This window comes from Pieris rapae, chromosome Z (genome assembly GCF_905147795.1).
Source record: "Pieris rapae chromosome Z, ilPieRapa1.1, whole genome shotgun sequence".
NCBI lineage: Eukaryota > Metazoa > Arthropoda > Insecta > Lepidoptera > Pieridae > Pieris > Pieris rapae.
In genome coordinates, this window is record NC_059534.1 from 11289366 (window position 1) to 11772941 (window position 483576).

General features: G+C 33.9%; 31 protein-coding genes and 1 long non-coding RNA gene across 69 annotated transcripts; 16 read left to right on the forward strand and 16 right to left on the reverse strand.

Annotated features, from left to right (window-relative positions):
- Positions 1 to 1760: 1760 nt before the first annotated feature.
- LOC110995592 (secernin-3) lies at positions 1761 to 6442 on the forward strand. Its single transcript, XM_022262835.2, has 6 exons — positions 1761 to 2024; positions 2576 to 2772; positions 3031 to 3337; positions 3526 to 3717; positions 3805 to 3939; positions 4018 to 6442. Exons 1-6 carry the CDS (start codon positions 1872 to 1874, stop codon positions 4225 to 4227), a joined length of 1194 nt encoding a protein of 397 aa, XP_022118527.2. The 5' UTR covers positions 1761 to 1871; the 3' UTR covers positions 4228 to 6442.
- A 2114-nt stretch (positions 6443 to 8556) lies between these two features.
- Positions 8557 to 27162, reverse strand: LOC110995733 (male-specific lethal 1-like 1). 3 transcript variants are annotated; one of them, XM_022263032.2, is made up of 12 exons: positions 26409 to 27159; positions 25393 to 25518; positions 24890 to 24983; positions 24522 to 24681; positions 23305 to 23408; positions 15418 to 15552; positions 14949 to 15223; positions 14783 to 14876; positions 14176 to 14324; positions 13346 to 13470; positions 10315 to 10518; positions 8558 to 9121 (listed from the first exon to the last, which is right to left on the reverse strand). In XM_022263032.2, exons 1-12 carry the CDS (start codon positions 26787 to 26789, stop codon positions 9049 to 9051), a joined length of 1920 nt encoding a protein of 639 aa, XP_022118724.2. In that variant the 5' UTR covers positions 26790 to 27159; the 3' UTR covers positions 8558 to 9048. The 3 variants fall into 3 exon arrangements, with proteins under 3 accessions (XP_045490142.1, XP_022118724.2, XP_045490141.1); XM_045634186.1 differs by lacking the exon at positions 10315 to 10518 and having other exon boundaries at positions 8557 to 9121; positions 26409 to 27160; XM_045634185.1 differs by lacking the exons at positions 8558 to 9121; positions 10315 to 10518 and adding an exon at positions 12883 to 13231 and having other exon boundaries at positions 26409 to 27162.
- Positions 27163 to 31777: 4615 nt separating this feature from the next.
- Positions 31778 to 37940, reverse strand: LOC110995788 (voltage-gated potassium channel subunit beta-2). 7 transcript variants are annotated; one of them, XM_022263152.2, is made up of 15 exons: positions 37672 to 37940; positions 37350 to 37462; positions 37048 to 37201; positions 36139 to 36215; positions 35699 to 35932; positions 35510 to 35603; positions 35259 to 35386; positions 35106 to 35185; positions 34895 to 35027; positions 34694 to 34830; positions 34526 to 34616; positions 34334 to 34449; positions 34025 to 34152; positions 33809 to 33953; positions 31778 to 33731 (listed from the first exon to the last, which is right to left on the reverse strand). In XM_022263152.2, exons 3-14 carry the CDS (start codon positions 37188 to 37190, stop codon positions 33860 to 33862), a joined length of 1455 nt encoding a protein of 484 aa, XP_022118844.2. In that variant the 5' UTR covers positions 37191 to 37201; positions 37350 to 37462; positions 37672 to 37940; the 3' UTR covers positions 31778 to 33731; positions 33809 to 33859. The 7 variants fall into 7 exon arrangements, with proteins under 7 accessions (XP_022118844.2, XP_022118817.2, XP_022118852.2 ...); XM_022263125.2 differs by having other exon boundaries at positions 37325 to 37462; XM_022263160.2 differs by lacking the exon at positions 37350 to 37462.
- A 351-nt stretch (positions 37941 to 38291) lies between these two features.
- LOC110995860 (voltage-gated potassium channel subunit beta-2-like) lies at positions 38292 to 44405 on the forward strand. Of its 4 annotated transcripts, none has more exons than XM_045634155.1 (14): positions 38296 to 38342; positions 38488 to 38641; positions 39619 to 39695; positions 39959 to 40192; positions 40310 to 40403; positions 40481 to 40608; positions 40679 to 40758; positions 41777 to 41909; positions 41992 to 42137; positions 42205 to 42295; positions 42366 to 42481; positions 42616 to 42743; positions 42816 to 42960; positions 43048 to 44405. In XM_045634155.1, exons 2-13 carry the CDS (start codon positions 38508 to 38510, stop codon positions 42907 to 42909), a joined length of 1455 nt encoding a protein of 484 aa, XP_045490111.1. In that variant the 5' UTR covers positions 38296 to 38342; positions 38488 to 38507; the 3' UTR covers positions 42910 to 42960; positions 43048 to 44405. The 4 variants fall into 4 exon arrangements, with proteins under 4 accessions (XP_022118922.2, XP_022118932.2, XP_045490111.1 ...); XM_022263250.2 differs by lacking the exon at positions 38296 to 38342 and adding an exon at positions 38932 to 39010 and having other exon boundaries at positions 38561 to 38641; XM_022263230.2 differs by having other exon boundaries at positions 38292 to 38641.
- A 1120-nt stretch (positions 44406 to 45525) lies between these two features.
- LOC110995557 (sodium-coupled monocarboxylate transporter 1-like) lies at positions 45526 to 52735 on the forward strand. Its single transcript, XM_022262770.2, has 13 exons — positions 45526 to 45726; positions 47153 to 47312; positions 47506 to 47623; positions 47846 to 47913; positions 48827 to 48981; positions 49349 to 49489; positions 49657 to 49875; positions 50222 to 50349; positions 50905 to 51047; positions 51202 to 51380; positions 51783 to 51903; positions 51988 to 52131; positions 52291 to 52735. The coding sequence occupies exons 1-13, from the start codon at positions 45545 to 45547 to the stop codon at positions 52348 to 52350; spliced, it is 1818 nt and encodes a 605-aa protein (XP_022118462.1). The 5' UTR covers positions 45526 to 45544; the 3' UTR covers positions 52351 to 52735.
- Positions 52736 to 53067: 332 nt separating this feature from the next.
- LOC110995465 (sodium/potassium/calcium exchanger 3) lies at positions 53068 to 61119 on the reverse strand. Its single transcript, XM_022262649.2, has 10 exons — positions 60977 to 61119; positions 57168 to 57350; positions 56827 to 57014; positions 56472 to 56658; positions 56308 to 56379; positions 55956 to 56236; positions 55528 to 55690; positions 55099 to 55200; positions 54592 to 54713; positions 53068 to 54370 (listed from the first exon to the last, which is right to left on the reverse strand). Exons 1-10 carry the CDS (start codon positions 60987 to 60989, stop codon positions 54143 to 54145), a joined length of 1539 nt encoding a protein of 512 aa, XP_022118341.1. The 5' UTR covers positions 60990 to 61119; the 3' UTR covers positions 53068 to 54142.
- A 4757-nt stretch (positions 61120 to 65876) lies between these two features.
- On the forward strand, positions 65877 to 71914 carry LOC110995458 (sodium/potassium/calcium exchanger 3). The gene is made up of 11 exons (XM_022262630.2): positions 65877 to 66220; positions 67230 to 67345; positions 68311 to 68413; positions 69066 to 69253; positions 69433 to 69580; positions 69686 to 69787; positions 70056 to 70163; positions 70310 to 70522; positions 70730 to 70831; positions 70901 to 71022; positions 71189 to 71914. The coding sequence occupies exons 1-11, from the start codon at positions 66091 to 66093 to the stop codon at positions 71402 to 71404; spliced, it is 1548 nt and encodes a 515-aa protein (XP_022118322.2). The 5' UTR covers positions 65877 to 66090; the 3' UTR covers positions 71405 to 71914.
- Positions 71915 to 74586: 2672 nt separating this feature from the next.
- LOC110995834 lies at positions 74587 to 78470 on the reverse strand. The gene is made up of 3 exons (XM_022263193.2): positions 78336 to 78470; positions 75284 to 75344; positions 74587 to 75164 (listed from the first exon to the last, which is right to left on the reverse strand). The coding sequence occupies exons 1-3, from the start codon at positions 78429 to 78431 to the stop codon at positions 74635 to 74637; spliced, it is 687 nt and encodes a 228-aa protein (XP_022118885.2). The 5' UTR covers positions 78432 to 78470; the 3' UTR covers positions 74587 to 74634.
- A 1921-nt stretch (positions 78471 to 80391) lies between these two features.
- On the reverse strand, positions 80392 to 110733 carry LOC110995631 (neprilysin-2). The gene is made up of 17 exons (XM_022262892.2): positions 110642 to 110733; positions 99859 to 99909; positions 93536 to 93672; positions 89572 to 89679; positions 88353 to 88598; positions 87479 to 87690; positions 86331 to 86507; positions 85063 to 85148; positions 84270 to 84375; positions 83609 to 83793; positions 83382 to 83471; positions 83065 to 83215; positions 82694 to 82862; positions 82183 to 82301; positions 81919 to 82050; positions 81629 to 81769; positions 80392 to 81370 (listed from the first exon to the last, which is right to left on the reverse strand). The coding sequence occupies exons 1-17, from the start codon at positions 110644 to 110646 to the stop codon at positions 81170 to 81172; spliced, it is 2316 nt and encodes a 771-aa protein (XP_022118584.1). The 5' UTR covers positions 110647 to 110733; the 3' UTR covers positions 80392 to 81169.
- Positions 110734 to 115690: 4957 nt separating this feature from the next.
- LOC110995259 (neuralized-like protein 4) lies at positions 115691 to 141156 on the reverse strand. Its single transcript, XM_022262336.2, has 31 exons — positions 140732 to 141156; positions 138549 to 138650; positions 138354 to 138467; positions 137944 to 138105; positions 137590 to 137716; positions 137393 to 137459; positions 137122 to 137254; positions 136610 to 136765; positions 135684 to 135824; positions 134896 to 135007; positions 134381 to 134483; positions 132985 to 133161; positions 132821 to 132911; positions 132245 to 132362; positions 132045 to 132153; positions 131501 to 131694; positions 131106 to 131279; positions 130360 to 130484; positions 129924 to 130036; positions 129712 to 129844; positions 125641 to 125782; positions 125327 to 125505; positions 124462 to 124549; positions 122749 to 122940; positions 122554 to 122636; positions 120322 to 120477; positions 119791 to 119976; positions 118928 to 119699; positions 118680 to 118839; positions 118166 to 118225; positions 115691 to 117989 (listed from the first exon to the last, which is right to left on the reverse strand). Exons 1-31 carry the CDS (start codon positions 140885 to 140887, stop codon positions 117890 to 117892), a joined length of 4725 nt encoding a protein of 1574 aa, XP_022118028.2. The 5' UTR covers positions 140888 to 141156; the 3' UTR covers positions 115691 to 117889.
- A 429-nt stretch (positions 141157 to 141585) lies between these two features.
- LOC110995516 lies at positions 141586 to 147835 on the forward strand. The gene is made up of 8 exons (XM_022262723.2): positions 141586 to 141737; positions 142772 to 142895; positions 143264 to 143434; positions 143702 to 143999; positions 144085 to 144285; positions 146355 to 146520; positions 147077 to 147204; positions 147452 to 147835. Exons 1-8 carry the CDS (start codon positions 141732 to 141734, stop codon positions 147576 to 147578), a joined length of 1221 nt encoding a protein of 406 aa, XP_022118415.2. The 5' UTR covers positions 141586 to 141731; the 3' UTR covers positions 147579 to 147835.
- Positions 147836 to 148849: 1014 nt separating this feature from the next.
- Positions 148850 to 178900, forward strand: LOC110995703 (protein cab-1). 3 transcript variants are annotated; one of them, XM_022262994.2, is made up of 9 exons: positions 148850 to 148959; positions 151984 to 152171; positions 162261 to 162654; positions 163096 to 163219; positions 167026 to 167115; positions 169566 to 169727; positions 170343 to 170516; positions 174706 to 174802; positions 175696 to 178900. In XM_022262994.2, exons 1-9 carry the CDS (start codon positions 148899 to 148901, stop codon positions 175792 to 175794), a joined length of 1389 nt encoding a protein of 462 aa, XP_022118686.2. In that variant the 5' UTR covers positions 148850 to 148898; the 3' UTR covers positions 175795 to 178900. The 3 variants fall into 3 exon arrangements, with proteins under 3 accessions (XP_022118686.2, XP_022118694.2, XP_022118702.2); XM_022263002.2 differs by having other exon boundaries at positions 170361 to 170516; XM_022263010.2 differs by lacking the exon at positions 167026 to 167115.
- A 3788-nt stretch (positions 178901 to 182688) lies between these two features.
- On the reverse strand, positions 182689 to 190838 carry LOC110995526 (G-protein coupled receptor 52). 5 transcript variants are annotated; one of them, XM_022262748.2, is made up of 4 exons: positions 190685 to 190838; positions 186088 to 186265; positions 185560 to 185804; positions 182689 to 184692 (listed from the first exon to the last, which is right to left on the reverse strand). In XM_022262748.2, the coding sequence occupies exons 1-4, from the start codon at positions 190688 to 190690 to the stop codon at positions 184096 to 184098; spliced, it is 1026 nt and encodes a 341-aa protein (XP_022118440.1). In that variant the 5' UTR covers positions 190691 to 190838; the 3' UTR covers positions 182689 to 184095. The 5 variants fall into 5 exon arrangements, with proteins under 5 accessions (XP_022118440.1, XP_022118426.1, XP_045490215.1 ...); XM_022262734.2 differs by having other exon boundaries at positions 185548 to 185804; positions 190685 to 190836; XM_045634259.1 differs by having other exon boundaries at positions 185548 to 185804; positions 190739 to 190832.
- A 4032-nt stretch (positions 190839 to 194870) lies between these two features.
- On the reverse strand, positions 194871 to 206787 carry LOC110995606 (ras-specific guanine nucleotide-releasing factor RalGPS1). 2 transcript variants are annotated; one of them, XM_022262860.2, is made up of 13 exons: positions 206544 to 206787; positions 206153 to 206294; positions 205255 to 205376; positions 204796 to 205069; positions 204217 to 204380; positions 203630 to 203772; positions 202083 to 202299; positions 201797 to 202003; positions 200507 to 200560; positions 198574 to 198705; positions 197616 to 197780; positions 197259 to 197399; positions 194871 to 196628 (listed from the first exon to the last, which is right to left on the reverse strand). In XM_022262860.2, exons 2-13 carry the CDS (start codon positions 206201 to 206203, stop codon positions 196526 to 196528), a joined length of 1773 nt encoding a protein of 590 aa, XP_022118552.1. In that variant the 5' UTR covers positions 206204 to 206294; positions 206544 to 206787; the 3' UTR covers positions 194871 to 196525. The 2 variants fall into 2 exon arrangements, with proteins under 2 accessions (XP_022118552.1, XP_022118560.1); XM_022262868.2 differs by lacking the exon at positions 200507 to 200560 and having other exon boundaries at positions 206544 to 206785.
- A 1531-nt stretch (positions 206788 to 208318) lies between these two features.
- LOC110995408 lies at positions 208319 to 219705 on the forward strand. Of its 2 annotated transcripts, none has more exons than XM_022262574.2 (9): positions 208319 to 208688; positions 208766 to 208891; positions 208973 to 209178; positions 209401 to 209727; positions 211330 to 211506; positions 212249 to 212515; positions 213031 to 213293; positions 213663 to 213869; positions 214999 to 219705. In XM_022262574.2, the coding sequence occupies exons 1-9, from the start codon at positions 208578 to 208580 to the stop codon at positions 219285 to 219287; spliced, it is 5973 nt and encodes a 1990-aa protein (XP_022118266.2). In that variant the 5' UTR covers positions 208319 to 208577; the 3' UTR covers positions 219288 to 219705. The 2 variants fall into 2 exon arrangements, with proteins under 2 accessions (XP_022118266.2, XP_022118274.2); XM_022262582.2 differs by having other exon boundaries at positions 211351 to 211506.
- A 725-nt stretch (positions 219706 to 220430) lies between these two features.
- Positions 220431 to 221145, reverse strand: LOC110995400 (prefoldin subunit 1). The gene has a single exon (XM_022262562.2). The coding sequence runs from the start codon at positions 220976 to 220978 to the stop codon at positions 220604 to 220606; it is 375 nt and encodes a 124-aa protein (XP_022118254.1). The 5' UTR covers positions 220979 to 221145; the 3' UTR covers positions 220431 to 220603.
- Positions 221146 to 221523: 378 nt separating this feature from the next.
- Positions 221524 to 228081, forward strand: LOC110995580 (WW domain-containing adapter protein with coiled-coil homolog). Of its 3 annotated transcripts, none has more exons than XM_022262804.2 (10): positions 221524 to 221705; positions 221824 to 221857; positions 222326 to 222563; positions 222793 to 223116; positions 223490 to 223642; positions 224473 to 224603; positions 224875 to 225109; positions 225515 to 225657; positions 225861 to 225988; positions 226250 to 228081. In XM_022262804.2, the coding sequence occupies exons 1-10, from the start codon at positions 221665 to 221667 to the stop codon at positions 226323 to 226325; spliced, it is 1503 nt and encodes a 500-aa protein (XP_022118496.1). In that variant the 5' UTR covers positions 221524 to 221664; the 3' UTR covers positions 226326 to 228081. The 3 variants fall into 3 exon arrangements, with proteins under 3 accessions (XP_022118496.1, XP_022118504.1, XP_022118513.1); XM_022262812.2 differs by having other exon boundaries at positions 225518 to 225657; XM_022262821.2 differs by having other exon boundaries at positions 222793 to 223113.
- A 4721-nt stretch (positions 228082 to 232802) lies between these two features.
- Positions 232803 to 286148, reverse strand: LOC110995312 (dynein axonemal heavy chain 6). The gene is given in 68 exon segments (XM_022262407.2): positions 232803 to 233076; positions 233424 to 233547; positions 233816 to 234013; positions 234364 to 234516; positions 234721 to 235011; positions 235261 to 235502; positions 235658 to 235858; positions 236148 to 236388; positions 236924 to 237125; positions 237628 to 237818; positions 238214 to 238360; positions 238726 to 238959; positions 239179 to 239358; positions 239740 to 239920; positions 240665 to 240837; positions 243458 to 243643; positions 244080 to 244221; positions 244520 to 244680; positions 246201 to 246326; positions 246797 to 246908; positions 247873 to 247955; positions 248162 to 248324; positions 248558 to 248754; positions 250246 to 250335; positions 250467 to 250553; positions 252027 to 252188; positions 252513 to 252678; positions 254409 to 254592; positions 255082 to 255254; positions 257294 to 257484; positions 259460 to 259715; positions 260155 to 260378; positions 263173 to 263365; positions 264005 to 264147; positions 264475 to 264587; positions 265206 to 265417; positions 265969 to 266189; positions 266705 to 266932; positions 268008 to 268163; positions 268642 to 268827; positions 269023 to 269162; positions 269600 to 269792; positions 270255 to 270406; positions 270583 to 270728; positions 270948 to 271107; positions 271653 to 271826; positions 272207 to 272325; positions 272617 to 272870; positions 273142 to 273288; positions 273421 to 273675; positions 274166 to 274342; positions 274781 to 274927; positions 275010 to 275222; positions 275355 to 275564; positions 276071 to 276221; positions 276428 to 276534; positions 277393 to 277521; positions 277805 to 277953; positions 278432 to 278664; positions 279656 to 280227; positions 281309 to 281492; positions 282465 to 282682; positions 283198 to 283437; positions 284105 to 284246; positions 284447 to 284650; positions 285045 to 285160; positions 285536 to 285620; positions 286069 to 286148. Coding segments are annotated over 68 exon segments (12240 nt in total). The 3' UTR covers positions 232803 to 232846.
- Positions 286149 to 288362: 2214 nt separating this feature from the next.
- Positions 288363 to 290671, reverse strand: LOC110995548 (syntaxin-5). The gene is made up of 3 exons (XM_022262760.2): positions 289999 to 290671; positions 289566 to 289774; positions 288363 to 288996 (listed from the first exon to the last, which is right to left on the reverse strand). Exons 1-3 carry the CDS (start codon positions 290396 to 290398, stop codon positions 288538 to 288540), a joined length of 1068 nt encoding a protein of 355 aa, XP_022118452.1. The 5' UTR covers positions 290399 to 290671; the 3' UTR covers positions 288363 to 288537.
- Positions 290672 to 291269: 598 nt separating this feature from the next.
- Positions 291270 to 301211, forward strand: LOC110995765 (ras-GEF domain-containing family member 1B). 3 transcript variants are annotated; one of them, XM_045634237.1, is made up of 13 exons: positions 291270 to 291429; positions 293012 to 293133; positions 293453 to 293557; positions 294729 to 294848; positions 295040 to 295279; positions 295360 to 295514; positions 296292 to 296436; positions 296640 to 296885; positions 296956 to 297099; positions 297502 to 297581; positions 298002 to 298103; positions 298436 to 298608; positions 298833 to 301211. In XM_045634237.1, exons 2-13 carry the CDS (start codon positions 293071 to 293073, stop codon positions 298916 to 298918), a joined length of 1659 nt encoding a protein of 552 aa, XP_045490193.1. In that variant the 5' UTR covers positions 291270 to 291429; positions 293012 to 293070; the 3' UTR covers positions 298919 to 301211. The 3 variants fall into 3 exon arrangements, with proteins under 3 accessions (XP_045490193.1, XP_022118773.1, XP_045490194.1); XM_022263081.2 differs by having other exon boundaries at positions 291271 to 291429; positions 295360 to 295505; XM_045634238.1 differs by lacking the exon at positions 291270 to 291429 and adding an exon at positions 291611 to 291635.
- Positions 301212 to 303715: 2504 nt separating this feature from the next.
- LOC110995743 (hornerin-like) lies at positions 303716 to 314325 on the reverse strand. Of its 2 annotated transcripts, XM_045634230.1 has the most exons (7): positions 314216 to 314325; positions 311911 to 312057; positions 310037 to 310301; positions 307864 to 309936; positions 306755 to 307677; positions 306009 to 306036; positions 303717 to 305935 (listed from the first exon to the last, which is right to left on the reverse strand). In XM_045634230.1, the coding sequence occupies exons 1-7, from the start codon at positions 314312 to 314314 to the stop codon at positions 304230 to 304232; spliced, it is 5241 nt and encodes a 1746-aa protein (XP_045490186.1). In that variant the 5' UTR covers positions 314315 to 314325; the 3' UTR covers positions 303717 to 304229. The 2 variants fall into 2 exon arrangements, with proteins under 2 accessions (XP_022118736.2, XP_045490186.1); XM_022263044.2 differs by having other exon boundaries at positions 303716 to 305935; positions 306755 to 309936.
- A 303-nt stretch (positions 314326 to 314628) lies between these two features.
- On the reverse strand, positions 314629 to 318171 carry LOC110995824. Its single transcript, XM_022263182.2, has 3 exons — positions 317908 to 318171; positions 316778 to 316909; positions 314629 to 316517 (listed from the first exon to the last, which is right to left on the reverse strand). The coding sequence occupies exons 1-3, from the start codon at positions 318004 to 318006 to the stop codon at positions 314901 to 314903; spliced, it is 1848 nt and encodes a 615-aa protein (XP_022118874.1). The 5' UTR covers positions 318007 to 318171; the 3' UTR covers positions 314629 to 314900.
- Positions 318172 to 318600: 429 nt separating this feature from the next.
- LOC110995755 lies at positions 318601 to 320488 on the reverse strand. Its single transcript, XM_022263070.2, has 4 exons — positions 320436 to 320488; positions 319812 to 319886; positions 319273 to 319427; positions 318601 to 319000 (listed from the first exon to the last, which is right to left on the reverse strand). Coding segments are annotated over exons 1-4 (453 nt in total). The 5' UTR covers positions 320438 to 320488; the 3' UTR covers positions 318601 to 318779.
- A 1410-nt stretch (positions 320489 to 321898) lies between these two features.
- On the forward strand, positions 321899 to 330516 carry LOC110995568. 2 transcript variants are annotated; one of them, XM_022262782.2, is made up of 10 exons: positions 321899 to 322016; positions 324114 to 324231; positions 324338 to 324511; positions 325082 to 325203; positions 326492 to 326674; positions 326776 to 326939; positions 327512 to 327682; positions 328052 to 328200; positions 328494 to 328571; positions 329308 to 330516. In XM_022262782.2, the coding sequence occupies exons 1-10, from the start codon at positions 321978 to 321980 to the stop codon at positions 329430 to 329432; spliced, it is 1323 nt and encodes a 440-aa protein (XP_022118474.2). In that variant the 5' UTR covers positions 321899 to 321977; the 3' UTR covers positions 329433 to 330516. The 2 variants fall into 2 exon arrangements, with proteins under 2 accessions (XP_022118474.2, XP_022118482.2); XM_022262790.2 differs by having other exon boundaries at positions 329245 to 329440.
- Positions 330517 to 332538: 2022 nt separating this feature from the next.
- LOC110995344 lies at positions 332539 to 338829 on the forward strand. Of its 3 annotated transcripts, XM_022262468.2 has the most exons (9): positions 332539 to 332663; positions 335232 to 335364; positions 335813 to 335938; positions 336405 to 336544; positions 336997 to 337173; positions 337397 to 337434; positions 337632 to 337697; positions 338092 to 338172; positions 338447 to 338828. In XM_022262468.2, the coding sequence occupies exons 1-9, from the start codon at positions 332598 to 332600 to the stop codon at positions 338664 to 338666; spliced, it is 1047 nt and encodes a 348-aa protein (XP_022118160.2). In that variant the 5' UTR covers positions 332539 to 332597; the 3' UTR covers positions 338667 to 338828. The 3 variants fall into 3 exon arrangements, with proteins under 3 accessions (XP_022118160.2, XP_022118169.2, XP_022118177.2); XM_022262477.2 differs by lacking the exon at positions 337632 to 337697; XM_022262485.2 differs by lacking the exons at positions 337632 to 337697; positions 338092 to 338172 and having other exon boundaries at positions 338447 to 338829.
- A 1478-nt stretch (positions 338830 to 340307) lies between these two features.
- On the reverse strand, positions 340308 to 349598 carry LOC110995338 (ER degradation-enhancing alpha-mannosidase-like protein 3). Its single transcript, XM_022262457.2, has 10 exons — positions 349299 to 349598; positions 348348 to 348494; positions 347177 to 347329; positions 346854 to 347007; positions 346279 to 346448; positions 345812 to 346033; positions 344979 to 345144; positions 344014 to 344396; positions 342891 to 343092; positions 340308 to 342148 (listed from the first exon to the last, which is right to left on the reverse strand). The coding sequence occupies exons 1-10, from the start codon at positions 349415 to 349417 to the stop codon at positions 341411 to 341413; spliced, it is 2454 nt and encodes an 817-aa protein (XP_022118149.2). The 5' UTR covers positions 349418 to 349598; the 3' UTR covers positions 340308 to 341410.
- A 529-nt stretch (positions 349599 to 350127) lies between these two features.
- On the forward strand, positions 350128 to 443593 carry LOC110995424 (ras-associated and pleckstrin homology domains-containing protein 1). Of its 6 annotated transcripts, XM_045633953.1 has the most exons (15): positions 350128 to 350326; positions 390312 to 390338; positions 395683 to 395775; positions 410933 to 411119; positions 412621 to 412751; positions 413434 to 413523; positions 414223 to 414457; positions 415036 to 415185; positions 415396 to 415575; positions 415796 to 416043; positions 418556 to 418648; positions 419154 to 419260; positions 420133 to 420224; positions 421623 to 421859; positions 422590 to 425884. In XM_045633953.1, exons 3-15 carry the CDS (start codon positions 395683 to 395685, stop codon positions 423744 to 423746), a joined length of 3000 nt encoding a protein of 999 aa, XP_045489909.1. In that variant the 5' UTR covers positions 350128 to 350326; positions 390312 to 390338; the 3' UTR covers positions 423747 to 425884. The 6 variants fall into 6 exon arrangements, 5 of the variants coding, with proteins under 5 accessions (XP_045489909.1, XP_045489907.1, XP_045489910.1 ...); XM_045633951.1 differs by lacking the exons at positions 350128 to 350326; positions 390312 to 390338; positions 395683 to 395775 and adding exons at positions 407838 to 408381; positions 441562 to 443593 and having other exon boundaries at positions 422590 to 423546; XR_006751163.1 differs by lacking the exons at positions 350128 to 350326; positions 390312 to 390338; positions 395683 to 395775 and adding exons at positions 407921 to 408381; positions 441828 to 443592 and having other exon boundaries at positions 422590 to 424274.
- Positions 427996 to 429130, forward strand: LOC123690539. The gene is made up of 3 exons (XR_006751164.1): positions 427996 to 428417; positions 428513 to 428754; positions 428906 to 429130. It is a non-coding gene; the product is annotated as an uncharacterized LOC123690539 (long non-coding RNA).
- Positions 431989 to 441568, forward strand: LOC110995451 (abnormal cell migration protein 10-like). The gene is made up of 11 exons (XM_045633956.1): positions 431989 to 432111; positions 432424 to 432497; positions 433154 to 433388; positions 433967 to 434116; positions 434334 to 434513; positions 434734 to 434981; positions 435532 to 435624; positions 436133 to 436239; positions 437112 to 437203; positions 439952 to 440113; positions 440956 to 441568. The coding sequence occupies exons 3-11, from the start codon at positions 433190 to 433192 to the stop codon at positions 441525 to 441527; spliced, it is 1803 nt and encodes a 600-aa protein (XP_045489912.1). The 5' UTR covers positions 431989 to 432111; positions 432424 to 432497; positions 433154 to 433189; the 3' UTR covers positions 441528 to 441568.
- Positions 443594 to 444191: 598 nt separating the features above from the next.
- LOC110995304 lies at positions 444192 to 452560 on the forward strand. Its single transcript, XM_045634223.1, has 10 exons — positions 444192 to 444204; positions 444390 to 444582; positions 445737 to 445950; positions 446357 to 446478; positions 446759 to 446937; positions 449893 to 450065; positions 450151 to 450283; positions 450513 to 450677; positions 452139 to 452294; positions 452415 to 452560. The coding sequence occupies exons 1-10, from the start codon at positions 444192 to 444194 to the stop codon at positions 452558 to 452560; spliced, it is 1494 nt and encodes a 497-aa protein (XP_045490179.1).
- LOC110995597 lies at positions 448506 to 449600 on the forward strand. Its single transcript, XM_022262849.2, has 2 exons — positions 448506 to 448808; positions 449102 to 449600. Exons 1-2 carry the CDS (start codon positions 448570 to 448572, stop codon positions 449463 to 449465), a joined length of 603 nt encoding a protein of 200 aa, XP_022118541.1. The 5' UTR covers positions 448506 to 448569; the 3' UTR covers positions 449466 to 449600.
- Positions 452561 to 452814: 254 nt separating the features above from the next.
- On the reverse strand, positions 452815 to 482124 carry LOC110995268 (eukaryotic translation initiation factor 4 gamma 3). Of its 6 annotated transcripts, XM_045634119.1 has the most exons (30): positions 477434 to 478012; positions 473167 to 473192; positions 472489 to 472652; positions 471485 to 471594; positions 469874 to 470005; positions 469685 to 469743; positions 469317 to 469436; positions 469133 to 469195; positions 468607 to 468686; positions 467919 to 468423; positions 465419 to 465772; positions 465045 to 465341; positions 464728 to 464858; positions 464394 to 464553; positions 464019 to 464191; positions 463582 to 463785; positions 461878 to 462018; positions 461711 to 461795; positions 460477 to 460715; positions 459621 to 459734; positions 459216 to 459392; positions 458760 to 458898; positions 458429 to 458509; positions 457594 to 457879; positions 457189 to 457375; positions 456850 to 457026; positions 456582 to 456749; positions 456032 to 456263; positions 455701 to 455802; positions 452815 to 454022 (listed from the first exon to the last, which is right to left on the reverse strand). In XM_045634119.1, exons 1-30 carry the CDS (start codon positions 477484 to 477486, stop codon positions 453943 to 453945), a joined length of 4839 nt encoding a protein of 1612 aa, XP_045490075.1. In that variant the 5' UTR covers positions 477487 to 478012; the 3' UTR covers positions 452815 to 453942. The 6 variants fall into 6 exon arrangements, with proteins under 6 accessions (XP_045490075.1, XP_045490074.1, XP_045490076.1 ...); XM_045634118.1 differs by lacking the exons at positions 473167 to 473192; positions 477434 to 478012 and adding an exon at positions 482106 to 482124; XM_045634120.1 differs by lacking the exon at positions 473167 to 473192 and having other exon boundaries at positions 477700 to 478012.
- Positions 482125 to 483576: the final 1452 nt, after the last annotated feature.

The window sequence follows — 483576 nt, forward strand, 5'->3', positions numbered from 1 at the left end:
GTCGCGTCAGTCGACCCGCCGCACTCGGCGTGATTTCAGTGTTGCCAGATAAGATACAGACATACAGATTTTTTGCTATTGTATATCACGTTCCTGATTTTGTAACTAAACTGAAGTACGAACACATCGTAAGAATAGGATCCGTGTGGTTAACCTTACTAATTGTATGTTCGTTTAAGCTTAAAGAACTAAGTGATTTTAATTAAATTCTAATTCTAAATTACATGAAAATTTAGTAATAACACTACACAAGAATTATTATTTTGCTACCTTCAAAGACGCATTTGCTACCTCTGCATTAAAGAACATAATAAAGAAATAAAGTGGCCAGCCATTCTGACATCAGGTTGGCTGACCACTATAATTTAATTGGGTTCTAAGAATCTTTGAGTGATAGCGTTTTTATACATATTTAATAAGTATTTTCTACCAACAAACGTTAAAATAAGTCTCAGAAACCTATAATTTTTTGAAGTTATACTTCTTGGAGAAAAATGATAAGAAGGAATTTTTACGATGTGCGCGCACACCAACACCTAAAGTTGACATGGTAAAGTTAGGTCTACGTGGCATGGAAATCGATAACTATGTTAAAGTTGTTTATTCTAGTATTTTTATAGTTAGAACACGTGTTTCGTAATTACAGTAACAGTGTGAATATAGTATATTTCAGTACAAGTGCGGAAAGGCAATGACAGCCTTTCCGCACTGCACCGCAAAGAGTTCCGACAAATGTCAACCCTCACCAGTCGGAACAAGTTGCAATGACGGTTCCGCACGTGTACTGAACAACTATTTTTAATACAGTTGCGAAAAAAATTAAGCAATTTTATAAACCTATTTGTTTTTTTTCTCACTCATTTCGATAACAGTTATTTATTAAAATAAGTCGAATAACAAAAAACAATATTTAATCATACAAAAATGTGGCCTTGAACACTTTCGATGAGTTTTTCATCTATTTCCATGTCCACTATTGTAGACGAATACAAAGCTGTCATCACGCCGGGTGCGACTATACATACAGAATACACATAAGAATATACACACAGAATACACATAATATAGGCAGCGGCACGTAAGTCTAGCGCTGGCCGATACGTGGAGGGGATTGCTGCGCATGTGTACTGCGGTGCGGGGGACGGAATGCAACTGGAGAACCAATCGACGCTCTTCACTCCGCTAACCCCCCTAAGGTACCATATTTTTTACTTCTGCGCAATAACGGTCAGCGCTAGACTTTCGTGCGGCTACTTGTACCACGAGTTGCTTCGCGCTCACGCCCGTCCCGTCGTACTTCTGTTGTATTACCGTCGGACGGGGCGGCGACGGGATGCGACCTTTGGTCACACCGAGCCGTCGCGCCGACTGTTCACGTCGCGCCAGCGCCGCGTCGGCGTCCCGCCCCGCCCGTTGTCTAACCAAACCATTTATGCTAATCGTATCTATCATTTTACAACGTCAATATTATTCATTCTCTTTTTACTGTTCGGATAGTACTATCAAAGTAATTTGAAACTGTAACGCGGGAAAATTGAAGTGACTGTTACCAGATTAAAAGTTAGAGGGCACTGTTTTGAATGTAAGGTTAACTATTTTTATATTAAAATTTACTCTATTACTCCAAAACGTCTTTTTTTAATAAAAACATTGTAAGTGAAGCTCTGTTAATAATGAAACATTTAAAACATCTGTGGCAACGTTGACGTTGACACTTAAAGTTTTTACGTAATAACGACTGACAAAGTCAAAGTTAATAAGAAGTTCACATTACAATTTACATATCTGCGATCCTACCTAAAAACACGATAATTTACAGAACATTATTATTGTTTTATTATTTTTGAAGGAAGCCAATATAAATATCTATAATGGATTATCCTCGGTCGTGTGATACGTTTGTCATTTTGCCTCCGCTAACAAAGGATAATGTCGTAATATTTGGTAAAAATTCCGACCGGCCGCAGAACGAAGTACAAGAAGTGATTTTGGTGAAGAACAGAGTCCGGGAGTCCAAACTTAAGGTAAGGATTGTTATTCCAATATGTTTTATAAAGAATAAAATACCAGTACAAAATTCGAATGAATTAATTTTTTTGGTTCTGGGTGGGTCATTGTTGATTTACATTTTTTTTAAGTTAAACAGCTTTTAAATATTAGCTTAATATGTATTTAAGTTTGTTGTATTATATTATATGACGTCAATATCTTTCTATCCTATTCTCGCTGAGCTAAGAGCAAAAGAATTCCCGTATTTTCCTGTATAATTTGTCTTATCAACAAATAATGTTGCTTTAAACAATGCATCTGTCTAAGCCTGCCTAGCCTTATAAAATAATTGACTTTAGAGTTGTATGATTAATGATACTTTGGTTATATCTAGATACACAGTTTACAATTAATAATAACTTACCATTTTTTTCATAATACTTATATATTATTAAAAAAAAACATTATTCTAATCTAGTGACTAATATTTTTTGAACTAATATTTTGTATCATAAATCTGATTTAATTTGTGATTTTTTTTTTAATCCTCTATATATAATATATTCTATTATTACTGTGTTTTTAGTGTACTTACATTACAATAGATGAAAGTCCCAATGAGATTAATGATGTAATGTTAAGTAAGCCAGCATGGATGTGGGGTGCAGAAATGGGTGCTAACAATAAAAATGTAGTGATTGGTAATGAAGCTGTTTGGACTAACAACAATGAAGGTGATGGAGATGCTAGACAGAAGAGGCTATTAGGCATGGATTTAGTCAGGTGAAAGTCATAGTTTAACCATAAAATTTCGATGAAATGAAATGTAATAAACTTATTTTTATTTTCACTACACAGTGAATACTGCATTATGTATAATATGGGCCATAAAACACAGGATCTTCCAGATTTTCAATATAAATTTGTTTTATAGGCATTAACATTGTTCAGATTAATTAGCCCAGTGTTTATTACCTATACTATGTGTCTTTTTCCCTTTTTTGGGGATTAAGATTTCAGTACTACTGGATTTTTTTCCAGGCTTGGTCTGGAAAGAGGGAACTCGGCTGAAGAAGCTTTAGACATCATAACAGATCTCCTTGAGAAATATGGCCAGGGTGGTCCATGTTCAGAGTTTGATGATAGCCACTTCTACCACAATTCTTTCCTCATAGCAGATTCAAAGGAAGCCTGGGTACTGGAGACAAGTGGAAAGCTATGGGCTGCAGAGAAAATTAATCAAGGATACAGAAACATCTCCAATGGTCTGACAATCAAGACCAAAATTGATAAACATTCAGAAAACTTGTTTGACATTGCTGAAAAAATGAAGTATTGGGATGGAAAAGTATGATCACAGAAATAAGTGATTTTATACCATTTTTTTATAATTAATAACTACAAACACAGTACTATGGTTAACTGTTAAATACAAGAAACTCCCTTTTGAATTCATCATTATATAATTTGTTGCTTAGTTTAATAAATATACAATTTATTTTATAAATACAGTACCAAACAATGTAGATTTTTTAGGGAAAAATGGATTTTACTTCTGCATTTTCCTCTGGCGGTGATGAGATGCGACAAGCAGAGGGCGAAAGGTTGCTGGGTGCATTATCCTCAGGAAAAGTCTTTGACATAAAGGCTATGATGAACATCTTAAGGCACAAGGACAGTTGTATATGCCGAGGAGTTGACGACACTTTTCCAACACAAGGCAGTCAGGTGCGTTGAGCAATCATCACAATTTAATTCTGTTGCTAAGTTAACATTCGTTTTATTAAATTGGCTTAAAAATTAATACGCGTTTAGGTGTCATCTTTATCTGCTTCGGGTGTTAGCGTACACTGGTTCACGGCCACACCTGACCCGAGTGTATCGTATTTCAAGCCGTTTATCTTTACGCCAAATGCTATGGCTTCCACTTACACCGTCAGTCCAAATGAGGTAATTGTTCAATTGCATGGTTATCAGACTGGCCGTAATCTATTTCTAAATAATAAACTAATTTTGTATAATTTGCAGGAAAAAAGAGAACATTACCTGTACTCTCTTCACTCGAAATACGTATTAAGAACGAATAACGAGAAAATTACGGAAATCCTTAAAGGCGTTGAAGATGAATGCCTCCGAGAAATAAAATCGCTTATACAAAAGCATACATCAGACGAGAACTCCGAAATTGACGAACTTTTTAAGAAATGTGTCGAAACAGAGGTCAAATTGTACGGTTAGGCTGCTAACTAATCACTTTAAAATTTTATTCTGATTATTCAGGAAGCTAGATTAATGTTACAAATGTTGACATCAAATTGAAATACATCGTTGCGTGTAAGTTTTTTTTAAATAATACCTTGTATGCTCCGACCTGAAACCTGTATACGCTGGGATAAGGCTGTGCCCCATTATCGACCCTGTTTTATCTGATATATCAATTATATTAATGATATATTGCAATTTGCCCCGGCAGTTTCCCGCTGTTATAAGTAAAAAAGGTATCTCGTTAAAAACTGCATCAATAGGGGTTGATTTGTCGAAATATTACATATTTATATATTACATAGTTATTTTAGGCGTTTGTACATTGTTCGTACAAACAACATCTTCATTAGAAGACTCTTTAGTTGCTCGATAAAAATTCCATTTAGTACTTAGTTTAATTATTATGTATATGATACTTACATAGATTTTTATTCTGTTTTGTATGAATAACTACGATCTTATGATCTATGAATTATATATTAGCTTATAAAATAAAATATTCGTTTAAAGTAATATTCAAATAAATTAATTTCATTTCATGGATTAATTTACTATACTATAAATATTATTATGGTCAAAAGTATCTCTAGTCAAACAAGCTTTGTACGTCTTCGTGAAGCTTTTCACGTCGAATGAACGTCCCAAATATTTTTATAAATTTTCAATGTTTCACGTTTGTTTCCTTAACTTTGAGGTATTGGTCGTCAGTCAAAATTATTGGTTCTTCATTGTGCTAAAAATGTAACCATATGTAATATCAGAACTATAACACTACAGAAACGAATAATCTTATATAAATAAAAGAAATACATGTATCTAGATTTAGAGTAGTTGAAAGCCTTGAAAAATTGGTGAATGTTATAATTAAAATGCACTTTTCATTGCTTAACGTTGTGATATAAAGGCCTTATTTATAATTTTGGAATCAAATATTTATTTAAATATATATAGCTATACATATGTTGCGTTAATTTAATTGTAAATGACAATGATTATTATTGTCATAATGTAGGCTTAAAATTGAACCACCAAACTGATTGTATCGCCCAAATAAGTACAGCTTGAAAATGTAGGGCCAGGTTCACATTATTCTTTATTTCAACTAAATTCATCTTCATTATCAATAATATCAATATAGATTAATAAGAGGCACCGGTGTTCGCGCATTCGATACCGATGTAAAAGTAAAAACTAAAACAAACGTGGAGCCATCACTGACGACGCCTACACACTGACAATTGTGTGAAAACTGCGCTTATTAGTTTTTACACGAATAAATATTTACCATATGAACACCCAGCTGATTGTATGTTATATGTATATAAAAAAAAACATGCACGACAATGCCGTGTGAACCTGGCTTTACGTTGATCTATAATATTGTATTTGCAAATAAGTGCAACATAAAAACTACTATTAGTTTAAGTAATCCCATAAACTCTGTCTTTAGCACAAGATTGGTCACTGGAGATTTGAATCAACCCTCCCCGGGTCTTGTAAAGCATCTATAAGAATATTTTAAGTAATGCCTTTGTGGGGTTTTTAGTCACGGGTTCAGATAACTTAACATGAATATCCTCTCGCTTTATTAGCTAAGAGATTTTATATTTCACGAATTTACTATTCTATGCACTTATATTTTAGGAGACTTACAGCTCATTTAACGATATTTTATGAAGTTATTGTAAGATTAGTAGAATTATATTAAAGGGCTTGTTGACAACGTTCGTCACAGATTTTTCTATACTTAGTATGGTTCTCCATAGTTTGCTGATCTTTTTAAAATAAAATATATGACGTAAGGTACTTAGGACTAGTTAATAAATAACGTCGGGTGCAATCTCTCATAGTGCTAAGGCACTAGTATATAGATCAATATTGTTTGTATCCGTTATAAATGGCAACTAGAAATAACGATGTGGGGTATTAAAACAAACATTTGTTAGAATAAATGTAAAAGAATTTACATTTATTCTAACAAAAGACTTTTCTTATTATATAATTAACCAGCAATTGTTCAACACCTTCTCTGTGACGTTTATTTTTATTCCAAAGATGAATGAAGTAATAAACTACGAAAATAATATGACATTTATAATAATTAAAATATTGTATTGTTTGGAAAAAAGTCCTGACACTATCTAGAACCATGATATATATTGTCATAATTATTATTTAAATGCTTTATTTTAGTAATAAAATGTTAATAATTTAAGCTTTGTTTTTCTTCCAACACATCAAGTAGTGTTTTAAATTAATTAAATAAGTTTAAAAGACAGATAATGTCTTTACCTTGGGTTTGTAGATTTGTTAATTGGAAATAAAAAAGTGTAAAATATATTTTGAAAATAGCAACGTTGGAAAGGAACTAATAAAAAGCATTTTATTTAAATCCAAATGATTTTATTTTTTAGTAGACAACCTAGACCATACTTAAGACTTGTATCACATTCATATAATAATGAAAACAAACTTATCTTACATATTATTTTTGCTGGTTAATATGTTAACTAAAAGAACATGCAAATATCACATTCAGATATGATAATTAGTTATAATTTTTATAAGTGATTATATATGTATATATATATATATACCAATTTTATTATTTTTGTTACCATTTGGGCCGAGAGCATTTAAACATTTTATTGGCAAAACATAAATCTCGAGTAGAAATGTCGACAACTTGGCGTTGAAATGAACATCTAAAAGGCGTACTTAAAGTTCTAGTCTTAGAGCTAATTAAACACTTGAATTATGGACTATAACCCTACGATATAAAATGTATTGGAAGATATGCAAATACAACATATAAATGTTTAATAAGAAAAAACATTAAAATTTTATTAAGTCGACAATTCCAACGAAATCTGAAATTTATTTAAAATTTTGAACAGAGGTGAAAAATTAAATGACATTATTAGTAGAAAAAAATGATTTTGAGAATGAAAATACGATTTTCAAAATCGTAAAAAATACGTTAGTGATCATAAGGTACTTTTAAAGTCTATATATACAACACAGGAAAAATGTGTGACATTAATTATTTGTTTCTTTATTAATTTATGAGATCTTGAAAATGCTTAAATATACAAAAGCCAGCCAAACGAGTATACAACGATAGATCGGCCATGATTGAGTTTTGTATTATCAAGTATTAAGACACAAACTGTTAAAGACAAGTCGCGAGACATTTTAATATTATTAATAAACAACAAATCTTATACAACAACTACTTGGTGATGGTAAACACTTATTATTAATACCGACAGAATAAAAACACGTTAAAATCGACAAAAAAGGTGAAGTCGATTTGCATTCGCCGCAATCTGCGGATACAACATTTTTGGCTTACAATGATGCTATGGTTCTCAACTTTGGTGAGAGCTCTAGGCATACTTTAATTGAAAAAATATTCTCCGGCATTAACTTATTTATTCTTATAGCGAAATTCGTTACAAATGTATGATCCAAGTTTATTTTCAGTTTTTTCGCCATTTAGAACCTATTTCACGTAACAATAATCTATTTCGAGAGAATATTAGGTCAGTCTAAGTAATACTGAATAAATATAAACTAATATCTTATAAAACAATACCATTCTTAGTTGTTCACAACTAATGTCCGCCCTTATTATCTCGTTCCATAACAGAGCAGTTTGAACACATTCCGCCGCTCGCCGCCTCTATATGTCCGATTCCCTCACAAGAGAGCCCCTGAGGGATACAGCAGTCTATGGGCGGCGGTCAACACTTAAAGTGCTCTTATTTAGTTATCACCTAAGCAACGAATTAAGAGTAAAAAGGCATGTACATGGCCATATTAATAAACAGACGGGAAGGTGATTACATGATTAACTTGAATACGTTTTAAGATTAAAATTCACAGCGGAGATGGCCTTCACATATTTACAATGATTTTATGATACTTATTTAAATATAACTTATAATTTACAATCATTTAAGCGTATATTGGTCTAACACCAAAAACTTATTATTAGCTTATTAATTTATTAAATATAATAAACATCGAGGCTCGTCTAAGGCGGAGACGTCTATTTCGGAAATGTATGAATAATTTATATAAAATTTATATACACAATATATAAATTATTTGAAATTGTTAATAATATAATTCTGTCAAAATATAATAATAATCCAAGAGTAGCTTTTAATCGGTATCATATAAGAGTGGCCAAACAAGAACTTAAAAAAATAGCATGCTTTAATTTTAATTAACTACCAAAGCGCAACGATTTTATTAAATTTTGATTTGATTTTATTTAATTCTATAAAAATGGGCATATAACTTTAATAACAATATATCATTATATGTTTAATCTAAATACATATATTATTATTAAAGATTTTGCGCCAAGTCATCCACAGGTACCTTAAACTAATATCAGAGAGCTATTCATATGTTTTACACACTATGGGGAGGATAATACGCTAATTTCTACTTGAACAATTTTGAAGCCCTAACATCAATGAATATGATGCTTATATAATGTAAATAGAACACAATTCTGTACATATAATTAGGCTATCTAACTTTGAACAGTTAATCAAATTAAATATAAATTTTAAAACTATCCCCAAGTGATAACAATTAGCCAGTCGACACTCATAATAATGCTAAATATTGCAGGACAATCGTATAGATGTGATTCGTATATATACATACTTAAGGCAAACTCGAAATGTGATGCATAGACTAGAGGAAGACAAACCCAGCCACACTACAGCAAAGTGCTTACATAAATGCATATTTGACGTTTATACCGTTCTTAGATTAATGTAATGTTTTCGAACGTTTGGCGCGTTTTAACGCTTTCGAAGTGCGAACCCATGGCAACACGAAATTTCTGAAATATAAGTCAACATTACAACTTCTGTTTGTAGTAAGTAGTTTGTGTAAAATAGGTCACGATTTTACAAATTCATTAAAACCACACAAGAAAGAAATACTAAGATTACTAACGTGGCAATTGCCATATCGTTAACAGGAGTATCTGTATTATTGATATTTTTACCTACACGAGAGCAGGGAGAAAAGCTAAATGAAATAAATATTATTTTAATAATAATTAAATATATTGGAAAAAGATTTAAAAAAAAAATCAAACTTAAAGCCGGCAACAATAGTTGTCATGCGTCAGTTCAGTTAGAACATCACAGTTAAAATACGACATGCAGAAGAATCAACGTAATACACAAAGCAATTATTTGAATACCATTTATTGTTCAAATTAACCATAACATTGTCAGACTATCGACTTTTAATTAATAAATTACGTATTGCTCTAGTCTGTTATCTACGTCACGTATAATCTCGTGACAACGTAACGTAATCGTAAATGTATATGTTTAAATCCGAACAAATCAAGGTCAGTTAAATATTTTACAACACACAAGCAACTTTCGGTAAAATATATAACACAAATAGTAATTATTACACCGATACCATTATTAGGAATTAAAAAATAGACCCACATACACAAATATTAATCAAACAAGAACATTCCGGCATGCTTAAAAGCTAATATTGTGCAGATTGAATGAATACGAACCAAAAAGTGCAACAAACCCGCGTATTGCATTAAAAAGCAAGAAAATGCTGAAGCCAATTAAGAATCCAATTTGGTGCTGAGCGAGGAAAATGAAATGGAGAAGTACAAAAGTATCGAGTTATCTTCTAATACTGAAATGAAATATTTTTGTTCAAAATTGAAGTACTAATTCAATCAAAACACGATGCACGCTGTACTGGAAACATTCGATACAGCCGTTTACCTTTTTGAAGATTTATCTTCAATGCGGTATGAACTCATCGGAGGGGCCACTCGACACACAAATACATGTCTAATTCTACAATTAAATATGGATGTGCTAAAATAATGTAAAGTGCTGTAGAAGCTTTTAAAGGTTGCCATTTTAATGGACAACTGGAAATTGAAAAGTAACGAGCCAGCAGGATATTTCATTCCAATACAAAAAAATTACACAACCCTCGCAGTGCCAAGGTAGCCGGAGTTGGGCCAGACGCTAGCAAACTTACGCGTGTGGTAAATCAGGACTGTCCTCGCCGAAAGCCCCGACGGGCAAACTGAGCGCAATTTGTAATTCGTGCAAGTCTCGCTGGGGCCGCGGCCACAAAGTATAGACCGAAGGGGGAGTTACGGGCATATTTGACCACGAGTCTTTGTGCCGCTGCCGCAGACGTTCCATATGTCGCTGCTCCCTTATCCGCCGCATGTGCCATCTGAATCCGCGATAAATTGTTACCTTCACTTTACGCACACACATCCGGGGGCTAGTCATTCCTTACGTGGAGGCCTCGACTCCAGTCAATATGATACTTTCTCACTTACCACTTAGCTCTTATTATTTATAAGATATAAATACGAGCCGAATGTATACGAAATATAAAAAAATATTTTATTCATTACGACGATCTCATCTCTATTAGGCATGCTTGTCAAAAGGTTATATTAAACTACTAATTATGATAACTATTAAAATCTTATTAACCTTTACCAGTACCCGCTGTTACATCAAAAACATATTTTTTTTTCTACTATTATTTTTTAGTCGGACAACACATGGGACTACACAATCTATGACTGATAGATTAATACTCAACTCGATCAGCGTAATACGCACCTTTGACCCTTTCGATGTCAACTATACTCTAAGGTGAATCACAAGATCCAATGTTGAAACAAAGGGTTGTTGCTGACATAATTTTAAAAATGTAACACTAATTGCTTATTTCCATCTCCATTTTTATTTAATCTTGTAATATTTTTGTAAATAATGGAAGATAGTGCACGGAAATGGCGAACACTTTGATGACGTTTATTTAAAAATAGCATAAACATAAAGAAAATATTTTGTGTTATTTAGTAAGAATGAGAAATTATATTGTTGAGAACTTAGAGCTGAATGTAAATAAATGAAGGAAGATGAAAAACGACAAAAATATAACGTAATAAATAACCATCTAAAATGTTATTCAATTTATTTCTCATAACCAAATTGTCCGCGACACGTGATACGAATAATTTTGTAATTTATTTCTAACTAGCTGACCTGGCGAACTTTGTTCCGCCTTAATGGCAATAAATAAGCAGTTTTTTTTATTGGAACAAAATACAAAAAAATTAAATACCTACATTAATCATTCATTATTATTTCTGTATTTTAGTACATAGGTTGCTCTTCCCTTAAGTACCTTGTGATACACATTTTTTCATTTTTTGTTTTATTATCAGGCGCAAAAACAAACAACGCTGATGGTCTTCCGACCCGTGAACATGCCACGTATAATTGACCATGGGAAAAACATGAATGTTCTAGATTTAAACCACAAACTTTTAAGGATTGGCCTTGTGATTTGTTGATGGTCATGGCAAATGCAAGACGTATCGGAAATTGAAGTCTTTTAAATTCAAACGGCATATCGGTTGGGATCATCGGGATCCTCGGAATAAGAACTTCCTCACCTTTGAATTTTCCTATCATTATCGTAGCGTAAATTACATTGTTCTTCAATTTTCTAACCACCAAACGCATACCATTATGTAGTTCAGGTCATCTACATCTTTATTCTTTTTCTTCTTTTTTATCAGTAAGCAATGTAACTCTCATGTTTGTTGTCAGCTGCAGTTTCGTCACATAGCGCCATAGATTTGACGATTTGAGGCAAGCGTTTATTTCGTCGACAGCCGTAGATCTTGGAATTACTGGCAGTATTTGGCGGAAATCGCCAGACAGTAAAATCATTGCTCCTCCAAAACATCTCGATTCATTGCGTAAATCTTTTAATGTTCGGTTAAGTGCTTCCAATGCACGTTTATGCGCCATTGTGCATTCGTCCCAGATGATGATTTTCGATGCCGCTAAAACTTTGGCCATTGCTGAGTGTTTTGCAATATTACACGTTGGTTCTCCAATAGTTTGAAGATTTAACGGTAATTTTAATTCTGAATGAGCCGTACGGCATCCTTCTAACAATGTGGCTGCTATTTCAGAAGAAGCAACTGCAACCGCTATGTTGGATCTCGCCCGAACAGTTGCTAAAACTAATGACATGAGGAATGTCTTGCCAGTTCCACCAAGGGCATCTAGGAAATATAAACCACCATTTTCATCATCGTTTGCCTTCATTAAAGTATCATAAACTTCCTTTTGTTGGTATTTCAACAGGGGTACATTCGTTTGAACTACTAAATCTAATCTAATTAAATCATTATAATTAAATTGTAAATTGTAAAAATAATTAAACGTATTTATTTAATAGAAATATTTTGAATATTGATTTCTTACAAATATCAAATTGTCATATATACGTCATTACATAGCTGTCATTATACGTCAATTACATAGCTATCATTTGCGTTTTATTATTCCAAGTCTGATTCTTATTTGTTATACCACTTTTTATAGTGACTGACGTTTCATGTCAAGTCCCACGGGAACGCTGTCGAACGGGATAAAAAGTATCCTATGTCCGTCTCCTGGCTCTAAGCTACCTCCATACCAATTTTCACTCAAATCTGTTCTTTCGTTCTTGAGTTATAAGTGGTGTAACTAACACGACTTTCTTTTATATATATAGATAACCAAAATGTATTTGACTCATTTAGCCTACGAGCATTTTCATTATTTCAAAGAACTCCTAAACGATGAGAAGACGAAAATAAAGAAACTTATATCATATATACATAGTTTTACACAACCTAATTGTGGTTCTTTCGTTTACTTTGTATTTATATTATTTAATTTTCTTTACATTTTTCCAAGAAAATAACTAAAATAGCAAGTGATACGACGGACCAATTCACATTATGTCACCAACCCCTTTATTAAAATATCTAACTTTGAGTTCACCGTAGCATACAAAAGGCGTACAGATTAGATGAAGGTCTTCGATTATTTTTAAGCAACAGGGTTTACCGTCGACGTATCCGTCCCTAATTAAAAAATATCAACACAATTTAAATCCTGCAATTACCATCGGGTCCTGTGTCATTAAATTAATCGAAAATATTACTCTAATTTCATGAAAAAATTGAAATAAAAATGACCTTAACTGGCGCCTCTCCTCCGTTTCGTGTTTGCTGTGACGTTTCTCATATGTCTTGTCGTTAACAAATTCGGCACAAACACAATGGGTGTCGGGCTCGTATTTATTTTCGCGCCATTTCGGTACCTGAAACATTTCACTTTTCATATATAACTCACAAAATTAATCATATTTATAGAATTACTAGCCGACCTGGCAAACGTCGTTTTGCCATGTTTAAATGATTATAGTAAAAATAGGGGTCAATCGTGGAGTGGTGAAAATTAGGGGTTATATGTATTTACTAATGCAGTATCATATAAAAATTTGATTTTTTTAAAAATCTAAAATTGAAAAAAAAAATTTTTTGGGTGATATTCCCATAGGGGGATGAAAAATAGATGTCGTCCGATTCTCATAATACTCAATGTGCACACAAAATTTCATGAGAATCGGGAAAGTGTTGTTTAACCACAAACACCGCGACACGAGAATTTTATATATAAGAAGCGTATTTCATTGTAGCGAAGTGATGGTTCGATGATTAGCTTAAGGGACAACTAAAAGCTGTGAATTTTGATCCAAAATTTAATTTGTATACAAAATAAACAGCTCCTGTTGACCCTTAACATTAAAACAAAAATCTGAAACGGTCCTTTTAAAAGCTTCGAAGTCGACTTTTCGAGAGTCTATCGCGAGCTGTGACTTTTGATACAGATATTTAACTGTACCAAAAGTCGCAGCTACGACGGGCACTCGATATCTTCTCTTCTCGCTGCTCCCGCTTGACGAGTCAATTCTGTTCAATATTTAACATTTGTGATAAAAAAATTCTCTCTTAATTATAATTACCTCTACGTTGTTCAAAAACGCTAGATCAGGGTCGAATAGTTCGCTATTGACTCCAGTCGCAAGAGTGACACACCAGTCACATTCCGGGTCTCCGATTAGACTGTAGAACGGCTCGTGTACTGTGAAGCCGGGGGGAGGCGACCTCTTCACTGGAATTATATTCGAAAAATATTTATTTTATTTATTAACACTTCGTTGCATTACATAAAAGGAAAAAAAATAAACATAATTCAATGAAAAGCAACCGGCGGCCTTATCGCTTTCGAGCGATTTCTTCCAGACAACCACTGTGAGTAAAGGAAAAAAAAACATGGATTGAATTACATAAGGTAGGCAAGAAGTACAAAAATACATATTACAAATACAATAAGAAGGAAAAAAACATACTTAACAGCAACAAAAAAATAATAAAAATAAACTAAACTGATAAAGGATACATAAAAAAAAACAAAAAGTAAAAATTATTATTTAAATATATAAATTGTATTTATATATTTAAATAAATATATAAATTTTATTTATTCCTAAACAAGAATGCAATCGGATTGAGTTGCATAAATCTTTATTTCTTTTGGAAATTATAACCTAATTTCACTTAGAAAAATACCTCTCTTAGCACGTGGCTTTTTCGTTTCTTTGCTGACACCGGTGGTGGAAAGAGCCCGCTTTTTGCCACGAGAAGTGCTCGGTTGCCCTTCGGTCTGTGGACATGCATTTATACAATATAATTCAACAGTACTATTAATTCGCCTTCATAACGCTAAAATACTGACCTGTATGGGTCGTGATGTCTGGCTAAGTGTTTCGTGAAGTTGTTCTATACTACTAAACGACTGTTGCAACACTGGTTCCGTCGGGTCAATGGGATAATCCAGGTTTTCTTTAGATTCCATGTCCGGCGTAACGTTTAATATATCAACCTCACACTCCTCACTATCAGACACTATATCCTCGAGCGCGCTCTTTCTTTTTTTGTTCACGAACAAATGGGACGTCGTCTTGCGTTTCAGAATTGGATTCGCTTGGACTTCTTGAAATTCGGCCTCCCCTAAAGTCATACAAATAAATTAACACACAACGAAACATATAAAATTCTACTACTTTACATTAAAAATATAAGAAATTAAAGAAAGTCGTTTACATATGATACAAGATATTCTGACATATAAACCGGAAGCCACGGTTCGCAAAGAAATTGTTTCTCCGACAGCGAAACTCCTGGTTAAAGACAGGTTACATTACCTAGTTGATAGGGGTCTTCTCCTGTCGGCGTAGTATCTATTAGTCGTAAGCACTGAGCGAGAGATCCTGTCGATTTATACTTGAAGGCTTTCTTGAATGCGGGACTCTGGTAGCTTTTTCCGACAACAGCAACAGCTAAAAACAATTTTTCAATTTTTAAATAGAGTTAAAAAAGTTAAGCTCTCGTTAGCACTAAATGAACACCCTAATTATGTAATCAATTGAATAATTTAATGTAATAATGAGTTTCGATTCAGGTATTAAACGAATAATACCCGAGGCCCGTTATATTACAATCGATATATTTATTAGGCCTGGTAAGGTAGGCATAACAGTTACGTTTATTTTGCCGTAAATCATCACTTTTTAAGTACCTTCAATGGCAAAAATGAAATTAATTTAGCTTTATACGTGGCTATTTTAATAATTGTACGGGATTATAATAGGAAATTAAAAGTTATACAAAAAATTCTCTTTGCGATAAATCTTTAAACTTTTGAAAACCATATTTTGTTCAAAATTACTGCTCTCTTCACGCTACGAGTTCACTTTCGTGGAACAATAGGCGTGTGTTATAAATTTTATTTTAAAAGATATTGATTTATAACTAGAATCTTGTTTATTATTAGTTATTAAGGGGAAATATAAATAAAAGGGTTAAATTCATAATCATATTTTAATTATCTTGTAGTACATAACCAGTGTTTATCGCAATAGTGATGTAGCGTGTAGATACGCACTAAAAATGTACATACTATATGGTGTAGTATTTTCTATACGATTGTGATGTATGTGGCAATATAAATACAGGACACTAAGAAAAAGAAGAAAACAGAGGTCACTCAGAATAGACTTTTAAGAGGAGTGAGCATGTATTTTTTCCTATGAGCCTTTCTATAAGAATATAAATTAATTACCGTTGTTTGTGAATAAATATATCAATTTAACAAAGATAAAAATGGGTTGTGATTTATAAAAATATAGAACATCCCATAAATGGTGACCCCGACGTGATTAAATTTTAACTTTTTTTTTCGGAAGTGAATTTTCCGACGTAATGAACAACGAAGAGCTCTTATCTCAAGTGGAAGCTTTAAAACTATAAGTTTCGAACCTAACACAGCCTTCAACAATAGGGGCTGTTAAAGTCAAGCTTCCTAGCTTTTGGGCAGATAAGCCAAAAGTGTGGTTCGCCCAAGCCGAGGCGCAATTTGAAATCGCTGGTATTTATCAAGATTCCACGAAATATGGTTACGTCTTGTCTATGCTGGATACCAGGATTGCCGAAGAAGTGGAGGATGTTATTACTAACCCACCTGCAGAGGGGCGTTATTTACATTTAAAAATCGAGCTTATTAAAAAGCTTTCTGTTTCCAGGGCAACAAGTAAGACAACTTTTAAGTAGCGAACATCTAGGAGATAGAAAACCATCCTTGTTTCTTCGTCATCTACGTTCCCTGGCTGGGGACGCAATGGGAGATGAAACAATTTTGAGGGAATTGTGGATGCGGAGACTCCCTCAAGAAGTTCAACGAATTCTAATTGCACAAAAAGATCTTGCATTAGATAAGGTAGCAGAAATAGCCGATGCTATTGTTGAGAATTCTTCTCCGGGTCCTACATCTGTCCACGCAGTTGGTATCAGCCAATCTGTTACAGACTCACCATCTGAGCTCTCAAAAATATTAAAGTCTATTGAGCAATTAACAAAAACTGTTGAAGAGCTTGCAACAAGGAATGCAAGATCTCGTTTTCGAGGCCCTCCTCAACATCGCTCCAGATCTTCTTCTGGTACCAAACTATGTTGGTATCATGGAAGGTTTTCTGAAAATGCCAGGAAATGTATTGCTCCATGCTCTTGGACCGCTAGGAACAACCAGGGAAACGGACAGAGCAATCAGTAGAGGCGGCATCTGATTGTGCAATCCATGGCCGCCGACTCTTCGTGGTTGATTCCAGGACAGGACATCGATTTTTAATTGATACTGGTTCTGACATTAGTTGTTTCCCGCGCAGTTTGCTCAAGGGCCACTATAGCTCCACGAACTTTGATGTACGCGCCGCCAATGGGAGTGCAATTAAAACTTACGGTACCAATCCCATGCGATTAAATATACGCCGGGACTTTATTTGGCATTTTATCATAGCCGATGTAAGCACGCCGATTATTGGTTCCGATTTTTTAGCTCACTACAACCTTATGCCAGATTGCCACAACCGCCGCATTATAGATGGTAGTACTAATCTAATAGCACCTGCTACTATCTCTCACGTGGATCAGGCGAGCATCAAGACAATTGTCGCTAAATCGCCATTCAGTACGATCCTGCAAGAGTTTCCGGATATTACTCGTCTTCCTGGACTTCCAAGACTGGTAAAACATTCCACACAGCACCATATAGTCACCACCGAGGGCCTCCCAGTTTCATGTCGACCACGAAGACTGGCACCGCAAAAACTCTTAGCAGCTAAGAAAGAGTTCGCAAAAATGGTATCCTGTGGTACAGCTCGACCTTCAAACAGCCCCTGGGCGTCACCACTTCACATGGCGCGAGGCCAAACGGCCAAACGAACTTCAAAGGCCAGAACGGGTGGCGACCTTGTGGCGATTTTCGTGCTTTAAATGCCAGGACTATTCCGGACCGCTATCCCGTCCGCCACATTGCCGATTTTAGCCAGAACCTTATAGGATCGTCTATTTACAGCAAAATCGATTTGGTCAAGCCTTACCAGCAAATTCCAGTTCATGAGGGTGATATCTGCAAAACAGCGATTACTACTCCTTTTGGAATGTTCGAGTTTCCCTTTATGACATTTGGTCTACGGAATGCTGGACAGACTTTTCAGCGTTTTATGGACGAAGTTGTGCAAGGTTTTAATTTCTGTTACGCTTACATTGATGATGTCTTGGTCTTTTCCAAAACTCCTGAGGAGCATGCTGAGCACCTTCGCTCATTGTTCCGAAGATTCTCAGAATATGGCGTCGTCGTTAATTCATCGAAGTGCATATTTGGTGCCGAGGAGGTATTTTTTTTAGGTTTTCTCATCTCTAAAGATGACACTCGCCCACCTCTAGACAAAATTGAAGCTTTGCGGAATTATCCTCTTCCTAAAACAGTCGAAGGCCTCCGTAGGTTTCTCGGAATGGTCAATTTTTTTCGACGATTTCTGCCACAAGCGGCTGAATTCCAAGCGCCTCTAATTAACGTTTTGGGAGAAACAAATTTAAAAAGCGCTAAACCAGTTCCATGGACGCCAGAATTAGAACTAGCTTTTAAACGATGCAAAGATCATCTTGCGACAGCTACTCTATTGGCTCATCCTGTAGTTGACGCACCTTTAGGACTGTTTACAGATGCATCTTCAAGTCACGTAGGTGCATGTTTTAAGCAGCTGGTTGGAGATAGTTGGCAGCCTCTCGCTTTCTTTAGCAAGGAATTAACAACACAACAGTCAGTTTGGCCAGCATTTCACCGTGAACTGCTTGGTGTGTATGAAGCGATCCAACATTTTCGACATATTCTTGAAGCACAACATGCCACCATTTATAAGGATCATAAGCCGTTGATTTATGCATTTTCCCAGCGCCGAGAAAAACTTTCCCCGGTACAACTCAATCAGCTTTCGTTTATTTCTCAATTCACTACTGATATCAGACATGTAAATGGAAAAGAAAATGTAGTTGCTGAAGCGATGTCACGCATAGAGGCAATATCGATTGAACAATATTTTGAAGCTCTTTTAAAGTCCCAAGAGTCTGATCCAGAGCTCTCTACCATCTTAGTTTCAACTGACTCAGGACAGACTTTTAAGAGGAGTGAGCATGTATTTTTTCCTATGAGCCTTTCTATAAGAATATAAATTAATTACCGTTGTTTGTGAAGAAATATATCAATTTAACAAAGATAAAAATGGGTTGTGATTTATAAAAATATAGTACATCCCATAGTGTATATAACAATATGCCTAATCATAATCAACTACAAAAACTGTTTGTATTAACCGTATTTTTAAATACACCAGTCATCAGTACATAATGACATTACATAATAACATTATATGATTCCTCAATATGACATAAATAGACAATATACAAAATAATCAAATAATATCGTACCTTAGATATTACCACTTTGAAAGTCAACCAGCCACTGAACTACGCCACCGTAGCTCCGCTCTTTATACCCGTTAACAAACAAATATGATTCACAAATGAGGGTAGGACAAAATAAGTTTGTTTAGAATTATTAGTTTTAACCATAGAGTATAAAATATTAAACAGATAATAATTATGTCATTTATCATAATAGGTACATCTAGCATTTATTTTTAAATATTAGTTGTAATAATTACATTTATATATTACGTGCCTAACGTTCTAGTAACTTTTCACAAATTATGAATTTAAAAAAACAATGTACGTGAATTCAAAACGCAAACTTACAGGGTCACTAAAATCGCGCCTATCGAAAGTCGGTGCTCGATTCCTTTGAATCTATATAATCGAAATGAAAATACGTTATACATAGACAAGATAGTTTAAAAAAAATTCTAATGCCATGATATTCATTTTCAGCTTACTGACGTGAAACCTGTCATTTAACTAGAATTGTCTGTAATTTTTGTAACTTGAATGTACGCAAATTACGCGTGTTGTATGCAAATTTATTTAATTACTATTTTTTAAAACGGTTTTTCATGCATATAGCTTTTTTTTACTACGTATACTAATACGATTTTCAACTCCGAAGTCGTGCATCCGAATCGAGGCTGTGCTACAATGGACTTTTCTGTCGGAAAACATAGTGTGACATGTGTTTGATCGAAAAATCGACGTCGTGGCAGGCATAAAAGGCTGATCACTTCCCTAATATGAAAAATTAACAATGATGAAACGGATAGATTAATCGGACCTAAAAGATTATATCGCCACTGTTTTTTCTCTTACTCTTGGCAGCCAAGTCAAAATATTTGTTTTAAAAATCATTAGCCAAGGTTATTTGTATGTCTCATTGTTGTCATGTCATTGTTATGTGTAGGTCACCCCGACCACGCACGCCGTAAAGCACGCGAAATGTCGGTTAAATTTAAAATTGTGTTTAAATAATTATAAGTTAAAAATGTGTTTTTCTTTAAATGTGTAAAAGTTATGTTAATAAAAGCAATACTATTTGTATACTATTTGCCGGCTGAAAGTTCATTTTTAATTTTGATCTCTATTCTTACAAACAAAAACATACTTAATTTTATTTGATTTTCTCATGGAAACTCGTCCCATCAGCGAATGAGACATTTTATATGATATCGCTGTCCGATCGGAGATCTTTAGCGGGTGGTACGTGCTAAATACTGAAATACCGAGCGTGATCTCAAATTAAATCAAAAATCATTTATTCATATACGTAACAAAATGTATACTTATGAACGTAAAAAATTCAATATACATTAAATGCTTCTAATTTTACATTTACTGCCAGTTCTCAAATCAAGGGCGTAGAACGGAAGAGAAGAACTGGCACTAAACTCTCCGCCACTCTTTTTAATCGCCTTTCGAAGTGAGCACACGTGTTTAAACAATTTTGTGACCATGGGAGACTATTTTGGGCGTTATTGTAGAGCACAAAGAAAGCTACAAAAAGTGTCCTACAAAAAATTTCGAAATCTCATCGGATAGCAGAGTTATTGCCGAAAAACAAATTTTAAGCGTTTTCCAAGATGGCGGCGAAAGCTCCTAGGAAAGCTGGGTCGACAATCTCAAGTTAAGCTTTTCTAGGTATCCCCTACAACATATTAAAGAATTAGAAGCGCAAATTCATTTTCTTTTTTGAATGTACGTAATGACTGGACTAACATGACATTAACGTGCCTTACCCAAGGTTTAAAATTAGCAAAATATTCCGAATTTCGTCTGCTAAACCAACCAAGAAGCCAGCACCTCACTTTCGCATACTTCGCGATTATAATGGTACTTATAATCGCGTACTATAAACGTATAAACAGTCCTTATCCGGTAGTGGGCTATTTAATTTAGAAGAAAGCATTGTTACCCATCTTCTACCTAATCAGCTGTTCTGTTTTTTTGTAAACTGTTATACATCACTACATAGTATAAAACAAAGTCGCTTTCTCTGTCCCTATGTCCCTTTGTATGCTTAAATCTTTGAAACTACGCAACGGATTTTGATGCGGTTTTTTTAATAGATAGAGTGATTCAAGAGGAAGGTTTATATGTATAATAACATCCATTAATGGTATGTCTATCTCTTATGGATAACCCACAACACACCTATTTTTGTCATTTACTTTTTACGACAAATAATTGCTAATTTTCTAAGCGATTTTAACCAATACATACAGCATTAATCCTTAACCTATTAAATACCTTGAATACATTGTTCATTCAATATCGATCTATACAGCCCGTTACAGCTTATTTAGCAGCGATCGAACGCGTATATTATCGGAGCTTTCAAGCGACGGAAATAACAATACATAATAAAAACCTGCTTTTTATCAGCATTGCACCCGTGCGAAGTTGGGGCGTGTCACTAGTTTTAGATAAAACATATAGATAGATAGTTTGTAACATATTGTATTATGTATGATGTGGTACACACGTTGAAACTGTTGATGTGATAGTTGAATTATGACGTGATCACTACTTTCGCATTTGAAGAAATTTCCTCGGTAAAGATCGAACAATCTCACGTCAAACATGATCATTTGTTTTCCTTATACGCCCGTGACTTAATCGATATTAATACTTACGATTAATTAATATTATGTAATACGATGCTTTATATTGCCACTTCCGAGTACTTTTATATTTACAATGATTAGTGTATTTCTAAAGAAGTAACTCTGTTGCGATAATTAAACGTTGTGATTATCTAAATTATATATACTTCCGTAAACAAAAAAACTTGGCCATTATAAGGAATAGTGTAAAGATTCTCGGCAGCTTTTGCTCGATCTACGCTTTAGAAACTGGTAGTAAATTACAAAATAAAACCGACATTGTTAAGGGTTCTAGTATATGCACAGATAGTGTCTAAATGTTTAGCATAATTTATTAATCTCGTGTAAAGAAAGACCATAATTACTGAAAAAATTAAATAAAAATAAAAAGCCATTTATTTAAAATTCATACAAAATTAAATTAACATAACACAAATAAATCAAAAAATGTTTTGTACTAAAAATAACAATAGGTTATTTAATAGTCCAGTATTTAATACGAATAGAGTTCAAATTCAGGTATTTTCCATGTCACGTCAGTCATTAACTATTGTGCTTTCCTCGGTTGAACTCGAACTCACGGGAGTCTTTCTCAGATGAAAGGCCTGCTCCAGGCGTTACTCTCTCTATTTTTCGCATTTTATTTTAATAATTGAAAAAAAAAAATGTTATATTCCGAAACGCTGATCCCTTTCCACATACAGACTCTTAACGTAATTCGATCAATGTGGACAGTTATCGTGACAGTTTATAAATGGCGACACACATTTTGACACATCACTGTCGCTTTGAAATTGTTCTGTTTTCTGTATATAATGCCAGTCGACGTCCCTTGTCAATACGACCAATGTTATAACTGGATAGAAATATCTTAGAGACTATATTGTTGTAAATGTTATATGGGAGAAAAATAAATAAATTATTATTATTACTTTATACAAGTTGTACAAGTATACTTTATAATCAACATAACCTCTCTAATAAAGCAAAAATCTTTATATACGCAGAATATATTTTATTTATTTTTACCAGTGTTTGAATTCCATAAAATGGGTACAAAGTGAGAAATCATGAGGGTTCGAACTTTAGTAAATAAAACATTTTATTACGAGGCATTTAGTATTGAAAACGCAAACAAATAAAACTTACCTTGTGGTGTTTCGATTTGCTGCTTCGAGCGGCATCTGGTCGATTTGCTAGTGCTTTTCCGCTTCTTTCTTTGAACCATGGGATCGGTCTTAGGAGACACTTTTCTGCGAAGTTTACGTGTGAGCTATATATGTATATACGCTTAAACCTACATATAATTAACAACCATCTCGATGGTATTAGATAAAATAGAATCTTAGAAAAGAGGCTTCATCTCATTTGTAATCTGTCATGTTATCAACGTAACAGTCTTAGACGAAATTTAACTGCGAGGCGGTATCGAAGACGAAGTTGCAATATAGATATGCAATATATCATCGTAGATTCGACTAATTTGTGTCCGATTTTGTGACGTATATAAATGAATATTTTAATTATCGAATTGGATTAATTAATGCTTATGTTACTCCAACGCTTTTGAAAGTCACAGTTTATACAGATGACAAAGTAATTTTATACTGCCAAATAAATCTTATTTACATAAGGTTAACGCAAGCATTGATAAATCGATTAATGTTAATAATTAATTTAATACAAACTCGCATATTGCACACAGCCTTGGCATGATCTCTATCTCTATCTTTAGATTATGTCTCCAATATTTAGTCTCTCTCGGAGTCTTTTGTCCGGATTAAAACTTAACCATTTCAGATACACGACCAAAACTTGAAACATTACAAAACACAACAAAATCTGTAAAATATGAATTTTCGCCTTCGCAATTTACTAAGCATTGAGATTAATAGATACATATAATTCTTTTTGATTCTGAACGTTCTATGTTTAATCTTTCTAACGACTCTGTTCTCTTCTACTTCTATTGCACAGATCTATTTTTATAGTATTGCCGTTAGGCATTTTGGTATCGGCAAACCGTTTTGTTTTGATGACTAATCAAATACTCAAAATCAAGTCAATCAATCGAACGATCGATATCGATCAGTCTTCTCTCAATGTTCGCTCAGCAAAAAATTATATTAATAGTTATTTCGGCATCACACACTCGGATTCCCTACGGGGATGCCTTCCCGTGCCAGAGTGTGTTGGGCGCGCATAGAGAAATAAAATTCGCATCAAATATGGCCACTTTAATCGCTGAGCTCACAAAAATACGAGGAACGTCAGTCATCATCACTTTCATTATATGATATATATCGCATAGCTCGTGTTCCGAACGTGCAGTGAACTCTCTGATAAGTAACAACAATATTTGTTACCTATTCATGGCTTGTCGTGGCTTTGCCGGGCTCTGTGGCTCCTTACAATTCGCCTTCTTCGTCCGGGAACGTTTGTTCTCAATCATTTGGCCGGCACACGTTTTTAGCTGTGTGTAGTTTGCTCCTGCAGCTATTTCTCTATTATGTTTTTCAATGAGTGCTGAAAAAAAAAAAGAAATATTAAGTTTTTTTGTACAGTCGAATGAGTAACAAACATATTTCAGTAAATGTTAAAGTGTTTTAATAAAAAATCCTCCTCGATGGCCGTACAACTATATTTCATTTCCATCAAAAATGACTTAATGTAGAAAAGTATTTCGAAATACATAAAAATACGGTACAATCGATTAAGTGATCGGAAATTATACCTTGTGCAGAGATTCGTGCTCGCTCGAAAATTTCTTTTAGATCTTTTTTTCTTTCCGGCGACCTGTGGCTTGTGACTGGATACAAATCAACGATCTGAAATAAAATTAGCTAGCAACTATCACTTGGTCGTCAACGTTAATTATATCATCAAATAAATAAATATCAAACAAATCAACAGTTTTTAACACTAATATTCATTAAATAGTATGACTGTTGTCATACTTACGTCATGTACTATCCAAGAAAAATATAATATAGATCAGAGATGTAGCTGTTATTTTTGTAAATATACATAATTTGCTTATTAGTGGTAAAGAATTCTTAGTCAAAGGCAATTTCACAAAAGGTGCGGCAGACTTCTTGCTAGATGGCATTGTCCATTCTTCATCCTGGATTCGAAAACTGACAATAAATATCAAAATAAGCATTTAAAGTTGAATGTACAAAACAAAAAATTCCTGTAAACCTAGCATGAAACTAAGATATAAGTAGAAAACCTCACCTGAGGAGACTTCTGGTTTATAGTTTCAGACGTAACAGTGGATGTAGGTTCAGGTGGGTGGTATGTCATTTCGTGTGGATCACAAGAGATACTTAATCCAAAAGTACCAACTAATTTTGCCTTGAGCTGAAAAGATACAGTGAATGATTATAGTTTATGCCTTTAAAAGTTCACTTATCACCTACTTTAGTAGATAATATAATTTATAAATATACTTTGCGAGTTACTGATTATCAATTCTATGGCCAATACATATAAATAATTTAAAAAAAGCTATTAAATTTAAAATCATATCTTAACCTGTGAACTCACCAAATTAAAAAAGTTTTCATTATAAAATTGTAAGAGCATAAATGAGGTTTTTATATACTTAAACTTCTGTATATTTCCACAAACACATCTTTGCCATGGTTCCATTACAAGCAAATAAAAATATTTTTATATTTAATCACAATCATCTTATATCTTACTTTTACTTCTTAGGAGGTTTTGGACAAACATATATACACTTACAACATACATGTGCTTCATACATCACATACATACAGGTCAAACTGATAACATTTTTTTAAATCAGTTAATAAACCAATCCATAGATGATACTGCCAATCTACTAAGCTAACATAGCTAGTAGTTATTCATTACAATAGCTCATTATGTTTTACTAAGATTCCTTCACTTTAACATTAAGAACAAAAAAAAGCTACTCTAATAAGATAGAGCTAAATCTACATGTTAACTATAAGAACTTGTCTCGTTTAAGAACTAAATGAATTGTTTATTTTTTCTGTCTCATCTATATTTACATCAACACAATTAAAAAGAAGTTATTTTGATAAAAATTAGTTTAAACCCTTTCTCAATTACAAAGAAGATATGAAAAATTCACTTCAGACTAATAACTTGTTACAATCCTATATTTATAAGACCATCCAAGTGAGCTCAAAACTAAAACTGATAGTTCCTCAAATCAAGATTAAACTGAATTGATTTCATGTATAAAAGTGTGAACTCACCGCATTGTTTTCCTGTTTCAGTATTTGATATAATTTGTCTTTCTTTGTAATTGCTTCGTTTTGTTGTTGCACTAACTCTAAATGGTAAATTAATAAATCTTTCAAGCGCTTATTTTTCAGTTCTAAGGCATTCAGGTGCTCATGGATTTTATTTAAGTTAAAATAATTGTCTTCTTTTTCTGCTACTACCAGTCGTGACGCTTGTTCCACTTGCTTATCAAAAGGAAGAACAGTTCTTCGTCCAGGCTCCGAATGGCACGCGTAAATATGGTCAAAAGGAAACCTCACGAGATCATCCTTAGGGTCTAACTGATTAAGTGTCGTCAATCCAGTCGAATAATTCAACAAATTATTTTTATTAACACTATTGCGATTGTTCATTTTTAAAGAAAATAAATGTAACAAACCGAAGCAAGCCTACCGGCTGTCAAACCTCATATGTCTTTATGTCTTTTACGGCCGAAACATTACAGCTGGGCGAAACAAGGCGAAAACCGCCGATGCCCGGCGGAAATTTTACGTCTATGCATTACACCAACAATTTAACACTCAACCATACACACAATAAATGATTACACTTGCAGTTATACTATTCCGTGGTATTTTGTTTTTTTTTATTATACATACAGAAAAATGCCAAATATTTAATAAATCATTGAACAAATAAGTGATAAAGTAATGCTTTCAAGCAAAGCTTTCGCCTAACGATGGCCTAACGCCTCATCAGTGTTGCCGATTACGAAAGTCTATAATACCCGAATGTCAAGTAAAAAATTCCCGATTTAAAACCACTCTGGTGCCCGCAACACTTCAAATAAAAAAAACAGATCTTTATTATTTATGGAAGTACTAATATTACACAACAACTATTCTCAATAATTAGAATGGGTAAAACTCCGAAACGAGGCTAAACGTCAAGTTCTTCTGTGTGTCAAAAATATACTGTTGCCGTATGGATTAATCGCATTTTTAAATCCCGCCCGTCGTCGTCTCCTCTGCTGTTCTGCCTTTAAGGCTTAAGCAGTGCTAAGTAATATACTACATTAAAATTGCTTTACTTGTGTTTTAAAACATATTTGGCATACTGATGCCATGATCGATGCCAATACACTGGTATTGGGTGGTTGAATAAAGTGATAAAGACAGCCGGGTCGGCGAAGATGGCAGTGATGATAAATTTAGTGTGAAAAGCAAGTCTAGATAGTAATCACAAACTTGAGCTCTAGTACATCCTAAAGAGTTTGAGCTCCAACGGAATGCGTAGATCATTTAGACATTGACAATGTTAGATTTGTTAAATAAAATGTATTACGTTAATGATTTTCTCTAGTTCAGTTCATCAAAATATTTGGTTTTTTTTTGTACAATTTATAATGCCAACCAACCCGTGCTGAGCTGTAAAGACCCTTAGTCTTTACAGCTCAGCTCGGGCTGTTTTGGCGAGCTTAGCTGAGCCTGAAAGGGTGGGGTTCCCGCGAATCACTGAGGGGACTCCTGTGAGACTCATTCTGACACTGCACCAATCAGTTCCTGTATGGTAGTTTGTAGTTATAATAACGAATTAGAATTAGAATAGAATTTTAATAAACAAGTTTCATGACATTTCGGGTACTCGTTCCGCGAGCTTTTTTTAATTTTATAACCAGGGGGTGTAGCCATATTGATGTCGAAAAGTTTTCTACATACATTACCGCTTTTGGATAATTCCTCTGTCGAAAACGCTTCGTTCGTAGCCAAGAGACGTTGATGGACGTTTAGACGTCGTTTTTTTTAAACTTTAGCCATTAAAGATGGCGATTGCTGTATTAAATTATTGCAAACAGCCGCTTTGGTGATCACGCAAAAACATGGCGGATAAACGCAGTTTTTTCTACACTGCTGTAACATTAATTAGCTGTTGACTAGCAAAAAGCGTGAGCGTTGTGTCTTTTCGTAGCAATGTCATGGCATCGCTTAATGCTTATTGTATCCCGACTAACGCCTTTTGGGCTTAGGCTACCAACTGTCTACATGAGCTGTCAGCTTCATTTCTACATACACTACTGTTAAGCCATCTTGACTAGACCCCCCTGGTCTTTCTTCCACATTTTCGTCCACAGAATGTAAATGTTTTCCTTAATACTTTCCTGACATAACTTTCACAAGTATACCAGAATCTATACTATCATAGGCCTCTGGTTAATCAAGTAATATACAAACAGTATGTAAATTATTTTCTATATAGATTATATATATATATATATATAGCTTCAACATACGAATTACGAGTCAAGACGGATTTCATTGTTTCAAAAATTTTGTCAAAACATGTAGATACGGAAATCGGTCTATATGAGCTAGTCAGTTCTAGTGATTTGTCTGGTTTGAGTATTGGATTATCACTGTGTTTTCCATGCTTATGGAATGTAGTTGTTAAGACAAAGTAGATTGAGGATATCTAGAAATAATTTTTGAGCTGTTTAATGAATAGATAAGGGGAGTCATCAATGCCGGGTGTTGTATTACATCTAGATTGTAAACTTATTGTAAATTCTGAAAAGTAAAAATTTTGAATGTCATTATTTTAATTAAAAATAAATATTCAAGTTACTAATCTCACTTAAATGACTATCTGTTAAGTTATCCAAAAAGGTGGGAATAAATTCGTCTCTCTATGACCTAATGCCAGTTTTAACACCTTTAAACATTTTAAATAAATTCCAAGTCTTACTAATGGGTGTTGTTCTAGTGTAAGTATTACTTTAATCCAAACAAGTTTTTTCTGCTCCGGTATTGTTTTTTTTGTGCATCCTTACTTTTATAGTTAATATAATTCTCTATGGATGGTACATTTTAAAGTACTATAAGATGCAATGACACTTTGTTCACAAATATCATTCCACCAGGGTGTTGGCAATCTGCTTTTGAAACTGTTTGATTTTGTAGGTTTAGGTATTGTCATGGTATTAAATGTATCCAAACAAGAGCAGAGAGCACTATAAGTTAATATAAGATCATCAGAATGTAGTAGTTTTAGAAACTTTTTATATAAAAATCTGTCTACCGGTGAACCAATGTGATATTTATGAATTGTTAAGGATATTTCTGTTATTGTTGGGTAATGATGGCTTCCCATGTCATTGTAATGTACAGACCATTCTCACATAGATGCAAGACTGGCACTGATGAATCTAACATCAATAGCAGAAGAATTTTATCTGGGATTGTTGACAGTTGTAAATCTACCATCGTTCAAAAGATATAAATCTATGTCATCAATAACATTAAATAAGCTGTGCCCTCGACACCTACTAGATATACAAAGAAATGCTATATGGTGAGCATTAAAGTCACCAGTTACAAATTGGTTTTGGAAGATTATCCTTGGTAATCTATATTTAGGGCCTGTTTCACAATGTATGGATAAAGTGCCAAATAGCTATGCGACACATAAATTATTCGAAAGATAAAAGTTCCAAATAAGATACTTCGAATTTCATGACGTATAGTGCTATCTGACAGTTGTGAAACGCAAAAATACTATTTATCATAACAATAAGTAACAAATAGCTTATTTGGAACTCCGGACATTGTGAAACAGGCCCTTAATCTCATATGGTAACTAGGTGGACACTAAACACAAAGAACAGTCAAATTATCACTTACTTTAGATATAGTCAGTCTGAATCTCCTCATAGAATATAGTGTTAATGTTATTGTACTTCAGGTATGCTTTAAATAATATAGCCACACCATCATGACTATTGTTTGAATTTTTATTATAAATATTGTAACCTGGTATTTAAAATGTGTTATCTTTGAGCCATGTTTGGTTAAGTAAGCATATATCAATGTTTTGTTGTTTCAAGAATTGAATGAGTAGGGTTTTTTTACTATTTGCACCTTGAATATTATATTGAGCAATACATAACTTAGACTGTGTTTTAGATTTTTAATTAAGACATCCCTAATTGTTTTGACTGTACTTAGTAGGTGAATTATCACCCTTATTGCGAAGAGACTATTTGATTTTTAATATCTCATATCTGGTATTAAGCAGCGTCTATTTTCAACAGTACAATCTCGCATCCTTACATTCCTCGCTCACGTATCTCGGCGTGGCGATCAGTCCATAGAACGCCTTGTCGTCCAGGGGAAGGTGGCAGGCACTAGACCGCGCGGCATGTCACCTACACGCTGGACTGATCAGATTAAGTCCGCTGTAGGAGAATCACTGAATCAGTGCAGCAGGATGACCTCAAATAGGCAGCGGTGGCGGAACGTCGTGAAGCGCATCACATCTGCGCCTTCTACCACATAGCGATCACGACCGCTCTGGCGAGAGCGTACCTAATGAGAAGAATCTTATAAAGGCTTTTCTGCATGTGTAATGTTTATTTATAGGATTGTTTACAGAATTATACACAGCCTTTTTTACAGATTTATTTACATTATTACAGGTGATTTTGATATTGGTAGTGGGGGAAAGTCATATTTATTCACCTATGTATTTAGTTTTTGTTCTTTTTTTCTCATAAATTTCTTAATTTTAATTGGACATTCTTAGCTACTTAGCTAGTATAGCTAGTAGTAGCTAATAGCTAGATGAGGTCCGCTGCAATTTATACAACAATTCTCAGTTAGCTTGTCACACTCCTTTTATTCCTCCACAAATTGAAAATTTTTGTTTACCGCTACAGATTTCAGCTGAGTGGTAAAACTTGAAACATTGTTGCAATGGTGGTAATATATTCAAAAACTCTATGAAAGAATAAGTTATACTGTACATTATGGTAACGAGGGAAGGGCGGGGCTCGTTACGCTCCATTTCTAAGAGACACTACTTTTAAATTATGCTATTTACACTAAATTTTAAGCAAAAATAACTAAAATTGAAAATAAAATTAATAAAAACTTAAAATGTACGCGCGCTCTTTTTGAAGTTTCCAAAGTCTCCGTTCCCGATCGAACCCGAATCGACAACAGAGTCAAACGGCAGTCATTTGAGAGGAGTAGCGACAAAGGTTGTTCTTTTGGCGGAAAACGCCCAAACTTGTGCGTTGCCCCTTCCGGTACTCATCGACAACTGCCCGAGAAATATCTGCCCGACCAGTGTAAAAAGTAACCATATAATACCCTTTATTGGTAATTGGTATACAGAGATATTTGAACTTTTAACGACGCTATGAAGAATACTCTGTTTTATTAATTGTAATTGTAAAAATAAGTTACAACAAAATATAAATTATTTGAAAGGAAAATTCATCATTTTTGAACTAAATAAAATTGCAAATCAAAATGTTACAAGCAGGGCGGCTAGTATAAAGCTTACAGGCAGTAAAAATATATTATGCAGTTTAGGTATAATGAAAAAAAATTGAATTGGTTAACACTATATTATATACAAACATTTTAAAGACTGATTGGATTATTTAGTTAAGTCAAACAACAGTGCGTATGGTACTCACTAAAACTAAATCTGAAAATTATCTCTTTAATTTAAATTTATATTTACAATCACATTGTTATAACAATTGATATGTTAGACAGTGCGTAATGATTTATTTGACCTTATAGCTATAATATATACTTTATACCATAATATTTAATGAAAAATGATGTCTAGAACTTTATAACAATTTCTAAAATATTTTTACCTACATAGGTACTAAACGATATACTATAAATTACTTTCCTCAAAATATACATAATTTGGTACGTAACGGAGGCACTTATTTTCTAGTCAATATGTTTTTTTCTCTTTTGTAACGATAAAACAAAACGTTAATATGTTAAAAGGTGAGTGGGGACAAGATTGAACGGGTTTTGATGAGATGAGCAGAGTTGTGTTTGGTCCTCTTGTAGAACAAACAATAAATATTAACCTGTACTAATTTATGGCTTTGATGAGTAACGAGCAAAAACTATGCTTTTCTATCATATCAATAACATATTATTAAATTAAAGCAGAGAAAATAAGTAAATAAAAAAAAGAGACGACTACAAAATAGGGTAAAGATGAAAACGTGACGAGGAAAGATTAAAAAAAATCTAAAATCGTACAAACACCCACATCTGGGTTAAGTAAAAAAATAACTATTTAACTAATTTGATTTTATATATCAATCTTAGCCCAACGGGGAAAGAAAGAAAAAGACGTTCTCAAACTTTAGCCATCTCAGTTTTTTAAGCCATTCACGAAACCCGATGTTGCACGTAACGTTTTTCAGATGCAGTTACGAGGCATTGTTACTGAATAATACAATTACAATTATTAAATAATTCGGTATTATTACACGATATACCATCAACCATCATTAATAAAATATTTTTTAAATATTAATTTTGTCAATGTCTGATATGGATACCTTTCCAAGTCATTGCAAAACTAAAATGTTTTTTTAAGTAAAAATCTTATCTATATCTTAAAATATTTAATTTTTAATTATCGTTATTCCGTAATGAACCTATAGATAGTCATAAAATAGGAAGTATCAACTAGGTACGTTGCCAATTTATTTCCTGCTAACAGTTAAAGTTTGAGAACAACTGAATTTTTGAATGAAACTTGGTAACTTTACCCCGTCATTTTTTTTGGTTAAATATGGAAAGTTGAGATATTTCCTAAATTAAAAAAAAATGCCGTATTCTGATGTGATTTTGTATGGTGAAATATTATTATGAAACAGTCGCACTTATCTTGTAATTAAACATTTACAGTTCACGGGGTAAGATTAAATCACTTCTAGCACTCTGGGCAGCTAACTTCGACTATGTTTTGGAACGTTAGAAACTGGCGGATTTAAAAAAATAATTCAACACCAAAAATACGTTAAAATTGGTGTTATAGAGGATTTTTTGACTTTCCCCATTTTTCATCTTGCCCCCACTTATCCTTATCGAATTTATATTGTATATAAGTATATATTGACACTTCTACCTAATTTGTGATAAACCATGTCTGTTTTTGTCCTTGAGTGACATAATTACAAATGTATGTCTTATTTACGGTTTAAGGTTTCTGACCATCATGTAGCCCTGGGTTCCACCATGTTTCATACTTTATACATCAGCAGGTGATCCCAGATTGAACCTAGACATTTTACGGTCTCGGGAGCTCGCTAATTGCCCTGACGTAGAGCGCTGCAGCGAGGCAGACCGAGACTGAGAGGATTCCGACTTAGACTTCTTACCCTTGCTGCCTCCTGATGCTGGTTGTTTACCCTTTAGAGAAGATACAGATACTACTGTATCAGATGTCACGCCATCGTGTTCTACACGCCGTATCACCGCACCCGCGTTGTTCAAAAAGAACTTTGGTTTTGAGTCTTTTAGCAGCGAGTCCTGTAATATGACGGACAAGACTGTGTTATGTAATAATTCTTCTCTTACTTTTATATTATGTTCAGATGGAAGCTGACCTTAGATTTACTAGACTTGGAAGCCGTGTCAGAGCTTCCTTTCCACCAATGTCATTGAACTGCACAACCCTTGACTACTTCCTCCTTCTCGGGGGTTACAGCGTTCGCTTCTACATCATCTTCTTTCGGCGTCTCTATGCCATCACTGAATGTACAAAAGTTTCGTTAAGCAGTACCTTAGAACGCAAAGATTCATGGTTAAATTAACTAACTTACACAGCGTCTGGTTTGGCGTTCTGTTGGTTTCTCATCGTCAGAGTTGAGATCATCGGGGGTCGTTGCGGCTTGTTTGCCAGAATTTTTTCAATGTCCATAATCACTGCCGGAGACAATTGAGGCACGATCTGTAAAATCAAATTAAATGACTCATTAGATACAACAATACATGAACTGTTAGTTGAAAAATTAAAAGTGACTTAAAACACTGCAGTAAAAAATATCGTGGTTTGGTTTTTGTCCGTTGTTGATCTATTATTTAATGTATCCGTATAATATAATATAAATCATGTCTCATTAATAAGATACCTGCAGTGCGTGTATATTTTCTTTAAATTGTTCGACACTTGTAGCGCCTAGAAGTAAGCAGTTTACATTTTCATTTTTAAGACACCACGCCACCGACAACTGCCTTATCGAGCAATCTGAAATCATAATGAGACAGGAGTAAATATTATTGACTCGATTTTATAATTATAGCGAATTAGAAATTATACTCGCTCAAGGCGTTGGCTAGGTCGGAGAGAGCTCGTAGTTTGTCCTTAAAACTTCGTGATTCTTCGGCTACTGTAGATTCATTGTTTTCGAGTTCCTATAAAAACACCTCATTACAGCATGTTTTATACAAAATATATTAAGTAAAGGTTGTTCAATTACTGCTTTACTGACATTGTTAGCAACGATTTCTTCCTCCCACCAGCTGAATGTGCTGTATTTCCGGTTGAAGCGAGATTTGGCGAATAACTCTGCCACCTCCTCATGGTTCAGACCCTTATCAGTAGTAAGTGCAGACCACACCATTGTTCCTGTACAAAGACAATGATTACCATCGATCATGGATACCTGCAGTTCTAAAATTAATATACTAACCTACTCCAATTTTATGATACACTTCTGGCATGTACAGTTCGGTCTTTTCACGACAGAACATATGGTACTCAGTCTGCTCGACAACCGGCGTACAGCAGTTGAAAGATCGACACTTAGAGTACGCGTCCATTATCTATGAAATTCATGTTATTGTATTGTTATCGTTCAACTACATGATACATTTTAATATAAGGAAAAATGTAGATTTTACCTCGGATGGAGTCCAGCGCGCTGTACCCCAATACATCGCCATTCCTTGGTTTACGAGGTAGTTCATTGTTCGGACCAATTCTGCAGAAAGCAATTTGTAACATTGACACAATACTTGAGTATCGACTTAATTATGTAGAATGCAGGGTCCTACCTTCCATCGGACATACGGGATCCACTTTATGTACAAGAACTAAATCTATATACTCCAGCTGGAGCCTCCCCAGCGAGTCCTTCACGCTTTCTATTATATGTTTTCGAGATTGACCTCTTTCTTCACACCTAGAAATAAAACACTTTTATTTACGTATCTTTGAGGATACAGCCGTTAAGTTGTTGAAAAAAAATCCCAGGGTTATATTTTTTTAGTTTCTAATAAACAAGAAAAAAATAGAGAAAGCTCACTTAGTACTCCAATAGATTTTGGTTGTAATAATAATACTGGACCGTTTCACGTTTCTTTTCTTCAGAATTCTGCCCAATTCTGCTTCACCTTGTGCTAAAATCGTTAAAAGTTATTAGTGTACTGAAAAAAGTGTTAAACTACCTATAATCTATATATATTAAAATGCATGCATTTTTAAAAACACTTACGGTTATGAGCTTTAGATAAATCAAATAAATTGATTCCACTCTCGAGTGCTGTCATGACGAGGTCTTCAGTGACATCTTCGTTGAGCATAGTCCACAGGCTAAGGCCGATGTTGGGCACTCGCAACCCTGACTTGCCCATGTTTTTGTAACGAAGTCCTGGAGTCACGGACGATGGCATACTTGCGTGGTTCCCCATGTACACTGACGACTGACGTGCCATATTTTCCCAACTGGCTACAAAAATACAAAACACTTTAAATTTACATATATCTTGTTATATATATTTTCTCGGCCATATGAGTTCTGGTTTGTGATAGACTAAGCCATATGAACTTTGACTGAGAAGTATTTTTTAACATATCCTTCACGAAAACACTGTCCGTTTTACAAAAAATATAACTTCAAATAATTGAGGTTAAAAGCTCGGAACTAATATATACCTGGTTGAAATAAGTGTAAGGCAGAGTTTGTGCTAAAATCGTCCATACAATCCAGTGATGCGATGGGTGCTCGGCATCTGCGTATTTCGTTCCAAGATCAAAAGTCTAAATAGTATATTTCATATTAATGAAAATGACTAGCCATTTTATCTAAGGATAACGTTATTGCTGAAAAATAATAAACCTGAATTTATTATAAAATTAATAACTATATTTATAACTACTAATTATTTTCTAATTTGCAAGCACTATAATATCTTCTATATTATTATATAAAATGGGTTTACTGTAGCTAGTTATTTAATACTACCGGTATCGATATAAATCAAAATTTTATACAAATAAAAATTAAATAGAACAAAATATTTGCAAAAACAGCTATTTCTACTCTAGGTACCTTTCTTTTTCTACTTAAATTCTATAACTCCATAAAGCTTAGTAAGTGAAAAAAAAACGCGGGAGTCAGGAAAGGTAAGTTAAGTAATATTAATGATAACTTACCTCGTCGACGGCACTGATATGAAAGCTAAGCTAGCTACAACCTGATGGCTGGCTAATGTAATTAGAAAAATGTCAAAGGTAGAAGACAACAATCCGATACCTTTGAACTATGAGGGTTCAAATCGGGCCCCTGGCTTTTGTGTTTTCTATGGAATTGATATTCACGACAATTGGATAATTCGCTTTAAAGCAAGCGATCAGAGCATAGCACATCGTAGCACTCTCGATGGATTGCACTCCAGAGATGAGCCGCGGGGATCATGCGACGTCGACCGTGACAGCGAGTGAAGTGGCGCTGAACTTTACTGTGTCGTGCATTGCTGAGCATGGTTGACGCCCTGTCCTTCGATCGTCGGATGAACACTTGATCGAGAGACACGACGCTAGGCACAGAGGCTAGGACGTTACCGGTATATGGTGAGCATTGGGTTGGAGTCTACGCTGACGCTGTCGGGTAGACCGAGTGGTGTGTGTGGTGTGCGGCGGCTGACCGTGGATTCGCTGCGTGACATGGTGTTTCCTTTGTCCTGCTGCTGCTCCGTTCTCTTCATACCTAACTCGTCTGAAACATACACTCTCACGGTTGAAGGAAAGGACGTAGCAGGTTAGGTCACACGTAGAAAAGCAAGCACAGTCTAACTAACTAAGATCTAGGACTAACGGAGATCATACGACATCTACCCACAGGCTGAGTACAGCTCTCGAATCACCTCTCGCTTAAACCCTCAAGGAATTTGTGCACTGCAGTTTGCCGTCTGCGGAGAAGGAGCGACGACTGCCCCAGCTATGCGTACGCAGTTCCAGCGAGTTCTGCACATGCGCTCTGGTTTTGGTTAATCTTATATAAATAAAATATCTTGTTTCTATTTATATCTAATTACAGAAAAAAATTAAAAAATCCAGTATTGTAGTTTGACAACAACTAATTGTGTATTTTGCTAATTAACACGGAACGGTGGTTATATTTATTAGGTAATAAAAAAATAATAAAGCATACAACATAATTTTTTGCTAAAATATAAAGATATTTACCATAATAATAAATCCTGAAATGTCGAAGCAGCTTTCTAAACACGTTTATTCGTACTGAATACTGGAAATCACGTATGGGTTATTTTTACGGAAAGCGAAACATTGGGTATTTTGGCTCAGTTCCAAATTATTACTAAATCTAAGGATGAAGAACTCACTACATCGCAACCTATCATGTATTATGGATAGATAGAACTTGCAATGTATTCAGTTTCTTTAATTCTCGTTGTAATTTAAGAGTTTGTAATATTACCGGTTTTAGTCAATTTTGTTTTTACCATCAACCCGTGCGGATTTTCCGTTGGATCAATACTAATGATTAATTATTACTCCCTAATAAAGTGCCAAATTAAATATTTATTTCTATTAAAATCGATAGAGAACTGACGAGCTGTTTACAGATAATGTTTTAATAACGAAAATCTCTAACTTATTATACATTAGTATAATAGGGTATGTCCACCTGGTAGTTGCGTTATAGTTCATTAAAGTTTTTTTAAAGAGAAGTCAGTAATAATAGTAGGAATTTAGTAATATAGACTTGTGAGTGTAGGTCACAGCAAGTAGCCTTGCGCAGTAGACACTAGTACTGCGCGCGCATAGCTGCGGCAATCGCCACCCTTTCCTCCGCAGACGGTAGACCGCAGTGCGTGAGCTTGCCGCGTATCCTGGTGAGAACTGAATTTGGAGCAGCAGTCCGCTCAGATCATCGTGTGGCTCGCGTTAGTCCTAGATGTTAGGGCGTGCATGCTTCTGTTGTGTGTGTGACTTAACCCGCTACGTCCCTTCCTTCAGTCGTGGGAGTGTCTGTTTCAGATGAGTTAGGTATCAGAAGGATGGATCTGCGGGAGGGCAAAGACAGTGCCATGTCGCGCAGCGAGTCTACGGTCAGCCGCCAAACACCGCACACACCCTTCGGTCCACCGGACAGCGTCAGCGTAGACTCCAACCCAATGCCCACCATATACCGGTAACACGCCCTCAATTCCACGCCCCAAGCGCTAGCGTCGTGTCCCTCGATTGGAACCGTCCCTCGGACAAGGCGATCGAAGGACAGGACGTCATCCATGCTCAGCAATGCACTGCCCTATATGGTCCCATCGCCACTTCACTAGCTGACACGGGACGTCGCATGTCCGTCACACCGCATTTCCGGAGAACAAGGTCACCGAAAAATCGATACATAACGCTCTGATCGCTCGCAACTTGTGAATTATATAATGGGACGTTAATTGATTAGCTTATTCATTTGTTGCACAGTTATGGAAGGCTGGTAAAACGAAGAAACAACAATCCAATCAGCAATCCAACTTGGATATATACCACACGATCGTTTCCGGTACTTTTAATATTAATTATAATATTTTGTGTCATGGGTATATTTATCAAATAATTATTAAAACATATCACTATTATAATGAGTAATAAAAATGCCAGCTATCACACTGTAGTATGCTTCGCTTTTCATGTCAACGCCGGCGTAAAGGTAAGTTTATCATTAAAGTTACCACGAAACAATCCTTCCTCTCCCGCCATTTTAAGATCTAGCTATACGTATAAGTAGTTTATATTTATCAATTAACTAATCAATGTAGCACGCAGATATAAGTTGTTGACAAATACTCCACGTAGATATTAATTACTTAGCACGCTGAAATTTTTATATAATTTATTAGGATTTAATTTAGGATGAAATATTTTCTTCAACAGAAAGATCTTCTGCAATGGCCTTAAGCGAATTTCTTAAAAAACTATTTTATATAAAGTAAGAATGTGCAAAGTTACTTGAATAGAGACGAAACATAATTATGTTATTTTTAAGAGTATAAATTAATATTTTCTGTAATGTAAAATATGGCAGTAAATAGTCAGGATAACTTTTTATCGTTGAGCCATTGTATAACAGATATTGTATATAGAAAATTAACGTGTGAATATGGTACTCAGATGCCGAGCACCCATTGCGTCACTGGACTGTATGGACGACTTCAGCACTCACTCGGCTCTGCACTTATTTCAGCCAGGTATTCTAATTATTATTGATAGCAAACATCAGACGCCTTCCAAAAAATATAGGCAAAAGTTATAGCTAAGGTGAAAAATACCTCAGGTATAAATGATGTATTTCCTTCACAATTCATTAAGTTCCTATGGTTTAGTGATACATCTTGTAGTACTATGAATAATTTAAACAAAACGATTCGTTTTCTTTATACTTCGGCACAATGCCAGTTAAAAATTTAATGTAAACCTAGTTAAATAATAAAATATGTTGTAACTCTAACAGCTAGCTGGAACAATATGTCTCGTCATGCATCGGTATACATGGGTAACCACGCAAGTATGCCATCATCAGTTACTCCAGGACTTCGTTACAAAAACTTGGGCAAGTCAGGTCTGCGGGTGCCCAATATCGGCCTCGGCCTGTGGACTATGCTTAACGAAGACGTTGCTGAAGACCTTGTCATGACAGCTCTTGATAGTGGCATTAATTTGTTTGATTTGTCGGAAGCACATTACGGTAAATCTCGTTTAAAAACATAATTGACCTTACAATTTTTAATCAAACAAAACGAAATTTTGAACCTTAACTCATTTGCTTTCATGTTTTTATAAATATTTTGCAATTTGATTTCAGCCCAAGGCGAAGTAGATTTGGGAAGAATTCTGAAAAAGAGGAACGTGAAACGATCCAGCGTCATTATTACAATAAAGGTTTATTGGAGTACGAAGTGAGTCATTGTTTTTTCTACACGTTTATAAAAGAAACACAGGGGACAACACAACTGTAGGTACCTATTTATTTTAGATCTGACGAACGAGGTCAGTCTCGAAAGCACATTATAGAGAGTGTAAAGTCGTCTCTTGCGAAACTACAACTGGAGTATATAGACGTTATCCTTCTACATAAAGTGGACCACGTTTGTCCAATGGAAGGTATGACAGGGACATCCGTTAAATATGGACGAACCATATTGACCGTAATGACTGAACTTTTTCCGTACAGAATTGGTGCGAACCATGAACTACCTCGTGAATCAGGGTTATGCGATGTACTGGGGGACAGCGCGCTGGACGCCATCTGAGGTATTCTGAGGTTTCGTTAATTTGTTGTCTTGAATTGTAGTAAGAAGTCAGATATGTATTATATCTATTTTGGGATCCCTATTATTTATTCTCTATTCAGCAGACGTAAATTGTCACTATCATTTATACGCTGATGACTAGCAAATATATCTTTCTATTGATAGGGCTTGTGTCAATGACTGCACCCGAAAAATAAATAAGGACTGGAGGAGCGCATTGCTGTTTGGTCCCATAGAAACGCACTCCTCTTAAATCCAACAATGTCCAAATTTCTTATGGTCGGCACCAGAAAGCAAATGTCTGATCTCGCGAGACTAAGTACCACTCTTCTAGTTAATAATTCGCCAATAGCTCAGGTCCCAATGGCTAGAAATCTGGGTGTTGAATTGGTAGTCATTGGTTCGAAGATTATGCCACTAATATTAGGTAGTTCGTTATTGCTTTTAACGTCTCAAGGTTTTATACAATATACGACCTTTCTTAAGTGTCGATCTTTGTATTAGACTTAGTGACTAATATGACTCTTCCGGTGAACGGGCCCTGTCTAACTGCTAAAGCATTTAGACAGGTTGATCCAGAGGGTACAAAATGCATGCGCCCGGGTTTGTGTTACCATGCAACCTCGCTCACATGTCCATATTTACACCATATTGGACCAACTTAAACTTTCGGTAAATACTGAACAACCTGAGTATTTGTACTTTTTATTTACTTTACACTATATGTGTGATGATGATGTGGTCTCTGGCAGAATGACCAGCGATGTGGAACATTCTGCTCCTCAGAATAATGCTGAGCCAGGGCCAATTACCACAGCACACACGCATTACATACTTGAGACGAATCGAATGGGAAAAGGAAAAACAAATGAAATATCTTTTATTTAATTTTTTCTCTTTGATTATTGTTATTTTGTGTTGCTGTGTGTGTGTGTTTGTGTGTAATAAATGATATGTCTATGTCTATGTCTAGATTTGTTAAGGAAAAGAAGAAGATCAGTTGATGTTCTCTTTCTCAGATAATGGACGCGTACTCGAAGTGCCGGGCTTTCAATTGTTGCACGCCAGTTGTGGAGCAAACTGAGTACCATATGTTTTGCCGTGACAAGACCGAACTATACATGCCCGAGCTGTATCATAAAATTGGAGTGGGTGAGTTAAACGATGGCATTTTAGGTAGAGGTATCAATTTTGATTCCAGATATATATATCAGATATGACCTTGACAATATAGGCACTATGGTGTGGTCTGCACTCACTACAGACAAGGGTATGAGTCACGAGGAGTTAACAGGACTATTTGCCAAGTCTCGATTTAACCGGAAATACAGCACCTTCAGCTGGTGGGAAGAAGAACTGGCTGGCACTGATGTAAGTAAAGTGCGTAATACTGATCTTAATAAGGGTATTATTATATAGGTAAGCGATTCAATAAAGTATTTTTAAGGAACCTGAAAACAAGGAATCTTCAACAACAGAAGAATTACGTAGTTACAAGGAAAAACTGCAAGCTTTATCAGACCTAGCAAACGCCTTAAGTAAGTATATATGATTCATCGCTATCGACGCTTGTATTTCCTAAACCTTGTTGTTCTATTATCTTTTCAGACTGTTCTATACGTCAATTATCTTTAGCTTGGTCTCTAAAAAATGAAAACGTAAACTGTTTACTTCTTGGAGCCACAAGTGTTGAGCAATTCAAAGAGAACATACATGCTCTGCAGGTACATTACTCATTAACATATTTTTAACTCTTGAACTGTGTCGCACACGATAACGTTGATCAAACCCAACAATGTTTCTGTGACACTACATAATATTAAATTATATTAATAAATAAAAGATATTAAACATTCAGATCGTACCACAATTGTCTCCTGCCGTGATAGTGGATATCGAGAGGATTCTTGCGAACAAACCTCAGCGCCCACCAATGATTTCCACATTGGCCATGAGAAATCTACAGAATGCTAAACCAGATTCTGTGTAAGTTAGTTTACATTTAAGTAATAAAAATACATTATATCTTATTGCTAAAATTAACGTTTGCATATGCAGTGATGGTGCGGAGACACCAAAAGAAGAGGACGTAGAAGCCAACGTTGCTAGCCCTGAGAAGGAGGCAGACGTAAAGGGTTGTGCGGTTCAATGATCCTGGTGGAAAGGAAGCTCCGACATGGCTTCCAAGTCTAGTAAATCTAAGGTCAGCTTTAGACTGAATTTTTAACAGTTCAGAACTCTCTTTATAATCCATAAGTTAATAATACTAGACTGCTCCTTAATATTACAGGACTCGCTGCTGAAGGACACAAAGCCAAAGTTCTTTTTAAATAATGCCGGTGAGGTTATCCGGCGCGTGGAACAGGATGGTGTGACCTCAGATACAGTAGTGTCTGTATCTTCCTTGAAGGGCAAGCAGCCGGCTTCGGGAGGCAGCAAGGTAAAGAAGTCTAAGTCGGATTCGTCCCGGTCTCGCTCTGCTTCGCTGCAGCGCTCCTCGTCAGGGCAGCTGTCCGGCTCCCGAGATCGCAAGATGTCAAGATTTAATCTGGGATCACCTGCTGACGTGTGATTAGAAAATATCAATTTGGAGCTGGGGTTGAATTTTTATTATTATTAGGGGTAACTTTTAGTTGCTTGGTATTCACGAAGGTGCCATAATATGAAAAAGTAACTATTAAGACTAAAGATGGAAAGTTAAATATTGCTTTAGTATTATTAAGGTAATTAAGCAAATTAAAAAAGTATTTTTATGTTGGCGCTTGTAAGTCTTCCTTAAACAAACCCGGTTTTCTCTCTTATCTTAGTGAAAAAGCAATATTGAGAAAGAATTTACTTAAGGAAAGAAGATTGAGTCGATCTGGAGATATTTCAGTTAACACATACAGTTTCACACCTATCTTTACCTACAACTTGGTAAGATTTTTCATCATGTCTTCTCTGATTGACTGCACTCCTTACATTACCTAAACTGTCTCCCACACAAAATTGTTGAAAACGAGTGCCTTGTACAGATGGAGTGGGAATAATATTATAAGTAGTTTATAAAAACTCATTTAATTAATATTTTTATATTTTGATGTAAATGCTAAATTGTTGCTTCCAATAAAGATTGTAATTAAGTATTTTGGTCAGTTAACATAGCCTAAAGTAGCTTCGTAATACTATAATCTATTACACAACAAACACAAAGAACCTAAATACTCATATATTATTGAAGTATATTCATATCTAAGTTATGTATATTCCTATAACATTACAATATTTCCAAATACTACGAGCTACCAGGCGATGGTTTAATCTTCTTGTGAAATAGACTGTAATATATCTAACTTTTTTTCGTGCTGTAGTGCAATTACCTGTCTACACATCAATACATACACAATAGAAGGTTATATAAAATTTAGAATAACAGATATATATAATATATTGTTTTTGATATCGGATATATATGATAATATATTGGAAACTATTATACATTTACAATAAAACTCTTTATCATAAATAAAAATTGCTAATATTTCACATAAAATATTATTTTGCTATTAGCTTAGCAAAAGCCACGCCAGTATATAATGTTCATAATGTTTGTCACATTGACCCTAGGCCCCAATTGTAAACTTTACACTGGTTCCGAAATCTAATAAAGCATACAATATTAAATTGCATTTTATATTATATTCCATATAGAAAGTTATATTGCATGTAGAAAGTTTAGGACTTGGGTCACAGAGGTCCTTCTAAAAAATCCTTCACTGGATCACAGCTATGTATTGAAAAATCGCTTCCTGAGAACTGTTACAAAGTAAGGCACCATTAACTGCCTTGATCTAGCGTGTTACGACAGCTTGTAGAAACTCAATTAGTTCATCACTGCTATGGACTTGAATCTCGACAGCAAATACTCTCTTACAATCTCATTGTGTTGCTAGCACAGCACAATCTGCCATATCCAAAGGATGTGCAGGATCTATAAATGGTGGCTTGTATTACATTATTATCAGACTAGCTGATACGCGGTGCGCCGGGCCTACGAGGAGGAGCTGGGGAAAGGTAGCATATACTAAAAAAGGAGAGAATTTCGCATATTTTACCGGTATTCCCAATACCGGTAAAATATCAAATACTTGCTTAAACACATTCCGTTTTCGGCATGACTTTTGTCGGTTCTCCGTGTGGGCCGGCCGAACGCCCGCGACTTTAGGGTTAAAGGGTTCGAAGCCATTTCTCCTAGAAAGGATCGAAATCTGTCATTGCAAATCCGATTGAAAGATAAAATGGTTTCAAAATATCAGTTAAGTGCCAACAACAACAATTCCACTCTCGGTAATATCTAAATAGAAAATTAACAAAAAATTAATTACTAAAAGTGTCAAAGTTTTTGATCAGATTCGGAACAAATTTCCAAGTATGTAGATTTACGGGTCGGTAAATGGATTCAATTTTCAGCTTTGGTTCAGACCTGGATAGTTTAGACCCATGACTTGGTAAGATTGTTCCTTAACTCGATTTGAAGTCTATACGAAAACACCAAAAAATGCAATGTTCTCTTGTGGTGTATCTCTGTGTTGTTTAAAAAATAGGTTTAAACTTGTTTTGAAGAAATAGTCGTCACGAACACTTTAAGTCGCTTTATCCTGAGTGGTAAATGGTACTCTTCACCAAGTAAATGGCATATATATTGCGGTTACTAGTATATTATCCCGTTATTGGGGAATAAGTTTTCTTGAAGAGGGCATCATTAGCCTGTTGAATCAAACGTTGTGTGGCCACGGGCACGGTCAGTCATGGATGTGGTATATTTCAACTGGCTGGATTATCTCGTTTTTGGCGCGATGTTGGCCCTGTCAGCATTCATCGGTATATATTTTGCTTTCTTCGCTAAACGGAAACAGAATACTACCTCCGAATACCTAATGGGCGGGAAGACTATGGGGATGTTTCCTATATCCATGTCATTAATAGCTAGGTAAGACTTTAACTTGACTTATGAGTGCTTTAAATATCTAGAACATGAGGCTTGGTTTAATTTAATTTCTCAGGTAAGCAAGTACCGAAGGGCTACCCAAAGACGACACTGACTTAGCTTTAAAATCTTGTATAGGAAAATAATAATGTAAAAACTGCTGAAGAAAACTTTTTTTTATTGGTATTATATATGATATGTTTGCATGCGATTTGATATAACTGAACAGCTTTTGGAAGTTTGTACTTCATCGCGTGGAGTTTAATCGTTAAATACGATTTATACATATAACTCTATCGGATCAAGAAGGAAATAAGTTTAGTCAAAAGCTCAGATACTAAATAAGAAACAAAAAGCCATTAAAATTATTTTATTAACTCATCTGGTAACTATAAAAATGAAGAGTAACTAGCTTTTTTATTACAACTAATCGAACTTATAATAAATAATTAATAATAATCAAATTTTCTAATTCAACCCTCTTACTTGTATGCAGTTGAAAGAAGATAATAAATATATAATTCTTACTTTTTTTAATGTATACAGTACCTATACGTATAGAGCCATATTTTTATTTAATAGTACTATAGTTATAGGTCGAGACAACAGAATTATTTTCAGAAGGCTTTTATTCCGACACATTGTTTTTTATTGCATTATTTTAGCAAATGCCTCTCCCGGCGTCGTTTACCCCGCAGTTTTGGCTCCACGCGCTTTCAGCTGTTCTGTTAAAGCGGTAGTGACATGACGACGATTCTTATATCCATTATGAACTGATCATAAAACGTTACAAACAAGTAGTCACAGAATGCTGACATTAGTTATTTTTCGTTGTCATTTAAGTCACGAATAAGAATAATAAGAGTCAACAATTTTATATTTAAGTCACGAACGTAGCCCGCAAGTGCAGGTTTTGTTGTATGTTGAATTATTTTATAATATGCCTATGATTATGTCAAAACCAAACCTTTAAGCCTTTAATATGTATATTAAACTGACTGGTTGTAGAAAGTGATTCTAAAGTTTCCTCTAGATTCAGACACAGTTTGGCCTCGAAGCGAGTAGTAGTAGTTGCAAGTAGACGGTGTGAGGAATTGAGACTCAATTGTAGGAGCTATTAATATAGACATCCGACTGGGGACCACAATTGGTCACGTTGCTCAATCCGCCTGCCTACACAGCATGGCTTAGCTAATAATAGAATCGTATTTTTAGATAATTGAGACGTGCAAAAAGTATTTTTTTATATAAAACAAATTGGTCAACCTTAATGTTATCTATATAATATTAGGAACTACAAAAAATCTAATATCCTCATGTTAGGATTTATACATATAAGTTGTGGGCCGATATTCGGTATACGCATCGGAGCTGGGAACGCATCCCTTCGGAGTTACGAGTAGCACAAACCTTTATATATTTTTTTCAGTTATGTATCGGGCATATCATTACTCGGTCTGCCAGCGGAGATGTATACCTATGGCACGCAACTTTGGGCCATTGTATTATCTGAGTGGATAGTGTCAGTAACCATAGCAATCGTCTACTTACCAGTATTCTATAACTTACAAATAACGTCTACCTATGAGGTAAGTTCCGGAGTGGCTGTCAATTTTAAGTTCTTTATTAGTTTTGCTACACAATGTAATTGTAACACATACGCACTCCTTTATCGATAATCAATTTTGTGTTGATAAATTACTAGAGAGAACTGTTTTGTAGTAAAAGTAAATTGTTTACTGGCTTAATTGTTTTTTTTTGGATTGGACAATTTGATTGCAGTACTTGCGTCTCCGATTTAACCAGAATGTGCAGTTGTTGGGTTCAATAATATTTATTATAAAAATGTTACTCTACATACCGATCGTCATATATGTGCCAGCACTCGCTTTTAATCAAGGTAAGTCTAGATTTAGACCCACCGCCCATTGCTTTCCATTGAGGATAAATACGCCTAGAGGCTTGCCACTGCGTTTCAAACCCTTAAGAATATGGTTCAGCCCTTCCAGTATAGTTATCACTTAGAATTACTAGTTTAGAGGGTTTACAAAGTGGTTACATATATCTACAAGTTCATTACGTAGTCTGTGAAAAATTAATGATAAACTTATATTTCTTACAGTAACGGGTATTAATCTACACTTGATAACACCAATCGTGTGCCTTGTGTGCATCTTCTACACTACATTAGTAAGTTTTTTTTGTTAAAAATCTTTTGGGCTAAGATCAAAAGCTAAATAACTTTTCCATCCTTCAGAATCCGATAAAAATTAGATAAACATGATAGTAATTTTCTTATGAAATCTCACTTCGTCCCTTTTATGTTATAATTAACTCTTATGTATATTATTTTTTTAAGGGTCGTGTAAAACTTACTTTATTTGTATAATAGTCATAGGACAGGAAGCAAACAAAGTTTTATAAAAGCAAGTAGTTTATCTGTGAACGACAACTCTGAGCCTGACATATGTCATCTACTCTCTTTAATCGGCAGCTCATGTCTGAGCGCCGGTCAGCAACGAAGCATCGAGAGTGGACTATGTGCTTCCATCGGTTTCTGTCCAGCGCTTCTTAATTCCAGGAATGTTGCAAGTGGCTCATGGAAGCTTACTGGCTCGATCCACTAACATCAGTTTAGTTTTTGTTCTGTTCACTGGGCCGGCGAGGCCTATGTTCCTACTTTTTAGCTCGAGTCTTTGGAACAGTTCTTCCATGTATTTTGCCAGAACAACTGTGTCTTCGGCATTCCGTAAGTTTGCTATTCTCTTTCTGCCTACTGGAAAAACCTTCACCCAATTCTTCTCACATTGGAGTATTCAGTGCCCATCCTGATGATGGAACGGTTTTCGATGTACAAATTCTGTATTAAAGCTACTAGGTGTTCAGGAACTCCCATCTCAAGTAGAACCTTCACAGACATAATACGTCTGAGTAGAACAGTGTATCATTTATAACCTTGATTACGACGTTTATCAACTTACTGTATGGCGACATATACAATACAGATGTAGGTTTGATTACAGTACATGTGAGGCGTCTTTTATCTATAACAATATGTTGAACGAAAAATATTTGGACAAAAATAACACTTGATAATACTCAGGGCGGCATCAAAGCAGTTGTATGGACGGATACCCTTCAAACCATATTGATGTACTTTGGAGTCATCTTCATCGTGGTATATGGGACGTGGCGATTAGGAGGTGTAGGAGAGGTGATGAGAATTAATGAGGAGGGAGATCGTTTGGAATTCTTTAAGTTAGTAGTTATGTGATTTTTTTTAATCTTATCATAGCTTGTAACCAATAACAAACGTTTTTAACTATTATTCAAAAAATAAATTTATAAAGGGTTTGAGTTTTAGAGCTTTTTAAACAAAGTTATTCATTTAGGACACCGTTGTTTTAATTTAAAAGTTAAAATGTATATATAACTATATATATATGTAACTAATCATATTAATTATTCCTTTTCTTTGTCATGAGTACAAAATTTTATAAAAAACTAAATATACTTTTTGATCAATAAAATTTATTTCAATGGAAAATGTATTTCCGAAAACATTATTAATAAAATAGATGCCGACGTTTTTATTTCAGGCTTACAAGAAATTATTGACTTTCAGTATGGACCCGAACCCAACAATTCGACACACCTTCTGGACTACAGTTATTGGAAACTACTTCAGTTGGCTAGCATCCTGCTCCGTCAATCAGGCCATGGTGCAGAGATGTCTCGCCCTTCCTTCGCTGAAGAAAGCACGCATGTATATACTTTCCATAACCTTTATAAATGCAAACCATCTCTGTATTACTTGGACGGGTTTTGCCAAAAGTTCGGAATTAGAAGGTCTTTACATTTGAAGGATCTGAAAGCATAAACTAAAAAGAAAACGCGTAAAGATGAGAAACGTGAATAATTGTTGAATTCTAGAACGATCCTGATAATGGCGGTGGGTATTTACGTGATCGTCTCCCTCTGCTGCTACACGGGTCTCGTAGTGTATGCTACGTTTGCCTCTTGTGACCCACTGACAACTGGCGCCATCCGCAAGAGTGACCAGCTTCTCCCCTACTTGGTGATGACCATCACTGGATCCATTCCTGCCCTCCCCGGGATCTTCATGAGCGGCGTGTTTAGTGCAGCCTTGAGGTTACATATCATTCTTAATTAATATGTATTGATTCGTTATTTATAAAATACTATTGATATAGAAAAGATGGCCATGTACTGAAAAATTCTTTCAGCGAAATACCCACGTGCACATAGCTTCTGTTGGCGTTATCGAACTTTCTATCTATTTAATTTTTAATATATTTAAGATAAATACATTAACTTCATTGAATCTCGGTTCTTTAATTTAAAGTACACTATTTAGAAAAGTGTACTATGTTATATTAGCAATCGCTAATGAATTACTTAGAAGTGAAACCTATTTTCTTCCGTCTCATACGAAGGTTTTGTGTTTAATTGAATATTATTTTGAAAATTATTCCAGTACAATGTCGACCGGTCTCAATTCCATGTGTGGTGTCATATTTGAAGACCTGATCAGACCGGCGTATAACAAACCAATTTCGGAAAAAACTGCAAGTTTTATAATGAAAATAATTGTTGTTATCATAGGTAAGTAGTAAAAAGCTATATATTAAGGTTTCATAATCAAGCAAGACTGAGGGTCTCAATCTGTTAAAAATAGTAAACATAGTTTACTGACACACAGATTATCTCAGAAACGAAAATATATCTTGTCATTAGGCCTACTCTTCCATAGTTTGTAATTGATTATCAATTACGGAGCGCCCGCGCCGACGCTGATGACATATCGACGGCAGATGACATCATCGCCGTCGCCATGGTTACCTGGCCGCGCCTGGCCCGCGACAGACGCGAGTGGAACCTGATGGAGGAGGCCTATGTCCAACTGTGGACAAACCAAAACTTAACTAAATAAAACGTCCCTAAATTTTAAAGTTTTTTTGGAAATAATGACTATTATTATTATTATTATCAATTACACGTTTTTGTCTTGACTACAGGGAAAGAGAGAGAAGGATGTTTGGCTACATACTTATGAAATTTGCACAAACAAAACAGTTAGATAATTCTAGTATTACATTATTATTGGAAGTAAAAAGGTAAAATTATAAAATTAATTTTTATCAATTTTTTTCTTTTCAGGAGCAACGTGTGTGGCTTTAGTATTACTCGTGGAACACATGGGTGCTCTCATCCAAGCCGGGAAAAGTCTTGCTGGCATCACGGCCGGAAGCCTGCTTGGTCTCTTTACGATGGGTCTCTTTATGCCTTGGATTAATGCCACTGTAATTACACTTGAATTAACTTAAATCTCCACTAAATTACATTGGGTTAAATTAAAATCAAAACAAATGGCGATGGTATATAAGTTATAAAATACAAAGGCTTTCTTTTTAATGATAATATTAATAATCTCCAAATATTGTTTTTATACACCAGGGTGCGCTAGCAGGAGGCACCACATCCACTCTCCTGGTTGGTTGGATGTCACTAGGAACACAGGCGGCGATGTTACGAGGTGAAATCGTTTTCGTTCCTAAACCAGTCAGTGTGGCCGGATGTCCGGGAAATATTACCTTTCCTACGATAACGTCACAAAATAATGTTGAATTTGACAGGTATTTAATCCACCACTCTCTCTCCACCCTCTTTCGGTTTTTTTCATTGGTATCGAATATATTATTTAGAAGTAAAGGTTTTACTATAAGGTCGTCGGACCTCGGGACAGAATGCCACGTTCGACTCTTTTACTCGATACCTGAGCTTTTAAAGCACTTTCTGCCGTGCTGCTGCCGCCGTGTACCATCTTTGTGGAGCCAGAGGATAGGAGGGACCTCCTGTCCTGTATCTGGCATTACAATTAGTGTCCATTGATGGCGCTTAGCACTTTATTAAAATCGCCTGCTTGTTTGTCCTCTGCCCAAAAACGTTGACGCTTCATTCCAAGGTACCTTGGACTTCGAAATTAATTAATGTCACTTACATTTGATGAACTGTTACCAAATAGTTATGTTTTGCAGATCCGGAACATTTTTCTTGTATAGGATAAGTTATTTCTACTATACTTTAATTGGAATGTTGGTTTGTGTCATCACTGGGAGCATTGTGTCGTTCTTCACTGAGCCAAACGACCCTGCTATGGTAAGTATTATTAGTTAAGGTACTAATTGGTTAAAAAGTTTTTACTTTTCTATATTAACAATGAACTCGTAAACCTAATTACAGGTCCATAGAGATCTTTTAACGCCGGTGATACACCGCTTTTTGCCACTGCAAAGCCCTCAATGTATCAGACCGAGGCTTACGCAACATGACATAGAGTTACACGCCAGAGAAATGGAGGAGTTGTGTGCACAAGCTGCCTTCATGGTCAGTTTCTAGTTACACAGCTTATGTTAACAGCATTGAGGTTGTTTCTTGGCTATGAGGTTTTATTTATACACTTATGACAATTGACAAAGTCAAAATTATTTCTATTTTTTCTGTTTTTCTTCTTTTTTATAAAATCTAATATTTTTTTTATTTCAGAAAGAAAAACGTGATGGTATCGATGATTTACAAAAACAAAAATCAACCCTTGGACAATAACTTCATTGCATAATTTTCATCTTTTTTATCCTAAAACCTATTTTAAAAACAAGTTTCCCTTAACTTTAAGAAAAAATTAAAGAGAATGTAAATAAATTGTATGTTGTAACACTAATACTGCCCGACGCTGAAATGTGCGTATGTATTCTATTATTACTTAAGTAATTTTAGTATATTTATGGTGTTAAAATAATATTTTATTTTTACTCCCTTTGCCAATAGTACAAAAGCTTCGCTGCACATGATCCAAATCAAGATTTTGATAACGATCAAAAATAAAAGATATATCAAGTGTTTATCTCATTATAATGGAAAATAAATATGTGTTGGTAATATATTATCAGAAAATCAGGAATCTAATTTATATGATTTTGTCCCATTCGGTGTCGAGAGCCTTGGTCCGTGGGGTCCTAGCGCGTTAAGGCTTTTTAGGGAATTATCAAAAAGGTTAGTCGACATCACAGGAGAACGAAGAGCTGGTAGCTACCTCGCACAAAGAATTAGTCTGGCTATTCCAAGGGGGAACGCTGCCAGTATCTTCGGAACCTTGCCTAAAGGGACTCCTTTTAATAATATTTTTTAATAATTAAATTTTAAGGTTAGTTATTAGATATAGTTTTATGTATTATGTTATTTATATTTACATGTACGATTGCAGAAATGTAATAAAAAAATCTTGAACATATCTATATCTTTATTTACTAGTAAAATCTGCAATATAATAAGAACAATTGACATTTTATTTACAAAAATCCTAAATATTCACAGTTTAAATATAAATGATGCTATTTTCGGGGTACATTATTATCGTAACTAATATTACTATGTTGAAATTTTTAATAGCATACGGAAGCTCCAAATTATGTTTGTATTTTATCTACATTAAAAGAACGTTGGACCAAGGCGAAATAAAAGGTTATTGCAAATACATCTCTCCAACATCGACTTAGTTGGAGACATTTCCGTATTTTTTTACAATACACGTTTTTGTGTTATTTATTTTTTACCACTAAATGAATATATTATATTACCAATATAGTAAATGTTTTTATACTTGAACTTACGACAAATCGTTTGACAAATGAATTCGTATATAAACTATTTTTGAAGGCGTATTTTCGTAATATTTCATAAACTGTTTGAGTTTTTTAACTACTATAAACAGTAGCAACTTTGATAAAAAAATAAAAATGTACTTAAAATCTTTTCTTGGGATTTAAATGAGTATATATAACTGTACCTTACTTATCAGTACTTAAAAATAAACACATATTTAAAGAGAACGGTATGAAATAAAATTTTCTATTTATATATCAATTACTATTTTAATATTATACAGATGAGGTCTAAGATGTTTTCTTAACTACAACTTCAAAAAGGAATAAATCGCGCATAACATATATTCTCTATACTCAATATAAAGTCGCTTTAATTTCTTTCGCTAAAGTATTTTTTCATTTCTAAAGAAATTGTTCACACTAAAAATGTTACATAAAGTAAACAGCTTTTCTGGGATCAAGAATTTATTAAAAAAAGCTTTGAGGGACCTCACTTATGTAGCACCGAGTGGAGGTGACTTCTAAAGACATCGAATACAGTCATTACTTTACATGACTACTAGGGTTGCCAATTAATTTAGAAATTTCTTAAATATGTTAAGCAGTAACAAACTCGTACATCTAATGCTTTTATAAATCTTTGTTTTCAAATTAATTTTTAAGTTACTAACTGACAACCCAAGTAATACACTTCACACTGGTCAAGCGATTTATCCATAAAGTTCTTTTAATAGTTAAGATTTTAATTCACTTCTCCTGCAAGTGCGCACATTCACAGGGAAGAATACGTTTAACTCAATCAAGGTTGCCAGAACCAAAAACATCGCGTACATTCCCAGGCACGCTCGCCCCACGGCTCTATCCAGCTTGAAGTTGTTGAACCAAAACGTCAAATACAACAGTAGAAGAGTTGACAATAGTGATATCGCCGAGTATTCCAATCCCATGGAGTTTATCTTCACCTATTAAAAGAAGTGTATTTTTACTTTGACGAAAAATTAACTGCATAAAAATCTCCCAATTTGCTAGCAATATTTCTTTTTACTGTTTAAATAAATAATTAATAGTTAACGAAAGGACAATGAATATATTAAGAGTCTGGGTCAAATTTCGCACGGCAGCGCAACAATCGCAAAGCATTAAAAAAATCGCATTATTTACAATATCAGGGAAAAAGTCTAACCCAGTAATTGCCAGGTTCTGCTGGTGTCAGGGACGCCTTTATGAGCCAAGGCAGGCCAAGACATAATAGGATATCAAACGTATTTGATCCAATTGAATTGCTGATTCCCATTGATCCATGTCCTAAATGAAAGAAATATATATATATTTAATAACGTTGGTAGCAGTATTCAAACGTGTAGTTCGGCACGGTATTGTAACTGACTGAGGTAACTTTCATTACATAGGTAATATTCATATAAATGATAATATGAACACATTAATTTCGCTTTTACTCTATTAGATATTACTTCCACTAAAACACAACACTACCATAGAAAACATGTTAAATATTATTGTGTTTTGGCGTTATAGCCACCCAAACAAAAACCCAAAAAATCTTGATCGTTTCAAAAGTAGTCATCTCTATGAATAGTTAAACTGCAATATCCTTCCACTTGAACAAGCGGAAGAAGTATTCTTAAATTGAGAATGCGTAGTAAAGGAACAATAAAACAGAGTCATCAACCTTGTTTAGCTACTATAACGCTAGAAACTGCTTCTGGAACTGAAGTACCGGCGGCTAAAAATGTTATCCCCATCACTGAATCTGGTATCATTAGGGTGTCACCTGAAAATATAATTAGTTAATTTCTGATTAAAATATGTTTTTCAACTGCTGCACCGAATATTATTATATTATAATCTTGTGAAAGAGCAAACAATAATATGTAAACGCTGCCAGTATCTTCGGAACCTTGCCTAAAGGGACTCTTTTAATATAAAATGGGACTTTAAAAAGTTATATGTAAACAATATTGAAAAATATTAGTGATATTAAAGTTACCTGAGGCTTGACAATGTTAAAGTTCTGTATTTATATTGCATGTAATCAATACGGGATTTAAAATACAACCGTTTCGGATTGACTTCAAAAACCGACATTTCATATACGTACCGATAATAGTAATCATCCAAGCGACAATATATGAAAGAGATCCGATCCAAACTATGCACATAAGAAATGTCAAAGGAAACCAATTTTTGAATTTTGGTTTCTCGCAATCAGGTATTGTAAATAGAAATACTAAATGAATGGGCCAGGTAATGATCCAAGTTGCCTGAAACCAATCAAAGTTATGTAAGTAGGATGGAAAAAAATATTTATTCCTGGCACTATATGCAGATTGATACGACAATGCGTTGATTGAACGAATGTAGTTTCACAGTTTCTGTACTACTACTTAACGACCGCTATAGACTGTTTTTTAAAATTGATCTAAATTTTCTTGATCATCAGGTACTTTACGCTCAAAACTGTTTCCGCCGAACGGAGTATGAACCGTCATTGTACGGAAAATATAAATGATCTTAGCTTCAATTTACCTTTGTAAGTTTACTTCTACCGGTCGGCCACTTCCAAAGCGAATGCTCATATTCATCTAGCACTTCCTTATTAGTGTCAACATTTTGATTAACTTCATCTGAGTGAACAATTTCCATATCAAGAACATTGACGCTTGTATCTTCATTTGTCTTGACCTCTTGCTCTTTGCTTATTTTTCCTTTATCTCCAGTCTCAGGAATTATTGCCCCAGCTTTAATGTTTCCATTATGTTGATGATGATCAATGTTTTCGTGCTTGTTACTGGATTTATCCTTTCCATCTGAATAAAATACGTTTCTTTAAAATCATGTAGTTTTGTGTCTGTAAAAATGTAAATGTATGTTAACAAACCTATCTCAACTTGAGCATTGTCTTCTTTTTCTTCGTCTCTTTTTATCATGTTTGATACGCATTTCCAGCTTTCTGCAAAAATATTTCAATTGTTATTGCTGTGAAAAATATGTATCGTGCACATAATGATCTCGAGAACAAATAAAGGAATTTTTATATCTTACTTTTAGCAAAATTCTGTATGGATTTGTCGTAGTACATTATGCAGATATAAACTCCATACAAAAGTACGAGTAGAAACGCTTCGTACCACATGACGTATTCATCGTGCATGATACAGATAAGTATTGAAACTGTGATACCGTAAGCCAAACAATCTCGTGTTAAGGGCCACCAATCTAATGGTACCACCTGTAATTTATAGAAAAATTATACAAATGTATAATGCAGTTAATACAGTAAAATAATTAGTATATTTTAGGCATACAGTAAAATATAAGAAATAAATAGTACTTACTATATACGTATGCCTACGCAATCTAAACTAAAAAAATAATACGAATAATAAAAAAAAAATACCATTCCTGCTCCTATACCGCAGCAAGCTGCAACGGCCAGGATGTTAAAAACGGCAGATCCAACGATAGTACCGACCCCGATGTCTCCTTCTGTGATGAACGTCCCTATCACGTTCACAAAGAGCTCCGGGGCCGATGTTGCGGCTGCCATGAATGTGGCACCGGCTACGTCGTTGGTCATATTCAGAGCTAAAACGTAATACATTGAATTATACAAAGCGTTTTGAGTTATTGCAACAATTTTCATTTACATCTTAAACAGGTAAATCTAATAAGAGTGAGCAACTTGTCTGGCTGCTTGTAACTGTGAACATATAAGTTTGTAAATTTATAAATTCTTACCAGTGCATATTCTATCGACGGCTGGCACAAAAAATTTTTCGCACACCACGGCCAGTGCCAGGAATAAATATATGGATATAAGTGCATGGATGACGATAGCTCCATGTTGCCTTTGAAGTTCTGTGAAGAGGCCAGAAGGGAAGTCGTCTATCGCTGGCGGAGTGCAATTCCGGATATAACTTTCTGAAAATGTATTGCTTTATTCTCTACATGTTCAGAAAATGTAACAAATTATAGCCGTAACAGGCCCATACAATCCCCCCCAGGATCCAAACAATCCTATTTTATTCTAAGCTTATGTTTCATTGTTATTCGCTCATGTTAACAATTGATCAAATGAGTGTGAAAAGACAGCGACGCTATTTAGGTGTGACGAGTACATGTTAAAACATTTGCTTATGAAACGCAAATATATGTAAATTGATTATTTATTACTTTGGAAACATTTCATGTTTCGTGATCAACTGCGATAAAGATCTATTTGCAAATTACTAAACCATAGGAAATAAATACATATTTTTTATGATTTAATGTCTTTTACTGATCCAGTAAGTAATAAGTTAAAAATGAAAATGAAAGTAGACAAATTAGTTCATAGTTGAGATGGAAATGTTTTTCAAGTCTTCGACTTCGTCTTAGCTCATGAGGTTATTTAAATTTAATAAATAAAATAATTCGACTAATGGGACCAAACAGTGTATACATGATACTGATTATAAAAAAAATGATAATATTTTCCAGGAAATCCATCACTCGTGTATCGTGCTGTGTTTATGGTTACAGACCGACGGTTTTATGCCGCTTATAATTATATGCATGACGTTTATTGATACACAAGATAATTTTTCTTTATAGGTACTTTTTTAAAAATCTGTTTCTATAAAAAATGTTCGGTTATTACCAACATTAGATGCAAATATGGAAGTACCAAGTTATATTTTCACACTTATAGAAGCAAAAACTCTTTGCTGTGTCTTTTAAATAGAGTGCGTACTCTAGTCTTGTATAATGAAAATAGAAATTTTCGTCCCTAACGTTGATGAACCAAGTAGCCACAGACATAGAGTTGCAGTTGTTAAAGAAACGTGCTTCGTTAAGTTGATACATCTATCGAACGTCGATCGGCATATATCCTAGGTCCGTCAGGTACCAAAGCGAACTTTGAACCCAGCGTTTTGTTCAGTTAGTAAACACTGTAAATGAAGGAGCAAGGCAAAGTGCACTAAGTATGTTGCGTCAGACGTGCGTGGCTCAGCTCGTTGGCACATCATCAAATGCATTGAAGGAAATTGGTTGATCAAAGGAGCGGAAGTCCATATTAACGTACGATATCGAGCTATGTACCTTTCTAGAAATGCCCTCACGCCTCACGCCTACTCGGTTTACTATCCCCGGGTCTTACAAATTCGCATTTGAATCTATTGAGGTCATTAAAATTATGACATCTTTGGTTTAAGTGTGCATTATGAGTTATCGTTAGGTTACTAATCGAAATTGCTATTATAAACAAATTGTAAGAATTTTGATAATAGACTCCAAACAGATAAAGATAACTGTAGATGCCGCGTACCAGTGATTTAACAAATAAATAAATTTATAGATTCTAATCGAATTATTAATAGACCAAAAAACGAAAAAAGGACAACGTATTGTGGATTTAATTTATACTTACTATTTCATAGTCCAATTACAAACGTGATTATAAATGAATTATCAAACTATCTCTTAAAATGCTATTAACTATTATTAAGCCTATTAAATTGTTCGATTTCAAAATATGACGATAATTTTAATTAAGTGGTTGTGTAAACAGGTGATCCGCTTTTTGTGCCGGACACTCATCGACGATTTCTTTGGACCTAAGGCATGCCGCTTTCCCCAGGATGATCTCCTTCAACAGTGAAGATGTACAGACGAGCGGGTGTTAAATGCAAGGAATGAAAGTCACACGCCACACCTATTAGGCCAACACTGCTCTCGCAATTATATTACGGTCACAGAAATATATGTATATATATCGTAACGTATTTAGTTATAATATAATATTATATATGATATGCCAGCAAATATTGTTCTGAAAAATAGTAAACGATTCTAACTAAAATAGTTAAAAAAAAATGAAATCATAATGCATTATAAGCCCATTTATCATATAGAAACTAATCTCAACGATTAAATTAAATAAGAGCTATGTCAAATGAATAGCGGTGCAGGTAATATGATAAGCCGCCTACAATCGCAAGCGTCCATGCTAGATTTAAATCGTATTCCGCCTTCAGATATAATATTATTATTATAAGACAATGACAGAACAGATTTTTATTTTATTTTTTACTTATGTAACTTTAATGACGTTGTGGTTTATGACATTTTCCTTTGAATAATTGTAATGTAGAGGGAGGGTAAAACTGGCTGAGTTTCTTGCCCGTTCTTCTCAGAACAAGGCCTCCTGGTAGTTTTTCGAACGGATGGCGCAGTTTTGCTCTTTCGCGAATTTTGTAAACAGTTTTGACATTCATAAGCATGCTCTAAGACGCATTTAAACTGAATAAACGAATTTGAATTTGATTTTATTGAGCAAGATTGAGTTTTTAGTTGCACATTACTCAGCCATATTGGGAGTGGTTACTGAATCTTGTTAACATCGAAAATGAAAAAAAGCGACGAAGAAAAGTTCATATGAGCGAAGAATGATAAAACGCTTTTATATATTAATTTACAGTATTAAGTTAAGCTTATAATTAGTAAGTTGGAATATTAAGTAACCTAAAAATCGCTATGATAAGTTAATATAAAGAAATATGTATGTGTATTTATTATCCTTGTCTAAGGACCCTGAAAACTGTTAAAACTTTACTCAGTATAATTAAGAGCTGTAGATAAAATCTAAGTATGGTTACTTAGATTTTACTAGATGTAAACAAATAATAACATTATATTTCATGTTGCAATAATTTCTGAATATATTTATATTAAAATATTTACAACGCTATTAATTTTATTATCAAACTTTTGCTATTAAATACAGCTATCAACATTTAGGAAGTGGTTTTCATTATTTTTAAATAAAAAATGATGCCCCTTAAGTTAAAATTGACGAGGAAATACATTGCCGTGTAGACATTACTATAATGCATATATAGTCTTATTGAATATCTGAACTGCACTGTGATTGCAAATAGTATGGTCAAAATATGAAATTGGTTCGATTTTGGGCATAAATTGATCACGTGAACGAGCAACCTTGTGAGCCCTGCTTGAATCGCGACAATTGTCAATTGTAACACCGGATGGGCACAAGATAACGCGCCTCCCCTTGCTATGCTTGTAACAACTCACCGCACGAAGGAAACATTCAGGCTCCTTCGACATTTATATTCACTTGGCCACACTATTCCTAGAAGTTATATCTACGTAATATATGATTAAGTTTCGTTGTTTAACATATACGCCCTGCACAAAGAGCTATTGAAAGTGTCTGTTATTTTAAATATCAAAATTAATTTTTTATCAAATTAGATGAAATATAAAAATAATCAAATCGGAATAAGCCGAAGAAGCAAGCACCTGCAAACGTGGAGTACATTGTTTAATTGACTGGCCCCACAAGACCTGCGCACTGGCTAAAAATAAACCGATCAACGAATTAACATTCAACTACCGTAATTACAATCGTCCTTAAATCTGAAGGTGTGGTTTGCTCCATTGTGCCACGCCTGCACTATTACCAAAAACCACATACCTGCACCTTTGTCTCCCTACTTATCACAACACAATCACCTCCACTCACTAGATACACGGCTACCTACCGGAGGCACTCATTGTGACGGAGGACAGCCAGGGGCGACGCTACTCTCGTCCAAATGCCAACGCTCGGCGAGACATAATGGCCAGTGCTCGTCAAAAGAAGAATACGCTCAATTACTGTATACGTCGGCACTCGCCAATAGTTGTGCTCAAGTGACTCCGCGCGAGGAGTTCTTTGCGAATTGCTGTTAATTGTATTGAATTAAGGACCAATAACCGAGTTAAATTGATGCTACGGTACTTGTTACTTTGCTTCAGAGGAACGGCTCAAAGTTGGATTCAAATTAGCTCTTGAGTTTTAGACTTAGACCTATTAACTAGAACTTAACAGGAACGTTACGAGCAACTCTTAGAGATTGTTCATCTGTTTTAGCTACAATATATATATATAAAATAAAATATTGTCTAAATAAATAAGTTTATAGGTATGTTTTATATATATACCTAGTAGCTCACTGCTGATTTGTTGTTGATATTTCTTTCGAAAGGGCACTGTTTAATTATTTAATCACGAATCTAGGTAAATTAGAATTTCTAGAATTGGTTTCTTTTATTCTTAACTAATTTTATAACAACTTTACGCTAAACATTACGAGTAATTTCAATTTTACCTTACCTACAAAAATAAAAATTTAATTTAAGTAAAATTTCCCCCCGGCCCTTTTAATGCCAGTGTAGAATTTTCGTCAGGCGCTAATCAAAAATAGAGAACCTAAATATATTAATCAGCTAAAAATATCTGAAATTGACGGTTTGTCGTACTGGTCACTTTTACCACACATATCTCTTTTTGGTAATGAATACCAATTCAATTCTTACAGCTATTTACTTGAATTTAATTTGTTTCTCTCTCTCATTTTTCTCTTTTTCATTTATAAAATGGAAAACATGAAATATCTCGTTATTTAGGAGTACGAGTTCCAGTGCTGCAGAAACGGCTCGTAGAATTAATGATTTGTATGTTGGTGGTGTCGCAAAAAATAAATACTGTACGTTCCAACGTTTTCATTCTGGAAATTTCGAACTGCAATACAAGCCCCGAGGACGGCCGGAGACAAAGTTGATAATGAAGAATTTAAGGCTAATGCGGATCCATCGTAAACTACGTCATAGTTAGCTGCAGGTTGCGGTATATAAAAGTGTATTTATCCACTTGAAGCAAATTGGGAAGGAGAAAAGCTTGAAAGGTGGGTACTCACGAATTGAGTGAAGAAAATTGAGAAATGCGCGTCGACTGCTGTGTACCTTACACTACGGGTACAATAATGAAATTTTAAATCGATTTTTTATGTAAAAAGTGTATAGATGACAATGGTACACACTTTGATTAATTAAATATATTTTTTTTATAAATCTACTTTTTGCTTCTCCGATACATGCCGCCTATTTCATATTTACGGACCTAATGTCGCTTCATACGTTGTCAAATAAAATATAGCTGTTACCATATCATACAGAGACGTTATGTAATTATAATTGCAATACCCAGTTACGAGACAGTTTAAGTTTAGTTAAAGTTTAGGTTAAAAAATAATGGCATTTTAAACGACTGTTGGTTTATTATATCTAAGGTAATCTGAATAATCTTATCAGTACGGCAATATTAGGAGTATAAGGATATTAAATGTTTGTGACCATACTTTCTCGAAAACCATGCATCTGAATACGAGAATTAAAAACTAAGTTATACTTGCCCTTTTATAAAACAACGTAAGGTACAGTTGGCTTAGTTAATTATTAGCAACACAGGAAACATTGTGCACTGCCTGAGAATGTATTTCATAATTTTTTTAAGCACCTTTCACCGTATTCTTTATAATATGATTTAAAAATATCAATGTGACCCTAGTTAGGCAGATGTTACGCCCAATAAAGTAATTAAAAGTAATTGTTGCCGCGTGCCGGCACAGAGGTCACATTCAATAGGTTAGTTCAATCACGGCTTGAAATGTGCAAAGCTTAATCTCAGATAGGAATTATGTAGTAAATAAAATAAGTTTTAAGTAAGATTTCAAGTCAGAAAAGTGTCTATGTCTGTTTAAAACACAGTTCTGCCCCAACACACAACACATCACGTTTTAAGGCCTATGCATAATGCGTTGTGCTTTGTCCGGCAAGAAAATTCTTGCTATGTGAGTTATGATCTATTGACCTTATCTGCGGTAAAATAAATAATAAAATCATAATTGACCCAACATAAAATTGTCTATGCTACACATCATGTTCGTGTACGTAGATCTCACTCTACAGCTAACAGTGGAAAGTTTCGTAAGCATTTCAAATGTAATCTAGAGATTAGGAGGTGTTTTTAATGGAAATTTCTGTTGATAATTGTAGGAATTAACTGAATATTATGTAATGCCATTTGTATAGATTGTGTTATGTGATTTTCAGGTCACACAGTTAATGTATTTTTATTTTTTTATTGATGAACTAGCGGATCCGACAGACGTTGTCCTGTCTACACGTCTTTAATTTCAAAATTTCAATTTTTAATAAGCCATTTTGATGAAAATTATTATTCAAATGTTATGACAATATCTAACGATCCAGCACATGGTCACACACGATATAACACAATGATAACAAAACTTTTTTTAAATTTCGGGACAGACTAAAATTAAAATTCGAATATTATTTAAAATTTGACACTGCGATGGTAGCGCCGTCTGTCGGATCCAATGTAAAAATTAAAAAAAAACATTGTCCAGCGGACAGAATTGTGAATCGAAACCATTCCCAGATCCCCTTGAACACACACAAAAAATTTCGTCTAAATCGGTCCAGTCGTTTAGAAGGAGTTCAGCCACATACACACGCACACAAGAAATATATATATTAAGATAATCAAATTACTTGCACTACAGACAATGTGTTTTCGGATATTTGTGCCCTTTGACTATACTTAAATCCATTCTAATGTATACATTTGGTATACTTCATTTAACTTTAGTTGTCTGGAGCAGGGCTTAAAGGATTCACGTGGAAAAGGCCAATAGTCTTTTTTCTATAAACTACATCATACTGATTACGATACTTTATGAGCTCAATCAACTGCTTAATTGACTTCCTTCAAATCTCAGGAAATAATGGTAAACTAGACATAATCAATGAAAATCTGCGATAATTGTGAATTCATATACCGTTACAAGGGAAAGGTTTTTATTAGTTATAATAAATAATAAATTAGATTAATACAATGCACTCTTAACGTTACAAGGTACTTATTGCGTTTATCAATCGAGTATCGTTATTATCAATTACAATGTTTACTTATTCATGTCAACATCGTACTGCGTTGAAATAATATTTATACAGGATCACTTCACTTGTCAATAATATTTTATTTTTACCCACATGGACTTACATTAAATGCCTTAGTTGCAGTAACGGTTACTATGGGCCTGGCAGACATACTCTTTTAATGAAAACACTTTTTTAACGGATTGAAGTTATTTATTGGTTGTTGTGGATTGGTTCGTTAACTTTAAAATAGCGTAGGGCTATATCCTTAATTTTAAGATTGTTTACTGGAGAGGACCTTAAAACTTTTTTGAAGAAAAACAGAAATTAAAAAAAAAATGGTTTTAACAATAGATACAAGTGTTTTTTTGTTTTAATAAGGTGTATTACCGCCACGTGCCCTTATTATAGATTCTGATCGGTCCCGCGTGGATTTTATTAGGGCTATTAAAACATCTTGCGGAAAATTGTCCCATTCTTCTGAAAGTGCTGTTCTTAGTTGTGCCGCTATCGTAGGCACAGGATTTCTCGCATGTACAGCTCTTTAACAATATAAACATGTCCTACACTCGTCTGTGAACGATACGTAGGCCCATTGCTTATCTGTCCAATTTAGGTGATCACGCGCAAATCTTAAGAGAGCTTGTCTGTGAGATACCGACAACTTTGGACCATTTGCTGGTCTAAAAGGGGTGATATCCGCTTCCTTTAACCTTCTTTTGATTGTTCGTGCACTAATGTTTACTCCATGCACTTCATTAAGCTCTGTTTTGATGTTAACTGACGTGAGGAAACGATTTCGCAGGGAAGTTGTAACAATAAATCGTTCATCACTGAGTGCTGCCTGTACCCGTCTCCTTTTGTAAGAACCAGGCTCCACAAACCTTCTGTATTTTCTAGAAATCGTAGACTGGTTTATATTTAAATTTCTACCAATTTTCCCGATCCAAACCCTCCAAAACACCAATGGTACAATTTGAGCAGCTTGTTTCGACGAAGAATCCATATTATGGTCCAGAAACTCTCGATGAGTTAAAAAACTAATTCAACAATTCTGCTGGTAACAATAGTTCAAGTTTCAAAAGAATAAAAAATCAATAAGAATCAATTTAAAAAAACATGCAAATCTGATACTACGAGTAAATTTTCTTTTTTCCCGGCTATATTCATTTGTTTTACTGCAGTTTAATTTTAAATACATATTTATTTTTTGTAAGATTAAGGGCCAGTCACTCCATATTTATATAATTTAAGCTAAAAAGTTTGCATACTTATTAAAAAATTCATTTTAAAATAATCCTCAAGTTTGATGCAGTTTATGACTCCGTCAGTATATATGAAAAAAAAAGATAATTTAATATTTCTTCTTCTAATCGTTTATTGCTAGTAAAGTAAATGTTAAAATACCATTATTTTAAATCACTTGAGGCAAACAACAATTATTTTATTTTTGTTTTTATGACATGAGTTCGTATGGAACGCAGTAAGTTCAACATACACGTTACACAAGAAATTACTGCAAATGCAGGTAGGTAGCCATAGAGATAAGATAAAAATTCATTTCTTAAATCAATATTGATTATTCTACGAAGGCATGTTGATCGACTCCTAGTCACCTGCTTAAGTTTATTTACTGATAACCATCGATATCGATAATCAATTCTTGTTGGAAAGACCAGTCGCTACCATAAGCTAAATATTGCAGGACGCTTTGGCGTTCTTAGGAAATTGTATACCAGTCAATGACATTGAGTTGTATATACGGAAAATTATTCGAATACTTCACTTGACAACTGCATTAAAGTTTTCCCTACTGATTTATTGAAACCGATTTATTTATTAGTCTTTTGTATATAATAAAGTTTTCACGTTAATGGCTAATATGTTGATTCGGACTAAGTGTAAATTTAATACAGCTGTTTTAATACGAGTGTTGTTTTTGGGAATACCCTTCGCACATTATTTCTTGTTCGGCGCGATTGTAGGTGAAGAGAAAATTACAGGTAAAATTGTTTAATTTGTAATGCGAATGTTTTTATCGAATTTTGATTACGCCACTGCGACAAGCGCCCTATTTGTCAATTTGGATATAATGCAATATTATGCTGTATGCTTTTGATACTATGATTATGTGAGAGTGTTTGTCTTATACATAACTTCACTTTATGTTATTTTATATATAAATATAAAAAAAGGATATTAATAAAAACAGATTTACTTTAAAAATATTTATTTATGTTATAAAATGCGCGATGTTTATTAAAAGTAATAAATTTTAGTCTCCGAAAAAAAATAGCCATATGAAGCCAGATTTGTTATAGAATATACAAAGTTTACGCCAATTTGAGCTACGGCGTCGTAGCGTGGCTTCTACGCATTTACACGTAGGTACGTACTACATTTCTATAATATGCCACTAAAGGGCATTGCTAAAAGACAAGTGATAATTATATGAGTAATATAATATAATCAATTAAGAAACATGGTCGGGGAGATTTGGAATATAAATTTATACATTATGTGAAAGCTTTTCTTTACAGTTGTTTAAATTACTATCATATCATAAAGTCTTAATTGTCCTGCTTATTTATATAATTATAGCGAGTGCGAGTATTTACGCATCTACGATATTAACTGTTTTATGTGTGCTGTTTTGTATGTATTATAAACACAAAAATATCAAACTTTTAAAATGTAAAACATTACGCGATAATAGTGATTGATTTTATTTGAAGCATTTTTTGACACCTGATTATGTTATCATTAAAAACGCCTTCCGGGACAGAGATTAATCTCACTGTATTTTAATCCAGTGTAACAGAAGATTTAATGCTATGCTTAATAATTGTTACTATGCTATGCTTATTTCTTATGTTTGGCCTGCCTGGCTAATTTCTCGATATCACTAAGACGGATGAGGCAGCGCACAGAAACCAGAAAAAAATGCAAAATTCCGCTCAAATAATTAAGTATATCTTCTATAGTCTTGCTGATTAAAATTACCTTAAACAGGAATCGAGTTCTCTTCTCGACATCTGCTATCAATTGATGTGCATGGAAAGAACTGTACCCCACCAGCGATTCTTGAGTTTCCTTCGGATGGTCTTAATAGGAATCAGAGGCAACAGGTATTAATTAAAAAGTTTAAAAATAAATGATTAAGCTATACCCAGCGTTTTTTTATAGAACAGCTTACTACTCTATGTATTATTTTTGATAAAATCTGTTTTTACGTAGTATAGAGATGTTGAAGGAGCTTCCTATCCTATATGTTGGTCTGTATTATTTTAGCCTTTTAGATTGTGGACTATTGTTTTTGATGATGATTGTATTTAAATACTGCATAGGTAAAATATATCGCCACTTATTGATTTATAACGAGTTGGAATTTATATAACAACTAGCGGATCCGACAGACGTTGTCCTGTCTACACGTCTTTAATTTCAAAATTTCAATTTTTAATAAGCCATTTTGATGAAAATTATTATTCAAATGTTATGACAATATCTAACGATCCAGCACATGGTCACACACGATATAACACAATGATAACAAAACTTTTTTTAAATTTCGGGACAGACTAAAATTAAAATTCGAATATTATTTAAAATTTGACACTGCGATGGTAGCGCCGTCTGTCGGATCCAATGTAAAACATTCCAAAATCAGCAACAACTAATAAATTGAAAATTAATTAAAAAAACATTGTCCAGCGGACAAAATTGTGAATCTAAACCATTCCCAGATCCCCTTGAACACACACAAAAAATTTCGTCTAAATCGGTCCAGTCGTTTAGGAGGAGTTCAGTCACATACACACGCACACAAGAAATATATATATATTAAGATATATATATTTTTTACTTTATACGTATAATTTGTGCATGGAATGAATTTATATCTAGATTTCATTTATGATTTTTAAGTCATCAGCCGTGTCCGCTACAACAGGACCTCCTGAAATCCTGGGTTTAAAGCAATGTATCTTAAATATATTATAATTTACAAATCTATTTTAAATTTTTATATTTTTTATGTTTAAGAGATAATATCGACTCATAAAGAATAAATACAATATAACTTCTGTTGTAGGGCTTCATCTTGTTGCATTGTGTCCTGGCCATCTACTGCTTTCTTCTTCTCGGCGCTGTCTGCGAGCACTACTTCGTCCCCGCTATCGAGATGATATGTGAACGTAAGTATTGTGTAATAACATTAAACAGATCTTAGGAATTTTCGCAGTTGTATACGAACAACAGACAAACATTTATCCATCATTTCAAAGAACCATTCATTTGTATAATTTAAAATATAAGGATTATATACTTAATAATATAATAGTAAATACACTAATAACAATAAACACGAAAACATTTATACATACATTATCATATTTCCTCTTTTGGCCAAACCGATAATGTTGCCACGTCTAACTGTGTGTAGCGTGAGCCATCCATTTATCCATTACCAGCAAACGTCACACTACAATTGCGTATCGTACATTAAGAGGGTTCATAGATTAGTTTATAGCTGCTCAGGTCCACGGTCTGGGCCTTGGATAATACACAATATACATAGAGGCTGTCCACTTTGTTTCTTTTAGACAAATCATTGTTTACTTCTATTTGCAGGAAATTTCCTAAAAGCTAAAAAAAATGACTTTACGAATCTTATAGTGATTTTCGAAACGTTAATTTTTCTTTAAGTTAATTTTTATTATTATTATAGATTTTTTAACATCTATTTTTAAAATTTACAGCGCAGCAACAAGATGTTAAGCTCTAGTTGCAGTCAGATATATATTATTTTCTATTGATCCACACATTTTCCTTGCTTATATTTAACAGGTCTACACATGGAATCTGACATAGCTGGTGCAACATTCATGGCCGCAGCGAGTTCAAGTCCGGAGCTATTTATAAATTGTGTTGGCACTTTCGTGACTGAAGGAGATTTGGGAGTGGGCGCGGTCGTTGGCTCAGCAGTTTTTAATGTACTCGCTGTACCAGCGTGCTGTGCCCTCGTTGCCGGCAGGGTACTACATATTTCTTACTGCGCTTTCTAAATTAAACTATTGCTTGTCTAGGAACATCAACATTTAAATATTAAATAACCTATTATAAAATTTGTTACATTGTTTTTTTACATAACTTTCTTACCACAAAAGAAAAATAGTATGAAATCTGATACATAAATTTATATAAAATTATTTAGGTCATAGAGCTGGACTGGTGGTCTATATCTCGCGACTGTCTGATGTATGCAGTAGCCGTACTGGCTCTTATCCTCACTTTAATGGACGATAAGGTTTACTGGCATGAAGCACTTCTACTCGTTCTCATGTACACACTTTATATACTGGGTAAGGCGCCATTTGTTGAGACATTATTTATTTTATATTGTAGTTAGTATAGACTAGTCTAAAAAATACTAATTTTAAATAATATAACATTATGTATATTTCCAGCGATGGTATTTAATGACAAACTTGGAAATTTTGTCAGAAGTGGATGCTGCTACACTCGAAAGCCAAAACTGTTCACTGAGGTGACACCTCTTTTGTTTAAAGGTACTTTCAATCTGTATACCTTTTTGGATATCATCTTAGCTCTAGCAAAAGAATTAAAGTAGAAGTTGTAATATAGAATAATTTCCATCTAGTCGTATAAAAAATCATTGGATTACTTTTGCGTTGAGCATTAAGGTTGTATATGTTGGTGAAATTAAAAACATTACGAAAACATTTTAATCGATATTTTTTTATTAATTACTAATCACGCGAGTGTACCTATAGCATATATTTTACTAAAGTAATAAATAATTGTGATATTTTATAGAAAAGGACTCATTAGATACTGAAAATCGTGTCACCGTGAAAAATCAAAAAATAAACGACGTCGAACAGGGGACAAAGTTGACAAAAACATGCAACTCCACAGACTTAGGTATTTCTGATATATATTAGTTATGTAATTAAAATATCGATTTATCTTTACAATTTTATTGTACCTAGAATGAAAAAAAACATTTTACTGAAAACTAGTTGTACTGTTTTTTTTTTGTTGTAACTCATGCAATCTGCTATTTTAAGAATCAAGCAAAATTTATCTTTGGTCCTGGCCCGATGGTATGTCTTCCACAAAGAAATTCTTCTGGGTCGTGACTTGGCCTCTTTGTCTGCTCCTTTGGATCACGATACCTGACTGTAGACAACACCCACGTCTTTACCCACTCACTTTCATGATGTGCGTAACTTGGATTGGTGGGGTTTCCTATATAGTAGCCTGGATAATCACTATCATTGGTAAGTATGGAATTGCAAAAAGAAATTAATAATAAAATAATTATGAATGAAATTATCAAGCAGACAAAAACTTAATGAAATTAATGTAAATCCAGTATATGGTGGCACTTCATAAATAGGATTATTATATATTTTGAGGAAGAGTTTTTCCCAAAATCGGGACCATGAGATTTAATAAACAATTTCTTTTCGATTTTGTTTCCCTAGGTGATACTCTAAATGTTCCCGATAGCATTACGGGATTGACAATTCTTGCTGCAGGGACCAGCCTCCCTGAAGCCGTCTCCAGCGTTCTTGTGACTAACCACGGTAATAACAATACTTTATAAAATTGGCACATTATTACTTAAACTCTTTTTATATTTAATTTTCTTTTAGGACACGGCTCTATGGGTATAAGTAACTCTATTGGATCAAATACTTTCGACATTCTACTGTGTCTGGGTCTCCCTTGGCTTATTAAGTCCCTCTTCTACCCATGCGTACCTGGTAACCACTGGGTAAGTATTTTGCTACTTATGACGTAGGTGACACAAGAAGAACTAAATTGTCTTGTATATTTCACAGAGAAATAATGATAAGGAATTTATATTTCCAGCTATAGCCCTTTTGAGGTGTTTCCATAAAACTTAGTTGGTTATTGTAGTAATGTGATATTTGTTTCAGGTTCAGCTAAATTCAAGCGGATTGTCGTATAGCGCCATCTCTCTTTTATCCACGCTGTTTGCACTATACGGCGCTCTCGCTTTAAACAAATTTCAACTAGATTGGAAAGTTGGCTTCACCTGCGCCGGTGTCTATCTCGGTTTCTTAGTATTGGCTGCACTGATTGAGTTGAACGTACTTTTTGAAGTCAATTTGCCAATATGTCCACATTTTTAATGGCATTTTTTATAGTTAACATTAAGTTTTTATAAATATTAATTTCCTACAGAGGACATTGTAACGCCCTTTTAGGTTAAGTATAACATATCGTATGTTATTTTATAAGTTTAACAACATTTGTGCCTAACAATTTCTGAAATGAAGATCAAAGCGAATTTCTCGCCTAAACGGGCCATCGGATAGGCTCCTTTATGATAGGATAACGACTTGATAGGATTTCTAAACATTCAAAAACAAACTTCACCACAAAGTACACCCCAGCGACTACAATTGAATAAACTATGGCAATGAAATTGAGACATGTCTTTCTAAGTAATACATATAGCTGATTAAATAGGTTTTTGTAACATGTGATGAAGAATGTTATATATTCTGTCCTATCTTGAATGTATTCTTACTTTCGCCTTTCAATTTCATATTTTGCGTGACTGATGCGTATTGTTCGTTGTATTCTTGTCTATTAACAATTACCAAGACTTAAGGTTAATTAAATTAATAAGCAAATAATTGATTCACTTTTATTTATTAAACCATATGATTCATCATAATATATTAAAGCATATGTTTTAGTCGTTTATTTACATACAGTGTCACACTATAATCATATAAAAATGGATGTTAAAGGCGTGGTAGGAAATCCTAAAATGTATATTTCAACACCCCGTAATTACTTCTGCTATTCTTAAATAATTTTATTACAATATTATGTTGTGTAGAAAATTAGTGATATTTAGTATGTAATGTATGGGAATTAAATTTATATGCAACACCTACCGAAACGCTTAATACAATGCGAGCAAGAAAATTACAAAACAAATCTGAACGAGGCTACATCAATATTTTTTATGTTTTGATATACATATAAAATTGTTTACTCACACTATTTTTGTTAATAACTATTTGTAATAATTACATATTAATTAATCCAAAAAAATATATATGTATCAATGTTTAAAACAAAATAATGAATGCTGTAGACATTTTGTTTCTGTTTCAACATTATTATCATATGTGATGATTCATAAAATATATTTAAAAGTGACGTTGTAAAACTATTGAGTTAACCGTAGAGTTAACCGCTGTTAAGGTCATTGGGTCGCTAAGGGTAAGGGAAATAAATAACTAATTAAATCCTTACGGGAGTATAAATTCCTATCGAAAACTATCATTTTAATAAACTTAAATATCACATATGTTACAAATATGTATTTTTAAATAACCTAAAAAAGATATGACAATCTATTTTCCGGACTGTTTAGCATGTTTGTGCAATTATGCGTGAATGATCAACGGTCATTTAAATAGATTGATTATACAGACAATAACCTCTTTAATAATCTTTTAATATAATAAACTGAGAATGAGAATACTGAGAATTTATTGATCGTACTTAGTATAGACATTTGGAGCACACTTATAAGTCAAGGAGCAAAAGCAGAAACGTTCGTAAATTTCGATCAAAATAAACAGAACAATTGGAAAATCATGATTCAAGATGATGATGGCAACATTTATAAAATATCATAAATAGATTACAAGTCTTATCGAGGAATAGGAATAGAAATATTAGGTTGGGGAAAAAGTATTTTCGCATTCTTGTTATCATCTTGTAATCAAATCTCGTTGAGATTTTGAAGAAGGTTATTTCGATTCAAATAATGAAGAATTCCAACCGCAAAAAAAATGCGATGTTTATGAACCTAGTGCAGTGTCTGTGAGAGTAGCACAAATTTGGTTTAAGCGTTTTCAATTGATGGAATGTTGGAATTGACGTGGAATGGAATTGACCACCGCAGTTTTGGCGCATTTGAAAACTGGGTACACAAAAATGTTTGATATTTGGGTACCTCACGAGCTCATTGAAAGAAACCCTAATGAACCGTGTCCTCATTTGTGATTCTTTATGGCGACCTAGTGAAACCGAACCATTTTTGAAGAGGCTGGTAACTTGTGATGAAAACTGGATTACATACATTTTACATACATAAAAAGATTGCGGTCAAAGGACGTTCAGTCTTGATAGACTGTGGCGAAACCCGGTTTAACTTGCAAGAAGGTGATGCTGTATGTGTGGTGGGATTGGAAGGGCATTATTCATTATGAGCTGTATACCTGTATACCACCAGGCAGGAGCATCGATTCTGAACTCTACTGCGAACAACTGATAAAATTAAAGCAAGAAGTTGAGAGAAAGTGGCCGGAATCCCTCACACATCTTTATTCCATCAGCAATTAAAAGAGCTTGGCTGGGAGGTGTTAATGCATCCGCCGTAGAGTGTTGACCTTGCACTTTTAGATATCTACTTCGGTTTCGGTCTTTTTGGAATTCAAAAAACCAGTTGTCGCGGTATTTTGCTAAGAAGCCCCAAAATTTCTATTGTATCTTGAGATGGGATCATGTTCCTACTTACAAGATGGCAAAAAGTTATCTAATAAAATGGTAACTACATACTTCACTATAACTATATTAAAAAATGCTAATAAACTTTTTCCCCAGACCCCAACTTATTATATATGTTAAGAATATTATCGGGGAAGTAGCTACGCCGGTCGCCTCGCGAGTATTCTTAACATAATATATGAATAAAATAAGGTCCCACACGCGTCGAGGTGATAAAGAAATATATAAAAGAAAAAAAATTATCATGCAGTAAATTTAAATAATTTACTTATTTTATCGTATTATGCGAATGACAGACAAAATATGTACACTTCTAATAATCGTTGAAAATACTCTTCTTTTTAAATGTGTAAGAACAATAGCTCACTCAAACCGGTATACAGTTGAAACTATTAAGCTTATTAACTATTAGCGGCTATTTATGTCAACTATTAATCAATATCATCTAAATAGCTAATGCGAAGGAATTATGGATGTGATTGTTTTTTTTCTCAAACATCTACGATAGTTGCAAGCATAAAAGAGATGTACTTTTTAAAAGCGAGAATCTTTTATCAACGACAGTCGATCTTAGATTATTTTAGTTAAATAATTCAACATAAATGTGCTGATTCACATTGTGTTTACGACAATCCTTAGTAAAAAAACATTAATAATAAGCTTATTATTAATGTTTTTTGCTAACTAAGCTTAATTATTTAACACTTTAATGAGGGAATGATTGTATTCTTGATTGAATTGTTTTGTTATCTGTCAGCATTCATGTTATTTCTGTTAACAGCACATATACGACTTATAAAAATACTTATTTATCCTAGATGTACAGCTATAACTTAAAGCTAGGATAGATTTTAAGCGTGTTCACGATCCGTTGCCACAAGCTTGGTCTCCGCTTCACCGCATATTGATCCCTCGTAGACAACGGTGTTGCCATACATACCCTTAACGGCGATCTCGTAGGCATTTCAAAGGGGTATGGATGCTTCACTATCGGCGATACTGACGAACCAACTAAATTAATCGTCTGTTTATTCAATTTGACTGGCTGAGTCGTCACTGTTTGACTCGCTGTACCCGCTAATATAATTGGTATACCATTCCTTTGTTTAAGAGAGGGTTTAGCTGTGGTAGATGTCTCTAAAATCTCATGAAATATAGAATCTTCGTAGTCCTTGCTTTCATCTGCCAGGGGTGGCACAAAAAGTACTTGGCGGAGGCTGTTGATGTCTTGCACAAGTTTTGCGTGCTCCTTGACAATATCTTCTTTATTATAGTAATCAGATCGACGTGCCAATTTGGGAGGAGGCCGATATTTTTGAGTGGTGTGAATAAAACGTAGTTCTTTTTTACGGTAACCTAGAAAACATACAGCTATATAAGTAAACGTAAAAAAACGTTAGTTTAAACGAATTTATTTTATAAAATAAATAGTGATATAGCGATGTTGCAATTATTATAAATATATTAATATTTACCTTCCTCTAGACTCCTAAAATATTTAAAGTCCTTTGGCTCCGGATAATCGAAGCAATCCACCTGAAATTGTAATTACGTTTTTGTTAACTCTCTACATACTTCATTCCGTTTGATGTTCACATGGCGTTCGCTAACATGCCAGAGCCAATTTATATTTAAATTACATTCGCAATTTGGGTACACTCGCATAGAAACAGTGGTTAAATAAGAAATAGTTAAATGAAAATTAGACAATTAGACAGTCGCAATAGAATTTAAATTATGCGAGATGCCGATACACATTAAAAAATTAAGTAAATATAAACATATGAAAGTAGTAGTAAATATTCGGTTACATTATTAGGTAAAAAATTGATCTTCAAAGTAAAATTAAACATTTGAAGCTTCGTTCTAATAATCGATTACTCGACTGCACGTTTTCCAATGTATTCCTTACTTTGAAAATTAAATTATGTGAAATATTGTTACTTAATGTCTTAAGAAGGGAAGACACAACCTGAGTAGGCAACGAGCATAAATATTTTCAAAATGACTTCAGTAATCTTAATGAACGACTCCTTCTTAAAAAGCCAAAAAGACGGCTTCATATTGAAATGATCGTTCCTTTTGAAAATAAAGCTGCAGCTGATTAAATGGGTAGCGTGATCTAATCATATGCGATTCTTGTACCTTATAAATAAACAATAACTTAAACAACTATAGGAAATATGGCTGCTCTGTAAAACGCAAGACGTATCAATGACTTTGACAGGCTGACGTGCCGCCGGCATGATAATGAGCGACGAAACAGCTGACACGCACCAGGTCTTACACTGAGGAAGATACAAGACTAAATAGTTTAAATACTTTTCTACAGTTAGTTGAATTTTTTTACAATTAAAAGGCTAATTAGGTTTACCAAATAGTTTACAATAACGCAAGTAAAATTTAATTATTATAAAGGAATTTTTTACAGTATATATATTGTTCAAGGTAAATATGTGTAATTTTTTATGGGCATTAAAAACATTAAAATGATTGGGGATTATTCTAAAAAGTTTTGTTTAATTAATCATTTTAAAATCATATAGCATATAGATTTGATGATGATGATGTACATTGTACATCCTAATTTAGTGTATTATTAAAAAACGATGTCTCAATTATGGAGAGTGTAAGGAAGCGACTTGTAGTAATTACAAACAGTTAATACTGTGTTTCGTGATATTTTGCTGTTTGTAACAATTTAATAGAAAATGCTTGATTAACATGCAACACTGTTAAATCTAATCTACTCACTGTTGCGATGAAACTGATAAAACAATCGGATATAATATTGTCTGTGTACTGTTTTTGCAAGATTTAAATCATCAATTAGTTAAATGGGGCAAAATTGTTACCGAAGTATCACAAGCGGATGGTAGGTGTAACTAAGAGAATATGGCTTGTGATATATCATAGCTAGAGGAAGTCATAGGACAGAAAAGCATGGTAAAATATGGAAACGCTGTATCTTTGTACCCAGAGGAGAATGTTTTTCTACGAAACGTATTTTTTATGCTGCTTTGTATCACGGCAAACGTGAACTAAATTACAGTGTAAATTCTTTATAACGAAACTCGAGGGACTGAGCATTTGTTGTCGTTATAGAGAGTTATCTTTATATGGAGTGAACAAAAAAAAACATAATTGGCTCACTGCTGGAGATTTAATCACAGTTACAGTTAGAGTAGAAATATGAAATATGTCATTATAACTATGGCAAGCGGTCGGATGAGATGTCGTTGATCCCCTAGAAGAAGGACGAGTTTTGGCATGGAGTACTTGTGGACATGTTTGTCCCCGTCTCACCTCCCTCGGACAAGGCAAAACGCTAGAGCGAAATAATAATTGGCCCTTTGAAGTAGAGACTCTCAGGCCGTGGGGATCATGCGTAGACAGTACTGGTGACCCCAGATCTAGTGCTTTCTTCGCTCAACGAATAAGTGACGCAGTACAAAGAGGAAATGCAGCGCTAAACTGCCATAGGGACCAAACTTTGTTAATTTCTTTTAATTTTTTTACTTTAATTATTAAATATTTTTGTATAACTGTTAATAAAATTGTTAATACTGTTTGTTTTATTTTTATGACTATGTAGGATAAGAATATCCTATTGATATTTATACGCTAAAGAAATAAGAATTCAATCTGTGGTTAGTGTAACCTGTATTTTTTTTAACTTAGATGATTTAAATGTGAATTTAAACTACGTTAAAGTATAATCACTCATATAACAGTTTCAAGTGATTACTAGAGAATCTTCTCATAAGCAAAAAAATGTATGAATGCACAGTATTCGCTCATTACGAAATTTATGGTAAAAACAATACTAATTACGTCGCAACGTATTGAAAACGAAAGCGGTTTACGGCTTCATAATTATTGATTTTACAATAGCTTTTTACACTCTGAAGAGAATATTTAAAATTTCTCAGTTATTTTTACCATACAATATAATTTATATTAAATAGATATCGGAGGCCAATTACAGAAAAGTGTATTAATTATATTTTAATGAGACCCATATTAAGAAGTTTTTTTTTATACCTAGATTCGTAAATACTATAAATCCTACGTATTTATTTCTACAAAACACAGTGCAGGAATTTATATTAGAATGGCATTAGATAGAACTCTTTTACAAAGTTCTATGTCTCTGTTGCGTCTGATAATTTAATTGTAAAGGTACAAGTGATTAAATAAAATTTAATACCCATTTGCAATACTTCATTGATTAAAAAAGTTATAGATTTTTTTCTACTCAAAGTGTCCGTTCCAAGTATATATTAGATAAAGTTTAGAATATTAGTATTACATAGCACAAATATATATTTCATTATCATTATTTTTTTACACACAAAGCCTTGGTAAATACTATTATTATTATAATATATTATTCTTTCTACTATATCATACCCAAACACACACACATATATATATATATATATTATACGTATATATATAGTTTATTAAACAAAAACGAATTATTTGTCGAAGCTGCCGTGTAACCACAGTATATTGATGGCATACCTTAATTGAAGATCCATGATAACGTTTTAGTAAGCGAACATCGATGCAATTTACCGCAACTATTAAAGCCACTAGCACAGCCGTCCGATGCCACATCTTACCAAAGACTGCGACTTGCAAATCTAAACACACCACTTCAACGGTTTTACTGCTTCTTGTCGCGTTTTCCAGAATTTTTACTACGCATTAAGTATATCAGATACATATAAACCCCCCTTGACCCCACACTGGTGTTTTCCTCGCTCAACGAATAAATATCGCAATATAGCGATGTAATGCTGCCAGTCCTGTGGCACACAGGGACAATTCTATTTAAATTCGAAAATTCTATTTTTCTTATTATTAATTTTTAATTTTTAATTATGATTACTAACTACTATTATTACTATGTTGATTAAGAAAATTTTAAATACTTTATATTTTTGTGTTGAAAATAAGTATTGTAGATTGTTTTTGCCGTTTAAGAGAGTCACTTCTAAACTGAACTTATACTTGAAGAAATAATTGTTTCAAAGGATCTATTTGAGTCCGCACTGATAGATTGCCTTTTACGTGAAGGTTCCGCTGTCTCAAGCAAGTCATCCGGCCCAGATAGAAGTTTAGTAATTCATTATAAAAGTCCTTATATGGTGAAAAACTGTTCTTATGAGAAAATACAAATCAAGTTAGGTTTTGTGTTAAGACCAATTAAGTAAATGCTATATTTATTTTAGCTTGAAGTGTTTATCTATAACTATAACTGGCAAGGTTAATCAAAATATTTCAACACGTATTTACACATACCTAACTTTTTAATAAACAACACTGTATTTTTATTAAACGTTTATTTCGTAAAAAGATAATACATTTATAACTTAATTGTAAACAATACCAATACTTAGAAGTTGATTTTTATAAATCTCTCTTTGTCCAGTGCGTAAGAAAATTAATTTCGACATGTGCAACGTTTCTAATTTGTAATCTGAATCAGCAATTCATGGCACTAAGTGATATTATAAATTGGAGGAAACTATTGTCATAATCCAGATCTATTCCAGCTGCAATTGTCACTGTACCGTCTTGTAATAAAAATATAAATGCTAATACGAAAACTCAGAATATAAAAAAACTCTAATAAAATGTACATATCACAAAGTCAAAAAATGTCCATAATATGAAATTTTATAAAACACAGAGTGATAGACTGCGAGCAGAATAAAAGCGGCATCAGTAATAAAGTACATTTAGCTTGGCTAAGCTAAGCTCTTAGCTACACATAATAAATAACTACTTTACTATCTAAAACAAATATTTATTCATATATTTACAATTCACATCGTATTTTGAGTATACTGAAATAATATCGTATGTATTTTATTTCAAAAATCTGAGCTTCTTCAAGAAAAAAGTTGTCTAAATGTAAATATATGAATAAGCAATACTATATTTTAAGTTCTAGAAGGTACTTAAGTACTAACATCAAAAATCGACTGCTGAGAGAAACATAACGAGAATTATTTTCATTCTTCATAAGATAATCTTCGTTTTACGCCTTTATTTAACATCTAAAGCAGTATAATAAGACTTTATTTAGAGTTTTATTGAATACAATAGCTATAACTGCTACAATATTGAATGAAATATAATTTATAGTCTGAGCGAAGCCTGAAGTATCTTAAAAGTTGAAGTTGACTAAACCTTTGTCATTTTTAAGTTATACTTCTTTTGGCGCGATGGAGAAAAATGATGAGAGTGAATTTTTACGATGCGCGCGCACACCAACACCAGCACTTCAAAATCGTAAAGTTAGGTCTAGGTGGCATGGAAATTGATAACTATTTCAAGTTGTATACATATTATAGTATTTTTATGTTTAGAACACGTGTTTCGTAACAATACATTTAAACAGTTTGAATAAAAAAATATTATTTTGGTGTTTTTAAATCAATTTCATATACGACGGTGATAGTATTTACTTATAATTTATTTATTTAAATAAAATCTTTTTGATTAATTTTAATATTTATCGTTAATCACTACTGACATTTTAGTTATTTTTTTCCATACGCCAAAGAAGTATAACTTCTAACGCGTGTACATAAGTACACACACTCTTTTTTTATTCAAGGATTTTCTTATGATGAAAGTTAGAACTATTTGTACTTGTTATATACAAGCCTAAAGTTAAGACCCGTTCAATTTCCATCATCAGTCTAAAATCTCAGCAATTTCTTAAAATCGTTTTAAAACCCACATCAAAATACAGTAAACATTCATATGAGTAACGCATACGCATGTCTATTTTTGCAATATTCTATAATGTTTAATATTAAAATGAATCATTATAGGATTATAAGCCCCAAGTATATATTTTAATCGAAGAAAAAATTTGAGTGTTAATTTAAAAAAAAATCATATATTTTTTCTTCATATGATACTACTGATATGTTACAAACATGTCAAAATGGTGTTGAAATTGTAGGGCTATCGAACAGTTTCATCAATGACTAAGAATGGTTTCGTCAGTTAACGACAAAATATATTTCATTAATAGTAATTGTTGTCCTTGATAATCTTGATTCGAGTTTCAGTCATAATAGTTGCTTACTCGACCTTCAATGTAATATAAGCATTTATCCCATAACTGGAGGTTTCAGGTTGGAGGCTAGTAATTAATAAAGTGGTGAACTCTCATCTTGTTTTAAGAACTTTTCATTTTAGATAATTATATCGAAATACTCATATAAGGTTTCCATAAGTGGTCGTTGAGAGCTGTTTCGTCGAGGTGTGATTGAAATTCGCATTTTTATAAGAGGAGAATTGAATTAGATTGGGATCCCTCTATCGGCCGCTATCTACCAGACTTTGCATTTCTTCTGTGGGTTCATTGGAGAGCCTGGTGGGCAGTTAAAGTCCTTGGCAAATTCGTCCATATTGGCCAAGGGTCCAAGAACTCGGAAGCGGCCAGGTGCATGGAAACCAGTCGTTATGCGCATCTTAATAGCTTCATTCCGGTAGACCGAGCACCAGGTGTTTGCTGCGCTTAACCAGAACATCTGGGAATGTATGATAAGAATATTTATGAAAATACAGCTAACAATCACTAAGCTAACTATCTCGTAGTGTTGTATAAATATTGAAGACTATCTTTCAATATATTTGAGATTATTTTTAAAATAATATTATAGGATATACTACAAGAACTGTATAAAACATATTTCTTCATAATAAACCTAAAAAAAGTAGTTTTAAAAAGTATTAATATGAGAAAATTGTACTAATAGTTGTTCCTAGTTAAATAAAAGAAAACAAACCTGTCGCGGGGAGTACTTTTCGAGTCCAGGCAACCGACTCTCTTCACCGTGACGCTTAGTCCAGGCCTCATACGCGTAGTACGCCTCCTTGATGCCACCGTTGTCAGCAATGTTCTCACCTTGGGTGTTCACGCCATTTAGCTGTAATTACAGAACATACTTAACACTATTTACTAGCGGTAGTTAAACTCCAATCTCGTCGAAGTCTTAAAATAATATTTTACACACTAAACATCTTGGGATAGGTCATCCCTGGGATCCCTCGTATCTATTTAAAAGAGATTAGTTACCTTCATGTTGACTTCCTTGACTGTGTAGTTAGAGTACTGGTCGATGATGCACTTGGCTTTCTCCAAGTACTTTTGCTTGGTCATTTCCTGCCACCAGTCTACCAAGTTGCCAATCTTGTCGAATTGTCGCCCCTAAAGGAGAAAAAGTAATTAGAATCAAAACCTAACTAAATGTTTTAAGTGATAACTACGTTATTCTCTGAATTCATAGCAAGTTTGTTATTTATTGTCAATAATCCTTAAATATATATAGATTATACCAACCTGGTCATCAAATCCATGAGTGATTTCGTGTCCAATAACAAATCCAATAGCGCCATAGTTCATAAAAGCAGGACGCTTGGCCGAAAAGAAAGTGCCTTGAAGGATACCAGCCGGAAATTCTGTACAAATTAAACTTCATTAGATTTTATGATATCCTTATTAATGTAAGGTCAAATTGTAATGTCTCTAATGTAATGTAAACTCCTTAAAAACTTTGAAATTTCTCGACTTTGGTTGGTTTGCCTTATTACTATTATGGCTCTTTTTGTTTCTTTCCAAATTATAACCACAACATTCTATACGCCGGAAACGCTCAAGTTTTTCAGCGTGGCTATGTTAAATTTAGACTGTGTTTACGACGAGGAGAGTCCTAATTATTTAGTTTTTTAAATCTAGTCTTGTGTAAAAAATAAATCTATAAAAATGATATTATCTGTTCCAAAGTAAATTTGGTTGCTTCACTATCTATCGGCTAGTATGATAAACTATTTTTAAATTATACGTCACTTACGAATGCTGTTCTCGATAGATGAGTAGAAGGCATTGACAATGGCGGGACGTCCATGGGTAACCCAGTCGGTTTTATTCACGGGCTCACGAAGCTTGCCAAAGAGATATTCAGTTCCAAAGAGAGTCAGGTTTAATACGGACTCCATCAATTTATCTGAAGACATGTCCAACTGGAATAGAATTATTCAATTTAGCGCCTGCCATATATTGAAGGAATATTTTCAACCATGTCACCTACTTTAGGACAAAAAAGTTTGCTTTATATTTTTTTACCACCAAAGCCTTTGTTCTTTATTTTGAAGTTCAGTTATTGTCCAAATAGGTTCAACACATGCCTCTGTCATATTTTTGCACAATATGTAAATTACTTACGCCTGAATAGAACTGTGTTAGTTTTTCATCATCCAGAAGTTCGTTGGGGTACGCGATATGTGAAGCCATGGCTTGTGCTTTATCCAGCGCAGCCTGACGAGTCATGCTATCCATCCAATCCACCTCTGACAGGGTTTTGCTGAACTGTTGCCTATAACGTAAGATAGTGTTTAAGCGTATGATGCAACAATATTGTCCTACATATTGTAAAAGATAAACGCCAACTTGTTCTCGCAAATAAGTTGGTCTGTCTATTTGTATGTCAAGTAGGGTGCCGCGGACACAAATAAGAATATAATAAAAAGGAAAGCTCTTACCTAATATCATCAACCATTTCCAAAGCTTTGGACTTAGACTTCTCGTTAAAGTACTTCCTAATGTAAAGTGCACCGACTGCAATCGACATACTGTAAAAAATTAATATTATATAGAATTATATATTTATATCGTATTTGCCATAAAAAAGGTCGTATTCATTAAATAATTCTTTGAGACTATAAGTTTGCTTCTTGCAATGAAAAATGCATATTATGTTATTACGTACCTAGCACTGGTTGTATCGGCACACTCTTTCCATCGGCTCTCGCGTTCAGTTTTACCAGAGAGTGCAGTCACATAAGCCAACTGTCTCCGACGAAGCTCTTCAGTTAGATAAGACACAGATGCGCCAGCCACTCGCCACATGACGTAATTCGCCTGCACGCGTTTTGGAGTCTTTTCTAACAAAATCTAAAGAGAAATGAACATGTTACTTCTGTTGGTATAAATATATATATATATACTAATTCCTTTTAAGTTGCAGTACAATGCGCCAATACTATAATATATTATTGTGCTCTAAATTACATCTATCTTTTAAGTAAATAGTAAGTTTAAATACTAGTGTAACAGCAAGTAACGTCTTGAACAACATAAACTGTTAGATAATTATAATAAATTATTCAGGCATTAAAGATAATTCGGAACTGTACCGAAACCAGTGAAGTAAATTGTGTGGAGTCACTGATATAACCTTCAGATTTAGAAAACCTCGAGAAGGAAGTGGATTTTGTTCTAGACATAATTGAACTTAAGGATGACGTATTTTGTTTTTTTCTTTATTCTAAGTTTACATAATCACCTAACTTTAACTGTTTTTTGGTGTAGAAATAATTTATACTAAACGCAAGCTAATAAATAAAATTATATACAGAATGAAAACTTACCTCTAGATCTGTGAGGTACTTTGGAACGTTGACGATAGCAATTTCATCCAGGCTAACCTGAACGTGGGGGGCGAGGAGTTTGTTTACATACGTCAGCCAGGGAATTCTGTATAAAAAACATTTTAATGTATTGTAGAAAGTATATAAAAATATAGTTCATCCGGATAATTTGCTAAATTTGTTTAAAAACAAGTGTTGTTTGATGATTTGCTTATTTAAAAGAGTACCGAGAGTTTTTTACACCGGCTTTTTCTCTCGGCCTACACCCTCTGTCTTCTTTGCCGATGAGTAGGCATGCCTACAGGTTTAAATTTAATGACGTAATACCTGTCTTTCTTACGTTCCATAATAAACATATTTTATTATTGAAGTTATACTTCTTTTGGTGCGAAGGAGAAAAATGACGAGAGTGAATTTTTACGATGCCCGTGCACACCACCTAAATTCGACATGGTAAAGTTTCGTAACAGTACAATTAAACAGTTTGAATAAATAAATATTATTTTGGTGTTTTTAAATCAATTTCATATACGACGGTGATAGTATTTACTAATAATTTATTTATTTAAATAAAATCTTTTTGATTAATTTTAATATTTATCGTTAATCACTACTGGCATTTTAGTTATTTTTTTCCATACGCCAAAGAAGTACAACTTCTAACGCGTAAGATAAGTACACACACTCTTTTATAAAAAAATAATATTTTAAATTTTTGAAGATCGAAAAAATTTTAAATCTAAAGCAAATGTATAATTGCAGTTACGCTTTGTATAAATATGACTGAACTTACTTGGGGAATTTTTCTTGTAATTCAGCAATTGTCATCGGGTTATAAAGACTGGTAGCATTACGACGTTTCTCCAAAGGCAAAGATATCTGCAAATTTATATTGTTAAATTTATTTAATAGGAGGCTAACAGGCAGGCTCGCAATTACGCTCTTTTCTTGAGTTGAATTGGTTCAGAAATACTTCAGTGGGAATCTGGTAATACATAGCGGTGGTGCGCGACAAAATCTGCCTCAATAAATTTTGACTTCTGTCTCCACATCTTTTTGCAACGGGATCAAGCCACACGTAAAGTGACTGGTCGTTGACGATTCGAATCGCTCTTTGTTGAATACAGGGTTGGTACAGAGGAACTCCCACTCAGTCTTGCCTATGTGGGGCCAAATTTGTATTTTATAGAGTCGCAAGAAGTGGCCCGGAGTGAAGTATATTCCTTCCCTTCTAAATGACGGTGAAACTAATCGTCGTTCGCAATGCCCATTATACTATGATTCTAGCGAAGGTTTCAAATAGAGTGTCTTAAAACAGAGGAGTAGCGACAAAGGGTTTTTTTTTTGCGCAAAACGCGCAAGCTTGTGTCTTCTTGGGGTTAAATTGAACTAGATTTAATGTACCACAGAGCAAGACTCAACGTCGCGCGTAGCGTTTTAACATCAGATTGTATATTATCAATATGACTATAAGTATATGAAGTTCGAATTATATAACGAAAGCTTGTTAGTTATTAATCTAGTTTAATCCAGATTGACATTTAAACACGAGTCACAAATGATTTCGATGTTAATGATTCATTAAGAGAACATATTTCCCTTTTCACCTTGAACCTTGATATTATTTATATATATTTTTAATGATAAAAGACTTATTGAATTTCAGTGTATAAAACAGATCTCTAAAACCTTCATAAGCACATTCGGGGCAATATTCGATTTGTAGTAATACGATTGGTATTTGCATAAAAAGCCCAAGCGTTAGTGTATAACCTTCTAACCGAAAGAAGTTCACGCTTCGAAAGAATTCGTGACTTTGTGAAAGAGCCACCTTTTTGTTTACAAAATAATTCTTTTAAGTAAATGGTTCGATTTAGAATAACGTACGTGACTTTTGGCCACCTCATAAGGGTCTTTCATTTTAATCATGTTTTTAAAAACAGTGTCAAGTTATTTAAACAAATGACCAATCGTGGAACAAACGAGTTTGTGCACAAAACAATGTTGCTGTTATATGTTACGTTTATTAATGTTTTTAATAAACTCTTGTTAGAAACTTACGTTAGCCAAGTTGATTTCGAACTGTAGGGAATCCTTTAATTCCACCTCGGCCCTGGCCCTATCGGCGCCAAGTAGGGTCGCAATATCCACCATATACTCATAGTAGGCCTGGACTAGCTTGTCCTTGAAACCACGGTTCAAGTACTCCCGACTGAGACCCAGAGATGCTTGGTCCAACTGAAAATTTAAGTGAGAAAGGCCTCAATATGCTGTATAGGATAAGATGAAATGTATATTACATAAAAAAATTATGCAGAACCCCTAATGTAATAAGCTACATGTCAAGTAACTGACATCTCTGGAAAAAAATATTACGCGTATAATATGTGTAGTTGATATGAGAGACTCATCACACTCGTTAAAATTCACGAAGGGTAAGTAATCCACGGGCGAAAAACAAAAACAGCCGTATCTAATACATTATTACTTTATTCTCCTCGGATAAGAAATTTCATGAAAGTTTAACAAGACACGGGCAGATCTTATAATTTATTCTAAACAAAGGCGCAGATACTCCATGCATATTTAAAGTCATACCGTTAAGATTATCTATAGTTGGTTTTGTCAAGTTTTTGAAAAGTCTATTCACTTGTTTAATTAACTTTTACTACAAAATATAAACAAATATTTTAATTTTAGGTGTCAACCAGTAGATGAAGTCACGTCTTAATTACGGCGTATGTGTTTGAATCAGTGTCTTCAGTGTTTTAAACGTAATAAATTTATTTCGTCAGGACCATTAATTTGAACGCATTGAATAGAGCCACTGAACTACAATGGAAAGCTTTTGTCTCTATGTAGTTTTTTTTTATAGAACCGGGGGCAAACGGGCAGGAGGCTCACCTGATGTTAAGTGATACCGCCGCCCATGGACACTCTCAATGCCAGAGGGCTCGCGAGTGCGTTGCCGACCTTTTAAGAATTAGTACGCTCTTTTCTTGAAGGACCCTAAGTCGAAGACCCTAAGATTTTGTAATAACTATGGATAAAGGCACCTGGTATGCCAGAGCTTATAATTTAGCTAACAACTGTATATATGGTTTGTAAACGATTAAAAAATAAATAACACTGAAAAAAAATATTTCAAAAGTTACAGTGGCATATATGTAAAACTAATTCAAAAATATTATTAAGAATTATTCTCTTACATCAATAATCCTGTTAGTAGAGTTCTTGACGTCTACACTGATAGAGAAGTCCAGGAAGTAGTCTACAGAGTATCCAGCGTGTCTGAAACGGTAAACGGATTCCTCCCAAGAGAACGATGTCTCATCCCAATTTTCTCCATCCAGCACGGGCCAGCCCCCAAGACGACGAAGCATGTCAGTGAGCGGTTGAATACCACGAGCTTCGATAGCAGCTGAAAAAGTACAGTTATTAATTGTGCCATTTTCCCTTTTCTAAATAACCCTTAGTACAGAACACGTATTGTCGGTTATCAGTATAATACGTGTAATGCATATTATAACATCGCTGTTGTGCAAATACGGAAGTTTACTTTCACTTGTAATATAACTATAATGCTATGACCGCGTATCGGTTTACACAAAACCAATTACAAAAATATTTTGACATTAGACTTTGCGTGTGAAATAATAATCTAATGTTGTTAAATAAGTCCTAAAGATTGGATAATTGTCAAATACAATTTGTCTACATAATACATTATTGTTCTACAATAGGTCACTTGTTAATAATGACTATGAACATCAGTCTCATGTTTGAACAACATCAGATATGGCCGTTTTGTAATAATTACTTCGCTAATGGAAACGCAGATTCTCATGTAATTTACAATTCAGTTAATTAGTAACTATGTTAAATAAAATCCCCTCAACATGTTTCAACTACTATTCAAATCTTGAATATAATAAGGAAAAAGTTGACGCTAATTAATACATATTATAATTTAGTACTTTCAATTAATTTATATCAATGTCTTTTGGTGAGCTGTTGTATAATGCGACTTTCAGCAAATTGGTAAGTTATTCACGTGCGCTAGAGTCATGACAAAATACTCACTTCGGTTCATGCAAGCCTGGTACAACGTCTTCGCCAAAACAAAGGGGCGGGGTTCATCGGCAACAATTGGGGCATCTAGAAGTGACCGGATTTGTTCCTGTAGCTGATCCGTAATTATTGAGAAGGTGTTCACAGAAGTTTTGTCATCCGGTATACGGGTGTTCTTCACGAAGGCGCCACAGGCGAAGTCATAGAAATCGTCGCATGGTTCAGCCGATTCGTCCATATTTTGTAACAGTTTTGATGCTGTAACAGTTAATATTTAACATTCTGGATATAATTTTGAATAATGCTGATTTTGAATGATGATGTTTCATGAATATTTTTCCAATTACTGTATTTAAAACAATAAGACCACTAAACCGTCTGACCGGTTTTAAACTTAATAAATAAACCATAAAATGTGCCTGCATTTCTCATTCCATAAGTCACTTCAAACTTCAAGTTATCGGGATTTGGCCTAATTTGCGACCTAGTTTTTCTAGACTAAGGAAGAGCGGTATGATTTTCCAACGTTAATAATTCTCCTATGGATTTCTGTGAAATCTTAAATCTCGTATTATCATTATAAAAAATCTATAGGGTTTTTCGTATCGGTCGTTTTCTTCGAGAACGAGGTCCCGAATGGAAATTGGAATCGAATATGGAAATGCGTTAACAACTTAACGGAGACGCCAAAATTTCCGATGACAGGTAGAAAAAGAAAAAGGCATAGAAGAAGATTCATTGGCCGGTCGTGTCATTTTTTAATGTTTTTATGTAGGATAATTGGCGTGGGAATTATTTTGGAGTTCTATCGAATTAGTAGTAACTGCTAAGATAGAAGAATGTAGTGGAATAAATAAATAAATAATTAACATAACTACAGCCTAGAAAGACTAAGACTACCTAAAACTGTCATTATGAGACAGAATTGCATAGATGCAGTTTTTGTAACGTATAATTTTTGTCGCAATATCAGCGTAAGTAACGACCCATTGTTTGAATGTGAATATTTGTATAATCTTCATCTTGGCAGATATTAAATAATACCTACGTGATGTAATTGCAGCTTTGTAAATAAAAACCGATGTGTGAATTTTTCATGCGGTCGTAAAGTTATTCAATTCAATGAAATTACCTCCTTTGTTTTTAATAACGAATGAAACGACAGTGACACAGTAATGATATAAAAGAGCTATACTATATTTACATTTGTATTGCCAGCCAAGCGACTTACCAGTATGAATGCAGTCAGCATCTTTGCAGACTTTAGGCTCGTCGTTCTTAGCAATAACTGCTGGAGGGAATGTCTCTGACAAACGAAGCTCGCTGGTTTGCGGAACATCTGGAACAAGACAAAATTAAGTTGACAATTACAAAAGTCTATTGTAACATAATATCTCTATTTTTATTTCTCGTGATTTCTTAGGCTGCTTTGAATATTATTCATTGTATATATAATTTCATTGTATACAAACTTCGACCACGAATAGCAGAGGTAAAACATAACCCTAGTTATTTCGAATACCGTATTTGAATTATTAGTTAATTATTTCTTTTGTTTTATTAACTATATCATAGTGACACAATTTTTTAAGATATATACTTAATATGGCTCTTGGCCACTAATTTAGTAGCGGTTAATGGTAGGTGGAAAGCTTTCCGTGCCTTCCTCACGATACCGCCACCGTTTCTTATGGATACGCTGACTTGACAAAGATTGTTCAAAAAATATTATCCAACGACAAAAGGTACGCAGGAGTAGAGAATTGTCCAAAAATTGAGAGATGTTAGTGGGGTTCATCTATCCTTTATAAAGCACCTCTTTGTGAATATACAAACACGGTTTGCAATAAACTCTCTTATATGTAGATCTTGTCTGACAGTGCATATTTTAAAAGTAATGGAGATTTTCATATAAATGTTAAACGGATAGTGGGTGTTTGTGCTTTTAAATAAAGCTATAAGAATTTTAGTGCCAATTTTGTGTGTTAATTCTAGTTTTGAATTTAAATAATCTCTATGCAATATAAATTCCTAATAAGTGTTTTCTCTTTAGAAAAACACTGATTATATGTACTTGTACACTGACAATATTTTATTAGGCATGAAAGTCGAAATTCTGTTTAGTATAGATATTAAAAAAAACTCTATAGGGCAAATAAAAAAAATGGTTGTGTATTTTTTTTATAGAACAGGGGGCAAACGGGCAAACGGCAGGAGGCTCACCTGATGTTAAGTGATACTGCCGCCCATGGACACTCTCAATGCCAGAGGGCTCGCGAGTGCGTTGCCGGCTTTTTAAGAATTGGTACGCTCTTTTCAACTACAGGTAACTTCACAAAATGAGTTGCTTCTCTGATTAACTCGGTAAGGCTCAACTAGAGCTGCTTATCAATAGCAATTCTGTTACTCGTATATAGAAAGTAATTATTACTGGATGGTAATTTTCAGACCATAATATGCATACGAAAACAATGTCATTACAGAATACACAATAACCGATCACATTAACTTCGTCATATTTCAATGTTCCATAAATTATCAGGGTTGTCATTGTTAATAAATAATACTCTCGTAATCAAAGGAACTTTGTATTTTTATCAGACTAACTTGATCGATGCCTACTATGTAAAAAAATAAAAGATCCATTTTTTAAATATTTCATTGTAATTTTCACGAAAAAAAATTGACAGGAATTATTCTTGTTAGTTAAATCGTATTATAATGTTACATTATGACTGGCTTTTTTGATTGGTCTCAACTATATATTATTTTTATTAATTAAATAAAATTAATTATAATTTCAAACGACAAATATTGTTATTTTGACGATGTGAACAACGCTTCGATTGTTTATTGGTTTAGTATAAAATAACCTTCTGCTTAAAGCAAAAAAAAACGAAATGCAATAAATTTTGTGCAAAAAATACAATGGTTATGGACCAATTATAAATAATGAGAATTTCTTGGAATCACCATGGATTCAAAACTTCAGTGGTCCCCTCATATCAACGGATTGGCAAAGAGACTGAGTTCTGCAGCTTACGCGGTCAAAAAAATTCGCTCACTGACTGTTGTCGATAGACTTGTTCATTTTAGTTACTTTCACAGCTTAATGACTTATGACTTATTATTATGGGGTCATGCTGCTGATGTCGAATCTATTTTCATCCTGCAGAGGAAGGCTATTCGTGCAATATATAATTTAAAATTATCAGTTTAGTAATTAGTAGGGAATCTCTGAGAGATGAATTCAAGGAAATTAATAAACATGAATTTCCTTGACAACACAAAGAAATAAACATTTCCCTCGCAATATACTTTTGAAAATATTATGTATGTATACAAAAATAGTGATAAGTTTACTAGAATAGAACATACGCACAATGTTAATATTCGAAACAAATTTCCGTACTATTTAAAGTTAGTAAATCTTTTTTGAGAAAAAGGATGCTCTTCTTTAATAAAATCCCAGAGGCTCTTTTTTCTTTGCCTATTATTAAACTTAATAAATGTATTAAAGAAAAGCTTTGGAAAAAGGTTTACTATAAATTTAGCGATTATCTAGTTGATAAAAGGGTCTGGGGCTAGAGCTGGGCAGGCTACTTCTAAATAATTTGCTATGTTTGTTTTAAAATAAGTGTTGTTTGATGATTTACTTTTTTAAAAGAGTACTGAGAGTTTTTTACGCCGATGTTTTCTCTCGGCCTACACGCTCTGTCTTCTTTGCCGATGAGTAGGGGTGCCTACAGGTTCAAGTTTAATGACGTGGAATAACTGATACCTGTCTATTTTATGTTCCATAATTAACGTATTTTAATTTATTTTTTATTTTATAACAAAACGAATATATTGCTGAGGCCACCGCTTAAGCCAATACAACATTCGGTGGCAAACAAAACATACATGATTTATTTTTTAGACAAGTAGGTGATCAACGTTCTCCTATATTTTAAATGAGAAGATAAAATGAAAATATTAATTAATACCTGATGTGACAACGGTATGCTAAAGGGTATGTAATATAGGAAATTACAAATATAAACGTAATACAATCAAGTAGGATTGTATTTTCTTATTTTAACCAAATAATTTAGGTTAAATTATGATAATCAGTTTGGTGTATCATATCGAGTCAACCATATTTCCGAGGTGAATAAGATATTTGATGATTTAGTTAGCGTCTCTATATTGTTAAGTTACTGTTTACCTTTGTAAACTTACTTGTCTTAACAAGTGATCCAATTACAAGCAGATATACAATGTACAATGGGAATAGATGAATCTGTCATTTAGTGGGTATCTGTAAAGCAGAGATTTGTATTTATATGTCGTATCGTAATGTCAATCAAACACAACTTAGTAGTCGACATTGACCCAAATATTTTGAACTTTTTACAAACATCCTACAAAATCTACAAATATGGAAACAAGCAAAACACGCATAATTAGTTCATCTTATTTTCTTTTTCCCGAAAAGTATAATTATACGTGTATGTATATCATACATTAACAGCCATGTAGATAAAACTAAAAAGCTTCTTCGAAATTGTAAAAAATAATATTCAGTAGCGCTTCAATGCGTTCGGTTCTTGACTTGTGTTTTTTGCATCTTTTGAACACTAGGTTGTGTGTCATAGAGAAACGGATGCTCTACTATGTATCTAAATAAACTATATTAGCTAAGTTAGATAACTAAGATAAACATAGTAATTATGTCCACACTTAAATAAGAAAGAGTACTTTCATAACAAGTTGTTCCTCAATTTGTAAGTTGTAATAGTTGCAATTTATATTTAACAATGCGGGTAATGTTGCAACAAACAACAAATTAATGTTGCAAAGTACGTGCCTACAATACTGCATTTCTAGCCGAAAGTCAGTGAATTGTCTATGTGTTCAGTCCTGCGTGACACAAGGTCGGCCTTTGTGTGACATTACTGTTAAGTTGACCCCATACAGGTACTTTTTGAACGTGATAGAAATTAACATTAATTATATTTTTTTTATAGAACAGGGGGCAAATGGGCAGGAGGCTCGCCTGATGTTAAGTGATACCGCCGCCCATGGACACTCTCAATTTAAGAAAGTATGGGTAGTATAGATTCTCTACCGGTTAACAAGCCAAGTCAGTTTCGAGACTATGTAATATAAATGTAATAAAATTAAACGTGACTAACTACTTATAGTAGACTCACCATTGACATCCGTGGAAGGCCTCATCATGATGGTGGCAAGGAAGGCTGCAAAGAATGCGACGGCCAGTACAGCTACTACGCCCACGGCCAGCATCAGCCGCTTTTCGAGCCGCGTTCTCTGCTCCCAGAAGGAAGCTCTGAAAGAGAAAATATATTTAGTGTGCTCCCAGACGAAATACTACTTTAGGCTAAGGAAATAATGCTGGGAAGCCTCAGAGGTCGGTTTTCATAATCCCACATTTCCTTTTCATACCCGAACCCTACACGCTTCACGGGAATTCGTAACAGCGTTTGCCCAATTAATAAAAAGGAGATTTTGATTTCCGCGAAGGCAGTTTTTTACTGGTTGGATTGCGGTGGCCGTTATAAGTTATGTATGAGTATAGCAGCATTCCGTGTAATTAATCTAGTAGGTATGATATCTGGTTACGCCAGAATTTTAAGTAGGTATGGTAGTAGCCCGAAGATGAATACATAAATTGGAGCCGCATGATCAAACAGATTGCATAGTTATTGTCATATTTTTAGTTATAAATTAATATTAAGTATTTTTTATTATACTCATACGGCATACTCGTAGCCTTGTTTAATGAAAAAAAAAGTAAGTAATACACGTTTATCTTGATGCTATCAAACAGGCTCGGCACAATCTATGCTTATTTACAAACATTGTTTGACTTCATTTGGAGATTCGTTTCTTCTTTCGAAAATGTTGATTAATTTTGATTTCTGACGACAAAAGTTGCTTTGCACACGTCAGCAGTTGGTCAACATAAATGAAAACAATGTCGTTCGATCATAGGTAGATAGTTATTAGTGAATATCTGACATACATCTTTTTCATTATCTATCAATCCATCAAAATGGGCTATAATGAGTCCTTATAAGCGTGTATGTGACCTTAAAAATATGAAAAACAATTGTAAATGCATTCGCGTGACCGAGCTTTGGACTTCGATAGCCTTAGGATAATGAAAACGCAATGTCACCTTAATTGGATCCCGCCCATTATACTCATGGAATTACACTATAATCTCTTTAACATAAGTTACTACGGAGTAACTGATGAAGTAGTGTTTAACTCGGAGAGATTTCAGAACCAAATTAACTTATTTGTTATCACAGCAGTATAATTAAAATAATACAAGTAGTGATTAAAACCCCTCAATCTCCTGATGAAACACTTATAGGGCATCTTTGAAATTTCACGACAAAGATTCTTTCGCATACTAAGTATTGATTAAGAATATACAACCTGAATAGCACTTCGAGGAAGTCCAAAGAATGTGACTGGCTTCTCAAAACGCTGAAAGATCCCTTTTGAGTTCCAGATAATGATATATACCATATTTTTCCACTTTTGTGGGTGTAAGACATGGTAGTAAATATAATCTTTACGAATTTACATGCATAACAAAATTAATTTAGATATCGAAATGCCAAGTGCAATTTATTTAAAATTGCCGCCTTCAAGTACTTTGGGAAGTGCCTATAGAATACTATAAATTATTATCTTTAAGGAAAAATCTGAGGTAAAAACGATGTCCGCTTAAATGATATCACGGTCCCTTAACAAACCATGATCTATCGAATGAACTCTAGGTGCAGTTAATCCCGGTTATGCAACTATGAGATCACCCGTTGGTCAACATTTTTTAACCGGTCCCAAGTTCATCGTCGCCAAGGTCGATGACCCTACCTGACTATATAACGGTACATAACGCGTAAGGACGATTACTCTTACTTTTGACTCTATGCTAAGGTCAGATTGCCATAGACCGTAACTCTAGATGCACTATCGTCGTACTTCATTTGCTAGCCCATGATTTATTTTTTTAGAAATTTTCTTTAGAAAATATTGAAAAAGAAATATTGCAAAGTGAAGTTGTAATTTGGACACCCGCAGCTTCTAACGACTTCGCTACACCAAATGGGGACGACGACGTCACAGATAAAAAAGGGATGTAGGCATCTGCGTCAAGTCACCGCAAGTGCAAAGCGGAAGATTGATTGCAAGTATTGCAAGACTTTTCTAAAGGCTCTTATATTGTATCGGTGTGGAAAAAAGTGTAATTACAGATACCTGTAGCGCCAGAAATTGGTGGTGGCTTAAATACATAGTCGTGATGATATGGATGGAATTTTCATTTATTATTATTTCAGACTATTAGACAAAACAAGGTCGACGACAATACGAGCTGCCAGGCTTCGGTTGCGGATTTGCGCCTTATTGAGTTGTAAGCGGTGGCCCGGAGTAAAGCGATACACCCTACTGAGCACACGAAGTTTCTAATACAAATTCCAATCATCATGAAACTAAATTGTGGGTCAGTCGCCAACGGTAGATCAAAGGGTCACGGGATATTCCGTGGTCAAAACTACTGTGGAATGTTTATCTAAATATTACTTACATGTCCCGTGAATGAGGTACGCAGAAAAGCAAAGTAATAAATTTTTTGTGCCTGATGGTCGCTTTTTGGATCGAAGCCAGATTCAGGGAGCAAGTGTGACCTAACCCTGTGACCAAATATCTCTTCCGAAGATTCACCGTTAGTGAACAGGTTTTTCAAAATATACATATATGCAATCAGAACGAGTAAATTTGCATATATTTTCTCCGTTAACCCATCTGGGTTACCGTGTTAAAGTATTCATATCTTAATGTTATTAACAATAGAGCCTGTTAATAACGGTTCAGGATGTGGCATCAATAACGGAAGAGTTGATCGACCTCATTGTATACAATACAGTATTATGCAAATTTATTCTATAATCAATAGCAAGCTTATAATGCTTATAAACATTCTGCAATTTAATCATTTCACGTCGTTTCATGTTGTTGTGTTGTCATTTGTTTATATTAGACTTAATTCAGGCAAAATTACCTTATTTGAGGCTCACAAACAAAAATATCTAATCATTTAAAACAGATTTATTGACGTTCCAGGTTATAAATTTCTTTTTCTTATAATTTCAAAGTTTAAATGTGGCATTGAAATAATTAATTTGCTTTAAGATCTGCAATAAAGTAGTAGAAGTAGAATATTACTATTAGGCAACAAAAACATTATTTTGCTTTTGAATAAGAAGAATGAAAACAATCTTAGTTTAAGATTTACAATATAAATTAATTGATATTATCAAAACAGGTATTGAGTCTATGAATCAAATGATCGGTGCTGTTAAATCCGACATAACCTTCCACCTTAAGCAAAAAATAGCACCTAAATCGAACTCTTACATCCATCATCATTTATATTGATAGTTGTATTTAGCTATTTTTTTTGCAGAAATAAATATAAATAATAATATATAAAATCAAATGTTTACGGTTTATCTCGCTACGGAATTTTTTATTTATATAGTATTGTCTTTTATTAATATAACTTTTACACATTTAAAGAAAAACTTTATTTTTTATTTATATTGAGTTTTATTACCACCTATTAATGGACCAGAGTAAACTTTAAGAGCAGTGTTAGCTTAGTGCCCGCCTGAGAGGTCGTGTGTTTTAATCGTGGCTGTGCAACAATGGCTTTTCTGTACGCATTTATACCTCACTGATACATTAAAGGAAAACGAAAAACGACGCCTGCGTCAGAATTCTCGCGAGGACTCTTTCGCGTACATTTTAAAACAAGACCTGAAGGTCAGTGCTTATCGTCGATACAGAGGACATGCACGAACTACCCAAGCCTGGTTTGAAACCAACGATTCGCACTTTATAAGAGCTGAAGACTGGCCCTCATCTAGCCCAGACTTCAGACTTCAAATGTTTAGCTGTAGAGGACATGGCCTGCTCTAAAAGACAGGATGACATTGTGTATCTTAAAAAATCTTTTGAGCAAGCAGTGGCAAAATTTCCCTTGGATACAGTACATAAAATCTAAACATTCGTTGCCAAACAAATAAAGGCCTGTACAAAAGACAAAGGTCGCCATTTAAAATAGATTTATTTTTTGCTGAGGTGTAGAATTTGTACGGAAAAATTTTAATAATACTCCATTACTTAATTTTAAAAAAAAGTGAGTGTGTACACATGTCAGAAGTAAAACTTCTTCGTAAATTAATTATTACTAAGGTAAAAGCTCTAATAGATGACCATGTATCAGTATATAATCACTCCATATATTTGTATATCTATATTCACACTCTTTACGTGCTAATGATAATATAAATAAATAAAAATTCGCGTCTACTGCACAAGATGTTATGCGACAGAATTGCCATCTAAAGTTCTAATATGTAACTAAACGAAGACATGAAATAGCGTGGTTTTTGTCTTGATCTCCCTTCACTCTCTCTCTCCCTTTTCTGCAACAAAGAGGCTGCACGTCTTTGTGATGTTTCATCGGCAATAATTAACTACACTTCCAAAAGTATAATTTGTATAAGAACTTATGGCTGGACTAGGTACTACTGGGACTATATTCCCTTGGTTTTATCATATTTTCAATAAATATTCTAATTTTCAAATTGATGAAAGTTTATAAGCATTAATGAAATGTTAAATTTATAGAAGATAAGCCATTTTAAATTTCTAATACAACTTGTAAACAAGATACGCTGACCTCTATTATGTATATGAGTTCAATGACACATTAATTCAATGTCAACTCCTAGAAAACAAATTTGTAACTTAATTCTTTAAGCGCTATTATCCATACTATAATGACTGGAATTTTTCTTATTCCATTAAAATAGTGGAATGGGAGCTGATTTCCTCTAGACTACTGTTTCATTAAGCATGTTGCACTGCTGAATACTAAATATTAATTAAAAACTATACAATTGCAGTAAAAAAATATTTTTAATAGAAATGAAAATTTAAATTAACACATTCACTTTTTATTATTAATTCTTTTATTCAACTTGTATGAAATGACTCAGCCTACGTCAATCGCGTAAAAATGCATTTATGATTTGCATGAATGCAATTATGACGAAACGTAATGGAATCGTAATCCAATACGTTTCGTCATAATTGAGGGGGAATTCAGACCGATATTCCGAGAATTGTTTTTAGCGGGCCGGTGTTTGACTGTTAACAAAATATTTAAATATATGGTAGATGGGGCCATGGAGGGAAAAGCTTAAATGATAATTAAGATAATAGATGCTACTATTTTATAACGGATATTAGGTGCTTATATTGTTTTATCTTTTTTCTCATTGCACATAGACGATTTTACGATGAAGTATTAAAATAATAAATGCATTGGAAAATTGTTAAGGATATCTAGCAGATCTGGTTTGAGGAAAATAACCGACCCTCATGACGTCATATGTTGAGGTTGCTCATCAAGCCCATTAACGCCTGCCCTGAGAACATATTTGGACAAGGCGACGTATTTTTACATTTAGACGCTTCATTCGTTTTAGATTTATTTGTGATGTAGGCATTTTCTATATGTGTTGCTCAGGGAGTAAATAGTTGCTCAGGAGTTCCGACACCGGCATGGTTAGAACTGAAAAATCGATGACATCCAATTACTCACGTATGTGTATTATTTTCGTTCATATTAAATTTTTTGGTAATAGAGAGAGCCTTCCACGCAGTCTTGCCTTCGTTTTGCCAATAAATATATTTAACAATTATTAGTGCTCAAATAATTGATTCATCAAGGACCAATCACGGTTTATGTATTCAATACAATTAAATCTGCAAACAGCGAGTATATTGAATTTGTTTTAAATGTGTAAATATTATCAGGTGATTGCGGTTGATAGAACACGAAGCACTGTGTTCATTGTTCAACACTTTAATTCATATTCACATAAACATTTTGTTTGATTTAAATATTACAACTTTTTTGCGTTGTATACAATGGGTTTTAAAAAATATATATTACTGCTATAATACTTTTACTACGATATAATCATAATTAATTTCTATAATAATTTATGAATAACCTATAAATAATATATTCAAGTAAAATCCTGACGGGGTAAATATTTTCATTAAAGTAAGATATATTTTTTAATATATGTTCGCTATAAATAATAATAATACAGTATTTTCCATACAATCTTTTTGGATTGCAAATTGTTTTACGAAGTGCTCCTCTATATTTTATGCGTAAAAGAGCTCAGTCTACGTAAAACTAGATAATAATAGGAGACATTATGCGCAATTTGATTTTATTTAATGATAGTAAATTGGACCTTATATTTTGCAGTCAAGTTATAAATACATATATTTGCAAGAGCGTTTCGCTGTCGTTATTTTTTTTTTGTTAAAGTTGAGTTTGAGTTTTGTAGTGGCAAAAAAACAAATTTAACAAATATCAACTATTATACATAATAATTATGTCTCAACTTACTTAGTATTGCTCCTCATATTGTAGCTGGTGGAAATGTATTCACCGTCCGCACTGAAACAAACAAAACAATATTAATAACGACCTCGCTAAGTTTGCAACTGTTGTGGTATACCCTTTGGCATCAGACCCTTAGACAAAGATCAAGATCATATAATCTGAAATATTTAAAAATTAAAATGCGATTGCTTAATGTATTTTCGTAAACTTAACTTAGCACCTGATGGATGTGTCATAGGGATATTATAGTAAATTTTCAAAAATTAAAATGATGAGTACCAATTTCGACGTTCAGTATTTTCATAGAAATAGACTGGAATTCTAATTCTAGGATAACAATGTTTCCTAAGTCTATTGTTAATGAATAGGTATGCTCGTGGGCTAATTAAAATAAATATAATTAATGTTTGAATTTAAAAAAATACAGCAACATCTTTGATCATTATGTGTCTATCCATCTGCTTAAGGTTATCTAACCCTGACACTAGCTGAGGATATGCAGCAGGTCGCTTGGAACGAAAAACGGATGTTGCATAGATCCTTGACATGCGCAGTGACAATAGAACAATGCTGATTTCATTTCATAAAAGCAACTTAAACTTAATCGTAGTAATTTCTTCCAGGTAGCAAAATATTTTAATACTTTCTTTAGATTTAAGAACATGTAAACCTCAGTCAGAAAAAAGTCTTAATTATATTGGTGTATTCATTTAGAGTTGTGGGTAATGTTAGAGGATCCCAGATTACTCGGCCATTAATGGCCAATAATATCCTCGAGATAACTAGAAATTCGGTTAGGTTTATAGGTAATAAACATTTATAAATTGCTTATATTCAATCAATGTAGAAAAATATAAAATTGATTTATTTAATTGTATCATCTCATCTTATCATTATAATAATTATTATTTATTATACTATTATTATAAGTTTAATAAAATTTATCAAGAATATAGGTGACAAAAATTAAAGTTAAAAGTTACTTATCAGATTTAACTGGCTCAGTACTAACTCATATACGTTAATTAATGTAACCGTTAGTATAAAGGCAATGGTACTCGCCATGGGATCTTGTAGTGATCATATTATGTGTGACGAGAGCAACTGTAGAAACTTACTTTTAATTCTACTTATTATTACAAGTATTTAACGTAAAATCAACCATGTTTGTAGATCTTATTTTTTGTTTATGTTTTTATATATCTCTATCAAATATCAACAACAAAAATGACGAAATACATTATTATTCTTGGCGTTAAGTTACGCGATAAATTTGTATCCTTTAAATTTGTGTAACTTGCAATAGGGTTGACAATTCCGTTTAGAAATATTAACTATATTTATATTATCTATTTCCAAATGAATAATATAATTATAAATAAATCCAAATATTCAGATTCGGGTTCTTTTGCAACTTCATCACCTTGATCGATTACGTGTTGTGTTCGTGTTCTCACTTTAATAATATAAGTTAGTTCTACCATTTTGCCTGGTAAGCTAAGCGTCAGTTTATTATTGATATATTTTCTTAAATGTAAAAAGCAGGGAGCTCAAGGATGTCCTTCAATTAATTTTTTCAGTTCTTTTAATAATGCCTGCTAAAGAAAAAACTTGGCGATTTAATCTTTGTTAAACTTCTGTTAAGTCACTTGGGTGAAATTCTGTTTCTAATCTAATCTGTATAATGTGTAATGTAATAATGTAATCTAATGTGTATAATTACATTAATACTACGATAAATTATTTATCTGAAATTTAAACCATTAATTACACCCAAAATTTACAAAACAGCTTAATTCATACTAAATATAAATGTTTTAAGTTATTCTATTGGCGTAGTTACAACCCTATTTTAGGTAATTGATAAGGCACGTAACAAGGAGTTTCCTACTTCAGCGGTTTTCACGGAAATATTATTAAATTACCATGTAATGTCTACAATAATTGCGCTCTCAGCTTGTATATTGGTGTTTAAAACTGTGTTCTACTTTCCCTAGCCAACTCCCATAATAACAGCTGTTTAGGTGCAGAAAACTAGACTAAGCTAGATTGGTCTTAGACTAATTACGCACGGGAAAATTAAATTGATAATTATGTACAACTATTATTCGAACGGAATATACACTATATAGTGATGTATATGACTATATAGTCAGAGATCAATTCTACGTTACACAACCTATATTTCAAACAATTCCATCTGATTGTACATATTCATTTAAATATACTTCTGTCCTTTTTCAACACAGCGTGGATACACATTATAGAAAGAGACGAAGTTATATGGTCCGTAGCAATTTCAAAGCTCATATAAACGTTCTTAATTTATTGAAGATTGTTTTCTCGCTTTGGTCATTATTATCGGTTCAAAGCAGAACACGTTACAATAATCTGTGAAACAAACGACGTAAAACGTCTGGCCCATCTACATTTATCAGAATTCTCTTGTAAGTATTTTGTTTTAGAATGAGGTAAAAATCGTGATATGCATTTAGCCTTAGATATCGCGGGAAAGACATGCTCAATCTAAGTATGCAAATTAGATTTCCCTCGTTCAGGTAGTACTGGTTCGATGTAGGGCCACTTTCGCCAGTAATTATGCACAATTACCAACAGCCGCATTGGAACTAATATTTTAATAGCGACCCAATTGAATTACCTCCCGACGGCTTCAACTTAACCGATAAAGTAATATCACAAGATAGTGTATTCTTAGAATAGTTCAGATGCGAACTTGAATGTTTCTATAATATCATTTAGCAAATTGGAATTTAATTCTATTATTTTATATCAAATTATATGTAATAACTAAACGTCGAATCGTCTTGATTTGTTAGTTTTTTTTTTGTTGTTTTGTTGATAATTTTAATTGATGTATAAATTTTGTTTTTCTATTTAAAACGTAAGTTATTTGTAATACAATTTTTAAATACAATATAGGCGTCGAGTACAAAAAATATCTTTAAATCATAGCTCAAACAAAATTCCTGACTTCACCATTTGAGTTGATCGATCATGATCGATGCGGAGTTGGATGAGTTGAAAAGCAATAGCATAGTAAAATATAGGTACGCACAAATACTACGTATGTACTTTTATGTCCTTCTTCCTCTTCGATACTATATTCGACAGTTTATACAATCAAATATTGATATTTCATACATTTCAATGACGTGGGTGTGCGAAATTTGAATAAATAAAATTTTACTAGCCAATAAGTTCTTATAATATACGTTGAACATCGAAAACAAGTTCTTGACTCAGTCCTGTATTACTTATATATCTCGAAAGATTAACCTTCTCGCTCTGTGGTTATTTGGTGGACAAGGTAATCATAATTGATGGAATTTATATAGCAATTTTTTTTTCATTAATCTGGATTTTTTTTTAATTCCCTGAGGATTCGTTCGTTTCTTTTTATTATTTCTAAATTAACATTTGAAACATTGAATAATATCATATCACAGGGTGTGAATGATGTTTTTATCACTAGTCAACATTCAACTTCAACGGTTTTGAGCGTCTCGTAATATTTCAGAAAATGTCAGCAAAATATGATGATTTTTATATTAGACTGCTTAAAGCCCCTATCTATTTATAAATAATGTTAAATTGACGATATTTTACGTCATAAATACGATAAGAAATTGATCTTCTATAATAAATAATTTAAGGTCACATTTCGTCGCAAACTTGGATTTAATAATATGCATTTAACAATTACTTGAAAAACGTCTTGGAAAAACAAAGAGTTTTCAGTGAGTCATTTCAGTATTGCCGTTTGGACGTTACTCGGTAGGTACCTTTAGGCTTAAAAACCACATGTTCAAAAATATTTTTTATTGAGTTCTGTTCACATATATGGATTCGTAAACAAAGGCATTTTTGCATTTTCCTTTACTATTGTTGAGATATCATCGCCGCTATTAATACAAGGGCCTTCGGTTAGAAGGTGAGATACAAAGCCCGTATCGAATAAAAATAAAACTAAACTATAAAAGTAATGTCTCTCGCGTCCTACTGACAGGCTAATGCAGTGCTTAATCTCAACGGTTTTATTATTATGGCCATTTTTATGATCCAAAGATATTATGACGCATCATCTGCTATGTTGAAGCTTGCCTGCCAAATCGATCTATTGAACATTTTATTAAAATGTGTTGCTGTGGAGATCTCTAGGCTATTACGATAGTCAAGTTTGTTTTAACTATTTATCAAAATATTTACACCCGATTAGAATATCTGACTGATAATTGTAAGAACTTCTATATTAATACGACCTTTAAAGGACCAATGCTAATAAATTTACGATTCTTAGAGATTTTAACACAGAAACTTGTTGCTGACGCATTGCATGTGTAGCTTACCAATACACGAACTCGAAGAACATAATATGTAATATGCTATTGCCCTTCTAATACTGCCTCCTATTATGTGATAGTTATACAAACCCACAAACAAGAGTTACGTCACATACTTAAAGCATTTTATGTAGTAAACATATTATACCGCGCACAAGAACAAAATCTCATACAAATTTTAAAGACTCATGACTCGGTTCTATTCGAGAGAGCGGGGTGAGCAATACCCGCTACGGAGTGGCCATTTTTGCAATGGCTACGTTAATCTGCCATTCCTGATTAGGAAATTACTTTTAATCCTCTTAGTAAACAGTTCCAATAGACATGTTTACCACTAAAATACCACTATAATAATAAATACGCATGATTCTTGCAATACACATTAAGTTTATAGTTTAAATTACCTACGCATAATGTCAAAGTTAAGTATAGGCTTTGATCATTTTCAACGCTATGTATACCTTGAGAGTTGAGACAACTTACAGACTCATCCGAAGTAAATCTTGTGTATATCGTAATGTAATACGGGATGAATTTCAATAATACCCACAACCCTATATGTAACAGAACATCATTCAATCATTCAAGTAGCATTATATCACGTAAATGACTTAAAACAATTTAGGGCTATCTGTGCTGCAGAAATAGAACTGCAACTAATGCATAGAGCTGATTTAGTAATCGACATTCAAATGGTGCAGAAAGGACGATACAAGTTACAATAATATATGGATAATATGATTTAATAGCATCAAAAAAGTGATGACGATAAATTAATTAGTATTTATCACTTGAATCTAAAAGAGAGGTTACGTCCTCCCTATTTTTATCTCCACGAAGATGGTCAGCAACTAACCAACGAGTTATTTTATTTAATGTTTTCATATACATACAGTTTGATATTTACTCAGCAATGAATATCATGATTTAATTCGTTGTTTTTATTTGCGAATGAAATAATTCTAGTCATCTTCTTTATTGTAATTGTATATTTATTTCTATGAGATTACAATTCTTATTACGTAATATTATTCTATTACATCGCAATCAAAGTTACACGTGATACACGAGATACTTTAAAAGTATTACGTATATTGTTGATGTTAAATCGCAATATTTACGTAACAATACAGTAATACATAAACTCTAAGTCATTCTGTGTATATATATGTTATCGAAAACGCGAAATTTTATTTATTAATGACCCTAATAGTCAATTTTCAAAGTGATCAACTTTTAGTTTGAAATCTATTTAGTCGTAACACGCTCCCTTATCGATAAATTAGTTGATACATAGCTACAGACTTAATAATAAAGTCAGTCAAAAAAAGAGAAATATGAGCAAGGTTACCATTGTGAACTAGTATGAAAAATAATTTTATTTTAATTAAGACCACGCGCCACTACGAGAGACGTAAATCGTAATTGCATATGGATTACTGTGAAAATTATCGCAAGTAATTGGTACGTAATGATTTTTAATAAAAATAATTTTATAAAATAATTATATTTCTGATACATATTTAACAGTTCAACAGAATTTCATTTTTTTTACAGCAATGAAGTTTCATTCAGTCAGGGACAACCTTGACTCAGGGACATGGGCCCGCACTTTGAGGTCGATACGTTCTTAAGGATTAACATTGATTTTAAGACTGCGCTACGAGAGGTCTTAAAATCAATCTCTGGCTTTTCTTCACTAGCAAGTGCGAAGTCAAATATAGCCTGTTTCCGCCGGTACAAAGCAACCTTATCGAGTAATTGTGACGCGTAACACGTACAGACAGAAGAACAAGGCGCGGGCGCTTCACTCGTAGCCAGTAGTTAGCAATATATTTATACGCATTGTCCACCTGTGCGTGAACTGTGTTCGCGTGGGAAGCATTATAGCGATTTTATTGTCTAGCCACAACACACTTTAGAGTTTAAAAACATTTTACTTTCATATGTTTCCAATTTATATGACTTCAAAAAAAATTGGTCCGATTCGGTTTTGTGTTCGCAACGATATTGTTAACACATTTTTAAATTTTCAGTCTTGAAAACTTATTAATAATAAAATATAATATGCAACGATTTGTTTATCATACAGGGTATTCTCCTCTAAATATTTTTATATCAAGACAACTTTTTTATTTATTCGTAATTGAAAAATTTAACTTTCATTACGTAATGACGAGGTCCATTAAAATTAACCAATTAATATGCCGTTAGGTTGACGATCTCTGGACATTAAATAGTTTTAATAGAACTAGCGCCAGCGAGAAAAATCTGTAATAATTCAATTCGAGCGTTGCCGTTTCACGGGTATTCTCTAGTATACAATGGTGACGTAACACGATTCTGTTTCTATTTATTGTAGTCATTAATTCTTATAAACTAAACATCGTTTGAAAATTAATTAATTCAATTGTTTAGGCTCCTCAAAAACAGGATAAATGCTATAAGCGCTCAGACACCTTAAAACAAGGAAAAGTGTAGTTTAATTGTCCTCTCAGAGTATACGAAGGATATGACCTTTATACAATTCACGGTCCGACTCTGACTTTGGTATTCCAATCTTATATTGGCTTTACAAATAATGCATATAAAATGCGAATAAGCGGTGTAAATAGAACGCGGATTGGGAAAATTCATAAGAGGTAAATTTATCTAGACCAATAGAGAATTTAATTAGTATTTTCTATTGGATAGCAAACAGTGGTTTTCGAATCCTTTATCAATAACAAACTTTTTTTTATATTTATTGCACTGTTGTCTGATTTCCTTGATCAAACAAATTGTACTATTTTATGGTTGGTTGTTTTAGAATTTTCTAAATCCGCTCGAATAGTTCTTGAGATAAGCCCATTCAACCAAATAAGTAAGTATACTTATAATAGAGACAGTTTTAAATCTAAGACCCAATAATCAGCACTTTCTACAATTTAAAAGAATGATTTGAGAAAATGTTTGTCTGAAATAATGTTTGATTAAAATTCAATATGCCTGTGTGTTGCTACTGAAATACTGGACGACCTTCGAGAGGTTTGGTTAGTTTTTATTCGAGTAATACCTAATGCTTGAATTTACCTTACCACCTTTTGATACGATAAATATTATAAACTACTAAAAATGAAATAATTCAATTTTGGTAGGAAATCTGAGCCTTATATATAACGTATAACATTGATTTTAACGTAATAACTTGCGAGCCCTCTCGCACTATAAGTGTCTATGAGCGGCGGTATCTCTTAAGATTTTCCGTTTTTTATAATGAAGTATTACCTAAAAGTTAAGACCAGGATATTCTGTCTCTGTAGGCATTTGAAGCCCTCTCTTGCCTTCATCTCTATTGTTTATGGGATATAATTTATATAAAAATCCTACTTACATAGTAAACAAGTTGTTTAAGATTTTATACCGCTTCACAAGCGGTTTAAAAATTACGAACTTTTAGTATGACGGACGATAAATGAACGATGGGAATTCCCATTCTGAGTTGAACACACTTATAATCATTGATAACCCTGACGATAACCTTACTCCATCGGAATTAATTGTATGTATTTATAGCTAACTGATGCTGCCGAAATAGCGAGTAAAATTAGGACAAAATGTATTCAAAACCTATTTAATATTCTTACTATAAGTTGATAATATTTTTTTTAATGTATTCCTGGGTAATAGATTATAATATATTATATTTATATTATTAAGTGGAGCAGTAAAAATAATCTTGACACTTTGCTGTGTGAATCGATTCACACAAAAATCGTAAGCCTAAATGTATCTCAAATCGATTTAAAATTTTCAGCTGTATCAAGGTAAGTATAAGCTTCAATATACGGAACATAAGTTAAATATATGATTCTGATCTCCCGTGCTGTACACATAGTAAATGTTTCACTATTCATAGGCGTATAATTAGAAAACCAAACCGAAAAAAACATCTTTCTCTGTGTATACCAGAACATTTCATAACTTCATAGTCAACAGTTATTGGGCTATATAAGGTTCATGCCTCCGGGAAGAAAGACAAACATTTATTATCACCTACCCATTACATTTTGTACCTGTGGAAAATTTATTCAATAAAAGACGGTCTAGTAAGTTAGATTGGATATATATTGGATCTGGACGTCGTACGAAGCTAATCCTATAACACCTTATTGCGAGGCTAACTTTAAATATAAAAAGGAATATTTAGACCCAAACGTATGGAGCGGCTTCGGTCATTTCTGTATTAACTTAACACATTTGTATGTCAATTTTCTTATTAGTTTTTATATTATGTTCAAAGTTATAATATTATTATTATGATTGTTTTAAATATGCATATAAATGTAAAATATTATATTAAAAAAATAATTACATATTTGAAACGTGTGTAAGTAGAAAACATCATCAGGATTAATTATTTTTCATTTAGCTAACTTTATAGTTGAACTTCAAGTAATTGCTGTAATCCAACATTCATGTAATAAATAACGGAATAGTAACAAAAAATGTGCAGTTGCGGATTGCGAATAAAAACTTATAACGGATTACGAACTGAGGAAAAGTAGAAATTTATATTTATTTACATAGAAAATGAAGAGTGTTGACTTATAATTGACATTTCCATTATTGAGTTTTCCTTTTCCCTATTAAAAAAAATTTCACTTCAGCTTAGGGCCTCAGGTGTAAAAGCAACAATTTTCAAAGCAATCTTGGGAAAAAAGACGCTTTGGTAACCGTGGCAACACGAGACGCCAACCCAGTAATATAAAAACGCCTCAGCTCACATTGATTGGCCTTAATTCAAATGATATAATAATTATTTGTTAAATAAACCAAGGTCCATAATAGTTTACTTTCAATACTTTCGCGAGACTTTTTAAAAATAGCTCAAGAAAAGCCATACCAATATAAAACTAGTCTTATTTATACGTATAAATGTAAAAATAACAATTTGTCAAACTGGAGTTTATATTTTTTGAAAGACCTTGAAATGTATTAACGAGAGAAATTAATTAATAATGCGATGTTGCTACAAATCTTGATATTTTGATAGTTGATTATATTATAATAACGCGTTCCAATAATAATGAGTAAGACCTTTTTTTTTTAATTTCTCGTAAACTCTCGCAAAGCGTTTCGATTATAAGCTTATGAGCTATTTCAGATATCATTAAAATAGGGTTAACCTGGTTTAATCTACTAATTATAGTTTATAAATTGTATAATTTATAAATCAGTATCAACTGTGATTTAAATATTTGTCTAAAACGCGTTTTAATAAAATCGCTAGACTTATGAAATAAAATAACACTTTTATATTCTAAGAAAAAAACGTATTGTGAAAAAAATTTACGTTGTTTTCAAAAAGCTCTTAATTTAAACCTTTTTTTATTTTTATTTCCGAAAACCTTTTCTCTCAGAACGCTCATTGTATCTTCTTAAGTTGACAAACTTTTTTTAATACAAAGAGGCTTTCAGGATGTAAGAGGAATAATTGAATTTTCTATAAATGAAACTTATTACGTTCATAACATTTTTATATAGTAACCATCTCATAGTATTTCGTGCGAGACGATTAAGAATTTCAAATATCCTACTTTATATTCAAAATAATACTCATAAATTTGTTGACTGATAATAACCATTAATCACCATTCCTCTTGTGATTGCTATTTTAGTCGTAGCAGATATAATAATAATAAGAATTACAATTACTTTAATGACTAATTACAAAAATCATAAATAGCATCGTTAACGCCTTGTTAGTTAAACAGATCGTTTATAATACGATTAGTAAATAGTAATTTGCGACATTAATTAATAACATCCTTAATATTGTCCATACCATTTATCTTTAAATCGTAAAATAGTTTTTACGATATAAAATATTATGATTTTCTGATTAATAAATTAAATTTTCCAAAAACATGCTAATGTTATAAATGGGACTTTGAATATTATTATTGCTCTACAGTAAAAACACTCCAAATTTTTTTGCTTTTGCTTATTCCAAATAGTTTAATACTTAATTAATAAATCAAACATAAAACTGAATAAACAGGCCGTTTGACATATCGAAACAGATTTTGTCATCTCAATTATGCCGTTCACGACCCGTGTTGCGTAAAAAATCTCACACGTTATGCCTATTCATTGCGAATACATTATTTTTTACTCATCTACGTTAACGGACAGATAAGGAAATAATCGCAACGGACGTTTAAAAGTAAATATATAAGAATTGTTTGGACTTACGGGTCAAGGTAAGGGATATTTGAGAGAACGAATTATAACTTTAGAACATCGGTAATAAAACACAGACTAACATGTTGCAAAAAAACTTTCACCTCACGCATACAGACATGCAAAAACGTGTGTAAATAAAAAGTATATACTAAATAAAAATTCGCGTAGCGCCGTTGCAAAAACTAAAAATGCCTTACCTCATTGAGACGATGTGGTTGTACGTTTGTGTGTAACGACGGCCGCGGACGATTGCGCTCCACCTTGGTCCGTTTGAGGTGACGCGCGCGGTGCGACTGACTCGCGCGGCCTCCAAGATTACTTTTATTACATTTCCCCTACCGTGAAAATGCCTGGCTCGACAACCCTAGAGCCTAGATCCACAGGGCTCTACGCGGAGCCTTCCGCATACAAAAATACATACTATCGTGTACTCAATAAACGATCCGAGAAAACATTTCTATATTTTCTATTACTACCTATTATTTGTATCTATATTATGAAAATCAAATAATAACAGATTTGAAGTTAGTTAAAGTGTGGTCTAAGATTAATTTAACACATAATTGTGATTTGTGTTGATAGATTTTCTACGGCGCATAATCTTACTCTCTGAGGAACATACTTAAATCTTATTATTAATTAGTAAGATGCCTGCTTTTTCTTTACTACTTTACCCTTTAGTTCCTGGCAGAGATATTGTTTCAAGAAGTGGCAGTAAATTCACAATTATTAGAAACATAATTTTTTTTTATTCGTTCAAATTTACTTACATAGGTAACTTTGTACATTTGATTGAATTTGTAGGTAATTCCTATGAATTTTGTGTGCAAACGGGATAATCACCGTGAGCGTATACAACATAAACCGTTGTAACTTTTACAAATGTAGACATGTCCACTATAACAGAACTAAACAACAAAGAAATCATTTTTGTTATTCATAATTTAAAATTAATTCGTGGTCATACTTGATGTACTTATTTAACTTATCGGCGTACCTGAAGTATGGTAGCTGAAGCCATGTAATCAAAAGTGTTGAATTATAAATGTAAAATGTACGAGTATGCTATAAACTGTATGGCGGACACGGCGTCGATTTTTCGGCCTTAGTCTTGCTAATTTCCTCGAGATATTTTCCTTCGGTGCTCGTATTTAATATTATTCCTTTCTTAATTATATTTGTGTGATAAGTCTTTAGCAATATTGAATGAAATTACTATATAGGTACTTTAATTAAAATAATGTTAAGATCTTATCATTATGACCGAAGTATAAAGTTGAGAAATCTACTATTCACCACATAAAACATTGATTGAAAGCGTAGAACGTTTCTCGATAATATAAAAAGTTGCAGTGATTACTAGAAAATTGACAATTTGTCAATAATAGTTTCTTTTTCAATTTCTCTCGTATCATCCTTACAAAGAACTTTGCAAATTTCAGTTTCATTATTACAACATAATATATTCTTAAGCCGAATAGATTATAAGTGTGGTCAGCAAGACTACGGCTTTATATTTTTATATCAGAGAAAATTACTGTGGAATTTTTGACTATTTTATTTATTCAAGTTCACCACATCATATATAATTCATTTTCTACAGTATTTATTACAATTTCTCTATTCCTAAATACATGACAATTACAGAGATCATACATTTTACAAAAAATCATTAAAAAAAAACAATACAATAATAATATTACGCCTTTCACTACAAAATTAATCTTATTATTTATATTACCTGTCTGTGTTAATATTTATTAATTTAAACGATGATATTGTTATTTAAACAATAAATTAAATAAATTTAGACCAAGTTATATATGGACAAGTGTAATTTCAAAATTTTCAAAAACAATATTAAGAGCAAATTCTCTGGAACTATTTAAAATTAATTGATTTTCATTCGCTACATCTACGAATAACTTTTCATCACTACATAGTATAAAACAAAGTCGCTTTCTCTGTCCCTATGTCCCTTTGTATGCTTAAATCTTTGAAACTACGGAACGGATTTTGATGCTTTTTTTTTTAATAGATAGAGTGATTTTTTTTTATTTGAGAGGAAGGTTTATATGTATAATAACATCCATTAAATTGTGGAGAAGTAAGTGTTATTTTTGAGGTTTCTAATGTGATGTCGTAAATAATTACATTTTTTCCGCTTACATTGCAAACGCAGGCTGAACCCTACGAGTTTTATCAAAATAATGTACTAAGTATTGTACACATTGAAAAGGTCTACAGAAAAGTCCGTGATGGTATAGGTCTATCTCTTATGGATAACCCACATTTTTATATACAACGTTCACAGATTTTCTGTAGTGTATTTAGTATCAGCATTGCACCCGTGCGAAGCTGGGACGGGTCGCTAGTTAATTATAAAAAATGATTCTTTACATATGGCTAGATTTATTATCTCTTCTTTAGTTTAATTTTCTTCTATACCTTACATTTTAATAATAACCTTAGCATATATTATATGCTAAGGTTATTATGTTATACCCGAGCAATAAGCATTAAAAATCTGTGTGACGAATTAAACTTTAGACTTACTCTTAGTTAAACAATGAACTCTTACAAAATGTCAGCCATAAATCAAGGCTTTTAACAATAATATTTATCCTGATATACTGGTTGGAAGGCTTCAACACTATGGTGTGATGACAAAGCTTTCTGATAAATTCATAATAAAGGTCTGAGTATGAGGTCACGATTAAAGTTGTGCGTTATGCCCTACGGTATTCAAATATGTGGTGCTGCTGCAGAGGATCAATCAAAGAGTATATGTTTCCAGAAGGGAGTCGGTATAGAATAGTTTAAAGGAATTAAATAATAGCCTTGTTGTATGTACAAAAATATAAACGATTTCAAATCAAATGTCGACTTACACCAGTATAATACTTGAAACAAAACAAATCTGAGCTTTCGCCCAACCATTAATGATTATTATTGCTCTAGTTCAAACAATTTGTATGACTCAAAACTTGGCAATTAAAAAGATTGACGGAGAGTTCCTTGCCAGTTCTTCTTGCTCTCTCTTGACTTGCGAACTGAACTTGACGAACGAATTTAGAATCAATTTAACGTCATTTCTTTTGACATTCATAAGTTTACTTGGTTAAAATTATTTTGGGCCTAGCCCGGGTTTATTTAAGAACCATGAAGGTATCAAATACGCGCTTAGTAATAGATTATTATTCCGTCAGACACCGTAAGCATGTAATCTGAAATATACCTGTTCTCATACCCTTCAAAAATTATAAGTGATTTCATTTTATTTTTAAACTTCGTAAGCAAAATGTGGCCTCAACATCTATGACTAACTTTGGTTTTCATATCCTTTAACTCAATATCGCTGTACCTATTTGCAAAATTTTTTGATATCAATAATTTAAAGGTGTGTTATATATTCTATTTTTAAAAAGCCTTTTTGTATGTCATGAAAGAACCCTTACAATTGTTATCAGTTAATGTTTTATTGTTTTTCTTGAACAATTCGTATATTTACGATCACACATTGAAGCAATACCAGAAATTGTTTTATATTAATGTAAAAAATTAATGACTTGAACCTAAATAAATATTTACATTTTATATTGGTATTTTTTGATCGCTTATCTTGAATATGTACTTTCAATTTGATTTAAATAGTTAATAATAGATAACGTCCGACTACGAATATCCCAAGAGATTTTATGTTGAATTGTTATTATCAACACAGCATAACTATATAAACACTGTAAGTTGGCTACAGATTGCGGAAGCATCTCTTATTTGTATTCCTATCAATACATTGCCTTCTCTAAGAACCTCGACTATTAGAGTACTAGCTATATAGATCATTATAAACATACACTCAGCATCATTAAATAGTTTCCTATTAAAGTTAAGGAGCAAAATTTACAACATTTGAGCTTGACTAGAGAGGACCTAGTAAAAGCTTTTTGTTTTCAAAAGGATAGATCCCAGAAATGCTGTGAAATATGATTTCAGTTATCGTTTCAAATAAGGAACTTTTATGCACATTACACGTAGTCATTGCGGACATCTACTCTTTAGGCAAAAAGGTAGGTAGGTTTCTTTGACACCTCCATTTGTGTTAGCTGAAAATAAAATAACCTTAACAATACAGCTATGGGATATTCTTGTTATAAATCACAACCCATTTTTATCTTTGTTTATTCTTCACAAGCAACAGTAATTAATTTATAGAAACGTTCAAGAGAAAAATATGTACTCGTCTTAACAGTGTGTTCTGAGTGACGCCTGTTTTCTTCTTTTCTTCTAAGAAAACCTACACAATATAGTATGTACATTTTTTGTGTTTATCTACGATACGCTACACAGCTAATTGCGAACCTTTTTTTCTTAGCGTTAACTGCTCTAGAAATTATTCACATAACACGTTTAGTCAAATTACGTCTTTAGAGATGTATAAAGTTCAGTAACCTCTACAGCTGTTTACTTCGGGTTTGATCGATGAATTTTTCATAAAATGTAAATAGATTCATATTATCGGTAAAACGTTAGCACATTTATAACAATTTTGCATCAAATTCTATATTTTTTTGTGAATTCAATAAAAATTATTGTAGTTTAATTATCATGTAACGTATGGCTTTATTGGCAAGGGCTTCCAAAGTATTCTTGCCGTGACTCTCTAAGTGTTTTATAAAACTACACACAACGTTATGCACATGTGAATTAAATGCGCCTTTCAAAAAGTTGTTCATGAGTTAAGTTTGCATGGCTATACAGTTTATGCCAGGCGCAATATGTATTTATATTATAATCGAAATTCTAAAGCATAGACTGAAATTGATATTTCTATATAATACCTAAGATAGATAGAAGGCGTAGATTTTTCAACTAAAGATCATGGATGGCGAATATGTTTGCAGACGCAGAAATGTCTGCAGCCTTAGTTCCCAGTTTCACTAACACCAATTTAAATACATGCCATTTAACATTCCTGTTCTACTCTAAAAACCATGTTATACTACATTGTTAGGAATTATTTATTTACGCCATTTAGTCACTTTAAATCACTGAAACAAATTTGGAGTATTTTTATTAAGAGACCAGAATCGAAGCTACTCGGCGTTGTTAGTATAAACAGAGAGGTAAAACCAAATCGAAATTCCTTTAGTTGACTTCTATTTCGTTATTACTGATTGGTTTAAGTAACCAAAGATTTATTTTCTTTCTATATAATTGTATGATGAGATAAAGAAAACACCAAATACGATTCAAACAATATATATTTTTTTAGTTACTGCCGGTTCGGAATGTAGCGTCTGCTGAGAAGAACCGACAAGAAACTCAACAGTTACTCCTCTTAACTGCCAAAATATTAAAAAATAGCATACATATAAATTTGCAAAATATAAATATCACAGCATCTTTCTTATACAAAAGAAAAGCTATATTGACACAAAATACAAGGATTCAGCTGAAAAAAAAAATGCAAATGCTGAGATATATATACTGTCTATTCAACGACGCTATGTGAAGTACAATGATTCATTTATTTATATACTCATAAATTAAGAAGACAATCATTTAATTAATTTAATTTCAGTCGTACTTAAAACATTACAATAAATTAGGAAAGATCTACATTGCTTTATTTGGTTTTTACACTAATTAATTTTTCCATGACAGATAAATAATGAAACCTAAACGATTATACTTCCTAAAACAAATGTTACTTAACAAAATTACTTCAAATGTTACATTTGAATACTGATTTTTTGCAGCCATCGAGTCAATCATTAAGTGATAAGCTTGGTTCTTCTTTTAATCAGTTGTAGACTTATAGATGATTAACAATTCTACCATTACAAAGCACTTAATGGACGACTCTAAGGCTGACATTTATAAAGCGCATTAGGACTAAGCTTACATATTTTGAGGATACCACAGTAGCATTGTGTTGCTAGCTCAGATGAAAGCAAAGTCTTACTTAAATACTCTTTATAATTGCCTCTTAGTGCGGCTTGGTTGGGGTAAGATTCGTTTAATACTTTAGACTGAGATCAAACAGAATACTGTTGAGTAGTCGAACATATCTCAAAAGTTTAACGCATTAACTTTTAAATCTACATATCTCTGAGTGATAAAGCGAAGAGAAATAGAGTTTAGTAATGCAAAATATAAGACGAAGCAGACATACATTATAATGGTACTGGCTTTGAGTGCCTAGAAATAAAATGTATTACTTCGCTATTTATCTTGCATGAGATTATTTGATATGACATTTGGTCAGAGACCTACTATTTTCGACAGATATAGACATTTCTTTAAAACACCTATTGCTTACATTTTTTTTTCTATAAACATTAAGATTTTTTCAAACGCTTTCTCCGTTTCGCGAAAGTGAATATAAAAAGTATTTATGATTACGTTACATAAGTCACATATACAAATGTGTGTGTGCTTTAGCTATTTACCAACAGAGGAGCACCCTTAGCACTAATAAAACGAAGCTAATACATACAAGAATATTAATATAAACTTAGACAGCGGCGTATTTGGAAGTAAAACCGGAAGCACGAACAAACACTTCGCTATGCTAAAATGTGTTAGTGTTCCCAAATACTAAATTTATATTGACTATTTGTATATATATCTTTTAAAAGGAAGCATTCGGGGCCACAATGTGTTCCCAAAAGTTTTAACATGTCATTAGTTATAAGTCTACAATTTAAAAAAAGTAAAACTTTCGTGAAACGGACATCAAATTGCTTAGTTAAGATTAATTACTAAGTATATTATTCTTTTGACCGATGCCTTCGTTATACTATCCTAATATAAAATGAGGCTGGTCCTCATATGAATCACAAAATATTAGTGCTTTCGATATAATGTGTGTTAAAATGACAGACAAATACGGGGTAAAATCTAGTACATTCAGATTTAAACAATTTAAAGGCTCACGAAAGTCTATTTGAGTCAAAGTTGGAACCTATAAATGTCTAAGTATTTATGTCAATTCAAGTAATACTATTAGTGTGTGTATACTTTGAAGTAATTGACCGACTAAACATTTGGACATTTTTACATTATATTGTAACGAAAGATCCCATTAACCTCGCGCCTCGGATCTTTGCAAATGGACCTTTTTTTGACCGACTCTTATTAAACATTGAGAAATATACGTAAAATACAAAAGTTTTTGTAAAATTAAATGTTTGATGTCGGTTTTTTGTGTAAATTTTTGGTACTTGAAAGAAATTCAATTTAACTAAATTTATATGGAAAACATTAACAACTTCCTTGGTCACGACACGCATAAGTTTGACAATTGACATCGGATTGGACATAAATGATTAATTATCGCTAAGTTAGTATAAATTTCTTTCATATACCAAAAGATCGGGCCATTTCCTCTTTTAACCACGTTGCGAGGCACGAGTTGGTGGTAAAGCGGTCTTTGCTGGTCATTCGTCGAGGCTCAGTGGATTATCGTCGACGAAAACAATATGAGGCTTCATGTAAATAAGAAAGGCTAGCAGCCTGTCTTTATCGGCTTCGTTGCCCCTGAAAGAGAAGCATGCACTGATTAATATCTTTGTCAGTATTCCGTCATCAAGTCATGCAAAGAAATAAAAATTAAGGTATTAAGTTGAGGATTTGGCTTGTAAATAACAAGGTGTCTGACAAATTTATTTCCAATGAACTAATAATGAAATTTACGACATTTTGGTTAAACTTACTCAATATCGATTTCTATGGCTAAAACTGTGTGATGTGGCTTCCCTTCTTCATCCATCCACCTAGAAATTAAAATACATAATATTTAATATTACAAGAGTGCATAAGATAAGAAAAAAACAATGAATTTTATAAAATGTTCGTTAATTTGAAATAAACTAATAGCTAATATAAATCGTATTTGTAATAGTTATGTCTGGGCCTTCTATTTTTGTATTTGTTACATGATCATTGTCCAATCTATTATGCAAGTAGGTGATTAACCTCCTGTGCCTGCCACAAGCCGTCGACTTTTTGGGTCTAAGACATGTCGGTTTCAGAAAGAAAGTCCATTGATGGACCTCCGGGGATCGAAGCCACGACCTCAGGGATTAGAGTCGCACGCTAAATCCTCTAAGCTGAAACTGTCGTATAGCCTTAAACTGACATTAGAACTGTTTATTTACAGATTGATACTGTACTGAGGAAAACAGAAATAATAATAAACATTATTAATAATATACAAAAGGAACATACACATCGCTAGGGGTAGTCAGAAGAGTGGAAGACATCTTGGCCGGTCGCTTAGCAACCGCTCGTTCGACTGCTTGTGCCGCACCGAGGGTCGAACGGACGATGTGCCAGAAGCCGCGTGTCGCCGCACCGATGCCGTCAATACGCTCAATGCGTACCCAACCTGTAATCAAATTAATAGTTTAATAGTCAAGGATTTGGAATGCCCAGACGTGACAACTGATATGCAGAAGGCAGATGCATGTACTTACCAGCGAACAACGGCTCAGCATCTGGTACACAATTGCTGCAGTAGCACTTGACTTGTCCCCAAGAAACTGCTTTCCTCAACTCCGGGTAAGGCAGCACCAAAAAATTCCAATACTTTAGCACTAAATGCAGATGCTCGCAGCCTTCTCCGGAGGCTTCCCATTCAGCCTCTAGACTCCCTTCGCACTCTTGATCCAAGCCCAAAATCCTGTTCAAATAATTCAAATTCTCCACTGAAAACGGCTCAGCGTCATCCCTTCGGGTAGAGTCGTCCATCGACGATGATTGTTCCTCGGTTAAATCTGGAAGATTCCCCGTTTCCAAGGTGAGGGCGTCCATGATTTCGTTATCCAGATTATCTACATCGGCTTCAGGGTAGCGGTCGTTATGCTGAATGTTCGTATCGCAGTCGTCCCTGGCTCGTCCGTCAATTTCCTCGGTACTGAAGTTGTGAGTGGAGTGACTCTTTTGCACCACTCTGTGCCCCCTGTCCGAGGTCAGAATTAAGCTCTGATGCATCACATTGCTCTGCGCGATTCTGACGTCATGGAATAAGGTGTTTCTGGCATCTGTGCTGGGACCCGCTATCTCGAAGTCGTCTATCAAATTGTTTTCACTGAATGCCCGGTTTCTACGCTGCAATCTATTTTCATTTGTATTCTCCAGTTCTTGTTCTAGCTCCGCCAGAGACTCTTCGCGTCTGTTTTCAGCGATCATCGGCAAATCTAGTGACGTTCCACTCATAATAGAATACGGATGGAGCAAAACCGAGACCTGCAAAAATAAATGTCGTAATAAATTTATGGTTTCATTTCATTTGAATAAAGTAAAGATATAATGCTTTTTATATCAATATAAACGTCACCTGACAAACTTTTCCGTAGAGATCCACCAAAGGGTATACATGGCTGTTGAGTCTCGAGACAGATCCGACGATGGCTAAAACTCTTCCATCTAACTCCACCACCAGGTCACTGTTGAACCTAAAATGGAGAGTCAAAACCGACTGCTCGTTCACGTCTTCGAGCTCAATAGCCAGTGGAGCGCGTAACTGTAAATTACAATAAGTTAAAGGTAATTACAATTACAATTAGTTACATAAATTACAAAAATCCGCCGCATGCAAATGTCATCTTATATTTTATTTCTTTATTTATTTATTTACATCAATACATTTATTATCCTTTCAGACATGTATGTACTTCTATTCATGTTCTTATTTTCTACCTTTGTTTATTCATTGGTTTTATTCATTATGACACACTTATAAATTATTTTTTTGTTTAAATAAATATGGACCTGTTTTTTCCGCAGTTACATTACTCAAGTAATATCAACGATTTCAGGATTAAAAATATCTGTCTGTCCATCAATAACACTGACAAGTTATACTCACAAAATAAGTGCCATCGTATAAGAGGTCACTGGTGAGCACCCAGGCAGCCGGGACGAGCCGAGTCGCGACTGGCGGAAGACTGTCCGTAGGCAGCATCGCTATGGCCCCTATCGCCACACTGCCTTCCCAGTCTTCATCCAACTTGTCGATCCGGAACTGCACAGACCACAGAGTTATTAAAGATTTCGTACTCTTGATAGTAATACACAATGGATAAATAAATTGCAGTCAACATAGCACATTACATATAAAAAACTGCATATGCATATTAAGTATAATCAAAAGCAATATTTTATAAGACCAAGAAATGTTGTAAACATTGAAAATTTATTTAAACTCGCAATATAGCTATTATTTTATTACTAATGTGCGACGTTACACTTCTCAGTGAGAGCTTTTCTATCGGAAGCACTTCGCATTGCACGAGACTACAAAAAATTCGCAATATGTTATAATTAATTCGTCTGTTAAAATTGTAATCATAAAATTATTGATTAAAATAATGTGAAAATTTCTAAGAGAAAAACTTTCACTTCATATAAATAAAAAGAATGAAATTTACATTTTAATGTATGTTAGTTACTATGACTTAAAACGGACCAGAAATTTGTTAATTTGTTGGTTTTCGTGCCAATTAATGTTAAGACGTTATGCGTCTTGTTATCTGGTCTTTTACAGACGAAGTAGTACCTTCCAAACTTTCTGACCAGGATTTGAACCAACAAAGAGATTTTCATCTTTGAAGTAACTTAGTATGATATTTTTACTCACTGTCGCTTGACGATGAGGTGTCTCGTCCACGTCGTTTATCACACGTTAAAAAAATTGCAAAGCCAAACAAATCGCAAAGCATAAAACTTTCGCAAATGTATGAACCGCGAAAATGATGAAATTAATTTGTAATAACATCTAATCTCTTGGCTCGTGATTCGCAAAGCTACGCAAAGCACACTTAGTTAGATATAGACAATAATTACTGGTATCTCACTCGATAAATAATTATCGGAATATTTGGCTAATACATATTCCTTTAAGGTTTGTTGGTTAACTTGCACGATGATAACAATATACTGACGGCGACTTAGGCTTCCTTTTTATCCCCCTATTTGTTAGCTTCTGATGATGCCAGTTTTAGTGTATTTTTATAGAATTTTGGTTCGTGGGCTCATTACTCATAATATACATCACATAATTCGCATGGGCCTTATCATATAAAATGTACAATTCGCAATGGCCAGCATATAGGTAAGTTATAGAATTCGCAATGGCCAGCATATAGGTAAGTTATAGAATTCGCAATGCTACACCTTAAAACTAGTTAATGACATTTGCAATGCAACACATTTATAATGATATTTCAAATTTCTTATCACAACGATACGACTTCCGAATAGAGTGGTGAGAATGTAAAAGGCAAAATGAATCGATGGCGATTCAATTTTATTGAGATCGGTCAACAGCGTCTCTAGTCTAACACATAACAACACTATTTAAAAAATTAAGGGCTTATAGATTCAAATTTACTATCAAAGGCAAAGACAAGAAAATCTGGCAAAAAACTGTCCACCACTCATAACATCTTGTTGAAATAAACAATTGAAGTTGAATATACACATATTAGCGTTAGCGATTAAATTTCTATGGGAACAACACTTTCGTCATTGGTCTCACCAAACTACTGGGTTCGTCGCATGTTATAGCAAAAAAGGTTTAATAGAAACAATCTAGATTTTAATAGTTTCAATAAATCATTTGTACTATTCTACTTTATACTTGATTCTGTTGTTGTATTTAAACAATTTATTTTAATTAAAAATTAAGTTCAAGGAAATAAAATATAGTAATTTGCTCAGGTGCATTTGTTAGTTTCTACAATATTCTATAAAGGGGTTAATTTCGAAAGCGCTTTATTTCTAGATTTAGCAAAAGAGATTTTATGATAAGAACTATGGCAGACAGAAAAAATTAGATAAAATGTTTTTAAAAGAATCAGTTAAAGCAGGATTCAATAATGCAGATAGTATGGTACTATTGAAATAAATTAAACAAGAAATATATTTTAAAGGCGGCATTGATAAAGCCAAAGATTACTTTCAAGAGATCAATCCTTGAAACATCAGACTGTAACACAGTTTTATACCTATAGTTAAAGGAACTATTGTACCTGATTTTTCGTTCTGCCAAAGATATTTCGGTGTTCTCGCCAGCAATATAATGAAAAATGTATCTTACCCTAAAACTGTAGCCCCTTCGGAGAGGCTGGCTTACGATAGCGATTGCATCGTTGTAGCCGGACGTACGCACGGCTACTGTATCTAAAATTATAATTAAATTCATTAACTTAATACCAGGAGTACAAAATCTATGAAAGCGCTTTAAAAATAATGGCCTCTTAAAGGAATATAGTATTTGTGGCTCAAAACTTACCGGAGCTGCACAGCTTGATATTCTTTCCGTGCACATAGTGAAAGGTGTATGGCAAAGGCGACCGACGACGTCTCTCCACTGGCATCACAGTTACCGTCGACAAGGTGCCTTCAGTTTCACTTGTACCACTCTCCATGTTCAGGTCCACTTCCACCTCCGTAGTAGGTTTAATGTACATAGAGTCGTTTGGTACTGAAATTTTAAAATAATAAAGAACACGAACAGTCAGTTTAATAAGTAGTGTTTTGTTATAACTTCACGATACAAAACAATAAAAAAGAGGGAGAATGTCCTACGTCGCATTATTTATTATTTATGAAAAATGTTTCTCATTAGTTTACTTTTGTCTCAAAATACGCAACGTCACCAATAGTTATAAGATGTTTGTCTGTCTATGTCACCTAGTAGGTATGCAAAAATATGTATTGAATATGCTCATAGGTAAGTAAATAAATACCACAACTAAAACACAAAACACTTACTTAAACTTTACATTAGCCCGATCGACTGTGACGAAAGTCAAAAATCATCCTCCTCAAATAAATTTGACATTATCACGCGAGCGACCCTTCTCAATCGTCAAATAATACTAATAAACCCATAATAAAACTTCCAACGCAACAGTGATCGCTACGTCAGATAAAGCGAAGTCAACAAAAAATACCGGTATTGTGCAACTTGGGTACAATATTACAGAGCGATGCAAATTTATGGCATATTTTTTCTTTCGGTATAAAATAAAAAAATAAATAAGTCAGTGGCTCTACCTTTTTAGGTCTGGGCCTCAGATTCCTGTATCTGTTTTATCATCAATTGTCAATCAAATAGGCAAGTAGGTGATCAGCCACTTGTGTCTGAATGAAATACGCCGTTGACTTTCTACGGCGGGTTTCCACGCAATGTTTTGCTTCACATGCGCACAAAGCACTGAGCTTCTTACGCTCAGTTATTCAATTTATGGAGGAAGACTTTGGTCTTATTAGTTCTACGATACAATTTAAATTATGCGGCTGAAACTGCGGGCATATATGTATATTGTTGTATGTATGCGTAAAATAGTGAGTTTCTGACCCACTATTTTTTGCGATCGCTTGGACTGGCAAAGTAGGTCAGATAAACAATTTCAAGTGTAAAATGATAAAGCAATTTGGTAAATAATGGGCAAATTAATTTACAATTGTTTTATTTATTTTTTTATTACTATCAATTATACAGATTGAACCAATTAACTTGATTTTTAAATACATACTTATATATTTGCGTCTTATTTTTTATGAGCAATATATATATATATATATATATATATATATATGTGTCTTTACCTACCTTTAACGATCGATGTTTTTATAGAAGCTATTAAGTATCACATTGTTAAGTTTACAATTACTTTTTACTTATATGGAATATCAACTAAAAGTTAAAACGTTATTAATCATGACGTACATTATAAACTTAGTCTTTGAAGTAATAAAGATGATGATCGATGAGGCAAAAATAATTTAGAAACGTTTCATACAAGAGAAGAATTTGCCACCATGTCTTTCTGGGTGCGCAACTAACACTTGCTTCTGAAACTGGCATGTTTCAAACCGAAACATGTATAAAAATATGTCCAACACCAGCTGATCGATCACCTAATAATCTATGACATAATAATGATACAAGAAACCAATGCTAGGCATGCAGCGTAATGTAGTAACGCCTATTACTAACTTGTTTGCGGCAAGGCGACAACATTGTCCCGTTTTATTGCTTGAATCTTGTAAACGCATCCATACAGCTCCATCACCACGTACACTTTCTGAAATATTCTTCAAATGTGACTAAACTAGAAAAATGCTCGGTTCCTTCCACTCAGCGGTAGTATACTGTGTCTGAGTTAAACCTATCAAAATGCATGTTTATTTTTCAAGTCAGCAGTAATCAACAAATTAATAAAAAAGACAAATAAAAAACATTCAACTGATCATAATATCCCCAATGTTTAAATGATATTAAAAATATTATTAAGTTATATATATACATATATTAAGATTCAAAAATCAATTAGCCGTGGCGCAACAAATTAAATTGAAACGCCAGACTATGACGTGGAGCTAACTGCTATACAAATTATGTGTTTATCGCTTTATTTTGAATGTAACACGCTGTATGCAATGGCACTGCCATTTCAACGAGACCTTACTGTAAAGGAAGTCACCACAGTAATCAAAAGGATTGCTGGAACAAGGGCTCCACCAACACGTAAATTTCAAGGCTATTCATATTCTTGACACCACGGGGCTAACCTAATTAGTCTTACCGCTGTTAAGCATACTAAAATAAACAGTGGTAAGCGAAAAATCGAGTAAAAAAATAACAAGAACAGAACGTCTTTCTTCCTTTTTCAGATAGAGACTGTAAGTGTTATTGGACACTTTCTTATGTTAAATATTCTTAAAAGTAAATAATTTTAACGCAGAGACAATATATTAAGAAATCGTTTCATTTTGTATAACAGTAACTTATGCGTGTTTAGTATTAGCCTTCTGTGTTACCATGTTAAGTGTAAGCGTGTGTTGAACATGAAGGAACTTACATCAGGAACCCGTTCAAATGCCGCATCAATACACTCGCAGTTGTAATACACCAAGACACGTCCGTCGGTAGTCTTCTTCAGACCGACACGGTCTCCAGGTCTCAGCCACTCGAATGACGGTGAGACAGTGCACCAGTCTTGCTCTCTGGTACCAGGCTTTGAGTATTTCATATATCTCCCTACATACCGTAAATTATTTTAAAATACAGATATTATAAGAAGTGATTCATCTGTCGTGTCATTTAACTGGATCAATTAATCAATAGGCTTGAACAATTAAACAAAATCATAAAATAATATTTCAAATAACTTACCATCAATATAAGCGGTGTAATGTGGCAAGTATATAATAGATGGGGGTAGGCTTCTATTGACGTGTGCGTTCAAAATATTTATATCGGTCACTCCCATACGAAATCCTCCAGCAAAACTGTCTTGGCATTCCGTGATTTTTATCTACAAAACGATAAATAAGGAGTAATACAAACCAAACGATCGCTCTAACGCCAACCTCTAAGGTACACTGGATGACAAACGATATATTGTTAAACATATTCTTGTGTGTATGTTACACAAGAAATAGGAATGTAAAATAATTTTGATACTTCGATATTTATTTTTCTGAATGAGTATTATTAACAATCTTAACCCTAACTGTAGTTCAGATATAGATGGCATTACAACCAAAACCGTAAAGTGTATTAAAAACCAGATTATTGATAACTTTACGTCCTGTCATACGCCCGAATCCAATATCCTATTGCAATCCATTATCCACCATCCGTTTAATTAACAATGTAACCTTCCCCGGTGGTTGACGAAGGTCGCAAAATTGAGTTAGGTTATCCACTATACCATGTCTTGATTCACCTCCTCTGCAAAAGGACTCGGGCAAAGAGGAGATCTCCTTAATTCATTTCTGTTTAGCTGTAGCGTTCGGCAATGCAACTTCCCCCGGTGGGTGATGGAGGTCGCAAAATTGACATACCCTAAGAGGCGTTGGGCCTGCTTGAGGGACCAATGTGCCGGCTGACGGGCGTGTTAACTGGCACTGACGAATTTTGATTACTTTCTCTGCAGATGAGGACTTTGCATTTGATATTGTGTCCCACGTGATACCCGGAAAATCGATCGACCTCATTGGAGTGCATATCGACTTCTCTAGATTTATGGTCCAGTCCAGGTTCTTAAAGATAAAGGGCATGGCTACGAAAACCTGGGAGTTCAGAATTGTTCTGTCCTGGTGGACCAGTAAGTAATCGTCCAAGAAAACGATTACTCGTAAGCCTTGATGGCGTAATAGCTCGGCTGTCCAAGTTTTCGCAAAAAATTTCGGAGCTATGGCCAACCCAAGAGGTAGACATGTCATTTGAAGGAGCCTTCCCTCATAACTGGTACACAGAAAGAAACGACGTTCGTGGAAAATCGGTACATGGTACTGGGTTTGGCCGAGATCCTTCACCATTGCTTTATTATAGGAAATTTGGCATTTGGTGGTGATGAAACAGATGAAAAGGTTCTGGTTTATGAAAATAAGGATTTTGGGTTGAAAATAAATCGGATTTTTTTTTTCATTATTATAAAAGGGGAGATACGAACAACGGGGTCAGTAGGGCTGAATCCAGTATTTATTATGGTTTAGAATCATGAAATGGATTTCCAACGACATCGAAGTTGAAACAGGTGTTTGCAACTTTTTTAGGATTTCCCGCGTTGGCAGTATTTACGGCGGTTTTCGATTGAAAGGTATTCGAGCGGAGGTAATTTTTATTTTAAAAAATTTTTAGAATGGAAGGAGGTTACTTTAAAAACAAATCTTTAAAACAAATCTGGAGAAGAATCACGTGAATTACTGCGCACGTGGTTATTTCGTCTTTGTTTTGGCGGCGGTTCTTCATCCTCTTCACTCGTGCTAAGTTTGCGAAGAACTCGGCTTGTTAGAACTTGCAGAGACAAAATCTTCCGTGACATTACGAGAAGGCTTTGTAAAGTGCGGGCTAGACACGTTGTACCGCGTGGCCAACAACCGCCGATTTTAGCACTTTTATTTACCATTTTGTATTTATAATGTGAAAACCGAGTTCACCAATTTACGTATATATAAATATTTCCACTTTGAAAATAAATTTTAGGTCGATATAACTTTAAATATACTGATTCGTTTTTAAGTTTGCACCAGCGACTGTGCTAGACGACAAACGACGCAACAATGACCAAGAATTCTGGCGGCTTCCTTTAGCGCGATAAAAAGTTAGTTCCAGTTTCAAACGCTGGGCGCTGGCGGCGGTGTAGACGTGGTGGGAAAACATAAACTCGGTAACTAGCGATTTGGGCGAATACGGAAACGATGTACTCTCATAATGGACCTTGGACGTCAAACGGAACACATAATAACAATTTAACTGTGCCAACATCCTATCTTAACATTTTAACTTACACAATAATTTTAAAATAATTAAAAATCTATTTGATATGTTTTAAACATAGACATGTATATTTTCTTATTATTTGTACGGTTTTATTTACTTTATTTGGTTTATATTGATTATCAAATATGAGTGTAAAGAGCGAAGAGATTGCATTCAATCCGTCGCCAAAAATTGATGGTCTTCGTAGGGTTTGGGTCATTGGGATGCAGATAGGAGATCGATTAACTGTCACGGTCTGATTGTGGGTTAATTATTGGGTTCGGGCGTAAGAGATTCCCTTAGAAACATAGTTCGAAGTATTCCTCGTACAGTCCGTCTTTTTATTTATTATTCTTTGGCAGCATCGCACCTTCTTTTCCTTATTGAAATTTGGGGAGCCGCGACTAAAACTATCATATCACATCTTCAAATTGTTCAAAATAAAGTAATTAAATAGCTTTTCCATTACCCATACTTAACTTCTACACAAACAATCTACTGAGAAACAAAACTTATCAATATAAAACAATTATTTCAATACAATAACAAACTATTAATCTACAAAATTTTAAATGACTATATATACACTGACATTACTTTCACTAAAATAAATCAAATTCAGAAACGCAGTTCACGACACCCTCTTAATTTATTCTACCTAAATATAGAACCAATTACGGTAAAAAAAACCATTGAGCGTTATGGAAGTACTGCGTTCTTATAGACTCCCACAAAATATAAAAAAAGACTATCTATTGAGTGGTTGCCAAGTTCTACCACCACCACCACCACGTGATAAATTGTATGATTAGCATATAAATGTTCTCACGTAAGTGACTAATTATAACTAACTATTATAAGAATAAATGTATTTAAACCTATATAGTCTAAGCGTATTGAAGGAAAAAGTGCATGTTCAAATCAAACTTGTTACAACATATGACCGGGAATCAAACAAATGATAAAATCGACACCGAATTCTAAATAATAGCCCTGTTTTCATACCCCATATATACAGATATTATCGTTTAATACATTGAATTCTCTTGGTAACAAAACCAAACAATAGAACTACAAATGTGTATAACATTGTTATTGAATACTTTTTACTCAAAGTAGTCGGTATGACGTCTTATAATTTTGTGGAGCACGCCAGTAATACCTACAAGATGCGAAAAATTACAATTTTCGCATGGAAAGTAACCATACCCTGTTATTGCTCATGCTGTCATTGCCTATTCATATATGTAAATTTTAAATATATTCATTTCCGTCCCTTATTACCAATTTATTCCTCGATATCGCGAGATGTTTACAACTTAGCATATTCGCCATTTACACAGTTATATGTACCTATCAAGATGAATCTCTGTCGTTAAATATCCGTATATTTTGTTTGAAAATAGAGAAATTTTTAATTTATTTCATAATTTTTCAAGCTAAACGTCTACCACTAGAAATACGTCCACTATGAGGTACATAAATTCAATTTATATTAAACTCCAACTAATTATAATTCAAAAGTATACAATTTATTTATATACGTTCATAAATGCACGAAGAAAGCAATTTATAAAATTAGCGGACTTTACGAATAAGACATTTGCTTTATGGGAAATTTTAACCTCATACATTTAAAGTTTTCCGTTATATAAATAAGTATTATTATAAACCCATCTTTTTTTCACGTGTTCATTTTGAAACTAAAACGATTTTTAAATACATATATGTTAAGAAATCATATTTTTCAATTTTCCAAGAGACATTTCAGACTTCAGTTGATATAGTAAATATATATCATAATATCCTGAAAACTATTAGTCAAAGTCTAAAATCCTCTGGGACCTATTGTATTTATTTGACAACTGATATCGGTCTACCTACGACGGAGCTATGCTTGACATCCTTCTCTTCGATTTTTTAAATTTGTTTAAAAATATAAACAGTTTTTTGGTTTAGAAATAATAATAAAAATACCTCAAACATTTCCCCCACAGCCAAGTGGTCGGAGCTAAAGACTAATGCTCCCGTAGGATCGGGAGTCAACCTCTTCGCGACCGAATACTCGTGAGTTAACCGGACGTTGTCTCCGTAGTACTCGGAAAAACTCCTACAGAAATAAAAAACTATTAAAAAAAAATCAAAGTATTTTGGCTGTAAGTTTGTATGTAAAAGAAAATGGCACTTACCAATATGGCGGTGGAGGTGTGGCCAATAACCGTGGTAGACCGAAGAACGGATTATCAGCGAGTGGACAGCCGTTGTAGTTAAATGTTCTCTCTTCGTTTTGGAGTATTGTCACCTAGATTCAACAGTGGTTTAAGCAAAGTGATTTTTTGAGTATATTTCACTTAATTACTGTAATTTTCATAAAGCAAAAACACTATAAAAAAGCAGGGCTTATAATGATTTCAATTTAACTTAAGCCGAGATAACAAGAAATATTTATGGTCTTCGATTATGACATATTAAAAAATTATATTAAAAAAAATATGCTGAAATTTGTATATTTGACAGGAATACACTTAAAATCTCAAAATTTTTTGACCATTACAACTATAACACTATCTGAGTAACAGAAGCGACCTCTATTTTGAAAATAATAAAAACTGTTTTTTTTTCTACCTGAGTGCATTGGCCGTAGAGGTCGACAACTGCGTAGATGTTAAGATGAGGAACAAACCACGCCTTCCCCATATCCATTCCATCCAAGTAATAGTGGAGGCTTCTATCCGCGTGCCACATAACACCTAGAGCATTTGTCCTACTATAGTATGAACCCAGACATAAGGCTATATAAATTATAGATATTTAATTTTTTCGAGTTCCGTGTTATTTTATAATTATGAATGTTACATATATTATAATAATTAAAAACTAGCAGACACGGCCAAGCGTTGCTGTGGCTAAGGTTTTTGTTATATTACATAGTATTAAACTATTCTAGGGAAACGGTAGGAGATCTTATGAGTAAGGTTTGTACTTTTAATACAGCGCCATCTGTTAGAATTTTATTAAATAATAAACAAATAATTTGAAATAAAATAAAATTGCGACTATAATTAAAGATCTAAGCTATCCTATCTCTTAAGTTGGACCAGACAGCTCACGGTGTGCCAATTTAATTTAAAATCGATTAAGTAGTTTAGGAGTCCATCGCGGACAGACATCGTGACAGGAGATTTATATATATTAAGAAGATTGTTCACTTAAGAAATCTAAATGATAGATATAGGAATAAATTACTAGAAAGTGATATAAAGTTAAAACTATCCGTATTAAAAAAAATTAATTGGTCATCATCGAGGATGGAATTTGTATCCTAAAAACATACCGAAAATGAAAATTAGCTGCAGGTATAATAGACTCACCAACTCGACTACCGACAGTCAATGTGTCCAAATCCAAGGAGTATCCACTCCTCACACACTCTCCATCCTTCATCATTGCTGAGCCGCTCAAAATGTACGTGTCGTAGTTCAGGTCCGTCGCTGTTCCCGCTAGGACACAATCATCTAGGTCATCAGGACGAATTGCTGTCACACCTGTAAAATGACATCATATGTGTCGGTGAGAATGGTTTAAGTGGCTTATACCAATAAATATAAATATTTTATAAAGCTGTTCATTACGTACACCTCAAACGTAAACTACACTAACTAACAACCTTGCTTCTAAAAAACTAAATCAGTCTAATTGCTTTAATTAAAGTACCCTTTCGTTTCTTTCTGTCGAGTTATGTTTACACTGTGATGAAGAGACATACCAATCTCCAAGCTTCCAATCCAGCAATCGACCATAGAATCTATCCTAAGTTCAAACATATCGCACTCTCGCAAAGGTCTCGAACTGAAGAGCACTGCATCGTTGAACTCCGAGTAGACGGCCGTACGTGACGCAGTCAATCGCGTACGACTCAAGCGTGCATTACGCCCGTGTACGCGGTGGAAGCACATTTCCCTACAAGTACAATTAAAATTAATCTCATAAAAAGGAAATTATTGGAAACCCTAAGTTTATATTCCGGCTTTGTTATCGAATACTATTATAAAGAGAAAAGATTTCATTGTTTTCATTAAATAGGCTCCAAAACTACTGGACCACTTAAAATAAATAATTACAATGTTCATCAATGTAATAATATAATAATCACTGCCTGAGGTTATTAGAGAATTTCAAAAAGTTAGGGATCCATATGAAAACTTCGATAGTGTTTTATTATCCATCAGTTCGAGGGAATGTGTACTATATAATATTATGTTAGGCCTTTAACATTTCTCTCACATAAGTGATATTAAAGAAAAACGTACGGATAAACTGTAGTATTTGATTCGAAGGAGTTTGGTGATTCCGGTGAAAACGTTGTTGGCGGTGAATAGGTATCTACAATCGTCGCTTGCGCCACTCTTCCATATAAATCTAAAATAATTAATTCAAAATGATATTATATAACAAAACCGTGGCTCCCCGTATGAACGTTGTAGAATACTCAATAATACATTATATTTACCAATAACACCAAAAACTTGTCCCGGTATATTAAAAGCGGCCGGACCTTGATCGATGCCATTCACAAAGAAATGTAAGATGCCCATGTCCTTTCGCATCACGCCCACAGTGTCTCCTTCCTGAAAAACATTTATATAAAATAAAATAAATGCTTTATATACTGAACAACTTATTTAATTAATAAATAGTCGATTATGACTACAAATCATAATTTAAATTTGAATTTATATAAACAGTTCTTTTTTTCTACGGATGGTAGCAATTACGACTCAGCTCTTTGTAATATCTTTGTATCTTATGTTATGTATTTTTTCAAATTTCAATAATAATTATCTTAAATAGGAATTTAAATATTTTGCATACGAAAACATAGTGACATGAAACAAAATTCATTTTAAACCGTTCTTATAAGATGAAAATACCTGAAAATGCTTTTCTTAATTTTTTTAATTTTCGCTTCAACCTTTTTTTAAAAGTGTGCAATAGTTCTGTTGGACTCAAATCATTGCGATTGCGAACAATCACTCCCGAGAAACGTCGTCATAAAATAGCTATTTTCTAAAAAAAATAAACTCACACATAATCCATTGAGATTTCTTATGTATTTCGGTATTATAACGCTTCCATTGCGAATAATATCTTCGCCGGCCATGACCCAAGTGCCTGATCTGTTGAAAAATAGTAAGTTAATCATCTTATACATGAATACATATACTTTAATTTGAGCAAAATAACACTCACTTAGCGTGACTCATTTTGAACGGTGTCTTTATATCATTGGAGGAATACTGCGTGACCCCTATCTCGATACTGCCGGCCCACTTGGGTATGACCAGGTCGAGTCTAACTTGAAACAGCTCATTGGTCTTTAACGTTCGATTCGTCATCACTATACCATTGTTGAAGAATTCGAAAGCGCTGAAAATAATATGTTAGTCCATAAATTGTATCAAATAGCCTCGTGTATGAGAATGCGAGCCGTCGTTAGGAATCCGTGTCATAGACGCGACACCCTAGTCTATCAATAAATCTGTCAGAAATCTGAGGTCAAGGGGTTATGACGGATGTATTTAATGTACGAATTGGCTTTTAGCATGAACAACCATATCCGATCCTGCTCAATCGTAACTTTTGTAATTCAAGTATTTTCTTATTCTTTTGTATTGCATTTTGAATTGATTCATTAACTGTAAGCTTATTATTATATTCAATTTTGGTTTTTAGATTATGTCTGGTAAATTAAATTTTCAATGCAAATTTGTTTGTTCATTTGGTTATCACTGTCACACCCTTAGTATGTATTTTATTAGGGTTTATTTTTTTAGGGCCTACTAATAAATTGTTTTCTTACCAACTGAGCTAAATTTTACTATAAACAATATATTTATTTAGACTTTTTTAGACTTAATTAAATTTCAAGGCTAGCATGTTGATGTTAAGTTTTACACCCTATTACTGTTAATCGAATAATTATAATGTCAATACATATTAAAATTGTAAACGGACTGGACCACAAGTACAAAGAAACATGTCAGCACACAACAGACCAAAAGAGTGATAGATTCTAAAAGTTAGAGGAGGTATTATCCCGGACGGCGGGCGCCTCTGAGAGTAACAAAAAGTTATATCTTATTTTTGTATGTTTTATGTACTAGATGTGGACTGCTGTTTGTTAAACTGCATTCTAACAAACTCACAAAGGGTTATTGTGAGAAGCCAGGACAGGTCGAACATAAATTTAAGTCAATGCCACCGGTACTAATCCTATTAATAAGAATGTGATTCGCTTTTTACGTCGACGAACATTTTGTACAAAAAAACATTTTTTTATATTCAAAAACAGTGCCGCTACAAGTTTTGGTCTTGCACTCATACCCGACAAAAACGAGCAAAGGGCACAGTGTATATTTCTCCATGTTGAACATGCAATTATCACTTTAATTATACTTTTTGCATTCATTTATAAAAGTAAGATTTTTTTTAAATAAGTCTCAAAACCATTTCCATATTTTAATTCATAATGATTCAAAACAAATTTCAACCTAACATCTAGTTCTGTTCATCTAAACTTCTTTTGATCTAAAGTTAGATTCTACAAAATTTTCTTAATAATAGTAGACATCAAAATAATACTCACTTAGGCCGATGAGCAGTCTTACCATCGTTAATAATAATAACATACGAATCACGCAGCGAATGAAATAAAAGACTGTCTTCGTCTATTTGAGGCCTGTATCTGCCTGCCAACAAAATGTTTTTTGATAAAGAAACTTAGATAACAAGACATCCTAAAGCATGGGGCAGAGACCGTTCATAGATTGCAACTTGTCTTCGGCCGTCATGTAACAAAATCATCCACGTAGACACGAATATCCCGAAAAATTTACTATTGTTGCTGTGGCGATGATTTTTGTTATATTGCATAGTAGTAAACTATTCAAGGGAAACGGTAGGAGAACTTATGTAAAAGGTAGATAGCGTGTGTGAAACGTTCGTCCTTTTAACACAGCGCCATATGTTAGAATTGTATCAAATAATAAACAAATATTAGCAATAAAATAAAATTGCGGGTATAAATTGAGATGTAAGCTATCCTATCTTTTACAACTGCTACATTAGTTTAGTTTTGGATAGTGTCAAATAAACACTTACTGGTGTTCGCAGGTACAGGCGACGGTAGGTTAGGGACGTTGGAGATGCTTGTCTGGTTCATGACATTGGTGTCCATCTCACAAAGATCCTCACACGCATCAACTATGGAAACCTAGAACAAATAGCGTAATTGTTAACAGTACTTTTTGCATGTTATATGTTATAATTTTAAGGGTGCGTACGACGACGAGCCTGTTCCGAGGCAAGGCGATTACGATACGATTCCGATTAGTGTGTCTTGTAGCAGGGAGTTTCCTACAAACAATACTGAACAAGGCTGGAGGCAATACGGCGACGATCCCTTTCCGAGTTGATATGTGAGCTTTGACCTTACCTCCAACTTGTTGTATCCTACCATAACCAAGACAAACAAAGTTGGATACATTACTGGTTAAATGGGTACACGCCATACCTCATGTAAATGTATCTCGTTTATTTATTCTGAATACTCATTCGATATTTTTTTCTCGTGGTTCCCAAAGTAATCATAGAGTTACATTGCAAGTGGCTCCAAATAACTTCATTGTAAAAATCATTACGGTTTTATATTTGATTAACCTTTGGCCATAACCAAAATAAACCCTAAATTCCTATCCAACCCAACAATTTGTTTGTGAAATAAATAAATCTTTGTCTTTGGCAGCTAACTCCGGTCGAAAAATGTATCAATTTGTTACAAATGAATCATTTAAAACATTCGCTGACCGGCGATGAAGTTTACATCGGCGTAACATCCAAAGTCGCAATATCCACATGAATTCTGTACTAATGTATGTGTAAAAATATACCTTGACAGTCATTCCATAAAGATCGATAACGCCCCAAACTTGTTGGTCCACCTTGTCTGCCGCAACTCCCTGATCGATGCTGTTTATGAAGTAGTGCAATTTACCAGCAGAATTGCGCATCATACCAATAGTGTCTCCTTCCTGAACGAATAATAACTGTTATAATAGTACTATCTGCTTTCTTTTTCCTATTTTAATTGAAAATTGGGAAGAGTTAGTAGGACGAAACGAACAATACAAAAAACTTTAAAACAACGGACAGGATTTCTGAATACTTTCAAAAATTATTTAGTTACCGCTGGCCACTGTTTGCATATTTTTTCAATTTTCATTAGCATGTTGTTTCAAGTCTTACCGTGTTGCTCGAGCGAAACATGGGACAGCTCAATGTCACACCGTCCATGCGACCGCCCCATGGATGGCGTGCAGTGGGCCGCCCCACACTCGCTTTACTTCCCGTACTTTACGCTCTTTCTTCACATTATATTCAATAATACTCATTCAAAAATTATTTAAATAAAAACACAGTGAATGACAATAACAATATTAAATTCTTAAAAAAACAACAAATTTATGTAATTCAAAATTTAACCAGTCATTAGGTATACAAAAAACTTCCTCAAAAATATTTAAGTAATATAATCTAAAAATTACTACATCGAAACAATAACAAAATGGTATTCACATTTTTCGTTGTTCATTTTATTAAAACAAAAATGAATGTAACGACACTTAGTGCTAAGTGTTAGAGCGTCAAAAAAAGGCCCCACACATCTCTTGTGAAACTATCCCACACCTGTCAGTGGTAAAGTGTGTTACACGTGTCATATTTAAGAATAATATATTTCAATTTTAAGTTTAAGTTTAAGTTCCACACTTAATTGTTATAAAATTCTAGACGAAAAACTACCATTACAATAACTGACCCGAAGTTCATCCAAATTAAAGTTGCCATATTCGACACAAGTGCCTTGTCCGTTGATCAGGACCTTGCAACCAGACATCATGATGGTTCCGCAATCCATGTTTGTCATTGTCGACGGAAACCGAATGGTCGCTGGGTTGTGGGTCGTAACGCCAACCTGGGTTTTTAAAATTTCAATTAATAAACGTTTTGCAAGATATCGCTTTGGACTATTTAGGTGGCACATTTTATTGCTGTAATTACTAATGTATCAAGTAAATTTGAATAAATAAAATAAAATAATACTAACATTAATTCAGAGTTTTGGGGTCTTTACATTATGTGTAATCATATTCAATTCATAATATTTCCCTATAAGCATGATGTCTAAAAAGTTAGTTCACTAAACTTCACAGTATGGCAAGCATTAAGAGAAAAAGAATCTTTCTTCAGTACATTACATGATATGTTTTAATCCATTAAGTTCCTTTTATTGTTGAATAAGCTGCTTACAGTAATCAAGTTATAACCGACCTCTATACTACCGCTCCATTTGTCCACGAGGCGGTCTATTCGAATCTCAAAGAGCTCGTTGTCGTATAGCGGTCTGTGAGTCATTACGACGCCGTTATTATAGTCGTCTAAGGGACGGGAGCGCTCGGCAGACCTACAATTTAATCCCTATGTAGCGAAATTACCCTTCTACCAAAATAGTTTGCTATTCATGGAGCTACAATGAAAAGATGCAACGACGACCAAGTACTTCAGTCTCGAAATAAAATTATATAATAAAAACTTAACTTACTTGTTATTATTCGACAGTTTCACCAATATACCACATCTGGGATGAAACCGAAGTCGGTCTCTGGCCACTAAAAATTAATATATATATATTACAATATATACTACAGTATATAATACTAAATAAATTTTGATTATTTATTATCCGTAATATCTATAATATAAGTAATTATCAGAAATGAAATCAGTAAAATAAAATACCTAGAGCACAGGCGCCTTCCGTAGTCATTGGTACGAAGACATCCGAACACGGCTTATCTTGTAAAGTCCCAGGCATGACTTCCGATTCACTCATTATCGAATCGTCGTTGTTGGGATCTTCTTCAATCTAAAAAATATATGTCCAAGTAACTGTATTATAAAGAGACTATATGAGAAAAGTAAATCCCTTTGTAACGGAATAAAAACCCGATTTTTTTTTGTTATCTTTTATAAGTGATTAATTAGACTTTAGAATAAATACATTACATTGTATGGCTGGGATGTCGGTTCTACGCACAAGAAGATTGGTTAATCATTATGTTAATTATGTTGCAACACTATTCATAAAATTACCTGATCCAAACTATTCTCCATGATGGTTCGCATGCTATTTGTATGCATTATTGAAACTTGTACGCACTGGCCATACAAATCTATAACTGCAAAGAGTCGTGGGGGCATCTCAGTCGCTGCTATTCCCAGACATCTTCCATTTACATAGAACATTAATTCATCCTGAGGACAACTCATAATAGCTAAAATAAACCAATTAACACAGACTTTATTTGCCCAGAAATGTAGTCTATGTTAACGTATTAATCTTTATTGGTAGACTTATTGAAAATATTAATCGCCGTTAGGAACGCTACGCTTTTCAAACATTGGTTGAAAGAATTCATGGATTACATGGATTGAGAAGATCCTCAACAGAGCAATGCACAATAAAAATATCGTTCACCAATTATAAATAACGGTGCACATACCTTGCTAGTTCTCATAACACCTAAACAGTCGCCTTCGTGAAGACTATCCAACTTAGGGCCATAAGAGTGTATAAGTGTAACTCCATCCTTTACCACAGAACTTCCGGACATAATCTTAAACAAAGACATGACCATTTAAAAACATAGTTCTAGCTACTAGTTCTTCTGCAGCTATTGGATATAAATTATATGTACCCAGGCCGTATTGCGAAGCTTAGTTGCCGTGGCAGGCAACTCCATATACTCAGGGTCCAGGGTGGTGACTCCGATTTCAAGGCTCCCATTCCAGATGTTTACCTGAAGGAAGGCGATTCAATATAATTGCGCGTCCTTATTGATTAATATATTTTTGAATGCATTTGACATGCGCGACGCCGCTTGCATCTCTATCCTGATAAAACATCAAACTTATCTTAACAAGCCAATAAGGCAAAAAGCTAATCATTTACCACAAAAACAAATACATATTTCACTTAACAATATTTATATTCCAATCATAAAAAAATTAGAATATTTTGAAAATTGTTTCGAAAAAATTGTTTGAAAAACTATTGTGTTTTCTATTCTAACACATATTGTATTCAATATATTGTTTAGTGGCAGGATCAATAAAATGTTTCGTAAATATTTTTCTTTAAAATATAAAGAACAATACCAGCTGGCCTGGCATCATACAAAACAGGAAATAAACTATTATTATAATCCCATAAGAAAATAAAAAAGTGTACATTATAAACTCCATTTAACTGTCCCTCCATTCAACGACGAGCTCCTTAAAGCTTCACAATCAATTAGATTGGTTGGTTTACCTTGTCTTCCATACAATGATATACTCTACATAGCAATATATTACATAAATGATTGAGTAATAAATTTTGTCGCTTTATTATCCTAGATATAGGATAAACTTGACTGCTAGCATCATTCATTCAAACTTTTCTGAAGCCATTTGTTTCTTTGTTTACAAATTGGGATAGCATGCACATGTAGATTGTTGTTGACCATAACTAATAAGTAGAAGTCTTGGATTATGTATATGTTATCATATAGATAAGTCCTGACTCCTACTTATTAGTATGACAAACAAAATTTTGGATTCAGTGAGAAACACTGAGGATAAAGAACTAGGAGCTGAAGAAGAGCTGGTTGAGCTTGAGTCTCCGCCAAGCATTAAAGAAGCTCTGGTAGCAGCTAAATTATTCAAAAAATACTTCCTCTATCATCAAGTAAGTACAAAAATACAACAAAGTTACTGACAAAAAAATCAGACCAAACTGACAGACTATACATTCAAATAAGATAATGTTTTAAGTAAATTACTACAAATTAGTCTGATATAAAAAAGTCATGAAAAATAAGAAAACAAGCATGGTAATTAAAAGAAAGGTCTTCAATACTTGTATACTACCTGTACTACCATATGGATCACAAACTTGGGCACCTACTAAAGTGCAGTATACAAAGCTACAGGTGTGTCAGAGTGATGGAACGATGTATGATAGGGAAAACAAGAAGAGACAAAATAAATAATACAGCATTAAGAAAATTACGGTAAATAACAATCAAGAAACTAAAGTGGAAATGGGTTGGACACAGGTACAGAAAAGTGGAGCAAAAAACTGCTTAACTGGTGCCCAAGATCACATTAAAGAAACGACAGGTGGTAAGAGACATGACAGCAAGCAAATAATTCCTTCATTGGCTTTAATAGTTGTATGATGTACAATAGATGAATTAAAAGAGTAACACACAATAAGCCCTATCTAACTAGCAGGCAAATGATGTTCATAAGTGTACATTAAGTTACCTAAATGAATAAATTAAATGAAATGCAAAATTTTAATTTAAAGCAATTAAATTATTGATATTAGTATAATACAGAAATTGTCTTTAAAAATCTAATCACCTTCCCTTGAAAGCATAATTGCTGGCTCTTTTGAGTTAAACTTATAGCAAATACAAATTTATTAATATGCATTCATAGTGATAAAATTATTTTCTATTTTTCAAGTATTTCTTTCCAAGTAAGGCTTTGGTCTAGTTACGTTAAGATTTCTTAAGATCATATAACAATCTGTTGTGCTGGAGGGATAATTTTAAATAATAATAATCAAAAAAGATTTTGTCAATTCTCAGACAATTATTGGAGTTATGGCCGCATAGAAATATATAATTTTATATAATATTAATCTATAACAATTTCATATCATATACTCATATAAATATAAATACGATTTGAAAAAAGCAAATGGTTATTGATTATTGAAGTTTCAAATTCTCTAAAGTTTAACAAAATCTAATAGGAAGCCACCATTGACCCGGGAACCGTAAGCGTCCTATTGACGAATTAATGCCTCTAGGATTTATAAAAAACTTACCTTTCTATCTATGCAAACTTCAAATATAACATCATCAGCGAGTGGATCTGCACTAAGAATTAACCCGTGATTAAATTCAACAAAATTTCTTACGGCAGTTGTATTTTCGTGTAAAAGACTAACTCTATCCCCACAACGTCTATGAAACCTCATCATTAACAAATTAAAATACACATATATTATTTACAGAACATAACAAGGTCTTCATAACTATGTCTTCGGACATTTTATTCATTACACAGCACGAAAACTTAAAACACGATATCATTTCTCGTCCATTGCGAGCTGCGACTACACCACACAGACCACAAGAAAATTGAACAGGAGATCATAGACTAGGCAGGTAGTCGAACTCAGTCACCAAAAGATCAATACTACAAGGCAATTGCAATGCTAGTGCAAAAGCGGGCTATACATTATGTTACCTACATGAATAAGTGAAAAAAAATAGATACAGTCTTATTTTGAACACTACTCTACATAAAGAAATTATTCAATTATTATTGTTATAATTTATTATTCTACAAGATTGCTTTTATTAAAATCAACTTTATTTTATGTTAATTATAAATTATTAATACTAAAGTAAACCAAACTATCCACTTTAGCTACTGCCATCTTACACATATTTTTTTTTGTTTTCTATCTACAGTGTCTATCTCTAAAAGTGCTACACCTATGTACCTTTTACTAGTGAATTTATTCTGTGGGTCACAAATGTTGTTGTCTGTGGTTAATTTTATCGATTACAACAATTTTACAGAATATATAACTTTATATATTGCGGTAAAATTTGAATTTTACCGGTAAAATTCTTATCAATGTCCGATTCGTTGTTAATGACATCATTAAATTGAGACGTGGATTTAAATACGCGTATATTAGATTAGAACACTTTGTTTAACCGCGCAGTTTAAAATAGTGCATTAATCAAGGGGCGTCGCGGTTCTAGACTCTGAACATATTAAATTTATTCGTGGTGAAAGTCACGGCTGACACCATGGCTGTAAGTATAGATCTATTTAAATCATATAATAATTATGTTTATTTTTATAATTTACACATATTTACTATACCAATTTTGTTGCTAGTTGCGAAACTGTTTTCTGCCCAGATGTTTTCAATAATTAAATACTAAGACGTATTCGTTACGGATGAAACTAAATTAAAATGTGTATGTACAAGTTTTGTACGATTATGCCCTGCAAGTATTGGCCCCGGCATATTAACATGGTCCGGCTTTGAGAGCTCTCCAAAAGGATGCGGAATTGTATTAAATATTTTTCATTTTAGCTTTTACTTTTGTTAAACTTATACTTTTACTTTATTATGCTTACGTAGTTTTTAAGATAATATTATTACTGATAAATAAGTGGATTAATAAACTGTATCGATTTTTTTTTATTTAATAATAATTGTCGTATCGTATTTTTAACGTCGGTTCTAAATTGAGGACTGCGATCGATTGGATTACTCCAAAGCCCATGTGACAAGTGGAAGTGAATCAATTATTGTATAAAACTGTCTTAGATGCAGTAGGACTCAAAACTGTAACAACTATATGTGTAAATACATTATTTTTCACGCGTACATTACTCTGGACATATATCAGCAGTAATATAAATCTTATCTGATTTAAAAAAAAAAAAAAAAAAAAAAACTAAAATTAGTGACTCGTTAAACATTGAACATCCAGCCCGCAACCTTCCAATTATCATGTTAATATTTTTTGTTTATAACAATATCTACTATTGTTATCAAGCAGTCAATATATCGGGATATGCCACATAGTTTATGGAACTTCGAGCAGACACTGACTTATATTTTTGAGCCAGCATCACAATTTTGCCGAAAAGCCACAATAAAAAGACAGAAAATATTTTTATATTGTCTAACAGGCAGGGGTGCCCAGTGGCAAAGATTTGGTACTTTGTACTACTGTAAATATGCATTTGCTTTATAAGGAATTTCTGATTCGCATGACCAAATTCAGTTTATGATATGATGATGTGATTAAAATTAACTTTTAAATATTTTCAGCAACCGGTGTACGACAGCTGGTTTGTACGTGTGAATGACGTGTCTCATCTGTGGAATCACCAGCCCACTTATGTTATATCCCAGGCCATTTATGTCGTTGGAGGACTTTTAACATTGTTGCATGGTAAACTAGCCCTAACAATATGATTCGAATGACGTGTATTACGTTCCATGAAGTATCTTCATCTTCTATGTCAATCCGACAATTTTATAGCAGACATTTAGTAGTACATATAAATCAAAGCAAATCGTTTAATTTTTTTATAGATTATTAGATAGCAAACAGGGGTTTGCCGTATAGGTTTTCGTCTTCATTTTGAACGTATTTTTGACCTCAAATTTTACCTCAGGATGTTTGAAGTGTCGATGTAAATACAAATATAACTTTAATACGCCCTTTTCTTTAAACAAGTCTTTAAATAAATTCTATAAGATTTTGGCAATCACCTCAAAATTATCATTCTACACCTATATTGTACTTGATTCTTTTAGCTTTTAGCAAAGGAGGCAGATGGCCATACTTCTGGGTTGGAATATTACTGCACGGATTCGTAGCCGACAACTTTTGGGCGATCGTGGTGCCGGAGTTTGACAATTTTTGGCATTCGCAGACACCCATAATTTTCCTTGGCGGACGTTTACCTTTACATATTCTATTACTCTGTAAGATATATAATTGTATACTTGTAAATAATAAGGAAATTAATTTTTAGAAACCAGATCAGAGATAATATAAAAGCTTTTAAGACATAGACGGCTTTACGGAATTTAGGCTCATAAAAGATTATCTCTATTCAACTAGGTTATGGCATTGTTGTTTTGTAATGTCAACTGTTTAGATTTCGTTTCCTTTACGAGTTTACCAATAATTATTCTATTTAGTTATTTAAATAATTCCTAGTAATTTCCAACAACGTACAATAATTTCAGACCCTGTGTTCATATACAACGCAGCATACGCAGTATCTAAGCTTAATTTACCAAAATATGCTGAGCCATTCGCAGTAGGACTGGTTACTGTACTAATAGATATACCATATGACATCGTGGCTGTTAAATTTGTACATTGGGTGTGGCACGACACGGACCCTAACATATTCGATCGCCATTACTGGGTACCGTGGAACTCATATTATTTCCACGCTACTTTTGCTGCTAGTTTCTTCTACTTGTTCCATGCCACTAGGCGGTATTTGGCGCCCAAGGTACCTCAGTGGACGGCAGCTGGGTGCGTATTATTAACTAATTAAATATTTAAATAAAATTAAACCAGTCTAACTAGATAAGATAATATTACTACATATTACTTGTAGGTTGAGATCGGAGTTCCTCTCACTGCTAATATCTTCAACGATGGGTATGTTCGGTGGAGTGCTTATGTTTGTGCCCATATACCATCCCCTTCACGATATGTACAAGATTCACTCCGAGGTCACATTCTTTCTTCTTTTCGCTATATATTCTGTGTTTATCTTGCAAGGACTCCTAAGTGATCGTCCGAAAAATAAAGACAGGTGAGTGGGAGGATCCATACAATAGAATTGATATTGATATGGTGACAATAGGCTGATATAACTTAGTATACTTTCATGTCACGTAATCTGGCTAATTACTTACCAAATTAGGTTACATGATTTTTCTAATAGCTTGTTTCTTTACATTTATTACATATATTCCTCTAAGGATTATTTCTATGAAAATATTTTTTAGTTTATATTATGTCGCAGACAACTAGCCTAATAATCCGTTAAATTAACCGGCTAGCCTATGAGATTGCCCAAGTGGGGTTTCCATGATTTAGTATAGCGTGGCAGATTAATGTACAGCGGAATACCTTGTAACTAGTTGAATACCTCTACCAAATATAAGTCTCATTAGTCGTACATATAAGCGCCCGTCAAGAACAAAGAATTAGATTATTAAATAGAATTAATAATCAGAATTGATTTTTTTCTCAAAGAAGTACAAGGATGATGAGAAATGTTTAATCTGACAATTTCCACAAATCGAAATAAGAAAAATTAATCGATAATTTTTTTATTAGATGAGACCTATGTTAGTTTTAAAATATTGACTATAAGTAATATCAAAATAAAGTGTGTATTTTGTGGTATAACTATTTTGCAAAAATGAATAAAATTTGCTATAGTAATATTAGAAAAATGTATAAATATTTTAGAATATCGTCAAAGCAAACCAGTCCTCCATAATGAATTTTAAACATTTTTAAGTATGATATAATAAATACAAGTTCTAATTTAACAACATACAATGTTTGCTATTTTTTTAGCTTATAAATCAATTTAGATTTAAAAAAATATTATCAGATTCGGCGAATCCCTCCAGATAATTGTCAGATTATGAGACATCATGTCTAGGACGTAAAGATTTCCATTTATATCTTAATCTGACGCGCTTGAGTATTTCAAAATTGCGTTTTTTTGTTCATTCTATTAATGACCGCGACTTTGCGTCACATCTAAATGGTCAGATTATAAGATGGGAGCGTTTTTTAGATTCACTTAACATCCCTTAGAATATCTGACAAAAAGTATTTTTTATAGTACTGACCTTTGTTTTTTGTGCCACATAATCACTCTATCTTACGCATGGCATAGTTAATAGCCAGTTTATTGAATGTATAAATTGTACAAATATTAAATGTACAAACGCTACTGCTGAATATCTTTCAGGCCGCTAGTTAAACGGCTAAAATGTTAATTAAACTGCTAATTAAGCTAGTTGAATACGACATACATATTTTAAATTGCATCTCAAATATCGAAATTCGTCTATGGCCACAAAGTTCTTCATAACTTTTTATTCAGCTGATAATTATTATGGAATGGTGCGATAACAGGCAGGTCGTAACCCCAGCTGTTTAAATAGACTATCAAAGTTAACAATTGAAACAATCGAATTATTACGATAGTGGATTAATTTTAACACATTGTTCTTGAATGTGAGAAGTTATCCATTATAAAGATTTGATTATAAATAAATAATTTTATATAAACTACTGGAACCGATTTTCAATGAATATTTAATTTATTTTTAGAGCTTTCCTAATTTTTATTTATCTCGATGCCGTGTTATGATGAATTATGGATTGATTTAATTAAATTATGGATATGGATTTAAACTAAAAAAATATTATTCCTAGCAAGCAACTAAAAAATAACTAATCTAACTAACTAAAAAAATATTATACAAAGAAAGTTTGTTTTAAAAAAAATGTATTATAACATAATGACACGGCGGAAATATATCAATAAACTTCAGCGGAATTAAATCATTTTTCCACAATCCACAGTCTTTTAATTGTATAAACTTCAAACTTTTGTTAGGCGGCCTCCATTATTTTTGCGTAAATACTTCTATATTTGTATAGAAGTGTTTAAGGTAGATTGACATAATTTGTTCAAGTGATACAAGAAAATTGATTATCTAGTATTTTAAATGTTTTCTTAACATGTAGAGATATATTTTGTTTTCCACCAGCATGGTTCCCTGAAAACCACGAGAGTGATCTTTACAGTTCAGTCTCAAAATATTACTATCATCATCATTAACTTTATTCTAGACTAACAGCATTCGACTACCTACTTCTCCTGCAGCTGATTGTACACTACCTGGCTTATTGGTGCTTCGTGATGTTCATGTACCCTGAGAAGGAAGTGTCTGTGGGCTTCCATCAGCCTGTGGGTCCTTGCGACGAGAAGGAGAGTTTAGTCACACCTTTCGGTCAAGTTAGTTATTTTTTGGCAATTCTCAACCTGGAGACAGTGCCTTCAGACCCGGATTTTACAAACCTATAGGAACGCTGAAGAAACTCGCGATTTTTAATTAATTTTTAAATGAAATTTCTGAAGGCGCATGCGGGTAAATTTTTTATTACGGCAGAGCGATTGAGACCGATTTAGAGAGAGTGAGAAAGGGAGATCGAGAAAAAATACACGCTATGGGTTGATGTATTCGTTAAGTAGTTACATAATAGAACTTTAGATGGCAATTCTGTTGCATAACGTCTTGCGGTGTAGTATGTGAGAAATACATGGAGTGATCATATACTGGTACTGATCATCTATTGAGCCTTTTACCCTAGTAATAATTAATTTACAAAGAAGTTTCACTTCTGACACGTGTACTTTGTACACACGCACTTTCCCTTATATGGAGTGTTATTTGTGTGCATGAAAAGAGAAACTTATTGGTAGGATTTGAACCCTCCTTTGTTGAGTTATCTAAGTAAAACACAATGTACGCTAATATGAATAAATTTTCATTTGTTTGTAATCTTTTCAGACATTGTATAAAAATAAATATCTCTGTGCAAGCAACTACGATGAGAAATACTATGACTTCCGCTGCGTCGGCGGCAAGATTCCTCCAAATGGTTCAAAATGGTACACAATATGTGGAACGCCTTTCGAGTAAGTATTTTTTAATGTGGAAATCATTTCTTATTCAGCTTCGAAGTGTTTAACTTCTTCTTCTTCGAACTTCTAATGATTGGTGCTTAAAGGTTTTAGTGGATTCCAGTACGTCTGTACCACCTTTACGCCATTTTTGATGACATGTTGTGTATGTGAGGAACATTACCGCACAAAGCACAATTGTATGTGTGCTTCAATAATGGGTCAGGTCTGGTAGTCGGTTCTATATATTCCTTGATTGCAGAAACCGCGCGGAGTACATCACAGTAATAAGTGCAATACTCATTGTGGCCTTCGGAGTTTTCCGTGCTTTGTACTTCAAAAACGTGGAAATTCTACCCCCTCTAATAATGAAAAAGAAAAATAAATAATTATGTATAAGTCTATTATTATGAATCCAATTTTTTTCATGATTATTATATAAGTTGAGGTCATCGCACCTTTATTATTTAATTTCTAACCGAATGCGAATATCTAAACTTGTTATTTGTCTGAGTCTGAATTGAAAGAAAGTCTCGCTATTCCGTGGGGGAACAAATTTATAATCAAATGTAGCCAAACATCTAATATTAAATTCTCAACAACGTTTTTTGATACTTATTGTAAATAATTTATGTACTTAATATTTTTTGAAAATATTAGCATAATAAGCAATTATATTATATTCGTAATTATTGTTATATTCTGTAATCATCCATATAGGTAAGACGTTATGTTAAACTTTGTATGATATATAATACAAATTAAATGATATTTTAAAATTGGTATTCACAATTAATTATCTGCTCATCTACAAAATATTACATTTGTAACGGACTCAATTTTATTTACTGATTGTGTTTTTCATTAAATTATTTATATATTTAACATTGTTTTTTATTATATTGTTATTTATCGCATCAATTTATGTTAAAGTTTTGGTCCATGAAGGAAATCATAAACGGGTAATTTCTCCTTCATCTAAAGGAGAATTTTCTTGGACACTTGTATCTTACCTATTGTCACATACAGCTGCCAAACGTACAATGGACATACAAATTAGTAGCACACCAGATACAATGGAAAGAAGCGAACTAAAAATAAGAAAATACATAAAATTAAAATGCAATGGGTGGGAATTTAGCAAGATACACAGATGGTAAGGACCAAGGGGAAATGGAGAAAAGGAGTGAATGGAGAAAGTCAGCCATAGAAAGAGTCTGTTGGAAAAAGCTAGAGGGGCCATTACCCGTGAAGGGGTTCCGATAGACGGTACTGAAGGTAGCGAGGATATAGGATAGCAAACTAAAAATAATATATACGAAACCGCGCTATTCTCAAAACAAAAACCCTATATAAACTGCAATTGCATTGGATTTAAATTATTAAATGAATGTTACGTTGCGTAGTGTCATCTGAAATTTAATTCCATTAGGCTTATCTTAACAGAATAAACCTTAATGCTCTACAAATACGATACAAATCAGTTTAACATCGTTGATCGAATGCATGGTCTCAAAATGTTTAATATACAAAAGGTCGTATGTGTTTCGTGGCAGCTTAAAGACTAGCCATGTGAAGTTTGTTGTCGGCTGTTATGCTGTTTCGGTATGGAACTGTTTGTTATCATGTGGGCGTTATCGATTGATGCGCGAGTGCGCGCCTAAGCGCGGGAACGATGAACAAGTATCTTTGGCACAAGAGTTCGCACCATGATCGCGAAAGGGCTCTCCTTGGCTCTCCTCTTAGCATCTACGTTCGCCCGTCAGCCGGGTAAGTAAAATATCTAGCAATCGCGACTTTATTTTTTTCTCCCATGCGAATTTTTCCTGACACCTGTTACTTGCTGTGTTTATTATGTTTAAAGTTGAGAATACATTTTTTAAATTTTTTATATACTGAGAGCATGCGAGCGTGACTACGGTTGTTATTAATCACCGAAAACAAACACGCCTTCCGGGCGTTGGTAACTTAAACAGAAATACTTTTCAGGGTTTTTGCCATACATTTGAATTACCGTTTTTTAAAGAACTATTTTATTTTTTATCTTTAGTTATATTTTAATGTAATTGCAGTTTAACAATGAAAATTATAATTTTAGTTATAATTAAATAAGTAATTTTATTGCCTGTGCCTACTGTTAAAAAATTAATAGTACTAATGCGACCGAACTTTAAAATGACTTAGATCTACTCAAACAACTATAGGTATATATATATATTAATCCTAATCCTGTGATATATTTTTAATTATTTTAGAATGTATGTCTACAAAAAATTTGTATATTGCATTGATTTTAAGAATTAAATCTGAACCTCAATTATAATATATAATTAATAAAATAAATACATAAAACAGCTTAAAATAATTTTCGTATCATCGTTTAAATTAAAACTAAACGTTCTGTATTCAAAGGCAGTAATTGCATTTGGGCAATTTATATTTTCCTTTGAAGTTGCTTTTCAAAAACCTTTTATTGATAAATAAAGAATCTTCATGTTTAATTTTTATTTAAAGCTATTATATTTGATTGCAAAATAATATGGATTAATGTCGTGTTTTAATTTATTTTAATTAATATTCTAAAGAAGAAACATACAAAACACTCTAAGTATGTGTAACCAGCTGCCCATAGAAGAATTTCCAAACCCGGCATTATTGATGATGGGCGGCAGTATCACTTATCATCAGATGAGTCTCCTGCCAGTTTGCCTCCTGCAACATAAAAAAAGGAATCAGGCACGCCGATCTTAAGCCTACAATATTGAGTCTATCCAAATACATTAAAAAATGTTGCTAAGCGCAAAACTCGAAGACGGCTGCAGCAATTTTTATATTTTTTTTAACTTAAACATAGTCGAAGGTATTTTTGGGACAAAAATAAAAAAATAGTATTTTATTTAGTAAGTAGGTTTTTATACCAGAATTCCCCATTCTCTCTCTAACGGATAGCATAGCAAAAGGTTTTTATGTAGCTGTACTAAAAATGTAGGTTAAGCAAAAAAATAATATTAAGCCGTACCTAAGTTCACGGGAGCAGCTATAAAATTAGTATACTTAAAAAAAGACGCTACTACTACTAAACTACTACTAGAACAAAAGCCAAAGCAACATTAAACGCAAATTTTTAAAAGTTTTAGGGGAATCCTGACTTAAGAGGTTCCAGTCATCGTCATCAATAATTTGTTTATGTTCACTATTGGACTAGCACGTAACTAACTATTCCAACTCGACCGGCATTGCGCTTTATATATAATTACAAACTACATACTCTGTGAGGTCGTCCATCCATCTCATAGATGGAAGGCGAGACCAGTCTTTTGCTCTGCCGAGTCCTCACTTCAAGAGGTGTAGTCTTGTCCACACCCGACATATGGAACTACACTTTTATAAAAAACCAGTTGTGTTTTTCGAATACGAAGCTCAAAATATTACAAATGTTAGACAGCACACTTGGCAACATATAAAAATATTTAAAAAATGTGTATAATAAATAGCTAAACTTCTTTGCATAAAAGGTAACTGTAAGTGGAAGACGTAGATATATACTAGTAAATACTATTTCTCGTTGCGTTTGAAATCAGGCCTAATATTAACCTAATGGCTGGTTGAATACGAAACCGTTAAAATATTCACGCTAATTTTAGAGTATAGGAAAGGTTAAGCCTGTGAAAATGTCATAAGTGAAAAAAACTTCTGATTTGCAATATGAATCAAGGCGCTACCATTTATTTAAATTGGCCGACCAGGGTTTTAAATTAAATAACATTTAACCTCGGCCTAATACTAGTTAAAAGTCAGTAAATAGTAGTCAATAACATCAAAAATACTATTTATTAAGGTGGTTATAATTGTACATTTATTAAGTAAAATGCCAAGAAAATATATCGAAATATTTAAGTTACAAAGCTGCCCTGGAGTATATTGCCAAGAGCCTATAATCTGTCTATTGTCCGTAATATTGTTTACAGTTCAAGTTCTCAGATGCCGATCTTTCACTCCGTTCAGACAAGAGTCAGGAATTTAGTAATAAGATTTCGAATCGTTTGTAAATAAATACTTATAAGCCAAGCCTTTTCACCTATTTTACTGAGGTATTTTTCTCTTATTTAGATTTCTTTTCTTTAATTTATTATATATTAATGCGTCTGCTAATTATAGCATTATCGTTAATAGTTCTAAGGAAAATGTCAATATTTCATGCTCTGTTTCTCCATCTTTGATATGATGAGGTCAAAAAGTATTTAAGTTTGCTAAAATGCCATCGCACATGCTTTGCCGAGAAGTCGGAATGTATGTCACTGCTCAACGTGTGTTGTATTGGCAGTATGATTATTCGAACTATACCAAGAGAGTATCTATCTATGTATCTAAATCGTGAAAAACCTGTATCGCAATTTGTTTTGTCAACTAAAAAATATTATTATTTCTCCTACACTCACACAAACAATTAAATCAAGAACAATTGCGAAAATGTGTTAATGATAGAAACCACAACATAAGTAAAAATCGTTTGATAATGGATTAACTAAACCGCACCAAATGAATTCTATGCGAGGGCAAGCGGCCGCAGACTTATTTGTATGCGGTTGACGCTACTTTTTACGTGAGGTTTTTACATATAGAAGCATAAAACGAGATAATGTTACCCATTTTCTAACTAAGTCAGTCAGTAAACCACCTTAGTGTATATTATGTTACTATATAAATTCATTTAAATTTAATTTAAGCAGTTTTAACAATTTTTTTATATAATTTATCAAGTGTTTCAACTTTGAATATTTTTAACGTACACAGGTTTGCCTTTAGCGCCAGGCTTCGCATTGGAACCTCCCGATAAGGAGCTAGTTGACCAGGAGCTGTATCGGGAAATCTTGTCTCCCTACGAGCCACATTATCTTCAGTACGATGACAGTCCTAAAGTGTACGTTTCTCGTGGAGATCTTTTCAGACTTCAACCGGCACGCGATGATCTCCTATCGAAGGTACGTATTGTATTATGTTTTGCTTAAAATGAGAACTAATTTTGATTTTTATAATGTACTAAAAACTAGGCCGATTTAAATGTTTCCAGTAACGCCAATTAGGACTACGTTTTGTATGTGGGAAGCTGTTACACACTTTACATATATTCTACTCCTTACTTGCAAGATGTTAATCGGAATAATATCCAAAGTAACTTATAACAAAGTCAGATACTTTAAATAGTCATAAACGTGCTTTAATCCCATATTTTTCATTGACCATTTATTGAACATTTACGGTATTACATGTATTCATATTATCGGTAGCGTTGATGTTCTCTAATTTCTTTCTCAGACAGAGAAGTAAAAACTTATTCTAGTCACGATCGAAGACATGTTGCTTTATCAAGATCGAACTTGTGTCTCCGTAGTAAGCCCTTTTTGGTTCTAAATGATTATGCGGCAACGCTCAATTCAACTAACACTATAAATTCTGACTTATATTAATTCACTTTTTAATATAATATTTCCAAACACTACATAAATTGCTGTGAAACAAAGAAATCAAATTGCAGTTTTTAGTAAAATAAAGATTTATAGATAGCTACAGCAGCTATGAGCAAACAGACCAGAATATGGCCAAGAAGTAAAAACAGAGTCGTCAGAACTTTGATAATTTTTTTTGGTACGCATCAATGTTGAGACTTGAGGCCAATTCGTGCAGAGGACCGAAAATCGACAGAGTTTTCGAGATGTGGTATTGATAATTGGAGAATACTGCACTGATGACTGAACTGCAAAACATCAATTTTTAACCAGCTAATGGTCAGCATGAGACTCTCAATTATTGAAATGAAACTTCTTGAGAATCGTTGTGATTTGAAACCGGATGCATCATGAAACGGCCATGGAAGTCGGAAAAAGAGACAGTAACATATATGTACAATAATAAGATTTAACTTTTATTTTCTGACGATTGCGGCATTCTAAAATATTAAATAACAGGGTTATATTGACTTGTGCTGATCTAACCTTCGAATTTGAATAAGCTTTGTAAAGCACATGAATAATAAATATAATGAAATTATAATACGATATTTATTATTTAAGTTAATATTTAATGTCAAAAAAGATTTACTTCAATCGCGCGTAAAGGTTACACGCACTGCGCACACATTTATCATTTACAAACGGGTGCTTATCTACATTCACCATATTGCCACAAGAGAACCGAATAGTTTCGACTAGCCGATAATGGTAGGGATCAGTGATTGCAGGAGAGGTCGGGGTCAATCGCCTACCCGTCGGTCTGACAAAATTAAGACAATTATGGGTTTCAACATCCTTAATACACTGAGACAAGCTCAGTATGAAGTGGGCTAGAGGGAGTAAGTCAACGTATCGGTTAGGGCTTTCAAGATAGGAACGATCTTAATGATGACTACGAAGATGAAGAAAAAGATTCAGCATCTCGTTTAATTTAGAATATAATACCTAATGCAAGATTATTAAAGTAGTCAAATTGTATATTCAATCAAGGTGACAGTTTTCCAGACAGAAGACACCGCATTTTAGTATTTAATAGACAATATACTTAAATTTGCTTGTATGCTTGTTTGCTTGTATGCTCGCTTGGCACTGTCCCGGAGTGCTGGAAGATCGCATCGATACATCCGATCCCTAAAAAAGGCGATCGCTCCGATCCGTCCAACTATCGCCCAATAGCGATAACCTCCTTGTTCTCCAAAATAATGGAATCCATTATTAATTGCCAGCTCCTGGAGTATCTGGAGGGCCACCAGCTGATAAGTGACTCTCAGTACGGCTTTCGTCGTGGTCGTTCGGCTGGTGACCTTCTTGTATACCTTACGCATAGATGGGCGGAGGCAATTGAGTCCAAGGGGGAGGCTCTAGCGGTTAGTTTGGACATAGCGAAAGCCTTCGATCGGGTGTGGCACAGAGCACTGCTCTCGAAGCTTCCAGCCTACGGGCTTCCCGAGAAATTATGCGATTGGATCTCCAGCTTTCTGGCCGATCGGAGCATCAAGGTCGTCATCGACGGAGCATGTTCCGACCTTAAACCCGTGAACGCTGGGGTCCCACAAGGCTGTGTTTTATCCCCGACCCTGTTTCTTCTGCATATCAATGATATGTTGCAACTTAGCAACATTCACTGCTATGCGGATGACAGCACTGGGGACACTCTTTACACTGGCCGGGCAAGTATTTCTCGGGCAGATGTCGATGAGTACCGGAACAAACTTGTGTCTGAAGTAGAAACCCTACTATGTGGAGTCTCTGACTGGGGTAGACTAAACCTAGTCCAATTTAACCCCAAAAAGACACAAGTTTGCGCGTTTTCCGCTAAAAAAACACCCTTTGTCGCTACTCCTCTTTTCGAAAACACTCTCCTTAAAGCCACAGCCAGCATTGGAATACTTGGCGTTGACATATCGAACGACGTTCAGTTTCGCGGTCACTTGGAGGGAAAGGCAAAATTAGCCTCCAAAAAGCTTGGTGTGCTCAGCAGGGCGAGACGGTACTTCACTCCGGGCCACCGCTTGCAACTATATAAAGCTCAAATTCGGCCCCACATGGAGTACTGTTCCCACCTTTGGGCGGGTGCTCCCCAGTACCAGCTTCTTCCACTTGACCGTATTCAACGAAGAGCGGTTCGAATCGTTGACGACCAAAATCTCTCCAAGCGGCTTGATCCTTTGGCGTTGCGTAGAGATGTGGGGTCTCTCTGCATCTTCTACCGCATTTACCATGGAGAGTGTTCAGAGGAGTTGTTCGGATTAATACCTGCAGCTGAGTTTCATCATCGGACGTCGAGGCAGAATACGAAATTCCACCCGTATCACCTCGACGTCCGCCGTTCCACAACTGCGCGTTTTTCCAGGCAGTTTTTGCCGCGCACCACCACTCTGTGGAACCAGCTGCCAACTGAAGTATTTCCGAACCAATTCGACTTAGGGTCCTTCAAGAAAAGAGCGTACCAATTCTTAAAAGGCCGGCAACGCACTCGCGAGCCCTCTGGCATTGAGGGTGTCCATGGGCGGCGGTATCACTTAACATCAGGTGAGCCTCCTGCCCGTTTGCCCCCTGTTCTATAAAAAAAAAAAAAAAAAATGCAGTTCGCTTTCATGTGGTTTCAAATTCAAGAACTCTCCGGAAATTCAGGGCACGGTAATCCGGATTATTTCGATTGAAAACTCTTTTGGGTAGTAATGTTACAGTAAAAGGAGTTATTTCTCGCTATTATACATTAACATCTCAGTCATCCATCAGCAATTAGGATATTAATAACGGTACTTGAATGTAAGCATACAAAAAACATAAATAACAGGCATAGCTCCGGACTCAGCTCTCACAAATTGAATTTTCTTTCCAAGACAGCATTTAATACTCGCTCGTACGATGAAGGGATTCATCTCCTACCTATTCAAAAAAAAATATTACGAAGCAGGTAGAGGAATCGGGATAGGACCAATATATTCAACAGAGTTATCTATTATAATCTTGAAATTAATTTATTTGTAGTATACGTTTGTTACGTACGAACGAACATCTAATATGAGAATATTAAATATTATATCCAATTTCTAAACCCAACAAAGACAAATTCCATGAGTTGATATTTTCTGAGCTATTACAACTTCATCCACTTTGCTTCTCATATATTCGTAATTCACGGAATCCGCATTGTGCACTGTCACAGAATGTAAATGTTACAGAATATTGCTTCTATGTTATATATCAATGCAAGAAGCCTTTTAAAGCTTCGAGTTTTACTATTTGTTCGCTAGCTTTTCTATTAAGAATTCCATTTGCAACTCACCTCTTTTTATTTCCTCTTTATTTGTGTTTTGTGACATAAAATATGTGTCAGCCCTGCTTTACTTTAGCATTTAAAGTATTTTATATTATAAACCAAACTTGTATTACATTAACCCCGAATAGCCACAAGACACTAATAGGAGATGATCTTTGTAGACGTCGCTAGAGGTAGTCATGCGTATTATGATATACACGCGTATGTAGATTATTTACAAGAGAAGTAGGTCACATATCACCTTTCTATTTATGGAACGATTCATTTTAATATTCAAATTAAGCATTATTTTCTGCCAAAACACAAGTTTTTAAAAAAAACACAATAATTCTGTTATCATTATTTATTTTTCTGTATTGTTTAAATGTGTAGAAAAGATTATTTATAGAACGCTCCTATTTCTAGGAATTGCGTAGGTAAAATTATAAAATATATAAAAGAAAAATAACAAGAAATGAAAATATAATGGGATTCCTTGCTTCGAGTATTTAGAATCGGTTGGAACTAAATTGAAAAATAATAAACGTGATTTATAAGTTCCTAGTGACTTGAGCGTCTGCCTCTCAACCCTGAGACGTGTGTTCGAATCACGATGTCTGTTTCTATATGCAAGTTTAACACTTACTCGTAAAGAAAATAGGCATGCCTAGGACACAAAAATCGGCAACAACAAGACTGACACACTAATTAAAAAGAACATTGGTATTCAGCTAAGATTCGAAGACCCAAACCTAGAATGGAGAGCTTTGTTAAAAATCGTATAAAAACAGTGGTTTAAACAATATCAGATAGTTTTAATATTTATAAAGCCTTGTCTAGCAGAACGTGGCACTTTTAGCAAAGTAGGCAAACGTCGGCCTACGTCATCGCATTCCCCGCTCTATCGATCCCCAGTATTCAACAAGTACTCGTTTACACTTGAATGTTACTTCTAGCCAGAGTAATAAAGCTCGCTATTTAGCACTTAAAATACCCAAAACAACGCCTACTTCTTGGGTGCATCGTAATCTGACCTTTTTCATTCTCATGAATAAAAACCTCCGCTTAGTTTCCATTGAATCAGTACAAAGAGTTGAAACAACTTTTTATTATCTCTAAGCAGTTTTCTTTTTTATAACGATAGCTAATCCAATTTCATAGAGTTGATGAATATTGGTAAGCAGTTCTGTGAATAATGAATAAAATAGAATGATAATTAGATGGCTTAATAGATATAACTGTAACTAAATAATACTAAATAAGTTTTTTGAGTTAAGTATGCTAAGAGCAACTGTTTTATCAAACAGATAGCGCCTTATCGCTAGAACAATGACGTTTAGTTTAAGGTTGTATATACATGACAATAACCAGCGGTCGTATTCCTAATTGAAAACTGGATATTCCTGAAGAAAAGTTTAATTAATAAAGTTCGGTGTACTTTCTTTGTAATAAATACTAAATAATACTTCAGTATAGTTTACAAGCCAAACGCTACCTGGTAAACGACAAAGGTCGTTGTGGAAATATTAAAAGGCTGTCAGAACCACACGCAAAGCTTTATTAATTTTTAAAAAGGTTTAAATTTTAACAGCGTGATTGTCGTACTTTGTAAAGCTCTACTTTTTAAACTTTACAATGAGCGTAGAAACTATATATACTAATAATAATACGTAAATCATAAATGAGCCCTTTTGAAGTCTAAATCCATTAATATATATATAATAAACACCTATCAGTGAAATTCCAAATCGTTTGCTAAATAAATATGTCATTTTATTCGTGTATGACATACAACACCCACTTACGCTCCTCACCCACGCAGTATAATTGCTACTTCCGATAATATCACTGAACTATTTTAAAACAAACTGTGGTCTTTGTGATGCTATTTTTACATTAATTCTATGTGCTCTTTGCTTCTCCTCTTCTTTTTGGTATAAAATTGAATAGATATAGCAAATGTGTGTCTTTTTAGACAAACATGATTTCTACACTATTAATTTTATATATATCACAATTTATCCAAAAATATAAAAAAGGCCCAAAGGTATTCAACTATTTTTTTTTTACTTTCACGAAAGGCATCAGATATAGAGACAGCAGATGGCATTTATTCACACAAAAAATAGCTTTTTTTTAATCGACGTAAAAGATTTATTTGATCTTTTTATTCTGAAACGTAACCATCTGGTTTGATACATTAAAAAATGTTATAAATTAAAATATCATCAAACAGTTATTATTTCCATTATACAACTTTAGCGGTTTTCCTTTAAATTTTTATTAGTATATAGGGCCTATTTTTAAGCGACAGTAGATATATATTTATTATATAAATAATTGTATCGACGGTTACTATGCCAGCAGTATAACTGTTCGGTGATAAATACATTTACATATAAGGATATATTATCAAAATGTTTATAAATATTTTCTTAAAGTGGCGTTGACTCAAATTGTTGCTTTTTGTTTCGGGGTTCCCTTTTAAAAGAACTTTTAATAGAACAAAGAGATTCATGAAATATGGAATGATTTAAAATTCGACAAATAAACAGACTCTATCAACACCCGCGCAAAGTCTAAAATTATTAATGTGTTAACAAGACAAATTAATCATTAATTATCCGCTGAGGCGCGAAACGTGTGTCAATTATTACACGTAACCGAGCTCTATGATTCTGAGTTGAGACATCCTCGTAATTAAGAGCCGATCAGTACAACTTTGCTTCCATAAGTACAAATAGTTTCCTGAGATTATATGGACTTACAACTGCGTAGTTAATTATTGTAATTATGTTAACATTTCATTTAATTGGACTATAAATATGACAGACTCTTTAATTTTGAGTATTTCCGTAATTTGGCTGACTTTTAAGTATGTATCTGGATTAATAGTGAAGTAAGCGAAATGAATTTTCCATTTTAACGTATAAAATTCCTTCCCTCTATATCTTTCAGAGCCAAAGCCTCAATTTTTTGGCTAATATGGCGTCACTACTCCAGGGATTTGAAGCTAATCGCCGTCATCTTCTTTACCGTTTAATGCAAAACACAGATCATAGATCTCGTAACAAAATAATACATTACAAAAAAGTTTTATTTTTCTCCGTCAATGTATATATATGGAAGTGAGAAGGACTTGGATCGTACAGTTAATCCTTTGCATTATGAAAGGCTCTACCTCTAAAAGCATTCAACGCAATTCTTCAATTTAAAACGTCTCCCTAAATCATTACACAGGTATTTACATTACCAAATAGTAACAAAGTAAATCAAAATGTATCAACAATTTAACTGTAAAAGCTTAAAATATAAGAGAAAAGGAACTACAAACTGTTAGAATTTGGACTACAAATGTTTATTCGCCAATATGGCTGGGGATTTTTGGCGCTTTAACTTTGAGTGTGCAAATTCGAAATGCAAAATGAACCAAATTTTATTTCCTAAAATTAGAATTAAACAAAACAGAAATAAAACTTCAGTAATGTGACTTTATCATATTACTTACAGAACTCGACATTTCAAGTCAAGCAAGTTTAATAATGAAATGACTAAAACAAACAAATATCACATACATTGAAAGCTAATTATATTTATTAAAATGCATTCGAGCGGACATAATATGTACCTGTGAGCTTTACAATAAGCTTTGCTTGCCCATCATTACCTCGATAGATATCATCGGCTTTCAATTAATAAATTCTGTTGAAACCAATCTATCACCATATATCACTTTACAATCGAATTATATTGAGATATTTACAATTTGATAGACACAATATTGAGGTAGGTATAAAACAAAGTTTGCTCTGTCTGTTAATTTCCTGCGTAATCAATAATTATTATTTATTAGATCCACTCACATTTTTAGTTTTGGCCTAACATTTCTGCAACTGCATCATTGATATTTTGCTATAGGCCTTGATATGGCGGCTCATGATATTATATTTTCTACATAAGACTACCAAACAGGTATAAAATAAACAATTTTGATTGAAATGTTTTAATTTTTTAACTTTATCTTAGAATGTTATTCAATTTATAAATTTATCTTTTTAATATAAACCATATGAGAATATTCTAATTAATACTAGAAAATTTGCTTAAAAGAAAAAAAATTAGTACCTTCGATTATACTTTATTCAACACGGCTTCATATAGCGTCAAAACTGTCATGCAACTGCAAATGCAACAATAATAGTTTTACATCTAAGCTTCGAAAGTACTAAATTATTCCTTAAACGAAGCGTCAGAATGTGGTTCAGTTATGTATCAATAGGAATAAATTGCTTTGTAAATTTCAAAAGAAATTAACAATAAGAAAAGTTTTATTTTTGTTGATAACAACGTTTAAAAAGTTCATAAAAAGTCTCTTCAAAATATAAATGTGAAATGTAAAACAAAGTTCAATTCGAGAGCTTTTATAACGCCGTAGGTACTTTTACATACAAAGGTGATTGTGGTAGGTAGCACTTGCGTTGATTAAAATTGTTAAAAAATCACAAAAAATAACCAGGAAAAAAAAATGTTTTAATACAGGTTATGTCATATTTTATGAACAGCTATCTCTCGGTTACGAATGAAAACACTAACTATCAACAAGAACATGACTTGTTCAATACGTGGGTAACACTGAAATTGTTTAGAACCGGCCAGTTAAAAACTTTAACAATGTAAACTTTTGAATTTTTTTTTAATACACTTTAGTAACCTAATAGCTATACTATTGACAATAGCTACAAATGACAAATGAATGCAATATACTACTTATAGTATATTGCATTCATTTGTCACTTGTAATATACTACTACTACTTATAGTATATTGTAATATACTACTTAAAGTATATTGCATTCATTTGTCATTTGTATTTGTGAATTGGCAGCAAAATTACATGTTAAAATTAACCTAACGCGAGAACTTTGTATGGTCTTGCTTGCTTTGACTGGTGTCGCCAAAGGTTAAATAAGTTCAACGGTAGCGACTCAAATGCTGTATTTCACATCGTCTCAGTTGATGAAAGATAGATATAGCTGGGTGGAAGTAGATGATATTGCTACGAACCCGAAACCAAAAGAAAATCAGCTCAATGGGTGTTTCCTTTCGAGGATCGGCCAACTAAAAAGCGTACGAAAATGCCATCGAAGGGACCCCGCAGGGAGAATCGGCTCTCTGCTTTTCTCAGGGGTTCCATAGAATGCGACAATGTGTAGTGAGGAATGGAGATTACTTCGATAAGCAATAAAAGTATTGGCAACTTTCTTAACTATGCTGTTTTTCATTTTAAGACTCTGTATATTTTAGAGAAAGATGTATTTCTTTTACTATAATGCGACTAAAATATTGAGATTTATTCAACATGTAATTTCTTTTCTATTTCAAATAATATAATTTAAAAGCTTACAGCTGCTATTTGAGCTTAGTTTGCCGCTGTGTTACAAAGCTTGATATCCAGCTCAGTTCTGTTTAGTTTTGAAAGATAAATTTAGAGGGATCATGAATGGTGACAGACACGCGCCGTGCAATTCGGGTCGAGTATTTGCGTAAACGAAGAATTAATATTCATTAGCACGATCATGAGATCAGCATAATATGTCATAGAACACAAATTTAGAATACATTTTCTGTAAATATGCGATAATATTAGAAATTACGTGATTTTATAGAAACAGTTTGTAAAAAACTTATAGACCACAGCCACTACTTCATTAAATAAGCAGTACCCTTTCCTGTAAATAAGTAATAATTTAAATGTCTACTTGTATGAAAAACGAGCATTTTTTATTTATACCTAAAACTATTGTAAGAAATGCAATACACCAGTACACAAGGCACGTCAATCCACGTGCAGGTTTTATGGAAACGGCCTTGCAGTCAACGGGATCTCGGATTATCGACAATTGGAGGGAGCGTATCCCACTTTAATACCGTTCAAGATATTATCTACGTTTATCTGACACGTGTTATAAACTGGAATAGCGATTCATCTGAACATAAAATAGCCTGTTTCCGGGTCATACGCTTGGTACCAACCAAATCTAAGGTTCTGTAATCATTGATATTGGGAAGCAAATCATCGATAGAGCAAGTTGTTGTAGTGATTAATGTTTCATTGGTGATTTATTATCGTCATCAGCTTGGTGTACCAAAAAAATGTAACCTTTACTTCTTTAAATTAAATTTCGTTTAATCATTAAAACCCCATTAATCAATTTAATCAAAGCACTAACTTAAATTAATCTACAATCCACACAGGCATAAGCAATTTCAACTCACAGTAAATAATTATTTCGTAGGAAATAGCCTTATTAAAACGTTGGGAGGGATTATCCCAGATCGCTTCAGACTCTAACACACTCGACAACCAAGAGCGGTCATTGTTGCTTCTCGCTCGTCTCGTTGGCCTCGACTATCGCACGCCAAAAACAAACCGAAAAAAATCTAATAATGAAGTGCTGAATAACGTCGGTAGAGACAAACAAATTAACGAACAATTTAACGAACAAGTTAACATAGTGAAAGAGAAAGATATCACACTGAATGAGAAAGATAAAGAAATTGCGGATAAAGACGGAAATGGAAAAACAGAAGAGGAGATTGAATTGGAGTCCTTACAAAAAGAAGACAGGAAAAAACATTTCGCATTGACACCACTGGATGAAGGCTATTTTGATTCAGTAGTTATACCAGGTGAGATCATTTCCGTGTTAACTGACAGGTCATAGTTTGTGTGTGAAAGACATATTTTAATTTTATAAAAATTCGATGAACCTTTGATTTATAAAGAAGTTATTTTAAGATAAATTATTTTTATCCCGATTTTATTGTCCATATTTTGAAGCAGAAATATCGTCTGTTATAATAATACTCTAGTATCATTAACCTAAAATAATGTTTGGTTTGAACAAACTATGTTTTTCACATGGAACTTCGACGCTATTATTGCTTACTTTATCTTCTTTAAGAGACTTAGAGATTATAGGAATACGATCACTGTAGATTAAAGACTCAAAAATACATATATTTGATTTTAAAGTTCCGGACTTTCACACACACATTACACTATATACGATTCGATCACATGATACTTTAACAAGCGTTTCAGTACTGATATCTTACACTTTTAACTAGGTGAGGTGAGAGCTCAAATGAGTAAAAATGAGTTGCTTGAGCCAAGAAAGATTCGCCAGAATCCCAACTTGAGTAGAGCCAAGACATTGGTCGCAGAGAACTTGGATGAACTACGCCTTGGTTTGTGAGTATATACTATATATATCGCTGAATCAAATTAAGCTTATCTCATTCGCTAGATATTTCTCACTTTTTTTATTGAAATATTATTTACTAGGTTGTGTTATAATAATGTTGTAGTATATACAAGTGGTCTATTGTCATAGCCCTGTCTTCGACCCTCATTAATTCATGGCGTCGGTGTTGAATACTTATGAAATAATTGCTGCAATAAAAACGTCTTGTCCGTCACCATATAACAAGAATTTATGGTGTCTAAACTTAGAATTGGATTTCAGATTTATGTCCCAAATGCTTCAGATATTTATGTTCTAGATTCGTTACTGTAATATTTATAAAAATCCCACACTTGCCTGTGTCAACATACAAATTAATACATATTTTGGCTCATTGAAGATTGTACATGAGGGTATTAGATGATATCATGAAGGGAGTTTATAATTTAGAGTAATAATTAGATTACTACTTTTTAGTTTCTTTTTAAATTGATGTATTTAAAACATAGGGTCCTCTAGACACATTAGGTAGGTAACTTCTGTCTAGACTCTGAAGTCTAGACTCGCGTAGTAGTGTCGCGTAAAATTTACATAATATTAAATTTTGTAGAGACATACTTCATATGAACATGGTCCTAAACAAATTTATCTAGTGACTATTCTTGGTGTATCGTGTAAACCGCCCGAAACCACTGCATAATTAAATTCCAGCACTTAATTGTACAGCTGTGTATTTGTTTGGTAGAAATTATATAGTTTTTCTCCTGCAATGGTCGACTTTATTTTAATAGCAAAGACGAAGGAACGTAGGTGTTAAGGTTGTTTCATTTATAATGACGTAATCCTTCAAGACAAGACCGTCCCACTTGTATGAAAACCCTTAATGCACTTTGTTTGCTTAAATAGGTAAACGTTTCATTTTTTATAAAACTAATAGAACGTTTTTTGCTAGAAGACTTCTAAATGCAAATCCAATACATAAATTGTGCATATCAGTAACACTACCAACGAGTATCATAGCTAGACACATACGCCTTTTACCTTTATTCATACACATACCTACTTAATATTCATATTTATTTGTCCTTATGTCCAATCTCTAGATATTTAAAAATTAAGTTAACTAGTCGATAACTGTAATAATAATACCGTAAAATAAAGTTTCTACTGAAAATAAATAGGAACAAAAGTACATTATTATTATATCACTTAATTTTGTGGTAAGTAAAAGTAATCCCGGATTTTAAATCAATCTATAAAATAGCGTGATATCTATTTTAAATAATTAACAATATCCAATATCCGATCAGAGACACTAGGCAGGCATCGTTCAATTTTCATTCAATAACCTCGTTCTAATTCCAGTTTCCTTAAGTAATCCTGTCATAATAAATGAGCGAACTAGATATAAAATAACAACAAAAAATTAATCTTTTGTTGTCGTACATATTGATTATATACGACTCATGTTATTAAAAAGATCTTATTTCTTCTTGAAATACTCCGCAGGCGCAATGACCCAAAGTGGTCCGACCGTAATTTCAATTTGTTTTATTTGTATTCTACTCAAACCAATCAATACATTTAATAAATTTAGACCTTCGTGTGTGTAAATCAATTATTCTATAAATAATAAATATATCTTATATTAACAAATTATCTGAAATATCCACCTGCGTAAATCTTATTAAGAACTTTTATTTCATGACATGAAAAAGGGCGTTAGAAATTATTTTAACCCTTTTAAACTTTAAAAGTTTTGCTCGTAACTTTTTCATCTCTACGATGTTTCCTGCAATTCACGACGCTACGGGGTGTGGTTAGGGGTGAGGCTAGCCTTCGTAGACGAGAGTAGTGTTATACACTAGATAGTGTGAATTACGTGTGAACCGATTGTTCTCTGGTGGAGAATGGAGACACATTTCTGTATCTATATTATTTATTATTTTCTTTATATTGTCTTTAATTTTTTTTTAATAATTAATTAATTAACCGGAAAATAAATGCGGAGAACTACTTCAACGTTAAATTATACTTTGGTTAAACACCGACCCCGGTGGTAGTAGTTCATCTTGTGGTAATTCCATTTGTGTGGTTGGCTCCTGAGATATCAAGTGCTTTCCATTGAGAATTCTTTAGTAACTCATAGAACCCATAATATATTTACAGATATTGAGTTACTTTTATATTTTTAAATTTGCTGCTTACACATTCTCAGGTAAATAATATTTCAAAACATCATTTTATCATCAATTATCTTTAAAATTTCTGCTTATAAGTATGCGATTAAAGATAGTGAATACTAAGAACCATTAAATTCATCTTAACTTCTGTTTAAGTTCGACAAAAGTTCGCTCCTTTTTAGTCCTTTGTTTTTATCTTGGGTCATTATACGAAATTCATAGATTCGAAAGATCATAGGAAAGTTCAATGGTCTTAAAAATTGTCTGAATCTATCCTATATTAAATAAGGAGCCGATCATTCGATTATAGCTTGTAATAAAAGGTATAAGTTACCTGATCTTTTTAAAATAATTCATAGTTTAAGAGAAGTTAAGAAGAGTTTGCTATTGTTGTATTACCCTTCTATTCTCGTAATTTCTTGCTAATCTCTGTAATATATCATATTCCATGTTTAATGTTTAGCATCACGACTAAAGAAATTAAATCATAACGTGTATATTAACAATATTTTATTTTGGCTGGTAAAAATACTTAATAAACTTTTAGTTTTGAAATATTATTTAAAATAAAATCTAATTTTAAAGCTAGCTCTCATGTAAACACATCTAATAATGGCTCACTTATAAATTTTGCTTTTTAATTTTGCATCTCTTCACAGTAATTCAACTTAAGCGTTTCCTATTCATAAATTCTAGAAATATAAATTATACTTCGTTGGGCTAGAGCTTCAAAACTTATATTATTAAGGTTTATATGAAAAACAAGAACTATAATAATATAAATAGATTTTCCGATATTAAATTAAAAGAAATGTAAGGCTATGTCTATATAGCTTTGATCATTATTTTTACTTATCGTAAGAAAAACATTGGACCAATACATCACATTAATTAGACAAAGTGTCAATTAATATAATCAAACATATTATATTAATTGACACTTTCACTCCAATGCACTCAAATCTGAGAACTGATAGCCTTCCTTTTATAATGTATAATGCATAAATTAAGCCGGCAACTGAATATATACAATTTAATGGTTATATAATCATAAGTTAAAAGCATTAAAATTGTGAAAAAACTAACGTAACTAATTAACCAGAAAATAAACAATAGTCAATATATTCTTCCAAATCATCATAAAATCCCTACTGTTGAAATAATATAAAACAAAATATAATAATGGCAATAATGTCTTAAAAATATATGAGAGAACGTAAATAACTTGCTATTTCAAGAATATCATGTGGCTTTTGACACGTAGAAACGTGTGCTACCGAAGGCTATGCCGTTAATAAAATCTATATTGAATAAGTGGACGCCACGGATCACACTGATCAATTTTTTTATTTATATCTGAATATCTGACTGAACATACAAATTCAACGGATTGAAGCTATGTACATCATTAACTTGTAATTAATTTGCATAATCTTAACGCATACAAATAATAAAAAATAAAATGCATAAAAATACAAATTTAAAACCTCGTATTTTGTAGTGGAAACGCCTTTTAAAATTACTGTTTAATGTAATCTCTTTTTTTTGGACTAAGTATCTATACCAGGCTAAATAGGTATATTAGTTAAACATTTCTGAAATTTCATGAGAAAAGCTTTGCTTACTTGCAGGGCTAATAAGGTGTACCGTATACCTGTCTCCTTACTGCCAACAAACCTGCGAGTCTTGAAAATTTCACAGCCTAAAGACTATGAAGAGAGGTGAACATTCACAGATTTTATTATTCACAGGTTCGGGTGGGCATTGTTGGACCTACTTGAAATTTTTTTTAATCGAGTCCGCCCTAATTTTTTGTCAAAGTTGAGTAATACAATTTGGAACATGAAATCTTTTTTGTCTTTTAAACGATTTTCGCCTTACTTTTTTGGACTTTACACTTTATTCTATCTCTAATAAAATATACTATTACATAATAATAATGGTAAAAAGTGTAATTGCGTGAAACTATTGGCCTTGACGCTTAGTGGCTAACTTGGCTTATTCCCCGCTAAACACTAATTAAATTATCATGGGGAGAGATGAACAGAGAGGACTTTCCGAAAGAGACAACCAATGACGCAGTCAATTGTCTAACCTATACGTTATTCGTTATTAAAATGATTAATGTTAATTTAATGCAATGTAATAATTAAATTATTTTTTGAAACAATGCCTCCTCGAAAGTGTGTACCCTTAGATACCTCACAAGTCCCACTTAGAAGCATAGATAATTTTGTATCCAAAGCAACAAATATAATTTTTATTAACAGTGCTTTTAGCGTGGCAAAGTAAGGAATCGTATATCGGAAAGTTTGCCTTCCCGTGCGACTTATTTAAACACAAGCAGATACCTAATAAATTAAGAATATCTTGCAAATAACATTGCTATATATGATTCAAATTTTTGTCTGTCACTGTGAGGTAAACAAAGATAGGAATGTAAAAATAGCTTGGCCTCTATTAACCGAACATGATATATTGACGGTTTATTTTTGTTTAATTAAGTCAACAACAATTATATTAATACTATTAATATAGTTTAATATAAACATCAGAGTAGAATTGTAAATAAATACAATACATTTCAGATATTAGGTGGAGAAAGATTCTGTAATGTAGGTCGACAATAATTAATGATTCAATTTATTTTGTAAACGAGATATTCAACCTTTCAAATTTTATATTAATTCTTAAATCTAGAGCAGTGTTAGATTATTTGATAAGCGAGCGACCAAACTTTCCTGAACACAAATAATTGTGACATCTTGCCTATAAAAGAAAAATAATCTATAACATTTGCAAATTAAAACCAGAACCTATATAGCGGCGTAGCTCATATAAAATTTTATATACTATTTTAAATTTGTAATTTAAAAAATACACTTAGTAATATGTAATAATGATTATAAGTGATATATTGAGTTAATTACAATGTTATCGTTAATAGCAACTGGATATGTTTACAGAAAAAATTCAACTATTGTGAACTCAATCAACGTATAAACACAAAGGTTGAACTTATTAATCACATATACTATATGTATAAGGTATAAGCCTTAGCAATTACATGCCTCGCTAACGGAGTTGGGCGCACAGCTATGTTTCTAATTTGTATCCCGTAGACCCATTCTCTCGATTATTTCATCTTAAGGTACCAAGCCCGTAATAATAGGCCGGCAACGCACTCGCGAGCCCTCTGGCCCGTTTGCCCCCTGTTCTATAAAAAAAATAGGTATCCAAGACTTCTGAGGTGTAGCTGGCTCCCAACCACGATGTGCAATTGCATGATAAATGTCTTCAATACCGCTAACATGTATTGCTGTAATTGTTGACACGTGAATGTACAATATTATGAATCCCAATTGATTTCATAACATTTCCGTTATTTAAAGAGTTGACCAACGAGGCTTATCCAAATTCAATTCGTTATTTTGAAAGGTCGCATACTGTGTACAGGTTAAAAAGTTACGTTAAAAGCACTTTTTTTAACCGTTAAAGTTCCTCATGTCTTGATTCCTAAATTAGATTAACCTGGTGTTCGTAAACATATATTTTGCTGTTTCGGAAGCACTTCAAAATTATACAGATAACGAAATTGGCAGTATAGGAGTTATGTATAAGTTTCGCTTTTGTTATGTCTCTGTTGAGCATGTGTTATGAGTTGGGTGTCATCAAATGAAATAATCACCGCGACGTGAGCAAGAAACAGCACATAAAAAAGCGCGTAAACAAATTGTAATGCGCGTCTTTAAATTAATAGAAATATTCTACTAAAAAAGAGAAAAAGCTGCCGAGCCCGTTTGAATGGCTGAAAATATCTTTAAATCTCAATTATAAACACATACGAGTATCATTATTTAGTTACTCGAAAATCTGCACTACCCTTAATTATTTTGTGGTAAGCTGTAAGCGATTAAAGTATCTTTCAGAATAAGAAAAACCGACGATGTTTTTATCGACGTAAATAGATTGTAATTTGATGATACCTACGCATGAACTGATATTGTAGTTCTTAGAACAAGTGTATTTTACTTATAAATAGGCAAGTATTATTCAATCTTTAAAAGTTTAACTCAACAAACGTACAAAAACATTACTGGCGACAATTGTGGCACTAACACCACACATGTTGCATAGCACTTCATGTCACCGCTGTAACATTATGTTCCAGTACCGATAAGGATACGGGAAGCACCCTGCGACCTCAGAATATCCACGTCATTGAGTCTTTGACACCTCAACAGTCTCCTTCTATATACAGCAACGCATTGTTGGCAGCTGTCATCGCCGCCCTGTCGATGGCAGTTGTCGGTCTGGTTTTTGGATGGTTTACGTGAGTAAATTTTATTCAACTTCTTAGCTAAAAACATTGAACTCAAAGTAAAATGTTAATAAGTCTTGTTTTTAGTTCTGTTACTAACTAGATAAGCCTGTTACTTCAAATCGGTTTAATTTTATGTTTTCATCATTAGCCCGACGGATATTACTAAATCGAGGTTCGTCGTTAGATCGCAACGTTATTATTCAATGATTGGAAATTGGCGTCCGTTTTGCAGAATAGCCATGCTTCATTGCCACTTTCACATAGCGTATAATTTTTGACTTCCTTTCAAGCTTTTAGTTTACTTAAAAAATTAATTTAAATTATCCAACAATTAAAGGCGGATTCAAGGGGGGATCGTGGGGTCATGATCATCATCAAATCATGAGATCTGGACCGGGTCTCACTATATCACAATGTTTTAACTGATACAATATCAGCATGAATATATATATATATATATGTATATATATATATTTATTTTCTATAAATGAAATCAAAAAAAAAAATTTCACTGATTGGATCTTACTCTACCTAACATTCTGTTTTATTACAAAGTTATAAGCTAACGACAACATGTAAGTCGAGTTTTAGCAACGTCCTAATCACAACTTACGCGCATTATAGTATTATCTATCTACCCAGTCTCTCGAAGAAAGCCAAGGCAGCAGCTGACGTGGACTACCCGGCGTATGGCGTCACAGGACCGACTATGGATCAATCTGGGGACCGTAAATTAGCCCACTCCGCTCACATGTATCACTATCAGCATCAGAAACAACAAATTCTGGCTATGGAAAGGTAAGAAGCTTAGTTTTAGTTGTTGGATTTTTTTTTAAATAAAATAAATTGATTTTCGATATTAAAATTTTTTATCTGCACGGAAAAAAATTAACCCACTATTTAATAATTTATCGTTTTTAATTTGTTTAACTGATCTTATTCTAGTGAATTTTTTACGAATATGGAAATAATTTGTTCCAATGAATTGTTTTCACTAGTGAGCCACATTTTATTTTGGTTTTATGTATCTTGAACTTGTTAAATTGCCTTCAATCGGCTATCAAAATAAAGGATAAAACAAAATATTTGTATAACATTTGGCAAAGGTTTGTAATTACAGTTCATTTGTATACGATAATTAAAACAAAGTTAAACATGATCTCGACTTAATCTATGTTAAAAATATGTATTAGTGCATTATTAGATTTTATATGCGATATTTAATGGTATTTATAATGAACTATTTTATACAAGCCTTCTTAATCATACATAACATAGACTCTAGGGATTCGTAAATATTTTTGCCGCACACGCCAGTTCTCGCCTATTAACTCGAAACGGCGTCGAATATTATTGATGACATACTTTCCCCGAATACACGCGTCAATATGATGGATTGAAATTGAAAGCACTCTGGGCACGACAAGAAGATTAATTTAGTTACTTAGAAAAAAATAATTATATGCATATCTTAATATATATATTTCTTGTGTGCGTGTGTATGTGACTGAACTCCTCCTAAACGACTGGACCGATTTAGACGAAATTTTTTGTGTGTGTTCAAGGGGATCTGGGAATGGTTTAGATTCACAATTTTGTCCGCTGGACAATGTTTTTTTAATTAATTTTCAATTTATTAGTTGTTGATTGATTGATTTTGGAATGTTTTACATTGGATCCGACAGACAGCGCTACCATCACAGTGTCAAATTTTAAATAATATTCGAATTTTAATTTTAGTCTGTCCCGAAATTTAAAAAAAGTTTTGTTATCATTGTGTTATATCGTGTGTGACCATGTGCTGGATCGTTAGATATTGTCATAACATTTGAATAATAATTTTCATCAAAATGGCTTATTAAAAATTGAAATTTTGAAATTAAAGACGTGTAGACAGGACAACGTCTGTCGGATCCGCTAGTGTCATATAAAACAATGAATTTGTTATATAAATGTGTTTGCATATGCGAAAAACATTGTGCCAAACAGTTTGCTTCGAATATGTTAAGACCTATAATATTAGACCTTTGATATTACCTTTAATATTTAATAAAATTCTATTCTTATGTATTTACATTTACTATAAGTGCAATTTAAAATAAAATTTACCTAATAGAATATAATTTACATTTTAAAACTACTATCATACTTATAATTACCAATACGTTGTCGCACTGAAAAGCACGTTTTTATTAAGTATTGTTATTTTCCTCACGTTTATTATCGGAACTAGATAATAAACGCGTCAGATCGCTGCTAAATTCAAAGTGCTATAGGGAGAACCGCTTTTTTTAATGGAATCTCGCTGTTGGCTTTATGGGCCTTTATAGCTCAGCTCGGGCTGTTTTGGCCGTCCCCAGTGAAGGCGGTTTTTTACCTTAATCTGTATGTGGGGGGAGTACCACGGCCTACGATGCGCTATTTATAGGCTCTAGCTACTCTCCCGCCTGCCCTGCCGGCCGGTGCCGTAAATGCTACGTCCCGCACTTTTTAAATCGGTAATATCTTCGAAAATATTCATTTAAATCATATGCTGTAAAGGGCCATATAGGTCTTTATAAATTAATAAATTATTCAAGGTATTCATTGGATAAAGATTAATGCTGTTTAGGTTAAAATCGTTTCGAAATTTAGCCATTATTTGTCGTAAAAAGTAAGTGAGAAAAATGTTATTGTGAGATATCCATAAGAGATAGCCATATACCATATACCATTGTGGAGTTTTCTGCAGATCTTTTCAATATTATTACTTTTAAATATATATTAGGCTTAATATAATTTCGAACAGTGAAAGTTATTGCTTTTATAAAACACTCAAAAATCAAAACTTAAAGTACCATAATTCCAATTACACAATTTATCGGCTTTGCACTAATATCACCAAATTGATAACCTCAAATTATATAAATAAACCATCGGATTTCGATGGACGGACAGTGATATTGATGGAGATGAGAGATGACGCAATAACAAATTGTTATCACTGTCATATTCACGACATTTGGTTGATAGATAATACATAGAAATCTGGTTAATATATAACAATGTTAACCTCTCTAATGCTCTAAGGCTGTAAACAATGTGTTAATTGATATAATGGTAAGTATATTAAGTCATATCAATTTCAACTGGTAACATTAGCCACCAAAACATAATAGTTGTCTCCACTATTTATTCAGACGGCTAAACAACCATTCAAAATACTCCTCGGTATCGAAAACTTTTACTAGATTCGATTATAAACAGAGTTTTAAATATCTTGTTTCTCAAGAAGTGCTATCCTGAATTAAATATATGAGTGGAACAAAAAATTAATTGCAGTTGAATGGGTTTTTTAATCTTGAGAGGGTTTATCGGTAAGGGTGTATCGGCTAATACCCAAGTCAAGAAAAATAATACATTTATATATATATATATATATACATTATAAATACATTCATACAACACCTTATGTTATATATATCACTGGAACATATTGAAAATACTGAACACAAAGGAGTTTGCGAACATGTGCTATTTAGAATAACATTACCAATTCACTGGACAATCCGTTGGGGTGCGTAACCCTTAATAATAAAACCATATTACGAAGCGGGTGCAGAGGGGGCTGATCACCAATATAAAGGATCAGTGAGTCGTAAAGAGATTCCGAATAAGAAAATCATTTAAATGGGCGAATTAGTTCCACTAGAAAATCTTGTTTATTTTTCATTCTATTCAAATGTTCTTTGACTCATCTTAAACATACTTATTGTAAAAATGAGAAAATATCGTTATATTTTCCATACCTTAAAAATCATCGTCTACGTCACGACATAATTTAAACTTTTCTTTTCAAATACATTAAATTTACTTTTGTACAAACCCTATCCGTTATCAAAAATAATTAGGTATAATTGGTCTGAAGAAATGAAATGTTTTTTTTTCGTATCTACAGTTTTCATTTATTTCCATATACATATTATAAAGATGTGTCATTTGCGTACTGAATTACAAAGGACTGTTCTCTCATCACAAAAAAATAGGATGTCATTGGTTTATTTAGAATTTTGTGTGTTTTTAACGGAATTTGTGCATTTCGATATGTCAGTTATATTTTTTTAACACAGAATTTGTTACAGTTCGAATATTTATTATAAACAATACATATTTTCCGAATTTGCCAAAGAAGTTCTTCTTATTTATAACATACATATATATTGTTACTATTACTTTACGAGAGCTACTAGATTTAATGTATTCTGATGCAATATAACTAAGTAAGGAGACCGTTGGAGGCAATTACATGATCTGCACCCGGATGCATCACAAATTCACTTAGCTGGTATCCGGTTCCATTAAAAGCTCAGAAGCTATTTCAACTTTTCTATTAGTTTTACCTTGAGTAAAGTGAACGGAGAATATTAAACTGAAAGTCTTAAGATTACATTTAATATTCTTGATAATTCTTATGCTCGGTGTATTATTATTTTATAACTCTAAATCAGTATTTTCATTTGGTTAAAGGAATACTTGTTGCAATAATGGTTTACAAGAAAGTGATACAGAAGTTGGTTAGATTTTAAAGTAGCATGCTTTGCTGTTATTTGTTTAACGTTACGGTCAAAGGACAAAAAGTAATTATTTCTGATCTCATAACCGGTATATTATACGTATGTAAAAACATGTGCATAAATTAAAAATACTATACCGTAGTATTTTTAATTTATGCACATGCATTTAGTTCGTAATGCCATTTGTTTAAATGTGTAACTTCCAAATTAGCTGCTAATACTATTTGCCTAGCACTAGAAGAACAGTACTAGAAGGTTGCGAATGTTTTCGAACATATTATAAATATAGAGGTGCAATCCTGGAGTATTCTGCTTTATGTATTTATTCAGCATTCATAAATAATTGTACGAAGGTAATCTTAAATACAATGCTATCACATTTTTCACCTTCTAGTTTACTGATTCTGTTTATTTCATTCCTTGACAAATTTCAGTTGCCTGGGTCGTAATGGGTCAGTCTCGGACCCAGATTCTGAAGAAGAAAACGAGGAAGGGGATTACACCGTGTACGAATGTCCTGGATTTGCTACTGTGAGTATAAAACAACCACGCGCCTGGTGTACTGTACCTGACTTTGATCCGTACCTTAACGTAGTGACACCATTAACCGTTTTTAACGAATTATGCTATTTACGAAAATATTTCAACTTCTTTTTCCTAGCAAATTAACTATGTTGTTGTCGGAATAACTTAAGTAATTGGTCTGCTCTATCGTTCCCCTCCACTGCGCTTAATTTATCAACTTACGGATTACAATTTCAAAGGATTGAAAGAGCGTCCTCTCGCAATAGCTTCGATCACTGCACGTTTGGTGTCACTATATACGCCATAGGTTGCTTTTGGCTAACAAAAGAAGCAACGTAGAGGGCGTTGCTTTAAGAAACTTATAAAGAGTAAAAATCTGATTGAGTGGATAATTGATTAGTGCCGTGATTAAAAAATTGAGAAATTAATAAATTTTATTTTGTTTTTCAAGAATCCATATAAACTATATGCTGAAAATTCAGCGTGCTATTCTTACGATATCCAAAAGGAAAACTTTCGCAAAAAAAATTGTACAATTACGCAAAACTTTTAATGGTTAGCCAACTTACTTAATAGCATTATGCAACCTTATTTTTGGAAAAAACACCACGCTGTCTGTTAAAAATAAATTCATTAGCAATCTTAAACAACATCTTCTCAACCAGTCTGGATGACAGATGATCTATGCTAAAACAGAATATATAATTAAGGAAATGTATCAGTTATCTAGAAATTACTGTGAAGTGTCATCACACATGTCAAAAGGAAAAGCTTGGCTGACACAGGGAATCCTAGTGGTAAAAAGAGAGTGCAGAGAATGCTAGCCTCAGTGCATTTCTTTTTTTTACTAAAATATCCTATTTATTGTATATAGTAAAATTTTATCTTTTTTATTTCAGACCGGCAATATGGAAGTTAAAAATCCTCTGTTCAGCGATGACCCAACTCCTGCTACACCTGGCAAGTGTGATGTGGTCCAACCACAGCCTAAGGAATAAACATGCTGGCTGGAAATAAATATGAATTCTTCTATTCGCAAACCGCTGCCACGTAATGGTAAACATTTGAATTCTAAATGGCTATGATCTGTGCTATACGATTATATTTTAAGGCATAACTATCTATGTTGCATGACAAAGTATCTCTTTCTCATCGTGTCTACCTTTGATTACTATGTACCATCTATGTCTACGTTAAAAACGTAATTCTTGCATTGCGTTTTTATAATTATATGTCTACCCTATAAGAAGAGCTATATGTCAAACATTCCTTTATAATCTATGTTTGGTGTTAGAGATAAGAAAAGCTTCGTGTACTAATTAGTGTGACGAAAGAATTTATAAAAAAATATTTTAAAATTTACCTTTAGGCTAAGTTAGCTCAAAATTACAAAAAAAAATATATAAATTTCTTTCAATTATTATAATAGCTATAAATATTGATGTTAATTTACTAAAGATTTACCTACTACTCGAGTTCCAGAGTCAATTAAACTGTCAAGAAGTGTAATTACTGGTTAGTTGTTAACGTATTTGTTAAATTACTTTGTTTTGTAGGGGAAATGAATAATCTATTTATTCAACAAGAATTTCTTTTATTATTCACATGAGATAAAGATAAAAAAAATATAGACAAAGCTCATCACCAAAACTTTGATAGCATCGCGTTGTGACGACATCCGAAAAGGAAATACAAAGATTGCATTGTAGAATTGTTTGTATAACTACATATGTAAATATTCTTTTACCAATTTGATAGATAAGGGATTTCAAGTAAAAGATCCGAACTCTCAACTAACTTTGTAGATCCCAACAACTTTTATATGTATAATAATCTACATATCCATAGCACAAATTCTATCCTTATTGAGATGTCATATATTATATCAGTGTTATGAAAAATCATATTTTATGCATATTATAGTGTTATCGTAGAATTTAAGATAAATGTACCCTATCATAGATTATAAGTGAGGAGCTTCACGCCCTCATGCAAGATATAGATTTGTTTATTTAGTTTTTTATAAGTTTTCAACTGATCTCAACAGTCTTTTTAAAAGGTTGTTAGTTTAATTATTTCCATTCCACGATAGTCACACATATATCAAATGCGCACTATAGACGCAACTTGGACGTGGAACCCCCTCATCATCGCATTATGACATTATTCACCACGTAACCAAACCACCACCATATAACCGAAATATTTTAACTTTACATACATATTTATTTTGTGTTATTATTAAAAAATAATTGTGTAGTATTTACAATATTCTTAATCTTTAAATCTTTATAATAATAATGAAAATATATAATTATTATAAATTCAAAATTATTAAACAGGAAATTAAAACAAAAGTTTGGTCCCGTGGCATTGTTATTTAACGCTGGCAACATTTCCTCGCTGTATTCCGATAGTTATTCCTCGAGCGAGGAACGCACCAGCTCTGGGGTCAGCGGTACTATCTACAAGGCCCTAACTTAAATCTTTATTTAGTGCATGTGCTCTTGAAATTTACGGCCCTCACGGGAACTAAATCGAAGTTGGAAGAATGACTCTTAGATTTGAGCCGTTTCTTTATTTCCACCTGCTCGGCGGACGCCTCAGCTTTTTTGCTTGTCCGATGGAAGAGTGACGTCACGTGTCCACATAAGTAACATCCCATTCCAAAACCCGTCTCATCCTCCAAAGGGTAACGTCATTTCTTCTGGCCGCTTGCCATCGCCTCAAAGATCCCTGTTGACTCCAAAATTACTGAAACATTGACGGAGGCAATAGAGCGCAGTATGAGCACGGAGTAACGGAAAACGATCTGCACTCTTTTGGCAATGGAGGCCATGGTGTCCAAGGCGGCTTAATTCAAAGCCACATACATGGCAACTAATGGGGATTACATGTCGGCACTCCTAAGCGGAGGCTAAGGGCAATGCGAAGTGATTCAGGGGCCAGTGTTTGGTGAAGGATAAACATTAAGCCAAAGATCGTCTTCCCTGGACCCCACTGCCAGCAATCTTGCGCAGTCTGTTTTCGAAGTGTGTGTGTGAAAAACTTTTGGAATTTAGATATACACTTTTGTTCAATTTATTAATTATATTTTTTGAGAAAAGAAGGCTGACCATAACGAGGGACGCACACCGTTAAGATCTCCATCATTACTTTTTTTATTGGTCTTTCCGAAATATTTTATAGGCCGAAAGTAAAAAAGTTTTTAATTTTTGAATTTAGTATATTAGTATTTAGTATAATTGGACTGTACAATTTACATGCAAGAAACAATAAGGAAAAGTCAGTAGAGTTCCCATGAGTGTGTACTGTTTTCTGTAATGCGAAGTGTAATGTATGAATCCAACAAAGAACCGATGGACACCCCGTTTAACAGATGAAAATGTTTTTTTTTTTTCGAAAATAAAGTTTGAATTTTAGTGATGCGGATCTATCTGTGTTGTTATTAATGGAAAGTTATGAATGTTTAAAAGTACCTTTGTCTGTTTTAAGCCCCAGATTGTACTAAAACATTTTCAACAAAGTGTGGGTCAAGATATCCATACGTACACTCCACGTTTATGAAAAATACTAAATAAATACACGTGAAATAGTACAGCAAAAATAAACATCTACAATAATAAATATACAAAGAAACTATGAAACGCAAAGTAAACAGCAAAAGTGGGAACATAAGCAGGAGCACAATCACAAATTAAAAAGCGAAGAGAAAACAGAGTTCAGGTTTAGAATGCTGCAAATCTCGTCTGGCCACAATTAATTTGTGTGTTTCTCAGATTTTGCACACCTCTTTTTTTTTCTATTTTCCTGTTTTTTGAAAAAGAATATTTTATTTGTTTATTTCCACGCATTACATTTCAATATTTGCTATATAAAATGTTCATTTTTTAACTGTAACATTTTGGCTAACTATCGAAGAAGCATGTTCTTTTTAAAGTAATATCTTCATGTTTATTTCCACGCATTACATTTCATTATTTTCTATATAAAATGTTCATTTTTTAACTGTAACATTTTGGCTAACTATTGAAGAAGCATGTTCTATTTAGGTTGAAAATATCATTTCGATATTGATTGCGCCGCCTCGCAAAATTCATTACCATTTATAGCCCAGTCATATTAGGGCTTTCACCTCGGAATGAAAGATAATAAGCTGCAAATTGGTATGAACCTTTGTTTTGTCATTCTAAATGTTGTCTCAAAAGTCACAATCGTTATCGTGTCCGCGTCTCAAGATATTCAAGGTCAAAGGTCACAAAAATCGGTTTTTCGCGAATATCTGGCTTCCTATCGGTTAAATGAGATTTGCATTTATTATAAAAGTTGTAGGCTATAAAATTCCCTACAACTTTTGTTTAAACTTTTTTTTCATATGACCAACCGTTTTGAAGGTAGAGCGCGAAGTGCACATCGTACAGTCATATACGGCCTTATGCAAGGTCAAGCGTGAGTTATGGTTATCAGTACGTTATAAAGTCAATTATTTACTTGGAAATTATAATTATTAAACAATGCCTATTATTTATGTACTAACTATTAATTATTTATATTTAATTAAAGTAAGTAACTTGATTATTTATATATAATTATTCATATTTAACTATTTAAGTATAAAATATTATTAATTCTGGATTATATATTTTAGTTTTATTTTAAGTTAAAATGATAGTAAGAGTATATATTTTACACATATTTTTATTTATTATTAAATACGGCATAATATACATTTATCAAAATGTGAGTTCAAATATCAAAAGTATCTTTGTTGATTTTAATTGTAATGAAATTGGAAATGGAAGCTAATTATCTTCTTCTTCTTCGTCTTCTTCTTCTTCTTGTCGCTCAAAAATGTTCGATTCATTGTCATCATCCTCATTATCTGTCATGTTCATCTCCAAACCTTCCAGAATATCGGGATCATATGTATTTTCTTCATCGGGATTACTTGGATACAGTGAAGCGTTGAGGCAAGCTTGTCCGTTGCACAGGCCGCAAGCTAAAGAACATTGTAGCCCTGATTTTGTGCATCCACAGCGGGAACCACAACCATTTTTGCAATTGCAAAATATTACGTTTAGTAGTTCGGCTGGTGCTGGAGGTAATAACGTTCGTATGGGCTCCAGGATTTCATTTTCAAGCATCCAGCCCCATTCTTGAGGGTAAGTCCTTCCCTAACCACGTTTGAATCTGGTAGTAGACACGTTTTATGCGTTGATGAGCTGCTACACTTGTTGGTGGAAGTGTTGACAGTTGTACAGGTTTATGACTGTACGATGTGCACTTCGCGCTCTACCTTCAAAACGGTTGGTCGTATGAAAAAAAAGTTTAAACAAAAGTTGTAGGGAATTTTATAGCCTACAACTTTTATAATAAATGCAAATCTCATTCAACCGATAGGAAGCCAGATATTCGCGAAAAACCGATTTTTGTGACCTTTGACCTTGAATATCTTAAGACGCGGACACGATAACGATTGTGACTTTTGAGACAATATTTAGAATGACAAAACAAAGGTTCATACCAATTTGCAGCTTATTATCTTTCATTCCGAGGTTGACCCCTTTTCTTACCTAATATGACTGGGCTATTATTAAATGAACGTGATTTACATTCCATCGTACAACTTACAAGCTTATAAAGCAATTCACTTTCCATTTCTATAATCGCTTCCCTGTAGGTAATTTAATAGTTTATAGTATAATTTGTTTTAAGACTTTTATTAAGCTTGCAATTTATTGTGAGTTTGTCGAATATGTTAGTATTAAATATTACCAAGACAAGACATATGTTTTGTATGTAAGATTCTAGCATTCTATATGAATTTGCTTATTATTTAAGACGTTATAACCATTATTATTATATAATATGAATGTTTAGCGTAGACAAATGAGACTTTAAAGGGCCTACAGTGTTTACTATTATATATTTGTTTTGTCAGGATTATCATTTTTCTAAATTTATTTTATTAACACAGCAAAATAGAAGTTTAGGTATTTCTTGTGTTTCTATGCCGAGGAATATTCCATTGAAATTGGAAAAACCTTATCTTTGTTTTTTTTTGGAAATTGTGTTTTGGCTTTGTGAAACAATTTCATTGCCTGCCGTTATTATAAATGAGATTCTATGTAGGCCCTGCCGAAGCCTGGTTGCTTTTATATATTTTCCCATCTGTAAGGGGTCATTACTATATATATGCTATTGTTATACAAACGTATAAACGCCTATAATATGCTTTAACTGTCCCTGGAGCTGTGTTCTGTCTTATCCAACTGTTGTAAACGTATCAAACAACTATATACTGTAGAGGTATAATATTACTATGTTAATGGATGTTTTATATTGACGTAAGGTTAATTGTAATTTTCACAGGTTAAACCTGATCAAATTATTTTTCGATGTTTAATATTCAATGAAAGTTTCAATATTCGAAAATATGTATAATATAATTTAATTTACATTCCTAAATATTTTAAATATAAAGCTACTCATATATGGAAGCTTTAAAAAAACCTAGAGCACAATTTATCCCTGTTCTAAAATTGTATAATTATATATTGTATTGTGGCCGAAGGAGTCGAACTTAAAGTTCAAGTAAGTTATTTAACTTTCAATTACATTAACTAAATCTAAAAAAAACCCTATTATAAAGGTGAATTCAGAGTAACCTAATTATTAGTAAAATAGCAACGCTGAGACATTTTTTTTGTAATTTTATTTAAGTAAAATCTATGTCTATCTTAAAATTGTTGTGTTGTACTCGCTTCTGTGTTACTTGTGTAATGTCTGTACAATATCTCTTAATTATAAGCCCGTCTGAGATGGATACTATCTAGGGTGTATGCAGCGATATATAACATCTATTAAGTAAAAACGTCATCATAAAATATTTCAATGAATCGTATAAAATGCAGCCTAAGTCGAAGAAGCTATGATAATTCCGGGGAGGTGAACTCCTTATAAAAACTTTCCACCAAGAAGTAATTCCCATTATCTTGGAAATAAGCCACCTGATTTTGCCATTAATTGATTTGTCTCAATTTAACCTACTGGTTACTCGTAATACAGCATATAATACTACTGTTTTAAAGTTAATATTTTTACTGGGTTTTAAACGAATTACGAGGTTTTGGTTTATCATGTTTCTGAAATCACCGCTGATTAGATTGAGACTTGTTATTATTCCTTTGGCCTGCTTTGAATTAGTCCATGGTTAGAAATAGCACTTATTGACAGGAACGATGACGTCATGATAGGCCTCCGACAACGATATAAATGTTGTGAAAACAAAAAAATTGATGCATGTAATGAGATATATTTACAGACGCATTAAGATTATTATTGCACGCCGCAAATGTAGGAATAAAGTATAGTTATAGTGTATTGAACCAATATGTGTATTATATGTTTCTGCAATTAATATTCGTTTTATTTTAATTATTTAAGATACTACAAATATAGTCCTGTCGCCAAAGTGATTATTTTGCTCGCTTGCCGTTTGGCTACTTGCCGCATCTTCGCAACGGCTCTCTGTAAATGCATATTGAAACATTATAAAGCTCCTTTATTTAATAATCAGTAAATACATATGGCAAAGACTACAATCACTTTCAGAGTTGCCTAACACATGAATTATTGTCATATAGATTGATTTTATAGTAATGTTAAAAATTGCCTATAAATAGAGTTGAGGATTATAAGTCAAAGTAAATAAGTATAATATGCGATGGTGGGTTCAGATCCGGTTTCCTTTCTATAAGCGCAATTAGTGTTTGAATGTAAGGTGAAGGAATATCGTGAGGAAACCGGGAGGCCATGGAACCTAAGATCTAACTAAAATAAAATTAAAACAGTTTCTTTCAAATTACCTTGTTTATTATAAATGAAGCCTATTATAATTCTTATAATATTCATATGACTTTATTTTTAGCGATTCATAAGTATCTAGTAACAGTTTAATGTACAAAAATCACAACTATAAATTATACAGTCTTCAGAAGATTACCTTTTATAAGTTTCTGGAATCATATTTACTCAAATGTTCACATAAATAAAAAAATAAATCAACCTTTTACATTTTTTTTACTTTGAGATCCCAGCTTCATGGGATATTGAATATTTTTAATATTATAGTATGACGTTATTAATACTGAACAGATGAAATCATAATACGATAAAACTCATACGGGTCTGATTGTAACTACTTTAGACTTTTGAAATTAACACAACACTGAAATAGTCTATAAAGTGGTAAAACAGTATGTAGTACAATATACCATCCTTTTTTATAAATTTAAATAGCTGAATATTTTGTCACACGTCTGTGTAAACTAATTGAGGACTACAGATATGAATTGCTTTGAAATGCTTTGCTAAATACATACATAATTTTTTTCTAAGAATTTTAACGGTAATCGACTTTAGACTAATTGAATATAATTTGAATAACTGCTGTCTTAACGCACATGTTATGTAGTCCAATTGTACAGAATGGAGGTGTAAACGGATTTATAAAAAAGTGTGAATGCAATGGGTGGTAGTGGTAATTTTATAAAGAAAATTACTGCTTCTATAATATGTATAATAAATCTACGTAGTTGTTTTCTTCCATTGCTAGTAACAAGAGACGTAGAATGTGTATAATATTAACTGTAGCACATGTGTCATGAAAATAAACTGTAGAAATAAGACGGCAGTTTCTAATCTGCCTAGAACCGGCTGTATACTGATAAATAATTAGAATATATTTGAACTATTATTATATTTACATTTTGGGCATTTGAGTACGATCATATATCGGTCAATCTTAATACAAACTTAAATATTTCTAATATCAATCACTGTATCAGAACATGGGCAGTATAACTGTTTTAAATACACCTTCCACTATCGTTTTCGGTTAATGTTTAATAAATGTTACGACGAGTAGCTGACTATTCCTATATAAAACTCTAGTACATAAATAATTGTACCGCATCCAAGGGGTAAGTACATACTCTATAATTATCACAACTATACCTTCAAACGTACTACTATAATTGAAAAAACATATTTCACCACATACACATTGTCGTGTTAAAGGCGGAGACAAACAACATATGATATGATCAAAATATTAGGTTACAAAATTAATTATTATTGTCAATAAATTGATAAAATTCAATCGTATATAAGATCGTCTGATGAAACCTAACCAGGCAATCCTAGCCTACTCAACAGCCGACTGGTCGCACCTGAGCGACCTAATATTGCTTATAGCACTTCTCAGTCCTCATCACTACACAACACTCCATTAATTCCTAATCATCGTTGTCCAGTCCTACTAGCTCAGCCTGCAATCGACCTTTCGACCGGCAGCAGGCTGTGAGACATAAGATTCGTAACGCCAAACGAAACTGAGGGCTGAGGGAAACGAGGATTATGACCTTCCAAAAAGAGTTAAGTATTCCAACCCATACCATACCGAAGTGTAACATGGGCATCTTTAATTCTTGATCCGTGAAATACTCGTACAGCCTGATACCAGTGTATGGGGCCCAACTCAACCAGAACGTGGTGACCATTACAAAACTCATCCAATGGCTGGGATTAGCTAAATTCTCTGCCAAAGCGGTCGCGTACTCCTTGTCGTGTATGGGTACTCCGCTGTTAAGCTTTCTCTTCATGGCAAATATATACCAATAGTTATGGACGATTGATATGACGCTAGGCCCTAGTATAAGCATGGCTAAAGTTGCCGTGTAAGCATAAGTAGTTCCCCAGTCCAGCATGCAAATCAGAGTTTCACTGTCGAAACTTGCATCCTTTTTGTAACCGAGAAGAGGAGGGCAGCACAGCATAGCCGCTGAGATCCACGTAAACACCATCCAGCACTGACTTCTTGTGCGCGTTTGAACCTAGGTAAGGTATGCAGAATTATTCACAGATAGAACATAAAGTCGAACCTGTAGCCGTCCGTGTTGACCGCGAGTGCCAATTCGTACGATTAATTAATTTTACTAATTGAAAACAATATTAAAATAAAGAATTTACTATATTACATGGTATATACTTTAATTTGATATTTAATTTAATATCTTAAGACACCAATTAAATATGTTAGTATTGAAATACATATTTTTTAAGAAATTTAGAACGTTTTATATGGACGGCTGTTAATCAGCGGCACGTAGACAGTAAATTAATGGTAATAATAGAATTGAAAACTTTGAAATAAGGATAGATAGTTTGCGAAATCTAGAAGTTACAACTAGCGCAAAGATTTGAAAATATGGAATCCATTATAATAAGGCGGATTAAGATATAATATAATACATGCATCTACTTATAATCTAGAAACACACTATATTTTTATCTAAGTATAATGGTTATGAGTATATAACAGGGATATAGTTGATGTTGAAAATAGCAAAGGACAAACTTTTACTGACCGAGAAAATTTAGCGTGTTTCAAATCCAAAGGCATTCTGGCTCTTGTGACATGTTGGCAAGATGAACTCTAACTATGAGAAATCAAAACCCATGCTCCACCGACGTACTCATTGGAATGTTCTCCTCAGAATGCAAACGCATGCAAATGGAAATAACCACGGACAACGCAAATAGGGTATCAAAGGAGACCGACCTCAGGCATCTAAATGAAGCTTCTACGTTAATTGCGAACTAGCACACACCGAGCTTACTCATCCGATACGTCATTAGAACCAGATCACCGATAGTGAGGAAAGAGTAATAAAGAAAATGATATATACCGTCAGACTAACCGTCTCATAACGGAGCGGTTTCCTAACGGCGAGGTAACGATCGACCGAGATCCACATGAAGGTGTAAACTGAGATGGACCAGAGAGTGACCTCAAGGTAGCCGACGAGCCGACACATCAGATCCCCGAACATCCAGCGACCGGTGATGGCCGGGTATATGGAGAGGGGCACCACGAAGACACCGCACAGAAGGTCCGCCACCGCCAGGGACAGCAAGTAGTAGTTTATCACCTCGTTCGATAGACCTGAAGTCATTGAAAATTCAGATTAATCCTCCTATCGATTACTCAATTCATTAAAACTGTATTATGACATTTTACGTTACGTAGTCGTAAGAATTTAATGTATAATATTTTTCAGCTGGTATCGAAAGCAGAATTGTGATAGCAAATATCTATACCGTTTTTCTATCGACTATTGTTAGTAAATAACTGTACCACACAAAAATATAACTGACAAGTTATATTTTTATTAAGTTATTTTAATTATCAGAAATCTGTAGATAGTAATCATACGACGAAGACTCACCTTTGAAATTAAGGAAGGCAATTATGATAAGTAAGTTGGATATGATGATAGCTACTCCGATCACCGCAATGATGCCGGCTTGTGTTAGCGACTCAAAGGTCGCAAAGGGATTGTCAGCCATACTGACTTCTCCAATTATTATAGGACCGCGACTCACTGCTCGACTAGGCATGGTTCCCTGCGTACAAATATTTCTTATTATATTTAAATCAATTGTACTTATATATAATTTCATTTCATTTTTCATCTTGTAGTATAAGGATATAAATTTTATATAAATTAGAATTATAAGAATTGGTAAGCTTTATTTAATTTCATAAATAAAACAAAATGTAATAACAAACTGGTGATAGAGAACAAATCTTTGTTTTTAATTTTTTTATTATTAATTAACTTATTATATTTTTATTATGGAGAAAATTTATTAAAACTTGTTCATAGATTTACCGATGTCAATATTAATGGCACGGCGGGGATGAAATCTAAACCTATACGAATAATATTTAAAAAAATTGCCTACAAGGCAAATCCAAGCTCGGCTCATAGCACAGTTATATATATGATGTTACTGGTGCTACCAGCTTTCTCACTACGGCTCGAATTTCACATAATGGTGAAGCATCGTAGAATTAACACATTTTTTCGAAAAACGGGGTCTCTCAGGAACAAGCCCAACAACGCCCTTGACTTGCGAACTGGTTGTAAATGAAAATTTACAACTAATTTAATTTGTTTTTCTTGACGTTCATAAGTGTATATTTTTACCTATATGAATAAAGATATTTTGATTTGATTTGACTTGAAACGAATCTTATAATGAGCATCTGAAAGCACGTGGCCTGAAAATATCTCATTGAAACCATAACATCCTTACTAGCCTCTATAATGTTCCAGGAATTGAGAAGCTCTTTATTTTAAGTGAAAATACACGTTTGAGGGTTAGTTCTTTAAAGCTGAAGACCACTCAATATAATACTAAATCCCTATAGAACTTTCTTCCAAACCGAGTAGGGACCGACTGGAAGTGAAATTAGTGCATCCCCTTTAAACTCTTTTAAAAATAGATTGGATTGTTTCTTGGATCTCCAAATACACACACCTCAGCTTATTAAGCTGTTAGTGTTGTTATGGGTTTATAACATTAACAATAAAACAAATTGGCACATATTACGACATATTTATAAAAGGATAATGATTAACATAAACTAATCTTATAACTAAAATTAACCTAAATAAATAAAATGTGGGCGCCAGAAGGATTTTTGGCTTATCCTACCAAACCTATTATGTGGCTATGTTTACCACATAAACAAATAGTTAATTTATTATTCAATAAATGAACATCTAATTTAAGGGCATTTCCCAAAGCTAAAAAACCTCCTCCCACAATATGAATACATAAAGATTCCGGTGATGTAATTTTGAGCGGAATTGTAAATTTATTGGTACAACAAGTAAATTGGTAATAGAAAAATAAAAGCAGTCTGAAATGTCCTATCTCGTGTAACTAAATCTATAAATTTGTAATTTTAAAATATCTTTTCTATCCTTACTCGAGTAGAGTTTATATTTATATACTCTTTGGCATCGCGTATTGAAAGGGAAAGTTACTGAAATACCTGGAATTACGTTCATAACAAAGTTGTAGCACAAAAGTCATCTATACGAGGCCATTTTCTATTGTTATTCAAACTTCTAAGTGAAATTAAAATATAACATAAACTTTATTTATTATATTAAAGAGTTTATGTTATATTTTGATAATTAACTAATTAATTAATTAACTTTTTTGATAACTGGGCTCAGAGAAATGGCACCATAGGGTTTTGTTGGGCGAATAGATTTATTTCATCTATTGCAATATATATATCATTGATAATATAATATAATAACTATACCATATAAAAAGTTGAAACCATACATATGATATTGAACGTACATATACCGTTTTCATAGTTAATTAAGTTGTATCAGTTTAGGCTTCACCCCATGGAACGAGACTCGCTTACGTCATAGCTATATCCAACTGCGCAGGTTCCTTGAAATAGTAGACTGACCGAGGTCAAACAGAGAGAAAACTGCCGAAGTTTAGAAAGGAAAAATTTTAATCGGAATAAAAAATTACTAGCATGTTGTACTTTTGTCTATGTTTAACAAAAGTCAAGGTTTTTATTGAAGGAGGAAGAAGACAGGTGCAATTTTGTGGTGCAGGTGAATGTGCTCCATTAAATTTTATTTTAGCTCATCGAAGACAGTACAGTTTTTTGTAGTTAAATGTGGTTTACAGTGGATGAACACCACTTTTTATCTTCTTTTGTGACCTCATGTGACCTAAATGCGAGCCTCGATTTTTAAGGAGACATGATGAGACATCTTACACTATGAAAAGAAAGATGTACCAACTTAAATGAATAAAGACTAACTTAAAAGAATAAAGACTTATTATTATTATTATTATTATTATTATTATTATTATTATTATTATTATTATTATTATTATTATTATTATTATTATTATTATTATTATTATTATTATTATTATTATGATAAACAAGGCTTAGACTTAATACAGTATGAAATCACAATCTAGATTTACTGTATACTCAATATTTACCTGCACGAAATACCCATTAGAGCATTACAAAATTTAAGACATTAACTACTGAACTATTAGACTAAGCACACCTCTCATCAACTAGTGACTCAATTAGAATAAATTAAGGTAACCCACTTCTGACTGAATTGTTTCCGCAATCTCGTCAATAAGTAATCTTTAAAATGTTAATAAATTAAAGGTAAAGAACTTCGAGAAACTAATCGACATTCAAAAACTGAACTTAAAAGCTTTTTTATGTATGCATATAAAACCTAAAAAAATTAAAAGTACAGAAACGTCAAGCTGTAAATGATTTTTTACAGGTAAGATATCGCTAAAATTAGTAATTACCTAGTATCCATATTTCCCTTATGTTTTCACTAACACAACCACGGCTCACAATTTTTTTTTTATAAATGAAGATTATTTCAAGTATTCTGTTTGAAAGCGAAACGCGAAATGCCGTTGCGGTTAAGGACAGTATGTGTCTAATACATTAAGCTCACAGTTTACGAACTAGGTTAGTGTAATAAGGGGGTGTTGGGAAAAAAATAGGGTGGTTTATGTAAGGGATATTTTGTTAGACAGCATTTCTAATGCTATACCTGTATATGAAATAAAAGTAAATTATTTTATGAGAATTAGCAGTTTTCCCGTATACGTTGAAACTCATAAAAAGTCCTACAAATTGGTGCTTGTTAAAGATATTATATGTTTTAGGTGTGCACGTGTGCGGCTACCTTGTTAAGGAGTGTTTATGAAATTGAACATATTCAGTAGCTAATATTAATTGCGCGCGGGACGAACGACCGGCGTTTGTCGCACACTGTACACTGTACGCACACTGTCGCCACAGAAACTTGTGGTTTAATAAACCCCTACAATGTAATAAAATTTTTATGTTTGTCTGTTTTGTTAAAAAATTATAATTAACGCTTTTATCCACTTTGTGATGTTACGAATTAATTCAATTTACTTCATTTTAAATTAATGAATACACAAGCTTTAAGAAATACATGAAATTAATGCAAAATTTTAGAATATGTAGATTGACATTCGTAACATCGTTAGGTCCCGTAGATTGTAAAATTACTACAGACTGTTAGTCTGTGGTCTTACTTAGGAGTCAAGGTTATACAATAGCTCGGTGCTACCTAACGGGCGGTCGAAGGTCGGCCAGCGCAGAATCAATACATAAAGTGATTCGCACCTTCTTCTGTCACGTTGTTTTGAATACACACGCACAAATACCGCCATGTGGTGATTCTCATGTAGATTCGAATTGCTCAGCGCATGACATGGGCTTTGAATCCCTATGACAGTCATCACTTTCAACACAGAAGAAAACTGACCCAGTTAATAGGAACACAATTTTCTTGTGGATAAGCTTTTCATATTTAAAAAGTTTAACTATCGACATCGCTTTTGCGAATAATAAATTAATATTGTGGTTTTTGAGTTAATATCTGAATTACTTAAATGAACCAACTAATAAACAAACTCCTGTTATCGAAACAAATACTCGGCGTGACGATGACTAGGAATTACATCATGCAAACTAATTGTTATTCAAAATCAGTCATACATTATAATTAGTTCCGCTATTTATTATTTATAAATATCGTTTTACTTTTGTTTCACATTCGAATCACTATTTTATTTAATCGATCAACTATTGCTCAAATTTACCAAAAGCCTTATTTGAAAAATCTCTATGTGAACATACCTTTACTTTACAAGATACTTCATTTTACTCTCTGTAAACTCTCAAAGAAATTGCTATACAATCTATTTATTCTGTGGCAAGTTCTTATTTTTCATTCATTTTTGAACCACAGACGACGTCACGAAAGATTTGTATGTTTAACGCAAATCAATACCCATCATTAACCAATACAGCAAACTGAGACAAATAAAGAAAGATTTATATACGTCAGGTTCGCGTAAAGAACATTAAATAAAAAAACTACATAGAACAGAATAAAAACTCTTACAACTTACAAACATATATTTACAACACACGAATACGTATATTTAACTCTAGCGTACACTCACTGACGTCGGCCGTGGTTTGGCGCGAAGAAGTAGGCTTTTCGGGTCGAGCGTCTTTGCTCATGAGCCTCTTTCCCACAACTGTACCCGCGCGGCAATGCGGTCCCGCGCGCGCATCTACCCCACCTATTTCAAAGATCGATTCACTTATTTTTTATCACTTAAATCTCGTCAATTAGGTCACTAAACCGATTATCCTTATCGCCTTGACATTGACGACAAAATGGTTAACATAAGATGTTTTTTTCTTCAAACTTAACAAATGAAGTGGGACAAATTAGATAGAATGTAAACATAAAACGTAGCAAATGGCGTGTCGCTCTACGACAGCGCTACGAAATCTGAACACCTTGAGAACTCTTGCCAAAGTCTATTCTCCACAAAAACCATTATTCTTTACCATTTATTACCATTTATTCTTACCTTTCTAATAAAGGTCAAGCATACGTTAATAATAAAACTATTACTTAGTCATACTTATTTATTGAACACAAGAGCACAGTGTTACACCCTTAAAGCATAGAAACACCAATTCAGTATCAAAAAGGTCAACAAATATTTAAAAAATATTCTAAAGCGCTCATTTTAAGCTCTTAGAAATGAAAGTGTAAAATATATGTGAGGATTCGATTCGTTTGAAAGCGATGCATGTTTTAATTATGATTGTTCGAGAACTTTAGGTATTTAGATTTCATGATTTTAAACAAGCATATTTATACTTATATAATAAGGACATCTTTACTTATAACTAGTTCGATAATACAGTACAAATACAATGAACAAATTGAACTGGGAATCACTTCAGAATAATATAGCTATGTAGTACAGACACATTTAAAAATATAATTATATCTAAAAAACACTGTATAGGTTGAGCAAAACAGGGTACCAAATCAATATCAAGAGACGATTAAAATTTAGTTGGTAAAGTTTTTATAGACAATATTTTAGTTAGATTTAAAACCCAAACAAATGAAGACGGATGTATAAATAATTTTAAAACATTTTATTAACAATACCCAAATTACAACCTTGTTCCCAAAGACTTACAAATATAATACAAAAATACATCAGACTCTCGGGATATATTGAACTTTAATACAGTAAATATGGAGTTTAAAACTAAAGTGATAGACTAGGGATGGTAAATTTATTTTAAAAGGTACAGCACGAAACTTTTTGCAATTGCATCATGTTTAGTGGGGTTAGTAGGTAGAAGAATTATGTGGTAATGTGCATGTCTCTTTCAACTGATAATAAATACAACAAATGAAACGCTTCCACTAGTATACTAGCACTAATAATAATAGTACACTCACATTAATAAGACATATTAGATACTGCTACGACAGTATAAATAGGTTTTGGCGTATTGAGGTTACATAAATGTGATTAAACTTGCAAATAACATGACTATAATTTGTACATACAGTAATAAATTAAAAACCGTTTGGACAGAGAATCGTCTGATTAAAACTATAAAGAAGACAATACATGTTTTGCATTTAAATAAAATCTTCAAAGCCATGCACAAAGTCGTCCATTAACTTGTTTGTAGTATTAGATTAATAATTAATTAGGCATTAAGGCATAAAGATTTCAATTAGGTCTAAGGTGCACTTATTTTAATCTTGACTTAACTTTTAATTTAAAACATGACAGTTGAAGCTGCAGCCAACGAATGCATTAAAGCAGGAACTTAATTATAAGTGTAATGGGTGTCTTAATAATTTAAGATTAAACCCCGAGCTCACAATCCACTTAAAGCCACTTATGCCCATTCATAATTTGTGTGATTGTAATCAAATCAACTACCGTTATCGCTATTAAAAATATTGTACTTTGTGAAAAACTTCTATCAACATATTGTTAAAATAAATGTATTGTAATACCTATTTGAGGTTTTAGTGTTTCATACTAAAATAAATATCGTATTAAAAACTGATACTGCACTCTTATAAGTAATTAGTGAAAAGCCACATTTTCACTGTAAGCTTATTTAATAATAGTACGTGCGAAATTGTAAATACTTTTTACATTGAAGATATGTAAATACACTTACAATCTAATATTATTGCTTTTACGATTTTGAAAGTAATCTGAAATATGGACGTGAAAACACAACCACACAGCATTAACAGCAAAACAACTTAATCCTCAGTTAAGTAATTTTGTATTTTAATTACGTCACTAAAATCAAGTTTTTTTATTAGTTCACAGTCTAGCATGGCAGGCTACTTGAGAATATATGATTTTTTTTGTTATTGAAACATATACAACTCGCAACAACCACTCCTGTTACTTCTCATATTTGAAGACAAACAATATTATATTCGAATTATAAGAAACCTTTAATGTCCGATGAATAATTCTACAAATTCTAAAATGGCATATCTGGATGATTAAAATTTATTAACTACGTTAATTACCTAAGTAGGTATGTTATGTAGTGAAACACGTCACCCTGTTTTTACTACATATAGCATTTCCCGACCTATCCTAAGATTAAGCCGTCGCTACGACTATTGAAATGCAGAGGGCCGCATTATTATAACGAAAGCAAAAAATATATATACCTAAGTATTTTAATAGTACTTAGGTATAGATTTTACTTGTTTTCATTTCATATAGAGATTATAATATGGAAACAAGTAAATATAATATTTGTACCCGACACACGCTGTAATTTTTAGGTCTAACATGCTCGTATTTTCTTTGTTTTTTTACGGTTACCCGCTAGACCACTACCAAACTACAAATAAAACAGCTTTCCGTAATAAGTTTCCGGGTACTTTACAAAGAGCTGAGAGGTCAATGTAGCAATTAATTTGCTCTAAGCTTTCAGGTCCGTAGCGACAAAGCCCTAAATTGAAGCTATGTTTGCGCGGGTCAATGTGTCATATTAGGTCACCTATGTCACACGAAACTAGGTTACTGAACCAATTCGACAATATATAGGCTAGACTTGACTAAAGTCGTCTCTGTGACGCTTTTGGCTTCTAATTTAGTTTGCCCTACTGACGTATTTTGACATAAAAGTAACTCAATAAATTTGCATGATTCATCCGATGGTTGGCGTGCGTTGGGTTCAGAAGACCTAGCGTCGATACGGGCGATCAATTATTTAAAAAGTAATAAGTAAGCTGTGTTCTACCCCACTTAATTATTTAGATATTAGTAACTATGTGTATATACACCTGTACATAACCCGTATATGCTAAAAAGCTAATTTTGTGTTATTACTGTTATTTAACTCTCCCTAACTGTATATTTCTATTTACGAATAAAGAATCTTCGATACATGTTCAGGCAATTGTGACTAATTCACATAGGTACATGCTAAAAATGATTTTACTTACAGGCACTTTTTTTAGTTTATTCTTGCAGAAAGGAGATTATCGGTCGATTGAGGATCATATTGTAGCAAAGATTGAGTTGAACGACTTAAATCCGGGATACGCCCATAAATTCAAAGATCGAGCCTTGTTCTTTATTAAAGAAGGGATTTGGTACGGTAACTTAAAGTTTACATGCATTCTTACATACGAAGTTATAATAACTAAATTTCTTTAAACCTTTCAAGTTCTAGTAATATTGCTTCACGAAAATCAGGTTAAAATTCAAATCTACCGATAAACGCCACACCTGTCTGCGAATGCGCACTATTGCGCAAGGTCTCTTGTCCCATCTGTCAAATATGACAAACCTCATACAGAAAAAAAGGTTTGATAAATCTAAAATATGGGCTTTGATTTGACAAAGCAAATAAACGACACAGTGTTGTTATGTGTTAACTACACTAAGTGCTAAAGGTGTGCAGGAAGAATTTGTGAAGATTCCTTCCTTCGACCTGTCTTACCACTTCCATGAAATTGAGAAATTGTATATGAGCGTCGTGATCGGCATAACTTCGTTAGTCGGACCAGAATTAGGAAAGTAATAGGCTATTAACATCTGTAGTTTACTAATGAAAACACTACGTCTGGCAGTTCTGGAATCTTTTTGAATATACTCTTAATTTATTTTCTGAAGAAACTGAATAAAACGAATATGTAAGCGGAAATAATAAAAGTGGCTAATACATCCACCATGCAAAGCTTAAATAAAATTAAAATAAAGGTAATAAAACAAAGAATCGGTACAAAAATACACGATTTATTCATGAGTATTGATTTCTATTAAATTAAACATAAATTTTCTCTTATTACAAAGAGATAAAAAAATATAAATTTAACTTAATAGAAAATTCTTAGCACAATAAACATTAACGTAACAAAATAAAAATAAAACAAGTGAATCGATGGACGCTTTCAGGGATAACATTTTGAGCCTAAACTACAATAAACCCGATCATTTTATAGTTCACATAACTAATATTGACTTTCTTTTCAATGATTTTAACACCACTTCTTATATATGAATATATATAAATGGTCAATTTTTTAACTATAAACCATATCTTTGAATGGAATGCGATTAGAGAAAATTCCTAAGATTTTTAGAGAACCACATTTACTGTAAGACGTTTATACACACACATATTTCGTTTAACTGAATGGCGGACAGTCATGGTTTTAGTATCCTTGAAAGCGTTGCCATCTGTGCGATTTCAATAATACGGAATTGACTTAGTACCACAAAAGTATATTTGATCTGATAACCTATACTAAATAAATAGTATAGGTTATATTTTACTGATTAGATTTGTAAGCACAAGAAAATGGTTTACATATTTAGGTTAGTTTAGTCAGAAATCTTCTCTCCGTATTATTGAAAGTGTTCTTTTAACATAAATAAACAAAATCTATGCTACTGACTTAAACTAATATAAAAGAAGAAAAAAACAATAATCGGTAACGTAAATAAACTGCAGAAGGCACCAGACTATTCTTGAGATTTTATTTCGTTCAATATTATTCAGGCTTTTAAAACAGTATTGACAATAACGGCTGCTTTGTTTAAAGATGTGTATCTTTAAATTGTGATAGTGAATGTTTTTAATGAATTTGCCTTATTTTTGTTATTTGTTCAGTGATATCGTGTACTTCGGCAAAATTTATATCGTTGCCTGGGTGTCAGCCTATTTTTTTCTTAGACTACAGTGTAAACGTATTTTTACTTACTCTAAATTTCCTTGGCAAGAACATCAAAATATAGCAATAATAAAAAATCACACACTCAGTCGTTAATATGAGATAACGCCGTCTAACGCATTTAGTCGGAACTAGATATCATACTTAAAAATAAAGTAGTTCACACTGACAGGGCTGCATAGCCACAACTAGCCAAACAAACATTTTATACTCATAGTTTTAAAAGCAAATTTAAAGATGAATCATTTATCAGCCGATTTCTAAGTGCGCTATTCTCTATCATTCTACTTTGCTGGATTGCCCTTTCTATCATTTGTTTTAGCAATAATTAACCTTGTCAGTGCAAACATAGCTTATATCCCACTTATTTAATAAAATATCAAACTGAGATTACGTAACCTAACTAAGCCTCATAGTTCATATAAACTCTAAATCTAGCTGAAATATTCCAAAACCTAAACAAAAATGAAAATTGATCTCATGACTAAATATAACCAGTCGTGAATATCAATTAGTCAATCCTGTAATAAGCAGCTTTCTAATCAAAAGATTCAAGTTATAAATAAAATAAAAATAATGATTAGTTGAAATTTTCATTTGATAAAGCACCTCTTAACCTGTCGTATAAAATAAATTGTTTTAAGGCAATATTATGCCAAACGCTATATGCCTATAAAGCACTAAAGTAGTACGTATGCTATTCAAATGACATAAGATTCGCAGGTAAAGGCTGGACCATATTGTCCGTCACATTATTAATTCGAGATACCCACTGTTTCGCTGTCGCTTCAGAACCAGTCCTGTGAAAATAAATATAGAATTAGTACATAAAACAACTGTTTTATAATTTAAAAAATCAGAAGAAGAGAAACAGATCTACGTTAGATCTGATGCGTAATTCTTGCTATAAAATTTTTAAATGTTTCATGTAGAAAAAAAAGAAAACCTATAAAACCTATTAAATTGATTAACTACAGATATCCAGTGTTTTCTAGAAAAAAAATATATTACCGAGTAAGTGACACACTACATGACATTCCTAATGATAAAATATTTCACGAATAGAGTACCTCAAAAGTATATCAACGTATACTACCGACGTACTCAATTCGTGAAAACATTCGCATAATTTCACTAGTTATACATTAAATATAGGGTGGCCAAAAAGTCGTAAATCAAACGCAACTAGGGGTTAGATAGCTATTAACTTAGCTAGGTCATCAGTTGCAAAAAATTGTTCTACGAGAAGTTCGCTCAACCTGACCGACATTTTTACTAATTCTTGTTAAAATCTTTATGGTTGTTTATTAGGTGTATTGAAGTGGCCATTAGTGGCCATGAGTGGCTTTAATTTCTTTTTAGGACGTAAAAACCAAACTGTATACTTATAACATATAACTACTTACTTAGAATTTAAACCTGACACTTACTTGAACTTGTATATTGTATGGGCATTCCTATCGAGGAGTTGAAACCCATCGCTGGCATCATTTTCCACCCACATCGCCCTCCATCCCGCGTGAAGGGTTAACACTTTACATTTATCCTTACTAAAATCCGTGCGACACGTTCTGTAAAATAAAAATAAACATTCTAAGCACGTTGAATTGATACTCAATCAGATTTTTTCAATCAGGAACACATCAATTTGGAAAAAATTTAATCTAATTTATTTCACCAATAAATTAAACATTTTTAAATCGTTAATGCTTATTTGGTCATTATGATCATAAACACTATAAGAAAGTGAAAGTGAAAACTAAACTATAAGATAAACGCATAATTACCCTTTAAACGACTTAGACGCGTAGAAAATTAGTATATTTGCCGTGATTTGCAGCCAATATCTTTGCCAAGAGGACAGAGATATCTTCCTTCCCTCTTTTACTAACGTTTTGCGTCGTACGTAGCTTTGGAAATCGCATCCAAATGGCTCTGATGTTGACGGATCACTAAAAACGAGTGTAATGTTTATAATTGCATTCCCATACAGGTTTACTGTATTTACTATATTAAAAAAAAGTTAAAATGTCAGTCTTCCCTAAAACGATGTGTAATTTTAATCGTTGTTTAGCTATCGAAGTGAGAAGCGTCTCGTGTTCAACTACTATATTTGATAATGAAATCAAATTTATGATCAATGGTAGCCTACGAACTTATCATCCCACCGAATATAAACCCTAAAAACTGGTACTTCACCACAATAATAAAATATATAATCATAGGTTTATTAGACTGTCACTCTTTTTTATTAATCACTCTTTTTTTTATAGAACAGGGGGCAAACGGGCAGGAGGCTCATCTGATGTTAAGTGATACCGCCGCCCATGGACACTCTCTATGCCAGAGGGCTCTCGAGTGCGTTGCCGGCCTTTTAATTATGATTTGAACTTTTAATTTAACGATATTATGTTATCTATATCTTCCGGGAACCACTATATATGTAATGTAATAATAATTTCGTTGCCCCCCACTGTACACCAATGGACTTTCTTTCGGTGAAGGCATGCCTTACACCCAAAAAAACGGCATGTGTCAGGCACAGCCTGATCACCTACTTACCTATAGATTGACAAATAATCTTAAATCAAATACAGAAATCTGAGTGTCAGGCTTAAAAAGGTTGTAGCGTCTCTGATTTATTGATTTATATCTGATAATATCCTGTTTAGTAGACGTTTCGTAATATGAAAAATAAGCATATCCCCTACATTTAAAATAGGTTAAATATAAAATATAGCTAACCTAAAGGGTAAAGACTCCGATATTTTAGCAACAACAGAGCTCGGAGATTCTAATAATGTGTCATCGAGTAAATTAACCGATCCAGCCGGCGTTTTGCCATTCTTATCTTCATGTTGTCCCTTGCCGAATATGCTGCAAATATAAATTAGTTAACTTCTGCTTAGTAATATAATACAGCGGGCGTTACAATGTTGTAACAGGTTTACCCTGAAGCGTCTCTCGTTCAACAATTTAATGAAATATAAATATAGCAAAAACAGAGAAAATTGGTATATATATGCTAAGCGGTTTAGGCGTTCGGTGATAATTAGACAATACAGCTAGAAAATGTAGTTTTTGTAATAATGTTTTGCATAATTAGAAACTTCAGAAGCTTTCAATTTGGTTGATATAAAAATATATATAGACCTTTTTTTAATTTGGGAGTCTAATATTTTGTATTCAATTCAAATACAACTGTGGAATAACCGGTGCCTACGCGGTAAATCTCGTGAATTGTAATGACTTCAGTTTTGCCCCTATTTTACAATGAAATAATTAAGTTGAAATTCGTTTTAGCCGTTTTATTACATTAAAATTGTGTAAATTATCATAAGTAATATGTTTATAAATATTTAATTAGTATAAAAAAAAGTTTAAAATAAGCCTGAAACAAACAAAAAAACAAAAAATATTTTTTGCGATTAGATACTGCATAGAAAATATTTTGTACTAAAGTGAATCGCAATTTTACTGTGCATGATTAGCTTTTAACTGCGAATATGTTAACAATTACACTTAAGATATCTAAAGGAACTAATGAAAATGAAAATTCAAATGAAAATAAATTTTAAAAATGATTCTTAATGAAAAGAATTAAATTATTAAAAAACGGGCCAGTATTATGTTAGATTATTCGTTACAAATAAAATATAATCGAATGGTGCTATGCAATTTTACATCAAGCCCAGTTGCTTCCTGTATCGTTCAAGAAAAGTGATTACAACCAGTAATATGTATTAGTGTGGAAATAGCTAATATGAGCTTAATAAAACGAATGCAATACAGATACTTGAAAGTGATGCATGCATTTGAATTATAGAATATTTCAAGACATAACCATATTATTTAAATAAACAACTTTGACAAATTTCTATGCTACTGTTGATTTAATCCTTTTATAAAGTTTACTTAATTTTTTTTCAAATTACTTTTTTGATTTAATTGTAATTGAAAAGCTCTAAAAGCAATATAATATATATAAAACATAACGCAAATAGCAATAATTTTATATTACATTATTGTTTGTGCCGTGTCTCGTAAACCCCCGTGTAGCCAAACATTTCCTAAAAAGCTAATCCTCAAGTCAATATTATTCCATTAATAAAAGCGGCTAACTACTAAAAAGACAATTCCATTCTCTTCACAGACTAGAAGCATGCTATTTATTTATTAAAGAGTGATAGAGTGCCAACTAAAATCCGTTGTGTGATAAGGACAATTATAAGAATTACAAATACACGAAGTTCCATCCTATATATACTCTTTTTCTTTCGTCTCTTTCTATAAAATTGTATTTACGTTAAGATGAAAAGAGATCTCCTGTACGGTACTTTAGTTTATACGAAATTCTCAAAATTGCTGCTATAAGCTGTATAGTACTTATTTATATACTAGTAAATTTAACAAAAATTTAAGGAAATAATGTAATAATTATCATATACAGCATTCGAATTATTTCCATTTTACACTGGCATGACTGATAGTTAATAATAAGGACAATTGAAATACATATTATTTTTTATAATTAACAGAATTTAAGTTTTTAGTAATAAACAATTTTTGCTTCACTTGTAATAATTATGCTCATCACACAATCGCCTATAGAAAAATTAAGGCACTTATCCCTTCTTTAACGACACCAATGCACAGGCGAATACTATAGTCGACTCACCCAACACCAAAATTGACCTTGTGAAAATTTCTTGGCAAGCTCGCGCTTCGAAACCTATTCGATAGTTGTCGTGTTAATATTTTTAGACATGTTTGAATTTTAAGATCAAAGCAGTCAATATTTTGCCCGTCAGGTTTCCTGATTTAGTAATATCAAAATTTATCATCACAATTTTGTGTAAGGCGCAGTGAAATCAAGTCTTATTTTAAGTGGTTCAGTAGATGAATTTAAATTTACCTCTATCGGCCAAAATAAAGAAGATTACCTTACCTGTTATCACTTTCGCTTTTAAACACATGTAGAAATTCTTAGTAGAAGTAGATTGTGAAGAAATATTTCTTTACTACTTATATTTGAAGGTTAATATTTTATATTAATCAGGAAAACTGTTGGGCTTAGTGACCATTCTCAACAAACTTCTTACTTCAATACTATGATTATGTCTCGGGTACCTTACATTGAACATATAAAGAGTTAGTTTTCAAACACACATTTCTAATTTTACAGTCCTATCATATTATGTACTAAAGTATGAATGAAACTATACAATATTCATAAATATTTTAAAAACCACTCTTAATACCTCCAAAACGTTAATTCTCTATGTAAACATCCCGAAGAAGACCATTGGCCAAATATATCTTGATGCCAATATATATTTTAATAAAGTATTAAAATATTTTAAGTGTAAACAGTAGCTAAGGTAATCAAAGAGATATTTGCCAAGGAAAGTGGTCGCATAAATATATAAACACATTATTACACATAATGATATGAAAAAAAGTGGTATGTGATATGAGACATAGCAGTCTTAAATTCTTACCCTTCGAATAGATAAACGAAATTGACGGGGCTGGGCGGCATAAAACAACATCGCTATACAAAAACTGTCATAAGACATTATGTCTATATCGAAAACAAATGTATATAAAAGCACTTTTATCCTTAATGAGTAAGTCACTTCATTACACACTCAAATGATAAAAGAGCAGACAAAACAGTCTATGAAATTATCTGTGAAACATAATTTTACCATATACCTTGCTCATTAATCACTCGCTCAAATTACCAAATACATAGTCCTTAAGAACAGTCGACACCGTCGGAGGCGCACTAGTATCTTTTCTCGCTGAGGTGCTTCATATAAAGATAGTTGTTTAAAAACTGTCACCCATGGACACTCTCAATGCCTGAGTCCAATACTCAATACGTCAATATATTCATAAGTTTTTATACATTCAGCAACGATATTATTTTCAAATAAACAATCTTTGTGCAAAGTAAACTTACTTAGATCCAAGAGATCGGCTTTTCCTATGTGTTGGAACAAACTTCCCTTGGTTATACGTCCCCTGTATTCTCAGGGATCCTGATCCAAGTCTATGTGATGGAGACAGAGTGAACAGGTTTGTCCCCTGGGCTGAAACTTCCTTAACAGACTCTTTCGAGCCAGAGCAACTTCCGACGGGAGATGGCGGTTCCAGTTTTAAGGACAATCTGAAAAAGAAAAATATATTTTGTTTGTTATACAATGAAATACAGTAGATTTAATTTATGAAATATGTATAATACTCACTTATATTGGTCATCCTCTAAGAACTTTTGGAGCTCCTCAATATAGCGAACGCTGTTAAGAAAGTCTGCTACGTGTGGCACTGGCTTTATATCATATTCCGATTTCTGGTACCTCTGCACTGTTTCAAGGACAACCCCCATTTTGGTTTCTCGGTGAGGGGAGCCCAGGTGGAGGGGATGAGCCATGTCGATATATACTAAATCTGTGAGGAAGATACCTGGAATAGTAGATTGTATTCGTCTTATGTTTCCTCAAATAAAAACTGAAAACCTTATAATGAAACATTTAAATTCTGAGCAGGGAGCCAAAAAAAAAGGATGTAAAAGTGTCAGGAGTATTTGTGTAGAAGTATAAGTAGAATACCGAACAAGCCTACAGATCTATATGCCATAAGTAGTTAACATATAATTGTAAACGCAATGTCTGCACTAAGAGAGGTCAACAGACGGGTCGGATCAGAGTATCAAAGACCAAGGTAGTGGGATTTTCCCGAATAATTAATAAGAGAGCAATATTCGAATCTGATTGATTTATTTATTAAGATGATTGATGAAAATTACACTTTATTTACTATTTCATATACTTATTCATACTCTTATAATATCATTCTCGTGAGCTGTTTGTGTATCGCGCATCTTCAACTATAAAAGTAGGACAACCGCATCAGCCGAGTCAGCGCTTGGTCAATGTTCAAATTAAATGTAAACAAAGCCTTTTTAAGTCTACCTTGGCAGTATTTTGAAAATACAAATTGAAACAAACTCTTCGCTATATTAATATTTAATTCTCCAAGTTGTATGTTCAACATACCAATTACTCGCAGCCTATAAAATATTTTGTGAATACACATATTTATTTATTATTTGTACATTGTTTGCAACTTAAAATAAGATTGATAAAAATATACAACGTCTAGGCTTTAGCAAATTAGGGGCTATTTCAATTTTTGTGAATCAAAACTTACACATTTCCCTCCACAAAAATAACCTTATACAAATAATATTTTTCAGGAGTAAATACTCAATATTTATCAGAGGGCTTGTATAATTAATGATAAATAATGTTGAAATGAGATGAAAGAGAACTTGTGGAGTGGATGGAAAAAATTGAAGGAGGTCTTCACTCCATCGGAGGTCGAGTACTTAATTTACTGAACTAAATAGTGGTACTCGAATAAAGTCAATTTTTATTTATTAGTTATCTATCATAAAACGATAAATTCTAAGTTTATGAGGAGTAGTTAAGCATACGTATTTATATCAACTTTCAGATAGTGCGATTTCGCGTGATGTGACAAGCACAAGGCTGATTTACTTCACAACAACAATTATTATTAAATTGTAGGTGTATATTCACTTCTATTACATGCTACCTTTATTGTGCTCTTCGCATCTTGAAAAATAAATATTTCTGTTGATGTTGAAACCACTTCTTTTTTCAAAGTGCCATAACATTCAATTGTTGATGTAATAAGGATAAATGTGGAAGATATGGATAATAAGTGCCTTGATATACGTACATACGTAACACATATTTTGAAAACTTACCAAGATGGGGAATACAGGGAAGTCGTATCGAGTGCATGTATTTCCGAAGGGCCGTCCAGTTGTCCTTTTCGCCAAATAGCTCGGCCATACGATCGAATTGCTGACGGTCTTTTTTCGATAGGCAAGACCACGTTTTTGTCAACCTTAAATTTGGTAAATAAGATATCACATTCATTTTGTAATAACAGCTTTAAGGATATTCCTCAGATAAATACATTTTTGTAAAATACACCTCATGTCAAATAATAGTCGTATTTAATATTTATACTATATGTATCTACTCATTACTCAAATCCTTAGTCTTAATAACTGACCAGTATCATAAGCCCATAAGTACAACGAAAAGTTTCATGTTGAATCAACAAAACAGAGACTTGCACAAGAACACCCTAAATACAGACCCAATTTTCTTACATGACGAGATGGTATTTGGTTTCTTTAAAATCTGCCTTTTCCTAACATGTTTTGAGTGAATGAAAATCAAATCTTGCGATGAACAAAATGTTTTCATTTTAGTTAAGAATAAAAATCATTCACTTCTTAAAGCACAAGTCTGAATTTTGTAAACCTCATACATTTATCCTCACCTGTATATACTAGCGCTGTGTAAAGCTGATATGACAGCGAAGAGCGAATGTAAATTATTCAGATCGTAAAGTTTCTTAGCGACTTTAATGAAGTGAGCCAACGTTTCAGCTCGCGATTTCGGCGCTTGGCCATTTAAGATTTCTTGAACAGTCCAAAAACTTACCTATATGTGGAAATAAATAAGCATTAAAAATCATAATATAATCCATAACTGTCAATACCTATACTCTCTGTCTTCTTTGCCGATGAGTAGGGATGCCTACAGGTTCAAATTTAATGACGTGAAATAAGTGATACCTTGATACGTTCCAAAATAAACTTTTTTTTTTATTTAATAAAAAGAGACATTACAAAGTTAACGTTTTTGCCCGCTCTACGCCCTTGACTTGATAACTGGTAGTTGATGTAAATTTACAATTAATTTAATTTTTTTGACGTTCATAAGTGTACTTGTTTACCTAGATGAAAAAATTGGTCCTATTAAGGATCGTCGTGACTGTACATAAAAATCAAGGTGAACAAAATTCAATTCGAGTAGGTTTTCATAAGTACAGCAGAGGAAAATAAAAAAAACTCACCCTATTAAAACGTTTAGTAAAGGCAACAACATTTGGTGCGACTGTCGCTTTATTCGATTTCGTCCAGCCGCACGTTATCAGTTCTTCAGGACGTATAGCTTTGAAACAAACCAAATCATGTATAGAGAGCTGATTGGCTATATCTTCCGGCGATATCTGCATAGCTGAGCAAACCAAGTTATCCCAATGGCTAATAGTTGCTGCTGCAGGGAGACTGCTGGTTTTATAGTGGTATAGTGGATCGTTTTGCCGGCTTGCAACTGAATCGCGAAGACTGAAATGAATGAATTTATGCTTTAAACTATTGTTTTCGGTCTTATTTACAGATGGCATTAAAACGCTTGTTTGTATGTTTAATTATCCGCAAAGTGTCGTCAAAGGCAACAAAAATTTTTGTTAATTTATTTTATTAGTAAATAAAAATCTGAATGTAATGTATGCCTTAAAAAACCTGCTCACCCATAATTATAATAACAGGCACAATCATCATTTGCAGATTTTGATCCGTTTACCGTGTTCTTAGCCGTGCCTTGTTTACAAGCTGGCTTTTCCTCAAGTGGCCAACTTTCTTCATCTTCATGCTGAAACCATATAAAAAATATAAGCATGGCGGACATGACCTGCACATGTGTGATGTATTTGAGGTGGTAAAAATATAGCAAAAAAATGTATGATATAATCAAATAATTTTAATAAATTACATTTCACTTAAAAATACAATGTAGAATATTTGAAATGCGAAATTTAAAAGAACATGTCTTATCCTACAAAACTCCATCACATTTTAGATATTTATTATTAGATAGCAATATGTACACATTATCAAATCAATACATCTACATTACTTATTGCCTATGCACATAACAAGGTTGATAGATAAACCAACATTTTAGCTGACAGCAGAATTTTAACATTTTACAGGTAGCATTAAATTCGCTTTTGCCAAACTATTATTTATTTATTGAAATAAGCTTGAAGAGTGTCCATTCTAACTTCAAGTTATGCATATTTATGTCTAGCTTTTTTTCTATTTTTCTTAGCAGATGAAATCACTGAGTAGAATGTAACATATAAGCGGATTGTCATAATAACATATCATGTTTTAACTAAAAGACTTCGCAAATGCACAGATATGTATAATTAGAACTATATCAAGCAAGATTTACATATGAATACATTCTTTTCTATATAAGACAAAATACAAAACAATAAAAAGTTACAAAAAATAACAAAGTTTAATTTAATAAATTCCTGTTGAAAATACAATAACTAATAGAAAAACCTATCATACATAAAATTTATTAAAAAATAAAAATCTATTATTATCCTAAGCTAGGCAAATAACTTAAAAATCTACCTCCACAATCCGCAGCACCGCCAGACTGTCACTTAAAATGTCCCTAGGCATCTCTGCTTTTTCAGCATAGTTTAGTGACTTAAACAAAATAATCTGCTAAATTACTCCAGATTGCTTCATCACAACCATCTTATACTTTGCTCTGAAAAGATGCAGACTTGTACATTGACAATAATTGCTTGCTAACTGATAAGCAATTTAACGACTTATATTTACTAATTAAATGATAACAATTGTTTGATTAGTTGACTAACTAACAGTGAACTCTGAGTAAGTGCCTAGTGGAAATTGATAATATTACAACGGAAACATGAGTAAGGTACTAAAAACCGCATAAAAATCCTTATCAATTTACTATGTATATTAATTGTAATGCTTAAGAGGTACATACCTTTTTAAATATTCAGTTGGGTTACTCCCATTTAGTGCCGTATAAATTAAATTGTGTAAAACTGTTAGCACATCTAAATATTAATTTTATCAATTTTACCACTGTTTAATAAAATCGTTCATTTTGTGCAATATTTAAATATTCATTTCCTAAAAATAGAAAAAATAATACATATTTTGGCACTACTTAGAGATTAACCAAAGGCACGATATCAGACTAAACAACATCACAGCGAAGACAACTACAGACTATTATGTTACATGTTAAATATTATTCCATAACATATATTATGACATTTGGAACTTTATAATATTATCTTATGGGATGTTCTATATTTATTAATCACAACCCATTTTTATCTTTCTTAAATTGATATATTTCTTCACAAACAACGGTAATTAATTTATATTCTTATAGAAAGGCTCATAGGAAAAAATACATGCTCACTCATCTTAAAAGTCTGTTCTGAGTGACGTCTGTTTTATTATTTTCTTAGTGTCCTGTATTTATGTTGCCACATACATCAAAATCGTATAGAAAATACTACACCAAACAGTATGTACATTTTTAGTGCGTATCTACGATCCGCTACAATCTCTATATTAGAAATTATTTAAATAATACGGACAATTTTTTTTATTATCCATAAAGTGATTGAAAATAAATTATGATACGGATATAATAAAAAATACGGCTCGCTCAAATACGCGCATTTGAGTAATGCAAATATAGTGGTGTTTATAATTTTATTCAAAAAAGTTATTTCAATTTTTTCACACCTATTTATGTAGCATCGCTAGTTGTTTAAGTTATTAATATAATTAATTGAAGTTATTTTTAAAATGTATACCAAGGTATTGTAATAAAATGAATGCTGTTTAACAATCAACGACTATATTATATGTACTAAGTTATAAAAATATCAGGAGTGAAATAAATGAATAGAAAATATTAGTTACCAAGGGTTTTTTAAGGAAGCATTCATATTAATGTTATTGTTATTTATACTTCAACAACCCCAATGTTGATTTTAATACAGATCATTTTAAGATACGTTGTCAACATTTTAATGTTATTCAATAACAAGAAAAACACTTAAGACTAAGCATAGATCTTATTAATAGTTTTGATATTTGAAAATATTTCAATTAAATTAAAGTCTCGTAAATTTTTTTAACTTTAAAATTTTATGTCCAAGAGCAATACCAGCATAATATAGTAAAACTACGGTCACCTAGATACCGCATTAAAACATAATAAACATTATTTTTCTCTTTCGTTTCTAGTCAGTAGAATAAAGTAAAAATAAAGCATCAAAATATTCCTTCATTTGCTTATTTGATTTATTTACCGCTAACGTTAAATATGACTCCTGTATGTCAAAAATCTATTGTATACAGAAACGTAAACATCGGATTTGACTTACATGAGGCTGTTCTAGCTACACATAATTACGTCTATATCACCATGTTATGTAATGTTTTTGCCACAGACTTTTATGTATTATAGCTGCGGTTAACCGTAAACTGCAGACTAGAATGCGAAGCATAAACCATTACAGAGTAGAGATTTTTTGTATTTTGAGATTTCCGGTTGATGGAAAATCATTTTCGATTTTTCAAAATTTAATTATACTTTGACTCAAAGTATATGTTTACAGAATTGATAAACAAATTTTTTTTTAATTATTAAGTTTTTATAAAAAAACTTTAATGTAATTCAGGAACGGATATTATTTTTTAACAGCTGAAAGTACTGCGGTTGAATAACTTGTAAACTGTTATGGCGTTTGTGTTCTCCAATACACAACGCATATTATACGTTCCCTGTCTAAAATTAATAACTTATCATTAATTTCTTTGATATTTACTTAGACTAAAACATAAAATGGAAGTCCATTTCGTGTAAATTCTTCTGGTACACTGTAAGGGCGTAGTGGTTTAAGGTTATGTTAACAATTTTTTAACAAGTGTTAAGTGAATTCCAGTTAAAACGAAGAAGCTGTTTGTGTTTTTCTTTGTACAACATCCCTGAATGAATTTCTCAAGGTTTCTTGATATACAATCATGGTGGGAAGTACCAAGCATTGCGTATTTCTGTTCATTATTTCGAACTGCTTTCAATCTTCTCGATTTTGACATTGAAGTGAGTATCTATATAATTTAAATCACTTGATTTATATTGCTACAGTTCGGAAATAACATTTTTATTTATATTTTCAGGAACTTGAGGAGGCTCTCCTGACCGATGGTACTGAGGACTCTGGCAGTTCTTTGCTCACAGAATTGATTGTACGGCTTCTAAATGGTTGTCTTGGTAACAATGACATCTCAGCTTTTAATTATCAAGTAAATATTCTTTCAATTTGTTAACTTTTAATTTTTTATATTCACATTCAAAAATTTTGATTCTGATGCTATTTATTGCAGATGTATTTAAGACGTCTCTTTCGACAAAAATGTCAAGAGTCAGGCAGATACAACCCCTTTAATACTGACATTGATTTTCAATTTCTTCCCCTCAGAAGAAAAGTTGAAATCCTTTATGCATTATGTGACTTTCGATTGGATGCTGAAGATGTATTTGATTTGTTTAAAAATCTTGAAGCAGAGAGTTTGAGAGTTGAACCTTTAGGGTAAGTTAAACTATTATTAAATTTGTCCATGTTTTATTATTGAATTTACATATTACTTCACTTCACTGTGAAGTGATTGTGACTTTAAGTGCTAAAAGTGTTTTTTTTAAGTTTTATGTTAAACTGAATATTTTTACGGGATTCTCGAGTGTGTTATGTGTTTCAGAACTAATATTAAGAAAGTTTGCTCTATTTAAGATAACTCATTACTTACCTTTACAGATGGGATGACAATGACTCTGCTTACTGGTATTTCTATGGCACTAGATTATATAGAGAGGACATAATTAGAAAACCTAAGGCAAAGAAGAAAAAAAAGAACAAAGATAAAAAGAGGGGGTGGCTACATGGCGACGAGTGTAACGAAGATGAGACAGAAAGGGTGTGGCAAGTTGTTTGCTTTACTGAAGAGGATTGGACCAACCTAACACAAAAGTTCAGCAAAGCTACAAGCAAGATCGAGAAGGAGTTATTTAGATCTCTCTCCCAGAACTTTATGCCTGAAATACCAAGACTTTTTCATGAAAAAGAAAGACTTCAGAGGAAAAGGTCAGTGAGATGAGATTTATTTATAATGCTAAAACAAGACACTCTTATGAATATCAAAATAAAAATTTTGTACTAATATTCTATTATAAATGCAAAGCAATTAATTAATATTTAAAAATTAATATTTAAAAATTAATATTTAGACTTACATTAGGTGAAAATACTAGACAAACACATTCAGTATCAAAGTGAATCACACTGGATATACATAAATACAAGAGAATAGACAAAGAGTAGAATAGACTTATTTCAAGGTGGATATTCTTATATCAAAAATACATCCTACTGTGGTTGTCCAATTGTTGTTAAAATGGATACCATATTTGAAAAAGAAGAGCCAGTGCACCAATTTCATTGGTTACAATAAAGTTTCGATAATTGTTTTGACATTATTGAAAAAAAACAGGTTCACTAAAAAGCCATGAGCGAGTTCTCAGAAAAAATCATAGTGAACTATGTACTCATGGTGTATTCTATGCTGATAATTTATTACCAGATGGTATTGACAAGATTTAATGATTTTATTATCACAAGAAGCTTTGGTCATTTTCTAAAATTTAGTTCTCATTTTACAATTTTAATAACGAATTTAATAACACATTTAAAAATAACAAAGCATAGTTGAAGACTTATAAATTTAAGAAGACAATACATAATATAAATTCCTTTTATAAACTGGTTGTACTGAATTGAAACTGCAGTAAAGTGTGTTGTTAAATAACAATGTTACTTTGTTCTATTGATTGGTCTTGTAATACCAAGATTATTAAATGTATTTCGTTTTTTTAAACCATCCTTGTGCTTCAGAATGGTCAATAATTATTATGTACATGGAAAGACTACTACACTACATACTTATTGATTTCTATTAAAGTACAATAACACAAAATATAATAAACATCTGTTAACCACCTTATCACCCATAGAAGGGAAGGATGGATGATGGGCTTCAGAAATGTGTAACTTTCTTGTGTGATAATTCTCTATCGCTGTAACTATAATGATAATGCTTATTTTATTTATATCACAATAGAAAATGGTTTCATTTTTCAATATATCATGTTAGAGAGTTGCATAGCCTCGAGGCACCTAGTGCCTCCAGATGTTTATAGAGGTTGATGTGTGTTAATAAACCGGCAAACTGAAAGCTTTGACTGCATATAGATGTCACTAGAAAGTGGATCAAGAGAAACCAAAGTGTGCGGTAGTTTCCAAGATCACATGATTGCATGCAAGATGATTTTAATGTCATAAGCTAGTATTTAAAAGACTTTAGTGTATAGATTTTAAGTGTAATATTATCAACAAGCTGTTTTCTTTAAAAATAGTAAAGATATACACCACAGATCAAACAAAACGAACTGATTCTTTGGCTATTTTTTTGGATTTGTTAGGGATTTTTTTAAACACAAGACCGAATACGCCTATTAGCAAAGGTAATCTATACGACCAATGGTGTTGTTTCCTCATTTTTTAAAGTAATACTAGTAGGGCATGTCAAAACACGCTCGCTTGTTAGAATTACAATTATCGTCTAGCAAAAGTGGGTTCAACACCCAATAGGATAGATTAGATTAGGTCTATATTGTAATGATTTTAAAGGTTACTCGAATTGGCACCCAGGCGAACATCGAGTCGAGTTTTGGAGAAGATACGACAGAAGGAGGAAGAAGAGAGCAGCAAGGCGACTACCGACGTCGAAGTCTCTAAAGACTCCGACAGCATTGAAAGCCAAAACAGTGCCAGGCGTAATCGGGCTAAACGCCGGAACTTTTTGAGGTAGGTTGAACACGTATTTGATGAAAGTTTCAGTCAGTCACAGAAATTAAGTGAGAGCGTTTCGGCGGCTTAAGTTATTATTTTATTTATAATTTTGTACCAGGCCTTTGTTTTATTAAAAGCATCAATGTGGAAATATATTTTCATTGGACACAAATTCTACAATATTACTTTTGTCAATCCCGAAATAAGTACTATGCCAGACATAGTATATACATACTCTTGTGTCTAGGGTACAAAATTTAAGCTAAATAAGCGTTTTTGCAGCTTGGACCAGACATTTTTCGACAGTCGTGACTTACTAATGCCAAACAAATACAGTACCCTGGTCAGTCTAAGTCGTGTAGTCCTTTAAAAATAAATATATTCAATATTAAATATCTTTGTATTTTATTCATTCGACATTAAATTGAATAGTGACTACTCACAACGATCAGTTCTTACAAAAAGAATAGTTGAATTCAGGTAACCAAATTGAAAATGTAGGATGCTGAAAGGTTTTATTGTTAAATGTTGAGTTGAATGGAGGAATACTTAACAACTATGTGCCAAACTACCCCTATATTTTAAAAGGCGAAAACAAATCACGTTTTATTAAGGATATTGCAGGTATCATAGGTGTATCACGAAGACCATATGACCACCATTCATAAGTGATTCAATATATGTCATATACTGTACTATAATGTTAAACATAAATATTATAATACCCTTTATTTCATACTCGTCTTAATATTTCCAGATCGAAATCTCGGATATCCACATCTGATAGCAGTGGTAATTCGGAGGGAGAAGAAATGCCTAGAGCCGTAAAACCTAAAAAGGGTACAAAGAAGTCAAAGATCAAAGAAGATGCAGAGAATAGTGCACCTCAAGAGCCCCCTATACGAACTGGACGAAAGACAAACAACTCACTTGCTTCGGCTACCTTTCAAAATGACCAAATTGTTATCCCGGACAATGATGAGCCGATTAACAGCACCAGGAAGAAACTTAAAACTTCACAAATGTAAATATACTTTTATTATTTATTTTAAAGGTCATATTTTAACTATGTATTTACAATTTTTTTTATCTTAGCTTTGCTTTTTAAGTAATAGGTCAGTTATATATAACTTTACAACATTATGACGAAACAATGATAAATTCAGCTATTCCATCAATGTTGACTTGGCAATATGTATATGTAATTTTATTGGCTAGCGACTGATAAAATATATTGTGAATTTGGTGATAACAAAATGAAATTTAGCTGCTTTTCTTAGATGTAAAATCCTACTAATTGTAAAATGGCATTTAAAGAGATTGTACTTTTATTCCTTATGGCTTTAAAGAGTTTGTGGACAAAAAAACTAGTGTGCCCTAATTCTTATTTTCTATCTGTATTTGTCTACATTTGTACTAGATGTTCTAAATGTTTAGGTTGTTGAACCATTCCTGATAAAATTGCTAGGTTTCAATAGTAGTACAAATTATTTACTAATTGATAGTTTAATATTTTAAACACAACTCACTCAATTCCAGATTTAGCCAAACTAAAGAAGATATTCAAACTGACATGTACAAAGTACTGGAACAATTGAGGAATCACCAAGATGCTTGGCCCTTTTTAGATCCTGTTGAAGAAGACTATGCACCAAATTATTACAGTATAATAAGACGGCCTATGGACCTCCATACGATGGAAGAAAGACTAGATAGTGGTTATTATATGGATTTTGCTACATTTAAAGCAGACTTTAAGCTAATTGTCAGCAATTGTCGGCTTTACAATGGACAAGATAACGGTGAGTTTCTATCTTCCATATTCTATATCTGGTTCCATTGATGAGATTTTGAAAGAAGAAAACATATGCTATGTATGATTATCACAATGTTACATCATTCTATGAAATAAATAAGAAATACATCAAAATCTGTATTAATATAAAATATAATTATTTTGTTGGATTTAGTAATGCAATCAGCTTAAAGCATGTGTAAAGTATATGTCTATAATGAAAGAGAGCTTAATTTACTCTCAATGTTATTAAAACAGTATCACTAATTGGACCTTATAAAGGCCTGAAGTATTCTTTCATTTCTTTCTATTCAATTGTCACGAAATAAGATAGATGGGTTAAAACAATGCAATGAGACTTAATATTTTTTTAAAGAATATACAATGATGGTCGACAACTTGCAAGCAGAGTTTGATCGATTGACTGAGAAGTATATGTATCCTGTATCTTCTTCTGACGAAGAAATAGCCGTAGAATATCAAATGCCGACACCAGCTCGTCGACAGAAACGTAAAGGTAGTGATTCGCCATCAAGAGTTGCTGGCAAACGGAAGAAACATAAGTCTCAATCAGAAAGTGGAGGTAAAATCTTTTACTTTCATTTTATAATAATAATAATAAAGCCCATTTATTTCCAACAATCTTAAATATTTTTTTTATCTTATAACTATTCAACTAAAACTTTGTATGTAATACAGTTGCTCAAAAAGTGGCGTATTGCAGGCACGTTTAGCGTTCGGGATGAGGGCTATTACACACTTACACACATTACCTTTTTCGCACTCGTGCGTTCTCTTTCTCAACTGTCAAAAGAATGTCTATTTAAAAGAAAAAACCAACCACGAAGTTTTTACTAAAAAAAATCACAGATTTTTTATCATTCACGCAAATATTATAAAAAGAAGCTACTAATTTGTTTCAATATCAGATTTAATGATTGGATTCAATAAGTTAGGTTTGTTTTCTTTTCATTTCATATCAATAAAAATATTCTACTGAAGACTTGGCTGTATGTGCGTAGTTCCCTTTGCCTACTCAGAATGGGTGAAGAAAAGAAAAAAAATCTGTGCTCATATTCTTTTACGGTTGGCGCCATATTCTATTTATTCTTAAAAGGCCGGCAGCGCGCTTGCGATCCTTCTGGCAGTGCGAGTGTCCATGGGCGGTGGTGTCACTTAACATCAGGTGAGCCTCCTGCTCGTCTGCCTCCTGTAACATAAAAAAAATCGTCACGGTCGTCGACTTGGAGATTCAATTCTTGTATGTTGTCTTCTAGATTTTTTCAAGTAGTGACTGATATCCTCTGTTGTTTTTAATGATTTAGGTTGTGATTTGAAAGTCGTCCTGACTCTCTTTTGTTTTCCTAGGATATAGGTAGCTCTTACTAGGCGGTGATCCGATCTAAATCCAAAGCTATTTTTTACTTATTTTTTGGGGTTCGGTTGTTAGAATAAAATAATATATCTAATTTGTTTTTCCATCAGGTAAAGGCTATGCAGGATAGCCAGGTCTATTTACGGTTATTTCTTATTTTGAAGAATGTATTCATAATCGAAAGTTTGTTCTCTGAAACATATTGCAATAAGTTTTCTCCTCGCTCACTTTGAAATCAATAGCCGAATATTTCCCTTGTCATCTTTATTACTGAATAAAAACTAAAAAGGTTTAAATTTCAACTACATTTATTAAATTTATTAATGTATATTTTCAGAACCTAAATGCAGTACATCTAGCATTATAGAAGACCAAGAACAAGAAGTTAAATGCGATAACTCTGATTATAGTGACCGAGAATTGAGCCAAACAGTTACTGAGATGGACAATAACAAAGGTGAGACAGAAGAAGATAGAAGTAATAAAATTTCGAAAGAATCTCGCAATGAAAAGGGTAAAAAACGACATAGGCATGGAAAGCACTCCAAGGTTCATAAAAAGAAACAACATAGTTCCAAGACCAAGCATAACAAGAAGCACAACAAAAAGAACGAAAAAAGTGGTATAAAATCTAAACAAAAGAAAAGTAAACAAATTGAGCAAATAGAGCCTGAATGCACAAAACAATGTGATTCCCAGGAATGTCTTTCAAGCTCAAACAGTCGAAGTGCTAGTCCTCTGCCTTCCATTCACACTCCCACTCCGTCCCCCACTGAAGTTGTTGAACCAAAAACTAGTAAAACTAAGGCTAATCTAAATCAACCTCATTCATCAAAATGCCATAACGCAAGAATCCAGTACCTTATAGACAAAATTGATAACTTTAAATTTCCAAAGGGTGCAGTAGCCAAACATATTTTTAAACAACTTTTTGGGAACGAAAAAACAAAAAAGAATCTCATTGCACCAAAAAGGGACAAAAACCAAAAATTGCGCGAAACTATCGAAAAATTGAAAGCGAAAAATAAAAAGTGCCGCGACCCGTCGTTATTCACAAGCCTCTTTTCTCCAAGGAGTGGGAGAAGAGTTGAAAGAAAACCCGATTATAAGGAAGACAGTGACGAAGATGGCTCGGATAATGAACCTCTAGAAAATGTTAAAGGAAAGTGTAACAATAGAAAACTTACAAAAAAATGTTCCTCAAAAAGTGAGTCAACTTCGGAGGCTCTAGAGGAAGCCATGAAGGACATCAGTAAATGGCTTGAAGATATGCCAGAAAAATCAGTGGGTAGCTCACTGGAAAGCTCAGCTCCTAGTGTAACTACAGAAGAACAGGACAGCAGCAGTCGTCAAGATTATGAGAGCTTACTCAGTGAAAAATCCACCACATCTAAAAAAGACTTCACGCGAAAACGTCAATCTTTACGTGAACTAAAACTTGTAAGAAAGCGAGAAATACAACGAACAATCGATAGACTACAACCGGGAAAAAGCAAGGGAAATTTATTAACGAATTTTCCTAAAAATATTGAGGACTATGTTGAATATGGGGATTCAAGCCAAAATGAAGAAACCAGCCCAAAGTTGAACCTCGGATCAGTTCTTCCTACAGTCGATTTTCAATTGTCACAGGAATGCAGTATAAGAAATGTGTTAACTGAAGAATTACCCATTACATCCACTGAAACAGAAGCACCTGTAGAGGATTCTGATAAAAAAGAGTCAAACGAAACAGTGGTTCTTACTACTCAGAAGGATGAAGAAGATGAATGTGAACCATCTGTATCAAAACTAAGTCAGGAAAAAGCAACACCAAATTTAAGTGCTTGGTTTAAAGCTTTTGGTGCTCCTAAAACGACTGTACCACCTACTTCTGTGAAAAAGAAAAGTAATACTGATAATGAAGGAAAGCCGGTCAAGCCTGAAATAACAGAAGTAAAAGTAAGTCCTAAAATAAACTCAAGCAAAATTGACTCCCCCAATGATCCAAACTCTCCAAACCACGATGGGGGTGATAGTACAAGTGACACAATCGTTGTGCCACCTCCACTTCCAAGAAGAACCAGTACTGGTAGTTCGGTGTCAGAGCAATCATGTCTTAGTCAGGACTTAGACTCTCCTCGCCATCAAATGTCCCATACTTCTCCTCTAATTCGCTCCCCAGCCTCACCGCGATATTATGACGGAGTCATAATTAATGGAACTGTTCGTGCCGGTTTTTACCAAGATACTACGTCAGTTAAGAGCAGTCCTGACAAAATATGTAGCCCAAGGGAAGCACCACAGTCACCTTTCTCTTCAAGTCCATTACACGTATACGCCGCATCCGCTGGTTCACAGGCAACTATTGCGCCAAACTACTTCGTGGATCCTAACAAGAGTCCATTGCTTATCAACACTCAAACCACTTCATCATTCTACGAACAGAATAAAGCAGCTACTCTCAGTAAAACTCCCAGACTTCCAACTGACGCTAACCAACCATTTTCTCCTGTGTCACCTGATTACTCTCCAAAACAGCCACATTATATACCTTCACCACTTTCAGACCAAGTGCAATCAAATTGTGACAACGAGAATAAGTCTTCATTTTCTGTTAAGAAACGAACATATAACGAATTACAAGAAACTGAAGTTAAACCACTAGATAAAGGTTCTAATACTTTACAACCTCAGAGAAATGAAGTGGTACCCCTCAACCAAACATTGCCTGCTTTTTCAAATGTAGACAATGTTCTTTCGGTTGAAGTGGAAAAGAAAGTTGAAGATAATAGTGACATGAAATATGCAAAAACTATTAATAGCCTTTATGAAAATAATGAACCAGCACATGCCAACAATAAACCCCTTGAAATGACCAAGAAAAATGCTGTAGATATGGTCAACATGGGTTATTTTATTTCTGAAGAAGCCAAAGGCCAAACCACTGAGCTACGTGATGTTGAATACTTTGCCAGAGAGAGAGAAATTTGTAAAACCCAGAGAAGATATGAATTAGATTCTGTGGTTATGAATAGCCAGCTTCCTAAACCATTAACAAAACCTAATATTAGCACATACAATTATACACCTGCTCATACACATGAAAGACACAATGATGTGAACTTGAAACAGACAATATCACATGCTCATCAAAATCCATATGACTCCCTTGCCTCTGGTCAGCAAATGAGTAGCTTACCTTTTAAAGTAGGTAGGTTATCCTTTAACGATATTGATTCAGCCAATAAAAAGCTGTATTCAAATAGTATATCATCAACGCCACTTGATTTCGGCAATTGGAGGGAGCCAAATCAGGGGCATAAACAAGATCCTCTACCCGCTCACTTTTCTACTGCTACCAACAGTAATGGCAATGAGACAAATTCCACCAACAAAAAACAGTATTCAGATAATATATCATCAACTCCACTTGACTTTGGCAACTGGAGAGACACAGATCACACTTTAAAGCAAGACCAACTGCCCGCGGACTTTTCAGCTAATACCAACAGTGACAATGACAATAATTTGGTCAACAAAAAGCATTACACAAATAGCATATCTTCAGCACCCCTTAATTTTGGCTATTGGAAAAATCCAACTCCAACGCGAAAACAAGAACGTGTGTCCGCGAATATTTCGTCTTATGTTGATAACAATGAAAAAAATCTTCAGCAACAGCAATACAACAACTATGCATTGCCACGGATAACTTCACACAAAGTCCCAACAAATTCAACTGGGCCTGCTGAACTAAGGATTCCCAATCCTCGAGCCACAATGCCAAAATCTGACAACACTAATGTTCAATTATCAACCACAAAAAAAACACAAAACAATACTTTTGCTGCCATGCCCTACAAAAATCCATATATCAGCCATGCTACTCTTTACGATTCAATTGAACCAATGAGGAATTTGGACTTGCTGGAAAGACATTCTGATGCAAATGAACGTTATTTGTCAACTTTTGCTAATAATGTTTCTCTGTATCAGTCTAAACTTTTCGGAAAGGGCTTAGGCAAAGAGATAAATACACCTAATACATCTAATATTATTTATACCCAAGTTCAAATGAATTTAGAAAGTGGATTTGAAAATAAGTCAACCACAAAAAGGAAATGGATAGAATCTAAGCAATCAGCACCTCAAGCATATCCCGCATCTTCTTGTGGTGATAATGTATTGACATCTGGGAAGACTTCCTCAATTATACCCCCAACAACATTTAATTTTGGTTCAACCACCATGTCACTGGGTAGCATGTATGGTGATAATTCTGGTTTCTCTATTGAAAATTTTAGGAATAGTACCACCCAGCTTATGGCAGCCAACTACATGGCTGCTGCAGTTGCTAATCGAAATAACAGCGCAACTGCTGAAAAATTTGTGCAACCAGCCCATCAAAATAATCATGGTGGAAGCACATATCCCTTCATGACACATTCGCAGGCTCCAGCTGGATATCCATTTGTGGGTACTGATGCTTCATCCCCTCTCTATCAACAATACATTCAAAGGTATCAAGAAGAATTACAAAGACAAACTGGAGCACAGATAATGGGCCTCTACCCACCAACATATCCTCCCACTTTAGGTGTTCGTCAACCATATGACTCAATTAATAGGCCTTCTTGGATATAAAATTTGCTTTACAACCTGCTCAAACTATAGGACTAGTGCAATGACTCGGGCTATCCCAAAATAATAGTACACTGAAATTATTTCTATAGTAAGAAAAGTGTATGACAAACTACATAAAGGCTTTTTTGCAACCACTACTTAATGTTCTTGCATTGTTGTTACCTTAAATAATTTGACAAAATTATTTTAAATAAAGCTTATATAGACATGGTAACCCTACACTTCAACCTTGTCCAGTTAGATAAAAACACCAGAAACATCACAGTCACATTTAAAATAACTATTACTGTATTGAAACTCCTTCCCCGGTTAGTTGTAATGCATATACTTTATTTTGTGAGATTTATAAATGTTGGTCATTTATCATATATATATCATTGGTGTCATCATAATTTGGCTTATTATATTTTCAAATTAGTACTATAATAATGTTATTTATGTGAATATTAATATTATTATAGTAATATTGATGTGTGTCTATGTTCAATTATGTAATATTTATGTTCAATTTACTTAATAATTTAAAATAAAAACTTCATAGTAACATTGATAAATTATTAAGTATCCTCCCTAAACAACAGATGTTCTGAGGTATTAAAACTAATTTAAAATTTCTGTTAGTTTCAATATGATGTGTAATAAATGTAAAGAAAACAGAGTAGATTTTTTTATGTTGTGTAGATTAAGGAACTGATAATTATATTACTTTTGTAAATTTGTAAGCATAATAAGAAGCCATTAAGTTATTTTTTTTGTATATGGAGATACCTTTTTTTTCGAAAATGCAATATTGCAAATATTTTTCTAATATTCTTTTATTTGTAATTGTTACACTCATAAAAATAAACATGTCTTAGTTAGAAGTTAAAGAATTTATGTTCATATTGCGTTTACTTTGTTTAAGAATTATGTATAGATATAGTTTTGATTTATGAATAACATTTATAGTAAATAATTGAAATTATACTAAGGAATAAAAACCAATTTTCTGTGTACAAAATTAAAATAAAGGTTTTGAGACATGAACATCTTTTTCATAAGGTCAAATTAGATTATAATATCTCATAAGTGAACTACCACTAAGCTTACTAGTAGAGGTTCTGATTATTGAACAGTTAGATTATTAAAAAAGAAAACAAGTTCTTTAAAATGAAATAAGTTTAATAATAATTAAGCAGTTACATTTTTTTGTAGTCAATCATTGTTCATATACTTGTTATAACTAAAAAATGAGTGTTATTTATATAAAATTAAGAGAATTATAAAATACTTTCAAGATACCAAATTCTTTGGTAATAGAAGAGTTATTTCTATGGTTATGCAGTTTTTTCACTTTGTACTTTGCGCTGTTGTACCATTTCTCTGATGTTGTCTTGGCTCTCTTTTAAGTTTTTTTCTAAATACTGCTTACTCTCTTCAAGTTCAGAAATACGAGTTGACAATTGGGTTACTTTAGTCTCGAGATTACTTTTTATCTCCTCTATGTCGGTTAAGAGAAACATCCTACCTACTGATTCGTAGGCTTTTGTGTCAGCTGGCAGTGTATCCGATTGAACTTCAACATGCCTCATTACCTTTTTAAGCACTTCAATTTGACTATCGATAACATGTATCTTTTTTTTAGTACTTTGCATTTTTAATTGTAGTTCTCCGAAAGCTTTCTTTAGTTCTAAATCTACGGGTATAGACATTATAACAAAACACTTGGAAGTCACTAAACTTATAATTCACTTGATGTGAATATTCTCAAAGATGAACTAAGAAATATTACAGAAACTAGGAACTCACTATTGGCTTTAGGTTATTTTATAATTTACACTATGAATTTGTCATCACTTACATTTAGTGCAGTTGTCTATGGTAAATGGTAATCATGTAACTTCCAAAATTTATCTATACACTATAGTGTATAAATAAATTTTGTAAGTTGGATGATTATGATGACGTTATGTTTCTGTAATCTGTCTCGGCTCTCGAATGCATCAACGCTTAATAACGGCGGTCGTATATTTATTATTGTTATGTTAGGTACTCAACATTGTTTTATTTTATTTCTTTTCTCAGCTACCTAGCTTGTTGCTGCTCGGATTAAAATAGGCTGCTCAATGCTCCATTCTTAGATTCCTCTACGGTTCTCATTCAGCACAGACTCAATTTCATTGCACTTTATGGTCTCATCTACTTTGTTTATGGAATATATTTATCTCTTTCACATCTATGCCTATCGACTCTTTCTTGAGGTTGACTTGAGTGTCTCGGTCTCGAATGTGACATGGCGTCCATCAAGTTATATTGCGGCCTCCTGTAAATCGACTTTTATGACAGTGGTGTTTTTTCGTTTTATCACTGAGGCCGTAAAAATCGTATATTTGCATTGATGGTAATGCATGCAAGGAAACCTCACCGAATAAGCGATGGGTAAGATAATCTTTTCTATTCTCAGATCTGCCCTCTGTAGATGGCGGTCTAGGATTTTTACAATATTTGATTTTACGTTATCCCGTTAAGAAACACTTACTATTTTATCTATTTTCAGGTACTTTGAGAAGCACCAGGCCCATCCATATCAGGTTTGTTATATTGCCAAATATTACAAAACTATATAGTCTAAATTATACAAACACTAACAAGTTTCATTTGTTGAGTTTTAAGGCAATTATTTACAAAAAAATACGTATTCTTTTGGTCCTAAGAGGCTAATTTGAAAGTTTTGTTTGTTGTATAGAATTGAATTTGAATTAATATTTACGAATTCACGTGCAAAACATCTCTGCTTGTATTAATAAAATCAGGTGGACATTTGTGTGTTGGATGTTATATTACAATAACGTATATTAAGAAGTATAACACAGCCTGATAGTTTTGTTTTAATTAAACAAAAACAAAAAACACCTTATAACTTTGTAAACTTTAATAAATTCTATACCAATTACTTAATTATACTACTGTTTAATATATTTCAAAATAATGGTAGATGCTTATAATTTTACTCTTACATTTTATCCTGTTATCTATAAATTAATGTGGTCTCATAACAGAAATATAACTCTAAGAGGGCCAATGAATATGGATCTACCGACCATTACACACCACTCAGATCCCCCAATGGAAACATGTCACATGGCCACAATGCACATGGGCACACTGGCCATGCCCATCATCACTATCATATGGTTGATGACAGAGGATATGTCACATCAAGAAATTCCTATGTCCCCAAGGGATCAGAAAAGGAGAGAGATCGAGACTATAAATCCTCTAGAAATAAGTATACTGGTCAGTCAATACATTATACATTTTTAGATTGTTTTTAACAACATATAATTTAAAATAAACAACTCTTACTTTAACAAATTCTTCATTTTTGTTTCAATTTAAAAATATTATAATTTGACATAAATCTTGCAGTTACATTAAGTGGTTATATGAATATAACATTTCTATGACAAGTAAGAAAGTGTCACTATTATAATGATCACAATAATGAAATTAGCTAAACTTTCAGATGTCAGATCACCAAAGGAGAAACGGAAAGATAGTGAACGTGAAAAAACTAACCATGAACGTTGTGAATCTGAGAAAAAAAGTAGGACTAGTGGCATGAATAGTGTTAATTCTGGTAGCAAATATTATAAGAGGGGTGGATTACCTGCAAATGCAGGCCCATCAAGCAGTGAGTGGTCAGAACATATTAGTTCATCAGGAAAGAAATATTACTATAATAGTGAACTAGAAGTATCACAGTGGGAAAAGCCTAAAGAATGGGACTCTCGCAAGAATTCATCCAAAGATCATCAGACAACATATACAACTTCTTCATCTAGAGGTAGTAAGTATTTTTTAATATTGAAATCCATATTGTTTTCAGTAACTATTTTAACATAATTTAAAGAAACTTAAGAATTAAAATAACAGGAGGCACAAATAAAAGTGAGCTGTGCTATTGATAATAATTTTAAATGAAGGTAACTCACTGATAAAGAAGGACATATTGGAAACAAAAATTCTTCTTCTAAAGTTGAATTTTCAATTATTTTTGTAACTATAATTTTAATCCTTGAACTAAAAAATGTGAAGTTTGTACATTATTTTACCTCTCTTTTTAACTAAACTAAAGCTTTGAGACATAGCTGTCTCAAAGTTTTAGTATCATAATTATCTAGAGATGTAACTCTTGAAACTTTTATATTTACAAACTTTAGATCGTGAAAAGCGATCACGGTCGCGGCGGCGGGAAATTGAAAAGACAAGCAAGAGAACAAATACGTCTGAGAGATACTGGAGTGCGTCGCGTGAAAGTGTTTCTGATAGAACAAGGACGAAACATCCACCACACTCTGGCCATGACACAAAAGGTAGGCAAAGATTGTTGACTAGAATCATTTTAGAATTGTATGTTATGTCCCTTGATGCTGCAAAATACTACATTTATTTCAAGAAATTGAAATGAAAAAAAAAATATTATCTATGCTTATCTGAATAATAAAAAAATCTTACTCCATCACATTACAAAATAGATTGATTAATGCTGGTTAGGCTAAAATATGAATTTACTTTAAATTTAAGCCTTAAGAAATAACCTTCATTAGATTATTGAAGAAGCTAATCCTTATAAGAAGATTTTTTTTTCAATATTAGCTATATTCTTCTATAATTTTAAATAATAGATTATGAACCCAACAAATAATCTATTTAATTAAGTATATTTTATATCAACTCTCTCTTCTGTGTTTCTGAGACTACTTCATTATTTGCCAATAAATGCTTTAAAATGTATGGCTTTAATAAACCTACTGCCTACACAAAATTTTCTTTTTAATATTTAATAAAACTAATTGAAATTTTCTAGAGATATTCAATCAATACTTAAAATGAATAAAGACTTTTTTTATTTATTTATTATTATTAATCACCACACCACACAATAATACACTAATCTTGTAAATTTTTAATGCTAAAGGTATATTTTTAGAACTGCAGCACTATTCCTGAAAGTTTTGCAGATAACTTTTAATAAAATAATAAAGTATGTGTATGAAAAAAGCATATTGGACAACATTTGGCTATGACATAATATATGACATATATGCATCAAGCTATATTTAACATACATTAAGTGTTTCCAATATGTGCTGGAAGGTGCTTCCTAAAAAGTGAAGTTAAATGGCCTTTTTCATAATTTCAGAAGGGCACCGTTCTCTTCAAGATATGGATATATCACCAGACAGAAGTACGCCTGTCTCCGAAGGCTCACACGGCGTTCGCAATGAATCTGCAGCGCCCCCTGTTGTTGTTCTCAACAATTCTAATCCAACAGTCAGTATTGCTTTACAGATGAACAAATTACAAATCTTATGTTTTTTAAGCTTAGACAAAAATATATTTTTTATGAACAAAAGCATGTAAGATTTTTGGGAATTTTTATTTCTTTCGTTGTATTACTAACCATGAAAACAGAAGTGATTAAAATATAAATGAAATAATTTATAATTGATACCCTTTAACTTATCGGCCTTATAGGTCTCAAAGTGACAAATAATAAGATTGTCCAGTCCAAATAATTAAAATTATAATATGATTTATACAGAGTGGGTCGTTGCTAGCTGCGGCACTGCCCAGGATCGTCGCCCCCGCGCAAGCTTCCACCTCGGGGTTGGGTCCAGGCGTCAGTACATCCTCGGGGCCTCCGTGTAACAATGGAGCCTCAGACAGTCGGTCAGAGACCCCACAAAGAGATGCCGGACCACCGACACCGACACACTCGGAAAATATCGACCCCCACGCGCCACCCTTACATTTGGAAAATGCTTTGCCAAGAAAAAGTAAGTATATTCCAGACTTTTAAATGTGGTTTTCAATTATTAGAAGAATTTAATTTACATAAGAGGTGCTACTTTGAAGTGGTTATTCACAGCAGGTAATTTCATAATTTTATTAGTAAAAATTAATTGATAAAAATAAAATAAAATAAAAATAAAATACGTTTATTTTGGAACATAAGATCTTCTAGGTATCACTTATTCCACGTCAATCAATTCAAACTTGTAGGCATCCCTACTCATCGGCAAAGACAGAGGGTGTAGGCCGAGAGAAAAAGCCGGCGTAAAAAACTCTCGGTACTCTTTTAAAAAAGCAAATCATCAAACAATATTTAAAACAAATATATCAAATTAATTAGAGGCATAATTAGAGGATAACAAGGAACTACCAAATAATGTTTGTTTCAGTGGAATGCCTTGGTAGTTACTCGTCTGTGGTGGGAAGTTTACAACAAGCTGCCCCAATGCTGACTCCCTCCTTGATCAATTATGTTCGTGCTGAGTTAACCACACATGTTATTGGATGGCCAGCGGATATACTTGAAAAACAGGTGACATATTTCACGATGAAGATAAATATATAGAGGCAGGGTGATGAAAAGCAATTTCTTAAATTAATTTTAATCTCCATTATATTTAAAAGCTTCCAATGTTCATGTTTCGTTAAAATTATTAGTACAATAATTTTGCACTTAAGTAAAAGTGATAAATTTGCTTCTGTCTATTTTGAATATATAGTTTTGTTTTTATATAGGCCAACAAATATATGGAAGAGGCACATCAGCTGGGTTGCCTGCAATGCACCCGAGTGTCTGCTGAATTAAAATGTTCTCGCTCCGTGGTGAGACACACAGAAATCCAGGCCACACTACAGGAACAAAAGTGAGTAATGATGCACTTTAGAAATATTAGATATATGTTATACTAAATTGCTTTGTCTGCAAAGTTGTGTTCAGGTAAAAAAACCAAAAGAAATGGTAGTTGATTTCAATTTTCACTATGTTTTGCTCATAGAATATAAATTTGACAGCTATATTAGTATGTAGATCAATTTATGGATCATATCAGTTAATTTAACACTATTCACACAGCTTAATACACCTGAAATTTTAAATAAATAATAAAAATATTGTGATATTTCAGAATAATGTACCTGCGACAGCAAATCTCTCGGCTGGAGGAGCTCAAGTCGCAAAATTCGTTTATGTCAGAAGACTAGGGGTTAAGATGGGGGGTCCCAGCCGTCCCCCCAACACCCGCCAGCCCTAATCCCCTTTTGATGTAATGGACATTTACCTTGTCTTTTGAAGGTATGTGAAAAGTGTCTGGAACTTAACAGGGATTGCAAGAACACTATAACATATGTCATTCGGTTTAGTGATTCTACTTAATTTTATTATTCAGCCATTATTATATTACATGTGTTTGAATACTTTTTTAAAAATCAGACCTTAAACTTAAATATATAACCCGATATGTAGTTTTTAAGGTTCTATTTTTGTTTATTCCAATCATAAATTGTCCACAGGGACTAATCCGTTTTACCTATTTTTAGCAAAAATAATTAAAATTGTATATAATGACAATGTTCGCTAATTGTATTGATGTGACGTTCAGTATTGTAGTATACAAGGAATAAGGTTTCTTGATGTTTTAGAAATTGGTGTCATCTATCGTGATTCGATGCGAAAAATGGGGTATTTTATTTGAAAAATCTGCATTGTTTTATATCTGCCTCTAATGAATAATGCTTGTGGTAAATAATAGAATTTTTTATTCGTGAGTGTACATTTAAAATAAGTTTCGATTAGTTTGGTCGTCAACCTATATAAAAAAACACACTACAAACTTATACATAGATATTAAATTTAGATGAACACAATAAAGTGCAGTCTCCAGATCTGAACCTTGGACCGTCGAGCTGATTATGTAAAGACGTCCAGATACTGTGTTGAAATTTTCATTCCGTTTGCCTGATGTGTCAATTTTGTATATTAAGTCTAGTTGGTCTACGATCTATTTTTGGGACATGTAACATCGATAGCGTCGTTGGAAGGGTGCATTTTTGATAAATCACTGTAATTTTTAATTCTATAGTTTTAGATGTGGACAAGGAAAAACGTAGGGTAAGAATTTGTTTCAGTGACCATAAATGTTGCACAGTCATTTCTTTTGTTTTTCACCCGATTGTAGTTAAACCCGTAAATAAGTAACTGGTAATGATAGGTGTAGATATTAAGCCAAAGAAAGTCTTTAATTAAAGCCTTTTTTAGTTACTGGACGGAATCGAAATGTGTACCTATTGAACCTTGGAAAAATGTCGTCGTAACTAATGTGAATTGTCTACGGTTTGTATTTGTACAAAGAATTTTTAATCCTTGACTTAGCCACTGTTTTAGAGAATGTAATTTTAGATTTATAGAGGCCTGATTTGTCAACTTTCAGTAACCAGTTTCTTGAGTCATGTAAAATAAGAAATGCTATTTTCCTATCAATGCCTCAATTAATCATCCTAAGATATTGTTTTATAATGTGTTTAATGTAAATTTTAAATTATTAAATAAAATAATAATTTGTTAGGTTAGCTCTCATAGAATATTGGTCTGTCGCCGTTGCGCGCTCGTTCGCTTGTACTTTGTAGGGTCGTGTTTGTATACAATAGCTATTAGATGCATGCTACTAATAAAAAGACCGTTAATTAATTCAATCAATATTATAATTTAATATTAATATAAATGTTATGAATGGACCCAAATTGATGTATAAAATTTTAAAATAGGACGTGTATTTTGTATGAGTTTTAGTTTAATTGTAAGTTGCGGTCAAGCGCCAACGGCGTCTACACTAGATAGGTCTTCTTCTTTTTCTAATACTAGGGATATTTTACGGCATAGACGAACTAATAAAGAAAGCTAGGGAAATTTTTACACCATAGACGAACAAAAAAAACATATGTGAAAAACACAGTGGTAGAAGTGAAACCTTCAAAAACAAAGTTTTATAATTAATCATATAGAAATTAAACATTTTTCACTATCTTAATGTATAAAAACAGTTTATTTGAATGATAAATTTTAATTTATAAGTTTAATATTTAATTTGGAATAAAATGAAAGTTTTAAATTTAATAAAATGAAAAAGCGGCAGTAAAAAGAGGCATATAAGTATAATGCATCCTTTCTCATTTTCTCCCACGTTAAATCTTATGAATTTTTTTATTTTTTATTTTGTATTTAATTTTTTATCTCTTTACTGTCGCTTTGTCCGTTGCATGGTTTTAAATTTATTTATATTTGTATTTTAAACTATGTGTATGCCTAAAAAATACAAGAAATTAGAACATAAGCAAATTAAGTTTACAATTAAAAATCACAACGATTCTAAAGTTTTACTTCAACAAGAACCACGCAATATAATTAATAATTAATCTATCGCAAATAAAAACATCTTTATTAATTTGTCTATGAGATGGTACACCAATTAATTGTAATATAAATGAAATTAACAGACGTTCTGTGATATTCATTCACTTCAAACTCGATTACGGGTGAATCGGGTATAACATTCACTCGAGTGTATTGTATACGTTTACCCACACGTTGTATCGTCGTAATTTTAACCTTGGTGTTCCGTGTTGTCGCTCTTGTACACTGTATCTATGTTGATTTTTTAACTTAACTATTTTAGTAGATTTTGTAATGTACGAGTATTAGGTGATCCGACCTAAACGATTCTCCATTTGCATTGATATAGCCAATAATAATTGTAAAATATTCATTCAAGATTCAAGAATTAAGCAATTTTAAAAAAACTGTATTAACTATTTGAGAAATTTTTATGTTAAATATTTCATCACAAATAAATATGTAAATTAGTAAACATTCGCCAGCGCTTTTCACTTCCTTAACGGCCACCATTTATAGTATAACTTTTATAAAAACGATAATGTAGTGTATAGAACTATAATGACTATTAATGTGAGCTCCATCATAAAATACATAATAATATTGTTATTTAAAGTATTTGTAGTATATATAAATATCCAAGTCAATAATGGACACAAAAACTATGAAATGTATGCGTATTATATGCAAAGAATGATTTTATGAAAATATTGCCTCACTGTTATTATTTTTATATTTACCCAACATCTCTTATGTTGGATGAAATGCTGATAGTTATAATAAATATAATATGAGTCTTGTTGGAATGTACTACTGGCAGAAAAATGTCTTGTATGTAGTGAACATTCTGGTCCAGGATGCAACCCAGCTCTCTCTAAGGTATTGCAAATCAGCACCAAATTAACATAGGTATGTCAATATATATTCAGTAAAAACATTATAAAAATAGCTTTAAAATGAATATTTACAAACAAAATTTTTATGCAATTTATTACATAAAACAAACATTAAGGTAAGTTCTATATTTCTATAATGTATTATATGTTTACCTTCTTGGAAACTGAAATAGGGAATTAAACTAACAATCATTTAAGTAGTTTTAGCTGTATACCTAAGAATAACATTAAATTCAATTAAGGGTTACCTTAGTACTAAGTGCTCAGCTATTGCGATTAATGTTTATGCAAATTGCAAATTGATATTATCCATTTGGCGAATGAACATTAATGATTGTCTTGATATCTAAAGTGTATTTTCTGTTTCACTGATAGTTTGCGAAAATAAAAAAAGGGAGCAGTTATTTCATAAATCCTGAAGTTACTGAGCCCATGATGACCCTGTACTATTTATTATGATGCTTTATTTCATTGTGTACTATTCAATGCAAAGCCTGCGATTTGAAATCTCCGAAATATATACATACAAACTGCTTATTAGCCAAATTCAGTACATTATATAAGTGTAGCTCTGCGACCTTTATAAGTGTTACTAGTAACACTTATAAAGTATAACCAAATCAAAGTATGCTTTTGATATCTTTATCTTAAATTAATTAAGATAAATATCAGTTGACATCGAACGATTTTATAACTACATAATAGATTCTAAATTTCTTAATAAGCTTCCTGGAAAAGAACCACCAGTACATATTTAATAAGATAAGATTTTATTTGTATTAACTTTTATTGGTGTAATGTGTTTTATTTTAAGGTTTCAGCAATTCGCGATTGTTATTATGACAGTTTTATAAAACATATAAATTAACGCATAGTAATGTTTCCTAAACATTGGTAGCGAATGCTATTAAATTTGAATATAAACATTCAAGTACCTACTTTATATGGTTTAAGTTATAAATAGCTAATACCCGTTACCTATCTTGCCAGTGTTCCCAACACGGATTTTGAAAATTACGTAGATTTAGGAAAAGTTCGTACCTACGTACATCTTGTTGAGTGAAATGAAAGAGGATAGGGTAGGTAAAACTGAATAAAACGAGTATTATTTTTCATTATTTTCTTCTAAATTAAATTAATATATGTTTTTATTAAAAAGTTTAATATTATCTTGCGTCGGCTCATGGATACTCTTCAGACCACTTTTTATAAACAGTAACCTTGTGAGGGGTTCAACAAACTGTCTGATTATGAGTTAGTTTTCATCAAATTTATTGAAGAAAAAAGTTTTTCAACATTTGCACTATGTGGTAATGTTAATAGCTTTTGTGTAAATTAGGACAGGCGGGAAAACTGCTGAGTTGCATCTCCTTTTTTAATTTTGGCGATATGACGCGTAACTTAACTGCTTTGATTAGCTGATTCTCTTGAAATGGAAGATTTGCATCTCTTAAAGTTCTCCATTCCCGATCTGTGTCTTTTATTTGATAAAAATTTGATTAAAACTACGTAGATTCTGTGACAAGTTCGTAGGTTTTCTTTCAGGAAAGGCCTAAAATACGTAGATCTACGTAAAAAGACGTACAGTTAGCAACGATGTATCTTGTTTAATATGACCTTTTCATTACATTGAGTTGTTTGACATTGTTCGATAAAGTTTTGCGCGTTTCAAGTGTCAAGTCTTGGTATGCCAATTGTCAATTTTCATTGGTATCTATAGAACTTTCATTACTCTATGATCTAAAACCATGACATGTAAGTTATTAATATAGACTTAACATGCCGTGATAGGTCATCCTGAAGGTATAATGGGTATGACGCAATTTATTTTTTATCTTATTTGAGTGATGAAATGGAGATAAAAATGTAACATCTATTTCACTGATAAACAATTATCGGGTGTAGCGATCCTTTAAATAATTGAAATTGTTTGGTAATTATTTATAATACAATATTTTAGTGCTGAAATTCCTCTTACAAGTTATGAGATTTCATTCTATCTATACAAGCGAAGTTTTTTACTTCTGTACTGCGAAGTATTTGTTTGTTTTCTTGGTAAAACTATTTAAGTATTGTTTTTGAGTAATCTAAGATAAAAATTTATTGCAGACAGCAAAATCTATACCACGACTTATATTTCGATTCCTCATTTGACATTAGCTACTGTTTTGTAAAATAATGATACCACATATAATAGTGTATAATATAATATCTTACATCGGTCCCTTGCCACCGTCAACGTGCCAAATCTACTTGAGCCGACTGGAATTGCTAGAGACGATGGCAAGAGACCGGACGGTATGATTTTGATTCCATGGAAGATGGGTCGGGTTTTGGTATGGGATGCCACCTGTTCAGGCACACTGGCCCCTTCCAATCTTCATGGAACTAACAAGAGAGCTGGTGCGGCTTGTGATGCGGCTGAAAAAGCTAAAGTCTGTAAATACAGGGGTCTAGGCTCTGAATATGATTTTGTCCCATTAGGTGTCGAGACCCTTGGTCCGTGGGGTCCTAGCGCATTAAAGCTTTTTAGGGAATTATCAAAAAGGTTAGTCGACATCACAGGAGAACGAAGAGCTGGCAGCTACCTCGCACAAAGAATTAGTCTGGCTATTCAAAGGGGGAACGCTGCTAGTATCTTCGGAACCTTGCCTAAAGGGACTCCTTTTAATAATATTTTTTAATAATTAAATTTTAAGGTTAGTTATTAGATATATTTTTATCTATTAGGTGATGTAGTTGATATATTGTTGTAAATATATTTATTATATAATAATACGTGTATTCATATTAGATTTCGCTATTCTAAATAAATAAATATTTAAATAGTGTAGTGATGTACACAAAAATTGATAAGCAATCGCGATTTATGTTTATTTAATATTGGTGTGCCAATTAAAGACTTAATACATGATTATTCACAATAATTATTTATTAATTAGTAATCGCTGCTTTATTTTATAAAAAGTTAATATTTTTGTTTTTTATTACTGAAAAAGTTATGAACTTAATAAAATTAATCGTCATAACTAAATTATCCGTTTAGAAATATTATTTTCCTGATATACTTAGTTTCTATAAAAGTAGTATTTGTTTAGATATACTACTATAAACCAGAGGAATCGATTCGGTAATATTCCATTTCCGTATCGAATAATTTCGCAACGTCACTATTTATTACTTTTCATAACGTTGCAACACTGAAATTATCAAATCTTGAATCGAATTAAAAATTTTAGTATAAAAAGGTGATAAATTCAGATATTGCCTAAAAAATTGTAATAAAATGCATTTTTTAAATATTTTAATTTATCAATACTAAATAATACATCTAGATTAAACTTTAAAGCATAATTATTGAAAATTTTTGGCAACCATTACCATTATTATATAAAAACAACATCATACGATGCATTGAGATTCTTGTACATCTACTTGATCTAGTCTGTAATTTGCGTTAAAAGGGCAGTGCCGCGAATAATCCAGAATTCAGAAGGCATATCAGCGGGAAGTAGAACAGGCAGAACGAAGTTTGTACTGTGCCCTGTAGTTGACAGAGTGCCGGCCCTTTCCGAAGTCTTATATAGCGGTGCTTCGTAGCGCGGGTCCGGTTTCGGAAGAGAAAGTACTGGCTTGAATCGCACCACGGGGAGAGACGGATTCATTTGTGCTGGTGTAATAAGATGTATTGTTATTTTAATTTTCTGGACCAAGACTAGAAATTATTCGAATGTCCTGCTTCTTTGTACTATAAACAAATCAAAAGCCAACGTAATGATCGGTCAGTGCTCCTACCACTGATCGATCATTATGTTCCTTTATATAATCTATAAAATGTATTGAATAACAGTAAAATTATTTTTCTTATTTCGTACTTTAATGCGTCATGTATCATCAACATAGTAAAATTATGGCGAAATGTCGGCAGTTGAAACACGACAAGTAATAAAAAATCTGCATGGCTAACATTGACTTGCCCTAACCAAAAAGTAAAATATAGCAATATACTCTACTCACCCGGCAAGGCATCCGTTAGGCAATTTTTCTTTGTGTCCCAGCGACCTGCATCTATGAATAGACCATGAATGTTTACCCCGTCTTCAGGTCGCTCCAGATCCCCAAAAACGCTGCTACCGTCATCCTCCTGAAGAAATTATCTTCATTTAGTACCTATTTTTTTATAACTCATATCGCATACGTAATTTAGGAACAGATGGCGTCCAAACAAACTTATAGCGAAATTACCATTAATACAAACATTTAACTTGTTTACCGTAATAAGTGGGAAAGCTTTTAAAAATGTTCTTTTGAGGAAATACACTTCTATTTAACATTTAGAGCGCTGCTTACAACTAATATAATTTTATACAAATAAAATTAATCACACGGTGAGAGAACACCACTTTTACCTTGTTCTTTCTTTTGTTAAATTTATACACGTCTTCCTGCGATAGAAAAAAGGGAATAGGCTCAAAGTCAAACATAAGTGCATCGATTGGCACTCTGTATCGCCTAGCGTACGCCTGCAAAGCGCCCGTTAAGAGACCTTGCGGGAAAAACAGACCTGACACCCAGCTGCTTACTTGGGCGCCATCAATTAACCATTTCTGAAACGAGAAGAATTGTATGAAGTTTCTTTTATCACATATACCTTTAAAAAAGGGCATGACATTTATATATAAGTATATACGTTTGTAATAATAACAAGTTCAGTAGTCAAATTGCCGATTTGCAGATTAAAATCTAGATATTAACAAATAAATGCTTTTTTGTAACAATCATTTAAGAAATGTTGATCATGTAAGACACTGCCCTGGTCCAGGGTATAGACATGATCCCCACCACCTCTTCTGACTGTCCTCCTCTGGCTGTGTCCTTGTACGAGTGAGAGACTGCTTATTCGTTTCAAAGTTGTTCCAAGTTATTTAACTCACTACACTACAACGAAATTACCCACCTCAATAAAGTCAACTCTTAAGGTGAGATCATGTATCCAGCTTCCCAGTGACTTGAGCGAATTATAGCCAGATTTGTGCCACATTCCCGGCACTTTATTGTTGAGGAAGGAGCTAAATACTTCTTCGTAAGCTTCCGACATGACTACTACACCCTGGTGACATATTATACTTTAAAAAAAAGATAGCATAAGGCTTGGTCACAATGTAACTATGTAAAAAACAGATCCTATTTTGTAATATTAGATATCAGGTAAGGAAATAAAATGTGTGTCCTCTGGTTGCCGAAGAGACCAATTGATATTATTACAATATATATTGAGCTGTTTATTATCTCCCAAATATGTTTAAGGACCAACCTTTATAGCTTTTTGAAGTTCATTTAAAGATGCGTGTATTAAGGATAAAAGCTTATTGAATCTATCCGTTTCATGCAAAAGTACAATGGTTAAAGAGTGCAACTGGCCCATGTCGTCTGGCACCATTAGATCTGAATGTATGAGAGTTCTATCAATTTTGGTTGGAACAACTGCTCGAGTGTTCTCACAAATTCTCCAAACTATTTGATCTGGGGTTTCCCCACCTCCCCCACCACCAGCTCGGGGCTGTACATCTACTATAGTCTGTACCAGCGTAGTCGTTTCTTTATTCTGAAAATGTGGCATAGTAAGAAAGCTTCAAGGGAGGTATTTCAGATGAGAGCGATAACCGGTAAATTAGTAAATTATTATTATTGAAATAAAAACGGTATATATCTTAGTTACAATAATGAATCAAAATCCAGCTTACAAAAGTATAGGTTTGGTATTGTCCATATTAATTAATAATAATAATCGAGATTTCGGGCTAATTTTTCTACAAACCTTTTTAAACTTTTAATTACTATAATTAAAAAATACCTCAAACGCAATATTAGCGTTGTCGTGCATTCCAAATATTTCGGGGTTTTCAATACCGGGTAGCGTTTCTATATACTCTCGAACTTGTTCTAATTTTTCAACCCTGGGACAGAAATAGGTGCCAGAGGAAGAGTATATGTACCCCTCTTCTAAAGTCGGGGCGGAAAAGAATAGTGTCAAAATTGTTGTCAGACAACGCTGATCCCACATGTCTGTCACACGACCTCCATATGTTATTTGGCCTGAAATAAATGCCATTCTTTAGTAACATGTGAAGCGACGAAAAACGAACATATTTTATTTCGTAAAAATTATGTTAAACAGTTGATTTATTACGAATGGAATGTAAACGAACAAACACACTTAAAATGTATATTAGCATCTATTTTATTCTCACTCGTAATATACTCCAAGGCATCCCACGGAATGTGACCGTCTTCGCAGAACATCTGCAAATTAAGCATGGCGCATTCGCGATCGCTATTGTTAAATTCATACGTAATATTCCACCCGAGAGGTCCAAATTTCTTTCTCTCTTGTATAATTGCATGAAACATACATATGCCAAAGAGCATTGTGCGCCAGTCTTGGCCTAGAACTGTTTATAAAATGTTAGATAGATTGATAAATATTTAGGTTTAAGCGTAATAAGTACGTGTACGAGTCAGTTTATTATTAAGAATTATTATTGGATAATAACACGTTTCATTATATTTGAGATTATTTCATTAGCATTTAACCTTATGGCTGAACTGTGAATACGAGAACAATAAAGTTAGTAAGTGGTGTCAAATGGTTTTCAAATCATAAAACAAAAAAAAATTTTTTGTATATAATAAAAATATTTTATATTTCACGATACACATAGCAAGCGAAGAAAATCTTACTGTGGTTTTCGAAGAAATCCTCATCCATTTCAATCATTGCCCGTTTGACGTTTGCCTTCAAACCTTTAGGTGGTTCATTAGTAACTTTTACAGAGTTTTGGAGGACTGAGACAGGAAACTTAGGGGTGGGCATGGAGCTTAAGTAAAGCCTAAAGTCTGGATGTAGCCCGCTTGATTCTCCGCTCATTTGAGCCACAATAATTTCTAAATTGAGCATCCAAGAGGCTGCTAAGTGGCAATTCTGGGAAAAAAATTATCTGTTTATCGCGTTGATCTAATTAGATAATTTGCTTACGAATTAATTCGTAATATCCCAAAGATTGTTATAAATATATATATGAAATTTAGTATAAATAATTTAAGTCTTGCTTGTAGAAAGCTACATATATAAAAAATATCTAAAGTAAAGAACTCAAATAATTTTATGTTATGTTTTCAATGAAACTTTAGGTTTTGGAAAATATATAAATAAATTATATAAAGTAAATGATTAGTTACTTCTTATAATACTTAATATATTGATTACACTGACTAATCACACTACATAATTTAATTTAATAATATTTATTTAAAATCAAATAAATAAATCTCAAATACGACAAATTGCAGAAACATTTCTCTGTGTTTATAATTTCCAAATTGAACTTTTGTCCTCTGACGACCTCCACCACTTGGCGGATCTCGAAGCTGCCTCGAAATATGGAAATTCTGAGGCTGGACTAAGAAACGACGGCCATGGCATGCCAAAGCGCATGAAAGTTATAATACATTCTCACCTGTAAGAAAATCCAATCTCCTTTGGGCTTCGCCGCGTTAATCATCTTTTCTGCTACAGGGCCCTGACCTTGGCCTAAGGATATTGAATGCAGTCGATCACGCATTCCCATCTCAGTAGCGAACTTAAGAAATGCGGCAAATGGATCTGAACCCGTACTTAGTACAAACACAAGGGGTATAGGAGCAGCTGTATCGGCATATCTACAAAAAATATTCAGTATCATCCCTCCTAGGTAAAATTATTGCAATTTCATCGGAATATTCTAATTATGTAAGGCTACATTCAAATGGTCAAAACCCTTGACCCTTGAAATGACTTGGAACGATGACGTTTCATTAGTTGCATAGTATCATGAAAAATAACAAGTACAATGGAGGAGTGTAGTGACAATAATTATATGAATTTGACTCAAGCAATTTAATGTTGAAATAAAATATTTTTACGTCATATGTTTCATCTTTTTTATTTCTGGCAAATAAAGACTCTATCCTAAGAATGGCCTAAGCATTCGCCAGCCAGTTTATTAAAAGTTGTTACAAACGCTATATCTTTCAGGCCGCTAGAAAAACGGCATCGATTAGTTACGTTATATAAAGGCTAGGCTGTTAATTGAACGTCTAATAAGGCTAGTTGGCTGCGACAAAATATAAATAACAAAATAAACATCGGAATCTGTTTCTATTCAAATCGTTAAAAACTTACAATGTACCCAGTTGAACAGTAGGACTTTCAATAAAAACGTTGCCAAGACAGGTGCTAACGTACTGAGCTATCGCGAACACTAACTTCTCTTCTTTAAGGCTCTTGATAATCATCAGTTTCTCAAATGGACTTAGGATTGCATTCCAATCTTTCTTTGCTGGGGTCAGGTCTTTTTTATTTATATAAATTTCCTTTAAATACAACAAAAAAGTTTTTACATTGAATATCCTGGATTACCCGTTAAAAAGTGTCCAATATTTTAAAAAATAAATTTTAATGTAAAAAATAAAATAAAGAAATCAGTGGCACTACAACCTTTTTGGGTCTATACTTAAGATTTCTGTATCTTTCACGTCAACCTAACAGGCAAGTAGATGATGAGCTTCCTGTGCCTGACACGCCCCGTTGACTAACGTTTTGGGTCTAAGGCTAGCCGGGTTCCTCATGATGTTAGCCTTCACAGTTTAAGAAATAAAGTCCATTGGTGCACAGCTTTGGCTTGTTCCTACGACCTCAGGCCAACGCTGCACATATTTTGGTAATAGGTATATTTCAATATTTATGACTCTTGTATTACTTTACGCACCACATTAAATGATCCAAGAGTGATATCTATTTTCCTTAGACAGTCTTCTAGCAGACCAGCAAAACTTGGATCCATTTCATTCAAATGGCTTGCTGACAACCACTGCTGGTCTGATAATGTTTCAAGAGGCGGTTTCTTCGGTGGCACCTATAAAAACAATATTTGAAATTTGATTATTTTATATATTTAAAAAATAGGCTACATTGCTTCTATTATTTTATGACCAATTTCATATAACCATTACGGTTAAGGACCAATTCGACTTAGGGTCCTTCAAGAAAAGTGTGCACCAATTCTTAAAAGGCTGGCAATGCACTCGCGAGCCCTCTGGCATCGAGAGTGTTAATGGGCGACGGTATCACTGTACATCAGGTGAGCCTCCAGCCCATTTGCCCCCTATTTCTATAAAAAAAAGGAACTGAAAAACTGTGTCCAGTTTTTGTTTACACAACTCGATTTTCCCCTTTCTTATTACGTATACAATTAACAAATTATGCATTTGCTATACTTACAACTTTAGTACCCGCTGGTCCTCTCAATATAAAGTTCCATTGTTCAGAGCTAACCTTTCCAGCGTGTAAGTATATTGCCATATTCAAAAGAAAACTGAATACCAGCTTATGCCTTTCGAAAAGACCTCGAGAAACATTCCTATAGACGGAAAGGGTGATTTCATCGTGTAGAATTTCTAATCTCTTCTCGAGGATATCAGATTTTTCACTCTTCTCTATCACTAGGTTAAAGACCTACGGAAACGTTTACGTTACGTTTTTATTAAAGGTTTTTTTGTTTGAACAAGCAATACAGATCGAATTGTTAGCGGTTAGTAAAAATAAAAATTAACATTTATTAATACGTGATAGGAGGTTTTAAAATAGTAACATTTTTAAATCATTAATTCTTTGCCTAATATGATACCTAGAGTTGTTCACTACACCTAGAGAAATCATGAGTCCTAAATGTACCTGAGTGAAATATTTTAATGAGAACTGGTACATTGGGTCGATTTCGGCCAGTTGTGCTACCGCAAAATACAGTACAGCGCCCCGGGTTGCCACAGTACGATACTTCTCGCGCGCTGCGGATATGCTCACTTCAGTAGCTTCTGTTTCCACCAAACGCGCATTAATTATTTCAGATGTTTCCTATAAATTATAGTTAAACCAAGTTAAGACTAAATTTTCTCACAGACTGTAAGCTCCGTCTTCAGAGTAGGCCACTAATACCAGTTGTTAGGTCAAAAATATATTCTAATATTTTTTATTTATTGTTAAGTAGATCTATACACATCATAAATTGTAGCTAAGATCTACTTAACAATAACCACAGACATAATCATAGCTCTTGAGTCGTAGCTCGTTTTACGTCTACACATACATTTCAAACTTACAAAACTTCTCGAAGATACTTTTACTTTTTTTTTCAGTCATAGTAAAAAAGTGACAGTGATGTCATCTTGAAACAAAATATGAAATTTTATGTTAGCTTGACAATGAAATATTTTTTTTCATAAAAATATATTTTACCTTACTTTCGTTGAGGGTCTCTATAAGTTCTTCATCATCAAGGATGTTTCCTGAAGATGCGTACAACAGCCGTAGTATCTTATCTTCGATCTCTAACAATGTCGCTTTGTCTGCATTGATCCGAACTATTAATTCGGTACGTAGAACCTCTAAGTCCGGGCGTTCCAAACGTACAACATCCCTGTATACACACAAAGCTTTATACATACATATCTAGAATAATATTATATATACAAGTAAGGTTCTGTGTCTGCTATGTTGCGTTAGCTAGTGAACTGCGGTGTCCGAGAGAAAAGATGAGGGTCACAAAAGCCCACAAAATATTTTATAATTTTTTTATTTTGTCTTAACAAGAATAGTTAATACACAAACTAACTTACAATAACTTCAATTTCTAATAAAAATACAACAGGAAAACAAAAAAATGTTTTAAATGGGAATATAAAGAATATACTCTAATACTAAATTTAATACGATAATAATTAAGATAAAGTTACTAATATGAAAAGAATCCTTTCGAACAAGTTATATTATTTATTTCAATAAAAACAACCATATAACAACTAATATAAATAATTATTATTTGCAGACCAAGGATATCAAATCTATATAAAATATTACTGGTTGCTTACAATTTACAATTGCGATTCACTAAGTTAATTCTGAGCGCGTAGCCACATATTACATATGTGTGTAATGTTTATGTTGCCACACTACCATTAATAGAGCGATAATATTTAAAGAGTCTACCAATTTTCAGTGAACAATTATGATGTTATTAGTAATATTTTAAAGCGGTGAAGACGTTGCCACGCGACCGCCAAGTAATAATAAAAATAAAAACTAATAAATTAAATGCCATATAACTAACAATTCATAGATGTTTAAACCCACTTTAAATTGTTTGTTAAAGTTGATGACTCACGCTAAAAGTTGTTCTTCGAGACCCGATAACGTAACTGTAAAGTTGACCAGTGTCACCTGAATACAGATCTCAGGCAAGTAGTGGGGGTTTGCCAGTTTTGTAGTTAGGTATAACCGGAAGTTAGTATCATATTCAATATCGCTGTCACCCAGGTGAATGAGTAACCGGCCAGCCTGTAATATAACATTTTAATTTGCACGCATAGACTAAATCCGATCAATACGAATCTTCGGTTAGGCTTTGATGTATGGAATCATTTAATAATATTGAATATATACTAGCGGTCTGGATTCGCACTTTTAAATATATAGGAATTAAATATATATAGATAATATTTATTTATTTATTTATTTATCACTACATTTTTCTATCTTAACAGTAATAACTAATACGATAGTATTCAAAAATCCCACACCAACTATTCTAGATAAAAACATTAAAAAATTAAACTTATATACCTAAATCTATCTATCCATAACTAACAATATAGCTAGCGTTACTCTTGTGAACTCAGCCAGTGTACAAACAAATGGGTCCACCTCAATAGCAACTCTGTTCACTATCCGTATTGCCCGCGTGAGTGGCGCTTTGCTAATCAAGTTGGAATGTGCGCGCGGTACATCCAAAAGTTTAGAAGTAAGTCTCAGGTTTCTATTTGATACCCGTCCTCCCAGCCCTACCCAAGGGACCCGGGCTTATATCCGACATAGAGAGCTAATCATGACCTGCGGTTCCGGGCTACTCGAGGTCGAGCCCCCAACCTTGAAAAAGAATGTTGAATTACTGGACCACTTGTAATTACCACTCTCGGCCTAGAACGTATTGCTACGTTCTAAACCTACACAGTTTCCTTTCTATAGCTCCATGCCCTCTGCATACTATAGAAATTCAACCGTGCCCACCATGTACGGTTTAAGCACTCGCCCGGTACCGTACAACCCTACCAAAGGCCGAGGATAAATTGAAAACTTATCCTCGAACCGGGAATCGAACCCAGTACCCCTCACCACAGCGGCCACATACAAAGACCGCTAGGCTATGAGGCCCTTAAAAAAAAGGAATGTTGAATTACTGACCACTGTAATTACCATCCTCGGCCTAGAACGTATTGCTACGGTTCTAAACCTACACAGTTTCCTTTCTATAGTTCCATGCCCTCTGCATACTATAGAAATTCAACCGTGCCCACCATGTACGGTTTAAGCACTCGCCCGGTACCGTACAACCCTACCAAAGGCCGAGGATAAATTGAAAACTTATCCCCGAACCGGGAATCGAACCCAGTACCCCTCACCACAGCGGCCACATACAAAGACCGCTAGGCTATGAGGCATTTGTCCTCCCAGCCCAGCCCAGCCATACCCAGCCTCTCCATTATATCCGGATTATGCACCCTACCCGTAAGAATCTTAAATAAATAAACTGACACAGCTAGCTCTCTTCTGAGGCCTAGCTGGTCGTATCCCACCATACCCAGAACAAACAGGGCCGGGTACATAAGCGGATACAAGGGATACACTCCATACAATCTCTTGTAGAGGTAGCGAGTGAATTTATTTTGTACTCGCTCTAACATGAGACTGTATTTAGCCTCATATGGGGCCCACACCATTGCGTTGCACTCCAAGTGACTACTCACTGGCACGTTGTATAAGATTTTGATCGCACCGATGTTCTCAAAGCCACAAGCTGTTCTTAATACGAACCCCAGATTTCTGTAGGCCTTATTGCATACCATCTCTACATGTCGCGCGAAACCAAGATTCGTATCAAAATAAACTCCCAAATCCTTGAGCTCTGAGACTTGAGCCAACGTTAGCCCACTAATGGTATAATTGTACCGAGTGATTAACCGTCTCCTTGAAAAAGATATCACTTTGCATTTTGCCAAATTAAACTCCAACCTATTTCTCATGCTCCAATTAACCACTCGGTCAATGTCTTCCTGCAGCCGAATGCAGTCATCTATACTCTCTATAGGCATGTACAGTTTGAGATCATCAGCGAAGAGCAAGCACTTTGCATTCTTGACAACTTTCGGTAGGTCATTCAGCATTATCAGAAATTCCAACGGTCCCAAATTGCTGCCTTGTGTCACGCCTGATCTCGTAAAGTAGGCCTCTGACCTACACCCAGCGTATTCCACGTATTGCGTTCGATCTTCCATAAAACTGGCCATAAAGTTTAATAAGTGTGGAGTGAATCCTATATATGCAAACTTCTGCAAAAGCACGTCATTATCGACCAGGTCAAACGCTTTTTTGATATCGAAATAGGCAGCGTCTACCTGTTTTCCACTGTCCACGGCTGGGCTAATATTAGCCATATAATTCAAGAGGTAGTGGTACTCCTCATAGGCCGAAACCCGTGTTGCGCTTCTGATAGTTGGGAACTCACTTGATTAAATATGCATTTTTGAAGTGCCGCTTCCAATACTTTCGCCGGACATGACAAAATATAATAATCTAATGGAGAATTTTGTTTATTAGCTTATGTTTTTCGTTACTGTACGTTTGCAAATAAAACAAATTTATTTATAAATTCCCTTCTAGGTGTTAAAATACTCCACCCTATATCTTGTGTTTCGGGTGGAATCAAGTAAAGACCTTTAAATGACTTTCTAACAAAAAGCCGAGTCCTAAAATAGCGTTGCCTTACAGTACACGAAACGTGCCGATACGAATTCAGGGTTAAGAGTCACGCGCCTGACCAGCCATTGTATTTATGTTATTGTTCCACTTTTAATGTTTGTTAAAGAAAAATGTGCTTTATACACAAAAGGAAACCTTTTACCTGAAGAAAAGTCTGTTTAAGCAAGACAGGCGATAGAGTTGCTTCGAGCTGCTCGCCAAGATCCTCTATAAGCATCGGCCAACCGAGTCTAATACAATTTTCTAAGATACGCAAGTACCCAGAATCCACAAGCTTCGTGATTTGTAGTCCGTTCTCTTTCTCCATACTCTTGATCCATCTGTTTGCCTGTATGAAAATTATGAAAACTATGATATATCATAATTTATCACAGCTTTTGCCTATAGGTAGGTGTAGTAGATGGGTACCTACCCAGATTCTCCCTGCTTTATAAGCCCGTCATAGTTGTACATGATAATATTTTGTCATTTTTGATGAGTAACGTGTTCATTAAGAAATAAATAAAAATTTATGCCGGCCTTCGAAAATGCTCGACTAGAACTCAATTAACTTTAAAATATCATTATAATTACGTAAGCTAATGGAAAGAGTGGATGTTGAGGAATCGCCTTAACATCTGTTGTTATGTTACAATCAAAAAGTCAAAGCTACACTTGCTATCTGCATAGCTTTCGGCAAATATGTATAACAATTATAAGAAAATTATGTCGTATGACGGAAAAACAACTAAAACGTCAAAATATTGATTACGTAAATTTCATACCTGTTCCTGTGGGTCAACCGTCAAGGGCCATCTTCCAGCTCTGGTAACTAATATTCCATTCTCGGTGGAAACAGCGTCGCGTGGAAGTCCTTGGGCGTTCCAAGTTCGTACAGTGTATGAATCAGCCATAACCTGAATTAAGCTAAAACAGGCAAATCACAAATGCAATTAACAAATTAATTAAATAGGTGAAGCAAAGGGATATTGATGAAAGACATTGCATTTTTTAAGGCATTTTCAAAATTGCACATTTATTAAATATGAATACATCTCGAAAAATAATTTTGCAATAATTGGAAAACGGATGGAATATGGATAATGAGTGTTATTTTATCATAGTCATATTTGTGAAACTCAAAGATAGCAGCATCGATTACTGTCAATGTTCAATAGTTGAACTTGTCGATCATGAACATTCAATTAAGTCAATCTTTACTTACTCAAAACTATCGGAGGAGGGAATCTCAAGTGAGTGGCAATGTTCGACCCATTTGCTCTCAAGTTCCCGTCGGTAGTGGGAAGGAAATGCGCCAAAGTAGGCGATACAGCCGGAGGCAATAATTATATCACCGGTTGTACACTTGAGTTTGTACGTTGCCGTCTGTAATACAACTCATAGAGCAAGTTATATCGGCTTAGCGGTTTCGCGGTCCATGGTTCGATTTTCAGCGAAAAAAACATTGTTTGCGTACATAACAATAACTTAACTTGAAGAGCTTTATATTACAATTCGATATGGCTTTGTTTCATTAAAACGCATTAAAATGGTTTGGCTATGAATGGGTAAAATATATATTGAAAGATGTAAAATTATCATCTGTCTTAATATAATATTTCCTTAAACGAAGCACTTCATGTAGTATAATTAACTTTATGTAGTAATACCCCAGACTTACGCGATAGGTGGGACTGAGCTCTATCCGCGTAAGTCGAATTCGCGTACGGGGTACAAATTTGCATATAAAGACATACAAAGTATGTTTAATTGGGACTGGAGACTAAATAAAACAATAATTTAGGAAATAATTAGTATCTCATTCTAGATAATATGACAAACTATATTAATAGAGTGTATAAACGCAATCCGAAGTTAGTTTGATGTAGAAGGTTTCTATAAATTGTAATTACAAAGTCGTTTTCTTCTCCCGTATATATCCTCATAGCATCCTAGTAATTTTTTAATTCCATGTTTTGTAACAAAAATGCGCTCTTCATTGGAGTCTATGCTTTCCAAACTTGTTAACCCTTTTTCAATCGAACTGAGGGCTTCTGTCAAGTTTCCAACTGTCATTTGATCTTCCAATTGAACTGGATCCAAAGAACCATGATTATCAATTTCTTCCTCTTGTTCACGCATTGATATGACGCTCATCATTTGTGACTTCCTCATTGTGTGAATCCACAAGCTCTTGAACATCATCACTATCCTACACAGTTTACATCACTACACGTCTGTGCCTGTTGTAAACTGAACGAATAATAATGCGGGCGGGGGGAGTCAGAAACAAACGCCGCCGCTTGACTTTAACTGCGCGGCGTTCAATCAAAAAACGAATAGACGAGAAAATTAAATCACGTAGCTCCGAATTCGCGTAAGTCGAGGTAGCGTAAGTCGGGGTATTACTGTACTACACTTTTACTCTGAAGAATTGAGAGTTTTTAAAATCGATTTTAAGCTAAGGACTCATGAAGCGGTTTCCACCCGCGCCCGCCGTGGTTGCGGGCCCGCAGCCTTTGTAGAATACAGATATTTATGCAGAAAATTAAATTAACATTTCATGACGCGTCATGCTTGCGGCGTGTGCGATTGTTTGCGGGTCCCGCTGCACCGTCGGGTTGCTCCCGCGCGCTCTGCGATCGGTTGGCGGGCGAACGCAGTGGGCAGTTATTGCTAACATTTCTTCCCGTCTGTATTGCGATAATCAACCGCCTAGTTTGCGGGCGATAATCGTAACCGCACAAAACTCCGGTCTCGTGACTTTTAAAAAAAAACCTGCAAACCGCCGGGCGCGGGTGTAAACCGCGTCGTGAAGCCTTAGCGTGAGTGTCTAATTATTCTACTTTATCCGAAGAATCGAAAATTAATCACTACAGTTTTATTAATATTCGATATTGTTTTACCTGCACGCTTTCTTCCCAACGTGTTTTCTCGTCAGCCAGAGCCTGCGTCAATTTTCCTGCACGCGACAACCTCGCTGCGGCTAAGTCAACATCAGCTTGCAGCTTCTGGCGCTCTTCTTCGACGACCTTTACAAATATTGAAAATATAAATTCATTGTTTCATCAGCGTTCAAGAATATTATGTATATGCGTATTCAGTCAGGGCACGGAATTATTATTAAGTGATGAATTAGGACGAGTGCGTTGCAGTAGTCACTACACAATACGAACCAATTCGACTTAGGTTCCATCAAGAATAGAGCGTACCAATTCTTAAAATGCCGGCAACGCACTCTCGAGCCCTCTGGCATTAAGAGTGTCCATGGGCGGCGGTATCACTTAACATCAGGTGAGCCTCCTGCCCGTTTGCCCCCTGTTCTATAAAAAAAAACATAACTAAGCACAAACAATATTCGTCGTCTGCAGAGGGTTTGACGGTTAAACATGAAATTCACATTAACCGCTAATTTAATGTATGTTTGGCAGTAGGGAGGTAAAATCAAAGAAAACCGTTGACCCTCCCAAGATTTAATAGATTCATAAAGTCTGTTATGTACCTTAAGCTCATTCAACATTTTCGCTAGCTGTGCTTCTATAGCCTCAACTTCCTTCTGTTTAGCTCTTAACACTGCCATTACACTCTTCAAAATGGCCGCAGCTTCTTTATGCCTGTTATTATTCGAAATATTATTCGAATCAAATAATCAATATTTGATTATCTTCAATGATATTTATTATAATAATCAATATTATTTGCCACGACCAATGTGTATATATAGGTATTTTATTTATTTATTTTTCACTACATTTAAACGAAATGTACGAGTTTATTTCTATCCAAGATGATATTTAAAAAAATAATAAACAAACATTCCTTTCTAATTAATTAAAAGATTAAACACTTAACATCATTAAGCCGAGGGCAGTAGGCAGACAAGTAGGCAGATACTTAGAATATTGTTGAACAACAAAATACCTAATTAATTAGCGAAAACAATGATTGGAAACGGATTTTTAAGGAAGCTTAGTGTATAATTCAAGGCTTTCTTCGTAAAAGATGTTAAAAAGTATATGTGGTGTAATAAACAAAATCGTTGCTGAGTTAGAAAAAAAACAGAATAAGAGTTACAATAACATCTCGAAGAAAATCTTTCCATGAAAATGGCGTTAATTTTAAAACTTGCGATAGATAAAAGCCTGTCCAACGTAGATGTGAAAGCCGTTGTGTGCTGATGACATGAAATAAGCTTTCATGTTAAGATCATGTGTAACGTAAGATTGAATTACTGTTTATTGAAAACAATGATAACTTAATATCAACATCACGTAACAGTAGGTATTACATAAGAAATATTTTATATATAGCTTATATTATATAGTTGTATTATGGGAAGGGATTGTAATATTTTTATGGGTATAATTTCAATGTCTATTTCCTTATCACCTCTACCTGCAGAGGACAACAGGACAATTGTAAGGGAGTGCGGCGACAGTCTCTTCCTTATACACGGTTCGGTAAAATGAAAGAGCTTTTTAAATATGGGATTCACTCACGCACGAAATGTTTAATATTAAATTATTTCGTTATTATATTTAATATTAATTCTATTATTTTTTATTATATACAACTTACGCTAAAATTTTTGGCTCGACGACTCTGAATACTTTTGCATACATATCAATCGCTTGCACCCATAACACCATCGAACGGCATACCTATAACAAAAATATCTTTTAAATATTATAAATATTAATAGAACCATTACGTACATGCCTATTTGACTCTTGTACCTAGTTTGTAATGTGTGTACTGTGGCCGAACTGATGGAAAAGACGAAGCGTAAAACAGGAACTTAAATACATTGTAATAAGACTGAAACTCCACAATTATTGTAGACACAATGAGGTAGGTAAGTTCTTACCTTGGAAACTTTAACAACGGTGTCAGGATTAAAATCTTTATGGGTAAGATATACTTTGATTTTCTTCAAAAGGGCGTCAGGTATGTGATCTTTGTCGTACTCCTCTAGATTTCGGATAAAATTCACATCTGCCAGCAACTTTTTAGTTGAGTCCCAATCAGGCCTAAAATATTGTTATTGATACAAACACATCTACTTCATTGATTTAGTGGTTGAAATCTAAAAATAGCACTAGGTTCACTTAAAATACGTAGCGCATTTGGCGTAAATCGGTGATTTATAAATATCAACTTTAGAATAAAACTCAAGTAAATATTACTATATTTACTTTAAAATTTATAAGAATAATAAAATAATATTTTCGCTAATACGTATTAGGTGTAAATGTTTCCTTACTTAGCACCGAGTAGTATGCAGACGGGCTCCATAACAAAGCGCACCAGGGCGGGTGGCTTTTGGAAAGCCTTTAATTCATTTATGTCTGCTTTATTTAAGGCTTTGAGGGCATTTTGTGCAGCTTCCATAGCTGGCATCGCAAGAGCCAGATCGGCTTTTGCTTCATCTGCGATCTGCTTTACTTCTTCAGCTTTAACCTGTACAGTGACAGTAGAATATGTTTACAATGAGAAATGTGAAGTATTATTCTAGAACAATTTTGTAGTATGTGCCATAGCATATGTAATCTTGCGCTATTCTATCCAAGAAATATTTCACTAAACGTACATGGTGTAATGATTGCAGCTTACTAACATTGTGTAAAACAAAAACCTTGGCGATTAAAAAGACTGAATATAAATATAATAATTAGATAAGATGGTAGAGAAAAACTGGCAGTAAAATCTATTCTACGCCCTTGATTTGAGAACTGAGAGTAAATGAAAAGTAAGTAACATATAGCATTTAATATGTATTTCTTTTTCGACGATCCTAAGTTTACATTGTATAAGTAAATGATTTTGAATTGATTTAATTCGAGTCGATACTCGATAGTTGAAAACCCATAATGAGCGTAGGCCGAATCTTGGCTTCGATATCATATAATACAACGATTGCACTAATAACCTGCGTGTAAAAACATAACCATCAAAATACGAGACGTTTATATACTTTAAAGACATAAAAAAATGTAAAAGTCGAAAGCCAATTGACGTAGGCAGAAAAACTGGATTTATTTTTGTTACATTTGTCGGTAACAATTGAAAAGAAATTTATATGAAGGTCTTTTGTTAATTAAGTTTGCAAACTTAAATGTACACAAAAGGTTTGTTGTGTACAAAGCGAAAGTTAAAGCTTGTTTTTATGTTTCAATTTCACAAAAGGAAAACAATTTCGCAACATCCTAATATTTCACGTGTTTCAAAAGCTGAAAGACTTATGCGTGGACAGGGCTATTTATGGAGATTCAATATTGAAAACTAAATTGTCATTATCTAGGAATTGCCGACTATAATGCGGGGATTTATAAAGTCATACGCCTGAGGTGGTTAAAATAATGTTTGTTGCACTTATAAATTTTAATTATATGGAAGACCTACACTTTGAAAGGATGGCATTTTTCTTGTTAAGTTAAGTTGCATTATTATTGAATAAGTTGATAGAATGTTAACTTTGTGATAGAACATGAATTAACAATTATAATTACCTGTTTCAAGAAAAAATAAACCCGCAGATGGACTTGGCGATCACGAGGTGGACAGTACAAGAACGAGATTGATTACAATCTTTTTTTGAACTTTTGCTCAAAAACTGAAATGGCACTGGGCTGTTCATGTCGCAAGAAAGTGTAACAGAAAGTGGAACATACAAGTTACCCAATGGAAAAGACCACCAGGAAAGAGGCCATTTTTTAGTTACTATAAAACAACTACCAACTATTGTAAAACAGGAAATAAAAAGTCGTATCATTAGTATTAAGTTGATAGAAATATTAATAACATGTTATAAAAATATTTACAAATATAATACAGGAGAAAGTGTTGATTGTTGTGCTATATGTGTTGAATTTTATGTGTTTCATAAATGTTTATATTGCCCTTTCCCTTAATTAAATATTAACGCGATTACCCGTATGAGAATGGCATTACCTTTGCTGCCGCTTCATCCTTCATGACAGCTTGCTTTACTTCATCTGCAGCCTTCTGTTCCACTTTCAAACGGGCTACTAACGCCATGCCCTAAAATAAAGCCAATTACTAAATAAGATAAACTTCTCTAACTTCAAATATTTATCAATACACAAAAAGACCTTACGTTGTAACTTTTAAATTTTTAGGCCAGATGTCATTAAATAAAAATCGTCACTTACTTCTTCAGCTTTCTTAGCGAGTACTGGCTCCATATCACGCACCTGTTGCTCCATCACGCCGACTACTTCGTATGTCTCGTATAGTTTCTAAAAAATGTCATTAACTTCTACTAACTTAGATATTCACCTCTGTTCGTTAGGTGAAGTTTCATATTTTTTATTATTATTTTCAGATTTCTTATTAATTTCTCTAAATGTGTCTCGCACTTTTGCTCACGTTCTTTCTATTCGTAGGTTAATCATTTATTCAACACTTCGTACTGCGTGCAAATAAATAAATTTTAATTTAAAAAAAATTAAGTTAAGTTACCAAGACAGCTATATAATTTTTTATTACCCACGTTTTGTACACAACATATGTAAGGCTTTACAACAAACTAAATCAATGAGACCAATACGGCTACTTGTTTGACTGTTAAGATTAAGTTAATGAATTTTTTTTATATAATAAGGGTGCCAACGAGCCTGAGGGACGCCCAAAAAGGCAGTAATGTCAACCCATAGACACCGATTTTTAGTGGGTGCGTTGCCGACCTTTAAGGGAGGAAAAGCTCGAATTTGGAATGGTTGGAAGTCGTCAGGGAAGACCCCCGCCGGTAGTCGGTCACAATTCGTTAGTTCGCAAAATAAAAAGCCTTGTGAAACGGATTGTGGAAGATTTCCAGCCATCGAGGTGATGTTAGTGAAATTTAGTAGTCATGCGTTACTATTACGAGGATGCACTTCGTGAATGTCACTAAACACGTCGTTTAATTGATTAAATGTCAAATCAAAATCCCCGAACGAACGCACTCATAAATAATATCATAAGGTTCTAAACATGTTCATGACTAAACTAACTGCTTAACACCTTGAGACAAGACTGACATCAAATAGTCAACCACAAAGTAAACAAATAGACAATTAACATATTACGCAAAATCTGTTCCCTTGTCTTAAGCATTATTTGAAAAACATATTTGTGTCGCCTCCTGCCCATCGATGCGTCGCGGTGATGAATATGTAAAGTTAAGTTTCTCTCCCAAAATAGTTATTATTTAAAATGTGTTTAGATTTGACATAATTATTAATGTTTAATATTATATACTCTCAATGTGTCGAATGCATCGACTATAGAACCCGAGATTTTAGAATGAATGTTTTAAGATTTGTATTAAGGAAATTCTTGTCCGAGCACACTTACAAGTATGTTGCTAGTACTTAACGGTAACTTAGCACTAGCACAGCAACTTGTTAGAATATTATTTAGTGGGGCATACGTTCAATCAATCAATCTTATTTTCTTGTTTCGTCATTCATCATTATATATTTCGTTTATAACTAAAGTCTATTCCAGGTTTTTGTGTCTTTATAATTTATTGTATACTATGTAAATCGTAATTCAGGCGAAGAAATTGTATTTGAACAAAGGTCCTATTATTTTATATTGTAGGTACGCTTCGAAAACTTTTTAACAATGACTTTTAAACCTAAAAAAACTTTGTACATTTTTGTATAATCAATGTTTTAGCATACGGCATAGTGGGTAGGAAATCCCAACTTAGTTAAATTTATAGTTACATGTAGTCCACAGGAGATTCTGTCGCGTCCTCGTATTATCTCCTGTTGTTTCTTGTCTAGAAGACCTAGGTACAGCTTCAATAGGTCCAAATAACTACTCGGTGTTGTGTAGAAATAACGTCGCATTTCGTCATACAATCGATCAGTCATTACGTCTACGTCCTATAAGAACACGAGAAATATTTGATTTTTTTTATCAATGATTTTTACCAGACTGACAGAAATGTTTTTTATTAAGAGAGCTTAAAGTCTGAAAAACAAAATAGCTCATTTCCAACGTAGACATCACATCTTTATCTAGTAACAAATTCAATTACTGAAATCAAAGTATTCCTGAGAATTAAGATCTACAATCAAAGGTCTAGACTAAACAAAAATCTTCTACAACTCCCACTCGCGACGCAAACCTACAAGTTATTTCTATACAAAAGGTATTTTCCAATCAATAATTGTCTATTCAAAATTTAGACTTTGGCGATAAAGTACCTGGTGCATTGTGACACATAGCATAGAGATCTTGTGTATAATATCTTTCGCTCCAAGAGGCTGTAGGCACTGTTCAGCGACGGAAAGTAGAGCCTCTGGTGGCCATTTTGTGAACCAGTCAATGGTACAGCAGTTCACAAGCGACGGAAACATACGACAACGGCGCCTGTATTTTTTTATAAAAAATTAATTTGGTTTCGCTCCCTTTTTACTTATGATTTATTTAAAATAATAATGTTTAATCGTAGTTCAAAAATATTTTTATGGAAATAACTTAACCTAATACAAACTAGTAGTTTAAATTTACTTATAAACTAATAAACATCTTCTGTATTCCAATACAGTACCTACTTTCTTAATAATTGAGAAAGAAGCAGATGCTAAAGTCACTTTAAATGAAATACTGATGGAATTATCACTGTACACAAATAACAAAAAAAATATAATTTATTTTCTTTTTTACTTATTAAAAAACTGATTTACCGTGTACCGCGTAAAATAAATATATTATATGCAAAACAAAAATAAACATGTCCTGCCGAGAGGTATTTGTTGTGTATGTGTATAGAAAGCAGACGCTACTACTTTCATTGTCAGCCTAATTGTTTCCCAATATCATATAAGAACTGTATATTACGCAACAAATTTACATAATTGTATATGAAAGTAAAAACCAGACATGTACATCGTGTTATATGATTTGGTATCACCATTACAATTTTCATTGGAGCACTTATTTTCTGGAAACAATTTTCATTGGACTACCTGTTGCATGTCTGAACAACATGTTGCCAACAAAAAGTTTACTTTGTTCAATTGTTAACTCTGGGTATAGTATCAATACGATCCTAGATGCTTTAGATTCGTAATACGCAGTCGCAAATAGGACCTGTATTATGCGCATGTCGTCTTTAAAATATAAAAGCAGAAATTGAAATACAGTTTCCGATAAACACGCTAGACTTTGACCAGTTCGCCTGTTTTAACATTGACTCCTGTAACTTTGAATAACAATGCACGTGAATCTACGTTACATCTTTGACCTGGATAAAATGCAGTTCATCTTTCCTACGGGAGAGCCCCCATATGGACCATTTAAAATCTCGCTCGTTTTCAACGGCATCAACATCGACGACGAGCTAAAGAAATATTATTTTCTGAAGAATGTTCTTCTAGTACTTAACAAGGAAGCTAAGGATAAGTGGGAGCGTATGCAGCTCGTGGCAGCCATGCGCAACCTGGAAGAACAGAAGAATATTCTGATGCAGAATGTGCTAATATATTTACACCAGTTTTGGTGTGAACTGGAGGAGATGATTTACAAGATTCGTTGTCCCCATTGCGGCCAGCTGTATGTCATAAAATATAATATTTATTTTGAGGGAGATGAAGATGACGAGGAGGACGAAGAGGAGGGTGAAGAGGAGGATGAAGATGAGGAGGAGGAGGAGGAGGAAGAAGACGTGGACGATGATGAGGAGAAGGGTAACGATCAAATGCCAAGAAGGAAGAAGTACTACTGCACCAGCGCCGCAGGATAAATCCTTCAAGGTCTCTTTTGTCTAACAGTGTTTCCATGTTTATAATCTACGAATATAACTTAATCCCTAAATGTATTAATTGACGTGTGAATCTACCAATATATTGATATCATACAATTGTATTTTTATTTTTCTCCAAATATGAATCTCAACTAACTAGAGACAAGTATTATTTGCGAAAGTTTTATGCTTATTGCGAGTTTTTAATAAAAAAATTGCGAATTTTAAATGTATATGCTTTAACTAAATATCCAAAATGATATAATAAATAAGTTTAAAAACAATAACAAGCTTATAAAACCAACTGTATAAAAATATCAAATCAACATTTAGTAATAAAAACTACAAATCCTACCGGAACGCTTCACCGACGGGACTCATACACACACATAGATGTAATTTCGTACGGACGCGATTGATGAAGAAGTAGTACACGGAGTCTCTGTCTGCTGGATTTATTCCAATCTTTGCCGCATCATTTCGACAACCCGTCTGTACTTGCTCGTAAGTATCACCTTCAAATAGGTTTGGGACTTCTCCTGGAAAAATAGGAATAAGAGAGCAATAAGAAGAGGAAATAAAAATCTTTCATACTTTATCGATAACACTACTTCGCTAAGCATTTGTTAGAATTTTTTTTGTAATTTTTCCTAACTCACTATCGTAAATATGTTAAACTAATGCGAACTTTATAACAAGATATAAAAGTATTTCTTTTAAATGTATAACGATGGACGGCATTATGGATTTTAGTTAGATGATTTAAAGTTTTCTATTAATATAATAGTAATTCAATTTTAATAAGTTGTTTTCATTGTTTCAATTGTCAGAACCTACCAAGCGGTTACTCATTGTATAAATATTAAAAATAGATATGAGCTACGATGATTAGAATTTAGTAACTGGGAAGATTCCACTGAACATTTTTGAAAGACCTTTTCTTTGGTGATAGCCAGAAATAACTTAATATCCATTCGATATTTGATCAAAATTAAATGCTACTCAAATATTATGAGATCAATACACACCAGAATTAAGCATATTATTGATATCCTCCAAAAACTCTTCTTTAGTAATCTGCGTGTCAGTGAATAAGAAGACAGTGTCTTCACATCCAACCCCAGCTCGCATATACATCTTACGAAGATCGTCGTGGAATTCCGGAGTGTCATAATTACGTTTCAGTTCCATTCCCATGCACCTGTTATAGTCGTATCTCTTTAAGCTTTTCTAATGTGGAACTAGTAGACCTAATTTTTAAAGTGCTAATTTTGAAAATTTGATAAAGTCATAGTAATTTTATAAGTCTGGGAAGCGTTATCTAAAATGTTTAATTACATATAATATGGATGGGTATTGATTATTAAATATATTGAGCTTCGGCATTAAACAACTCCAGTCACATTTATATTTTCACTTTGAAGCTCAAATTAATTTCAACTTTACTGCATGTACGTAGAACAAGAGACAACCCCTGTTTGCCCTTGAACAAGAGACACCTGATATACAGTAAACAACCCACATATGTGGAAAATTTTCTTAGTCTTCGGATCTTAAGTGACATGGACGTTAACAGTATGTGACATTAATACATTCATAATTAAAATATCGTCTTCTTTGTATTGAAAGAAAATGTTTTGCTACAGTCGATCTCTCAACATTATTGATTATTTAACATTTTTTTATTGTTGTTGTGACAGTGGTTGCCTGGAAGAGATCGCTCGAAAGCGATAAGGCCGCCAGTTGCACTCCTTTTCATTTAATTATATTCAATTTTTATATTGTTTGTGTATTAATGTTACGAAGTGTTAATTAATAAATATATTTGCGATCTATTTAAAGAGACGCTTCTCGTACTAATATCAGGTGAGCCTCCTGCCCGTTTCTATAAAAAACCCCCAGCCCTTGCCCCCTGTTCTATATAAAAAATAAACTTTTCTTACAGTAAATACTCTTTTATTATCAATTAAATGTTATTATTTTATATTATTCATTTAAAATTGATATTTTTAATATGTATAATTATAGTTTGTTGAATTATTTCCTATATTTATAGACTACCAAACTATTTTTATTACAACCTTTAAAAATAACATTTCAAGCACAATAAACGAAACATATTTCACAGGTTTTTTATTTTAACAATTCATTAGTAAATATAATCAATGTTCTCATTTATATCATTTAATTTCTGGAATAAAAATATAAATCCAATGTGGGCAGAAGTTATAAAGGAAAATATTAATCGAACCAATGAAGAAAGCCTATTCATCAATATTTCATTATTAAAACTTATTCATAAAATTTAGAATTTTGCAAGAATAAGTTGATAAGAAAGATATTAACATTATGTAATAGAGAGATTCTAGGCGATTATTTGACAGGTGTTCAAGTATAGCTAAAACAATATTACTTTGATTGGCAATCAAGTTTGATACGTGAATGAAAATAATAATAGTAAATAAAAACAATGGTTTTTAAAACTGTTTCGCAACGTTACAAGGTCTTTTTTTCAAGCTAAAACAATCTAACTATCTCTAGTTATTATTATTTATTAAATATTTTAAATCTTGATGACATTTTTCATGCATAAATCTTTATCAATGCATTTATACATTTGAAAATTTAATATACAAAATTTAAAGAAAAAAGTAGTCACATTATCCAACTCAATATATAGTCCTTAACAAAATGGAATGTACTTCTAAACTTTTTAAAATTACTCCGTACCTCCAAGATTTGCATTTATATGTATCCATATTTGAAGAAGCAATAAATGTACCTTTGTAGCTCTGATTTAAGATATTTACATTAATTTAGAATTTAGGTAAGGTAAGAAAATTGTTCAATTTGTCAATTTGATAAAAATATATGAATAATGTAATGTAATGTAAATGTATGCCTTGCAAACTGAAATCGATAAATATATGTGGATGGAATAAAGCTCTTAGTAAGAGCGGTGCTAGGGTTGCCCTTCGTTTGAGAAGTATATTTCAATGTAAACTTCGATTGGAGCTTTTGAACATACGTGTTATTTGTACGGCTTCTCTAAATGAGCAGATTCTAATGCAAGCGCTCAATTATTTTGTTTATGTTACAGAAAATTAACTGATCGCCTCACTATTTCGTGTGATGTGTTTTGGTTAAGGCTAGTTTTGCAAGTAGATCTAGGATACATATTTAGAAATCTTATAAAAAAATTCAATAATATTCGCCAACCACAACCAAAATGTTGCTCACTTGCACTCATTAACGTGGGCCGCTAGGGTCGCCACGGATCTTCTACCAGAGCCACCAGGGCCGACCATCAAACTATGACCTCTCTCAGCTCGTAGCACTCTTGCTACGCGAGCTACGTGCTCTACGGCGTCTCTGAACAGTACCAAATTCATTTCCGCCCGAGCAGTAGAGTTATATTCATCCAAGTATTCCTGATAATAATATATACTCATATAATCCTTACTATAAAACTATATTCAAAATTTATATTCTCTTTTTAAAATTTTAACTGGTTTATTGTTGTTTGTAAAATTTTGTCTATAAATATTCATGCCGAGATCTATAGAGCGCACTTACACTTTGCTCAGACTAAACTATCGAGTTAAGTCATATTTGGTATTTATAGAGCAAACTACGAATCTCTGGGAGTGTTGGCTTAGCTTGATCTCAAGTCCACGAAATCGACGACTTACCAAAAACTTTGACTATAAACCTAACAAAAATAATGGCCCAAAATTTACTTTGCCATCATATCTTTTACTTGACTTTTTATTTTGTCGTATCTGCCCTATAGCAGTGACATATGTTGACAACAAAATTCAAACTAACTTCAACTCTCGCTTCAAATCTGTTATTTTCGTTTGCCTAAAAATATTAATATCTTAGATATTTAATCTTCTCTACCGTGTCACATACTGTAAGTATCTACACTATCTATAAATATCAATATGCTGTAAGATAAATACAAAGATCTTCATACACTTCATTCACTAATTAGGTATAAGCCCGCGGCATCTTAGCCAATAAAAGACATTCCTAAATGTTTACTTATAAGACTGTTTACTTTTTTAGCTGGTACTGATCATGACTATAATAGTCAAAGCTGGAGACCAAAGAGGGCAAGAGCGTCCACTATAGATGCCACATTTAAATACGTAAATCAGCTGGGAACAAGCCACAACTAGACTGAAGAAGCTGGGTTGACGGAAACCAGTGTTGAATTCACCACTAAAAGTCAATCAGCAAGCAGAAAAAATAAACCTTCATTTGAGGACCTTAAAAAAAATTGCTGTGGCAAGAGTTGGACAACAACAAAAGAAAATATGAGATAGAAATGGAACATTTAAAATTAAAAAATCAGTTAGAAATAGATTCTTCAACAAAAAAATAAATTATCATTAGAAGCTTTACAGTTAAAAAAAGAATCGGAAAATAAATGGTTAAAATACAATAAGTTTTGTTTGATTTTCTTTATTACCAAAAACGTAGTTAAATTGGGCAATCACGGATTGCCGGAATGCTAGACCGGTAGGATATATTTCATTGTTTTTGTGTTCTTCAACTTCTGGTGTCTGATCAGCAAGATTGCCATCGTCATAAGCATCCCATCTCTCTATACCTATATTATGCAGTACTGCATAAGCAATATTTATATTACTGGTATTTTTCAATTTTGACCGTAGTCCTAGCTTCACTTTGGTTGTGTTCGTTCCGAACATATACTTTTGGTATTCGGGGATTCATATCGGCTGCAGTTCCTACCCTTTCAATGTTTTCTATTAAAGATAGAACTCTCTCTCTATATTCTCCATTATGTCACTTTCGATAAAGCTAGGTCCAGGTCCAAGTCAAAGCCAGTCGTTGTTTTAAAGTATAATTAAACATTTGTAAAAGCTCACACAAACAGAAACAGGAAAAGTGAAAAAGCGATTGAAAATTTTTAATTGTAAATACAAGTTGTCATAACAATGCGATCCGTTCTACATAACAAAAAATTATTGTCATCTCTGTAATTATGTCATTTAACTTTTAAATAATTTTTCTAAAGGTAAACTTGTAAAATTCTAGTTATTGCAATAATAAAATAAATAGATATCAATAAATGTGTACCGTTTTAGACGTTTAAATATTTGTTATTGTTATACTTTTTTAAAGAATAATAAAGAAGGTATTCCGTGAAATGAAACATCACTTTGTATTTTGTCATTTTCTGTCTTAGCTTGTACTTAGCTTAATCTTACCGTTAAAATGTCTATAAATACCAAATCATAGTTTATGCTAAGTGTACACTAAGCTAAGTTTTTCGTTAGTAAAGTTTGAGCTAAGTCAAAGCGCGCTCTATAGATCTCGGCATCAGAGTATTTATTTCTAAATAAAAATTAAGAAGTGAAAATTCAATAATTATACCTTTAAAACTACTATTAGCTTCTGTATATCAGGGATTTCTTGATAGGTTCTATTTTCTTTTGGAACTGCAGAATTAAGAAAGTCCCCAAAGAGAAGAACAGGCGGTGATTCAATAATTGCTTCTTCGGGTATTTCAAGAATCGGTTGCTGGAAATTTTTATTACATATATTGCACATAAGGTGGTAGAAATAACTTTTATCTTCGATGTTGATGAGACGATCGTGGAACACGCGTAAGCACTCATGGTAGAATAGCCTGAAAATACAGATATTTTAGTTTTTTCTAGCAATCACCGAAATAATATGGCAGATAAAATTAGATAGTTGGGTTCTTAGCTCGTCCTTGAATACATTTTTGTGCGTAAAAAAATGTATTCAAATGTACCTGAAAGTCGGGTTTGAATACAACATTTCAGATTTCTTTTATATCAGTCCCACGCAAAAAAGATGGTAGGCAGCATCTAGTGAATTGAATGTATATAAATATACATTCAATTCACTAGATAGTATAGTATAGAGAATAGTTTTAAAATTACGAATAAAACTGAAAATATAACAAAAAATTCTGCCTACACATTGTTATCTAACAATGAGCATATATAGTATTGCAAATGTTCAACTACGTTGAATAAGCTGTAAACACTAGACCTGCAATCCATTGATAATTAGTACCATTGAAACCTCAATTTTCGAACCTTAACATCGCCTGCGGTAATCTCATATAGGCCGCATTTGCCTGCAAAACACCCTGCATACATTTTGAAAGGTCTCGTAAATTGAACACGTAGTGGGATTTCGCTGGTGTCGGCAACAATTCTGCACATATTTTTAGGTAAACATCAACCGCCGCATTTACAATTGGGTCCCCCAGAACCGACACCTCGGTAACAAAGTCTTCCATGTGGCCATTGAGAATCGCCTGAAATTTGGTTTTCGTTAGGCGTTTTCATGTCGAGATGGAGTTCTACTTTATTAAAGATAGTAATTGACAGTACAGCTATCTCATAGTAACTCATTTGAAATTAAGTTCATTCAAATAAAACTTAAACATTAAGTTTGAATTGCAGTATAGACGGAACTATATAATTTGTGCATTTAAATTTAATCTCTATACTGTAGCTAAAATAATTTCTCAAACACCAATTAAAAGTGAATTCACTCTCTAAACAAACAAAAACTAAAAAGTGTCCCCTAGACTGCCATGCATTGTTAATTAATCAACGTTATGATGTAAATCCAATTTGTGGGAACTTGATCGGACCTACAGAACGATCAGTCACAGCAGCTTCCCGATACGTCAGTAACATTATACTGGTGTCGGAAATTATTGAGAATCATCTGTCAAAGTCTTGCTTACTGATGTAACAATTGAATGCATGCAATGCAAGCTCTCAATGCTCTCTTTAACAAAGCTTGTCTAGTCACTCCAAACTTAACGTTTCACAATAGCAAAGCTGACAAGCATTTGGTATATTGTAGTGCATTTGGCATATTAGGAACGAAATGGCGTCAAGAAACAGAAGCGAATCCGAAGAAAATTCTCATACCGACTAAGTTGTGCTACCTGATGTTTTAAAAATATTTTTGTAAATTCTTGTGCAATATATTTAATACGACAAACAAGATATAATATTACATATAATATTGTGTAATACATAATATTTTATTTTATTATAACCCAGTTACAAAACATACGCTGTATTTTTAACAAGAGAAAAGGAAACACAGCCTCATGTGTTTCCTTTTCTCTTGTTTAAATAGGAACATATCGTGGGATAAACCGTTCCTTATCCTGCAGAATATAATCGCAAACTAGCAGTCTATTATGTATTGTAGGCAGAAGCGACACCACACATTGACGTGATTTGAATGACATTAATTACCACGGAACCCTCGTAATGCTTCTACCACGTTCACTATAGTAATCTATATCTTAATATATATATATTTCTTGTGTGCGTGTGTATGTGACTGAACTCCTCCTAAACGACTGGACCAATTTTGATGAAATTTTTTGTGTGTGTTCAAGGGGATCTGGGAATGGTTTAGATTCACAATTTTGTCCGCTGGACAATGTTTTTTTAATTAATTTTTAATTTATTAGTAGTTGTTGATTTTGGAATGTTTTACATTGGATCCGACAGACGGCGCTACCATCGCACTGTCAAATTTTAAATAATATTCGAATTTTAATTTTAATTTTTAGTCTGTCCCGACAGCGCTGCGATCAAATTAAAAAAAAAGTTTTGTTATCATTGTGTTATTGTAGACCATGTGCTGGATCGTTAGATATTGTCATAACATTTGAATAATAATTTTCATCAAAATGGTCCAGAATGTTTTAGCTTATTAAAAAAAGTTTGCAATTTTCAAATGAAAGACGTATAGACAGGACAACGTCTGTCGGATCCGCTAGTATATATATATAATGAAAATGGTCTTCGTTTGAGGCTCTTTCACGCCTAAGCCACTGATCGTATCGACATGAAACTACCACTATTCGATGCGAATTTTTCCTAGATGGTTTATGGCTATTTATTTTTCGAATTCTAACGTTCCTTCATTTTTTTATTGCTGTTTTACTTTTATGAACATTTATCCCGCTAATTGCAAGCGTTTTCTCTTGATTCTTTTGTTTCCATGGCAACGGAGTTTACTAAACGGATAATGTTCTTTTACATTCAGCTAAGAATTCCAATTTCTATAGTTACTCATCACGAAATCTCGGGAACTATAGTACTTAGAAATGTGAAACTTGGTAGGAATATTACTTTCGTTATGTAGAGGTCAACTAAAAACGGGTTTTAAGAAATTCATCCCCCCAAGGGGATTGCGGGGGCGTTAACAATGAACAATTCCCGTTTTTAAACTATAGCTCCTATAAATTCCAAATTTGGTAGGAAGAATTTTAGTGATTAATGAAAATTTGCCTATCACCGATTGTACTGGCGTGAGTTTTCTCTGTGGTTTCTCATGTCACTGTGTTCAGCCTGGAACTTAATATAATAATATATTTTTTTTACTTTTTGAAGGTGCTGATGGTTCGCGCGGTCTGCCAGTATGGTCAGAGCTTTGATGTCGGTCAAAATGACTCGCCGTTTGAATTTCGAGTTTTCAGTTTCAACCCCGTTATGTTAACGTGTTAACGAGTATGTTTTACGTCCCGGCAAACTCAACTTACGAGCGACGAGTCGTCGAATGTGAGATGGAGGAAGATTAATACTCATTTCTCCATGAATCGGACCATTTCTATTGGATAATTTTTCCATTTATTCTTTGTTTTGTTGTTCATCAACATTTATTTTTATTATAATAATAATAATAATTTATTATATCAATAAATTTTATTTTAAGTGAATTTGACTCTTCTTTGAAAAATATTGTAAATTTCAGAAAAAAACATAAAAATTAACAAAAAAAGCAAAAAAATATGAATAAAATTTACTTTATTTCCTTTGAAAATTCGACCAGCGAAGCGGGCGGGGCTGGCTAGTCTATAATAAAGGATTAATTGAATATGAACACTTTGTACATATGGCTGAAGAACAACACATAGTAATATATATGAATGATAAGATCGTCATCTACGGCTAGAAAAGTGCGGAGGGAATTATTAGTTAGTAAATTATATATAATATTATATGATTTATATATATATATATATATATATACACATATATTAATCGATAAATAAAAAATCCAGTAAATCTCACTTTAAAAATTGTCTTCATGGCTTCTGAGTTCGGTGCTGAAATATAGAACATTGCGAAGTGTCGAACAAATCTCGCAGTAAGAGGATTCCGCCCGCCTCCAGGCGGTGCGCACGCGCATGACAACACCACATCGAGGATATCCTTCCAGTACAATTTGTCTCGGTCGTAAACGCCACCAAAGTCCAAGTATTGTCTAAATAATAAAATCAGATTTAAAAAAAGTGCCAAACTATAAAACCTTTATATCAAATAAATTTCATTTTCTTTTTGAGGCAGAATCGCGAACGCGTTTTAACCTTCGAGTGTTAACCTATAAGACTTAGCTCGTTACATATTGGTAAGGCTGGGATTTCAGTTGTGCATCTGATTCCGCGTTATGGCCCTTGTTACGCGCGTTTTACGGTGCGCTAGAATCGGCAATTTGTGTAAGGACGACATTATTATAGCGAAGCGTGAAATTACAGGCGCCAAACACCGGAGTAGACGTATAAAATCTATCATAGATTAATTAACCACTCTGGACACTCATTTGCTTTTCTATAAATGTATTGAAGATTAAGTAGCTCACTGGTACCTATACAACTTCTAAAGGTTAGAAGATTTTTTTTAACTACTAATAAACAATTAAATGTAATAATAAATTATTAGAAAACGTTATATGTATATGGAAAGGACTTGGAGTGTGATATTTTATATCTTCTAGCTGTTTATATTTGTTATTTTTTACTATTATATTATTACAAACATTTAGAGTTATTTAAATTATAAAATTTACCAGTTGTTGTTACATTGCTCATCTAATTATAATATTAAATAAGTTAATCCCAAATACCTCAGTAATTCAATCGTCGGTTGAGCTCCATACACATCTAGACGGGGCATGTTGACGTCATCAATAAAGATGATCACTTTTTTGCCAAGAGGAGCACCGATGGCTTTACGCGGTCGCTTTTCCAGTCGAAGTTCAATCACTTCCTAGTTAAAAACCGAGTTCTTGAATTAATTTATAATATTTCACGGCTAATCGTCCACATTCAAGTGTAATACTTTTTACACAACTTAAACTCGCCATAATTTGATCCATGGGTGCATTGTTGGGCTTTGATGAGTAATCTTAATAAATATATATTGTGTATGTTGTACAATTATATGCATTACTGCTTTAATCTCGAGATCAGTGCTTAAGAATTGGGATGCCTACAATTTCTAGACGCAGAAGTAACAATACATTTTATGACGTTACAATGGGGAGTTTGAATCATTTGTGAAGCAAGCGTAAAAGCTAGTCATTGAGATTCAAACCTGTGTTCGTGCGCTGCTAGTTTGTGCTGAGAAGTTTAAAATAACCGGGATATAGGTACCAGAGGTAGACATTTTGTTTAGTATCTCAGCAGCTATCACAGTCTTTCCCACACCTTGAATGGCAAATGGTTGATCTTATTAAACATGACTATGACGCTATAAGATTGGCACAATGAGTAATTACGCACGCCGGTGACGCAGTCACTTCGTTTGGTAACAATTTTTGTTTTTAATGTTTTGCAGTGTGGCGTACACAATTCTGACTTCTAAAATTTCTTTCACAGTTTCAAAACAGTTGTTAAAATATTTTTTACCTTGAAGAATGTTTAATTTACTTGTTGCAAAATATGCTTTATGGAGCTCAAGAATAATTTAATATTTAAACAGCTATACTATTGGGCTAAATTACAAAACTGTCGAGAATAAATTCTCAAAGCTTGAAGTTAACAAACAAAACAAAAGTCATTTATTCATGTAGGTAACATAATGTACACTTATGAATGTCAAAGAAAAAGAAAATGAAATAAATCACACCGAGGAAATAAGTCAATCAGAAACGTGACGTCTCAAGACAAGTAATCACTAGTAATTAATTACATCGCTTATGACAAAATCACGTCGAGACAAATTTTAAAAAGCATTAAGTAAAATAAATATCTATTTTGAGAAAAGAATTCATTCAAAATCTTTGAAGTCTTAGAATGCGCTCCTGTGGAAAATTTATTACTTACCAGTGTTGCCAGTAAACATAACCGGCTTCCCGGCACTAAGCAGCTTCTCAAATAAATAGCCGTAGCGCACCGTGTCTATAGTAGGCACAAGCGTTTCGAAGAACGGCTTATTACAGTCGTAAAGAAATTCTGGAATTATCTCCGCCCATACTTTTAATTTGCGATGCTTTGTGTCCATATACATATCGAAAAAGTTAAAACCTTGTGGAAAACTGCGAATAATAAGAAAAGTGTAGATATGATATTAACCGGTAGGAAATATTAAATAATAAAAATGTTCTCTTTTAGCTATCGTTTGATTATTACATTTACTTGATCGAACTTAATTATTTGTAAACGTTAAAAAGAGTAAAAAAAAAGCTACATTATTTAGTAGATATAAAAATTAAAAAAAAAGATAAATACCAAATAAAATGAACCTAAAAGAAGTCAAATAAAGGCGCTTTCGCACATTTACTTTGCTGTAGGCACATCAAACGATCAGTTTTCCAATACTCCTGTATTATTAAAGCATGAACTGGTTGCAAAAGCACAACTCATTTTAAATAAATTTATATTAAACTTATATTTATAAAGTTCTTCCCAAAAAAGTAATTATTAATAAATTGTGACTTTTATAGTTTTATAAATATAGCATTTATAAAAATATAGGTGTACTAACATACACCTTTATTTTTTTGTGACTTGAATGATTCAGCGAACTTATATTCTAAACTCAATAAAAACTAGTTTACAATAAATAAATTAAAACAAATACACATACTACTCAGCTTCTTCAAAAGCCTCAAACTGCCTCTTAATCACTTCCTCAAAAGCCTTTCTATTCATTTCCAAGATGTTCCCTCCAATGCACCACACGTAGCAGAATATGAAGCAATATGCGATATAAGTCTTTACGGCTGCCTTGTCCGAAAATCGTTCCCCGGGTTCAGATAGTAATGCCCCCATTAGGTAGCATAGGGCTGATATTTTGCTAATGTCCACCTGTCATATGCACTTGGTTTGTAAAAAGAATTGTATAATATAGCTTCAGACGGATTCTATTTATTTATTAGTTTATTAGTTTATTAAAAGCAAGAAACATTTAAATTTTTTTTCATCAAAATTTTACGTTTAAAGTTCCAAAGCCTAGAACACGACCTCAACCTTAATAGACACTTTTTCAAACCAACCAAAATTTTCAGTAAGTATATTATTTTTTAACTAAGTATATTATCTTAATATCGTTACAAATTTATTACACTTTACTTTAATCGCAATATTGTTGCAAAGAGAGTACGATTGTTTTTATTTTATTTTTGAAGGAACATAAGTTAAACATTTCATCAAAGTATGCATTTTACTGATAAATGATCTCAATAAACGATTAGCCTTAGTGATACTCATTTACTGCTTTAATTGATTATATACCCAACAGCACATGTAGTTTAATCGATACTAATAAGAAATTGCTAAGCAAGGAAGCCATTACTAATCTATGTATTAAATTCTAGTGGGACCTGTTTAATTCCGACACTGCATTTAGTATTGACATGTATGATTCCAACTTCTAGCATCTTGTAGAGTTCGTATATAAATTCAGAGTTTTCTTGAGTGAAGAGGTTCTTCTCGATTCCCTGATCCAGCCAGGATCTGACGTATGGTAGATATCCAATCTCTCCGGGATCAATGTATACCATTCCACATCGGGAAACTGTGGCTGGTGAGGCCTGTGCTAAGTCTGCCACCTATTTAAAAATTATATACATATTTTTATATTCTGCAGCTTTTGTAATTCCCAATTTTTATACCTGAGCCAGAATATTGTGGTATTATTTGCTCGGTTGTACATGTGGGACGTTTATGTACACATTGACTGCATTTAATTTTCAATACGTACAGTGCCCGCTATTTATGACCAATATTAGTCTAGGAACTTTCAATTACGCCTTTGACAAGTCAAACGTATATAATAAACTCATATTGAATGCCGGCTGAACCCAATGTTGATAAAGCATACACTTATTTGTAGACACTATGTACACGTGATGATTTAGGCACAATTACAGTTTACCATATGTATTGTCAGCATTGTTTTAGTGTTCAATTTATACGCGAAATTACAAAATTTATTACCTATAACCAATAGAGCAGAAAAAAGAGATCGATGTTTCCGGGTCTTTGCGCATTCACTTGTTTTCAAATTTATAATATTTGAGTTTCTTATCTTAGCTAACACTGAGTGAATGTCAAGGGAGCCTTTATTAAGAATTATATATAAAAGTTATTCGTTAAACATTACACGGATTTCCTTTTTTTAGCAGTAATTATTATAATAGTAACTAAGCAACACTAATCAAATACATGGCTCAGTTGATTGCTGATTCGAATAATTAATATATTGAATTATAAATCTTCATAAATTTTTATTGGTTAATAAAAATGCTGTGCTATCTGGATATTGCCAACGCTGATTTCGATCAGCGTTGGCAATATCCTAATGCTATTATAAAATTCTACAAAAACTGTAGAATAAAAATATGAATCATTAACAAGCCAGGTTTAACTTGGATACCCAAAACAATTCAGAAATCATTCGAAATTTTAAAAATACTTTTTATAAAAATTACATAATTAACTGAAAACAAAATGAAATGGGATTGTGTAAGAGTATTGTTTTTGTATCACTATTAATTCTTTTATCACAAAAAGATTAATTTATGAGAACTGATGAACCTAAAACTGTTAGTTCAAGAGCGGATCTCGCGTCATTAGAACAATTAAAGTTAGTTCTCTCGTGAATACCCCATGTATTGGTCTCACCTCAAAAACCATATGTACATATGGCGTGAGTTTAATTCTTTCGGAGTTTGAGAGACACAGCATTTTGTTGTCATCGAGAACTGTATTCATATTTTCAATCCATACCGCATCTACTGGTCCATCACAGATGAGCCATTGGTGGTCAGCGTCTTCGCACTAATAATATTGTTTTATCAATTAATAATAGTTGAATGCTTAAGCCGAGGAATTAATGATAAATTGCTGGTCTGTTTTAATACAGCAAAAAGGTACTCATTAAACAAAATGTCTCGTTATTTTTAATAGCCTTGGCTAATAAGAAAAAGCCTGTAAAACATATTGTTTTCCTGGAAATTCCTGGATAGATGATACCAATAAAGGCTATTAGGTATTGATTTTTCTTTTAGTAGTCATTAAATAAATAAGTTGAAAAGAAGCTTATACTTTTCAAAGAATTACAAAAGAAAGTCGAATAAATCGTCTCTAAATAGTTTTGATCTTTCTTCGACAGTTAAATAGTCACATTATTTCTCTTGGTTTGTTTTCGAACAATAACAAAAATGAATAGTAATTCAACTGTTTATGAATAAGTTTTATTTTACAAAACCAAACAGATCGCTTTAATATTGTGACATGAAAAGCTAAATCAACCTACTTGTACAGCGGTACGTAGAGACAATGGCAGGATCCCATCATGCCACTCCAAGGTCTGCAAGTTGACTTCTCCGTACAGCTCACCAATACTCAAACTCTTAGGGTTCATTATGTATTTATGCACAATCTGATATGTTGGATTCACTTCACCGCGTTCATATAACCTTGTATATGTGTCTGCTAGCACCTGAATAAAATATAAATTTTCATTGCATGGGAATACGTGCGTACCTGCTAATAAAGAACTTAGTTGTTTTCCCAATAGCATCATAGATTTTTTGTTTGTATTATTTCAATTACCATTAATATTTACTATATTTCTATTGAAAAAGTTACAGTGATTATTGAATCTACATAATATTAGAACATGTTGTTTTCTCACGTGTAATACGGTTGTCTTCCCACCTCCAGTCGGCCCCACCAACATGACACCCCAACGCACTATCATTGTTTCGTGCAATTGTATTACCTTTCGTATTTGACAAGTCTCTACTTGCAACTTGCGTTCCAAAAATATCATCTCTGGAATTGCGTTTAGTAACAGTAAACTAAGCCAAATACTCGACTTGTATCTTAGGTATATAAGTAACGACCCGGGCTATTTGTTCTTTATATTACAAACTTAAAAAAACTATAACCAACTTCAACATACATCTATGTTATCTATATCTATGCATACATTTCAAAAGATTTTCTTCTATAGTACGATATTTTATTAATTTGTATGATAGCTCTTCCATATTCCATTCCATAGACACTAAACTACTATTTGCATGTGGTCTGATTAAATTCATGGTCAACGGATTTGCCTTCGAGCTATATTTTGCAATTTCCAATAGTACATTTCAAAATTGGATGCATTACTCGCGTATATTAAAGAATTGTTTATACAGCCAAGGTGGTGTGAACGTGGGGGTGATTTCGTAGTAGGAGGAGAATTTATCCGTATAACTACTCACTTATAACCTCCTCCATAATGCCGTAATCCCGTACTGGTAAACTGACTCCAGGAAACAAATCAGACAATATACCGGCGAATAGGATCGCATCAGCAGCGAGAAATTTGGGTAGGTTGCTGTCGTTGAGGGCACATAATAGAGTCATTTCTTCATGTTGGTCGGGACTGGCGCGCTTTAATGCCCCAGCCATTACCTAGTTACAGTAATCGTTTAAAAGGAGCCGTATTAGGTGACATGGCATTTAAAAGATTAATGAACAAAATATTATCTCCTTAAACTATTATCATACATTGCCCACTGACTTCAGACGGGTTAGTTTAAGTAAACAATATTATTTACCTAACGAATCTATCGAAAATCTAATGTTCTACGAAGCTACACTTAAAGCCTGCAACTCAGCTACGTATTAATATTAATAGCAACTTAATTAATCCAGTCGTAATTTAATCTTTACAATTACAAGTTTTGAACAGCATGCACCTTTGACTTTAGTTTTACTCGATTGCGTGTTTGTATATATAAGTATTTCAAAGAAATAAAGCCTTATAAGACATGGAAAGATAATAAATTTATAAAAAGCAAACGAAGTATTCAAATTTACTAAAAATATATCAAGTAAAAAACGTTAATTTATATGAATACTTATAGAACATACAAGTACACTCTTCACAGCTCTCATTCCAAAATCGTAGTGATCCTGCTTCGAAAGCTGTTCACTTGATAATTTATACATTTGCACCATTTTCTTTGCTAAGCCCTTCGAAGATTCGAAGCCTTCGGAGTAAAGGATGACTTCGGCGATCAGTGCTGAAATATTAATGAACAATTATACATTGAATATCACACAGACTGAAGAAGGCGAATAAAAATAAAAGTTAAATGTCTTTTACAATTAATGCTAGGGATAACCTAAATTTATATAAAAAATTCAATATGAACTATATTGAATTTTCATATACATTGTAATCAACATCATCTCTTACCATAATCAGGAACCATCATAGAAATCGGTCGAAACAAAGCTTTTAAATTATCTGGCAATTCAGTTCTGCCTGCATATCCCGGGTTCATTGTAATAAATGCAGCGCACGTCCGTACTAATTTTATTTCTCGACCCTCAAACATAAACCTGTTGAATTTTATAACAATTTCAAAAGTGCAATATGTAAAGATGTCTGAAAAAATGTTCAAAATTTATGTAAAAATTCGCCTTAAAGATGAAATTATAATATAACTTCTTCTCTTTGATCGTCGGCTCAAGTCCTATTGAAAATAAATATATTCATACTGAAACACATACACCGTCAAGAAAAGAAGACATTTCCATAATATTAGATTTTATAATTACCTAGATTGCTTAGCGACTTTGGCGTTTCTTATAGTAATGAGTTGTTGTGCAATGACAGACAGTACTTCAATATCAATTCTGTTGAACTCGTCGAAACAGCACCAAGCACCTGACGTTGCCAGTCCCGAGAAGAACCTCCCCATCATCTTGTAGTCCAAGCCTTAATAATAAAAAAATTACTACTTTTTAGTCATAGTAAACATTGATAAACCCATTGAAACTGGACTCGAAGTATACCTAATTTAATCTAATACCAAGACTGCCATTTGAAATAAATTCAATAGAAATATCAATATAATATGTTTCCTAGTCTTAGGGTCAGTTTCACAATGTCCGGATAAGTTCCAAATAAGCTATTTATTACTTATTGGTAGGATAAATAGCGTTATTAATATTTTATTAATATTTTTGCGTTTCACGACTGTCAGATAGCGCTATTCGTCGTGAAACACGAAGTATCTTATTTGGAACATTTATCTTTCGAATAATTTATGTGTTACATAGCAATTTGGTACTTTATCCATACATTATGAAACAGGCCCTTAATATATTTGATTATAAATACAAATGAAAGTTAAATTTTATATAAAATATCTTCTGCAGAAAAATTTACCAACAAAAAAATAAAACTCACGGACCTATACGGCCAGGTTAGCTCGAGACAGATTGTGGTCTTTATAATAACATATTATAATTATAACATACCCTCAGAACAATTAAACACAACACATTGTATAGCCAATGCTTTGGCCAAGTCCTTTGTAGTTTCAGTCTTGCCTGTTCCAGCCGGTCCTGCAGGAGCCCCGCCTAAGTCCAGTTGGAGTGCTCCCATAAGGCATAGATAGCACCTATCTGTCAATGGGGTTATAACCAATACGCCTGAAAGTTTAATAATTATATTAGATTATCAATACTCATGTATATCCTGTATTTGTTTATAAATTATCGTCGATAATTGGTTTTTGCATGGGGTACCTGTTACCTAACAATATATTTAGGTGTTTAGTTACACTAGATGTACTGTTTTAGTTATACAAAATTCAATATATAATATATAATTTTCTATATATAAATATAATATATACAAAATTTATACATATTGAAGAGAATGGTATTATGTATAACTCTAATTGGTCGTAAATAAGCTGTTAATTGTTCGATTTCATGGTGGATAGAAAAACACTACACCTGGCTTATGTTTCTAACGTACTGTTCTTTTTACACTATATAAAAATAAATATTAAAAATTAGAAAGTCACCTCCAGCCCCTAAGTACTCATGGCCATATATATACATGGCACTAGACATTCGTGCTACGCAATTGTCTATATCTTCTTCCCAATAATAACGAATCATTTTCAGCCATTCAAAGTCATTGCTAAAAAAATGTTTTTATATAAAATCGTATTATGCATACAAAACATATTACTTACATGATAAAAAATGACAGAGTCCAAACCGATCCCATTTTTACGACATCAGCGCTTCGCTTCTTACATCAGAAGAGCTACATAAAAAATTTCATACAAAAGCGCCGAGATTGTAATCTGTATTGGCTATAATTAAGATTATCAAAGGTAGATATCACCAAAGGTAAGATTTTGCGTGGCGTCGTCCCAAATGCGCATCTATGACTTTAGCTAACTTATATCTCGGGAACCATACTTACGGTCTTTGTACATGTTTCTCCACCATGTGAGTAATAGTATCTCTGGCGTGGACATCAACAGTAATTAAGGCACACAGAACTTTTCGGAATAATGATGTCAAATTTTGACGTGTCAACGCAGCTAAGTCGTTAAGATCAGCAATACATTTCTTTTCGTAGTTCATGAGAGCTGTGTCAATACGTAGAGGTATGTCCAGGTCAAATATTTCATGAATGCCACGAGCCCACGTAGTCTGTGACACGGTTAGGACCACCTGAAAATATGTATGGGGTCCATAGATCTGATTAGAAACCCCGTGACGGCGGCGGAAACCAGGGCGGCCGGAGGAGCTTCACTTACAATAGACAACCCTCCCCACTCCCTTTTCGGTTTTTTGAAGACGGTTATAAATTAATACTCAATGGGCGTATAATTATTTATTCGTTAAATATATAATTACCAATATCACACAAAAGTATTAAATTTTTTGAAAACTTTTATAACATTTAAAAAATAGTTTAAGAGAATCTTGGATAATAACGTACCTGGTTAGGATGTAACGCTACCCATTCGACCCTTGGTCGCATTTCATAGTCCCTAAGTGCGATCTTCATACATCGTTTAACGGAAGCAAACATTGCTTCTTCAACTTTGCCCAGCCAGTCTTCTACATTACCACGAGCTTTAAGGCCCTGTGGACAGCAAAATACTCCTTGCGTTATAGAGTATCATGCTCTAAAATTGTTTACACTAAAAGCAATCTACAAATCTACGTTTAAATTTTATGTTAAAATTTTAATAAATGAATTAGCGTATTTATATACTTTGCCCAGATTAATCCTCTCTCCTTCCGGTGACAACATGGCTATTATATCCGTGGTCAAATCCTCAGCTTTAGCGGTTTTAGCCAATCTGGCCTGAAGTGCGTCTCTAGTTGCGAAAGACATTTCCCTTTCTACAAGTGTACCATCTTCTGTCACTTCCATTTCACTTTCAGGTAACTTCACTCCAAATTCCAATTTCGCGATAGCGTCAAAGCATTTACGAAGGTGTGGTTGTACGGCGTGGGGATTGCGTGTCTGCAAAAAAGCTTCATAGTAAAACGTTTCCTTAAAAAATATCTGTGCTAGATTGATTATTCTATATTGTATTATTAGTAACTAGTGCCGCCCCAGCTTCGCAGGGGTGCAATTCTGATGAAAAGCAGGTTTTTACTATGTATTGTTATTTCCGTCGCTGGAAAGCTCTGATAATATACGCGTTCGATCGCTGCTAAATAAGCTGTAATGGGCTGTATAGATCTATATTAAATGAACAATGTATTCAAAGTATTTAATTGGTTAAGGATTAATGCTGAATTGGTTAAAAAGCTTCGAAAATTAGCCATTATTTGTCGTAAAAAGTAAATGACAAAAAAAAGTTATTGTGGGTTATCCATAAGAGATAGACATATACCATCACAGACTTTTCTGTAGACCTTTTTAATGTGTACAATACTTAGTACATTATTTTGATAATACTCGTTGATTTCTCACTTTTTCTACTTATAATACATAATATAATTTCTACCTGTGCTAAAATTTCTAGTAGCTCATCGTTGGAAAGGAAGAAGAATCTCGGGAATGCTACTCTTTTTGTTTCAAGATATGCTTCTAGGCATTTCATAATCTGATCCAGCATTTCATTGTTCTTGACAAATTCTTCGTATAGCTTCGGTTGTGTAGCTGCTGGCATTGCGAGTGGAACCTGGAAGATACCGTAACATTAATACTACGCAAAAGAAAGTCTTAATTAAGTTTATGGTTTTGCTATAAACTTAATTAAGACTTATCTGGTTTATAGTGGTTCTGAAACCAGAACCAGCATAAACCAAATATTAACTTTTATAGGGGTTGATGAACGTGTTGTTAAGAACCTCTATATAAAACCTCTCAAAACTCCTCAATAAAACCGATTAGTGTTGGATTTATATTATAATATTTTTAAGCTTATTGTACACTTAACCAAATTGTCACCGCAAAATTAATATAAAACTAAAGCAGTTAAGTTAAAACAGTTAATTAATATAAAACTAAAGCAAGAGTTTATTTTCAAATCAATCAATCACACACTAAGTCCAAATAGCTTAAACAAGCGCATTTAAGTTTGTAATGTAATTATTATATCCCTTTAAAACTGGCATACTTTAGCTAATTTCCGCATGATATCCTTCCATGACTTATCGACCATTGTAAAAAGTCTAGTCTCGTTTGGCAGCTGTCTCTGGATGTCTGGTGCTGAGAATATCACCTCCAGATATATCCAGGTTTGTTGACACGCGTACCACTCTTCCTAAAAAATATTATCAAACGACCACATTAGCACTTTTAAGACGTTCGTGACCTTGATACTAAAAATAATCCAAACAATTTACCAGAGTCCTAGAGAAGAGTTCTAAGTTTTTAGACCACTCTTCAACTCTGCTCTTAATAGGACCACAATTCCTCGAACTAAGAATTGTGCTCACGTGGATGTTACTTTCATCGACAGCTGCTTGAATCTCATCCAAACCTCCAAGCACGTACACATCTCGAGCGTCCTTGTGGAGTAGGACCGGGAACTCTAGTGCCGCCCAAATTTCTTCTACCTGCATTCGTTGAGCAGCAGTGAGCATTAACAGATAAGATCACCTAGGCCTTTTGCCCGTTTACCCCATATAAAATGCTTTCCCTGTTCTGAATAATGTAGCCTAATTGAAAATTATATTAATGCAACTCACTTTCTTAAGTAGTCCTTCTAAGCCAGCCTCAGAACTGGCCTGCCCTGCCACTTCCATTAATTCTTCGGCATGTTGAAACGCACCGAGTTCTTCTAACACCTTAAGAGTCACCACCATATCGGGTGTGAAACGCGTGTGTAATATTTCTTCGATACGGACCCAATGACGCGGTTTTAATGCTGGATTACGAAGATACGACATTACTGGGAGCTGCAAGAAAAATTTGACTATTTTGTAAATGCGAGATCTACCATTTGATTACTTTATATGACTGCGTTAATAGAAACGCACGATATTTATAGGAGGACATTGACTACATCATAAATATCCTTTACGGTGCCAATTTGTTACTAATATCATTACCAAAATATCACCAAGAACAAAACCTTCATTCAAAGCATATAGTATGGCCTACGAGAACTATCCAGTATCTGTCCAGTTGTCATTTCTATTTCATACATTATAAGTAGTGGTTTTTCTTCTAATAAAATTTAATTGATAGCTTGTGTGAAGTAATTTCTATTGGAATCGTATCTTTTTGTTGAAATGCAAAGCGTATTAGAACTTTATGTTCATATAATTGGATTTTGATAAAAGGGAGTAATAGTTGGCGCTAGTTAAGTAGAGGTCAGATAAAACCTCATTAAGGACGGAGAAAGAGAGATTTATACCAGTAAATTTTAAAATATATAGGCAGTTAAATCATTTAATCTTACTTTATCTTTAATAATATCGATTGTCTCTTTACAACCAGGAACAATTTTGTTTGGCGGCAATCCTTTGTCAAGTTGGTTAAAGGCTTTGCCAAAATTTATAGTGGTTGTTTGAATTTCGTCTATATCCAATGTGTTAAACGGAACTTCGTACCTGTAAAATTATTAATTTAATATTTTTGTATAAAGATGGTAACTTCTATTGAATATCACGTGGTTTATGACTTGGGTTCGAAAAATCAAAATAAATGCTAGGTGATACGATTATACTACGCACTAAGATTCAAACTTCATAGTAATTATGAAAGAAATCTGTTTATTTAAAAATTAAAAAGTAAAGTATACAACTATTATATTTACCACGCTGCGTAGGATTCGGTCCACTCCTTAGAATTCTTCCATAACATTTGGCGCAGCTTAACATCGTTAATTGCTTCATCGAGTTGTTCCAGTCTTGCAGGAGGAATCTAGTACAAATAAATAGATATAGAATTTTGCACATTTTTCATGTTTCGGCGCTTTATACATACTTTAGGCCCTCGGAAAATTAACATATGAATGGAAAAAAAAATTGTATCGGTTTAATCGAGTTTGAGTGTAAGGTACATAGTAGATATTTTCTATTTGATGAGTAAAATCGCTAAGATTTATAAAAAAGACGACCAGTAAAGTTAACGTAAAAACGTTAAATTAAGGAAAAATGTTAACAAATAGTTAGTAAAATGAAATGCAAAATTAAATATAATTTATTGATTACTTTTTAAGATACTGAAATCAAGGACCGCTACGTACTTTTCAAGAAAAGCTGCATTATACTCAACGTCAAAGACCCGTAAAACATTTGTACTACAATATCAATTCTAAAACTAACAGTACATCGCATCCTCTTATGTGCTTAAAGAGCCCCTCCTGGAGCTTGAGGTCCACACGTAAAACGTCAAATTACCATTTTCATACAAATGTTTATTGACTTGACTTAAGTTTAAAGTACATACAAGATTACATGAATGGATAATACCTTTTCTCATAAAAAAACTAAAATGAATGTTATTGCAATTCCATTTCTATTTAAAATTCTTGGCCGGTATTTATGGTGTTCATTTGAATTGGAGATAATTATCTAGATTTTGCTTGTTACGGAACTCGTGATCGGAGTAGTGTAGCCAGTTTGCCAATAATATTCCCAATATTTACAGGCGAGTGGATCCGCCGTCTCGCGAGTTTCGCAAGTGTATTTTTACAGTGAGACATTTTGCAAAAATATTCTGTAAGTACGATTTGTTTACAACTAGTTAAGAATTACGTATAATGAAAGAACAAGGTACCTTAAAGACTTTCTGCCACTCGCGTATCTGTTTATCTCGAGCGGAACATGCCATTAGTCTCTCCATCAGATCATCGAGAACTTCTAGCACTTTCTCTATGTCCGACTTCTCATCATATAACCATGGTTGCTAAGGATAAGAGTGAAATTTAGACCACTCAAACAATAAGCCTCCAATAGTGATATTGTTGCATTTATCATATTTTTGACAGGAGAGTCATAACGACGAAGCATTTAACATTACCGCTATATATATAAGCTGTTTTTTAATAAACCAGTTAACAAATATAAGATTTTACATGTTGATTTAAGTAACGGGCACCTTTTAAAAGAACAATAAGGAAAAAATCACTTAAACGAACTGTGAGTGCTACGAACCACTTAGATAATTTTAAATATATTATTAAACGTACTACAACTTCATCTCTAAGTTTATTAACATCCAACATAAGTTCCATTATGTCTTTTCCGATTTGACTGGCAAAAAGTCCCGCCAATTTTCCTCGCGTTTCCAGTTTTTGATCCACATTAGTTCGTAAAGTACCGAGTGCGACGCTAAGGCCTGTAAAATTTATTGGAGGTATAAATGTGAAGAATTCATCTTCTCGGACAAAAGAACTCGTTACTTTATTACATGGAAATAAATATCCTAACAACCAACAACGTAGACCGTTGTTTGTAAAACATTCGATTTCCTCTTCATAACAAATAATCATCAAAAGTGAAAAATCTCTGCTTCCACTAAATCAAAAAGCCAATGGGCTTATTGAGGATGTGATTTTACAAATTGTAATGGATGTTGAAACGGGTCAGTCCCATTACAAGGTACAGATCCGTCGTTTAATCTCATACTCTCTAATTATAAACATTCTAGTATACGCTTTTATTTTTAGCATCAATAATGGAAGAGTGAAGCCTATTAACGTCTAGCCCATGAATGGAAAGGAAAATTGAACTTAAATAGAGGTATTGTGCAACATTCACATAATAATAAAATATAATATTTCTTTGGTCACGTAAAGGTTACAGGGCTAACTTACCCAAGTAATCAGTCATATCATCAGGTGGAATAGCAATATTGAACTCTCCCATGACATCATATAACTCTCTCAAATATTCAAGTCTCTCCTCTAGTTTAGCAACTCGTACTTCCAAGCCATCCAGTAGGGTGTTGAATGCCACCAGCTCTCCAGCGCTCTCCGGTTCTTTGTTTATGTCATCTTCGATACCGGATATTCCCTCTAATATTTCGTCTATGCAGGCTCGACCGATGCTACAATTTTATTAAGTAACTTTGTGTTTGCTGCGAGAACAGTGTTGGCGGCTTAGTGCCCTAAGTATGCAACTCTCTACTGGGAGTCGTGTGTTCAAATCCTGATTGCTCGTGTATAAAACATGCATGCGCGAGAAAATCGATGTAACACAGAATTTTATGAAAAAGGTGAAGAAATCTAATCTGGTTATTATACCACTCGATTTATATGCATATAGGTTATTTCTTACATATAACACAAGGTGTAAATATACAGTGAGTTTTCATTTGTTTTAATTGCAAACTACATTGGTAACAAAGCTAAAATATTGTTTGTAATTTTTATCCCTCCTTCATCGTTTCGACAAACTTTCGTCAATGAGTGGCATGAAGCGTTATTAATACGAAATACGAAGAGCATTCTGTTTCCTTACATACGGAAACACGCCGTTAATGTCTATTGTTTGATCTGTAACCTGGCGTGGATCTATTAGTGCAAGAAACACATTCATTAATTACGCAATATACATATTAATGAGTGATTGCATTGCACAGTCACAATATTGTTAACGGATAACCATCCCATCATCATATCATGATTAGTATTACACAATGCGTAGGATGATTCGATTCCAGGTGAAATAATTACTTTTTGGGTGCCTATTCTTAAAAACTTAGTATACAAAACAAATTCGTATTTGTTGTATTTGTCACCGTATCGAATACTAGAATGTTTTTAACAATAGATTTTTTTTGAGAAATATCGTAAAAATGTTTATGGGTTTCGTAACTGTCACATATTTAATGTTCACATTCATGGTTAACTCTCACCCATGTTCTTCCCTGTTCCATTTAACTGAAGATTTCAAATCGACGAAATAAATCTACAAGCTGTGGAGTGGCGTATTCGATTTTTTTTAATGTAGAGTAATGTCAGAAATAAAAAAGAATCTTATCCATAATTAATAGCCAAGAGCCAAGATACACTACGAATTATATATTAATCACTTACTCAGGCGTCGTAGTCTGTACCACATCAAACAGCCTCCTTGGTTGTGGCCTAAACAGTTCTTGGAATGGACACAGGCACAAGAAAATCAACCCAAGTGGTTGGTAGCTAACTACTTCCTCGATCTCTTCTATCTGCTTAACAAACTTATCACACCACTTTTTGAACACTTCTACATTCCTCTCTTGCCTAATTATATTCACATCTAATTCATTTGCTTCTCTAAAACTATTCATAAACTTATTCATTCGTCTCAGAAATATCCATACAGCACTAAATCCATCTCTAATACATTGCGGTATAAAATTGAGGTCTGCTAGCATTTTCTTGTCTTGATGCATCAAGAAATATAGGTTTGGCGACTGTCCCGCCGACCATTCAACCTGTTTCCCCATGATGGTCGGTTGAACGAACATCTGTAATGTCTCCTCATTGAGGAAGTTGTGAAATGTACGGACATACTCTTCCCAGTAGTCCGTGATTTTCTCCATGTAAGAGGATATAATTTTTTCACTTGGGTTCAGTTCTATCTTTCCGGAAGGCATAACATAAGCATCGACTTGAAACAGCGCCCACTACGAAGAACATTAGTTACTACTGTATGCTTGCGCAATAAATTAAATAAATCAACCACATTGGATATTATTTTCAAAAACTTTAAAAAACATGAAATAATAAAATGGTAATGAATATGTTAATTGTATATTCTTAAGAGCCGGCTAAAGCCAAAATCTGTCATTGTAGATTTCATTGTATCTAAGTATCTGATGTTTGAATTAAGAACAATAAATATGTTTTGATCCTACGCTACAATTTCGATCGTTGACTCTAATTAAAAATATATTATATTTATAATATAGTACAAATTCCTTGATACAAAAAAATACAAAGACACCACTAACTTTTCTCTAATTTATGGCAAGTATTATTGAGTCAAAAATTAATTGAATTACATCACAATAGTTTGGCCGAGGGCTATTACTAGCTATTTTGTTTACTATTGTATATTTAACGACGTTTTTTAATAAAAAGCATTTGGCGTTCAATTCATATTTGTTCCGCGAAACACTATATTGACCGTCTCATCAACTCGAACTTCGATATAATACATATTTTAATTACCAAGAGATATATAATACATAAAAACATTCCATGAAATTTCAAATCAAACCGCCTTTATGATTTTATTGAAAATCATACTTATACGATTTAGATAATGTAAATAGATAAAACAAATCACCTAATACTAACAATGGTTTAAAATGAAAAAAACTCTCTTCTATGTCTAAAAAAAGACTTTCCTAACATATAAATAACACACAAACAGTTAAATTATTGTCGAAATATTTTTTTTCAAATTTAAAAAAATTAAATCTTTAATTTAATGTTCGGCTCTGATAATTACAAATAAATACACTTAGGCCCAGGTTCGTAGGTGTGCACTTTGCATTTGAGGCGGTTGCCCTCTGTATTCATATTTTTGCATATAGCACTGCGCGACAGTTGCACCGCGGTGAACGCACTAAAGCAGGCTGAGGGAGACTCGCGGGTGAAATCATAAATTTAGCTTTAATTCTAATAAATGAACGCTCTTAATGACTTCGATTGATGAAAACAGTAGCAAGATAGTAGAATATCGGAAGTCAGCTTTTATACCTTACAAGTATCAGTCGGTCTCGGCCATTCCTCTAAGACCTCATCCACTTCAGTGCTTTGAAGAAGTTCCATAGAGGGTTGAAATTGCACATGAACACGAAGCATATCGGCCATCATTGCATTTGATCTCTTTGTGAGCCGATACAACATATAATTCGTCATATAATCCATTAGCTTTATGAAACTGAAATAAAATAGTTCAAGCATACGCCATTATTATTAAAATGTATCAGAGAATATTTTTTCAAAGATTTTACTCAATGTAGGCAGCACAGATATGGGTCTAAAATTTGTGGGGTCCGAAGTGCTGCCCGTGTTGAATAACGGTGTGATTTTACTAAACTTCATCTGGTCTGGAAAGACTCTACAATGTATATATTCATTAAATATTATAGCCAACTCTGAACTGATAGCATCGATTACTGATTGTAAAATGAATACGTTTTTTTTACATTTAGCTGTTTAAATGTTTTTATAATATCATTGCAACTAATTCGGCTAACTATAAAATCATGATTGCATACAGGAACATTCTTTTGCAATAATAAAAAGGCGGCTGATGGCGAAGAATTTAGAACGCTGGTTGTATTTAGTGGAATATTAGTAAAAAAACTCTTCAAATGCAGAGGCTACTTCGAGGTCTGAACTTAACTTAACTTACTTTTCCGACAACATATTATTTGAACATCCCTACAACAACCGCCATTGAACTTTACTCAAAGCAAATTTTTGAAAAATCTACGTACGAATTTAATAAATGAAGCTGTCTCGACCGACTCCATTTATCGGAAGATCATGCTGATCAGGTGATTATTTTGTTATTTTGTTAAACAAGTTTGTTTAATTTGAACAAACAGCGGTACCGTAATCAAATATAGGTTATATTTCACGTATACAACTTATTATTAATAATAAAAATTGGGATGTCTCTCTGACTGAAAGCTATGCAGTTAATAGTCTAAGAATATAGTACTGCGTTCATTACAGTAATTTGTGCTTTTGAAAATTTAAATTCTCTATATAAAGTTTTAGATTAATTAATGCCCTCCTGTCTCTATACATAATAATATCTCATACATAAAATAGCCAATCACGGCCGTAAAGATTAACAACACCGTGGCCGCTTCGGCCTTATAACATTATAACGAGAACTCACCATGCCAACCTCTCACAATAGTTCCTTTTATTAGCCTTTTCCGTGTATGACATGCCCCCCGTAGGCTTTCCGCGTATAATCTGAAAAGGAGGTATATTCCTATCGTCATAGATAAATCCTTGTTGGTATAACGCTGCGTGACATGCTGCGATAATCAGATCCAATACAATCGAGCGGAACTCTCTTAATTTTTCACGTATGAACTCAACTCGCTTCATCTAAAAAATAATACGAATATTTAGAAAATGAGTATTCTATAAAAACCCTGTTATAACTACAAACGTTAGTGAGTTTGTGCAGTAATAATTTTTATGGGATTTCATATTATTTGCTACCTCTTCAGCAATAACCGTCAATCAACTACATAACAAAAGTCAATTTACACATAGCATTACATCAATCGATTTAAAATATAATTCATTATTTAGCTTCTATCTAATATTAAAGAGACTTTCTGCATTTGACGAGGCTGCTAGACAGATATTATAATTTTAAACAAACTTAAAATCATGTTTTAAAATGTATTATCTATTTAAAGTAACGTTATGTTTTAACTAACTTTTGTTAGCTGCGAAATAATAAAGATGCATAAGAGCAACGGTAAAAAGGTGACTATTCTAAAATATTTACATTAAAGAAATATCACGCGTACGCAATTATTAAATTACATAGTAAGTAAATGGCTTAACATCTTTCCAGTATAGAGAAACTATTTTTCAAATAATAAGTTCACCTGCACTTCAATGAAGTAAAAAAAAGCTGTGTCCATATCTCTCGACACATCCGCAAAGCTTTTCATATACATGTCACAGCACATGGACTGCATACTTAATAGAGCTTTTCCCAACACTGGAGTGAGTATAAATAACTTCTTAGCAATCTTCTTCCGTGTTTTGCTATACTTCCTGAACAATATCGATTTCTGCCACACATAAAAAGCTTTCCAGTAGCGATAGTTACGGAAAAATTTTATCTGTCGAATTCACATTTTATTAAACTAAGAATAAAAGATGTCAAAGCCCCATTTTTCGGGTTGAATAAAAACCTCCAGAAAGCTATATTGTTATTTCATTTAACTCCACAATAAGAAACATGATAGCCTTACTGCCTATATAATAATTCTAAATAAAATTTATATGGGGTCACATCGTCGTTAATAAAAATTATAAACAATTACTTTATTTATTCGTTATAATATATATTGTCAAACTCGTGAACAATGTTTTGATTCAGAAGGCTAAACATGCTCACATAGAGGTAATATTCATAATAGAAGGTTTAACTGAACAAAAGCACTGGTTTCCTGTGAAAACGTGTGCGCAAATTTATTGAGTCGTATTTATTTGCAAAACATCAAAAGGTTTGTCAGAATCAAAGCCGGTGACAAAAAAAAACAAAATTGTGGTGCGGTTTTGATGAAATAAATTTAATAGCGTAGGTACTGTGCAGATACTATACGGAACACAATATTCGGCTACTCCAGTCAGCGTAGGTATATCGTAAATTGGTTGATACACCAATTTAGGCGTAGGCACGAAACTATTAATTGCGTCGGAATAATCCTACTTATTTTAAAATAAATATACTATATTAATAAATTACATCATTGCTACGCTACTTAGCATATTATACATTCTTACGTCAGTAAGTGACACGAAAATTGTATACTCTTGTTCCCAGTCGGGTAATTTTGTAAATACCATCTCATTCGTGAAGTGAGTTACACCACAGGGGCTTATAGTTAGGTAGTTCTTTCTATCTATCTCGTCATACGGTACCACTCTGAAATAAGACAAAAAACAATACGGCCGCCAAGTATTAGGATTAACTCCATAGTATTTTAAACCTTTGTACATTGTAGGTTATTGTACCTAATGTTGTTTAGTTGCTTTATTTGTAATATGTAGTTAATAATTTATAGTGGTACAGCAGAAATACGATTTAAAATTGCTTAATAAAATTGACGTTCGTTTAAAACATACTTAAGATAATACGGTGTGAAGTACACATTCTGCGGGTGAACAGCATAAATCATGTAGAGAAATCCTAAATCCAGATTGCTGCGAATTCGTTCAATTACTTCTGTCTGTGAAGCTACCACAGGTTTGATCTTGAGAGGATCAGTGGTCATTTGGTCCTTAGCCACGTCCGAATTACTGCGAGATTCATGAATCTTAATTTTCTTTCTTTTTTCTTTCCCTAAAAATATAATATATTTCTATGGGTACAACGCGCACAAATATGATTCTGTCCCATACGGCTTTCTATTACAACATACATATAGTTATCAACCATAAGTATTAGAAGATGATATAATGAAAGATTCCTTTTAAAGGATATTAATGTATTCTCGAAAACGGGCTTGTCACAGTACTCCCACGTGAATCTTTATAAAAAATCTAAATAATATGTCTTTAGCATAACGATCAATTTTACGATTACAAATACTTAATTTAGATCCGCCTTTCATTGAATTCGCCTACGGTACTTTTTATTGAGCTTATTTGAGAGGTTGTGTTATAATTGAGGTGAAGCCCAAAGAAATTATGTAGGTAGTATGTACCTACCGGGATTACATACCATTTTCTGATGTTTATAATTGACTTACCATCATCCAACTTAATTGGTTCTAATTGCAATTTAGCGTGTTTTCTTTCTTTTCTGAATCTCTCTTCTTGGGCAAAAACAAAACCAGTCTGAAATAAATTTCCTTTCGTAATGTACCTACAGCTGATAGAATTTGATCGTATTAAATAATTTTTATATATTATATTTAGTCGAAATAAAAAGATGTATTTTGTGTAAGACTTAATTAAACCGTTATTGCTTATTGTGTCAGAAACAGCCTAATAAAGTGATCCATGATTTATACATATAGAATCTAGATCGTTTCGCCGAATACATGCAACAGGCTGTTAGAGAACGTGCTCTGAAAGTTCCAGAGAAACTCTTGTATACGCACTCTTGAACATAGTCTGAGTATTAAGATTCTATTATTACATTTGTTTGAGCCTTCATTTTCTGAATATGTTTACAAATGTATTTCTTTTTCTTAAGTATAAATTACTTACCAACGGTTCTGGTTCTTTTTCAACATGTTCTATTTTCTCTAAGAGCTTTTTATGTGGATAGTGAAAAGTAAGATCTTTAGGTTTTCTGTAACAAATTGTGTAAATAGACGAGGCAATAAAAAAAATCTTAGAAGCCGTACCCTTTAAAACAATACATTATTTAAAAACCCACGCAGAAACGTGTTTTCCTGTAGCCTCGATGGGCAGTTACAGGTTTTCATAAACTCTCGGAAGGTTTTTGTGTACTGTTTCGGACAACCATTTAACTACGTGCTAAATATAAATAATATTGTTAATAGAGTTTTGAGATAAAATATTAGATGTAACACAATGTTTGCATCGCGATTACTTGATATGTAATTAGGTGATCTTACTGCTAATAGAATTTTCATACAGATAATATTATAATAATTAACTTTAAAAATAGTTTTCTGAATCAGAGCCTCCTTATGAATTTAAACTATGAGTAATAATAATACCTGAGCCTATTTTAGAAACACGTAGGTAACTAAAGTTCTAAATGTACAATTTACCTGCTGTACGTAGTAGGGACTTTGCGTACATTTCGCTGCAAAGTTTCTATTGCGGGCAATGTCGATAGCTTACGTTGCATTTTTAAACCATTATCAAAATAATTATTTTGTAAAAATTAATGCTCACAACCTCTATTTTGATGTATTGATGGTTGCCATGGCAACGATCCATTATTAATACGTTACAACTTTTCTTGTACAAAGAGGATCGATACATATCAAGTTGAATGAAGAATATACATTACAAGCTAGCTTGACTAGTTTTCTTTGTTATGATTCCGACCGAGAGCATACTTGATGCCGAGTCTGACATGTTTTCTAAGTCGACCTTTGTGTTGTTATTTTTTGTTTTAAAACATGTTGTTTTGCCTGATACATTACCTCTATGATGTCTCAATGATTTATAAGTCAGTTGGTATATCCGTGACTGCTAGTTTGCCCACAATGATTTGTGTTATAGAATATACATATACAGAATCGTGCCATATCCTATATATAAATGATAAGAAAATCAACAGGCAGCGGACTCATTAAGATTGACGATTTGGATTTGATTTGATTGGGATCACATTATTAGCATTTATTTAATGAATTTACAAAAAAATACCCACTTAATTGACTATAGCAGTTTCATGTATGGTTTTAATTTGATTAAAATGATTAATTTCAAGCTGTTCCTTTTAAAATACTATGTTACTTAAGAAAAGTTATAAGTTTTTGGCCATTTTTCGATTGGCATCTTAAAAGTAGGGGTGTTTTTTTACATATAAGTGGGTTCGAAATCCAGACGAGGATTTTTAGAAAATCTTTAATTGCAGACTTACTAACTTTCAAAAATAACATAAATTCTTCTTTCAGTAAAATAGCGTATTTACGATATTTATGGTACTTTCCCTTCCTGTCCACTTTGAGTGAGTGTACACTTTGGGACACTCTGTATAATTTATACGTGTAGTATTACGAAATAAATATACCCAGGAAATTATTAACTATATATATATAACTTTGGATGTCTGTATTTTTTTACTATTTTAACTACCATGGCGGTATTAGTAGGATTTTGTCATCCCGTCGTATCCTTTAAATTCCTTCTTTGTGGACTTGTCGCCATCTTTTGTCCAACATCAAGCGCTCGTTCAAATCTCATTTCGACACTTGGTGCTAACATGCTTAACAACCCTTATGGTACTTGCATGCGGATGCTAAATATTGCCAAAAGATGGCGACGCATGAGAAGTAAAGAAGAGTAATTTTTTTAGACGCAATGTTACCATTTATTACAAATTATTTTATGCACAGTAAATCAATTCTTTGTAGCAGGATGTAAGAACTGATGAATCACAGCAGTGATTAAAAATATACATATGCTTACGAAGTTATTTCGTACATTTAGTTTCTTGCCTATACCTTGTATATAGTATAGACGAAATAATATTGTATAACATATATAATATTATAAAAGGATAGATTTGTTTTTGCAAGTTTATTTGTTACAAACGCAAAAACTACCGGTTTCTAAAATAATTTCACCATTACAAAAATGCTAAATTCTCGCTTAGTGCCATATTTGAAAACAATAATGTTACAAAATTTAAACATTCAATTTAGACAACAGATTAATGTAATTGATTCGTGATCATTTGTTTTTCTAAAAGGCAAGTAGGTCACCAGCCTTTTGTTTTTGACACATGCTTTCAACTATCTGGGTATAAAACATCCCGGTTTTCATCACGCACAACGGACCTATTAAGAGTCTAATTGCGGAAACGGAGTCCCCACATACACAACATCCCGATTTCCTCATGTTATTATATTCTCAACCGGGTCGAACCTACAACTCGGGGATGAGGTGAAACCATTAAATTGCTCCACAATCAGAAACAAGAACTCATCACGATATGAAGCTTATGAAATTTTCTTGATAACATGGTGCAGAAACAGTAGTAATAATAATATTGAATATGAGACATGGGAAGCAGATGATAAAAAATGGCAATGAATTTTAAAAAAACAGTTTATTTTAAATACAGCACAATACCAACCTCGTCATTAATAAAACAAAAGATATCATAGAAATAGACTTTTTCATACATTTGTTTGAACTTAATAATATATCTTAAAGTAGAAATAATATTTACTTATGCAGAATGTAAAAAAAATATTGCAAAATTTAATTACCAATCTTGGTTTAATGGACTGGTATTCAGGGTACAAATTAAAAAAAATAGGTATTCTTTCAGTCATTAAGCTGTATCGGCTGTATAAGTGCATAATTAAAAATTAAAAACTGTATATTATCCTATATACCTTTATAATATTACCTATTTTCTTATAAATACCAAATTACATTAGTAATCTAAATGAATCACCAAAATCTGATGACAAATATTTGTTTATAAAATGAGTTGAAATACAAAGTAAAATTATATACAATGATTTCTATTATAGACACAATTTGAATTAAAGAAATTAAGCCATGAATACCACAAAGAAAATGAAGAAAAATATCAGCACACCAAATACTTTAAACATCAATGCTCGATTACCCGTAACACTTTGAAAATATTTCATTATTTCCCTGTGCCCAGCTTCCACATTCATTTCTGCTTCTGCAATATTTGTGTCGATTCTCCCGATTGCTTCATCCTGTTCTTTTACCATATGTGCTAATTGCTGGAATATTCCTCCTAATTCAACAATAGTACTTTCTATGTTGTGCATTGTCTCCGCTCGTTGTTGCACATAAGTGTCACTGTCATCTTTCAGTGCCATCTGTTGGGCTTGTAATGAAGCTTCCCTAAAACCAATGTTGACATCATCTGCACTTAGGAGAGTCGGCACTTCCTTGACAATAGGTCTTGATGAGCTTGAAAACTGCTCTCGTCTGCTATTTTGAAGTTTCAAATTCTCTGATCTGACTTCCAACACCTGTAAATTAAGTTTTAACCTCAGAACAAAACCCAGGCTATAATACGATAATATAAACTCACACAATCACAAGTCAAGAAAATATTGTGATTATAATTATTATTGTCTGTTTAAATACATAATGTTTTCTTACCCATGTTAAATAAGGTCAGAATAAATAAATAAACCCATTCAGGGAAGTTGTTTAATGAAGCAGAAGATTGAATCATAGAAAGAGATCAGAGGCAAGTAGGCAAGGAACACAACAGGTGACAGAGGAAGTATCTTGTTTCTGACACCAAGATATATTTTGGGTAATAGTTAGTGTAAGGAGTGAGTGAAGCTAGAATTAAGTAAGCAATCATGTTAACAAACAAGATCGTCATATTAATTTGAATATTATTTAAGCATATTCATTTGCAAATAGTATTCTTCTATTGTTCAACAGGCACTACCCAAGTCAATATATTATTCTCTGTTTATTTTCTGATTAAGAATCTGATTTAATTTTTTAATTAATTACATGATAAATTAACTAACCAAAAATTTTCTGCCCTGCCAATCAAACAAATACTTATGGCTTCAATTACCTGTTTAAACTGATTGCTCATAGATGCAAGGCGTGATTGAAGAGCCAAGACAACACTTGAAGAGTGGCTATGCATGCTTTTGCGACCCCTTGGCATTTCACCAAGGCGAGCAATCTGTTGATTGAGAAAGTTAAGGTCGCCTTTGATTATATATGTTAATTCTTGTATCTCTGTTGGCCGGTCATCAAATAGTGACTTTTTCTTTGCAACTGAAAATAATATATATGACACATTACACATATTTCAACTTGCTTTGCTTGATCATTAAATGCAGGAAAGCAATAATGTGGTAGATTACAGTCTAGATGAAATCTTTAATTTATCATACCACCTGGATCTACTTCATTATTTTAACTAATTATGTTACAATAATAACTTTTAAAATGACATTATACTATTATATTCAAGCAATAGTGGCATTGATCATACTTACGCAAAGCTAGTTTCTCCAATTTAGAATATGTGCTAGTAATATGTTTGCTTATCACCTTAGCCATACTCATGAATTGTGAATATGTGGCAAGGGCAGCCGCTTTGCGGTCATCTTTAGCAATTGGTCTTGCTAAAGTTTGACCTTGAAGGCTACGAACAGCAGCTGAAAATTCTTGTGTTCTATCCCTGGCAGCCATTACTGGTTCAAATATAAACTCTTCTAGCAAATCAAAATCTAAACTTTGACCGCTTAAACCGTCAGTGGAACTTTTCTCGAATTGAGTACTTTGCGATTGTGAAGGAAAATGTGTTCCCTTCTTATCTAGTTTATTGTATGGTTCTACTGTTGCAACAGGGATCGGCCGCTCTGATACACCAACATATCGACGACGGGGAAGCATTGCATTCTAAAGATCTTTTAAATATTTAAAATAAATTATATGCGTTAATAAGCCCTTCTCCTAATTACAAATATTGAAACTCGCTTCATACAATTCTGAATTACCACCAAAAAGAACTCGAACACCTTCCTTGCAACGATATTGGTTATACTAAATGAGATGGCTACGTTTGCATTAAACTAGGAAATTAATACATTAAAAATGCACCTATATCAAATAGTACTTTTAAAATTTCAAGCTTAATGTTTACGTCACCCGTTAGCCATCAGTGGTCGCTCAAAGACATTAAATACAGATATCTAATATACAAGTACACCTCACATAAATTACATAGTCTATGGTTCAGTTCTATGATGGGTTTTTATTGTATTATATACATAATATGACTTCAGAATATAGAGTTATCACTACCTTTAAGTTTTAAATGAATACTGTACTTCATAATTATAATCGCAAATGCCTCTACAAATAACAATAGTGCTACTATTCTCTCCGCACAAAGTAAGTCGACCAAAATGTCCATGGAGACATAGCGAATATAATAAAAATTTAGAGGCTCTTAATTATTTTTATTATAATAAGTCTTGTAAAATAAGGAAATATATATCTTCGTTTCCTATTTAGCGCAGTTTTGTTCTTATTCTTACTCCGACTTGGCTATAATATATTTAGACATGAGTTTCTATTGAAAAACAACTTGATCTGATATGATATTTTTTTTGATTTTGTTTTCTTGGTTAAGTGTTACATATGTTCAATATATATAGTAAATAATTTATCATATCCTATTAATTCAAAGTGTTATCTGATTACTGATATCTGTGATATTCATTATTCTGTTGTTTATGCTTTCATCACACTTCACAGTTCACAGTTGCTCCTAATGTCGTAAAATAGTAAAATATTATATTAAACTATTTCTTAATTCATTAATTGCGATAGTACTTATTTATTTCGATTGATATTTTTTTTATTAAATTTAATAATTATTTTTTATACGTTTGTCTTCATACTCCTGGAACGGATTACTGGTAAGTTACAATATGTAGTATTTGTTTCCCATAAAACTAAATTATCATGATAATTTACACTTAAATGGTTGTGTTATACATTTCCGATATGCTTATACGTGATAGCTTGTTTAATTGTTAGGTAATAAATTAAGATATTTTTTTTTTAATAATTGTACTTCTGTCTCCGCAAGGTGTAAGACGCCAAAACGTCGATATCGAGAAAGGTAATATAATCAATTGTTTTTTAGTTCAAAGAGTAAAAGTAAAAGTTCAAACTTTTTATATCCGTAAAATTATTTAATGATTACATTCGTTTCCAACTTCAATAAAGGGAGGGAAGGGATAAGGTCTCCAAAAATATCTAAATAAAATATTTTAAAGCTGTAGGCTACAGGTTTGTATAAAATAATTTAAATATAAAGAATAAAGTAAATTCCAAAAATACTGAAGTGTTTTGTAAATTAATTACATTGTGTCTAGTGACACATTAAAATAAGAATATTTACTGAGGATTACTACTTTCATAATGGTTTGAGAATGTGTAGATTAAATATACTTGGCAAAAATGCTCTGGTTATGCTTAGATTACAAAAATAAAATTTAACTTACCTTCATTTTTAAGAATGAATAATTCTATGTTTTATTATTATTACTTGCATATTCAAATTTCCTCATCTTCTATTACTTTAGAAATTGCAATTCATAGGGAAAGATTTTACTTTCACTTTACAGAACTGTTTGTAGTCATTATAAACAATTGTTATAACAGGTACAATATATTTTGTTTAAAAATTAAATATACAATGCTGATGATTAGAACAATGGTTCCAATTATTGCTTAAACCCAGATTAATGAACTATGTACATAGATAAATTAGTAATTTGAGGCCAATGTAGTAGACAGTGTAAGGATTTCTTCTACACGCATTAATGTGCACCCTAAGAAAGATCATGTTACACATGCATTAGTAGTTAAGTTATCAAGCACTTATGTATACATTTTATTTATAATTTCTTTAAGAAAAGAGTTAGTTTAGTGATTAAGCGTGCAACTCTCAACTGTAGCTATTTAAATTTGCTTGTATGGTTTTTAAGAAAATGTGTTATTTAAAAAACAAACAAAGAATAAGATGTAATCCATTTCATTTGATACTTAAAACTAAGTACTTAATTATAATTCGTTGTCGTCATACATATTTAAAATCTCTCAGTTTTGTTCTTATCTTGCTTACTTTGTACAAGAGATATTTAATTGTTTGTAACTACTTTTAAAAAACACTACCGTTATATATTTAATAGTTTGATTGATTATTTTTAATATCTACTAGATTAGGGTGATCACAATTTTTATTGCGTGTATAGAAATAAAGAAAATATTTGTGTAAAACGAAATTGAGTGATTGAAAATTTGAGCTATTTATGAGCTTGGTGAATGAAATCAATGGTTGTTTTCATTAATAGCTGGTGATTTGGCCCACGCAATGTGTAAGCGTAGTGTAAGGCGGTGTCCCTATATTATTGGGTGAAGCAGGCTCAAAAATCTTTCTGAGTGGAGTCCTTGAGTCTATTAGACTTTAGAAAAATGATTGTTTTGTTACAGTGAAGCACATGGTCGGTGTTAGTTAAAAAAAGCGTGCGAGGATTGGCACTGGCCATTGGATGGCTATGTATTACTACGCGAGCAAGCTGAACGAGGCGTCATGTAGCGGGTGTAATGTGAAGGTAGGAAGGTTTTAACATTTTTTACCTACAGTCTAGCCTTATGATATATTTCTCCAATACGTTGTCTTTAATTAATAGATAATAATTGTTGCAATATATATTGCAAAAGTATGGCAAACGTAGCTATTGCGATTTTTATTTAAATAAGAATTTGGTTTGGTTTTATTCTTATCCTCAGTGCAAGATGTTGAACATTGATTAAAATTTTTTAAGGTTATAGTTTTTTATCACGTGATATTTTTAGCAAAGTTTTAAATATTAAAAAAAGATTATAAAAAAGTGTATCAGCGCTTTGTAATATAATTGTGTTGATCCGAAGGTGCCCTCGGCGCCGTCAGAGGCTGCGCCTGCGCCGCCAGCGGAACATTCCCAACTGTTGAAGACAGACTCAACTTTACTCGGCACTGGACTGTCTTACTACGATGTGAGTAGATTTAGGTTAGAAATAAATGTTCATAACGCTCTTCACTCTAACATACTTCAAAGCTTATAGATAACGTAACTCAATAATCTCTAGAGCCAAGAGTAGAAACTGTTTTTATCCCTGAATAATTGAATAGGCAGGCACCGAAAACGAGACCTGTACAGTCAAATTGGCGACACAATTCCAGCTACTAAAAATATATTTTTATCCAAAATCTAATAATCCGTCTAACATTGTTTAAGACTGTTGAAATTTTCAAGTAATACAATAAAGATGTCGGAGATGCAAGTAGGAGCGCAAATACGTTCCATTGATGCATTAACTCAATTATTGATGCTGGAAGTGTCGGGAAAGCTCGCAGCCTTTACCGGTGCCTAATCTATTTACTGACGTCGTAATTATACTAACGTTTCCTTTGAAGGGTATGTTTTACGTTTGACGAAGCGTAAGATTCTGCTTTTATCACGCCTTCTTCTCTTCTATAGGTTTTTAAACGCAGCAGTAAAATAACGGATGAATGCGTTTTATGTAAACCAAATATTTATATTTATAATATTATTATAAGTATTAAATTTCTGTCGAAGCATTTTTACCATTTAAGCTAATCTCTAGAGCAATCCAAGCCTAGAAAAATAAGGCTTTACTTTCAACCTTTAGGTTGTGGGGTTGTCCAGATAATATAAATTTCTACAGAAATGGATTTTTCTTGGTGCGCTAATAGGTATAACATGTGCGACCAGCAACGTCTTCAAACTAAAATGATTAATAAAACAGACGCAGAAACGTGTCCACTCTGTGGCCACGTTAATACGAGACTAGAATAACTAGTCTATAAAAAAAACTAGTGTATTTTATATTTCTTATATTGGCTTGGACGCAAAATAACGGCGACAGTCGAACATGTAAATAGTTTTAGGGGAAAATGAATAAAGTAGTAAATTAATATTAAAAAGCCGTGAATAGTATAAAGACATCTGACTCAGTATTTTACTATCAATGGTTTACTTGAATCGGCGTTCATTTTTTAAACAATTTTGCGGCTTTCAGTTAACTCTTAAAAGGCCATTCTCGTATTACTTCACATCGGGTGAGCCCACTGCCCACTGCTCGAGTGTTATTCTATTGAATCGTTCTACGCTATGCGGTATTATAGATTTGTTATTTTTTGTAGAATGATGACTACTATTCTATGGTAAGAGGAAACAAATTTATGTCAGAGAGTGGTGTGAAGCACCTAATGATGAACGGCGGTCTTAACTTTGTCGCCACGCAAAAATCTGATCAACCCCAGGTAATGTTGTACATAAAATAGAATAAAAATCTTGTGTATATAAGCATTCAATCTTTGTACTGAGAAACAAGGAAATAAAGAAGTATACTATTCGTATACTCTGTTGCGTAATTTCCGGTAGCAATGTTCAATCGGAAATCACTCAGACTGTTTCTTAGAGCATGTATACTAAGTAATTCCCTCTGTTTCAGCTTTCCAACCTTCCAGCTAAAAGCCTATCCCTACCCTACGTGAACACTGAAAAACTGGACCTAGAGTACAAAGATGGCCAGATTGTCAGTGGTACAATAGACTCCCTGGCTGACCTTCTGCGGCCAGGGGCCAGCAAATCATTTATTTTCACTTTCTTGCTCTGTTCGAGACTTTTCATCAAGCCACATGAGCTTTTAGCCAAATTGTGCAAGAGATATTTTCGAAGTTACGATAAAGTGGTGAGTTTGTCTGTCAGTTAAGTCAATTTACAGCGGAAAATGACTTAGAAGTTCCCGGAATCATATATGTGGTTTTACAGGGAAAGTCAGAAATGAAGGATTCGGCAGAAAAGGAAGTCCTAGAGATGGTGGCATTGGTCCGAGTTCTTGATAATTGGACCGGCATGTTCCCGTACGACTTCCGAGATGACCGTGTTATGGCCCTCGTTAAGAGTATCACGCAGAGGTATTGCCGGTATATTAACTTTTTTTTAATTTTATTTTTTAGTCTTACAAACAGCCGCTACAACCAGTTATGTTTGGGATTTAGAATTCTGAATCTGTTTCGTCATTATTTTTATTTCTCTGTCTGACACGATGGTTCGGATTTTGCTCTAAGGCATGCCGCAATCCACACGATGTTTACTCTAACCATACGAGTGAAGAGATCCGTGGAAGAACTAAAGTCACTGGCATAGCGTAGAAGTTCTTAGGCCGATGGGGCAAAATCCTGGCCTGGAAGCCTCCCAATGGGTGGACAGATGACCTGGAGAAGGTGGAGGAAAGATGTCGGATGCAGAGCGGTCGTACTGGAAAGTTTCGGGGTGTATTTAAGTGTATTTTCTACACCTTTTGACCGACGACGATTAGGTGTTTAATGCGCAAGTAGAAAAGTGCGCTGGTGGACTCAATTCGGGGTTTGAATATTAACATGAACACAGTACGCCGACACTGCTCTTAGTATTATAATCGTATAGAAATCCTTAAAAGTACCAGATACTTCTCTTTATAGCATCTTCACTTTAAAATGTACGCGAATAAGAACTAGTTACCTAATATAGTCTTTATGATGGTCAATTGTCCTCCCGTTCATTTGTCTTTCTACATTTCACTCGCTCTCTCCCCCTTTATTTTAAATAATAACTGTCAATTTGCTACCTTTTTTGCAAAAAAAAGCAATGCTGGTTTCTTAATATTAATGCGAATTATGCGTATAATAGTTTATTAACTCGCTTCTGAAATTTGATTGCAGGTGTTCAGCAGAGCATATGAGCTCGGTGCGTGCAGATATGTCCAGTGTTTTGGAACGTTTGCTTGACAAACTGACAGCGTTAGAACATTATGAGGAGACTTTGGCCGATGTGCCGCAGGTGTTGAATGTGGATAACTTACCGCAGGTATTTTCATTTTATGTAATGTCTTCTTATATTTTCAATATTATAAACAGATATTTACTAAAAAAATTAGTTTATATAAATTATAATGTATATAAAGTTCCGTATTTGGTTTCGGTCTTGCAGGTCTTTTCCAGCTTATGGTTATCCATCCTTTACGACTTCAATAAGTTTTCCTTATAAGTAAAACATTTTTCATCTTTCAGGGAGATGTTTTAACTCTAGGCCTAACACCAGTGGAACTGGCCAATCAGCTGACGATGTTAGAATTGCATCGGCTGTCCTTTATTGGCCCCGAAGAGTTTGTTCAGACCTTCGTGCCGAATCAACCCTCATCATCAGGAAAACCAATTTCTCTTCAACACGTGGAAACGAAAAGTACCAAGAATTTGGAGGCCTACGCCGAATGGTTTAATAGATTGAGCTTTTTGGTCGCTACTGATATCGTCAAGGTGAGAGAAATCGAGTTTCTTTTAAGCGAGGCGATTTTATGATTTTTATTAAATTTCTAAATGTTTACAGCCAGTGAAGAGCAAATACAGAGCGCGTGTGATTGAGCAATGGGTGATGACTGCGAGGGAATGCTTCAATTTGGGCAATTTTAACTCGCTTATGGCCATCATCAGCGCACTCAACATGATTCCTGTCACCAGGCTTAGGAAAACTGTGAGTAATTGCAAATAGGGAATATGAGATTGAAAAAAAAAACATTTGTCAATCTAATAGGTGCAAATGTAGCTCCTGTGGCTGATATATGCCGTCGACTTTTAAGGGCTAAAGCAAGCCAGTTTCCTCACGATGTTTTCCTTCACCATTGCGCGTGCACAGCCGGGGATCGAACCTACGACCTCGGGGATGTGGGTCGCACGCTGAAGCTACTCGGCCAACACTGCTCACTCATAGGCGATATCTATTGACAATTGTAACATTGGCTGTTTTTAAATCCCAGATGAAAATTGAAATTATTGTTTTTTCGGCAAAAATTTCGCTATAGCCGATATGGCGGTGGCGAAGGGAAATTCAGTAATCCCCTTCCATAATTTTTATATTATTTTAATTTGACTGTAGTGGAGCCGCACTTCGGGGGTCTGCGTGCAACAGTTGCGACAACTGGAACTCTGCGTTGAACCAAGTGGAAATCATGCCAGGTGAATATTATATAAATAAGTAGCGATAGCAAACAAAAATATTTGCAAATTTTTACTAACTTAATTTTTTTAAATACATTTTTAATCTTTAATATACAATATATTCTATTTTATTTCTTGAAAATATGTGTTTCAACAGAGGACATATTTCTCCTGTAGTTTATCCTAAAAGCATTGCCTTTATATACATATTATTAACATATCAAGTTTTGGATACAATTTCAAAAAATTAAAGAAATTCAGATTTTACACTAAAAATAAATGAACTGAAGTGGATTGGGCGGGGCAGATGCCAAGAGGAACAGAACTTGTATATATGTGTTAATGAATATAAAAATATGTCAAAATAAATCTAAAAGCTGCCAGGCTTACTGTGTTCAGTTAATTGGATTATTTTTATTTGAGTTTTCCCAAATGCAGGTATAGAGCAGCGTTAGCAGCGGCGCCTACTGAGACAGCTGTTCCACTACTCTCGGTCACCTGCAGAGACTTGCATTTCGTCAATCAAGCCTCACCCAACAAGTAAGAACATTTATAGATATTCAAAAAGACCACCTTGTGATAAGATTGAAAGGAAGGAATAATTTGGATTGTGTTAGTGCAGGTAATTAAGTGTTGAAATGTCGTAAGTGTAAAAAAACAACACAAGAACATAGATCTTTAACCTTCAAGGAAAAAGCACAAATTTTAACAAGGCCGTTTGCGAATTTCACTTCACATTAGGTTATTGGACATTTTCTTTAGTAATAAAGACATTTTAACGTATTGTGTGATATGTCTGTTTAAAATAATGTATATTTGTATTTATTTGTCTTGCTTATTAATTAAAAATGTATTTGGTTCTCCTATTATAGACTCGGTAACCGTATAAACTTCTCGAAGTGTACGCTCCTGGCGCGTCACGTGTGCTCTCAACTGGCCGCGAGGCGTCTTTGCGCTGAAGGGACGGTTGTCATGGCAACTCCGCCGCCATTAAACGCCGCAGCTCGTGCCTTTCTTACTGAGAGGAGCACGCTAACAGAAAGGGGTAACTGTCATTACATTAAACACATGTTTATTTATTTGTTCAAATAGATAAACTGTCTCTAGCCCTATAGGGCCTCTTTTAAGTCACAAAACTTATAATAATATTATCAGTTTTGTATCAGTTAGTTAAATAAAGGGATGCGCCATACATGTATGTGTATAAAAATAACTACAAAATTACATAAAATCAAATTTTGTATATAAATTTACGTTATATCCTTCCAGGACTGGAACTGACATCGTTTGACCGCGAGCATCCCACGGATCATCTCGAGAAGGAGCGATTTAAGCGGTTACGCGGCGGAACCTAAAATAAAATATTCTGCGTGTCTGATGCCTTCACGCAGCTATTAGCCATGCCATAGACAGGTTCCGTACAAATTCTATCTGCTTGCGGTCGTCAGCCGGAATATTTCTAAAATTGATAGAAGGCCGTTTACCGCGTACTACTAATTCAATACTAAATTGTACAAGTTTCAATCCGATAATCTTTGCCAATTTTGAACGTAGAGTAGATCTTGGTCTATGGTTATGTCAAACTCACGATCTGTCAAACTACTTCTGTGCAGGAAGTTACGTATTTTGTCAGCTCAGCTTCACTTAGTATTATAAAACTTAAATGTTGATGTTTTTAATTTAAGGAGTTTGATTAGTTTGGACTAACATTACGGTATGCTCGCGAATTATATTGATTATAAGTTGCACAACTTTTTGTGATAAAATACGTTCATTGAAGTTCTTAATTAACTAAAAATTTTTTACTTTATTCTTGAGAACATTTATTTAAGAAGAAAATCTTTAAACCAAACGATTTGGTTTATATTTATTACATTCGTATATTCGATTTTATTTACCAGTTAAAATATATAAGGCTGGTCCTTTCTCTTTGAAAAATATACTTATATGTAGCGTTAAATATATTTAACAGAGCTATGTACGCATTGAGTACATATATTGACAAATCACATAAGACATTATTTAAGTGAATGGAATTTGATATAGACATCTCGATAGTTAATATTGCTCCACACATAGTGTCGGAGCTAATGTAGATACAGTTATAGTATAACTTTGAATTCCGTCTGATTGCACTCGTAATTAACTCTTTCATCTCTTTTTCGCAAATTATGAAAAGAAGAGGTGAGGATTTTAAGTAGAATGCAATTAGATTTTATGAATAATATCTATAATAAGTTAGGATCAACATTTTAATTTTCATGAAATATCAGGTGATTTTCCTGAACGTTCCCGTATGACAAACACGTACTGACTTTTGACACACCGGACACAAACTTAATGTCAGACAAAGTATTCTCCTATATCTGTATTGTGGATAGGGACAATGTAATTATTAACGAAAATTTTGAACCAAGTTCCTCGTTACAGTATTTGATTATTGTCATTTAATCTAAAATTAATTGTAAATTCAGAACAATACGGCAATTCTGGAATGATCTCATTTTCTTGTTATTCAAATTAACACGATTCGATTGGTTCGAAAGACGACCAATCAATGCCTAGTTAAGATAACGTAGTTTAAGTACCCTCTTTAAAGTATTAAATTTATTTGGGAATCTCAATTATTTACCGGTGATTAATTTTTTGAGATGAAATTGAATGGAATAGAGGCAACGGCGGATCCAGGGTAGGTCATGGGAGTCACCCTCCCTAAGCTGGTTCCAGGACCGACTCGACCACTAATTTAACATAATGATTTTATTTAATATTTTGCCACCATCCAGATTATATGTATAATACATATAATAACTATGTATCATGACAAACGCATAAGTTCTTAACTTGACCACGCCTATGTGACCCCCTCCTGGCGCCAAAGCTGGATCCGCTCTTGAATAGAGGTCTGCCTAAAACCATCGATATTAAAAAAAAGAAACAATAACGTCCTTCTATTTATTTAAATTTATGTAAATTAACTTAAGTTTGTAAATTTCTGTTATAAAAGCCAGAGTCAAGTGCGAACTAACCCTCCCATCTGTCAAAATGTCCCTGATTTTGTCTACGCGGTAATTTGGTAATCATTTAGAGACAAATATAATTACAAAACTATCGAAGATCTCATTAGTCTACAGAGAACAGTTAGGCAACAGGGATAATTAATATTAGTTTTCACGCAAAATTTATTTCAAAGGAAGTTTCCTGAATCTTGTCATGGTCCCCTGTAACATTTAAACTAGGGTTTTCTTAAATCCATGTATAGTACCGATTGTAAAATGCCTCTATTTTAAACACTGCCAATTTATTGCATTAACATATCTGATAGGTGCTGTCCACGAACATCACAAACAATATTCAATAGCAATAGGAATCCTTAAAATTATCCCAGAAACGAACGTTGTAAAAACAAAATTAGTTATAAACTGTTTTAAATTTATCGGCTCTGTCTGAATCTTAACGCTGCGCTGAAGACAGTGCTTTAAAACAGTAATTTCTGATTTAGTTTTTATGCAAATCGTAGTGTATGTGCAATGTGCATTGTTGTCTCGCTGGCGGAAATAATGAGCGAGATAGCTTTTTGATTTATACTTATTTTTGTAATGTTCGCAACTACTACTACTCTTTGTTTTTAATTTATTTTATTAGTCTTTATTACTCAAGATGCACCATGACTGAACGTCATATGGAACATGGTGTAATGGTTGCAGCTCCTTACAAACATTGTGTAAAAAAAAACTTGGCGATTAAAGAGTGGCGTAGAGTTAATTACCAGTTCTTCTCTTCCGTTCTACGCCCTTGATTTGAGAACTGGCAGTAAATGTAAAATTATAATCATTTATTGTTTATTTCTTTTTTTTTTTGACGTTCATAAGTGTAATAATTTGTTACCTATATGAATAAATGATTTTGATATTTTTTTTGTCTGGCAAATGCGAAAGGCCTCTTAAGGGTCGGTGTATTTATTTCAAAGGTTGTATGCAACGCTTTATATCGTTTGTATTTTTAAGTTATAAGCTTCATCCCCACCAATGTAGTTAATTTAACTATATGTTTACAATGTTTTTTGTTCTGCTTGTATGTTTAAGATGTGTTTTATTTATGTTGCATTTTAGGTAGCTCAAGATTGAATACTCAATTACTTTAAGTTCAATTTACATTCCCCCACCATAAGACTGACTTAAATCCACTAATTATTTGCAGTTTGATCTGATTTTGTAATTTTGTCGCTAAGGAGGTATTACACTGAACCTTCACAGACTGAACGTTTTGTCCTAGCGATCTCTTATTGGTCCCGGAGGCCGGTAAGATACCGCGGCGTCGTATCACCAAACGGTTCTCGGTTTGTAATGGCAGAACAGTTGTCATATGCCCTGTTAGTTTGTAATTAATTTGCCATGAATTCAGTATTTATAGAAATTAATAAGTGATTACTGTACTTAATTTACATTCCGTTAGGTGAAGAATATTTATATTTGTGGTCGTAGATTAGTTTGTAATTGAGGCAATCCTGGGACGTTGGCGTAGTCCTAGCGCGAGCTAAAGAAATTAAAAAAAATTAACTGGAAGATTTCCCGTCAATTTATTTCCTTTTTAACTTAAACATCGTATTATATTATTATTTAATACCATTATAACATCGTATTAATTATATATTAACCTTTGGCCTGTTATGCCACAGTCTGATCTCAGATCGGCATATCCAGTAAATAACTAGTCAAGCCAACAGTAAAGACGTCCTAATCGCTAACTTTTTTAATTTCTCAATCAGCTCGCGTTAGACGTCCGTGGTTACAAGTGATGGTTGTCACATTTTTAAACTAATGTCGCAGAGTTTAACATAGATCTTATCGTGTAGTCGTAAAATTATTATAAGTATATTATACGTGTTCCTCAACTATGCGGATTTTATTAAAGTAATGTTCAAATTATACAGAATTTTATCTGACTTGTAGTATTCTGAAATTTTGTGATTTTTTCTAAAGATTCTATTTTAAACGTTATATGTCGTACTCAATTTAGGAATTACTGAAGGAAAAGCTGTGGCGGTGTTCATACCTTTAAAGAGTACGGCGTATGTTCAATGTTTGATTAAACGTATTAACGCCGCATATAGATTAAAAATGCACTGAAACTTTTACATCTATATACATCGTGATACTATTTGAATTATTGAATTGTTCTGCGTTCTTTTGAAATGTACCTTGATAATTTATAATGGCTCTTTAAATTGTAAAACCTTCAACATGTTTACACATTTTAAAAGTACTGTATGGGATTCAATAAATATTGCATGAAATTCTTGTGTTTTATCTTACCTCTTAGGCTTAAACCGACATTGCTAAGCATCCCCAGGTCATTTGCTAGAAACTTGCCAGAAAGACAAAATAACCAATATGTTTTGTAATTTTTTATTTCAAAAATTCACACTAATAGCGTATAAAAAAACAATACACGCATGTGCAGCTTCTAACGGAGACTGGAGACTGTTATAAAATGGATCAGTCTCGCTTGTCCTCAAAGACGTTGGCTGCGGATAGAGGTCTGTTTTGAAGAGCATTACGACCAGCGCTGGTCCTCACCGCCCGGACGTGTAAAAAGCTCATATGATAGTTGTTCAAGATAAAAATAACTTTATTTAAAATATTTGGTTAGTTAATTAAATTTTTGCACCCAAAGATAATGTCTAAGCAGAATCTATCGCGGAGTGGTTGCAAATGAAAATGCTGTATTATATTGACAGTAAGTACATCAAAATACAGTCAAAATCTATTATAACGACATCGAAGGGACTACTCATATTTGGTCGTAAAACTATGATAGTCGTAACGGGTCGTAAGGTTTATACTGTATACTTACGCCCAATCCCAATAACCTATATCAATCCATTTTTGACCATCAAAGATGGACATCTTAATCGAAACCGACAGATTGTAATAGCCATCTGTCAAGCTATCCATGGTAGGTCGGATTGTTGTATGTGGATAAACCTTTGTATGAAAATGACAGAGCAACTGTACCAATATCATATCTTAAGATTTTAACTCACTCCTGTATTTTAAATACTTAATTATAAAGCTATTTGATATCTTTTAAACATAGACATGTATATTTTAATATCATTTGTACGGTTTTATTTACTTTATTTGGTTTATATTAATTATCAAATATGAGTGTAAAGAGCGAAGAGATTCCATTCTATCCGTCGTCGAAACTGGATTGTCTTCGGAGGGTTTGGTTATTGGAATGCAGATATGATCGATCGATTGCCACGGTGATTGTTTCCAATCTGAGACTGTGGATTAATTATTGGTTTCGGGCGTTAAACGATGTTCGGAGAAGTGGCGGTTTATTCGTTCGGTTCCGTCAACACGGACATATTAAGTTGAATGATCACTGCAGCTCCAAATTATGTCAAATACTAAATCGAAATAAATCATTATGCGCCTGTATTTTAGAAATGCCTTAATAAAGATCAATTTTATATAGTATAATATGTTTAATCTTCACTTAATTACACTATTTACATTTCTCAATAGGCTAAGTATATTTTACAGTAATTTATTCACAAATAATTAAAGTACTAATGACCTCCCCAAAGTCTCTAATTAAAAATACAATATTAAGTAGCATTGAGTGTATAAAACTACTGTATCAGTATTTTGCACATCAGCACCTTATTGGCGTACCATCAGGATTGGTTGGTATTTTCGGTTTACATACTTTCTTTTTTCCTTCGGCGCTACTTACCATCGTACACGTGAAAGTGAAGTAGCCACAGGAGGAAGACTTTGTGTAGTAAGTGTGTGAGTATTGTTTTCTTATATTATTATCATTGTCCAAATCTCGGGTTACCGATTTAGACATGGAAACGTATCGGTCGTCATCGCGTTTATTGTTGAGTGAACGTAAGTTTGTCGGATGGACGTATTTACCGTAACTCGAAGGATAGGTATACCTTACTTTTCCCGTGCCAGGAGTAAGAGCGACGGTCTGTGCTTGAGATGGAGAATCCTTAGACCCGATCACATATGTATTATCTTTTGAAGCAACTGATTTTACACTTCCTGTAAAGCCGATGGGTATAGTATATCCTCCTGTGCCCGGCACACGCTCGCCAGGCTGATATATTCTTTTTTCGTCTGGCCTTTCCGAACTTTTCTGCGTTATTTCGGCGTCGTGCTTTTTCAGTGACCCCAAAACAATATGTTGCGTATTACCACCCGTGCTTTGATGCACATCTACTCCCTTTCTTGGAACTTGTAGTGATTGATGGGTGGCATCTCCTCTGTATTCGTCATAACTAGGAAACTCGGCACCTTGATCAACTTCCGGTTCGTCTGAATTTTCGGAATCATAATCATCATTGTCGTCTTTATCTGTCGTGTACGTATCATATTCAGTGCCATAATAATTGTGGAATGATCTCGTGTTATCTGTTATAGCAGGTTCCGATGGCGTGGTCTCAAACGAATGATGGTCAGCGTGGGGATGAGCATCATATTTACTTTCTGAATCTGTTAAAGTTTCATCAAAATTCTTTTCAGTTGTTGTAACTACGTCCTCTTTCTGTTCTTCCACTACTAGTTCTGGAAGTGCTGGTGTTGTCTCGGGTGTTTTCTCAGTTTCTAGTTCGGGGGGAGGTTCAGTGAAATCAACGTTTATATTTTTGTCTTTCTCATTAAAGACATCTATTTTTTCAAATGATAATCTGTTTGGAAATATGGCATCCTTATCAATACTGGCCCCAGCCTGAGCGGCACCATTATATGTTATACCATATTTAAAAGTACCATGTAATTGAGATTGTGACTGACCAGTTCGCCCACTTGACTGTGCTGATGCCATTCCCCCACCGACAAACGGAATTTTCTGAAGATCGTGCTTTGACTTTTCACTATCTTTGAAAGGCGTAAATCCAATTTGTGCTTGCGATGATGTGCTGCCAGGACCACGCGCTTGAGCATCAGCTGTACCTCCCTTAACGCTGCCTTGTACTTGTGAGTTAGAAGAATGCATTGCTCCACTACTCTGGGAATTAGTTTGTACTGCTCCTGTCTCAGAGCCTAATTGAACACTTGCTTGAGATTTATTATTACGGCCACTTCCAGTTGCGGAACTCGACGCTCCTTTTTTGCCTCCACTTACCTCGCTTTCAGCCTCTTTGTTTTTACCTGCTATTTGTGCTTGTGCTTGGAATGAGCCACTTCCTGAATACGTTCCTTGTACATGTGTTTGAGCACGCGCTTTATCATTTCCTCCCTTTGAAGTTGCACTGGCCGTTGTTCCATTAATTGCTTGAGATACGACTGCTTCGGCTTCTGAATCGTCGTCATCAGCAACAGATTGGGGATCAACATAATTTTGTGGCACACCTGAAATTAAAAAAAAATAGTAATGTAACCGCTCGTAGATAATATAATGTTAAGGTTATCAATATACACTTACTATTATATGAAGGATTAGTTCGTCCAATCTGAAAAAGTAATATAATTATAGGTTAATTACTAAAAAATACTTCTCACTCATAGGTACCAAATTATAATTTATTATTAAATTATTCATTTATTATTATTATCATAATTTGGTAAAAGATGTCGAATATCTCTTAAACTTTAGGGTAAATTAATATAACATATCACTCATTATTTAAGGTACTCTCGATTTATATATATATATATATATATATATATATATATATATATATATACTAGCGGATCCGACAGACGTTGTCCTGCCTACACGTCTTTAATTTCAAAATTTCAATTTTTAATAAGCCATTTTGATGAAAATTATTATTCAAATGTTATGACAATATCTAACGATCCAGCACATGGTCACACACGATATAACACAATGATAACAAAAGTTTTTTTAAATTTCGGGACAGACTAAAATTAAAATTCGAATATTATTTAAAATTTGACACTGCGATGGTAGCGCCGTCTGTCGGATCCAATGTAAAACATTCCAAAATCAACAACAACTAATAAATTGAAAATTAATTAAAAAAACATTGTCCAGCGGACAAAATTGTGAATCTAAACCATTCCCAGATCCCCGTGAACACACACAAAAAATTTCGTCTAAATCGGTCCAGTCGTTTAGGAGGAGTTCAGTCACATACACACGCACACAAGAAATATATATATTAAGATATATAGGTATGTTGTTTTAATAATAGTTAATTTTACCTCATATTGCGTGCCAGTCTGGCCATTTGGATACCGCCCAGTAGTGCCGCTTCCAATTGATCCAGGATTTCCATATGCGCCATTCGGTCCTTCTCCTACTTTATCTGGACTATTTTTATAACCGTATCTATTTTCAGGAAGAGATTGTCCACCAGGTAAGCTAACACCGTCCCCAGTCACACTAGGTGTATACTGACCATTTCCACCACCAGTTTCCGAATCAGGTCTATAATTAGTACCTTGCCCTTCACGACCAGAAGGTACTCCATTTGCAAGATCGTATTGACTAGCTCCACCTCCAGGATTGAACGGCCCCCCTGAGCTACTAGTTTCTGACCCGGATCCTCTCGGAATATAACGTTCACCTGACCCTATAAATGGACTAACACCAGGAGAATATTGACTTCCAGGGCCTCCAATCCTGGAACCCAAATCTGTTCCAGGAATGTATTGTCCACCAGACCCTGTAGAAGGACTTGTACCAGGAGAATATTGAACGCCAGGGCCTCCAGTTCCAGAACCTATATCTCTTCCAGGAATATATTGTCCACCTGACTCCATAGAAGGACCAGTACCAGGAGAATATTGACCACCAGGTCCTCCAGTTCCAGAACCTATATCTCTTCCAGGAATGTATTGTCCACCTAATCCTGTGGAAGGACCAGTACCAGGAGAATATTTACCTCCAGGGCCTCCGGTCCCTGAACCCATATCTCTTCCAGGAATGTATTGTCCACCTGATCCTATAGAAGGACCAGCACCGGGAGAATATTGACCTCCAGGTCCTCCAGTTCCAGAACCTATATCTCTTCCAGGAATGTATTGTCCACCTAATCCTGTGGAAGGACCAGTACCAGGAGAAAATTGACCTCCAGATCCTCCAGTTCCAGAACCTATATCTCTTCCAGGAATGTATTGTCCACCTAATCCTGTGGAAGGACCTGTACCAGGAGAATATTTACCTCCAGGGCCTCCAGTCCCTGAAACCATATCTCTTCCAGGAATGTATTGTCCACCTGATCCTATGGAAGGACCAGTACCGGGATAATTTTTACCTCCAGGGCCTCCAGTTCCAGAACCTATATCTCGTCCAGGAATGAATTGTCCACCAGACCCTGTAGAAGGTCTAGAACCAGGAGAATATTGACCTCCAGGGCCTCCAGTCCGTGGACCCATATCACTTCCAGGAATTAATTGTCCTCCTGATCCTGTAGTGGACCCACTACCAGGGGAGTATTGATCTCCAGGGGCTCTATTCCCGGTACCCATGTCTTTTTCAGGAAGGTATCGTCCACCTGCTCCCGTAGAAGGACCAGTTCCAGGAGAATATAAACCTCCAGGGACTCCAGTTCCGGATACCAAATCTCTTCCAGGAATGTATTGTCCACCTAATCCTGTAGAAGGACCGGTACCAGGAGAATATGGACCTCCAGGGCCTCCAGTTCCGGATCCCATATCTCTTCCAGGAACGTATTGTCCACTTGATCCGGTAACTGGACTACTTCCTGGAGAGTATTGCCCTTCAGGTCCTAACCCTAGATCTTGTCCAGGTACAGTTTGACCAGTACCAGGAGAGTATTGACCTCCAGGGCTTCTAGTTCCAGAACCTGTATCTCTCCCAGGAATATATTTATTCCCTGATCCTGTAGCCGGACTACCTCCAGGAGTGAATTGACTCCCAAGATTTCCAGTTCCTGGTTCTCCATTTCTCCCAGGAATGTATTGTCCACCGGATCCTGTACCAGGCGTACTTCTAGAGGTGTCTTGACTGCCTGGACCCACGACGCTTGATTTTGGTATGCTCCCAGGTGAATATTGACCGCTTGGATTATACTGTCCACCTGCACCGTATTCATCGTTTCCAGGAACAAATTGCTTTCCAGGAGGAGTATATTTACTACTTGGATATTGGTACTGTCCACCCGGTATAAAACCACTTTCACGTTCTGGGCTATATTGCCTCGGTCCATTTTGTAAATTATAGCGTTCTCCTGGTCCTTCAGATCCATAATTTCCCCCAGGCTGAGTTATACCTGGAGTCAATAGATTGTTGGGCCTCCCTCCACTATTTTGACCATAAGGACTTTGTACTTCACAACAAACATAAGTTTTTCCGTCAGGCGTTTGGAATGGGCTTGAAGGTGGCCAATTCCTCTGGTTGTCTCCTGATACATAAAAACCAGGGGGATATATGTTACGATCATAATTAGCAATACCTGTTGGAGTCTGCTGAGGAACACGTGTTTGTCCGTTTGCTCCTGGTTGTGCATTATTATGGCTTGTTTTTGGATCAAAGGCGTTTAGTTGACCAGGAGGTAAAGACGCCCCATTCGGTACATAACTTTCTCCACTTTGTCCTGGAGAATAAGGTCCATTTGGTCTCGGATTGTAATACGAACCATCATTAGGATTAATGGAAGTAGGTTGATTATAATTTTTATTTGGTTGATGTTGCAACATATTATTATTTTGTCCAGTTTGACTTGATACGTTTGGTATGTAATTTCCCCGTAAAGTTTGATCGCCTCTGCCATCTGGAGTTGAATATTTGGTTTGGTCATTTAAATCATGTATTGGCATACCATTGTGACTACCTTCCTGAACCGGGTAGCCATTCTGTTGCAAACCATAATTATTACCTGGATGTAATGGGTTTGTGTCACTTTTAGGAAAATTGCCAATTGGGATAGTCCTGTCTACTTGTTCTCCAAATCTGTTTGTTGGATTTCCGTCATTTCTATAAGGTTTATCTTTACTGACTACCCCTGATTGGATATCTTTTCCTGGTCCATAACCATTGCTGCCGGGATAACTCGATCCAGACCCTCTAGGACCATAATTATAAGATGGACCGTAGCCATTACTATCCCCGCCAGAGCCATCTGGTATAATTTTACCATCGGGTCTGTAACTTCTACCTATATATCCATTTGGACTATTTAAACCTGTCCGTTCTGGGTTATATGAGGAAGTATCAGGTGATTGGTCTGGATGCCTCGTTCCTCCAGGAAAACGCGATGAATACTCAGGTCCAGCGCTAGACCAGCTTGGCCCGTAATCTGTTGTTCTTCCAAGTTGATGTTTTAAGCTCTCGACTTCCTGTCTTGGTGCGCCGTAGCAATCCTCGCAATTCGGATCATAAATGGACTGGCTTTGTGCCTGGCCCATGCCGCTGTTACCACCTACGGTTATAAAACGCTGTTTAGTGATTTTTTAAATTTTTTATGTGGTATTCAATATGAAGCAAAACTTTTCGTTTATACATGCTTAACGTATACTTACTGACACTTGCTCTTGAAGAATCTGCGGCAGAATGGGCTTCCGCCTTGCCTTCATCTTTTCCATTTCCTCTATCTATAGCCAAGTATTGTGACTGAGTTTGGCCTCGATATTTTCCTCTAGGAGTAAAGGTTGCCTGTCTTCGATCTCTTGGATACCGAGCACGAAAATAAACAAATGGTTCATGATAATTAGCAGTGTTGACGTGAACAACGCTTTTACAGAATATGTTTTTCATTAATTCTGTATCCAGTCCGAGGGGTTGAATCTGAAACGCAGCGAATGAATTCTTATTAACCCAAATAAGAAAAGATAATAAAAGTACTTGTAGGTTGCCTGTCGCACTGCGATTAAACTTTAAGAAATACAGTGCATAAAAGACGATATATCAACATTAATCAATATAATAGATGTAAAACACGCTAAGCGTAGTTAGTTTATACCACCACAAGGTAGTTCTTAAAGCTTGAAAAAAAAGAGGAGGGATAAGATATGTCTCTGCCTTGACACAATTTTTTTTAGATCTAAGACGGTTATATTAATTGTGCAATATTAATTGGTCAAGGCAAACGAATGTTGACAATAAAGTTATCTTCTAATATTTAAAAAGATAAAAACATAACTTGCAGCCTTGTATAACAGTTCGTGACTTCTTGCAAATGTACAAATGATTATAATAAAACATTATATACAATTTAATATGTCAAAGTTCGCAATGATTTGCGTCTATATTTGTCTAATAAAGTTGGCAATTTGATGTAAATAGTGAAAATTTCCTATTATAAATATAATAGGAAATTTTCACTAATAATTGCTACAATTAAGAAAAAAACAATGTGTCGCCTAGATAAAGGTGAATAATAGTTTCTTTAATTGTTTTGAGTCATTTTGCTTAAAATAAAATAAAAAGCCTTTATTTCGGAGAAGTTACATAGGTTAACATACAGTTAAATTACGTTTGCTAATTCAAAGTTTTATTGGTGAGCATTATCAATCGATACACTTTATAGACGACATATGGATTCATCAGAAAAATGAAAATAAAATTATTCAGCGATACAAATTGTCGTTTTTGTTACGTCACCCAACTGAAGAGCTTTCTTCAGGCTTTTACAAAATGAATAGCTCAAAGCGCTGACCCACTTTCTACCTCTTGACTTTAAGTGTTTACGCTCACTTTTAGAACGAAATACATAAAATAAACAAAAGATAGGCGAATTATAATCAAACATCCCACAATAGACACTAATTGACGCTGAATAAAATGTTATAAATTATGATATTATTATTATCTTAGTCTCTTTAATTAGGAAAGGATTTCATTTCGTAATTGATATCCTTTGCTCTTGTTTAGTTAAATCATTTTAGGTCAACGGAAAGCCGGACTGCGACACAGATCGCCGTGATAACCTTTACTTGCTTATTATCTGGTTGTCCTAAAATATTCAAACTAATTCGTAACATATGCCTGGTTATGTGTTAGCCAATTTGTTCTTTAGGATTTATATTATTCGCAACAGAATTCGCCAAATCGCAGAAGCAGTATATTAAGTGCCTTTATACAGACACCAATTTGACAATAATGTTTGGTGTTTTTATATTTATATATTAATATTTCATTTATTAGATACATAATTTTATTTCTACAATTCAAATGTATTGATTATTCTTTTTTTTATTAAACTCGATTGATTTTCATAAGTTAAATATTGTTATTGACACCTTCGTGTCACCTATGCTTAGTGGGATACTCAGGTGTCAATTCCCATTTTTTTATGCAGAAGCAGACACAAGTCTGCCCAATGTCTATCAAACAAAAACAAATAAATGGCACTACAGTCATAGTCAAGTAAGTTACACTATAATAAAGTTTTTACCGTGTGAAATTGGTCACTCAATCTCGTGATTCCAAAAGAACTGATTTCACCACACACGTGAGATGGTGATGTTGCCATGTTGTCATCTGGATCCGATGTGTATAATTGACAATCTTCTGATCCATGTGATTTGCAAAGTATGTACTTCTAGAATAACATAAAGATTTATTATATATATACATATATATAAAAAACATATTTAAGGATATATATATGTATATATATATATATACTTATATATTTTTTACTCAGCGGAAAAACCTCACTAGAGATTAATCCAAATGCAACGCTTTAAGAGTGTTTTGATTTAAAACGGTGTCATTTTAAATTAAAAAATATGGGCCCCTGAGATCTAACTTAAAAAATAATTTAGGATAAAACACTTTGAAGCAAAAAAAATTGACGAAAGTGTTTTTTTTTATTATTTCTACACAATTACCTACAGTGATTACAGCGAGTGGTTAATACTGTGTGATCACTCTAACAATACTTTATGCATTCATTTGTTTCTTATCCGATTACTTCGATTGAAATGACTAAAACGATTCTATTTAAAGAATACACATTACTTTATTTCGTTAAAAAATGAATTTTGCTAATAAAGCTCAACGAACAATGATGACGGAGCTAGGCTATTAAGTGTGCAATTCTTAACAAAGAAGCTTTTATTCATAACTTGAAAGAAAATTAGATTATTTTCAACTAAAGACTGAATGAATTATGCTCATGATAAAGCAATATAGCATTGTTTCAGCGAAGTTCGCTTGACGTTCGTCTTTCTTTTAAGGGATTTTTACCACGCACCACCTTTGTGGGTACACCCCATGTCTTTCCGAACCAATTCGATTTAAGGTCCTTCAAGAAAGGAGCGTACCAAATAAAAAGCTGGCAACGCACTTGCGTGCCCTTTGGCAATTTGAGTATCTTGGACTTTATAACTTAACATGAAGTCGGCCTCCATGCCGTTTTTCCCTTTATGTAAAAAAAATCGTAATGAGAGTTTATTTATCGGCATTATATCGTTTGGTGATGCGATAGCCGAATATTTAACCTCATTACTTGGTGGGTTTCTGCGACAGTTCACTGTTAGGACAAAAGAGACGCAAATATGTTATCTTCTTGTCGGCGTTTTTGAAAAATTTAGCGTCACATTTTTCCGTTAAGCGCCATCTTTTTCTTGTCACTACCAAGGTTGAGTCGAAGAGATTCGAAGCCATTAATTACAAAAACATATTATAACGATAATAATGATAGTAATAATTATATTACCATTAATGAAATTCTAATTTTAATTAGTTAATTAATTTAAAAAAATATTTCAGAACATATGATTAGTTTTTTATTTAATTTAGAAATTCTACAATTTAGCTTTATTAAACCAATTCCTGTAAAGTTGAATACAGTAGATAATTTTTCGAAAAATAAGGTCAGAGAAGTTTCACTTCTTACGTGTGTACACTAGTAGGTACACGCACACTTTTTTTTCTAATAAAATCTCGCGCTTGGCCTTAAGCCTTAAGGGATTGAGCCGACGCGGGGTAATCGAAGCTCACTCTCACTGGAATGAGTGAAGTACAAAGTAAAGGTCCTTCCTCGGTGAAGGCGGTTTTTTGCCCTCATTTTGACTCATTTTGACTATATAATATGCCGCGCGGGGTAAGGTACCTAATTAACTAATAAACCCTTTAGAAAAGGCGATACATTTAAAAAGCCCTCAAAATCGTAACGAATGCGTCATACCATCAGTATATCGCATAGCTTGTTTTCATGGATACAATGCAACAGAGACGATCCCAACTTTAGTTGTTACATAATAATGTTTCACTGGAAATTTAATTTAATTAACCAATACATTGTTCCTTCAAGAATACGTTTTATATTATCTATAACTATCACTTAGACTAATTAGTTTTTTTGTTAATAGCCTCTTACTAAGCCTTAATTTCAGTAGTTAAAATTGACTTTGAAGTACTTTTAAGTCTAAGTTTCTATTTCAAGACACTTTTTGAGAAACGAAACTACTGTCATGTAACTTAGAATTTGTAATATTATAAAAATAAGCTTAGTTTTATTAAACTAGAGATATATTGATGATTCAAAACTAAGTTCTTATTCATATTAGAGTGGACAGACGCCCAATTTTCGCTTTATCAATTATTTGTACATGCTTTCACTACCAATAATATAACACTTGCTACTAATGCTTCTGGAGTGGATATTAAATTTAAGAAATGGGATACGAGCGTTTATTCATTAAATGAAAAGGCTTACGCATGTAGGTATGATAAATTCAGAAAATTCTTACCTGCGCATGTGTTTGAGTAAAAAGAAAAACAAGGGCCACTAAGGGCAGGCTCGCGCGAGTTACCCGCATGCCTGTCTTGTCCACTCTGACAATTCTCATCTGACCTCACTCTGAACTCGAAGATACACGCTCCGAATTTTGGCGATAGCCACGAGGAAGTAAAGATAATATATTGATTAGCGGATTTCTTGGTATGTGTGCTAGTTGCGGTTTGCATGAGAGAAGATATAGGATTCAATAATACCACGCTTGTCTCCATCTATGTCCAAATGTCGTATCAATTAGTGCACAGCCATGAATCGAACTCGCGACCTCAAACTTAAGCTACTTTGAGGGAACCATAAATTGGAAATATACAATTAGAGGGTCGAAGTAGATGAAATAAAACTTAGACATACTTTTTATTTTTTTTAATGAAAACTATAAATCAACGAGTATAAAGCTGTAAGTGGTTTACATTTAATCTACGATTATTAAACAGAGAGAATGCGATCGTTTAAAGCGGGTGTAAAATTCATTTGGACATTTAAATAATATTGTCCTCGGCAGGTCCGTACTTTACAAGCCATTTCTTCCATTTTCCAATCAAAGCTTAAGTTATCCCACTTATTCGTAACCAATAACACAAATAATGAGGTCGTTCGAATGCACTTATGTTTTAATTTGAGCAATTGCTTTGCGATAATTATAATCTCGTTATTTCTGAACTAACATTCGAATCTTTTTTCTTATAAGAATGAGTGGGGTAGACGAATCGTTGGCCGTAATAGTTGGAGTGAGTTTCGGCAGGGCTCTTTACGGGGCCTCGTCTATAATAATCTACGTTGCTTTCACATTCACACGCAAGTCTACTCTCTGAACCGCTACTTTCCAATTGGTATTTGGGTACCACGATCAAACTTTCCGTTGATTTATTAGGCTGACAGGTGTGGCTGTGTGTCCTGACATAGGTCTGATAGTGGTGTGGTGTACCACTCTGCCTATGGGAATGTTTTTCCTGCGAGTGATGTTGGTAGTCATGGTGACTCTGAGTGCTGCGTCCGCTATGACTTCGACCGTGACTTTTAGATCTACTTGAATGTTTAGTAGTTGTGTCTAAATAGCCATAACCGAAACCGTAGCCCCCAATAGCTTTCGTAGCGAGATTATCCCAAGATTTGGGCTTTACGTGCTGGTGTGCGCTTTGGTATTGAATTTTTGGTGAAGATTTAGCTTCAGAGCGATCATTCTCCCAAAACAAGGTATCACTGCTGAGTGAAGTACTGTAGCTGGACACTGAGTTATCGCACGGTACCGTGGCGTTGCTTGTGGCGTACGATTGAAGGCTGCACTGGCTCGTCTGTGTCGATTCCGTAGTCAAGTATCGGTATCTTCCGGAACAATGTCCGGACGTACACACTTTCTTTGAGTGAACATGATTACACTCAGTCTTCTGAGTTGATTTATCGACATGATGTTTTTCTTTTCGTTTATGCTCCTTTGAGCATTCCTTCTTTCTCCTGATTTTCTTCCTAGCATTAGGTACGCAATGAGGATCGCAGCAAGGGCTAGCGAGATCGTAAGCCTCTAGACTATTTGCGTCTTGGTTGTTATATGCGGGACCGCATGGAGTACAGCTGTGGTTGTGGCTCCTGTGGGGCTTGCCATGTTTCCCATTTGAAACCTTGTAGGCTTCTGACGCTCGGTGACATTCGCCTGTCGCTTTCACGACATAATGATGGCAGTCTCGTCGGTTTCGCGGTGAACCAACTGTAATGACGAAGCTACCGGTGTGGATATTTGGTTGTATAATACACGTACCGTATCGGGGATCTAAATATTGATACATGAACACGTTAGGTTGTGGAGGCTTAGCGGCGGTTACGTTTTCGCTCGATAGAGTTGGTCGGCAGTAAGAGCTAATATTGTCGGCGGCTGGTTCTTCAGAGTCTGAGATAATATCCGACGGAGAGGTTTTCTTCTTCTGCGAGGGTAGACTGTGGGTTTTCCAATTTGAATCGAATACTTGCCTTTCCCGAATAGATAGTTGTTCCAGTTCCCGCATTTTGTTTTGAAGAGTTCGTTGTATGTTAATGTACTTAAGATGAAGTTCAACTTTTCGGACGCAGTCTTCAAATATCACAACGATACGCATGCGTGAGTCGCAGGCGTTAATGGCGGTGACGATGGCTGTGTGGTCAGCTCTCTCCACGTCATTTCCGTTGATGGACAGAATGACATCACCTTCACGCATGCCGGCGAGTGCTGCCGGACCCTCAGCCTCCACATGATCCACATAAGTGATCACCTCGATCTCTTGTTCCTGATTAAAACAAGAGAAAGAGACATTTGAAAAATAAATTCGATAATATATAAATACTTAACTATTAATAATTTATTGTACTATTTAAAAGTGAATATATATATTTTTAAATTATATCAACTATATATAATATTAGGCTGCGCTGAATGAAATGGTACGGTTATGGAGAAGCCTCCGGCGCAAAGGCGGCCATAAAAAATGAGTTTTTACTGTAATATTTTAAGCTTTGTCGCTATATACCTATTTTTTCTTTTTCTCACCTTTTTATAATGTATCCCATAGCTTTGTAGTGTAAAACCGTAGCTCCCATTTTTCTTTTCTACAATTATTGTGCGTCTACGACAGTCTTCTTCGGATTTACCAGTTCTTTCTGATTTTATTGACTCTCTAATCTATAAAAAAAACATTTTTAAGAAAATACATAGTCATCATCATCAATGGACGTACAGCCCCTCATCAGAATTTTTGCTATGGCATCCTATCTCTGGCGTCGGATACAAGTTTCAATGTCTTTGGTAAAATTATAATCGCGGTTATTTAATAAAAAGGATTTTATAAAATTCAGACATTTTTGTTACCATTCCAAAGTCTAAATTAAATCCTATTTTTGTTTTCAAAAAATCTGTAAAATGTACTCGATGTTTTTCATAATACGTTCTGCAAACTTACTGAGTGTGATTCGTTAACAAATTCCAAGAGTTTACTTCCTAAAACCTATCAATCAAGTTTTTATGTAATTGCAATTGAGATGGTTACGAAAAAGATTGCGAAATGATGACTGTTTTAGTTGAATATAGTCGAAACACAAGTTCAAAGCTAGCAAAAGAGCTAAACTAAGCAAAAATTCCTTATTGATTTTATTTAACCCTTGCCGTTGAAAGAACTGGAATGTTCTAAGTTCTAGGTCATTCCTGGGGTCATTGTCAATAAACAATAACACAAAACCTGAATGGTTTCCATTTGAAATACATGAAAATAAAAGCTCGCTCGCGAAAGTAAAAACACACAGCAAACATTTCATGATGTTCCTATTTTCTGGTACAAAGCGAATGTTTACACAGAATCTGAATTCTACTTTATTTAATATTGAAGTGTTGGTGATTCTAACTACTCCGAACTGGTTACCAATTCTTATTCTGTACTACTATGAATTTTATTTTTAAAAATTGAGGCCGAAAGGGGCAAGGGACAAAAACTAGGTATCTGTATGATGTTTAATGCAGATTATTAAATGATTTAAAAAATAGTATAACTTTTATACAGAAATCGTAAATAAAAATCAATATATAAAAAAGCAGCATCGCATAATATAAATAAAAAAACTTTCGCATTAAAAGTTATATAATATGTCGTATATAAGACAAAAATGCCTATAATAAAAAGAACTTACAGAATTATCCAGCGAATCCTCCTTAGAATCTGTGCTTAAGTGTTTTTTACCATTGCTCATAGCACTTTGGCATCTCTCGTTGAGATTTGGCGAACTCATCCCTAGTGGAATCCATCTGACACTGACCACGAGCTCACCTGCTGATATCCTTCTAAATAAAATGGCACCATTTTAAAGCTTAATCCGACCAAAAACGCGGCATCTCTCCGAGGCGGGTTATGTTTAATCATTAGATGATAGAACGCATGCGCGCTTCTGCGGGAACCGTTGCTACTGCTAGTCCTTTGTTCTTCCTTTGGTCGAATTGTAGACATGCGCACTTTGGACGTGTTGAGTGCGCAAGCGCCGCTTTTATGGGTCTAACTGTAATTGTTATGGTGCCCGATATGGAGGCACAACCATGGTGGTCTATATCGTGGTCAATAGGGCACGGCATAAATAAAAATATTGTTTCATTTTTATTGATTTATTATAGTATACGCTGTTATGTATAGGGCTAACATGAAAGTTGTAGAAAGTATTTTTTTAATTATTAAGCATTTAAGTTATTATCCTTTCGTTGAAATAAAAAATATTGTCTTGCGTGTTTACCAAATATATTAGAACATTACTCACAAATATAAAGTATTGTATCAGTCTAAACTAATATATACCATATTTAAGGCCAATTTAAAAATAAAGCAATGAAACATGTTTCAATTTGTAAAACATATTTTATTTATTATTACTTTGAGTTACATTTCTCTTACAACTTGCGTGGTTTAATTTCGAAATGAATCTTAAATAAATCTACAGTCGAATTCAGCGAGAGATATGAATATACATATTCCTATTTATTTCTGCAACTACTCTAGATATGCGGTTAATACCCATTAAGGTTTTTTAACAAGAGTACTGGCTTTTGTGTAGCTCACAACAGATACATTGGGGAGAGGTACAGGTATTTTGGAAATATTATTATTGAAGGATAGAAGTGGTGGAAGAGAGATTGACTGGACCCCAGCAGCCGCTGGAATAAAGAGTGAAGCCTTCGTGATGTTGGCTGGTATAACCACTTCCCGGGGTATTCTTTGTAAAGCTGCCTCCTTATTACCTAAAATAAACATTCATACATCTCTCAACTCACTCGACAATCAATTTGCTTTAAAGGTATTTATTAAGCTTTTTTTCTGCTTACCTAACATGCATTTTAAGATGTGATATGATATTATATAGGTAACGGTAATTTTAGAGTATTATAAACTGAATTACTTGAACTTCATAGGAGCATTAATATAAATTTAACAAATTATTTGTTGTTGGTTTGTATACGCTATATCGCTTAAAATATACATACTGAGTCCTAGTTGTATGGTAAATACCTACCAAGTAGGCTCATATTAAGTGGGAACGGTGCATTGGCTGGAGCAACTCCCATTATATTCTCAGCAGTCACATTGGTCACCAGGGGTGCAGGTATATTATTAAGATTTATTCCAGTACCTTTGTTCTGATATAATGTTATCGATTCTTGTTCACCACTACGAAAACAACAATTTATTAGATTAAACTGCAAATCATCCAATTTTTCTAAGAACTATTTTCTATCGTTCACTCAAATGAAATACTTAATTAATACTAATTTTAATTCTAAATAAAATAATTATTCCCGATTTTAGTACCAAATAAGAAATCCAATGACGTCGGATAACGTGGTTGTTAAAGTTGAGAAGTTTTAATTTTTTTTTTAAATTTTATAAATATATATTAAACTTGTATACAATTGCAATCGAGACATAACCTATATTCAATACATTTACATGTCATGCGGTAGTATTCATATTTTATAGTGTAAAGTTTCATTATAAATTCACCTATAGGCCTAATTGAAATAAATTATGGGGCCTTCACTTTTGACTACTTACGTCTTATTCAAGTCCGAATCTTTTGTTTTGTTAGTTAAAATTCCTACTTGATATACAGTAGCTCGAACAACATACCTAGAACAAAGTAAAACTACACTAGAAAAGATTTAACAATAATTGAGAAACATTAAAAAAGTATGTTTATTACCACAATGCGAACGTCCCGTTCATTTTTTTAAATAATTGCCATCCCCAGCTCTCGGATCCGAGTATTCGGCACCCAATGTGCTGTATGCCGCCCACTCGGATCACATAAATGTTATTTTTCATAAAAATAATAATATACATTCATACATACACGTATTTTTAAACATTCATATTTACTTAATCAAGATACGCCATAAAAAGTATTGGTTTCCGGCTATTACTATCCATTGTTTAAGCATTCAATGTGTTAACAAACAAAAAAAGGAGGTGATTTGTGTTCGGCACAAATTATCAAAACTAAACTACTACACATTTCTAGTCGCTACGCCTTAGGCGCAGTTGCCTTATTTTGTACACTGCATGAATCAAAGCTTCCTATAAGCATTTTTTTTCCGTATCGTATGCATCGTCGTCGTCATCATTTTTAAAATTCTGTTACCAGATAGCTACAAAGAATATATTTAAACATATACATACATATCCTTAGGTGATGTCAAATTTATGTGTTTGTCGTTAGCTGACGCAAAACACACACACATTGACATGATCAGCACCTATAAGATTACGTTTGTTAGATTAGTAAAGTATGAGAAATGAAAAACAATTTTAATTACTTCATAATTGCGTGGGCAAATCATAGTGGTGTTTACATTTATCTACAATAAAGCGAAAAGATTTTTTTTCATTTGTTTCATTAAAACTACTGAAACGATTTTAATAATTATTTCACCAGTATTCATTAATTATAAACCGAGCAACAACAGGAAACGAATAATTAACTTACACATATTTGAGTCATAATTAAAAGAAACACACAACGGTTAAATAAACACAACTGAGACAATTAGAAAATAAGCAGTATTTATATGAAACAAGATTCGCTAACAGCTGTGTGCCATAGTGTTAATCTAATTATACATATGTTATTAAGTCTTTACTAATAACATGCTTGTACATATTGTGAATTTCAGACTTCCATTAAAATCTGTTTTATTAACATTAACCTTCCAAAAATTAAGTATAAATACCATTTAATTTAATTTCTAAATCAATCTGCTACATATATTATAAACATGACATGCATACAAGACAGAAATAAAAAAAATAATGGGGCCATGAATTTCATCTTGAGTGTCTTAAGGGGCACTCGCGATACACCGACAGTATGCCAAGGATTTGGTCTACCATAATTAGGTCGATAAAATTAAACTATATTATAAATATATTTGTATGTTTATAAGTTTATTCTCTTCTATGTAATTGGCCAATAGCTTTTGATGACTGACTGAGGCTTATGTTTAGACGGTGCGAACTGGTAATCTGTAACTCCAAATAAAATCGATCAGTATTATTTCGATGAGTTCGATTCTCGGCAAACAGAAGAAAGAAACAACTTAATTAGACATCATAAAAAAGGATGTGTAGTTAAAAAGTAAGTGCACTTGCCCCCACTAGGATAGGCTAGGATTCCCTGGGTCGCAGCTTGTTAGTCCGGTTCCATTTGATTAAGTTAATATGGTACTTGACACAATAATTTCTAGTATACACTAAATTAATGTAGTGTTGTACAATAACAACACTTCTTTTCAGCATAGGACTGGTTGAAAAGATTGTGAGTGGATCTTATGCAGATCGCCATTGTTATCTACAATTCATGCTAGAAACTATAATATCGGATTAAAGGCTGAACACATGAAGATGTCGCTAGAATTTGTATCCAAATTTATTTATGTTATGTATTTAAATTTTAAGTTAAAATCTAAACTTTTATTAAGTTTTTTTTTTAATATTTAATTTTAGTAGTTTGTACGCGAAATCTAATTATTATCTAGTCAAGCTCAATACTGAAACTAAATTTTTATCTAATGCAATTCGTATGAGCCAAGCCATGTCATGTATTGAAAATTCCTATCTTTTATCAGAGATTAAAGATATGTAGTTGATACTTCAAGATGCTGTAGGTTACTCGTCGACATAGCGAGTCTTTTTATTTTCTTACCCTTTTTGTGTTTATCAAAAATGGCAAGTCTGGTAGGCTTTGCTGGCGTTGCAAGTTGTGTGAGTATTTTTATAATTGTAAAATTGTTCTGCTGGGATAATAGCAAACTGTTCTTTATTAAATATGTATTTTTGGTTAACGTCCAAATTCTGTTTTTAATTATCAAACTATTCCATATCCTTAATAAATATTTCCTACCTTTATGTTTTGTATATAAATATTTGTGATTTCCAAAACGAGAGTGATGATCTTTTTTATTATTTTCTTCTTTCGTAACAGGTTTTCTAATCTTCGCTTTAAATATTGGTTATTGTTACCCCGCTGTGCGAAAATTAATTAATATATTTTCTAGTCGTGGTAGGCTCTTCAAGTATTCGTTAATTGCATGCAAAATAATAAGTGTATCGCATTTTTTTTTCAGGGAATTTTCTTATGAACTGTTTTAAATATCCTTACTATAAATTTGAATTGATAACCCTCTTGGAGTGGCCTTGTGACTATTATATACCTTTGATCATAAAATTCCCCAAGTCTTTAACACATATTAAAAATGGTTGCAAGATCTAGGATAATTCGCGGTATGTTTAAGTAGAGCAAGTATTTCTGGTAACGTAAATGTTATCAGAGTTTGATAAGAGCGGTCGCGACGCATCATAAATCCAGAAATTTAAGAAACACTTATTTGGATCACTCAAAATATACGATGAAATGCGTCTGCTTTACTTATATTTATTGCTGAAATACATATGTATTTTCAATTATTTCACCAACTACTTTCAACTGATATAGAGTCGCTGATGTTAATATGTGAAATGTTAATTTACTAACTGATTTTGGATACCATGCTAAGCTAATATCACAACTATTTATTGCTCTGTGCATTTGCGAATTTCTTATGTATTATGTGTTCGAATTCACAATTACAAATCTTAGTTTTAGTCTATTGAAATGTTACACGATCTGAACATTTTTTAAAGGACGCAATTTTACTTATATGACATGTAGGGGGCTGGGGGGTAAAGACATACTTAAACCTTTATTTATGGGGTTGACGGCTGACGCGCTTGTCGGCCGCCATCTTGGAAAAAGGGGTGAATCGTACAAAAAAATTGTAAAGACATATTTTGTAGCTTGCCCCATAAATAAGGTGCGTCTTCTAAAAAATGTTCAGTTTGGTTCGAGGCCTTTTGTGGTGTTGGAGCCGTGTTGAGCGAAAATCAATTACGGTGTGTATCGTGGCAGCCATTTGTAATCTACGTTATCGTTCCTAATTTATAAATTCTTTGATATACTTTATCAAGACGCGGACACACCACGATCACTCGGACGTCATTTCAAAACATAGATAACATATCACTTTCTATTGATAATTTCGCTGATCTTAAGAATTACGTTGACAGTAAAATTTTTAAATAAGAGCATCGTAAAACTACAATACCTTTAGGTTTACAATAATATAATAGACAAAAACACCTTATTTATTACGAACAGTCTTTGCTATGTACACTGTAGTATGTTGTATGTAGCTGGATATGTTTGGCAGGTGGCTGATCAATTTAAAAAATGCATTGTTAACACTAACTGACACCTTATCAGCATATTATTGTTTAGCGACAAAAAACTAGTAAAACTGGTGTTGTATTCTTAATTTTTGGGACATTTATGCTTACCATAAGGAACTTGTCATGTTATTATGATGTGGTAAACTTTAATAAATACATAGATATATACATTGCAAATATTGATCAATCAGCTAATATGAGTGAAATAATGCCTTGATGAGTTACGATGCAAGTCTAATTCCAAATTATAATATGCATTTATTTATATTTGATAGTCAGTTTCTCAGTTCTATTGTTTTCGATATTAATACTAAAATGTTCTACTCAAGTAAGTCTACTAAAAAATTCGTATTATGTATTTTTATAGTATATAGTATAATAGTGATACATAATAATATACATTTCGGTATTACATATATAAAGAAAACAACCCATTTAATGAGGAAATTAATTCAGTATTAACTAAAGTACTTATGTGACTCCATTAAAGCGTAACAAAAACAGAAGAAAGAGTGCAATAAGTCAGAATTAATTTAGTAAGAAAATTTTATTTTATTTTATTTTTATTTGAATATAATTACATTTTACTTGCAGACGCAGGCAGCGGTGCAAATAGTCATGAGCGCACTATCTTTGGCGCAATACTTTTGCTTGATTGACTTTCTTCAAGATCTACCAGAATTGCTTTACATCAAAATCCTGTATTACCATAGTAAGTAACCCCACAATAAAATGTGTAAGTGATAATAATTAACAATTAAAGACCAATGTAGCATTACTTTCAATGGGTAAAAACAAATACAATTTTTTATATCTAGATCCAGCTATTTGTGGGCAGCGAGTGAACATAGGACAATCTCTTACTGAAGTGAGCAATCAGGCGTTTGTTCTCATAAGGCTAGAGCCCTTTACAGTAACAAGAACATTCTATATTAACTGTGTACACCTCGGTCTAGGAGTCCTTTGGTTCTTCTCAAGCATTATCTTGATTGGTAAGATTTCCTTCATACATTGGTCTTAGGTTTAGAATCAAACTAGCATTGAACTCTCTTTCTCCAACCCTCATATATGTATATTACAGACATAGAACCAATTCTTTTATCATTTGACTTAATTACAATCAAACGGAATGTGGTATCGTTAATTTTTTCTCAATCTCTAATTTAGTTCAATTGTGAACTCCTCAGTTTGTTATTTTAAATCAAGGTTTTTCATAGGTGTTCCACGTGTCGACTACCGAAACATAATGATTGATTTAATAATATTAAAATCTGAATTTTCTTTGTTTCAACGAGCGAGTTCACTCTCTTAGATCAACTCAGAAACTACTGGTTCGAATAAAAAATATTTTGGCTTTGATCATACATGTATCAAGAAAGGCTGCTCTCAATAGGTGAAATCCCTTGGCTTCTTTATATTAATAATAATGATAATATATGGTTTAAATTAACCTACGGTTTATATAATTGGTAGTTCCGAGGACCTTTATCACTTTAAATGTTTGACGCATTTATTTTTATTAATAATTGAGGATTGTGGACATTGTAAAGATTTAATTTCAGCCAGCTGGAGTAACAATAGAAAAACGCCGACAAAGTGGCCTTGGATAGTAATAACGATTGGCATTTGTGCATTAGATGTCGTCGCAATTGTGATATTCGCCAATGACGTATTTTTCACTAGAGTGAGTATATACATTAATTATAAATAACGAAAAGCATTAAATACTAGACCAATCATAAATGATTTGACGAATTGAATTTGGATGTTACAACTGAATTTCTTGGAATCAACATGGGTTCAACACTTCAGTGGTCCCCTCATATGAAAGGATTGGCGAGTTAGTTTTGCAGCTTACGCAGTTAAAAAAATTCGCTCACTGACTGATGTTGATACAGCCAGACTTGTTTATTTTAGTTACTTTCACGGCTTAATGACTTATGGCTTATTATTATGGGGTCATGCTGCTGATGTCTAATCTATTTTCATCCTGCAGAAGAGGGCTATTCGTGCAATATATAATTTAAAATGTAGGGAATCTCTGAGAGATTCAATTCAATTTATATACTGACCTTCCCCTCGCAATATATTTATGAAAATATTATGTATGTATACAAAAATAGTGATAAGTTTACTAGAATATTAATACTCGGAACAAACGCAGGCTGCAATTTCCCCGTACTAGACTATTTTCAATGAAATCCCTGAGGCTCTCTTATAAATTTAAGAAATGTATGAATAAAAAGGCTTACTATAAACTTATCGATTATCAAGTTCATAAAAGGACCTGAGACTAGTGCTAGACAGGCTACTTCTAATTAATTTGCGATATTTATTTTAAAATAAGTGTTGTTTAATGATTTGCTTTTTTAAAAGAGTACCGAGAGTTTTTTACGCCGGCTTTCCTTTCGGCCTACACCCTTTGTCTTATTTACCGATGAGAAGGAATGCCTACAGATTCAAATTTAATGACGTGGAATAAGTGATACCTGTATCTTATGTTCTATAATAAACATATTTTACTGAAATAGTAGCACTATCAAACATCAAATTGTAGAAATAGAAATCATGTGTATTTAAAAAAATGTAATGAAGTTTTTTTATTTTTTTTAATAATTTTGTTACTTTACTTCTAATATTCTTTAAACAACTTAAAAACACGAGCAGTATTGGCCGAGTGGCTTCACCCTGTTAGACTCATCCTTGAAGTCGACGGGCGAACGCAGTCTGCGCACCAATGGCCTGTCTTTTTATGTGCGCATTTAACATTTGCTCGAACTGTGAAGGAAAACATCGTGAGGAAACCGGTATCCCGTAGGCCCAAAAAGTCGACGTCAGGCACAGATGCCTATCAGTTTGAAAAATGCTCATGAAATTTCACGCCCACACCTGAAATGGCTGTAGCGCCACAGATTTATTATGTTTTTATAAATACGTAGCACTGTTTCCATAATTTAATGTATGATTTGCAGACTTTAAATGAGATTATGAACTATATCGGAGCGACAGCGAGTGGATTAGGTAACACAGTGCTGGACACGAGATTGGCTGTTTGGATTATGATCGCTGTATATGGAAGACTGGGTGTTTTTTTTCTCTTTAACATAGTAGTTTTGATAGTTGTAGCGATCAAGAAACGAGAGGTCACTGTTATGGTAAGTTTAGCGCTGTTCTATTCTATCTAGTATTGTCATTATTCAACGAACCTATAACCTCGCTACTCGATGTTCTTTTAGTAATTATGTGATTATTGTAGGCGGATAATATATCAGAGGCACCGTCCACCACCAAACTATTTGCTAGAAGGGACACACCAAATTTTGAAGATAGCGTCTCAACGAGTGGAACAAGTTACGATCTTGAAGTTGATCGTATACCGCGCCCCACATTAGCAAGAAAAGGAGACCCAGAGATGGATAAGTAAGTTCTACGATAAAAATATTAGCAGGAGAGGACATTTCTTTCGTTGGTCGATCTTCAACATGTGCAAAATCAAATAATATATTTTTAATTCTAGGTTTGATCTATATTAAGGTCGTTATGTTTATAAACACTAAATGTAAATTTTAAAATAATCAACTTATTAATATAAATACAATTCTCTTCAAAAAGGAGGATATTTATGTATTTTCAATAATATAAATCCGTAAGCTGAGTCTGTAAATAAGACAAGGCTTAGTGCTAAGTATAACTCCTATAAGTCAAAAGGTATTGGATTTTGACATACACAAGTTTCAAATACAGTTGGCGCTAGATTCGCGCTGACTTCACTTACTTTTTATATAAGTAGATTAAAATTAAACTTAGTTTAAAATCGAAACGTTTGATTGTTCTAAGCTAAAAACCTCGAAATGCCTATAGTGTCACACATTTTTATCTGTTTCTCTGATAATTATTTATCTAGAAATTCGAAATGGTTTTCAATTGACCAATGTGGTTAAAAATATAAGATTATTTCTTAACTCGTACTTTTAATAACCATTTTATTACAGAAAAGTAAAGTTCATAGCAGATATAATAACTCCGCCAGTAACGGAAAATAAAGAAAATATTCAGGAACGTAGCAATAGCATTGACATATCAGTTGTGGGGACAGCTGCGCCGAGCCAGCCGTCTACGAGCTCGACGCAACTTTCTGTTACAGAAAAGAAGATAAGCAAAAAGTTAGTACTTACTTTCTTAAAATTAAGATTATTTAAAACATTCCAGGTCGTGGTCAATCAATGAATGTTAAGAATGCCAAATATCTCGATTCAGACATTATTGAATTAAGTGCAAATAAGTAGTATAATATATATGTATAATACAAATGTAAGATAGCTTCCGGGTATAAGTTTAGTTAATTCCCATATAATTATTCTTCTTCTATCTTATGAGTTACTTTTTTATACTTAATTTTAATACTAAATGACGTACTGGGAACGATAGAAAATGGTTCAATTGGATAAAGAATCTGTACTGTCAGCCCACGATGAATAAAATATATTATATTTGATTAAATATAATTGAAATCATTTTACATGTGACTTCAGGCCCAGCACAGCGGAACTTGATCGTCAACTTCCATGGTCCTACCTTCCATCTACGTCACAACCAATGAGGTCCCAACTACCCCCTGATGAAGATCTGCCTCCGGTACCATTACCGGACTACACAGTTATTCATAATCCAAGAAAAGCTTGTAAGATTCCTACCTATAAAATTTTATTTTAAAATGGACAAAAGGCAATCCCCTCGTATGCAGTAATAGTTTCTTCGAGTGCCTACGAGAATACTGGTTTCTGCATAATTTCCAGCTTTCCTTTATCAAATTTGCGACTCGGAATCTTGCCTTTCAGTTTTGAATTGCACGGTGTTTTTCGATTATAATTGTCAATGTGTCCATATCAAAACAACCTTTATGCGTAGCAGTCTAGTACAAAATACAGTAATCCAACAGGCGTTTTAATTCATTTGCATGACATTTTTTTTCAGCTGTACACAGAGCGCCATCAAATTTAGGATCACCACCTGTAGCACGTTTTAAATTTCCTACGTCAGTACTGGCATCTGGTAAGTTTTTAAAGAAGTCTAGACAGTATATTCTTTCTTGATAGAGAGCAAACCGGCGCTCTGTATCTTCCAATACATTTCACTCAATTTCGCTGATGTAACCTTGTTATCGCGTTCAAAAAACTCAACATAAAAGTTGGGATCGTAAGGACTATTGGCAGGTACAGAGTGCCAGGGCGGATGAAATGAGATTGTAGCACTTTGTAAACTACTGTATGAATGTATTACATAACACGAAATTATCACGATTAAGATTGGTAAACAGCATCGTTAAGCATTTAGGTCTGACTACTGAGAATCAAGTAAGACGCATTGTTGTCTATTAAAATAATAAAATTTAATTATTGTTTGAAAAGCAGTAATTTTTTTTCAAATGGAGTGTCAAAATAATAATCCATTTTTAATTTACTCGTATGAACACTTATGTCAACAGTGTGAAAGTGAAGTTTTGTCTTCAAGTACTTTCTCAAATACGAGCCAATGTATTCTTATTAACTACTGTTTTACTTATAAACACTATGTAGGGTTTAAGTCGATTTAATACTGTACAAGCTGATCAGGCAAACTAAACATTTCGTTTATCACTTAGACATTTGTTAATAATCACAAAACTTCAGGAACCTAAAGGAATTCCTTAGCTCATTGTTGTTAAATATAGTTATAATTTTTGCAGCTCAACTGAAAAAAAGTGATGTTTTATATTAACGTCGAGATATAATAAAATAATGTTTACCAGGGGAGCGGCAACGGCAGTATCTTGATGACGTTCTACCGAAAGTATTTCTGTATTATGCAAGTGTTAAAAGCTTTATAAGCTCCCGATGGTTTAAAAACCCGAGACTGTTAAAGATTAAGCAATAAGTCTTTGTTTGTGTGGGTACAGTTATCAATAGCGATTACATTAGTATATAAGTGAAATATTGGATTCTAAAAAAAAGGTATACATCATGGCCCGATCGTATTACTTATTATTTTAATTGTATATAGCCACACTTTTTCATATTAATAAATGCTACATGAAATTGTTGCTTACCGGTAGAGGCTGACATATTTTTGTTTCGGTAATACAAATAAGCATAATCAGGTTCTGACAGGTTCAGGAGAGCTTAATTGAAATCCCACATTTCAAAAATGTATTTAGTCGATTAACCAAAAGTTTGTTAACAATTCTATATCAGTTGCTCGTTATACTCTCAGCGTCAAGTATAGTAGTACTGATATAGTAAATATGTGCAACACGATTTTGGCATATGGGAATCACATTGAGCGCTAACAGGTATTCCTCAATGTTTTTAATAGTTATGACGAATTCTTAATAGATTTTTTACGTTGGTTATTGACGACGAAGACAGTTATTGGGATTTTAGCACTTATCCCAAGAACATTTTAACCTATTTCAGAATTGTCAAATTATGTTATGATATATCTTGTAAATCCTATTGACTACGTTTAAGAAATTTTTTATAGTAAATAATACTGTGAGTGATTACAGATTACCTCTTCTGTAATTACACATTAAGTATTTTTTTATAAAAGTTTTGAGAAAATAAATACGTTGCTCTCTTTGAGAAATTAAAAAGAGTTAACATTTTCCTGTTATTATTATCTCTGTCCATTATAATTGTAGTGTAGCTATAAGGTGTGGATGTCCGAATATATTATGAAAACGCATAATTTCGAGATATATAGCAATGATATAAACGCCAAAATATAGTAAAACAATTTGATTTTTACGAAATATGTAACACTTACGTTTCCGTGAAAGAACGTATGACAACACTTTGGGACATATATAGTAATATTACATTATTTAGTTATATACCTATCGAAGTTAAGTGAATCGAAGCAAAGAGCATTAAGGCATTTGTAGTTCTTGCGTATGCGTTTCTTTGTTTGAAGTGAATGTTATTTTTAATTTTGATAATTTTAATAAAAGTGATCATGACGACATTTGTTTTATTTATGAATACAATCAATTTAGTCGAGCATATAAACAGTAATAAGGTAATCTTTTTATATGAATTTCTAAAATGTTATTCCACATGATGATTGGGCTTAGAAATATATAATTTTTCAGAAGATTCGCCGCCCATGGACGCCCACACTGCTAGAATTCTCGCGAGCACGTAAACGACTTCTTAGAACATGTTTATTCTTTTAATCTATTACCAAAATTGACATAGTAATGACGGTATTATATATATTAGAAAAATATGATCAGATAATACAGTAAATAAGATGCGCCAACGATCGACAAGATAAGAGTAATAATCAGTCCAGTTAATTTTTTGGTTTACGATTCTCACTGTTTCTATTACTTTGTGTTGGGGCTAAGAAAACAAGATAATTTGTTTAGGGTTTAATAACTTGACCTGTTTTTGCTTTTACTTACAAAATGAAATCTGAATATTTGAAATGGGATTTTTCTATAGATTATGACCAAGTAAGGGTCACTCACTGACAAATCCAAGATAATTCAAAAACTTATAAACTTTCATAAGTTTTTACTCAATTCTTGACCAGTCCACGTAGATTTTATATACAGTTTCCATAAGGCATATACAAGTAATCACATATATAAATATAGTCACCCGTTTGCTATCTATAAACGGTGCAATATACGCATTCGCATAGTACAAGGTAAAGGCTTGTGATGGTAGACTAATGATACGATTCGCCAGACTGATCCGAGGAAACTTTGTTAAGGGCATAACATTCAAAACTAAGCTGATCACAATCTGTAAGACCGCAATGAAGTACTTGAATCCCGCCCCCAGGCAATCAGGTCCTGAATGAAAATAAAATATGAATATAGACTTAGACTATACATTAATGACTGTATTTTCTATTATTTTTAATTAGTGGTTGTAAATTCCACGCCACGGTTAAGTTACTTTAATAAGTTCCTATCGAAGCACCTGGATTCTGAAACCATGGGAATTTCTACTATAATCTTGAAGACTGGGAGGATTAATAAAGGCTGAACATTGACAATAAAACTATTTTTAATTTTGCTCTAGTTGAATTTCTAACAACTTTATATGAAACTAATCATGAAATGAATGTTTTGTTAAATAAATGTGACAAAGCCTTCTTAAATTTATAAATGTATCCCGTTTATAATACCTGTATTAAAATCTTTTATAATAATTACCTAGGGTGTTAGAGATAGAATATGCGGCATAGACAGTACTCACTAATCGCCAGAGCCAGGCAATAGCAAGTAAACAGGCAAGGATTGCTTCAGTCTCTGGCATACCATGATGCCTAATCACTATTGGTATTAGATGGAATTCACTGAAATTTTGTTCAGATCTAAAAGTGTTATTACATTTTACAGCTGTTGACGTATACTATACGTGACAGTTTTTGTAACTTTCATAAATAATATATTTACTACTTGAATATACCAGTGCATAGATATTATCTGTGGAAGAGGGCTATATCCGAATGGACTATTGTTTTTCCCACTTGGTTCATTAAAGCTGTTAACTAAATGTATGTACATATATGTGTGTTTGTTAAAGCCGTAAAGAAACATACATGGTAAATAAGAAAAGGCAGGCGCGGCTTGCATAGAAGTAAGAGAAACTACTGCATATATTTCTTATTTGGAAAATACGGTAATTCTCGTATATCCAGTGATCGAATCATAATACGAAACTCCGACGCCTAGTATAAAATTATTTGTTAATATTTATGATTTCATATGGCTCTAATTTTATATACAAAATTAGTTGGTAAATTATTAAATCAAACTTATTTTAATATTTAAATTATGTGGGTACCCCTAAAACCTTGCTACAAACTTAAACGCGTACCTAGCAGGAAGCATATTCTGAACAAAACATATGTATATATACTTTGTGAGTTTTAGTGGCAAATACTTATTAATATTAATATTTTAATTGATAAAAAGTATATCAATAGATTCGATAAAATTGTTTATTAATGTCGATAATAATTATCGTCCGATTAGTATTGATCGACACCTTGACCAGCGAACACGTTGAATGGTGTGCAATCATGATACTAAAGAAGGTGGCTCCTGAGCTACGTCTCGCAGCCACAATATCGGGGTGTATCACAATAGTGAGTATATAAAAACACCTATAACAAAAATCAAACATTTCTAGTACAGTATAGCTTTGTTGCGACTTGCGCATTTTGTTTCCCAACGATAATGAAATGGTTTGAACATATTTTTAGGATGGCTGAATTTATAAGGTAACATATGACTAGACTTTCATTCTTATGAATATAAATATGGTGTACTGGGAACTATGGATTGAATTTTTTAGTGTGGTGACATCATTATATGGTAGGAGATTGTAACGTTAGAAATAAAAAAATTTGGAACTGTACAAGTAACAATACTTATAACATTTCATTTATTTTATTATCCCAAGAACTGATTAATGACGAGACAAAGAGTGCCTGAATAGATAAATAGACTTATATATTAAGTTTAAACTGCATTGCGGCTGTTATACATTAAATAAACTTTGCACTGCGAAATTGGCTTATTCTTAAGAGTTTTGTGGTTTCCTTTTCAACTAAAATATAAATGAATGCGTGCTTCTTTATATTTACTAAACAAAGTTATTACACTTCGACAGTGTGCTTTGAGTGTAAAGTATTTATAATTTTTCAATAGTTCGTGGGAAAGGGAGAATTAAAATTATCAGAAGTATTTTAAAACCTCGTTTGACGGTTGGTTAACTTTCCAACTGCGAAACTCATTTAGAAAAGTTAAGTTAACGATTTTTTGAATTATTTAAATTCGAATTACTTTGAATGAGTCTTTACAGGCAGGTAGGTCTTTACAACCGACTATTTTTTTAGCTATGTACAAGGCTGAATATATGTGTCATTAGGTTTTATCGTGGTACGATTGATATTTTACACATGTATTTTATTCACTATTGAGAAATGTGGCTTCCATCGATGATATTTTTTCAGGGACAACAGTTGAAATACTCATTTGTCTACGACAGAGTAATAAGTTATAAAATTATTTGTTAACGTTAGATTTTTTATTTTAAGGAAGTCTGTTTCATATATCTTCACTCATGCAAAAATAAGTTGCGTTAGGTGATTCATTATTATTAGTAGAATAACAATTTTCACAATCAAAAACCACCCGTAAAGATGTTCTCGATGACTTGGATACGATGGTAACTAGGTGATATTTCAACTCAATAAAACCCTTTTTTTCTCAAACCGAAAGATTTGCATTCAAGCAAAATATGTCGGTGTAATGACAACAGTTACGAGATATTTTAGAAGCAACGCGTTTAATACAATATAAATAATCTTGTTTGTTATTTACTATATCTATAATGAAGAAACGCATAAGTTTATATCATAATAATACTCAGGAAGAATTAGCACCAACGTTTTTATTAATAGCTTTAGTTAAATGATACAACGTTAAACCTTACGTGAGGGTCGAATACGCCAGGCTCATTTCAGGCTCTGCCTTTGGGTTCAAGATATTCATAAATATTCATTCCAAGTCTTTCTTTAACGATTTCAGAATTATTCATAAGTCTACGTCAGTTCCCTATCTGTTTTAATCTCGTTTGATAAAATAGATAGCGATAAGTACTTACTATTCAACGATTTGCAATAGTTAACAGGTATATATTGGTCATTAATTTAAGTATTATATTTTCAATTTAGAAACGAAACATAACACAGTTTGGCTTCGATTTGTAGTATTTCATTTATATCTAAATACATTCTACCATTGATTTAATAGAAAAGGGGGTCTCGTAAGTGCGTTGCTGGGCTTTTATTGTATGCCTTTTCCTACTACTTATGTAAAATAAAACTAGAAGAATGGCTAAAAACTCAAAAATATAGTGAAATAGATAACTTGTTTCTTAATATAAAATAAGAAAATTAGGTTATTTAAAATTTGTAACTTCAGCCTTAATAATAATAATATATTGTCAAATTCACAAGATTTAAAAACTCCAGTCTAACCAATTGCAACAACTTTTTAACAACAATTTAATTCTACCTTCATTTAGTCCAATGAACAATAAAAATCAATAAACGCCTAATGGAAAAATTGGTAAAATTACAAATAAACTCTCTTTATTTTAAACTTATCTTATTTAACGTATATTTATCCAATTTCTTAATGACACTGGAAGAAAGTAGCGTTCAAGATACAAGCTAGGCCTAGTTTAAACGCTAGTGCTCATAGAAGTATAAGTATATTTATAAGGTTATATTTATATAGTATTATTTATAAGGTTTACCACAGTGAATATTGTAAATAGAATATAATGTTTATTTTGAGTCAAATAAAGAAATTTTTATTTATTATTTATTTACTAAAACCCATTTATATCTTTAAAATATTTGAAAGAAAAATTTAGAAAGTACAATTGAAATTTAGTTTGATCTAATTAAAAATGAAAAGTGTTATTCAATTTTTAATCAATTAAACATCACAAGAAATTGTATAATTTTTATGAAAAAGTTAATAATAACATTGTAGAGGAGATAAGTTTTATATAATTTATCAATGAAATTAAAATTAAAACTTATTATTTTAAAAGTTCAGATAAATTGTTTTAGTAAAGATACAACGACGATAAAGAGCCACAGGGAATTATATAGTACAATATTTCGATATATTTTCAGATAGCATCAGTAGTGAATATAGTATTAGCCGTCATAGCAATAATATTTCGATTCACATGCAGTACAGGCGCTCCCTCCTCGACGTCAGGAGCCAAAGTATTTATGACAACGTTGTACAGAGTATACATACAAGGTAACTAATTCAAAACGCGACTTATATTTTAAGTATACTAAATTAAATTTAAAATGGGCCCAAATCAGCTTTAAAATGCTGTCACCAGAATCACTTTTCAGTGGGCTTATACTTTCTCGGAGAGACAGCTTCACCTATATGCACTAAACTTGGAAAGTTTACAAACAATAAATAAAACGGGCATCTAAGGAAAGTTTTCGTTATAAGGATATAATTGATTCTAGTTGATTGAAATTTAATTGTTTGACGTAATAACACTTATTATCGTGTATAAATGAATACGCGTGAAGTGGATTTTGGCAAATTTTTTATTTAATTTAAGGCGAATTCTTTAAATCCGATGTACACTGCCAAAAGAAAGTAATTTGATTCTGATTAACAATCAACGAATAGAAAAGTACGTTTAGCATCAATCTAGCAATTTCATTACTTATTATTATTATTCCAGATGATTCCTGTACGAATTCGTTGTCCGTAGAAGACATTACAAGTTCACAAACAGTGTTCATATTGACATGCATAACATTGGCATTCGCAGTGGTCAACTTTTTTTTGGCGTCATCTCTGATTGCTTGTAAATATACCTGCTCATCTACTACACTAATACTATATGAATGAATGATGTCTATTTTTATATACGATTAAACTGAAAAGTAATGGATTTACTTAAAAATTATCACCGTCAGTAGCCGGGGGAGGCTGGTTTATATACAAGAATCTAAAAGTAGACTAATACGTCAGCTCAGAACAAGTGTTTTGGGTTTGGTTACTTTTACGAAAATAATAGTTCAATTAATAATAATTTATTATTCAGCAGCAACGACTTCACCATCTCTTGGTTTCCATAAATGTAAATACATTTTAAATGCCATCATCATTTCTTCAGGATTCATCCGACCAACTAGCCGGGAGATTCTTTCGATTGTTTTTTTTTTCTAAATCAATGCTCTACGAATGAAACAGTATATAAAAAATAAACAATAAAAGATTCCGACCATTATATGATTAGCATCCTTTTATCATTTCACATTTCATTACAGTTGTTATCAATCCAGAAAATACTTCTTGTCTAACTGTGACCGCATATTTGTATGTTGGAGTATCTTTTTCGGTTTTGATTATCGATCTTACATTGGCCACACACTTTGGGTTAGATATGACGACACTGGCTAATAGACTTGTAAGTACTTTTACCATTAATCAGGCAAACTTCTATTGAGTTCGACACCTCAACGACGTAACCGCATTTTCATTTAGGTTTAGTAGATAGATGTAAAAAATTGTATTAGATTGCCTTCATCTAAAGATTTATGAATTGTCCAATCAGATTTAATAAATTCAAGTGACTCAATTCTTGACATTTATAAGTTAACATTGTGTTACCTCAATTAATTAATGATTTTATTTCATTTGACTCATTATAATGCCATGTGAAAGTAATAAAAGGGTTTTCGCTGCAGCGGGACCTTCACTGTAATATTTTTTTATCAATAGTATATGATGCATCTGACATGCACTTAAATTTATATATGTACAGAATTATTAATCGGCAATTGAATGGCTAAATATTATTAAAGCGAATGAAGCAAGACTATGAACATTAACTAGGCTATAAAATATTTTTATTTACAGAGTAACGCCTCTGCTGGAATTGAAGAGAGGTATATGACGGATATATTACGCTTAGGGGCTTTAGTTCTCATGTCTATAACGCTCAAAGGATATATATATCATGTAGTAAACACTGTTTTATTGGTATATATTATGATATATGTAATAGAGCACCAAAAATCCGATGAAAGAAATGAGGTAAATTGATTATGTAAATTTACTAGATGTGTTAACTGTTGACCATTTTGTTAGTTCTTTGTTGGCCAAAATAACTTACCTGATGTATTGTACTAACAGCCAGCTCTTGGATTCCGATATAGGTGAGTTCTTTGATAATAGGAGCCGATAAATATATCGAATTATTCAATCTAATTACATATTAATCTGGTAATTGTGAGTAAACGAATTATTTCATTTTCAGCACAACATTCACAAACTGGGAGTTCTGAATGCGTTTGAGTAAGCATATTATGTTCATTATCTATACGATAGTATCTACATTACTAATATGTTATTTATGTTTCACACAAACCATTTTATTTAATTTTACAATTACAACTGCTTCACAAAAATATCTTAATGTCCTAAAACTTCCAGTAAAATCAAGGTAATTTTTATATTTTACAAAAAACAAATAAGAAAATTGTGTTTTCTAGTTTTCCAAGACCACGCATAGACTCTTGGCGAACGCGATCAGACAATTTTGCTGGTGATACTAGAGGGTGAGGTTAAATTAACTAGCATGTGCCCGGAACACACATTACTTAAGAATTCCAGTTCAATATATTTTCAATAAATCATATTATCTGTTAGGAGTGGTATTGGAGCCTTGTTGTTGGTATAATGAAGTGCATTTTAGGATTTTTTTACAATCTAAGGTTATATCTGCTTAGACGACTAAGTGTTTAATGGGTTCATAACTCATAAGAAAATTAAAGTGATAAGGAATAAATTAAAAAATATTTTTTTATGCCTGAAGTTTAACAATTATAATCTTTACACAATATCACATGTTTTTTACATAGAACTGCCATACTAGTCATTTCAAGACGGAATTCAAGAATCAACGCTTAGTTAATTTGTGAACACGATTTATAATTTTCGTCATATGTTCAGACAACAGCAATGGAACCGCAGTTACCAGGAAGATGAACCGCGAGGCCGAGACCGTGAAACTGCTTTAGCGGATATGTCAAAGTAAATATGGATTCAAATCAATAGATCAGTAGAATCGAATCTAACAGTTAGCGTAACAAATGTATAGGCTTTTTATTATTACAGTAATATGAAACCTATACGTTTTATATATATCCTATAGTATATCATTTAATATATACTTAAGTGCTCGATACCGCTGCATCGACATTAATCAGAATTCTTCACTCTCTTGTATATAAATATATATATATGTATTAATAATGACGCCGGTAAAGTCGTTTTAAAAACCCTAAATTTAATTCATTTATTTCAGACCCTTTGAACGTTCAGAATCATGGCTTCGCACCCAGCCCAACACGTCAAACATGAACAACCGTCCGTTCTCGTACTTAGAGGAACCGAAACGTTCACCGAAGCCACAAGCGGAGCCTAATTGGCACAGGGATTGGCCGTCGTCACCGCCAGTACCAATCCCAGATTACACACCACCAGCACGACGCCTAAAATCCGCCCTGAAACAGGGCTATCCTTAGGCCTATGTTTTACATCAAGCACTACTACGATTACTAGCACCGCCGTAGTTCTGAGTTTCGAAAGTTTGGTGTTATGTTTACGTTTAATAATAATAATAATTTAGTTATGGAAAGAATATGGTACAAAATGTTAAGGTGGTACAATCGTAAAACGTTCGCATATTCTGCCACACACAACACAATGGCGCGCAAATTTATCTTAATTTACATTTTACATTAATATTCAGAGTGTATTCTTATATTATTTGTATCGTACATATCATACTTTATTAAATTTGTATCAATTACAATGTCTCATTACTAAGTCGCTTTTTAAAGGCTCTAGTCGGAAGATCTTTTAATTATTTTGGTAATTTATTGTAAACTTTAATTGCCATACAAAAGGTGTTTTTCCGAAACAGTTCTAGATTGATTTTTGGCACAGCCAATTTCTCCCCATGTCTACTTCTTACTTCGTTTTCTACATTAGATTTAAAAATATGTATGTTTCTGTGCACGAATAAGGATATTTCTAAAATATAAATACATGGAAGAGATAAAGTTTTGAGCTTCTTAAATAAAGGTACGCAACTCTCAAGTCAGTTTGCTCCACAAATTGCTCTAATACATTTCTTTTGAGCCTTAAATACCCTATTCACTTCGACTGAATTTCCCCAAACTATAATTCCATATCTAATTATAGATGAAACATATGCATGACAAGCAGCTAATATCGTAGCATGGTTAACAGTTTCCCTTAGTCGTTTTAACATAAAAACAAAACTGTATATTTTGTTCTGTAATTTTTCAATATGTGATTTCTAACTACAAAATTTATCTATCGTTATACCTAAAAATACACACTCGTTCTTTATGTCCAGTTTATTCCTTATTGTAAGTCTATCTGTGTTTTAGAGTTATATGTCTGAAAATGGAATATCTTAGTTTTGGTCATATTTATTTGTAGATTATTTGAATTTAACTAGTTGATGGCGTCTTCTAGAGATTTAATTAAGTTGTATTTAAATATTGTTCGTTTTTGCTTTTTATTATAAGAGTAGTGTCAACAGCAAATCGTTAACAGTTCTGGTGTCAGCATCTGGGAGGTTATTTATGTGTGTTAGAAAAAGCAGTGGGGCCAAAATTTCGTTCTGGGACATTTAGATCTAGTAGTTCTCCCTTAAACTGTAACTAAAGCTAAATATTTTAGGGTTGAATAGTTGAATTATCCTAAACCTTAAGATTATTTTTGGTACCTTATTAGTATACGTAGATAATTAATTAATTACGTTATATCGAGAAGGGTCAGTTTATGCTATATTTTAGGAGAGATTTGATGATGATCCAAGGATGATAGTATAATTAAATAATTTTGCTATGCATCTTGTTTTTACACAAATTTAACGACACCCTTATTACAAATATATTGTAAAATGTTATATTTTGTTATGTTTTTTAGTGTTTCGCCACTATGCCGTCAATTGGATTCAAAAAGTTTTTTTTTTACTTTTGTATTTTAGTTTAATCTTTGTATAATATATTACTCCTTTATTGTGGTTTTTATTAATCAGACTCCTATGATGCCATCCTATGGTCCGTCGTTCGGAGAGCAAAGTGGTTGCTAACACCACTGTGCGATTCAATTCCATAATAAAACACGTATTTGGTTTGTTAACTAAATTTTTATTCATAAATAATGCATTAAAAAAAATATATTTTTTCTTGCAGACAGATTTTGTATACAACAAAATTGCAAGAAAAAATCCACAAATCTTTAAATATAAGCTTATTTATCAATCCACTAAATTATCCGTGCCCGTAGTTTAAAAAGAGCTAAATTTGAAATCATCACGGGCTCAAATAACCTTATATTTATTACCATAGGTGTTAAGTATGTACCTTGGACAATGTTTCTCAAGAAGATTGCCCAAGTCATTGATCTACTTATACCTACGACTATAATAATTGTATCAATGGCAGTACATTTTAGGGGTTTTCTATTAATAAGTATTTTTTGCTAATCATATTAGGGTAGGGAAGTAACGACACCATCGCCCACTGGTGAGAAAATTCTGGTAATAGTCGGTCTGGGTAGAGCGTCTCCACCAATAAATACAGCCTCGGTCGCGTTTCAGGAACTAACGTCTGCCATTTGTACTCGGCACCCGACCGATTTTCGTCTTTTAAAATGTATTATCCTAATTAAAAAGGTGTTGAAAGATTTTTTTATAACGTGGTATTTATTTAAAAATATAATAAATTCCCTAGTAATAGTGTAGCTGTGTCAAATGTGTACGCAAAGTATAATAAATAACGAAGTCATGGCCAGTCTACTGTATTAAATTGGGCAATCTCCTCATTAATCCTAATTAAATATACAATGATTAAAACTTGCAATATATTTAATAAAACATTACTATACATTATTATTGGAAAACAGGAATTATTAGACCATATCACAACATTTGTTTCTGAATTATTCGTGCATAAAATACAAACAATTTTACAGGTAGATTTGTGTGGGTGAAGGGAATTAAATCATTTAGACTTTATACAAAGAGAATTTTGTGATGAAATCTACCTGTAATAACGGTAATAATCTTCAACAGGCGCATTTATTTGCAGCTAACTATAAAAATATTGCAAAGTGTCTTTCAAACGAATATAAAAAGATATGTACACAGCGTGACAGGTCGGATGTACTTGAATATCAAGGCACACATTACTTCTTATTTACACACACTATATACACATTTACACAAACATCAATCGCCGTCATCCGAAGCAACTTTGCATACTTTCTCCTCTTGTTTATTGGTTAGATAGGCATCAGTTGGTTCTTCACAGTTCTTCTGGTCGTCACTCGATAGGGTGAGTTCAAATTGAGCCACCAGCTGACTCAGGACTTTCTTTAAATGGTCAAAAGATTCTTTATCTTGAACTGGTTCCAAATCTTTATCCTCACACGTGTTCTCAAATTCTTGCTTCATGGATTTAAATTCGCCGATCACTATGAATTCTTCCGGGTCATTGTTCAACGCTTCGATCAAAGCGTTTCCTTCTTTACTGAAAAGAAATACGGCTGGTATTCGTATGTCGTTCTTTCCGTCTCCGGACATCGCGAAAAGTGCTGTGCTCTCGTGTGACGAATCCTTGACGTTGTCCAGAATTATAACAAGTTGAGCATTTGTTTCTTGGATGTTTCTGACTTTTTGGGCGAACGTGCATTGACCACGTGTTGCTATAGCTATTTTTCCTTCTATTTCATGACTGTTCTCTATTTGTGAGCAGGCATCGTTTGGTATGACGTACACAGCAGTACCCATATAACGTTCGTTTCCCGTAATCTCTTTTCCGAAGAGGCCTGGGCCAGCCGGATAAATTTTCTCGTTAAATTTCACACCGGCAGCGATGACACCATTTTCCATTTCGCTTAAAGAGTTCCATTTGGACATTTCACGCATAAACGTCAATCCCTCGGCGGCGTCTTTTGCTGATTTCGCCTAGAATAAAAGAAAAACGTTAGTGTTTTTGAATATTTTGTAAGATAATAATATAATATGTAGGTGTTTTGACAAGACATTAAAAACCAGTTCAAATTATTAGTGTGTATAAAATCTATACAAATTGTTAGGTTTTTGCTTTAAAAAAAATAATAGTAAAATCCGCGAACACGCTTCTCAAGGCATGCTTCATGCTGGACTCTGATCTTGTATGGCAACCAATGATAAACAAACAGACAAACAAACAAAAATATCTTTATTCATATAGGTAAACAAGTACACTTATGAACGTAAAAAAAATTAATTGTTAATTTTACATTTACTGCCAGTTCAAGGGCGGAAGAGAAGAACTGGCAATAAACTCTCCGCCACTCTTTTTAATCGCCAAGTTTTTTCTTTTACACAACGTTTGTAAGGAGCTGCAATAAACGTCATATCAGTCTTTCCTCGTGGGTCTCACGCCCTACAAAGGGGCATTTTGCTATGCAGGGCTCTCGAAAGTTTATTAAAATTATTTGGAATATGAATTTTAGTTTTCCATTTTCTATTTTTAAATTTTCCTTCCTAAATCAGTTGTTAATATCTTTCTAAATCCTAACATTTAAGATTCCTATGCGAACAATTAAATTTTTAACAAGTGGCATAAGAATATACGAAATGCTATTCTGATGGTCCAGGCTCTCACCCGCGAACACTGCCTTAGAATAGACCCAAAGAATTAGTATGTTATAAACAAACTCACCGTATTAGTAGTATAGAGCAATTGTACCCTTCCGTCTGGCAGCGTTAAGACCGATATTCCCATATCGGACAAAGCGTGAATTTGCCTCGGATCGTTCAAAGGCAGCAGCCTCGCGGGTGGTCGGGCCGCGGACGATCCTAACATTTGTCGCATCGGACGTCGGACCTTTTCAGAATCTAGGGTTGCTGTGTTCGGGCATGTTCTAGAAGAATCAATCAAAAATCATGTCATCCGAGAAAAATTAATATGTAAATAATAATAACTAACTAAAGTACTCTGTCTCGTTTCGTTTTATCACAGCGTAAACGCAATTGATAGAGAGAAACGAAATAATTTCATTGAATTGAATAAGTTTTATAAATTTATTTATTTAAATTAATTATAAACGCAAATATTTCGAGGGAATTGTTTTTTATTGGGACGCTCTCTCTTAAGGTTATAGGAATTTAATATATTTAATACCATTTAAATTGATATTCAGAAAAATCGTAATATGGCGCGCATCTCATCCTCTGTTCTCTTTCACCTCAATATCTGGTCGTACGGTCGAACCCCGGCGCTGTACAATACATATGCATGGACACACAGTAAAAACGTGAAGAAATTGTCACGTTACTTTTCAAATATGAGAACTGTCTCGTGTTGAATTGTGTTTTGTAACAAATGTTTGTGTGTTTGATTACAAATCTCTTTTCTTATGTATAATGAAGTATTGGTATTATTATAATGCGATTAAAAAGAGTGGAGAGTTTCTTTCCACTTCAGTTCTTCTTGACCGCTATACGCCCATATCTTCCGAACTGGCAGTAAATGTCAATTTAGAATCAATTTATACTCTTTTCTGTTGACGATTATAAGTGTACTTGTTTACTTATATGAATAAAGTTATTTTGAGTTTGAGTATAAGGCAAGACTACAATAGACAGGACTAAAATAATTTTACTACTTTATTTTCTATCTACAGGCACCTATTGAATATTTTGGTACCAACCAATCTTTTATGTGTTAAAAAAATATAACGATACTATTATCACCAAAAATCAAATTTTCAAAATTAGCAACAATCCTAAATTGCCCTTCATCATGAGCAATCAAAAAACAGCTTTAACAATATTCAACTTACTTTCTAAACTTATCATCTTCATCATCCATCCGGATGTTCAAAGTCGAGTTCTTCCCATCTGTGGCAAGCCAGAGTGGAAGAAAGTGTGCCTCAGTAGTTAACACATAATCCTCCAACTTTATCGGCAAATCTTTGTCTTCCCCAAATAGCATGAACAAATATTTGAATGTCTCGGCCAGGACGAAAGAATCCATTCTATCCTCATGGAGTCTCGTCCTGACATCGTTGACAGCTGCGTAACCGCATGGCACTCTTGTGTACTGCTGCAGCGCTTTTAAAACTGTTTTGCCGACTTGGAGATAGTGGTCGTCATCTGTGGCTCGATGGAGGAAATAGGTGGATTCTAGAAATTCCGGCCGCAAAGGGTGCTGGCCCCAGTGAACCTGGAAAATTGTTCAGCCGTGTCAATAAACGATACGCTCAAGTCGATGGCAGTACTCTAAATCAAATAAATGTTTAAATCTCGTTTCTGAATAGAACCCTAATATTTAAGTTTAAGGCGAAATAGTTATTATCTAAGGGAATAATCAACTTCATTCAGTATGATAGTATTATAGGTCATGAGAAAATCTTATCTTCGACTCAACTACGGCTTTAACTAACTATTGGGGGCATATTGTTCTGGAATTAATTTTCACTTTGACTTTCCAGAAATCCTTTTATTACATTCATTTATTCACAGCGTTAAAACTATTACAAAGAAATGAAGTACACTGTGCTTAACACTAAATGTTTAACTATGGTAACAAATACTAACTATGGTTAAGCACATAAAGTTTAAATAAAATGAGGATTAAATGTATTCTTCACGAATGTACGTGTTTTCGTGATAAAAGAAAAAAGATTTTTGGCCGTTACTTTATAAAGTTGTAGCCCACAAAATCAAAATATCTTACACAAAATAATATTTTTTAAGATAACTAAATTTTTTAACTAGAATTTATCGACTCAGCCAAGTAAATTACCTGAAAATCACTGGTAAACGCCTCTGGTATGAATGTATGTCGTTGCATTACTTGGTACAGCATCTCATGAGTTTCGACGGCTGGTTTCACATCACCAAGGAGTACTTGAAGACCAGGCCAGAAGGCAAGCAGAGCATCCATGAAATTCCGCGATTGCAGATGTGGCCTGAAAGTTATTTATTTTCAAAAAGAAAGACTGGCGAATCCTCTTTTACTAAATCTACGCTGGTCATTTAAGAAACAATAGGATACTTTTATGTCTGACTAAATTATATTTAATTATTGCCTCATAAACATTTTTCTTCTTAAAAAGTTTAATAAAAGGTGATTAGTTTAGTACGTTAAGACAGATTCGATGCATCACTGTTCACTAATTTATGAAATCCCTAATTCCTCGGGAATCATCTGTGTGTCTGTTTCTTTCTTATTTAGGAAAGAGTTATGCTTTCCTTCTTATAAGCAAGAGCTGCGCAGGCATTGAATTCACATTGAGGATCACAGAAGACAATAACTACATACATATATTTCGCTAATATTTAACCAAGAATTTATCGTATGGAACAGAAGGTTTACCTACCTAACTAACCACGCACTTGAAGAGTTAACGCTGCGTTTCTGAACATTTTAAATATTAAAGAGATTTTGTAAAACCCTTTAGAAAAAATAGTGAGGCCGTCAACCTATAGGTAACCTAAGGCTGCCGATTTCCTTGCAATATCTTCCTCAATTAAGTCCATTGGTACACAATCAGGATTTGAACCTATAACCTCAGAGATGAGAGTCGCTTAAGCCATTAGACCAACACTGATTATTATACTCTACGTGTTTCTCACCTATGCATGTGTACGGCCAGCATAATAGGACCCCTGCTTATATACTTCATGACCGCATTGTAGTGTCTTATAAATCTTGCCAGATACTTTTCATCGCCTAATAAAATGTAGGCCTTCAGACAATACTCGTAGTAGGAATCAATCCCTGCGCCGACTCCGGAGTCTTTCCTCACCCAGTCACCTGAGTGGATATTTATGACTGTTCCCATGAGGTCTGATGTCCTGGAAAATTATTTGTCAATTTACACAATAAAACAAGTGTGTAGTTTGTAGTGGTGGTGGTACGGCCTATATGCAACGGGTACATCGTCTCGAACCTAAACACCATATATTTATTTCACATGATCCGTCGGTCCTTTCGCCGATTAGAAGAATATTTCTAATAAAGACGAGTCGGGGTTTTTCAAAGCTATTGCAAAGACATCCAATTGCGATCTAAATCTGCTCAATATTTTTCTTATATATACCTATGTCTTATCTTCCACAAGCCGTCCATAGCTTTATGGGCCTTTTGCTCAAATATAGGGTTGCCTGTTAGACGAGATAGTGCTGCCATCTCTAATATCATAGTTCCTGCACAAGCAGTACATGTTTCACGCGATTCTGTCATCCATCGGACACCGTGTCGAAGATTTACCTTAAAAATTAATGATCATAAACACCTTGTTTTAAGTCCCTCAGTTATTTTTTTCTGTATTGTATATACATACATATAGAGATATGGTAATTATTTTTAAAAACCTGTACTTATTTGAATTTTTTTTTTCAATTTGACAGAAAGAACCGAAAGTGTAGCTAAGAGTGAATTTGGATAATAGTTTTCATTAATAAGTTTTTAAGTGAAATACATCATGTATGTAATTACAAATTCTGAAGATAAAGATGTCCTACATTCCAATACGATTGAATTAATTACGGTAACACTTAAATTAAAAATGGGCAAAATGTGTTAATCATAATCTAAATTCAATTATTGAAATTCTTGCCAACTATTACTGCTATAAATTGTCGGTGAAATAAAATATATATATATAATACTAACTCTGCCATGAGGTATCCCAGTGGAGGTATTAAACGCTGGTAAAAGTCGTTTACCCAAATCTTCAGCTTTAGCCAATAATTCCCCATTGTACCATTGTAAAGCTGGAACTTCAGTCTTCAGAGCCATGGCCAGGACGTGGGCAGATAACAGACCTCTGAAAAATATGAAATAACAAACCAGAAAATAAAACAACAATTGAGATTGAGAAGAAATAAAAATAGGTTATCTGATGCTAATAATTGCTCAATATCTTTATTACTGTTGTTTCATCTCCTCTACCAAATCCACCATCCTAATGATATTATTACATAATTGTAACTCACCCAATCATCCTGATGTTTGTCTCAAAAACTGACACAATAATATCATGATCAAATGTTACATCACGTATGACCAGCTTTATGGCCCGACTGAATTCTGAGAAATCTCCCATAACAGCTAATGTATCCAAACTGTCTACTAATGTTAGTGAGAAACTGAAAAAGAAAAACAGTTTTTAACAAAGGAAGACATTCTGTGAAATAACTACTATTTATATATTATTTCTAAATGAACATTGTTAATATCTAACACATATGACAGAATTTATTATTCAAAAACCTACATGATAACTCTATTTAAGAAAATAAAAAAGGCAAGACATAAAAGCAATCGCCGCAGCAGCTAAAATGGTGCAAACACAGTTCTGCATCAACTTAAGTACTATCGCAATAGGGTGATCAGCCTTAACAGTGTCAACAAACACTTCATAAAAGACTATAATGATAATCTCAAGCAGACAATTTTTGTATTCATGATATTACAGAAAAAATGTATTTTATTTCAATATTTTTAAGACTTCAATAATAATTCATTTATTTAATTAATACCAAAGAGTAAACTATAATAGAATGAATTCAAATTTGGCCTTGATAGCTTACTATATCGCAATAGGTAATATCCAAGCAGTTAGGAACATACTACATACATTTGCCTTACATTCACTAAAACAGTTAAGAATCGCGATGATAAACAATATATTCATGTATTATGCCTTCCAAAAATAGGATCAAAGTCTATTTATCACTTTAAAAATATTCTTTTTTGATAGTAAGCAAAAAATCGTTAAAGTATTTTTAAAGTAGTACTAGGTTTTATCGCACAAGCTAATTAACTATACACATATGGATTTAATTTATCTATAACAAAAAACATTGTCTGTCTTCTAGTGGATATTATACCTCATATTGAATATATATTTACTAAGTGATAACTCAGTAGCTGATAGTGTGTAAACATTGTATTTAAATGTTTAACTAAACTTAACTTTAAGCAGTGGTCAATAAATTTATACTAAATTTATAGTACTAAGTAGATAAAGTAAGTTATAATTACATTTATTTAGGAAAATTATTGTAATAATAACTGATACTGTTGTATTTATATTGTACAATCTAATGCTACATCAATCAAAACATAGGTCACATTGAAAACAACCATATCACCAGTACTTACTTGCCCAAAACATCATCCATATCCCCTCGACTGGGGGTAACACCTCTCCATCTTCCCTTACAGCTAAGGGGCATTAATTCATCAGCTGGATATGCATTATCCATGTATGCATTGTAGGCATGATAAAACATAAGCCTTGATTCTTCCCTGGAAAATAATAATGCTATAACAATATCCATTTTGAAAAAATAAACATAACTGAAAAAAAAAATCTGTAAAGGGGCTTGGAATTTTAAGTAGCCAGTGTTATCTCAGGCAGCCATGGGTGGCCCTATTAATGCAACAGTATTTGTTATGTTTATATTTGTGATTTTGGCAAAGAATATGTAGGTAGGCACCACCCTTGATTATTTAAGAATGTAGTTGGTAGTCTGTAGGTTAGTTTTTAGTTTCTAGTATGCTTTGGCCAAGCTTATTAAAGTATTTGATAATTATGAAATGAACTTTTTTAAACATAATAGTATTGATTTCCTCTTATCCTTGAGAAAAGAATACTCATTTGATTAGAAATGCTGTTGTATTTCAGGGTTGTGTAATTTAAGCAGTCATTTATATCATTTTACTATATATCAAGTATATTAAATAAAATTCTATCATTTAAAATTAAAATATTAAAGTGTAGCCCAAGACTCTGGACTGTTACCATGATAATTATACAGACCTAGATTAAGATTGACAAAATGATGTATAGTTTTATGATGATTTGTTCTCATTTATGTTTTGTTAGAAATCCTATACTATTTTTTTTATTTATTTGTATTATCTGTATATACTAAAACTAAACATAACTAAATAGAAATCAGGGTCCGAATGTCAAAATAAATTAAATTTACTAATTCATTTCTTTTAATACAATTGAACTATAATAGTAATGATATAACTTTAATCATAGCATACATTTATATTCATCAGTATAACAAGAAAGTCAAGGTTTTCTATACGAGGTCTCACCTTAAGCTTATTCTTTCAGCCTTTGTCATTTTCTGCACAGTTTCCTCTTCGGTTTTCACACATATTATTGCAAATATTAAATAAATTAGAACAATACGATAACAAGTCATTATCACCATATCACAATGTTAAGTAAAAATCATAAAACGGGTATAATTTCTATATTTTAGCTTAAGGATATAAAATATAAGAAAAGTGATATTAATAACTTAAATGAAAATAATCTTTACATGGCAAATTATAAAGTGTTACACAGTCCTATAAAATGCAGAAACAAACATGTTTGCGGGTAGCCAATAGCCAATAACTATAGTTTAATTTACCAACCTGCCACCTGGCGATTGGCTATTTGCATTTGACGTCTGACATTTGAGTAATTTACAGTCAACAGTGTGTCAAAATATCTTGGCATCATTATCAAAATATTTGATTATATTCTGAAATATCTAAAAGCTAATTCATAATATATTTAATGAAATAGATGTTTAAGAAGGAAATATTTTGCATTTCATAATATTTTAAAAACATTTGAGTCACATCATGAATTAAATTTTACTGGATTTACAATATCCTTAGTCAAAACGAGATGTCACTTTTATAACATAAAACAATATAATGTATTTCACTGAATAACTAATTATATCAAATTTGTTATATAAAAACACCTGCAGAGCGCGACAGAGAGCTGTGATTGTATTTTATCTACCTAGAATTATTAGATTTATTATGTTGTACACGAGTTTGTCGCTAGGTGGCGGTATCGTGAACGTTCCCAGTGCGCAATCACAGGACATAGTTTCCAAGCTTCCGCCTACACAGTCACATAAGTTTAGTTATACCGGTTGAAACGGGAGTGACGAGTCTCTTAATCTGTAAGCGTGACCAACGTGCTTGCTTTGTGTGCGATATGATATTTATATTTTATAATGTATATTAGAATTTTCTAACTGACAAATCGTGTGACTCTTGCATAAATAAAATAAAGTGTTTGTGTATGTTGAAGTGAAACCATTCGTTTATCTTTGCCGGTGAGTATTTCTGTGTTTAAGCATGTTTAATTGTTGATAATTTCATTCATATCACTGGTATTCTACTGTTTAACGACGAGTTATAAAATAATCATTCATTTCAATGTTAAGTTTATCGAACTATTTGTGTAGTTATTTGTTCAATTTGTAAGAGCTACAGGCATATAGTAGTCGTACTATCATGGAGTGTTTCCTAATTCCTGTAGAGAGTAGTGTAGTATTGTTCATGCCTATGTCCCCTAGGTGTATCAATTACGATATTTTTCCGAAATTTCTGATTGATCTAAATCATCAACGAATATCAAACAGATGGAGACCGCAACAAAATATTAATAATGTTCAAATAATTTATTAGTACCTACGAAATGACAACAGTACTTTAATCGTTTTCTAGACCATTTCTGCTTTGAGTCAATTTCATAATATTATATTCTATTGACAAGAATACACCGTGACGAATTGAAGTGAATTACTGATAGAATATTGCAACCAGTCCTGCCTATATAATTTAGAATAATAATTTCACGGTTAATTCTATTTGAAGAAATGAAAAGTAACTGTGAAATCTATACATTAAGTGATAGAAACCAGAACCTGATAACATCACAATTCGTTTGACAATGAACGAACTGATTTAAGCCATAATCCCTTTTAGTGATCAATTGCCAATGCTTGCGACCACTCGGAGCGATATATAAAGCTACGATAACAGTTTTACTATCAAATAAACGTTCAAATTCATGTTCTCGATTTCTGATTTAACTAGTAGAATACGCTCTTTTGGGTATTGGTTTCCAATGCTCTAAGTTTGACTATTGTCTTATCACATATGTGATGTGGTGTTCGATTTTCCTAAAACATTCCGATTTACCTTTCCCAGGGCCGGATTTTGGGGGACCACAAAAAGGGAGACACCAGAAAAATTTGTTAAATTCCGAGGAATTTTTAAATAATAAAATAATTTACTTAATTTACTTTAACAATAAATTATTCATTTACCAACTCTATTGAAAGAAAACAGTTCATTTTATTTTTAAAATAATTTGGGGCAAAGGGGCATCCACTCCTGTTCGCGTCGTTCGAATCGACATCGTTGTCGCGAGGCCTCCAGACCTCTAAATCCCTGACCATACTCGTTAAAGTTAAATAGAACATTAATAATACTTCCGGGGTTTGGGTTTGTTGGGGCTCAACGTGGCTTTGTCACATGCTAGCGACTAGGCCATCACGGCTTGACACACAATAACAAATTTTAAGTTGGAATTCAATGTGTTAGCATTTGGTGGTGGGCGTACCCAAGCGGCGTGAGTGCGCTAATAAAATAGTTGCAGCAATGCGCTCACTGCCCCCGTCTAAGGTAAGGCCGTGCGCAGAACAACTCAACAGAATGTCAAAACATTTGATCTATATAATTATATTACTAGCGGATCCGACAGACGTTGTCCTGTCTACACGTCTTTAATTTCAAAATTTCAATTTTTAATAAGCCATTTTGATGAAAATTATTATTCAAATGTTATGACAATATCTAACGATCCAGCACATGGTCACACACGATATAACACAATGATAACAAAACTTTTTTTACATTTCGGGACAGACTAAAATTAAAATTCGAATATTATTTAAAATTTGACACTGCGATGGTAGCGCCGTCTGTCGGATCCAATGTAAAAGCTTCCAAAATCAACGACAACTAAAAAATTGAGAATTAATTAAAAAAACATTGTCCAGCGGACAAAATTGTGAATCTAAACCATTCCCAGATCCCCTTGAACACACACAAAAAATTTCGTCTAAATCGGTCCAGTCGTTTAGGAGGAGTTCAGTCACATACACACGCACACAAGAAATATATATATTAAGATTACTATTCAAATGTACTGGAGAACCTGGATGTTTCTGACAGAAGTCTGAAACCAGAAATTGTTTAATGCCAGTTGTGCAACAATATATTAGAATTTATTCAAAAGGTCGTTGTGATATAAAAAATATTTAACTAAATTCGCGATATTTAACAATCCAAGGCCTGCGAAGGCGATAATATTATCAATTTTTACAACGGATGTTTCGATTCCGAGGGATGTATATAAAATAATTTGGTAAATTAATTAGACTAAAATAATAAGATATGCATCACATGACATACGACGTGAGTGATTTGCTAATCAAATGGGTAATACATATAACAGTGACTAAGACAATTGAAGCCTTATTTAAATGGCGTAATATAAAATAATATGCAATTCCTTTTAAAAATTGATTTCCATATTACTGCCATGTGGCCAAGATTTTGATCCTCAGCTAGATATCACCCATCCCATCGTCATATCCGATCATTAATCAAAAAATCTTAGAGTAAACAGGAATCCTTATTTGAGTTTGGTTGAACAGCTTAAATTACGTGAAGTAATATTTTGACTAGTGTGTCTCACACATCAACTAACGGCGTAGGACAAATGCTAATAAATTCCAGAGGTGTTGCGTGACCTTAATACGGTTTATTTGTAAGTTATAAATAGTAGATATAGTATACAAAATTAGGTACAGAAACATATTAAAGTTATTACAATAAATTAGGAGAGTGGTTCAAACTGCCAAATCTGAAAATGCTATTCCAAAACAAAAACGACTTTAGATTTTAATTTTACGAATTTTTTTAAAATAAAATTAATTAAGTTAATATTTAAAACGTGTTTACAATATTCTGTATCCTTTATTTATAATCAAAATTGAAATCTCTAGTTACCAATATGAACGTATCTCAATATCCGAAATCGTTTGACGCGACGCTCCGGTCATTCACCCCATATCCTTACACTGTTGCACTATTCCTGGCTTTTATCAATATTGATTGACTTATCTCCGTAGATAGCACCATGGTGTTTTAATAGAAGAACAGTCTATTATCTAATTCTATTTATAGCAGTCGTGAAATCTGTTAAAACTGATGAATAAGGCTAGGTACAATAAATAATAGGTACTCGAGTAGCTAGATGTAGTGTTGGAAAATTTTGCCCCGAAAGCCCGTATAATAGAAACATGGTCATAGATTAAAGTCAAATAAACTGTATAGGTGTAATAAGATATAAAATATTTTCGTGTCGTTTATTAGGAATTTCGATGAACTGCAGTTCAGCCTTCAGACACCACAGTTAAACCCCTAAGTAGCTTTCTGGTGTTTTCTGTACTTTTAATTACAATTTTAGTTACTGTTAGTGTCCACGTTAATTTTCGTTTATACCCACTATAGTATCGAAGATGGATTAATAAATTTGTGAGCTTTTTCTATTATTTGAGATGAGTATACAAAGAGGCATGTTGCTTTTTTAATCCAACTATATAATATAAATTTACTTTATTTGACTCAAAACAAACATTACATTAAATATACAATATTTGCCATTACCGTGGTTAATCTTATACATGATATACTTCTATTTAAACTAGGCCTGGCCTGTATCTAAAACATTTCTTCCAGTGTCATTAAGAAATTGGTTAAGTTGTTTGCCATTAGACGTTGATTGATTTGTATTGTTTATTGGACCAATGAAGGTAGAAAATAAATTTAAGTTTTACACTGAAGTTAGTGTGAACAAGGATTTTTAAGTCATGTGGATATGAGATATGAATTAAATGTCGTTATTTAGTATGTAAACTAATACTTATTATTGAGATTTTCTATTTAAATTAAATTTTCAACAATATACTTATTATTAAGTTAAAAATTTTAAATAACCTATTTTTATATTTTTTATTAAGAAACAAGTTTTCTATGATTCTAGTAAAGATCAAAAATATTATATAGCGAGGTGCTATAACTGCTACGCAATTTTTTATGCCTATGCTAGGCATAAAAAAATTGTAAACAGAAAGTAAATGGGCCGGTAAATAAGTGCGCCTAACTGCAATAATGAGCTTTAAGTTGACCTGTTAAAGTTTACGTCATGAGTCGATTAAATTATTTTATATTTTAATACATACTAATACTATTAGATATATTCTTTCTTTTATATGTTGAATGCTCATTCAGTCCGCCGACTAACTATTTGCCACTACGAAGATAATTTTATTACAATCATAAAAGTCTTTAAGTGAAAGCTCAGTGTCGAGGGTTAAGTATGACGTTCGTCAAAGTCATTTTGACACACGGGAGTCATATGTTGCTCTGAATCTTACCCCAAATCTCAAATTGCCCACGCAAATTCAAGTCACCAGTGACGTCACTCATCGGCTTTCAAACGAGGGCTGAGTAAGGGGGCGCGCCCCTGCGTGACTCATGCGATGCACCTCTATCCGAAAATAATCTAATTTCGATGGATTTTTACGGTGTGCTCGATATGCATTTGCTTGCTTTCGGTGTTCATTTGCCCTTTATGTATAAGATAGAGAATACAGATGATTGATGACATAATTTCTTAGCAATTCGGTCAGAATGTACAAGTATTATTCACAGTGCTCTAATCTCTATACCTCAGGCGTCGAGGCAGAATACGAAACTCCACATCGACGTCCACCGGTCCACAACAGTGTTTAAGGCAGTTTCCGTGCACTCCCACTATGTGGGACCAGCTGAAGACTGAAGTATGTCGGAAGCCCTTCAAAGAAACAGCGAAAAAATGTAAAATTAATAAAACTTTTCTGTTTAGGTGCAGTTTATTAGGTCTTAATAATATGCTTCTATTGAATTTTAATTATATCACAAAAACAGAAATATAAGAATAGCCACGAAGACCACGATAGTGAGGATATATTCCCTAAACTTCGATAAGCGGCTGAAACGAACCTTGCGAGATGTGAAAAGGATGAAAATAGACGCTTTAGAACTGTTATGCTGGAGGGGAATGCTTGGGTTGGGTTTTGGCCCTAGTATCTTATAAACTATTTATATAGTTTAAGAACTCTGCATTGAGCTACGTCTGTTGTCAACAGTAGAAACTGGCATCCTTACATTCTACGGACACGAATCTCGGCATGGTAATCAGTGCCTAGAACGCCTTGCTGCCCACGGAAAGGCGGAAGTCACTAAACCGCGCGGAAGATCATCTACGCATTGGACTGACCAGATCAAGTCTGCTGTAGGAGCTTCACTCAATAAGTGTAGCAGTATGACCTCAACTAGGCAACGGTGGCGAAACGTCTTGAAGTCGTCACATCGGCCCCTTCTAATAATACGACTACGTAACGATCACGACCGCTCTAGCAAGAGTGTTTTGGATAAAAAGAAGAATAGTAAATTTCAGGCTGTATGATGGAATTATAAGATAAGTTAATCCGGTCACCTAGAATTAAAAAAATATCATTTTATATTTAATCGACAATTATATCGACTGTCTCTTTCTCTTTATGTCCTATAATCCCTAGGTGGGGCAGAGGGCGTCCACAGCGAGCCATTTCTTCTCGCTGTTTCAGTTTCTTGAATCGTTGTTTTTCAGGCAAGCAGGAGATTAGCCCACTGTGCCCTAATCTGATAGTGGGGCTGCCACTTTAAAGCTTCCAGACAAGCTCGGTTTTATGCGGGTTACCTCCCTAGTGAGTAGATTCTGTTTTAAGGCGCAGAATGCTCGCCTTTTGCCCTGCATCCTTAGCTCAGCTGCAGCTCTAGGTAGTGGGCACGCGGAAGCGTGGCTGCAGCAGGTCCCAGGGTGGACGACTAGGACGTGGATGACTCGGACTGGCCGGGGTTCTGCTTACATTAGTGTTCCACTACATAACACAGCAGATGGTTTTATTTGGCTTTTTATAGGCAATGCTGACCTCACTTCATCAGCGATTCCCACCAACACCATCCCCAACTTCCCACCCCAAATCGACTGTACTGATGTAATTATCAGTTATCATCTCACATCAGTACAGTTAAGTCTGGGATTGTGTAACACCCGATAATATAAGGTTCGGCGTTTTTGTATGATTTTTTACTTATTGGCAAACGATCAGGAGACTCACTTGACGTTAAGAGATTCGGCTGCCTATGGCCAGTGTCATTGCCAATAGTTACACTCTTTTCTTGAAGGACCCAATTTCAATTTGTTCTTGAAACATTGGTTTCGCGCGTTACAATAGAGTTCCCGTGCTGCATTGTAGATAACTTATATAAAATTGTATTATAGATTTTATGTCGGAAGCGTCGCGTGCGTCCTCCCTACACCCAGGGGGAAGTTTGTCAGCCATTTATTATGGCACAACTCGGCAAACGGAGAACTATATACACGTGATACACGGATGACATGTTTTCAGTACATTTATAACAATTCTTTTAGAAAAAGGAGTACAAAATTATGTTTTACTCAGAAGATTTAATAATAATGATTATGATTTGTTCACATTGTCGTTCGTAGAGTTTTAAAGCTCTAAATAAATAAGAAAAATATTAATTTGCCGAATCGCTATTTCATTAGCCCCTCCTATCGCTAGGAATGTTTAATGAAAGAAGAAAGAAACGTTTTTTGATGATTTCATATGAAATGATTCATTCATGGCATAATGATTCCAGAATCTTGGTTTTATCTTGTGACAAATACTTGGCGTTTGCAAATAGTGGCGGAATGTTTCTTAAATTGATAACTGACTGAAGAATATCCATTTAATTTTTTTCATACTTATTAGTATAAATAAATGTTATTTTTTATATGGAAACGGTCTTAATGCGTGGTTTCCGTATTGAATTTGGACGTACAATTTGCAAACGGATATAGTCAATGGTGACATAAAAACCCAATTATTAATGTCAAAGTGACCATTGGCCTGTTATTCGCGATATAAATTAATATCATCGCGTGATACCGGATGTTGAGCCGATCAGTCACAGCTGACATAATGTCCTATTTCCGGTCGGGTCACGGGTTCAATCCCGATAGCGAGGCGCCTCTTTATTGCCAATGCGCACCTGGACACAGATAAATATCATTTTAAAGTTATTTCTGAACACAAACTGTTTTATACCAATAACTTGATTCCCCCAGCGGCTTACTACTTTTATACAAACATACTTCTTCTATTAAATCGGAGTTAGGTGAAACTTTAGGTAATATATTTTATGGTAACACAAAAGTTACTGTTTAGCAATTTAATGTCAGTAGGCTACTTGACAACATTTTAAAAGGCATTCCAGATGCATATCTATAGAACCTATATAAATTTTTATTTACATTCTGTTAATTGTATCAAGTATTAATAATTTATAATTTCAAAAGGCTTTTCACATAAATCAGAAGTTAAACTCCAAGACGCTACAAGTGGTATGTGAAGAGGTTATTAATAAGCATGCTTCGTTATTGTCGATTCTCACTCTATTGTGGCACGTGAGTGTCGTATAAAAATAAATAGTCAATATAATGGCATGTTTCTCTGGCATTGAGAGTGTCCATGGGCGGCGGTATCAATAAACATCAGTTGAGCCTCCTGCCCCTTTGTCCCCTGTTCTATAAAAAAAATATGTTTTAAACGGATTTCTCTCAATATTTTTTTTCATATAGTCATATTGTTTTAAATAGTACGATCATACAGTAAACATTATTTATTTCCGTGACAATATATGAAAAGTATGTACACTGAGCTATGAATAATGTAACTTATGGTTTAATCACTAATGATTCGCTATGGTCATATAGAAAGGAAAACACGTTGAGTTGTTCGGCGCTGATTACTCATTGAAATGTAATCAATTCTAGGATTCATCCACGACTCAGATAAAATTACGCAAACACAAGATAAAGTATTGTTTAAAGTATTGAAAATATTCGTGATAAGAGGTCGCTTTAATATTCTTCGATTAACATATGAATGGTTAAAAGTGTAACAATAGAAAATGGGAAATATATACACGAAGGAACAGTTCCGTTGAGCAAGGCGAGTGCCTACAGCGAAGTGTGTAGCTAGTACAAGTAAATATGTAGTACTGTTTTTAGGTTGAGCAAACATTTGTTCTTCTTTGTGTGCGTATTATAATTTTTGTGGAAGTTACCATGTCGTTAACAAGTATTCTCTTCGTTGTATAGTGTATTTTTCCATCGTAACATGATGTTATAATTTAGTTTTTTGTAATAGACAAGTAGGTAATCTGCCCCCTGTTGCTTCCACACGGCGTCGATGACGACGACGGTTTCCTTCACAACTGTTAACTATGCGCACAAAAAGAAAGTCGATTGGTGCACAGTCGGAGTTACAACCTAAGCTTCACGGATGAGAGTCACACAGTGAAGCTATCATCTAGGGCCTAGTATACGTGGACTTAATATACTTTTTGTATATGCTAAGAAGATAGGGGATCCTAATTCCATAGTATTAAATATGAGTTAGGATGTTTTTAGAATTCAAATGTCGTAACCATGGTAACAAGACAGTGGGGAAATGCTCTTCTAACGTTAGTACACGTTTAATAAGGCCACTGAAGTTTGTGGCTGATTAGTTTCGAAGTTTCTCGTCGATTTTTATATAAGTTTTCCTCCATTCGTGTTGCAGGAAAAGCTTATTAGCCTTAGAACGAAACAGTATTATTTAATATGTAATTTTAAAAATGTAACTGAAAGATTAAATTTTAACAAAAACAATCACTTCTCTATGCATTTTCAGTGACATATAGGAAGACCGCGCTTTTCTAGAGCTAGCGCTTTGGTGGCGAAGGAAGCAATGGTATCAACACTAATGTACGTTTTTGGCGAGAATTAGTGCTAAGTGTAAATCATCACTAAGACTGAAAGACACAATTTAAAATTCAATTTAAATGAATCCAATTGTTTCACTTTCATAGTAGTTAATTAAAATCTCTCTTTAATCGGCAGCTCATTTCTGAGTTAATTACTATCAATGAAATAAATATATACCTACTCCTATAGTTTCTTTTCTTGGCATCACTTATTGTTGAGCACTGTGAGCGAAAGAACAAATATTTAAAGAAATGATAATGGATACTGGAGTAGCTCTTCTCATTTAATTTATTTATTGGTGTTACATGGAAAGGAATTCATAAATAAAAAGATTTATCATATATATATATATCAAAATGGTCTTTATTGTAATGTGTTAAGATGCATTTTACGATGAAGGTTAATTATGAAACAGCTTACCCTGATCCTCCCACTCTTGAGATTCTAGTTTCTACCTTTTCTTCCTGCTTGATGTTAATTGGTTATAAAGTCGTATATATGATGTTCAGTATGTTCAGAATATCATTCTTTCAATATGTATTGACCGTTATCAATATATGTCGATCACTTCCTGACTGATAAGAAAGTGTTTGTTCAATAAATAGCACGTCGGTACAATTACTCAAGTTCTCTACGACATAAGTGGTATTCTAGCCGTACTCATAATAAATAGAAAATCATTCGCGCATTCTCCTCGGTCCTCCTCCATAGGTCTTGGCTCCTGATGGCATGATACTTTTTATAGACAGTAGATGATCAGCCGTGTATGCAAAATTCGAGTTTTTGGGTCGAGACATGCTGGTATTGCCTTCCTTTATCTTTCACCGTAGGAGCAACTTTTGATAAGAACGAACTGAACCACCACTATTTCATTTTTGAAAGAATTATACGGTTGCCTCGCCCATTTAGTTACGATTAAGATTAGTTTACCATATTTATTATTTTTATTATTATATCAAATCGGAAGCTAAAACAGGTACTTAACGGTCTCTTATCATTTATTGAGTATTTAATCTAAGTAATACCTTTCCCTCGCAATATATTCACCAAAATATTATGTATGTATACAAAAATTGTGATAAGTATACTAGAATAGAACATACACACAATGTTAATAGTCGGAACAAACGCAGGCTGCAATTTCCCTTTACTAGACTATCTAAAGTTAGTAATATTTTTTTTTGGAAAAGGGATACTCTTCTTTAATAAAATCCCAGAGGCTCTTTTATCTCTGCATTTTAATTAATTTAAGAAATGCATTAAAGAAAAGCTATGTAAAAAGGCTAGGCTAGGCAGTTAGTCATTATCTAGTTGATAAAAGGGTCTGAGACTAGTGCTGGGCAGGCTACTTCTAATTAATTTGCTACATTTGTTTTAAATATCGTAGTATTGTTTGGTGATTTGCTTTTTTAAAAAAGTACCGAGAGTTTTTTACGCCGGCTTTTCCTCTCGGCCTACACACTCTGTCTTCTTTGCCGATGAGTAGGTTAGCTCTAGGCGTTGTAGATTTTTTAATTATCTGCCATCAGATATTTGATTTAATGGACGAAGTAAATACTACTAAGTTACACCATTGTTGAGTTACAATTACTAATTATTAGCTCTACGCTCGAATGAGCTGTTACAAAACAAAAATCAACTCTTTTGTTTAACAATCACATCCGGCTCAATAAACTTTCTTTTTAAAACAAATTATGTGCTAATCAATCTTAATTTTATCTACAGGAATATATCCCCAATTGACATTGTGTTAAAGATCAGTATCGTTTGTGTATTTAGGGCTTTTATGTTATGACTTGTATTTGGTAAGATATCGCAGGCTGCGTCCTGCTATTTACTATAAATAATTCAGACTTACATATATATATTTAACGGTCAACTTTCGAAGCAAAAAGAACATACTATTGGATATATTTCTGATGGCTGTAAAACAATCTTTGAAATGTACATTAATAAAATGAAATTTGTTGCGTAAATCCCTTGCGGAGTACACACATTATAGCAATGAGACAGGCTGAGCTAATTGTTATCTTTTTGAATAGCTCATAGAAGGCAGAACCAGTTAACATTAGAAAGGATTGCATGAATAGTATTCAAGAGATCGGATATCCTAGACTAGGCGAGTTCTGCAGAATCATTCCCGTTAAATAATTATTGGATTTCAACAGCATTGTAAAAGGATTTGATTGTGTTTTAAGTAGAAGGTCCTTCGGGGGATATCAGGTTACCGTGGAATCAATTTGGAGCTCTTTTCTATGAGATAACTAATGATACTATTGATAATAATGGGTCCATACAGATCCCTTTAATTTAAAACTTTTTTTTGATGAAATCCCCTAAAGGGTGGAATCTTTTTACCAAATTCTGAGTCGCGGACGTGCCAGCTTTATTGTATATGGATGTTATTAAAACTCCCTCGATATAGCATGTGTGAAATCTAAAGCACCGGCGGCACAGAATTCTGATCATGATATTATAAAGGTGAAATTGTTAAGAAATGAAGAAATCCAGAAACCATAGCAAGCCCCGCTGGTTTTTATTTATACGGAGATTGCGTCAGTCCTGAAAAGTTAATAAAACTTTCCAATATTTGTAATGCTTCAGTTTGTCAATTTTTTGTTTATCCTGAAGCTGACAACTTGTTATGAACTTTCTACTAAATTAGACTTTATAAGTTCATGAGGTGTTTATTTCTCTACCAAACTTCGAAATGAAAAGTGAAACACGAGATTGTAGATTTCCAAGAATAAAGTATAATTTTCAGTTTATTGACTATTATAGTTATGTGTGTTTATGACCTAAAGGAAACTCTGACAGAAAAACCGATAGAAAAATTATATTTTCTCTCGATATCGATACAAGTGTACGAAATTATATATTTATTAAACAACTATCACAACTTTATTACAATTTAAGTATACCTTTAAAACATATAATGCTCATGAAAACCCACCAGAGAATCTCACTCTAATAAAGTGCTTTAAGTCAATATGGACCCATCCTAGTATAAAACAATAGATCTCTAGCTCACATTAGCTTAGAGCTTTGCCTACTAGTGCAAATCTGCACTAGCCTCAAAGCCGTACCTATGACTAAATTCAATACAAAACAACATATAGAGTGTACAATGTTTATCGCTAAGTCTTGATCGTGAATCTCACCCTTTGAGTCTTAGGACAGTAGTGTTGTGAAATTGCTATCTACGTCTATATCATAGGAGCCACTGTTGCCTTTGATGTGTGGATGCTAATGTTGATATTGCCAATGTACCTAGCATTATTGTTTGACCAAATCAAGTTACAAAACTGACATACAAAAATTTGATTAAAAACTCCGTATAAAACGTTAAGATGAATTGTAATATAAAGTAAAAAGTACTAGTTAAATATTACTTGCCGACAGGTAGTCAGTTTACAACAGCTTTATATTGCATTTTTGAGGGAAAAGTAGTGATAGAGGCTGTTGATAATGAAAACAGCGTTGGTGTGCTGTGACGAGATAAGTTCTCGTTACACCGCGTTCATAGGTGAAATGTCACTTTAGATTTACACGACAATGGCAATCTCCATAAATGGGATAAAGGTAAAGATACTATTTATACAGTTTGACTTAAATAATCTTTATGTATATTTCTAACAATACCAAGGAAATGTGTAACGGAATAATGATTAATGAAACAGACACAGAATTGTCACAACACTCTGAACCTAACCGATACAGGAACTTTTGAATTTGTATATTTTAGTATGACTCGTGAGGTTTCCAACTAACACAGACACAGCGTACGCTTCTCTCAGCCACAATCTCAAATACAGTGCACATATTATGCACACACACCCATTCACATACTCTTCCAAGCTTACTTAAGTTCATATACAAAATTTGTTTGATTAGATGTTAACAGTAAGACTACTTTTTCTTTAAAAAAATCTTTTATACATACACCATGTACCACGGAATTATTGTAATCTTTACCCACAAAAACTGGGCTGGCAGTGTTAGATCAATTTTGTCACAACTGTATTTCAGTAATAAATAAAGGTTTATTATGTTGACCATTGTCAACTTTATCTCATGGTCGGTTCTTAATCTTTTTCAACTGTTGCACAAGATCCTAAGCCAAGTTAACACCCTTTTCTATTTTATACTGAAGAAATTTGCGGGTTATTCATTCTGGCCGTATTTAATGTTACCGCTTGAGGGAGGTTTAAAAATTTCAAAGATTCGTGTATTCGCTTTAGAATTATTACGGTGGTGGACAAAAGGGACAAACAAAAAGTTAACATTGTGTTAAGGACCCCTTTTATTTTAATTTTATTTACATACATTTAATATCTGCGTTACGTACACTGTTAATTATTATTATTTATTTATATTTTTTTCTATTTGGTATTTATTACATTTCTTTTCTTTCTTTCCTTTGCGACTGAGGCGCAAACTAGCTGATGTAGTCTCTGGCAGAATGACCAGCGCTGTAAAACAGTCTGCTCCTCAGCAAAATGCTGAGCCAGGGTCAATTGGACCCACAGCACACACGCCTTAAGGGCCTCATAGCCTAGCGGTCTTTGTATGTGGCCGCTGTGGTGAGGGGTACTGGGTTCGATTCCCGGTTCGAGGATAAGTTTTCAATTTATCCTCGGCCTTTGGTAGGGTTGTACGGTACCGGGCGAGTGCTTAAACCGTACATGGTGGGCATGGTTGAATTTCTATAGAATGCAGTGGGCAACTATAGAAAGGATACTGTGTAGGTTTAGAACGTAGCAATACGTTCTAGGCCGAGAGTGGTAATTACAAGTGGTCCTGTAATTCAACATTCTTTTAAGTCGCGTCCAACGCGCCTACAGAATGCACGTGTGGTACGCGCTCTGCATGCGCTTAGTTATTTGTGAATGCGTAAGCGCGTGATGTGTTTTATGTGTTATTTACGTGCTGGAGTGACCATTCTATGTGTCTGTATGGTCCAGATTAAATCATTGCAAGAAATTTATTAAGACCTTGGTGTCTGGATGGAGCTGGACACAATAAATATTATATCTGTGTCTGCGCGTGACGATAGTGTCTTGAAGCGCGTAGATTTATAATAAGTTGTGTGGTATCTACACTTTGTGTAAGGGACAGTGACCCACTGTGTGCGAGTATTGGTCCTTATTAAGAAATAACCACTACTGTTGAAGCGATTGGTCATTGGATTAGTCGTTGGCGGCCTGGTGGAACCGGGGGTGAATTACGCCATCTGCGCGTATTGCGTCATCCAAGGGCGTGGCGTAATAAGCTGTGTGTGTATATATATATTTGTATAAGGGATAGAGACCCATTGTGTGTGTCAGTTGCGGCTGGGAGGAATTGGCGGTACCCCATTTGTGTGTGATTACGTCATCTCGACTAGCGGCGGTGATTTCAGTTTAAGCGTATGAATTCTAAGTGTGTATAGATTAAGATTTTAGAATTTAAGTTTATAGTATTTATATTGTTTAGATAGTAAGCTTTTTCTTCTTTCTTTCTCTTGGTAATGGGTCTTACACTAATTTTGGTGTGATAGTGAAAGACACATTACTGGACGGGCAAGGCCAGGTCTCCATAAGGGGCCTGGACCAATTTTTGTCGGCAAGATGGCCGAGAGTGACAGAAGGAGTAGGTCTCGCTCTGGATCCCGGAGGCGGGAATTTATACGTGACCTGTCGCCCCCCTCTGTTGTGGTGAAGGCGAGTAAGAAGAAGGCTGCGAAACACGCAGTTGGTCTCGAGGAGGCAGAGCGGGAGATGGTGGAGCAAGTGGCTCGTTCAGCTTTGGAACGCCAATTGCGGAGTGATCGTAGGGAGGCTAGGCGCAAGGAAGAGGCGGATGTTTCTGAGGGCGCCTCAGGCGCTGCCTTAGAGGCTGAGAGGACGGGAACCACGTCATTAATGTCTAGTGACATTAATGACGTGATTTTTAAAGAGGTGCCTGAACTGAGGGAACGGATGGTGGCCCAGGTTCGTCGTATTGTGGAGATTGCGGCGAAGTCGAAGAACCTAAAAGGGGACTTTGTCCGTGACCTCAAGGTCGCAGCAAAAGACCTGGGCGAGATTGTGGAAAACCTTGCAGAACGGTGCTTGGAGGGTGATGAGGGGAGGCGTCTCGAAAGAGATAATAACCGGCTGAGGGCCCGAGTGTCTGACCTTGAGTCGGAAATTTGTGCCCTTAGACGGGACTTTACCGAGCGTACAGCCCGTTCTGTAGAACAGGAAAAGCAAATGGTCGCTCTAAGAATGGAGATGTCGAGAGGAAACAAGCAGTCGGACGAATTAGCGGGTCTATCGGTGAATGGACTCCGCGAAATTATGGCGGGGTTTGTATCGGAAGTTAAAGGGGAGTTGTTGGCGGACATGATGCGGGCGGTGGGAGGCATGATGGATGCTAAGCTAGCTGGAATTGGAGATCGCCTCCTCCCGAGGCCGACCATTCGTCCTCCACTGGCGGCTTCGCGGGTAGTAGATGTGGGTTCTTTTGGTGGAGTCGAGGGGCTTGCTGCGCGGCGGGAGACATCTGAGGTAGGCAATGTTGTCATGGAGGTGACTGAGAATTGGTCGACGGTGACGGGGAAAAAGGGAAAGAAATCAAAGGCGGTTTCCACATCTAAACACACTTGCGGGACATCTGGTGTGGCATCCTCTGCAACGCCCCTGGTGAAGGCCGTGCCTCCTGAACCATTGAGGCTGCCAGTTGGAGGACTATCCCAAGCAAAACCTGGTCTGAGGCAAAATGGTCTTGGGGGTGTAAAGTATGGGCAGGCTGAGCGCAATACTACGCGGACGCTCGTGGAGCCTACTACTGCTGCTGTTGTTCTAACGTTGCGGAAGGAGGCGGCAGAAAGGGGCCACACGTACGCCGCCCTTCTGTCCAGAGCCAAGCAGGACATCAGCCTGACAGGTTTGGGCATTGAAAGGGTGAGCGTGCGTACAACTGCTACAGGGGCGCGGATGCTAGAAATCCCGGGTTCCCAGAGGGGGGAAAAGGCCGACCGCCTCGCGGCGAGCCTTCGGGAGGTGCTGGCGGACGTGGCTCGGGTGGAGAGACCCGTCAAATGTGCGGATCTTTACATCCGAGACCTCGACGACAGCATTACCGTTGAGGAGGTGGTGGCAGCCGTGGCAGCTAAGGGTGGTTGCTCTGCTCACCAAATAAAGCCCGGGCAAATTCTTAGGCGTGACAATGGTATGGGGGACATATTTATCTTATGTCCCATCTCTGCTGCCAAGAAGGTAGCCGAAGGGAGGCTTCTTATTGGGTGGAGCTCGGCCAGAGTAGAGATACGCGAAGAACGACCTCTAAGATGTTTTAAATGCATGCGACTGGGGCATACAAGAGAAGTGTGTACATCAGAAGTGGATTTAGGAATGGCCTGTTATAGGTGCGGGAAGGTTGGACATAAGGCTGGTGATTGCGGTTTGCAGGCACATTGCGTGGTCTGTGCTTCGGCTGGAGTACCAGCGGGGCATAAAATGGGTGGACGGGCTTGCAAGCCTCCACCGATTAGCAAAGGGGGTTTTATTGTGGCTGCGGAGCATTCTTCGCCGGAGGTGTTCATCCCTGGGGAGTCTGGTGCAATGTCTGATTAATATGGATAGAAATTGCACCAGCTTTCTACAAGGGAACCTAAACCATTGCGCTGCGGCGCAAGACTTGTTCTTGCAGTCCATGGCGGAGCTGGGGGCGAAAGTTGCGGTTGTTTCTGAACCATACTACGTGGCTCAGCGGAGCCACTGGATGGGAGACACTTTGGGGGTGGTGGCTGTTATCGTAAGTCCGATGGATATGGCTATTACCCTTAGAGAAAGGGGGCCTGGGTTTGTCATGGTTGACTGGGGGCTTTGTTCGGTAATAGGCACTTATTTCTCCCCTAACAAGCCGCTTAGAGATTTCGAAAGCTTTATTGGTGACTTGGGTCGTGCGATCCAGCGGGCCTTGCCCAGGCCAGTTATCCTGATGGGAGATTTAAATGCTAGGTCCACCGCCTGGGGTGACACTTCTATAAACCCAAGGGGGCCGCTCCTGGAGGAGTGGGCGGCGGAGTTAGGGCTTATATTTATAAATAGGGGGACGGAGCCTACATGTGTACGACCACAGGGAGTGTCACGGGTAGATGTCACGCTTGCTTCCTCAAACTTCGCATGGAGATTGTCTGGATGGGAGGTAATGAGGGATTTGGAGACGTTTTCAGATCACCGTTACATTAGGTTTGTCGTAAATGCTTCTTTAGGACCACCTCTGAGGTCGCGGACCAGTCGTCGGACTTTTCCGCGTTGGACTGTTGGTCGACTTAACCGGGAGCGAGCGGAAGAGGTTGCCATTGTTCAGGCGTGGTGTGCGGATTCAACCCCGGTTGAATGCGTAGAAGAAGGCGTCCGCAGACTCCAACGGAACATGACTGAGGTGTGCAACGCCTCCATGCCTAAGTGGAGACCGCCACCTCTGCGGAAGGCAGTCTACTGGTGGACTCGGGAAATCGAAGAGCTTCGCAGGGTATGTAGTAGTGCTAGGAGGACTTATCTTAGGAGTTGCCGACGAAGAAGTGATGATCCGCAGGTCAGAGAGGGATTGCGGTTGGCCTACTGTAGACACAAGAAGGTTCTTCAGGTGGCCATCTTAGACGCCAAGAACGAGGCACATAAAATGTTCTTAAAGGAGTTAGACAGTGATCCCTGGGGGCGCCCTTACCGAGCAGCTCGGAAAAGGCTGAAGGGCGCAGGGGCTCCACTAACAGAGACTCTAGAGCCCACCTTGCTTGATAATGTGATCTCGGGGCTTTTCCCTTTGCCTCCGAACATCGTCCTTCCAAGAATGGTGACCTCGGTGGTGGTGGGGGACGTCGATAGAGAGCAAGCTCCTGAGGTGACTGACCCAGAAATAGAGTCCATACTTTGTCGCCTGAAGAGCAGAAAGAAGGCACCAGGTCCAGATGGCTTGCATGCTAGGGTCTTAGCGGTAACTTTTCCCCACATGGGGGAAACCATTCGGGGTCTGTTTAACTTATGTCTACGTAGTGGACGGTTCCCGATAGCATGGAAGGAGGGCCAATTGTGTCTCATCCGAAAGGAAGGTCGTGCGCCGAACAGCCCTGGAGCTTACCGGCCCATAATTCTCTTAGACGAAGCTGGTAAGGCGTTGGAATGGATTATTGCCTCTCGTTTGGGCCGTCACCTCTCGATCGTCGGGCCGGACCTGGACGAAGCCCAATATGGCTTCCGGGCTGGTCGCTCTACAATTGATGCTCTCACGGACCTAAAACAGCACACCAAGAGTGTAGTCGAGCGGGGTGGGAGGGCGTTAGCAGTGTCTCTCGACATTGCCAATGCCTTTAATAGCCTTCCATTTGGCGTGATCAGAGAGGCCCTTAAATTTTTCGAGGTTCCCCTGTACTTGCGCCGAATAGTAGGGAGCTATCTGGAAGGACGACAGGTCGCTATTGTGAACGGACAGGGAGAAATCGTTCGCTATCCGGTGATGTGCGGAGTTCCACAGGGATCAGTTCTTGGACCGTTTCTGTGGAATATTAGCTATGATTGGGTGCTGCGAGGTGCACTGCTTCCTGGGATGCGCCTCTTCTGCTATGCAGACGACACTCTAGTCGTAGCGAGCGGAGGGTCATTTGGGGAGGTGGCTCAGCTTGCGATGGCCGGTACAAGGCTTGTTGTTAGGCGGATCCAGGCCCTGGGTCTCAAGGTGTCCCTTGACAAAACGGAAGCCCTGCTATTTCATGGCCCAAAGATGGGTCCTCCTTCGGGGGCGGCATTGGTGATTGAAGGCCTTAGGATTCCGGTGGCCCCCTCCATGAAATATCTTGGTCTTGTTTTAGATGGTCGCTGGAATTTCGAGCCCCATTTTAAATCTCTCGAGGGGAGACTTGTGAGGGCGGCAGGAGCACTTGGCACGCTCTTGCCTAACCTTGGAGGCCCATGCCAAAGCGTGCGCCGGCTGTACTGCGGAATCATTCGCAGTATGGCCCTGTACGGGGCCCCCATTTGGGACGACGCGCTGAGCAGGCGGACGAACCGTATGCTTATACGGAGGCCGCAGCGAGTGATCGCGGCTCGGGCAGCTCGCTGCTACCGTACAGTATCGTTTGAGGCGGCCTGTGTGTTAGCTGGTACTCCTCCTTGGGAGCGGGAGGTAGAAGTGATTGCTGCCTCATACCGCGTGAAGGCCGAAGTAATGGATAGCGGGAACGTCACATGGGGGGAAATAGCGGGGCATGTGAGGCGTCATGCCAGAGACATTCTTTTTAAAAGGTGGTCTGACGATCTTGCTACGCCCCGCGCTGGTGCATTGACGGTAGGGGCAATCCGCCCAGTCCTAAAAGACTGGGTGAATAGACATTGGGGTGCTGTGACGTTTCGGCTATCGCAGATATTGTCTGGGCATGGATGCTTTGGTCGGTATCTTCATAAGGTGCCTAGAAGGGAGATACATCCGTTGTGCCACCACTGCGGCGCTCCAAATGACACGGCGGAGCATACTGTGGCTGAGTGTGTCACCTGGACAAGGGAGCGTCATGACCTGGTATCGGTTATAGGGGCGGACCTCACTTTACCGGGAATTATAATAGCCATGCTAGGGAGCGAGGAGGCCTGGAGTGCAATGGTCTCCTTCTGTGAGCATGTAATGCTGCAGAAGGAGGCAGCTGAGCGACTGAGGGAGAGGTCTGGGGATGATTGTAGAAGTACCGGTAGTTCAAGGTTGGGGGCTCGACCTCGAGTAGCCCGGAACCGCAGGTCATGATTAGCTCTCTATGTCGGATATAAGCCCGGGTCCCTTGGGTAGAATGCCTAGCGAACCCCGAGGGCCCATCTTAAGGGCGTGTGATGGGCTGAGGTGGTTTTAGTGGGTAGGGTCTCGCTACCCCTCTGAATAGCAGAGGGTTTTGAGTGTAGATCCAGCCCCACAGTCCCCGCGTTAAGTTCGTTTCTTGATGCGGGCCTGCAGAAGTGCATTTCCACCTCATAAAAAAAAAAAAAAAAAAAAAAAAAAAAAAAAAAAAAAAAAAAAAAAACACACGCCTTACACATTTGAAACAAGCCGAATGAGAGTGTCATTGAGAGTGTCCATGGGCGGCGGTATCACTTAACATCAGGTGAGCCTCCTGCCCGTTTGACCCCTGTTCTATAAAATTTTTTTTATTGATTTTGATCTTATTTTATTTTGTGAGGTTTTGAGGTGTGTATTTTGTTTGTAATAAATGTCATGTCATGTCTGTCTGTATATTTCATTATTGTTTGGGTATAGTTATATCTTAAATGTGCTGTTTTATTGATTTTATCTATAAGTATTATACAGATAAACCGGAGTCTATTGTAGTGTATGCATTTGTGTGTTCTGACTCTATGAAAGTACAACTTATGAGTATGGCTTTCTAGAATCCTTTCTGGGATAGATTTATAATACGGTACGGGTTCAGAGTTATTATTATTATTATATACGATCTAGCAAGACAATGCATATTATACACATATCTTTTATGTGAAACTAATACCTATTGTATTGAGATTAAGTACCTTCAGCCCCGTTTAGTTGCGAATTACATAGGGCCACGAATGGTCGTCTTCGTTATTACATTCATCGAGAATGTAATTTCGTATTCACATTCTCTAGTGAAGTGTGTATGTGTTCTTCAGTACTATTTTTATTAAGGTTGAGTATAAGTATTTCAATTTAGAATATATATTATATTTCAAGATTTTTATTTACACTTTATTTATTGCACATAATTAAAAACAACCAATTTTAAAGTATTTTACAGTTATTTCGACATATATTTTTTTATATTATAAAACTCATCTTGAATGTATTACGTTGGAAATATTATGTATAAAGAACGAATTGTGTTTATTACCAAATGCTAGCACTTCTATGGTATTGATTTTGTTGACTGGCCTGTACGTTTTTTACTATCTTGTAGCATTGAAATGGGCCTGTGAGTCTATTCGGTACAAAATTCATGTCTTTGCAATAGCAAAGAAACTTTACCTATTGCTATATTTTTATCGAATAGATAATACAAATTAGTACTTATGTATTACCCTGACCATACCGTTTTATATATTCAAGCTTTAGACCAATCCATAAAGGGGTAGGCATGGCGTGTAAATAAATTAATACTCTTTATTAATTTTTTTTCTTAATTGAATTATATACTATATACTCCAGCTGACAATTGTTTGAATTAGGTACTATTAACGCCAATAATTCCTATACTTACTTGATAGTTTGCTTGAACTTAACTCAGGAAGAACTGGTTATAAAAACTGAGGTGTTGAAATGTCCATCAAATCAAGTCAAAACAAACTAGGGGCGCCACAACCTTTTTAGGTCTGGGCATCAGATTTGTGTATCTGTTTCATCATTTGTCGGTCTAATATATAATAGGCAAATAGGTGATCAGCCTCCTGTGCTAGACCCACGTCTTCGGTTTTTTAAGGCAAGCAAGTTTCCCTCACCGTTCGAGTGAATGTTAAATGCTCACATAGAAACTCCATTAGTGCACAGTCGGGATTCGAACCAGCGACGAGATAAGAGTCGCACGCTGAAGTTACAAGGCCGACACTGCTGGATTGTCCATCGAGGAAGGCTGGCTATTTAAAATCATGCTATTATCAATGGGAACTTTAAAGATCTTATACTCTGACATTAATAAGGGACCATTATGGTTCATGTTAGATGCGTGGGTTTGTCACATTATGAAAGTTGAGTCAACGTGGGTGGACTGGTACACGACCTGTTTCTTGACCCTTCTTGATCCTTAAACTCAAACTCAATCTCAAAATATTTTTATTCATATTCATGTACACAAGTACACTTATGAACGTCAAATAAATTAAATTAATTGTAAATTTACATTTACTACGAGTTTGCAAGTCAAGGGCATAGTGCGGACAAGAAGAACTGGCAGAAAACTTTCCGCCAGTCTTTTTAATCGCTAAGTTTTTAATACAAATTGTTTGTCTGGAGAAAATCATGCCCAAGGATTGGGATCATTTAAGTATTCGTCACATTTATAAAAAGCTTTATTGATTAATTTACTTTTAACGAGGGCTTTAATTTATTTAGTGATAATTCTCTAATTTCGCTTGGGAGTTTGTTGTAAAAACGAATACAATTTCCTGTAATGTTTAATTTAATGTAAGATTTATATTATTTATTTTAATCATTTGAAAAATCTAATGTTCAGGCTGATGTGACTGAAACACGCCGTCAGCTTTTTGGGTCTAATGCAAGTCGGTTTCCTCATGATGTTTTCCTTCCCCGTTCGAGCGAATGTTGGCCATAGGTTCACAGCTGGGGATCGAACCTATGAACTTAGGGATTGAGAGTCGCACGCTTCAGCCACTGGGCCAACACTAATCATTATTGTATTTGCAGCTGTTAATAATACCTAAGTGTACAAACCATGATATCTCATTATAATAATTAAATAACTCTAGATGATTCATTCATGATATATTCGTCAATAATATTGCATTCTAAAAATTATGAGAATAGATAAGGATGAGTTTAGATACGAATACCTAAGCAACGATCGTAATGAATACTCATCTTCATATGTTATACGTAATATAGATATTAAGTATGCAAGAGCTTAGCATAGTGCTTAGTGGTTAAGCGTGTGATTATCACCCTGGAGTAGTGCGATCGATCCGTAATTTCTCATCGTTTGCTAAGATAACATGATAAGCAAGCAACTGGGTTGTTATAAGAAAAATAATCTTTTGGGTCTCCCAATTTATTTAACATCTCCTCTTAATAGCTCTGGATTCTTTATGTTTTTGCCTTGCAACAATGCCATGCCTATGGTTTATCAATTTCACTGATTCATAGTATTGTGTCTGTTCACGCTTCATATTCGGCATTTTGCATATTGTATTCTGGTTGTGATAGTTAGTGCCGCTTGTATTGCTAATTCGTTCTTTTGTTTCCAGGGATTTCGACACTTACCTATTGCTTGCATTGATTTGCACCAATACAGCTTGGCCTTATGGCATTTGCGATCTGGAAGTTCATAATTCCAATCATATTTAATAGGTCCAGTCATAGGTAATAGTACCAGCAAGCAGTGTTTAGTAGGCGTTCTGTTAGGTAGGTGGACTCATTTTCCGCAGCTAGACTCAAATTTGGTCCGTTTTGCATAATAGGCGTTCTGTTATAAAGACATCAATAATAAAACTGACATATTTCTGTATCGGCCCTATACCCCGGATTTACGCCGGACTCATACGTGAACGAAATAATAAAAACAAGGTATTATTTGCGTTCCTCGTGTCAAAAAACTCTAGAAATTGATTTGTTTATCTTTTTAACTTTCTTCATTATTCAAGAAGTATTTCGGTGATTTTACACGTTAAAGAGAAAGAAATGCCGATGTATTCGTCGCTATACTAGTTTTGATTGTAATGTTTAGTGTACTTATCCCTTAACTGGTCTAATGATTTTAGCTAAATGCGTGCTCAGTAATTCTATTAAAAGCTCTCTATTTATAGCGGCTGAATGCAGTCGCCAGCCCTACAGTCGTCTGCACCATGCTCTTACGGCCCGCTATGTTGGATATGGCTGCAACCAGAGCGGGTGCGTGCGTTAATAATTCTCAAAACACGGGCCTTACTTCAATAGTGAGTGTTGAATTCCATACTTAGATAAAGAGTGGTCGTACATTTGTTAAAGGAATTGTTGTGTGTCTAAGTATGTAGTACATAGACTATCTACGCAATGGTGGCATAAGTTATTTTGTCATTATATTAATAAAAATAAAGCCATTTTTATTTCGTGTCGAAATATTGATAGTTGGACCGATAGTCGCCTGAGGATTTGTACCCCTACCTCGGACCCTTTTCAGATAATTCTATCATTGCCAATAGTCTGTTCTATACCAATTATTGTCGGCTATAATTGACGGGAATACACGCTGACCCTTGTTCATAAAAAATAAGTCTCCTCTATCAAGTTGTCTCTTTGTAGAAAAGAGTTACTATAGTTGGAATAGTGTACATTGCGTTCGTTCGCTGCCCGCTACGCATGTGTTCTCTCCCTTATCGGCATCGATCAGACGGCCCTTTTAGCGCGTTTGAAAACACCGCACGCACTCATGTGTAGCCAGTCACGATCCTTATTCAATCATGTGTACATGCGGGCACATAACTGTTCGGAAGTGTCACAATTATTAGACGCCTACGTCCCATTTTAAACTATTAGGTGGACGCTTTCAAGTATCGAAACTGCACTTGATAATAAAATAATGTACGTATATTTAGCTGCGTAAATAATTTATTGGACGTGGCATATCACTTACGGTATATTTAGCTCTCAATATCCGTAGTGTTGATGCCGCTAAACTAATACATTGAAATCGCAATCGCAATTGCTGTCGCTATTGGGAGTGAGTCAAGTGTTCGTCTCAGATTATCATCTGTTTCTTGTTATAATAAAGATAATTAAAAAATTATGAAAATAAAATTGAAAAATAAACCACCAGCTCAATAAAATAACGGTTTATCTTCAGGCGTCGTTGAAATCATATAAAATATATAATTATAAATTTTTGGTTGATTGTTGTGATTACTATTAAAGATCTTCTTCCCTTTATCATTATTTTTTTACAGTCCGCCTTCTGTACCACACGTCATCGATTTCACGGTTCTAAAAGATTCAATACACAGTTTATTATAGATTCATCGTGCTAATAAGAAAGAAAAGTCGTAAGTGCAAACGCAGCAAACGACCTCAGGATTAAGAAAACACTTAATATAAATTTAAATCACTAATCTTGTCATCTTCTTGAATCTTGAATATGACTTAAACAAAGGAAAAACTAATTCTAACTCCTTTACTGATAAGACATTTTAAATTTCTCGTAAAAATTAGTTTTGCGCTGGACTCGATGTAAAGATCTTATGAATTAGGACGAAATGAATTATGTTAATTATATACATTTGAAATTAAAGTTTTCTTCACATCAAAATGCCTAGCATGTAGCCTAAAGGCAAAGTATCAAACCTAGAAACATTCTACTGACAGTGTAATCTACTAAGTATGGCTTCGCTTTATAGGTAATGGGTATTAGATTGGCTGGGAAAGGTACTGACCTATATACTCGTTGTAATTCTACTATATTCCATGATATATAACGGTATAAAGTGTTATATAATCAACATTCATTGCTCCTTATGGTGCGCATGCTGGTCGTTAGTTTGAATCTCGGTTGTGACTGTGTTTTTAAGTTCGCACATAATACGTCGTTCGGTAAAAACTTATTCATGTTCTACCACATTTACCATGGAGAGTGTTCAGAGCAGTCGTTCGGATTAATACCTACCTGCCGCTGACTTTCTACATCGGACGTCGAGGTGATACGGGTGTAGGTACTTACGTCTTTACACAACTGAGCGTTTTTAAAGGCAGTTTTGGGCAGGCACTGAAGTATTTCCGAAAAAACGTACTAATTATTATGAAAAAACTGGCAATGCATTTATGAGCTTTTTGGTAATGAGTGTCCCTGAGTATCACTTAACATTAGATGAGCCTCCTGTCTGTTTGCTTCCTCTTGCATAAAAGAAAGTAGATTTAAAGAATATTGTGTGTTTATAAGATATAAACCCTTTAATGATTGGACTCATTTGTAAACTTCAGTAGCGAACGTTTTTGGCTAACCCTTTTCCGATTAAAAACACGAAGTATTTACAGTTTGCAAGATGCTTTAAAGTATCGTACGTAAAAGAGGACAATATGTTAGTCGGTCGTTGATCAGATTACTTCTACCTATTAGCGCGCGCTTAGTTACTCCCAACCCTGTTATCCGCTAAACGAACCTCGCACTGAATAATCCTTTTATGTTATACTGAAAAGGCAAAAATCTGTTCGACACTAGAATTTTTCGATTTGAACCTCAAAATTCGCATCGGAACCGTCAATATTGATTAAAATATTTCCAGGGAACTCCCTCCACGCGTCTGTATAATATAAAATACTAGCGGATCCGACAGACGTTGTCCTCTCTACACGTCTTTAATTTCAAAATTTCATTTTTTAATAAGCCATTTTGATGAAAATTATTATTCAAATGTTATGACAATATCTAACGATCCAGCACATGGTCACACACGATATAACACAATGATAACAAAACTTTTTTTAAATTTCGGGACAGACTAAAATTAAAATTCGAATATTATTTAAAATTTGACACTGCGATGGTAGCGCCGTCTGTCGGATCCAATGTAAAACATTCCAAAATCAACAACAACTAATAAATTGAAAATTAATTAAAAAAAATTGTGAATCTAAACCATTCCCAGATCCCCTTGAACACACACAAAAAATTTCGTCTAAATCGGTCCAGTCGTTTAGGAGGAGTTCAGTCACATACACACGCACACAAGAAATATATATATTAAGATGAGTACAAAATATAGGCATATTGTGACGTGACCAGAACCTTGTATCTTGTCTTCCATAAAAGATGCAGCCAACGCCCGTATCATTCGTAAATATATATTTATTTATACTTCATAGTTATACATATAAAAAAACAAAAAGTAGGTAAGTAGGTAACATAAGTTGTTAGACAACGGGCGCCCTTAATTTACTACATGAAAGCCACAAATAATCCCACCTCAAGAAAGGAGCGTAATTCCTTTAACACCGGCAATCCACTCGCGAACCTTACAACGTGCGTAGCCGCATGCAACGAAATCATAAAATAACAGTCTTGATTCCTAGGAAAAATAATTATTAAGAAACATATACAGAAATCTGAAATCGTCTCGTTGGTTGTAGCGCCACCGTTTTTATTTTAATGCCTCTCTTATTGTAATCTAGACATAACAAAAATGACAGTTTTCTCCATGGCAGTGCGAAGTTTGTAAAATTTCGTGTTCTAACAAATGACTGAATTGTAATGATCACTGTGTTCAAAAAATATATATTAATTGAATTTCAAATTGCTAGCCAATCCATAAATAATTAAATTTGTAATTTCTGGTTACAGACTATCCAAAAACATACAATTGAGAATATTTATTCGTAAAATTGTTTGAGTTTTATCATTATAATTAAATTATGTTGTATACGTAAACATCTACATCTATCGTGCAGCAATTAGAATGAATAGAGGAATGTATGTGACCTTTGTATCATGATAAGTCTGCGTCGATTGGCATTGAAATTGACTATATTATTACAATTGTGCAAGCGCAATTGTTTTATATAAGAGACAGGAGCTGAGTATTATTATTAAAATTTAGAAATTAAAATTCTCATACAGTCAAAGTAGATATATGGCTGCTCTGTTTTTTATTAGTAATTTCTTTAATGAATGATATCAACAGTGTAATGACTCTCGGTATCTGTGGAGGTTAACTTTGTCGCTAAACCACTCTAGCACTCGGTAATTCGAGCCTTCCTTTGTTACTGGTTACAATGATTTTTTATTTATATCTCAATTGTATACAAAATAAACCTGCTCTGATTGTTATACCTGGTAATCATAATTAATTAAGTTTCGTTCCGATAAATAACAGTCCAGTTCAAATAAATTCAACATAGATAATAGAACAATGCCATTTTCTAAATAGGATATGTCTGACACACCCCATCCAAGTTTTGGGTCTACTACAAAACGGAAAGTCGATTGGTGAAAATTTCTTTATACATCATTATAACAAATAATCATTAGATCCAATTAATTGAGGAGCTTCTGAGTGCAAATCGTCAATGCATTTGTGAACAGTGTTGACTACTCGGTGTCGCTCACAAATAAATTGGACCATTAGTAAAGCAACCAACTAGCCCCCGCTTGGAATTTGAATCGATGAGAAAAATTGATTTAGCTTATTAAGTCTTCATAAGTATGTCAAGCTGTCGGACTAATAGCGATCCCGTTACGCAAGAGCCAGTCCGCTGACGGCCTATTTTCCAGATGAAATATTGAAAAAGATTTATAGACTGACATTTCTTACTTTGAATGCGTCATTAGCTACTCATATTGTCTTTTGAAAGCACCCACTACGATGGTCAAGTGTGGGTTGGCGCATGTCATGGATTTTTGGTCTTATAAGGCGGTTTCTTTACGATGTTTTTCTTCTATAGTACGAGCAAATGCAAATTACATTTTATAGAACAGAGGGCAATCTTGCAGAAAGCTCATTCGATGGTAACTGACACCGCCGCCCAAGGACGCTCTCAATTCCAGAAGACCTTTTAAGAATTGGTGAACTCTTTTCTTGAAGAACCTTAGACACTTATTACGCATGCCGAACCATTATGCAAAGAGTACTCTTTCAGATCCATCATTTATGTATTCTTACCTAACCAGTTTATGTAGTCATTTGATTCACTTTGTGATTCAATCTTTCTAACCAGCTTCCAAAGGAAAAGGTATTTTTACAACGAATTCTTATTGAAATATTCTCTTTTGAGACAATTGGATAATTCATAAGTATAATTAGACCAATTGACAGGTGTAGTTCATTTTGTACTTATATCTTGATTTTAATAGTGACGAGCATTTACATTCTTGCATGCTTACGCTTTCGAATTGAGTTAACACTATGAGACATTTTAACACTGAACACTTACTCCACTGGCCAACCCAAAGTGAGGCCCGGCCTCCAAGACACTGGACAATCCAATGTCGACAAACTTGCGATGCTGCTTGCCAATTGTACCGTCAATCTTCTTGCGAGCCTCCTGGCAATGTGTCCATTTGACACTTAACATTTGGTGAGCCTCCAACCCCAAAAATATAAAATATTAAAAGCACTTGAGCTAGCGCTAGTCCATGGCGCCTTTTCGGCGATATTGAGAGGGACGACCGTTTAGTATCGGCAAGAAGATATGTTTTCTAGACACTTCACTCCCACTCTCTTTAGGCCACTCCAGTGGCTACAGCGCCACTCCGTCCTTTGTCTTTTGATTACATTAGGTTCCATCCAGTATCTCTGTGAGCATAGCACATATTATTTTATTTCTCGAAACCATTTTTCACTTGTAAAAAATGAAATAAAAATATGTGACTCCCTTGTCCACGTCTAATTGGAACGCTTCGTCGCGTTTCGATTTCTAGAGCACGTTTGACGAGTCAACGATTTTACGTTTAAATTTTCTTACCGAAACTGGTATGTGCTGCAATAGATTTTTTATTTAGGTTAGGGGAAATATATTATTTTCCTTATCATATTATCATTATAAAAAGATTTTTGGTAGTCGAGGCAGAACACAATTCAACGAGTATCAGCTCGTCCGTCCTTCTACAACTGACGGTTTTTTAAAGCAGTTCCTATACCTCTATAGTTGCCATATAAGACTTATATATTGCTACAATATAATGTGTTGTTCATTTGATTCGTTTTAATTAAATTGCAGGCAAAGGAAAGTTTAAGGCTCCAAAGGAGTCTTCCGCTGTGTAACACGGGAAATGAACTTCCGGTGAATGTTTGTGACAGTTTTGTTCAGTATTTGTGAGAACATTAAAAATATATGAGAGAGATTTTTCAGTACCTGGTCGTTAATTTAACAAATCCCTTTAATATGATTAGGTTAATAAAGTGTAAACTCGTACAAGCTTCCTGGAATTAGCCTATATCTGTGACCCTGCTCATGTAATGGGAGTGAATTTAATAGTGGGTTTCATCAAAATTATGTGCAAAATCCATATTTACATACGACCAATTTTCCTTAAATCTTTTGTACGAAACTACTTGAGTGCATTTATTTTTAGCTTTTGACTTCGTCTTGTCAATTCGACGCTTATGTTCTCCCCTTCATTAATATTGTTATGTTCTCCAAAGTAAAGGTAAAACCTTTTTAATGTTTACATACACATATCATAATTACAAATACGGGTCACTGTTTCCTTAATAAACATCTCTGTGTGTTTGGCGCGACATAAAATCTTGTCTCCTTGAGCAGAAGATGTTTCAGCGCCGAGGAATCAATCACCACCGAGTCCTAGAATGCGTGGCTCTAGCGACCAACGAATAGAAATTATTGGAGCATTGAGGTCGCTCCATGAAGCATGCGAAGTGGCCAGGACTCTTCTGAGCTTCTGGAAGTACCTGGGCTGGCTTAATTAGCCAGGAATTGACGGATGGATCAAATGAGCGTCTAAGTGCGGAAACTCAGCCCACATATCATACAAGATGACTCCTCTATCTTCAAAAACGCTATTAATACAATATTTTCTTTACTGTAATCTGAAAAGCGTAAAGATAAATTATTATAATTAATATCAGGAAAATTTCGGCCGAGATGGCTGCACGTTCCAGTTTTTGGTATTGTGCACCTCTAACATTTGTATCATCAGACTGAACAGGCAACACAATTCATAAGTAGTCAACGTCGCATAGGAAACGAATTGTTAGTTATATAAGGACGGACAGGTAGGCTTTACCATTTGCGTTAGTTAAGCCTAGCGAAGAATTACGAATGAGCAAATTTATAGATAGAATGATAATGGCTCGCCAGTTACATTTACGGCTTAGATTGCTGAATTTGCTTCGTCTGTTTCGTTTCATAGTTTATTTTTCTAATAGGCAGGTGATCAACCTTCTGTGCCGTTTCCCTTACAATGTTTTCCTTCACCTATCGAATGTTACAATGCGCACATAGACGGGGAGCCATTGATGCACTGCGATCGAACCTACGATCTCAATGATGAGAGTCGTACGTTAAAACCAAGAATGCTCTTAAAAAGACAGTACTTTTTTTTTCAATTTCGTAACCTTATACGAGATTGGGTAGTATCCGGCATGTATTTTATTAATTTCAATTAAATAACTACATAACTATATAAACTATTTAATATATGAACATAAATATATGTGTAGGAAAATCCTGTGTACTTTGTGAGACGATTTGCATGGTATTTTATACAGATACTAGTGGATCCGACAGACGTCCTGTCTACACGTCTTTAATTTCAAAATTTCAATTTTTAATAAGCCATTTTGATGAAAATTATTCTTCAAATGTTATGACAATATCTAACGATCCAGCACATGGTCACACACGATATAACACAATGATAACAAAACTTTTTTTAAATTTCGGGACAGACTAAAATTTAAATTCGAATATTATTTAAAATTTGACACTGCGATGGTAGCGCCGTCTGTCGGATCCAATGTAAAACATTCCAAAATCAACAACAACTAATAAATTGAAAATTAATTAAAAAAACATTGTCCAGCGGACAAAATTGTGAATCTAAACCATTCCCAGATCCCCTTGAACACACACAAAAAATTTCGTCTAAATCGGTCCAGTCGTTTAGGAGGAGTTCAGTCACATACACACGCACACAAGAAATATATATATTAAGATGTTAATCTTAAATATGTTTTCCGTGGCATAGTGGATGACACATTAGGAATTACCTCAGTTTATTCAATGCATAAGCTAGCGGACATAATACAATCTGAAAATCTGAAACGTTAGCCTCATTGAATTATTAGGTCTATCATGTTATACGACTTTACATACACATATCTACTACAATATAAATAGTAGTATTATTAAATATTACTGCGCATGCTACTTGAATAGGTAGAATCCCCGTCATTGAATTATTAACCAAACCGCAAATAGCCATTTGGTTGCCTGCACATCTTAATTAATATATATCAGACACATAACCAAATATAGTTTGGACTAAATGTGTAGACAATGAGACTCCGCTGCTATTGTGCGATGTCGATTTAGTTAACGCGATATGTGTTAGCCATGTGATAGGGATATGTGTCAACGAGAATATTGAGCACATAATGGGGCAGTACTGATATTCGCTATGATAAAATATATTGAAATTTAAGATTTGTTCACTTTCAATTTTATTCTGTTTTATTAATAATAAAAAGCCACTTTAATTGCACTCTGTTCAGATACTAAGTCTACGTTAGTTATTGTTATGTTCGTTTCTGTGTGTTTTGCAGTATGGATTTGAATAAAGGCCTGAACTTGTTAAGATGAATCCTCCATCCAATTATCCCCAGAAACCTTAACTAAGTCGTCAGCCTATCGCTTTTGAGGTCTTCTCACGTTCCTTTTTCCAGGAGGTCCCATCCAGCCCCCTCTCTATTTTGTTTGATAGGTGCGTTAAATTGAGTAGTGGTCCAGCAGATTATCGAAAAGCAAGAGTCCATATATGTAAGGGGTCATTTCCTAAGGGTCCCATGTCTCAATCTCAATATTTGTTTTTATATGGTACTTGCTTCATACTTTATTCAGAGCTAATGTGCTATGCTAAATATGCTTACTTCTAGTTGGACCTAGGATTAGATAATGTAATCCCGAACTCGCGATCGTGCGAGGACTCGAGCTATTTTTCGATATCAATCTTATTGGATTAACGAGGTTAAGTGGCAGTAGTATCAGAAAAGGTGATTCTTCAAACAAGTGTCAAATAAATTCTCAACCATAGCGTTTTTAATAATGAAAATCCCTTTAATTATAAAGATGACTGGGAACTATTGAAAGGCGTCGAATTGTTTTATATGCCTAGCAAATATATTTTTCCTACGGAATAAAAGTCAAATATAATGAAAAACGATTATATCGTCAGACACTTTTTAATCGGATACAACCTGCCTGCAAAATAATGAGATTACCACCGCAACAGAAAACTAAGATGGACAGTCTCTTTCAATGTTTGCTGAGGAATTTACGTAACTCTTTTTTTATTGATAAAATCTTGCCACACTGTTACAAAGTTGTAACAGTCTATAAGAGCCACAACATACTATTTTCAATGTCACAAGCACTTATAGGCAACCAACATGCACAAAGAGATCATACAAATATTAAACAGTTCTCATGATACAAGTTATTATCTTTTCAAGAGGAATCAGAAGAGAATCTTAAAGCAGCTAAATGTCCTTCACGTGTTTCTGCGAAAATATATATTGTATATATATAATAGAGCCAAGGGCAAGGGGCAGCTTATTATGGCCCTCGTGCTAAGATGCTATTTTCAGCTTAGTACTTAGCGACTGACATAATATGACGCTTATCAGACAGCACTCTCGATACACATTTCTCCGCAAAAAGATTTTTTCTCCAAAATCTCTCCACTCCACTTACTCCTAAACATATAGAATAAGTAGATAGAAACAATTCTGGAAATAACTCCACCACTGCGAAGGCTTGCATTAAAACTCATAACTAATAATAACTAATGTTTCGTGATTTATTATAAATAGTTACTAAAATAATGTCGTATTAATTAACCACATAAACACATCGTAGCAGTTTAAATAGTGCTTTACTTATTCGATTTAAATAATTGGTTTACCCGTTTAAACCTGACATCTCGAAAATATCAAATATCTTGCCACGAGATTTCGAATTACCGATCTCGACTCGAGATTGTATTTATTCTCTTGCACTTTGGTGGTTAAGATAAAAACGTAGTAAAAATGCTATTGAGATTGGCAGCTCTGCGAGCCGCCTAATGAACGGATGGTGAGTGATGACGTGACAGTTTAATGAAAAGGCTTAGTGGAAAAACATAGGTTTTCCATTGGAATTACGAAACAAATCAGTATCACGATTGATACAGACCATCGGCGAACAGCGTCTTAAGAAGCTAACGTTGCGTATTCGTGTAAAATAAATAAATCAGCGGCACTACAACATCTTAACGTCTGGGCCTCAGATTTCTGAATGTGTTTCATGATCATTTTTCAATCCACTAGGCAAATAGGTGATCAGCCAGCTGCGCCTGCTGATGACTTTTTGGGTCTAAGACATGTTGGTCTCCTCGTGATGTTGGTCATCGTTCGAGCGAATGTTAAATGCGCTCATAGACAGAAAGTCCATTATTGCACAGCCGTGGATCAAAGCTATGACCGCGGGATAAGAGTCACAGGCTGAAGTCACTTGGCCAACTCCTCGTAGGTATAGGTCGTTGAAAAGATTATTTTGTTACAATGTTATAAAAAAAATAAAAAAAACTTTATCACAGTTTTAAAAATACACATTATTTCTATTTCTACAATTTAATTTCATGATTGATATTTCAATTTTAATATGTGCAATTTACATAGCAATGTTGGTTTTGTTGAGGGATGTAAAATTTAATATATTATTTCTCATTTCCATGAAACCTTAATATTTTATATTGATTTTATTTTAATTGCCAATTTTATGAATAATTTATATTTTGAATTAATAACAGTTTGTTTCACTTTATGTCAAACTGGTTTCGCTGCAATGGAAAGTAAGAGATTAATATTTTCTTATGAATAAGACTATCCTATATTCTATCCTCGAAATAGCCTCTTGGTTTGACCTTAGGTCCCTTGACCCCTTGCTTCTTGCATTCTTGTCACGTTAGCAAAATGCTTGCGGCGGAAGGATGCCGACTGTGACACGAATCGAATTAGCCTATACATGTTTTCTCACGCGGCGTGACTTCCGTGTCACGCACAGCACTGATAAGCTCATGACAAATGAAAAAGCTTTCATATCGCGTATATTTTAACAACGTAAAGGTAAAATTAAAAAGATACATCCGTAGTGTTCTGTGCATAAGTTTTTCTTAAGCGTACATATCGGTCATTATGTGCCCCCTTACAGATTATTTTCAATGAGTGTATGTCCAGTGGCACATTCCCTGACTGCTGGAAATTATCGTACATAACGCCTATCTTTAAGGGCGGTGAAAGGAGCGATATCGAAAATTATCGACCGATTTCAATACTCTCTGCAATCCCTAAAGTTCTGGAAAGATTAGTTCACCAACGCATTTATTCCAGTCTAAGGCATGTTATTATAGACCAACAGCACGGATTCGCAGCTGGTAAATCTACTCTCTCAAACCTCCTTGTTTTCAATAATTATATTTTTAACGGTTTAGATAATAACCACCAGATAGACACAATCTACACAGACTTTCAGAAGGCATTTGATAAAGTTGACCATATGATGCTTTTACAAAAGCTGTCTTTTAATGGTATTAAGGGCAATCTTTTAAGATGGTTTACAGCATATCTACATAATCGTGTTCAATCGGTGGTTATAAATGGGTTTACTTCTTCTCAAATAGTAGTGACATCCGGCGTCCATTCTTGGGCCGTTGCTCTTTTCCTTATATATTAATGACATATCCAAATGTTTCTTACACTGCAATTACTTGCTCTAGATTACTTGCTTGCAGATGATTTAAAGTTATACAGGAAGGTAGTTACACTTTCTGACGTGAAACTTATCCAGGAGGATCTCGATAGGCTTGATGACTACTGCAAAATAAACAAATTATTCTTGAAATATAGTAAGTGTCAGCATATCGTGTTTACAAGAAAAACACATAACACAATCACCGCCAACTTCACCCTTGGATACCATGCCCTCGAACGTGTGCTGTCTGTAAGGAATTGGTGTCCTTTTTGACTCCAAATTAGCCCTAGATAAGCACATAAGCTTTATTATTAATAAAGCCTACCGCATATTAGGTTTCATAACACGAGTCACCAGACCCTTCAAAGACAAAACCACATACATCCACCTTTAAAGGCCGCTCGTGCAATCCCAGTTGGAGCACGCCTGTCCAATCTGGAATCCGCATTACGCTATATAATATGTCGCACAACTGGAGGCTGTACAAAAGAATTTTTTACGCATTTTAAATTATCGGATGAATAGTGGTAGGGCTAATTAAAAGGAACTTTAAAAAAAAATATAAATTACCTTCGCTGAGTAATATAGGCGTAATCTAATAGATTGTGTCTCTGTGAGAAAAATATGCGTAAATGACATAAGTTGTTCAGATCTTCTTGAACTCATACCATTTAATGTTCCTGCCAGGTCTCTACGCTTACATAGAACTTTTAATTTTCAGACTCCCAGAACCAACATTGGGTTCCGCGAGCCTCTTCACAGGATGTGTTCTTCTTTAGATTCAATCAAAAACATTGATCCTTTTTCGCACTCCACTACTGCTTTGTTTAAGAATAAAATAAAGCAACTCTTAATGTCTTAACTCTATACTATTATTATGTTTGTTGCTGTCATGTTTTATTTTTATTTTTTGTATCATATGGTTGTGAAATTGTAAACTGTTGTGGATGCATCCAGTGTGTTTGTATTGTGTTTTAATTTTCACTTTGTTTTTATTATAAGGATGTCTCTGTTTGGTTTCCGAATAAATAAATAAATAAATAAATACTACACCTAATCTGTGGTGATTTGTGACAGCCTCAATTTGGATGGGAAGATTCTGCCAACAGTTCTTGTTCTGCACGATAAATGTGTGTGTGTTAGAAGATTAAATGCTGAGTGTCTAGTGTACTTATTTCACCATTATGAACCTCAAAACTTATATAAAATAGCTTTAAAAGTTAAAGTTTATCGTGAACTTAGCTATTTGTTGTAGATGAGCTTAATAACTTTGTAGATTATCTATTTTATTTTTCTTTAATCTATAGTTCAGTCAGAATCTATAACTGATGCAACAAGAAAAGTATTCGACCCAAGAATAGCAAAAGCATGGAAGAACTCTTGGACTGTTATACAAATAAAAAAAAGTTGGTTTTCTTTTTCTTAGACATGAAAAATAATTAAACGAGGCTTAAAAGAAAGCTTTTCAATACTTATGTACTAATTTATGGATTGCAAGCTTGGATGCCCACTAAAGCGCATCATAAAAAGCTACAGGTGTGTCGGAGATCGATAAGACTACGTGTAACAGGGAAGAAAGAATAGATAAAATGAAGAATACATAATTAAGAAAAATAACTAAGGTAGCAGATGTCTTGGGCGCATATCAGGATAAAATACATGTAGGGAAGGTATTAAACTGGTGCCCAAGGTACAATAAATGCAAAAGGGAAAACAATTTCGAAGGTGTATAGAACAGATTATGGAAATGGCAGGTACATGGCAGAGAGTGGCATAGTGCAGTCAGAAATGACGAAATTTGGAGAAGGTCTTTAAACACAAAGTATCTGAAGTATATAGAAGTGTAAAGTATCTAAAATAGAATTTATTTTATTGTTAAGTAACACTTCTACCTAAATATCCAAGAAACGAGGCACGTTTCTTACTCCATTCTTAAAAGGCCGGTATCGTAATTGCGATTCCTTCTAGTAGATAATCTTCCTGCCCATTTGTCTCCTGTAGTATAAAAAAATTGTTAATAAATGAATGTTGATTGAAGGTATTTCTACATAAAACGTTATCTATTTAGTTGTAAAGCTTTTCTTGGTTTTAAGCGACCGATTTGGAAGGTATAATTTGGTAACTACTACCAGTTGATCGCAGGTATCTGCGGAATTAAAAAGCCTACGTGACCTGAAATACAAGTTCTATTTTGTTTGGTAAAATCGAAAATGAGAATTGTGTATCGTAGCTTCAATTAAGTGGATGAGCTACTGTAAAATATGGTCAGAAACGCAGAAATTATCTTTTCATTTCTTAATCAAAATAAGGCCGTTAGAACATATCCCGACTCCTAGTTTCTCTTTGAGGTGTTGTGTAATTAAATACTTTACTTGCCTAGAACACTACGCAATATAATGCTATGTAGGCGAAGCGTGGGTAAGTTATTTCCGTTTTTAAACGCCTTAATGCCTTAGGACCGAATTAAGCTCATAGGACTGGCAAATTAAAATGCGCCTTAATGCAATGAAATAAGGACGAATTAATGTAATTTCAAGTCAGTGTCAGTCACCATTTAGACGTTAACGACGTGCTTCGCGCTGAATTCTTAAGTTGCCAAAAAATTTAACCAGGACTTGTTATATTCGCCATAGTAATTCCTAATTATTTATTTTAGAATAGATTTAAATCATGAAAAAATATAGTAGTACTACGAGGCGTGCCTTTTAAGTTCTATCGCTTCCATATTACCCGGCAATTTTGAATTTGGAACTGTTCTATATTTGAATGAGTTTAAATTTTTAATCTCAAAACAGTTGAAAGTATTATGAATAATGCTATTTTGTTTAGTCATAAGATCGATAGGAATCTGTCAGGTTACGTACGAAAATGCATCTTTTTTAGGAAATTTTTCGTGCAATAATTTCTACGTTTATTAAGTTAGTTAGTTATTAAGCTATGTAGCTAACACTTTGATAAACAATAAAAAGTACTATAAGGTTCTAGTCGTGTTTCTTTTTCAAACGACAAAACTTAAAAGGCATCCCTCGTATATGAGTAACACAACTAATGGTTTTAATAGGTACTGTTACTAAATAATATATTTAGTTAATAGCAAAAGTTTTGTTAATCTTTTTGTATCTCAAATCTCAATAACCTATATACTACACAACCTATATACTTAGCTCTATACAGTACTTACAATATTCTTTATTCAAGTGATAATAGTATTTTGTTACCTTAAGATGTTTTTTACTTAAGATGCTTAGTATTTCGTAGAAGATTTAAATTATCTTCCTAGAATTATGTCAGTTCAGCGGCCTGAGTTTAAGCGACAATTGCATCAACAATGTTATTTGTGATTTGATTTGAACATCAAATAAGCTTATTATGCATCTCATAATCTGCGCTTTAGCTTTCAAATTCCCTGTAGTTGAAAGAGCTTTTCACATGAAGCACTCTTTTGTTTTCGTCTATCCGAACGACCACAAAGCTGGGCGACACAGCTCTATTATTTTCATTGTCTATCCAAATGAATATCAAGTAGAAGAATCGAAGGCAAATAAAGTATTTTAAATGCCATTAAAAAGAAAGACAAAACTTTTTTGAAACTTGAAATTAATTAACATACTTACGTAAATATAACATTTTAAACAGTTTTTGGAGGCGTCTCACGCACATATATATATAATTTTAACACACGATACACATATATAATATTTAGTCATTTAAAAAAACTCTACAACTTTTCCTTAAAACGCAATGACATATTTTTATTATAAGACAGCATTCATAAGAAACATTTACGTTCCATATTTTCTCCATACTTTGCATATATCCACGTAAAAGTTTTTGGATTAATATAAACTATGACGCCAGAACGTAGTGACTTTTTTGAATTATCAAAACCATCAAATAACTTTGAAAACATATCAAGGTATTAATTATTATTATACTCTAAAAACCTATTCCAGATAAGATCTTTGTTACACCAGCATCAGCATTACGCATTCAGAATTATATCACGATAATAGCACGTTCAATGTATCCATTTCAAAATACTACGAAGCTGTATAGTCGTACAGGTCTGGCTGCTCCCTATCCCGCTTACCGGTCTTGCCATAATATTACTATCTCTGCAATCCTGTACATCGTAAACTCCAAGAGTTAGTCTCTGCATATCAATACATCGTATACTAATTCAATTTCAAATTCGAACTAAAAAAATAGTGACTATAAAAATTTATAAATTAAATATTGAAATTATATAATAGATTAAATACTATTTAAATGTATTATATACATTTTTTTTATCTCCTCGGCCGCATCTAAGTCCATTAGTGCATAGTTTGAATAGTTTAACATCACCCAGCAAAGAGCAAATTTAAGGATTATATTTTAAGTTGATTATATAGTTAAAATTGTCTCTACTATTAAAACATATATTATTAAACAATACTTGTAAAATGTTGATATTTGAATGTTTAATGTTTGAGAAGTCCATAAGGCAATCGTTTAAGTTTAAATCTTTTTGCAATTACTTATAATAGTGTCGTATCAAAGGGACTGTGAGCGTTCCATTACCAGCAGCGTGGAGTGGATGCTCAGCCTCTCTTAGACTAACTAACGACAGAATACCGATCGATAAGAATCGGCAAGTTTCTTTCCACGATGTTTTATTGTGTCTTTCGTATCGCTTAATTGGTTAGTCTACACTAATATTAACGTTTGTTCTTTTGTGGACAAAAGGAATGCTAATAGTAGTGTCAAAAAGCCTTTAATTTATAAAACGCTTAGGTTTAAATAACAATGTGTAAAAAGTGGACCAACAACCTATAAAACTTGACTATTAACATTGGTTCAGCGGTAACTTAACCTTGTGCCCCGACCTGCAGTTCCTGTAGCTCTATTCCCCTCCAGGAAAAAATATAAAGCGCTTAGTTTACCTATTGTTTTCGTAAAGTATCAAATTTTCGGAATATTGAACATTCATATTTTATGAGTTTCTATTATAAAGGTTTTTACACTTATTGCATTGCTGTGGTCTAGAGTATTAAGTATAGCAGTATAAAGATTAATAAAGTGTTAAGTTGTATGCAATTACGTGCGCATTGACTCGCGATGATTTGTCAATTCTGTCCAATCATAATCCATACGATTTGTCCTTTGTTTTATATTCGTTTAATTTACACTAAAACATTGATTTAAATTTGGCATTGTTTCAGATTTAAAATGACAACATAAGCAGACCGGTGAGTGCCTATTTACTCTCGCTGATATTTCATGTACTTGATACAGAAGTATCTAGAATGAATCCTTGAGGCTGCAGTTCCAGCGTGCCCCTTATCGGAAAAAATTGGAAAAATTCACTCTGTCACTCCTTGCCTCTGTATTGGCCTTTATACACTTGCCACCTTTGTGTGTCGTTCTGACGTCTGTCATTAGAAACCTTTGTCGTTTATTATCTATGCATCCCACCTATTACCTTTGACACTCTATGTTCCATATTTCTGTTTTCATAATTTTGTTATTACGTTTGGTTCCTGTTAGCTTTTTTTTTTTAATTTTCGTCTGGGCGTTATGAGCCTGTCAATTGTAGAATTTAAGATAGTGGATGTTGAATTCCTATTACATTATAAATAGGGTTTTCTGAAAAAAAGGATTGTAAAACATTTTCATTAAACTTCACAAGGCAATTAAAAGCTGATAAATATATTTTTCGTTCCTTGGAACATTATGCAAAAGAAAGTTTCTAAGAAGTTTCGAACGAAAAAATAACGATAGAACGTACTAAGATAATTAAAAACGAGAGATGGAAGTAATATCGCCCGTATACAAGAAGACATAACGAAAATCTTTAGAAATAGTTCAATTTCGTTATGATATCATTATTATTCAAGTTGTTAATACATTATTCATATCGCTTTGATTAAACTAATAAAGTGCAGATAAAAACGAATCCAACATTTCTTCCGCAATAATAAATCCACATTATAAGGATCAGTTTAAAATCCTCATCGACCGGACACCATCGCCTTTTATTAAGGTTTCATAATTCGTAACTTAACAACCCTTGAATCAAGCAAGTTTACACACACCCTACATAATTAAATGCGGCGCTTTAAGCAATTTAAGGGTTTTCATTGAGGCATAGGCCGCGGCCACACTGCATCAGATGTTGCCAACCGACCGATCAATACAAGGCCACCCCCACCTCCTCATACTTGACAGCACCCCCGACAACCGCTCTCACTGAACAAATAAAAATGTGGCCCCTAAAACATTGAGATTTGCTCTTTAACTCTTTAATCTCTTACGTGAGTCAATTTCAACCAATTCATTGTCATGATTTGAATTTTTTTTCGTATTTTTAATCTATGCCCGCATAAAACCGCTTAAGTACCGGGTTCGATTCCCGGTCGGAGCGCCAGTTTATTTCTACAAATTTTATTTTGTGCTCTGCCTTTGACAATGTTGAAAGAAAATAACAATCATCTTATCCACAAGAATCTTAATGTCGATACAGGCTTAAATACGGCGAAACGGTTTACCTTAACTCCCTTAAACAGGCTACAGCCATACGAATGCTGAGGCAATCCAACTACTTTATACAACAGGAACAAACTTTAAGAGAAATAAACCCTTTGAGTTAAAAAAGCAGTGAAGTGTAAACTCAATGGAACACTAAGACTGTTAATGAACATTACCTTAGTTTAAGTTAGTAGAAAATTAAGTCAACATAATATTACTTATTAGCCATAATTCTTGTACAAGTATAGGCTAGATTGTGATTCATGTTAAGTCGCACTGTCTTTAGTGAACTTAATTGTAGTAAATTTATATGTTTAGTTCAGTTTAACTTCGCTGCGCCGTACTGAGGAAGCCTGAGAACGACACGTTTATTAGTCAAATATAAAAACGTTTACTCGTCAATAATAGTATCCATATATTCACTAACTATATATTTTTAGAATGTAGCTTCGATAGAATATATAACCTTATCTTAATATAATATTAAAATACCTATAAATGGCGCCCCGTTTTGTTATAATGAAAAAAATCCATTTCGCGTCCAAACTAAGTTATTGACTCCGTTCGCTTCTTCGGTACAAATCCTCAAATTCAAATTCAAAAATAATTTATTCATGTAGGTAACATAATGTACACTTATAAACGTCAAAAAATTAATAAATACATTAAATGCTTCTAATTTTTTAATACAGTTGCTCAAAAACTTGCTGGTGTACTGCAGGGACGTACAGCGATCGGGATGTGGACTATTACACACTCGTAATTTCACACTTTTTCTTTACTTTTTCCGCACTCGTGCGTTTTCTTTCCCAACTGTTAAAACAATGTCTGTTAAACATTTGTTTTTTTTTCTGTTTAATAGACATTGTTTTGACAGTTGGGAAAGAGAACGCACGAGTGCGGGAAAATTAAAGAAAAAGCACGAGTGTGTAATAGCCCTCATCCCGAACGCTATATGTCCCTGCAATATACCACGTTTGAGCAACTGTATTAAAAAATACTATTACATTAACTGTCAGTTCTCAAATCAAGGGCGTAGAACGGAAGAGAAGAACTGGCACTCTCCGCCACTTTTTTTTTTCTTTTTATTCTTTTACACAACGTTTGTAAGGAGTAAGGACCTGCAACCATTACACTATGTTCCATTTGACATCTTTAGTAATAAAGAATAATAATAAAAAAATAAAAACAAAGATTTCTCCTCTATCAGCACGGGGCATGATGAAATAGGAGCACGCACTTACATACTCGTGGGAACAACACTCAATAACGGTTTTTCTCTATTTCCGGCAAAACTAAAAGTCCTATCGAAAAAAGTCAAATGGCAATGTGTAGGTAATAAAAAGATCTAAAACTTTTGTATTTACACTTTTTTCACAAAACCTCAAAATTTATGTGAAAAATTAAAAATCCAAGTTTTTGGTTTTTCATTCTTATCTTTTACAAAAAAAATATTTTTCAAGTAAATTTGGTGAAAACTTACCTTGTAATGTCCCAAATACGCTGTAATTTAATTGATTAAAAATATTTATATTTTAACCTAATTTTCAATAGAAAATTCACCCGTCAAAATATCAGCTTTTTTCAAAATGTTGGTATGTTTTCTGTTCGTTGAAATCTCTACTTTCCGATGTTGAACAAAAATATATGTTACTATTGTAAATTTTCTCAGAAAATGCAAAAACTCGAATTCGAAGAAGAATTACCTTATCTTCAATTCTAATCACTTATCCATTGGTTTTTGTCTTTTTGATGGCATAGAAAATAAATACGCCATCATCCAAGCTGAACAGAGGACCTTGCGAGCTAACACCTCGGGTAGTACCTACCACCACAACTGTAACAAAGATGCGCTCCACATGGAATTTCAAATCTACCGGAACTAATGAGTATGCAATAAGAACATAAAACGAATTTAGTTATTATAAATGTACCAAAAATTTCATTACATATAATGTTACTCAAATTAAATGCTATAAATATTTTACAACATTCATAAAACACAAAAGCATTTTGCATTGACGGATTTAAACTGGGCCTCGCATGCATTTGTTAATTAAAATGCAAGCTCCCAATTCTTTTAAATCCCTTCACAATTTAATAATAACATTTTTACATCATTAAACATATGGTCAAATTGGACTCGAACAGCATGAATAATAATAAGACTTCCTGTCTTTTAATACAGTTCACTTTTATGGTATATTAATGTTAAAACACGTGTTAGTTTAATAATAATAAGTTTGAATGGACCAAAAAATATTGATTCTTCTTCGCACTTCTTGTACGAGTTTTGTGCTTAGAGCAATGCAGTCATAATACATAAGTTTATTTAATAAGTCCGACCAACCAAGCAGACAATCCAGGACAATCTAGACAAACCACTCCTCATATGGAAAATGTATTCGTTTTTAAAACAAACTCCAAATTAAACAGCAACATTCATTGGTATTCGGAACTGGGGATATTCTTTTCACTGGCCGGGCAGGTATTTCTCGGGCAGTTGTCGATGAGTACCGTTTTCCGCTAAAAAAACATCTTTTGTCGCTACTCCTCTTTTCGAAAACACTCTTATTAAAGTCACAACCAGCATTGGAATACTTGGCGTTGTCGTATCGAACGACGTTCAGTTTCGCGGTCACTTGGAGGGAAACCCCGCATCTTCTACCGCATCAACCATGGAGAGTGATCAGAGAAGTTGTTCGGCTTAATACCTGCAACTGAGTTTCATCATCGGACGTCGAGGCAGGATACGAAATTCTACCCGTATCACCTCGACGTCCGCCGTTCCACAACTGCGCGTTTTTCAAGGCAGTTTTTGCCGCGCGCTACCACTTTGTGGAACCAGCTGCCCACTGAAGTATTTCCGAACCAATTCGACTTTTCGTCCTTCGAGAAAAGACCGTACCAACTCTTAAAAGGCCGGCAACGCACTCGCTAGTCCTCTGGCATTGAGAGTGTCCATGGGCGGCGGTATCACTTAACATCAGGTGAGCCTCCTGCCCGTTTGCCTCCTGTTCTATAAAAAAAAATTCGGCGCGACCTGGTCTTCGCTTGTATTATAGTTATATAGCTGTGCTATTGAACGCAGACCCTACAGTGTATACAGGAGTACGTCCTGCCGTCCGTCTTATTTAAACGATTCTTGAATAAACTTGAAAACAGAAATATGGTTTATATTGATATAGGACTTTAATTACAAATGAAATACATACAAACAATAGAAACCTCAACTTTTACATATAAATCTTGTAAATACAATTTATTTGACAGCAAAACATATTAATATAATTTTCCACTCGACGATTTTCATTATATTTTGAAAATACTTATGTTTCGTTAACAATTTTCTATTGTTTTTCATAAAACCATCATTTAAACTATGGGGAAGCCAGAAAAAACCCAACATTAGCAAAATCAGTCCAGCCATTCTCGAGCTTTAGATAAACGAACAGCAATGCCGGAAACTTTAATACTTTTTGTTCTTTTACAGCTTAACAGATGTCGCTGTCTTTTTGCTTTAATTTACTCCTGCCATAATAGATGTCACTTGAAGTCGAAAGTCCATAAGTGAAATATGTACATACTATTTCTCGTTAATATCACAAGTTCCAGTTTGTAACAGTATTGATATTATATAATATAATCAATAATATAATATATGTATAAAATATAAATCTGGTTTCTTATGACATTAAATATTAATAATTCAAATATAATAAATCAATATATAAATATAGATAGATATAAAAATAGACTACGATGCTAACAAGTTCTAAAAAAGTAAATTCAGGTAAAAATGTCAATAGTAGAGTAAACAATTGGCAGATAGAGAACCCACTGAATCAAAACAATAGATACGAATTCACTGCAGTATAGGAAATTTATTTAGTATTTATACGAAATAGTAATAAAATAAATATAAATGTATACGGGATATTTCGAGGACATGGAAACGCAACAGCTGTCATTCGAATGCGGGGTTGGGAGTTTCACGCTCAAGCCACTAGGCCAACACAGCTCTTCATTAGTAATTCAAAAACAAATCACATTTTATGTTAACAGATGGCGCTGGTGGAGGATTCCGCTACGGGAACGGGGGAAGACCCTGAAGCCCTCCTCAACGAGTGGCTTGGAGAACTCACAGTCCTAACTGCGGTAAGATCTCTATTTAAAAATCAAATACAACATATTGTGTCTTAACGCAATATCTTTTTATACCCTGTCACTGAAGAGTTATCGTTGTCAACGCACGAACATTATCTAGTCAGGCTATTCAAGTGCAGCGATCATTGGTTACACGATGGGAAGAATCGAAGTGAAGTGAAGTGAAAAAAATAGGTGTCTTAGAAGAGACCGAGACACGTGTTGATTTAATTAAATGTTGTTGATTTGCGATTGTTATGTCAAACTAAATTTAAATGAGTTATTTTGTTTTCAACGAATAAATGTAAACATTTTAAATTTATAACATTGTTGTGTCATGTAAAGTAGAAATATTTGGAAAGATGGTGTATCTTGAATAGAAAATAATTGTTGTGAGTAAAATTGCGCATCCCGTTAGGGTGTTAAAAAATTATTTTATACGTATTGTAATTCCTAGAGAATGTTTTCCCTAGGATCAACTTCAAATACCCCTAAATATCAATAAGACCCTAAAGTTTTTGTTTGGTTTAATTTTTAATATATAATAGGGGTATAAAATAGTAGAAAATTTAAGTTCTAGATTATAACATTTTTGATAGTTCAGTTTAAAGCCTATCTTAGTTTGTTTGTTGGGTTCTAGTATATAAATTGATAGAATCCTACGGTTTTTTAAATTCGTGAAATAAATGTAAAAACCCTCTAAGAACTCTTGATTCCCCCTAAATTTGGGGGAAAACTCTCAAGTCAGCATCAATGAATAGATGAATGGAACCCCATTACGTTTATTATTTTTAAAGTAAATTTATTAATCAAAGATTGTTCTATATTTTAAATGCAATCTGGATAAGATAAATATAACATAATTAATTATCAAAATAAAAGAGAGCTGTGCACGTGTTGTTTGCAGCCGGCCGCAGCAGGTGTTCGACCATATGCCTAGGATTTTACAAAATCGTGTTGTTTTTGTAAGCTCACGACTCAATAACTTTTTTGTACTAAGATTGTGAATACGTTGCTTTGTGTTATAACAATTAATGCCCGCGTGGCTTAATCTTATATAAAGTTTAAAACTTGTATTACGTAAAACATTCGTGAACGAGCTCGTTTGAATTATTTATTTATTTACACCAGTTCATTAATTTTACAAACATTAATATATTTATATATGCATCCAACAACAAATTTTAGTTTTAATTAGAAATTTCCTTTTTAAAAAAAATTATTCCCTTGACAATGCGGACAATGGTATGGCCTAATTTTTTTATTATTTGCTGACAGCTATGAGTTATGACCAACTTTTATTGATAATTAACAATTCATACTTGTAGTTTGGTTATGATTGCTAATAAGGTATATATTTAAAGCCCCCTTTTTTCCTCTTATAAAGCTTTCATTGTCCCAGGGTACTGTTTTTATGGACGAAACCCAACCCGAAGTTTTTATAGTTTAAGTATTCATAGCTTTTTTATATTTAACCTGTTGATTGGTTGGCTTTGAAAACCAACACTAATATGGTTTATATTTTTGCGTAAATAAATGTGACCAAGCGTAGAGTGATGTACTATAATAATAATATACTCTCTGTTTTGAGTGTATACTGTTTCATTTGGACGATGTGATCTGTTTACCTTTGATTTACTTTTGAAAGATTCCGGATAAACTCCTGGCAAACAATTTTTTTCGGTTTATATTGAATTCGTCAGGTTCCACACTTCAATATTGGTATTTCAATAAACGCAAAGTTTCGGTTCTGATGCATATTGCCGTTGAGGCTGCCGCTTAAAACCTTTGACAACTAAAATTATATGTGTGTGGAGCCTGGAGTGGTGCCTCTTTTTTTCTGTCGGGCTAAGCAGCTGACGTTCCTTAAGAATATAATAGTTTGGGGCGATAGGCGATATTCATTCTCAAACAATCTTAAAACCAAAATTTTAAGTTAGAACTTGGTTTCATATTCTCGTGTATTGACTTTTCTTTGTGACTTATTTTCCTTAGAAAAACTACGTTAGGTTTTTTGGGATCAGGGATCAGGAATTAAATGGTGGCGCTTCCGGTTTTTTTTTAAATTACATCTTGTATTTTGTGTTATAATTGCTAGCACTCAAGTGCAAAAAAAAAAAAAAGTTCAAAATCATTTAAAATGAAATGAGATTGTAAAAGCTAGGAATACCCAGCAAACTAAGTGTCTGATATAAAAGAGAACTTCAAATAGGTGCCCCAAGTAATAGAACATCAAGCGAAAGTACCTTAAATACTGTAGATTGCATATTTTCCTGATAGAAGACTATTTTAAAGAATATTTTATTTTGAAGAGTAAGTATTAATGCTATCAATGATTTTCTTAAAATTACTGGTCTCTGAAATGTAAAAAACATACTTTTTTTTTTGATGCCGATCAAGAGAAACAAAAAATAATAATTCTTCTTAAGTATACATAACATTTTAAAACAAAGCAACAGGACTTCAGATTACACATAGACATTTATAACAAGCTGGGTTGTTATAATAATTTATTTTTAACAACCAATAGATATATTTCCAAAAAGATTTCATAATATCTTAATAATAACAGGCACCGAATTCAATACTTTTTTGACATACGGGATGTGCTCCAATAAGCGTCGACTCTAGACGTAGAACTCTTCACATATAAAACTAGCTAATATTTTGTACATCGAAGATTAGCAAGATTCAAATAATAATCGCTTAGAAATATCTGATTCTGTCTTTCGAGACTACAAAAGAATACTAATGGCTGTAACCATTCACCGAAAAGTGGGTCAAGTAAATGACAATGTCTCTTAAAATATATATTACCTCTTTATCTGATTTCGTTCTCTTTGCGTAACATAATCTTAACGCTTGGAAAAAAATATATTTTAACTTGATTGAAAAAAAGACGAAAAATTATTTACACTACAATTATTAAATAACATATTATAACAATTAAATAAAATGAAAAAGGACGCTGGCTATCACATCAGAATGGCATTTTATTTTCCTTGTAAGACCGCCCCATAACTATCGAAAAAGAATTTTTGACTTGAATGAAAAAAATAACGAAAAATTATTTGCGACAAAATTGTTATTGAATTATGTATTCAAATTAAATTGTTAAGTATAATAAAAAGGACGACAACTCAAACAATATTGTAATAAAAAAAATCTCCCTTCAATTGCCAGACTTATTGAACACATATGTTTATATATTCATATGGGTTCCATAACCGGGGAACGTTGAAATAAACACGAGATTTTATAAAAAATTATAACACTGAGAAACGCAACCTAGACTAGTAAGGCATAAAATTGTCACTTCTGCTTCTGCTGTGTATAAAGTGCTACATTATATCAAGATGGTTTCAATAGACGCAGACCTGGCTTTATATGAAATAGAATTATTAAAGGATACAACACAAATATAATTTTCGTTATTTCAAAAGCAAGGTGATAAAAATAATTATCACCTTTTTCGTAATAAACACTTCGCATATGTATTAGGAGCAACATCAATCTGACAGACAGGTGTTTTTTACCTCGACGAAAAGTTGAATATATTTATTTGACAAGAATACATTAGTGGGCAGATGTCAATGTTAGACGTGTTAATATCTGACGTATACGTAAAATAATATAAGCTGAGATGATTTTATTTGTATAAGCACTTTAACAATATAAAAAAGTTATATCTAAATTATTCAGTAATTTATAAATTTGATACCACAGAGTGGTATGTTTTTTATTGATAAAAAAGATAATATATGTTGTGTGTGCTTGAATTATCATATAGATATTGCTCCCGTCTCTGTAAACTGTCTCAGCTCTTATTAATTATTATGGGCTAGACAATTTCTACAATAAGAACGCATCAAGCGAAATAAAGTTGGATAACAAAAAAAAATTAATCGTGCATATAACCCAGGAATTCTGATACTTAGTATACATACATATAAAGTGTCTCAAACTAAATACATATTAAGTTTATCAACAGGTGTTTACCGGAAGGTGAATGAACATTAAATTTAATTATAAAAATTAATAATTTAGTTTTATTTATTGATAATAAAAACCGTTGGCCTTATTTCCTAACAAGGTGTTAATTGATACTTTATTTAAACTTACAAACAAATATTTATTTACGCTCCGTTTACTTATCATACATTAAAAAACAGCTTACATTAATTATTAGGCAACGGACAGCCTTATCAAGTGATTTCATCCAGGCAATTGTACCACCTATTAAGGGCAAATTACTAATATTTAAAAAAATATTAATCTTAATATATATATTTCTTGTGTGCGTGTGTATGTATGTGACTGAACTCCTCCTAAACGACTGGACCGATTTAGACGAAATTTTTTGTGTGTGTTCAAGGGGATCTGGGAATGGTTTAGATTCACAATTTTGTCCGCTGGACAATGTTTTTTTAATTAATTTTCAATTTATTAGTTGTTGTTGATTATGGAATGTTTTACATTGGATCGGACAGACGGCGCTACCATCGCAGTGTCAAATTTTAAATAATATTCGAATTTTAATTTTAGTCTGTCCCGAAATTTAAAAAAAGTTTTGTTATCATTGTGTTATATCGTGTGTGACCATGTGCTGGATCGTTAGATATTGTCATAACATTTGAATAATAATTTTCTTCAAAATGGCTTATTAAAAATTGAAATTTTGAAATTAAAGACGTGTAGACAGGACAACGTCTGTCGGATCCGCTAGTAATAATGTAAAAATTAATCTTAGGGTTAATGAATCATCATTATAATATGTATACAGGGCGTCCCACGGCGATGCCACACGGAGGGAAAGTACCTTAAATATTAATGATAGGATATTTTACTGAAAGAAGACATCGTTTAATTTTTAATAATAAGTAGAACTGCATTCACAGATTTTTTTTAAATTGCCTACCTCAACCGGGAATCGAACCCGCCAAATGTATGTGTAATATTTAAGGTACTTTCCCTCCGTGTGGCATCGCCGTGGGACGCCCAGTATAGGTAGCTAATTACGAGGCAGAAGAGTAATTAAATCGATTTTTTTTATTGAAAGAATGAGCTCAGGAGAAGTTCCAAAGCCAGACTGATTTAAATTTTATGTATAAAATTGTAAATTTAAGCTGTATATAATAATAAATAATTACAAAACCCACAAACTAAGAGTTAGCAGAACAGCCTAAGAACAGGCTTCAGCGTGTGACTCTCTTCCTTGTGGCCATAAGTTCGATACCCGACTCGAAAAGACTTTTTGTCTTTGCGCGCATTTAACCTTCGTTAAACATCGTGAGGAAAGTCTAGCCGACAGGCTGACCTACTTGCCTATTAGATAAATAATCATGCAACAGAAACAGAAGTCTTATGCCCAAACCTCACACTGTAGTAGCGCCACTGGTTTTTAAGAATTGATAAATATGGATGTGTTCATTATTTTATTACAGATTTTATTCTAGTTACATAATTTTGACACTATAATTAACTCAATAGATAATTAATGTGTATAATATACAAGTATATACATCAGCTTTCGCCCATGAAGGATTTCCGATCATTGGTACAGAACAGAGATAGGATAACAAGAAAAAATATATAACAAAATTAAAAATGTCTATATTTTCTACATTTGTAAACGGGCTTACTTATTATATAAAAATATTTAATTAATGTATACATAACGGTCCCTACGATCCCATACACAACATTTGAAATAACTCTATAAAGTCACGTCGCGAGAATAAGATTTTGCATGAGTGCAGTTTTGTCCGTAGTTTGTCTTCCATCTGCCGATGGCAGGTGTTCTCGCCACCTGACAACTACTTTTTACATACGCCCGCATCGCCGGAAGCTTACGTGTGCCTCAGATTGTTTAAACGATACTATTTATACATTTTGGGAACACAGTGTTAATCGCTAACAGTGGATATTTAAGCTCGTTTACGGAATTTGGTCGTTTTTAAAGCAAATGTCTAAATGTCTCAACTATTTGTATACTATACTGTACATTTGTTAACTTAAAAACTTCTGTAGCGATTATATTAGAATGCTGTTATATCGGTGTAAGATTGCATTTTTTTTATTGTATGGCGAGATATTTTCGCCAGTTTTACGGGCTCGAATAAAAGATATTAATCATTATTAATAAAATAGATACAAAATAGCGGACTAAAAATAAAATTAAAACGGACGGGTCATATGATGATAGAAAAGAGGCAAACATGGAAAGTAATGATAATGGAGTGGTTCCCACTAAGGGGGAAACGAAAGAGAGGCAGGCAGATAAGACGGTGTGAGGACAGTAAAAAAGGTAGCGGGTCCAATGTAGATATTAAACGTTATAGAACACCACCATAACAATAAATACTCTCAATTAAGTCGATCTTTATATTATGTTTTCAAGTGCCTATACCTATAAGACACTCACGAATCAAGCAAACTTCTTAATTAAAAACTACTTAAATTTTGACTCAATATGACTGTTTCTTAATGCTCTTGTACTTTACCGGTTCTAAACATAATTTACTGTAAAGTACATATACATTAATTACATTTGCATTGCTCATCATAGCAGTGAATCATAAAATTGTGTTACATCCTACGTTGTTCAAACTATTATTAATCCATATATGATTTATTATAAGTGTTAGGTTAAGAAGCTAAGCCATGGCCTTTGAGGCTCGCGATCAGACAGATATGGGATCGGTCTGTCACACGTGTTTGTTGTCACTATAGTAGGGGAGCCCAAGAGGGGATTTCGGGATTTACTGAAGCGCGGCAGATTAATATACAGGGGGATACCTTGTACCCGGTTAAGTACCTCCACCAAATATGAGGCCCATATATAAGGCCGCCCGTGAAGGATACAGGATCAGATTAGTAAAAAAAAATTGATCATCAGACATTCTCGAGCGCGTCAGATTAAGGTAGTGTGAGTTAATCACATCCTAAAAAGTGTATATTCCACTAATCTGACAATTTGAGAGTGACGTAAAGAGAGGGGAGGGCAGCAAAGTTGTAAAAAAAAAACGTCATCTTGACATTCTCGAGCGTAGCTAATTTTTTTTTTATTTTGAATGAAATAATTCAAGAATATTGAAAAATATATAATCTGACGATTTCCGCAAGCCGAAATAACAAAATTTCGTCGATAAAGTTCGTACGATAAACGCGTGCAGCTGCGTGATGCATACATTTCCTTCTCCGCGTTTCCCTCAAAATTAGATTTCATGTGAATTTGAACCGATTCGGACCGATAGATTTTGAGAAATTTTGAAAAATCCAAAAAAATAACAATTTGTTTTTTTGAAAGTGTTTTTTTGCAATAACTTTTAAACGGCTTTATCCATCAACTTCAACAAACTAATCCACCTTTAAGCTTGAAAAACGACGTCGATCGCCACCAAATTGGTCAAAATCGGTTGATTCGTTCGAGAGATATCGTGAACGAAAGAAAACCGAAAAAAGTGTTTCTATCACATAACTTCGACATTTCATATCGGATTATCATTTTTGATGAAAGTAAATAATTAGAGCTTAAAAAATGCGTCGATCGCCGTCAACCGCGGGAAAATTGCTTGATCCATTCAAAAGTTATTGGGGTTTGAAAATTTCAAAAATAGTGTTCTATGAAACTTCTATCAGACTTTCGAGCTGGGAGAACTCAAACACATACAAATATTATTTCTTTGAACTCAGCGAGCTCATAAGTACAATTTTAAGCGCCCAGGAATGGAATTGCAGGGATGGCCTTTAGGGTGAACCGTTTTTCTAATATTTTTTTTGTCAGATCAGGCAAATCCCTCTAGATAATCGTCAGATTATGAGACAGTATGTTTAGAATATAAATCTGAACCATATATATCTTAATCTGACGCGCTCGAGTATTTCAAAATGGCGAATTTTTTTTGCACATTATAATAATGGCTGCGAGTTTGCGTCATATCGAAATCGTCAGATTATTGAATGAGAACTTTTTTTTTGGTGCACTTAACACCCCCTTAGAAAATCTGACGCGCTCGATTAAATTTTTTTTTTTTTTCATTTTTAACCCTTACGTACAGCCACCCCCATCATGCAAATGATCAGATTAACATACGTATATTATTAAAAATACGTAGGACATTGATGCTATCAATATCTGACGCGCTCGAGTATGTCCATGCAACAGTTTTTTTTTACATATTTAAACATCTATAGCCGCTTTCCCCACCGATGAAAAGGTATATATCATATAACATTTTTTTCTTCCTATCATCTAAGCTTTGCAACCCAATAGGTCTCCACGACGCTCGAGTAAATCCCCATTTAGCATCGTGGGCTCCCCTACCACTACATAGTATAAAACCAAGTCGCTTTCTCTGTCCCTATGTCCCTTTGTATGCTTAAATCTTTGAAACTACGCAACAGATTTTGATGCGGTGCATCCATTAAATAGTGGAGAAGTACTATTATTTTTGAGGTTTCTAATGTGATGTCGTAAATAATTACATTTTTTCCGCTTACATTGCAAACGCAGGCTGAACCCTACGAGTTTTATCAAAATAATGTACTAAGTACTGTATACATTGAAAAGGTCTACAGAAAATTCCGTAATGGTATATGTCTATCTCTTATGGATAACCCACAATAACTTTTTTTTGTCATTTACTTTTTACGACAAATAATGGCTAATTTTCGAAGCGATTTTAACCAATACAGCATTAATCCTTAACCAATTAAATGCCTTGAATACATTGTTCATTTAATATAGATCTATACAGCCCATTACAGCTTATTTAACAGCGATCGAACGCGTATATTATCGGAGCTTTCCAGCGACGGAAATAACAATACATAATAAAAACCTGCTTTTCATCAGCATCATCATCACGACATAGTATAAAACAAAGTCGCTTTCTCTGTCCCTATGTCCCTTTGTATGCTTAAATCTTTGAAACTACGCAACAGATTTTGATCCGGTTTTTAATAGATAGAGTGATTCAAGAGGAAGGTTTATATGTATAACAACATCCATTAAATAGTGGAGAAATACTGTTATTTTTAAGGTTTCTAATGTGATGTCGTAAATAATTACATTTTTTCCGCTTACATTGCAAACGCAGGCTGAACCCTATGAGTTTTATCAAAATAATGTACCTACTGAGTATTGTATACATTGAAAAGGTCTACAGAAAAGTCCGTGATGATAAATGTCTATCTCTTATGGATAACCCACATTTTTATATACAACGTTCACAGATTTTCTGTAGTGTATTTAGTATCAGCATTGCACCCGTGCGAAGCCGGGCCGCTAGTTGTTTAATAATAATCAGTGGCGCTACAACCTCTTTAGGTCTTGGCCTCAGATATCTGAATCTGTTTCATGATCATTTTTAAATCTAATAGGCAAGTAGGTGATCAGCCTTCAGTGCCTGACACACAGCGTCGACTTTTTGGGTCTAAGACATGTCGGTTTCCTCACGGTGTTTTCCTTCACCGTTCGAGCAAATGTTAAATGCGCACATAGAAAGAAAGTCCATTGGTGCACAGCTCGGGATCGAACCTACGATCTGAGAGTCACGGTATGAGAGTCGCCCGCTGAAGCCACTAGGCCAACACTGCTCTCTCTCGCTTTGTTGTTGTTTGTCACATTTAATTTTGTATTCTAATTTTCTTGTATGTATCAGTGTGCTGGTTGGTTACAAGTTATAAATAAACATTGTCAATATTGCCTTTTGCTACCTTTAAGAGTTTAAGGGTCTGTTTCACAATGTCCGGATAAGTTACAAATAAGCTATTGATTAATTACTGGTAGGATAAACAGTATTTTTGCGTTTCACGACTGTCAGATAGCGCTATTTGTCATGAAATGCGATGTATCTTATTCGGAACGTTTTCTTTCTTTCTTCGAATATTTTATGTTTAATAATATAAAAGTTAATCTTTCGAATAATTTATGTGTTGCATAGCTATTTGGTACTTTATCCATACATTGTGAAACAGGCCCTTAGTAACTTTTAACATTTCTTACAAAGTTAACAATAGTTAATTTAATTTTCAAGATTGAAAAACTAAGTTAAGTGAACTTTTTAAAAAAGGTTTTCTTGTTATGCTTGTCTCGTTGTGTTTTGCTTGTTATGGCTTTTTTAACAGAAATAGCACGCATTCAAGCGTTGCGTTTTTGTTAAAAGGAGGTTGTCGTAATTTTTTACTGCATTACATTTTCACGAGGAGTTTTTGATGCAATAAATGTTATAGGTTATTGTACAAACTTTTCAGAATGATTCCTATACGACCTTCGTCAATTGATTGACCAGATCGCCTACGTTCAAATGTTCCGTCCCAAGACGGAGAACAAGGCATAGTTTCTTCGGTTAATAAAACTAAAATAAGATTTGATCGTAACGCCCCCATAAATAGAATGTATATATTTTAAAAATAGTATACAAATTTATTTACGAGTGTTTTCTTATGGGTGGTATAGAAATGTGTAAGGTTAACATTAACATAATCTCGCACCAACTCTAGGTCTTCGTCAACCGCTTCTTCCTCGTATTCTGGCGATACTGGCCCGAAAAGATCTCTAACGAGCAACTTTGGGAGTGTGATAATCTCCGAAGAGATTCCAATTATATTCCCAAATAGGCGTTTGGAACCCGCAAGGAAAGTGCAAACGGCGTCGTACATGTGGTTAAGTTTACGTTTGGTTTTGTAATTTTTATATTTATAGTATTATTTATATGTATTTACTAGATACCTAAATAAAAAAGATATTCCTTATTTATAAGGAATAGTGAATGGCGATAGGTTAGAACGTATAAGGAAACAAACTAGTCAAGGTTAGCGTCAATGCTCCATTTTTTAATGCATTTCATTATGCCGTTCTTTAAATTTAGTCCAGTCACTCAAATAAAAAAAAACATCTGTATTAAGTATTGTAATAGTTATTCTTTGGGCGAGGAAGGACCAGCTCTTGGGCCACCGGTATTTTCCTTTATATTCATAGTAAATAGGCTTGACCGATGTTATGTATAAGTAAGTAAGTGATTAGGATATTATTTATTTATTAAATTTACCACATTACACATATATAACTAAATCTACGACATATTTTACAAAATCTTCCATCTAAACTGTATGACATTTAAGTAAACATAAATGTTACATAATAAATTACCAGAAATTTTTACTAAATGAGAAATAAATCATCAGCAAAACAGTGAATTAGGTTCGAAACTGGCACCCAACGATGCTTTCTCTAAAACCAATCAGCCCACTACCGAATTCATCCAGCTCCGAATAAGCTCTTCTGTTAAAATCGCGAAGAATTCGAACGGAGATGCCTGGACTCCTAGGTTGGTTTTGGCAGAAGGAATTTGGAAAATATTTCTGATTTTAGACCTGGGGACCTGGGACCTGGGGACCTTTGAATAGCTTATAAAAGGTTTTAGGTGAATGAAGTACAATAATAATAAAAATATATAATAAAAATGTACTACTAGGCCCCTCTTATACTCTATTCACAATATTCATAGAATTTATTCTAACTCAAATAATAATACAATTTAAAATTTCTGTGAATCGAAATCGTTACTCGCCAGTCACCAACTCAACACCCTTAATTTTATGACAGAAATTCGGGAGTGGCGGGAAGTGGGGCGCGGGCGAAAATGCCGCCCGGGGTTGTGACTCGCCGTACGCACTACGCACGCACTCCTCCGCAATGTAGTGTTACCGTTTATTCATATTTTACCGAATTATTAAAGAGTATAATAAACAATATTGCTTTAGTTAACACATTTTATAATGCCGCAATACAAATTTAGCTATTATGAGAGGTTGAAATAGGTACCTTAAATACTAGTAAATTTAGAGGAATGTGTAGTAGCTAAAGTCAATAATATTGTTTCCAATTACTACTTATATATTTTCTGATACTTGTTACAACATCAACACAGCGGTCCTCACATGGCTATTTTGCGTTTTACAACTGGCAACACAGTTTCCATGTGCCGTTTCAAACTTCTTGCCATCATTCGCCGGGCGCGCTTGTCGTAACACGTGACGGGTTAGCATTTAGCGCGCGACCCGCGTCTTCGCCGGTCTTCAGAGCTTCGGGCTCGGGCCTCGGGCTTATGATCTCTCTGTCCCACGTCAAGTTGCGGGACAACTTCCTCCCCTCCCCCTGCCCCGCGCCGACACCGTATTACAACTTTAGTTTTATCGAAGTCGCTGCGTACCGAGCACGCTACCCGTTTACGATCCCCTTTTGTTCTGCTACACTTATATCGATTGTGAAAACGAAAGTTTTGCAAATATTGACAATATAGTGAATGGGCCGAGGTCAACTAGTGGTAAACCAAAGAACTTGAACCTAAAAACAGTGTGTTTTTGTCATTCTCGAACGCTCTACTGAGGAAGTTCTTCCGTGATTTATGAAAAAGCTTGGGATAACGGAGCTTTTATTATCCGCTGTGCGGTGACTCATCGAGTGCAATGTGATTTCATGAACGAGAAATGATGGACGTAGTGAGTGAGTCTAGCAAGTGGCGTGGAGGGTTCCTCTCCACAATAAACAGAAGCTTTCGCCTCAAAAAGTTGAATTCTCCTGTAGAAAACAAGACCATTGAAATGCCTACGGTGAGTAGAGTCACGGCGCCGGTCTGGCGCCAGATCTCCCAGCAGCTAGCCTATATTATAATATACGATAGCTCTCTACTTAACTTGTAGTGAAAGCCGAGTATTTTTAGAACGCAGGGTTAGATAAAACGTCTATTTCCTGGCTCTTGGCTGGTTACATGCGTCGTATTGTTGTAAATATATTCCTTGCATAATTAAAGTCAAAGGTTCATTGTTCTAAAGACAATGCGTCCTGGCTGTTTTAGGATGTTGTCATTGTGTGTGTAATTAATTCTTAACGCATTAGGCTGTTGGCTGTGTGCGACTCAATATTTATGGTTTTAGATTAATACCTGGGTCCTGGGGCTCTGCTCTGGGGATCATGTGTGCTTGACGTGTTGGTAATAATTTATTAGAATTTTAAACCTTACAGTTCTGTCATCGGAAGGACGAGTTCTTTTTTTAATTGTAATATAAAAGTTATCTATATTAATTGCATATGTGTGGTCTTCATAATACATTTTTTGCCTTGCTGACCTTGGGTTACATTTGCTACGGCCAAAACATATTATTCATAAAAAAATAACGATCCCAATTGCGGTACAATTGGGTTCGTTATTTTTTTTTATGAATTATATACATTATGTTATTTTCATCATTCATCAGTCTGTTTACAGAAGTAGACAAAAAAGTACTTTAAGACTGCATTTAGACTGATTTGTTTCTCTCAAAAAGGAAAAAGGGGAACTTAGCCTATTCCTCGTGGGTTTTTTTTATCACAATGAGATGTTATCAGTGTTGTTTTAGAAAAATACGATTCGCAATAGTTTAAATAAGAAAGTTATTATACGATAATATGATACTGATACGGACAGTTCTCTTATAGACATTCAATACGTCGAACTCATAAATAAACGCTAGCTTTCTTAGTATCATCACAGACACAGTCAAGGGTGTTATATTTTAAAATATAACACCCATGTTAAGTACCGAAATTCTAAATTCAATTCTTGAAGGAATTGGCCTTGGCACCTCCTTTCCAATTAACAAAGTAATTAAGAACAATCAAAAGTGCGTGCGTCTCAATTAAATTTTGAATATATTTTCTTCTCGCGTCTTCTCTTGAAATCGTATGGCTACCGATTATAAAAGTTAGGTACATGTGTTCGGTACATGGTCAAAAAATTATCAAACACAAAAACATTTGTTACAAAACACAACTTATTTAAACGAGTCAATTCTCATATTCGAAAAGTAATTGTTACTCGTTACAACTACGTCTCAAATTCCCAAAAAGTAATAATTCAAATGTCCGGTACATTTCTATCGAAATATTGCTTTACGTCCGAGGGGACAAGGTGAATCGCTTCACAGAATCAGGTTAGCGTGTTCTTATCTATAGCACTTATCTTTGCAAAGTATTGCACTGCAGAACCATTGTGTGAACATGGCGGCCGCAAACCAGCATCGTAAATAAATAATTACACATTTTAAACAGCTAAATGTTCAGGACGCCTAAATATTAACTGCAGTTAGAAAAAAAGAAGATTTTTTTTATTATACGTAAAAAAGGGATGTTTTATTAAAAAAGTACACTAGCTAAATTCTACAACACATTTGATCATTGAACTATTGTTGCACAGGAATATTTTTTTCTGTTGAAGTATAGGACTGATTGAGATGTTGTTTATTAAGATTGTAACTGAATGTATACCTAACGTTTTAAAACGTCATTTTTGACGACCTTTATTTATTTAAAAAACTTACAGATTACTTAATAACTAACTGAATAGAAGCGCCAATTACAAGGTTTAATGACTTCACAATAATATGAGAGAGGGAATACGTGTAGGGTTTGGTTGTGTATTTGTGTGTGTGTAACTTAACCCTAAATATGTACATAAAGTTAGGCTTTAGTATATACATATATATATATATATAATATAATATGTGTATATATATATATATATATACGATACGATACACGATAATATGCAAAAACATATAGAAATCCAGACTTCATTTCTATCACCTAATCGTAAATATATATATTATCAACATTATAAGGTTAATATTTATCGACTTGAGACAACGAAAATTATAAATAACTATGTACTTTAAGTTGTTATTGTACTTCTAAACTCAGTCAATTATAATCCTGAGCAAAAGCTCCTTTAACTTTGAAAACAATTCATGAGCAAGCAAGTTGGTTTCAAATTCTGTGTTGTGTTTATGTTTATATTAATTAATAATAAATATTAACGTCAACATAAATATTGACAAAAGGCAAAATAATACTGACAATTGTTATTATATTAGAAGATGTTTCAGTAGACTGTTTACTCAAAATATTGTCTAGAATCTAGAATTACTTACAATATATTTTACACATATTATTACGATATGTATGAAATATATTTAGTATTCAACATTTGTATGATGTCGTGGCCTGTAGGTTAAATTAACAATCTCTATCAAAACTATTATCATATTTATATCTTTGCATTATTTGGCCATTATTTTGTATAACTTATACATAAGATAAAAGTTTAAAGTTATGTTTGTATTTTAGGGTCTCAATTCATCCACTGAAGCTTCAAGTATGCGTCCCCTGGAGATCGTAGCTCCAAGAATAGACACATATCGGTTCTCCATGGCCAATCTTGAAGAGACCCAGGATGCTGATCTGGATGCCATCCTTGGGGAGCTATGTGCGTTAGACTCGGAGTACGACGAGGAACTGTCCAGGGTATCTGCAGGTAATATATTATAATTATTCAATGTCTAGTACTCGCTGGCACGAGGAAGGTGGCACTTTTATTAGAAGGCTTTTGTTCTCCACGTATTCTCAGTGACAAGCTGGCTTGGATGATCAGAAACATGAATTTGAAAGAGTTGTTGTTCTATGATGGTGTCGTCAGGCGGGGCTTCTAGTTGGAAGTTACTGGTTTTAATTTGCTTTAGATTCCTGTTGTTAAGCTAAATGTTTTACGACTTGGTTTCTGTGAGAGATTGTTTGGTTGGGACTCAGGGTAGTGATAATTAGGGGGTACAGACACGAAGTGTAGACTGGAATGTCAGTTTATTTGATCGGATGAGCTTACTTATATAGCTTGCTTATTTCTAGTCATAGCTTTCCTTTTCTTTTATTCCCAATAGTAAAGGAATTTAGGCTATTATATTCTTATCTCTCAGACCTTATGTGATTTCTTTTTACGATAGCTACCTAAGGATAGCTATCAATTGCAATTTTTGTGGATGATGGCGATCTTCTTCCTCAAGGTTCTTTAAATTGGTCTTGCCTTTAATATTTTTTTTTTAATTTTAACGATATACAATCAGCATCTTGGCTTTTATCAGATTTCATGAAATGGTGACAATTAGGGAATGAAATCCAATATTTTTTTCCCTTCATAACAATGCAATCTATTTAGACTGCGGCAAGATTCTTCTTATTCAGGTGAAACTTTAATTCCTTCCTCGAGCGTGGTGATTCCCAAATATTTATGGAATTCAGCTTTTCTCGCTGATCACAGCGCACCGCTCATATTTCGTAGTGTTTTATTTTGTAACCGCTGCAGGATTTTGATATTAAAGCGGCTTGCTAACCTTCAGTGCTATATCCCATAGGACCATATTAGTTTTATTAGAGTTTTGTAAGTTTAGCGTTTAGACAGTTACAATAGCATGCTCCTTGTTAGCTTATATACGGTCTTGCCATGTCAAGCGTTTGTCCAAGTCCTATTCCTAAATATTCGGCTGTAGTTCGTTTTGGCAAAACATTTCTATTGCAGATGACATATAAATTGATAAATATAAACACCTCTTCTTCCATTGCCTTTAGCTTTCTCCGCCTCATTAATTCCAAAAAACATGGAACAACATACGTGCGTTACAATATAAAGTAAAGGCAATATCCACAGACTCTGACATATTGACGTCTAGTGCCCTCTAGCGTCTAGGTTCATAAACAGATATAGATCACTGGATGCGGATTGGTTACACAATAGAAAAGTGGATTAAAGTTTTTGCGTTGCCAGTAGATGTCTCTTATTCGTATTTATGCTTAAATGTTGGCTTGTCACTCATTGACAGATAATATATATATAATATTTTATCGTTGATAATGTGGGTAGTTGAGTATTTTTTATAAAATTAACGATTATAATTTTTTCAAAATGACAGTACTGTACTTAAGGTGGTGAAGTCCGTCAATTAATTGATCGATGCAGCATATTAAAATTTCTAATTATTTTATAGATTTCTCAACGACTTCAAAAGACCGAGTGGACGGAGAAGTTCCCCAGCGTCAGGACATCAAGGAGACAGATGGTGCCTCGCACATAACAAGAACGGACTCGCCTGACAACGACTCCGCCTTTAGTGATACGGTCAGTACAATCTTAATATATATAAATATCGTGTCACAATGTTTGTCCTCAATGGACTCCTAAACCACTTAACCGATTATAATAAAATTCGCACACCATGTGCAGTTCGATCCAACTTGAGAGATAGGATAGGTAAGACTTTATATTATATAGACTTTTTAAGAATTATAGTCGCAATTTTATTTTATTGCAAATTAATTGTTTATTATTTGATACAATTCTAACAGATGGCGCTGAGTTAAAGGTAGTTTAGTTTAGGTCCGTGTCGTGGTACCAACGTTTCACATAAGTTCTCCTACGGTTTCCCTTGATAAATTTACTACTATGTAATATAACAAAAACCTTAGCCACAGCAACGCTTGGCCGAGTCTGCTACTTGCTAGTAGCTTATAAATTAAAATAATGATTATGCTGAGTCATTGGTGGAGTACCGACGAACTTATAGTACGGAGGAGTACGGATGTTCTTGGGCATTAGTTAAAAAGTTCTAAGTGAAGCTCCAATACATTAATAATGACCTAAGATTATTCAATGTGGAATAATAAACAAATTCAATATTCGGTTTTCAAGGCAAACATTTTCTACTCTGCCATGAGAAGTACAATACATTAAAGGGGTTTTTTTTGTATGTTGTATAGTGACTTTTAATTTATTTATAATGTTTAAGCATTTACTTTATCAGGTTTCAATGCTCTCGAGCGAGTCGTCGGCTTCTAGCAGTGCCAGTTCGAAATGCAAGCCTATGAAACTTACCCTTCATACCCATCAAAAGGTAAATTTAAAAGATCGTTATTTATTAAATTCGCTTTGTGTTCTTAATATTTATTTTATAGTTTAAAATTTTGTTGCGCCAGCTTTGGTTATAACTAAAAATGTGGCATATATAAAAAAATAAAATGGTTAAATATACATAGACAGAAAGTGCATCAGTGCATAGCCGGGCACCAAGTCGGGTTACATTGTAATAAAAAACATAATGTAAGCGTTAATATTGTATTAAGACAATTAGATTCTTTCATTCTCGTTTGTCTGACTTAACAAATGTTTTGTTTAAGAACGACGGCTTCGTTCTTTCAATAGTACGTTTATGGCATAGTTTTTTTTTAGTCCGGGATTTCGCAGTTCTCCCTGCAAAAATAGTCAATCGCGTAGCATATAAGCTTGATAAATATGTATTGCTTGTATATTTATTATAAACCTGCTCCTGTCACACAACAGAAGACGAAATATTTTGCTTTTAGCGCCATTATAGACAAGGCTCATATTCCATATATCAAGTTACATAGTAGTCAGTAGCTCTTGTTAAATCCTTCAGTAAACACAATATGTAGAAAATACATTTAGCTTTTATGTTCTGGTATATGTGTCTTATAAAGATGAACTCAGGTTATTAGAAAATATCTCGGCTTTGTGGCTCAATTTTTTATTTTGGCACGTCACAAAATCGCTTAGTATATACTCAAACTTACAGGGTTCCCTTTATCAACAGAAGGCCGATAAAATAAAAATGGCTTTGGAACGAATGAGAGAGGCAAACGTGAAGAAACTTTTTATCAAGGCCTTTTCTAATGACGGGTCATCGAAGAGCCTTTTGGTGGACGAAAAAATGACGTGTGGCTACGTCACTAGGTTGCTCGCTGACAAAAATCACGTGCCCATGGAGCCTAAGTATGCGATCGTTGAGCAGCTCCCAGATTTGCACATGGGTAAGTTATTGTTATGAGAGGATTGCCTGCAGCAACTGTTAACACAGTTATTTATACCCATGTTATTATTCATATAATCAGTGCAATACAGTGCAAATTTAAAAAACGAGTTCAACAATCGTCAATTATTACAAACTATCGAACTATTTTTTTTAAATACAACCATAATATGTAAAATGTCTTTAACAATTCAACAATACATATTTCATACGACTCGACTTCTTCTAATTTCCACTAATCTAAACGTATACGTTCCTTAGTACTGCAGAATTGATTAACGTTCTATGCCTTACACAGAGAGAAGTATGTATGTGATTAGAATAGAATGCCTGGAAGAGATCGCTTGTTAGCGATAGGGCCACCCGTTGCATCCCTTGTAAATTATATGTATTGTGTGATTTGTGTTTCTTTCTAGCAACGAAGTGTGAATAAAATAAAATAAATAAATAAGTGCTTCGTTGTAGTATAGACAAATCGCGTTATATGTCTCAAAACTTGCAACTTACTGAGCAGGCTTGCAACTTACTAGAATGGACATTTCATTTCATTTTCATATAAAACTCATAATGTTATTTCAGAACGTGTGTACGAAGACCACGAAATGCTGGTGGACAACCTAATGCTATGGACCAGAGAGTCGAAGAACAAAATACTGTTTGCAGAGCGACCAGAGAAAAATTTGCTTTTTCAAACACCAGAAAAGTTTCTACTTAGCGAAGATGACCGAGGTGCTTTTTTATATAAGACCAATTTATTTTACCCCAAAATTGTTTAACGGCAAAATTCTACGCGCCGACACTTTCTTTTCCATGATATAAATGAGGAAAAAAATATATTAACGTCCAGAGGGATTATTATGTCTAAAGTGGAGATGCAAACATATCTCTCAGTTCATTTCTAAGCTCCTAAATCCAGGTATCACAATATTTTTTCAACAGGTTGGTCCAGCGACCACGACGATAATTTACGACAAGTCATCATCGACGAATTCTTTGGCCAAAGCAGCACAACTCCATCAATTTCGGGACATACTGTACCACCCATGGAAGGCTTTCTCTATCTGAAAAGTGACGCTAAAAAGGGATGGAAGAAGTACTACTTCGTACTTAGACCTTCTGGTTAGTATGTTTATATATTGCCCTGCGAGATAGCTCATGCGAATGTTATGCTATTGGCTGAGGTTTAAATATATATGCGTCTCAGCCTATTGGCACTGTTAATAAGTTGATATATGCAAAATTATTTCTTGTCTATAGATATTTATTTGTCCTTATTGTAATCACACCTTTGTATAGTGACTCTAAACGTTTTCTAAACAATATTGGTTATTTTGTCTAGGCCTATACTATGTGCCGAAAGACAAGGTGAAAACGTTGAAGGAGCTGGTGTGTCTGACGACATTCGACAATAACGAAGTATACGTTGGTGTTAATTGGAAGAAGAAGTATAAATCGCCAACTGATTTTTGCTTCGCCATCAAGCATCCGAGACTGCAGCAACCGAAGAGTGTGAAATTCATTAAGTTCCTCTGCGCTGATGACCAGCAGACATTGGATAGGTGGATTACAGCGATGAGAATAGCTAAAGTAAGTTTTTATTTATGTCATAGTAGTACCGGGCAACAAATGCCCTGATTTCAATTTGTCGAGTTAAAAACACTTCAGTTCATCTCAAACGTGTTCGGACTTTGGAAGGACTTGATTGATTTGATAATGCCATTGAATAAATAAATTGTATATAGTGTAAAATCTTTATTACGATACTCTAGGGACTGTGCATATTTTGACGTTATAAAGACTTCTGGTTAAATGGCAAGAAAAAGAAGAGTATAGCAGACGAGTATTAGTAATTATACGTATAAAAATCAATTATTATTTTAACGCTATTGCGTATAGACTACAGTGGAGGTGGCCTTTACGGGAGAGAATTCCAGATACATACTAACTGTTAAAAATATTTACATACATACACATAGAATAATCTGATATAAGTGGATCAGGAAATAATTTAAGACTAAAAATAAAAAAAATAAAATACCATTGCGTATAGACTGTTATTTTCGTCTGACATCATTTGCTGCATCTGAATGTTTATGAGAAACTAACACCCATACCCAATAACCAATCTCAATTAACTTTTGACCACACACCTTAATCCAAATATTGATAAACGAATGCCAATAACCAATCGACGGATTGTAATAGCCATCTGTCGATATTAGTAGCGGCACGAAACTCTAGCGCTGACCGTTATTGCGCAGAAGTAAAAAATAAGCTAGCTGAAGGGGGTTAGCGGAATGAAGAGCGTCGATTGGCTCTCCAGTCGCATTCCGGCCCCCGCACCACAGTACACATGCGCAGCAATCCCCTCCACGTATCGGCCAGCGCTAGACTTACGTGCCTATAGTAATACAAGCTATCCATTGTAGGTCCTTTTTATGGATATAGTTCAACTGTTCCAATATCCCATCTTAAATTTTTAAAATAATTAAAAAGCAATATGATATGTTTTAAACATAGATATGTATATTTTAATACTATTTGTACGGTTTTATTTGGTTTATATTGATTAACGGATATGAGTGTAAAGAGCGAAGAGATTTCATTCTATCCGTCGCCAAAAATTGATGGTCTTCGTAGAGTTTGGGTCATTGAGATGCAGATAGGAGATCGATCGACTTGCACGGTCTGATCTCAGATTAGAAACAGTGGTTTAATTTTTGGGTTCAAGCGTAAGAATATCATAACGTGTAGATATCCGTAACTCCTTTTAACAACAGTCTGTCTCATGTGTTAGCCATTCCGCAAATAACGCGATAATAGAACGTACACAGCTCCGCAATTTTAACTAATTTTGGCAATTTAGAAAGTACTTTTTATTGAGTTTATCATTATATATATGGTAGAGCGGCTGAACCGAAGCCGAGTGATTTCGATGCTATTGGGCCCTTATTGTTAAATCGAGTAACGTTACATGGAGTTTACACTGCATTTAGAGTTAAGTCTGCCATAAGATAGCAATAAAGCGAACAAATATTTCAATTTAACGTGAAAAGATATAAATAAAATAGTATATTTCATTACAAGTGCGGAAAGCCTGTCATTGCAAAGAGTTTCGGCTAATGTCTACCCGAGCCGAGGCGCAGCCGAAGGTGAGGGTTGACAGTCGGGACAAGTTGCAATGACGGTACCGCACGTGTACTGAACAACTATTTTTAATACAGTTGCTCAAAAAGTGGCATATTGCAGGGAGGTATAGCGTTCGGAAAGTGGGCTATTACACACTCGTGCTTTTTCTTTGCCATTCCCGCACTCGTGCGTTTTCTTTGCCAATTGTCAAAACAATGTGTATTAAAAAGAAAAAAACAACCACGAAGGTTTTATTAAAAAGATTCATAGAAGTTTTTATGATATATGATTTCTAAATATTATAATAATTGGATTCAATAAGTTCGGTTAGGTTTCTTTTTATTTCATATCAATTAAAAAAAATATTAAAAAGAATTTTATAATATATGCAAATACGTATTTTTTAAGTTTACTAATAATTGGATTCAATAAGTTAGGTTAGGTTTATTATATTTCATATCAATAAAAAAATATTAAAAAGAAAAAACTAACCATGAAGTTTTTACTAAAAAAAATCACAGAAGTTTTTATGATTCATGCAAATATTTTAAAAAGAAGCTACTATTTGTTTAAATATCAGATTTAATGATTGGACTCAATGAGTTAGTTTTGGTTTTCTTTCAATAAAAATAGTCTACTGAAGAATTGGCTGTATAGGCCAAGTTCCCTTTGCCTACCCAGAATGGGTGAAGAAAAGAAAAAACAAGCTTTGCTCATATTCTTTCGAGTTGAGTTATTTGTTGCACAAAATGAGTAATTTCGACGATATTTTATTTGAATGAATACCACCCGAACGCAGTATAATTGCATAAAATGCTTCGGAGAACAATTTACCGGAAACATATAAGTCGCTACATATCTACGTGCAACGAATTTATTCCGTAGAGAGAATAGAAAAAAAGCAAATAGTTTAATTAAATTGCTTAATTTTTTCGCAACTGTATTAAAAATGTATTTAAACTTATTCCAGCATGGAAGGCAGCTGCTAGAAAACTATAGATCGCTGGTAGAAGAGCTCACTCAAGAAGATTTAGATCACTTGGCTCATGCGCGTTCTTGCTCTGTAAGTTATGCCACATCTCTGACCTACGTTTGTCAATGACTTGAATTTATTTATGAACTCAATTACCAACTTTTTCGATATGTATTACAGAATTCCTTAAATATTAAATTAATTACACTCGGACTACGCATTTACTCTGCTATGTCCAATGTTTGCAGAAGCCAGCTACGACCTGGAGCAACAAACCAATACAAAAATAATGTATTGAAGACGTCCAGGTCGCACCTGGAAGTATTACTGTTAAAAAATTGTAAAATGAATAAGAGACGCGGTGTAGCGCTTGCCTGCAAATAATAGAAAAATCTGTACAAAAAGACGGATATATAATGGTCACGACCTCTGCCTTAAGTATAAATATACCGTCCGTTAGCCGTTTAACCATAAAGATAAAATGCTATGTACAAGTAGATCGTAGGGAAAAAAGGAGAACTTTTCTCTAGCACTTGCGACTACTAGTTCGCGTGAACCCTTACTCTCTTATTAAGGTCATCAATCTTCGTTTCAGATCTCCTCAATACCCACTAAAACCAACAACCCGCCGATGGTAACCAATTCAGTGCAGCCAACATCCAGCAATGCGAGTGTTGCCAATTCCGATATTAGTAGTGGAAGGTTGGTATTAATATTTTCTTGTTCTGTTTGTCAAAACAAGATGGCTTTTAATCGAGTCTGTGGTGACAATTAAAGTTCCTAAATATTATATTTATTCATTTAAATACTGGTTGAAAAGAGTTGAATATTAAAACTCTTGAATAAAGGGTTGGGTGGATTAAGGTTTCAAAAACACCATGGGCGTCCACATTGACTAGAAACGGAAAATATAAGAACTAAGTTATCATGTATAAGGCGGACATTTTATTCTTTGTATGAATAGTGAAAGCAGAACAGTTGCGGAAAAAGCACTTCAAGCACAACAAACTCGACTTAAAACTTCATCTTAAACTAATTATATAAAAATGTCTAAATTTAAGCCCAGCACATTCTATCACTGTTTAAAATATAATATTTGCTTAACCCTGATGTTATATGTATTTTAATTGTTTTAGCACATTTATGCAAGTTGCGAAATGCTGTGCGATTTTATTTGACAAGCTAAGCGTGTACCTTTCATAAGTAATATTTGATATTTTCTGGAATTAGATAAATACAGTAACTCTACTAATTGTTATGGCTAATTGGCGACTCAGTCAAACAAATCAAAATCAGTTCAACAATTCTGTAGAAACATAACAATTTAATTATTAAAGTTCAGATGTTTGTAATACTGTCAGCGTTTCAAAACATAATGGTGATGAGAAATAGAGCTAAATATCAATTGACGCAATACTTGATGCCTCTGCCCTTGTATTCTGAAAACCTAAGCTGTGTTAAGTGAGTTTGTCGATATCCGTTCGAGTTCACAGATGACGCACTTCAGCATTTGGTGGTCGCAAAGGTTTAATGTCAGTTAATAATTTTACAAGAGAGGTTTTCGTTGTCAACAGACATTCCCGCGCTTCGTCATCTAGTTCCAGCGGTTGTCTATCAGATGGAGGCACTGCGTCTGAGAGTGCTTTTGATTGCGAGTTTCCTATGGGTAAGTGTTTTTTAATACTTCTAATTTCAATATGTTGCAACTTAGCAACATTCACTGCTATGCGGTTGACAGCACTGGGATACTCTTTACACTGGCCGGGCAGGTATCTCTTGGTCAGTTGTTGATGAGCACCGGAACAAACTTGTGTCTGAAGTTGATACTCTGCTACGTGGAGTCTCTGACTGGGGAAGACTAAACTTAGTCCAATTTAACCCCAAGAAGACACAAGATTGCGCGTTTTCCGCTAAAAAACACCCTTTGTCGCTACTCCTCTTTTCGAAAACACTCTTTTAAAGCCACAGCCAGCATTGAAATACTTGGCGTTGACATATCGAACGACGTTCAGTTTCGCGGTCACTTGGAGGGAAAGGCTAAATTAGCCTCCAAAAAGCTTGGAGTGCTCAGTATAGCGAGACGGTACTTCACTCCGAGCCACCGCTTGCAACTATATAAAGCGCAAATTCGGCCCCACATGGAGTACTGTTCTCACCTCTGGGCGGAGGCTCCCCAGTACCAGCTCGTTCCACTTGACCGTATTCAACGAAGAACGGTTCGAATCGTCGACGACCAATCTCTCTCCGAGCGGCTTGATCCTTTGGCGTTCTACCGCATCAACCATGGTTGTTCGGCTTAATACCTGCAGCTGAGTTTCATCATCGGACGTCAAAATACGAGATTCTATCCGTATCACCTCGACGTCCGCCGTTTCACAACTGCGCGTTTTTCTAGGCAGTTTCTTGCCGCGCACCACCACTTTGTGGAACCAGCTGCCCAATGAAGTATTTCCGAACCAATTCGTCTTAGGGTCCTTTAAGAAAAGAGCGTACCAATTTTTAAAAGGCCGGCAACGCACTCGCGAGCCCTCTCGCATTGATTGATTGTGTCCATGGGCGGCGGTATCATTTAACATCACGTGAGCATCCTGCCCGTTTGCCCCCTGTTCTATAAAAAAAACACATGTATAAATAATCAAATCTAAAATCAAATATTAATTATAAAACATTTTTATTGACAATAACTATGTCTAATAATAATCGAACTTTCTTATAATCTGAAATGTATAAAATTCTTCCGGTGCTAATCTAAAGAACTCTTCGGCGGAGATGATATCGGTCCAAAAAAAAAAAAAAAAACCACGACTTCTTCCTTCTGCTTCTAGTTAAAGTCCATCCCGCGTAAATTATAATATGAACATTTCAAAATCAGTCAAAAATCATTTATATATATATATAGGTAACATAATGTACACTTATGAACGTCAAAAAAAAGAAATACATATACATTAAATGATTCTTATTTTACATTTACTTCCAGTTCTCAAATCAAGGCCGTAGAAAATCGGTTTGTTTATTCTAAACATCATACCTACTTCGAATTTAATTAAAACTTTCACTATAGGTACAATTAAACGCAAGCCATCGATGAAACCAAACATTCCTTTGACCTGGATGACACGGCAACTTAAAGAAATGGCTGAAAAAGACGAAAGTGAGGGAGGTGACACCAGTACCCTGACCCGAAGACCTCGCCAGAGGGATGATACCCTCAAACGGCACGCAGGTGAGAGCTGGAGCAAACCTGAAAACGAACCAGGAGATTGTAGCACTCTCACCAGAAGGCCTAGACATTCTTTAGGTATGCTATTATTCATTTATGTTTGTTCGCAAATCGGCTCATTTGGACGCCAAAAGATTGTTTTTGTATTTTTATGGCTCGTAAGTAAAAATTTAGGTTAACTAAAGTGATTGCTGTTCTAGACCAAACTACATCTTCCAAATTCCAAAATACTTATGACTCAGATGTATTCTGTATGTCTGAGAATTGGCTACTATTTATCTTTACTTTATTTTTTAGCAATTTTTTTTGTTTTTTTTTTCATGATACAGCATACACGATACGCTACGGTTAACCCCTATTTTTATTTGTTAATCAAAAACTTATGACCTGAACTCTGAGGCTTATATAAAGGAAAATTCACTGAACAACCTAATAAGTTTTCGTTACGGAAAACCGAACAGTCTCAGGGGCAGCACAGAAAAATGTTCTATGCTAGAATTTACCAAGCAGGTAGGCTAAGTAAAATCACATAAAGGAGAAACGTAGTACGCGGGGGCAGCTGGTATGCTTATAAAATACTCGTGTTCGTCAAATATTTTAAGATCATAAATCTATTTAACCTTTTGTAGGAAATGAATATAAATAATAAATACAGTCAAAAACGTTTCGTTGGCATCGATTAAATCAAAGGTCCCGGCTGAATTCTACTATATTAGGTTCTTAATAACAACGTTTTTACAACCAAATATGAGTTGTCCCTTTGAAGTCGTTATAACAGGCTGTGACTGTAAGTGGTGATTTTTTTCAGATACATCCGAAAGCGCAGTCTACAGTAGCAGTAGTATGACGTCATCAAGCTCCGTCCAGGACTCGTACGGCCATTATGAAACAATTCCTCGTGACACCTACCGCGCTAGTGTCGACACCGCTTCATCGCTTTACGGATACACCATTTACGATAAAAGTCAAGTGGAAGAGTTCCCTCCGCCTCCCCCCCAAGACACAGGAATGTTCAGCTCCACACTCAGTCTAGATTCGCTACCACCGCCACCACCACCCCTGCCTGCAGATTCAGTCGAAGACATAACCGGGTCCCAATTAAGCCTGCCTCCGCCTCCGCCAGAAATAGAAAACACCGGTAGAGTACAAGACATCGTCACGCAACTCACTGCTCAGCAGATAGAACAAACAGCACCCAAGCGATGCAGCAAAACCTTCCCAAGGCAGCCGTCATTGGACAGCGTCAATTCCGAGACTTCGAAGTCATCCCTACATTCCGATAAGAGTCTAAGACAAAACGCATACGGCGCTTGCTTAGTCGAACTGCAGACCAAAAAGCTAAGCAATGGCAGCTCATCATTACAGAAGAAGTTAGAACCAGGTAAAGAACGATCGAGCTCCTTGAAAAAAGTCAACTTTGCTGATGATCTTCCAAGCGACAAGAAGAATAAAAAGATAACATTCAATTTAACAGAGGCACCGCCGTCTCCCAGAAAACCTTTACCCCCTCGTCGGAATGAAAGCACCAGATTATCGTCTCCGAAGAAATTAGCAGATTCGAACAGTAACCCACCCACAGATTTCCTTAAAGATTTACAGAGAGTGATGAGAAAGAAATGGCAAGTTGCGCAGAAGTGCAAATTGGAGCCGACGACGACACCACACGAAGTACTTGGGTTCAGAGAGTATCCGCTATCAGACGATTATAAGGAGACGAGTGTATCCATGTGGGTGCAAGAGCACTACGGGGCTGGATCTGTGGAAGATCCGTTTTACGAAAACGTGTATGGAAGAGAAACGTTGCCAGTGAGACGCGAGGAGCCAAAGCCGATAAAGAAGAGACCTCCACCAGCACCTCCTAAGCGAAGTGACTCCACGCATTTAACCACACAATCAGGCGTTCACCTTCCCCACACTCTGCCCACTTCCAACGCTCCCCCGCATCACGTTCAACCGACCGCTTGATTATTTAACTTTTCGCTCGCTTGTTGCTGGATGAAACGAGACCGCGAAATAACTAACATTTAGCGAGCGAAATTGTAGAGTTAGTGTAGTGACCTGCTCTCTAGTGTTCTCGGCGAGGCTTTGAACTATAATAGTCTCCGAGCAACATTGAATAGCCAACGCATAATCATTCAATTTGAGAGTGGCTTAAGGATGGATGTACGGCCGGCGGCAAAAATGTTTGTGTAAATAGTGAACGTATGAATTTTATCTTCAGAATTTTACAGTGTTTTTAAGGATTTTTTAATATTTTTTACGAGATGCATGAACTAGGCTACCTTTTGAGCCCTCATGCACTTTATGCACACTTTCTAGGAAACTTGGGCCGATAGGAACCAAATGTTTAGAACACCTTATTGAAATTAAATTTTTTGTAGCCGACTGTACTAAGGGATACGACCAATGGTTAATTAGGTTATGGATAAAATTGAATGACGGTGCTATTGTGAAAAGTATACTAATGTAGGTGAATGTACTTGTGACCGCAAGGTTTTACCAAATATAATTATATACCGCTTGCTTCTAGGCTAGTTACGAGTATCTTCTATTTATTGGATTTCATTTATGTTCCTAGTAGTTGCTCTATCCGAGTATTTCAGTTTTCAATTGCTGCATATCTTGAACCGATCTTCGATTGAACTATACGACCTGCACTACCTATACACTGTCACTGTTGACAGATTTTATGAATGACCATGGGCACTTGAGAGATGACAAGGTGTCAAGTGACAATATGTGTAGTAATTGAGTAGATTAGCTTTTTTAAACCCCCGTGTACACGTGAAACACCCCATGTATATAAACCTTTTGCCAAGGACCATTATTTGCGCCGGCGCATTGCTGATCTCACTCCGATTTTTTGTGGCTGTGACGAACTCATGGCGAAGTAAATTCTGTGGCGACTGTACCGTGAAATATAGGTAGCTGGGGTTTGATTCTATTGTAAAATATATAATTATAATTCTTAAAAAATAATATGTATAGATTAAAATGGTAGCTAATTTTATAGTCTTTATGTTATATTTATGATATTTGAGAATGGAAAAGTCTCAAGATCATGGCCGACACTTTGAATCGATAAAATTTAAGAATCTCCATTCCCATAAACAGGCGAATAAATGAATGTCTAAACATCGAATCTTATCCCAGTCACCAACGCTTCGTAGATTTGAATTATAATTTCAAAATTAGGATAAAAGTTTGAGGCTTTGTAGAAAAATATTCAAATTGTTGGTTATTTAAAATTTACCTTAATATATAATCTCGAGTAGTTGAAATTTTACGCGAATAAATGTTTATAATTTAAGACGCGGAATTTCGTTCTTTTTTTTTAATTAAAATTTATACCTCTGTAATTTAGATAATTTATGGTATAGGGGAGGTTTGTGATGTAACAGATTCAAATATCAGTTGTGGACGGCCACTGAGGTCTTTCAATTTGAGCATTCCACTCGTGGACTGGAATTACTTAGATTATTCGTAGCTATCAAAAGTAATCCTTCCAATTTTCCCTTTGGGACGAAAGACTGAATTCATGTCCCGGGATTTTGACAATAACATTGCGTCCAAAATGACTTGACAAGTAGCACTACCTAATTATGCCTAAACATCGCCTCTCAACTTTACTAACAATAAACTAATTGTAAACAAATAATTCTGTTAAACATTCTTTGTAAGTAGAATTTAAACACTCAAAGAAGTAGTTTATCTATGGTGTATTCTGAATGTACTTTAATTCGGTATTAAAAAGAGAAATGAACATAAAGAAAAATAACTATGTTTCGCAAACCTTCTGAAATAATTTTATGATTTGTCATATTCTATCAGCCATAGCTTGTTTACATATTTCTCGTGAATGACATCTTAATGGCTCTGTGCTTTTCTACAACTAAAACTATAAAATCCATTTTATTTGTTCATATCTCTTTTGTAAAACCAAATAGTTTCAAAACTGTTCTATTTTATTCATGCTTGTATTCTTATACTGTGGTTAAATTTTTTAGAATGTAAATCTTAATATATATATTTCTTGTGTGCGTGTGTATGTGACTGAACTCCTCCTAAACGACTGGACCGATTTAGACGAAATTTTTTGTGTGTGTTCAAGGGGATCTGGGAATGGTTTAGATTCACAATTTTGTCCGCTGGACAATGTTTTTTTAATTAATTTTCAATTTATTAGTTGTCGTTGATTTTGGAATGTATTACATTGGATCCGACAGACGGCGCTACCATCGCAGTGTCAAATTTTAAATAATATTCGAATTTTAATTTTAGTCTGTCCCGAAATTTAAAAAAAGTTTTGTTATCATTGTGTTATATCGTGTGTGACCATGTGCTGGATCGTTAGATATTGTCATAACATTTGAAAAATAATTTTCATCAAAATGGCTTATTAAAAATTGAAATTTTGAAATTAAAGACGTGTAGACAGGACAACGTCTGTCGGATCCGCTAGTTAACATATAATATAGGACCATCTGTGCACAATTTTATTGATGTTTTGATATTTAAATCTGTATTCAATGGCGTAAACATATCCAAGTACACTTCATACGCATTACATAACACCTGAGAAACGATTTTCAAATTTTAAACTGTCGATGTGTAAAGACGTAACAAACTATGGTATATTGATTATACTTTCACCTGATTTAGTAATTTCATGAAGTTGACCTTTAAATATTATTTATCAAAAACATTTGGAAGACTGGTATTTGCTTTGTTTCTGCAATGTATCTAATTTATTTTTATATAATATTATGCATACCACAAGCTTAGTTGACTCAGGGAAGAGTTTCCTTGGATCGTGTTCCGTGGGTCCGGTAAGAGTGGGGCGTATGCTGATGTCAGATGACGTCCAAGTCATGAGCCCTCCAAGAGTTGTATCCTTGTCGGCTATCGTATCTTATAAAGTTATTTGCGTGTATTTTTATGTATCGTAAAACGCATTTAATATGTTTAAATTGTACAGAATAAATTAATTGTAATATTATTAATTATTTTTTCAAATATAACGAAATTCCGATAAAAATGTATTTTAATTTTTACCTGTGTGTCACTAAAGCTCTTACGACAACGAAAGTGGTGTATAGAATAAGCGAGTTAGGAAAGCACTGTTTTGTGCAAATTATTTATTATCAATATGTATTTACACAGGGGAACTTAGCCTAGTCCTTGTGGGTTTTTATCTCAAGGAGATAATATCAGTCTTGTTTTGAGATGCTTTAGAAAAATATACGATTCGCAATAGCTTAAATAAGAAAGTTATTATACGATATTTAGGAAGTATTTCACTTTAGGAGATGTTTGGTTGTAGATAAAATAAAACTCCCTAATAACTTGCCGAGAAGAGGTTGAAGATGTCACTGAGTATATAAGCGTGTATATTGAATCTTGAATATGGAATGAATAATATTTTACAAAAATAGATACATTTGTATAAAAAACTTAGACTATCCTTAAAAGTAGTAATGACATGTTGACTTAAAACGTTCAGCCAATACGCGCAGGGTGTGGTCGAAAGGGATCTTTCGCTACCTGACTCGTGTTTCAACAAAAGCGAGGCGCGGCAAAAATTTGACCCTTTTCTGCGCGCAGCGGCTGAAGCGTTCGGATGTGCTCTCTTGAGATCACTATCGATATGCCTACAGCCTATGCGACAACACTGATAAAACTGTTCTTTTCAGAACACACTTGTATCTTACGCAAACGTACAACTGTTCTTTTCAGAACAATTTATTCGCGTATCAAACGACATAACGTAAACGTATAAACTGTTCTTTTCAGAACAATTTATTCACGTATCAAACGACATAACGTAAACAGCTAATTTGGTCACCTACAGATATGTTACTGATACGGACAGTTCTCTTATAGACATTCAATACGTCGAACTCATAAATAAACGCTAGCTTTCTTAGTATCATCACAGACACAGTCAAGGGTGTTATATTTTAAAATATAACACCCATGTTAAGTACCGAAATCCTAAATTCAATTCTTGAAGGAATTGGCCTTGGCACCTCCTTTCCAATTAACAAAGTAATTAAGAACAATCAAAAGTGCGTGCGTCTCAATTAAATTTTGAATATATTTTCTTCTCGCGTCTTCTCTTGAAATCGTATAGCTACCGATTATAAAAGTTAGGTACATGTGTTTATTAGGTCAAAAATTTATAAACCACAATATGGGAAGGACCTGCGGGAAAAAGAAAAAGAGGACACCCAAGGAACAGCCTGTCGATTCTGTAACTCACTTTACAAATTCTCACAGCGGATTCCGCACTCAAATCACTCGTGAAGGTGTCAGGTTACAATTTGGTATTCTGATAAACAATAACCGCGACAAAAGCGCCGCTCAAGTGAGATTGTTTACATTTGGAACTGTAATTTAAGACTCAAATCACTTATGCTCAAATAGTCTTGTTAATTGTTATTTCGCATTCTGATGACACCATTTGACATATCGTGTGGATTAAAATCGGCAGTGAACTCGATTTTTTACGTCAAATTAAAAGTTGCTCTTTCCTAGGTGAAATTATGATTTACATGTGAGTTAGCCATTTTTTAGCGAAGTTAAAGGCGGTTTTATGTGAAAATATTCTAATATAGGACAATCTATATATATGTGGTAAGTTTATAAATTAATATTTATAAATACAGCATTTTTTTACGATAAATTTATATCTATAAGTTTAGTAAAATAGAACTTTTTTATTCTTACAGAAGGCCCGTCCACTTTAAACCTCTATTTCAATAAATAAATTATGTAAATAATTGAAAAATACTTAATACAATATCTATAGATGGCGAAGAAAAAGGCATGAAACGACCAATTGGTTTCTCGGCCTTGGTTACTATCGCTTTTTTCCAATACCTAAGACATTATGTGGTATTTACGAAACCTAAAACATTTCCTATATGGGCTGCTGAGATGAACGAAGAGTCTAGTAAATAGATAATCTAAGGTAAACATTTTGATTATTTTATCAATTAAATATAATTTTTATCTCAGAACCAATTTTTCAATGGACTCTTCATCATGTCTTGTCTCCAGTAGATTCATCCTATTTTATAAGTAGGTAAAGTATACTAAAATTATTAATGTAATAATTTCAGAGTTCCAATGTTCAAAAAATCCTGGTTGAATTTTTCTGCCTTTGAAGAAGAATATCACATTTGTATCAATGACAAGGACCCCTGGATATAGAAAGACACAACAGTGCAGATATTTTCAAATAATTGAATTTCAACTATCCTTCAATTTATAATAAATGATATCACAGCCCGAACAACCAAAATTGGCGGTTCTTATATCTTTATAAATATTGATAGGTATAACATTAAGGCTTTGAATAAAAACATTATTCTGCTTTACACATGTATAAAATAACATCATTATGTACATGATAGTTTAAGTACTTATTAACCTTTTTAATTTTTTTGTTCATAACAATGACTTTTTCTTAACTGATTAGAAAATATATAAATACATATATTTGTCTACAAAATAACGTAGTAATTGATTAGCTCTTTGTGAGGCTGGGTTTGATTAGTTTTTATTATACTTAAGTTTAAGTTTGTATTACTGAAAGTTATTTTGTAGTGTGTTAAAAGTTTATTATTAACATTAAATCATGTTGTATAAGTTATTATTCTGTTCTTTTATTTACCTATACAGAAACACACATATATATATTTTATTTCTCCTTAGCCATGTATTTTAGGGTAACTACGTTTTTAATAGGCAGTCATTAAATAAATAGTAGTTTTAATAAATCATTTTATTAATATAATATTATTAAATACAAAAAAAAAATATTATGAAGTACACAATTATCTTAAACACAGTCATACAATTTTTCATATAAATCAATTGTTGATCTCAGTTTAATATATCTTCTTTTCCATCATTGTTCATTATCTGCTTCGTTCTTGATGAATACCGCTGATGGCTGTAATACTATTGTTATCTGTTGTAAATAGTGAGATGTGGTATGTGACCATACCTACATACACAATAATATTGCATACCAATAGCAATTTAATCATATTGTTTTATGCAAGTTATTAATTGTAATTAATACAAACAACACACAAAACCTAAAACTATTTTGATTAGGATAACCTGAAGCGTAGTGGCTTGTGAAGTTTAAAAAGAATGTATGGAATACTATTGTAATTCTAAGTAAAGTTTTTTAAAAACTAGTTTCATAAATAAGCCAAATATTATTAAGAGTTTTATCGTAACAAAGGCACTTATTACACTATTTTGCACATAATATTTGATTCAATAGTATGAATAAAAATCCTATATCGTAATAAAGGTTTGCCCTAGATTTTCTTTGATTTGGATTAAAACAATTATTTATAAATGAAACAAATCAATGGTTCAGGCTCATAAAGGGTATGTTTAGTGCTAAACTGGAGTCAGCAGCAATAACTACTTTTTTAATATTGATTGCTTCTATATTTATAAAATAAGTTATAGCAATGTAATTTCCAACATATCAATAAAAATCAATATTGATCACTTACACTGGTATAAAATTGAGCAATTGAAAGCTTATAGATTTGATCCAAATTGATTATTACACATTTATTCTGAACAAAATATTATATGAAACCTTTGGTACTCACCTTTAGTAACATTTTCAAATTTAAGATATCTATCCATCCTGTTTAGTTTGAATCCTTAGACCATTTGCGGAGAGTATCACTTTAAGAGTGACATGATAATATTTTTGTTAAGATAATATTCTTAAATTGTGATAATATATCCAGATGCTGGGTATCCTTTGTTTCGTGCCGAAATATAATGAATGTTTTAAAGTTGTCTGTCCCTCACAAACACCACGGCTTTCAGTTGTCGCCTGTAGGGTTATAGTAAATATTAAATATAAACTCTTCATTGGAAGTTATAAATAAAACACGTAACTTAAGATGTATTAATAAATAAATTAATTTATAACTTACCTTTAAGCGGCCCCTTTGCCAGATGGGCTGTACGGTCAATATCAATATCATCTTAACAATATTCATAAGGTTATAATTGGCAAAACATTTTTATATTTACACTACATTAAACAAGTGCATTCATCTAATTTGAATTTAATCTAGGTCCCCCAAAACATGATTGATGTACCTACGTATTCTATTTTTTATTTTTATCGAATAAAATAGTAAACATGTATTTTGTTTATAATTATGAAAATTTTGACAATTAACTCTTTTTATAAATAAAATGGGTTAATTGTCACGATATTCATAGACAAAAACTCACTTAGTAAGTCATCTACCAACTCCCTTCACTCACAAAAACGAAAAGTGAAATTGCTGAACAGAATACCGTGAGATTCCAAAAATGAAGTGACGAAGGGAGCGCGGTTTATGAAATGAGTTGCGAGTTAAAATCACGGTTTAGCAGAATCGACAGGCTGTACATCGAGAGCAAACAACGTATATGGCGATTGGCGAGTGAACGCTGCGGTATTTGTTACCGCGGCTAATAAAGCAAGCCAAGCCAAGCAGATAATAGATAGCCTAACACTAACCAACATAAACTCTAAATTAAAAAACTACTTTTATATGCCTTTGTTACAGACTGCTATGGTTACAGTAATACAAACCACAACGGTTTTCTAATGTAACATTTTGTGATATATTATGTATTATATTATTTTGTAAAATAAAGAAGAAAAAAAGGTTTTAGATAAAAATGTTATTTAAGGTTGTTGGAAATAAATGGCTTTTATTATTATTTAATTCCACAAACATGGAACAACATACGTGTCTTAGTGTCAAAATTCTATAAAAGGTTACAATATAAAGTAAAGACAATATTTATTTAAATTTTCTTTTACGATGCTAGTTAACGTTATTTTGTCCTCGAATAAGCTAAGATCACCACAGACCTATTGACGTCTAGTGCCCTCTAGCGTCTAGGTTCATTAACAGATATAGATCACTGGATGCGGATTGGTTACACAATCGAAAAGTGTATTAAAGATTTTGCGTTGCCAGTAGATGGCTCTTATTCGTATTTATGCTTAAATGTTGGCTTGTCACTCATTGACAGATAATATTTTGTCGTTGATAATGTGGGTAGTTGAGTATTTTTTATAAAATTAACGATTATTTTCTCAAAATGACAGTACTGTATTTAAGGTGGTGAAGTCCGTCAATTAATTGATCGATGCAGCATATTAAAATTTCTAATTATTTTATAGATTTCTCAACGACTTCAAAAGACCGAGTGGACGGAGAAGTTCCCCAGCGTCAGGACATCAAGGAGACAGATGGAGCTTCGCACCTTTAGTGATACGGTCAGTACAATAACCTATAAATTAAAATAATGATTATTCTGAATCATTCGTGGAGTACGGACAAACTTATAAAAGTTCTTGGGCATTAGTTAAAAAGTTCTAAGTGAAACCCCAATACATTAATAATGACCTAAGATTATTCAATGTGGAATAATAAACAAATTCAATATTCGGTTTTCAAGGCAAACATTTTCTACTCTGCCAAGAGAAGTAGCAATACATTAAAGGGTATTTTTTTTGTATGTTGTATAGTGACTTTTGTATTTTGTGACTTTTAATTTATTTATAATGTTAAAGCATTTACTTTATCAGGTTTCAATGCTCTCGAGCGTCGGCTTCTAGCAGTGCCAATACCAAAAGCCTATGAAACATATCCCAATCAAAAGGTAAATTTAAAAGATCGTTATTTATTAAATTCGCTTTGTGTTCTTAATAATTATTTTATAGTTTAAAATTTTGTTGCGCCAGCTTTGGTTATAACTAAAGATGTGGCATATATAAAAAAATAAAATGGTTAAATATACATAGACAGAAAGTGCATCAGTGCATAGCCGGGCATCAAGTCGGGTTACATTGTAATATAAAACATAATGTAAGCGTTAATATTGTATCAATACAATTAGATTGAAGCAGGCACCGTCTCGTAGGTTTATTTTTAGTAAGTAAGTTTGTTTTTAGTCCGGGATTTCGCAGTTCTTCCTGCAAAAATAGGCAAACGCGTAGCATATAAGCTTGATAAATATGTATTGCTTGTATATTTATTATAAACCTGCTCCTGTCACACAACAGAAGACGAAATATTTTGCTTTTAGCGCCATTATAGACAAGGCTCATATTCCATATATCAAGTTACATATTTGTCAGTAGCTCTTGTTAAATCCTTCAGTAAACACAATATGTAGAAAATACATTTAGCTTTTATGTTCTGGTATATGTGTCTTATAAAGATGAACTCAGGTTATTAGAAAATATCTCGGCTTTGTGGCTCAATTTTTTATTTTGGCACGTCACAGAATCGCTTAGTATATACTCAAACTTACAGGGTTCCCTTTATCAACAGAAGGCCGATAAAATAAAAATGGCTTTGGAACGAATGAGAGAGGAGAACGTAAATAAACTTTTTATCAAGGCCTTTTCTAATGACGGGTCGTGGAAGACCGTTTTAGTGGACGAAAAAATGACGTGTGGCTACGTCACTAGGTTGCTCGCTGACAAAAATCACGTGACCATGGAGCCTAAGTACGCGATCGTTGAGCAGCTCCCAGATTTGCACATGGGTAAGTTATTGTTATGAGAGGATTGCCTGCAGCAACTGTTAACACAGTTATTTATACCCATGTTATTATTCATATAATCAGTGCAATACAGTGCAAATTTAAAAAACAAGTTCAACAATCGTCAATTATTACAAACTATCGAACTATTTTTTTTAAATACAACCATAATATGTAAAATGTCTTTAACAATTCAACAATACATATTTCATACGACTCGACTTCTTCTAATTTCCACTAATCTAAACGTATACGTTCCTTAGTACTGCAGAATTGATTAACGTTCTATGCCTTACACAGAGAGAAGTATGTATGTGATTAGAATAGAATGCCTGGAAGAGATCGCTTGTTAGCGATAGGGCCACCCGTTGCATCCCTTGTAAATTAAATGTATTGTGTGATTTGTGTTTCTTTCTAGCAACGAAGTGTGAATAAAATAAAATAAATAAATAAGTGCTTCGTTGTAGTATAGACAAATCGCGTTATATGTTTCAAAACTTGCAACTTACTGAGCAGGCTTGCAACTTACTAGAATGGACATTTCATTTCATTTTCATATAAAACTCATAATGTTATTTCAGAACGTGTGTACGAAGACCACGAAATGCTGGTGGACAACCTAATGCTATGGACCAGAGAGTGGAAGAACAAAATACTGTTTGCAGAGCGACCAGAGAAAAATTTGCTTTTTCAAACACCAGAAAAGTTTCTACTTAGCGAAGATGACCGAGGTGCTTTTTTATATAAGACCAATTTATTTTACCCCAAAATTGTTTAACGGCAAAATTCTACGCGCCGACACTTTCTTTTCCATGATATAAATGAGGAAAAAAATATATTAACGTCCAGAGGGATTATTATGTCTAAAGTGGAGATGCAAACATATCTCTCAGTTCATTTCTAAGCTCCTAAATCCAGGTATCACAATATTTTTTTGTTGGTCAACAGGTTGGTCCAGCGACCACGACGATAATTTACGACAAGTCATCATCGACGAATTCTTTGGCCAAAGCAGCACAACTCCATCAATTTCGGGACATACTGTACCACCCATGGAAGGCTTTCTCTATCTGAAAAGTGACGCTAAAAAGGGATGGAAGAAGTACTACTTCGTACTTAGACCTTCTGGTTAGTATGTTTATATATTGCCCTGCGAGAAAGCTCATGCGAATGTTATGCTATTGGCTGAGGTTTAAATATATATGCGTCTCAGCCTATTGACACTGTTAATAAGTTGATATATGCAAAATTATTTCTTGTCTATAGATATTTATTTGTCCTTATTGTAATCACACCTTTGTATAGTGACTCTAAACGTTTTCTAAACAATATTGGTTATTTTGTCTAGGCCTATACTATGTGCCGAAAGACAAGGTGAAAACGTTGAAGGAGCTGGTGTGTCTGACGACATTCGACAATAACGAAGTATACGTTGGTGTTAATTGGAAGAAGAAGTATAAATCGCCAACTGATTTTTGCTTCGCCATCAAGCATCCGAGACTGCAGCAACCGAAGAGTGTGAAATTCATTAAGTTCCTCTGCGCTGATGACCAGCAGACATTGGATAGGTGGATTACAGCCATGAGAATAGCTAAAGTAAGTTTTTATTTATGTCATAGTAGTACCGGGCAACAAATGCCCTGATTTCAGTTTGTCGAGTTAAAAACACTTCAGTTCATCTCAAACGTGTTCAGACTGGTGTTACGTATAAAAAAGCAATTATTATTTCAATACTATTGCGTAGCAACTAAGAATATGATGAGGTATAGATAGATATCCATGGCGGTTTTTAACAATAGTCTGTATATGTACAAACGTGCTAGCTATTAATTATTAAATAATTTATTATTGGCTAGGACTAGTAAAACGAACACAGCTCCGCAATTTTAGCTAATTTTGGCTACTAAACAAGCACTTTCTATTATTTAATCGTCGTTATTGTATGTAATGCTATGTAGTCATTATATGATAGACAAGCTAAACCAAATCTGAGCGATTTCCAAGATGTCCAATACGATTTCCAATACATGGAGTTTACAAACATTGTATTTGAAATTAAGTCTGACATAAGATAACAAAAAAGCTAACAAATATTTCCATTTAACGTGAAAAGATATAAATAAAAATGTATTTAAACTTATTCCAGCATGGAAGGCAGCTGCTAGAAAACTATAGATCGCTGGTAGAAGAGCTCACTCAAGAAGATTTAGATCACTTGGCTCATGCGCGTTCTTGCTCTGTAAGTTATGCCACATCTCTGACCTACGTTTGTCAATGACTTGAATTTATTTATGAACTCAATTACCAACTTTTTCGATATGTATTACAGAATTCCTTAAATATTAAATTAATTACACTCGGACTACGCATTTACTCTGCTATGTCCAATGTTTGCAGAAGCCAGCTACGACCTGGAGCAACAAACCAATACAAAAATAATGTATTGAAGACGTCCAGGTCGCACCTGGAAGTATTACTGTTAAAAAATTGTAAAATGAATAAGAGACGCGGTGTAGCGCTTGCCTGCAAATAATAGAAAAATCTGTACAAAAAGACGGATATAATATAATGGTCACGACCTCTGCCTTAAGTATAAATATACCGTCCGTTAGCCGTTTAACCATAAAGATAAAATGCTATGTACAAGTAGATCGTAGGGAAAAAAGGAGAACTTTTCTCTAGCACTTGCGACTACTAGTTCGCGTGAACCCTTACTCTCTTATTAAGGTCATCAATCTTCGTTTCAGATCTCCTCAATACCCACTAAAACCAACAACCCGCCGATGGTAACCAATTCAGTGCAGCCAACATCCAGCAATGCGAGTGTTGCCAATTCCGATATTAGTAGTGGAAGGTTGGTATTAATATTTTCTTGTTCTGTTTGTCAAAACAAGATGGCTTTTAATCGAGTCTGTGGTGACAATTAAAGTTCCTAAATATTATATTTATTCATTTAAATACTGGTTGAAAAGAGTTGAAAATTAAAACTCTTGAATAAAGGGTTGGGTGCATTAAGGTTTCAAAAACTCCATGGGCGTCCACATTGACTGGAAACGGAAAATATAAGAACTAAGTTATCATGTATAAGGCGGACATTTTATTCTTTGTATGAATAGTGAAAGCAGAACAGTTGCGGAAAAAACACTTCAAGCACAACAAACTCGACTTAAAACTTCATCTTAAACTAATTATATAAAAATGTCTAAATTTAAGCCCAGCACATTCTATCACTGTTTAAAATATAATATTTGCTTAACCCTGATGTTATATGTATTTTAATTGTTTTAGCACATTTATGCAAGTTGCGAAATGCTGTGCGATTTTATTTGACAAGCTAAGCGTGTACCTTTCATAAGTAATATTTGATATTTTCTGGAATTAGATAAATACAGTAACTCTACTAATTGTTATGGCTAATTGGCGACTCAGTCAAACAAATCAAAATCAGTTCAACAATTCTGTAGATACATAACAATTTAATTATTAAAGTTCAGATGTTTGTAATACTGTCAGCGTTTCAAAACAAAATGGTGATGAGAAATAGAGCTAAATATCAATTGACGCAATACTTGATGCCTCTGCCCTTGTATTCTGAAAACCTAAGCTGTGTTAAGTGAGTTTGTCGATATCCGTTCGAGTTCACAGATGACGCACTTCAGCATTTGGTGGTCGCAAAGGTTTAATGTCAGTTAATAATTTTACAAGAGAGGTTTTCGTTGTCAACAGACATTCCCGCGCTTCGTCATCTAGTTCCAGCGGTTGTCTATCAGATGGAGGCACTGCGTCTGAGAGTGCTTTTGATTGCGAGTTTCCTATGGGTAAGTGTTTTTTAATACTTCTAATTTCAATATGTTGCAACTTAGCAACATTCACTGCTATGCGGTTGACAGCACTGGGATACTCTTTACACTGGCCGGGCAGGTATCTCTTGGTCAGTTGTTGATGAGCACCGGAACAAACTTGTGTCTGAAGTTGAAGTTGAAAAGTTGAAAGTGATCAGAGGAGTTGTTCGGTTTAATACCTGCATCTGAGTTTCATCATCAGACGTCGAGGCAGAATACGAGATTCTATCCGTATCACCTCGACGTCCGCCGTTTCACAACTGCGGGTTTTTCTAAGCAGTTTCTTGCCGCGCACCACCACTTTGTGAAACCAGCTGCCCACTGAAGTATTTCCGAACCAATTCGTCTTAGGGTCCTTAAAGAAAAGAGCGTACCAATTTTTAAAACGCTCGCGAGCCCTCTGGCATTGAGAGTGTCCATGGGCGGCGGTATCGTTTAACATCAGGTGAGCATCCTGCCCGTTTGCCCCCTGTTCTATAAAAAAAAGTGTACAAATATCAAATATAAATTATAAAACATTTTTATTTACAACAACTGTGTATATATGTATTGTGTTATTTGTGTAAATAATGGAAGTTCGACAATAAACGAACTTTCTATATATATTGTTACGAGCTAGGGGATCGGATAGAAACTGCCGTCGATTTATTCAAGGGTTTATTTCTATAAAATCTACGAGGAATTCGTTTACAGAAAAGCACTAATAACACACACAATGAAACACTGTCACTAATCACTTAAATCACTCAGTACTTTATCACTGGTATCACTTAATCGCACTTTTTCTCTTCGCTGTTTATCGCTTGGAATCGCATTCAAAACTGAACTGAGTTATCGCGTTTTGGCTCGCTTATATATCCCTGGGAAGAATCTCGAACGATGTTTCCGATGTTTACGAGAACTTTCTAGGCGGGAGTGCTACTGAGTAGCGATCGCCTAATTCTAGAACGCGCGTACTTGCTATCTCTTTCGCACATTGCTACGTGCTTGTCGTACGACGTTCTAGAGTTCTCGGTCTAGCTTCGAGAAGGTTCTTATCTTTTCTCTCTTTCGCGTATCAAACAGTGCTTGTCCCACACCTAGAAAATTCGTTCTAGAATATTCCTTCATCAAAGGGTTATAACCAGGCCTGAAAACGCCTGAAAACGGGTCTGCTGAAAAGTGTACCATTCGTCTATACGTGTTCTGAAACCGACTGAAAAAATGTTTCAGCCTCCTGAAAACTACGGCAACATTGTGTAAATTTCGATTTTCTAATATGTGATTGACCCTCTCCTGAAACGGTCATAAATATTTCAGCCTGCTGAAAAGTTCTCTAAGTAGTGGAAAAATCTAAAAACATTGCAGTTGACCCGTCTTCGTAACAATATGTATACAATAGTATTGTCTTTTATTAACATCACTTTTACACATTTAAAGAAAAACACTTTTTTAACGGATTGAAGTTATGTATTATTGTAAACGTTTAATTATTGAAACATAATTTTATTTTTTTCCGACGTTTCGCGTGCTTTACAGCGTGCGTGAGGTCACGGTGACTGAAAAGAAAAGGTGTTGAATGTCAGCTGTAGAAAATATTGTATTATCTGTATTTATTTCCCCGGAGTTGGTATCGACTAAAAGATGTAGGGTTTCTGCAGAAATTGCTCACGGTGTCCTCCATTTTCGCGGATTGTTTGTGTTGAGATTTTAATTTGGATATTATTGGATCCCAGGTGATTGATAATTTTAGGCCATCCTCTCTATTGAAATTGGCGTGTATTTTGATTTCAATGGCTTCGCGTATCAATCTTGGGAATAATCTTTTTCTTTCGCAAGTACTTTCGGTTGGTCAAAGCGTATGTAATTATTAGGCTTTTCAATTGTGTGTTCACAGACTGCTGATTTTGTGTGTCGTCTATGTCTTACGTCCGCAATGTGTTCCTTGAGTCTGCTGGACATATTGCGTTTAGTTCGCCCTATGTAAGACAGGCCACAGTCGCAATCCAGTTTGTATATACCTGCATCTTCGGGGTGTTACTTTTGATTGGTCTCTGGAATTGCTGAATCTTCTTGTCCGGCTTGAAAATTCTATTAATCGATGCTCGTTTTAGGACCCGGCTAATTCTATCTGTAACTCCCTTTACTTATGGCAGGTAAGCTGGCTGGCGGGGAACTGTTTGTCTCTTGTTTTTGTTTCTGTGATGCAGCCGGGGGATGCGAAACTTGTTTCGGTGCAGCACCTGTTTGACATGCTGTAGTTCCTCCTTGAGGTGGGCTGCATGACAAAGACGTTGCGCTCTCTGAAACAAACATTTACCGACAGAGAGCAGACGGGTGGTGGCGGGATTCACCATTGTGGTACCTATCTGTGTGGGTTGCCTTTCTGTGGATTGTGTGACCTAGTGTGCCATCTGCTTTGCGTATAGTTAAAATGTCCAAAAAGAAAAATTATGTTTAAATAATTATAAGTTTACAATAATGCATAACTTCAATCCGTTAAAGAAGTGTTTTTCTTCTAACTTTCTTACAATCTGAAATGATAAAATTCTTCCGGTGCTAATCTAAAGAACTCTTCGGCGGAGATGATATCGGTCCACTCCCGTACCTTTCGTAACCACGACTTCTTCCTTCTGCTTCTAGTTAAAGTCCATCCCGCGTAAATTATAATATATAATTTAAAAATCGTTTTTTTTTTCTAAACATTTTTACTTACTTTAAATTTAATTAAAACTTTCACTATAGGGACAATCAAACGCAAGCCATCGATGAAATCAAACATTCCCTTGACCTGGATGACACGGCAACTTAAAGAAATGGCTGAAAAAGACGAAAGTGAGGGAGGTGACACCAGTACCCTGACCCGAAGACCTCGCCAGAGGGATGATACCCTCAAACGGCACGCAGGTAAGAGCTGGAGCAAACCTGAAAACGAACCAGGAGATTGTAGCACTCTCACCAGAAAGCCTAGACATTCTTTAGGTATGCTCTTATTCATTTGTGTTTGTTCGCAAATCGGCTCATTTGGACGCCAAAAGATTGTTTTTGTATTTTTATGGCTCGTAAGTAAAAATTTAGGTTAACTAAAGTGATTGCTGTTCTAGACCAAACTACATCTTCCAATATATAAAATTCTCGATCTTATACTCCTCCGAAACGACTCGAACGATACTTACGACTCATATGTATTCTGTATGTCTGAGAATTGGCTACTTTTTTTATCTTTACTTTACTTTTTAGCAATTCTTTTTGTTCTTTTTCATGATACAGCATACAAGATACGCTACGGTTAACCCCTATTTTTATTTGTTAATCAAAAACTTATGACCTGAACTCTGAGGCTTATATAGAGGAAAATTCACTGAACAACCTAATAAGTTTTCGTTACGGAAACCCGAACAGTCTCAGGGGCAGCACAGAAAAATGTTCTATGCTAGAATTTACCAAGCAGGTAGGCTAAGTAAAATCACATAAAGGAGAAACGTAGTACGCGGGGGCAGCTGGTATGCTTATAAAATACTCGTGTTCGTCAAATATTTTAAGATCATAAATCTATTTAACCTTTTGTAGGAAATGAATATAAATAATAAATACAGTCAAAAACGTTTCGTTGGCATCGATTAAATCAAAGGTCCCGGCTGAATTCTACTGTCTTAGGTTCTTAATAACAACGTTTTTACAACCAAATATGAGTTGTCCCTTCGAAGTCGTTATAACAGGCTGTGACTGTAATGGTGTTTTTTTTTCAGATACATCCGAAAGCGCAGTCTACAGTAGCAGTAGTATGACGTCTTCGAGCTACGTCCATGACACAGGAATGTTCAGCTCTACACTCAGCCTTGATTCACTACCACCGCCACCACCACCCCTACCTGCAGATTCAGTCATGGCATTCCCGAGGCCGCCGTCATTGGCCAGAGTGAATCCAGTATTATCATCCCTAGATTCCGACAAGATTCTAAGAGAAAAGGCATTCGGTGCTTGTTTAGTCGAACTGCAGAAGAAGTTAGAACTATGTTATGAGCGATCTAGCTCCATGAAAAAAGACAACTTTGCTGATGATCTTCCAACCGACAAAGAGAATAAAAAGATAACATTCAATTTAACAGAGGCACCGCCGTCTCCCAGAAAACCTTTACCCCCTCGTCGGAATGAAAGCACCAGATTATCGTCTACGAAGAAATTAGCAGATTCGAACAGTAACCCACCCACAGAATTTTTTACAGATGCACAAATGAAGAGAAAGAAATGGCAAGTTGCGCAGCAGTGCAAAATAGAGCTGCTATCAGACGATTATATGGAGGCGAGCGAACGGATTTAAGTGCAAGAGCACTACGGGGCTGGATCTGTGGAAGATCCGTTTTACGAAAACGTGTATGGAAGAGAAACGTTGCCAGTGAGACGCGAGGAGCCAAAGCCGATAAAGAAGAGACCTCCACCAGCACCTCCTAAGCGAAGTGACTCCACGCATTTAACCACACAATCAGGCGTTCACCTTCCCCACACTCTGCCCACTTCCAACGCTCCCCCGCATCACGTTCAACCGACCGCTTGATTATTTAACTTTTCGCTCGCTTGTTGCTGGACGAAACGAGACCTGCTCTCTAGTGTTCTCGGCGAGGTTTTACCAAATATAATTATATACCGCTTGCTTCTAGGCTAGTTACGAGTATCTTCTATTTATTGGATTTCATTTATGTTCCTAGTAGTTGCTCTATCCGAGTATTTCAGTTTTCAATTGCTGCATATCTTGAACCGATTTTCGATTGAACTATACGACCTGCACTACCTATACACTGTCACTGTTGACAGATTTTATGAATGACCATGGGCACTTGAGAGATGACAAGGTGTCAAGTGACAATATGTGTAGTAATTGAGTAGATTAGCTTTTTTAAACCCCCGTGTACACGTGAAACACCCCATGTATATAAACCTTTTGCCAAGGACCATTATTTGCGCCGGCGCATTGCTGATCTCACTCCGATTTTTTGTGGCTGTGACGAACTCATGGCGAAGTAAATTCTGTGGCGACTGTACCGTGAAATATAGGTAGCTGGGGTTTGATTCTATTGTAAAATATATAATTATAATTCTTAAAAAATAATATGTATAGATTAAAATGGTAGCTAATTTTATAGTCTTTATGTTATATTTATGATATTTGAGAATGGAAAAGTCTCAAGATCATGGCCGACACTTTGAATCGATAAAATTTAAGAATCTCCATTCCCATAAACAGGCGAATAAATGAATGTCTAAACATCGAATCTTATCCCAGTCACCAACGCTTCGTAGATTTGAATTATAATTTCAAAATTAGGATAAAAGTTTGAGGCTTTGTAGAAAAATATCAAATTGTTGGTTATTTAAAATTTACCTTAGTATATAATCTCGAGTAGTTGAAATTTTACGCGAATAAATGTTTATAATGTAAGACGCGGAATTTCGTTCTTTTTTTTAATTAAAGTTTATACCTCTGTAATTTAGATAATTTATGGTATAGGGGAGGTTTGTGATGTAACAGATTCAAATATCAGTTGTGGACGGCCACTGAGGTCTTTCAATTTGAGCATTCCACTCGTGGACTGAAATGACTTAGACTATTCGTAGCTATCAAAATTAATCCTTCCAATTTTCCCTTTGGGACGTAAGACTGAATTCATGTCCCGGGATTTTGACAATAACATTGCGTCCAAAATGACTTGACAAGTAGCACTACCTAATTTTGCCTAAACATCGCCTCTCAACTTTACTAACAATAAACTAATTGTAAACAAATAATTCTGTTAAACATTCTTTGTAAGTAGAATTTAAACTCTCAAAGAAGTAGTTTATCTATGGTGTATTCTGAATGTACTTTAATTCGGTATTAAAAAGAGAAATGAACATAAAGAAAAATAACTATGTTTCGCAAACCTTCTGAAATAATTTTATGATTTGTCATATTCTATCAGCCATAGCTTGTTTACATATTTCTCGTGAATGACATCTTAATGGCTCTGTGCTTTTCTACAACTTAAACTATAAAATCAATTTTATTTGTTCATATCTCTTTTGTAAAACCAAATAGTTTCAAAACTGTTCTATTTTATTCATGCTTGTATTCTTATACTGTGGTTAAATTTTTTAGAATGTAAATTAACATAATATAATATAGGACCATCTGTGCACATATATCTTGAACCCATTCTTGCGATTTATGTGAAGAGACGCTTAGAGGATTTCGAATTAATATATGTACTTACTAATATAACAGAAGCATGCAGTGTAGTTTTAGAATTTTCTTGTTGTTTTAATTTCCTGTTTTGATATATAAATCTGTATTAAATTGCGGTCATAAATTTAAAAAATATCGTATCTTATAAAATGATTTGCTTATTAATATTTATTATTTATTTTTTCAAATATAACGAAATTCCGATAAAAATGTATTTTAATTTTTACCTGTGTGTCACTAAAGCTCTTACGACAACGGAATCGGTGTAGAATAAGCGAGTTAGGAAAGCATTGTTTTGTGCAAATTTAGTCTTAGCTCAAGCTGAGAAATAAAGATAAAATTAAATAAGTTTAAGTATTAATCTAAACTTACCGCTGAGCCTCAACAGTTGCCAGAGTAACCGCAAACTATTTCATGCCTTCCAATATCTTTTAAATAGAGGGTCGTACTTAGCACTGTCTCTTCTGACTTACCCTAAGTTTAGCTCACAAGTAAACTTTGTCCGTGTATGTTATCAGTTTGGAAATGGACACGTAAGTGACATAACAAACATCAAATAGCTGTCTGAGGTTTAGATAGGTAAGTGTATGAAAAAGTATTTAAGCTTACGTTTTAAACGTTCTAAACATTTCGTAGCTCTGCGCCATCTGCGCTTAATTTATGTTTGCTGACATTTATATTATTTGGCGTTTCAAACAAATATTATATTTATTATTCAGTTATTTTAATATTACTATTTTTTGATAAAAAATGTTAAGTTAAAAAATGGACAGTGAAGGTATGTACACCAGATAATAACTTTTAATATTATTATTGTTGTTGAATGATCTTTTGATATGGTTGGTTTCATAAATATTTTTTATCGGTAAGTGGCTGGTCCTTCGGCCGACAATTTTCGGTTGTATGACACGCCGGTTTTCTCATATCCATCTACAAAATCAATCCTGTATTAATCCTAATGTATTCCTAATTTAGAAGACTGTAAATGTATGAAAGTGGGTGGCCACCTTGAGGCAGTTCGTTGGAATCTATGGCCGAGATCCTATCACTCGAGTCCTGGGCCTCTGGCACTTGATGACTGGACCTCAGACCCACATATTTGGCTCTACTATGTCGAGAGTTCGGATGGATTGTTACCTGAAGATGACGTACTAAGGTAGATGTAAGATATTACCTTTTAAGGATTTTTCATGGGCAGGAGGATTTTTAGGAGACAGTTGTTTAAGCCTGAAAAGGCCTCTCATCAGCTAGTCGTAGGACTTCACATGGTAACAATTAATTTCGTGGTTTGTTGGTTGGTTGAAACAACAACCTTCTTTTCTTTGTATGCCTTCTTTTCGAAGGCATACATGGCGTTGACACACCGAACGACATTCAGTTTTGCGGCCATTTGGAGGGAAAGGCTAAATTTATCTCCAAAAAGCTTGGTGTGCTCAGAATAGCAAGACGGAACTTCACGGCGGGCCATCGCTTCCAAACTATTAAGGCCGTCCCACATGGAGTACTGTTCTCACCTCTGAGCAGGAGGAGTTTCCACTTGACCGTATTTTACGAAGAGCGATTCGATTCGTCGACGACCAATCCCTCTCCGATTGACTTTATCCCTTGGCGTTGCGTAGAGATATGCATCTCTGGATCTTCTACCGCATTTACTCGTACATTGAAAAGTGTGCCGAGGAGTTGTTCGTATTAATACCTGCAGCTGAGATTCATTGGACGTTGAGGCAGAATACGAAATTCCACCCGTATCTGTTTTATCTGCGCAGCGCCATGTGGAACCAGCTGCTCACTGAAGTATATCCGAACCAATTGGCCTTAGGGTCCTTCAAAAAAAGCGCGTAAAAATTCGTAAAAGGCTGGCTACGCTCCCGCGAATTTCAGCATTGAGAGTGTCCATGGGCAGCGTTATCAACTAACATCCTCCAGGCCTCCTACCCGTTTAGATGTTCTATTTTAAAAAAAACAAGAGCTTCACACTTCCTTCATTTGATTAAAATAATAGTAACGCCAATAATTTTACACAATTTTACACTCGTCAATAATTTTACAGAAGTAATAAATTATAATTTGATTAAATTCCAAATGAAAAGTACTCGTATTAACATTAGCTTACTTATAGAAACTGCGAATCCCTTCCGTTCGTAGGTTCGAACCCGGGACTGCACCATTAGACTTTGCGTTATCCTTTGCTAGTACAGAAATCTCAGGCAGATACCAAGGGATGTAGCACCATTGGCTTTTGATAATTAGTGAAAATATATAAATGGGAACGCGTGCATCACTATAATTTAACACAATATTTTTTTTCAGGTCCACAAACACTCAGTACTGGTCAATACACGATGTCCAACGGTATTTCATTGGCGAGCTGCATTGTGAGACGGTTCTCTTCACCTACCAGTACCCAAATATTCGGATGCCAACACGATTGGGCAGTTATTTCTTAAAAGCTAATACTGCTCTTAAGTTACCAACAGCGCTGTATATGAAAGAATTGTTTCGATCTCTAGAAACCACTTTGAAGGTTTAACTCATGGTTTTAGCTGCTATTTTCTAACACGTCATAAATTATATCTGTACCATTTATGTCTTGTGTCCTGAGTCATTGTCTAAAGCGGTGGTCGTAATTTCTAGAATCTCAGATTGTCTACATTTCAATACAAATCTTCATCAAACACACAAAAGAACATTTATTTTTCGGGGCTTAAAAGCGTTTCAAAGGAATTTTAAACATTAATTGGTGACGCTAAGGCCATCAGACGAAAATTTAGGCATATAAAATCACTTCTTAGGAGAAAAAGGAGAGGAAAAAAGGAGATCTGTCACTTCCCTGCTGCCAAGCTTCTCGGTCTCCGATATTCCTTATCATGTGCCGAATGTTTATTTATGTTTCGGTAAAGGATTATTTATTATCTCACTGTTATTTCTAGAAAATGGTGCTAAAGCAAGCGCAGATGTATCGACTGATATTCTGCGATCAACTTATTCAACTAAACAGACTGGACTACTACAAACGAAAGACATTCTTTAAACTACTTGAGAATATACTAAGGTAATGTGCTTTGGCAGAAAACGGCAAATTTTACTAAGAAATTACGAGGCTTCAGAAAAATGTAAAACACTTATGACTATGGCTTATTAAAATTATAAACTTACTAGTTAGTATAATATAATAGTAATTCTATTTATAGTAATAAAATTTATATCAACAGTTTCGCCTGAAGTGGTTTATAAAATTTTAAAAACCTATTCAAGTTAACCAACTAACCGCAAGCTAAGCATAATATTTTTATATTAAATTAACAAATATTTCTTATTATTTTTCCTTTTAGTTTCCAAGATAACTTGCAGCTGGTTTCTTTAGAGAACATGTGCTGTAGTCGCCTGGAGGGTGTACGTCTTTTGCAGCAGTTAGCTTGTTTCAATTCGCATTCACTCAAATATCTTTTCTTGTGGCGTTTTGTCCTTCCCAATGAGAACCCTCTTTTGGTCAACTACTCGTACATAACAGGTATTGTACATTAATAATAGAATATATGAAAAAGGTTTTATAACTATAATATGCAAATTAAGGTTTAATTTTCATGACCGGGCGTTATGATTTATAAGTGTTAGCGTTTGACTGAACTTTTTGACTTGAATGTTGGACAAATATGTGTATGACGACGGGACAAAAGAACCTGCATTGATGAGCATCGTTTAAATAAGTGAGTGTTGTTGGCCTGGGGTCGTAGTTTCGAGTCCCGGCTCTCGATCGCTCGATCGGTGAGGAATCCGGCTTAGGCCTTAGACCCAATAAGTCGACGGTGTGTGTTGTGTGCATAATATGTTAAGGGACCGGTTTTAAGCAACAACCTAAACAATATTTTTCTAAACGAATTAGTAGGGACTCATTGAGTGGATAAACAATATTTATTTATGTCTTACCGTTTGAATTAAATATCGATATCGCATTGGTCTGATACAAATTTTATATTAAGTTTAGGATAGTGCATACAATTAACAAGGCAGCCTTGACTTGCTGTCCTTACTATGTGATTTTTATTTTGGTCATTCGATTCAAACATTTTCTTGTGTAAAAAACTACTTACAGATAGAGATCATTAATAAACTTCATAAACATTATGACAACGTCATTTTATAAAAATAAAAAATATACACATGAATAAAAAATATTAAAATTAAAATGATACTATGTGGTCCCTTACTACTTTTGTGTATTCCCTGTTTCAAACTATTGTGTGTGATTGTTCCTTGTGCCTCAATTCTTAGCGTGGTTGGAATGTATATGGGGGGCGTTTTTTCGGCATTCAGTAATACTACTAATGTTAAATTGAACACAATTATAAACAACACATCATTTTGATGAAATCAATACTTATTATTGGAAATGGGAATACTGAGGAATACCTGTATAAAGGAGAAATGAAGCAGATTTCCTATAAAACCTTTATCAGTATAGGGCGGCGACTCAGTGGTCCAAGCAAGTCTGTTGCTCAGGGATAATGTAGCATTCCAATTTCCAGTGCTCCAGTGGTGAAATAATTGTTTAAATGGACCATTTAAACAATTATTTCACTTTTTGTTTATTCGTTACAAACACAACATAATTTATATGATCTATTAATGTATCAATGGTTTTATTTTTACTAAAACTAACTTTTATTAAATTTACCTATATAAGCTGTGAAATCGTTTTTTATTGCATTTATATATTTACATAAAACCTAAAAATAACAATTAAATTTAGAGAATTTACAATCGTAACCTACACAATAATTATAAATATTATTAAAAATATATAATTATAACAAATTTATAAAGTTTGGTCTCTGTAGCAGTGTACATTTAATGCCTTGCTGTATTGCGATACTTATTGGTTGAGCGAGGAATGCACCAGCTCTGGCTTATTTTTTTGCACGACACATGACAGCGCTCAAGACGAGATTGATACTTATTCAACAAATAATATTTAAAAAATAAGGCGATCAATTTTAACAACACACAAATTAGATTATCGCCCAATAGATTATGATAATAAATGACAATACCATACACAAAATATGTGCTTAGGGTTAGGTTATGAGTTTTCCAGTTGTTTGACGGTTACCCTACGTTGCCATGACAACAAAGAGCTTTATCAATGGCTACAGATGAAGAAAAATGTAAAGTGGCAAAATTACTGCATGATTTAGAAGTGCCCGAGCTAAAAATGCTCGAACGATGCTCTGGATTAGTGAAAGAATTTGAGCAGAAATATGGACTGGAAATGGAAAGTGAGGTTTTAGTAGAAGAGATTTACGATAATCCTTATGTTGTCGATAAGAAGTTATTGGATGAGAATGAGAGGAAGTTACGAGAGCTGTTAGCTGAGAATAAGCGGTAAATTTTAGAATACGATAAAGGACATAGTCCATAAATTATATTAAGTTGAAGTAAATTTTGTCGATCTCATAACTATTGTTTCGAGTTGGAAATAAGAAAAAGGTAAATAAAAACATCAGTTGCAAGGCAAATGCTTCATCTGAGCCACTGAAAAACTTCCAAAACAAAGGTGCTATTATTATTTAACTGCCCGTTGAAAGAAATCGCCAAAATATAATCCCAATAAAATCTTAACATATTGTTTTTTCCTAGAATCTTACATGGAAATAATGATACCTTTGTCGTTGCAGAGCCAAAAAACAGTTGCCAGAGAACGTTTTTTCTGGACCCGATCCGAAACGACCGTGGCGTACACAATCTTGCAAAGAAAAGCTTATGCGTATCGACAATGATATCAAAAGACTTTTGGAAAAGAGCAATCAGTCTATCGACCCCCTTAAAGAAGAAGAAATGCAAGATCTGTTGAATGAATGTAGGGAAGAGACACTGCGTAACCCGCCCGTAAACCCAGACCGGCTCCGGGAATCGGTGGACGAGGCACGGAAGAATCTACCTAATTTCCAATACCGCACGATTGAGAATAGCACAGCAACAATAATTCTCCCTAATGCTCACGAAATTAACTCTGAAGTGCTTATCAAAGAATTTCCTTAATTATATTTCATGGCAGCGAACTGTGAATCTTACCCTAAGTAGCATTTTAAAACGTCTTGATAATTTATCTTCAAATAATTATGACTATAAGTAGTCATTTCGATGATAATATGGATTCGATTTTATAAAAACTGTCGTGAAACGTTCTAATAGATCTGTAAATGTGTTCAAATCTTGTATGATTAGTGATAAAAAATAAAAATATTACGTATTTCTTGAAAATTTTTATTGTATTATCTACTTCAAGTGGATGAAACTGTTGTCCGACTCCAAAATATGATTTAATTTCTATAGAAATAAAGGTTTTCGCGATTCAAGTTATAATTAAAATTTATTATTATTATTCTATTAGAATGTAATAATTAATTTATATCTATATAAATGAGAAAACTTTATAGGAGTAATAAATTTAACTATAATTTAAAAGGCAGTGGTAAGCACATACCACGTCCAGAAACTAGACGCTGTTTCCTGCGGAGCCTGGCGGAGATGAGAAATCTGCGAATATTGGCATTAGAGTACTCGCACATAGCGGACAGCACCGGGGCAGCTCTTATTTCCTTGCTTACCGTTTTGCGCAGACCACATTTTCGTTTGCAGGTAAAAACTGTTTTGAAATAAAACAGATTTTTTAATCAATACGGTGAAAGGAGTTTCCGTTGATATCCCTCTGGTATGATTTCAGTTAATCTGTCGAGAAGATCAAATTCCTGGCCGCGCAGATGCGTCTCACGGTGTGGGCGGTCATCATATACCCGATACAGCCTGGCGTCGAGTTAATATCGCCTGCCCCGATTTATATTTATTGATGGCTTTCTGTTAGTAGAATATGCTATATGTATACTATATGTGAAACCAGAAATAACTGGAACTGGTTTTTATACATTTAGGTGTACTAAAATATATCAATATATCAATTGCAATAACACGATATTGAAATGAGCAACTATCGCGCTGTATAATTATGATATACTACACCGATATATACACTAGACCGAGTAGAATGATATATTAGATTGTTAGGTTAGCTACTAATTATATTTTCAGTCCGAATACGGGACTACGACAACATCCGTCGGTTCTTGACACCCAGCATTCCTCTCCGGGAGACGCATTTGCAATTTGGCATCGACCTATTTAAACGGCAAAGGCAGGATTCCGACTTAAGCTGCTATATTAGACATATTGCTTGGCGATACGGGGATACCTTGGGTAAGTCTTAGTTGTAGACAATAATTACCAAACTAAAATCACTTATAGGCAGATTTTGGTCAATATCAAAATGTATTCCTCAATCCGTACGTCATTTAATTTATATTTGTTTAGTCAAGCCACATTTCATATATCTAAATGAAATATGGGGTACGGCATGTAAAAACATAATTACTAACTTACAAACCCTACAAAATAAATTAATAAAATCATTATTTAGATTAAAAAATTTAACACCGACTAATAAAACCTACCCTACACTACTAACTACCTAAACTACCAAGAAACCAAAATTATGACAGTTAAACAACTATATGTATATAGCACCTGTATCTTTATTAATTTTTTTTAAATAACTCTATACTCTAACCCATAGTTGCTTGTCGTTTAAAAAAATTAAATACACAACGACACGAGCGAGTTTGCTTATCTTGCCGAAGCCGCGTACAAATTATTTGAAGAAATCTATTTTAGGTATGAGGGTGTGCAATTATTTAATCAATTACCATCTTAAATTCGCAATATTGGAGTGTTTGACAAATTCAAAAAGGCAGTAAAGATGCATGTTAGAATGAACATAGCTGACTAAAATTGGGGCGGCTAATGGCGACGTGTATCTCGCTCGTATATATTCATATAAATATTAAGTTTCTTATGTAAATAAATAATTTTTGTTTTTGTAATAAAGTTCTTTAAACAAAAAAAAACAAAACAATTACCAACTGCGATGACGTAACCCTAAAACGCTCAATTATAGATATGTATACCTTAATCTGGTCGAGGATCCTCCCCTTAGGTCGGAGAGGGAGCATCTTCTTTCCTCCATACAGGATTACTATTTACAATAACAGACACCATAAGAAAACAAGACAAAAGTGTCCAATGTAACACTGGAAACTGCTCCAAGTGCGCCAACTGCTCCAAAAAAATAAACGTGTTTTGACACTATGCGCAAAGGCGATGAGAACTTGGAGAAACTGACCGTGGTTGGTAACACAGAAGGCAAAAGATCACGTGGCCACGTCACCAACCAGATGGACCGATCAAGTTAAAGACTCTTCGTCTTCAAAGCTATAGTGTCATAAGAGAAGCGCTGGACAGAAACCGGTGGAAGCAGATAGTCCACTCTGGATGCTTCGTTGCTGACCACTACGCTCAGACATGAGCTGCCGACTAAAGAGGGAGACACACATGACACACATGAGGGACTAGAAACGAACATCTTTATATGACACAGACGCTTTTATACTGTAGTCACATATAATTTTAAGAATACTTATAATGCGTAAATCTTGAGTCATAAAATTAGAATTTTTTTCTCAGTTTGGTGAGTGGATGAGAGGTCCTAAATTTATTTCCTAGTGATATAAACACCGTATACTTCTAACTACTACGAGTTATGTTATATCTAAGACGTGGAATACATTCTTTTTTAATTATATGAAAATGTACTTTGTTTAGTAACCCTTAGTATTCACCAATGGCGTGGCGCGATCGTCCAACTACAGGGTTTCGTAGAGCTGATACCAGGGCTGGTGAGACTGCTGTATATAGGCCTGGTGGATGAAGACGATTTGCGAAGCTTGTTCAATTTAATAGCGTGCGGAGTTGCCAGAAGTACATTTCAATCTTTATTTACTAACAAATCGTCAAGATTAGTCTTTTTTAATTACGTTTAAATTGATTGTAATTGCGGCATGAATTAATTACAATAATTATATCTATAACGATTTGCAGAATTGAAACAAGTGCATATACAAGTCCAGGATGAAGAGAGTAAACGGGAATTTTGGTCAGAGGCTGTTCGTAAACTAAACGAAGAATTTAAAGAGATCATGTCACTTTTTGATATCGAATTTTGTTTAAAAGTTTATAAAAGTTAAATCTGTATTTCGTTGTATCCTATAAATCCTAAACAGCAATGAGCTTTTAAATCATTCAAAACCTTTTTTTTCAATTTTCATCACAAATATTTTGTGTTATGTCAAATGTTGTCCCATGGGGCATGGGGCGGATTAATTTCTACCGATTGATACAATTGCGGTGAGGATGAAATCTGCTGCTCGATTTTCTCGGTCAGAGAAATGAGCGCACGGCTCTTGAGCCACCGCTCTAGTTGTGGGAAATAAAAAGACCATTATCAAAAAAGTAGAATGTTTATTTTTACATTTTAACAATGTTTAGTCGCAGGCACGCGATACATATTTTGAAACTTTACCAATAATAATAAGTAAATATTTTCTACAGCGATAATTGTTACTATTTACATTTTAACGCTGTGGAACACGGGGACGTTCCCCACATGAGCGAACGTTCGCTACGGCGCTAGTGTGGAGGACCACGAGCGTCTGTACTGAATAAATGTAAAAAAAAAGTTTTTAAATATTTTAATTTTTTTAAATACTACAATTATATGGTACAGTGAAAACTTGTCGGATCACGGGTGGCGTATGTGCAGAGCCGTCTCGTTTACCCGAAATGAGGCAGCCTCTTTTGTTTTCAATCGTCCGATGTTCAAATTTTAAGATTCTTCAAAAAATTCCCACAACACAAGCATCACTGTACTAAATCTATATTTTTTTTTAATTTTTTTTTTATATCATATCTAGCATCAATCTTGATTGTATAATTTTAACTAAATACCTACCAAAAAAATATCAATTTCAGAATAGTCTATTCATCAAGATTGATTCGGTCAAAGGGATTAAACTAAAATATGACTAAAACGTGTTACTCTAGAATTATACAAAGCGGTCGGCCTATGTTTAGCCATTTCACCGGTCGCACTGCGTCCGATTTCACAATACATAATACGAGCGTGGCGTTAATATTACAACTCTCGATTATATAATTTATTACTAACAAGGAATTTTACCATTCTCGTCCAGGGCCAATGGGCTCATAGGAATGCCACATTCTTATAGGGTTATAATTATAACAAAAAACCCTGATTATCAAACTTCATACGAGCACAATCGTGTTAAAAATCTCACTAATGAACGAGGTCAACCTCGCAAACGGTCGAGTCGAACTGTTCATATAAACATTTATATATCATATTTACGCGACATATAATCCGTATCCGATTCATTATCTCTATAGAATGATAATATTTGAGATGATAAATCCAGGCTGTTAATTATAAATAAATATATTAATTTTAACTAATATTCTTCAAATTGTAAAATAAGATTTTTAACCTATGTATTGATACAATATCTCTATAGCGATCCGGCGGCGATGCGGGAGCCTCGGGTGCGGCTCGTCAGGCTTCGGAGCACGAGTCTTCGTTGTCCGCCTCCCGTATGCTCGTGAAGAAAGACGTCAAAGCTTTCAGCATAACCGCTGAAAAAGAAAAAAACAATAATACAATTAATAACATTACTTTCAGCAATAACATAACACTCTGTTCTCGGCTCCTAAATATTTTAAATAACCCGATAAAAAGACATTATTCATGGAGTAGTGTTTCCAATTGAAATGTTGCTCTGTAATTGTTTTATTAATACAATTAATTGCTCAAAATGTGGCGTATTTGGCGTGAAGTTTTTACGATTCATGCAAATTTTACTTTAAAGAAGCTACTAATTCGTTTCCATATCAGATTTAATTATTGGATTCGATGAGCTAGCTCAGGTTTATTTTCATTTCAACTCATTAAAATTCTACCGAAGACTTGGCCGGAACGGGTGAAGAAAACAAAAAATAAATCTCTGCTGCGGTTGACGCCGTTCTCCAAAGTGTTCTTGCGAGTCGAGTCGTCTATATTTTATTTTTTTTTTTTTTTTTTTTTTTTTTTTTTTTTTTTTTATTTATTTGGTGCACAAAACACATTATAATCTTTACAAAAATAAACTTAAAACTAATAGTTATGAACAGGATTCTAATGTAAAACCATGTGCACACTGCAAAATTAATGTTACATCAATAAAAGGCTCATAACTAACAAAGGTAACATAGTAAAAAAAAAAAAAACAATAATAATAATAATAATAAGTTCCTCGACACCAATTTAACGTAACGTTAACCAGGACCACAAGGGTCAGCACTTAACCTACGATGGAGGATGTCTTTAACGACACTAATGAATTTATTGATGTTGCGACAGAATATGTCCACAAGTAAGTGGTTGCTCTTTGCCATCTCGTTATATTGACGAGCCATCCTGGTCAAAGGGTTGTAAAAAGAGATGTTATTCTTATAAGTTTGAAGGGAAAATAAATTGACTTCGTTAGCTCTACGGGCACTAAATCTAATGTTAAGGCTAATGTGAGCTAGTAGTTCGGGAGAGTCTATAATGGAGTGGGTGATTTTGTAAAGGTAAACTAAGTCGAAGACTATGCGTCTGGATTCTAATGGTTGAACTTTAAATTTCAGGAGTCTATCGCAATAATTTAAGTTAGACCGGCCAGGTTTTATACGATAACATAAAATTCTGAGAAATTTCCTCTGAATTCGTTCAATATCGTCAATGTGCACCTTATAATTCGGCGACCATATAGGACTACCGTATTCTAATATACTTCTTACGAGGCTGAAGTATAAGTACAAGGTGCTACGAGGATTTTTAAAACCTTTTGTGGATCTAAGAATAAAACCCAGTAGATGGTTTGCTTTAGACGTGATGTGACTATAGTGGGCACGGAATGAAAGCTTGTCATCGAACAGGATACCTAGGTCTTTTGCAACATCTGATCTGTTAACTAATTGACCATCTATGACGTAGTTCCATACGATTTTGTTTCGTTTATTAGTAAACGATATGACAAAACACTTGTCTATATTTAAATACATGTAGTTAGTCTTGCACCATTGTGATACGGTATTGATATCACGCTGTAATGTTAAGCAGTCATCTAAATTAGTAATAGAAGTAAATATTTTTAAGTCATCTGCATATAAGAGACAATTGCAGGACAGTTGTTGAATAAGGTCATTAATAAAAACTACGAAGAATAATGGCCCTAAGTGGGAACCCTGAGGTATTTGAATTAATACCACCCGAACTCAGATATATTTTTACCTTTTCCCTCTGGCTCCATCTCTGAAGTCTCCCATGCGATAAATCCATCCACAGATATTACGTATTGCTCGTGTAGGTATTGGAAAATATCTAACGTCAAGCCTGGAACAAATGCAACACAATTTTAGACAATTAACAGAATCGCAGAGAAATAAACTTTGATGTCGATTTATAATATACATAGGTCTGGGCCTCAGATTCCTCCGTTCGTCCGTTTCATAGTGATTTATCGATGTAAAAGAAGCGAGTGGATGAACATGGAGAGAGAGCGCCCAGCCGGAGCCGACGCTGCCTACGAACGCTTGCCAAATCCAAATGGATCGGAACTCACCCTGCGGGTGTTCCAGCCGATGGATGAGCTGCTGAATGCCGAAGAGGCAAGCGGCTTCGCGCTGCGCCTGCGAGTCCCCATAATCCCCGATCAGGGGCGAATACTTGTTCATGCGATCGTGGCTCAGATGCGGGGTCGGAGTACGCTCGGGGCCAAAGAGGGCGTGTTCGCATATCGCTTGCGTGAGACAGCGTAAGAACCACTCTTCACCGGTAGAGGCGCCAATGTTGTCCTGGAATCATAATCCACGTCCCCTGTACTCTTTCATATAGCTCTTTTTTTTACCTTCATACGTGTACATTATGTTACCTAATTTATATTGTTAAAATCTTGCTAAGAAAAAAGGAAATTCTCTAGAATTGTATCGAGTGATATTTTTCCATTCGTGGAACAGACTGCAAGTTAAAAAAGTACTCTTAGAATTTGACGCATTCGATATCACTCTCTACTACTATTTAGTACTCTCTTTATTAATATCAGTTCAAATTTAAAAGTTACAGTTAAAAAGCTCAGTTAACAGTGACAGCTGGTTAAGGAGACGATCGTTTACCTTGACCCATCCCCTGAGGCAATCACAGCTTTCATCGCCATTCATCAGCTGGAGCAATTTGCTCTGCGTCTCGCAAGGAGTCATGATCCGTTTGGTGTCTTCGATACTCTCTGAATCCTCAGAGCTCTCGAGAAACTCAAAGTGGTTGTCCGCCATCCACTTTGTAATCTGTAAAGAATTCATCAATCAATACATATTTTTTGTTCTGAGCCGGTAATCAGTTCTATATTAAGTAAGATAAGAAACATTTACATAAGAATATAATTACCATGTCGGAGTTCATCCACTGTTTCAATTGTAAGCCTGATTCCAGCCACTTGGTCCTAGTAAATGTTTTGCCCATACTTTCCTTGAGCTCGGCTATGACAGATTTTAGAAGCAAATTGCCCTGGTCCACTGAAATCAGGCTCTCGGCAGCCTCGTGGACCTGGGTAAATGTAATGTGCTGCAAAAAATATTAGTTTGAAATTAAAATAAAATTTATCTAATGTAATAAATAAAAAATATATATTTTACTGTCCGCCTCATGCTTCTATATCTATATAGATACAAAATATTATAATATACATAAAATAATTTTATATACATAGATTCGATAAAGACTCACTTTCTTTTCTATATGGGGTGCGATAAATTTTCCTAAGTACGAGTATAACATCGGTATGTCTATATATAGGTCTGGACCGCATTCGAATATTTCTGCCATTCCGATCATTAAATTCTCTCTCGAAATCGCCCCACAACTGACCACGTGCGTCACTGACTTTGCTAGAATGCAAATATCTTTAGCGCTCCTGAAATCATAATATTTCATTTAAGTACACATTTGAAGTTTACCACATTGATGGTAAATTGGTGAATGTTGTCAGATTGTATAACGGTTTGTAAAAATATAAATAATATTGTCACATGTTTTTAAAGAAAATTCACTTAAGCATTGAATGTAAAAAACACTAGTCCAAGCCAAAGGTTATCCAGAAATTGTGCTCAAAACAAGTAAAACTTCACTCACTTCTCGAGCGCAACGTTAAGTATTTCCGTAATCACCGCTGCATGGTGTTGCGGGGCGAAGAGCTTGATCTCTTCGACTAGTTCATTATTGTCAAGGTTCATGATGCACAGATCCACCAACTGCTTGATGAATTTTCGTCGGTCCTCCGGAAGAGGTTCTTGAACAGCGGGCAGAGGGGGCGGGGACAGAGATGGAGCGGGCGTCGGCGGCGCTTCGGATTGCAGGGAGGGCGAAGGCGTAGACGAAGGCCGAGCCCCTCCAGTGGAACCGGAGCGACCGCCGGTGGCTAAAGTTGACGATTGTATTACTTTCGAGGAAAAGCAACTACACGGAACCACACTTTTTATTCAATACACCTAAAGCTGTGAGACCCCGATATAAAAATAACAGTGGAAATCTGAAGCCAAAGAAAAATTTTATTTGTGAATTGCTTATATAACTTCGTACAAATTATACTAGCTTCAGCTCGGTTTAGTGATTATTTCTCCACTTTGAGTGACAAGATGGGATTTTTGCAGATTTTCGGAAATTGGCTTCAGACAAAAGTTGAAGTTAGTCAATATTTTAATTATAATTTCTTAAAATAAATATATTTATTATAGCTTTGAATAGAATTTAATCAACATACTAAATTATTAAATTAATAATAAAGTGAAAGAGAAAAAAATCACTCACGGTTCAGGCCAACTATGAAAAAAAAATCATGTTAGTCATAGAATATAAAGAAACATTTACAGTTATCCCAATCATGTTAGTCTTCTAGTTATTTAATCAACAGCAATAATGTACATGTTAATATGTATGTATACAACAAAAATAAATGTTCGGTACTCACTGAAATCAGAGCGAGTGTTGAAGGTCGATCTCTCTATTGACTTTGATTGTTGATAAGCAGCAGGGGAAAGTTCCTTGCTACCTATAAACCAACAAACAATCAATCATAATAAAGATTAAGAGTAATTTTTTTTAAATTCAATTATAACCTTTTTTTTAAACGTAATACAAATATAAATCCAATAAGATTTCTTCGTAAATTTTTACAGTGATCTGATGATATACTTCCTTAATAGGGAAATTAAATGCATTTTGTTCTCACATAGCAAATTATTTTAAAAGCAACAGTTACTTTTAGTAAGATGGATATAAGTTCAAGAAAAAGAAAATACCTCTCAGGGTAGTCGGGTCGACCTGTACATTCTCCAGAATGCTGTACATATTCTTGACAGGTGCAACCGCTTGAGTCTTTGTTCCCGAGCCCTGGTTCCATGCAATGTTGTGAGGAGCCAATTTAATAGTTCCTAAGTTCTGTAAACAATGTTTTAATACATTAAACTTTAAGTAAATAAATGCCAAGTTAAGATGAAAGTGGATTTAGTGGCTTATTTTTGAATTAAATATAGGTAAGAAAAAAGACAGCCCAGATTAATTCATTATTATGAATTTAAATTATGAATAGTTTAAAAATTACATCCAATACTGATGCACTGTCGGAGGCTACAGCTCAAGCTGTCAATAATGAGTTATAGTCAAGGTTCAAATTTAACGACGTGGAATAAGTGATACCTTATCTTGACTTTTTTTGTTTGACACCGATATATTATGAGGATCCCGAAGGTCCTTACCTTTGGCGGCATGGCCTTCAATTTGGTTGTGTCGACAACAAAGCTGGTTCTAGTTGCTGTAGTCTTCCATGAATTATCCATAAAGTTATTGCCCTGCCTTCGGCCTTCGCCTCCACGTTTTCTTCCACTTCCGCTGTCATCACGTCGGAAACCACCACCAATGGGCGAATTCATCAACTGTAAAAAGAATTAATATTCTGCTATCAAAGCTAATAGAATGCCACTTCCGACACTAACAAATGACATGTATATTTTAGATTGGTTTTCCTAATACCATTAAGACAGGGGAAATTCTTAATTTTGTTTTAATATGGACGGTAGCTTATAAAAATACAGCAATAACTAAAATAAACAAGTAAATAAATAGACTTAGGAATAAATGACTCTTTAACTCTAAAAATTTACCTCAATATGTCTCTGTTGTTGTTCAGCCTCCTTCTGAATCTGGTCCATCATCTTGGGTTGTGAATCAATAACATTCTTGGCCACCCATTTGCGCCTTCTTAGTTCAATTACATCCTGTATGCAAAATCTTTATAAATATTCACTCGAAGAATGACAATTTACAACATTAGCCGTTTTTAGTTTTTAACAATGCTTAATATATAATTAGCTTAGTCTTTTTCTACTTCTTCTTCGTAAAAAAATTATTCTTATATTTAAAACATGACTAAATAGATTGCCTATTAGATTGACGAATGATCATGAAACAGATACTGAAATCTAAGGCCGAGACCTAAAAATGCTGTTGCGATTTTTTTAAAGTAGACATTAATGTATAATTGCAGAGAGAAACCAAATATTTAAAAGCCCATTAAATCGCACAATCGGCATTAAAACATAGGCACAATGTCAATACTCGGATCAAACGCAGGCTGAAATTTCCCCGTACTAGACTATCTAAAGTTAGTAGGTAATTCTTTTTTGGGAAATGGGATACTCTTCTTTAATAAAATCCCAGAGGCTCTTTTATCTCTGCATTTTAATTAATTTAAGAAATGCATTAAAGAAAAGCTATGTAAAAAGGCTAGGCTAGGCAGTTAGTGATTATCTAGTTGATAAAAGGCTCTGAGACTAGTGCCGGGCAGCCTACTTCTAATTAATTTGATTTGCTTTTTTAACTCCTTTAAAAAGGTTTTTTAGGCTTTATCTCTCGGTCTCTGTCTTCTTTGCCGAGGATGCCTATAGGTAAAATTTATTGACGTGGAATAAGTGATATCTTGATGATCTTATGTTCCAAAATAAACGTATATTTTTTTACCTGTATCATAAATCGCACACGACTGCTAATCTTATTACTCTTGCGATCATTAACAATATCTTGCATTTTGTCCATTATGGTGTCCAACTGATCCTTCACCTCACCCTCCACTTGCTCCCCAATGGTGGTCAGAAGCTTACAGAGACATTCAAGTTTTTCCTCTTCCGGCTTATCAATTAGGTAATTCATACAATATACCATAATTTTCGATATCAATATTTTTAGCTTGTACAATTCACCTGAAAATAAATATTGAATATATTATATTCTTGTGCAGCACACGTATTATTTCATTTAATTCACTAGTTAATAGTTATAATACATTTTAAGCTTTGGCTAGCATATCCACATACTCTAGCCAATATAAAATATGATTGACACAGATAATCGCAATAAACGCAAGCTTTGTACGTCAAAACAGCATTTCGCAGTTCTAATATAGGCAATTCTAACATTTCGCATTATCACCGACTTAATATAGTAATAATCTAATTTTGTCGTTATAGTGTTACGTCAGGATGTAAATCTACTTAAAATACTTTGGCTTCGTTATAGGTCGGTGATAACTTTAATAACTTAGGGTAAATTTTATGAATTCCGCTACACTGCTACCAGACTGCACTTCTCAAAATTATTATTAATACAAGTCAGCCCTCAACACAGTAAAAAATCTGGGAGATTTTATAACAAAAAAGGAAGCGCGATAGGCCTTTCAAATTACAAAGTTTGTCAGCAGTTCAGTTATTTCGAGCGCAACAAATCCTCAAAAGGGGATTTTTTAATTTTTTTCTCAATTTCTAGTTATTTTCACTGTCTCATAAAACATTTTATCTATACAATTGCATTGGCAAATTAATAAGCATGAAAGCAAAACAAAACAATCGCAGTTGCACAGTAAATAAATATTTCGAATGGCTGCAAATCAGTCATGATTTGATCCCAAAGGGATAACCTATTGGAAATGACAAAATCGTAGCACAATGTTTAGTTATATCTGTGTCAATCATAAGAAAAAAATATTTAAAGCAGAAAATTACATACATTGAAACTATTTTATTAATATGTCAAAAATGCACATGGCACATCTTTTATGGGTTATTATTTTAATACAAAAAGCGAGCAAATCGATGTTTTTATCGTAATGTAACAATTATATTTATTTATTCGTATTCGTACTCGTCGAGCAAAGTATGTAAGGAATATGAGTAAAGTTTAATATAAAAATAGGACGTACCAATAAACCTGACATTTCCAACTGACCGCATGCGAATTCGACGCTGGACTTCTGCGAGTTGTAAATGCAGCTCCTTTTTCTTTGTCTGTTAAGTTTAATAAATATATACTATTAATCTTACAAAACTCAATAAAAATTGAGAAATCACATACTAATAAAATACTTACGGCGTCATTCGACTCGGCAATCTCTGCCTCGAGTTTGAGAACGTGCTCATCTGTCTTCTCTTTGATAAATTGATTTTGACATTTGCTAATTATCATCGCACGGAAGTTCACGCATTGTTCGGGTGAATTTGTTGACGGTACCTGATAAAATTATATTTCTTAAATAAGATTATTAATTATCTATATGTTTTCACAGATGCTCAGAGAATTTTATTTGTGGAAAAGACGCTAGTTTTGTTTGTTTATTTATGTATATCTGTGAGTTCTGGATTTATTATAAAATAATCGTATTTCTTTTATAAAAAGTGACTTTCAACTTAAATAACAAACTCTAAACGTTGTTTCCTGAAACAAATCATTTGGGCAACACATTTGAGTTTCACTCCCTCATATACATATACATTTAAAATCATTTTTAAAGTGGGACCAACATTTATCGATTTGATTCTTTAGGTAGCTTCAGTTTATATAGCTAAACTTGAGTTGTTGTATGTCAATAAACTTATTATACATTCGCCAACTTAAACTCGACAGACTGTATAAGTCAAGGAAGTTGCAGGATACTGCGTGGCGAGAACGCGCATGCGCAAAAGGACATTTCATTCAACGTCGCACGCGCACATTTATTTCTACGTCGTTTAGAACTTTAAAAAAACTTGAAGAAATCCTGGATATCATTTAATTTGGGGAAAACTTTGCGATTCCATTATAGCAACAAACAATTGAGTGTAAAAAAGATTATGTAAGTATAAAATTTCGGATACCAATACGTGTCGCTAAATAGTATTAAAACAAATCAGAGTTTTTAGTGCATAGTCATAGCAATATCACATGCTATTTATTTATTACTAGATGGTACATAAATTTATGGACAAATTCTTGAACCAAAGGGAAGGCGGTTCATAGTCAGGTAGAGGCATTAACTGATTGTTTAACATATTTTTTTTTTGACGTATAAACTTCTAACATATTTTTATACGACGCCGTTTAGTTAAAAGACTAGGCTGTTAATTAAACGGCTAATTAAGTTGGCTGCGACATATTGCGATTTCATTGATGAATTATCCTTTTTTAATTCTACGTATCAACACTGTTCAAAGTAAGCAACTTGTTTTTGGGCTACACGAACACTGTAACATCTCTTTCGTGTGATTTATATTGTATGGGAATGGCATTAGATAACTCGACTGACGATGAAATATTGAGACTAATTGTAGGTATAATCTTGAATTGCAATCTTAGACAACCTTAAACGTAATGTTTAATATGTTTTTAACAAAACGAAATGTCCAAATCTGGGGATCCTCCCAATTCGAATAATATGTATCAATTTATTTATCAAAAATATCTGTATTTCAACCCAAGATCAAAAAGTATACAAAGTAATATGAGCTAATTATGATAATAGTATTCCCGTGTTATGAAGGTTAATATTGACCAGTGAAGGACGGAAGTACCTATTGAAATATCCTGCGTCATTCTTCGGGTGTCTTTTGCTTTTGAATAATTCAATAAGTCTCGCATCTTATACACTTGCAACGTGCTATTCAAAAATTGCCAACCTCGCCGGTGCCTCAGGCCGGAAATTTTTTGAATTATAAAGTAAATATTTATTATTTTGATACAGCAATGAGTTTATTGTTTATTTAGTGTAATTGTCGTTGGAATTACCACGACAAAAAAGATATTCCTAACACCGCGTACCTTCAATGTCGAAAGCTTGTTACACATAGCAGCATAGGCTTCAGAAAAGTTCGGCTCGTCAATAGCCTTCTCGAAGACGAGATCAATTACGCCTTCCAGACGCTCTTGTGTGTCAATTTCGAGTGACCTCACTTTGTCAACCAGAGTATCAAACTTCTGCGGCGTCAATTTGTTAAGTATACCGCGGAATTTCTTATACAGCTCCTGTACAAAGATATGAAAAATCACATTAATCTTTCGCGGTGAATCGAAGCCATGATTTACCGTAAAGATATTATCATTTTCGTAGAAGTGACAATTTTATTATGGGCCCTAAATATAGGTGGATGATAGTGGATATAGAAGCGTTAAATAGGACGGGCATTATTATTATTAAATGACATCACTTAGGTAAAAACTTTTTTATAATACAATGGATAGATTAAGGAAAATGATACCTGAGTTTTCAACTCCTGTTCATTCAGACTCTCTTTCTTTAGTCGAGTTGGTTTCCAAGCATCTTTACTCTCATTGAGTTTCACTTCTTCACGGAGAGAAATATATATATTTCTTCCCGCACTGTTGCTGGATGGTGAACTAAGTTTCATGCTTCCTTTTCCTATGATACGGTCTATATAGAGATACATTTTTAAGAGTACGAAATTACCAACAATTTTAGGCAATGTTTAAGTTAAACAGTTATTATTTTTAAAACATACCTCTAATTGTTGTACCTATAAAGCTGTCACATATATAACAATTTCTGGGTATAGTTTGAAAGCGAAAAATTTGTTTCATAGAAATCTTTAAAATATTGAATAATTCTCTCTTACCTGGTGGTGCGCCTACATTTCTAGTGTCTTTCTTGTTGTCCCGAAGAATAGGACTTCTCATGTTACCGGGACTCATATTCTTAAGGAATGTGGGGAATAAGGAGTCATTTGCTGGTCTATGAATATGATTGAATGACATAATTGTGTCTAATTGCACTGTCTGTAATTAAGACAAAATATTGAATTTTAGTTATAATATAGTTTTTATTAATAATTTGTTTTAGAAACGCCTTAATACACAAATTAGCTATAATTTTTATATGGCTCAATAAATATAGTTTAAAAAATAGAATCTTATATCCACTACATTGGTGTTGTTTGGAATAAGACCTACCCGTAGAAGATTGCAAGACTCGAGCAGTGGTGAATTTGGTTTGTTCTTGCACAAAGGATCATCTCTGATCTGCTTCAGTAGGGTAATATCGTAAATTTTCTTTCCATTACGATTAAAAGGGGACCATTGATCTAAAACAGGGTAAAAGAGTCAATACTAAAACAATAAATGAGATTATTACATTTTATACATAATTTTCAACTTGTTAAAAATAAAATATATTACACTATTTTACACAAAATTTCATATTGTACAACATAATCTTTAACCTTAATTAACTTAAAAACAAATCATATTTGTTTGAATTATATATTTACCTTCACTGTATTTATGTTTCAGTGTAAATACAGGCACTGCTGGTTTAGACGGCTCAGGCGTCTCGGGTTCAGTCAAGGGAATAACATCTGATTCCACTACATTTAAATTATCAGTCTCATCTCTTCCATTTGTACAAGTCTCTTTGGCACTAGGCTCAGTACCAGAATTCTTGTTTACTTCTGTACCAGCATGTTTTTGCTTCTTTTTAGAATTCTTTGTAAGTTTCTCGTTCTTATTCATGTCTTCTTTTACAGTCTCAGGTATCTCAGTAATATTACCATTTGCGGTATCAAGATCTATGAAAAAGAATCACATGTTTAGTAATAAAATCATTTAAAATATATATATAAAAAAAGAAATAGACAGCAAATACCTGGTGATGTATTATTGAGATTTATATCTTTCATTATAGATTCAAGGTTATTTCTGGCAGCACTCGCTATGCTCTGTGTGAGCTTGGCTTGGGCAAGACACACACTGTTCTCTTCTTCAGGAGTTTCAGGGCGTGACACATATTCTTGAGCTACTTTTTCAATACTAGACAATAATTGAGAGGAAGTAGGCGTTTGTGATATAGGGAATGTCTCTTCAGTATTAACTATGAGTTCAACTTGTTTATTAGTGTTGGTTTCAGTCTCAAATCTTGTCTCTTGTTTCACTTCATTTTGTGTATCTAACTTAGTTTCAACTATGTGACTAGTATTGACAGGTTCCAGTTGATTGTTACCTGTACAATAAATTATTAATGGGTATATCAAGAAAAAATACATAAATTGACACAAATAAACTAACACATGAAACAAATAAACTAAGAATTGCCAGGCAAACAGCCACAATAAAATACACATGGCCATTTTAAAACACACAAGACCACTGATCATAACTATCCAATCGAGACCCTTATATAAGTTCACAAACAAATGAAAATAAAATATGTTGCTTTATGAATAAGAAAATCATGTTATGGAGGCATATTTAAATTTCTTTGAATACATTTGCTTACAACAGACAGTAAACACAATGAGACGCATCTCTCAAGGACGAAAATACAATGCAAACAGAGATATTTTATATAGTGATTGCAAAAACTTATATAAGAATGATAACTTCAAAAACAATATATTATGTTGCTGTAAATTTTACTATAATACTCTAGTATATGTATATTAATTACCTAATACAAATAATAGCTGTCAAGCTTAAAAGCTCAAACCTTATAAAAAAATTCGTGAGCGGTCAGAAAGTAGCTGTGAGTAGGTATGACCCAAATGCCAGGCTTATGTAAATCACAAGTGTCGCAACATGCCAGCCAATTACAATAAACAGAAAACGATTGAAGAGAAATAAATTAACATAAAGGTGCCCTGGGTATACAGAGTATTATACATTTTCTGTCACACCAATACATAGCTTTTTCAGAACCAAATTCGCACTCTAAAAATAGAGACAAGTGATATCCACACGTGGGTAATTTACATTTCTCACTGAAGTAACCTGGATAATATATTTTATAAATTTTGTGGCACAATTCACTAGACTATTATAAAATTTAAACTTTTAATTGTATACGTAGTAAAAGTCGTACTTTATTGCGAATTCATAATTGACGGATACTTATAATAAACACATATTTAAAAAAAAATATTTTTAAAAATTAGCTGTCAATTCATAAAAATATTGAAAAATAAAAATATCATGATAAAAACATGTTAAAATCAGGAAGTCATGTTGTGACTGAATTAGCAAGCGCCATGTTGAAATATTCCATTTCCAAGCGCGACATATGACCTCAAGCACAGAGTACACAAGCGGCCTTATGCGCAAGTCCGGAATTAATCGTCAGACATCGCCAATTTTGTCGTATCATACATAACCCGTTCGTATACATAAATACCTGTTTATATATAATTTTCTGATTATATATCAAGCGCAATCATTTTATTGGTTAATATATATTAGTAATAATTATTATATATATTAGTAGTAATTAGTTAATATAAATGTAAACAAAATACAACAGCTGATATTGGCTATGGTGTTTATGTGAATCATAACATGGAAATCTTACATTGACGGGGGTATACGTCAAATTATAAAGTTAGAGGTACTTTTTCAATGAGAAGCGTACTCGATGTACGAATTTTTACCTATGAACTTGGAATTTAATGCACAGAGATGGAAAAATAGATTGCTAGATAAATCTTTAGAAATTAATTTAAGCTGAATATTTCCGTAATAGAATAAAAGGAAAGGATATAATATTTTTTATTTGTGTGAATATTACTAAATTAATTAAAATAATGTCAAGCAGATCCGTAGTATTCGTTCATTTGAAAGGAGAAAATATATTCGGCATTATGGGTCGACCAGATTTTTTGTAATAATTTACATGAATACCTTTTTTTACCTGAAGTTGAGTCCATAATAATCCTTTTCAACAACAAAACTATTATAATAAAAAAAACAGAGATATAGAGTGGGAATAGGTAGATAACTAGTATCCAACATCATTAAACATACAGCAAGATTTGGGCATCTTAATTATTTAGATTATGTATACCATGATATTTCTGTTTTGTGTTTTTCCTGCTTTATCTAACCATTATAAAATCTATGAGTAAAATATGCAAGTGTAGGTTAATTTTTTTGGCAAATGTCATTTTATACAAAAAACATGTCAATAAGGTATAGTTTCTGTGAATAGGAAATTATACATTTTAATACATTATGGCACTGTGAGAGGCCTCTTCCACATAAAATGGGCAGACATATATACTGATACTAATAAAAAATAATGAGAGAGAAGAATCAGTTGTCTCATTCTTTTTTATTAGTAATATTGGTTTCAAGGCAATTAAATAAAAAATACTTACAAATAGGCCCATTCATGTTGGATTCCTCCTGTGGCTTCTCCTTCTCCTCTGAAGGCTTGACTCTGGGTTCTCTAATCCTTTGAGGTTGAGGGGGTAACATATCTGTAGTCAGGACTACTACATCTGATTGCTTATCGGTTTCGTTGTGAGGCACATTTGGTTTTTTTGCTTTCGGTTTCTGTTTATTATCTACTACAATGGAGTTTTCACTAATCTTTTGGTGTTTCGTGTTTGTCATTTTAGGCACTATATCAGGACTGTCGGATATCGCCGACACGATGGGCGTTTCAACTTCCACATCGGCTCCTATATTATCGTTAACTATATCAGACTTTACATTATTATTAGAAATTATTGCGTTTTGAGGTTGCTCGGGGCTGGCCATCGCAGGCACTTCGTTACATTTTGGTACATGGTTTGTTTTGGCAGTCTCGCCGCTAGATGGCTCGTTGGCAGCTTGACTAACCATCCGTGTGAACTCTTCCACGATACTGTGCGAGTTGTCCTGTTGTCATATAACAATAGTCAAATATGTATAAAACAAACACAAAATTACATTAGTTTTTATAAACTATGTGAATAAGTATTTTTTGAGACATTTAAATATATAAGGCTAATTGTATTAACTGTTTGAGTGCCTTTAAAACGTTGAATTCCATTTTTATAATAATGAATTAGAAACACATACCGCTAGAGGCGTCTGCCTTTCACTCGAGTTCTCACTCACATTTTCCGATGCAAATAAATCTTCAGTAAATATATCTTGTCCTGTGAAAAACAATTATTTTATTTATGAAGAAGATTTACGGCTTATAACTAAATAAAAATAACTGTGTGTTACAATAAAAAATTCTTCACGATACAAGAATTGTACAAACTTGGTGTGCACCAAAAATTATATCTGTCTTAACAGATAACATACAATTAATTTTTAACATAACTGCTAATCACTTTGACTTAGACCATAAAACAGGAAAAGTTACTGCTGAAATGAAAATTCTAGGCACAATTAAAAAGAAAGATAGATCAGAAGTGAAATTTCAGAAAGAAGATACCTAAAGCAAACATTAAAGCAACCTAGAGAATATCTAGAAATCAATGGGCCGTCGGCCCAGATATTGCTGAAAGGGAAGGATCGAATGTTTGTCGTCTGGTGAAGACTTACATGAGGTGTGAGTAGTAGTGAGTAACTTTAGCGAGTGAGAATTACTTACTAGTGACTGGGTTAATTATAGGCACCCGGCGCGAGGTACGTTTTGCAGGTGGAATACGCATACCTGTAAAAAATGCTTTTGTACGCTCGACAATAAATAACACAAAATCTCTTGCATATTTCAATTTGTACCGCAATATTTAATCTATTAACACTTTTATAACTAAAATATTTTTTATACATACCAGGCAATTGCATATGTGATTGTTGTTGGGGCTGATGTGCCGGAGGCACTAGCGGACCTGGTGGACGAGCTGCATTACTCCCAACACCTTGACCGTTATAGTAGTCTGGTGAGTAAGTCACTGGTTAAACATATAGACCATTAGTATTTTCACCAATAATAATAATAAATACTGTTTTTATGAAAGTTATGTTTTTACAGAAATATAAATATATTAAAAGCGGCCCAAATTCTTGCAATTTATTTTTAAACAGTTTGATTTTTTTATATCTAAGACGTGTGTACAGGAATCCTCTGGGATCCGATTAGTAATCTATTATCTATTTATAATTAAGCCTATACAGTAAGATAAGCAAAATTATTACTCACAAGGCGAAGTGTGGCTTGGATTTGTGTTGGGGTATACATATGACATGTATGGATAGTATCTGAAAAAAATACAGTTATTAATTAAACATACAAACATACGGTCTTTTTTGATTCTATTTCATCAACCAACTACACTTTGCATAGAGAAGGAAAACTATTATTTAAGAAATAAGTTTTAATACTTCTCACCCAGGATTCGTGGATCGAGGCTGATATCCCTGAGGTATTGACATATGAGCGGTTGGGAATAACAATGTCGGATGGTACATCACCGGTCCACCAGTCGTACCCGCCGACTGTGCCATATAAGGCTGCTGCTGCCTGTAAAAATTGCACATACATTAAAATAAAATATAAACAACCTAGATAACTATGATTGTCTCCTACGCGATATTAACATCTTAACCACTGAACTAAAGCAGCGTTGGCCGCTAGGCTTAAGTTGAATTCGTAAGTTCGATTCAAAGCCAAGGTGAAAATGGTGTTGGCAAGATTTCGTGCGAATTGTCTTCGTCTTCGTCTCAGTTTGCTTACACACCCGACACCACAGCCGTTGCCACATCTCCGTTGATGATGTCAACCAGTGTTTCGCGATCCCCGCCGATTAATACGATTATTACCCCCGGTCGAGGCTAATTATTTTAATGCCAACATTACTGTTTACCAAATATGTAGAGTGTGTGTTTCTTTATTTTCCATCTGTAGGTAAAACAGTGGACATGTATTATCCAATACTGTACTAGATGGCGCTAGCAGTCAACGCGGATGCAAAAGTCAATGTCTCAGTGAATATTGTTTAACTATTATGTTGTTGTAAAAAGCCTAAATAGGATTTAATAATTTTAATAATAGACCTTAGTCGTTTCTTTGTTTTCAGAGAAACGCAATTGTTTATTGGAAACTTATATTTCCAAATAAGATAAGGTACATTGTCTTGAGTAAATAAGAAATATTTACCTAACAATTCAAAATGTTTGGCTAACCATCGCGAGATTAAAAATAATTCTTACGCCCTGATGCTTAGGCGAGGCCGATCTTTGAATAGCGACTACAACATGCAAGTGTGGCAACGTCGCAAACGTATAGGATGGGCCACTTAAAGATTTATTGAATTATTCAAAAGCAAAAGGGACCTAAACATTGACGTAAGTAATTCAATACGTATACTCTAATTTTAGTATAGTGTCATGCTTTGCTTCTTTACAATATTAAATTTTGGGTTAATATAGCAACTAAATATTAAAATAATATTTTATGGCATTACGTAATTTTTTTACTTAGACACAGGTAATATTACTAGTAAATACATTCGCACTGCAAAGAAAATTCTAAATTACACAGATTTAATGTACATGACAATTTCAGCTCGTCGCGCACAAACAAAAGGTTCTCTTCAATTTTTTTTAATCAGCCCAAATAACACTTCCCCTCTCACGGTTTTACCGTAACGGTTCCCGTTGGCTGTACCCCGGGAAGCAGATGAAGACTCGGATTTGCTAATTTTTCCTGTATATGGATGGTCAGCATTGGGCTGCTTTAATCTGCTGAACTACCACTTGGCACGGCGATATCGCCGCCCCAAGTAACTGATCATAGGTAGTTCGACCACCCCATCTCCATTCTTCTAAACTATACTAAAATATACAACTTAACATAGTTATCGATTTCCATGCCACCTAAACCTAACTTTACGAGTTCGAATTTCGGTGTTGGTGTGCGCGCGCTTCGTAAAAATTCAGTCTCATCGTTTTTCTCCATCGCGCCAAAAGAAGTATAATTTATTTTAAAAAAAATCCTTACCTGTTATGGGTTGCTGGTCTTGTGGAGTGCTGAGCAGCTCTATACTGGAAGTTGGAATACTGTGGCCTCGCCGCAGCCGTTGCGTTCGGCGGTGACACATAATTATGGCCCTGGAATTAGTTTTCAAGCCCACTTTAAATTTATCTCGGCCAGGTCGTGTGGAATAATTACATATTGCTTTGTTTAAAGTTCATTAAAGGATTCAGCGTCTTTCTTCCACTATATTAATGCTTCGAAAGTCCGAACGATTTATATTTTGTTTTAATTGAAATGCAAGCGCAACGCTTACGTATAAGAATAACTTGCGTCTGGGATTTGATACAGCCATCGCTCTCATCGAATCAACGAAATGCTTTCAACTTTGTTTACTCAAGCAAAATTCGGTATAATGAAAAGAAATAGATATAATGAATACATACTACATAATAAACGCGTCTTAAAATTATTGTTATATTGTTTATTTCATTGTGCAGTTTGGATTAAAGTTTCCTGGTAAACAAATGTATCCTTACAAAATAATGCAATTATACTTTTAAGTGTCTAGTTACCACGAAGTTATAGAACTGGACATATGCCGATAACAAAATATGGAAATAGAGCGAAAGGGTGTTAAATGGAACGGAACGCAGAACTGAGCAAAGCTTTATTAATTTTCTTTTTTTAAAGACATATACAGCTTATTCAAAAATATTTTTTTTATAGATCATTAATACGGGTTCGATAGCTTTACCATAATTGGTTGATATATTTCGGATATTGAAGATATAGAAGTTATCATTATGTTAACAAATAGACAACATTGGTGGACATCTTATATATTTCCTTAAATAATAACATATTAATAAGGCCCCTCTGTCAATCGTAATCAAACTGTAGCTGTATTGAATAATTTATAATTTTAAACTTTTTAAAAATAAATAGTAAAAAATCTTATGTATGGTAGAAAAAAGAAAGTTAAGTTATTATTGTTGCCTATCAGCTACTTTGAATATTAGTTCACTTACCATATTATTCTTGGTCATCTCAGGCTGCGGCGGCGCGGAAGGCTGTGGTGTCGACGGGGCTCTCATAGTCGGAGCGGTGGCAGCTGCGTTGCCGCCGGTCATGTAGGAAGGACCAGCCGCGCCACCTGGGTGGTAACACTCCGCCCCGGATCCTGGTATAGACACTGACACAACAAAATATCCAATTAAATCTTGCTTCAAATCGATCATAGACAAATTAAATAAATTTAAGTAATTGATTACTGCATGCGTCATTTAATGAATAAAACAGTTTTAAATTAGCCGCTGCGCGTTTGTCAGTTAAGTACGATTAGTATAGTGACGATATCCCTACTCATCTATTTGGTTAACTGTTAACGTAGCATTTGTCTTTACAAAAGTGCTGAGCTAACGCCGACCCACCTGGCAGTATCATGTATCATGATGCCTACTTAAAAAGTTTAGAACAATCTTATTAAATACAATACACTTGTGTATACATATATATACAAGCGATATTTATGCATCGTAAAACCGTATCGAAGGAAGAAAATCGATAACACAAGGCGATTCTGATTAAAATACAATCCATGCGAATTGTGGCTGTATTTTCACTTTGGGCAAATCCGATTTTACAGCAATGAGCTGAAACAGGCTAAATAAAAAGGTATTTTCTTCTTTGAAGCAAATTCAACTCACTGTGTGGTGTTGAGGCCCGCGGATAACTGTGTCATATTTATTAAGGAAATTCATTAAATATTATGGTCACACGCTTACACGAAAATTTACCACAAAAATGAAATGGCGCTACAAACTTCTTCTTAAGCCTATACATGTTTAAAAAAAGCGATTGTGTGGTTCGCCACTTACTGGATTGAGATCCGACGCGGTACTGCGAAGGGCGATTTACTTTAGAATGAAGTATGGCTTGCTGCTTAGCTGGCGATTGCACCTGCTTATGAGCCATTTGGCTGTGGTTCAATTGCATTCCGTGGTTGGGATGGTTCATATGCCCCACATGGGTCATATTGCTATTTAACTTGTGCCCATTGTGAGTCTGGTTCCTAGCAGTCCCTTGATTGTAACTGGAATGACGGATTTGGCTCATGGATTTCAAGTGGTTCACGTGGTTCACCTGGTTGATATGCTTCTGGTTTTGATGGTCGGGTGTGACATGATTAACATGGTTTACTGTGGGGTTCATGCGGTTGGCGCGCTGTTGGTTGTGTCCCAGATGATTAAGATTGGCCACGGGAGCGTTGTGGGGTGTCGCTAGGTGGTGGCGGGGCGCAGCCACAGTATGTGCCACTGCGTGGGGCATATTCAGCGACGACTGGAGATTCTGTGAGATGTCAATGGTCTGCTGCCCTCCAGGGTATCCACAACCAAGCGGCAAATTTCCATACGAATTGTTACCTCTTATCGCGACCATCTTAATTTCATGATACAAATTTTTCAAAAATTGAGCAAGCCAAACGTTGAACCATTCCCAAAACTGTGGCGACACAACCATTGGCGAGGCTCCCGTTACACTAAATTATCTAGCACTGGATACTAAATTATTGCTTCTCATTTTGTACTGGCTGGTGAATATTTCTTATAATATCTAGCTTCTACTTTCAGCACTTAATTACGATAATATTTTAAAATTCCCGAGCGAATAACGCATGGTGCCAATAAATTATTTGCAGACCGCATTCACAATATAAAGAGTAATATAATGCAGCAAAGGAGAAAATCGATATGGAAACGGCGCGCTACATCGGGCGCTGTTTTTCGTATTCAAAATATTAAGCAGTCGTGAGTTCAGTGATGATTTAACGAGCATCAACAACTCCGAAAGCTAGCACTTTTATGGGAAACCACTTCATATAATAAACACAACGATTTATCGCGTAATACTTAATAAATATACAAAATTCGTTCAGAGTACACCCTTCACTCCATCACGGTTTTATTGTATAAGCGAGGGTTACGAGCGGCCGTAGAGGGAGAGGGCACTATGGCATCGCCACAGGAGGCGTTTCGCATATCGTCGGTCGCCCCTGCGAGAGGTCGCCGCCACTATTGCGCCGGGGAAAGTTTGTCGCAGAATACACTGCGCCGCGGTGACGATAACGAATTGCCTTTGTCTCTTTTAAAAGGCAATGGTTAAGATGCATTTAATTTCAGTATCGGGAGTCAAGTGAATTTTAAACTCCAAATGTAGTGGTTTTAGTAGGTAGTGATTTTCTTTTCTTTCACTTATCTATCCTTTGTTTAACGCGTGGCGACGTCTTAAGATTTAGATGTTTCAATTCTTTTTAAGAAAAACAAATAAGGAATGACAGTAATTAATTTTCTCTTAAGTAATTAATTGTTAAGAAAATTTACATTTGGAAGCATGAAGGAAAAAAATATATAAATCGGTTTAAATTTAGTTTTTATAAAACAAAGAACAAACATATTTCATTTGAAATGTTTAAATAACTACGTACGGTTATTTGTAATAAACTGAATGTTAATAAACTGCAAGAGATGTTTCGTACCGTGAAATCAGAAAAAACTACGCTTACTACTACTATGAAAATGAGAAGCCTTTTTATATTTTAACATTACAGCCGGCTATAAAAATAGTGTTCACAAATTAAATGACCTGATATGTTTGCCGGCTGTTAAACCAAGAACATAGATAACTATAGGTAGTATCTAATAACAGTGATTTTTTTACTATCAACAAAGAAAACTACTGCCTTACCATACCTCGAATAGAAACAGCATCTAAAAATTATTGGTACTTTTAAAAAAAAAAAATGAGATAAGGAACTTTTACAATTTTGACAGTGTAAATGCAAGAAAAACATGACTTCCTTATTATTAATAAATTTTGGTCAAAAATCCGGGTCAATCAAAACAAGTTTTACATATTTGTAAAATTTACCTTAAAAAATTAGTTTACTTTTGAATCACACAAAAATACACTGATATGACTCCATTGCCATCCACTTTGCTTCTGACTGATAAAAAAAATCATTTTTAAGTTACAATTCACCAATAATTTATTCACAGAATGTTTTGCTGTTATGGTAACTGTTATTAATATGCAACATTATAATTAAATATCAAACACTGAAAAACAAGCCCTTTATAATCTACCATATGTTATTATGCTCTCTTCCTATTAATTTATTTCTATTTTAGGAAATATTCACATTGTTTGACTACATGTTTACAAATCAAAATACATTGTGAGCAAATGTTTTGTAAACAATTATTCTAAAGTGATACATGCTACTTGTATCATTAAAAAAGTTCATTATGAAATCATACAATATTAAGTTACATTTAATAATGTATTTATTTTGTTAATGATTTGTAATTGAGTGCTTATCTATTGAAGCAAATGTACTAAGTCACTGTAAATAACTTAATGTATGCATTGGTATTAATGTAAATGTCTATTTCGTATTGTTCATATTTACACTAATAAATATTAATTAACTTATTAAAGAGGGATCACAATAAAAAAATGGTTTTACATTAAATATTACAATCCACCAAGTTCTTTGCTGAACTGGTCAAAAGAGGTGTGATAGTTATATCATATGATGTTATACTTGAGGCTTGTAGCATTTACATTTTAACCTCAGCGAATACTGGCAAGCCCAACCCAAACCAAGCTTTTTGTAAGCTAGTTTGTAGATAGACTCCAACTATACCGAGGCTGTGTGTTCACACATTAGTCATTTTACTAAGGGGAGTGTCTTTAAATTTAGGAGACATGAATCACACAAAAGAATCATTCTTGGGGGATAAAGAAACAAAAACTTAGTCTTTGTAGCGGTATCTTTAACAGGGTTTCTACTACCCCACCCCAAAACTTTTCTAGTATAGAATTTTAATTTTAGTAACAAATATGCTACTTATCAACTTCAAATTGAGACATGTAGTCAGAATATTGTGCATCAATTTGACACAGAAGTACCATATCTATAACAATGAATGTTCAACTAGACATTCATGTGTAAAGAACACAACATGGACAGCCAACAAAGTATGGGATATACAGTTATAAAGCTTGCTACAGAACTTTAGCAATGCAGATTTTTGACCAAGGTCGCATGGTGCAAATTATACAACAGAAATATTTCTGATTTAGCCTATGTAGTTAAATTCTGTCGCAAACCCAAAGAATATGAGTGAGCATACTTAGGGGATGATTCTTTGCACCAGAAGTGAAGATACCTTCCAGGGGTAAGTTAGTTAAATTATACTAATGTTTAGGATGGCTGTAGTCATTATGATGTTGTTCCAAATGCATGATAGTTGAAGAATTTACAAGCTGTTGAAAAAGGGTTATATTTACATTGTGTGATTTCCTAAGAATAGGAAAAGATATTCTATGTGTAATGCCCTTATAAGGACTGCTAGTAATAATAACCTGCAAGTAATAAAATGTAAATGTTATTTTTAAATATGTTATATTACAATAAATTAGTTTTTACATTTATGGCATACACTAAGTAAATTAAATTCGCCATTAAAAATCGCCTTACAGAATAAAGATCTTAAATTATCTTTTTAAAATTTAATAATATAACTTATAATACTACTTTTTATTCATTTAAGCAAACTGTAAACTCTATAAATTATTATTCTTCTCAAAAATTGAAGTTTGTTAAGTGCTCAATGGATCAAAATCCCCATCTCCCCAATACTTACTTAACAGTTGTTAACACAAGAAAAAATATGTTCTACTATTAATAATTATAATTATTACATATGAAACTTTTAAAAGAATACTCCAGCTCAATCACAATTAGTCGAGAATTAAGTAAGCCTTGCTTCTGAAGCCTTCTAAAACAATAATTACACTTCCTACATTTAATGTTTTGTAAAATGAAAAACCACACAATCACTCTTCGCAAACGCATTCTGAAGTGGACAACATTACGTAAATAAAACATAGGTAAATACAAAAGGATACGGTACGGGACCGCGCGGTGGTGCCAGCGGCACCTGGTTGCCGTTTCCACTCATATCGTTGGCAGCATAGGTCTCACGATACGTAAACCACTCTAGGTGGCACGCTATTCAGCCTTTACTGATACTAGGACACATCCGGCAATACGGAGACCTTTACTAGACGTCACCGTGACAGCTTGCACGTTTTAATTATGAGCCTTCGTCAGCAACGTTTCCAGCAAAAACATTTTAAATCACATACAGCAGCACAATGTAGATATACCCTACCTTCAATAATATAGCATCACTAGGTATCTATAAAACGAACCAGTTACCAGTGCCAGTCACTAAACACTAAACAAACGACTGTACAAAATGGCGGATGTTAACCAATAAACAAACGGACCTGTCGCGGTTGATTTAAAGTTATTATTAGAAACACTGTATATTTATTGCTGTGGTTTGTTAAAATTTAAATAAGTATAAAAAAATTTCAAATATGTTTTTGTAATAGCAAAATATCACAATATAATATATTTTATTTTTTGAACTTGTCATTCGATCGTTCACGTATCACATTACCACAGAATACTGTACTTAAGAGTCACGCTGCACGCATGGAGCAGTGCTTGCTTTACTTTACTTACATGTCAAAATACATTTTCGTGATTTGTTTGACGATAGGCGACCTCTATGCCTACCGATCTATGCTGGCAGGTCTATGTCCTAAAACTAGTGAATTTATTGTGCCACTGTAACAGTAGTTTTTATAGTAAAAAAAGAATTGAACCGGGAAAAAATTGAATTCAGCATTGGAACGCAACTTAAGCAAACTGCCAAACTTTATATTTGTCTATGGTAGAGATAGATTATAATATGCCACGCACCAAAACCCAGCAATTATGATGAGTTTAAAATTAATTTTGCCATGAACTAAATCTCAATGAGTTAACACTGTAGAAATTGAGAGAATATTTTAAAACGTTTTAGCAATCGGGAGAGGGAACACATCAAGTAGACTACGTAATTATTTTCGTTCGTTTCGTTCGCAAGGGCTATAAAATATTAAATTTGAAAAAAAGTATACAGCAAGACAATGAAAGGCAACTGAAATGTCAACGGCTAAATCGGCTAAGAAACTTATATTATGTACTAGCTGACCCGGCAAACGTTGTTTGTTTGTTTGTATGTTATTTCTAGGAAACATATTTTTAATTCTACTACAATAATTATAATATTTGATTGCCATCTTGCAACCCTATTGTGGATCTGTGGATAGATTAAAAAAAATCGAGATGTAAAAATAGGGGGTTGATCAAGAGTGAAAATTGAGAGAGATATGAATATTTTTATTGTCATCACAAAAAAATTAAAAAAATTGCCAAAAAAAAAAGTTTATAATTAACAAATTAACAAAATAGGGGTTGGTCGTGGAGGAGTGAAAAATTCAGGGTCATACAATTTTTTTTGAAGTGAGTTTCACTTGCGCATGAGCTTAAAATTTTTACAATTAATGTAAACGCAAGTATGCAACGGAAGTGTCGAAAAAGAAAGAGAGAGCGATCGAGACCGATTGAGAGAGAGTAAGACAGGGCGAACGTAGCATGAAGCAACTAGCGATGGAGTGAGAGTAGGGAGCAAGCAAGTGAGAAAGATCGAGAGAAAAGGTGATATTGAGCGATTGTCGTATCACGCACAGTGCCATGGAGCGAGAGGTTTGAGAGAGCTATAGTAAGAAAGATTGAACGAGAGAGAGAATAAAGGATATTGAGAAATAATACATGCTTTATTGGTTTTTTATATTATCACGTAGCACGTATACAGTGTGTAAACAGGAAATCATATACTGGAACATGATCATCTATTGGGGCTTTTATGTTAGTAATAATAAATTAACAAAGTTTAACTTCTGACATGTGTACTTTGTACGCACGCACTTTATTTATTCTAAGTCATAACAAAATAAAAAAAAATCTTGCAAATTTTTTTTATTAACAAATAAAAAATAAGGGTTGATCCTAGAGGGGTGAAAATTTAGGGTTGCGTGTATTTTTGTAGAGTGTATCTTAAAAAAATGATAACGAAAAATTTTGTCTAAAAAATAAATAAATAAATTTAGGGGTGGACCCACCCTTAACATTTAGGGGGATGTAAAATAGATGTTGTCCGATTCTCAAACCTACCCAATATGCACACAAAATTTCATGAGAATCGGGAAAGCCATTTCGGAGGAGTTTACCCACAACACCGCGACACGAGAATTTTATATATAGGTAAGACTAGCTGACCCGGCAAACGTTGTTTTGCCATATATACTTATATTATTTGAAGGAAACATTTTTTTAGGTCAATAAAAATTAGAGCTGTCACGGGACGCCTGGCAGATGTGAAACATCGACATTATTTTGTAAAAGTTATATGCAGAAAAGAACAGATTGTGATAGAAACTAAATAATATGTCATAATGATAAAATCAAATTTTACGATTTTTTTCCAGATAACGATGACTATTTGTTGAATAAACATTATTTTCATTAAATAAAATTTTAATGTGAAATTTACTACTGCATTTAGACTGTATATCATATAGCGTGGCGATGCGTCGCCACGGCATGCGTCGCCACGCCAGAAATCGGTTTTACGTGCGGCTATAGATGTTTCACATCAATAATTATCTACTGTAAGTGTTCGGGGATGTACTTATATTCGAAAGCGTTATAAACAATAAAAGAATGCTTTATGTAGGGTAATAAATTAATGTTTATTAAAGTAGTAGGTAGTTAATAAGTACTTTTTATGAGATTTAAAGAAATTCATTGGACATGTTTATCTTTATATTGTTTAATAAGCTTATAAGGTTTAGTTTTATTTTTAAATAACTTCCAATTTATATACCCAATCAGAAAAGAAATGTCACACGTATTTAACGATCCATTTTGATCTACCTTTAACACAATTGGTAAGAATCAGCAACCAGGCCCAGCCCTAAATATGACTTCAGTGTGACAACATCATTATTTTACTTAAGGGAGCCATAGTTAGTGCTAGCATTGTCGCGTAAGGAGTAAGGACCTGAACTCAAAGGTCCCCATTAGATTCAGGAGCGTCTACTGCACTACAGCGCGTTAAAATATTTTAATGTTTACCAAGACATAACTTTTTGGTTCAGTGACGTATCAATTACAGTTAAAGTGTATGTTTGATTGTATGGAGTTCGAAATATCTTTATCCATTTCTATATATTATGAATATTACTAATTAAAAATATTACTTTTCTTGTGCTGCGTAAACAGAAAAGAGTGTAAGGAAAAGCATATCAAAAACTGGTGAATTGATATGACTTTTTTAATACAGTTGCTCAAAAAGTGGCATATTGCAGGGAGGTATAGCGTTCGGAAAGTGGGCTATTACACACTCGTGCTTTTTCTTTGCCATTCCCGCACTCGTGCGTTTTCTTTGCCAATTGTCAAAACAATGTGTATTAAAAAGAAAAAACCAACCACGAAGGTTTTATTAAAAAGATTCATAGAAGTTTTTATGATATATGATTTCTAAATATTATAATAATTGGATTCAATAAGTTCGGTTAGGTTTCTTTTTATTTCATATCAATTAAAGAAATATTAAAAAGAATTTTATAATATATGCAAATACGTATTTTTTAAGTTTACTAATAATTGGATTCAATAAGTTAGGTTAGGTTTATTATATTTCATATCAATAAAAAAATAATAAAAAGAAAAAACTAACCATGAAGTTATTACTAAAAAAAATCACAGAAGTTTTTATGATTCATGCAAATATTTTAAAAAGAAGCTACTATTTGTTTAAATATCAGATTTAATGATTGGACTCAATGAGTTAGTTTTGGTTTTCTTTCAATAAAAATAGTCTACTGAAGAATTGGCTGTATAGGCCAAGTTCCCTTTGCCTACCCAGAATGGGTGAAGAAAAGAAAAAACAAGCTTTGCTCATATTCTTTCGAGTTGAGTTATTTGTTGCACAAAATGAGTAATTTCGACGATATTTTATTTGAATGAATACCACCCGAACGCAGTATAATTGCATAAAATGCTTCGGAGAACAATTTACCGGAAACATATAAGTCGCTACATATCTACGTGCAACGAATTTATTCCGTAGAGAGAATAGAAAAAAAGCAAATAGTTTAATTAAATTGCTTAATTTTTTCGCAACTGTATTAAAAATAGTCGTTCAGTACACGTGCGGTACCGTCATTGCAACTTGTCCCGACTGTCAACCCTCACCTTCGGCTGCGCCTCGGCTCGGGTAGACATTCGTCGGAACTCGTTGTAATGACAGGCTTTCCGCACTTGTAATGAAATATACTATTAGTGCACAAGCTTATATAAACATCGTCAACACACGTGCGTGAAAGCTTGAATATATTATTCGATTTTCAGATAGCTCATACACACAGGTCAAATTGATAAGATAACCTTCTTTTGGCGTCGGTTTACAAAATAATAGGCAAGTGCCACGAGAGAATTTATATGCAATGCGACGAAATTAACTTAACCTACCAGCTTAACTAGAAATACCAGCACAGCTAAGAAAACATAAATTTAAAACTGCTTCAAATTCATTTCTATTTAATTTACAGTAATCAGTATACTTAATGTGCATAAAGGCATGCCATTTAAAATAATAGTTTGTGATTGTATATAACTTACCTACGTCTCTTAGAGGCTCTTCAGTTGTTTGGTTTTCCTTGTATTCTTGAATAATATCTTCGCTATACAGATACAAATTTCCATTGTGTTCATGATACACCTTTTTTATAATATAACGATGTTTTAGGTTACTATGTTGGTTAAGTTCCAATACAGAAGGGTCGCATAGTAAAGGGTGTGCTTGAGGTTTATCATTACTTCTCACTTTTTTATTTCGCGTATAGCATTTTTTGCAGCGTGACGTTTTTTGAAAAACCTTGAAGTTCGTCTCTTCTGTGACAAGAATATTTTCCTCTATTACTTTAAATGTAGTGCTAAATAAGAACGGACATTCGTCTTCATTGTTATCATTTTTTTCAATACCGTTAGTTGCGTTCCGTTGTACCCCAGAAGGTTTTTCCTCCATTTCGCAGATAAGTCTCACAATTTGTATGTATGACATCTGAAAAAAAAAATAGAATAGTTAAGTCTACATGTTGCTTTCTATGAAAAGGTAGCCTTTGTATGGCTTGATAGACCCTGCGCAGAGACCAGGACAAACATCCCGATGACGTCTCTTACCCTGAATTGCTCAGGACTTGACAATCATAATTATACAAGATCGCGACGCCTGGGGCTTTCGAGGCGTCTAGTGGAAAGTTATTCTAGGTTTAAAATAGTATTGTCCCGGACATTACATCACAATGAAATGAACACTATGTAATGCTTCGACCTCAGATTAATACTGATTTTAACGATGAATATTTAAAAGGTTTTGAGATTAATATATTTTATCTTTCAAATGTTTTCGATATTTTCCTGACATCACTTTTCAATAAATTTAAACTAGGTTATGGTCCGAACTAAGTTTAGTCTGTTGGAAAAATGCAAAAGTTATATTGAGAGAGACAGACTAATAGTGTTGTCAAAATAAATAAAAATATGGCTATAGTGAGAAGGCGCCACTGAAGTAATTTTTATTGTAAAAGGAACGACATTGTGGTGATAGTTGAATTAGAAGAGAAGATTATGCTGTATAATAAGAAATAAAGAACATTTTTTTCAAAACATTTTCTATGGTTTAAGTTCTACTACTAAATAAAATTTTACTATTCCAAATTGATCTATATTCAAATATTAAAACAATGATTTACAGGTGTTCTACAGAGTTTTAATTCTGTGGAAATGAAAATTTTATAAGATACCGTTACATTTCCCCATGCATGAAAGAGCGTTAACATCAAAATCTCAAAATGAATGTGTTTGTATAAGCGTTTCGTTTACTCGAGAATATGTTGTTCTTCTTCGTATGTTGAAATGTATATCTATATTATATATGGTGCATATAAGTATTATATGTAGCAAACAAGTTTCATATCTATTATGACTAGATTTTTTTACATACATGGTACAAAACGCAGTGCTTTGATTATTTGGTATTCATCTTTGAATTGGTATGTAATTGTCTTTTTATACTAACAATAAAGATTCA

Coding starts and splice junctions, on each gene's coding strand:
- LOC110995592 (XM_022262835.2), top strand. CDS start 1,872: ATGGATTATCCTCGGTCGTGTGATACGTTTGTCATTTTGCCTCCGCTA. Junction 2,025..2,575: donor TCCGGGAGTCCAAACTTAAG/GTAAGGATTGTT, acceptor CTGTGTTTTTAG/TGTACTTACATTACAATAGA. Junction 2,773..3,030: donor TTAGGCATGGATTTAGTCAG/GTGAAAGTCATA, acceptor ATTTTTTTCCAG/GCTTGGTCTGGAAAGAGGGA.
- LOC110995733 (XM_022263032.2), bottom strand. CDS start 26,789: ATGAACAATCGCAATAGTGTTAATAAAAATAATTTGTTGAATTATTCG. Junction 10,519..13,345: donor GAGGAGAGGCGCCAGTTAAG/GTCATTTTTATT, acceptor TCGCGGATTCAG/ATGGCACATGCGGCGGATAA. Junction 9,122..10,314: donor AGTCCTGATTTACCACACGC/GTAAGTTTGCTA, acceptor CTTATATTTCAG/AAATTTCGTGTTGCCATGGG.
- LOC110995788 (XM_022263160.2), bottom strand. CDS start 37,190: ATGAAGAGAACGGAGCAGCAGCAGGACAAAGGAAACACCATGTCACGC. Junction 35,028..35,105: donor CGCGCTGGACTCCATCCGAG/GTAAAATCTACA, acceptor TGAATTTCATAG/ATAATGGACGCGTACTCTAA. Junction 34,617..34,693: donor AAGAAATCGTTGCTAACAAT/GTCAGTAAAGCA, acceptor GTGTTTTTATAG/GAACTCGAAAACAATGAATC.
- LOC110995860 (XM_022263230.2), top strand. CDS start 38,508: ATGGATCTGCGGGAGGGCAAAGACAGTGCCATGTCGCGCAGCGAGTCT. Junction 42,296..42,365: donor AGACCTAGCAAACGCCTTAA/GTAAGTATATAT, acceptor TTATCTTTTCAG/ACTGTTCTATACGTCAATTA. Junction 42,744..42,815: donor AATGCTAAACCAGATTCTGT/GTAAGTTAGTTT, acceptor TTGCATATGCAG/TGATGGTGCGGAGACACCAA.
- LOC110995557 (XM_022262770.2), top strand. CDS start 45,545: ATGGATGTGGTATATTTCAACTGGCTGGATTATCTCGTTTTTGGCGCG. Junction 48,982..49,348: donor GATCGTTTGGAATTCTTTAA/GTTAGTAGTTAT, acceptor ATTGACTTTCAG/TATGGACCCGAACCCAACAA. Junction 49,876..50,221: donor GTGTTTAGTGCAGCCTTGAG/GTTACATATCAT, acceptor AAATTATTCCAG/TACAATGTCGACCGGTCTCA.
- LOC110995465 (XM_022262649.2), bottom strand. Junction 56,380..56,471: donor CATACAGAATTTTGCTAAAA/GTAAGATATAAA, acceptor ATATTTTTGCAG/AAAGCTGGAAATGCGTATCA. Junction 54,714..55,098: donor CGTTATAGTAGCTAAACAAG/GTTGATGACTCT, acceptor TCTTTCATTTAG/GACATGGATCAATGGGAATC.
- LOC110995458 (XM_022262630.2), top strand. CDS start 66,091: ATGGCTAATATGTTGATTCGGACTAAGTGTAAATTTAATACAGCTGTT. Junction 69,254..69,432: donor GTGCCCTCGTTGCCGGCAGG/GTACTACATATT, acceptor AAAATTATTTAG/GTCATAGAGCTGGACTGGTG. Junction 69,581..69,685: donor GTACACACTTTATATACTGG/GTAAGGCGCCAT, acceptor GTATATTTCCAG/CGATGGTATTTAATGACAAA.
- LOC110995834 (XM_022263193.2), bottom strand. CDS start 78,431: ATGTGGCATCGGACGGCTGTGCTAGTGGCTTTAATAGTTGCGGTAAAT. Junction 75,345..78,335: donor ATCATGGATCTTCAATTAAG/GTATGCCATCAA, acceptor TTACAATTTCAG/GTGGATTGCTTCGATTATCC. Junction 75,165..75,283: donor TTTTAGGAGTCTAGAGGAAG/GTAAATATTAAT, acceptor TATGTTTTCTAG/GTTACCGTAAAAAAGAACTA.
- LOC110995631 (XM_022262892.2), bottom strand. Junction 85,149..86,330: donor TCGAAATCAACTTGGCTAAC/GTAAGTTTCTAA, acceptor ATAAATTTGCAG/ATATCTTTGCCTTTGGAGAA. Junction 81,770..81,918: donor TCAAGGAAGTCAACATGAAG/GTAACTAATCTC, acceptor CTGTAATTACAG/CTAAATGGCGTGAACACCCA.
- LOC110995259 (XM_022262336.2), bottom strand. CDS start 140,887: ATGATGAGGTTTCATAGACGTTGTGGGGATAGAGTTAGTCTTTTACAC. Junction 134,484..134,895: donor GCCTGTACCTGCGAACACCA/GTAAGTGTTTAT, acceptor TTTTGTTGGCAG/GCAGATACAGGCCTCAAATA. Junction 133,162..134,380: donor AAGACTGCTCATCGGCCTAA/GTGAGTATTATT, acceptor TATTATTTTCAG/CGCTTTCGAATTCTTCAACA.
- LOC110995516 (XM_022262723.2), top strand. Junction 143,435..143,701: donor TTTACATATTCTATTACTCT/GTAAGATATATA, acceptor CAATAATTTCAG/ACCCTGTGTTCATATACAAC. Junction 147,205..147,451: donor ATATGTGGAACGCCTTTCGA/GTAAGTATTTTT, acceptor CCTTGATTGCAG/AAACCGCGCGGAGTACATCA.
- LOC110995703 (XM_022262994.2), top strand. CDS start 148,899: ATGATCGCGAAAGGGCTCTCCTTGGCTCTCCTCTTAGCATCTACGTTC. Junction 148,960..151,983: donor TACGTTCGCCCGTCAGCCGG/GTAAGTAAAATA, acceptor TAACGTACACAG/GTTTGCCTTTAGCGCCAGGC. Junction 162,655..163,095: donor TGATTCAGTAGTTATACCAG/GTGAGATCATTT, acceptor ACTTTTAACTAG/GTGAGGTGAGAGCTCAAATG.
- LOC110995526 (XM_022262734.2), bottom strand. Junction 185,805..186,087: donor TGCCTTCCTTAATTTCAAAG/GTGAGTCTTCGT, acceptor CAATGACTTCAG/GTCTATCGAACGAGGTGATA. Junction 184,693..185,547: donor ATGAGACGGTTAGTCTGACG/GTATATATCATT, acceptor TACCTTACCTAG/GTTCAAACGCGCACAAGAAG.
- LOC110995606 (XM_022262860.2), bottom strand. CDS start 206,203: ATGCCTAGGGACATTTTAAGTGACAGTCTGGCGGTGCTGCGGATTGTG. Junction 203,773..204,216: donor CACAGCGCTAGTATATACAG/GTGAGGATAAAT, acceptor ACCAAATTTAAG/GTTGACAAAAACGTGGTCTT. Junction 196,629..197,258: donor CATACAATATACAAGTTCAA/GTAAGTGTCAGG, acceptor TTATTTTCACAG/GACTGGTTCTGAAGCGACAG.
- LOC110995408 (XM_022262574.2), top strand. CDS start 208,578: ATGAATTTCTCAAGGTTTCTTGATATACAATCATGGTGGGAAGTACCA. Junction 208,689..208,765: donor TTCTCGATTTTGACATTGAA/GTGAGTATCTAT, acceptor TTATATTTTCAG/GAACTTGAGGAGGCTCTCCT. Junction 209,728..211,329: donor GAAAGACTTCAGAGGAAAAG/GTCAGTGAGATG, acceptor ATGATTTTAAAG/GTTACTCGAATTGGCACCCA.
- LOC110995400 (XM_022262562.2), bottom strand. CDS start 220,978: ATGTCTATACCCGTAGATTTAGAACTAAAGAAAGCTTTCGGAGAACTA.
- LOC110995580 (XM_022262804.2), top strand. CDS start 221,665: ATGGTAATGCATGCAAGGAAACCTCACCGAATAAGCGATGG. Junction 221,706..221,823: donor CCTCACCGAATAAGCGATGG/GTAAGATAATCT, acceptor ATCTATTTTCAG/GTACTTTGAGAAGCACCAGG. Junction 223,643..224,472: donor CTCTGGCCATGACACAAAAG/GTAGGCAAAGAT, acceptor TCATAATTTCAG/AAGGGCACCGTTCTCTTCAA.
- LOC110995548 (XM_022262760.2), bottom strand. CDS start 290,398: ATGCTTCCCCGTCGTCGATATGTTGGTGTATCAGAGCGGCCGATCCCT. Junction 289,775..289,998: donor ATTGGAGAAACTAGCTTTGC/GTAAGTATGATC, acceptor TATTATTTTCAG/TTGCAAAGAAAAAGTCACTA. Junction 288,997..289,565: donor TGAGCAATCAGTTTAAACAG/GTAATTGAAGCC, acceptor CTTAATTTACAG/GTGTTGGAAGTCAGATCAGA.
- LOC110995765 (XM_045634237.1), top strand. CDS start 293,071: ATGGCTATGTATTACTACGCGAGCAAGCTGAACGAGGCGTCATGTAGC. Junction 293,558..294,728: donor CTGGACTGTCTTACTACGAT/GTGAGTAGATTT, acceptor TATTTTTTGTAG/AATGATGACTACTATTCTAT. Junction 297,582..298,001: donor CCAAGTGGAAATCATGCCAG/GTGAATATTATA, acceptor TCCCAAATGCAG/GTATAGAGCAGCGTTAGCAG.
- LOC110995743 (XM_022263044.2), bottom strand. CDS start 314,314: ATGAGAATTGTCAGAGTGGACAAGACAGGCATGCGGGTAACTCGCGCG. Junction 309,937..310,036: donor TTCTTCAAGAGCAAGTGTCA/GTAAGTATACGT, acceptor TTATAACCGTAG/GTGGTAACAGCGGCATGGGC. Junction 306,037..306,754: donor AGACTGGCACGCAATATGAG/GTAAAATTAACT, acceptor TTACTTTTTCAG/ATTGGACGAACTAATCCTTC.
- LOC110995824 (XM_022263182.2), bottom strand. CDS start 318,006: ATGAGTTCGCCAAATCTCAACGAGAGATGCCAAAGTGCTATGAGCAAT. Junction 316,910..317,907: donor AGGATTCGCTGGATAATTCT/GTAAGTTCTTTT, acceptor TTTTTTTTATAG/ATTAGAGAGTCAATAAAATC. Junction 316,518..316,777: donor ATGGGATACATTATAAAAAG/GTGAGAAAAAGA, acceptor TGTTTTAATCAG/GAACAAGAGATCGAGGTGAT.
- LOC110995755 (XM_022263070.2), bottom strand. Junction 319,428..319,811: donor GATTCGGACTTGAATAAGAC/GTAAGTAGTCAA, acceptor TTGTTTTCGTAG/TGGTGAACAAGAATCGATAA. Junction 319,001..319,272: donor ACTTAATATGAGCCTACTTG/GTAGGTATTTAC, acceptor TGTTTATTTTAG/GTAATAAGGAGGCAGCTTTA.
- LOC110995568 (XM_022262782.2), top strand. CDS start 321,978: ATGGCAAGTCTGGTAGGCTTTGCTGGCGTTGCAAGTTGT. Junction 322,017..324,113: donor TTGCTGGCGTTGCAAGTTGT/GTGAGTATTTTT, acceptor TTTTACTTGCAG/ACGCAGGCAGCGGTGCAAAT. Junction 326,940..327,511: donor GGAGACCCAGAGATGGATAA/GTAAGTTCTACG, acceptor ATTTTATTACAG/AAAAGTAAAGTTCATAGCAG.
- LOC110995344 (XM_022262468.2), top strand. CDS start 332,598: ATGATACTAAAGAAGGTGGCTCCTGAGCTACGTCTCGCAGCCACAATA. Junction 337,435..337,631: donor GGAGTTCTGAATGCGTTTGA/GTAAGCATATTA, acceptor TGTGTTTTCTAG/TTTTCCAAGACCACGCATAG. Junction 337,698..338,091: donor TTTGCTGGTGATACTAGAGG/GTGAGGTTAAAT, acceptor TCATATGTTCAG/ACAACAGCAATGGAACCGCA.
- LOC110995338 (XM_022262457.2), bottom strand. CDS start 349,417: ATGGTGATAATGACTTGTTATCGTATTGTTCTAATTTATTTAATATTT. Junction 345,145..345,811: donor CTGGCCGTACACATGCATAG/GTGAGAAACACG, acceptor AATAACTTTCAG/GCCACATCTGCAATCGCGGA. Junction 342,149..342,890: donor TGCTCTATACTACTAATACG/GTGAGTTTGTTT, acceptor CTTTTATTCTAG/GCGAAATCAGCAAAAGACGC.
- LOC110995424 (XM_045633951.1), top strand. CDS start 408,259: ATGATGGACGTAGTGAGTGAGTCTAGCAAGTGGCGTGGAGGGTTCCTC. Junction 416,044..418,555: donor CAGCGATGAGAATAGCTAAA/GTAAGTTTTTAT, acceptor AACTTATTCCAG/CATGGAAGGCAGCTGCTAGA. Junction 420,225..421,622: donor TGATTGCGAGTTTCCTATGG/GTAAGTGTTTTT, acceptor CTTTCACTATAG/GTACAATTAAACGCAAGCCA.
- LOC110995451 (XM_045633956.1), top strand. CDS start 433,190: ATGGCTTTGGAACGAATGAGAGAGGAGAACGTAAATAAACTTTTTATC. Junction 433,389..433,966: donor GCTCCCAGATTTGCACATGG/GTAAGTTATTGT, acceptor ATGTTATTTCAG/AACGTGTGTACGAAGACCAC. Junction 434,117..434,333: donor ACTTAGCGAAGATGACCGAG/GTGCTTTTTTAT, acceptor GTTGGTCAACAG/GTTGGTCCAGCGACCACGAC.
- LOC110995304 (XM_045634223.1), top strand. Junction 446,479..446,758: donor CTACTTGAGAATATACTAAG/GTAATGTGCTTT, acceptor TTTTCCTTTTAG/TTTCCAAGATAACTTGCAGC. Junction 450,284..450,512: donor ATATTTATTGATGGCTTTCT/GTTAGTAGAATA, acceptor TTATATTTTCAG/TCCGAATACGGGACTACGAC.
- LOC110995597 (XM_022262849.2), top strand. CDS start 448,570: ATGGCTACAGATGAAGAAAAATGTAAAGTGGCAAAATTACTGCATGAT. Junction 448,809..449,101: donor CTGTTAGCTGAGAATAAGCG/GTAAATTTTAGA, acceptor TTGTCGTTGCAG/AGCCAAAAAACAGTTGCCAG.
- LOC110995268 (XM_045634115.1), bottom strand. CDS start 473,980: ATGGTTGTGTCGCCACAGTTTTGGGAATGGTTCAACGTTTGGCTTGCT. Junction 461,796..461,877: donor TTGCCGAGTCGAATGACGCC/GTAAGTATTTTA, acceptor TAAACTTAACAG/ACAAAGAAAAAGGAGCTGCA. Junction 459,393..459,620: donor AACAACAGAGACATATTGAG/GTAAATTTTTAG, acceptor TTCTTTTTACAG/TTGATGAATTCGCCCATTGG.